Source organism: Caretta caretta, chromosome 1, assembly GCF_965140235.1.
Source record: "Caretta caretta isolate rCarCar2 chromosome 1, rCarCar1.hap1, whole genome shotgun sequence".
Lineage (NCBI taxonomy): Eukaryota > Metazoa > Chordata > Testudines > Cheloniidae > Caretta > Caretta caretta.
The window spans coordinates 124,278-687,331 of record NC_134206.1 but is presented as its reverse complement, the minus strand read 5'-3'; the positions used below and the strand labels follow the sequence as shown (position 1 = coordinate 687,331).

The window sequence follows — 563,054 nt, the reverse complement described above, 5'->3', positions numbered from 1 at the left end:
GCTGGTTCATTTGTGTTTGCAGACAAGGTGACCCAGAGACAAGGGCAGAGCATTCTCAGGAGTCTGGTTTGCAATTTTTTCCGTCCCCCGCTGGGCTCCTCCCCCGGTCCTTCGTTCCAAGCAGGGTCTCAAGCCCCCCAGGGGAGAACGGGGGCTCTGAATCCCAGCGACGGAGCGGCTGGATGGAGTGGCTGCACCCAGTGTCAGTTCGTATAAGTACATGGCACAGGGTCCTGGACCCGCAGGCCGGGAGGGGCCCTGGGGGCATCGGCTGGTCCCGTCCCTGCACTCAGGGCAGGGCCAGGCATGACTCGGCTTGTCGGGTTCTGAGCCTGCAGCCTGGGTGATGAATTTCCAGGGCTACAAAGTGGAGCTCAGACGTTGGGCTGCAGCACAGTGGCAGGGGGCAGGGCGGCGAGGGCTCTCCCGGCTCCCCCCAGCCTCGGCTCTCCCTGCCGGTGACCTCCAAGCACCCGGCATCGGCCGACCAGGAAGAGACGCATGACAGGTGCGGCCCTGAGAAATCCTGCCCAGAATGTCCCGCATCCCGTGGGCGGAGAGGAAACAGGGAGGGGATTGACCCGGCGGCCAAGGCCGGTGGTGGGTGCTGTGGGGGGCTCCCTGCCTGCAGGGTCCTGCTGGGAGCGTCTCGCCACCAAGGGACTGTCTGGCTGTGTCACGTCTCTGTATTTGACTCCCCAGGCTGGTCTCTGGGGTGCAAGGAGGGGGTGGGGACGTAAAACCAACCTTCAGGGGGACGAGCCAGAGGGGAACGGGCCAAGTGTCTGGCAGCTAGGAGCTTGGGGAGGGGGATTTGGGGAGACTCAGGGTCACCCTGCAGGGACTGACAGGGCTGGGGAGAGCCAGGGGATCAGGGCTCTGAGTTCAGGCTGTGCAGAGTGAAGCCCTCCAGGTTGCTGACCAGCAGTGACAGGACCCCTCACTGCACTGGGGGCCCCCAAAACATCAGACACCTTCACCAGGATCCAGCTGAGGTCTGAGAGCTCCCCCGTCCCTGTGTCACCAGGGCGGGGACTGGTGAGCGCAGTGTGGCGGGGCCAGTCACCATCGCTGAGACCAGGCCGGCTGCGGTATCAGATTGGCTCGCACGGCGTCTGGCGTTTGGACCCTGCTCCGCTGCACGTGTGGCCAATGCTCCAGGGGCACGTCTGCACCCCGGCTCCCCACGTTCACACGGGATTTCGTCATCACACATTTGTAACAAAAAAATAATCTCCCTTTTGGGCGGCTTCTCCGATTCCCAGGACAGGGCTGTGCCTGCAGCTTTGGGACAGGCCTGGGGAGGAACCCCCCGATGACCCAGACCCCCAAGGATTCCTGTTCTCCCTCCAGGGCCGGCCATGCGGCCTCACCACCTCCTCTTAGCTCCAGCCTCCTGCGACTCTGGTCAGAGACCTTTACACTCTGCAGGGAATCTTGTGCCTGTCTTGGTCGTCCTCCCTGGGGAGACCCCATGCTCCGCTGGCCAGAGCTTCCTGGCTGGGGGGGTTGAGTGGTTCAGTCCTTGGAGTCCTCATTGTCCTTCGGGTCCTGCACTGATATGGGCTGGTCCTAGCCAGTCCAGACGCCCCGTCCTATCGTCCCAGACGGCTACAGGACGCAAATGCCTCAGCTCTCCTGCTCTGCCCCATGAGCAGCCCCTGAGCCCTTCTGCACCCCTGGGGCAGCAATCCCTGGCCGGTCAGCCACTGTTGTGCCATAAAGCTATTGCAGATGAGTCCCACATCTTCACTGGGTGTTTGCTGGCCCTGTGGCAATGTCCAGGAGCGGTTCACAGTCAATTGCACGCAACATCAGACACGCAGAAATAAAGACATGAAACTTTTTACACCCTTGGATTATGTCCAAAGTCTCCTTCTCTACCTGATAAGCTATTACCAGCAGGACAGTGGGGTGGGAGGAGGTATTGTTTCATATTCTCTGTGTATATATAAAGTCTGCTGCAGTTTCCACGGTATGCATCTGATGAAGTGAGCTGTAGCTCACGAAAGCTCATGCTCAAATAAATTGGTTAGTCTCTAAGGTGCCACAAGTACCCCTTTTCTTTTTGCGAATACAGACTAACACGGCTGTTCCTCTGAAACTTCTCTACCTGAGCACCGTGAGAGGGAAGCCAGGGGTCTGACTCCTCTGATAACACCCTGCTGGGGGCACCTGTGACAGCTCCGGCCTGCTCCACACCACACAGGTGTGGACACGTCTCCCCAGGGAGAAGCGCCCCATTCCAGCCAGGCAGGAACACCCCCTTCCGAGGGCGTTGTGCCATGGTCCATGTATTCAGAGTAGCAGCCGTGTTAGTCTGTATCCGTAAAAAGAAAAGGAGGACTTGTGGCACCTTAGAGACTAACCAATTTATTTGAGCATGAGCTTTCGTGAGCTACAGCTCACTTCATTGGATGCATGCAGTGGAAAATACAGTGGGGAGATTTATATACACAGAGAACATGAAACAATGGGTGTTACCATACACACTGTAACCAGAGTGATCAGGAAAGGTGAGCTATTACCAGCAGGAAGGGGGGGGAAGAACCTTTTGTAGTGTTAATCAAGGTGGGCCATTTCCAGCAGTTGACAAGAACGTCTGGGGTGGTCAGGGGGAGATAAACATAGGGAGATAGTTTTACTCTGTGTAATGACACATCCACTCCCAGTCTTTATTCAAGCCTAAGTTAATTGTATCCAGTTTGCAAATTAATTCCAATTCAGCAGTCTCTCCTTGGAGTCTGTTTTTGAAGTTTTTCTGTTGTAATATCGCAACTTTCATGTCTGTAATCGCGTGACCAGAGAGATTGAAGTGTTCTCCGACTGGTTTATGAATGTTATAATTCTTGACATCTGATTTGTGTCCATTTATTCTTTTATGTAGAGACTGTCCAGTTTGACCAATGTACATGGCAGAGGGGCATTGCTGGCACATGATGGCATAGATCACATTGGTGGATGTGCAGGTGAACGAGCCTCTGATCGTGTGGCTAATGTTATTAGGCCCTGTGATGGTGTCCCCTGAATAGATATGTGGGCACCGTTGGCAACGGGCTTTGTCGCAAGGATAGGTTCCTGGGTTAGTGGTTCTGTTGTGTGGTGTGTGGTTGCTGGTGAGTATTTGCTTCAGGTTGGGGGGCATGTATTGAGATCGGCACGGCGTGAGTGTCAATGCCGCATTACTCATGTCAACCATAGCAGTCCTCCAGCAGCTGCCCCACAATGCCCCCACTCTGACCGCTCTGGCCACCATTGTGAACTCCACTGCCCAGGGGTCACAGAGACCAGACCCCCCTGGCGTGGATTTCGGAAATTCCCTTTCCTGAGAGCAGCTCTCCACTGGTGTGTGCAGTGTCCTGCTGGCTACGCGCTCCAGACGCACTCCTGCCTGGTGCTCACGGGAGATGCTGGATCTCCAGGGCCGGTGGGGAGAAGCACCGTTCCGATCCAGCTGTACGTCGACAGCTGCGATCCGGTTGCTCGGGCGGAGCAGGAGAAGGGGCGCATCAGGGCCCAGAAGCAGAGCACAGGAAAGCCAAGAAGCTGGGGCAGGTGTCCCGGAACGCCAGGGAGGCCGACCATCGACGCGGTCGGCTTTGACGTATTGCTGCGTGCCGTACTTGGTGAAGACAGTGAGCTCAATAACTCCCGGAGCTCTGGGGCACTGCTTGGCTCAGTCGGTGCCCGCTGGGTCCCATTGTTTCCTTTGTTACTCATAGATGTAGCCTGCAAAGGCAGAGAATGGGCCACTTGACACAAGACCAGCGTGACAGGAGCGTTGCCTATTCACCCAAAGCAGATCGCTGGGGAAGGCAGTCCACGGCTTTTTAGGATACAATTTTTTCAATTTTACTCACTAAAATCATAGGGGAAACCATCGACCACTTTTTAACCCTGAGTTCCCTTTTATCCCATAACGTGTTTTGGTTTGTGTTTGAATTCTGCAAGAGAACTGAGTCTGGAACTAAGATACCAAAAGAACCCAAACCCAAGGGTGCAATAGTCTCCATACTCCGATGCCCTCTGCAGAAGTTCCTCCTCACTTAGGGAGGGAGACCAATGGACTTTTGAAACATTACCCCTAAACTATTGCTAAGACTATCGTGCATATACGGGGTGGGGTGGGGCTGCTGTTTGAAAACTGGGAACAGCACAATCAAGGATTCCAAAGCACATTACTTGAAGTGACTGGACTAAGGGAAGTTGCTATAAAGGTTAGCCATAATGTTAATGTCACCAAATCACTGGCCATGCTCTGGAACTGCTCCATACAAAGCCAGGCAGGACTCTGTGGAAGCCTCCTCTCCCTGAGCAGACTGTCCCCAGGGCAAGAAGCTTCCACAACTTGGACCCTCCTGGATCTGACTGGTATGATTTAGTTGGGGATCGGTCCTGCTTTGAGCAGGGAGTTGGACTAGATGACCTCCTGAGGTCCCTTCCAACCCTGATATTCTATGACCTTGGAGCATTCAGCCTCCTCTGCCCCTCCGTGCACTTCCCACAGCGAGTCCGCCCAGGCGGGGTCCTGGGGAAGCCAGAGGCTCCTGCACCCCAACTCCGCAGTCAGATGGGACTCTCTGCCAGCCAGTAAAACAGAGGGTTTATTAGATGACAGGAACATAGTCCAAACCAGAGCTGGTAGGTACAGGAAACAGAACCCCTCCGTCAGGTCCATCGTGGGGCCAGGGAGGCCAAACTATGGGTCTGAGCCTCCCTCTCTTTCCCCAGCCAGCTCCAAACTGAAACTCTCCAGCCGCTCCTCTGGCCTTTGTCTCTTTCCTGGGCCAGGAGGCCACCTGATCCCTTTGCTCTCCAATCTCTTCAATTGGCACCTTGAGCGGGGAAGGGCCCAGGCCATCAGTGGCCAGGAGCGTGGTCAGTTTAGATGAGCTATTACCAGCAGGAGAGTGAGTTTGTGTGTGTATGGGGGTGGGGGGGATGTGAGAAAACCTGGATTTGTGCAGGAAATAGCCCGACTTGATTATGTAAAGAGTTGTCACTTTGGATGGGCTAGCACCAGCAGGAGAGTGAATTTGTGTGGGGGGTGGAGGGTGAGAAAACCTGGATTTGTGCTGGAAATGGCCCACCTGTTGATCACTTTAGATAAGCTATTACCAGCAGGACAGTGGGGTGGGAGGAGGTATTGTTTCATATTCTCTGTGTATATATAAAGTCTGCTGCAGTTTCCACGGTATGCATCTGATGAAGTGAGCTGTAGCTCACGAAAGCTCATGCTCAAATAAATTGGTTAGTCTCTAAGGTGCCACCAGTACTCCTTTTCTTTTTTCAGGAGATAGTGTGTCAGCCATTCTCTGTGCAGACACCATCCCACTGGCCCTCTAGGGCTCTGTAACAACCACACCCCCTTATCCCACTGTTGCCGGCACCCAGTGCGGAGAGGCTGAACAACAGCTTGAGTTGGTTCGTTACCCGGTGTGCTACACCCAATAATCACAACGGGGTGGAGAAGCAGAAAAGTTTATTTGCAGCTGCAAAAAGGTACAGGGAGAATAAAATCTCAAATCCTGCACAACAGAGCAGGAAGTTACACAGGCTTTTATACATCCTTTTTCCCAGCATACTTATCCAATAGCAAGCTGCCCCAAGTATCCATATAGCCAGCCAATCCAGTTCCCAGCTAGTTCCCTGATTCTCTGTATCATTTGTTAAACTATACATAAAGCTGCTTTATTCAGCATTGTTCTTCCATATCTCCCCTGTTTGGCCTTGCTTAGTTTCAGGCAGTCTGACTCTGCAACATACTATTGCAGATTCTCAGCATAACTGCTGTGTGTGCCTCCAGGCGGGGGGGCCAAGGACACTTGGGCCTAGTACGCAGAGCTGCTGCGAGTGCCTCCAGGCGGGAGGGGGGGCCAAGGACACCTGGGCCTAGTGCGAGGGGGCTTCTTCGACACTCGTGGTCTTCCATCCCCTCGAGTTACCTAGTGGCCATGCCCCAGTGTCCCCAACACCACCACCTAGATACTTAAGAAATGCATAGGGAAAACTGAGGCACACACACAGTATTCAGAGAGAATAGTAAGAACAGTCCCACTTTGTCACAGCTAATGAGGGGCTTTTTACCATTTTTAAAGACCAAGTGTCACGGAGTCCCTGGGCGATGCTCTGGAACTGCTCCCCATGAAGCCAGTCAGGACTCTGGGGCAGTCGCCTTTCTGTGAGCAGCCTGTCTTCAGGACACACAGCTCACACAGCTTCCACCTTCCTGGGTCTGACCTCGGAGCATTCAGCATCCTCTGCCCCTCCGTGCGCTTCCCACAGCGAGTCCGCTCAGGCGGGGCTCCTGGGGAAGCCAGAGGGTCCTGCACCCCAACTTCGCAGTCAGACGTGACTCTCAGCCAGCCAGTAAAACAGAAGGTTTATTAGACGACAGGAACATGGTCTAACACAGAGCTTGCAGGTGCAGAGAACGGGACCCCTCAGCTGGGTCCATTTTGGGGGGTAGTGAGCCAGACAACCACGTCTGCACTTCACTCCATGTCCCAGCCAGCCCCAAACTGAAACTCCCTCCAGCCCCTCCTCCTCTGGGCTTTGTGCCTTTCCCGGGCCAGGTGGTCACCTGATTCCTTTGTTCTCCAACCCTTCAGCTCTCACCTTGCAGGGGGGGGAAGGGCCCAGGCCATCAGTTGCCAGGAAACAGGGTGTCGGCCATTCTCTGTGTCCAGACTCCTGCACACACATGCCCTCTAGGGCTCTGCAATGATCATACACCCTTACTCCACCCCCTAGATACTTAAGAACTGCCTGGGGGAAACTGAGGCACCCCCACACTATTCAGAGGAAACATTAAGAACAGTCCCACTTCGTCACATCTCTCCCCCCTTCGAGATCGAACTGAGCGGGGTCACTTTAGCCGGTGACCTGGGGAAGTTCGAAGCCACCAACATTCCCATGGATGCCCCAGCATCTCTCCCATTCCTTGGTAGGAGTTACACCAGGCCCTTCCAGTTTCACGCCCTCCCTTAGGTCAGGGGTGGTCGATAGCACTTGCAGGCCGCATGTGGGAAGGTTTATGCAGCCCATGCCCTTTGGCCACCCCAAGAATGTCTCCCCATTGACCATCACCTTCTGCTCCCACTGGAGGTCCGGGGGGCCTGGCCCCAGGAAACTCCACACAGACATATAGGTTGGGGTCAGGAGTGGGAGCCTGTCCACATCCCCAACCATCTGGCTGACGGAGTCTAAGGCCTTGGGACCCAGCAAGGGAGCTAGACACCAGGGCTTTTCCGCAGGGTCCCCTTGGTTCAAATCGCCAGCCTGCTCAAAGGCAGTGAGGTGGGCATCCAAACCCCCCCCCTTAACCAGGGGCAGCAATTTAGTCTCGAGGTTCCCTGCGGAACTGGCCCCCCGGGGTCTATCCCCACTCACCCCTGAGGGGTCCCCTAGGCCTCTCCGCTCCCCCACCGCCAGTTCATCCTGCTGCTGCTTCTGCAGCTCTTTCTCGGGCTCTCGCTGTCTCTCACAGTCCTCTTGCTCTCTCAGACTCAGCTCCAATCCCGTCCGTCTCGATCCCCCGATGGGGAACCCGATCGTGAAGACCCTCGTCTGGTCGGGGACAGGAGTCTTGGCGATGCCTGGCTCCCGCTTCAGCTGCTCCCAGATCCTGCTATAGCCCCAGTTGGGGTCAGGAATCTGTTCCTTAGAGCGGTCATCCTCCTCCAGCTGCACGATTAACTCTGCTTTGGTGCACTTTCCAACGCTCAACCCTCTCTTTTTGCACAGGGTTACAATGTCCTTCTTAAGGAGACGGTGACAGGCCATCACTCCGCTCCTCCCAAGTTGTTGTGGACTCACAGGCCCGTGTGTTCTCAGCTCCCCACGGTTTCCAGGGAGAACCCCTAGTGTGCCAGCCCTTCTCGAGGTCACCACCTCTTTGCCAGGGTCGAGCTGCAGACTCCTCCGCCCCTTGGACTGCTTGCTGCAATCCCCAGGGGAACCCTGCTACTGCACAGTCCTTCTCGCTGGTCACACACTCCCAGGGGTTAACCGCCCCCCGAAACCGCTCCTCTCTGAGCCTTCAGCAGGCCTAGTCCTCGGCAATCCCCCTTCGTGTTACTGCTCCCCAGTCACTTACTGCAGGAAGCGCCATCCACGGGGTGCAGTACATCCCACCGCTGCCACCAGTTGTCACGGAGTCCCTGGGCGATGCTCTGGAACTGCTCCCCATGAAGCCAGTCAGGACTCTGGGGCAGTCGCCTTTCTGTGAGCAGCCTGTCTTCAGGACACACAGCTCACACAGCTTCCACCTTCCTGGGTCTGACCTCGGAGCATTCAGCATCCTCTGCCCCTCCGTGCGCTTCCCACAGCGAGTCCGCTCAGGCGGGGCTCCTGGGGAAGCCAGAGGGTCCTGCACCCCAACTTCGCAGTCAGACGTGACTCTCAGCCAGCCAGTAAAACAGAAGGTTTATTAGACGACAGGAACATGGTCTAACACAGAGCTTGCAGGTGCAGAGAACGGGACCCCTCAGCTGGGTCCATTTTGGGGGGTAGTGAGCCAGACAACCACGTCTGCACTTCACTCCATGTCCCAGCCAGCCCCAAACTGAAACTCCCTCCAGCCCCTCCTCCTCTGGGCTTTGTGCCTTTCCCGGGCCAGGTGGTCACCTGATTCCTTTGTTCTCCAACCCTTCAGCTCTCACCTTGCAGGGGGGGAAGGGCCCAGGCCATCAGTTGCCAGGAAACAGGGTGTCGGCCATTCTCTGTGTCCAGACTCCTGCACACACATGCCCTCTAGGGCTCTGCAATGATCATACACCCTTACTCCACCCCCTAGATACTTAAGAACTGCCTGGGGGAAACTGAGGCACCCCCACACTATTCAGAGGAAACATTAAGAACAGTCCCACTTCGTCACACCAAGGCTAAAGGCTTTATGTAAAAAGAGGTAATTCAATTTCTGGTACAAAACTAAAAGTGAATAAGGATGGCTGTTAACTTTGCGTACAGTTTGTAACTAAGGAAATCTACCTGCATGTATGACGGAGCCCGTGGGAGCTAGCTGAGGTCACTCAATCAGGGTGATCTGCAAACAGATCAGGGCAGACAAACCCCAAACGCTGGTGGATATTCCACTACTGAGATTTACCCAGCCAGCCCAAAACAGCTTCTGTATCACCTCCCTGGTTACTCAGATGTCCAAATAATGCAGTTCCCTTAAAGTGCCCAGCCTCTGGCCTCCATCCAGACACGCCTGTCAAACATAGGATAATAAATTCTGAAAATCTTATTTCATCATGTAAAAGAAAAGGTTCTCCTGACCCCAAAGGATCAGCCACACACCCAGGTCCAATTAGAACTTAGATCTTACCCAAAATACAGCCTTATAGTCAATTCTTGTTATCTAAGCTAAAATTTATTTAAAAAGAAAAGATCAATTATACAGACAGACTTGAATTCAATTCTTGAGGTCTTAAGATACAGAGCGGAGATGAGTTTGTAGTGGCCAAAAGCCCTTTTAGAAATAGTCCAGAGGTCATAGTCCAATGTCCATGTTCAGGGTGACTCCAGTCAGTGACTGGGGATCTCAATCCTTATGGCTCAGGGTTCCCCCTCTTGAAACCCAAAGCAGATCTGGGATGAAGAAGGATCGTGTCCCAGGGTTTTTATACATTTCCTGTAGCCTTTTGACCTGAGAAGACAATAGGCTTAACTTTCCTTCTCCCAAACATCCTGGCAATTAGCCCAGGATAATTTATCCATTGAACAGTTCACATACAGGTTACCACAACCTTCAAAGAGACATGTAGACAATAATACTATTCCACTCAAGTGTCTTCCTAAATGTTAATATTCCATTTTTGATCTTTGAATCAAAGCTATAGCCATAGACAAGACTTGTTTGCTGACATTGCAAGACCATATCTCTAACAATGTGGGCTGCATGTCAAAGCTCTCTTTATTTACGTCTCTTGGCCCTGGGTCAGGTCAGTCTGGGAGTTAATTAACTCTTTCTGGCCCTGTCACCTTTCAATGAGATTTTATATGACACTCATAATGTCACAGCATGTTCCTGTTGCCTGGTGTTTTAACAGTTTGTTAAAACTTTACATTGTTGAGATTTTGAAAACACCTTAGGGACGTAGAAGAGTGTGGAGGAAAAGTCCCGTCTTCCCTCCGGGATGAAGTGTTTGCTTGTAACATAAGCCAGTATTTCTCTGAACTCTGCCTGGGTGTGTTTTGTCTAAAGCTTTCTTTGTGCTTTACGAGTGATACGCTTTTAAGAAGCAGACAGGCAACACTTTCAAAAACCAGCTAACGCTTTATTTCCTGGAAGGCTGCTGTATTTCTACCAAGACTTTGCATTACAGGCAGCATCTCTCTTTCCATTCCTTTGTGTGAGGAGCTGTATTTTTTAAATGGACCAAGGCTCGATGGCCACACCTCCATGGTCATGTGGCACATTCTGATTGGTTCAAGACAATGCATTCTATGATGTCGCCATAGAATAGCTTCTGAGGGGCTCAGCCAAGAGGCCTGGTTTGCCCCAGGCTGGCTGAGCCCGAAATTGTTGGCAGTTGCCGAGACGTGGTTTTCTCCTCTCCCTGCCACCTGCTCAGTGACAGGCCCTTTGTTTTGCCTCTTTCTGTAGCAGGCTAAGAGGCATTTGCTTTTCTTAGCTGCTCTTCAAGCCTCTCGCACTTCATGCCGTGTTTATTTCCTGTATTTTTATGTATAAAGTCTGAAAAATAGGCGCGCGGAGGGCGGGACATAAACCAAAAAGGGGTGTGGAAACCCGTCAGAGTACAGAGTCCTTAACGACTCATTTCCCATTAAAACAGAGGTTTTCAAACTGTGGGTCGGGATCCCAAAGTGGGTCGCGACCCCATCAGGGCCAACGTTAGACTTGCTGGGACCCAGGGCTGAAGCTGAAGCCTGAGCTCCACGCCCGCCTGGGGCAGCGGGACTCAGGCCCCCCCTCCCCTGGGGCCATGTAGTAACTTTGCTATCAGAGGGGGGTCGCGGGGCAACGAAGTTCGAGACCCCCTGCGTTAGAATGATGTGCTGACGGCCCCGCCCCGCAGAACACCTGAGCCGGGCAAGGAGGCCATGACGTATCCAGTGAGATCCTGCAGCCAGCGCTGCATGGGACCGGGAGCACAGGGCCCGGAGAGCAAACGCTGCAGGCAGCCTGGGGAAGGGAAACGCGGAGAAGAAAAAGGCCGAGGAGTCCCAGCAGGAAAAGCAGAGGGGAGGCTCCAGGACGTGACGGGGCTTCTCCAGCAGCAAGCACGGCGGCTGCAGACTCTGGTGGACCTCCTGGGCTGGCCTCCCTCCGCAGCCCGTGGAGAACTGCACTGCAGCACCTGCCTGGCCCCCTCACCATTCCACATGGCACCAGGGGCCACCTCCCTTCCCCTTCCCCTCCTCCTCCCCCCGGGGGGACGCCCACCACCCGGTGACAGCCGCAGTTGCTGTATGTCCAGGTGGCTGTTCTTTCTCTCGTTAATATGTTCATGGAGCAGAACCTGAACGCTTCATGTATTTGTTTTAAATTGCTCCGGGGGGTTGCACTGGTTTAATACTGAATACAATTCTGAGAGTTGGAAAACGATCACGGTTCTGAGCTCCCAGCATATGCTGCAGAGAGACCCCACGTGTTACCGCGCGGTGTGACGCAGCTCCCAGGCTAGTGACACACCCCGTGTGACAATCGCACGAGTGCAGAACACAGTCCCTAGCAGGCAGGGCCAGGGAGCGCACCGGGCACCACGGCACCCGGGATTCTTCAGAAAGGCATGAAGATCACAGGCTACAGATCGCATTATGGGATGCAGACGCTGCATGCTGGGAAGTTGAGCCCTGGCTCCCACTCACCCGGCGTCTCTGCTCCACCCTGCATTGCCAGAACGTCCCAGCAGCCCCTGCGCTGGACGGTGGTGGTGGCACGCGGGGGCAGCCAGCCCCGGTGCACGGCCCTGCCCATGGCACAGGCAGCCTGGTGAGCAGGTGCTGCGCCGACGTGGCGAGGACCCGGGGACGCACGAGCTCAGACGCCCCACGGCCGCGGGGGCCGAGTGCATCAGCAAACGCTTGTAGCGTAGCCGTGGCCGCAGGTTTGCTCCTCCTGGCCTAGTACCACAGCGGGGGAGGGCAGGCTGTTTCACTGAGAAACATCCTCAGTTTCTCAGACTCTTTATGACGCTTTGCATCTCCTCTCCACAGGACGCCTTTGCATGCCCTGCCCTGCCTGGGCAGCTCAGTCAGGCTCCGATTTCCCCCCGTAGGTTCCTGTTCGAAGGAAACTCTGCTCTCCTCTCTCGGCTGCTGGGGCAGGTGTGGGGACCTTTTCTTTCAGCGTCTCTAACTGGGGTCCTGGCAACCCCTTGGCAAATTAACAAATGTCCCATTAGCTTCCCGGCGGGCAGTCCGTGTGCCTGGTGCTGCAGCTGTGTCCGTTGCTCCGGGGAAGAATCCACTGGTGCTGTCGTCACCCTCTGAATCCGGGCGGTGCACTCGGTGTTTGCCAGCTCCTGCAGGAACTGAAATGGGTCCCACCACTTTGCATCTGTTCCCATAGACTGGGCATTGGCTGGCTTGTGCTGGTTGTCACAGTGTGTGCAGCTCCATGCGCGGCTCTGGCTAGAGGCTTTGAGAGCTGTGTGGCTTTCTGCCTCAGGCCTCTGTTGGAGCCTGTCATGTCCAGTGTCAGAGCACGGGCCACCCTGCACAAACGTCACTCTGGGCTGGGCAACTTCTGGGGTTTGGCAAATCCTAATGGCCTTGTAGTCACGCAATAATCTGAGCTTTTCATTCCGATTCCCACCATGCTTTGGTCTCTGATCAGGGACTCAGTTAACTCCCTAAACTTGGCTGTTCAGCCTCGGGTCAGCTGCGAACTCCCCATCATTTCTGCTGCCTGAGTGGACTGAAACCATTAAACCCGCCTGTGACACCTGGCATCCCCATAGTCCCCACTGTCATGGAGTGAGGCTAGGTTTTGTACAAAGTGTCATTCTAAACGTGCTGGCCAGTCGTATCTCGCTGGATTGTACCTGCTACCTCTGGTAAGATGAGGCCCTGAACCATAAACCCTTGGTATCGGAGGCCCGGGATGGGGCCTGAGGCCCAAAGTAAAGGAATGGTCAAGACTTTGCTACCATAAAGCAAAGTTCAGCTGGGAGCCAGAGGCAGGCCCGGCTCACAGAAGCTGCCAAGAAGAAGGCTGCTAGTTGCATATATACACATACCTAAAGGGGACCAAGCACGAATAGGATAAACATGGGCCAGGATGGCACCAGAACTGTCCGCTACACTTCCGGACACTTCCCACAGAGATAACGAGGAACAGGCTGACCCATCCTAAAGACAGGGTCAGAAGGACAATTCGATGGATAGACTTGTTTCTTGGAACCAACCTGTACCAGGAGAGAGGCAGCACCCCAACACAGAGGGGCTGGACCTCCATGCGTCAGGAGTGATGTGTAACCTGTTTGTACCTGTGTACAAGAACGCACCTCTGAGGGGTTGACTTTGTCTGGCCTAGGGAGCAGTGGAGAGTCCCGCCACTGACTGAGCTGTGTCCATTGTCGGGGGGCACATATTCGTAGTATGTCCAGTAGAGTCTGCCGGAAACTATTTCTGTGCTTCGTTTGGCAATAAACCTGGCCGGTTGCCTTCGTACCTTATTGGAGTCTGTGGTCATTGGGGGTCCTCTCGGGGTCTGCTGTGTCAGCGATCTGCAGAGCCGGGGCAGCACGCAGGGAGAACACACACGCAGCCGACTGTTATCATCACTGGACAGAGCAGAGCACCACCCCGGTGACGTCTGACCGTCCGCAGGTGACAGCAGCTGGGTGTGTCCTACCTGTGTGAATGCTGGTGAAAGTGCAACTGGGGGGCTTTGCAGCTTGTCACAGCAGCACGGTGTAAGCGGGAGTCCAGGCTGGTGGGCCGGGGGGCTCAGTGGTACCCCAGTTCCAGGTGGTACCCCGGGGGGACACATCACATTGCTGAGTGCAGCAGAACCAGCGAATATTGGAAACTGGCACCCCTCTGAGCAGCACCTTCTCATGGGCAGAATGAATTCCCTCCATCGTCTCCAAACTTCCAGAAAGCTTGAGCATTTAGCTGCTCCGTTCTCCCCCTCAGGTCTTGGCCTTGGTTTCTGTTTGCTCCGGGAGACACACGGTGGGTCAGTAACATCCCTCCAGGCCCAAGGGGCTTCAGACAGACCCTCCACTCAGGACCATTCCCTGCTCCTTCTGCACCACAGAGCAGGAGCCTCAGCAGCCCCTGCCCGACCTCCTGCCTGCAGGACTAGCCCCCAGAAGGGTCCCCTTCCCGCTGCCAGACCCCACTGCTGCCCCCCACCAGCTATGTCCCTCTGCTCCTTGGGGAGGACGGGCCCTGCCTCGAGGGGGGTCCCGCTGCTGCCGGAACACAACCAAAAAGCAACGAGCTGCACGAGACTCCCTCCCCTCCGGGTGCCAGGAACCGGCCCTTGCCCAGCGCCCACGCCCGCGGAGCTGTGCAGCTCACATCTCTGTGCACCAGCCGCGCCGTCAGCAGGGACAGAGGCCTGCTCCTCGCAGGCCCCGGGAGGGTGAAGTCACGGCGGGGGCTTGACAGACCCCCTGGAGGAGAGGCACCATCCCCCAGGGAGGGCAGCCGGGCACAGCCCGAGCGCCAGGAGTGTCTCCTGCAGTCCCCTCAGGCTCTGCCCAGCGAGTGATGGCACCTCTCCCAGCTCTGGGTCTGCGGGGAGAGTGGAGCAGAGTGTTGCCAAGAAGGCCAATGGCATTTTGGGATGTATAAGTAGGGGCATAGCGAGCAGATCGAGGGACGTGATCGTTCCCCTCTATTCAGCACTGGTGAGGCCTCATCTGGAGTACTGTGTCCAGTTTTGGGCCCCACACTACAAGAAGGATGTGGATAAATTGGAGAGAGTCCAGCGAAGGGCAACAAAAATGATTAGGGGACTGGAACACATGAGTTATGAGGAGAGGCTGAGGGAGCTGGGATTGTTTAGTCTGCAGAAGAGAAGAATGAGGGGGGATTTGATAGCTGCTTTCAACTACCTGAAGGGGGGTTCCAAAGAGGATGGCTCTAGACTGTTCTCAATGGTAGCAGATGACAGAACGAGGAGTAATGGTCTCAAGTTGCAGTGGGGGAGGTTTAGATTGGATATTAGGAAAAACTTTTTCACTAAGAGGGTGGTGAAACACTGGAATGTGTTACCTAGGGAGGTGGTAGAATCTCCTTCCTTAGAGGTTTTTAAGGTCAGGCTTGACAAAGCCCTGGCTGGGATGATTTAACTGGGAATTGGTCCTGCTTCGAGCAGGGGGTTGGACTAGATGACCTTCTGGAGTCCCTTCCAACCCTGATATTCTATGATTCTATGATTCTATGAACCTGGGCGCGGTGGGGAACCTCTCCGGGAGCAGGGCAGGAGGAAGCAGGGCTGGGAGAGGTGCCCCCCTCACCACCCAGCCCAGAGGAGCCAGGTCCAGCCCCCAGAGCGGCCCCCTACGTTCCCTCTCAGCTGCGCGGCCGCACAGGTGCTCAGGGCTGCGGCGGGGAGAAGTGTCTCTCCCCCGGCCCCAACCGGTCAGGCCTTCGTCTGCAGCCAGGTTAAGAGAGCAGCAGCCATGAGCTGAGACGCAGAAACTCACATCCCCACAATCCCTCTAAATGACATTGAAACAATGGACTATCCGGCGGCGAAGAAGGAGACCCCGTCCTAATGGCCCCCGCTAGCACCAGGTACAGAAACGGATCTTAAGCTGGTTAAAGAAAACTTGGTTTGATAGTGTCTGTCTGGAAAGAAATCACTTCTCAAGAGTTGGGGTTGTGAAATCCTCATTTCTTTATTGTTTTGTCATTCTGCTCCCCACTTCCCTATGGTTTGTCTGTCTGGTCTCTGCTTGGTGCTTGGATTGTTTCTGTCTGTTACATAATTGATGTTGCTGGGCGTAAATGAATTCAGGGGTGGGGTAGGAGAGGTTCGAGAACGTTGTTACCCTTGGTTGGAAGTGGTTTGTAAAATGTTAGGGTAACGATTGGTTAAGGTCTCGCTAAGCAGGGCTCAGACTGAAGGCTGCAGGGCAGGTGGTGTCAGGGAGCTGGCAGCCAGCTACCACAAGACACACTCCTTCCTGCGGGAGGCAGGGGATAACGGGGCAACCCCTGGGCACCCCGAGAACCGTCACAACAGGTGAGGAAGTGGCTAGGCGCTGGTGAGTTTTTCTTGGACCCTGTTGTATTTAGCAGCTACTCGGGCTGTTTGAACGTTGTGGGTGGAGCTGTCCCCTTAAGGACAAGGTGGGAAATGGTCGAAAGTTACCTGGGTAAGTTCCCCATGCGTCCCGCTGATCGCCCGCGGCCGGCAGCCTCCCCTCAGGACCCCCGGACGCTCACCGGCGAAGCACACCGGAGCTGGCTGGTGCAGGGCTCATCGGGAGTGGGGGGGGTCAGGACCCCCCTGGGCTCTTTGCTTTTCCTACTCCCATCCCCCAAGGCCCCTGTGAGTGGGGGCACGACCTGGGGTCAAATCAACGCTCTCCACAGGCTGGAGTAAGGTCTAGTCCTCCCATTTGCCCCAGGGAATCCAGGCACCATCCAGCGTCTTCACTCCCAGCCCCCCAGGTAATTTTCACGGTGTGACGGAGCAGGGAGTGGGGCGCATTGACCTGGGGATGTCCCGTGGGAGTTTGACTGGGACTGGCTGCATCGGTGCTGGATGGTGGGGGTGACGCCTCTTGGGGGACGATACCTGATCCTGTAACCTGAGCCTGGGAGGGAGGAGGGGGGGCTGGGCTGGGGCCAGGTGACACCTTTGACCAGGAAACTGGACAAAGGCTGAAGGAGCAGCTGGGGGGGGGCAGGGTGAGGCAGCATGAAGGGGTTTCAGTTTGGGGCTTGCTGGGCCAATAAAGGGAGGCCCAGTTGGGGCTCTAGGCTCCCCACCCATCAAGATGGACCTGACTGAGGGGTCCTGGTCTCTGCATCTACAAGCTCTGCTTTAGACCATGTTCCTGTTGGCTAATAAACCTTCTGTGGTGGGCGGAGAGTCCTGGGGAACTGCAGGAAGTGGGGTGCAGGCCCCGACTCCCCCACGCTCCGTGACACCCTGTACGGCTGCAGCTTGCTGGGGCATGGGGGCGACAGAGTCCACAAGTCAGCGCCACGCGAAGGCACCCAGGACGAGCACACCTGGCGGGCCCGGGACCCAACGCGAGTGGCGCGTTTGCTGGCAGCCGGATTCCTTAGCTCCGTCACGAAACGCTGCTGGAGGCGGGAACACGAGGCCTGGCGGGGGCTTTGGCGTTCCCCACTGGCTGAAGTGAGTGACGCGTGTGTCAGGCGGGCACAGCAGCAGAGCCCAGCCCTGAGCGAACCCAAACCTTGGTGGCCAGAGGGAGCCCCGGAGCCCACGGCCACAAGGCCAGCAGGGGGCAGTCGTGCTGCAGCCGCTGAGCTTGTGACTGACGGCCACGGAGCTGCGGGACCTGCCAGTGCCACTCAGGCGAGCATGGCCGGACAGTCAGACCGCGGTCAACAGTAGAACGAGGCCGTTACACAAACTGGGGGCTGTACGCACCAGCCTGCACAAAAGTGCAACGCCCGGACAATACAGCGACTGGTTCCAGGCAGCCATTCTCCAGCCTGCATGACACAGGGGCCCAGGCCAAGTGATCCTAATGCTGCTTTCCAACCTTGAGCTCTCTGAATCGCGGGCTAAGCGGCGCCGCTAACCAAGTGTGCGTCAGGAATGAGCTGGAGCCATGGCCAGGTGGGAGCCACATGCATTCATAGAATCACAGACTATCAGGGTTGGAAGGGACCGCAGGAGGTCATCTAGTCCCACCCCCTGCTCAAAGCAGGACCAATCCCCAACTACATCATCCCAGCCAGGGCTTTATCAAGCCTGACCTTAAAAACTTCTAAGGAAGGAGATTCCACCACCTCCCTAGGGAACCCATTCCAGTGTTTCACCACCCTCTTAGTGAAAAAGTCCAACCTAAACCTCCCCCATTGCAACTTGAGACCACTACTCCTCGTTCTGTCATCTGCTACCACTGAGAACAGTCTAGATCCATCCTCTTTGGAACCCCCTTTCAGGTAGTTGAAAGCAGCTATCAAATCCCCCCTCATTCTTCTCTTCTGCAGGCTAAACATCCTCAGTTCCCTCAGCCTCTCCTCATAACTCATGTGTTCCAGTCCCCTAATCATTTTTGTTGCCCTTCGCTGGACTCTCTCCAATTTATCCACATCCTTCTTGTAGTGTGGGGCCCAAAACTGGACACAGTACTCCAGATGAGGCCTCACCAGTGTCGAATAGAGGGGAACGATCACGTCCCTCGATCTGCTGGCAATGCCCCTACTTATACATCCCAAAATGCCATTGGCCTTCTTGGCAACAAGGGCACACTGCTGACTCATATCCAGCTTCTCATCCACTGTCACCCCTAGGTCCTTTTCTGCAGAACTGCTGCCGAGCCATTCGGTCCCTAGTCTGTAGCTGTGCATTGGGTTCTTCCGTCCTAAGTGCAGGACTCTGCACTTGTCCTTGTTGAACCTCATCAGATTTCTTTTGGTCCAATCCTCTAATTTGTCTAGGTCCCTCTGTATCCTATCCCTACCCTCCAGTGTATCTACCTCTCCTCCCAGTTTAGTGTCATCTGCAAACTTGCTGAGGGTGCAATCCACACCATCCTCCAGATCATTTATGAAGATATTGAACAAAACCGGCCCCAGGACCGACCCTTGGGGCACTCCACTTGATACCGCCTGCCAACTAGACATGGAGCCATTGATCACTACCCATTGAGCCCGACAATCTAGCCAACTTTCTATCCACCTTATAGTCCATTCATCCAGCCCATACTTCTTTAACTTGCTGGCAAGAATACTGTGGGAGACTGTGTCAAAAGCTTTGTTAAAGTCAAGGAACAACACGTCCACCGCTTTCCCCTCATCCACAGAGCCAGTTATTTTGTCATAGAAGGCAATTAGAGGAGAGGAAAGTGATCAGGAAGAGTCAGCATGGGTTCACCAAGGGCAAATCATGCCTGACTAATCTAAGTGCTTCAGAATTGATTCCTTGAGGACCTGCTCCATGATTTTTCCAGGGACTGAGGTGAGGCTGACTGTCCTATAGTTCCCAGGATCCTCCTCCTTCCCTTTTTTAAAGATTGGCACTACATTAGCCTTTTTCCAGTCACCCGGGACTTCCCCGGATTGCCATGAGTTTTCAAAGATAATGGCCAATGGCTCTGCAATCACAGCCGCCAACTCCTTTCGCACTCTTGGATGCAACGCATCCGGCCCCATGGACTTGTGCTCGTCCAGCTTTTCTAAATAGTCCCGAACCACTTCTTTCTCCACAGAGGGCTGGTCACCTCCTCCCCATGCTGTGCTGCCCAGTGCAGTAGTCTGGGAGCTGACCTTGTTCGTGAAGACAGAGGCAAAAAAAGCATTGAGTACATTAGCTTTTCCCACATCCTCTGTCACTAGGTTGCCTCCCTCATTCAGTGAGTGTCCCACACTTTCCCTGACCTTCTTCTTGTTGCTAACTTACCTGAAGAAACCCTTCTTGTTACTGTTAACATCCCTTGCTAGCTGCAACTGCAGGTGTGATTTGGCCTTCCTGATTTCACTCCTACATGCCCGAGCAATATTTTTATACTCCTCCCCGATCCTTTGTCCAGTCTTCCACTTCTTGTAAGCTGCTTTTTTGTGTTTAAGATCACCCTCCTAGTGAAATAGTGTTTCCTAATATCCAACCTAGACCTCCCCCACTGCAACTTGAGACCATTACTCCTTGTTCTGTCATCTGCTACCACTGAGAACAGCTGAGCTCCATCCTCTTTGGAACGCCCCCCCCCCCCCCCTTCAGGTAGTTGAAAGCAGCTAACAAATCCCCTCTCATTCTTCTCTTCTGCAGACTAAACAATCCCAGTTCCCTCAGCCTATTCTCATACGTCATGTGCCCCAGCCCCCTGATCATTTTCATTGCCCTCCACTGGACTCTCTCCAATTTGTCCACATCCTTTCCGTAATGTGGGGCCCAAAACTGGACACAATACTCCAGGGGTGGCTTCACCAGTCCCAAATAGAGGGAACAATCACGTCCCTCGATCTGCTGGCAACGCTCCTACTAATGCAGCCCAATAGGCCGTTAGCCTTCTTGGCAACAAGGGCGCAGTGGTGACTCATATCCAGCTTCTCATCCACTTTAAACCCCAGGTCCTGTTCTGCAGAACTGCCTCTTAGCCAGTCGGTCCCCAGCCTGTAGCAGTCCCTGGGATTCTTCCTTCCTAAGTGCACTTGTCGTTGTTGAGGGCAGAGATAGGGTCCAGAGTGACCTAGATAAATTGGCGGATTGGGCCAAAAGAACTCGCATCTCCCCACCCCCACCCCCACCCCCGAAAGTGTAGTGTCATCCACAAGCTTGCTGAGGGTGCAATTCATCCCATCATCCAGATCATTAAATGGGAGAAAGAATTAAACAGAAATCTGTGAAAAGTAACTGGGGACTGTAACAGCACTTCCTTAGCTGCTCCAAAAGCCACCATCCCACCCCGGAGAAAGAAGGCCGTAGTGGTTAAAACTAACCTGGCTTAGAGGAGAAGTCAGCTACAAACGCCGCATCTAACAAATGGAGGAAAGGGAGAGTTGATAGCAAAACTGTAACCCAGGAATCAGGAATTGTAGAAAATCAATAAGGGACAAAAGTAGAAACTTGTGGTCAGCAAATTTAAGGACATGAAGTTTTAAAAAGAATATTAAGCAAAGGAATCCTACCAGTGGTATTGGTGTATTATGAGACAGAACTGATACATTTGATCAATAATAATGCAGAAAAGGAAAAAGTGGTCAATAAATATTTGTATCCTGTATTTTGGGGAAAAAACATCCTGTCATCCTATCAAACAATGAGGCTGGCACTTGTTCCATTCTACCAGTATCACTGGAGGATGTTAAACAGCAGCTACTAAAATTAGACATTTATAAATCAGAAGATCCAGGTAACTTGTGTCCAAGAGTTTTAAAAGAGCTGGCTGAGGAGCTCACTGGACTGTTAATGTTGGTTTTCAATAAGTCTGGGGATGTTCCAGAAGAATGGAAGACAGCTAATGTTGTGCCAATATTTAAAAGGGCAAACGGGATGGCCTGAAGTAGTCTGTCACTCTGATATCAATCCTGGGCAGATGGGGGAGACCGTTTTGCAGAATACGCCACTCTGCCCCCATACGCCACAGCCATGCCAATGCCGCGCCGGCTACGCCACACCCGGAGGTCCAGGCATGGCCGGGGTTCCCTCCACATGGGAGAGGTGCCTTCCTCCCAGCTGGGTGCCTTCCAGCGACCACCTGCACCCTGCGGCGTTGCAGACGAACACGTAACAAGGGCTGCACGAAGGCCACCTAGGGAGGAAGCACCCATGGGCAGCGCCAGCGATGTTTCACAGCAGTATGGAGCCAGCTGCCAGGGCTGTGCACTGCCGAAGGTCCATTGCTGGCTGGACGAGCCCCGGACAGTTCCAGGCATCGCCTTTCCAGGCTCCCATGAGAGGCCAAACAATCCTCCATGTCCCCATGTCGTGGGTCAGCCCCAGTCCAGGTGCAGCAGGCCCTGGCCCTCCAGGTCCACCTCTGCCCCAGGTGCCAGCCCAGGCCTTGGGGATCAGCAGCAAGGGCCTGTTTGTTCTGTGCCGATTCCCTGGGCTGCTTCCTGCCTTTGCCCAGCTGCAGACATTGGTCGGAGAGCCGTGCTTGCCTGTCTCCTCCCGCCCGAGCTGCCAGCTCAGCATCTGCTCAGTTTGCTGCGGTGGGTGGGTGTTCTCAGGGGGCTCTGACCCGTGCTCAAGAGGTAACCGAGCCCTCCATTAACCCTTCCTGGCTGCCATCACAGCTGTACGGGCCAAGGCCAAGCCACGAGCCAGAGCCCACCTGGTGGCCCAGGATGGATTTCCCACCCCCTGGAGCCGAGTAGGCACAGACTTGGCTGCACTGGCTGGGAAAATGCTCCCATCCGTCTCGACTGCGTGTCCCTGAACCATCCTGGGCCGGGGCTGCTACAGACAAGGGGGGGGTCACGCTAACACATCTATCGGGCTGCACACAGACCACATGCCCAGAGTGCAGCCTGGCTGGGGTTTGCACGGCAGCCATGGCGCGGGGGGCATCCTGCTGACACCTGGGTTCAGAGCAGACTGAGCCCAGGCTGCCTGTCGTGCCCGGCGCGGATGTCAGAGATTTGCAGACACATGGCGACGGCTAACTGAAGCCAGCGGGCGGCTCCGGGGTCCCGGGTGGCCCCACATCCCACACACAAGGGCCGTGCACATTGCTGGGGGAACCTGGGGTGCAACCAGCAGGGGGGTCACATGAGGTCACACGTGGGGTCGTAGGAGGGTGTCACCCCAGAGGAACAGGCGACAGGGTGGCCAGAGCCCAGAAGGCGGGCGAGAGGGGCCCCCGAGTCGGTCTCAGGCAGGCACCAGCCCCCGGGCACCAGGGCACAGCAGGGCCACAGGAACTGGCCTGGTTCTCCTGGCATCCGAGGTGCTGCTTGGGTGAGAGACCCGCACGTCCAACGCCCGTGCAGGGCACCAAGCGCTCGGTCTCCACTGCTCGCTCTAGCTCCGCTCGGGCCCAAGCACTGCGCTCTCCTGCGCCTGGCTCCCCCTGCCGAGGCCAGGGCTCCCCCAGGCAGCACCTCCCAGCCCTGGGAGCAGCACCAGCCACGGGACCGTCCCACAGCGCTGGGGCGGGCACGGTGCCATCTCAGGGGGTGGGGAGACGCGGGCAGTCGTGCGCTAGAAATGCTGTGACCCCGTTCCCCGGCTGCGGGGGGAGGCGCCGCACTGCTTGGCCACAGCGTCACCAAGCACATAGGAGCGAGCCCTGCCCCGGCCTCCCTCGGGACCCTCTGGCTAAGTGCCGGGCTCAGCCGCGGCCTCCACGTCGCCCCAGGCAGCCAGCGGACGAGGGGAGGCCTGAGGCTTTGCTGGGGGAGCCGGGCCGAGCTCCCAGCACTGATGCCCCGGGAGGGGGGGGCACGGGCACTAAGGCGTTCCCTCCCCAGTGCTCACACCAAGGCCGCGCGGGGCGGGGGTCGGGGGGACGACTTGCTGATTTACACCCAGCCCCCAGGAGGGCAGGTGCTGCGTGGACACTGCGCCCTTTGTCGCCGGGCACCCCATCCGCTGGGCCCCTGCTGCGCCAGCCTGTGCCCGGCTCACCTCAGCCCCTTCGGGGCAGTGGAGGGCTGGGGCGGGGGCTTGCTGGGGGTGGGGGCTCCCCTGCCTGGGGCACAGCCCATGAGGGAGACAGGAACCTGGCATCATGCTGCTGTGGCCCTAACGCTGGCCCCCACCCAGGCCTCGGGGCTGGTGCCCGGCTCTGAGAGCCCACCCCTGCCCCGCCCCAGCAAGAGGCGCTCCTTCTCCCCGGCCACCTGTAGGCCCAGCAGCCGCATCACACAGCCCGTACCCTTGGCATGGGCGCCCGGGGGCGTGAAAGGGGCAGTTTGCCCCCCAAAGCTAAGCAGCACTGTGACCCGGTGAGCGAGGCCCCCAGAGCCTCACCGTTATCTGCCCTGCCAGGAGCTGGAGCCAGCCCCAGCCCCGGGACAGGGCCCGAGCAGCTGGTGGGTCCGAGCAAGGGCCAAGCATGGGAGCTCAGCCCCTGCGGTTTGCTTGTCTCCCAGGTGCCCTCTGCTGCCCACACGGCTTGTAGGTGGTGCCAGGCTACAGCCCCAGTTAGGGGGGCTGCACACGGGGGGACCCCAGGGATCCCCAAGGCAGGAAAGCCCCGTGAGGCTTGCACAAGCAGCAAGGGGCTGAGCCGCACCCCACCCTGAGGCCCTGCTAGTCACTTCTTGCCATGCCCACCGCTCTCTACCCCACATCTGTCTCGTGGCTCCACCGCAGAACAGGGGGGCGGGGGCATGGCTCTGCGTGTGGCCGGGGGGGAGGATTAGGCAGGGCCAGGGGTGGGGCAGGGCAGGGCTGGCGGAGGGCCAGGTGCAGGGATGGAGTACGACAGGCCAGGGCGGGAACCAAGAGTCCAGCCTGTAGCGGGGCAGCCAGCACCCGTCACTGGTTCCCTCCAGGCCAGGGGACGGGCACTAGCCAGGGAAAGCAGGGGAGGAGGCTGCCCCCGATACACCCCATATCCCCAGCAGCTGGGTCAGTCTGGGTTACAGCACCCACAGATCCACCAAGCGCTAGCAGATGCCCGGGGGGGCACCCCCTCCCACCCCACTCACTGACCCAGGGCCCCCTGACAGAGGCCCTTGGCTGCCCCTCGGCACCGCCCCCCGTGTGAGCCTGGCGATGCTGCAGCCCTGCGGGCCCCTGCACCCCAGGGCCCCACTCAGCCCTCTGTCCCCGCACCCTCCACAGCACTGCACCCCCTGCCAAGCCCCCACTCATGGCAGCCCAGCGATCCTGGTGCCACGGGGAGGTTGGGCCTGCCTCCCCCCACAGGGACAGGGCCCAGCATACTTTCAGAATACTTTATTTTGTACATATGGTTCATTAGCATACGGCAGTCCCACCCCCACTTGCACCCATGTGTGGAGGGTGCTGGCTGTAACCCTGGGACTGCGGGGCTGAAAGCTGGGGGGGGAAGCTTAGATTCGTGGCTCCTGGGCGTGAGGGTAGCATTACCCTGGGGGCAGGAGGGGCAGGATCTGGCTCCTGGGGGGTTCATAGCGGCGATGGCTGTGGGGCTCCCTAGGCACGGGGGTGCAGCCAGGATTGGGGGCTCCCCCGGAGACTAGCCCCCAGCACGGAGGGGGAACTGGGCTGGACACCCTCCCACCCGTGGGGTCTGCGGGGGGGGGAGGGACTTGCCGGGCCCTGGCAGTGCCATGATGGGCAGGCCTAGGGCATGCATCCCTGGAGTAACACAGAGTGAGACGCACCCACAGCCAGGGCCTGGCAGAGGCCAGGGCACGCCCCGCTGCCCAGACCCACGCCAGGCCGCTGCTCTGGGGCCTGCAGGTCCCACGACCCCTCCCTGCCCCCAGCGCTGGGCTCGGCAACCCCATCCCTGAACCCAGCCACAGAAATAAAGTGCAGATCAACCCTAGTGAGAAGGGAGACACAGGGAGGGAGAGAGGGGAACGTGGGGGAGGGGTTACTGGAGGGCAGATCGGGGTGGGCTGGGGGAGGCCACAGTGGGAAGGCAGCTGGGGGTTGCTGGTGGGGTGCACAGCTGGGAGACACCGGAGAGGTGAGAGGTGCCAGGGAGCACAACGGGCTTTGCTGGCGGCACATGGGGGCAGCAGGTTGGCATTGCAGGGGGCACAGCAGGGCAGGGGGTGGGCATTGCTGGCGGGCACCGGGGGGCTGGGCAGGTGTTGCTGGTGGGCACAGGGGGCAGGCACTGCTGGGTGGCACCAGAGGCAGCGGGCAGGCGGTGAGGGGTTGCACTGGGGGGTGGGCGTTGCTGCGGGCACTGCTGGGTTGCACTGGGGGGCGGTGGTGCTAGGTTTTACAAGGGAGCGGGCGGTGCTGTGGGCATTGGGGGGCGGGCGGTGGTGCTATATTTTACAGGGGGGTGGGCGGTGCTGGGTTGTACAGGGGCGTGGGGGGTGCGGGTGCTGGACTGCACTGGGGTGCAGGCAATGCTGGGGGGCTCAGAGGCGGGAGTTGCTGGTGGGTACGGGGGCGGTGATAGGCAGGAGATGCTGCACCCCAGAGAGAAGGAACAACAGCCCCAGCTCCCGTATTCCCATTGACCGTCTGGCCCAGATGGCTGGGGTGAGGGGCAGCCCCCCAACAAACACCAAAGGGCCCAGGTGTGGGGGAAGGGAAGACAGCCCCTAACCTTCACCGCAACCGGGGGGACCTGCTGGGCCGCCCCTCTCCGCGGGCCAGTCTCCCTGCTGTGGGGCACAGGCCGGCAGGCTCAAGGGTGGGTCCCCCCTCGCCGGGCTCTTGCACTGCAGCTTGGGGGGCCCAGGGCTCCTGCAAGCCCCCCCAGTGGGGCTGGGCACTCAGCACAAGCCTGCAGGTGGGGGAGCAGCCCCTCGGTCTCTAGTCCAGGCAGTGGGGCAGGTGCAGGCTGGGGCCCACCCGGTGCCCCTCAGCTACTGCAGGTAGCGATAGGCCTTGAAACAGTGGTTGCCCGAGTCGGCCACCACCACGTGTCCGTCCGAGGTGAGCGCCAGGCCCTGCGGCCCATACAGCGGGTCGGCCAGCGTGTTGATGTAGGACAGGAAGGAGCCTGAGCTGTCGAAGACCTGCCGAGAGAGGGGACTGTGACAAACCTGAGGGACGGTCTCAGACTGAGGCGGTTCTGGAACAAACTGATGAATTTAAACAGCAATAAGTCACCAGGAGCAGGTGGTCACCCAAGAGTTCTGAAGGAACTGTGAAATTGCAGAACTACTCTGTAACCTATCGCTTACATCAGCTTCTGTCCCAGATGGCTGGAGGAGAGCTAATGTGACACCAATTTTTAAAAAGGGCTCCGGAGGAGACCCTGGCAACTACAGGCCAATAAGCCTGACTTCAGTACCGGGCAAACTGGTTGAAACTAAAGAAAAGAACAAAATTGTCGGACACAGAGATGAACGTAATTTGTTGGGAAATAGTCAACATGGTTTTTGTAAAGGGAAATCATGCCTCACTAATTTACTAGAATTGTTTGAGGGGATCAACACGCACGCGGATAAGGGTGATCCAGTGGATACAGTGTGTTTAGATTTTCAGAAAGCCTTTGACAAGGTCCCTCACCAAAGGCTCTTAAGCAAAGTAAGCTGTCATGGGATAAGGGGGAAGGTCCTCTCATGAATTGGTAACTGGTTAAAAGACAGGAAACAAAGGGTAGGAATAAATGGTCGGTTTTCAGAATGGAGAGAGGTGAATAGTGGTGTCCTCCAGGGGTCTGTATGGGGCCCAGTCCTATTCAATATATTCATAAATGATCTGGAAAAAGGGGTAAACAGTAGGGCTGTCAATTAATCGCAGTTAACTCACGCGATTAACTAAAAAAATATTAATCACGATTAATCGCAGCTTTAATCACACTGTTAAACAATAGAATTCCAATTGCAATTAATTAAATATTTTTGGATGTTTTTCTACGTTTTCAAATATATTGATTTCAATTACAGCACAGAATACAAAGTGTACAGTGCTCACTTTATATATATATATATTTTTTGTTACAAATACCTGCACTCTAAAAACAAAAGGAATTTTTCAATTCACCTCACAGAAGTACTGTAGTGCATTCTCTTTAGAGATGGTGTCCCTAGCCTCTGTTTGCCAGAAGCTGGGAATGGGCGACAGGAGATGGCTCACTTGATGATTCCCTATTCTGTTCATTCCCTCTGGGGCACCTGGCACTGGCCACTGTCAGAGACCGTCGTGCTGACCCAGTCTGGTCGTTCTTATGCTCTTTATCATGAAAGTGCAACTTACAAATGTAGGTTTTTTTTGTTATATAACTGCACTCAAAAACAAAACAATGCAAAACTTTAGAGCCTACAAGTCTAATTAGGCTAACTTCTTGTTCAGCCAATCGCTAAGACAAACAAGTGCGTTCACTTTTGTGGGAGATAATGCTGCCCACTTCTTGTTTACAATGTCACCTGGAAGTGAGAACAGGCATTCACATGGGACTTTTGTAGATGGCATTGCAAGGTATTTACGTGCTAGATATTAAACATTTGTATGCCTCTTCATGCTTTGGCCACCATGTGATGTTATTGACATAATCTGTAACCATTTAGATCACGGTTGCAACCACTCTCATATATTTGCAGCAAATATTGTACAAAGGTTATCATATAAGGCGTCTACGACAAGGTTATGTGTTGCTGGTTAGGATGATGCTGCCTGTTTGCACATATCATTTTGTATTTAAAGATATAAGTATTGGCTCTAGACTGTCTCTATTTCAAACTTCTGCTGTGCTTCTGGGTGACACCCCAGACATCAGCTCTGCCTAGCCTGCTGGATGGCCCATTAAGGACCATCAGTGACACAAGTGACCCATTGAGAGAAGGCAGACATGCCTTGGGACTCAGCAAGGCGTGCAGGGACCTGCCTAGGGACAAAACTGAGGTTTTTTCATGCCATGTGCTGGAATGATTGTCTTAGAAAGAAAGAAAGAAAGAAAGAAAGAAAGAAAGAAAGAAAGAAGGGCCACATGACAAGAGACTATAAAACCCTGCTGCAGCTCCTCTGTCTTGTCTTCAGTCCTTCTTGCCTCTGGAGGGACTTCGCTACAAAAGGAAGCTCTACACAAAGGACTGAACGACCCATCCCAGCTGGGGATGTTCTCCAGAGACTTAATTTGAACCTGCCGTTTATTCCATCACTGCTACAAGCCTGAACCAAGAACTTTGACATTGCTGTGTGTCATTGATTCCATTTCACCAGTTCTAGCTCTCATCGCTCTCTTATTCCTTTTATGAATAAACCTTTAGATTTTAGATTCGAAAGGATTGGCAACAGCGTGATTTGTGGGTAAGATCTGATTTGTATATTGACCTGGGTCTGGGGCTTGGTCCTTTGGGATCGAGAGAACCTTTTTCCTTTTACTGGGGTATTGGTTTTCATAACCATTCGACCCCATAACGAGGGGCACTGGTGGGGATACTGGAGTGTCTGAGGGAATTGCTTGTGTGACTTACGTCTGACTTATGGGCAAAACCAAAGTCTTCTCTGTCTGGCTGGTTTGGTTTGCCTTGATGTGCATAGAAACCCTAGCCTTGGGCTGTAACTGCCCTGCTTGAAGCAATTTGTCCTGAATTGGCACTCTCAGCTGGGTCCCGCCAAAGCCAGCATTGTTACACACCATTCAAAAGACATGCTTCCATGCTGATGATGCTCGTTAAAAAAATAATCCATTAATTAAATTTGTGACTGAACTCCTTGGGGGAGAATTGTATGTCTCCTGCTCTGTTTTACCTGGATTCTGCCATATATTTCATGTTATAGCAGTCTCAGATAATGACCCAGCACGTAGAAACATAGAAGATTAGGGTTGCAAGGGACCTCAGGAGGTCATCTAGTCCCACCCCCTGCTCAAAGCAGGACCAACCCCTAAATCATCCCAGCCAGGGCTTTGTCAAGCCGGGTCTTAAAAGCCTCTAAGGATGGAGATTCCACCGCCTCCCTAGGTAACGCATTCCAGTGCTTTACCACCCACCTAGTGAAAAAGGTTTTCCTAATATCCAACCTAGACCGCCCCCACTGCAACTTGAGACCATTACTCCTCGTTCTGTCATCTGCTATCACTGAGAACAGTCTAGATCCATCCTCTTTGGACCCCCCTGGCAGGTAGTTGAAGGCTGCTATCAAATCCCCCCTCATTCTTCTCTTCTGCTGACTAAATAACCCCAGTTCCCTCAGCCTCTCCTCATACGTCATATCCCCCAGCCCCCTAATAATTTTCGTTGCCCTCCACTGGACTCTCTTCAATTTGTCCACATCCTTTCTGTAGCAGGGGGCCCAAAACTGGACGCAATACTCCAGGGGTGGCCTCACCAGTGCTGAATAGAGGGGAATAATCACTTCCCTTGATCTGCTGGCAGTGCTCCTACCAATATAGCCCAATTTGCCGTTAGCCTTCTTGGCAACAAGGGCACACTGTTGACTCATATCCAGCTTCTCGTCCACTGTAATCCCCAGGTCCTTTTCTGCAAAACTGCTGTTTAGCCAGTCGATCCCCAGCCTGTAGCAGTGCATGGGATTCTTCCGTCCTAAGTGCAGGACTCTGCACTTGTCCTTATTGAACCTCATCAGATTTCTTTTGGCCCAATCCTCCAATTTGTCTAGGTCACTCTGGACCCTATCCTTACCCTCCAGCGTATCTATCTCTCCCCCGAACTTAGTGTCATCCACAAACTTGCTGAGTGTGTAATCCATCCCATCCTCCAGATCATTAATAAAGATGTTGAACAAAACCGGCCCCAGGACCGACCCTTGGGGCACTCCACTTGATACCAGCTGCCAACTAGAGATTGAGCTGTTGATCACTACCCGTTGAGCCCAACGATCTAGCCAGCTTTCTATCCACCTTATAGTCCATTCATCCAATCCATACTTTATTAACTTGCTGGCAAGAATACTGTGGGAGACCGTATCAAAAGCTTTGCTAAAGTCAAGATATATCACATCCACCACTTTTCCCATATCCACAGAGCCAGTTATCTCATCACAGAAGGCAATCAGGTTGGTCAGGCATGACTTGCCCTTGGTGAATCCATGCTGACTCTTCCTGATCACCTTCCGCTCCTCCAAGTGCTTCAAAATGGATTCCTTGAGGACCTGCTCCGTGATTTTTCAGCGACTGAGGTGAGGCTGACCAGTCTGTTCGTTTTAAGAACACTTTCACTGCAGATTTGACAAAACGCAAAGAAGGTACCAATGTGCAATTTCTAAAGATAGCTACCGCACTCGACACAAGGTTTAAGAATCTGAAGCGCCTTCCAAAATCTGAGAGGGACGAGGTGTGGAGCAAACTTTCAAAAGCCTTAAAAAAGCAACACGCCGAGGAGAAAACTACAGAACCTGAACCACCAAAAAAGAAAATCAACCTTCTGCTGGTGGCATCTGACTCAGAGGATGAAAATGAACATGCGTCGGTCCGCTCTGCTTTGGATCGTTATTGAGCAGCACCTGTCATCAGCAAGGACGCGTGTCCCCTGGAATGGTGGTTGAAGCACGAAGGGACATAAGAATCTTTAGCGCATCTGGCACGTAAATATCTTGCTACACCAGTTACAAAAGTCCCATGCGAATGCCTGTTCTCACTTCCAGGTGACACTGTAAACAAGAAGTGGGCAGCATTATCTCCCACAAAAGTGAACACTTTTGAGCGATTGGCTGAACAAGAAGTAGGACTGAGTGGATAGGCTCTAACGTTTTACATTGTTTTGTTTTTTAATGCAGTTATTTTTGTACATAATTCTACATGTGTAAGTTCAACTTTCAGGATAAAGAGATTGCGCTACAGTCCTTGTAATGGGGGAACTGAAAAATGCTATCTTATTTTTTTTACAGTGGAAATATTTGTAATCAGAAATAAAGTGAGCACTGTGCACTTTATATTCTGTGCTGTAACTGAAATCAATATATTTGAAAATGAAAAAAATCCATAAATATTTCAATAAATTGAATTCTATTATGGTTTAACAGTGTGATTAATCACAATTAATGTTTTTAATCGCTCGACAGCCGTAGTAACCAGTGATGTGGCAAAATTTGCAGATGATACAAAACTGCTCAAGATAGTTAAGTCCTAGGCAGACTGCGAAGAGCTACAAAAGGATCTCACAAAACTGGGTGACTGGGCAACAAACTGACAGACGAAATTCAATGTTGATAACTGAAAAATAATGCACATTGGAAAACATAATCCCCGCTATCCATATAAAATGATGGGGTCTAAATTAGCTGTTACCACTCAAGAAAGATCTTGGAGTCATTGTGGATAGTTCTCTGAAAACATCCACTCAGTGTGCAGCGGCAGTCAAAAAAGCTAACAGAATGCTGGGAATCATTAAGAAAGGGAGAGATAAGACGACAGAAAATATCAGATTGCCCCATCTAAATCCATGGTACGCCCACACCTTGAATACCGCGTGCAGATGTGGTTGCCATATCTCAAAAGTCAACAAAATTGATTAGGGGTCTGGATCCGTATGAGGAAAGATTAATAACACTGGGACTTTTCAGTTTGGAAAAGAGACGACTAAGGGGGGATATGATAGAGGTCTATAAACTCATGACTGGTGTGAAGACAGTAAATAAGGAAGTGTTATTTACTCCTCATAACACAAGAACTAGGGGTCACCAAATGAAATTAACAGGCAGCAGGTTTAAAAGAAACAAAAGGAAGTATTTCTTCACACAACGCACAGTTAACCTGTGGAACTCCTTGCCAGAGGATGTTGTGAAGGCCAAGACCATAATCAGGGTTCAAAAAAGAACTAGCTAAGTTCATGGGGGATAGGTCCATCAATGGCTATTAGCCAGGATGGGCAGGGTTGGTGTCCCTCGCCTCTGTTTGCCAGAAGCTAGGAATGGGCGACAGGGGATGGATCACTTGATGATTACCTGTTCAGTTCATTCCCTCTGGGGCACCTGGCATAGGCCACTGTCGGAAGACAGGATACTGGGCTGGATGGACCTTTGGTATGACCCAGTCTGGCCGATCTTTTGTTCTTATGTACTGCAGAGCCGTAGCACCACCCCCCAACAGGGTCTCCTCACCCCCCGGAACAACCTAGGCCCCTGCCCTGCCCTGCACAGTGCCAGGCCTGTGGGGGGTCTGAGCCACATCCTGGATTGCTACCCACCAGTGCCAGTCACAAGCTGGGCAGCCCTGGGGACAGCCTCATGGACCAGGGGAATCCCCTCCTGCTCCACATGTCACAAGCCTACGGAACTCACTGCCACCAGATACAAAGGGGCCGGGCACTTAGAGTCAAGGAGGGATGGGGCATTTCTCTAATGTCGGAGAAGTGAATGCCAATGTGTGAGGGGAGGGGAGGAACTGCTGCATCGGGGCAGGACCACCAGCCTGGCAGGTTCCCAGTGCCCCCCATGCAAGTCCCGGCCCTCGCGCCCTACCTGGATCCGGCTGTTGCCCCAGTCGGCCACGATGATGTTGCCGTTGGAATCCACGGCCACGCCGGTGGGAGCGTTGAACTGCCCGTTCCCCTCCCCGTGTGAGCCAAACTTGAAGAGGAACTCACCATCGGCGCTGTACACCTGGGGGAAGGAGAGGGGCTTGTCACCCCGCCAGCCACCACAGGGAGCCCCCGACCCAGCGCTTGGCTGGCAGGGACCCAGCCGGCTGGGACTGTGCCAGCACAGAAGGGCTAAGAGCTGGAACCTGGAGGAGGCGTTGGCTCGATGGAGGGCCACCACGGGCCGGGGAGCACCGGAGCGCGGGAGCGGGGCAGGTGGAAGGCGTGAGCAGGCCAAGGGGCCGGCAGGGGCCAGGCTGGGGCCTGGGGACCGGCAGCGAGGGAAAGGTCAACTCCGCGTTCCATGGCAGACGGGCTGGGTGGCGACCTCTTAACCGCTGCTGCTCTTGGCTCCCCAAGGTCGCCCACGCTGGGGCCGGGACTGGTGAACCCTGCACTGCCCTCAGCTGGGCGGGGGGCCCTCCGCAGGGACACGGCTCCCCATGGCCCATTGTGGCAGGAGGCGCTGGGCAGAGCGCAGCCGGGACGCAGGTGGCTGGAGCCCAGGGGCTCAGTCTCTGGGGTGCTGAGGCAGTGTGTGCCGAGGAGAGCGGGATCCCGGGGGACTGGCCTGCAGAAGAGTTCCTCCCAGGGCCAGTCCTGTGGCTAGGTGCCGGGGTGCGGGCAGGGCCAGGTGTGATGAAGTGGGGCTGTTCTTAATGTTTCCTCTGAATACTGTAGGGGTGCCTCAGTTTCCCCTAGGCATTTCTTAAATCTCTAGGGGGTGGAAATAAGGGGGTGTAATTGTTGCAGAGCAAAGGGCCAGGGTACATAAATGGCCGACACTCTGTCTCCTGGCAACTGATGGCCTGGGCTCTTGCCCCCTGCAAGGTGAGAGCTAAAGGGTTGGAGAACAAAGGAATCAGGAGACCTCCTGGCCCGAGAAAGGGACAAAGCCCAGAGGAGGAGGGGCTGGAGAGAGCTTCAGTTGGGGGCAGGCTGGGGACGTGGAGTGAAGTGCAGATGGGGTTGTCTGGCTCACTGCCCCCCAAAATGGACTCGACTGAGGGGTCCTGTTCTCTGCACCTACAAGCTCTGGTTTAGACCATGTTCCTGTCATCTAATAAACCTTCTGTTTTACTGGCTGGCTGAGAGTCACGTCTGACTGCGGAGTTGGGGTGCAGGACCCTCCGGCTTCCCCAGGACCCCGCCTGGGTAGACTCGCTGTGGGAAGCGCACGGAGGGGCAGAGGAGGCTGAATGCTCCGAGGTCAGACCCAGGAAGGTGGAAGCCGTGTGAGCTGTGTGTCCTGCAGACAGGCTGCTGACAGAGAGGAGACTTTCTCAGAGTCCTGACTGGCTTCATAGGGAGCAGTTCCAGAGCATCGCCCGGGGACCCCGTGACACCAGGGCCCGACTCTCACCTTCACCGAGTGGTTGTGGAAGTCGGTCACTACGATCTCGTTCTTGTTGTTAACAGCGACGAAGTGGGGCCCTGGGAGGAGAGAAAGAAACCCCTGAACCTGCCTCAGCGCATGGGGCTGGGGCGGGCTCTGCTCGTCGGGGCAGGAGCCAGCTGGGGGCAGCTGGGGCAGGGGGAACCAGTGCCTGCCTCATGGCAGGGCAGGTCTGTCACCCCATCAAATGCCCGCTCTCCTGGGGATGGGGCAGGGAGGGCACAAGCCAGGGGCAGTGGAAGGGCCCAGGCCAGGCCCTGGAGGTTAGTGCACAGTGAATGCTGTAAGGGTTCAGGAGCAGCTGGTCAGCCTGGGCACTGGGGTGGGTGTGTGAGGAAGGGCAGTTAGTGACCACAGCAGCTGCCAGACCCATTAGAGAGGGAGAGACTTCAGCAGGAAACACCAGCCCTGCAGGGCATCATGGCCATTCACAGAGGACAAGTGCTGAGAAAGGAGAGAAAAGAACCCAGGAGTCCTGACTCCCGGCCTGCCCCCTGCCCCGCCCCAACCCACCAGACCTCACTCCCCTCCCAGGTGGGATAGAACCCAGGAGTCCTGGCTCCCAGTCCCCCCCGCTCTAACCACTAGCCCCCACTCCCCTCCGAAGTGGGAGAGAACCCAGGAGTCCTGGCTCCCAGCCCCCCCTGCACTAACCACTAGCCCCCTACTCCCCTCCCAGCCGGGATAGAACCCAGGAGTCCTGGCTCCCAGCCCCTCTTGCTCTAACCCACCAGACCCCAGTCCCCTCCCAGACAGGAGAGAACCCAGGAGTCCTGGCTCCCAGCCCCTCTTGCTCTAACCCACCAGACCCCACTCCCTTCCCAGACAGGAGAGAACCCAGGAGTCCTGGCCCCCAGTCTCGCACTCAGGCCACAAGTGTGCGCTGCCTGTCCAAGCGCCCGGTAGCCCAGCGGAGTGAAGGTCACCAAACTCACCAGGCTGGCCCAGCAGGAAGCCAAAGGCATGCAGTAATAAGGACCTGCCGGTCGCGGTATTACCATCGAGGGTACCTGCAAACTGCCGCTCCGCCGTGCCGCGGCTGCCGAACTTGGTCACCAGCTTCCCGTTGGACTGGAAGATGAAGACGCAGCAGGCCTTGTTGTCCACCACGATGATGTGGCCATTGCGGTCCACGGCCACACCCTTGGGGCCCATCAGCCGCCCAGCCCCGATCTTCGTCTGCAGCGGCAGGGAGCGGGACATTGGATCACATGGCCTGGGGACTGGAACCTGTACGAGCCCTGCCTCACTCCCTCCACCCACCCCCGCGTCTGGAATGGGAACAGCCTCCAGCCCTCAGGGCTGGCATGTCCCCAATAACCTGTCCCTGAGGAAGGGCCCCCAGGCTGGGGGGTTAGACCCTGCTATTCAGCCCCCTCTGGTGTTGTTCTGCAGGCTTGTTATGGGGCACAAGAACGGCCAGACTGGGTCAGACCAAAGGTCCCTCTAGTCCAGTATCCTGTCTTCCGACAATGGCCAATGCCAGGTGCCCCAGAGGGAATGAACAGAACAGGGAATCACCAAGTGATCCCCCGTCGCTCATCCCCAGCTTCTGGCAAACAGAGGCTAGGGACACCATCCCTGCCCATCCTGGCTGATAGCCATTGATGGACCTATCTTCCATGAGCTTATCTAGTTCTTTTTTGAACCCTGTTATAGTCTTGGCCTTCACAACATCCTCTGGCAAGGAATTCCACAGGTTGACAGTGTGTGGTGTGAAAAAACCATGTTGACTCTTCCCCAACAAATTATGTTCATCTATCTTTCTGACAATTCTGTTCTTTACGATAGTTTCAACCAGTTTGCCTGCTACTGAAGTGAGGCTTACCAGCCTGTAATTGCCGGGATCACCTCTGGAGACCTTTTTAAAAATTGGTGTCACATTAGCTATCCTCCAGCCATCTGGGACAGAAGCTGATTTAAATGATAGGTTATAGTCTACAGTTAGTAGTCCTGCAATTTCACATTTGAGTCCCTTCAGAACTCTTGGGTGAATCCCATCGGGTCCTGATGACTTATTACTGTTTAGTTTAACAATTTGTTCCCAAACCTCCTCTAATGAAACCTCAATCTGGGACAGTTCTGCAGATTTGTCATCCTGCTCAGTTCCTGGCTCAGGGGACCTAGTGGCAGAGAGTTCCACAGGCCAGTTGTGAAGTGGATTTAGAAGTGTTTCATTTGCCCCAGTATACATTTGCTAACTGTCAGGGTCTCCCCTTCATTCCAGGGGGAAGGAGACACCCAAACCCACCTTCTCTGCCCCAGGCAGGTCTTTCTCTCCCTTGATCCCATCCCCTCTGGGCACTCACCAGCCCATCTGGTCATTCTCTGCCCTTCCCCCAACCCCTTGCCCAGCTGCCCTGCCCTCTCACCTTGAACTTGCCCTCGGGGGAGAAGATGCTGACCCAGCGGTTGTCATAGTCAGCTATGATGATGTCCCCATTCATGTCAACCGTGACACCGGTGGGGCGCTGCAGCTGCCCTGGGGAACGGCCCCGGACGCCGAAGCGCAGCCGGAACTGGCCCTCGTTGGAGAAGACCTGGCGGGAGCAGAGCAAGGCGGTTGGTGGGGTGAAGCTGGAAGGGAGAGAGAGGGGAGGGGGCTTGGAGCTGATGAGTCCCTACCTGCACACACTGGTTATTGCTGTCGGCCACCACGATGCGACCGGAGCTGGAGGTGGAGATGCCCTGCAGGTTGGTGAATTCCCCCTTCTCCCGGCCTCGGCTTCCTACAGGCAGAGCACAGGGTGAGGGGGCATCAGCCAGGGGAGCCAGGCAGGAGGGGCGTGGGGAGCAGGCACAGAATCACACCAGTGTAGGACCGGCGGGACTTGAGAGGTCCCTTGCTGCAATGGGACCTCCCTTGCTGCAATGTAAGCCAATTGCTTCTTGTCCTGTCCTCAGAAGTTAAGAAAAACAATTTTTCTCCCTCCTCCTTGTAAGAGCCTTTTAGGCACTTGAAAACTGTGATCATGTCTCTCTCAGTCTTCTCTTCTCCAGACTAAACAAACCCCATTTTTTCAATCTTCCCTCACAGGTCATGTTTTCTAGACCTTCCATCATTTTTGTTGCTCTTCTCTGGACTTTCTCCAATTTGTCCACATCCTTCCTGAAATGTGTCACCCAGAATGGGACACAATACTCCAGTTGAGGCCTAATCAGCACGGAGTAAAGCGGAAGAATTACTTCTCGTGTCTTGCTTACAACACTCCTGCTAATACATCCTAGAATGATGTTTGCTTTTTTTGCAACAGCATTACACTGTTGACTCATATTTAACTTGTGGTCCACTCTGACCCCCAGATCCGTTTCTGCAGTTCTCCTTCCTAGGCAGTCATTGCCCATTTTGTATGTGTGCAACTGATTGTTCCTTCCTAAGTGGGGTACTTTGCATTTGTCCTCATTGAATTTCATCCTATTTACTTCAGACCATTTCTCCAGGTTGTCCACAAACGTTTAAGTGCTCTCCCTATGCCAGTATCCAAATCATTAATGAAGATATCGAACGGCACCAGACCCAGGGCGGACTCCTGTGAGACCCCACTCAATATGCGGTCACATTCCCCAGGGTACAATCTTGATCTGTCCTTCCAGCTTGGAGTTCGGTTTTCCAAGCAGTCGCACACTCACCTTACAGGAGGTTTGTCTAGGCACACCTCCCTAGTTTGCTTATGAGAAGGCCATGAGCCTTATTAAAGCTGAGATATGTCACATCTCCCGCTTCCCCCCATCCACAAGGCTTGTTACCCTGTCGGAGAAGGAAATGAGGTTGGTGTGACACGATTTGTTCTTGACAAATCCATGCTGACTGTCACTTCTCACCTGATTCTCTTCTAGATGCTCAAAGACGGGCTGATTATTTGCTTCATTGCCACCGAGTGTCAGCTGTGATGCAGTGCTGAGCCGATCCGGCCTCCCTCGGGACCCTCTGGCTAAGTGCCGGGCTCAGCCGCGGCCTCCACATCGCCCCAGGCAGCCAGCAGACGAGGGGAGGCCTGAGGCTTTGCTGGGGGAGCCAGGCCGAGCTCCCAGCACTGATGCCCGGGGAGGGGGGGGGCACGGGCACTAAGGCGTTCCCTCCCCAGTGCTCACACCAAGGCCGCGTGGGGCGGGGGTCGGGGGGACGACTTGCTGATTTACACCCAGCCCCCAGGAGGGCAGGTGCTGCGTGGACACTGCGCTCTTTGTCGCCGGGCACCCCATCCGCTGGGCCCCTGCCGCACCAGCCTGTGCCCGGCTCACAATGGGGCAGGAGCTCAGACTAGCTCTGAGGACAGGCAAAGAGCAAGTTAAGAATGTAGACAGGTTAGCGGTCTTCCAGTCGGCAGGGCCTGATGAAACCCAGCCTAGAACACTCCAGGAGCTGGCTGAAGAGATCTCTGAGCCATTGGCCGTTAGCTTGGAGAACTTCTGGACGACCAGAGAGATCCCAGAAACTGGAAATGGTCAAGTATAGTTGTCAGGGATCCACAGGCCGGTGTCCTGGCCCAGCTCCGGGACAGGCCCTGGCAGTCCCCCTGCAGGCGTCAGCCCCCTCCGGGTCACACTTGCTGAGGTCAGCCCCTCGGCTCCCCCCTTCCCGGGACTGAACCTCGGAGCCCCCAGCCCCCACCGGGAGCTCCCTCAGCGAGTCCCCCTGGGTGGGACCCCGGTGGGAAACTTGTACCCCAAGAGAGCCGGGCACCCCCTGCCTGACTCTGCAGTGACTCAGCCAGCGGGTAACAGCAGGGGGTGACTGGTCGTCTGGACCCAGCGCAGGGAGTCCTGGGTTAGACCAGGAATGGAAAGTTACAGCCTGGGCCAGCCGGGTCGGATCAGAGCCCAGAGCCCTCCAGCCCCTCTGTAATCCCCATCCACCAGCTTCTCCTTGTGCCACCCATGCTTATCACACCCCCCCAGACCCCTCCTCAACCCTCTGTCCTTCAGCTGGTCGCATCGGCTGGCTGCCTGTGGAGGGGGGCCCATCCCTGGGCATCAGTTGCTAGGTCCAGGCAGTTGTCTTCTGGGCCTCTCCATGGGACCAGGCCCCAGCCAGCCAGGCACAGTCAGATCTGGGTCTCTGCAAAGAGAAAATTCCCCTCCCCCACAGCTAACCATGCAGCACATGGGGAAAGTGAGGCACACCCTGTGTTCATCCAAAATATGAAAAATTCCCACTCCATCACTTCAGGATCTATCTATAAACAGGGACATAACCCAGGGAATTACAGACCAGTCAGCTTAATCTGAGCTCCTGCCCCATTCACACTGAGGCTGGCTGTGTTCGTCATCTGATAGCTGCTTACGTTTGACCATAAGAACGGTCACACTGGGTCAGACCAAAGGTCCATCTAGCCCAGTATCCTGTCTTCCGACAATGGCTAGTGCCGGGTGCCCCAGAGGGAATGAACAGAACAGAGAATCATCAAGTGATCCATCCCCTGTCATCCAGTCCGAGCTTCTGGCCATCAGAGGCTAGGGACACCATCCCTGTTCATTCTGGCTATTAGCCATTGATGGACCTGTCCTCCATTAACTTATCTAGGTCTTTTTCGAACCCTGTTATAATCTTGGCCTTCACAACATCCTCTGGCAAGGAGTTCCACAGGTTGACAGTGTGTCGTGTGAAAAAATACTTTCTTTTGTTTGTTTTAAACCTGCTGCCTGTTAATTTCATTTGGTGACCCCTAATTCTTGTGTTATGAGAAGGAGTAAACAACACTTCCTTATTTACTTTCTCCACCCAGTCATAATTTTATAGACCTCGACCATATCCCCCCTTAGTCACCTCTTTTCCAAGCTGAAAAGTCCCAGTCTTATTAATCTCTCCTCATATGGAAGCTGTTCCACGCCCCTCATCATTAATGTTGCCTTTTTCTGAACCTTTTCCAATTCCAACATATCTTTTTTGAGATGGGGAAACCACACCTGCGCACAGTATTCAAGATGTGGGCATACCATGGATCTATCTAGAGGCAATATGATATTTTCTCTCGTCTTATCTCTCCCTTTCCTAATGATTCCCAACATTCTGTTTGCTTTTCTGACTGCCACTGCCCATTGAGTGGATGAAGTGAAAACTGAAACAAAACAGTTATTTAGCACTTCAGCCCTTGCTGTGTTTTCTGTTATTCTCTTTCCCTCTTCATTGAGTAACAGGCCTACCCTGTGCTTGGTCTTCCTCTTGCTTCTCATGTGTCTGTAAAACGTTTTCTTGTTACCCTCTATGTCCCTGGCTCATTTAATCTCATTTTGTGCCTTGTGTGACAAAGTGGGAATGTTCTTTATGTCTTCTCTGAACACAGTGTGTGCCTCAGTTTCCCCATGTGTTACTCAAGTACTGAGGTGGTGGGACAGGGTGTGTTATCATTGCAGAGACCCCCAGAGGGCAGGTGTGGCTGCTGATGGGCTGCGGAGAACGGCGAACACTCGGCAGCCTGGCAACTGCTGGCCAGGCCCCCTCCTCTGCAAGGACAGGCCGGGGTGTCGCCTGGTGGACCGGGGAAAGGGACAAAGGACGGAGGACAGCAATGGGCGTGATGGGGGCTGGGCAACTGGAAGCATTCTCCTGGTTGGGGACTCAGGGGCGAGGGCCCAGGGCTCTACCCCCCAACAGATGCACTTTGCTGAGGGTCCCCGATCCCGGTGCTACCAAGCTCTGTTCTACGCTGGGTTCCCGACGATAATAACCCGTCTGTGCCACATGCGGGCTGGGAGTCACGGCTGGCTGCAGCATGGGGGGCAGGGCCTTTTGGGGGTGAGGCTCCCCAGGGGTCCCGCCCAGGGGGACTCGCTGCGGGGAGCTCATGGGGTGACCAGGGGGCTGAACGCTCCAAGGCCAGACTCAGGAGGCCCCAAAGCAGAGCAGGGTCCTTGCCCTGGGACAGGTGCCCTGAGGGCAGACGCTGCCCAGAGTCCTGCCTGGTGTCACTCAGAGCAGGGCCAGCGCCCCCAGCCTGGGCGCCCGGCACAGCCTGACCTGTCTCACTTTGTCCCCACTTGCTTGCATTGGTTTTTTACATTCATCTTGCGTGAGCTGACGCTGGGAAGACGCTGGCCATTTCTGGGAAGGCTGAGGAGGCCAATGAGGTCTGTGCCCCCTGCAGGACCCTCTCCCTGCTGTGGGTGCCACCCCTAGGCAAGCCCCCTACTCTCAATGGCCCCCAGTCCCCACAACCTCCCGGCCCTCGCGCTCACCCACGCGGAAGATGAGCTCGTCCTCAATGGGATTCTCCTTCTTCTTGCCGGTGCCGTACATGCTGGAGGGGCGCCGCACGGCCTTCTGCCGGATGTGCCCGCTGCTGGGGGACTTGACACGGCGCTTGACGTCGTCGGGCGAGGGGGGCACGTCGCAGGCCTTGAGGGCCTTGGTGCGGAAGGGGCTGCCCTTGATGGGCTGCCCATAGAGCAGGATGGAGAGCAGGAAGTCGCCCTCCTGCCGCGGCGTGTACACCAGCTCGTAGGTGCCGTTCTTGTTGTCCAGCACCTCGGCTTCGGCCCGGCTGCCGTCGGGCGCCGTCACCTGGGCCTGCAGGCTGGCGCTGCCGCTGCGTACCAGCGCCCCGGCCCTGTCCTTGGTGGTGATGGTGAGGGAGGAGGCCTGCCCCACCACTGCGTGCCGCAGCCCCTCGCCCGTGGCCACCGTCTTGTGGGCGATGGCGCTGGTGGTGATGAGCACGCCCAGGTTGAGGATGGACTTGCGGACGCCGTCCGTCTCCACCACGTAGTCCAGCTGGTCGTTCTCCTGTGGCTGCTCGGGGAACTCCTGGCTGGCCAGGGCGCTGAGCCGCTCACTCATCTGCTTCTTCACCAGCAGCACCTCGGTCTCCGTGCCATGGTGCAGCGCTTGCTCCGTGAAGGCGCAGCTGCTCAGGATGTTCTCCTGGCCCTGCCGCAGGGCGTCCAGCTGGGCCTGCAGCACCTGGGGGAGGGGCACATCAGCCAGCGGGGCATGGGAGGGGCAGCAGGGCGGGGCGGGGCTGGGGGGCAGGATCAGCCAGCAGGGCACAGATGGGGCTGGGGGACAGGGGCAGGGGCAGCGGGGGGCAGGGGCAGCTTGAGGGCAGAGGCGGGGCAGGGCTGGGCTGGGCTTGGGGGCAGCCAGTGGGGCATGGATGGGGCTGGGCTGGGGCAGGGTCAGCTGAGGGGCAGGCGGCGGGGTGGGGCTGGGGGCAGGGGCAGCCATCGGGGCACGGCCAAGGCAGGGCCAGGTGGATGCCCAGCGACAAAATGCTCAGAGGGACAATGCTGCTCCCCCGGGGCACTTCCTTTTACTTGTCTCCCAAGTCGCTCTGCACGGTAGGGTCTATGGGGTGTATCTGCAGGGGGTGCTGGGGTAGAGCTATGGGGGTTCTGGGTGGGGCAGGCAGGGCTATCGGGGGCTCTGACAGAGTGGGAATTTTTTGTAATATTTAGATAAATCCGGTTCCCCTGTGTGCGTGGCTCACTAGGTGGTTGGCAGAGACCCAGAGATCGGCTGTGACAGCGCCTGGCTGCCTGGGGCCCGAGCCCACGGGGAGCCCCACAAGACAACGGCCCTCCAACTGCCCGGACATTTGGCACCTAGCAACTAACGCCCGGGGATGGGCCCCGCTCGGCAGGGAGCCAGCCCCTGTGACCAGCCAGAGAGCAAAGGGCGGAGGAGGGGCCAGGGAGAGGGGTTGGGAAGTGGGGGGCTGCCGGAAGCAGGAGACGCTCCTGGACGGGGATTACAGAGGGGCCGGGGGGCTCTGATCCGACCCGGCTGGCCCGGGCTCTAACTCTCTGCGCTAGGTCCAGACCCCCAGGCACCCCCCTGCTGTTACCTGCTGGCTGAGTCACTGCAGAGTCAGGCAGGGGGATGCCCGGCTCTCTTGGGGTACAAGTCTCTTGCCGGGGTCCCACCCAGGGGGACTCACCAAGGGAGCTCCCGGCGTGAGCTCTGAGGGTCGGTCCCTGGGGAGGGAGCTGGGGGGCAGACCCTGGCCGGAGCAGGGCACCAGGCCGGTGAGCCGGACCAGAGGCACAGGGAGGGGCTGGGGTTACCTTCTGCTTGGCGCTGCAGGTGGCCTCCAGGTCACGCACGAGCAGCCCCTTGCGCTGCTGCAGGGCCTGCTCCAGCTCCGCGAAGGAGCCGCTGATCTCGCCCACGGCGGCGTTCTTCCGCTCGACGAGCTGCTTGCTGATCTCGGTCACCAGCCCGATGGCAGCCGTCAGCTGGGGCAGCCTGTGGGGGGGCGGGGCCGTCACCCACGGGGCAGCCCCCCTACACCCCGGCCCCCACGGGGCAGCCCCCCCTCACAGCCGTCAGCTGGGGCAGCCTGTGGGGGGGCGGGGCCGTCACCCACGGGGCAGCCCCCCCTACACCCCGGCCCCCACGGGGCAGCCCCCCCTCACAGGCGTCAGCTGGGGCAGCCTACAGGGGGGCGGGGCCGTCACCCACGGGGCAGCCCCCCCCTACACCCCGGCCCCCACGGGGCAGCCCCCCCTCACAGCCGTCAGCTGGGGCAGCCTGTGGGGGGGCGGGGCCGTCACCCACGGGGCAGCCCCCCCTACACCCCGGCCCCCACGGGGCAGCCCCCCCTCACAGCCGTCAGCTGGGGTAGCCTGTGGGGGGGCGGGGCCGTCACCCACGGGGCAGCCCCCCCTACACCCCGGCCCCCACGGGGCAGCCCCCCCTCACAGCCATCAGCTGGGGTAGCCTACAGGGGGGCGGGGCCGTCACCCGTGGGGCAGCCCCCCCTACACCCCGGCCCCCACGGGGCAGCCCCCCCTCACAGCCGTCAGCTGGGGTAGCCTGTGGGGGGGCGGGGCCGTCACCCACGGGGCAGCCCCCCCTACACCCCGGCCCCCACGGGGCAGCCCCCCCTCACAGCCATCAGCTGGGGTAGGCTGCCGGGGGGCGGGGCCGTCACCCACGGGGCAGCCCCCCTACACCCCGGCCCCCACGGGGCAGCCCCCCCTCACAGCCGTCAGCTGGGGTAGCCTGTGGGGGGGCGGGGCCGTCACCCACGGGGCAGCCCCCCCTACACCCCGGCCCCCACGGGGCAGCCCCCCCTCACAGCCATCAGCTGGGGTAGCCTACAGGGGGGCGGGGCCGTCACCCATGGGGCAGCCCCCCCTACACCCCGGCCCCCACGGGGCAGCCCCCCCTCACAGCCGTCAGCTGGGGCAGCCTGTGGGGGGGCGGGGCCGTCACCCACGGGGCAGCCCCCCCCTACACCCCGGCCCCCACGGGGCAGCCGCCCCTCACAGCCAGTTCCACACCTGGGAACCTCCCCTTGTGCAGGACACCAGCTCCCCCACCCCGCCCTCTCCCCAGCCCCCCATACCGGCTCTTGATGGCGTCGAGCTGCTCCTGCAGCGAGGCCTTGTGCTGCTCCACCACGTTGCGCAGGGGCACGGTGACGTGCTCCCGGTGCTCGCCCTCCGTGCACTCGCGGCACATGGCCGTCTCGCACGACTCGCAGTAGAACTCCATCACCTGGGGGCGGGCAGGGGCCGTCAGGGGCTGCCACTCCCCACGGCTGCAGGCCCCCCAGCCCTGGCTGTCCAGGTCCCGGGGGCGGGGCGGGGCGGGGAGGAGGCTGGCACCAGGCCAGAAAGCCCCCCTTGCTCTGTCACTCCACTCCCGGAGAAGTGGGGTCACCCTGCTCCCTCCCCTTCAGGGGCTCCTGCCCAGGCCACCTCCCCCAAGCCAGGCTGGCACCCAGCTCCCTGAAAAGTGGGGGCACCCTGGCCTGGCCCTTTCTCCTAGGGGCCCCCACCTCCCCAGGACGCGGGGTCACCCCGCCCCTCTCCCGGCCAGGGGCCCCCACCTCCCCAGGACGCGGGGTCACCCCGCCCCTCTCCCGGCCAGGGGCCCCCACCTTGCCCTCGTGGTTGGGGCAGGACAGCGGCTGGCCGGTGATGGCACTGACGGGGTCCAGCGTGGTGGCGTCCGGGCGGCTGCTGCCCTCGGGGGTGCGCTGCAGCACCTCCATGAGGTTGGTGATGAAGAAGTTGCTCTGGAGTGCGGCCACGCCCTGCTCCGGCAGGATGGAGGTCTGGCGGCACACGGGGCAAGACAGGGTGAGGCTCTGGGGCGGGATATAGTTCTGGAGACACCTGGGACAGAGCGGGCAAAACAAGAGGGTCAGGAGGTGCGGGCCAGGCTGAGGGCAGGCTGCAGGGAGCCCGGCTGGGCCAGCACCGGGACAAGTGGAGCCTACGAGGGTGGATCGGACAGACGGGGAAGGGATCCGGGCAGGGGGAGATGGACGGACGGGGGCAGAGAGGGAGGGAGAGACAAACAGTCGGACAGGGAGGGAGGAGATCCGGACAAACGAGTGCACGCCAGGCAGCGGGGTGATCCCAGAGACGAGCCAGCCATGAGCCCTGTGAATGGGGTGGGACAGACGGACGGACAGGTGAGTGGGTGCAGGACAGTGGGGAGCTAGGGGGAAGATGAGGCAGACGGAGATAAGTGAACATCACTCCAGGGGGGTGCAGAGGGTCACGCCCTGAGACACCCAAAATGAAGCTCCCCCCAGGCAGCTCTGATGGAAGGGGGGGCACCTGTCCCCTTCAAAATTCTTTCCCATCGCCCCTGGGCCAGCCCGGCCTGGTCGCTCTCCCCGGGCAAGAATCTCTCCGGCCACTGAGAGTTCCCAGAGCCCATCTCTGCCCCCACCTCTCTTCCACACCGGGGGGTGGATCCAGCGCAGTGCCCGGGAGGTCAGGGGGAATGGACCCAGTGCAGCGCCCGGGGGAGGGAGAGCAATACAGCGGTGCACAGACAATCCAGGAAGTTTTTGGAATGTGCAGGGGATAATTTCCTGGTGCAAGTGCTGGAGGAACCAACGAGGGGCAGAGCTCTTCTTGACCTGCTGCTCACAAACCGGGAAGAATTAGTAGGGGAAGCAAAAGTGGATGGGAACCTGAGAGGCAGTGACCATGAGATGGTCGAGTTCAGGATCCTGACACAGGGAAGAAAGGAGAGCAGCAGAATATGGACCCTGGACTTCAGGAAAGCAGACTTCGACTCCTTCAGGGAACAGATGGGTAGGATCCCCTGGGAGAACAACATGAGGGGGAAAGGAGTCCAGGAGAGCTGGCTGTATTTCAAAGAATCCCTATTGAGGTTACAGGGACAAACCATCCCGATGCGTCGAAAGAATAGTAAATATGGCAGGCGACCAGCTTGGCTTAACAGTGAAATCCTTGTTGATCTTAAACACAAAAAAGAAGCTCACAAGAAGTGGAAGATTGGACAAATGACCAGGGAAGAGTTTAAAATATTGCTCGGGCATGTAGGAATGAAATCAGGAGGGCCAAATCGCACCTGGAGCTGCAGCTAGCAAGAGATGTTAAGAGTAACAAGAAGGGTTTCTTCAGGTATGTTAGCAACAAGAAGAAAGTCAAGGAAAGTGTGGGCCCCTTACTGAATGAGGGAGGCAACCTAGTGACAGAGGATGTGGGAAAAAGCTAATGTACTCAATGCTTTTTTTGCCTCTGTCTTCACGAACAAGGTCAGCTCCCAGACTGCTGCGCTGGGCAGCACAGCATGGAGAGGAGGTGACCAGCCCTCTGTGGAGAAAGAGGTGGTTCGGGACTCTTTAGAAAAGCTGGACGAGCACAAGTCCAAGGGTCCAGATGCGCTGCATCCAAGAGTGCTAAAGGAGTTGGCAGATGTGATTGCAGAGCCATTGGCCATTATCTTTGAAAACTCATGGAGATAGGGGGAAGTCCCGGGCGATTGGAAAAAGGCTAATGTACTGCCCATCTTTAAAAAAGGGAAGAAGGAGGATCCTGGGAACTACAGGCCAGTCAGCCTCACCTCAGTCCCTGGAAAAATCATGGAGCAGGTCCTCAAGGAATCAATCCTGAAGCACTTAGAGGAGAGGAAAGTGATCAGGAAGAGTCAGCATGGATTCACCAAGGGAAGGTCATGCCTGACTAATCTAATTGCCTTCTATGACGAGATAACTGGTTCTGTGGATGAAGGGAAAGCAGTGGACGTGTTGTTCCTTGACTTTAGCAAAGTTTTTGACACAGTCTCCCACAGTATTCTTGCCAGCAAGTTAAAGAAGTATGGGCTGGATGAATGCACTATAAGGTGGGTAGAAAGTTGGCTAGATTGTCGGGCTCAACGGGTAGTGATCAATGGCTCCATGTCTAGTTGGCAGCCGGTATCAAGTGGAGTGCCCCAAGGGTCGGTCCTGGAGCCGGTTTTGTTCAATATTTTCATTAATGATCTGGAGGATGGTGTGGATTGCACCCGCAGCAAGTTTGCAGATGACACTAAACTGGGAGGAGTGGTAGATACGCTGGAGGGTAGGGATAGGATACAGAGGGACCTTGACAAATTAGAGGATTGGCCAAAAGAAATTTGATGAGGTTCAACAAGGACAAGTGCAGAGTCCTGCACTTAGGACGGAAGAATCCAATGCCCAGCTACAGACTAGGGACCGAATGGCTCGGCAGCAGGTCTGCAGAAAAGGACCTAGGGGTGACAGTGGACGAGAAGCTGGATATGAGTTAACAGTGTGCCCTTGTTGCCAAGAAGGCCAATGGCATTTTGGGATGTATAAGTAGGGGCATTGCCAGCAGATCGAGGGACGTGATCGTTCCCCTCTATTCGACATTGGTGAGGCCTCATCTGGAGTACTGTGTCCAGTTTTGGGCCCCACACTACAAGAAGAATGTGGAAAAATTGGAAAGTGTCCAGCGGAGGGCAACAAAAATGATTAGGGGACTGGAACACATGACTTATGAGGAGAGGCTGAAGGAACTGGGATTGTTTAGTCTTCAGAAGAGAAGAATGAGGGGGGATTTGATAGCTGCTTTCAACTACCTGAAAGGGGGTTCCAAAGAGGATGGCTCTAGACTGTTCTCAATGGTAGCAGATGACAGAACGAGGAGTAGTGGTCTCAAGTTGCAGTGGGGGAGGTTTAGGTTGGACTTTTTCACTAGGAAGGTGGTGAAACACTGGAATGCGTTACCTAGGGAGGTGGTGGAATCTCCTTACTTAGAGGTTTTTAAGGTCAGGCTTGATAAAACCCTGGCTGGGATGATTTAGTTGGGGATTGGTCCTGCTTTGAACAGGGGGTGGGACTAGATGACCTCCTGAGGTCCCTTCCAACCCTGATAGTCTCTGACCCAGCATGGCCCCGGGGGGGGGCAGGGTCAGGGGAAGCAGACCCAGTGCAGTGCCTGGAGCTCACCTACCAGCACTAGGGGGCGCTGCCCAGAGCCTCGGGAAGGAACGTACCACCCCGACACCAGCACTGGGGGGCTGGGTGATAAAGAAAAGGAAGTGGAATTTAGGAGCATCTGTTCGATCTAGTTGTGATTGCTGTAAGCTGGTGGGATGATTCGCACAATTGCAGTGTTAGAGTCACTGGTTATAACCCATTGAGGAAGGGGTGAGTGTGCAAAAGAGGAAGGGGAGGGACTTTGTCAAAAATGGCATCACCTGTGTCCAAGTCACTGCTAACTCAGAAGACACATGATCCTGTTGAATGCGTGTAGATCAGTGTCCTAGGCGAAAAAGGCCCAGGTGGGGTGTTGGTACGTGTCTGTTCCAGACTCCAAATGACCCTCTGGATGCGCCTGGCTGCAGCGTGTAGGGAAAAGCACTGCATGCCACTGAATCTGCGTGATGCGCGCTGGAGCGTCCCATGCCAGTACGAGCAGCCCTTTGGAATCCCTAAGCACTGTAGAGGAGAATTTCCTAACTCCAACAGCACAGCACCGGCACGGGTCATGGGGAGAGGTTCTGTATTAGACCCTGGCCTAAGAGACAATGAAGAACTGATCACAGAACTCAAAGTTAATGGTAGCTTAGGTACAAGTGGTCATGACTTGATCCCATCTATAATGTGTAACAGAATGAAGTCCATGGTGCTTTCATAGGGCCAGTTTCACAAGGCTGAGAACAAAGCGAGAGGTGGAGGCCAGGTGCCCGGTTTGCCCAGGAAAGAGACAAAGGATGGAGGGGGGCAGCTGGAGGTGACTGAGGCTGGGCTGCAGGAGGTAAGTCAGTCTGCAGCTGGGGGACTGAAGAGGGGGAGCCCGAGGCTCTGCTCCCCCGCCCCCCCCTCCCCGCCACACCGCTCCCAGGGCTTTGCCCTGGTGACAGGTGCCCTGAGGGGAGATGTCGCACCAGAGTCCTGCCTGGCTTCATCCAGAGCCGTTCCAGAGCCCCAAGCCTCTGCTCTTGTGACAGTTTAACAGGGTCTATTTTCCATAAACCCATGCTGATTTGCATTAATTACATTTCCCTCCTTGTGTAAAGAGTTGTCACTTTGGATGGGCTATCACCAGCAGGAGAGTGAATTTGTGTGGGGGGGTGGAGGGTGAGAAAACCTGGATTTGTGCTGGAAATGGCCCAACCTGATGATCACTTTAGATAAGCTATTACCAGCAGGACAGTGGGGTGGGAGGAGGTATTGTTTCATATTCTCTGTGTATATATAAAGTCTGCTGCAGTTTCCACGGTATGCATCCGATGAAGTGAGCTGTAGCTCACGAAAGCTCATGCTCAAATAAATTGGTTAGTCTCTAAGGTGCCACAAGTACTCCTTTTCTATTTCCCTCCTTTAGTTCTTTATGAATCAAGTGCTGTATCAGCCACTCCATTATCTTGCCCTGTATTGATGTCAGGCTGACAGGCCTGTAATTACCTGTGTCAGCCCCTTTACCCTTTAAAAATATTGCCACATTAGTTTCTTCCAGTCTCGAACTTGTCAAAAATCAACATAACAGTCCAGCAAGCTCCTCATCCAGCTCTTTTAAAACTCTTGGGTGCAAGTTACATAGATCTGATGATTTTAAAATAGTAGCTGCTGTTTAACATCCTCCAGAGGCACTAGTGGGTGGAAAGAGTGTTAGCATCACCAAATGACCATGACCAAGTCACCTTCACCTTCTCTTTGTTCCGCTACCCAGACTGAGCTCCTCCAGTCTCTCACTCCAGGGAGCTCTGCAGCCCTTGAGTTATTCCCATCACTTTTCCAAGCCTTCTTCCATTCATCACCAGCCTTCCCCAATGGGGACCCCAGAACTGACACAGACAGCCAAGCGTGGGTCAGCCCCATGTGATAGGGCGGGTCTGAGGCCAGGCCGCTGGAAGTGAGTCAGTCTCCTGGCTGGGGACTCAGGGGCGAGGGCCCAGGGCTCTAGATCCCCCCCCCCCACGATAATAACCCATCTGTGTCACACACGGGCTGGGAGTCACAGCTGGCTGCGAGTCACAGCTGGCTGCGGAGTTGGGGGCAGGGCCCTTTGGGGATGAGGCTCCCCCAGGGGGACTCGCTGCAGGGAGCTCACAGGGTGACCAGGGAGCTGAACGCTCCGAGGTCAGACCCAGGAGGGGCCAAAGTGGAGCAGGGTCCTTGCCCTGGGACAGGCGCCCTGAGGGGGGAGACTGCCCCAGAGTCCTGGGTGAGCTTCATCCAGAGCCCAGAGCCCGGGACACATGAGCCCAGAAGCGGCACTATCCCATCTGCAGCTGCTCTGTGAATCCCACCACGCCCCTCGAGTGGGTTTCACTACATCCCCCAGCATCGGCATGTTCCCCGCAGCTCTGCAAATACCCGAGGACCGCACACGGCTCGCAACACTCAGGACAACAGAGCAGACCTGTGCGGGCGCCATGCTTCTGGGAGAGATGGGGAACAGCGACTCGTCCAGCCCAGGATCGTGGGAAAGTGAAAAGAGGTGCAAAAGTTATGGGATAGAGACCATTGCATTATGGGAAGTTGACCTCTTGCTCCCAGTCACCTGTTCTGTCTCGTTTCTGTCCCCGCATGCATTGCCTATGCTACCCGCTACGCTGGACGGTGGCGGGTTGCTCGCTGGGCCCCGCCCATTGTGCACAGCCTCGTGCATGGACACAAGCACTCCTGGTGAGTACGCAAGGAGCTGAGTGTGCATGCGCACCAGTGACGTACGACCGCAGTGGCTCTATGCCAACGAAACTTGTGTCAGCAAAATGTCGTAGTGTGGACACCCTCAGAGACACGGGTATAAACGAGCTGTCGGAGCCGAGAGGGGCAGTAAAAAGAACTGGCCAAGGCCAACCCCACAGCAGCGGTCTGTGTTTTTCCCTTCCGTCCTCTGGGCTACCCTAAGGACTCCCTAGGTGGCTAATAAACGGGACTCTCCTCTGAAAAGGTGGCTTGGTGCATTCATCCCTGAAGAGGGGACCCATCTCAGAGCAGGGTCCGTTGGCTGGACTCACGGAGCAGAGCTCACCCTGGGAAGCAGCAGGCTGGAGTCCAGAGTCTGTTTCCCAGGTGGTGAGGCTGCGTGACCTGCCCTGTAGGGAGAGTGAGACCCCCTGCAGGTCTGGCACACTGAGGGACCACATCTGGGGCACAGCACAGAGCCTGCGGCCCCAGGACAGGGTGTATGTGGGACAAAGTGGGAATGTTCTTAATGTTTTCTCTGAATACTGTGGGGGTGCCTCAGTTTCCCCTATGCAGTTCTTAAGTCTCTAGGTGGGGGGATCAGAGGGTGTGACTGCTGCAGAGCCCTAACAGGGCCAGTGGGATGGTGTCTGCACACAGAATAGCCGACACCCTGTCTCCTGGCAACTGATGGCCTGGGCCCCTCCCCTGCAAAGGTGGCAACTGAAGGGGTTGGAGAACAAAGAGATCAGATGGCCTCCTGACCGGGGAAAGAGAAAAAGGCCAGAAGAGGGGCGGGAAAGTTTCAGTTTGGAGCTGCTGGGGAAGGAGGGAGGCTCAGATCCCCTGCCCCCCAAGATGGACCTGACTGAGGGGTCCTCTTCTTTGTACCTCCAAGCTCTGTGTTAGATCATGTCCCTGTCGTGTAATAAACCTTCTGTGTTCCCGGCTGGCTGAGAGTCACGTCTGACTGTGGAATTAGGGTGCAGGAGCCTCTGGCTTCCCCAGGAGCCCCGCCTGCACGGACTCGTTGCAGGAAGCGCACAGTGTGAGAAGAGGATGCTGAATGCTCTGAGGTCAGACTCAGGAAGGTCGAAGCCGTGTAAGTTTCTTGCCCTGGAGACAATCTGCTCTCAGAAAGGAGGCTCCCCCAGAGTCCTGACTGGCTTCGTATAGAGTAGGTCCAGAGCATCGCCCGGGGACTCCATGACAAGTGGTGGGATGTACTGCATCCCGTGAATCCCATTTCTTGCAGTAAGTGACTGGGGAGCAGTAAAACAAAGGGGGCTTAATGAGGACCAGGCGTGCTGAAGGCTCAGAGAGGGGTGGTTTCAGGGGGCAAAGGAGCTATGCTTAACCCCTGGGAATGTGTGACCAGCGAGAAGGACTGTTGCAGTCACAGGATCCCCCTGGGGACTACGGCAAGCAGTCCCATGGGTGGAGGAATCTGCGGCTCGACCCTGGGAGAGAGGTGGTGACCTCGAGAAGGGCTGGCACACTAGAGATTCCTCCTGGAAACCGTGGGGAGCTGAGAGCACACGGGCCTGTGAGTCCACAACAACTTGGGAACAACGGAGTGATGGTCTATCACCATAGAATCACAGAATATCAGAGTTGGAAGGGACCTCAGGAGGTCATCTAGTCCAACCCCCTGCTCAAAGCAGGACCAATCCCCAATTTTTGCCCCAGATCCCTAAATGGCCCCCTCAAGGATTGAACTCACAAAACTGGGTTTAGCAGGCCAATGCTCAAACCACTGAGCTATCCCTCCTCCCCACGATAATAACTCTGTGCAAAAAGAGAGGGTTGCGCATGGGAAAGATCACCAAAGCACAGTTCATCGTGCAGCTGGAGGACGATGACCGCCCTAAGGAACAGAGTCCTGACTCCAAATGGGGCTATAGCAGGATCTGGGAGCAGCTGGAGTAGTAGCCAGGCATCCCCAAGACTCCTGTCCCCAACCAGACGGGGGTCTTCACAATCGGGTTTGCCATCAGGGAATCGGAGACGGACGGGATTGGAGCTGAGTCCGAGGACTATGAGAGACAGCGAGAGCCAAAGAAAGAGCTGCAGGAAAAGCAGCAGCAGCATGAACTGGCGATGGTGGAGCGGAGAGGCATATGGGACCTCCCAGGGGTGAGTGTGGACAGACCCCCGGTTCCGCAAGGAACCTCGAGACTAAATTGCTGCCCTGGTTAAGGGGGGGGATGTGGATGCCCACCTCACTGCCTTTGAGCAGGCTGGCGATTTGAACCAGGGGACCCTGTGGAACAGCCCCGGTGTCTAGCTCCCTTGCTGGGTCCCAAGGCCATAGACACCGTCAGCCCGATGGGTGGGGAGGTGAACAGGCTCCCGGCCCCAGCCTATGTGTCTGTGTGGAGTTTCCTGGGGTCAGGCCCCTCAGACCTCCAGTGGGAGCGGAAGGTGATGGTCAATGGGGAGACATTTCTGGGGTGGCGAGATCCTGGGACAGAGGGAACTGGTGTCAGGCCCTGGGTGGTGCAGCCTCAGATGCTGAGGGGCTGTGTGAGCTGGGTGAGGGTCCCAAGGACAAAGCCCCTCGCCCTGCCTGTGGCCCAGATCCCTGTGCAGACCCAGGAGGGGTGGGGCTGGCTGGTCGTTGGGGCTCTCCAGGATATGGGCTGTGAGGTCCTGTTGGGGGGTGACTGTGTCTCTTTGGGACAGGATCCAGGCCCTGCTCCGGTAACGGCCAAGGATCTGAATTTGAATCCAGGGAACCAATCGGCGGAGAGGGAAATGGTCAGTGAAAATGCAGATGACCTGGCTGGCAGTGGGGAGGAGCTGCTAGGCTTAGGATACCTGCCTACCTGTAACCAGCCCCCTGGGACTGGGTGGGACGGAAAGAGGCTCCCTGCCCCCTGCACACCGGAGAGGGGGCTCACGCTGGATCCGATGCTGTAAGGAGAGCAGAGAGCTCGCTGCCTGCCCCCACTGGGACAGCAAGGGCAGCGCTGAGCAAGGGGGGAGCTGAGACCCCAGTTGAGGGGGGGGACCCACAGGCAGGGCAGTTCGGCTGCCAACCAGGTTTAGCTGGTCCAGAGACGCTGCTGGGAAGTGATCCCAGGGCAGGGAAGGAGCGACCAGGGACAGGGCTCAGTGGGGCTGTGACCCCAGGCCCAGCCCACGAGAGGGAGCAGGTCCCACTCCCTCCCCCAGCACCTGAATTCCAGACCGAGCTGCAGGAGGATCCCTCCTAGGAGGAGCTGAGGGGACTTGCTGGCCACAGGCTGCAAACCCCCGTGGGGAAGGCTGCAGGGACAGATTCCCGTGGGAGAAGGGATTCCTGTACCAGGAAGGGGCTCCCCCAGGGGAAGTAGAACCGTGGGGGATCAGGAGGCCGCTGGGGGTGCCCCAGAAGTGTCACCACCGGCTGTCGTACCTGGCCCACAATGACCCTCTCTCGGGACACCAGGGGATCCAGGCCCCAGGCAGCGGCTGCTGCAGAACCACGACTGACCTGGAGTCTGGGACGCGGCCCAGCGGCACGGCAGGTCCTGCAACCCTGGCCAGAGGGGGGGGAGGGAAGGCCAGGATAAGGGAGAAGCTCCCTTGAGACCCCTGCCCAACACAGAGGAACCTTTCCAGAAGGTGACTATGGACATAGTGGGGCCCCTCAGCAAGGCGACCCGGGCAGGGAAGAAATAAGGCCTGGGGGTGATGGATTTCGCCACCCACTACCCAGGGGCGGGAGCTCTGTCCTCCACCAAGGCAGACGCGCTGCTGACCATCTTCAGCAGAGGGGGGGGCCCCAGCAAGGTCCTTAGAGACCAGGGGTCCAATGTCCTGTCAGCCTTGCTCCGGGGCTGGTGGGAGAAATGGGGGGTCTGGCCCACCTGGGCCTCTGCAGGTCACCCTCCATCCCATGGGCTGGTGGAGAGAGTTTATGGGCCCCTGGGGTTGATCAGCATCTGCAGGATGGGGACAAGGACCTGCCCCACCTGTGATATGGGGAAGTGCCCCAGGAATCCACCAGGTTCTTCCCTTTTGAGCTGCTCTACGGGAGGAGAGTGAGCGGACCCTGGACCTGGTAAGGGCCGATTCGGAGGAGAAGGGGGAAGACCCCCGGGGTGGATCTCTTCCCTGAAGTGGGGGCCAATCCTCCCATCAGGTGTCCCTTGTTCAGAGTCCCTGGGAAAACAGCCCAGAGCCTGGAGAGAGAGGTCAAGGATAGGCTGGCTTTAGGGGTGATCCAGCCGTTCAATAGCCCATGGGCCCGTCTCAGCCCCAGCTGGTGGGGGGGTCTCCCCCATAGCGTTAGCTGGCTAGAACAAAAGGCCTCAGGGCACAGTGCAGCTTGGCCAGCACGCCGGAAGCTCTGGTGCTGAATCAGAGCACCCCACTCCCACCCGCACTGGGACACGGCGCTGGGTCACAGGCAGATCCACCCCTACAGACCCACCTCACACTGGGAGACGGTGCTGGGTCACATAGAATCATAGAATATCAGGGTTGGAAGGGACCCCAGAAGGTCATCTAGTCCAACCCTCCGCTCGAAGCAGGACCAATTCCCAGTTAAATCATCCCAGCCAGGGCTGGCCCTGCTGCCCACATCCCCCCCAGGGACACGGCACTGGGTCACAGGCAGGTGAGGCCCTGAAGGCCCCCCCATCTCACCGCTCACAGAAGGGGTGCAGGCAGAGGGGTAGCCATAGGAGGGATGGAGGGGGCGGGGGGGGCACTCACCGCTCAAAGAAGGGGTGCAGGCAGAGGGGTAGCCCTGGGGGTGATGGAGGGGGCCTGGGGGGGTGGAGGGGGCACTCACCGCTCGCAGAAGGGGTGCAGGCAGAGGGGTAGCCCGGGGGGGATGGAGGGGGTCTGGGGGGGTGGAGGGTGCTGGGGGGGGCGCTCACCGCTCGCAGAAGGGGTGGAGGCAGAGGGGGAGCCCTGGGGGGGTGGAGGGGGCTGGGGGGGGGCGCTCACCGCTCGCAGAAGGGGTGGAGGCAGAGGGGGAGCCCTGGGGGGGATGGAGGGGACCTGAGGGGGATGGAGGGGCCTGGGGGGGCACTCACCACTCACAGAAAGGGTGCAGGCAGAGGGGGAGCCCTGGGGGGGATGGAGGGGGTCTGGGGGTGGAGGGGGCTGGGGGGGCGCTCACCGCTCGCAGAAGGGGTGGAGGCAGAGGGGGAGCCCTCGGGGGGATGGAGGGGACCTGGGGGGGCGCTTACCGCTCGCAGAAGGGTTGCAGGCAGAGGGGGAGCCCTGGGGGGGCGGAGGGGCCTGGGGGGGGCGCTCACCGCTCACAGAAGGGGTGGAGACAGAGGGGTAGCCCTGGGGGGGTGGAGGGGCCTGGGGGGGCGCTCACCGCTCACAGAAGGGTTGCAGGCAGAGGGGGAGCCCTGGGGGGGTGGAGGGGCCCTGGGGGTGATGGCAGTGCCTGGGGGGGCGCTCACCGCTCACAGAAGGGGTGGAGGCAGAGGGGGAGCCCTGGGGGCGTGGAGGGGCCCTGGGGGGGCACTCACCGCTCACAGAAGGGTTGCAGGCAGAGGGGGAGCCCTGGGGGGGTGGAGGGGCCCTGGGGGGCGCTCACCGCTCACAGAAGGGTTGCAGGCAGAGGGGGAGCCCTGGGGGGGTGGAGGGGCCTGGGGGGGCGCTCACCGCTCACAGAAGGGTTGCAGGCAGAGGGGGAGCCCTGGGGGGGATGGAGGGGCCTGGGGGGGCACTCACCGCTCACAGAAGGTGTGGAGGAAGAGGGGGAGCCCTGGGGGGGGTGGAGGGGCCCTGGGGGGGCGCTCACGGCTCGCAGAAGGGGTGCAGGCAGAGGGGAAGCCCTGGGGGGGATGGAGAGGGCTGGGGGGCGCTCACTGCTCACAGAAGGGGTGGAGGCAGAGGGGTAGCCCTGGGGGGGTGGAAGGGCCTGGGGGGGCGCTCACCGCTCACAGAAGGGTTGCAGGCAGAGGGGGAGCCCTGGGGGGGATGGAGGGGCCTGGGGAGGCGCTCACCGCTCACAGAAGGGTTGCAGGCAGAGGGGGACCCCTGGGGGGGCGCTCACCGCTCACAGAAGGGTTGCAGGCAGAGGGGGACCCCTGGGGGGGCGCTCACCGCTCACAGAAGGGTTGCAGGCAGAGGGGGAGCCCTGGGGGGGGTGGAGGGGCCCTGGGGGGGATGGAGGGGTCTGGGGGGGCGCTCACCGCTCACAGAAGGTGTGCAGGCAGGGCAGCACCTTGGGGTTGCGGTACCGGTCCAGGCAGATGCTGCAGACCAGGAACTGCTTGTCGATCTGCCGCACCACGGGGCTGGCGTTGGCCTCCCGCTTCGCCATGGTGACCCTCGGTCAGCGAGGCTGCGGGCCCAACTGCCACTGACCTGCAGGGGCGAGAGTGGGGGTGAGCCAGGACCGGTGCCCTCACTCAGCGCTGTCCTGAACGGCCCCAGCCCCAGGCCCTGGGGTGCCCTCAGACGCCCCCCCAGGACCTGGCATCCCGCCCAGGCGGGCACCAGGCCAGAGGCAGCTCTCCGTCCTCTGGCCAGCTCCCTGCCCAGGGCCAGGAGCATCCAGCCACCCTGGTCCTGCTGAGGCTCTGCCCCCTGGGCACCCCGCCCCTTGTCCCAGCTCAGGGAAGGGGAGAACCCAGAAATGGCTCAGGGTGGCCAGAGCCTTATGGGGCCTGCCCATCCCTTGGAGGCCCCGCCAGCTCAGGCCACACCACCCAGTATCCAGTGTCCTCTGAGACCATGGGCACAGTTGGCAAAGAGCAGGGGCTGCAAGAGCCGGCTAGCCCCAGCTCCGGGGCTCCTCTACACCGAGAGCCGGCAGCTCCGTCCCAGAGCCGTGGAGCGAGCAGGTGCTGGGAGCAGGGGCACTTCAGAGCCTCGCATGGGGGCACTGCTCCCCCCTCCCCCCCCAGCTCTGCATCCCCCCCTCCCTCCAGCTCTGCATCCCCCCCTCCCCAGAGAGCGCTGCTCCCCCCTCCCTCCAGCTCTGCATCCCCCCCTCCCCAGAGGACGCTGCTCCCCCCTCCCTCGAGCTCTGCATCCCCCCTCCCCAGAGGGCGCTGCTCCCCCCTCCCTCCAGCTCTGCATCCCCCCCTCCCCAGAGAGCGCTGCTCCCCCCTCCCTCCAGCTCTGCATCCCCCCCTCCCCAGAGAGCGCTGCTCCCCCCTCCCTCCAGCTCTGCATCCCCCCCTCCCCAGAGGGCGCTGCTCCCCCCTCCCTCCAGCTCTGCATCCCCCCCCTCCCCAGAGGGCGCTGCTCCCCCCTCCCTCCAGCTCCGCATCCCCCCCTCCCCAGAGGGCGCTGCTCCCCCCCTCCGCATCCCCCCTCCCCAGAGGGCACTCTGCCCCACCCACCACCAGGCTCTGCACCCCCCAGAGAGCGCTGCCCCCCACGCCAAGGCTCTACATCTCCGCCCCCCCAGCACTGTCAGGCTCTGCATCCCCCCGACTCACGCTAGTGGCTCCCCGCGCCGCAGGGTCCCAGGCCCGGCCGCCGCCCCGCCCGGCCGGCCATTGTGCGGGCAGCAGCTGAGCGAGCCTACGTCACCACCGCCGCCCCGCCCCCGCCGCCGTCACAGCGCCCCGCCCCCGCCGCCGCGACAGAGGGCGGGGCCGCTTGGCTGGGGGATCCCGGCGGGGGGCGCAGTTGGGGGGGGCAGGGCGCCGGCTGGGGGATCCCGGCGGGGGACCGGGGGGGGGCAGGGCGCCGGCTGGGGGATCCCGGCGGGGGACCGGGGGGGGGCAGGGCGCCGGCTGGGGGATCCCGGCGGGGGGACGCGGCAGGGGGATCCCGGCGGGGGGCGCAGCTGGGGGGGGCGCAGCAGGGCGCTGGCCGGGGGGAGCAGCGCGCCGGCTGGAGGATCCCAGCACGGGTACTGGGGAGTGTGGGGGGAGGGTGCCGATTGGGAGGCTCACGGGTGTAACCGCCCCATGGCCAAGGGGGCACAGTGCCCTGGGGGGGCAGGCACACCGGGACAGGCGGGCTGAGGAGGGGGCTCAGGGGGCAGAGGCCGTCCCTGGGGCAGGACGTGCACAGGCTGCCCACGCCCCTCCCTCGCTTGGGGCCGTGGCCAAGGGCCCGAGCCACTGAGGGTCCCGCCAGGGCAGAGTGGCCGGACAGGCCAGGCCGGGGCCGGGGTTCCCCACAGGGGGTGGGTACCCGCACCCCAGGGTGTGGCAGAGAGTCCGGCCGGGTGACGGGTAGCACCGGGCCCAGGAAACCCTGCCAGGACACTGAGCCCAGCCGTGCCCCCCGGCCAGCGCCAGGCCCCTGTGCCCGGCCCCTCGCCCCCCGGCCAGCGCCAGGCCCCTGTGCCCGGCCCCTCGCCCCCCGGCCAGCGCCAGGCCCCTGTGCCCGGCCCCTCGCCCCCCGGCCAGCGCCAGGCCCCTGTGCCCGGCCCCTCGCCCCCCGGCCAGCGCCAGGCCCCGGTGCCCGGCCCCTCGCCCCCCGGCCAGCGCCAGGCCCCTGTGCCCGGCCGCTGCCCCCCCCAATCTCCTCCTCATAGCCAGCGCAGAGTCGTCAGACACCCCCAGCCTCAGCCCCCGCACCCCTTCCCCAACAGCCCCCCCGCATCCTCTCTCGCCCCCTCCCCCAGCAGCCGGGCCCCGGCGGCGCCGCTCTGCGCTCCCTCTGCCCCGCCCCCTGGCCGGGCCGGGCCGGGCCGGGCCGGGCGATGCTGCCCCACACGGCTCGAGCCCCACTCACCACGTGGCCGCGCCGAGCCGAGCCGAGCCGAGCCGGGGTAGCGGGCGGGCCGGGCGCTGGGTGGCGGCTCCCAGCAGCGCAGGCCCGGCCCGGCCCGGCCCGGCTCGGCCCCGCCCCCAGTGTTCGGACCGCAGCAAGGCGCGGACGCGACTGGTTACCATGGGAACCACATCCCGCCCCGAGCCTCGCCCCCAACCAGCCCCGCCCAGCCCCTGAGCCCCGCCCCCAGCCCCGCCCCGCCCCAGAGCCCCACCCCCCTCCCCCCCAGCCAGCCCCACCCCGCCCAGCGCCTGAGCCCTGCACCTCCAGCCCCGGAGCCCCATCTGGGTAGAAGGGGGATGTAACAATGGAAGGGGTGATGGAGGTGGGGGTGGATGACTGGAAGGGGTGAATGGGTGGGGGTGTATGAATGGAAGGGGTGTATGGAGGTGGGGGTGGATGACTGGAAGGGGTGAATGGGTGGATGACTGGAAGGGGCGTATGGGGATTGGAGTGAATGGGTGGGGGGTGTATCAATGGAAGGGATGTATGGAGATGCATGACTCTAAGCTCAGGAGCATTCGGCATCCCCATTTCACACCGTGCGCTTCCCACAGCCAGTCCGCCCAGGCGGGCTCCTGGGGAAGCCAGAGAGTCCTGCCCCACAACTCCGCAGTCAGACGTGCCTCTCAGCCAGCCAGTAAAACAGAAGGTTTGTTAGATGACAGGAACTGTGACGTGATTGACGTGAACTGGGACTGTATAGATCATTGTTGCAACCAAGGTCCTGTAGTGGCACCAAATCTTGTATAAAGGGGGTCAAAAAAGGTGTCTAGGACAAGGTTATGGTTTGCTGGTTAGGATTATGCTTTTTTATATTTAAAGTTATGAATATTGGCTTTATACTGTCTGTATTTCAAACTTGTGCTATGCTTCTGGGTGATACCCCAGATAAGTTGGTGTCAGCTCTGCCCAGCCTGCTAGATGGCCAATTAAGGACCATCATGAGTTATATAACTGACCCATTGAGAGAAGGCAGATACACCTGGTGACTCAGTAAGGTATGCAGGGACCTGTCCGTGTGACTCCAAACTCCATTTTGCTATAATTTTCCACAGTAAGAACAAAGATGGGTTCTTACACCTGGAAAAGACTATAAAAGGCTGATGCCTCATCTCCATCTTGTCTTCAATCCTGCTTCATACCTCTGCTATAAACTGAAGCACTGAACAAAGGACTGAAAGACCCATCCCAGCTAGGGATGTTCTCCAGAGACTTGATTTGAACCTGCCTTTTAATCCATCACTGCTACAAGCCTCAACCAAGAACTTTGCCATTACTGTATGTCATTGATTCCATTTCTCCAATTCTAGCTCTCATCTATATCTTTTTCCTTTTATTAATAAATCTTTAGATTCGAAAGGATTGGCAACAGCGTGATTTGGGGGTAAGATCCGATTTGTATATTGACCTGGGTCTGGGGCTTGGTCCTTTGGGATCGAGAGAACCTTTTTCCTTTTACTGGGGTACTGGTTTTCATAACCATCTGTCCCCATAACGAGGGGCCCTGGTGGGGATACTGGGAAACTGGAGCGTCTAAGGGAATGGCTTGTGTGACTTGTGGTTAGCCAGTGGGATAAAACCAAAGTCCTCTCTGGCTGGCTGGTTTGGTTTGCCTTGGTGTGCACAGAAACCCCAGCCTTGGGCTGTAACTGCCCTGCTTGAAGCAGTTTGTCCTGAATTGGCACTCTCAGCTGGGTCCCACCAGAACCAGCATTGTTACAGGAACACAGTCCAAAACAGAGCTTGTAGGTACAGGAAACAGGACCCCTGATTCGAGTCCCATCCATTTCCCCAGCCAGCTCCAAACTGAAACTCTCCAGCCCCTCCTCTGGCCTTTTTCTCTTTCCCTGGGCCAGGAGGACACCTGATCCCTTTGCTCTCCAACCCCTTCAGTTAGCACTCCTGTGGAGGAGGGACCCAGGCCATCAGTTGCCAGGAGACAGGGCATCGGCCATTCTCTGGGCAGACAACATCACAATGACCCTCTAGGGCTCTGCAACAATCACACCCCCTTATCTCACCAGCTAGAGACTTAAGAAATGCATAGGGGAAACTGAGGCACCCACACAGTATACAGAGGAAACATTAAGAACATTCCCACTTTATCACATCCCTCCCCCCTTCGAGACCAAACTGAGCGGGGTTACTTTAACCAGTGACCTGGGGAAGTTCGAACCCACCAATGTTCCCATGGATGCCCTAACATCTCTCCCACTCCTTGGTGTACGACCGGACCACAGGTGGGGCAGGTCCTTGTCTCCGTCCTGCAGATGCTGATTTGTAAAAGTCCTCAGCATCAACCCCAGGGGCCCATAAACTCTCTCCACCAGCCCATGGGACGGAGGGTGACCTGCAGAGGCCCAGGTGGGCCAGACCCCCCATTTCTCCCACCAGCCCCGGAGCAAGGCTGACAGGACATTGGACCCCTGGTCTCTAAGGACCTTGCTGGGGCCCCCCCCTCTGCTGAAGATGGTCAGCAGCGCGTGTGCCCTGGTGTCTGCCTCGGTGGAGGACAGAGCCCCCGCCCCTGGGTAGTGGGTGGCGAAATCCATCACCCCCAGGACGTATTTCTTCCCTGCCCGAGTCACCTTGCTGAGGGGCCCTACTATGTCCATAGTCACCTTCTGGAAAGGTTCTTCTGTGTTGGGCAGGGGTCTCAAGGGAGCTTCTCCCTTATCCCGGCCTTCCCTACCCTCTGGCCGGGGTCGCAGGACCTGCCATGCCGCTGGGCCGCGTCCCAGACTCCAGGTCAGTCGTGGTTCTGCAGCAGCCGCTGCCTGGGGCCTGGATCCCCTGGTGTCCCGAGAGAGGGTCATTGTGGGCCAGGTACGACAGCCAGCGGCGACACTTCTGGGGCACCCCCAGCGGCCTCCTGATCCCCCACGGTTCTACTTCCCCTGGGGGAGCCCCTTCCTGGTACAGGAATCCCTTCTCCCACGGGAATCTGTCCCTGCAGCCTTCCCCACGGGGGTTTGCAGCCTGTGGCCAGCAAGTCCCCTCAGCTCCTCCTAGGAGGGATCCTTCTGCAGCTCGGTCTGGAATTCAGGTGCTGGGGGAGGGAGTGGGACCTGCTCCCTCTCGCGGGCTGGGCTTGGGGTCACAGCCCCGCTGAGCCCTGTCCCTGGTCGCTCCCTCCCTGCCGTGGGATCACTTCCCAGCAGCGTCTCTGGACCAGCTAAACCTGGTTGGCAGCCGAACTGCCCTGCCTGTGTCTCCCCCCTCAGCTGGGGTCTTATATCCCCCCCTTGCTCAGCGCTGCCCTTGCTGTCCCAGTGAGGGCAGGCAGCAAGCTCTCTGCTCTTCTTACAGCATCGGATCCAGTGTGAGCCCCCTCTCCGGTGTGCAGGGGGGCAGGGAGCATCTCTCCGTTACAGGTAGGCAGGTATCCTAAGCCTAGCAGCTCCTCCCCGCTGCCAGCCAGGTCATCTGCATTTTCACTGACCATTTCCCTCTCCGCCGATTAGTTCCCTGGATTCAAATTCAAACCCTCGGCTGTTACAGGAGTAGGCCCTGGATCCTGTCCCAAAGATACATAGTCACCCCCCAACAGGGTCTCACAGCTGATATCCTGGAGAAGCCCAACGACCAGCCAGCCCCACCCCTCCTGGGTCTGCACAGGGATCTGGGCCACAGGCAGGGCGAGGGGTTTCATCCCTGGGATCCTCGCCCAGCTCACACAACCCCTCAGCATCTAAGGGCTTGCACCACCCAGGGCCTGACAACAGTTCTCTCTGTCCCAGGATCTCACCACCCCAGGAATGTCTCCCCATTGACCATCACCTTCCACTCCTACTGGAGGTCTGATGGGCCTGAGCCCAGGAGAGTCCACGCAGACATATGGTCACGGGCTGTAGGGGAGTCAGGGCCCTGCACCCCCCACTTCCTGCGATTCACCGGGACTCTCAGCCAGCCAGTAAAATGGAAGGTTTATTAGGGACAACAGGATCACAGTCCAGACCAGAGCTTGTAGGTACAAACAGGACCCCTCAGTCAGGTCCTTCTGGGGAGCAGGGAGATTAGTCCCCAGCTCTGGGAGCTCCCTCCTCTTCCCCAGCCAACTCCAAACTGGACAAACCCCTCCAGCCGTCTCACCCAGCTCCTCCTCCAGCCTTTGTCCACTTTCCGGGGCAGGAGGTGTCACCTGGGCCCAACCCCCCTCCCGGCTCAAGTTACAGGCTCAGGTATTCTCCCAGCCAGTGAAGTCACCCTCTGATATCTCATCACTGACGCAGACAGTCCCAGTAAACTCCCCTGCCACATCTCCAGGTCAATCCGCCCCCCTCCCTGCTGCGTCACACATATGGGCCGGTTTCAGAGTAGCAGCCCTGTTAGTCTGTATCCGCAAAAAGAAAAGGAGGACTTGTGGCACCTTAGAGACTACTCTAAGGTGCCACAAGTACTCCTTTTCTTTTTACATATAGGCCGGGGCCAGGAGTGTCCACCACCCTACCCGTCGGGCTGACGGTGTCTATGGCCTTGGGACCCGGCAAGAGAGCTAGACACTGAGGCTTTTCTGCAGGGTCCCCCTGGTTCAAATCGCCAGCCTGCTCAAAGGCAGTGAGGTGGGCATCCACATCCCCCCCTCCTTAACCAGGGGCAGCAATTTAGTCTCGAGGTTCCCTGCGAACTGGCACCCTGGGATCTATCCCCACTCACCCCTGGGAGGTCCCCTAGGCCTCTCCGCCCACCACCGCCAGTTCATGCTGCTGCTGCTTCTGCAGCTCTTTCTCGGGCTCTCGCTGTCTCTCATAGTCCTCGGAGTCAGCTCCAATCTCATCCGTCTCCAATTCATTGATGGGGAACCCGATCGTAAAGACCCCCGTCTGGTCGGGGACAGGAGTCTTGGGGATGCCTGGCTACCACTCCAGCTGCTCCCAGATCCTGCTATAGCCCCATTTGGGGTCAGGACTCTGTTCCTTAGAGCGGTCATCCTCCTCCAGCTGCTCGATTAACTCTGCTTTGGTGAACTTTCAACTGCTCAACCCTCTCTTTCTGCACAAATTACAATGTCCTTCTTAAGGAGATGGTGACAGGCCGTCACTCCGCTCTTCCCACGTTCTTGTGGATTCACAGGCCTGTGTGCTCTCAGCTCCCCACGGTTTCCAGGAGCAATCTCTAGTGTGCCAGCCCTTCTCCAGGTCACCACCTCTCTCCCAGGGTCAAGTCGCAGACTCCTCCGCCCTTGGGACTGCTCACCGCAGTCCCCATGGGGACCCTGTTACTGCAACAGTCCTTCTCGCTGGTCACACACTCCCAGGGGTTAAGTGGAGCTCCTTCGCCCCCTGAAGCTGCCCCTCTCTGAGCCTTCAGCACCCCGGTCCTCATTAATCCCCCTCCATTTTACTGCTCCCCAGTCACGTACTGCAGGATGCTCTGTCCACGGGATGCAGTACATCCCACTGCTGCCGCCAGTTATTATGGAGTCCCCGGGCGATGCTCTGGAACTGCTCCCTACGAAGCCAGTAAGACTCTGGGGGAGCCTCCTCTCTCTGAGCAGCCTGTCTCCAGGGCAAGAAGCTCACACGGCTTCCACCTTCCTGGGTCTTCCTGCTGCTCACAAACCGGGAAAAATTAGTAGGGGAAGCAAAAGTGGATGGGAACCTGGGAGGCAGTGACCAGGAGATGGTCGAGTTCAGGGGAAAAGGAGTCCAGGAGAGCTGGCTGTATTTTAAAGAATCCTTATTGAGGTTACAGGGACAAACCATCCCGATGTGTAGAAAGAATAGTAAATATGGCAGGAGACCAGCTTGGCTTAACAGTGAAATCCTTGCTGATCTTAAATACAAAAAAGAAGCTTACAAGAACTGGAAGATTGGACAAATGACCAGGGATGAGTATAAAAATATTGCTCAGGCTTGCAGGAGTAAAATCAGGAAGGCCAAATCACACCTAGAGTTGCAGCTAGCAAGAGATGTTAAGAGTAACAAGAAGGGTTTCTTCAGGTATGTTAACAACAAGAAGAAAGTCAAGGAAAGTGTGGGCCCCTTACTGAATGAGGGAGGCAACCTAGTGACAGAGGATGTGGAAAAAGCTAATGTACTCAATGCTTTTTTTGCCTCTGTCTTCACGAACAAGGTCAGCTCCCAGACTGCTGCACTGGGCATCACAGCATGGGGAGGAGGTGACCAGCCCTCTGTGGAGAAAGAAGTGGTTCGGGACTATTTAGAAAAGCTGGACGAGCACAAGTCCATGGGGCCGGATGCGTTGCATCCGAGAGTGCTGAAGGAGTTGGCGGATGTGATTGCAGAGCCATTGGCCATTATCTTTGAAAACTCATGGAGATAGGGGGAAGTCCCAGATGACTGGAAAAAGGCTAATGTAGTGCCCCTCTTTTAAAAAGGGAAGAAGGAGGATCCTGGGAACTACAGGCCAGTCAGCCTCACCTCAGTCCCTGGAAAAATCATGGAGCAGGTCCTCAAGGAATCAATTCTGAAGCACTTAGAGGAGAGGAAAGTGATCAGGAACAGTCAGCATGGATTCACCAAGGGCAAGTCATACCTGACTAATCTAATTGCCTTCTCTGACGAGATAACTGGCTCTGTGGATGAGGGGAAAGCAGTGGACGTGTTGTTCCTTGACTTTAGCAAAGCTTTTGACACGGTCTCCCACAGTATTCTTGCCAGCAAGTTAAAGAAGTATGGGCTGGATGAATGGACGATAAGGTGGATAGAAAGCTGGCTAGATTGTTGGGCTCAACGGGTAGTGATCAATGGCTCCATGTCTAGTTGGCAGCCGGTATCAAGCGGAGTGCCCCAGGGGTCGGTCCTAGGGCCAGTTTTGTTCAATATCTTCATTAATGATCTGGAGGATGGTGTGGATTGCACCCTGAGCAAGTTTGCAGAGGACACTAAACTGGGAGGAGAGGTAGATACGCTGGAGGGTAGGGATAGGATACAGAGGGACCTAGACAAATGGGAGGACTGGGCCAAAAGAAATCTGATGAGGTTCAACAAGGACAAGTGCAGAGTCCTGCACTCAGGACGGAAGAATCCCATGCACCGCTACAGACTAGGGACCGAATGGCTCGGCAGCAGTTCTGCAGAAACGGACCTAGGGGTGACAGTGGATGAGAAGCTGGATATGAGTCAGCAGTGGGCCCTTGTTGCCAAGAAGGCCAATGGCATTTTGGGATGTATACGTAGGGGCATTGCCAGCTCATCGAGTGATGTGATCGTTCCCCTCTATTCGACACTGGTGAGGCCTCATCTGGAGTACTGTGTCCAGTTTTGGGCACCACAGTACAAGAAGGATGTGGAAAAATTGGAAAGAGTCCAGCGGAGGGCAACAAAAATGATTAGGGGACTGGAACACATGAGTTATGAGGAGAGGCTGAGGGAACTGGGGATGTTTAGTCTTCAGAAGAGAAGAATGAGGGGGGATTTGATAGCTGCTTTCAACTACCTGAAAGGGGGTTCCAAAGAGGATGGCTCTAGACTGTTCTCAGTGGTAGCAGATGACAGAACAAGGAGTAATGGTCTCAAGTTGCAGTGGGGGAGGTTTAGGTTGGATATTAGGAAAACCTTTTTCACTAGGAGGGTGGTGAAACACTGGAATGCGTTACCTAGGGAGGTGGTGGAATCTCCTTCCTTAGATATTTTTAAGGTCAGGCTTGACAATGCCCTGGCTGGGATGACTTAGTCGGGGATTGGTCCTGCTTTGAGCAGGGTGTGGGACTAGATGACCTCCTGAGGTCCCTTCCAACCCTGATATTCTATGATTCTATGACCTTGGAGCATTCAGCCTCCTCTGCCCCTCCGTGCGCTTCCCACAGCCAGTCTGCCCAGGCAGGGCTCAGGGCTCCAGCTGAGGGCGCTGGCTCTGGGGTGGGTTTGGGGATGCAGGAGGGTGCGCCGGGATGGGACCAAGGGGTTTGGAGGGCAGGAAGGGGATCTGGGTTGGGGCAGTGGTGCAGGAGTGGGGCACGCTCCAGGCGATGCTTACCTCAAGCAGCTCCCAGAAGCAGCAGCATGTCCCTGCTCTGGCTTCTATGCGGAGGCATGGCCAGGCAGCTCTGCACACTGCCCTGTCCGCAGGCGCTGCCCCTGTAGCTCCCATTGGTTGTGATTCCCAGCCAATGGGAGCTATGGGGGAAATGCTTCGGGCGGGGGCAGCGTGTGGATCCCCCTGGCTGCTCCTGTGCGTAGGAGCTGGAGGGGGAACATGCCCGTTTCCAGGAGTTGCGCAGAGCGGGACAAGCCCCCAACCCCACTCCCTGGCTGGAGCTCCAGAGCGGGGTAAGCCCCGGACCCCGCTTCCCGGCGGGATCTCAAGGGTCAGATTAAAATGTCCGGATGCGGCCCCCGGGCCGTAATTTGCCCACCCCTGCTCTAAGCTCACAGGGGACCATGTGAACAGCTCCTGTGGCTGCTTGGCTAGCCCAGGTCTGACCCACTCTCCCAGCAGCTGGGCTCCAGCGGGGCTTTCGGAGCCCTGGCTGCTCTCTCCTTACCAGCTCGTGTGGGTGAGTCGCCATCGCCCCAGGCAGCGGCTCCAGCGGCAGACCGCTCTCCTGGCTCGGGCCCACGTCCCAGCTCCTGGCTGCATTGGCCCAACGCCGCTCAGCCCCTGGGTCTCTCGAGATTCCGGGTCCCCAGGCCAGAGGGGCGCAGGAGGACTGTGTGACCCCGTGTGGCGCCCAAACCAGAGACCGGCCCCCACGATCCCTAGAACGGAGCTGCTAGACAAACATTGAACGTGGCCAGGGATGGAGAATCCCCCGCAACCCTCGGCAAGTCCTCCCCGTGGTTAATTGCCGCCTGTTACAATGGTGCCACATCTCGCTGCAGCTTCCTGCCCCGCATGGGTTCCCCCTTCGGCTGCTGGACTGCAGAGCCCGTGACACTGCACAACTCCGGCCCCTCCGAGTCCCTGCTTTCCAGCCAGTCTCCCCACCCCTGGGCACAACCCGTCTTCTCGGCCCCCAGCCAGTCCCCTGCGTCTGGCCCTGGGATGGTGCATGGTGGGGCTGGGACGATTTAACCCGTGACTTGACCCCTCTGTTCCTGGCCAGCAGCCCAGCCCAGATTCGCCTGACGGAGGGATGGGGGGCACCTCCCTGCTCAGATCATCCATAGCCCTGGGAACCCAGCCACTGGCGGGCAGGGCCACCCTTGCCACCAGTCCCTGCTCCAGGGCAGATCTCCACCTGCCCTCCTGCCTCCCACTCAGCCCTGCTGCCCCCCGGCCGGAAGGAGGGGCAGGCGCAGGCATGACAATGTTCCTCGTGATTTATTAACAAACAACCCCAGCAACGGGCACTGACAGGGACAGTTAAAATGGCTGAGCGGCTGCTGGTGCCTGAGGGGCGGCCCAAGGCAGGGGCCAGGGCACCCTGAGGGGAGGGTGGGGACCAAAGTCCCCAGGCCGCAATATGGCTCCAGGCCGTCCCAGGCCCTGACAACGGCATTGGGGGGACAGGCCTGGGGGCATGAGTACAGGGCCCCCCAGCAGTCTCCCCATTAAAGCCCCAAGGCAGCCTTGCGCCCCTGGCCAGGAGGGGCGGGGGCTGCAAAGCTACCCCCACGCCCGGCACCATGGCCCCCTCAGCTCTGGGAGGACCCAAGCGGCTTCTCGGCCAGGCTGAGGCGCCAGAAGAAGCCAACGAGGGTGGAGACGCCCTTGGGGGAGGCCCTGGGGGAGATGGGGCCAGCCTGCTCCTCAGCCCCCTTGTGGGGCCCCTTCTTATGGGAGAGGCTGGGGAAACGGCGGGAGGGTGAGACGTCGGGGGAGCAGCCTTTTGGCGAGGCACCTGAGGATGGGAGATGCTCAGGGAGCCAGGACAGGAGGCCCCCTTTCCTGCCCACGGGGGCGGCAGGGGGCCCTGGCGGGGAGGTGTGGTTGGGGGGAGCAGGCGCTGGGCCCAGGGAGTCCTGTGGGGGGAGCCCTGGGGGTGGCAGACAGGGGCGGGGGGGGTACCTGCACAGTAGTCCAGACGCACACCCCGAAGGCATGCAGCACTCAGGGGACAGGAGGGTTTGGGGGGCACAGGGGGGTGGGAGGGTTCAGGGGGTACCTGCATGGCAGTCTGGAAGCACCCCCTGAAGGTGTGCAGCACTCAGGAGGTATGGGGGTTTGGGGGGCACAGAGAGGTATGGGGGTTCAGGGGTACCTGCACAGCAGTCTGGAAGCACCCCCCCGAAGGCGTGTGGGGTTTGGGGGACACAGGGGAGCACAGGGGGGGTTCAGGGTACCTGCACGGCAGTCTGGAAGCGCCCCCCGAAGGCGTGTGGCACTCGAGGAGTACGGGGGTTTGGAGGACACAGGGGGGTTCAGGGTACCTGCACGGCAGTCTGGAAGCGCCCCCCCAAAGGCGTGCGGCAGTCGAGGGGTACAGAGGTTTGGAGGACACAGGGGGGTTCAGGGTACCTGCACGGCAGTCTGGAAGCGCCCCCCGAAGGCGTGCGGCACTCGAGCGGTACGGGGGTTTGGAGGACACAGGGGGGTTCAGGGTACCTGCACGGCAGTCCGGAAGCGCCCCCCGAAGGCGTGCGGCACTCGAGGGGTACGGGGGTTCGGGGGGCCCAGGGGGGTTCGGGGTACCTGCACGGCAGTCCGGAAGCTCCCCCGGAAGGCGTGCGGCACTCGAGGGGTACGGGGGTTCGGGGGGCCCAGGGGGGTTCGGGGTACCTGCACGGCAGTCCGGAAGCGCCCCCGGAAGGCGTGCGGCACTCGAGGGGTACGGGGGTTCGGGGGGCCCAGGGGGGTTCGGGGTACCTGCACGGCAGTCCGGAAGCGCCCCCCGAAGGCGTGCGGCACTCGAGGGGTACGGGGGTTCGGGGGGCCCAGGGGGGTTCGGGGTACCTGCACGGCAGTCCGGAAGCGCCCCCCGAAGGCGTGCGGCACTCGAGGGGTACGGGGGTTCGGGGGGCCAGGGGGGTTCGGGGTACCTGCACGGCAGTCCGGAAGCGCCCCCCGAAGGCGTGCGGCACTCGAGGGGTACGGGGGTTCGGGGGGCCCAGGGGGGTTCGGGGTACCTGCACGCCAGTCCGGAAGCTCCCCCGGAAGGCGTGCGGCACTCGAGGGGTACGGGGGTTCGGGGGGCACAGGGGGGTTCGGGGTACCTGCACGGCAGTCCGGAAGCGCCCCCCGAAGGCGTGCGGCACTCGAGGGGTACGGGGGTTCGGGGGGCACAGGGGGGTTCGGGGTACCTGCACGGCAGTCCGGAAGCGCCCCCCGAAGGCGTGCGGCACTCGAGGGGTACGGGGGTTCGGGGGCCCAGGGGGGTTCGGGGTACCTGCACGGCAGTCCGGAAGCGCCCCCCGAAGGCGTGCGGCACTCGAGGGGTACGGGGGTTCGGGGGGCACAGGGGGGTTCGGGGGTACCTGCACGGCAGTCCGGAAGCTCCCCCGGAAGGCGTGCGGCACTCGAGGGGTACGGGGGTTCGGGGGGCACAGGGGGGTTCGGGGTACCTGCACGGCAGTCCGGAAGCGCCCCCCGAAGGCGTGCGGCACTCGAGGGGTACGGGGGTTCGGGGGGCCCAGGGGGGTTCGGGGTACCTGCACGGCAGTCCGGAAGCGCCCCCGGAAGGCGTGTGGCACTCGAGGGGTACGGGGGTTCGGGGGGCACAGGGGGGTTCGGGGTACCTGCACGGCAGTCCGGAAGCGCCCCCCGAAGGCGTGCGGCACTCGAGGGGTATGGGGGTTCGGGGGGCCCAGGGGGGTTCGGGGTACCTGCACGGCAGTCCGGAAGCGCCCCCGGAAGGCGTGCGGCACTCGAGGGGTACGGGGGTTCGGGGGGCCCAGGGGGGTTCGGGGTACCTGCACGGCAGTCCGGAAGCGCCCCCGGAAGGCGTGCGGCACTCGAGGGGTACGGGGGTTCGGGGGGCCCAGGGGGGTTCGGGGTACCTGCACGGCAGTCCGGAAGCGCCCCCGGAAGGCGTGCGGCACTCGAGGGGTACGGGGGTTCGGGGGGCACAGGGGGGTTCGGGGTACCTGCACGGCAGTCCGGAAGCGCCCCCCGAAGGCGTGCGGCACTCGAGGGGTACGGGGGTTCGGGGGGCCCAGGGGGGTTCGGGGTACCTGCACGGCAGTCCGGAAGCGCCCCCCGAAGCCGTGCGGCACTCGAGGGGTACGGGGGTTCGGGGGGCCCAGGGGGGTTCAGGGTACCTGCACGGCAGTCCGGAAGCGCCCCCGGAAGGGCTCCAGCTGCTCTGTGCCCAGCTCCAGCAGGCTGCCGCGGGCCCCCGCCAAGCGCTGACCCAGGCCCTGCAGCTCCGAAGCCACCTCCTGCTCCTGGATCCTGCGCACATGGACGGGGCGAGGGAACCCGGCAGCTCCATGCTTCCCCTCCACCCCCCATCCCTCCAGCCCCACACTGGGGAGAGCAGAGACCCTGGCCCGGGGCAGAGTCAGCCCCAGGCACCAAGGGCAGAGGGGCCCACAGGGTACAGCTCTGGGGGTTGGAGGGGGGAGCTCACCGTGATGCCGGCCCCACGTGCTCCAGTTTGCTCGGGAAATCCAGCAAGCTCTTGTCCTTCCGCTCAGCCTCCTGGGGCAAGAGCCAGAGTGACCCCTGCCCCCCACAGCACAGCCCCCTCAGCACCTCAAACGCTTCAGCCCCCCACAGCACATCCACCCCCAGTACCCCACCCACAGCCTCGCTCCCTCACATCTCTCAGCCCCCCACCCCACAGCCACTCTCAGTACGCCACCCGTCCCCCACAGCACCCCCCTTCACCCCCCCACAGCCTGCCACAGCCCCACCCCTTCACATATTTCAGCCCCCCCACCCATCCCCCACAGCACAGACCCCCACTGTATTCCCACAGCACCTAGCGACCCCCCCACCCTAAAGCACCACCCCACAATTCCTGGATCACAGCGCTTCTCCCACCACTCACTCCACCCCCCCCCCCACAGCCCCCAGTGCCCTTCCAGTACCCTGTCCCACAGCACACCACTACACGGCACTCTCCACAACACTCCCCTGCCCCCCCACAGCACCCTCCCACCACCCCACATAGCACAGGCCCCCCCCAACTAAGCCCCCATGCCATAACATACACCCCCATGCCATCCTCCAACACTCGGAATATTTTGTAACATTTCTATGAAGCCTATGTGTGCCTCAGTTTCTCCTATATGCTGCATTGTTACCCAGTGGGGGCAGGGAAGGACTGTCTGCCCTCAGGTCGGGCGACAAGACATAGGTGTGAGTGTTGTCTAGCTGTCTGGGCCTCAGTCTCCATATCATACACCTGGGAAATTCTGCACCACTGCACACACTCAGAATTCATGTGCGCTTCAGATTCCCCCCCACACACCGAGGTCACACGGCAATTACACCTTTCGCCCACCAGGGGCTGCTGTAGCACGAGAACAGGCAGGGCTGGCGGCCCTGGCCTCTGTTTGCCAGAGCTGGCAATGGGCGACAGGGGACGGAGTCACTGGGAGATTCCCTGTTCTGCTCACTCCCTCTGGGGCACCTGGCCCTGGCCACTGTCGGCAGACAGGACACTGGGCTAGATGGACCATCGGGCTGTCCCGGGGCGAAAGTTGTCACGAGGTCTCCGGGCGATGCTCTGGAACTGCTCCCTACGAAGCCAGTCAGGACTCTGGGAGAGTCTCCTCTCTGGGAGCAGCCTGTCCGCAGGGCAAGAAGCTCACACGGCTTCCACCTTCCTGGGTCTGACCTCAGAGCATTCAGCATCCCCTGCCCCTCCGTGCACTTCCCACAGCGAGTCCACCTAGGTGGGGTCCTGGGAGGGCCAGAGGGTCCTGCCCCCCAACTCCGCAGTCAGACATGACTCTCAGCCAGCCGGGAAAACAGAGGTTTATTAGGTGACAGGAACGTGGTCTAACACAGAGCTTGTAGGTGCAGAGAACAGGACCCCTCAGCTGGTCCATTTTGGGGGGCAGTGAGCCAGACAACCCCGTCTGCCCTTCACTCCTCATCCCCAGCCACCCCCAAACTGCCTCCCCCTCCAGCTTTGTCCCTTTCCAAGGCCAGGAGGTCACTGGATTCCTTTGTTCTCCAACCCTTTAGCTCTCACCTTGCAGGGGGGAAGGGCCCAGGCCATCAGTGGCCAGGAGACAGAGTGTCGGCCATTTATGTACCCTGGCCCTTTGCTCTGCAACAATTACACCCCCTTATCCCACCCCCTAGAGACTTAAGAAATGCCAAGGGGAAACTGAGGCACCCCCACAGTATTCAGAGACATTAAGAACAGTCCCACTTTGTCACAAAAGTAACTCCAGACACTTACTGGTGCGGGGCTGGCTCCAGCCCCCGGAAGGGGTGGGGCTTCGGGCAGACAGGGCAGGGCTGGGGGGGTCAGCATCCCCCAGCCAGCCCTTCCAGGCTGCCTGGGCGGCGCCCGGGGCTCCAGTGGTGATTTAAGGGGTCTGGGGGAGCTGCTCCCTTTGCCCCTCACCCGTCGGTGGCCAAGGGGGGGGGGGGGGAAAAGGGGCAGGGACATTAAAGTGCTGCAGGGTCCTTTGCCATGACAGCACTTGTGTACGGCTGGTGTGGGTATGACATTATGAGTGTAATATAATATCTCATTGAGAGGTGACCGGGCCAGAAAGAGTTAATGAACGCACAGACTGACCTGAGCCAGGGCCGGACTTTAAAGACTGGTTAGGGAGAGATGGAAATGGAGAGCTTTGAAATGGAGCCAGCACTGTTAGAGAGAGAAGGGGAGATGTTTGCTCAGGTCTTGCAATGTCAGCAAACAAGTCTTGTCTGTAGCTATAGCTTGGATTTAAAGACCAAAAAAGGAATATTAACATTTAGGAAGACACTGGAGTGGAATAGTGTTATTGTTTACATGTCTCTTTGAAGGTTGTGGTAACCTGTATGTGAACTGTTCAATGGATAAATTATCCCGCACTAATTGCCAGGATGTTTGGGAGAGGGAAAGTTAAGCCTATTGTTTTCTCAGGCCAAAAGGCTGCTGGAAATGTATAAAAACCCTGGGACATGATCCTTCTTCATCCCAGATCTGCTTTGGGCTTCAAGAGGGGGAAACCTTAAGCCATAAGGATGGAGATCCCCAGTCACTGACTGGAGTCACCCTGAACGTGGACATTGGACTATAACCTCTGGACTATTTCTAAAAGGGTTTTTGGCCACTACAAACTCATCTCTGCTCTGTATCTGGACCTCAAGAACTGAATTCAAGTCTGTCTGTATATTGATCTTTTAACCAACACTCTCTTTTCTTTTTTAATAAATTTTAGTTTAGTTAATAAGAATTGGCTATAAGCGTGTATTTGGGGTAAGAGCTGAGTTATCATTTGACTTGGGTCTGGAGCTTGGTCCTTTGGGGTCAGGAGAACCTTTTCTTTTCTATGATGAAATAACATTTTTGGAATTTATCATCCTATGTTTGACAGGTGTGTCTGGATGGAGGCCAGAGGCCGGGCACTTTAAGGGAACTGCATTATTTGGACATCTGAGTAACCAGGGAGGTGATACAGAAGCTGGTTTGGGCTGGCTGGGTAAATCTCAGTAGTGGAATATCCACCAGAGTTTGGGGTTTCTCTGCCCCGGTCTATTTGCAGATCACCCTGATTGAGTGACCTCAGCTGGCTCCCACGGGCAGCACCCTCACAGCGGGTTCTTACCGGTACACTGTACTGGCCCACTTTCACCCCCGGTCTGACCCCTTATGGCCAATCTTACGTTTTTACTTACCAGAGGGCAGTGGGCTCATGGGCTGGGGGAGGGGGCAGAGGCTGCGTTCCTCCCAGTGCCCTGCCTGTGGGGTGAGGAGACACGGGATATGGGGGAGTCACACAGACTGGGGTTCAGAAGGGCTAGTGGGGGAACAGATGGGTGGGGACACAGAGCCAGGGGCTGGGGGGAGGGGGTGCAGGGACCCACGTGGAAAGGGGCAGATGTGCCTGACTGACTGGGAGAAGCTAGGGGTCGGGCAGTGTCTGCACGGGGGTGGCTCCTTAACTGCCTAACAATTCCTCCCGCCCAAAAAGTCTGTTCCATACTTCTCCAAGAAGGCCAATGGCATTTTGGGATGTATAAGTAGGGGCATAGCGAGCAGATCGAGGGACGTGATCGTTCCCCTCTATTCGACATTGGTGAGGCCTCATCTGGAGTACTGTGTCCAGTTTTGGGCCCCACACTACAAGAAGGATGTGGATAAATTGGAAAGAGTCCAGCGAAGGGCAACAAAAATGATTAGGGGTCTGGAACATATGAGTTATGAGGAGAGGCTGAGGGAACTGGGATTGTTTAGTCTGCAGAAGAGAAGAATGAGAGGGAATTTGATAGCTGCTTTCAACTACCTGAGAGGTGGTTCCAGAGAGGATGGTTCTAGACTATTCTCAGTGGTAGAAGAGGACAGGACAAGGAGTAATGGTCTCAAGTTGCAGTGGGGGAGGTTTAGGTTGGATATTAGGAAAAACTTCTTCACTAGGAGGGTGGTGAAACACTGGAATGCGTTACCTAGGGAGGTGGTAGAATCTCCTTCCTTAGAGGTTTTTAAGGTCAGGCTTGACAAAGCCCTGGCTGGGATGATTTAACTGGGAATTGGTCCTGCTTCGAGCAGGGGGTTGGACTAGATGACCTTCTGGAGTCCCTTCCAACCCTGATATTCTATGATTCTATGATTCCCATTGACACCCATCAACCTTCCAGGTACACACCCAGGCTCCTTACCAGCAATTACTTCCCTCTCCCTCGGCTCCTCCACTACCCCAATTCCCCCGAGCCTTTGGGCTGCTTCCGAGGGGGATGAGAAATCCGGTTCTGTATCGTAGTTTAATTGAATTCTTACTCAGCATTGTGTATTAACATGCCTAGTACGGAATCTATTTGTCAAAAACATTTCCTGAATCGTTTCCATTGGCTGTATTGTCACAAACACACCTGCTGGCAGGTCTTTTGAAATAAATTACCAAAATCATTGAAAGTGGCGTGATGATACTGTGGTATTTTGACAAATGAAACCTGCAGGATTGTTTATTTTTGGTGCAGAATTTCCCCAGGAGTGGTACCATGACCTAGACAGCCCCACCTCTCTGCAGGGAGCAGGAGAAGAAAGGGCTGGGGTGAGTGCGGGAAGCAGTCTGGGCTCACCTGGCAGTCTGTGAAGGGGGTCAGACAGACACACAGAGCTCGAACAATGGTGTTCACTGCAGCCTGGCTGGGCACTGGCTCACCAACCATCAGTGCCGCGGTTACCTAAGGGCTCCAGGTGACTGGTAACCTGGCTGTGCCAGCACCATGGGAGCGTGACTGCCAATGCTGGGCGAGGGGCACTGATCCCTGCGGCGGGGGCATGGCTCCCCCAAGGTCTGTCTCTGGGACTCACTGGGCAGAGCTCACAGGGGGCGGCAGGCCCGGAGGTCCAGTCTCAGTAGGCAATGGGGGCACAAGGCTCAGCCTGGAGGAACCGTGAGCCCCCCAGGGGTCTGGCACACTGATGGGGTCCCCCCCAGAGACTGCTCCAAAACTCGGGCATAGCCCCGATCCTGTGGATCCGTGACAGCCCCAAGTCCCACCACCACCACCAGCTGCACCCTCCGCGTGCACATATCATCCCCCACAACACAGCCTCCCTCCTGAGTCCCTGTTCCCCTCCTCACAGCCCTGACTCTGGGGTGAGCCCCCTTCCCCACTCACCATGGCCACGAAGTGCAGCAGGTCCATGCCTGGCTTGTTGCCTTGGTGTCTGCCAGCCTGAGGAGAGATGCCATCCGGAAGCCTGCGGCATGGCCAGCGTAGCCACCCTGATGAGGAAAGTGCATGCCATGGAAACAGGTACCTCCAGCAGCCTCCCTCCCTCTAACCACTAGTCCCCACTCTCCTCCCAGAGCCGGGGAGAGAACCCAGGTATCCTGGCTCCCCCCACCCCCGATCTAATCGCTAGTCCCTACTTCCTTCCCTTCTCCCATCTTCACTTGTACTAGGGAGGCGCCAGAGATGCGTGGGGAGTGGGGCTGAAGTGGCTGTGGGGGGGGGGGTGTCAGGAGACACTGGCCAGGATGCACCCTGTGACCAAGTTTTGAACGAATATACTGTGTGCCTCACTTTCCCCACGTGCTGCATGGTTAGCTGGGTAGGGGGTGGGGCATTTGCTCTTTGCAGAGACCCAGGTCTGACAGCGCCTGTCCTGCCTGGGGCCCGGGCCCATGGGGAGCCCCACAAGACAATGGCCCCTCCAACTGCCTGGACATTTGGCACCTAGCAACTAACGCCCAGGGATGGGCCCCGCTCGGCAGGGAGCCAGCCCCTGGAACCAGCCAGAGAGAGGGGTTGGGAAGTGGGGGGCTGCCGGAAGCAGGAGACGCTCCTGGATGGGGATTACAGAGGGGCCGGGGGGCTCTGATCCGACCCGGCTGGCCCAGGCTCTAACTCTCTGTGCTGGGTCCAGACCCCCAGGCATCCCCCTGCTGTTACCCGCTGGCTGAGTCACTGCAGAGTCAGGCAGGGGGGTGCCTGGCTCCCTTGGGGTACAAGTCTCCCACCGGGGTCCCACCCAGGGGGACTTGCCGAGGGAGCTCCCGGTGTGAGGCGGGGGTTGGGGGCTCCGAGGGTTGGTCCCAGGAGGGGGGAGAGCCAAGGGGCTGACCACGGCGAGTGTGACCCGGAGGGGGCTGATGCCCTGCAGGGGGCCTGCCAGGGGCTGTCCCAGAGCTCGGTGAGGGCACCAGTGGATCCGTGATACCCCCCTTGGCCCCTCAGACCCAGCCAAGCCCCCTCGCCACGGCCCCAGAGCTGGCGCTCACCGTGTTCATATAGTTGCCGGCTCTCAGGACAAGGCGGAGGACGATGTGCAGCTCCTCGCACCCCAGCAGCTCTGCGGAGAAGGGACGGGGGAGGTGAGCGGGGGGGGGGCTCTGCTCCAGGGGCCCAGCCCCTCCCCCACCCTCCAAAAACAGTGCCTCGGCCAGCCCCACACGCACCTCGAGCTGCCTCGGTCAGGATCTGGATGGAGCACTTGAGCGAATTGAGCTGGGGGAAAAACTCCTCCTTCAGGACGAGCAGCTCCAGGCGCCGGTCGTAGCTGGGGGGAAGCAGAGAGAGGAGAGCGGAGAGGCCAGGCTGCGGAGATGCTCGGGCAGCGAGGCCCAGGCTGAGCTCTGGGATCCCAGCAACCGGGGTACCCCGAGACCCTTGTCCACGTGCAGCGACCCCCACTTCAAACCGGGGCCTGGTCCCAGCCACGCAGCATCTGCCCCAAAGTGCCCTGCTCCGGCAAAGCCTTGCCCACAAGGGGGACTGTGCCAGGCCAGACACACCCCTGGACCTGCCTGGCTAGGGGGCCAAGCCAGGCCCCAGGAACGCAGAGCCCACCCCGTCCCCGGCCGTGCGGCCGAGCCAGGCCCCAGGAACGCAGAGCCCGCCACGTGGCCGAGCCAGGCCCCAGGAACACAGAGCTGTCCCAGGTGCCCAGGCTGGCTGAGGGTCGTGCCCACCTGTGACGAAGTGGGACTGTTCTTAATGTTTCCTCTGAATAGTGTGGGGGTGCCTCAGTTTCCCCTAGGCAGTTCTTAAGTATCTAGGGGGTGGGGTAAGGGTGTGTGATCATTGCAGAGCCCTAGAGGGCAGGTGTGTGCAGGGGTCTGGACACAGAGAATGGCTGACACCCTGTTTCCTGGCAACTGATGGCCTGGGCCCTTCCCCCCCTGCAAGGTGAGAGCTGAAGGGCTGGAGAACAAAGGAATCAGGTGACCACCTGGCCCCGGGAAAGGAACAAAGTCCAGAGGAGGAGGGGCTGGAGGGGGTTTTCAGTTTGGGGCTGGCTGGGACATGGAGTGAAGTGCAGACGTGGTTGTCTGGCTCACTGCCCCCCAAAATGGACCCAGCTGAGGGGTCCTGTTCTCTGCACCTGCAAGCTCTGTTTTAGACCATGTTCCTGTCGTCTAATAAACCTTCTGTTTTACTGGCTGGCTGAGAGTCACGTCTGACTGCGAAGTTGGGGTGCAGGACCCTCTGGCTTCCCTAGGAGCCCCGCCTGAGCGGACTCGCTGGGGGGAAGCGCACGGAGGGGCAGAGGATGCTGAATGCTCCGAGGTCAGACCCAGGAAGGTGGAAGCTGTGTGAGCTGTGTGTCCTGCAGACAGTCTGCTCACAGAAAGGCGACTGCCCCAGAGTCCTGACTGGCTTCATGGAGAGCAGTTCCAGAGCATCGCCCAGGGACTCCGTGACAACTGGTGGCAGCAGTGGGATGTACTGCACCCCGTGGATGGCGCTTCCTGCAGTAAGTGACTGGGGAGCTGTCACGGAGTCCCTGGGCGATGCTCTGGAACTGCTCCCCATGAAGTCAGTCAGGACTCTGGGGTAGTCGCCTTTCTGTGAGCAGCCTGTCTTCAGGACACACAGCTCACACAGCTTCCACCTTCCTGGGTCTGACCTCAGAGCATTCAGCATCCTCTGCCCCTCCATGCGCTTTCCCCCAGCGAGTCCGCTCAGGCGGGGCTCCTGGGGAAGCCAGAGGGTCCTGCACCCCAACTTCACAGTCAGACGTGACTCTCAGCCAGCCAGTAAAACAGAAGGTTTATTAGACAACAGGAACATGGTCTAAACCAGAGCTTGCAGGTGCAGAGAACGGGACCCCTCAGCTGGGTCCATTTTGGGGGGCAGTGAGCCAGACAACCACGTCTGCACTTCACTCCATGTCCCAGCCAGCCCCAAACTGAAAACCCCCTCCAGCCCCTCCTCCTCTGGGCTTTGTTCCTTTCCCGGGCCAGGTGGTCACCTGATTCCTTTGTTCTCCAACCCTTCAGCTCTCACCTTGCAGGGGGGGAAGGGCCCAGGCCATCAGTTGCCAGGAAACAGGGTGTCGGCCATTCTCTGTGTCCAGACCCCTGCACACACATGCCCTCTAGGGCACTGCAATGATCATACACCCTTACTCCACCCCCTAGATACTTAAGAACTGCCTAGGGGAAACTGAGGCACCCCCACACTACTCAGAGGAAACATTAAGAACAGTCCCACTTCGTCACAGGAGCAGTAACACGAAGGGGGATTGCCGAGGACCAGGCCTGCTGAAGGCTCAGAAAGGAGCAGTTTCGGGGGGCGGTTAACCCCTGGGAGTGTGTGACCAGCGAGAAGGACTGTGCAGTAATGGGGTCCCCCTGGGGACTGCAGTGAGCAGTCTCAGGGGCGGAGGAGTCTGCAGCTCGACCCTGGCAAAGAGGGGGTGACCTCGAGAAGGGCTGGCACACGAGGGGTTCTCCCTGGAAACCATGGGGAGCTGAGAACACATGGGCCTGTGAGTCCACAACAACTTGGGAGGAGCGGAGTGATGGCCTGTCACCGTCTCCTTAAGAAGGACATTGTAACCCTGTGCAGAAAGAGAGGGTTGAGCGTTGGAAAGTTCACCAAAGCAGAGTTAATCGTGCAGCTGGAGGAGGATGACCGCTCTAAGGAACAGATTCCTGACCCCAACTGGGGCTATAGCAGGATCTGGGAGCAGCTGGAGCGGGAGCCAGGCATCGCCAAGACTCCTGTCCCCGACCAGACGGGGGTCTTCACGATCGGGTTCCCCATCGGGGGATCGAGACGGACGGGATTGGAGCTGAGTCCCGAGAAAGAGCTGCAGAAGCAGCAGCAGGATGAACTGGCGGTGGTGGGGCGGAGAGGCCTAGGGGACCTCCCCGGGGTGAGTGGGGATAGACCCCGGGGGCCAGTTCCGCAGGGAACCTCGAGACTAAATTGCTGCCCCGGTTAAGGATGGGGGGGATGTGGATGCCACCTCACTGCCTTTGAGCAGGCTGGCGATTTGAACCAAGGGGACCCTGCGGAAAAGCCCCGGTGTCTAGCTCCCTTGCTGGGTCCCAAGTGAAGTGAAGTGCAGACGTGGTTGTCTGGCTCACTGCCCCCCAAAATGGACCCAGCTGAGGGGTCCCGTTCTCTGCACCTGCTGTGGGGGGCAGGGTGGTAGCTCTGGGGGGATCCTAGGATGGGGTGCTGGGGGGCACTGTGGGGGTGGGGCGCTGGCTGTGGGGGTTTCCCAGTGGGAGGGGGCGCTGTGGGGGGCAGGAGTGCTGTGGGGGTGGGGCGCTGGCTGTGGAGGGGTGTCTCCCAGCATGGGCTGCTGTGGCGGGGAGGCTGAGCACTGACAGGGATTCTGTGGGGCAGTGGGGCTGCACCATAGACCCCCTCATGTGGGGGGCAAGGTTGGAGTGATGGCTCTACCTCCACATAGCTCACGTAGGCTGCAAGCTGATCCCTTGTCACGGGGTCCCCGGGCGATGCTCCGGAACGGCTCCCTGCGAAGCCAGGCAGGACTCTGGGGAAGTCTCCTTCCTGTGAGCAGCCTGTCTGCAGGACACACAGCTCACCCGGCTTCCCCATTCCTGGGTCTGACCTCGGAGCCTCCAGGCTCCTCTGCCCCTCCGTGCGCTTCCCACAGTGAGTCCGCCCAGGTGGGGCTCCTGGGAAAGCCAGAGGGTCCTGCCCCCCAACTCCGCAGTCAGACGGGACTCTCAGCCAGCCAGGAAAACAGAGGTTTATTAGACAACAGGGACATGGTCTGAACCAGAGCTTGCAGGTGCAGAGAACAGGACCCCTCAGCCGGGTCCATTTTGGGGGGCAGTGAGCCAGACAACCACGTCTGCCCTCCATGTCCCCAGCCAGCCCCAAACTGAAACTCCCTCCAGCCCCTCCTCCTCTGGGCTTTGTCCCTTTCCCTGGCCAGGAGGTCACCAGATTCCTTTGTTCTCCAACCCTTTAGCTCTCACCTTGCAGGGGGAAGGGCCCAGGCTATCAGCTGCCAGGAAACAGGGTGTCGGCCATTCTCTGTGTCCAGACCCCTGCACACCCCTGCCCTCTAGGGCTCTGCAACGATCATACACCCTTATCCCACCAACTAGATACTTAATAACTGCCTAGGGGAAACTGAGGCACCCCACACTATTCAGAGGAAACGTTACAAACATTCCCGCTTCATCACACCTCCCATTGCCAGCTGCTCCCCAACCCTGACCCTGCGCCCCTCCGCTGTCCTGAAACGGGTCACTGTGGTGCCAGGCAGCTCACCCCCACCCCCACCTGTTCTTACCTCTTAAACTGCTTCAAAAATATTCTTACCTCTTAAACTGCTTCAAAAATATCTCCAGATTCAGGATCTTCTTTGAGTCCAGGACAGAGACCTGGGAAGATGGGTGGGGGGAAGGGGCGGGGGAGGGGGAAGGGATGGGTTGAGCATGGAGAGAAGAGAAGGGCGGGGAAGGGAGGCAGAGACCTGCAGGCACACAGGGACATGCAGCCCCTGGGGCTGGGGGCAGTTCAGCCTGGCACAGCAGGCTGAGTGCCTTGGGGTCGGGGGCAGTCTCTGGTCCTACTGAGCCCATCCCAACCCCTCCAGTGGTCTGGGCCCGCGGGAGAAGTGGGGGTCAGCCCCAGGCAGAGTGCAGCATGCAACTCCCCCTCGCTCGTCCCCCACTTAGGGGGCCCACTGCCACCACCCGAGGGGGCCGCAGGACAAAAGCAGGGGCCAGCCCATCAAGGGCCTGTCCTGGGCTGAGGATGCAGGAGGGAGCCCCAGGGGAGATGTCCTGCTGGGAGGGACCCACGCGCCCCGCGGTGCCAGCCGCTGACCCAGACTCACCTGGCCCTGGGGCTGGCCCAGCAGTGTGGGTCCCCGGGGGCCCCAGCCCGGCTGCTCCCCAAAGAGCTTCTCCAGTGCTCCACGTCCAGGGGGGCGCGGTCATGCCGGCTGCTGGCCGTCCACACGCTGCGGTGCCCGCCCACCCGCTCCGCCGGGATCGCAGTCCAGTGGACGCTGCGCGTGCATCCCCTGGGGGCGGGGGCGGGGGCACTGGCGGGGCAGGGGCCCCGGGCGGGGGGGACAGGGCAGAGTCCTTTGAGGAGGGGCTCCTTAGGGTCACCGTGGCTCCCGAGGGGAGCTGCTGGGATTGGCGCATGGGGAGGTGCTGAGCCGGGTCACCCCTTGCTGCCAGCACTAGCCACTGCTGGGAGAAAAGGGGTTAATGCACCATTGGGGGATCCCCCCAGCCGCACCTGGGGCGCCCAGCGGCCCTGGACTCTGCGGGGGAAGGGAGCCCAGCTCAGAGCCTGGGGGAGCCCCAAGGAGACACCCCAGCTGGGCCAGGCACCTGCCTCCGGTGGAGAAAGGCCACAGAGACCCCAGGGCTCCCCCCTACCAGGGCCCAGGGGCACCCCGGGACACAGCGCAGCTCTGCGGGGAGGGTCCCAGAACTTTATCGCTTCTCCTCACCCAGGCTCAGCTGGGCAGGGGCCCCGGCCCCGCAGGTCCCCCCAACCCCAGCCCAGCCCCGGCTCCCCCCCCCCCCAGCCGCAGGTTCCCCAGCCCGGCTCTGGCTCCCCCAGCCCGGCAGGACCCCCGAGCCCAGCCCGGCCCCCCAGGACCGCCCAGCCCCGCTCTCACCCGGCTCCGCCGGCATGGGGGGCGCTGGCCGGGAGGGACTATCCGCGCCGGAGGCCGGGCGGGACTGCGGGCGGTGCAGGGGGAGCGGGGCTATTCCCCTGACCAGCCCCACCGGCCCAGGCATCTCCAGGGTGGGTCCCTGACGGAAAGGGGGAGCTTTGCTCACGGGAGGGGCTGGGAGCCAGGACTCCTCGGCTCTAACCTGCCCATCAGAGGGGAGCAGGAGCTGGTGTGGGAGCAGGGGTGCTGGCTACGTGCCCCCTTTGCCCCAGCTGGTGGGGGCATTCAGTGTCCCCCTACAGCTTGGGGGGCGGCAGGCAGAGCTGTCTGTTGGGCTGTCCAAGGGGGCAGGATACCTCCAGGTCTCCCCGCCCAGTACAGCCATTTCTACTGCTCGGGGGTGCCTCTCCGGGCCACTGGGCCAGTAGCCCTGCCTGGGGCTCATTCCGCCCATCCCAAACCTCGGCCCTGGCTCTCCCCGGGCCTTGGCCGATGTGGGCAGGCCCCACACGCTCTGACCCCACCCCGTTCCCCAGGGGCTGCCCTGCTCCCAGCCCCGGGGACTTTTCTTCGTGCCTGTTCCCTCTGGGGGACCCTGCACCTGGGGTCAGCGGCACCTTTCAAGTAACAGTGGAGACACGGTCAGGTTGTGCCTCACCAGGATGGGGGCAGGGGCCAGGCCACGCCGGGAGGGGGGCAGGGGCCAGGTCACACAGGGAAAGGGGCAGGGGCTGCACCAGGAGGGGGGCAGGGGCTAGATCATGCAGGAAAAGGGGCAGGGGCTTGTGACAAAGTGGGACTGTTCTTAATGTTTCCTCTGAATAGTGTGGGGGTGCCTCAGTTTCCCCTATGCTGTTCTTAAGTATCTAGGGGGTGGGGTAAGGGTGTATGATCGTTGCAGAGCTCTGGAGGGCAGGGGTGTGCAGGGGTCTGGACACAGAGAATGGCCGACACCCTGTTTCCTGGCAACTGGTGACCTGGGCCCTTCCCCCCTGCAAGGTGAGAGCTGAAGGGTTGGAGAACAAAGGAATCAGGTGACTTCCTGGCCCGGGAAAGGGACAAAGCCCAGAGGAGGAGGGGCTGGAGGGAGTTTCAGTTGGGGGCTGGCTGGGACATGGAGTGAAGGGCAGACAGGGTTGTCTGGCTCACTGCCCCCCAAAATGGACCCAGCTGAGGGGTCCTGTTCTTTGCACCTACAAGCTCTGTGTTAGACCATGTTCCTGTCGTCTAATAAACCTTCTGTTTTACTGGCTGGCTGAGAGTCACGTCTGACTGCAGAGTTGGGGGGCAGGACCCTCTGGCTTCCCCAGGAGCCTGCCTGGGCGGACTCGCCATGGGAAGTGCACAGAGGGGCAGAGGAGGCTGAATGCTCTGAGGTCAGACCCAGGAAGGTGGAAGCTGTGTGAGCTGTGGGTCCTGCAGACAGTCTGCTCACAGAAAGGAGACTTCCCCAGAGTCCTGCCTGGCTTCGTAGGGAGCAGTCCCAGAGCATCGCCCAGGGACTCCGTGACAGGGCTGCACCCGGAAGGGGGCAGGGGCCAGGCCACGCTGGGAGGGGAGCAGGGGCCAGGCCTCACCAGGATGGGGGAGGGACCAGGTCACGCAGGGAAAGGGGCAGGGGCTGCGCTGGGAAGGGGTCAGGGGCCAGGCCAGCTGGGAGGGGGACAGGGGCCAGGCCGGGAGGGGGGTAGGGACTGCACCAGGAGTCGGGCAAGGGCCAGGCTGCACCAGGAGGAGCTCTCGGGTCACATCACAGCAGGAGGGGTGCCATGGGCAAGCCATTGGCTGGGCTACGCTCTTGGGCCCTGTCACACAAACCCAAAGGGCGATGCTAACCCCAGGTGGTGCCTGTTCTGAGCCCTGGCTCACTGTGGGTCTGTCAGTACCAGCCCATGCTGCCCCAGGTGTTTCTGCTGAACCTCGGCCCCAGGCAGCGCCCACAAAGGGCCGGGGCTCCCTGGTGACCGGGACCCGCCCTGGGGCAGCTGGAGCTCCAGGTGTCAGCCCCACAGCTAGGCCTTCTCCCTGGGGGCAGGACACTAGGCTCCTGCCGCGGAGTCCTGCTGGGGGGTGTGGTGCCAAAGGGAAGGAACCTGCTAACGGCTCCTCCCTCACCCCATGGCTGGATGCTGAAGCCAGACACTTCCAGCCTGGAAACAAAGGGACACGTAGTGCACCAGGGAGGGGAATTAGCCACTGGGGCAGTTTCTCAGGGTCATGCTGGATTCTCCATCCCTGCCAGGTTTGTGTGACTCAGGCGTCAGACTAGAAGCCAGTCATGTTAGCCCCTTCTGGCCTTGGGCACATGGAAGGTGCGGGGGCGGAGGGGAGGGACTCCCTCTGGCCCTGATTCTGCTGTGGCAGCCTAGGTGCATCCTGGAATAGCTGCGAGCGCCCAGGGAGCAGAGAAACCCTTCCCTTTCTAGGATAGATTCCCCCAGGCAATTCAGATCACTGTGGGAGTGGCCTGGCCTCTTTGTTATTTACCAAGCCCCCAATTTTTGCATGAACTACAAACTTTATGGGTGATGCTTTTATGTTTTGTCAGGTAACTGATGAAATATTGAATAGCGCAGGGCCAAGAACCGCTCCCTGCCGGACCCCACTGGGAACAGCCCCCTTGATGATCCCCACACACATTCTGAGAGTTGGTGGTCAGCCAGTTTTAAACCCATTCTCCGGGTGTGTACAATGTTAACTTCACAGAGACAAGGCAGGGGAAATAAAAATCTTCTCTTGGACCAACTTCTGTTGGTGACAGACAAGCCTGTGAGCTACTCAGAGATGTGACCTCGCCCCTGCTGCCTAATACCCTGGCATGGCCACAGTTAATCTGATGGCACAGGAGTGTTTTACATCAAAAGGTCACCTTCCGGAAGTCTGAGTACGTCTGCCCCAGGGGTCCTGTCCAGGTGGACCCGCAACTGGGAAGTGCACGGTGAGAACAGGGGGCTGAATGCTCCGAGGTCAGACCAGAAAAGCTGTAGCCGAGGAGGCTCCTTGCCCTGGACAGCCCCTAGGGGAGTCAAGCCACCCCAGAGTCCTAGGAGATCAGGGTTGGAAGGGACCTCAGGAGGTCATCTAGTCCCACCCCCTGCTCAAAGCAGGACCAACACCAACTAAATCATCCCAGCCAGGGCTTTGTAAAGCCTGACCTTAAAAACTTCTAAGGAAGGAGATTCCACCACCTCCCTAGGTAACGCATTCCAGTGCTTCACCACTCTCCTAGTGAAATAGTGTTTTCTAATATCCAACCTAAACCTCCCCCACTGCAACTTGAGACCATTAGTCCTCGTTCTGTCTTCTGCCACCACTGAGAACAGCTGAGCTCCATCCTCTTTGGAACCCCCTGTGATGTTATTGACATAATCTGGGACCACGTAGATCATTGTTGCAACGAAGGTCCCGTAGTGGCACCAAATCTTGTATAAAGGGAGTCAAAGAAGGCGTCTAAGACAAGGTGATGGTTTGCTGGTTAGGATGATGCTGTCTATATGCATGTATAATTTCTGTACTTAAAGATATAGGTATTGGCTCTGTACTGTCTGTATTTCAAACTTGTGCTGTGCTTCTGGGTGACACCGCAGACAAGTTGGTGTCAGCTCTGCCCAGCCTGCTGGATGGGCCATTAAGGACCATCAGCGATACAATTGCAGGGACTTGCCCATGTGACTCCAAACTCCATTTTGCTGTAACTTCCCACAGTAAGAACAAAGAGGGGTTCGTACACCCGGAAAAAACTATAAAAGCTGATGCCTCATCTCCATCTGGTCTTCAATCCTGCTTCTTGCCTCTGGAAGGACTTTGCTACAAATGGAGGCTCTGAACCAAGGACTGAATGACCCCTCCCAGCTGGGGATGGACTCCACAGACTTGATGTCTGGGGCTTGGTCTTTTGGGATCGAGAGAACCTTTTTTCTTTTACTGGGGTATTGGTTTTCATAACCATCTGTCCCCATAACGAGTGGCCCTGATGGGGATACTGGGAAACTGGGGTGTCTAAGGGAATTGCTTGTGTGACTTTTGGTTAGCCAGCGGGGTAAAACCAAAGTTTTCTCTGTCTGGCTGGTTTGGTTTGCCTTCGAGGTGGAAAAACCCCAGCCGTGGGCTGTAACTGCCCTTCTTTGAGCAGTTTATCCTGAATTGACACTCTCAGTTGGGTCCCGCCAGAACCAGCATCGTTACACCCCCCTTGAGGTAGCTGAAGGCTGCTATCAAATCCCCTCTCACTCTTCTCTTCTGCAGACTAAATAGCCCCAGAGCATTGGACTCCATCACACCAGCCTGCAGTGACTCTCAGCCAGTCTCACGCCGGAGCATTATTGAACGTCTGAACCCAGCCCTGGCAGTTCTCAGGGGTCTCAGCCTGGCCAGTCTCACACCGTCCAGCTGGGTCTGTCCCCGTCTGCTCTGTCTCCCATCCAGCTGCCCCCTCCTTGCAGCTGAGCCCCCGATATCACCTCCCCAAGAGCCCTCCTGCATCTTCCGTCCCTGGCAAACTGGTTGCTGGGGCCCCCTCCCTTCTGTCCTGTGTGCCCACGGGCCGGAATGGCTGGCCAGCTCACTGGGGCCCTCTCAGCCCACTGTCCTCCCACTGGCCAGAACCGGCTGGCTGCCAAGCTGAGCTGGGCCTTCCGGTCACCAGAGTACCCAATCTCCAGGCCCTTGTCTGGGGTCCTGCCTGCTAGGTGAGGTTACCCCAGCCCTCTGCCACAACACACCCTCTCCCACGCCCCTTGTTCCACACACAGACACACACCATATTAATGCAAACCCCTAAGAACACCACCCACTTTGTCGCACTATGACCTTTATCAGCCAAACTTATAATCTCATCAAAGAAAGCTATCAGATTAGTTTGTGATGAAGTGGGAATGTCCTTAATGTCTTTCTGAAGTGTGTGCCTCAGTTTCCCCTATGTGTTACTCAAGTACCTAGGTGGTGGGACAAGGGTGTGTGATCTTCGCAGAGACCCCCAGAGGGCAGTCTGGGCACAGACAATGGCTGACACTCTGTAGCCTGGCAACTGATGGCCAGGGCCCATCCTCTGCGAGAGCCAGCTGGAGGTGTTGGAGAACAAAGCGAGAGGTGGAGGCCAGGTGCCCGGTTTGCCCAGGAAAGAGACAAAGGATGGAGGGGGGCAGCTGGAGGTGACTGAGGCTGGGCTGCAGGAGGCAAGTCAGTCTGCAGTTGGGGGACTGAAGAGAGGGAGCCCGGGGCTCTGTTCCCCCCGCGACACCGCTCCCAGGGCTTTGCCCTGGTGACAGGTGCCCTGAGGGGAGATGTCGCACCAGAGTCCTGCCTGGCTTCATCCAGAGCCGTTCCAGAGCCCCGAGCCTCTGCTCTTGTGACAGTTTAACAGGGTCTATTTTCCATAAACCCATGCTGATTTGCATTAATTACATTTCCCTCCTTTAGTTCTTTATGAATCAAGTGCTGTATCAGCCACTCCATTATCTTGCCCTGCATTGATGTCAGGCTGACAGGCCTGTAATTACCTGTGTCAGCCCCTTTACCCTTTAAAAATATTGCCACATTAGTTTCTTCCAGTCTCGAACTTGTCAAAATCAACATAACAGTCCAGCAAGCTCCTCATCGAGCTCTTTTAAAACTCTTGGGTGCAAGTTACATGGATCTGATGATTTTAAAATGGTAGCTGCTGTTTAACATCCTCCAGAGGCACTAGTGGGTGGAAGAGTGTTAGTATCACCATATGGCCATCACCAAGTCACCTTCACCTTCTCTTTGTTCCGCTACCCAGACTGAGCTCCTCCAGTCTCTCACTCCGGGGAGCAGTGCAGCCTTTAAGTCGTTCCCATCACTTTTCCAAGCCTTCTTCCATTCATCACCAGCCTTCCCCAATGGGGACCCCAGAACTGACACAGGCAGCCAAGCATGGGTCAGCCCCATGTGATATTTGATACAAATTACATGAGCTAATTTACATATTTAATAGATCCTGCGTAGACCAGGCCAGAGACCACCTAAGGCCAGAGACCACCACCCAAGTTCCTCTGTATTGAGCCAATAACTCGCGTCTGGCTAAACCAGCTTCCAGTGTGGATGTGAAGACACCAAGAGATGGAGAATCCCACACTTCCTTTGGGCCTTGTTCCAGTGGCTAATCACCTCCCTGGGACACACTTGGGCCTTGTTTCCAATCTGAATGTGTCTGGCTCCATCTTCCAGGCACAGGCTCTTGTACTGCCTTTCCCCACTAGTGTAACAAGCCCGCTCAGACTCAGTGATTTCCCCCAGGAAGGGACTTCCACCCTGCAATCAAGTCACTTCTTGATCATAGAATCATAGATAGAATATCAGGGTTGGAAGGGACCCCAGAAGGTCATCTAGTCCAACCCCCTGCTCAAAGCAGGACCAATTCCCAGTTAAATCATCCCAGCCAGGGCTTTGTCAAGCCTGACCTTAAAAACCTCTAAGGAAGGAGATTCTACCACCTCCCTAGGTAACGCATTCCAGTGTTTCACCACCCTCTTAGTGAAAAAGTTTTTCCTAATATCCAATCTAAACCTCCCCCACTGCAACTTGAGACCATTACTCCTCGTTCTGTCATCTGCTACAATTGAGAACAGTCTAGAGCCATCCTCTTTGGAACCCCCTTTCAGGTAGTTGAAAGCAGCTATCAAATCCCCCCTCATTCTTCTCTTCTGCAGGCTAAACAATCCCAGCTCCCTCAGCCTCTCCTCATAACTCATGTGTTCCAGTCCCCTAATCATTTTTGTTGCCCTTCGCTGGACTCTCTCCAATTTATCCACATCCTTCTTGAAGTGTGGAGCCCAAAACTGGACACAGTACTCCAGATGAGGCCTCACCAATGTCGAATAGAGGGGAACGATCACGTCCCTCGATCTGCTCGCTATGCCCCTACTTATACATCCCAAAATGCCATTGGCCTTCTTGGCAACAAGGGCACACTGCTGACTCATATCCAGCTTCTCGTCCACTGTCACCCCTAGGTCCTTTTCCGCAGAACTGCTGCCTAGCCATTCGGTCCCTAGTCTGTAGCTGTGCATTGGGTTCTTCCGTCCTAAGTGCAGGACCCTGCACTTATCCTTATTGAACCTCATCAGATTTCTTTTGGCCCAATCCTCCAATTTGTCCAGGTCTTTCTGTATCCTATCCCTCCCCTCCAGCGTATCTACCACTCCTCCCAGTTTAGTATCATCCGCAAATTTGCTGAGAGTGCAATCCACACCATCCTCCAGATCAGTTATGAAGATATTGAACAAAACCGGCCCCAGGACTGACCCTTGGGGTACTCCACTTGATACCGGCTGCCAACTAGATATGGAGCCATTGATCACTACCCGTTGAGCCCGACAATCTAGCCAGCTTTCTACCCACCTTGTAGTGCATTCATCCAGCCCATACTTCCTTAACTTGCTGACAAGAATACTGTGGGAGACCGTGTCAAAAGCTTTGCTAAAGTCAAGAAACAATACATCCACTGCTTTCCCTTCATCCACAGAACCAGTAATCTCATCATAAAAGGCGATTAGATTAGTCAGGCATGACCTTCCCTTGGTGAATCCATGCTGGCTGTTCCTGATCACTTTCCTCTCATGCCTCAGGATTGATTCTTTGAGGACCTGCTCCATGATTTTTCCAGGGACTGAAGTGAGGCTGACTGGCCTGTAGTTCCCAGAATCCTCCTTCTTCCCTTTTTTAAAGATTGGCACTACATTAGCCTTTTTCCAGTCATCCGGGACTTCCCCGGATGTTCGCCATGAGTCGTCTTTTTGGTAAGCTGAACACATCATGCTCCTTACAGCTCTCACTCAAGGCACATCAGGCCTTTTCTCCAGCCCTTCAATCAGTTCTGTGGCTCTTCTCTGCCCCTTTCCAGTACGTCACCATTGTGTTCGAAACACCGCCCAGTGCTATTGCAGTGCTGAGGTCACCGATGCCGCGCCCAGAGGTAAAATCACCTCCCTGCTCCCGTTTACACCTGCAAGGATAGCATCAGGGCTCTGGGCCACAGCAGGCCCTGGGAATGCGTGTCGAGTGGCTGCAGCCTCCACACCCTGCTTAGAGCGACGGCTTTCCGGGAGGCAGGGCCAGTCTTCCTTGGGCCGACATGAAGGACATTGCCCGTGTCGGGGTTAAAACACGGTTTGTTTGACGGCTTCCCAAGTGACCCAGATGGCTCAGGGGGACGGCCCTGGTCCCAGCAGCACTGACCGCGCCGCCCACCAGCGTTAGCAGCAATCACTTTGCTTTCTTCCAGCTCGTGGGGCCCACAGCAGATCCTGTGGAACCACCCACAACTGGCCGGGGAAAGAACTCAGCACGGCCCGGCTCTGCACGGCCCGTCGCTCCGTTCCAGAACGTCGGCGAGCCTTCGCGGCGCCCCTGAGGACAAGACGCTGGTGAGCCAGGGCAGCAGGGGGAGGCAGGGACCTCCGAGCAATGGAGCCTCAGACTGGCCTGGGGGCGAGGGGCCCGGCAGGGGGAAAGCTCTGCCTGCAGCAACAAGGAAACGTGCAACCATGTAATACACCTGCAGCCTCACCAAGCCGGGCGTAGGGCCTGCAGCGCTGGGCGGAGCCCCAGCCCAGTGTACCGTGCTGGGTGGGCAGAGCCTGGCACCAGTACCAGGGGATCCAGCAGGGCGAGCTGGGGCCATGATGGGACAGGGCAGCCAGCAGCCCTGGTGTCCAGCGATGGGCTCACGGATGCCATACAGAGGCTCTGCCCCCACTAAAAACACCCTGCCCACCCGGCCCAGGGCGGTACTAGGCTCAGCTGCAGCAGGCTGGGAGAGCTCAGCCATGACCCCAGTCCTTTCCCAGGGCACAGTGCCCAGCCTGGATGGGGCAGCTGAGTGTAACGAACCCCCCAGAGGGACAGCCCCACCCCAGCATATGAGCCCCCTTCTCCTTGCAAGGGGTAGAGCTGCCCCATCAAGGCACTGCTCCTGAGCTGCCCCCCAGGGGCTCCTGCCCAAGCCCAGGCTGGCAAGGCCCTGGTGTGACGTTATTGGCAGAATCTGTAACCGTGTAGATCACTGTTGCAACCACTGTTATATATGTGCAGCAAATATTGTGCAAAGGTTGTCGTGTGAGGTGTCTACAGGAAGGTTATGATCTGCTGGTTATAATTATGCTATGTGTACATGTGTATCAGTTTTGTAGTTGAAGTTATGAATATTGGCTCTACACTGTCTGTATTTCAAACTTATGCTATGCTTCTGGGTGACACCCCAGACAAGTTGGTGTCAACTCTGCCTAGACTGCTTAATGGCCTATTAAGGGCAATCAGCTACACAACTGACCCATTGAAAGAAGGCAGACACACCTTGTGACTCAGCAAGGTGTACAGGGCCCTGCCTATGGTCAGAACTCTGAGGTGTTTCCAGGCCATGTGCTGGATAGCGTGTCCTTGGGACAAAGAAAGCGAAGACCACATGGCAAGAGACTATAAAAGGGTGATGTCTCATCTCCATCTTGTCTTCAGTTCTGCTTCTTGCCCCTGGAGGGACTTTGCTACAAACCGAAGCTTTGACCCAAGGACTGAATGATCCCTCCCAGCTGGGGGTGTTCTCCAGAGACTTGATTGGAACCTGCAGCTTATTCCATCACTGCTACAAGCCTGAACCAAGAACTTCACTGTTACTGTATGTCATTGATTCTATTTCACCCATTCTAGCTCTCATCTCTATCTTTTTCCTTTTATGAATAAACCTTTAGATTTTAGATTCGAAAGGATTGGCAACAGCATGATTTGTGGGTAAGATCTGAGTTGTATATTGACCTGGGTCTGGGGCTTGGTCCTTTGGGATCGAGAGAACCTTTTTTCTTTCACTGCGGTATTGATTTTCATAACCATTCGTCCCCATAACAAGTGGCCCTGGTGGTGATACTAGGAAACTGGAGTGTCTAAGGGAATGGCTTGTGTGACTTACATCTGACTTATGGGCAAAACCAAAGTCTTCTCTATCTGGCTGGTTTGGTTTGCCTTGGTGTACAAAGGAACCCCAGCCGTGGGCTGTAGCTGCCCTGCTTTGAGCAGTTTGCCCTGAATTGGCACTCTCAGTTGGGTCCCACCAAAGCCAGCATTGTTACACCTGGGCAGAGCCTTTGGCAGCTCCTGGGTGAGGGAGGGAGCCCCAGACAGTCAGGGGGCACCTGCCACAGCCCCTGTGAGGGGACCAAAGCACTGGGAGGACATCCCCTCCCCTCTGCCCAGCATCCCCCAGCGTGTGCTGCTGTCCGATCCTCAGCCCGGCCCAATGCCCAGCAGGGTTCCAGCTCCCAGCCCCACCACACACAGGGCGACTTCGTACCCTTTTATTCGGGAATCTTCACAGACGTTGGGGGGTTGGGGTAGAACCAGGGATTAAATTAGCAAAAAAAACCAAACCACTTCTCCCCTGGCAGAGGAGAAAGGGCCACAGCGCCCCGCTGGCCTGGTGGCAGAGGGGCCCCGGCGTGGACAGCACACGACAGACCTGGCTACCTTCCCGCACACACGCATGCTGGAGGAGCAGGAGGAGCCCAGTGCTGCTGGAGTGGCCAGCATTGGCCACAGGAGGCTGGCTCTGTGCAAATGGAAAGGCTGCAGCCAGCAGGAGTGTGCCAAGCCCAACCTGTCCCCCTGCCCCACAGTGGGGGAGGGGGCTAGAGCCCAGGGGCAGGGCAGCCCCCAGACCCCTGCTGCCCCAGTGCAGGGGAAAAAGGGGCTGTAGTGTGTGTGTCCGAGGGGGGAGGAAGTAATGAAAGCAGCTGATTCCCCCCCCTCCGGAAATGCCAGAGACCAACTACACAAGGGGAGGGAAGGATTGGCCCCAGATCACAAGCCAGAGCTGGGATAGAACCCAGGAGTCCTGGCTCCCAGCCCCTCTGCACCCTTCCCCCTGAGAACACTGAGGCCTGGGGGCTGCACCCCCGGTGCTGTAAGGAGTGAGGCCCCCAGGGGCAGGACAGGAGACACTGGCCCCTCCTGCTCCCCAGAAGGCCTTGAAGTGGGAAGGGAAATGCTGCCCCTCCCAAGAGGGCTGGGGGGACAGCACAGACTCCCCCTGCCCCTGCAAGGAGTGAGGCCCATTGGGGGGCTGGGGGACGGAACACACTGGCCCCCCCAGGAGTGAGGCCTGTTGGGGGCTGGGGGACGGGACACGCTGGCCCCCCGCAAGGAATGAGGCCTGTTGTTGGGGACAGGACACACCGGCCTCCCCGGCGTGTGGCTGGGGGATGATGAGTGACCCCTGTTGCCCTGCAGCTGCACTGGGTGGGGGGCCACTGAAGCACTGCACCCCTATGAGCAGCCCAGGCTGGGCACACCGAACTCGCAGGGCAGAGGTGCAGATGGGGGAGCCCTGCCGCAGCTCAGGGCACCTCTCCTGCCCCCACCTGGGCACAGAGCCCAGGGCCGCCCGAGGCAGAGAGACCCCATTTACCCAGCCGGGGTCCAGGCCTTGGGGCTTCCGTGGGGGTCTTGTCTCACTGGCCCCAGCCGGGCCCCCCTCGCCCACACGAGCCTGGCCCCGGGCCAGAGCTCAGAGTTCAAGCCGCTCACTGCTCCTCCAGCCACGAGGGCTTCTCGGCGCCCGGCGTCTTGAGCTTGATGTTGAACTGCCGCAGGGTCTGCACCAGCTGCTGCTGGTTGCCGGCGAAGTAGGCGGAGACAGCGTTGTGGAAGAGCAGCAGCTGCTTGTGCATCACCTTGATCTGGGGGGAGGGGGGAGCAAGAGATCAATCCCAGGACAGCCCGCCCCCCACACCCACTGAGCCCGCCCCTGGCCCAACCATCCAACACCCCCGGAGCCCATCCCCTGGCCCAACACACCCCCAAGCCCATGCCCCAGCAACCCAGCCTGACCCTGCCCACCAACCCCAACACCCCCAAGCCCCGCTCCTGGCCCCGCCCCCCACAACACCCTCCCAGCCCTGCCCCTGGCCCCGCCCCAACACTCCCCAAGCCCACCCCCCAGAAGCCCAGCCTGGCCCTGCCCCCCAACAATTCAAAGGGGTTACCAACACCCCTCACCCAGCCTCCCAGCCTGGCGCTGCCCCGCCACAGGGAGAGATGTGATGAAGTGGGAATGTTCTTAATGTTCTCTCTGAATACTGTGTGGGTGCCTCAGTTTCCCCTCGGCATTTCTTAAGTCTCTAGCTGGTGGGATAAGGGGGTGTGATTGTTGCAGAGCCCTAGAGGGCCAGTGGGATGGTGTCTGCACAGAGAATGGCCGATGCCCTGTCTCCTGGCAACTGATGGCCTGGGTCCCTCCTCCACAGAAGTGCTAACTGAAGGGGTTGGAGAGCAAAGGGATCAGGTGGCCTCCTGGTCCAGGGAAAGAGAAAAAGGTCAGAGGAGGGGCTGGAGAGTTTCAGTTTGGAGCTGGCTGGGGAAATGGACGGAGGCCTGGATGGGGCTCTAGCCTCCCTCACCTCAAGATGGACTTGATTCAGGGGTCCTGTTTCCTGTACCTACAAGCTCTGTTTTGCACTGTGTTCCTGTAACGATGCTGGTTCTGGTGGGACCCAACTGAGAGTGCCAACACCCTGTCTCCTGGCCACTGATGGCCTGGGCCCCTCCCCTGCAAAGGTGCCAACTGAAGGTGTTGAAGAACAAAGGGATCAGGTGGCCTCCTGGCCTGGGAGAGAGACAAAGGCCACAGGAGGGGCTGGAGAGTTTCAGTTTGGAGCTGGCTGGGGAAATGGAGGGAGGCCCAGATGGGGCTCTGGCCTCCCTGCCCCCCAAGACAGATCTGACTGAGGGGTCTGTTTTACTGGCTGGCTGAGAGTCCCGTCTGACTGCGGAGTTGGGGGGCAGGACCCTCTGGCTTCCCCAGGACCCCGCCTGGGTGGACTCGCTGTGGGAAGCACATGGAGGGGCAGAGGAGGCTGAATGCTCCGAGGTCAGACACAGGAAGGTGGAAGCTGTGTGAGCTGTTTGCCCTGGGGACAGGCTGCTCTCAGAGAGGAGACTTCCCCAGAGTCCTGCCCGGCTCCGTAGGGAGCAGTTCCAGAGCATTGTCTGGGGACCCCGTGACAAGAGGGGGTCGGGGTCACCAACATCCCTGCACCGGTGACCCAGAGAGCTGTTAGCAGTGGGGCTCACGGTGGGGCAGGCAGCCCAGCACTGGGGAGGGTGGAGTGGCTCTGGAGGTACTGGCCCAGCTCCTGGCGCAGGGAGGCTGGCCCAGCCCGTGGCCCCGGGGGGCACGGGCAGCAGGCCCGGCCGGGCCCCGCCCCTCACCTTGTTCTCCTCCAGGAACTTGAGCTTGATGGCCACGTCGGCCCGCAGCTTCTCGTACTTCTCCTTGTGGCTCTGGAAGTGGCTCTGGGCGGCGTCGAGGCGGCACAGGGTGCTGGTGTCCCGCGGGCTCATGCTCAGCTCCTCCAGGTCTGTGCGGTAGGCGTCGTACTCCAGCCTGCACGGAGGTGGGGTCAGAGCCATGCTTCCCCCAGGGGCCCTCTACCGAGCACGGGGTAACCCATTGCTGCTGCCGCCGCTGTGCCGGGCCTCAGCGCCCCCCGGGACCCCCCACCCACCCTCTACTGAGCGCGGGAAACCGTAACCCATCACTGCCCCCACTGTGCCAGCCCCCAGCACCCCGCAGGACCCCCCCCCCGCCCCTCTACCGAGCACGGGAAACCGTAACCCATCGCTCCGGCCCACCTCACGCCTACTGCTGTGCTGGCCCCCAGCGCCCCCCGCAACTGAGCACAGGGAACCGTAACCCATCGCTCCCCCTGCTGTGCCGGCCCCCAGCACCCCCCGGACTGGGCCCCTCACCCGCTCACCTGGCCGTCTCGTACTGCTTAACGGTCATGAGCGTGTCCTCCATAGTCTTGTTCACCAGAGTGTTGATGCTGGAGACGAAGAAGTTGACGGCCCCGAGCAGGGTCTCTCCATTCTTACACAACAGCTTCTGCGTCTCTGCGTTACAGCCAAACTCCTCCTGGGGTGGGGACGGGGCGGGTCAGGGCCCCCAGGATCTTGGAAGCCTGCCTGCACCCCATGAAAGAGCCCATCCCTCCCGTGCCCCGGTCTGGGCTGGGAGCCTGGGGCACTTCCCTGGCCCATTGACTGCACCAACCCCTCCGCCCCCGTGCGGCAGGGCAGGGCTATCAGCCCCCCATTCGCACGGAAGGGGAAGCTCAGGGCCCAACCCAAGGTCACAGGCCGTGACGGTGGTGCCAGGTGCCAGCCGGCCCTTGCCCCGGGCTCCATCCCGCCCCGCCAGAGCCAGCCAGCCCTCACCCTGGGCCTTGCCCCAACAAGCTGGCCCTCGCCCCGGGTCCCGCCTTACCCCAGCCAGCCAGCCCCGCCTTGCCCCAGCCAGCCGGCCCTCACCCGGGCCCCATCCCGCCCGGCCAGAGCCAGCCGGCCCTCGCCCCGGGTCCTGCCTTGCCCCAGCTAGCCGGCCCTCGCCCCGGGCTCCATCCCGCCCTGCCAGAGCAAGCCGGCCCTCGTCCCGGGTCCCGCCCCGCCCCAGCCGGCCGTCCCTCGCCCCGGGCCCCGCCCCGCCCCAGCCGGCCGTCCCTCGCCCCGGGCCCCGGGCCCCGCCCCGCCCCAGCCGGCCGTCCCTCGCCCCGGGCCCCGCCCCGCCCCAGCCGGCCGTCCCTCGCCCCGGGCACCGCCCCGCCCCACCCCGCCGGCCCTCGCCCCGGGCCACGCCCCAGCCGGCCGGCCCTCGCCCCGGGCCCCGCCCCGCCCCAGCCGGCCGGCCCTCGCCCCGGGCACCGCCCCGCCCCGCCCCAGCCGGCCGGCCCTCGCCCCGGGCACCGCCCCGCCCCAGCCGGCCGGCCCTCGCCCCGGGCACCGCCCCGCCCCGCCCCAGCCGGCCGGCCCTCGCCCCGGCCGGCCGGCCCTCGCCCCGGGCCCCGCCCCGGCCGGCCGGCCCTCGCCCCGGGCCCCGCCCCGGCCGGCCGGCCCTCGCCCCGGGCCCCGCCCCGGCCGGCCGGCCCTCGCCCCGGGCCCCGCCCCGGCCGGCCGGCCCTCGCCCCGGGCCCCGCCCCGCCCTCGCCCCGGGCCCCGCCCCGCCCCGGCCGGCCGGCCCTCACCCCGGGCCCCGCCCCGCCGGCCCTCGCCCCGGGCCCTGCCCCGCCCCGGCCGGCCCTCGCCCCGGGCCCCGCCCCGGCCGGCCGGCCCTCGCCCCGGGCCGGGCCCCGCCCCGGCCGGCCGGCCCTCGCCCCGGGCCGGGCCCCGCCCTGGCCGGCCGGCCCTCACCCCGGGCCCCGCCCCGCCGGCCCCCGCCCCGGGCCCCGCCCTCGCCCCGGGCCCCGCCCCGCCCCGGCCGGCCCTCGCCCCGGGCACCGCCCTCGTCCCGGGCCCCGCCCCGACCCGGCCGGCCCTCGCCCCGGGCACCGCCCTCGTCCCGGGCCCCGCCCCGCCCCGGCCGGCCCTCGCCCCGGGCACCGCCCCGCCCCAGCCGGCCGGCCCGCCCTCGCCCCGGGCACCGCCCCGCCCCAGCCGGCCGGCCGGCCGGCCCGCCCTCGCCCCGGGCACCGCCCCGCCCCAGCCGGCCGGCCGGCCGGCCCGCCCTCGCCCCGGGCACCGCCCCGCCCCAGCCGGCCGGCCGGCCCGCCCTCGCCCCGGGCACCGCCCCGCCCCAGCCGGCCGGCCGGCCGGCCCTCGCCCCGGGCACCGCCCCGCCCCAGCCGGCCGGCCGGCCGGCCCTCGCCCCGGGCACCGCCCCGCCCCAGCCGGCCGGCCGGCCCTCGCCCCGGGCACCGCCCCGCCCCAGCCGACCGGCCGGCCCTCGCCCCGGGCACCGCCCCGCCCCAGCCGGCCGGCCGGCCCTCGCCCCGGGCACCGCCCCGCCCCAGCCGACCGGCCGGCCCTCGCCCCGGGCACCGCCCCGCCCCAGCCGGCCGGCCGGCCCTCGCCCCGGGCACCGCCCCGCCCCAGCCGGCCGGCCGGCCCTCGCCTGGGCCCCGCCCCGCCCCAGCCAGCCGGCCCTCGCCCCGCCCCGCCCCAGCCAGCCGGCCCTCGCCCCGCCCCGCCCCAGCCAGCCGGCCGGCCCTCGCCCGGGCCCCGCCCCACCCCAGCCAGCCGCCCCAGCCAGCCGGCCGGCCCTCGCCCGGGCCCCGCCCCAGCCAGCCGCCCCGCCCCAGCCAGCCCTCACCCCGCCCCGGCCAGCCGGCCCCGCCCCAGCCAGCCAGCCCCGCCCGGGCCCCGCCCAGCCGGCCCTCACCCCGCCCCACCCCAGCCAGCCGGCCCCGCCCGGGCTCGTACCTGCAGCTCGGGGGATTTCTGGCTCAGGTCGGAGAAGGCGTCGCCCAGGGCGCGCTGCGTCTGCACCAGGCTGTAAAAGTGGTGGGTCAGCGCCCGCCCCAGCTGCAGCACGCACTCGTACTTGCGCTTCGTGTCGCGCAGCAGCTCGATCTGCGTCTCCAGCTCCAGGTCCACCGTGCGCGAGCCCCGGCCGAAGCGCTCCGAGATCAGCTGCTTGGTGCACTGCGGGAGGGCACGGGTCAAGGGGGCCCGGCTCCGGGGCAAGAGCTCCCCCGGGCGTGGGTCCATAAGGGGCAGCTCCAACAAGCCCCCACTGAATGTTTAGGAGGGACGTTCGTACTCCAGCGCCCTCCCTGGCCCCATGGGACACCAGGTATAAAACCACAGACTATCAGGGTGGGAAGGGACCTCAGGAGGTGTCTAGTCCCACCCCCTGCTCAAAGCAGGACCCATCCCCAACTACATCATCCCAGCCAGGGCTTGGTCAAGCCTGACCTTAAAAACCTCCAAGGAAGGAGATTCCACCACCGCCCTAGGGAACCCATCCCAGTGCTTCACCACTATCCTAGTGAAATAGTGTTTCCTAATATCCAACCTAGACCTCCCCCACTGCAACTTGAGATCATGACTCCTCGTTCTGTCATCTGCTACCACTGAGAACAGTCCAGATCCATCCTGTTTGGAACCCCCTTTCAGGTAGTTGAAAGCAGCTATCAAATCCCCCCTCACTCCTCTCTTCTGCAGACTAAATAGCCCCAGTTCCCTCAGCTTCTCCCCCCAGCCAGTCCCAGCCTCATGGGCAGCCCAATCGCAGACACCCCTGCCCCTGCTTCAAGGGACAGTCAGCCTCTCTCCTGCCCCCAGCAGCCCATTCCCCCTCCCAGCTGCCCCATGGGACAGCGGGTCCCTCCCCCCCAGGCAGCGCAGCCCCTCCCCCAACAGGACTGCCCATTCCCTCCCCCACGGCCCAAGACAAGAGACTCACCTTGTATGTGTTGATGCCCCATTTCTTGACAATATCAAACTTCTCCACAGCGATGCCCCGGGCGGCCTCGTCTCCTGTCGCCAAGGAGCTGGGGTGGGGTGGGTGCAGCCCGGAGCCTGGAACACACGGAGCCCAGGACAGGGCAGTGAGACCCCCCTGCACCGAGGCCTTGCTTCAGCCCCATGGCTAGGATGTGGGGTAGCAACTCCTCCAAGGCCTAGTCACTGTCCCTGGGGGCAGCTGCCAGGCACTGCCCCGCTCTGGAGGCCCCCTCCCAGGCCCTGAGACCCACTTCCCACGGCTAGGCTGAGCTTCCCGGCACACTGGCCCCCTCAGCAGCACAGGGAAGGCGGTGCTGGTGCCCCACCAGCAGGAGGGCTGGGGACCCGGTGCCATCAACTCTCCTGGGTTTGTCTCCAGCCAAACAATGCTAGTTTTGCCGAAAGCCCCAGCTCCCGGAGGTAGGGGATTTGAGAACCATGCTGTTGGGCAAAACCACTTTGTGACAAAGTGGGAATGTTCTTAATGTTTTCTCTGAATACTGGGTGGGTGCCTCAGATTCCCCTAGACAGTTCTGAAGTATCTAGCTGGTGGGATAAGGGGGGTGATTGTTGCAGAGCCCTAGAGGGGCTGCTGTCTGCACAGAGAATGGCCGACACCCTGTCTCCTGGCCACTGATGGCCTAGGCCCCTCCTCTGAAAGGTGCCAACTGAAGGGGATGGAGAACAAAGGGATCAGGTGGCCTCCTGGCCTGGGAGAGAGACAAAGGCCAGAGGAGGGGCGGGAGCATTTCAGTTTGGAGCTGGCTGGAGAAATGGAGGGAGGCCCAGATAGGGCTCTGGCCTCCCTACCCCCCAAGATGGACCCGGCTGGGGGGTCCTGGTCTCTGCACCTACAAGCTCTGTTTTAGACCATGTTCCTGTTGCCTAATAAACCTTCTGTTTTCCCGGCGGCTGAGAGTCACGTCTGACTGCGGAGTTGGGGGGCAGGACCCTCTGGCCCCCCCAGTACCCGCCCTGGGCGGACTCGCTGTGGGAAGTGCACGGAGGGGCAGAGGAGGCTGAATGCTCCGAGGTCAGGCCCAGGAAGGTGGAAGCTGTGTGAGCTGTTTGCCCTGAAGACAGGCTGCTCCCAGAGAGGAGGGTCCCCCAGAGTCCTGCCTGGCTTCGTAGGGAGCAGTTCCAGAGCATCGCCCAGGGACTGCGTGACACACTTCACAGTCCACTGGCTGGGAGGGAAAGCTCCAAACAGTGACCCACTGGGTGCCCATAGGGCTCCCCCGGCAGCAGTGCACCCCTCCATGTCAGCCCCGGCCTCAGAGCACACCCATCCCCGCTGCACCTGATGGCCTCAGCGCGCGCACAGGTTATTCAAGTGGCCCCAGGGCGAGTCCCCAGTGCACGCACGCCCCCCTCCCCCCGCCACAGCCCCCTGGCCCAGGTGCACGTACGCCCCTCCCCCATCCTCCACCTACGCACGTACACACTTCCCCCCTCCCCCCGCCACAGCCCCCTGGCCCAGGTGCACATACGCCCCTCCCCCATCCTCCCCCGGCGCACGTACACACTTCCCCCCTCCCCCCTGGTGGCAGCCCCCTGGCCCAGGTGCACGTACGCCCCTCCCCCATCCTCCATCGACGCATGTACACACTTCCCCCCTCCCCCCGCCACAGCCCCACCAGCCCAGGTGCACGCACGCCCCTCCCCCATCCTCCCCCGGCGCACGTACACACTTCCCCCCTCCCCCCTGGTGGCAGCCCCACCAGCCCAGGTGCACGTACGCCCCTCCCCCATCCTCCCCCGGCGCACGTACACACTTCCCCCCTCCCCCCTGGTGGCAGCCCCCTGGCCCAGGTGCACGTATACCCCTCCCCGACGCACGTACACCCCCCCTGGGGATAGTCCCACTGGCCGCAGCGCACACACACACACACCCCCCGGGCGACCCCACTGGCCCCGACGCACTTGTTATGCTGTTGTCCCATGGTTTCCAAGCCAGCTGGCACTGCGAGCCCTCTCTGGGTGGGCGCTGCCAAGCTCGCCCTCTCCACCATGCAGGGGTGGCCCCAGCAGATGAGCAGCGGCAGGGCCCGGACAACAGCAGTGGGGGCTCGGCCGGGGCCAGCATCACTCAGGGGTGATAGTCACCAGGCCACGGTGCCCCTGCAGCCTCATGAGGCCCCTTGCCTGTGCCCCTCCAGGCTGCCTTGCAATGCCAGCAAGAGCGGGGGGCCTCAACCCTACACCACAGCAGGGCAGGGGCAGCTCCCCAGGGCAGTCACTGGGGCTAATCCTTTGGGAGAGGACGGATTCCCCTGCAGATACTGGAAGGCACCCTCTGGCCTGGGGCAGGGAGTCCATGAGGCGTCAAGGAGGGGACCTGCTGATGCATCTGCCTGGCTGGCAATCTGACTGGCAGCAGATTTACTGGGTGAGATGGATGGTCCGCGGGAGGAAAGAGACGTGACAAAGGAGCCTGGAAAGGTAGGGGACGGGCCAGGCAGGGCAGTGCCAAATGAGGAGCAGTATGACTGCTCAGAGCTCAAGTATGAAACTGCAGAAAAACCTGAGAGTCTCTGGATTAAGTTTAGAAGTGTGAGCAACTAGGGTGATGTCGTGGTGGGAGTCTACTATAGACCATCGGACCAGGGGGATGAGGTGGACGAGGCTTTCTTCCAGCAACTCACGGAAGTTACTAGATCGCAGGCCCTGGTTCTCATGGGAGACTTCAATCACCCTGATATCTGCTGGGAGAGCAATACAGCGATGCACAGACAATCCAGGAAGTTTTTGGAAAATGTAGGGAACAATTTCCTGGTGCAAGTGCTGGAGGAACCAACTAGGGGCAGAGCTGTTCTTGACCTGCTGCTCACAAACCGGGAAAGAATTAGTAGGGGAAGCTAAAGTGGATGGGAACCTGGGAGGCAGTGACCATGAGATTGTCAAGTTCAGGATCCTGACACAAGGAAGAAAGGAGAGCAGCAGAATACGGACCCTGGATTTCAGAAAAGCAGACTTTGACTCCCTCAGGGAGCTGATGGGCAAGATCCCCTGGGAGAATAACATGAGGGGGAAAGGAGCTTCGCGAACCAGCTGAGCGGCGGAGAACCAGCTGAGCAGCGGGGACAGCAGAGCAGCTCACAGCAGGAGTTTGCCTGGGAGTTCGCCTGGAGTGAGCCCAGTGAGGCATACGTCTTGCAAACTGCTCTGAGGAAGCTCATAGTAGGAAGGTGATATGGAAGGGGGGGGTTCAGCTGTTGTGACCTGCACTGGATGTGCCATGTTTGTCTTTCTTCCACAGGACAGAAGCGGCTTTGTCTGTACAAAGTGCAAGCTGGTCTCCATATTGGAAGAGAAGATTGAAGGTCTGGAGCAACAGATAACGACCCTGCGTTGCATACGGGAAACTGAGGATTTTCTGGACAAAACTCAGGATAGGCTTCTAGGGGCACAAAGCTCTACAGATATAGAGCAGGTTGCACAGAGGAGCCAAGAGGCCAGTGAAGAAGCTTGGCAACATGTGACCTCCAGAAGAGGTAAGCGGAATGTCCGGGTTCCAGTAACACAGACACAGGTAACTAACCGCTTTCATGTTCTCTCCACAGGTATCGTTGAGGAGAGCGGACCAGATGATATGTCTGGGGCGAGAAAGCAGAAGGAGACTCCGCTGTTTGGAAGGCATGAGATGCGCTGTCCTGAGGTTGGGAGTTCCACGACCACCACTCCCAAGAGGAGAAGGCGGGTGGTGGTGGTCGGGGACTCGCTCCTCCGGGGGACTGAGTCATCTATCTGCCGCCCTGACCAGGAAAACCGAGAAGTCTGCTGCTTGCCGGGGGCTAAGATTCGCGATGTGACGGAGAGACTGCCGAGACTCATCAAGCCCTCGGATCGCTACCCCTTCCTGCTTCTCCACGTGGGCACCAATGATACTGCCAAGAATGACCTTGAGCGGATCACTGCGGACTACGTGGCTCTAGGAAGAAGGATAAAGGAGTTGGAGGTGCAAGTGGTGTTCTCGTCCATCCTCCCCGTGGAAGGAAAAGGCCTAGGTAGGGAGCGTCGAATCGTGGAAGTCAACGAATGGCTACGCAGGTGGTGTCGGAGAGAAGGCTTTGGATTCTTCGACCATGGGATGGTGTTCCAAGAAGGAGTGCTAGGCAGAGACGGGCTCCACTTAACGAAGAGAGGGAAGAGCATCTTCGCGAGCAGGCTGGCTAACCTAGTGAGGAGGGCTTTAAACTAGGTTCACCGGGGGAAGGAGACCAAAGCCCTGAGGTAAGTGGGAAAGCGGGATACCGGGAGGAAGCGCAGGCAGGAATGTCTGTGAGGGGAGGGCTCCTGCCTCATACTGGGAATGAGGGGCGATCAACAGGTTATCTCAAGTGCTTATATACAAATGCACAAAGCCTTGGAAACAAGCAGGGAGAACTGGAGGTCCTGGTGATGTCAAGGAACTATGACGTGATTGGAATAACAGAGACTTGGTGGGATAACTCACATGACTGGAGTACTGTCATGGATGGTTACAAACTGTTCAGGAAGGACAGGCAGGGCAGAAAAGGTGGGGGAGTAGCACTGTATGTAAGGGAGCAGTATGACTGCTCAGAGCTCCGGTACGAAACTGCAGAAAAACCTGAGTGTCTCTGGATTAAGTTTAGAAGTGTGTGCAACAAGAGTGATGTAGTGGTGGGAGTCTGCTATAGACCACCGGACCAGGGGGATGAGGTAGATGAGGCTTTCTTCCGGCAGCTCACGGAAGCTACTGGATCGCATGCCCTGATTCTCATGGGTGACTTTAATTTTCCTGATATCTGCTGGGAGAGCAATACAGCGGTGCATAGACAATCCAGGAAGTTTTTGGAAAGCGTAGGGGACAATTTCCTGGCGCAAGTGCTCGAGGAGCCAACTAGGGGGGGCGCTTTTCTTGACCTGCTGCTCACAAACCGGGTAGAATTAGTGGGGGAAGCAAAAGTGGATGGGAATCTGGGAGGCAGTGACCATGAGTTGGTTGAGTTCAGGATCCTGACACAGGGAAGAAAGGTAAGCAGCACGATACGGACCCTGGACTTCAGGAAAGCAGACTTCGACTCCCTCAGGGAACGGATGGCCAGGATCCCCTGGGGGACTAACTTGAAGGGGAAAGGAGTCCAGGAGAGCTGGCTGTATTTCAAGGAATCCCTGTTGAGGTTACAGGGACAAACCATCCCGATGAGTCGAAAGAATAGTAAATATGGCAGGCGACCAGCTTGGCTTAATGGTGAAATCTTAGCGGATCTTAAACATAAAAAAGAAGCTTACAAGAAGTGGAAGGTTGGACATATGACCAGGGAAGAGTATAAAAATATTGCTAGGGCATGTAGGAATGTTATCAGGAGGGCCAAATCGCACCTGGAGCTGCAGCTAGCCAGAGATGTCAAGAGTAACAAGAAGGGTTTCTTCAGGTATGTTGGCAACAAGAAGAAAGCCAAGGAATGTGTGGGCCCCTTACTGAATGAGGGAGGCAAACTAGTGACAGAGGATGTGGAAAAAGCTAATGTACTCAATGCTTTTTTTGCCTCTGTCTTCACTAATAAGGTCAGCTCCCAGACTGCTACGCTGGGCATCACAAAATGGGGAAGAGATGGCCAGCCCTCTGTGGAGATAGAGGTGGTTAGGGACTTTTTAGAAAAGCTGGACGTGCACAAGTCCATGGGGCCGGACGAGTTGCATCCGAGAGTGCTGAAGGAACTGGCGGCTGTGATTGCAGAGCCATTGGCCATTATCTTTGAAAACTCGTGGCGAACGGGGGAAGTCCCGGATGACTGGAAAAAGGCTAATGTAGTGCCAATCTTTAAAAAAGGGAAGAAGGAGGATCCTGGGAACTACAGGCCAGTCAGCCTCACTTCAGTCCCTGGAAAAATCATGGAGCAGGTCCTCAAAGAATCAATCCTGAAGCACTTGCATGAGAGGAAAGTGATCAGGAACAGCCAGCATGGATTCACCAAGGGAAGGTCATGCCTGACTAATCTAATCGCCTTCTATGATGAGATTACTGGTTCTGTGGATGAAGGGAAAGCAGTGGATGTATTGTTTCTTGACTTTAGCAAAGCTTTTGACACGGTCTCCCACAGTATTCTTGTCAGCAAGTTAAGGAAGTATGGGCTGGATGAATGCACTACAAGGTGGGTAGAAAGCTGGCTAGATTGTCGGGCTCAACGGGTAGTGATCAATGGCTCCATGTCTAGTTGGCAGCCGGTATCAAGTGGAGTGCCCCAAGGGTCGGTCCTGGGGCCGGTTTTGTTCAATATCTTCATAAATGATCTGGAGGATGGTGTGGATTGCACTCTCAGCAAATTTGCGGATGATACTAAACTGGGAGGAGTGGTAGATACGCTGGAGGGGAGGGATAGGATACAGAAGGACCTAGACAAATTGGAGGATTGGGCCAAAAGAAATCTGATGAGGTTCAATAAGGATAAGTGCAGGGTCCTGCACTTAGGACGGAAGAACCCAATGCACAGCTACAGACTAGGGACCGAATGGCTAGGCAGCAGTTCTGCGGAAAAGGACCTAGGGGTGACAGTGGACGAGAAGCTGGATATGAGCCAGCAGTGTGCCCTTGTTGCCAAGAAGGCCAATGGCATTTTGGGATGTATAAGTAGGGGCATAGCGAGCAGATCGAGGGACGTGATCGTTCCCCTCTATTCGACATTGGTGAGGCCTCATCTGGAGTACTGTGTCCAGTTTTGGGCCCCACACTTCAAGAAGGATGTGGATAAATTGGAGAGAGTCCAGCGAAGGGCAACAAAAATGATTAGGGGTCTGGAACACATGAGTTATGAGGAGAGGCTGAGGGAGCTGGGATTGTTTAGCCTGCAGAAGAGAAGAATGAGGGGGGATTTGATAGCTGTTTTCAACTACCTGAAAGGGGGTTCCAAAGAGGATGGCTCTAGACTGTTCTCAATGGTATCAGATGACAGAACGAGGAGTAATGGTCTCAAGCTGCAGTGGGGGAGGTTTAGATTGGATATTAGGAAAAACTTTTTCACTATGAGGGTGGTGAAACACTGGAATGCGTTACCTAGGGAGGTGGTAGAATCTCCTTCCTTAGAGGTTTTTAAGGTCAGGCTTGACAAAGCCCTGGCTGGGATGATTTAACTGGGAATTGGTCCTGCTTTGAGCAGGGGGTTGGACTAGATGACCTTCTGGGGTCCCTTCCAACCCTTATATTCTATGATTCTATGAGTCCAGGAGAGCTGGCTGTATTTTAAAGAATCCTTATTGAGGTTGCAGGGACAAACCATCCTGATGTGTAGAAAGAATAGCAAATATGGCAGGCGACCAGCTTGGCTTAACAGTGAAATTCTTGCTGATCTTGAACACAAAAAAGAAGCTTACAAGAACTGGAAGATTGGACAAATGACCAGGGAAGAGTATAAAAATATTGCTCAGGCTTGCAGGAGTGAAATCAGGAAGGCCAAATCACACCTGGAGTTGCAGCTAGCAAGAGATGTTAAGAGTAACAAGAAGGGTTTCTTCAGGTATGTTGGCAACAAGAAGAAAGCCAAGGAAAGTGTGGGACCCTCACTGAATGAGGGAGGCAACCAAGTGACAGAGGATGTGGAAAAAGCTAATCTACTCAATGCTTTTTTTGCCTCTGTCTTCACGAACAAGGTCAGCTCCCAGACTGCTGCACTGGGCAGCACAGCATGGGGAGGAGGTGACCGGCCCTCTGTGGAGAAAGAAGTGGTTCGGGACTATTTAGAAAAGCTGGACGTACACAAGTCCATAGGGCCGGACGCGTTGCATCCGAGAGTGCTAAAGGAATTGGCGGATGAGATTGCAGAGCCATTGGCCACTATCTTGGAAAACTCCTGGCGATCGGGGGAAGTCCTGGACGACTGGAAAAAGGCTAATGTAGTGCCCATCTTTAAAAAAGGGAAGGAGGAGGATCCTGGGAACTACAGGCCAGTCAGCATCACCTCAGTCCCTGGAAAAATCATGGAACAGGTCCTCGAGGAATCCATTCTGAAGCACTTAGAGGAGAGGAAAGTGATCAGGAACAGTCAGCATGGATTCACCAAGGGCAAGTCATGCCTGACTAATCTAATTGCCTTCTATGACGACATAACTGGCTCTGTGGATGAAGGGAACGCAGTGGACGTGTTGTTCCTTGACTTTAGTAAAGCTTTTGACACGGTCTCCCACAGTATTCTTGCCAGCAAATTAAGGAAGTATGGGCTGGATGAATGCACTATAAGGTGGATAGAAAGCTGGCTAGATTGTCGGGCTCAACGGGTAGTGATCAATGGCTCCATGTCTAGTTGGCAGCCGGTATCAAGCGGAGTGCCCCAGGGGTCGGTCCTAGGGCCAGTTTTGTTCAATATCTTCATTAATGATCTGGAGGATGGTGTGGATTGCACTCTCAGCAAGTTTGCAGAGGACACTAAACTGGGAGGAGAGGTAGATACGCTGGAGGGTAGGGATAGGATACAGAGGGAATTAGACAAATTGGAGGACTGGGCCAAAAGAAATCTGATGAGGTTCAACAAGGACAAGTGCAGAGTCCTGCACTTAGGACGGAAGAATCCAATGCACCGCTACAGAGTAGGGACCGAATGGCTGGGCAGCAGTTCTGCAGAAAAGGACCTAGGGGTTACAGTGGACGAGAAGCTGGATATGAGACAACAGTGTGCCCTTGTTGCCAAGAAGGCCAATGGCATTTTGGGATGTGTAAGTAGGGGCATTGCCAACAGATCGAGGGTCGTGATCATTCCCCTCTATTCAACATTGGTGAGGCCTCATCTGGAGTACTGTGTCCAGTTTTGGGCCCCACACTACAAGAAAGATGTGGAAAAATTGGAAAGAGTCCAGCGGAGGGCAACAAAAATGATTAGGGGACTGGAACACATGACTTATGAGGAGAGACTGAGGGAACTGGGATTGTTTAGTCTACGGAAGAGAAGAATGAGGGTGGATTTGATAGCTGCTTTCAACTACCTGAAGGGGGGTTCCAGAGAGGATGGTTCTAGACTATTCTCAGTGGTAGCAGATGACAGAACAAGGAGTAATGGTCTCATGTTGCAGTGGGGGAGGTTTAGGTTGGATATTAGGAAAACCTTTTTCACTAGGAGGGTGGTGAAACACTGGAATGCATTACCTAGGGAGGTGGTGGAATCTCCTTCCTTAGAGGTTTTTAAGGTCAGGCTTGATAAAACCCTGGCTGGGATGATTTAGTTGGGGATCGGTCCTGCTTTGAGCAGGGGGTGGAACTAGATGACCTCCTGAGGTCCCTTCCAACCCTGATAGTCTATGATTCTAGGTGCACAGGGATGGGCACAGGGAGGGAAATGGAGAGATGGAGTGAGGTGACAATTAGAAGGCAGGGCTGAGCCAGCTGTCTCCGACCTTTCAACTGTCCCAAGACAGGGCACCCCCTAGGCTCAGGGTGCCCTGGGTAGCAGCACTGCACACAGAGACCAGACCCAGGCCCAGCTAGCCTCACATTCTGTAGGACCCGTGCCTGAGGCAGCAGTGAGGAACCTGTCCCCGGAAGGTGTCGTCCAGAACACAAATACTCAGAGACTGGCATAAACCCCGGGGCAGGTTTCGTATCCCTGCCAGAATTGTTCTTCCTTCTGATCGCTCTGGCTATTCACGTCCCCACAGAATGGCCAGGCCCTCCCTGAATCTTGCTAAGCCCTTGGCCTCAGTGACATCCTGTGGCAGAGAGTTCCACAGGCTAATTACACTGTGTGACAAAGTCTCCCTTTTCGCACCTTTCCATGCCATTGACCGCCCCCCGTCCCTGTGCTGTGGGGCCGAACAGAAGCCCCAATCTCCCTCCTCCTGCACAGCCCCAGGCAGAATTTATAGATTTCTCTCATTCTCACTCCAGGCCAAGAGAAGCCATGCAGTGACACACTTGGCCACTGACACACCTGGCTGTTAGCCACAGGCTACCTGCCGGGACTCTGCCAATGCAGCCTCTTCACCACCCTGTCTCTGACCCAAAGGGCTCCCAGGGTGAAGCCAGTGGCCCCATGACTGGGCTGCCTCCCTCCACAGGGCAGGAGCCTCATGGGACAGGGCAGCCCTGACGCCCGTGCCACAGAACAGAGGCCAGGCTGGGGGATACAGCCGGGTCTTGGCTACCAGCATCTGGACACTGGCCCTGGTCGAGATCCCAGGTGTGACAGATGCCAGAACATGACCCGGCAGGTTCTTTCCCCCACCCCACGGGACCATGGTGGAGATGTGCGGCTTGGGGACATGCTGGCCTCTCCCTGCATGGGACTATGGAGAGGATCTGTCCAGAGGGTGGGATGCCAACCCCTCTCCCCATGGGACCACGGTGGGGCTCTGCCCGCGGGACAGGACACTGGCATTATCTCACTTTCCAGGGTCCGGCTTTACCTTGCGTCACTAAGTTACTCTACCAGCCCGGAGACAGCACTCTCCCTCCTGTGCTGGCCGGTGGCCATAGCCATGCAGCCAGGCCTGCACTGGAACAAGGCAGGGTGTTCCCGATGAGCTAGTGCCCTGAGGGTGCCTTGCGCGCACGCACACCCGCCCGCCCACCCACCCCCGCTGACACCAGTACTCACATGCGCGAGGAGCACACAGCAGCGCTCCCCTCCCGCCCGACTCCTCCAACGAGCCACAGCAGCGATGCCCAGCCCCTGCTCCCAGCGCTAGACCCCACAGAGAAGGAGGTGGGAGTGGCCTGTGGCCTCCGCCTTCGATCCTGACCCAGTGGGGTTCAGTGTCCAGCAGAGGCCAGGAAGCATTAGTGAGGGGAGACTCCAGCCAGGCCTCTCCATCAGTCAGTACAGGTGTGAAGCAGGTGGAGGGAGCAGATGGATTAGCAGTTCGATGTGATGAAGTGGGACTGTTCTTAATCTCTCCTCTGAATACTGTAGGGGTGCCTCAGTTTCCCCTCGGCATTTCTTAAGTCTCTAGGTGGTGGGATAAGGGGCTGTAATTGTTGCAGAGCAAAGGGCCAGGGTACATAAATGGCTGACACTCTGCCTCCTGGCAACTGATGGCCTGGGCCCTTCCCCCCTGCAAGGTGAGAGCTAAAGGGTTGGAGAACAAAGGAATCCGGTGACAGGACAAAGCCCAGAGGAGGAGGGACTGGAGTGGGAGTCAGTTTGGGGCTGGCTGGGGATGAGGAGGAGGAGGAGTGAAGTGCAGATGTGGATGTCTGGCTCACTGCCCCCCAGAATGGACCCAGCTGAGGGGTCCTGTTCTCTGCACCTACAAGCTCTGGTTTAGACCATGTTCCTGTCATCTAATAAACCCTCTGTTTTCCCGGCTGGCTAAGAGTCACGTCTGACTGCGAAGTTGGGGGCAGGACCCTGCCTGGGCGGACTCGCTGTGGGAAGTGCATGGAGGGGCAGAGGATGCTGAATGCTCCGAGGTCAGACCCAGAAAGGTGGAAGCTGGGTGAGCTTCTTGCCCTGGAGACAGGCTGCTCACAAAGAGGAGACTTCACCAGAGTCCTGACTGGCTTCATAGGGAGCCATTCCAGAGCATCACCCAGGGACTCTGAAACCCGGCAGCCCCCCTGTCCCCGCAGGGCCCAGCCAGCCCACGGGCCCTCTGATAGCCCCAGGCCAGGCTACCAGGAAAGCAGTTCCTGCACCAGCCAGTTAGTGAAGCCCCGAGGAGGTAAACCGGAGCCACCTTGTGCATGAAGGAGCCGCAGTCCCGGGAAGGAGGTGTTATACTGCACCGCAGGGCCTAGACAGAACCACACAACAGGGTCGGAGAGGGGCAAACACCCCAGGTGCCCCTACCCAGCAGGGCCTGGCCTCCCAGGCTGGGGCCCAATGTGCCAATCCAGATCCTTTGCCCCGGGAGCTGCCTGCTGGGTTCCTAGCTAGCCTCCCACCCGCCGGGGAGGGGCAGCAGCTCTGCACCCGCTCTCCCAGCCAGCAGAGTCCTCAGGGCCAGGCAGGGCTTGGTGCTGGGTCTCAGCTGCTCTCTTCTCCTAGGTCACCCTGGGGGCAGGGCTGGGTTAGGGGCTCCCCAGTCTGGCTACCCTGGCCGGGAAGCAGGCAACAGAATAGCTAAAGCTAGTGCCCCTCCTCTGCAATGCACTAGGTGGCCAGTGGGGGTGCTGTGCCCCACAGCAGAGCTGTGTCTTTCCGTACACGGTTGCCCTCTAGAGCCCCTGGGGGCCCGCTACTGCCCCAGACTTTGGGGCAGCCCACCTCTCACTCTACAGAGCCCCTTTGCCTGACAGGACTGCAGCTGGCAGCGCCCCTGCAGAGGCACCAGGCCCAGGGACACCTCAGAGAGGGACCAGCAGGGGAAGACCCACCCCAGGGCCCCTTACCTTTGACAGTGCTGGTGGGGATAATCCCCTCGGCGGTGCCCCCGTAGCCCCCCGACACAATGCTGGTCTCGTTCAGGTTGGGCCCCGACACCATCACCTGCTGCAGGTCCTGAAACGGACAAGAGCAGAGTCCGCTCTGGGCTCAGACCGGCCCCTGGAATTGGGAGTCAGCCCCCAAGGGCAGCCTGGCCCTGCTGCACCCAGCCAACCTAGGAGGAAGGGGGGATCCCTGGTATGTCCGTTTCCCTCTGTACCTTCATGGCTAGCCAGGGTGCAACAGGGGTGGCACCTCGCTGTCTGGGGGGCATGACTGGCCATTGAAGAACTGGCTGACACTGACCCAGATCGACAGAAGATCCAGAGACAAAACAGGTTTCGGTGTAGCAGCCGTGTTAGTCTGTATCCGTAAAAACAAAACGAGGACTTGTGGCACCTTAGAGACTAACAAATTTATTTGAGCATAAGGTTTCGTGAGCTATGGTTCACTTCATCGGATGCCTCCTCTCCCCCAAACCACTTCCAGCAACCAGCACCTAACCCTCAGGGCAGTCACCCTGGGCAGGTGAACTCTCACTTGGGACTGACGGAGATAAGACGGGCGAGGTAAGACCGCTCATTGGGCCAACTTCTCACGGTTAGAGAGAAGCTTTCTCAGAGGATCCACAGAGCTCTTCTTGAGAGCCAGAATAGATAACAGCTTTCATTGCCCTGGCTTAACCTTTGTCCTCTGTGCTAGCCAAGGGCACTCAGATTCCGTAGCCAGTAATTAACAAATGGTAACTTTGTTTTGCAAAGGCCTCGCTGCAAAGACTCCCAGGGAGCATTGCACCCTGACGGGGCCAGTACCCACCAGGGCTGGGCTGGATTCGCTGTAGGGAGCCATGGAGAAAGACGGGTCGCTGGTGCCGAAGGCCCAGCCTTGGAGGGAGCTCTGTGGGTCCTTAGAGCCCAATACACACTGCCTCCCCTCCCCCCGACACAGTCCCCCTAGCCCAGCGCCTCCCCTCCCCCCGACACAGTCCCCCCCTAGCCCGGCGCCTCCCCTCCCCCCGACACGTCCCCCCTAGCCCGGCGCCTCTCCTCCCAACACAGCCCTCTATTCCAGCGCCTCCCCTCCCGGCCACACATCCCTTCTAGCCCAGTACCTTCCCATCTCCTAGGCCCGGTGCCCCTGTGACAAAGTGGGGTTTTCCTTTGCTATGTTGTACTCACTTATGTGAGTCTGTGACGAAGTGGGGTTTTATTCATCTTGTTAGGATGCACATGACTCTTACTGTCCTATACTTATACTGTGTGTGCCTCAGTTTCCCTGTTGTACTGCATCAATAATTCAGGAATTGTGGGTGTGATTTTGCTGAGGCCCTCAAGGCAGGTGAGGCTGCCCAGCTGTTTGCACCTGTGTGACCAGAGACCCAGAGGGGGGATGCGACCAGGTGACACCTTTTGCCCAGGAAGCGAGACAAAGAGACAGAGGAGAACAGGGGGATGTCAGACTGGGTGGCTGGAGGCCTGCGTGGGGGGACTGGACCGGGGAATCCAGGGTGTCTGGCCCAGGACTCCCAAGATGGACTGTGCTGAAAGTCACTGATTTCTGGACTAACAAGTTCTGCCCTATGCTGTGTTCCTGTCACCTAATAAACAGTCTGTGTTCCTGGCTGGCTGAGAGTCATGTCTGATCGCGGAGTTGGGGTGCAGGACCCTCTCACTTCCCAGGACCCCGCCTGGGCGGACTCGCTGTGGGAAGCGCACGGTGTGGAAGGGGATGCTGAATGCTCCGAGGTCAGACCCAGGAAGGTGGAAGCTTCTCCCCCTGGAGACAGTCTGCTCTGAGAGAGGAGGCTCCCTCAGTATCCTGCCTGGCTTCGTAGGGAGTAGTTCCAGAGCATCGCCCTGGTGACTCCGTGACAGAGTTTTACTGTTTTGAATTAATACTATATGCGTCTCAGTTTCCCTGTTTTCTGCACCAATGTCGAGGTGATGGGGATAAGGGTGTGAATTTTGCTGAGATCCCAGGGGCGGTGAGGCTTCTCCAGTTGCCTGCAGATAGCGATGGCAGGATGCCCTTAGTAACCTGAGAACCAGGAGGGGGATGCAACCAGGTGACACTTTGTCCGGGAAAGGAGACAAAGACCAGGAGGAGGAGCTACAAGGGTGTCAGAGGCCAGGTCGCTGGAAGCTGGGTGGTCTTCTGCTGTGGGGGACTCGGAGATGGGGAGTCCAGGACGTCTGGTCCAGGGTCTCCCGAAAATGGACTGTGCTGAAAGTCACTAATTTCTGTTCTAACAAGCTCTGTCTCCTAATAAATCTTCTGTTTTACTGGCTGGCTGAGAGTCACGTCTGACTGCGGAGTTGGGGTACAGGACCCTCTGGCTTCCCCGGGGTCCCGTCCAGGTGGACCCGCAAATGGGAAGTGCACGGTGTGAACAGGGGGCTGAATGCTCTGAGGTCAGACCAGGAAGGCCATAGCCGAAGAGGATTCTTGCCCCGGACAGCCCCGAGGGGAGTCACACTACCTAGAGTCTTGGCTGACTTCATACCGAGCAGTCCCAGAGCATTGGACCTGTAACTCCATCACACCTCCCATCCCACAACACGCCCCTCTAGCCCGGGGTCTCACCGCCCCTCCCCCCGACACGCCCTTCTAGCCCAGGGCCGCCCCTCCCCCGACACGCCCCTCTAGCTGGGGCCTCCCCTCCCCCCGACACGCCCCTCTAGCCCGGGGCCTCCCTTTCGCCCCAACACACCCATCTAGACCTGCGCCTCGCCGCCCCTCCCCATGACACACCCCTCTAGCCCGGACATGCCCATCTCACCCAGCCCACATACCTGCTCCAGGCCATCATCCTCCGGCAGGCTCCCTGTGTCCCCGGCTCCGTTGATGGGGATCTCCATGGTGGCAGCTTTGCTCATGAGCCCATCTGTCATGGTCAGGATCTGCAGGGACAGGGCGAGGCTGAGAGGCCAGCAGGCTTGGTCCCAGCCTTGCTCTCTGCAGTCTGCTCCCCAGGCCCCGGCCCACCCGCCACCCCCAGCTCTCCGAGGAGCTCCTCTGGGACTCAGCCCCAATGGTCACCTGCAGAGACCGGCACACAGATTTACCCTGCCCTCTGGGATCCCGGCCCCTGAGAACTGCCCGCAGCGCCCTGGGCATCCTGTCTGCCCACAGGAGGTCTGGCCCTGCAAGCACACACAGAGAACAGGCCAGGGCAGAGCGCGACGTTGCTTTAGGCGCAGGCAGGGGCAGCGACACAGCACCACGGGCCTCCAGGCGCTGCCCAGGTGTTCCAGCCCCCGCAGCTCCCCCACCCCGGGGCTGGCTGTTGCCCACCCCAGCTGAGGCTGCCTCGGGTGCTGAGGTGACAGAGCCAGCCCCCTGGGCACCCCCCAGGCCTCTGCCCCTGGTGAGAATGGCAGCAGTGCAGGCAGCTCGGCTGGCACTGCCAAGACAGCATGTCCTGGCTTCCAGAGATCACCAACTGCCCGCTGCCCACAGGCAACTTCATGGGTAAGCCAGGTCGGTCCCTCCCCTGGTGCTGGGGCTCACGGAGCGGAAGAGACGGCAGGCCTTGCTGGCTAGAGGCAGCATTGCACTGTCGAGGACTGGGTTCAGGGACACACCCTGGGCTCCTAGCAGACGCAGCAGTGTGGCTGTGATTCACCCCAGAGGTGGCTGCCTTACCACCAGAGACGGCACAGCTCCCCTTGTCCCCAGCCTGTTCCCCAGGGTTGTGTCCTGCCCAAGCACTCGGCTCTCCATTCTCAAGAAACGATGGCTCACCCAGATCCACCTTCCTGGGGGGAGCTCACCTGAGAGTTGGCCTGAACACCCCCATCCCCAAAGGTCTCCCCTGTGTACCCCTTCCCTGATGTAAAGCTGGGGCTCATCTTCCACAGAGATGCTGGGACCGTCCTGGCTCCTGCTCAGCTCCTGGGACATGGCACCTGCTGGCAGTGAGTTCCACAGGCCCACTGTGCTCTGCGTTTAGAAGCGTTTCCTTGGCTCCCTGTCAGTATCAGTGACTCTCCCTTGGTCTGGGAGCGGGGGTTGGGGTTGTGTGGAACAGGAGGCCCCCAATTCACTTACAGGGAGTAGCATCTGCTTCCCCACTTCACAGGCTGAGTGCCCCCTCCCCTTGGGGCAGCAACAGCTCACTCCCTGCCTCACACCATCTCCTGAGTTCTCCAACACCTGCAGCTCTACAAGGGGGGCAGGCCTGCAGGCCGCCCCAGGACACACCTGGCCCTCGCAGCTGAGCAGCTCCTGGCCCAGTGCCCAGGGAGCAAGTGCCAACAGCCACGTCCCCAAGGCTCTGCAGCAGGAGCTACCTTCAGCCTGTGCCAGAGGTACTGCTTCATGGGGGGCGCTGCTTCACTCCATGCAATGGGCAGGAGTCATTCTGCAGCTGGCTCCTGCTTTCAGGGCAGCCCCTTCAGGAGAAATTAAGACACAACTGGACCCCTTGAGCCTGCCCTGCAGCCCAGCCCCACATGCCACAGAAAAGCCAAGCTAGAGGGACCCACCCCAGCACTGTTGGGCCCCCAGAAGAGCACTTCACTCAGCTTGACAGAAACCTGGGCCCAGCTGGCCCCCACACCAGGCCGGGAGGGCGGGGTGTGGGGAGGGAGGAGGAACAGCACCAAGCCCTTCTGCACCGAAGACCAGGGAGCTACTAAATCTGGAGGTTACAGCCCTGCCTTACCCTCCCTCCCCAAGACCAGGCGACATGAACCCCAGCTCCCAGCCCGGAGGCGGGCCAGCGGGCAGCAAGGGGGAGACACCTGGGCCGGGGGCGACACCTGGGCCGGGGGCAGCAGGCTCCAGCACGAGCCAGAGCCCAGCCCGCCCAGACAGGTCCGTGCACATTCCACAGCAGGCAGTGCCACACCCCCACCCCACAGCTCCCGTTACCTTCACAGGGCCCCCAGGCCTGGGACACCCACCCAGATTGGGAGGAATTAGGGCCGCCAGGACTGGGTTGGGGGGGGTCTAGCAAGGGGAACCAGCCAACTCTCTCCCCCTCCCAAGAGCCCGGCAGCCAGCAGCACGGCAGGCATAGACGCGTGCCCAAGAAAGAGCCAGTGGGGCCTGCTCCCTGGGGGTATTTAACCAGGCCCCGGGGACCAAAGCCACTTGTTCTCTACCACAACCGCACCCGTGACAGGGCCATGGACGGCTCCAAGCCGGGCCTCCAGACAAACCCAATCCCCACCAGGGCCCTCCCCTGACCCCCATCCCAGAGCGCGGGGCAGGCAGCGGGGCTGAGCCATGCGCTGCCTATACAGGTCCCCCTGCTAATCCCAGAGGTGGGGTGAGGGACACTCAGCATAAGGGGACGCTAAACAAACGTGAGGCCCCCCCAGCACAGCCCCCGCAACCCCCCTTTGCCCAGCCCGGCCCCTGGGACCCCCCCGCCCCCTTCCTCGGCCCCCGCGACCCCCCTTCCCCGCCCCCCCCCAGCGCGGGCCCCGCGTGACCCCCTTCCCCGGCCCCCCCCCCGCAGCGCGGGCCCCGCGTGACCCCCTTCCCCGGCCCCCCCCCGCAGCGCGGGCCCCGCGTGACCCCCTTCCCCGGCCCCCCCCCGCAGCGCGGGCCCCGCGTGACCCCCTTCCCCGGCCCCCCCCCGCAGCGCGGCCCCCCGCGACCCCCCTTCCCCGGCCCCCCCCCGCAGCGCGGGCCCCGCGTGACCCCCTTCCCCGGCCCCCCCCCCGCAGCGCGGGCCCCGCGTGACCCCCTTCCCCGGCCCCCCCCCGCAGCGCGGCCCCCGCGTGACCCCCTTCCCCGGCCCCCCCCCGCAGCGCGGCCCCCGCGACCCCCCTTCCCCGGCCCCCCCCCGCAGCGCGGGCCCCGCGTGACCCCCCTTCCCCGGCCCCCCCCCCGCAGCGCGGGCCCCGCGTGACCCCCTTCCCCGGCCCCCCCCCCGCAGCGCGGCCCCCGCGACCCCCTTCCCCGGCCCCCCCCCGCAGCGCGGGCCCCGCGTGACCCCCTTCCCCGGCCCCCCCCCGCAGCGCGGGCCCCGCGTGACCCCCTTCCCCGGCCCCCCCCCCCGCAGCGCGGGCCCCGCGTGACCCCCTTCCCCGGCCCCCCCCCCCGCAGCGCGGGCCCCGCGACCCCCTCCCACCTGCTCCGGCCGCTGCCGGGTCCCCAGCGCGGGAGGCTCTGGGTCTGCTCGGGGGACAGACCGGAAGCCGCGTCAGGAGCCGGGCAGCGCCGCGGGGGGGAACGGAAGTGACGGCTTCACCATAAAGGAGCGGAAGCCGCTGCAGGCAAGGATGTGACACCTGACCCCGGAAACAGTTCTAACCGCTAGGACGGAAGTGACGTCTCAAACCAGGCCGGGTCTGGCGGAGAGGTGAGTCACGTGATCTCTGCAAAGCGTCGGGGTAGGTCACGTGCCCTAGGGATGGAGGCGACGGGGGAGCAGCAGCAGCTTCGCAGCGTGAGTGGGGGCGGGGGGGGACAGTGGGGGCGGGGCGCTGGGAGCGGGTGGGGGGTGGATGTGACGGCGGGGGAGGCTCGGGAGGAGGGGGGAGGCTGGCTGGGGGAGGCCGACGGCGGGGGAGGCCAGGGGGGAGGCTCGGAGACGGCGGGGGAGGCTGGGGGGTGGAAGGGGGAGGCTCGGGGCCGGCGGGGGAGGCCAGGGGGGAGGCTCGGAGACGGCGGGGAGAGGCTGGGGGGGCGGAGGGGGGAGGCTGACGGCGGGGGAGGCCAGGGGGGAGGCTCGGAGACGGCTGGGAGAGGCTAGGGGGGCGGAGGGGGGAGGCTCGGGGCCGGCGGGGGAGGCCAGGGGGGAGGCTCGGAGACGGCGGGGAGAGGCTAGGGGGGCGGAGGGGGGAGGCTCGGGGCCGGCGGGGGAGGCCAGGGGGGAGGCTCGGAGACGGCGGGGAGAGGCTGGGGGGGCGGAGGGGGGAGGCTGACGGCGGGGGAGGCCAGGGGGGAGGCTCGGAGACGGCGGGGAGAGGCTGGGGAGGCTGGCTGGGGGAGGCTGACGGCGGGGGAGGCCAGGGGGGAGGCTCGGAGACGGCGGGGGAGGCTGGGGGGGCGGAGGGGGGAGGCTCGGGGCCGGCGGGGGAGACCAGGGGGGAGGCTCGGAGACGGCGGGTGGAGGCTGACGGCGGGGGAGGAGGCTCGGGGGAGACGGTGGGGTGACAGTTGGAGGCTGTGTGGGCGGCGGGGGGAGGCTGGGGGACAGTTGGAGGCGGGGGGGAGGCTGACGGCTCGGGAGGCTGGGCGAGACAGCGGGGGAGGCTGGGGGACAGTTGGAGGCGGGGGGAGGCTTGGGGCCGGCAGGGGAGACGGCGGGTGGAGGCTGACGGCGGGGGAGGAGGCTCGGGGGAGACACAGCCTCGGGGGTTGGAGGCTGTGTGGGCGGCTGGGGGAGGCTGGGGGACAGTTGGAGGCGGGGGGGAGGCTGACGGCTCGGGAGGCTGGGCGAGACAGCGGGGGAGGCTCGGGGGAGGCTGGGGGACAGTTGGAGGCGGGGGGGAGGCTGACGGCTCGGGAGGCTGGGCGAGACAGCGGGGGAGGCTCGGGGGAGGCTGGGGGACAGTTGGAGGCGGGGGGAGGCTTGGGGCCGGCAGGGGATGCTGGGGGACAGTTGGAGGCGGGGGGGGGGGGGCTGGGCACTGAGCTGCTGGCCAAGGAGCTGGGGGCCCTCGCCCCGAGGGTGGTGGGCGCTTTGTGGGGCTTTTCTCACGCCCCGCTGCGCTGCTCCGACATGGCAGGCTGGAGGGGCCGTTTCCCAGCCAGCGACTCCGGCTCCTGCAGGCAGGGCCAGGCCCGGTGTCACCCCACCCCCCTCAGGTGTGTGCCTGAGCTGCTCCAACCCTGCGGTGCTGGGGCCTCTGCAGCCTGCCTGGGCAACTTGTTCAAGCCTCCCACCCCACAGCCAGGGTGTGTCCTCGTGCTCGACCCAAGCTGCCCTGGGCGTGATTTAACCCTGATTCGCCCCCCTGCGCCGGCCCAGGATCCTGCTGTGGCCACGCACACGGACCGAGTCACCTCACTGCTTAGCGGGACCATATTTCCCAAAGGGAAAAAGGGACACCACAGCGGTCTGGCCCAAGCCGTTTGCCCAAGCCCTCGTCCCCCCAGGAGCCCAGAGTCGCTGGAACGCTGCCTTCCCGCCCTGCACTGGGCTGGCATCGCCACTCGCCCCCCCCATATTCCACCACACCACACTCTTTTGACAAAAGGGCATTTGTCCAGTTTGCTCTTGCCAGCTGATCAAGTCAGCAGCAAACAGGACAAATACCCACTTCTGCCAAAAAACATCGGGATGGCCAGGACAGGGCTTAAAAAAGGGGCTGTCTGGGCCAAAACGGGAGGTATGGTCGCTGGGAGCTCATGTTCTGATCGTTATCCACCCGCCCAACCCCCAATCTCTTTCTGGGTTGCTGCTTCCTGGGGCCCAGTCCCCAGCCTGTCTGTGTGGCTGACATTTGCTATTCCCAGATGCACACAGCCACGTTTAGCTGTGTTACTGCATATTGCTTGCTGGCTAAGCTCCCAAGCGATGGAGCCCGCTTTGTATCAGGGACCTGTCTGCTGCATTGTTCACCACTCCCCCAGTCTTCGTTTTCCCCGCAAAGTTTATCTGTGACAATTTTGTTTTTTTCTAGGTGATTGGCACAGATGTTAAATAGTATAGGGTCAAGAACTGACCCCTGCAATTCCCTGCTGAGAACAGACCAGCTCAATGACGAGTCCCCATTTACAATCATATTTCGAGGCCTCTTGCTTATCCAGTTTTTAATGCAGTCAGTACAGCGGCTGCCTCAGACTCCCTTAGCAAAGGAAACGGGTGTAAGCCCAGTCGCCCTGAGCGCACCGTAGCCACCCCGCGGGAGTGGGATCTGCTTTGTGCCAGCAGAGCTGGCTCTCCAGCCAGGCGGTGGGCTACCAGTGATGAGAGTCAGAACAGCAGCTCTGCCAAGGGTGAGGGATCTGTGGGGAGCCGGTGGCTGGGGCAGTGCCTCAGAGTCAGGGTCTGACCCCCCCACTGCTGCTCTTGTTCCAGCTGCGGGATTTCCTTCTTGTCTACAACAGGATGACGGAGCTCTGCTTCCTGCGCTGCATCTCCAACCTGAACTACCGGGCGCTCACCAGGGAGGAGGTGAGCTCTGGACGCTGCCCAGGCATGAGGGCTGGGGGGGAGCTCTTCCCGGAGCACAGCTGGCCTGCTCATTCCCTCCAGGCCGAGGAGCTGTCCATTCCTAGCTCTGCATCCCAGAGCCGTGGGCTGTCCAGCTTCGTGGGCACGGGTATTGAGGATGGCAGGGTGCCTTTGTGGAGGGGGCCAGGCAGTGGGAGCTGTGGGCAGGAATGGGAATCTGCTCCCCATGGAGCTGGGACCCTCATGACATCCGTGGTTTGTCCTTGCAGGAGGCCTGTCTAGATGGCTGTGCTGGGAAGCTCGTCCACTCCAACCACCGCCTGATGGGGGCCTACGTGCAGCTCATGCCCTCCATTGTGCAGCGCCGCATCTCGGACTACGAGGCCCCTGCAGCCCAGGCGGTGCCAGGCTCCAGCCCGACGCAGGTCCCTGGTGCTGCCCCTGCGGCCCTGCCTGCAGCAGTTGGCACGGAAACCCACCCTAGCCAGCAGGTGGCTGCCAGTCTCCTCGCTGCCGCTGAGAGCGCTCCAGATGCCGTCAGCTAGTACCCTACTGCCTCCCGGCGTTGCGTGGTCCCCCATGGCTGCACCCTGGACTTGGGCCTGGGTGTGAAACAGTCTCTCGGGGGCACTGCAGCCGCACCCTGGGCTGGGCCTCCTCCCAGCGCTGGATCCAGCCCAGATGGGCACTCCCTCCCTCTCCAGTCGGGACTGGGCTGATTAGTGTCAGCATCAGAGCTTCCCAAGCTGCAGCCTGGGCCTCCTGACAGCAGAGCCATGCAAGCTCCAGCTGCGTTTGGGCCAGGCCAGCCTGTCTAACGCTGGGGCGCTGAGCAGCACGGGTGGGACCTTCCAGCTGCTCGGGCCCATTGCCCTCTGGAGCAGCCTGTGGAAGTGCCCTGCTGAGGGCTCATTAGTCACAGCAGCAGCTCTCAGCCAGGCTCTCTGGCCCCAGGGCAGGGTTTTCTCTCTGTCCCTGGAAGGCTATTTCCTATTCCCACTAGATCAGTGTCCTCTTGATTCCCTGGGTGTGTGGGATGCCTTGGGCATGGCCAAGCCTGCTCACCCCGCTGTTAGCCTCCTGCAGCAAGCACACAGCTGCTGGAAGGGCCTGGGAGCTCTCCCAGGCTGTCGTTTCTCCTCGGCCTGTCCCTGTCCATAGGGCCCTTGCATGGATCCAGGAGCCGGCAGAGACCAGCCCCAACCAGACCCTGATTGTACCCCATGGCTACTCGGTCTCTGCTCCATTTCGACACTGAGTCACTAGAGCAAGCCCTGCCCCCTTGCCCCACTCCCCAGGGCCTGGGAGACAAGGGGGTTACTCTAAGGAGAGGCGCTCCACCACAGGTTCCCGTACACCAGGCAAATGGAGCTTGTGTGACCCCACAAGAGTGAGGGGCGTGTCTTGCACCCTTCCTGGGAAGGCCCCTGTCCGCCAGCCCTGCGCCAGTCCCATGTATCCAATGCACGACGCTCTGAGGTTGAGCATGGGGCTGCGGCACTTGTCACGCATTGACAGGCTCTGCCCTGCTTTTAAACAGTTGTCCTGGGAGTCATTCTTAATGCACCAGGCCCTGCTCCGCCCCCAAGCAGGCCACGGAGCCGCAGCACCCGCTGGACTGGGCCTGAGGCAGGCTCCTGCTCAGAGATCCCTCACGGCCTCGGGGAGCACAGCAAATGACAAGCCGGTTGGGTTGGAACGAGGGGGTAGCGCCTGGGTGTGGTGTTAGGAAAGGTGGGAGCCGTGGCCTGAAGCACCCTGCTCTGCTGAGGTCCAGCTTGTCTCTCGCTGGATGGCTGCAGCACCTATCTCCGCTCTCTGTCCCTGGGAGGAAAGCCTCTGTCCCGCTCCGGGGCGGCCGTGCCAAGTGGAGTGCACAGAGCTGTACACAGGTAATAAAGAGATTAACACAAAGCTCGCTCGTTTGTTTCAGGCTTCCTACAGGGCCCTCAGCTCTTGCATCCCCCTGCCAGCTGGGCCTGAGCCTGCTGGGCACAGGACTGGTTCACGCAGGTCCCAGCCCTGTCCCTGGACATTGTGCTGGGTCGGCTCCCCCTGCACCCCCCTGGGTTCTGTGCTGGGTCTGCTCCCCCACTTCCTTCCCCCTCGCCCCCCCGGAATGAGGAGGAGTCCTTGACAGTAACAGGGAACAAATGTATGGAGGAGGGAAGGAAACACTTCTTAACTCAGTCACAATTGGCCTGTGGAACTCACTGCTACCAGGTCCCCCTGGGCCAGTAGCTGAGCAGGATCCAGGCATGTCTATAAAGCAGCTGGTTCTGGCTATGTCAGAGGTGGTAGCCGGGTGGGCTGGGACCCAGGCGCTGAACCTAGCTGGCAGTTGCAGTCAGATAACCAGTGTCCCAACACCCACAATGTGACCCCCATGTGGCACCGTTGCAGCTTTAGCACCCACTTCCCCTTCCCCAAAAAACCCCCACAGCACCGCACTGGGGAGCAGTAGGTCTGGAGGCTGGGAGAGGGCGCAGGAGCAGCCCCTGAAACAGGCAGGCAGCTCGGTGATGAGCTGGCACTTTTGGGGCAAGGAGCCATGGGGGGGTATTCTGTGGGGGTCAGATGGGGCAGTTCAGAGGAGAAGGAGCCATGGGTGGGGCTGTTCTGTGGGGGGTGAGATGAGGCAGTTGGGGGGGGAGAGGAACCATTGTGCTGGTGAGATGGGGCAGTTTGGAGGGGGAAGGGACCATGTGGTGGGTGAGATGGAACCGTTGGTGGGGGGGCGGGGCTGTTCGGGGGGGTGAGATGGGGCAGATGGGGGGAAGGAGCTGTGGGGGCAGGGCTGTTCTGGGGGGTGAGGTGGGGCAGTTTTGAAGGAGCTTTGGGGGGTGGGGCTGTTCTGGAGGGTGGGGTGGGGCAGTTGGGGGGAAGGAGCCGTGGGGGGCGGGGCTGTTCTGGGGGGGGTGGGGTGGGGCAGTTGGGGGAAGGAGCCGTGGGGGGCAGGGCAGTTCTGTGGGGGGAGGGTGGGGCAGTTGGGGGGAAGGAGCTGTGGGGGGCGGGGCTGTTCTGCGGGGGGAGGGTGGGGCAGTTGGGGGGAAGGAGCTGTGGGGGCGGGGTAGTTCTGTGGGGGTGGGGTGGGGCAGTTGGGGGGAAGGAGCTGTGGGGGGCGGGGCTGTTCTGGGGGGGGTGGGGCGGGGCAGTTGGGGGGAAGGAGCTGTGGGGGGCGGGGCTGTTCTGGGGGGTGGGGCGGGGCAGTTGGGGGGAAGGAGCCGTGGGGGCGGGGCTGTTCTGTGGGGGGTGGGGTGGGGCAGTTGGGGGGAAGGAGCCGTGGGGGCGGGGCTGTTCTGTGGGGGGTGGGGTGGGGCAGTTGGGGGGCGGGGCTGTTCTGGGGGGGAGGCTGGGGCAGTTGGGGGGAAGGAGCTGTGGGGGGCGGGGCTGTTCTGCGGGGGGAGGGTGGGGCAGTTGGGGGGAAGGAGCTGTGGGGGCGGGGTAGTTCTGTGGGGGTGGGGTGGGGCAGTTGGGGGGAAGGAGCCGTGGGGGGCGGGGCTGTTCTGGGGGGGGTGGGGCGGGGCAGTTGGGGGGAAGGAGCTGTGGGGGCGGGGCTGTTCTGTGGGGGGTGGGGTGGGGCAGTTGGGGGGAAGGAGCCGTGGGGGCGGGGCTGTTCTGTGGGGGGTGGGGTGGGGCAGTTGGGGGGAGGGGCTGTTCTGGGGGGGAGGCTGGGGCAGTTGGGGGGAAGGAGCTGTGGGGGCGGGGCAGTTCTGTGGGGGGAGGGTGGGGCAGTTGGGGGGAAGGAGCCGTAGGGGGCGGGGCTGTTCTGGGGGGGTGGGGTGGGGCTCTTCTATGGGGGGGTAGTTGGGGGGGAAGGAGCCGGGGGGCGGGGCTGTTCTGGGGGGGTGGGGTGGGGCTGTTCTATGGGGGGGTAGTTGGGGGGGAAGGAGCCGGGGGGCGGGGCTGTTCTGGGGGGGTGGGGTGGGGCTCTTCTATGGGGGGGGTAGTTGGGGGGGAAGGAGCCGGGGGGGCGGGGCTCTGCGGGGGCGGGGCCAGCCCATCGGGGCGGGGCGATTTTCGCGGCCGCCTCGCGCCCTGCGACCGTTGCTCGTTCCCGCCCCGCGGGGCCGCCGCGTCCCTGGCAACGGCCGGGCGGGGTCGTGGGGCGCCGAGCGCGCGGTGGGTGCGGCCGGGCCCCTCCTCGGTCCCCCCCCGGTCCCTCCTGCGCCCCGCCCCCCCCCGTGCCCCCCCGTGTCCTCTCCTTCCCTCCCCCCCTCGGTTCCCCCCCCGGGTCCCCTTCTGCCATCCGCCCCCCTCCGCCCCCCTCGTTCCCCCTGCCTCCTGCCCCGCCCCCCTCGGTCCCCACCCCGCCCTCTCCTTCCCTCCCCCACCCCGCCCCCCCTCGGTCCCTCTCCGGGTCCTCTCCTTCCCCCCTGCCCCCCGCCCCGCCCCCCGCGGTCCCCCCCGGTTCTCTCCTTCCCCCCGCTTTCCCCCCTCAGGTTCTCTCGTTCTCCCCCGCCCCCCCACCCTGCCCCCACGGTTCCCTCTCGGGTTCTTTTGTTCTCCCCCACCCTGCCCCCCGCATTCCCCCCGGTTCACTCCTTTCCCCCGCGCCCTCCTGGTTCTCTCCTCCCCCACCCTACCCCCTTGGTCCCCCCCCCAGTCCTCTCCTTCTCCCCGCGCCCCCCCGGTTCTCTCGTTCTCTCCTGTCCCCCTTGCCCCCCATGGTTCCCCCCCTGGTTCTCTCTGAGGTCCTCCCCCGGTTCTCTCGTTGTCCCCTGCCCCCTCAACCTGCCCCCCCCGCGGTCCCCCCGGTTCTCTCCTTCCCCACTCCCCTCCCCTGCCCTCCCACCCCCACGCTTCCCCCCACTCCTCTCCTTCCACCCCGCCCCTGCTCCGCCCCCGAGGTCCCCCCACTCCTCTCATTCCGCCCCTTGCCCCCCCCCACTCTGCGCCCCATGGTACCCTTGCCCCCCACTCCGCCCCCTGAGGTCCTCTCTTTCCCCCCCACTCCTCCGCCCCCCTCCTTCCCCCTCGCCCCCCACTCTGCCCCTCGAGGTCCCCTCGCCCCCCCGCTACTCTCCTTCTCCTCCGCCCCCCCCACTCTGCCCCCCTGAGGTCCTGTCATCCCCCTCCTTCCCCCTCACCCCCTTCACTCTGCCCTCTGAGGTCCCCTCACCCCCCCTTCCCCTCCGCTCCTCTTGTTCCCCCCTGCCCCCGCTCTCCCCCTGAGGTCCCCTCACCCTTCCGCCCTGCCCCCACTCCTCTCATTGCCCTGCCTTCCCCACTCTGCCCCCCGGGTCCCCTCCCCCGCCTGCTCCTCTCGTTCCCCCCACCCCTTCCCGAGGTCCCCCCGGTCCCCGCACTCTGCCCCCCCCAGGTCCGCTCCCACTCTGCCCCCCGGCTCCTCTCATTCCCTCTGCCTCCCCCATCAGGCCCCCTCCGGCTCCCAATGCTCTCCTCCCTCCCTCAGTGCCCCCATCACCTATCGCCCCCCAGCTTCCCTTCACCTTCCTCTGCCCTGTCCCTCCAGCCCCCAGTGCTCTGTCCCCCCTCTGCTGCCCCCCATCACCTATCCCTCCACTCACCTACGCTTTATCCCACTACCCAGCATCTCCAGTTCCCCCATCACCATCTCTGTGCCTCATCATTGACCTACCCACCGCACCCCTGATCACCACACCTCCACCATCCCCTACTGCCTGCTCCTCCCAGCACCTCCAACCGCTCCCTCCTGCTGCCCCATCACTTACCCTGTAAGGGACCAGTGCGAAGGCAGTTTGGCCTAGTGGTCACAGCCGAGCTGAGGTCCACACGTCAGGGATGGTATCAGTGAGCAGAGGTCAGAGGAATCGCTAGAGCTGGGTTCAGTAAGCAAGAGTTGAGGCCAGAGTCAGGCTGGGATCGGAGACCAGAAGCCAAGGTGAAGTCTGAAGTCAGGCTCTGCAGACCTGGGTTGTAGGCCACAAATCTTTACATTATCCCTCTTCTTCAGGGGCAGCCTTCCTATGGATGGGCACTGGGCTTGGCTTATCCAGGTGGTCCAGATGAAACCTTTTTACCGTCTCAGGGTATGGACATGGGCAATGAATTCCCAGGAGTGTTCTTTAGTTCTCCCAATTGGTTAGGGAATACAGTCTCCTTCACTGCAATATAGAGTCAAGGACAGAGTGGACCATATATTCCTCATGCCCTTGGAGCTGGACTGGCAGGGGTGGCTGTTGGGATAAATCAGGAAAAGGGTCCTATGTGTTAGGTTTCAGGAGGGATACGTGGAAATTATTAGGAACCATTAAAAAGGGGATAGAGAATAAGACAGAGAATCTATTATTGCCCTTATATAAATCCATGGTACGCCCACATCTTGAGTACAGTGTACAGATGCGGTCTCCTTGTCTCAAAAAAGATATACTGGCATTAGAAAAGGTTCAGAGAAGGGCTACTAAAATGATTTGGGGTTTGGAATGAGGAGAGATTAAAGAGGCTAGGACTTTTCAGCTTGGAAAAGAGGAGACTGGGGGATATGAGAGAGGTATGTAAATTCATGAGTGGTGTGGAGAAAGTGAATAAGGAAAAATTATTTACTTGTTCCCATAATATAAGAATTAAGGGCCACCAAATGAAATTAATGGGCAGCAGGTTTAAAATAAATAAAAGGAAGTTCTTCACACAGCGCAAAGTCAACCTGTGGAACTCCTTGCCTGGGGAAGTTGTGAAGGCTAGGACTATAACAGGGTTTAAAAGAGAACTAGATAAATTCATGGAGGTTAAATCCATTAATGGCTATTAGCCAGGATGGGTAAGGAATGGTGTCCCTAGCCTCTGTTTGTCAGAGGGTGGAGATGGATGGCAGGAGAGAGATCACTTGATCATTACCTGTTAGGGTCACTTCCTCTGGGGCACCTGGCATTGGCCTCTGTCAGCAGACAGGATACTGGGCTGGATGGATCTTTGGTCTGACCCAGTATGGCCGTTCTTATGGTCTTATGAAAACAGATCGAGGGAGCTGCAATTTGAAGGTGACAGGGTGGATTTGCTAACCTATCCAGAAAGGTCTGAGAAACTGGTGGTCTAGCTTGTGAGATGGCGTGTTTATATGGAGGCGCGTTGCTGCGAGTCAGACTTTTCGACCCACTGTGAAAACTGGGTCTTCCTGGTGTGAATGGTCTGAGTACCACTTATTTTCCTTTTTTGTGTCTTCAAGGTGGTCCTTAAGCTCCTCCTGGATATGATGAATTTATTTGATCCAGTTGGCAGTGGCGGGGTTTGGAGAGGCTGCTGGCAAGGCCAAGTGGAAACAAGGGTGAAACCTGTAATTTTCAAAGAAGGTGCTCTGCCCCGTGCAGGCCTGGTCAGTGTTGGATGAGAACTTGGCATGAGGAAGGAGGGAGAACCAGTTATCTTGATGGTAGTTGACAAAGCACCTTAGGTATTGCTCTAATACTTGGTTCACCTTCTCTGTCTGCCTATCTGTGTGTCGGGTGGTATGTGAAGAAGGTAAAAGCATGAATGTCCATTAGCTGGAGTGCTTCACTCCAAAAGCGAGAGACAAACTGCAGGCCTCTCTCTGAGGCCTCTCTATGATCCAAAAGCCCATTAAGGCAGACCACATAAACCACTAGTAGTCAAGCTGTGTTTTCAGCAGAGAGCAGGCTGTTACAGGGGATGAAGTGCACCGTTTTGGTCAGTTGGTCTACCACAATTAAGGCTACTGTGTGGCCATGAGAGTCAGGGAGTTCCACTATGGAGTCCATGCTGATTGAGGCCCATGGTATAGGTGGGGTCTCCAGGGGTACTAGGGTGCCGAGGGGCTTAACATGAGGCATCTTGGTGCGCGCACACAGGTCACAAGAGTCAACCTAGTCCTGGACTTTAGCTTGCTTATGGGGCCACCAGAAGAAACAGGAAGCCGTGTGGAAAGTCTTAAGGAGGCCAAAGTGGCCTCCCCATGGAGTGTTGTGGCAGATGGAGCACTTCTAGCCATGGGAATGTATGTGTGCCTATTGAGGTGGGTGATCCCGTCCTGTGTGGAGCACTGCATTTTGGTTCTGGCTCTTGTTTGCGCAGGCTGTTCTGTCACCTCCTGGACTAATGGATCACCCCACAAAGTGGATCAGATTAGATCAAGCAGGTCTTGGTGGATTTTGGCACGAAGGAAGTTCCGAGGTTTTGGGAGACGGAGTGGTTCTTGGTTAGCTCTTCGCCCTGTCATTGTCTTTCCTATTCCTGGGTGATAGATGATGATGAAATCAAACTGAGAAGAATAATGCCCACCTGAGATGTCTTTGGTTCAAAGTTCAAACCTTAGACAGATATTCAGAAAAGACTTGGACTGGGTTTCTGTGTCCCTTGAGGAGATGGTACCATTCTTCAAAGGCTGATTTAATTGTGAGTAGCTCCTGATTTAATATCTCATAATTCTGTTTGGCAGAATTGAGTGTTCAGGAGTAGTAGGCACAGGGGTGCAACACTTGATGTGGACCATGCCTCTGAGAGAGTATGGCCCAATGGCTACACTGGAGGCATCAGCTTCCACTGTGAATGCTTGGGCTTGGTGTGCTAGACAGGAGTGGTGGTGAAAGCAGCTTTGAGCTGTTCGAAAGCATGATGAGCTTCCGGTGTCCAAACAAATTTGACAGCCGTGTGCAGGAGGAGGCTGTTTGCCCTGAGAAGTCTGGAATGAACTGTCAGTAAAAATTTAGGAAGCTCAGGATGGGGGGACCTGGGCACTGCCCAATTGCAGATGGCCTCCACCTTCTGGGGGTCCATCTTGATGCTGTTTGAGGAAAGGATGTAACCCAAGAACTCTGTAGGGGACTGGTCAAAGGTACATTTTTCCAGTTGCATGAACAGGCCACACTTCTGTATCCTTTTCAGGATGAAACCAATGTCATAACAATGCTGCTTGGGATTATCTGAAAACGCAAGTATATCATCGAGGTAGATGACACATGCTGATCGAGGGTGTCTCTAAATACATCATTCACAAAGTGTTGAAAGATCGTGGGAATGCTGGTCAGCCTGAATGGCATTACTAGATATTGAAAGTGCCCATAATGAGTTCAAAAGGCAGTCTTCCATTTGTCTCCTGCCCTGATGAACATAAGAATGGCCAGGCTGGGTCAGACCAAAGGTCCATCCAGCCCAGTATCCTGTCTGCTGACAGTGGCCAATGCCAGATGCCCCAGAGGGAGTGAACCTAACAGGTAATGATCAAGTGATCTCTCTCCTGCCATCCATCTCCACCCTCTGACAAACAGAGGCTAGGGACACCATTCCTTAGGGACACCAGTCCTTACCCATCCTGGCTAATAGCCATTAATGGATTTAACCTCCATGAATTTATCTGTTATAGTCCTAGCCTTCACAACTTCCCCAGGCAAGGAGTTTCTCAGGTTGACTGTGTGCACTAGATTGTAGGCGCCCTGGAGATCCAGTTTGGTGACAACTCTGGCAGCCTGCACACAATCTGGAATTGGAAAAGGTTCAGAAAAGGGCAATAAAAATGATTAGGGGGATAGAATGCCTTCCATATTAGGAGAGATTAATAAGACTGGGACTTTTCAGCTTGGAAAAGAGGCAACTAAGGAGGGATATGATAGAGGTATATAAAGTCATGAGTGGTATAGAGAAAGTAAATAAGGAAGTGTTATTTACTCTTCATAATACAAGAACAAGAGGCCACCAAATGAAATTAATAGGTAGCAGATTTAAAACAAACACAAGAAAGTATTTTTTCACTGTCAACCTGTGGAACTTCTTGCCAGAGGCTGTTGTGAAGCTCGATACTATAACTGGGTTCAAAAGGGAGCTAGATAGATTCATGGAAGATAAGTGCATCAATGGCTATTAGCCAGGATGGGCAGGAATGGTCTGTTTGCCAGAGCTGGGATTGGGTGACAGGGCGTGGATCACGTGATGATAACCTATCTGTTCATTCCCTCTGGGGCACCTGGCATTGGCCACTGTCAGCAGACAGGATACTGGGCTGGATGGACCTTTGTTCTGACCCCTTATGGCCGTTCTTATGTTCCCATCCAAACATTTGGGTAGTGGTACTGTAGGGCCCTGTTCAAAAGGCAGTAGGGCCCAACCCAATCCTGGAGCATGGAATTTTCTTTCCGAGACCATGCTAGCTGCTCGCGACATGTCTGATTTTCTGCTAGGAGCTGCATCAATTGGGACTGCAGCAGATGGTTCTCGGTTTGGAGTCGTGCAACCTGCTCCTGGAGATCCGGTACTCCATGGAGTCCAGTGGGCAATAGTAGACCCGCCCCTTCCATAACCCTGCTCAGGGGCTGCTGCAGAGGGGATCGGAAGGGGTCTGGACAAACTGTAAGACTAGGACATAGATGGTCTGGCTTAGCAGTCACAGCTGGGCTGGGGTCTACACATCAGGGATGATAGTCAGTGAGCAGGAGTCAGAGGAATCGCTAGAGCTGGGTTCAGTAAGCAAGAGTCAGGGTCAGAGTCAGGCTGGGGTTGGAGACCAGAGAGCAGAGGTAGTATCAGGGTGAAGTCAGGAGGCAAGAGTCAGGGTCATTGTTGGACTGGGATCAGGAGACAAGGTGAAGTCTGGAGTTGCAGCAGGCCCAAAGTCTGTGTGGTTGCCCAGACAACTTCCTGGGGCACCCTCCAGGATTAAATAGGGTGCTTGGTCAATCAAAAGGCTGCAGGGGTCAAACTGCATCCCTTGGGTGGTACTTCATGTGGTGCCTGCTCTCCAAAGCGCTCTGCGTGGCCTCCTGGTGGCACTGTGGGAATGTCAGCTGTCCCAGGCTCTGCAGACTTAGTTCTAGTCCGTGAATGCTTATATGCACCATCAGGGCCCCCCATCACCTACTCCCCCGCACATCCCTCTCAGTGCGCCCCTTACATCCTCCGCCTCTCCCATTGTCCCCCATGGCACTGTCTGACTCCACCCCCTCCCCCACTTTCTCCTCACCCGATGGCATTACCTAACATCCTCTAACCCCACTTTGTCCACTCCCGCACCATGGCACAGCTTGCCCCCTCTGATCTCACCTTGTCCCCCGCCCGAGAACAGACTGCCTGTGATCCCATCCTCCTGGCACAACCTGCCCCCATTTTGCCCCTTCCCCATGCTTCAATGGCACCTAGACTGACCAGGCCTTTGTCTTTAGCAGCTTTGTGTGCACAGAGATACCATGCAGTCTTCCCCGACTCTCCCCAGTCTGTTCCCTGCTGCTGCTGGCCCAGGTAAGGAGCCTTCACCTCTCCTGCCACAACCGGGGGAGTACAGGGACTTAGAGGGTGGTGTCGGAGAGAAGGCTTTGGATTCTTTGACCATGGGATAGTGTTCCATGAAGGAGGAGTGCTGGGCAGAGACGGGCTCCACTTACGAAGAGAGGGAAGAGCATCTTTGCGAGCAGACTGGCTAACCTAGTGAGGAGGGCTTTAAACTAGGTTCACCGGGGGAAGGAGACCAAAGCCCTGAGGTAAGTGGGATACCGGGAGGAAGCACAGGCAGGAACGTCTGTGAGGGGAGGGCTCCTGCCTCATACTGAGAATGAGGGGCGATCAGCAGGTTATCTCAAGTGCTTATATATGAATGCACAAAGCCTTGGAAACAAGCAGGGAGAACTGGAGGTCCTGGTGATGTCAAGGAATTATGACGTGATTAGAATAACAGAGACTTGGTAGGATAACTCACATGACTGGAGTACTGTCATGGATGGTTATAAACTGTTCAGGAAGGACAGGCAGGGCAGAAGAGGTGGGGGAGTAGCACTGTATGTAAGGGAGCAGTATGACTGCTCAGAGCTCTGGTACGAAACTGCAGAAAAACCTGAGTGTCTCTGGATTAAGTTTAGAAGTGTGAGCAACAAGAGTGATGTAGTGGTGGGAGTCTGCTATAGACCACCGGACCAGGGGGATGAGGTGGATGAGGCTTTCTTCTGGCAGCTGGCAGAAGCTACTAGATCGCACGTCCTGGTTCTCATGGGTGACTTTAATTTTCCTGATATCTGCTGGGAGAGCAATACAGCAGTGCATAGACAATCCAGGAAGTTTTTGGAAAACATAGGGGACAATTTCCTGGTGCAAGTGCTAGAGGAGCCAACTAGGGGGGGAGCTTTTCTTGACCTGCTGCTCACAAACCAAGAAGAATTAGTGGAGGAAGCAAAAGTGGATGGGAATCTGGGCGGCAGTGACCATGAGTTGGTTGAGTTCAGGATCCTGACACAGGGAAGAAAGGTAAGCAGTAGGATACGGACCCTGGACTTCAGGAAAGCAGACTTCGACTCCCTCAGGGAACGGATGGCCAGGATCCCCTGGGGGACTAACATGAAGGGGAAAGGAGTCCAGGAGAGCTGGCTGTATTTCAAGGAATCCCTGTTGAGGTTACAGGGACAAACCATCCCGATGTGTCGAAAGAATAGTAAATATGGCAGGTGACCGGCTTGGCTTAACAGTGAAATTCTTGCTGATCTTAAATACAAAAAAGAAGCTTACAAGAAGTGGAAGATTGGACAAATGACCAGGGAAGAGTATAAAAATATTGCTCGGGCATGTAGGAATGAAATCAGGAGGGCCAAATCGCACCTGGAGCTGCAGCTAGCCAGAGATGTCAAGAGTAACAAGAAGGGTTTCTTCAGGTATGTTGGCAACAAGAAGAAAGCCAAGGGAAGCGTGGGCCCCTTACTGAATGAGGGAGGCAACCTAATGACAGAGGATGTGGGAAAAGCTAATTTACTCAATGTTTTTTTTGCCTCTGTCTTCACTAACAAGGTCAGCTCCTAGACTGCTGCACTGGGCATCACAGCATGGGGAGTAGATGGCCAGCCCTCTGTGGAGAAAGAGGTGGTTAGGGACTATTTAGAAAAGCTGGACGTGCACAAGTCCATGGGGCCGGACGAGTTGCATCCGAGAGTGCTAAAGGAATTGGCGGCTGTGATTGCAGAGCCGTTGGCCATTATCTTTGAAAACTCGTGGCGAACGGGGGAAGTCCCGGATGACTGGAAAAAGGCTAACGTAGTGCCAATCTTTAAAAAAGGGAAGAAGGAGGATCCTGGGAACTACAGGCCAGTCAGCCTCACTTCAGTCCCTGGAAAAATCATGGAGCAGGTCCTCAAAGAATCAATCCTGAAGCACTTGCATGAGAGGAAAGTGATCAGGAACAGCCAGCATGGATTCACCAAGGGAAGGTCATGCCTGACTAATCTAATCGCCTTCTATGATGAGATTACTGGTTCTGTGGATGAAGGGAAAGCAGTGGATGTATTGTTTCTTGACTTTAGCAAAGCTTTTGACACGGTCTCCCACAGTATTCTTGTCAGCAAGTTAAGGAAGTATGGGCTGGATGAATGCACTACAAGGTGGGTAGAAAGCTGGCTAGATTGTCGGGCTCAACGGGTAGTGATCAATGGCTCCATGTCTAGTTGGCAGCCGGTATCAAGTGGATTGCCCCAGGGGTTGGTCCTTGGGCCGGTTTTGTTCAATATCTTCATAAATGATCTGGAGGATGGTGTGGATTGCACTCTCAGCAAATTTGCGGATGATACTAAACTAGGAGGAGTGATAGATTTGCTGGAGGGAAGGGATAGGATACAGAGGGACCTAGACAAATTGGAGGATTGGGCCAAAAGAAATCTGATGAGGTTCAATAAGGATAAGTGCAGGGTCCTGCACTTAGGACGGAAGAACCCAATGCACCGCTACAGACTAGGGACCGAATGGCTCGGCAGCAGTTCTGCAGAAAAGGACCTAGGGGTGACAGTGGACGAGAAGCTGGATGTGAGTCAGCAGTGTGCCCTTGTTGCCAAGAAGGCCAATGGCATTTTGGGATGTATAAGTAGGGGCATTGCCAGCAGATCGAGGGACGTGATTGTTCCCCTCTATTCGACTTTGGTGAGGCCTCATCTGGAGTACTGTGTCCAGTTTTGGGCCCCACACTACAAGAAGGATGTGGATAAATTGGAGAGAGTCCAGCGAAGGGCAACAAAAATGATTAGGGGTCTGGAACACATGACTTATGAGGAGAGGCTGAGGGAACTGGGATTGTTTAATCTGCAGAAGAGAAGAATGAGGGGGGATTTGACAGCTGCTTTCAACTACCTGAGAGGTGGTTCCAGAGAGGATGGTTCTAGACTATTCTCAGTGGTGGAAGAGGACAGGACAAGGAGTAATGGTCTCAAGTTGCAGTGGGGGAGGTTTAGGTTGGATATTAGGAAAAAATTTTTCACTGGGAGGGTGGTGAAACACTGGAATGCGTTACCTAGGGAGGTGGTAGAATCTCCTTCCTTAGAGGTTTTTTAGGTCAGGCTTGACAAAGCCCTGGCTGGGATGATTTAATTGGGGAATGGTCCTGCTTTGAGCAGGGGGTGGGACTTGATGACTCCTGAGGTCCCTTCCAACCCTGATATTCTATGATTCTAGGGGGAGATCTTTCCTCATGGTCAGTGCTGGCCCCATTGCCCCAGGCTTGCCCTGGGGGTTGTTGTGCTACAGGTGAGGTCAGAAGTGAATTTGGCGGCATCTCTGTTCTAATGCCAACACCCCAATAGCTCATTGTGATGAGATCCCCAGGGTGCAGCCTTAACCCTGCTTTGCTAGTGACAAGCAGCAAACCCCTCCAGGCCCTGTGATCACCCAGCACAACAGCAGGTGGAGCCCCTCACGCAGCTAGATTGCATGAATGCTCCCAGAGCTGGTCATGAATCACTCGGAGAAAGGCACCAGCCGAATTCCCCCAGCTCCCAGCCTTGCACCTCAGGAATATACAGGAACTCCTCATTTAAAGTCGTCCCGGTTAACGCTGTTTTGTTGTTATGTTGCTGATCAATTAGAGAACATGCTCGTTTAAAGTAGTACAATGCTCCCTTCTAACATCATTTGGCAGCCGCCTGCTTTGTCCACTGCTTGCAGGAAGAGCAGCCCATTGCAGCTAGCTGGTGGATGGTTGGAACTAGGGTGGACTTGCAGCCCCCCTATCAGCTCCCCGCTCCCCTAAGTTCCCTGTGCAGCAGCTGCCCAGCAGGCTATCGATTGCCCGCAGTTCAGCTGTCCCTCCCCCCACTGCCGTGTGCTGCTCCTGCCCTCTGCCTTGGAGCTGCTCCCCAAGACTCCTGCTTGCTGGGGGGGGGAAGAGGAGGACTAATGTCAGGGTGTCTCCCTCCCCCCTGCTCCTGCACCCCGCTTACCCCATCTTCCATAAGAGCAGGGACACATGACAGGAGGGAGGGAGCTTGCCCTGGCAGCAGCTGTGGCTCAGCTTGCTGATCTAATTAACAAGGCAGTGTACTTAAAGGGGAAATGCACATCTCTCTCACACACACAAGGTGTGTGTCTCTGTCTCTGTCTGCCCTCCTTCCTTTCCTGCTGCCTTGTAGAATGTGAGAGTTAACCCTTTAGGGCTCAGCCAATTGCTAGTTCATCATTTAGCAGTAAGGCATTCCCCGGGAAATATCCCACCCTCTGACTCCTCCACCTCAACCAAGCTTCACAATCATCATCACTGTGTATCCGAGGATCCTGTTGAAGCTCACAGATAGGCCGTCAAAGATCACATCTGTGGGAGGGAATCTGACCTCGCAATACAGTCCAGTCGGGTGTGGGCAGTGTAGGGGGCTAGGGTGGGGGCGCCCTCAGCCTTGGGCTGAGCACTTGCTCACTTCTCCTGGCCCTATCTCATGACTCTGTCCCTTTGCAGGTGGCAGAGAGCCCAGGAGCTCCCAGCCAGTGGAGCGTGGCTGGGCCTGGGGTGTCCGCCAGCACCTTGCTGCCCAGCTCCAAGAGACAGGGAGGCCTGACCCCCAGCACTTGGACGCACTTGTGGCTGAGCTGATCGCTGTGTTTGTGAAGGTGCTGCAGAGGAGCAGCCGAAGTGCCTGGCTGCACCTACTGGATGTCCTGCAGCTCCTCAGCCCCTTCCGGGAACAGCTGCGTTGCCGGGAGGAGCTGCTGCCCTACCTGGAGAGCCTCTGTTACCAGTACTACCGAAGTCAGGCCCTCGTGTCTGACATGGATGTCCTAGGAGCCATGGGCCAGGCCTTCCCCAGGGACCACTCGGAGCTGTTTGCCCATCCACTTGCTGCACACTACAGGGATCCAGTGCCCCCAGCCAATCTGCTCCCTGTTGGCTCAGAGCCAGCCTTCGCAGGGCAGCCCTGCCTCTTTGTCCTAGACCAGGAGGTAGAAGAACCAGCAGCTGTGTGCCAGCCAGGCCCAGTGTCTTTGCAGCAGCTGCAGAGAAGTGTGGGTCTGGTGGGCATGGAGCTGGCTCAGGAGGAGACCCAGTGGACAAGAAGCCTGGGTCTCATGTCCCTTGCCCTTGGTACAGAGGTGCCTGTGAAGTATTGCTGTGCTGAGCCGAGGTAAGGGCTTCCTTCGCCAAATCCTGGCTCGAGGCTTCAATGTCCTCCCCCAGGGCATGGGCTGTTCTTGTGGGTCCCGCACAGAACAGGGATCACCCACACTCCCACCTCCCCAGGGCCACAGGGATGCTGGACTGTATGCCCCAGAGCTCACTGTGACTGGAGAGCCTGCCAGCTGGTGGTGGGGACTGTGAGCCAGGACTCCTGGGGTTCTGTTTTCAACTCTGACAGGGGAGTGGGAGCTTGGGAGTTCACTCAGGGGAACTGGGCAGCCAGGAGTCCTAGATATTTTTTCTAGTCCTCCCTGTGTGATGGTGTAATGGTACAGATCCCCCCTGGGGAGTGAGTGTCTCTCCAGCACTGTGAAGGTGCAAATCCTAGCCATGTTGAGTGTGGCATCCCAGCTGCTCTCCCCCTGCCCACGCACTGGAGGGGGACATGGGGTGACCTCTGCCCTGGAGCTCTCACAGTCATGCTGTCTTCACTGCAGGCTCCTTCCAGACCCAGGCGGAGAGGCTGCCACGCCCACCCCACAGGTGGTGGAAGGAGAGCAGAGCTTCTCCTGGCAGTCCCTGACGGGGCTCCGGGCTGCTGAGATTTTTGTGAGGAACAGGCACCTGGGGAAAATCAATTTTGTCTACCTCAACGTTGCCCCCAACAGGCACTTCAGGTAACTGCACTCCAAACTCAGCCCTCTGCACCCACACTGCCCCTACCAGGCACTTCTCCAGTGCTGTGTTAGCCTCTGGGATGTCAGGCCCAGTGCCCCAGTGGTGCTGCAGGGCTCTGTGCCCTGCTGGCCTCCCCACGGCAGGGGCAGGGGTATGTGGATGGGTGGAGCAGCCAGGCCCTGCTTCCTGTTTCCATATAGGCTTTCAGAGTAACAGCCGTGTTAGTCTGTATTCGCAAAAAGAAAAGGAGTACTTGTGGCACCTTAGAGGCTAACCAATTTATTTGAGCATGAGCTTTCGTGAGCTACAGCTCACCTCATCGGATGCATACCGTGGAAACTGCAGCAGACTTTATATACCTTGGTATCTTTCTTTCTCGATACAGGCCCTACGACCTGGTTGTGGTTCCTAAGCGGCAGGCCAACCCCCAGCACTATGTCTTCTCCCCCTTTGGGGTGCTGCACGTGCACCCAGACGAAGGCGCTGAGACCCTGACACTCGGAGAGTGGCACCGAGAGGCCCTGCTGTGGCAGCTACTCCAGTGCATCCCCTTCTTCAGGCACTACCTTGTCCGCAAAGCCTTTGCCTGGTGAGTGGCCCAGGGCACTGCAGAGGAACCTGAGAGATACCACCCTCCACACTGTGCTCGGAGGATGGTGCCTGGGGCCTGAGCCCTGGATGCAGGGGACCTATACTGCACGTGTTGGAGCAGGACCTGAGGTTGGTTGGGCCCCATTAGCAACCCCATTAGCAGCTTACAGGATCTGCACCTGATGGTTCTTGCTGCAGGCACATGGGCTGGAGCCCAGGGATGTGGACAGGGTGGGACCGATAGCAGCAGGTCGGGATGGAGCCCCTTGTTGATGTGCAGTGTCTCACCTCCCTGAGCTAGTCCCTCCTCTCAGCATGGCACAGCTCCTAGTCTTACTCTCCTTCCCCCATAGCTGGTGGCAAAATGTGAAGCACCTGCAGCTGCTAACACGCCAGGAAGCCCTGGGCAGCTACCTGCTCCTGGCTGTTCCCCACTTTGGAGCAGCACTGCTCCACATTTCCAGGTAAGAGGGAGAATGTGTGTGTGGGAGGGGTGTCCCTGCCCCAGCCAGGACCTTAACTGAGAGCTGTACCCCACTCAGAACAGCCCCTGTCCAGGTGCCGCTCCCCTTGGAATCCCAGCTGAGAACACCCCGTGCTGGAGGCCCAAGGCCCTGGATGTAACCTTATCTATAGTTCGTGGTTACTTTAACAAATTCCCACCCCAAGGGCCAGCCTCCGAGACAGCTTGCAGGAGAGAGGTTACCACAGAAGGGTCCCAATGGTGCACAGCAGAGACTCCCATAGTGTTCTTTCCATAATAATTCCCTTTATTAATCAACCAAACAATGCACACACTGTGTTACCAACCCAAAGCTCTTGGTAACTTTTACTCTGTGTGAGGTGGTGTCAGGAAATAAATCAGGGGAGACATGGCCGGCCGACCGATAGATGACTGGCACAAACAGGACAACACAAGAGTGCTTTTGCTTAAAGCTGAACTTTATTTAGTCTCAAGCACTTATACACACGTCCGCAACAGGTTAGTAAAACACCCCCAACCCTTGATAATTACCAAAGCTGAGTGTGGCTCTCGAGTGGCACAGCAGCAGCCCGTCTACCGGTGGGCAACATAAGATGCAGCCAGAGGGAGAGTCCAGTCCTGAAGAGTCCCACCACCTCAAACTTTTCCCCATTATTTATACATTAGTAATAGAATGACATGTCCCTTAAAGAAAACTTGTTAAGTAAGCAGTTTCAATGGTCAAGCAAGAGGTTCCTTCTGATTATTGATTAACCAGGTGTGGGTTTTTCCAGAGTTTGCAGGCTTGAGGCCCCAATAGACATTCCTGGGGCACATCCTGCTCTTCTAAGATGCATGTATCAGCAACTTCAACACAATTCTTATCAGGAAGGACCCGGGGTCAAGCTGCCCTCTCTGTGGCACCCAAAAAACATTAAACTGAGACTGCTGAATGTCCAATTTACAGCCTGCTGACTTGGCTGCTTTTAGCAATAAGTCATAGTGGTTTCAGGCACTTTACTGGTTTGCCAAAGTCTCCCCGTACAACTGCAGTCTGGTAAAGCAGAGAGAGAGACCTGTACAGAATGGTGTTAGTCTTCTTCGTCATCGTCCTTGTTAGGTGGCTTATTCCTTCACCCACTTACTTCCCTGGTCCTTCTCGCATGAACAGAGAGTAACAATACCCAAAGTCCAAAGGTGAAACAATTCGATGTTTATTGGGGTGAACTTCCAGCAAGCATGATTCCAGTTTCCTTCCTTAGTGTCCCCCTTCCCAGCTCTGACACCACAGAGCCTTACACCTGTGTTCCTGTTCCCATTCCTGTCCTTAGCCAAACATGATTCCAATTTCCCCACCCCCATTCCCTGTTCCCAGTACCCACACGCACACACCCACTCGCTTCCTGATTGACTGCAGACTATATAGTAAAACCTGAGTTCTGCTTAGCTATACCTTAACCAATCATTTTACTGAAATTTAACTAACCAAACCTAACATATTGTAACATAATTATTTAACCAATTATATCCCACCACCTTAATGAGTTTACAGCCAGCAAAATGAATTATACAGCAGACAGAAACAATCCCAGAACCAGACAGAGTTTATACAGACAAACAATGGGGAAATGAAAAGGAGTACTTGTGGCACCTTAGAGACTAACCAATTTATTTGAGCATAAGCTTTCGTGAGCTACAGCTCGCTTCATCGGGTGCATACATAATGGGGACTACAGTGATAGAACAAACACAGAAGTGAGGATTTCACATCCCAGCTATTGATAAGTGAGTTCTTGCCAGACAGGATGCTATCAAACTAGGTTTCCTTTTACATCTTGTAGGCACTTCCCTTTCTCTGGAGGCGATAGGCATTATCAAGACAGGATTGTATTCCTAACAGCCCAATAGCACCTTATTTCAATGTGACTAGTTTGGGATGTGAGGAGGTGACCGGTCGCTTCCCAGCTTATGGCTGCATCTGTGGCTTAGCCAAAGGCCTTAGCCTAAGAACAAGGCCTCAGACTGTCACAGTAAGAGAAGGACCTTACACCGGCAGACAGTGATTTTGATTCTTTCTTTTATACCTCTATAACTAGCCAAGTGATAAGAATACACCTAAATTCTTAGAGTATAGACCTTTACAGACAAGCCTGAATATCTGTATCCTAACAGTCCTTACCAGTGGGTGTCCTCCTGGCATCTCCCCCAGACAAGGCACGCAGGCTGGGATACACCCACTGTGGTTCAGACATATTTATGAAGGTTTGAACCCCTTTTCTGTATTTGAACTTCCACACCTCACTACTTTTGGGGTGCCCCATTTTTCATAAGCTAACTCATTAATATTTACATCACCTTAGCATGGTAGTAACAGGTGGTTTCCTGAAGCAAGTCTCGAACATTTCACCCTGACTAGCAATGTTTGTCTTGTGGCATCTGCTATCTTTCAGAGACATTAGTGTCGAAACTCTGCAGTTATTTTCAAAACAGCAGCATCAAGATCATACACATAGGCTCAGCCGGTTTATTGTTAACATGCTAATGCTACAACATTCAGTAATGCTTACCTTTCACCTCTTTGTCCTAAATATACCTGATACCCTTTATCCTGGGTTATGCAGAAGACAGAGCACACGCACCCCCTCCCCCCCGCCTCTTTAGGTTCTCCAGTGGTCCTCACTGAGTGCTTTCTCCCCAAGCAGGGGCCTGAGGAGCTTCTGTGGGGCTCTTCCCTTCAGGGGCCAGTTGTCTTCACACTCCTGACTCCCTTCAGGCTCACAGGGGACATTTGCTTCAGTGGTGCTGTGAGCAGAGCCTTGGGGATGAAGGGCTGAGGCCCCAGCCAGTGAGCTCAGGGTTACTGGACTGGACCCCAGGAGGGACTCTCCGGCTTCTACACTCCTGGTCCTATCCTCGACTGTCTGGGGCTGAGTGCCCAGGTGAGGCTGGCTGTTCCTATGGCCCTGCCTGATGGATCCTGCTTCCTTCTAGACTCCTGCAGGAGCTAAGATCTGTACACTGGCTGCCCCAGGATGACTCCAAATGCTACACCTTCCCGGAGCTACAGCAGGCCCTGGCCCAAGAGAATGGCCGTGCCCGAGGCCTGCTCAAGAGGTTCCTCACCCTCTGCTCAGCCATTCTCGAGCTGGTAAGGCAGGGTTGGAGCATCAGGGAGACCTGTACTCCCAGTGCCCCTTGGCTTCTCTCCTGGAGTGCCCCCTGCTGGGAGGGGTCAGAACTGCAGTACCAGTAGCTCCACAATCAGTGCTCCTGCCCTGCTCCCTACAGTGCCCTCTGACGGGAGCTCCACTCGCGGCCGGTGCCCCTGCCCGGCTCCCTACAGCTCCTGCGGGGAATGGCCAGGAGCTCCACAACCCCGCGGCCGGTGCCCCTGCCCGGCTCCCTACAGCTCCGGCGGGGAATGGCCAGGAGCTCCACAACCCCGCGGCCGGTGCCCCTGCCCGGCTCCCTACAGCTCCGGCGGGGAATGGCCAGGAGCTCCACAACCCCGCGGCCGGTGCCCCTGCCCGGCTCCCTACAGCTCCGGCGGGGAATGGCCAGGAGCTCCACAACCCCGCGGCCGGTGCCCCTGCCCAGGAGCTCCACAACCCCACAGCCAGTGCTCCTGCCCTGCTCCCTATAATGCTCTTCCAGTGCTGGGAGAGGAGTACCTGGGAGTTCCCCTCCACAGGTCCTCCTCTTCCATTGAAGCTCCACGCCTGCCCTATGGACCCTACAATTCAAGGCTTTTAGGGTCCTGGTTTGGCTAGGAAAGCTCTGGGAACTCTCAGGGTTGTGTTCCCCAGTCAAATCAGGGAACAGTGCTTCCGCCATGCCTGATGTTTCTATCAGAGACCTTTTAGGACCCTCTTTCTCCATCCCAGAGCAGCAAGAAAGAGTCTCCTGCAATAATGTGGAGCTCCATAGCTGGGAGAGATTTGGGCAGCTCCCTTCACTCCTTCCCCATCCCACCCTGAGCACTGACGGGGAAATGGGTCTGTGCAGGGAACCTGCCTTTCTCAGCCCCCATGTGTCCATGTCCTTGCAGGTGCGGGATGACACCTACAAGATGGTGCATGGGCTGCAGACCCAAGTGCAGAGCTACAAGCTCTACATCACCAAGGAGTCCCTGTATCAGCAGAGAGTCCACCACAGGGACCTGGAGAGGAGGCTGAAGGAGGCCGAGTTCTGGATGCAGAGGCTGGGCAGCCTGGCCCAGCTGGTGAACCTCCTGACCTGCCAAAACCTGGTCTCCATCGTGCAGGAGGAGGTCACAGCGTTCGTCAGCAACGTCATGAAGGTGAGGCAGGGAAAAGGAGGCTGAAGGCTTTGAGTCTTTCACACCCTTGGCCTGCCCTTTCTCAGTCTGACCCTGGCATAAACTTAGAGTTGAAGGCCAGACAGGGCCATTAGGCCCCCTAGGCTGACCTGCGATAGCACAGCCAGAGACTCCTGTCCAGCCCCCTGCACTGAACCCCGTCACTGGTGTTTTATCTAAAGCAGTGGTCTCCAAACATTGGGGGGCCATGCCCCCCGTGCCCTTGTCTGTGCCCCTCGGAGCTGTGGCCGTGAGAGAGAGACATGGGGTAAGAGAGCTGAGGCTGGGGCCAGGGGCTGGGGGTGGGAGCGGAACCGCAGACAGGCCGTGGTGGGGGCTGGCAGCTGGGCCCACGGCCAGGTGTGGCTACACTCCCAGCCCTGCCCCAAGGCCAGGGACAGAGCCGCAGCCAGCAGACATGGCTAAGGGCAGGGGCGGGTCTGGGAGCGGAGCAGCAGTTGGGCCGGAGGCTGGGGCCAGGGCCAGGGGCGGGGCTAGGAGTTGGGTGAGGATGCCACTGCAGATGGGACCAGATCAGAGCGGGGGGTGGGGAGGGGCTGCAACTCACAAGCATTCAATGAAGTCTAAACACATTCTTATCATTCTAATACCTAGTTAACAATACTAACACATGGGTAAGCCAAAAGCTGGTTTCAGCTATGTCAGTATTCAGCTGAGACATTGGGACTTTGGCCTGAGCTATCTTGTCTGTCAGCATCACAGAAGACTCCACCACTTCCCTTGGGTCACCATTGCTGTTAAACATTTGGGCCTTATTTCCAATCTGAATTTTTCTGGCTTCAGCATCCAGCCATTGGTTCTTGTTCTGCCCTTCTCCACTAGCTTTAAGAAGTCTCTAGCATCTGGTATTTTCTCCATAAGGTGATAATTATACACCATAGTCAAGTCACCTTGCAATCTTCTTTTGGATAAGCTAAACAATTTGAGCTTTTTAAGTCTCTCCCTATAAGGCATTTTTCCCCAGCTCTTGAATAATTTTTGTGGGTCTTTTTTGGCACTCTCTCCAATTTTTCAACATCCTGTTTAAAATATGGATACCAGAACTGGATGCATTATTCTCGGCTCAGTCTCACCAATGCCATATACAGATGTAAAAATCACCTCCCTGCTCATTCTCACTCCTCTCTTTTTTTATATAGCCAAAGTTCCCATTAGCCCTTTTTGCCACAGCATCACACTGGGAGTTCATGGTGAGCTGCTTGTCTGCTATGATCCCTTTCAGAGTCTATGCTTTCCATTATAAAGTTCCCCATTCAGTAGGTGTGGCCTGAATTCCCTGTTCTTCTTCGAGTGATTGCAAGTGTGCATTTCTCTCTTGGTTTGTGTGTGCCCTACGCACGATCACCAGACATTTCTTCGCTCAGTGGTAGCTGTCAGGGCGGCTCAAGCACCTTCTGCTGCCACACACTGCTGGCATCTGTGTAAAGCATGCAGCTGACTCTGAGCCCCCACCCCGCAAGTTCCTTCTTACTGCCTGGGTTGGTTGCTGGAACGGCTCTTCTTGCATTTGCAAGTTCTCTTAGTGGGCTGTTTTTTCTTGTATTGTAAATAGTGTTATTAAGGTTATTAGGATTTAATTAGTTAGAATTTTTTTTAACGATCTCAGGGTTTCGTTTGTCTCCTGGTGCCAAGGGATGCCCCTGTTAACAAGCTTCAAGCCCTGTGTTTCCTGCAGTAAGGCTATGCCTGTGAGCAACCTGCACTCAAGGTGCTTGAAGTGCCTTGGGGAAGCTCAGATTGGAGGGCATTGCCAAATTTGCAGGGACTTTTAAACCTTGTAGAAGAAAGTTTCTACTTATCGAGGTGGTCTTGAGACCTCCATCTGAGCCAGGCTGGTCAGACTTGGCACTGAGTGCCTCAGCATTGGTGAGGAGTGTGCCTCCTATGTACCTGAGTCCTGAGACTGCTGAAAGTGGGAGAGGCTTGACACAGAAATCTGCTGGGCAGGGGGCTAAGTGGAGAGTGCAGTCTAAGCCCAAACTGCTTCTGTACAACAGAAGATGGTACCGTTGACTCCAGCACGTGGGCAGGTTTCATCGAGTCTGGAGCCAGAAGGAGCTCCTTCCACATCTGTGGCACCACACTGCACTCTTGCTATCTTGGTACCAACCATGCCGGCGGCATTTACGGCTGCCAGGGACCTCCTGGCCCTGTTGGGGACAGTATCGCTGGCAGTACAAGAGGTGTTGCTGGACATGGGAGAACCAGCAGGATTGGTACAACACTCAGTACCGTGCCAGCCTCATTTACCCTTGATGGCTCAGTCTTTCGTACTGTCCTCTCTGTGGGCCTCTCCACTTTGGCACTGGTTGCTGGCACTATCTGAAACTGCACCTCTGTGGTTAGCGGCAGGAGAATCATCGTCTTCCGAATCGGAGGTTGGGTCCTATGTTTCCTGTCCTCAGAGACTCTCTTGCTATTCCTCCTCCAGACATTTCCACCCTTCCATGAGCCAGTCACAGAAGTACCATTGAGTGGTTAACCAGGAGAGTAGTCTAGGGGTACAGCAAACAGTGACTGCACCCCGACTCCTAAGGTCCCACCCACCTGTGCCCCTCCTCCTGTGGTATTACTTGCGGAGTTGAGACTGACGCATGACTCGAAGCAAGGGGTGGCATGTGACCCTGCTAGGAACCCTTCCCCCCATCGTCAATTAATCAGAGTGGGTTTCAGCCCTGTTGGAGCTCCCCGAGAGTAGATTTGACCAATCAAGGCAAGTTCAGCTGTGGGGAGACCTTTCTGGAAGAGGGTCATGTGACCCCTTGAAGAACTTCTCCCACCACCCTCTAATAGTCAGCATAGTCCCTCCTGGAAAGGAAATGTATACTAATCAGAACAGGTCTAGCACAAGGGCCTAGGCCGGAACTCTCGATCTCTGGAGTTCAATGGTTGGCCAGTCAGCAGCACCACTCCTGGAAGCCCATTGTCTGTGGAGGAGGCCATCTTGTTTCAAGAGCTTGTTTTTCAGATTTCTGGAAATGCTACGGGGAAACATGGCCTCCGCCATCACCCCCATGAGAACCATGGAATTCGTTTGAGCTTGGAGGGTCCATAGTCATCTGCAGAGACTGTGCTACATCAATGACCGTTCTGAGGAGGTGGTAGGAGCTGCCGAGGGGAGCCCTTTGGCCCAGCCATTGATGGATGCACTGGAACCCGACCCCAAGACCCAAGTGCTTGTGAGGCAGACTGACGAGCATCATGAACGCCCAGCATCTGCCCCTGTAGAGGAGGGCGACAGTGGTTCACTGCAGTTGGACAAGGTGAACGGAGATGACATTGCTTAGGTAAATAGACTGTAAAAACTGGCAGTTGAGGATTGGGTATAATGGGCTAGGAGCCGACCTGCATAACTCTAAACCCAGTGCACCTGTTTCTTTTCTGAAAATCTCGCTGCCGCCTTTCTAGAGGACCCAGAGGCCCTGGACAGCTTCGCATCAGAGAGCGAAGGGGAATCAGGCTCAAGTTGGTTTTGTTCAGCACCAAGACAACTTGTTCAAGAGGAGACCGAGTGTGAAGAGGATAATGGCTGTATGGATTTAAAGAAGGCCCTTGGCATAGAAGTAACTGAGCCAGTGCCATATTGTGAGTGTAAAAGAGCAATGTGGTTTATTGTATGTGTTTCTGTCTATGCTGTCCTTAGTCACTGTCTTAGGGAGACGCTTTTGAAGATTGTGAGGGCTATGTTGTAGACGAGCCAGGCCAGTGGCATCATGACTGTGTGACTTGGACGTCAGAGGATAGAAACTGCAAGCTCCAGGCCCTGTGTGCTGACCTGTTTTTGGAAAGCTTATTGAACACTCTTATTGCCATAGGTTATGCAATGCAGTGTCTGTGTGTAACCCAAGAAAATTTAGCGGAAGGGATGACCTTGGTAAATGCTGTGCAAAGCACTCGAGATGCTGACAGTGACTTAAACAATATTACCAAGCTGAAAGATACCCACTTAGTGCATTATCTTGATCACCTGCTCAACACAAAAAGTTACAGAACCCTGCTTAGGGGAAAGACTAATGGTAAGAAATCTAAAAGGATTAAATTAGAGAATGGTGAGGGACAAGCATGTGATATAATAAAACTTGGCAATGTAAAAGGTCTGCATGGCCTTTAAATAGCATGAAAGTTTTGGTGGGGCATCTCTGTTTGTTTTCAAGGGCTGTATGTCTTTTAAATAAAAATAGTTTGTGAGAACCCAGTTATTGTGTCATTAAGAAAAGAGACCTATTTACATCAGAAAGCTGAAGTGCAAGTAGTAGAATTCAGTGGAAAGAAAACAAAATCATGTTTAAAATAAAGCTAAAACACTCTGATATTCTGTATAAAACATGGACGTTCGCAATGTGAGTACAAATGAGCTGACTCAACGCCATTGAACTGCATCAGTTTAACCAGAACCTACTGAAAAAACGGGGTTGTGTGGAGCCTATCGCTGTCCAACACAATCACACGCCCAGGTTTTCTTCATGTTCTATCGGGGTTAAAGATATTCGGTCCTGTTGGAATTGGAAATGTGATCAGTAATGAGGTTTGATGAGCATTCATCCACAATAAGGGGGGTAGGAAGTACGGATTAATATTAATCAGGGGGTTGTACAATGCTGTGGGGCTGTCTTTCCAGTAACTCAATCATTAAAAGTTTAAAAATAATATATTAAACAAACAAACAATGGTCTAACCCAAAATGGAAGAGTTCACAAACCTCCACCACATTCATAACATAAGAATGTGCTGTAACATTTAAAAGCCAACATTGTAGGTTGTTTACTCTGGTTGTGCTACATCTGTTTTTATTTAAAAACAAAGCAGAACTTTAAGTACAAAAGAAACATGTTTAAAATGAAAAGAAACAAAAACAAAAAAACTAAGACATTCATTGATATCTGCAAGGCTCCCACTCAAGAGAGGCAACAGTAACATTAAGGATTGTTGTGTATGGTGATTTACTGTTTAATACTGTAAGAAGTCCTATAGTGCTCCATTTTTTGTTGAAACAAAAAAATTGATTTTAAGTAAAAATTAGCAAAAATGTCCCAGTTGTACAGACAATTTAATTTTCATCCACAGATCACAAAAGGGAATGTTTAGAAAGGGGTGCGCACATTCCTTATGTATCTATTAATTAAGAGCTGTAGTGATGAAATCAACCTGCTAACTACAGACATTGAAGTTTGTTTGAAACAAAGAGTTAGGTTGATTAAAAAAAAACCTGAGCTTTTCTAGAGACCGTCTTCTTATAATGGAAACCGTCTTGAACAGAATGGGCTGTAGCTGGACTGCAAAACGAGGTATGTTGCTTGTATTTTAACTCTGAAAATATGTACTATATAATGTTACTCTTCCTTACTAATAATGATAGATGTCTTCATTGCAGTGTGACCTGTTCAGTTGGAAACAGCGACTTCAAGCTGTATTTTACCAGGGCCAGGTAAAACCCCATTTTATATATGTGTGCTTAATACTATACTTAATACTATAATAATAATTTTTTAAAAAACCTTGTATTAAACAGGTTGTATAGGGGTTTGGGGTATTTGGGAATAATACTAACTAAAATTTTTGCTTGCTTTTTAACCCAAAGGCCCAAATACCCATGGGGGGAAACAGACTAACCATATGCCAGTATCCCTTTACCCTGTGATGGAAGGTAAATTTCTGCAATTGCCTTTTAAACATTGTTTTTAAAATTGGTATTTTAAAAAGTTAGTTTTGATGCTTAAATTGTTGTTTATGATTTAGGGGTATAGGCAGAAGACAGGTATGGGTTTTTTTTAAAAAAAGTATTTTGTTGCAAACTTTGTTTTGGGTGCATGGGGGAAATGTGCCTGTATTAAAAATGTCTATGTATTGGAGAAACACTAGAGATAGAAACAAACCAAAACCTGTGTATGTGTGTGGGTGTTTGTTTTACAGTCTGAAATGAATATTGTAAAGGTCAGACCTTTAAATAGAAGAAAAACACACTAATTAATATTTCATTTTTAAATTTTACAACACTGTTCCATATGTTCTTGTAATAATGTTGTCCCCACGCAATACAGTCAAACCAAGAGCGACCCTTAGACTGGAATATGAACAAGCTCAGAAGAAAAAGGAGACCACTGAAAAGGAAAATTCTCCAGCATCAACAACTGACACACATTTGCACCCAAGTAAATATATTTTGGTTGCTTAAACAGTTTTGCTTTTATGCAAATACAAAGGCATGGGTGGGTTTTGGTGAGATTATAGAGTTAAGGATTTTTTGTTTGTCTGTGTGTATGTGAATTCTGTAAAATGTTTTGTTTAATGCTAAATTGGAGTATTTCTGTTTTCCTAAACAGGCTTGTGGTACTCTCTTGATGATGCCCTAGTCAGAGCTACAGAGATACCATCTACAGAACCAACAAAGAACCAGGAATCTGCTCTGAGACCTTTAACAACAGCACTGAAACAGCAAACAGCAGCAGAGCACACATGGAGCATCAGGACTGTTCAAAGCTCAGATACGTCAAACCGAAGAACAACAGAAAAGATTACAGTAAAAGAGCAATAATGCTAACACAACTCCAGTTCCTGAGTAGTCGACACCACACCAAGCCCTGAGAAAACTGTGAGTGAAAAAACACAGTCACAAACCTGGAGCAAGTGCTTTAGGGGTTGTGAATAAAAAACAAGAACTGAAAACCTATGCAATGCAGGGGTATCTCCTTATGAAGTATCTGAAAATTGTTATGAACTATTCTCTTAATAAGCTAGGCACAGCCCTCCAGTATTCTAAAAGGATTTGGGAAAAACACGATGCTTTGTTCAGAAAGCTGATGGCCGGTTTATCCTCAGAGTTTCTAAAAGAAACTGACTGGAACTACATCAAAATACAAAAGCTCTTGTGGCTGACTTAGAAAAATACTTCAGTTTTTCAGAGGGTTTCTCTGGTTCTGAGCCGACAAGACTAGTCATGGAAAGGGGTACAGGTAAAAGGGACATCCTCAAGGGGAAACTGAGGGGTAAACAAAAGGGAGGTCAGTGTTTGGAGGATAAACAGATGGCCGTCAAAAAGATATCATCAAGGATGCTTGCAATTTTTTTTTAAAAGGTTAAACAGGTGATGAGAAAAAAACAAAAAGCGATGCCCCCTAGTGGAGGCTGTCAAACTGTCATGTCTGAAAATAGGGAGGCTGGAGCGGCCTTGGGCACTTATGGGGCCGTGGTGACTCTCACATAGAGCTGGTCTACACTGTGTCATTAGATCGACATTCCCCGCATTGGGTCGAATTTATAATTAGCTTGTCTACATTACAGAGCCCTTCCTGCCGACCTAAAGGGCTTTTAAAATTGCCTGTACTCCACCTCAACGAGAGGAGTAGCGCTAGTTTCGACCTTCCCAGGTTGAAGTAGGGGTAGTGTAGACACAGTACAGTGTATTTCAACTTGTTTGGCCTCCGGGAGGTGTCCCAGAGTGCTCCAATGTGTCCCCTCTGGACAGCACTTTCAACTCCACTGCACTTCAGCCAGGTAAACGGGAAAAGCCCCAGGAACTTTTGAATTCAATTTCCTGTTTGATCAGCGTGGAGAGCTCACCACCACAGCTGACCATGGCTGCCCAAGTACGCAAACGTGCTCCAGCATGGAGCATACAGGAGATACTGGATCTGAGTACTGTGTGGGAAGAAGAGTCCGTGCAGGCAGAACTCTGAACCAGCAGAAGAAATGCTGACATTGATGCCAAAATCGCACAGGGCCTGGGGGACAAAGACTGCACCAGGGGCACACAGCAGTGCCCTGTGAAAATAAAGGAGCTCAGGCAAGTACCAGAAGACAAGGGAGGCGAACAGTCGCTCTGGTGTGGAGCCACAGACGTGCCGCTTCTATGGGCAGCTGCATGTGATTCTAGGCGGGCACCCCACCAGGACTGCAACACGCTTCGTGGAAACCTCCCGGGGGACACAAGTGGCCGTGGGCAACAACAAGGAGGACATTGTTGATGAGGAAGAGGAGGAGGAGAATAATGCACAGCAGGCAAGTGGAGGATCTATTCTCACCGACAGCCAGGACCTTTTCCTAACTCTGTGGCCAGTCCCCTCCCAGGACCCACTGGTGTGGGACTGTGATGGCGAGGAAGGCACCTATGGTGAGTGCACACTTGTAATAACACTACAGGGGTTAAATGCAGTTGTGGTTACTGTTTAATTTGAGGTAAACAATTGGGATACAGTGGTGGCCAGTGCAGCCACAAAAGGGTGCTTCCCAGAAAAGCCTGTTTATGTGCCAAGAGTTTCCACACTACAAAATTTTCCCAGGTGTGCCCTCACACCGCCTACCCAAGAGGGCCAAAAAGCAATCAGGGAACAAGAGCGTAACACGCAAGAGGAGATGTAGCAGCTTATGGGGGAGCAAACTGACATGTTGAGGTGTCTGGTTGAGGTGTAGGAAAGGCAGCTAGACCTTAGAGTCCCACAGAGCACCATATCAGTATCACCTGCCATGTCGTCAACGCAGCAACTTATCGTGTTTTCTGAAAGGGGAAATTTTTCAATTTCCTTGCATATGCGCCTAATATTACTCTGACAGTTTCTTTGCATGCTGGTAAAATTAATGTCTCTGTGACTGTATGTGGTTTTTTGCCTCTGCTACAAGCTCAGTGACCATGTAGCTTGCTTCCAGTGCTTTGTCAGAAACAGTTGCACAGTCAGTCATCAGTCTGACGGATGGATAAGCTATTACCAGCAGGAGAGTGAGTTTGTGTGTGTGGTTTTTGGAGGGGGGTGAGGGGGTGAGAGAACCTGGATTCGTGCAGGAAATGGCCCACCTTGATTATCATACACATTGTGAAGAGAGTGGTCACTTTGGATGGGCTATTACCAGCGGGAGAGTGAGTTTGTGTGTGGGGGGGCGGAGGGTGAGAAAACCTGGATTTGTGCTGGAAATGGCCCAACTTGATGATCATGCACATTGTAGAGAGAGTGGTCACTTTGGATAAGCTATTACTAGCAGGAGAGTGAGTTTGTGTGTGTGGTTTTTGGAGGGGGGGTGAGGGAGTGAGAGAACCTGGATTTGTGCTGGAAATGGCCCAACTTGATCACTTTAGATAAGCTATTACCAGCAGGACAGTGGGGTGGGAGGAGGTATTGTTTCATGGTCTCTGTGTGTATATAATGTCTTCTGCAGTTTCCACGGTATGCGTCCGATGAAGTGAGCTGTAGCTCACGAAAGCTCATGCTCAACTGACCATCATGAGACTCCACTAACGTCAAGTTCACATGAACATAGCATAACATTGCTTCTATCATAGGTTACTCTTAATTTTGTCTCATGAATATTCATAGAATCATAAAAGATTAGGGTTGGAAGGGACCTCAGGACTCTCTCTAATGTGTCCATATTCTTTCTGTAGTGGGAGGGCCCAAAACTGGACGCAGTACTCCAGATGTAGCCTCACCAATGCTGAATAGAGGGGAATAATCACTTTCCTCTATCTGCTGGCAATGCTTCTACTAATGCAGCCCAATATACCATTAGCCTTCTTGGCAACAAGGGCACACTGTTGACTCATATCCAGCTTAGAATCATAGAATATAAGGGTTGGAAGGGACCCCAGAAGGTCATCTAGTCCAACCCCCTGCTCGAAGCAGGACCAATTCCCAGTTAAATCATCCCAGCCAGGGCTTTGTCAAGCCTGACCTTAAAAACCTCTAAGGAAGGAGATTCTACCACCTCCTAGGTAACGCATTCCAGTGTTTCACCACCCTCTTAGTGAAAAAGTTTTTCCTAATATCCAATCTAAACCTCCCCCACTGCAGCTTGAGACCATTACTCCTCATTCTGTCATCTGCTACCATTGAGAACAGTCTAGAGCCATCCTCTTTGGAACCCCCTTTCAGGTAGTTGAAAGCAGCTATCAAATCCCCCCTCATTCTTCTCTTCTGCAGGCTAAACAATCCCAGCTCCCTCAGCCTCTCCTCATAAGTCATGTGTTCCAGACCCCTAATCATTTTTGTTGCCCTTCGCTGGACTCTCTCCAATTTATCCACATCCTTCTTGAAGTGTGGGGCCCAAAACTGGACACAGTACTCCAGATGAGGCCTCACCAATGTCGAATAGAGGGGAACGATCACGTCCCTCGATCTGCTCGCTATGCCCCTACTTATACATCCCAAAATGCCATTGGCCTTCTTGGCAACAAGGGCACACTGCTGACTCATATCCAGCTTCTCGTCCACTGTCACCCCTAGGTCCTTTTCCGCAGAACTGCTGCCTAGCCATTCGGTCCCTAGTCTGTAGCTGTGCATTGGGTTCTTCCGTCCTAAGTGCAGGACCCTGCACTTATCCTTATTGAACCTCATCAGATTTCTTTTGGCCCAATCCTCCAATTTGTCTAGGTCCTTCTGTATCCTATCCCTCCCCCCCAGCGTATCTACCACTCCTCCCAGTTTAGTATCTGCAAATTTGCTGAGAGTGCAATCCACACCATCCTCCAGATCATTTATGAAGATATTGAACAAAACCGGCCCCAGGACCGACCCTTGGGGCACTCCACTTGATACCGGCTGCCAACTAGACATGGAGCCATTGATCACTACCCGTTGAGCCCGACAATCTAGCCAGCTTTCTACCCACCTTGTAGTGCATTCATCCAGCCCATACTTCCTTAACTTGCTGACAAGAATACTGTGGGAGACCGTGTCAAAAGCTTTGCTAAAGTCAAGAAACAATACATCCACTGCTTTCCCTTCATCCACAGAACCAGTAATCTCATCATAGAAGGCGATTAGATTAGTCAGGCATGACCTTCCCTTGGTGAATCCATGCTGGCTGTTCCTGATCACTTTCCTCTCATGCAAGTGCTTCAGGATTGATTCTTTGAGGACCTGCTCCATGATTTTTCCAGGGACTGAAGTGAGGCTGACTGGCCTGTAGTTCCCAGGATCCTCCTTCTTCCCTTTTTTAAAGATTGGCACTACATTAGCCTTTTTCCAGTCATCCGGGACTTCCCCGGTTCGCCACGAGTTTTCAAAGATAATGGCCAATGGCTCTGCAATCACAGCCGCCAGTTCCTTCAGCACTCTCGGATGCAACTCATCCGGCCCCATGGACTTGTGCACATCCAGCTTTTCTAAATAGTCCCTAACCACCTCTATCTCCACAGAGGGCTGTCCATCTCTTCCCCATTTTGTGATGCCCAGCGTAGCAGTCTGGGAGCTAACCTTGTTAGTGAAAACAGAGGCAAAAAAAGCATTGAGTACATTAGCTTTTTCCACATCCTCTTGTCACTAGTTTGCCTCCCTCATTCAGTAAGGGGCCCACACATTCCTTGGCTTTCTTCTTGTTGCCAACATACCTGAAGAAACCCTTCTTGTTACTCTTGACATCTCTGGCTAGCTGCAGCTCCAGGTGCGATTTGGCCCTCCTGATAACATTCCTACATGCCCGAGCAATATTTTTATACTCTTCCCTGGTCATATGTCCAACCTTCCACTTCTTGTAAGCTTCTTTTTTATGTTTAAGATCCGCTAAGATTTCACCATTAAGCCAAGCTGGTCGCCTGCCATATTTACTATTCTTTCGACTCATCGGGATGGTTTGTCCCTGTAACCTCAACAGGGATTCCTTGAAATACAGCCAGCTCTCCTGGACTCCTTTCCCCTTCAAGTTAGTCCCCCAGGGGATCCTGGCCATCCGTTCCCTGAGGGAGTCGAAGTCTGCTTTCCTGAAGTCCAGGGTCCGTATCGTGCTGCTTACCTTTCTTCCCTGTGTCAGGATCCTGAACTCAACCAACTCATGGTCACTGCCTCCCAGATCCCCATCCACTGTAATCTTGTCCACTGTAATCCCCAGGTCCTTTTCTGCAGAACTGCCTCTTAGCCAGTCGGTCTCCAGGCTATAGGAGTTCATGGGATTCGTCCTTCCTAAGTGCAGGACTCTGCACTTGTCCTTGTTGAACCTCATCAGATTTCTTTTGGCCCAATCCTCCAATTTGTGTAGGTCACTCCGGACCCTATCCCTACCCTTCAGCATATCTACCTCTCCCCACAGCTTAGTGTCATCTGTGAATTTGCTGAGGGTGCAATCCATCCCATCATCCAGATCATTAATGAAGATGTTGAACAAAACTGGCCCCAGGACCCACCCCTGGGGCCCTCCACTTGATACTGGCTGCCAACTAGACATCGAGCTGTTGATCACTACCCATTGAGTCCAATGATCTAGCCAGCTTTCTATCCACCTTATAGTCCATTCAACCAATCCGTACTTTTTTTAACCTGCTGGCAAGAATACTGTGGGAGACCGTATCGAAAGCTTTGCTGAAGTCAAGGTATACCTCGTCCACCACTTTCCCCATATCCACAGACCCAGTTATCTCATAGAAGACAATCAGGTTAGTCAGGCATGACTTGGCCTTGGTGAATCCATGTTCATGAGCCAATCCAGAATGAGGCTAGTAGGGTTAAAATCTAAACAAACATAGCAGCTAACATTAGATCGCGATCTGTCTATTGTGCCAGAATTAACATTTTCAACAGTGGAAACTAACATTAAAGCTAACTAACGTTTAACTAACTAACATAAACTAACATTAAATACAAGAACTCTGGGCAAAAGCATGCTTGGGGAGAAAGTGATGTGCACTTGAGATTAGGGATGACAAGCAATTAATAATTAATTGTTTCTTCTCATTCCCAAAGTGGTCTTCGCAAGTGTGTATAACTTTCTCCAGTGTTTTTAAATGCAATATAATTAAGTCCCACTCAGAGTATTGCTAACCTCAAAAGATGGGTTCTCCACCACCCCCACTCCCAGTTCAGCCTCCCATCTCATCTCTGCTTCTCCTGGGGTTCTTCCCCCCCTCCCAAACCTGGAGGGTGTGGGGGGAGTTCCAGGCATAGGTGCCAACTCCATAGGTGCTCTGGGGCTGGAGCACCCACAGGGAAAAATTGGTGGGTGCTCTGCACCCACCGGCAGCACCCTGCCCTGCCCCCTGCAGCTCACCTCCGCCCCTGAGTGCACTGCGTGCCCACTTTTCCTCCCTAGCTCCCAGCACTTGCGCCGCAAAACAGCTGTTTCACGTGTCAAGTGCTGGGAGGGAGGAGGGGGAACGCGGCGTGCTCAGGGAAGAGGCGGGGCCAGGGCAGGGATTTGGGGAAGGGGTCCAATGGGGCAGGAAGGGGGCGGAGTTCGGGCAGGGACTTTGGGGAAAGGGTTGGAATGAGGGTGGAGTCAGGGCAGCGGGGCGGGGGGGGAGCAAGGACCCACCAGCACCGGGGAAAGTTGGCACCTATGGTTCCAGGGGCTTTTCCCCCTGTCCCTGGACAGCGGCTGCAGATGGTAGGGGGAGGGGCAGAGAAGCAGACCCATTGCTCTCAGGAAGGGAGAGGGGAGGAGAGGGAGGTTGAGCTATGATTGGTTGCTCTGCCCCTGGAGGAGGTAGGGCAGTGAGGCAGATGGTCAATCAGAAGGCGGCTCCCTCACCCTTCCTTCCCTGCCCCCACTCTACAGGACTCAAACTGACTATCTTAACCAAGCTTTGAGAGATGGAATGTGACACATGCATAATATTTGAAAGGGGCCTCATCCCAGAGAGCAAAAGTACAGAAAACAATCCAGCTCCGACACTCATTAAAGGAAGGTTTTTTTGTTCTCACATGTAGTCTTTCAAAAAATTAAGCAATACATCTGTTCGGACCTTACGACACACCAGTGTGCCATGCACACCAGTTGGGAAACACTGATGTATAAGACGCACCTGATGGTTCTGTAGAGGACCCCCCAAACACCAGAAAATGCAGACCCCCAAACAGATGTGTATAGGAAGAAGCTGGCAACAGGAATTACCTAGATTTTCGGCATGAGGTATATTGTGAGGAATTTCATTTTGTCAATCTTGAGTGAATAGGTTCAACCTGGCAGGTTAGTTGTTTGTTGATGACGTTAACGGTAGGCTAGCCCCAGATTATTTTGTCCAGTTATGTTTAGAGGTATAATTAAAATAACCCTTTGTTTTCAGTAAGAACTAGGGATAATCCATCTGCTGAAGATTTCTTAAATCAGGCTGCTAAACTTCTATAGAGTAATAGATACATGTCAATGGGATGTTATGTCTCTTTGTGACAATTAAAAACATGAGCGGTGGTGGCCGTAGAGTTTTAAATTCTAACTTCAATAGTCAAATCATCAGTAAAAAGAGAAGTTAGTAGACCTGAATTACAATGATATTAATCTGTGTTTTGTGGGTATCCTCTTGGCCATCGTGTCCGACAGTAAACCTACAGAATTGTTAGATGGGGGAGAAAGCTGCAAGAGAAAATCGGGTGGTCAGATCAAAAAAAGATTATGCTCAGTGACATAGCATTGTTTGAACCGCATTTACCGGTCAGCCAATAAGTGGTGCTTTATGTGGAGAAAAGGGAGTGTTTTTTAAGAAAAACCAAAAAAACAAAAAACAGGACCTGGTGTATCCCAAAACTTTTTTTCAGCTTGCTGCACGATGAGCATTATTATGGGGCTCTGGATGCCAAAAAGTTCATAGATTCATAGGTATTAAGGTCAGAAGGGACCATCATGATCATCTAGTTTGACCTCCTGCATTATGCAGGCCACAGAATCTCACCCACCCACTCCTGCGATAAACCTCTTACCTATGTCTGAACTATTGAAGTCCTCAAATCATGGTTTAAAGACTTCAAGGTGCAGAGAATCCTCCAGCAAGTGACCCGTGCCCCATGCTACAGAGGAAGGCGAAAACCCCCCAGGGCCTCTTCCAATCTGCCCTGGAGGAAAATTCCTTCCCGACCCTAAATATGGTGATCAGCTGAACCCTGAGCATATGGGCAAGATTCACCAGCCAGATACCCAGGAAAGAATTCTCTGTAGTAACTCAGATCCCACCCCATCTAACATCCCATCACAGGCCGTTGGACCTATTTACCATGAATATTTAAAGATCAATTAATTGCCAAAATCATGTTATCCCATCATACCATCTCCTCCATAAACTTACCGTGTTTAATCTTGAAGCCAGATAGGTCTTTTGCCCCCACTGCTTCCCTTGGAAGGCTATTCCAGAACTTCACTCCTCCGATGGTTAGAAACCTTTGTCTAATTTCAAGTCTAAACTTCCCGATGGCCAGTTTATATCCATTTGTTCTTGTGTCCACATTGGTACTGAGCTTAAATAATTCCTCTCCCTTTTCGGTATTTATCCCTCTAATATATTTATAGAGAGCAATCGTATCTCCCCTCAACCTTCTTTTGGTTAGGCTAAACAAGCCAAGCTCCTTGAGTCTCCTTTCATAAAACAAGTTTTCCATTCCTCGGATCATCCTAGTAGCCCTTCTCTGTACCTGTTCCAGTTTGAATTCATCCTTCTTAAATATGGGAGACCAGAACTGCACACAGTATTCCAGGTGAGGTCTCACCAGTGCCTTGTATAATGGTACTAACACCTCCTTATCTCAACAGGAAATACCTCGCCTGATGCATCCCAAGACTGCATTAGCTTTTTTCACGGCCATATCACATTGGCGGCTCATAGTCATCCCGTGATCAACCAATACTCCAAGGTCCTTCTCCTCCTCCGTTACTTCTAATTGATGGGTTCCCAGCTTATAACTAAAATTCTTGTTATTAATCCCTATATACATGACTTTACACTTCTCACTATTAAATTTCATCCTATTACTATTACTCCAGTTTACAAGGTCATCCAGATCCTCCTGTATGATGGCAATACCTCCCAGCTTTGTCATCTGCAAACTTTATTAGCACATTCCCACTTTTTGTGCTGAGGTCAGTAATAAAAAGATTAAATAAGATTGGTCCCAAAACCGATCCCTGAGGAACTCCACTGGTAACCTCCCTCCAGCCTGACAGTTCACCTTTCAGTATGACCCGCTATAGTCTCCCTTTAACCAATTCCTTATCCACCTTTCAATTTTCATATTGATCCCCATCTTTTCCAATTTAACTAATAATTTCCTATGTGGCATCGTATCAAATGCCTTACTGAAATCTAGGCAAATTAGATCCACTGCGTTTCCTTTGTCTAAAAAATCTGTTAGTTTCTCAAAGAAGGAGATCAGGTTGGTTTGGCACGATCTACCTTTTGTAAAACCATGTTGTATTTTGTCCCATTTACCATTGACCTCAATGTCCTTAACTACTTTCTCCTTCAAAATTTTTTCCAAAACCTTGCATACTACAGATGTCAAACTAACAGGCCCGTAGTTACCTGGATCACTTTTTTTCCCCTTTCTTATAAATAGGAACTGTGTTAACAATTCTCCAGTCATACAGTACAACCCCTAAGTTTACAGATTCATTAAAAATTCTTGCTAATGGGCTTGCAATTTCGTGTGCCAATTCCTTTAATATTCTTGGATGAAGATTATCTGGGCCCCCCGATTTAGTCCCATTAAGCTGTTCAAGTTTCACTTCTACCTCAGATATGGTAATATCTACCTCCATATCCTCATTCCCATTTGTCATGCTACCATTATCCCTAAGATCCTCATTAGCCTTATTAAAGTATTTGTTTAGATATTGGGCCATGCCTAGATTATCCTTAACCTCCACTCCATCCCCAGTGTTTAGCGGTCCCACTTCTTCTTTCTTTGTTTTCTTCTTATTTATATGGCTATAGAACCTTTTACTGTTGGTTTTAATTCCCTTTGCAAGGTCCAACTCTACTTGACTTTTAGCCTTTCTCATCCCTACATGTTCTGACCTCAATAAGGTAGCTTTCCTTGCTGATCTCTCCCATCTTCCACTCCCTGTATGCGTTCTGCTTTTTCTTAATCACCTCTCTGAGATGCTTGGTCTACAACTCCAGCCTAAGAATTTTTTTCTCCTTTCTTGGGATGCAGGCTTCCGATAGCTTCTTCAGCTTTGACTTAAAGTAATCCCAGGCCTCCTCTGCCTTTAGATCCATAAATTCTTCAGTCCAATCCACTTCCCTAACTAATTTCCTTAATTTTTGAAAGTCAGCCCTTTTGAAATCAAAAACCCTAGTCGCAGATTTATTTTTGTTTAACCTTCCGTTCAGTTTGAACTGAATTAGCTCATGATCATTTGAGCTGTAGCTCACGAAAGCTCATGCTCAAATAAATTGGTTAGTCTCTAAGGTGCCACAAGTACTCCTTTTCTTTTTGCGAATACAGACTAACACAGCTGTTACTCTGAAACCTGAATCAAGCTTGTCCCTTACAACCATTTAGTCTATGAGGTCCTCCCTACTCACCAAAACCAAATATAAAATGGCATCTCCTCTAGTCGGTTCAGCAACTACTTGATGAAGGAATCCATCAGCTATCGCATCTAGGAAAATCTGAGCCCTATTATTATTACTAGCACTTGTCCTCCAGTCTAAATCTGGGAAGTTGAAGTCTCCCATGATCACGCAGTTTCCATTAGTATTTACTTCATTAAAAACATTAAAGAGGGCTCTGTCCATATCCAAATTAGATCCTGGCGGTCTATAGCACGCCCCAAGCACTATCACAGGGGAGGCTCTAATAGTTTTCTTCCCCAATGTGATTTTTGCCCAGACGGACTCTGTCTTATCCATTCCATCGCTTCTTATTTCTTTACATTCTACCTCATCATTGATAGACAATGCTACTCCACCACCTTTGCTTTATTTCGGTCTTTCCTAAACAGCACATACCCTTCAATAGCTGTAGTCCAGTCCTGACTACTATTCCACCATGTTTCTGTTCTCCCTAGAATATCTGGTTTCACTTCCTGCACCAGAAGCTCTAGATCCTCCATTTTGTTACCTAGGCTCCTCGCATTGGTGTACAAACATCTTAATTTTTGCTGTTTGGCCTCGCTCACATTCTTTACCCGATTAGGCACGGACATTCTGCAGCCAATGTGACCTATTAGACTGGTATCCACACTGCCCTTCCTCCTTATGTCCATTCTCCTACCCACGGCTGTATCCTTCCTTACTTTGTTTTCTTCCCTCTCAATGCTAAAATCTGGTGTGGAGAATAACTGGACATCTCCCAACCATCGCCCCCAAATTCCTAGTTTAAAGCTATCTTAATCAGTTGTGCCAACCTCCATCCTAGAAGTCTATTTCCTTCCCTACTCAGATGAAGTCCATCCCGAGAGAACAGTCCTCTATCTATGAATGCCTCCGAGTGGCCATACATCCCAAAGCCCTCCTTATAGCACCACTGCCTGAGCCATCTGTTGATAGTCATAATCTTATCAAGCCTTTGTTGCCTTTCTCTAGGAACAGACAGAATCCCACTGAAGATCACCTGAGCCTCGATTTCCCTAAGCATCTTCCCCAGCCTGGCATAGTCTCCCTTGATACATTCCAGCGAGAATCTATCGGTATCATTTGTTCCCACATGAAGGATAATTAGTGGATTTTTTCCGCTCCCTTTAGGATCCTTTTCAACCTCAGGTCTACATCCCGTATCTTAGCACCTGGAAGACAGCACACCCTTCTATTCTTTGCATCAGCTCTGATTACAGGACTGTCTATTCTTCTCAGTAAGGAGTTCCGTGCTCACGTAGACCTGCCTTTTCCTGGTGATGGTGCTATTCTCCAGTCTTTCCCCTGTTCCCTCTGGCTGCAAGTTCTTTCCATTCCTGTTCTCCCTTGTAATCCTCTTCAACCCATCCTGTATCCTCCTGGGCCTCATATTTGGTGTAGTCTCCATTGACTCTTCCCCTTTTCCTATAGGACTAGCTGCTCTTCTCTTCTTCCTTGCCCTTCCACCTTCAGTGACCACCTGCTGAGCCCCTTCTTCATTTTCCAACTCTGCAAACCTATTTTTGGTTGGTGTGAAAAATTATTGTGAGTTTTGCCACATGCTGTACAATCACAAACTCTCTTGCAGGTGTTGGTGCCACCTCTGCTTGAGCACAAGGTGTCCAGACAATATGGGCATGCAATTGAGATGCCCTTGCTGTAGACTGTATTGCAGGTCCAAAGAATGTTTAGGCAGACCTATAGATGTGGCATAAAAATAACAAGTAAAATGTCTGTCAAAAACTTAGTGATAAGTGTCAGTCTTATGTGGACAAGAGGTACAAATGCGAAGGGCAATGCTGTAAGCAATGTCAGGGTTTGATCTCTGGTGATGTAGATGGTCACCTGTGTACTATGGACAAAGTTAGAAAGTCTGAGTCCTCAGAAAAGTATATTTTTTACAATTTTGAATGCATGCAGGAGACATGTGGCCACATACATATTTGCTATGTCCCTAAAGCTGGAAAAAACCCAGGAATATAAGGGCGGGGAGTGTCTTTCTACCTTTAAGACCTTTATCGGCAAAAAGTTCCAGGACTACACATTCATAGTGTACAGTTCCAAAGGTTATGATGCCTACTTCATTGTCAGAAAGTTACCGAAGGAAAAGATGTGCATGGAATTGAGAACTCAGTGTAGTAAACTGATGTATGTGAAAGTTAAGGCCCTGGGGATTCTTATTATAGGCTCTTTAAACTTCTTGCCTATGAATATTTCCCACACTTTTCAACGCTCTAAAAAACTAAAATGATGTGGGGCCTATGCAGGGGTGGAGTTCTGTGGCGCTGACAGCGTGATGCCTGGGGAGAAAGCAGAATTTCTAGCAGGACAACCAATATGAGACATTGGACTGTATGATTGTCAGCAAGATGTCAACATTTTGAGACTGACCTGTATCCTGTGTAAAGACAAGATCATGAAAATGACAGAGATGGAAGATATTGTAGAGAGCGGTCCTGATAAATTCACAGAGGTAAAATTGTCTGTAGATCCTTTCCGGTACATAAGTCTGCATGGCTATATACAGGTTCATGTTTTCACAGCCCAACACTGTAGCACTGCTTCCAGACAACTATCACAGATAAAAAAAACACATATTCAACACTGGCTATTCAGTGGCTGTTGTGTACCGCTCACAAAGAAAATATATAGATATGGCATGTATTACAAGGTGGGGAATTACAGGTAGGATCCTACTTTCCAGAAGGTGATGCCATCATCAATGGGAAATGCACAGCCTTTGAATTTAACGGGTGTGTTTGCAACGGGTGTGTTTGCAACCACAAACGGGTGTGTTTTCCATGGCTATGTCACCTGTGGTTGTGAAAAAGCACAGAACCCTTTGACAGGGACGACAGGGGTTTCTTTATTACAAGACACAATTCAAACCTGATAGAAACAGATAGTGAGTTTGCAGATTTCTTAAACAAAGCTCAATTGCCTCAACCTCTTGTCTCCTTTTTGTGGGGAAAAGTATCACTATGTGCCTGTATTACAAACCTAACCCCGGTGAAGAAATCCATGATTACAATTTTATCAGATTTTATACCCTTTTGCAAAAAAAATGAAAGAATACCCCATCAAACACCCCAATATCATTCAGGACAAATTTGGACCTCATACAAATTACTTTGGAATTGCAAAAGTTAAAGTGTACCCTCCACAAAGCTTCTCTTTCCCACTGTTATCTGTCAGAGTGGGCACCAAGTTTTTGTTCTTGCTATGCCAAACCTGTGCAGAAACCAAGCTGTGGGAGACATGCACCCATACTGACGAGATGGCCATCCTGGGGACTTGATGCCCAGTGAAATTGAACATGACCATAGCAAAGGAGTACATGGCAGGGAAAATCTGTGAAATCTGGCATTTTGAAGAAAAATCCAACAAACTTTCTGAGTACATAAAATTTCTCCTCCGTCAATAACAAGAGTTTTTGGGGTATCCCAGTTGGTGCAGACATGAAGAAAAACAAAATAAGTTAGTTAATGATTTCTACAAGAAAGAAGGCATGCACTTATGCCAACATGAGATCACATTGAACCCCACAAAGTGCTGTGGTAAAGTCAGGCCGGACGGCTTCAAGAGGGTCGTGGAAGGCAGATGTGTTAGCCTTAGAATGTTAAAGGCCCTTTTTCCTACAAACTGAGAAGGGGTTACTTCAGGTTAATTAAAGACCTGAATCCAATTAAGGGCTGCCTGAGACCTTTTAAAACCCCTCCTACAGTGAGAGAAAGGGAGGAGAGAGAGAGAGAGACACTAGCTGTTACCAGGCTAGTAGCAGCAGGGAAGTAGCTTCTCCAGGTGGAGAGGTCGTGTTCCTTCCCATAGGGGAAGCAGACAAGCCCAAGTGCCGGCTAGGGTAAGGACTGACACCCCAGAACAAACAACAGGATGACACCCCCTCTCAGTGAGGAGGCAGGGAAAGGTATTACCCTTTGTTTGGATCTATAGGACTAGTTCCCTTTTTTGAGAGGGGGAGGAGCACCGCTTAGGCTTACCCTCAGGTCTCCTGAAGACGCAACCAAGGGAGCACTGAAGGGGGAGGGAAAACCCTGCCTGAGTGGGACTGATTACCCCAGGCCCACCATCGCCGGAAGGGAGAAATGCTAAGGCTGGCGAGAGAAAAGAGGTGCCTTGCCACAGTGCCAAATTACCAAACTGTTTTCGCAAAAAGAAAAGGAGTACTTTCGTGAGCTACAGCTCACTTCATCGGACTCCGGTGGGAGGAGGTATTGTTTCATGGTCTCTGTGTATATAATGTCTTCTGCAGTTTCCACAGTATGCATCCAATGAAGTGAGCTGTAGCTCACGAAAGCTCATGCTCAAATAAATTGGTTAGTCTCTAAGGTGCCACAAGTACTCCTTTTCTTTTTGCGAATACAGACTAACACGGCTGTTACTCTGCAAACTGTTTTAAAATTCTCTGTGGGGTAAATCTGGCCAAAGAACAAACCCAACTAGTACCAGCATTTTGAAACATCCCGATGAACTCTTTCAGTACCTGCTTTCCCGCAATTATGGGGTTTCATCCTATGAGTTTATCAACAATGAAACAGCTTGCTTGTCTTGGAAACATGCAAAAGATTGCTACACAGTCTCTGGCAATACAAACATTTCCATAGCTTGTTTCACCACCACTTACGCCTGCTTTGAACTATACAACCTGTAAGACAATTTGCAAGAGCAGGGCCTGTGTCATGACACAGACTCGGTGATATTGTGAAAAGGGAGTGAGACTGGAACCCCATTCCTGGGGGATTATTTAGGGTACCTCAGGAGTAAGATCCTGGCAGGCAAACCCATCACAGAGTTTGTGTCAGCAGATCCAGAAATATATTGGTACAAGCTGTTGGAAGGGAAGGCCTGCATGAAAGTCAAAGGGATTACCCTCAACATAGCAAATTGTGAAAAGATCAACATTGACAGTTTGAAAGATCTAGTCTTGGACTATAGCACAGATCTGGGTGAGAACACCCCAACAAAAAGATAGATGTGCAGCAGTCCTCTATTGCAAAGAGCAAAAATCAGTGGCTAATAGAAACAAAGACCCTTAAGAAAATGCAGAAAGTCATTTTCAACAAGAGGGTCACCATAGAAAGATTTAAAACCCTGCCCTATGGCTTTTGAAAATGGATATGAAAATGGATATGCAATGGAAACACCACTTTTCTGTAATTCTTGTAGGGCCTAGCAACTGTGGGAAAAGTTACCTAATTAAAAATGTGTTGGATAATATTGAGCAATGTTATTTGTTATGCCTGAGAATATTGTGTGGTGTTACAGTTGCTGGCAACCTCTGTATAAAGAACTATTTGTAAATATTGTGACAGGGTCAGGCCAGATGGCTACAGGAGAGTGATAGAAGGCAGATATATTAGCCCCAGATTAAGTAGGTCCCTTTCCCCTAGGTAAGTTAACAGGGAGGTTCCAGAACAATCAGGAACTTTCTGGAAACGATTAAGGCAGACAGGCTGATTAGAACACCTGCAGCCAATCAAGAAGCTGCTAGAATCAATTAAGGCAAGCTAATCAGGGCATCTGGGTTTAAAAAGGAGCTCACTTCAGTTTGTGGTGTGCTTGCGAGGAGCTGGGAGCAAGAGGCAGAAGAAGCTGAGAGTGAGAGGGCATACTACTGGAAGACTGAGAAGTACAAGCATTATCAGACATCAGGAGGAAGGTCTTGTGGTGAGAATAAAGAAGGTGTTGGGAGGAGGCCATGGGGAAGTAGCCCAGGGCATTGTAGCTGTCGCACAGCTGTTCCAGGAGGCACTCTAGACAGCTGCAATCCACAGGGCCCTGGGCTGGAACCCGGAGTAGAGGGCAGGCCCTGGATTCCTCCATCCCCCCAACTCCCTACTTGATACCGGAGGAGCTGAACTGGACTTTGCGTTCCACCGGAGGGGAAGGTCTCTGGCCTGTTCCCCAATCCAGGATCAGCAGAGACTGTGGGGATTGTTCTTCTTCCTTTCCCTAGTGATGAAGCTAACTGAATGAACGGCAGATTTGAGCCACGAAAGTGGCCAAACTGAGGGCTGCCGTGAACCTCTGCAGCGAGAAAATCCACCAATAAGCGCAGGACCCACCAAGGCAGAGGAACTTTGTCACAATACCCTTTCATCAATTTTGTGGGGGGGTTGCCTGGGTTTTTTTTGTTTTATGACTGTTTCCTACCAATAAAGTAAATATGGTTGTTATAGACGATTTGATGAACTCTGCAAGTGAAAGTGATGAAACTGAGAAAGCCTTTGCCAAGTGTGTGCATCACAGGAACTTGAGCATTATGTATGTAGTTCAGAATGTATTTTGTCAAGGAAAAGAGAGTAACAAATTAACCTAAACAAGACCAAGACCATAATCAGGGTTCAAAAAAGAACTAGATAAGTTCATGGAGGATAGGTCCATCAATGGCTACTAGCCAGGATGAGCAGGGATGGTGTCCCTAGCCTCTGTTTGCCAGAAGCTGGGAATGAACGACAGGGGATGGCTTACTTGATGAATACCTGTTATGTTCATTCCCTCTGGGCACCTGGCACTGGCCATTGTCGGAAGACAGGATACTGGGCTAGATGGACCTTTGGTCTGACCCAGTAGGGCCGTTTGTATGTTCTTATATATACACAAAGTACATAGTTCTGTTCAAAACCCCCAGGGATAAATCCCTATGCTTGCTTGGCAAATGTACCCTGGCAAGGCACAATTCTTTCTAGAAGCTTTTGAGGATGCTATCAAATAACCTTATGGCTACACTGAATCAAGTCATGATCCTAGACAACTCCTAACTTCCAATCCAGTGATTAATTCATCTTTATCAATCATAACAAGGTCCAGAAAAAATGACCTCATGTAGCATGCAATACCTTTTGTGTTACAAAATTATCAGCTGTAATGTTTAGAAACTCCAGTGATGTTTTACTGCTGGCTGCATGAGTCCTCCAGCATATGTATTCCAAACTGAGTTCCTCCGTAACAATGCAATTTTTTGTTTCCACACATTATTTTACTAGGTGCTCTTGTGCCTTGGTGACACATGAGGCCCCCACAGTCTTTCCACCTCCCTCTGTCTAATGCCACGTTTCTTGCTCTGTTTCCATGACAGCAACATCTTCATCTACACACTTTACAAACAGGTGCTTATCATGAATCTGGTTTTGGGAAGTCCAGCCCTTCTTGAGGAGTGATGTACTGAACTCCAGGAATACAGGTGGGCTGTGGGTTGGTGTGTGGGGCGGAGCCAGGCTTTTTGAGACTGCTTCCTGAATCTGCATAATCTTTTCAGCACAATAGGATGATAGTTCTTTGCAGCGCTGGGTGCTCAGCTCTGACGCAGGTTGTAGGCACCCAGGATTGCTGAAGTAGTTTACCACCATGGATAGCTCCTTGGGGCAGGGTTGCCAGCTTCAATGGAGGCTCATAGGAAGGCTCTTGACCTGTATTTAAGCCTCAGCATGAGCTTGGAAGAATTCCTCATGGTTCATTTTTTGTCTTTATCAGCCTTCGATTTTGCTGTTGGCTCTTGAGTTTCTGCCCTTCTTTCGTCTTCTGGTTGAGGGTGTCAGAAAACCAGGAGGCTGCCTGGGCGATGGGGAGGAAGGGGCCACTGGGGGCCAGCATGTTGATGGTCCAGGCTAGCATACGCAGATTATGATTCACCAGGTCCTAAGCTCTTTATACTGTGAGTGAAGTGTTGCTGCTCTCTAGCACGCTGTAGAATTTGTTAGTGTCCATGAGTCTTTATGGTCACAGATTCATAGAGGTCTAAAACCAGAAGGGACCACTGTGATTATCTAGCCTGACCTCCTGTAGAACAAAAGCCAGAGAACTTCCTCCAGATAATCCCTAGAGCAGAGCTATTAGACAAACATCCCATCTTGAAGTAAAAACTGCTACTGATGAAGAATCCATCACAATCCATAGTAAGTCGCTGTTCAAATATTTGCACCTTATTTCCAGTCTGAATTTGTCTAGCTTCTACTTCCAGCCATTGGATTGTGTCAGATCTGCTAGACTGCAAAGCTCATTGTTAAGCATTTTTTCCCCGTGTCCGTATTTAGACTGTGGTCAGTCATCCCTGAACCTTCTCTTTGGTAAACTACGCAGATTGAATTGCTGGAGTCTCTCACTATGAGGCAGGTTTTCCAACCCTTTAACATTCCTGCTGCTCTTCTCTGACCCCTCTTCACTTTATCAATGGCCTTCTTGAATTGTGTCCAGCCCTGGTGTCCCCAGCATCAGCAGCCTCTGTCACACCAGAGCCAGCTACACAGTAACTTGTGTTTGAAAAGGCATCTCCTTGAAAGACCTTTTAGGCCTCTTCTTTGTTCAGTTACCCTGGAAATGGATGTTACAGCCTCAAGCACGTGGCTAGCCCCCCCGCCCCGGGCCATCACCTCAGCCACCCAGAGCCCAGGGTACCCAGGGCATGCAGAGCCCGCAATGTGAGGTTAGGGCTGACCCTGTCCTGACTCTCTCCTCTGCAGGCCAATGGTACCACACGGAAGGCTGTCCTCCGAGTGCACCTGGTGTTTGATGCTGACAGCCAACTGGTCCCCTTTCCCTCCAGTCAGGTGCTGGAGACCAGCCTGCTGGGGGCCCTGGAGGCCGTGGTGGAGTCTGTAGTGCAGGTTGGTACCTCTGATTCCCAGCTTGGCAGTTGTCCCTCCCCAGCTGTGCTGACGCCAGTGAGAGTGGGGAGTCTGCCTGCATCCAAAGAGCACATTTGAGGGCCGAATGGCCATCCATCTCCTGTGGATTGGTCCCTGTGCCAGGCTCTTCTGCTGCACTGCCATTACTGAAGGTCAGGCACATGCCTGGGGCTTAGGTGCCTTCACCACAGTGCTGGTGGGCGATGGGAGGAGCCAGCTCCCAGCAAGATCTCTGTGTCAAGTCAGTGCTTCAGCTATGTGGATGGGCTGGCTTAGGGGCAGCGAGTGGGGAACTGGTGCTCTTGCTATGGAGGAGTGGAAAGGGCTGGCGGCTCTTGCTGGGAGGTCGGAATGGGTGCTCCTGCTGTAGAGTGAGGAACCAAGCGTTAGTGTTGAGGTGGGCCTGGCCTGGAGGTTGAAGGACCCTGTTGTGTGGAGTGGAGGGCTGCAGAAGGTGAACAGGACTGTGCCAAGCACCTTTCTACAGCCAGTGGGGATCTCCCAGTCCCTCTCCTGTCTCTGCAGGTGACCCGCACCAGGAAAGAGAAGCCAGTGACCCAACCTGAGCAGAGTCCTGGAGAGACAGAGAGTCTCAGAAGTCAGGACTTGGCAATGGTGCTGTGCAAACCCCAGCCAAGTGGTAGGTGACTTCCTCACGCAGGGTCTCTCTATCAGGGCCCATCCACATCTGCTGCTTCCTGGCCAGATGGAACACTGCCACTGCCCTGGTTCTGCCCACTACATCCGAGGGAGAGGGGAGTGGGCACCCCCCATCATCCCTGCTGAGATGGTTGGTTGAGCCCTCGCTGTCTCTCTCTTTCTCCTGTGCAGCCCTTCTAGAGGCAGATAAAGGAGGCCCTGGGGCCCCCCAGCCCCAGTCCCCCGATGAGCTGCTCCAGAGTCTGCCTGCTGAGGTGCTCTGTGGCCAGGAGCCACAGCTGGTGCATCATCTGGATCTGAAGGTCATCGGGGGTCTGGAGGTGAGTGGGCATCGGCTGAGGAGCCAGTACCCAGTGCCATCGAGGGAGCAACTGGAGCAGGACCTGCACTCGGACAGCAGTATCCAGGGGGCCCTGGCCAGCCAGCGGGCTTTGCTGGCGGTGAGTGAGGGGGGGCTCACTGCACTGCACTAGTCAGTCCAGGGCTGGCTAGCGTCTTTTCCCTTCGCAATGTCTCTAAGAGCTGGCCTTTCACCAGAACTCAGCCCAGCCCTATGCACCCTCGGCCCAGGGCTGCCTGCATGTTGCCACCCCATCCACAGCTTGGGCACGTCCGATCATGTTGCCATCATCCCTCTTCACTGCATCCCACAACGCCTCTCTGCTTCTCCACTGCTAACAGCTGATTGACCCCCGCAGCTTTGGAGCGTCCAGTTGCACCCGACTAAGCATCCCCCGGCTCACGCTGTGTGCACTGGGCACTAAAGAGACTGAGCTCCGGGGAGGGACCGCCTCTCCCTTGGAGTCTGTGAAGCACCCAATGTAATCGGGCCTGATCCTTACTGGGGCCTCTGGGCATTGCTGCAGTATCACTCATCCTGAACTCCCCTCTGCCTCTCCCCCATCCCTCCTATTTATCCCCTGCCCACCCAGGGCCTTCCCTTGTAGGAGCCCTTCTTTAGCACTCACTCCTCTCTGACCACTTCCTCCTGGAGCTCCCCAGACCAGGGCCCCAGCCTGGCTCTTCTCCAAAGCCATTGCCTTATCTGGGTGATAGCTCATCCCATTTCAGACAGGCAGCCTTGCCTGGGGAAGGAAGTGGGATCCTGGAGTGGGGCCTGGGCTCCCAGGGACCAGGCTGCCGAGTTGGGCACCAGCTGTCGCTTCGGAGTGGTCTTTGAGGGTAGCAGAGCTAATGGTGGGTTTTGGTCTGTATCTCCTGGGGCCTGGTGATGTGGTTTGCTGAGAGCCCTGTGCTATTCCTGCAGGAGGCACTGAGTGAGACCCAGGAGATCTGCAAGCAGCACACCTGGGTGGCAGAGATCCACAGCTTTGCTCACAGCTGGAGCCCCAAGCAGCTGCAGCTGATGAAGGGCTGGCCTGCGGGCAAATATGTGCAGCGAGTCGTACAGCTGCGTGCCTGGACAGAACGTGTCAGAGAGGTGCCCTCCACGGTCATCACCTGCAACCGGCTCCTCATGGTGGATTGCAGCACCATGCAGCAGGAGACTGGTGTGTGGGGCATGAGGGGACATGCAGGGAATTGTGCGCCCTGCGGGGGGATTGCTATGTGGGCATCGGGAGGGGCAGAGGCGCTCACATGGGCACCGGGCAATGAGACCCTCGTGGAGGAGGCAAAAGTCAGGTGAGGTTAGTCGTGGCGATGGAGTCCGGGGGTGGGGGGGAATGGCTGGTCGCAGAGGGGAGGAGTAATGGGACCTGACAATGGTCTCCAGGGTGGGGGGTGTAGCTGGTCGTATGGGGGAGGTAATGGGTCTTTAGTAAGTGGGGGAGCTGTGGATTCTGGAAGTGTGCGGCTGGTGACATAGTGGGGGTTATGGGCCATTAGTAAGGGGGGAGCAGTGGACTCTGGGAGCATGTGGCTGGTGACGTAGAGGAGGGTCGATATGGCCCCAGTTTTGGAGAGTGCTGGGTGGGGTTGGTGACGGGCAGTGATGAGCTGTTAAAATCTGAAGATCCAGTTCCTTCAGTCGCTCCGGGTCTTCAGCGGCACATCCTTCACTTGCTCCGGGTCTTCGGCTGCACTGAGGGCACCGAAGACCTGGAGCACCGCCACCTGAGTAAAAAGGGATTCTCAAGGGGAGCCTCCTGAGCCGGGAGCTCAGGCAGGCTGGACAGGATAGTCCTGCGGGCCAGATGTGACCCGCGAGCTGGAGTTTGCCCAACCCTTTAACAACCGGTTCTAAACCGGCTTCTAAATTTAACAACCGGTTCACATGAACTGGCGCGAACTGGCTCCAGCTCGCCGTTGGTGACGGGCCCAAGTCGGGGTGTCTCTGTGGTCACGCACGGAGGGTTGGGGGGTGCCTGTGGATGGGAAATTGGTGATGGCAGCAGTGCTGGCTGCCCTTGCCTCATGGCCTGATACCCGCTTGCTCCATGCCCCCCAGTGTCCCTGCTGGACTCTATCATCAAGGAGATCCTCTCCCTGCTGCTGAGCGAGACGTCCCAGCGCAGCGAGATCCTCATTTCTGAGCTTGGCGGGGTCTTGCAACTCTACCAGAGTGTCAGCACTGACATCTTCATCATCGCCAAGTGCTCTCAGAAGGTATGGCTCTAACAGACCTGGTGCCGTGGACTCTGGGTTCAGCCAGCTGGGGCCCAATGAGCATCCCCATCTCATGGTCCCACCCTGTTTGGGCCATCTGCTGGGGAGGCCCCCACTCCACTCCTCTTTGAGCAGGCTGCAGCCTCCCCTTCCCCATACCACTGCCCCATGCCCCATGGATCGGCGGACATCCCCAAGGAGGAAGGATTCAGCCCCACCACCCAAGCTAGGCACTCTGTATGGGGTCCCATGCTGGCGTAGCAAAGAGGCTGGCTGCTGTCAGCAGGAGTCTCCTAGAGCAGTGGGCTTCAGAGCTAATAACTAGACCTGGGCAAATAGTCAATTTGCCAGAGAAGGCTTGTCATGGCACTGCAGCATGTACGTGCCGACTGAATTTGGTGACGAGTTTCAGATGAAAAAACCTGAAAATCAAAGTGTCAGCAATGTGGAAGCAGCTTGTCCCACCACTGCATTTTGTTAACCTGAACAAAGGGGTATCCAGAGAAATGGACAAAATTCCGTTTGTTACATTTGTTTTTCCAGAGTTTTCACTCAGCTCTACAAATAAACCATTGGGGTGAGTGGGGCATTTCACCTACCGTGCCTTAGTCTCTCTGAAGACTCATGGCAGGTGTCTCTGTGCCAGACACACTCAGCACAGCCCTGCCTCGCAGAGCAATAGAGCCAGGGGACAGTGATTTCTCAGTGCGCAGAGATCTGGGGCACTCAGCATGAGGGGCTGTGAGATCTGCTGTGAAGGGAACAGGTGGGGTCCAGACCCAGTATGACAGAATGGTGCTCACTCTTCCTGCAGCTGGAGCAATACGAGGGCCAGATGACAGAGCTGCAAGAGCGTGTGGAGTATGTGCGAGCTCTGAACGAGGTGATCCGTCAGCACTTCCGCCCAATCAGCCTGGATGAGGAGAACCTGGAGAACCTGGTGAGGCTCCCAGCAATGGCATGCTATGGTTGTGAAGGGAGACCGTAAGAACTGACAGACTGGATAAGGCCATTATCTTGTCTACATCCTTAACCTCAGTGACTTGTGGATGGCCAGTTTATAGCCATTTGTTCTTGCCACTCCTAAGGCAGGTTTTCCATTCCTCGAATCATCATAGTAGCCCTTCTCTGCACCTAACCAGTTTGAATTCATCTTTCTTAAACATGGGAGACCAGAAGTACACACACTATTCCAGATGAGGTCTCACCAGAGCCTCAGATAATGGTACTAACATTTTCCTGTCTCTACTGGAAATATCTCACCTGATGCATCCTAGGATTGCATTAGCCTTTTTCACAGCTGCATCCATATTGGTGGCTCGGAATCCTCCTGTGATAAATCAGTACACCCAGGCCTTTCTCCTCTTCTGTCCCTTCCAACTGTCCCCAGCTTATAGCAAAAATTCGTGTTAGTCCCTAAATGTATGACCTGGCACTTTGCACTATTAAATATCCCATTTCATCAACTCCAGTTTACAAGGTCATCCAGATCTCCTTGTACGACATTCTGGTCCTCCTCTGTACTGGCAATACCTTCCACCTTTGTGTCGTCTGCAGATTTTATTAGCACACTCACACTTTTTTTTGCCAAGGTCAAAAATAAAAATGCAAGTCTACATTACTGCTTAAGACGATCTAATTTATGTTGCTCAGGGGTGTGAAAAAGCCTCCTGCCTGCACCCCCCCCCCCCAAGGGCATAAGAACAAACCAGAAAGATGTGCAGAAAGAATAGCAAATATGGCAGGCAACCAGCTTGGCTTAACAGAGAAATCTTCGGTGAGCTTAAACACAAAAAGGAAGCTTACAAGAAATGGAAGCTTGGACAGATGACTAGGGAGGAGCTATTACCAGCAGGAGAGAGAGGGGAAAAAAAACCCTTTTATAGTGATAATCAAGGTGGGCCATTTCCAGCAGTTGACAAGTATGTGTGAGGAACAGTGCGGGGGGGGGGAGGAGGAGAGGGGGGAATAAACATGACTCCGTCGAGAGACTGCTGAATTGGAATTAATTTGCAAACTGGACAAAATTACATTAGGCTTGCATAAAGACTGGGAGTGGATGTGTCATTACACAAAGTAAAACTATTTCCCTATGTATATTTTCCCCACCCCCGCCCCACATCCCTCACACGTTCTTGTCAACTGCTGGAAATGGCCCATCTTGATTATCACTACAAAAGGGTTTTTTTCATTTTTTTCCTTCTCTCTCTCTCTCTCTCCTGCTGTTAATAGCTCACCATACCTGATCACTCTTGTGACAGTGTGTATGGTAACACCCATTATTTCATGTCCACGCTGACTGAATTGGCCTTGTCATCACTGGTTCTCCACTTGTAAGGTTTCAGAGTAGCAGCCGTGTTAGTCTGTATTCGCAAAAAGAAAAGGAGTACTTGTGGCACCTTAGAGACTAACCAATTTATTTGAGCATAAGCTTTCGTGAGCTACAGCTCACTTCATCGGAAGCACCGATGCATCAGATGCGTCCGATGAAGTGAGCTGTAGCTCACGAAAGCTTATGCTTAAATAAATTGGTTAGTCTCTAAGGTACCACAAGTACTCCTTTTCTTCTTTCCACTTGTAAGGTAACTCCCTTCTCTTCATGTGCCAGTATATTTATGCCTGTATCTGTAGTTTTCACTCCATGCATCTGAAGAAGTGGGGTTTTTACCCATGAAATAAAAAATAATAATATCAAGTGGGCACTGTGCACTTTATATTCTGTGTTGTAATTGAAATCAACATTGAAAATGTAGAAAAACATCCAAAAGTATTTAATAAATTTCAATTGGTATTCTATTGTTATAAGTGTGATTAATCACTATTAATTTTTTTGAGTTAATCACGTGAGTTAACTGCGATTAATCGACAGGCCTAATAATTTCCCATGTGGAACTGTATCAAATGCCTTACTGAAATCCTGGTAGATTAGATCTACTGCATTTCCTTTGTCTAAAACAACAGTTATCTTCTCAAAGAAGGAGATCAGGTTGGTCAGGCCTGTAGTTTCCCGGATAATTTTTTCCCCTTTCTTAAAAATGGCAACTATATTAGCAATTCTCCAGTCATAGGGTATGACCCCTGAGTTTACAGAGTCATTAAAAATCCTTGCTATTGGGCTTGCAATTTCATGTGCCAGTTCCTTTAATATTCTTGAATGGAAATTATCTGCCCCTCCCGCTGATTTAGTCCCATTAAGCTGTTTGAGTTTGACTGCCACCTTGGAATTGTGGTAATTTCTACCTCCATATACTTGTTCCCATTAGCCATCCTGCCACTACCTCTAAGCTCTTCATTAGCCTTATTAAAAACAGAGGCAAAATATTTGTTTAGGTGTGGGGCTATACCTAGATTATCTTTAATCTCCACCCCATCCTCAGTGTTTAATGATCCCACTTCTTCTTTCCTTGTTTTCTTTTTATTTGGATGGCTATAGAACCTTTTACTCTTGGGTTTAATTCCCTTTGTGAGGTCCAGCTCTGCTTGGTTTTTGGCAGTTCTCACTTTTCCCCTACACTTTCTGACCTCCAAGAGGTAGCTTTCTTTGCTGATCCTTCCCATCTTCCATTCCTTGTAGGCTTTCTGCTTTTTCTTAATAACCTGGTTGAGATGCGTGCTCATCCAGTTTGGTCTGCAAATCTTCCCTAGGAATTTTTTCCCCTCTCTTGGGAGGCAGCTTCAGAGAGCTTCTGAAACTTTGACTTAAAACAATTTCAAGCCTGCTCGACATTCAGATCCTTGAGTTCTTCGGTCCAGTCCACTTCCCTAACTAATTCTCTTAATTTATTAAAGTTTGCCCATTTGAAATCAAGAACCCTAGCTGCAAATCTATTTTTGTTTATCCTTCCATTTAGTTTAAACTGAATTAGCTCATGATCACTCAAACTAAGGTTGTCCTCTACAACTAGTTCTTCTATGCGGTTCTCACTACTCACCAATATAAAATCTAAAATTTTGTTGGTTCAGTGACTATTTGGTGAAGAGATCTGTCAGCTATCACATCCAGGGATATCTGGGCCCTTTTATTCTTAATAGCACTTGTCCTCCAGTCTATATCAGGGAAGTTAAAGCCTCCCATAATCACACCCCAAGCATTAGCCCAGGGGAACCTCTAGTAGCTTTCTTTCCCAAAGTGATTTTGGCCCAAACAGACTGTTTTATCCATTTCATCACTTCTAATTTCTTTACAGTCTACCTCATCATTAATATACAGTGCTATTCCCCCACCTTTGCCTCTAGCACTGCACTGTCCTGTGTGAGATGGTGGGGACCAGTCTGGCACATGGTTTCCAAATGAGGCCTCACCATTGATTGATTCAAACGTATTAGAATATTCTCTGGATTATTCTCCCTCCCATCCCTTATGGATCTGAACATCTTTGCTTTTATGCTGACAGCTGCGGATTGATGCCCAGGTTGCTCTCCTGAGCTGATGCAGTTAGGTAAGGTGTACAGGGGGGTTAGATTTTCCCTCCAGGTTGCTTTTCTTTGTGTTGACCTTGAATTTCATCTGCTGTTGTGCTGCCCATTCCCCTGGCTGGGTTTGGTCTTTCTGAAGTTCCTTAGAGTCCTTTCTGGCCCTGGCTAACCTAAGTAACCTTGGCACCTGCAAAAGTAGCCCCCTTACTGCTCCTCTTCTTTCCACATCATTAATAAATACACTAAGAAAGACAGGAGCTAGTCTGGAACCTTACAGCCCCTACTGGTCATGCATGCTTCTCAGTTCCAGATGAGAAATTAGTTAAATTGGAGAAGATGGGGATTAATATGAGAATTGAAGGGTGGATAAGGAACTGGTTAATGGAGAGACTACAACGGGTCATACTGAAAGCTGAACTGTCAGGCTGGAGGGAGGTTACTAGTGGAATTCCTCAAGGATCGGGCTTGGGACCTGTCTTATTTAACATTTTATTACTGACCTTGTCACAAAAAGTGGGAGTGTGCTAATAAAATTTTGCAGATGACTCAAAGATGGGAGGTATTGCCAATACGGAGGAGGACCGGATTATCGTACAAGGAGATCTGGATGACCTTGTAAACTGGACTAATAGAAATGGGATGATATTTAATAGTGCAAAGTGCAAGGTCATACATTTAGGGACTAACAAGAATTTTTGCTATAAGCTGGAAGTGAGAAAGGAGGATGAAGACCTGGGTGTATTGCATGGGCGGAGGATATCACAGGCTGGGAGAGGCTAAACCTTCCCAAACAGCCCCAGCATGGCCTCCCCATGCTTTGCCCCCAGATCCCCTCCAATTTCCTGCTCTTCCTGCTGCTTGGGGATAGGGTGGCCTGCAGCTGGGACTTGGAGTGGCTGGGGCTGCTGCTTGCGCTGCCCAGTGGTCCAGGACTGGGGGCTCTGGGGCCATGCTGCCCATCCAGTGCTTTGACACTGGGGCCGTGCTGCCCATCTAGTGCTCTGACACTGGGAATGTGCCGCTCGCCCGGCGCTCCAGGGCTGGGGGCGCTTGGGCAGCCCGGGCCTAGGAGCACTCAGGTGGCCCGGGGCTGGGATGGGAGGTCCAGCGGCTGAGGTGGGGGGTCCCTGGGCTCTGGTGGGGAAGGGGAGCGGTGGGGCCTCGGGCAGAAGGGGCAGGGCTGGGGGATAGCCTCACCCAATGGGTGGTTCACGTGCCACCCATGGTGTATTGGTTGATCACAGGATGACTATGAGCCATCAATGTGATGTGACCGTGAAAAAGGCTAATGCAGTCCTGGGGTGCATCAGGTGACATATTTCCGGTAGAGACTGGAAAGTGTTAGTACCATTATACAAGGCAGTGGTGAGATCACGTCTGCAATACTGTGTGCAGTTCTGGTCTCCCATGTTTAAGAAGGATGAATTCAAACTGGAACGGGGCAGAGAAGGGCAACTAGGATGATCTGAGGAATGGAAAACCCATCGTACGAGAGGAGACTCAAAGAGCTTGTCTTGTTTAGCCCAGCCAAACGAAGGCTGAGGGGAGATACGATTGCTGTCTATATATACACATCAGAGGGATAAATACCAGGGAGGGAGAGGAGTTATTTAAGTTAAGCGTCAATGTGGACCCCAGAACAAATACATATAAATTGACTATCAACAGGTTTAGGCTTGAAATTAGGCGAAGGTTTCTGTCCATCAGAGGAGTGAAGTTCTGGAGCAGCCTCCCCAGGGTAGCAATGGGGACAGAAAACCTTAACTGGCTTTAAGACTGAGCTTGATAAGTTTACAGAGGGGATGTTATGACGGGACTGCCTACAATGGCATGTGGCCCATTGGTGACTGCTTGTAGCAAAAATCCCCAATGGCTGGAGACGGGACACTGGGAAGGGTGGTGTGGCTCTGACTTACTACAGAGAATTCTTTTCTAGGTGTTTCCTGGTGGGTCTTGTCCACATGCTTAGGATTTAGTTGATCACCATATCTGGGTTCAGGAAGAAATTTTCCCCCATGCCTGATTGGCAGAGGCACTAGGGTTTTTTCGCCCTCTTCTGCAGCATGGGGCTTGGGTCACTTGCCAGTTTAAACTAGTATAAATGGTGAATTCTCTGTAACTTGACATCTTTAAACCATGATTTGAGGGGAGGGTAGATGTGACGCAGCAGGGAGGGGGAGTGTTGACCTGGGAATGTGGCAGGGGAGTTTCACTGGGAGACCTGAGAGCCTGTAACCTGAGCCAGGAGGGGGAGGCAACACCTCTGCCCAGGAATGTGAACAGAGGCTGCAGAAGGAAGCCTGCTGGGGGGGGGGGGGGGTGTTTAGTTTCAGTTTGGTGCCTGGTGGTGGAACGCAGGGAACCCCAGGGCTGGGGTCTAAGCTCCCTGCTCCCCCAGAAGAACTTGACTGAGGGGTCTTGGTTGTACCCACAAGCTCTGTTTGAGACTGTGTTCCTGTGGTCCAATGAACCTTCTGTTTTACTGGCTGGCTGAGAGTCACAGTGAATCCCAGGAAGAGGGGTGCAGGGCCTGGGCTCCCCCACACTCCGTGACAGGTAACTCAGCCATAGGTTAGGGGTCTGTTACAGCAGAGGGTGGGGTGAGGTTCTGTGGCCTGCAATGTGCAGGAGGTCAGACTAGATGACCACAATGGATCCTTCTGACATCAGTAATAGTATCTGAGTAAGAATATACATTACAATTTTAAACCTAACAAGTGTCCCTTAAGGGACTTGCCACAAGATGTCAGAACATGTTCGTATTAGAGCTGAGTGGGTCTAATATTTATTTAAATTACTTTACTTTATTGATATCTCCTGCCAGAGATTCCTAAGTTATCTGTAAAAAAACACTTTAGTTTTCATAAAAAGAAAAGGAGGATTTGTGGCACCTTAGAGACTAACCAATTTATTAGAACATAAGCTTTCTTGAGCTATAGCTGAAGTGAGCTGTAGCTCACGAAAGCTCATGCTCTAATAAATTGGTTAGTCGCTAAGGTGCCACAAGTCCTCCTTTTCTTTTTACGGATACAGACTAACACGGCTGCTACACTGAAACTTGAGTTTTCAGTTGCCCAAGTTGCCCCTGGAATCATGGTTAAAGTTGCCTCCCCCCCCAAATGTGAAGTGGTGCCATTGTGGGCAGGCAAGGAATTTGCCACCCCAGCCTCCCTCACAAATTTAGAAGATAAACTACACCTATGCTGTGCTCTTTATTCCCAAAGAGATCTGGGTACCAGTGTCTGTGCACCCTAGGCATTCTTTGGCAAGTTTAATAAACTCAGCAACCACCTCCAGGGGGGTCAGACCTTCCAGAGTTTATCAGGCATCCTCAGGCACCTCTGTGTCGTGTGTTTACAGCAGTCACATTAACTTGGGCTGGGGCTGGATGGGATGTGGTCTTAGATTAAGAACATAAGAACAGCCATACTGAGTCAGACCAAAGGTCCATCTAGCCCAGTATCCTGTCTTCTAACAGTGGCCACTGCCAGGTGCCCCAGAGGGAATGAACAGAATAGGTAATCATCAAGTCATCCATCCCTTGTCACCCAGCTTCCGGCAAACAGAGGCTAGGGACACCATCCCTGTCCATCCTGGCTGATAGCCATTGATGGACCTATCTTTCATGAGCTTATCTAGTTCTTTTTTGAACCCTGTTATAGTCTTGGCCTTCACCACGTCCTCTGGCAAAGACTTCTACAGGTTGACTGTGTATTGTGTGAAGAAATACTTCCTTTTGTTTGTTTTAAACCTGCTGCCTGTTATTTTCATTTGGTGACCCCTAGTTCTTGTGTTATGAGAAGTAGTAAAATAACACTTCCTTATTTACTTTCTCCACACCAGTCATGATTTTATAGACCTCTATCATATCCCCCCTTAGTCGTCTCTTTTCCAAGCTAAAAGTCCTGATCTTACTAATCCTCTCCTCATACAGAAGCCGTTCCATACCCCTAATCATTTTTGTTTTCCTTTTCTGCACCTTTTTCAGTTTCAATATATCTTTTTTGAGATGGGCGATCACATCTGCACACAGTATTCAAGATGTGGGCGTACCATAGATTTATAAGGAGGCAAAAGTTTGTCTTATTATCTATCCCTTTCCTAATGATTCCCAGCTCCTCCCTTTCTCATTATTTCCATAGGGCTGGTGGGGACCACCTTAGTTGCCATTCCATTTCCAGGTACCACAATAGCTATTACACAGGTGCTGGCCTCCTAGTTGAGCATTTTGCATTCCCATGCACATCTCTCCCCCAGCCTCCCCGCCCAGGTCAGCCTTTTGAAGCCATCCCCCACCCACATCATGAGATTTTCTGTTCATTAAAACACAACTATGCTAGCAACAAGACAAACACCACAGACAAACACAAAACACAGATCCATGGTATTCTGGGTTATTTTCCCTGCTGACGCCAGCTTGCTTGTAGAGTGTCTGAAAAACAAAAGAAACAATTTCTACCCCCCTGGTGGGGACAGATTATTGCTTAATAATAATAATACCACTTTCTTTTACAAATTCCCTTGCTAATTGCAGGAAAAACAGAAGAATTACCTCCAGGCTGTCCTTATTTTGATCTATAGTCAGGCTAGTGAATTACCCCACTCACTGGTCATTTATGAAATTCATGAGGTGGTATACCTCAGTTTCCCCTCTTGTACAACAGACCAAGTTTGCAATAGTTTCTCTGCTGTACCAAGCTTTAAGTTTAGTCTAAAAAACAAAAGAAACAAAATAAAAAGAAAAAAAAGGGGTGGAAAGGCAGGGGGAGAGGTGGAAAGAAACCAATTAAGCCTGTCAGGTCAGTTTAAAGTATAGGCTACCAGCAGCAAATTAAGTAAACCAAGAAAAAGAAGAAGGAAAAGAAGAAAAGGACATAGTTAGCTCTGAGCCAAGAGTAGGTTCCCTGGGTTGAAACAGTTGGGAACCCTTATCCCCAGGTTCTCATTCTGGCTCTGGGAGAAGAGTGGGGGTTGTTACCTGCTCCTGCAAACCCCGCCATTTTGCACTTTGAAAATTTTTTTTTCTTCTTCTTTCTCTCCACTCCCCCAGGACCAAGCCCTAGCTCCAGTCTCTAAAGGTAGTCATAGAATATCAGGGTTGGAAGGGACCCCAGAAGGTCATCTAGTCCAACCCCCTGCTCGAAGCAGGACCAATTCCCAGTTAAATCATCCCAGCCAGAGCTTTGTCAAGCCTGACCTTAAAAACCTCTAAGGAAGGAGATTCTACCACCTCCCTAGGTAACGCATTCCAGTCAGTTAACTCTGCTTTTGACTTTAAACCCTGTTGTGCCAAATCATCTTTAACCACCCCTAACTAATTTACAACCCTTCAGCAGCCCTTGCTGAAGCAGCACCAAACTTGAAAGATTCCTGACAGCTTCCCATAATTCTGCCCTCACTTCAAACCTCTCACAAGGGGACTGAAGTACCTCCTTTCCCTGTTATTCCTATTTACATGCCTCCAACTTTCACCCAGACCACACCACACGATCCACTGTCTACAGCCAAGCTCTGCGATACAACCGCATTTGCTCCAACCCCTCAGACAGAGATAAACACTTACAAGATCTCTATCAAGCATTCTTACAACTACAGTACCCACCTGCGGAAGTGAAGAAACAGATTGATAGAGCCAGAAGAGTTCCCAGAAGTCACCTACTACAGGACAGGCCCAACAAAGAAAATAACAGAACGCCACTAGCCATCACCTTCAGCCCCCAACTAAAACCCCTCCAACGCATTATTAAGGATCTACAACCTATCCTGAAGGACGACCCACCACTCTCACAGATCCTGGGGGACAGGCCAGTTCTTGCCTACAGACAGCCCCCCAACCTGAAGCAAATACTCACCAGCAACCATATACTACACAACAGAACCACTAACCCAGGAACCTATCCTTCCAACAAAGCCCGTTGCCAACTGTGTCCACATATCTATTCAGGGGACACCATCACAGGGCCTAATAACATCAGCCACACTATCAGAGGCTCGTTCACCTGCACATCCACTAATGTGATCTATGCCATCATGTGCCAGCAGTGCCCCTCTGCCATGTACATTGGACAGTCTCTACGTAAAAGAATAAATGGACAAATCAGATGTCAAGAATTATAACATTCATAAACCAGTCGGAGAACACTTCAATCTCTCTGGTCACGCGATTACAGACATGAAAGTTGCGATATTACAACAGAAAAACTTCAAAACCAGACTCCAGCGAGAGACTGTTGAATTGGAATTCATTTGCAAATTGGATACAATTAACTTAGCCACTCCCAGTCTCTATTCAAGCCTAAGTCATTATGCAAGGTAACCTGTTTCACCTTGTTTTTTCCTAACCACCCCCCCCCCCCCACGTTCTTGTTAAACCCTGGATTTGTGCTGGAAGTGGCCCACCTTGATTATCATACACATTGTAAGGAGAGTAATCACTTTAGATAAGCTATTACCAACAGGAGAGTGGGTTTGTGTGTGTGGAAAAAATAAAGAAAAGAAAAGGGGGGTGGGAGAAAACCTGGATTTGTGCTGGAAGTGGCCCACCTTGATTATCATACACATTGTAAGGAGAGTGATCACTTTAGATAAGCTATTACCAACAGGAGAGTGGGTTGGGGGGGGGGGGGGAAGAAAACCTGGATTTGTGCTGGAAATGGCCCAACTTGATTATCATACACATTGTAAGGAGAGTGATCACTTTAGATAAGCTATTACCAGCAGGAGAGTGCGGAGGGGGGAGAGAAAACCTTTTGTAGTGGTAAACACCCATTTTTTCATGGTTTGTGTGTACACAGAAGATCTTTTACTTTCCACAGTATGCATCCGATGAAGTGAGCTGTAGCTCACGAAAGCTTATGCTCAAATAAATTGGTTAGTCTCTAAGGTGCCACAAGGATTCCTCTCCTTTCCGTGGAGGGCATTCAGTCCCCATGGGCAGGGACCTTCTTCCACTACCCATATACCAAAGGACAGTGGGCTCCTCAGCGCCCCACATCCCTCTGGGTCCCCTTACACTTCCTCCATTTCCTTTTTAATCTTATCCCAGGTTGACCCCTGCACCTGGTATGGGCCCTGGTTCTTCCTTATCCATTTATCCAAAAAATCCTTTATCCTGGCTTGCCAGAACCCGCAGCTACCATCAAGAGAGTTCGCAATACCCTCTCCAAGCAGCTGCGTGGACTGTTGGGCAGGGGGACTTACAGGCTGCCACTCACCTATCCAATGCGATGCATTCGAGTCACGGCACCAAGATGTTAGGGGGCTTATTCCTTCACCCACTTACTTCCCTGGTCCTTCTTGCATGAACAGAGAGCAACAATACCCGAAGTCCAAAGGTGCAAACAATTTGATGTTTATTGGGATGAATAAAGCAAGCATGATTCCAGTTTCCTTCCTTAGTGTCCCCCTTCCCAGCTCTGACACCACAGAGGTTTACCTGTGTCCCTGTTCCCATTTCCCCCTTTAGCTAAACATGATTCCAAATTCCCCAGCCCCATTCCCTGTTCCCATTTCCCCCCCCCACACCCACCTACTTCCTGATTGACTGCAGACTACATATATAGTTTGCTCCAGCATCTCTTCTAACATGACAGTCCCTGAGAGCACCTGATCTGCAGCCTGAAAAGAGCATGACCAGGGCCAGGATCACGCCCGCACACTCTACAGCAAAGAGCGAGGTAGCTCTTTGGGTTCAGAACTGTGGCTGTTAAAGCGGTACGATCCCCTAGCAGGAATGCAGTTTTACCGAGATAAAGATGCTTATAAAAGCTATTTTGATTGAGCTTCCTTTGTACCAGTATCACTGTGCACACTCATGGGTTGTGCTGCTTTAACTGTACAGAATTATAGCAGTAAAAACGAGAGCCCTGAGAAAAACCATAACCTTCTGACAGATGACAGACGACACTAAACTGGGGGGAGAGGTATATACGCTGGAGGGTAGGGATAGGATACAGAGGGACCTAGACAAATTGGAGGACTGGGCAAAAAGAAATCTGATGAGGTTAAAACTGATGAAGTTCAAGTGCAGAGTTCTGCACTTAGGACGGAAGAATCCAATGCACCGCTACAGAGTAGGGACCGAATGGCTAGGCAGCAGTTCTGCGGAAAAGGACCTAGGGGTGACAGTGGACGAGAAGCTGGATATGAGTCAGCAGTGTGCCCTTGTTGCCAAGAAGGCCAATGGCATTTTGGGATGTATAAGTAGGGGCATTGCCAGCAGATCGAGGGACATGATCGTTCCCCTCTATTCGACATTGGTGAGGCCTCATCTGGAGTAGTGTGTCCAGTTTTGGGCCCCACACTACAAGAAGGATGTGGAAAAATTGGAAAGAGTCCAGCAGAGGGCAACAAAAATGATTAGGGGACTGGAGCACATGATTTATGAGGAGAGGCTGAGGGAACTGGGATTATTTAATCTGCAGAAGAGAAAAATGCAGGGGGATTTGATAGCTACCTGAAAGGGGGTTCCAAAGAGGATGGATCTTTACTGTTCTCAGTGGTAGCAGATGACAGAATGAGGAGTAATGGTCTCAAGTTGCAGTGGGGAAGATTTAGGTTGGATATTAGGAAAAACTTTTTTCCTGGGAGGGTAGTGAAGCACTGGACTGGGTTCCCTAGCGAGGTGGTAGAATCTCCATCCTTAGAGGTTTTTAAGGCCTGGCTTGACAAAGCCCTGGCTGGGATGATTTAGTTGGGGATTGGTCCTGCTTTGAGCAGGGGGTTGGACTAGATGACCTCCTGAGGTCCCTTCCAACCCTGATATTCTATGATTTTTTTACTTGCTCCTTCACCCACGAACCAGACAGCCTGCTGATGCACTCGTGGCTTGCTGCTTCTGAGAGGTTGAAATAATTTGATGTTTGAAATCCTTCCATCCATTCCTCCTAATTTCCCTTTTACTCCTTTCCTGCTTTAATTTATGCTCATTGGCTGGGGTCAGAGTTCCAAATTTGACATGGTTTCTGTTTGGCTCAGACAGCCTCTTGCACTGTTAGTCAGCCTTTGCCTTCCTGATCTCTGTTTTGTTCAGATCATGGCTTTTGGGACTCCATCACTATTCCCTTAAGTAGCTTCCATGCGACTGTAAGGGTTTTATTTCCTTTACTTTTACCTGGAGACTCTTTTTGACTAGCCCCTCCTCATTTCTAAAGGTTAGTGTCTCTGCAGCTGGGTGTATGGTAGCAGTGCTTTTCCAGCACAGGAATCCTGGTACACTACAGAGCCGGCACCAGTGAAGGAAGCAGGTGCCTGGGGCAGCCAATAGAAAGGGGCTGCACTCTGCCCGTGATTGGGGCGGCACGTCTGCGTATTTGGCGGCAATTTGGCGGCGGGCCTTTCACTCCCTCTCTCCCTCTTCGGCAGCAGGTCCTGCTTCTTTATTTTTTTTCTTTGCTGCTTGGGGTGGCAAAAAAGCTGGAGCCGGCCCTGGTACATTGCCCCAGCAAGCGCTGCGAGGGGTTACTGTTAGTGCTGCAGAGCGTTGCTGATGCTGCCAGTGTGGCTGTCCTTGCAGACAGTGCAGCACGTTCATTCAGCACACTCCACGTTATTCATGAGACAGGCTACAGCCTCGCTCTGGTGGCGAAGATTGTCAGCCTGGTAGATTGTCGACGAAGAACGGTCATAGTGCTCCACAGGGAGCTACAGGTGCAATAGCCCACGTGTGCCCACGACAATGGTGCCTGCTCAGTCAGCACACCTGGATGCTGTCCCCTTGGCAATGCCCCTCCTAGGATTCTCCTTTGAAACATTGATACAAACATGTTTCATTTCACACACCAGACGTTGTTAGTTACCACCCGTCTCCTTGTACCTGCTAGTTCCAACAAAACATCCTTATCCATGATCCTGTCATCCACTCCTTTCCGTACAATGGGTTGGTGTGTTCCCGCGCCATCTCTTAGGAATGTGTTCGTGCAGTTACTTGAGAGATCTGTGTGTTTTTGCACCATCCTCTCTAGTCAGGCATGTGCTTACTAACCAACACCTGGTGTGTTGTTATTCTGCCAAGTCCAGGCTGACTCTGGCTACACTGCTTGTTCTGCCTAAGACTCCAGCATGGACTACAGGTACAGCTACACCCCCAAAGCTGCACTGCGTAGCACTCCAGCAAAACCAGCCCCGGCTTTGCTGGCTTGGTTGCAACTTGACTAGGGGCTTCTGCATCTGCACCGCTCTGCGAGTCAGAGATCACACCTTCCCGCACCTCTGACCCACAGAGCTATGCTGAGAGAAGTCTGGAGTATAGACATGTATTGTGTCACTTTGGGGTTCTGGGACTCAAGCCAGGCTGCAAGCCAGGACCTGTCCAAGACTCTGCCACAGTCTAGCTAGTGCCAGCAGGTGAGCATGGGAGCCTGGGAAGGGGAAAGGGAACTCAGGTACGTGTGTGCATGCATTTTTCCTTAGAATGCTTAACAATGGTGCCCAGTCCATTGCCAAACTGACAGAACCCTACAACTCGTGTGAGAGGAGGGAGCAGAGTTGGCATTAAGCTAGGTTGGGTTAGGCAGTGGGAGTGGGGCCATGTGCGTAAGGATGTCCCTTTTATCCTCCTGAGAGATCTTGATGAAGCATTCATGTAGATACAGTACAGACCTGTTTATGCGTGAATGTCGGGAGTCAAGCCGTCACGACTGCATGTTAACGGACCGCAGGTTAAGAGGGCCATGCTGAAAAAAGTGTCTATGATTCACTTAGGAAAAAAAAGCTGTTATTTTCTGCTCTTTCTGGCTCGCACTTTTTTTCTTTCTTATGAAGTCTGTCATTCGCCGCAGATGAATGATTTCGATATTTTCCACATTTTGCTCCTCCATAAATCTTACAACAGTTTCTACAGCTGTAAGGGCTTCTGTGGGCGAAATTTTGACCTTTTCAACGACATCCTCCTCGTCATGGTCATTTAGGCCTGCATTATTAGAATTCTCACCATCACTTTCGCGGTCTGACATAGCTTCACAGCCCGTTAATATTTCTTCCTCCGACAGAAATTCTGAAGTCGGGCAATCTTTATCCATCTCCAGCCACTCGATAATGATTTCCAGCGCCGTATCCAAACTAAAAAAATTTATCATTTGAAAGAGAAGGTTACCTTTATCCTCTTTTGTCTGCATGCGTGTTTGTAGGACGTCTTCTTCTGAAAATCCTTCAAAGTCTGGCTCTGAATCAGTGCCACTGCTGGAGTTTTCCGAGTCTGAGCCGTCTTTGACAGAAAAGGCATCACCGAGAGCCTTCATCCAGCAGTTTTCAATGGACTTTTGTTTTACTCCGTGCCAAGCTTTTTTAACTAAATAAATAATTTCCTTCATGTTTAACTGTTTCAGGAATTCGGAAATGCCTGAAGACGTGCATGACACGATCGCTGAAATCAGCTCCCATCGATAATTGTTTTTAAAATTCTGAATAATGCCCTGGTCTAAAGGTTGAATTTTTGATGTTGTGTTGAATGGTAGGTATAGCACTTGAATTTTTTCTGTCGCTCAATACCAGTGATTCGGCTGGAGGATGGGCTGGACAGTTGTCAAGTAGCAAAAGTGCTTTGGCTTCGAGTTTCTTCGACTGCAGATGCTTACGAACAGCTGGAACAAAGCTGTTGTGGAACCAGTTGTCGAAAAGGAGTCTCATCATCCAAGAATTTTTGCTGTTAGCGTATATTACTGGCAGTTTGGCTCTATTGAGGTGATTAAAGCAGCAAGGGTTATGAAAGCGGCCAACGAGAAGAGGGACAAGCTTATGGCTGCCCGTCTTATTACTACAAAAAAGAAGAGTCACATGATCTTTTATCTTTTTAAATCCAGCTGTTTTCTGTGTCTCGTAGTTAAAGGCTAAAGTCTTATCAGGTAGCAGTTTTGCAAATAAAGCTGTTTTATCACAATTATAAAGTTGTTCTTCGTGGTAGTCTTAATTTTGTAAAATAGATTTTATCTCAGCGGGAAACGCGTTCACGGCCGATTCATCAGCTGATCGGCTTTCTCCAGAAATCGATACCTGCGCTATGCCATGATGCTTTTTAAAACAACTTATAAACCCCTTGCTGGCTTGGAATGATTCATCCCCCGTTAAATTTCCAAATTTTGTCGCTTGGGCTTGAAGCATTGGCCCACTGAGTGGCATTCCTTTCAGCCTTTCCTGAGCAAACCCTGTGCGCACGGCTGTGTCTACTGTGGGTTTTGCTGAACAGCGCACATGTTTTTGCCTAAGCCCCGCGGCAGAATCGATATTTTGTACAAAGCCGTTCAGTTTAGATTCATTTTTTAGCCATCCTCAGAGAGTAGATTCGGCAATCCCAATAGCTTTTGGGACCTTGGCCTGGGTTTCTCTGCTATTTACTCGATCTATTGCAGCTAGCTTCTCTTCTACAGTGTAGGAACGCTGACGCTTGCCCTGGAGCGATCTGGATCTCTGTGTAAAGGGGGCTCATTTCCACCACAAGATTTAATACAGCCAGATACCAGGCCCTCCCTCAGCTAGGAACAAAGAATGTAGCTCACAGTTAATGGCCAGGAAAGCAAGAACTCTGAAAAAGCCTGTGGCCTCGTGGTGGAGCCCACTGGAGCACGAGCTGCCGGGCCATTCTATTAGGCCTATGGTTAACATTTTCTAATGTAGTATATCTATCCCTATATAACTACTACATATTATATGTCTCTCTGGCGTGACAATGACTAAGCATGCGTGATACGTCCTTACCAATATCTGTAAAGACGCACAACACGTTTCTGCTCCGCGCTTCCTGCCAGTTTCTGTGTCAGTGAGTTAGTGAGCAAATCTGTAGCAGTACGCAGCAAGTTCCTGTACTGCGTGTTAACGAGTCTCGCGTCTTAAACAGGGAGCACTGGGAGCCCTGGCCCTACCGCGCTTTAAGCAGATTCTCACGTAAATGGGTCTGTTCTGTACTCTGCTATCCTCTCCTAAAAACGTCTAGGGATGGCGGCCTTATTTCTTCCTTCACGCTAGGGCACTTTCCCAGCTGGCACCGTTGCAGCAAACCAGGCTAGAGGCTCCATGCTTCTGTCAGAGACGGCAGAAACTGAAACATGCCGTGCTGGTTTCGGATTTAAAAAAACCTGCAAAAATGCTGGGATATGGATGGCATTATGGGATGGAGAAAATTGACTGCTAGGAACTTGAACCCGAGCTCCCAGAGATCCCTGAGTGAGTAGATATGCCCAACGGCCCGTGATGGGACGTTAGATGGGGTGGGATCTGAGTTACTACAGAGAATTCTTTGCTGGGTGTCTGGCTGGTGAGTCTTGCCCACATGCTCAGGGTTCAGCTGATCGCCATATTTGGGGTCGGGAAGGAATTTTCCCCCAGGGCAGATTGGCAGAGGTCCTGGGGGTTTTTCGCCTTCCTCTGCAGCGTGGGGCATGGGTCACTTGCTGGAGGATTCTCTGCACCTTTAAGTCTATAAACTATGATTTGAGGACTTCAGTAGCTCAGACATAAGTTAGGGGTTTGTTACAGGAGTGGGTGGGTGAGATTCCATGGCCTGCGTTGTGTAGGAGGTCAGACTAGACGATCATAATGGTCCCTTCTGACCTTAAAGTCTATGATTCTATGATTTCCATCCCACAACACATTGTGAAAATTTCCCGAAAGGCATCGTGCCGGACTGCAGCCCATGGCACACTGAGATACCATGGGGCACACACTTTGCATCACCACAAGCACTCCTGGTGAGTACACACAGTGCTAACACAAGCAGCTAAGTATGCACATGCCCAAACAATATACTGACTTCGGCAGCTGTATCATGACTTTGTTGACCAGTGTGTAGCGTAGACATGGCCTTAGTGTGCCCACCTCGAAGTGTTGTGGAAATTCTTCCAGGGTGTCTCCATGCTGTGGCCTATAGGGGGAAGAAGGAAGGCTGGAGCCTCCCTTTCCTCGGAGCTGGAGGGAGGCTGGGGATCAGCCGCTCAGTGTGACAGTTCAGCTTCACCCTTGACACCTCTCTGAGCGGAGCCCCTCCAGTTGTCAGTCCTGAGCCTTCCCCTTTCTGGGCTGGAGTCCTGTGATTCTTTCACTCCTTAGACCCCCCGTTCACAGGGGGAGAGCCCCCTTTACCAACTGTGATTGCTTAGCAGGCCACGCTGGATTCTGCTCCCATTGGGAGCAGTGTCCAGCGGGAGCCAAAACAGCCTTTCCAAAACACAGGACCTTTTTAATCTTCATAGTCGAAATCAAAGCCTAGCCGGAGCACAGGGTAGTGTCTGCATGTGTCAGCTGTCCCCCTGATCGGGGTCTGCCTCTGTCCCCAGCTCCTGGACACCTGGGAGGCCTTCGTGTACCGGCAGCAGGAGGCCTCGGACTTCATTGTCTCACGGCGCCTCAGCATCATTGCTGAGCTGGTCGACTCACTGCAGAGAGCCAGACAGGAGCTGCAGGAGTTGCTGACCATGGCCACCACAGGGCAGTTCCTGGACCCCTCCCAGAGCCCACGTGCCATGGAGCAAGAGCTGCAAGAGCTGCACTGCCGCTTCCAGGCCATGGCCACCCGTGTGGCTGAGCTGTGCCGCTCCCAGAGGATCCTCACAGGCATGAGAGCAACGGGGCCCTGTCCTGCATCTGCTGGGGAGACAGAACCCCAGGGCTCCCTACTTGTCCCTGTTACTTCCCAGAGCACACACCCTCGCATCCCCAGGGAAATGCCTCTGTGATTCCCCTCACCTCCAGGCCCCTGCCCACCTCCCTGGGTCCCAGGGGCTCTGCACCCAGCCTGCATGAGAACAGCAGCGGGAGTGCTGCATCCCCTCTGTGCTGTTGCCTGGCTAGGGGTGTGGGCGAGAGTCCTCCCGAGTGAATGTCATGTCCTTGCTCTTCCCAGGGGAGCAGACAGACATCTCCTTCTTGGCCAGGAGCCGGGGGCTCATTGAGGCCCATAAGCATGTCTGGAAGCTGCTCCGCACCATCTCCGAGCAGATCACTGAATGGAGGTGCCTCGCCTTCAGCAAGGTAACAACCGGCACCTGCCTTACAGCTATCCCAGCCCCGGTTCCCTCACTCCCGACCCACAGCCCACTGTTAGCTCAGCCCTGGGCTCCCTCTAGCTTTGCCAGTGCCCCCCCAGTCTTGAGCTGCAACTCCCCAATATCTCAGCCCTGAGCTCCCCCCGAGCTCTGTTGGTGCCCTTCACTTTTGGCCCACAGCTATTCCAGCCCTTAGCTCTGCCCATCCCAGCTCTGCTGGTGCCCCCAATCCTGACTTACAATCTCCCTTGTTATCCCAAATTTGGCCTCCTCCCACACATTCACAGCTCTGCTGATTCCCACCTGCAGCCACCCCGCTATTCCATAGGGCTCTCCTGAGTGTGGATGGATTTGCCTGAGGGAGGCACCCTCCCTCCAGGCTATCTGAGCACCCGCTGGTCTTTCTATCCTACTAGTTCAACGCCCCACTGGCCACGGAGAAGATGGCTGAGTGGCAGAGGGAAGTATCCCACATGGAAGAGTCCCTGCCTGCCGATCACCCCATCCTGCAGGCCTGTGTGCACATGATCACTAGTTTCCAGCAGTTTCTGCCCCTGCTTCAGAAGCTGGCCAGCTCGCTCATGAAGAATAGCTGCTGGAGGGAGTTCTTCATGGGTGAGCCCTGCAGGGAGCGATGGGAGGGAAAATCCATAGCAGAGTGGGGACAATTCTGCAGACTCATTATCCCTGGAGCCCTGCATTCAGCTCCGGCACCTTCAGGCCCAGAAAGGCCTTGACAAAGTGGAGGGAGCTCCAGGCAGCCCCGGCAGGGGCTGAAGAGGCAGAGCTCTGGGAGAAGTGGAAGGAGCTGTATCTGCCCTGCTTAGCTGAGTGCTGGCTCTGAGAGGGGCAAGGGACGATCAGTCTGGGGAGAGCTCCTGGGGTTTATGGTACAGTAGCCTGGACACGTGGGAATTTGTTCAAGCATGGCCCAGCAAGTGAAAGGGTGTGTCCTGCTGGAGCAGCATCAGTGCCCAGAACATGGCTTTATGCACCAGAGCTTGGCAGGCAAAGGCAACCCAATGGCAGGTCTGGGTGGCACAGGGAGCTGGGCTTATGTAAAAGACTGTGGGCTCTTTGCCTCAGTTCCACACGACATTCTGATTAAACGTTGGCACTATACCAAATCAGCGTGGCCCATGAAATGGGTTAAAAGCTGGCTACCTCAGAGAGCCCAGAAGGTAATCAGGAATGGGGATGCATTGTCTCATGCTGATGAGAGGGATGGTCCAGTGGTCAGGGCACCAGCCTAGGACTTGGGAGACTTGGGATCAGTTCCCTGCTCTGCCATGGATTTTTGTGTGACCTTCGACAGGTCACTTAGCTTCTCTGAGCCTTGGTTCCATCTGTACACTGGGGATAGCCCTACCCTGCCGCCCAGGGTGCGGTGAGGTAAAGTGCTTTCAGAGGACTAATGAAAAGTGCTTTGTCAGAGCTAGGGGCATTGATATGTCGGTGGGGGGGATTCTAGTTGATCCTGCAGGGAGCAGTTCTCAGTCCAAGGCTAGTCCACAGCCTCACAATGAGCTGGTAGAAAACCTAAAATCATTGCTGGCAAAGTTTGCAGCTGACACAAAAAGTGGTGAGTAGTAAATAGTGCTAGTGACTGGCTAGTTCCCCGGAGTGACCTGGATCTCTGGGTAAAGGGGGCTCATTTCCACCGCAGGATTTAATACAGCCAGATACCAGGCCCTCCCTCAGCTAGGAACAAAGAATGTAGCTCACAGTTAATGACCAGGGACCACTGTGCCCTGGGAAGCAAGAAATCTGAAAAAGCCTGAGCTGCCAGGCCATCCATTAGCTGCGAGGGCACCTGCACCCAGGCGGGCTAAACGGGAATGTCGAGAAGCAGGGAGGTGGTGTTACCGGACATGGCTTTAGTGGGACCAGCACTGGGTGTTGTGTCCCATTCTGGTGTCCACACTGCAGAAAGGATGTTGGCAAATTGAAAAGGGGTCAGAGAAGAGTGACAGTGATTCAAGGTCTGGAAAACCTGCCTTCTAGTCAGAGACACCAGGAGCTCAGTCTGGCTAGGTGAAGGGGTCCTGGTCGACAAATACCTACATGAGGAGAGGCTTCTGTGAGCCACTTGCTCTGCGATCTCCCAGCCAAAGGCAGAGTTAAACAACTTCAGCCTGGAAATCAGGTGCAGATGTGTAAATTGTGTGTGGAATGAGTCCGGAGCAGCTCCCCCAGGGATGGGGTAGTTTCCCCATCATTGGGATTTAGAGAGGCTCTTTCTAAAAGCCTGGCTCTGGCTCAGCTGTTAGGTACCCGCTGGACACAAGCGTCACTCTCTGTACAGGAGCTAATGGTCCCTTCAGGCCTTGAAATCTATGAACATGTCTGGGGCTTGGGGCTTGCAGCTTTGCCTGTGCCTGCTGGAGCCCAGGACTCCCTGCAGCCTCTGCGAGAGGGTCTGGGCACTGGGGTGCTGACAGTAACCCCCTTGTGTTCTCTTGCAGCAATGGGAGTGAAGTGCCCTGGCAACCTGCAGTTCACGCTGGGCCAGCTGCTGTCCTACCCATTACTGGAGCACAGCGACACTATCCTCAAGGTGAGAGAGGCCCACTGCTGCCCTGTGGGATGGGGGCTCGGCTGTGGCCAAATGGCTATGGAGCGGGGAGGATGCTGGCACCCATCACTGCGGGACCTGGATCCATGGGCAGGCTCACCCTGCCATGTGACTCTCGGTGTTGCGTGGTCAGGATCAGTGATAGCATGGGTTCAACATGGGTAGTTTGGACTCCATATGGGTGGCCTTCCCCTCTGGTCCCACTGGGGGCACTGAGCTGGGCACCCCAGCCCAGATGCTGAGTGGCTGGAAGCGTGGAGTTGAGGGGATGGGTTTCCCCTGTATAGTCCTGATCTGGGGAAGGACCTCCTGTGACCATGGTGTCCCCAGATGGCTGAGAGGCTCTGAAACTTCAGGGAGTTCTGTTCTCAGGCAGTGGGGTGGGTCTGGAGGGGAAGTGAAGGCAGCTGTAAAAATTATATATATAAAAACAAATGGAAGAAAGGGGAAGTTGCTAGTAATGAATATAAATCTGAAGCTAGGAATTGTAGAAAATCAAAAGCCAAGGGGAATAAGGAGAAATCTATGGCCAGCAGATGAGTTTTAAAGTATATTAGGAACAAAAAAAATCCTAATAATGGTATTTGTCCATTACTAAATGGAAATGGTAGAATTATCAAAAATAATAGGCAGATGTGTTAAATAAATGTTCTGTATTTGAAAAAAACCCAGGTGATGTCATCATGCCCTATCATGATGGTAACACTCTTTTCATTTCACTAGTATCTCAGGAGGATTTTAAACGAACTACAGTGACTCCAGAGTGTGGGTACCAACCTCAGGGCGACTGTTAGGAACCAGGGCACAAAACAACTGGTTATCAAGTGTGAACTCCTCAGACACTATAACAGCCTGGACACGGAGTCACAGACAGTCCCCTTGGGTACGCCACTCTGTCTTGTCACCCCAATACCTTTATGACAGATGGTCCCTTACACCAAAGGTCACAGCACAGCATCCGATGAGGTGAGCTGTAGCTCACGAAACCTCATGCTCAAATAAATTGGTTAGTCTCTAAGGTGCCACAAGTCCTCCTGTTCTTTTAGCAATATTCAGGTTGCTCCTAGTCCCAAAGGACCAGTCGCTTACCCAAGGTCAGTTGCACTTTAGATCTCTCACCAAAGACAATGCTTGTAGCCAATCCTATAATAAACTAGCTAAAAGTAATACTAAATAGGAAAAGGAAACAAGAGAATTATTTACAAGATTAAAGCAGGTAAACATACATATGCAAATGAGTGACAATCTTAAGTTTCAAAAAATAATAGAAGCTTCTGTAACCAAGTTCTATATGTTCTTTGGAATCATAGAATCATGGAATATCAGGGTTGGAAGGGACCTCAGGAGGTCATCTAGTCCAACCCCCTGCTCAAAGCAGGACCAATCCCCAACTAAATCATCCCAGCCAGGGCTTTGTCAAGCCTGACCTTAAAAACTTCTAAGGAAGGAGATTCCACCACCTCCCTAGGTAACGCATTCCAGTGTTTCACCACCCTCATAGTGAAAAACTTTTTCCTAATGTCCAACCTAAATCTCCCCCACTGCAACTTGAGACCATTACTCCTCATTCTGTCATCTGCTACCACTGAGAACAGTCTAGATCCATCCTCTTTGGAACCCCCTTTCAGATAGTTGAAAGCAGCTATCAAATCCCCCGTCAATTCTTCTCTTCTGCAGACTAAACAATCCCAGTTCCCTCAGCTCTCCTCATAAGTCATGTGTTCCAGTCCCCTAATCATTTTTGTTGCCCTCCGCTGGACTCTTTCCAATTTTTCCACATCCTTCTTGCAGTGTGGGGTCCAAAACTGGACACAGTACTCCAGATGAGGCCTCACCAATGTCGAATGGAGGGGAACGATCACATGCCCCTACTTATACATCCCAAAATGCCATTGGCCTTCTTGGCAACAAGGGCACACTGTTGACTCATATCCAGCTTCTCGTCCACTGTAACCCCTAGGTCCTTCTCTGCAGAACTGCTGCCTAGCCATTCGGTCCCTAGTCTGTAGCAGTGCATTGGATTCTTCCGTCCTAAGTGCAGGACTCTGCACTTGTCCTTGTTGAACCTCATCAGATTTCTTTTGGCCCAATCCTCCAGTTTGTCTAGGTCCCCCTGTACCCTATCCCTACCTGCATAGTATCTAGGGGACTAGTATCTAGGGGGTGGGATAAGTGTGTATGATCGTTGCAGAGCCCTAGAGGGCAGGTGTGTGCAGGGGTCTGGACACAGAGAATGGCCAACACCCTGTTTCCTGGCAACTGATGGCTTGGCTCTTCCCCCCTGCAAGGTGAGAGCTAAAGGGTTGGAGAACAAAGGAATCCGATGCCCTCCTGGCCCGGGAAAGGGACAAAGCCCAGAGGAGGAGGGGCTGGAGAGAGTTTCAGTTTGGGGCTGGCTGTGGACATGGAGTGAAGGGCAGATGGGGTTGTCTGGCTCACTGCCCCCCAAAATGGACCCAGCTGAGGGGTCCTGTTCTCTGCACCTACAAGCTCTGTTTTAGACCATGTTCCTGTTGTCTAATAAACCCTCTGTTTTCCTGGCTGGCTGAGAGTCACGTCTGACTGCGGAGTTGGGGGGCAGGGCCCTCTGGCTTCCCCAGGACCCCACCTGGGCAGACTCGCTGTGGGAAGCCCTCGGAGGGGCAGAGGAGGCTGAATGCTCCGAGGTCAGACCCAGGAAGGTGGAAGTTGTGTGAGCTGTTTGCCCTGGGGTCAGGCTGCTCTCAGAGAGGAGACTTCCCCAGAGTCCTGCCTGGCTCCATAGGGAGCAGTTTCAGAGCATCAACCGGGGACTCCGTGACTGGCTGCTCTAGCCTTTGTTCCTGGTACAAACAATGCTGGTTCTAGCGGGACCCAGCTGAGAGTGCCAATTCAGGACAAATTGCTTCAAGCAGGGAAGTTACAGGCTGGGATTTCTATGCATACCAAGGCAAACCAAACCAGCCAAACAGAGAAGACTTTGGTTTTACCCCACTGGCTAACCGCAAGTCACACAAGCAATTCCCTTAGACACTCCAATTTCCCAGTATCACCACCAGTGTCACTCATTATGGGGACAGATGGTTATGAAAACCAGTACCCCAGTAAAAGAGAAAAGGTTCTCTCGATCCCAAAGGACCAAGCCCCAGACCCAGGTCAATATACAAATCAGATCTTACCCACAAATCATGCTGTTGCCAATCCTTTCGAACCTAAAATCTAAAGGTTTAGTCATAAAAGGAAAAACATAGAGATGAGAATTGGTTCAATGGAATCAATGACATACAGTAACGGCCAAGTTCTTGGTTCACGCTTGTAGCAGTGATGGAATAAACTGCAGGTTCAAATCAAGACTCTGGAGGACATCCACAACTGGGTCATCAGTCCTTTGTGTAGAGCTTTCATTTGTAGCAAAGTCCCTCCAGAGGTATGAAGCAGGATTGAAGACAAGATGGAGGAGCTGCAGCAGCTTTTTACAATCTCTTGCCATGTGGTCTCTGCTTTCTTTGTCCCAAAGACAAGCTGCCCATCCCATGGCCTGGAAACACCTCAGAGTCCTGTCCATAGGCAGGTCCCTGCATACCTTGCTGAGTCGCAAGGTGTGTCTGCCTTCTCTCAATGGGTCAGTTGTATAGTTGATGGTCCTTAATGGACCATCCAGAAGGCTAGGCAGAGTTGACACCAACTTGTCTGCGGTGTCACCCAGAAGCATAGCACAAGTTTGAAATACAGACAGTATAGAGCCAATACTTACATCTTTAAATACAAAAATGATACATGCATATAGACAGCATAATCCTAACCAGCAAACCATACCCTTGTCTTAGACGCCTTATTTGACCCCCTTTATACAAGATTTGGTGCCACTGCAGGGGCTTGGTTGCAACAATGATCTATACGGTCCCAGTTCATGTCAATCACGTCATAGAGGTCTCCGTTGTCTAGGCGCTCTCTCTGAGCAGTCTCCGTTGTCTAGATGCTCTCTCTGAGCGGTCTCCATTGTCTTCGAGCTCTCCCTGAGTGGTCTCCTTTGTCTTCAAGCTCTCCCTGAGTGGTCTCCATTGTCTAGGCGCTCTCTCTGAGAGGTCTTCATTGTCTAGGAACTCTCTCTGAACAGTCTCCATTCTCTATGAGCTCTCTTCGAGAGGTCTCCATAGTGACAGGTTTGGTCACAGAGACCCCCTTGGGACTGTCACCTGACGTGCTGAAACTACCTCTGAGCCCGTTTTTCCTATCAGCTTGGGACTCCAGAACCCTGTCTTGTTGAGCCAGACACGCAAGCCTGCTGCAAAACAGACCCGTGGTCTGAACCATGTCCCCAAAGCTGCAGGTTTAAACTGAAAACCACTCAGCAGGTACTCCTGTCTGAGCACCCAGACACCCAGCTCCCAATGGGATCCAAACCCCAAATAAATCCATTTTACTCTGTATAAAGATTATGTAGGGTAAACTCATAAATTGTTTGCCCTCTATATCACTGATAGAGAGATACGCACAGCTGTTTGCTCCACCAGGTATTAATCACTTACTCTGGGTTCAATAATAAACAAAAGTGATTTTATTAAGAATAAAAAGTAGGATTAAGTGGTTCCAAGTAATAACAGACAGAACAAAGTAAGTCACCAAGTAAAATAAAGCAAAAACACTCAAATCTAAGCCTAATACATTGAGAAACTAAATACAGGTAAATATCACCCTCAGAGATGTTCCAATAAACTTCTTTCACAGACTAGACTCCTTCTTAGTCTGGGCCCAATCTTTTCCCCTGGTACAGTTCTTGTTAGTTCCAGGTCAGGTGGTAACTAGGGGATTTTCCATGACTGCAGCCCCTTATGTTCTGTTCCACCCCCTTTTATATCTTTGGCACCAGGCAGGAATCCTTTGTCTCTCTCTAGGTTCCCACCCTTCCTTCTAAATGGAAAAGCACCAGGTTTAAGATGGATTCCAGTACCAGGTGACATGGTCACATGTCCTGTGAGACCTCAAGCCTCCATTCTTTCCGTCCTGACTCACGGGAACACAGGAAGTCTTACAAGTAAACAGAGCCATTTACAACCAATTGTCCTAGTTAATGGAGCCATCAAGATGCCAAGCCACCATTAATGGCCCACACTTTGCATAGTTACTTCAGAGTAATACTTTGTATTTCTAGCTTCAGAGACGAGAATGATACATTCATACAAATAGGATGAACACACTCATTAGATTATAAGCTTTATAAAGTAATGATACTTTACTGGAGACCTTTTGCATGAAGTATATTCCAGTTATATTATATTCACACTCATTAGCATATTTTCATAAAGCATATGGAGGGCAATGTCAAATTCATTGTCTACGAGCTCTATCTGAGAGGTCTCTATTGTCTAGGCACTCTCTCTGAGCGGTCTCCATTTGTCTACAAGCTTTCTCTGAGTGGTCTCCGTTGTCTAGGAGCTTTCTCTGAGCGGTCTCCTTTGTCTAGGAGCTTTCTCTGAGCAGTCTCCTTTGTCTAGGAGCTCTCTCTGAGTGGTCTGAGTTGTCTGGGTGCTCTCTTTGAGCGGTCTCCGCTGTCTAGGAGCTCTCTTTGAGCGGTCTCCGCTGTCTAGGAGCTCTCTTTGAGCGGTCTCCGTTGTCTAGGAGCTCTCTTTGAGCGGTCTCCGTTGTCTAGGAGCTCTCTCTGAGCGGTCTCCGTTGTCTAGGAGCTCTCTCTGAGCGGTCTCCGCTGTCCAGGCGCTCTCTCTGAGCAGTCTCTGTGTCCAGGCGCTCTCTCTGAGCAGTCTCTGTGTCCAGGCGCTCTCTGAGCAGTCTTTGTGTCTAGGCGCTCTCTCTGAGCGGTCTCCGCTGTCTAGGCGCTCTCTCTGAGCGGTCTCCGCTGTCTAGGCGCTCTCTCTGAGCTGTTACCTTTGTCTACAGTTCCTGAGATAGTGGATTCTTTCCTTGATGGGCTATCAGTATGTTTGGCTCCTCTGTTGTTGTACCTGAAAGGCTGGTTGTGGGTGTTCCCAAACTCACCACCGATTTCAGAAACACACACATAGCAAAAGTTCCTAACTTCCCATACAGTGACAGCACACACAATCCAACAGGACATTAATATTCAACAGATCAAGATGCCTCAGAAGGCATCCTTTGTACCAGGCATACTTTTATTATATGACAGGGGTGAATATAGGGGGATTTCAGGGAGCTGCTTTGAGGTACAGAGTCCCACGGGGGGCATGGAGGAATGTTCTGGTGGGTGGGGTGAGCAGCGACCCCTGGCAGCTCGGGCCAACTCTGCATGGCGGTGCTCAGGGAAGAACACCACCTCCACCCCCTGACTCACGGCAGCAGGCCACCCAGCGTGTGGGTCAGTGTCCACATCTGCTGCTGGTGTGCCAATTTCTGCTCCTGGCAGCCTCCGTGCCCAGCACTGGCTCTGCCCCCAGAGACTGCCGCTCGTGCCTTCCCACACCCTGAAAAGCTGAGGGGGGAGGGGTGGGTATTGTGTCTATTTTTGTCTGGGGTATGGGGGCGCAACCAAAAAGTGTAAATCAAGGGGGGGCTCAGCTCAAAAACTTTGAAAACTGCTGGATTAGCAGGAAAGGCTCCAACCTGTCGTGGCACTGCCTTAAGCAGCAGGACTGCCTGTCTCTTACGGAGCTGCTGCAAGCCTGAATGCGCACAGCCGGGGCTGCAGCTCACGCCTGTTCCTGCTGCTCCCACTCAGCATGTGTTTGGTGCCCCCAGATCTGGTCAAGTGAGCGAGGCCGTTGCCACTCCCTGGACATCCTGCGCCAGCTGCAGAAGGCCTGGGCTGAGAGGCAGTTCCGCTTGGTCAACTTCATCCTGAACGTGCCCTACCAGGCCCCACTGCCTGACCGTGCCCGCCGCCCACCCAGCAGGCGCTACCGTCCACCCAAGCAGGAGTACGTTTCCAAGGACAGCGGCACCTTCGTGCTGGCTGGTGAGTGCTGCATGAGCAGTGGGGCCCATAGTCATTGATATCAGGGCTTGATTGACCAGTGGGGTGTATCAGAGATTCACAGGTCTGGGCTATGCCCCAGCTTGAAACCAGTCCCTTGGGAGCGAACCCTATAGTGTGCTGGGCCCCAAAGAGCCACACAGGGCAGGCCTGCAGCCTCCAAGACTATGAGACTTGGCCTTTGGGCACCAGAAAACCTGCCTCTCCCCGTGGCTTCCTGTAGTGATTCCAGTCCAGCCAGGTGCCTGTGGGAGGCTGGTACTGGCCCCGTCAGGGCGCCAAGCTCTCAGGGAGCATTTGCAGTGATACCAGGCAGCCTTTGCAAACAAGGTAACATTTTATTAGTCACCTGGCTACAGAATCCAAAAGGTCTTGGCTAGCTCAGAGAGGCAAAGGTGAAGCCATATCCACCCTGGCCAAGCCAGTGCAAAACACCAGTCAAGTGCCTGTCTCTGTCCTGACCCATTCCCAGGGCAGAGCAGCCAACGTCTTCAGAAACCCCTGCTGGCCATCTCCAGTCCTTTGTCTCCAGGCAGGGCATGTGGAGTTCACAATCCCACCTGCCAGAGCTCCCCACTGCTGAGTGTTGGGCATTCCGTCGTTGGGACTTCCTAGTGTTTCTCTGACCCGGTGTTAATCTAGCTCGGTTTCAACTAGTTCCTTAACTACCCTGTTTATTCCATCCAGGCAGTACGGTGGCCCCCACAGGTAGCAATGCAAAGTATAGAGGAAACTGAGGCATGTGAAGGAATAATGAAAATATTACCAAAAATTCCCACTTTGTCACAGGCTGCACGGGGGGGTCGGGGGGAGGTGGGTCTGAGCAGAGCTGCAACCAGAGCCAGCACTCTCCCTCCCAGGGAGACATGGGGCGACTGTTGTTCTCTGACTACCCGCTCCTTTCACCTCTGAGACTGGCCAGACCACGGCTCCGAGTCCCCTTGGGACATGGACTCCGCTCTGTCCAATGAAGCCACCTGGAGTTCCCAGGAGTCTCTCCTAGGAGTGTAGGACTTGAGCTGCTGTGGTCCTGGCTGGTTCCCATCCTCACTGGAAGTTTCAGGCTCCAGACTTGGGGGAAACTCACCCATCCCACCCACTGTCCCAGAGTCCAGAGCTGGGGCAGCAGCGCCCCAGGAGTGTCCACAGCTCAGAGGGTCTCCATCACCAAGGTACAGGGCTTATGCTGGGCCAATGCCCCTGTGTGTACACCTGTGTGCAAGGCCTGGTGGCTCCAGCACCTCTTTGGGCCTCTTGGGGTTGCCAGAGTCTTCACCTCTTCTCTCCCTGAATCCAGACACAGCAGAACTCAAAGCCCTGATGGAGAAAAGCCTGCTAACCTTGAAGAACATCATCCTCTCACCCCACGCCATGGAGCTCCGGGAGGAGGCAGAGAGCTGGATCAGTACCTTGCGTGGCTTTGGTGAGGGCCTGGGGGTGTGAAGGGGAAATGTTTGGCCAGAAGCTGGGAGTGGGTGACAGGGGATGGATCACTTGATGATGACCTGTTCTGTTCATTCCCTTTGGGGCACCTGGCACTGGTTGGGCAGGAGGGGGTGACAGGTTGATTTCCGCCCAGGTGTTCCCTTTTCTTACAGCTGCTTTGCTTGGTGTTGGCTTCTCCTTTCACGGTCTGCCTGCACCACAATGTGAGCCCAGGCTCTGCGGGAACTGGTGTTTGCAGGCCTGGGCTTGAACATCCACACTGAATACTGATCCTAGGGTTCGGATTTCTGGACCAGGAACTCGTACCCATGCTCACGTGTCCACACTGCACGACGCAGAGCCCAGTCCAACCAGCTTCTCCCAGGCTTCCTCGTGCCCTCCCCAGCTGTAGCCTCTGTAGCCTTGTTTGAGGTGCACTGTGGGAAAACGTGACTGTCCATCCCATGGCACTTGACAGGAAGTTCTTGCAGCCCACCAACGCTTCCAGCCAAGCTGTCTTGTGGGTCTGCACCAGGAGTGCTGGAGCCTGTGTAGAAGTGGGGGTGTGGGGGGTTGGCGCCAGAGCTGTGGCTACCCTGCTCCTCCTCTTCCCCCCGAGGCCCCACCCCGAGGGCCCACCCCCGGCCAGGCTGGAAGCTGAAGTCAGGCCATAGTAAGAGTTGCCCAGGGAGCCCAGGCCACTGTGGGGATCCCTGGACCCTCCACCTGCCCTGGCCAGGGGCCTGAAAGCAAGCCCCCAGCCACGTCCCCACTCCCTTTGAGAGAATGGACTTTCCAAACTGCGCCAGACCATTGATGGGATCCACATGCCCACAGCTTGCCCTCCTCAAAGGGCGCTACTCCATTGTTATGCAGGCCCTTTTGGGCCACAGAAGCCAATTTGTGAACACCAGTGTGGCCTGCAATGAAAAAGTTCATGATGCCAGGGCTTTCCTCTGATCAGGGGTCTACATTCATGGACACTATTCCCTTCAAATGATACCAAAGGACATAATGGGAGTTACTATCCCTACTGTTATTCTAGGGGACCCTGCATACCCCCTTTTGTCTTGGCTTATGAAGCCATCTCCTGTTCTCCAAGGGCTTGGTGTGGGTGTAGAGGGGTGGTTGAATGTGCGATTGGCAGATTGAAATCTCACTGGCACTGTTTATAGAACTGTTTTGATCCCAGTGTTATTAATGCTGTCTGCATCACTGTGTCTTGCTGTGCCCGTCACAATCTTTGTGAATCCAAAGGTGGGCCGTTTGCCCTGGGTGGCTAAACTGGTACACTCAGCCAGCAAGTGCACATGGGCAACGGACACCAGGGATGCTTTGTGTGCTCACACGATGGACTTGCACGGACCAGCAGAGGAGGGAGAATAAGATATTTGTAGAGCAATTTTTATAGTAAATGAAGTTTTTCAAGCGATTGCCCTGTCCATCCCACTTCAGCTGTGTGCACACCCAATGCACCAGCGTCAGAGATTTCCCTAAGTGATACCTGTCGGGGCAGCATATGCTCATGCTGCTGCTTGTGGTCTAAAGGTCAGAGCCATAGCCACCCCCCCTCAGTTCCTTCTTACGATCTGTGATGGCTGTCAGAGCATGCTACCGCAAGTCTTTTCCTCTTTCTTAGTGTTTTTTAGTTTACGTAGTTGGTATTTGTTAGCAGTCTTAGTGTAGTGTTTTAGCAGTAGGGTTCCCTTTTCTTTTACTAGTGTACTTCCTTTATGCTTCATTTCCTGTCAGTTCTGGGCACCGATGCCCAGTGCTGGGGCATGCCTTGGTTCATGGGCTTCAAACCTTGCAATGGATGCCAATACCAGTCAGTGACCCGCACTCCAGGTGCTTGAAGTGCCTAGGAGAAGCTCACATCAGTGACGATTGCCAGATTTGCAGGGACTTTAAGCCCGGAACCTAAAAGGACCAGGAGGTCAGATTTGAGGACTTCAGTAACTCAGCTAGAGGTTATGGGTCTACTGCAGAAATGGACGGGCAAGGTTATCTGGCCTGTGATGTGCAGAAGGTCAGACTTGATATCACGATAGTCAGACTATCACGATAGTCCCTTCTGGCCTTAGTGGTCTGTGAGTCAGGTTAAAGCCCCTCCTTATGGACGCAGCCCTGCTCCCAGCCTTGCAACCTTCCCGCTCAGGGTAGTCACCAACCACCGCCACTTGCGTTAGGAACGCTCCTCCTGTTGAGGCAGAGTTTCAGCGCTGATCTCTGATACCCAAGAAGAAACACTGGAAGATGGCATTGAGGGACCCATGATCCAGAAGCTCGAGATCCCAGGTACCACTGTCCAGCAATCAACGTGGGAAGCAGGATACAGTGCGCTTTGAGCCAAGGCCCTGCCTGGTGCACGTGGAGCCTCTGGCAGGGTTTTCGACTGGTACCAGTACCATTGAATGCCAGCCTGTTCCTCTGTGCCGTCCTCTCTGGCTCAGCAGCAGCGAGAGACTCTCCCGGTGCTGTTGTGTAGTCATAAAATGTTATGTTTGTATTTTGTACCATTTAAAATAAAGGCCTAATGTGCCATTAATAAAAATGCATCAGCCAGAATTTCTTTGTGTCTGGCCTGATTTCAAGGTCACCACTTCATTACAGGCTTAGCATTTTAAAATAAGTTAAAAAATGCCATAATTGTTTTTCTTCTGCATTGCAATTTGATGTTCCTGTTCAAAATGTTTTGTGTAAATTAATTCTGTTTTGTATATAAATAAAAAATAAATATTAAAAAATAAGTATAAAAGCCATCACTAAACCAAATATTCTAAAAAAAACCCCCAAACAAATGCAAGGGCGCCAAAGAATTGCTACATGCCCCTATTAAAATATCAAAAAATAGCAAATTAACAACTCTAAAAATAAAACAGGCACCTATCAATAAAAACAAATAGTTGTAATCAAAAACCAGCATAAAATAAGTCCCTAAAAATTAATAAAAAAACAAAATAAAAAATAAAAAAACTATTTAAAAAAACAAACACTCATCGAACAACAATTGATTACAGCATGATGGTGCAAAACTCATTGGTCCCAATAAAAAAAATCACTCTATAAATAGGGTGACTTGCCTTAAAATTTTGGATTCGTCCTGCCAAGACTTCCCCAAAGCATCATGTCATGATCGACAGAACCCAGCTCCTCCCTACCCGTGATCAACCTAGCTGGCCACTAGATTGATCCAAACTCTAAACTAGTAACTATAACATTGACTGGCGGGGCAGAGTGTGTGTGTGTGTAATTAAATGAATATGCTAATTGTTGTATCTTCAATAAAAGCAGCGTATGGCCTTTTCCCCTCAAAAAAATCCCGTGTGCTTCTTATAAGCACAACAGTCACACCAAAGCATGCAGTCTGCCAAGTCTGTTGGTGCAGAACATGTCAGCTGCTAGAGTTCAGCATCCAGTCCGGTGGGCACCTCCAGACACTGGTATCCCCTTGTGAGGTGCTGTCGAGGGGCAAACCAGATGTGATTTCCCTGGTGCTGTCCACTCTGGACTCCTGTCACTGTTCCCTGGCACCCAGAGGCATGGCACCTCCTTGGTTAAAAGACTCAGGTTCATTGTCTGAGTCAGAAGTTGGATCTTATGTCTTGGCCACATCACATAAACCATCACTCTTCTCCAAGAAGTTCTCACTCTGGTATCCAGCAGTGGCTCTGCGTTGGTCAGTCAGTAGGGAGCCTTGGTTGGGAAGAAGTGAAGAACGTAAGAATCATAGAATCATAGAATATCAGGGTTGGAAGGGACCCCAGAAGGTCATCTAGTCCAAACCCCTGCTCGAAGCAGGACCAATTCCCGGTTAAATCATCCCAGCCAGGGCTTTGTCAAGCCTGACCTTAAAAACCTCTAAGGAAGGAGATTCTACCACCTCCCTAGGTAACGCATTCCAGTGTTTCACCACCCTCTTAGTGAAAAAGTTTTTCCTAATATCCAATCTAAACCTCCCCCACTGCAACTTGAGACCATTACTCCTCGTTCTGTCATCTGCTACCATTGAGAACAGTCTAGAGCCATCCTCTTTGGAACCCCCTTTCAGGTAGTTGAAAGCAGCTATCAAATCCCCCCTCATTCTTCTCTTCTGCAGGCTAAACAATCCCAGCTCCCTAAACAATCCCAGAACGGCCAGACTGGGTCAGACCAATGGTCCAGCTAGCTCTCTCTCCTTTCTTCCCACAGTGGCCAGTGCTAGAGCTTCAGGGGGAATGTACAGAACAGGGCAATTTGAGTGACTCACCTGTCTTCTCCTCCCGGCTTCTGGTAGTCAGAGGTTTAGGGTTGCCCCCAGCATGGGGTTGCATCCCTGACCATCTTGGCCATTAGCTTTGATAGACCTGTCCTCCATGAACTTATCTGGTTCTTCTTTGAGTGATGTCCTTATGGGTGCTCCACTTGTAGGTGCGGCAGTGCCCCTGCAGCTGGTATTGGAGATCTTCATCAGCAGTCCCCATTGGACTTCTCCCATCTCCTGCACTGTGCAGGACGTACATATAGCGCTGTGTGGTCCAGCCACCCCTAATTCCTTCTCTACCACCTTTGGTCTGGGACAGAATCCACAGCAGAGCCCGCTTCTCCTATTCCTTCAGTAGATAGTATCTTACCTGCTAGCGTAGCATGGTTAGTATTTTCTTCTTCTTCTCTTTTCTTCTCCTAAAAAAAAAGTTTTTTCTATTGGTTTTGTTTAACTTTACCTCTACAGTTATCTCACTGTGACGTTGCACCCCATAAGGCTTTATGGAAATATGCTTATGAATGTATATATGACATAACTGGAATATGTTTTATGCTACATATGCCATGTAACATATCTCTGTAAAGGTTATGATCTACTGAATCTAGTCCTCCTTTTTGTATGCATGTATCATCTTTGTATTTGAAGTTATGAATATTGGCTGTGTACTTGCTTGATTTTAAGTAGCCTTAGTAAAGCATTTGGTCAGCTTCTTGAGAAAGGAATGTGCAAGTTAAGTGCCCAGTCAAGAAACACTTAATGGACAATAGATCTTGGAAGGCTCCAATCCACATAAGAAGTCTATTTGAGAACGTTCAAGGTAGCATGTGAACCATGGCTGCTAGCTGTAAGTTCTGAGTCATGCATGGACATGTGACTTGCCCATGTGACTCCAAAACTCCATCTTGTAGCTGGGATTCTACACAGGGGGAGGGAGGGGTGTCCACCCACAAGAGGAAGTCTATTTAAATCCCTGGGAGACCCCTCCATTTCATCTTCAGCTGGCTCAAGAGATAGCTTCTCCACCCCCAAAGGATACCTGAAGGAAATTGGAACATAGGACAGTAACTACAGGTGGTGTGAATGATTGCTGGACCCAGACTAGAAGGAGACTAGTCTGTAAAAGGAAGTTTACTGGAACACCTCTGAGGGTGAGGTTTTGTCTGTATTCAGTCTTCTTACTATATGAGGCATAGGTTTGCGTGTTTTATTTTACTTGTAATTCACTTTGTTCTGTCTCTTACTACTTGGAACCACTTAAATCCTACTTTCTGTGGTTAATAAAATCACTTTTTACTTATTATTTAACCCAGAGTATGTATTAATACCGGGGGGGGCGACGACCGGCTGTGCGTATCTCTTTATCAGTGTTATAGAGGGCGAACAATTTATGAGTTTACCCTGTATAAACTTTATACAGGGTAAAATGGATTTATTTGGGGTTTGGACCCCATTGGGAGTTGGACATCTGAGTGTTAAAGATAGGAACACTTCTTAAGCTGCTTTTCAATTAAGCCTGCAGTTTGTGGGAACATGGTTCAAACCTCGGTCTGTGTTTGTAGCCAGCAAGCATGTCTGGCACAACCAGGCAGGGTTCTGGAGTCCAAAGTTGGCAGGGAAGGCAGGAGCAGAAGTAGTCTTGGTACATTGGTTGGCAGCCCCAAGGGAGTTTCTGTGATCCAATCTGTCACACTCATAGCTAGGTTTCTCTTTTTTCCTGCTTCCTGCCTGGGAAGCCTTTTTCTGTCACCCTTATACCTGAATCCTCTGGGTTTAAGAGGTGTGTTTCCTGCAGGGCTACTTTCCCAGTAACGGACGGCCAAACTAAGTGCATCCACTGTTTGGGAGAGGGGACACATCCTGCAAAAGTGTTCCCACTGCCTCGAACTTCTCCTCATAGAGAAATTGCTGCAGCTGGCATTGGATCTGGGCCCAGACTCCTCCCCAGAGAGGGTCCCACACAATTCTAGGTCATCTGCTAATCCTCACTCCCCACATCCTGTGAAGAGAAAGTCATCCCTTTCTTGCTTGGACAGAAAGAAATGGGCTCCCTCCTCACACTCTGAGGTGCACATCATCGGAACACCATCCCTGGCCAGGTCTGTGGCCTCAACATTATCTGGCAGGGGACACAGCTCCAGGGCCCGTCCAAGTCCCTCTGGTACTGACACAAAGAAAAGGTCTACAGACCCTAACTGGGCAAACCTACAGCTCTGAGGAATGAGACAGGCCAAATGCAGGAGCTACGGCGCTAGCACCCTTTCCTATATCAACGAAGTCGTCAGCACCGAGTAAGCCCTTGGCACCATCCAAATCATTGGCCCCTGGCCAAGTCTTCAGTGCCAACCAAGCCATCAGCACTGACCAAATCTTCAGTGCCAACCAAGTTTCTGGTGCCATCTACTGACACCTCAGGGGCATACACCCTTCGTTTGGCACCGTCTTTACACTACCACTGATGATGCTTTTTCCCCCTCCACAAGACTTTAGATACTATAAAGACCTGTTAGTATCAGACACTCCTTCGATATGACCTCCCCTGACTTTCACCCTCCTCTCCAGACTCACGACACTCCCCCCTCTCTCCGCCTTGGATCATAGAATATCAGGGTTTGAAGGGACCTCAGGAAGTCATCAAAGCAGGACCAATCCCCAATTTTTGCCCCAGATCCCAAATGGCCCCCTCAAGGATTGAACTCACAACCCTGGGTTTAGCAGGCCAATGCTCAAACCACTGAGCTATCCCTCCCCCCCAAGGGATGGTACCTCCCTTCCCCAGCGATGAGGATAAAGAGGAGGAGGAAGACATCACTTCCTCATCTACTAGACAAATCACACCTGCTCATCCTCACTACCCATGGTCTACCTCTGGTCTTCAGTCTTGGCAGGAACCACCATGGATGCAGCTACATGTGCCACTCCCTCCAAACTGACCATATTCGGACTCTTGGGTCATGTGCAGGGCACAATTCGAAAGCTCTCCCAGAGAGCAAAGCTGGAGACCTACACCTCTCCCTTCTCCATCAGTCTCTTGCCCTCCGGAAGCTGAACCCCCGCTGTTACCAACTGAAGAGGAAGAACAAGAGGAGCAACAGAAGGAGGAGGCTCCACCAACACTAGGTTTTTCCTTCTTCCCTGTTGAGGCTATCGTGCCTCCACCCCTACGTCTGCCAACAACTTCAGGCACTTTCAAGATCTATTCCACAGGATTGCAGACTTCCTACAGATCCTTTTGGAGGAAGTCAAGGACCAGTAGCATAAACTACTGGATATCTCTACACATTCTCTTCCTCCAAGATTGCTCTACCCATCAACAAGGCTCTTTTTGACCCCACAAAGGTGTTGTGGCAGACCCCGGCATCCATCCCTCCGACCTGCAAATGCACCAACAAGAAATACTCTGTTCTGGCAAAGGAAACAGAATTTCTGTTCTTGCACACACCCACCCAAATTCTTTGGTAGTCAATGTGGTGCAAGAGAAAGGCTGTCAATATCAATCTCATTCTAGTCATCCAGACAGAGATCGGAAATGCCTAGACTTGTTTGGATGCAAAGCGTAGTCATCAGCCACGCTCCAATTTAGAATCTCAAACTACAAAGCCCTTATGGCTAAGTATAACTACTTAAACTACTCCATAAGAACATAAGAATGGCCATACTAGGTCAGACCAAAGGTCCATTTAGCCCAGTATCCTATCTTCCAACAGTGGCCAATGCTAGGTGCTTCAGAGGGAATGAACAGAACAGGTAATCATCAAGTGATCCAACCTCTGCCACCCATTCCCAGCTTCTGGCAAATTGGAGGAACTCTGCCAGGACATACCAAAGGCCAAGAAAGAGCAATTCCAGTCCCTGATATCGGAAAGGCACCTCCCAGCTCAAACAGCCCTACTAGCCTCATTAGACTTTGCAGATACTGCTACCCGATCCATCGCAACTGCTGTGGTTAGGAGGAATGCATCCTGGCTCCACCTCTTGGGTTTTCCTAAGGAGGTACAAACCACGGTAGAGGACTTATCTTTTGAGGGCCAGAAACTATTCTCGGAGTACATGGACGATTCTCTATACTCCTTTAAGGACTCCCAAGCTACATTCTGATCTCTTGGCATCTACACGCCAGCGCCAAAGAGACCTCATGGAAGTACCAACTCCCGCCACAATCCTGAACACAGCAGTACACTCCTTAACAGCACTATGACACCCAGCGCCAAAAACAGAGGCCTCCTACCAAATGTAGACAACCCACTGTTCAAGAGGCTACCTCTCTCACACATCCACTGAAGCAGCAATTTTGAAGGTGTGGTCAAGGCCCTGAGACTCCTTCCCCTCTTCCAGTCATTCTCAGCATCTTCAAGGTCCTAGCAGTTTGGCAACTGTTTAGCTCCATTTTCCCCATCTTGGAGACTCATCACCTCAGACAAGTGGGTGCTAGAAATAAGCAAGGAAGGATACTCCATCCCCTTCCTATCTATCCCACTTGCCATCCCCCCTCCTGGTCCCTCTTCATGGACCCTCTCACAATTCCATTTATTTATTCTAAAAAATAAATCCTCTTTTGCAACTGGGAGCCATAATACTGGTCCCTTCCCAGCATGTGAGACAGGGTTTCTAATCCCACTATTTCCTGATCCAGAAGAAATTCAGTGGCTGGTGACCCATCCTGGATCTTCGCAATCTAAACAAGTTTGTCAAACTGCAACATTTTAAGGTGGTTACCCTTTCCACTATTATCCCAGCCCTAGAACAGGGAGACTGGTTCTTGGCCCTTGACGTCCAAGACGCATAATTTCATATTACAATACACCCTGCCTACAGACGATTTCTCTGATTCATCATGGGCAATGATCACTACCAGTACAAAATACTGCCCTTCGGGCTCTCCACAGTGCCTCGGGTATTCTTCAAGGTCCTGGCGGTAGTCAATGCCTACCTCAGAAAACAAGGAGTCATCATCTTTCCATACTTGGACGACTGGCTTCTCAAGGCCCCATCCAAAACTGACACTCTCCGAGCTGTCCACGTAACGATGGACCTGGTCATGAAACTAGGCCTCCTCATGAATCTACAAGATCAGATAACTGGTTCTGTGGATGAAGGGAAAGCAGTGGACGTGTTATTCCTCGACTTTAGCAAAGCTTTTGACACGGTCTCCCACAGTATTCTTGTCAGCAAGTTAAAGAAGTATGGGCTGGATGGATGCACTACAAGGTGGGTAGAAAGTTGGCTAGATTGTCGGGTTCAACGGGTAGTGATCAATGGTTCCATGTCCAGTTGGCAGCCGGTATCTAGAGAGAGTCCAGCGAAGGGCAACAAAAATGATTAGGGGACTGGAACACATGAGTTATGAGGAGAGGCTGAGGGAACTGGGATTGTTTAGTCTACGGAAGAGAAGAATGAGGGGGGATTTGATAGCTGCTTTTAACTACTTGAAAGATGGGTCCAAAGAGGATGGATCTAGACTATTCTCAGTGATAGCAGATGACAGGACAAGGAGTAATGGTCTCAAGTTGCAGTGGGGGAGGTTTAGGTTGGATATTAGGAAAAACTTTTTCACTAGGAGGGTGGTGAAACACTGGAATGTAGGGGACAATTTCCTGGCACAAGTGCTAGAGGAGCCAACTGGGGGGGCGCTTTTCTTGACCTGCTGCTCACAAACCGGGTAGAATTAGTGGGGGAAGCAAAAGTGGATGGGAATCTGGGAGGCAGTGACCATGAGTTGGTTGAGTTCAGGATCCTGACACAGGGAAGAAAGGTAAGCAGCACGATACGGACCCTGGACTTCAGGAAAGCAGACTTCGACTCCCTCAGGGAACGGATGGCCAGGATCCCCTGGGGGACTAACTTGAAGGGGAAAGGAGTCCAGGAGAGCTGGCTGTATTTCAAGGAATCCCTGTTGAGGTTACAGGGACAAACCATCCCGATGAGTCGAAAGAATAGTAAATATGGCAGGCGACCAGCTTGGCTTAATGGTGAAATCTTAGCGGATCTTAAACATAAAAAAGAAGCTTACAAGAAGTGGAAGGTTGGACATATGACCAGGGAAGAGTATAAAAATATTGCTCGGGCATGTAGGAATGTTATCAGGAGGGCCAAATCGCACCTGGAGCTGCAGCTAGCCAGAGATGTCAAGAGTAACAAGAAGGGTTTCTTCAGATATGTTGGCAACAAGAAGAAAGCCAAGGAATGTGTGGGCCCCTTAATGAATGAGGGAGGCAAACTAGTGACAGAGGATGTGGAAAAAGCTAATGTACTCAATGCTTTTTTTGCCTCTGTTTTCACTAACAAGGTCAGCTCCCAGACTGCTACGCTGGGCATCACAAAATGGGGAAGAGATGGCCAGCCCTCTGTGGAGATAGAGGTGGTTAGGGACTATTTAGAAAAGCTGGACGTGCACAAGTCCATGGGGCCGGATGAGTTGCATCCGAGAGTGCTGAAGGAATTGGCGGCTGTGATTGCAGAGCCATTGGCCATTATCTTTGAAAACTCGTGGCGCACCGGGGAAGTCCCGGATGACTGGAAAAAGGCTAATGTAGTGCCAATCTTTAAAAAAGGGAAGAAGGAGGATTCTGGGAACTACAGGCCAGTCAGCCTCACTTCAGTCCCTGGAAAAATCATGGAGCAGGTCCTCAAAGAATCAATCCTGAAGCACTTGCATGAGAGGAAAGTGATCAGGAACAGCCAGCATGGATTCACCAAGGGAAGGTCATGCCTGACTAATCTAATCGCCTTTTATGATGAGATTACTGGTTCTGTGGATGAAGGGAAAGCAGTGGATGTATTGTTTCTTGACTTTAGCAAAGCTTTTGACACAGTCTCCCACAGTATTCTTGTCAGCAAGTTAAGGAAGTATGGGCTGGATGAATGCACTACAAGGTGGGTAGAAAGCTGGCTAGATTGTCGGGCTCAACGGGTAGTGATCAATGGCTCCATATCTAGTTGGCAGCCGGTATCAAGTGGAGTACCCCAAGGGTCGGTCCTGGGGCCGGTTTTGTTCAATATCTTCATAAATGATCTGGAGGATGGTGTGGATTGCACTCTCAGCAAATTTGCGGATGATACTAAACTGGGAGGAGTGGTAGATACGCTGGAGGGGAGGGATAGGATACAGAAAGACCTGGACAAATTGGAGGATTGGGCCAAAAGAAATCTGATGAGGTTCAATAAGGATAAGTGCAGGGTCCTGCACTTAGGACGGAAGAACCCAATGCACAGCTACAGACTAGGGACCGAATGGCTAGGCAGCAGTTCTGCGGAAAAGGACCTAGGGGTGACAGTGGACGAGAAGCTGGATATGAGTCAGCAGTGTGCCCTTGTTGCCAAGAAGGCCAATGGCATTTTGGGATGTATAAGTAGGGGCATTGCCAGCAGATCGAGGGACGTGATCGTTCCCCTCTATTCGACATTGGTGAGGCCTCATCTGGAGTACTGTGTCCAGTTTTGGGCCCCACACTTCAAGAAGGATGTGGATAAATTGGAGAGAGTCCAGTGAAGGGCAACAAAAATTATTAGGGGACTGGAACACATGAGTTATGAGGAGAGGCTGAGGGAGCTGGGATTGTTTAGCCTGCAGAAGAGAAGAATGAGGGGGGATTTGATAGCTGCTTTCAACTACCTGAAAGGGGGTTCCAAAGAGGATGGCTCTAGACTGTTCTCAATGGTAGCAGATGACAGAACGAGGAGTAATGGTCTCAAGTTGCAGTGGGGGAGGTTTAGATTGGATATTAGGAAAAACTTTTTCACTAAGAGGGTGGTGAAACACTGGAATGTGTTACCTAGGGAGGTGGTAGAATCTCCTTCCTTAGAGGTTTTTAAGGTCAGGCTTGACAAAGCCCTGGCTGGGATGATTTAACTGGGAATTGGTCCTGCTTTGAGCAGGGGGTTGGACTAGATGACCTTCAGGGGTCCCTTCCAACCCTGATATTCTATGATTCTATGATTCTATGGAATGCGTTACCTAGGGAGGTGGTGGAATCCCCTTCCTTAGAAGTTTTTAAGGTCTGGCTTGACAAAGCCCTGGCTGGGATGATTTAGTTGGGATTGGTCCTACTCTGGGCAGGGGGTTGGACTAGATGGCCTCCAGAGGTCCCTTCCAACTCTGTTATTCTATGATTCTATGATAAGAGTCCACTTTAATGCCAGTTCAACAGCTGGAATTCATCGTCACACAACTGGATGGCATACCAGCAAGAGCCTTCCTACCACCTCACAGATTCTTCACACATCTGGTATCCAACGCCCGGGTCTGCCCTCAGATCTCTGCCAGAACCTGTCTCCAACTTCTAGGCCACATGGCCATGTTTGTGGTCAGGCACTCAAGACTACATATGGAATGTCTTCAGACATGGCTCCATTCAGTATATCTTCCCCACAAACAGCCTCCACAAACTCTTATCCATGCTGATGCGAGTCAAGGACTCACTACTGTGGTGGACACAGCCCTACAATGTCTGTGTAAAAGTTTCTTTCTTCCAACCAACATCGACTATGATCCTAACAACCAGTGCCTCCCTAATCGGTTGGGGAGCACATCTCCAAGATCACACAGTTCAGGGCAGATGGTTGTTCACAGACTCCACCCTACACATCAATCTCCTAGAACTATGAGCAGTCTGCAACTCCAATTGAAATTTCTTACCTCTACTTAGAGCAGGGGTTGGCAACCTTCAGCATGTGGCCCATCAGGGTAATCTGCTGGCGGGCCGTGAGACAATTTGTTTACATTGACTGTCCACGGGCACAGCTCCCCGCAGGTTCCAGTGACCACGGTTCACCATTCCCGGCCACTGGGAGCTGCGGGAAGTAGCACAGGCTGCGGGAACATGCTGGCTGCCGCTTCCTGCAGCTCCCAGTGGCCGGGAATGGCGAACCATGGCCACTGGGAGCTGCAGAGGACCATGCCTGAGGACGGTCAATGTAAACAAAAATCTCACCTGCATGTCTTACATCAACAGGAAGGGTGGAGTGAGATCCCGCTCTTTATGCTCAGAGGCATTCAAACTGTGGAACTGGTGTATTCAGAACAGCATCTCTATTTCAGCAGCGGATCTCCCTGGACACCAGAACACCAGTGCAGACACATTGAGCAGGAGTTTCTCCCATGATCATGAGTGGGAACTGGATATGTAAGCACTTCAGCCCATCTTCAACCACTGGGGCCGCCCCACCATAGATCTCTTTGCCACTCAGCACAACACCTGCTTCCCTCAATTCTGTTCCAGAGTGAGACTAGGACATGGATCGCTGGGAGATGTTTCTCAAAACATGAGATGCACCACTCCTTTGTGCCTTCCCTCCCTTTCCCCTCCTGTTCCGAGTACTTCACAAGATACAGGAAGACCAAACTCATGTCATACTAATAGCTCCAACATGGCCACAACAGGTCTAGTATATTTACCTCCTCCACATGATGGTATGCTGACCGATCTCTCTCCACGTAACCCCATGGCTTCTTTCACAGGACATCCTCCATCCCAACCCACAGATGCTTCATCTCAAAGCCTGGCTCCTCCGTGGTTCTGGAGTCCAGAAATAACCTGCTGAGACGCAGTGAAACAGATACTTTTGAATAGCAGATGTGACACGTGCACAACTGTGTTACATGCACAAATGCACTAGATTTCACTGCTGATGCACCTCCCGCCAAGTTCATGCAGCACACACTCCACTACTGCTTATCCTGGACTGCATGTGACACCCGAAACAGTCAGGATTATCCACTAGCTCCATTCGGGTACACTTGGCAGCAACCACTACTTTTCACTGCCCCATAGATGGTCATTCCGTCTTTGCACATCTGCTCATGAAACATTTTCTGAAGGGTCTCCAAAATCTTTATGTTCATATAAGAGACCTGACCCTTGCCTAGGACCTTGGCCTCATCCTACGTTCTCTGACTAGACCCCCATATGAACCGATGGTAACCTGTTCTTATGTGCATCTGTCAATGAAAATGGCCTTACTCATCGCCATCACTTCTGCCCAATGAGTTGGCAAAATCGCAGTTCTTATGGCATATCCACCAAACACATTGTTTTGTAAGGACAAAGTTACACTACACCCACATCCAAGATTTCTACCTAAGGTCCCAACATCTTTCCATCTCAACCAACCAATACACCTTCCTGGCTTTTTCCCAAAGCCTCACAGTGACCAATAGGAGGCAGTTCTACACATTCTAGACGTGAGACGAGCATTAGCTTTTACTTTGACAGGACTAAACACGCTTATTCCTCTCCACCACCGAAAGATCCAGAGGCACAGCCATATCTAAACAACATCTTTCAAAGTTGATCTTACAGTTTATACATTTATCTTATGAACGCCACGATAGACAACCTCCTGCCTCAATTGAACACATTCCACGCACTCATTATCCACCTAGATAGCCTTTCTCAATAATGTCCCCATTGCTGAGATTTGCAAAGCGGCATCAACAGACACTTTTGCCCGTCCCTACGCTATTATGCGTGATAATAGAATCATAGAATATCAGGGTTGGAAGGGACCTCAGGAGGTTATCTAGTCCAACACCCTGCTCAAAGCAGGACTGATCCCCAATTAAATCATCCCAGCCAGGGCTTTGTCAAGCCTGACCGTAAAAACTTCTAAGGAAGAAGATTCCACCACCTTCCTAGGTAACGCATTCCAGTGTTTCACCACACTCCTAGTGAAAAAGTTTTTCCTAATAACCAACCTAAATCTCCCACACTGCAACTTGAGACCATTACTCCTTGTTCTGTCATCTGCTACCACTGAGAACAGTCTAGATCCATCCTCTTTGGAACCCCCTTTCAGGTAGTTGAAAGCAGCTATCAAATCCCCCCTCCTTCTTCTCTTCCGTAGACTAAACATCCCCAGTTCCCTCAGCTTCTCCTAAGAAGTCATGTGTTCCAGTCCTCTAATCATTTTTGTTGCCCTCTGCTGGACTCTTTCCAATTTTTCCACATTCTTCTTGTAGTGTGGGGCCCAAAACTGGACACAGTACTCCAGATGAGGCCTCACCAATGTCGAATAGAGGGGAACGATCACGTCCCTCGATCTGCTGGCAATGCCCCTACTTATACATCCCAAAATACCATTGGCCTTCTTGGCAACAAGGGCACACTGTTGACTCATATCCAGCTTCTCGTCCACTGTAACCCCTAGGTCCTTTTCTGCAGAACTGCTGCCGAGCCATTCGGTCCCTAGTCTGTAGCGGTGCATTGGATTCTTCTGTCCTAAGTGCAGAACTCTGCACTTGTCCTTGTTGAACCTCATCAGATTTCCTTTGGCCCAATCCTCCAATTTATCTAGGTCCCTCTGTATCCTATCCCTACCCTCCAGCATATCTACCTCTCCTCCCAGTTTAGTGTCATCTGCAAACTTGCTGAGGGTGCAATCCAAACCATCCTCCAGATCATTTATGAAGATATTGAACAAAACCGGCCCCAGGACCAACCCTTGGGGCACTCCACTTGATACCAGCTGCCAACTAGACAAGGAACCATTGATCACTACCCGTTGAGCCCGACAATCTAGCCAACTTTCTACCCACCTTATAGTCCATTCATCCAGCCCATACTTCTTTAACTTGCTGGCAAGAATACTGTGGGAGACCGTGTCAAAAGCTTTGCTAAAGTCAAGGAACAACACGTCCACTGCTTTCCCCTCATCCACAGAGCCAGTTATCTCGTCATAGAAGGCAATTAGATTAGTCAGGCATGACTTGCCCTTGGTGAATCCATGCTGACTGTTCCTGATCACTTTCCTCTCCTCTAAGTGCTTCAGAATTGATTCCTTGAGGACCTGCTCCATGATTTTTCCAGGGACTGAGGTGAGGCTGACTGGCCTGTAGTTCCCAGGATCCTCCTTCTTCCCTTTTTTAAAGATGGGCACTACATTAGCCTTTTTCCAGTCATCTGGGACCTCCCCCGATCGTCATGAGTTTTCAAAGATAATGGCCAATGGCTTTGCATTCATATCCGCCAACTCCTTTAGCACTCTCGGATGCAACGCATCCGGCCCCATGGACTTGTGCTCGTCCAGCTTTTCTAAATAGTCCTGAACCACTTCTTTCTCCACAGAGGGCTGGTCACCTCCTCTCCATGCTGTGCTGCCCAGTGCAGCAGTCTGGGAGCTGACCTTGTTCGTGAAGACAGAGGCAAAAAAAGCATTGAGTACATTAGCTTTTTCCACATCCTCTGTCACTAGGTTGCCTCCCTCATTCAGTAAAGGGCCCACACTTTCCTTGACTTTCTTCTTGTTGCCAACATACCTGAAGAAACCCTTCTTGTTACTCTTAACATCTCTTGCTAGCTGCAACTCCAGGTGTGATTTGGCCTTCCTGATTTCACTCCTGCATGCCCGAGCAATATTTTTATACTCTTCCCTGGTCATTTGTCCAATCTTCCACTTCTTGTAAGCTTCTTTTTTGTATTTAAGATCAGCAAGAATTTCACTGTTAAGCCAAGCCGGTCACCTGCCATATTTACTATTCTTTCTACATATTGGGATGGTTTGTCCCTGTAACCTCAATAAGGATTCTTTAAAATACAGCCAGCTCTCCTGGACTCCTTTCCCTCTCATGTTGTTCTCCCAGGGGATCGTGCCCATCAGCTCCCTGAGGGAGTCAAAGTCTGCTTTTCTGAAGTCCAGGGTCTGTATTCTGCTGCTTTCCTTTCTTCCTTGTGTCAGGATCCTGAACTCGACCATCTCATGGCCACTGCCGCCCAGGTTCCCATCCACTTTTGCTTCCCCTACTAATTCTTCCTGGTTTGTGAGCAGCAGGTCAAGAAGAGCTCTGCCCCTAGTTGGTTCTTCCAGCACTTGCACCAGGAAATTGTCCCCTACATTTTCCAAAAACTTCCTGGATTGGCTGTGCACCGCTCTATTGCTCTCCCAGCAGATATCAGGGTGATTGAAGTCTCCCATGAGAACCTGCGATCTAGTAATTTCTGCGAGTTGCCGGAAGAAAGCCTCGTCCACCGCACCACCCTGGTCCGGTGGTCTATAGTAGGCTCCCACCATGACATCACCCTTGTTGCTCACGCTTCTAAACTTAATCCAGAGACTCTCAGGTTTTTCTGCAGTTTCATAGTTGAGCTCTGAGCAGTCATACTGCTCTCTTACATACAGTGCAACTCCCCCACCTTTTCTGCCCTGCCTGTCCTTCCTGAACAGCTTATATCCATCCATGACAGTACTCCAGTCATGTGAGTTATCCCACCAAGTCTCTGTTATTCCAATCACATCATAATTCCTTGACTGTGCCAGGACTTCCAGTTCTCCCTGCTTGTTTCCCAGGCTTCATGCATTTGTGTATAGGCACTTGAGATAACCCGCTGATCGCCCCTTGTTCTCAGTATGAGGCAGGAGCCCTCCCCTCTCATGCACTCCTGCTCGTGCTTCCTCCCGGTATCCCACTTCCCCACTTACCTCAGGGCTTTGGTCTCCTTCCCCCGGTGAATCTAGTTTAAAGCCCTCCTCACTAGGTTAGCCAGCCTGCTTGCGAAGATGCTCTTCCCTCTCTTCGTTAGGTGGAGCTCATCTCTGCCTAGCACTCCTCCTTCTTGGAACACCATCCCATGGTCAAAGAATCCAAAGCCTTCTCTCTGACACCACCTGCGTAGCCATTCATTGACTTCCACGATTTGACGGTCTCTACCCAGACCTTTTCCTTCCACGGGGAGGATGGACGAGAACACCACTTGTGCCTCAAACTCCTTTATCCTTCTTCCCAGAGCCACGTAGTCTGCAGTGATCCACTCAAGGTCATCCTTGGCAGTATCATTGGTGCCCACGTGGAGAAGCAGGAAGGGGTAGCGATCCGAGGGCTTGATGAGTCTCGGCAGTCTCTCCGTCACATCGCGAATCTTAGCTCCTGGCAAGCAGCAGACTTCTCAGTTTTCCTGGTCGGGGCGGCAGATAGATGACTCAGTCCCCCTGAGGAGAGAGTCCCCGATCACCACCACCCGCCTCCTTCTCTTGGGAGTGGTGGTCGTGGAACCCCCAACCCTAGGACAGTGCATCTCATGCCTTCCAATCGGTGGAGTCTCCTTCTGCTCCCTTCCCTCAGACGTATCATCTGGTCCACTCTCCGCATTAGTACCTGTGGAGAGAACATGAAAACAGTTACTTATCTGTACTGGCATTGCTGGTACATGGACGTTCCCCTTTTCTCTTCTGGAGGTCACATGATGCCAAATTTCTTCACCGTCCTCCTGTCCCCGACGTGCAGCCTGCTCTGAATCTTCAGAACCTTGTGCCCGTAGAAGCATATCCTGATGTCTGTCCAGGAAATCTTCAGTTTCTGATGCCACAGTGGACACTCTCCTAGGACGTGTAGTTCTATCATATACAGCAAATGTTGCTCCAAAGCCCCAGCCTTTCAATTAGGGTCACTGCCTTCTGGTCACCTACAAGTGGAGCATCCATAGGGACATCACTTGGAAAAGAAGAGAAGGTTACTCACCCTGTGTAGTAACTGAGGTTCTTCAAGATGTGTTCCTGTGGGTGCTCCACTACCCACCCTCCTCTCCTCTGCTTTGGAACCAAACAAACATACTCTGTGTGGCAGAGAAGGAATGGAACAGCGCTGTATATATGTCCTGTGCACAGTGCAAAGGGGGGAGGTGCGCATGTGTGGTCTGACGGGCACTGCTGATGAAGATCTCCAATCCCAGGCACAGGGGCACTGCCATCCCTACAGTGGAGCACCCACAGGAACACATCTTGAAGAACTTCAGTGACTGCACAGGATGAGTAACCTTCTCTTCTCTTTTGAATCCAGTTCTACTTGCTACCAAATCGTCCCAGTGCAATGAATTGCACAGGTTGTCACGGAGTCCCTGGGCGATGCTCTGGAACTGCTCCCTACGAAGCCAGGCAGGACTCTGGGGAAGTCTCCTTTCTGTGAGCAGCCTGTCTGCAGGGCAAACAGCTCACACAGCTTCCACCTTCCTGGGTCTGACCTCAGAGCATTCAGCATCTTCTGCCCCTCTGTGCGCTTCCCCCAGTAAGTCCACCCAGGTGGGGTCCCAGGGAAGCCGAGAGTCCTGCACCCCAACTCCACAGTCAGACGTGACTCTCAGCCAGCCAGTAAAACAGAAGGTTTATTAGACGACAGGAACATGGTCTAACACAGAGCTTGTAGGTGCAGAGAACAGGACCCCTCAGCCGGGTCCATTTTCGGGGGCAGTGAGCCAGACAACCCCGTCTGCACTTCACTCCACGTCCCCAGCCAGCCCCAACTGACTCACCCTCCAGCCCCTCCTCCTCTGGGCTCTGACCCTTTCCCGGGCCAGGAGGTCACCTGATTTCTTTGTTCTCGAACCCTTTAGCTCTCACCTTGCAGGGGGGAAGGGCCCAGGCCATCAGTTGCCAGGAGGCAGAGTGTCGGCCATTTATGTACCCTGGCCCTTTGCTCTGCAACAATTACACCCCCTGCCTTATCCCACCACCTAGAGACTTAGGACATGCGTAGGGGAAACTGAGGCACGCCTACACTATTCAGAGGAAACATTAAGAACAGTCCCAATTCGTCACATCTCTCACCCTTCGAGACTGACCTGAGCGAGGTCACTTTAGCCTGTGACTTGGGGAAGTTCGAACCCACCAACGTTCCCATGGATGCCCCATCATCTCTCCCTTCCCCTTGGTGGGAGTTACACCAGGCCCTTCCAGTTTTATGCCTTTCCTGTTTCACGCCCTCCCTTAGGTCGGGTGTGCTTGATGGCACTCGCAGTCTGCATTTGGGAAGGTTTATGCGGCCCGTGCCCTTTTTCCTCCCCAAAACCCCTGGGGTTCAAACTGGAATCGGGTCTTCTCCCAGCACTCCAGTCTGGAGGGCTGTGATTCGGGATCTCTTGGTTAAGAGCCCCCATCTTGACCTTGGCCACCCTCCGGCCATGTGTTTCTGTCACCCACCGCTCGGCATCAGCACCTTTCATTGGATGCAGCCACGTCGGGGCAGAGGGGTCAGGATACACCGCAAAGCAGCTTCTTGCTTGGGCACCCAATGGGGTATCTCCCCCTCTTAGCATCGACCTGCATTAGCACCGTGCCCAGCCCTGCGTCTGAGGTGTCGGTGACACTGAAAAGGGCTTGGCACTGTCCGGGTTTACCAGATTTACCAGGCCCTGGATTAGAGCCTCCTTCAGTGCACAGAGAGCCCTCTGGCGCTGCTCGGTCCCGACCACCTCGTCTGGCTGCTTCTTCTTACATAGCTCAGTGATGGGGGCAGCTGGGGAGCTAAAGTGGGGTACAAACCCCCAGTAGTACCCCGCCACCCCAACTTCACAGTCAGACGTGACTCTCAGCCAGCCAGTAAAACAGAGGTTTATTAGATGACAGGAACACGGTCTAAAACAGAGCTTGTAGGTACAGAGAACAGGACCCCTCAGCCGGGTCCATTTTGAGGGGCAGTGAGCCAGACAACCACGTCTGCCCTTCACTCCACGTCCTTCACTCCACGTCTGCAGCCAGCCCCCAACTGACTCCCCCTCCAGCCCCTCCTCCTCTGGGCCAGGAGGTCACCTGATTCCTTTGTTCTCCAACCCTTTAGCTCTCACCTTGCAGGGGGGAAGGGCCCAGGCCATCAGTTGCCAGGAGAGAGAGTGTCGGCCATTGATGTACCCTGGCCCTTTGCTCTGCAACAATTACACCCCCTTATTCCCCCACCTATCATAGAATCATAGAATCATAGAATATAAGGATTGGAAGGGACCCCAGAAGGTCATCTAGTCCAACCCCCTGCTCGAAGCACGACCAAATCCCAGTTAAATCATCCCAGCCAGGGCTTTGTCAAGCCTGACCTTAAAAACCTCTAAGGAAGGAGATTCTACCACCTCCCTAGGTAACGCATTCCAGTATTTCACCACCCTCTTAGTGAAAAAGTTTTTCCTAATATCCAATCTAAACCTCCCCCACCTAGAGACTTAAGCAATGTGTAGGGGAAACTGAGGCACCCCTACACGATTCAGAGGAAACATTAAGAACAGCCCCACTTTGTCACACAGGTTAATTGTGTATTGTGTGAAAAAGCACTTTCTCTTGTACTTCCTACTGCCTAATAATTTCCTCAGGTGACCCCAGGTTTTGGTATTGTGGGAAAGGGTAAATAACATGTTCTCTTCGAGTGCTGTCCCTGTGGGTGCTCCACTTTAGGGGTCGGTACGTCCCAGCGCCATTGATCAGAGATTTTCGGTAGCAGTGTCCATCCAGGCTGCACATGTGCAGTAGTCATCTTGCACTGCTGTTGGCGGCTTGACCAGCATACGCACAACCTGACCCTCTCAGTTCCTTCTCAGCTGTCCTCGGCCTGAGGCAGAGCTCTGTGGCACTGTCCCAGCGTCTTTCTCTCCACCGCAACAGATTGAATTAGATCATTTTAGTGGAATTTAGTAGTTAAATAGTCAAGTTAGTGTTGGAGTACCTAGTTAGCACTTAAGTTAAAAAAAAAAACACCTTTTATTTTTTATGTTAGCTTTTCCCAAAGCGGGAAACATCTGCCCGCTACAAAAGGCCTGGGTACCCAGGATTTAAGAAATGTAGCCATGCCTGTCTCAGACTGTCACTCTCTGTGTCCCTTGTCTCAGTGAGTTGCACATCCCTCAGAAGTGGATTCACTGTAGCAACCTAAAAGTGAGAGCCAGGCATGACAGAGATCTATGCCTAAAGCTGATCCTGATGGAAAAATCACTTCAACCAGCCTGTGACCCAGGACAGCAAAACTCTGCTTCAGGTGACTCCCACAGCACATCCACCTCAACCAAGGAGAGTGCCCAGTCCTCCAAAGGTGTAAGGAAAAGAGCGGCAACCTCCCTGCAGAGAGAGCCACAGAAAAGAAGCTGTCTCCTGCCAGGTCGCTGTCCCCAGTGCAGAGGTCCGCATGGGTGAGCACTTTTCAGGCACCAGGCACTTCTGGCACTGTCCGCACTGGGACCTCTGCCAAGCCCCGCCGCAAAGATAAAGGGTCAAGGCATAAATCCAGACATGCCTCCTCCTGTAAGGCACTGACCACTCTGGTGAGAGACATGGTACCGAGGCTCTCACCATTGGCTGTGCCCCCATCACCAGCAGCGAAAACTCTGTTGGCACCAATCGATAGAACCAAGATGGCACGGACTGCTCCAACCAAGATGACACATAAGTCATCAGCACAGACCCCATTACTGTTTAAATCAGTGATGGTACTGAAACTGATGGCATCGCAGCAGCTCTCACAACATAAAGGTTCTCCTGAGCGCCTTCACCCTCCCCCTATCGAGCACCAGCACGATGCTAGCGAACAGGAGCAGCTAACAGGGGAGATTGTGAGTGAGTTTAGAGGGGATGTGTGTGTGTGTGTGTGTGTGTGTGTGTGTGTGTGTCGGGGGGGCTGGATACACTTACCATTCTTTAAACTTAAGGCAATAAACACCCCCTGATAAAAACAAAACAACAAAGGAACGAGCTGCGGGAGTAAAGAGAGAATGCAGGCAGAAGTCCAGCAACAGAGTGGGGACTACCCAGTTTATTGCACCCAATGCAGCGTGTCTGATTACCTGCCTTGTAGGCGTATGTGTGCATTCGGTGAAAGGAGCTCCTGGCCCTCAGAGACTGCGTACGGGCTTTGGAGACCAGGCTGGCTGAGCTGGAGGAGCAAAGGGAGAGAGAGAGATACATAGATGAGACTTTTTGGGATGCAGTAGAACGGTCCCACCCCTGGTCTGACAGCCTCTGTGCTGTTGAGGAGCATGAAAGTCTCAGGGAAGGAGAACATCCAACTGGAGCAGAGGGAAATGATCCCATAGTTGGGACCCTCCTTCCAGATGATGTTATGGTATCCTCTTGTACTGGGGGATTCGATCATTAGAAACATAGATAGCTTGGTTTGCGATGACTGGGAGAGCCGCATGGTGACTTGCCTGCCTGGTGCGAAGGTTGCAGATCTCTCGAGACATCTAGATAGACTTATGAGTAGAGCTGGGGAGAAGCCAGTGGTCATGGTACATGGAGGTACCAATGACATAGGGAAGGGTAGGAGAGAGGTCCTGGAGGCCAGATTTAGGCTGCTAGGTAAGAGATTGAAGTCCAGGAACTCCATGGTAGCATTCAGGACCAGGTAGACAGGCAGAATTGCAGGGTCTCAATGCGTGGGTGAGACCATGGTGTAGGGAGGAGGGGTTTAGATTTATTAGGAACTGGGGAAACTTTTGGAGCGGAGGAGCCTGTACAGGAAGGATGGGCTCCACCTAAACCAAAACGGAACCAGATTACTGGCATGTCAAATTATCAAGATCGTAGAGCAGTTTTTAAACTAAGGGAAAGCCGACAGGTGTGGAGGAACATGTGGTTTGAACAGCGACATCCCTTAGGGGAGGCTCTATTAATGGAGATTTTCTATGTCCTAGTAAGGAGGAGAGGATGGAAAATGATAAAATATGCGTAGGATCTGATGAGAAACAGTCAAATGAAAAAGAGTCCCTTTCAATTACATTGTGTAATGGCAGACAGCTAAAAAGTGACAAGTTTTTAAAGTGCTTATATACAATGCTAGAAGTCTAAATAATAAGATGGGTGAACTAGAGTGCCTCATATTAAATGAGGATATTGATATAATAGGCATCACAGAAACTTGGTGGAATGAGGATAATCAATGGGACACAGTAATACCAAGGTACAAAACATATCGGAAGGACAGAACAGGTCGTGCTGGTTGGGAAGTGGCACTATATGTGAAAGAAAGTGTAGAATCAAATGATGTAAAAACCTTAAATGAACCAAACTGTGCCATAAAATTTCTATGGATAGTAATTCCATGCGTGAATAACAGAATAATAGAATCATAGAACATCAGGGTTGGAAGGAACCCCAGAAGGTCATCTAGTCCAACCCCCTGCTCGAAGCAGGACCAATTCCCAGTTAAATCATCCCAGCCAGGGCTTTGTCAAGCCTGACCTTAAAAACCTCTAAGGAAGGAGATTCTACCACCTCCCTAGGTAACACATTCCAGTGTTTCACCACCCTCTTAGTGAAAAAGTTTTTCCTAATATCCAATCTAAACCTCCCCCACTGCAACTTGAGACCATTACTCCTTGTCCTGTCATCTGCTACCATTGAGAACAGTCTAGAGCCATCCTCTTTGGAACCCCCTTTCAGGGGGTAGTTGAAAGCAGCTATCAAATCCCCCCTCATTCTTCTCTTCTGCAGGCTAAACAATCCCAGCTCCCTCAGCCTCTCCTCATAAGTCATGTGTTCTAGACCCCTAATCATTTTTGTTGCCCTTCGCTGGACTCTCTCCAATTTATCCACATCCTTCTTGTAGTGTGGGGCCCAAAACTGGACACAGTACTCCAGATGAGGCCTCACCAATGTCGAATAGAGGGGAACGATCACGTCCCTCGATCTGCTCGCTATGCCCCTACTTATACATCCCAAAATGCCATTGGTCTTCTTGGCAACAAGGGCACACTGCTGACTCATATCCAGCTTCTCGTCCACTGTCACCCCTAGGTCCTTTTCCGCAGAACTGCTGCCTAGCCATTCGGTCCCTAGTCTGTAGCGGTGCATTGGATTCTTCCATCCTAAGTGCAGGACCCTGCACTTATCCTTATTGAACCTCATCAGATTTCTTTTGGCCCAATCCTCCAATTTGTCTAGGTCCCTCTGTATCCTATCCCTACCCTCCAGCGTATCTACCACTCCTCCCAGTTTAGTATCATCCACAAATTTTCTGAGAGTGCAATCCACACCATCCTCCAGATCATTTATGAAGATATTGAACAAAACCGGCCCCAGGACCGACCCTTGGGGCACTCCACTTGATACCGGCTGCCAACTAGACATGGAGCCATTGATCACTACCCGTTGAGCCCGACAATCTAGCCAGCTTTCTACCCACCTTATAGTGCATTCATCCAGCCCATACTTCCTTAACTTGCTGACAAGAATACTGTGGGATTCTATAAGACTATAGCAGTAGGGATATGTTACCGACCACCTGACCAGGATGGTGATAGTGACTGTGTAATGCTCAGGGAGATTAGAGAGACTATTAAAATAAAAAAACTCAATAATAATGGGGGATTTCAACTATCCCCATATTGTCACCTCAGGACGGGATGGAGGGGAGAGGCAATTCTTGATTTAGTCCTGAGTGGAGCACAGGATATGGTCCAAGAAGAGAATATAGCTGGACCGCTTGGTAATAGTGACCATAGTATAATTAAACTTAACATCCCTGTGGCGGGGAAAACACCACAGCAGCCCAGCACTGTAGCATTTAATTTCAGAAAGGGGAATTGCAGAAAAATGAGGAAGTTATGAAACAGAAATTAAAAGGTATAACGTCAAAAGTGAAATCCCTGCAAACTGCGTGGAAACTTTTTAAAAATACCATAATAGAGGCTCAACTTAGGTGTATACCACAAATTAAAAAGACATAGTGCCACCATGGCTAAACAACAAAGTAAAAGAAGCAGAGAGAGGCAAAAAGGCATCCTTGAAGAAGTGGAAGTTAAATCCTAGTGAGGAAAATAGAAAGGAGCATAAAGTCTGGAAAGTGAAGTGTAAAAATATAATTAGGAAGGCCAAATAAGAATTTGAAGAACAGCTAGCAAAGACTCCAAAGTAACAGCAACAATTTTTCAAGTGCATCAGAACCAGGAAGCTTGCTAAACAACCAGTGGGGCCAATGGATGATTGAGGTGCAAAAGGAGCACTCAAGGACGATAAGGCCATTGCAGAGAAACTAAATGAATTCTTTGCATCGGTCTTCATGGCTGAGAATGTGAGGGAGATTCCCAAACCTGAGCCATTCTTTTTACATGACAAATCTGTGGAACTGTCCTAGATTGAATAGGGGAGGTTTTGGAACAAATTGATAAACTAAACAGCAGGACCGTCCCTAGCCATTTGGGTGCCCTACGCAGCCCCACTGTGGGGGAGCTGTGTGGGGCCCCAGGCCTCCCCCCCAACCATGGTCTGGGAGGCAGGAGCTGTGGGGGGGCACTTTTGGGGCCCCACAGCCCAGAGTGGCCTGAGGGATTAGTGGGGGGCTGGGAGCAGCCCAACCCGCTTCCCTCACCCCGGCCCCAGACGTGTCACTCAGGGGAGTGGGCTTGGGGGAAGGGATCCTGCCCCCGCACTCACTGGCAGCGGCGGGAAGCGGAGCAGCCCGGCCTCAGCCCGCTGTACTCTGCCAGCTCCCAGCCGCGGCGCTCCGCTTCCCGCTGCCGGTGTGTGCGGGGTGGGGAACCTTTCCCTAACCCAACCCCCCGCCCGAGCGACATGGCTGAGGCCGGGGCAAGGGAAACGGAGTGGGCTGGGGCCGTGTCGCTCCAGTTCCCACCACCGGTGAGTGCTGTGGGGGACCTTTCCCCAACCTCCCCGCACTCACCAGCGACGGGAAGCGGAGCGATGTGGCTGGGAGCTGGTGGAATAGAGCGGGATGGGGCCGAGTTGCTCCGCTTCCTGCCGCTGCTGGTGAGTGTGGGGTCGCTGGGGAAGAGGTGGAGTGCGGGCAGGCCGGGGGCGGAGCAGGGGGGAAGGGTAAGAGATGGGGTGGAGGGAGTTGTCCGGGTCCCCACACCCTCCTAGGGACGGTCCTGTCCCTTGCAGTGGGCGCAGCCCCTGGGGGAGCCAGCCGAGGGATAGGGCCGGTCGCCGGGGCTGGTGCTGCCATGTATGCAGCACGCAGCTGCATAGGGCACCATGAAATTTGGGGCAGTTTGATGCCCCAGATTTCATGGTGCCCTACACAGCTGCGTATGCTGCTTGTGCCTAAGGATGGCCCTGCTACACAGTAATAAGTCACCAGGACCCAATGGGATTCACCCAAGAGTTCTGAAGGAGCTCAAATGTGAAATTGCAGGACGACTAACTGTGGTAGGTAACCTATTGCTTAAATCAGCTTCTGTCCCAGATGGCTGGAGGATAGCTAATGTGACGCCAATTTTTAAAAAGGGCTCCAGAGGTGATCCCGGCAATTACAGGCTGGTAAGCCTCACTTCAGTACTGGGCAAACTGGTTGAAACTAAAGTAAAAGGTGACCAGAACTGGACAGAGTATTGAAGGTGTGAGCAGAGCATATAGTGGCATTATGATATTTTCTGTCTTTTTTCTATCCCTGTCCTGATAGTTCTTTATATTGTTCGCTTTTTTGATTGCTGCTGCGCACTTAGCTGAAGTTTTCAGTGAACTATCTGTGATGACTCTGAGATCTCTTTCTTGAGTGGTAACAGCTAATTTAGACCCCATCATTTTATATGTATAGTTGGGATTATTTTTTCCAATGTGCTTTACTTTGCATTTATCAACACTGAATTTCATCCGCCATTTGTTGCCCAGTCACCCACTGAGATCCCACTGTAACTCTTCAGAGTCAGCTTTGGACTTAACTATCTTGAATTATTTTGTGTCATCTGGAAACTTCACCACTTCACAGTTCACTTCCTTTTCCAGATCATTGATGAATACGTTGGACAGCACAGGCCCCAGTTCAGAGCCTTGGGGGACCCTGCTGCTTACCTCTCTCCACTGTGAAAACTGACCATTCATTCCTACCCTTCCTACTTTTAATCAGTTACTGATCCATGAAAAGACCTTCCCTCTTATTCCAGGTAGTAGTAGTAGTCGGCACCCTTCAGTCTCGAGAGCCCATGGGTACACACCCCTGAGAGGTAAAGAATTTACTGGGTTTGTTTTATGGCAGCCGTGGCTGTGGCTGAAGAGACCCACTTGAGAGAGACAATCTCTGCTGCATTTGTCACATTTAAAGGTGGTGTCTCAACCTTTTGGGCTTTGCCTTCTGCACGCTCTTTTCTCCTCTGCTAAGCTGGATGGCTTCCTCTTGGAACTCCAGAGACTTCTGTTGAGCTCTTGGTTCCAAAGGCTGCAGTCTTGAGTGTGATCTTCCCATTTGTCCACATGGATGTCCATTTCTTTGAGATCTCGCACACATCCTTGAAACGCAATTTTGGGCATCCTTTGGGTCTTTTTCCAAATGCCAGTTCGCCACAGAGGATGTCCTTTGGGATACACCCATCATTCATTCGGCACACATGCCCAAGCCAACGGAGGCATCTCTGTTTGAGGAGTGTTTGCAAGCTGGGTATGCTGGCCTGTTTGATCAACTCAGTGTTGGTAACTCTGTCTCTCCAGGAGATTCCAAAGATTCGACGAAGGCAACGCATATGAAAGCTGTTCAGCCTCTTTTCCTGATGAGAGTATCAGGTCCATGTCCCACTCCCATACAAAAGTATGCTGGTAACACATGCACGATATGCACAGATCTTTGTTTCAGAGTAGCAGCCATGTTAGTCTGTATTTGCAAAAAGAAAAGGAGGACTTGTGGCATCTTAGAGACTAACAAATTTATTAGAGCATAAGCTTTCGTGAGCTACAGCTCACTTCATCAGATGCATGCAGTGGAAAATACTGTGGGGAGATTTATATACACAGAGAACATGAAACAATGGGTGTTACCATACACACTGTAACGAGAGTGATCAGGTAAGGTGAGCTATTACCAGCAGGAAGGGAGGGGAAGAACCTTTTGTAGTGATAATCAAGGTGGGCCATTTCCAGCAGTTGACAAGAACGTCTGAGGAACTGTAGCGGGGGTGGGAGGAATAAACATGGGGAAATAGTTTTACTTTGTGTAATGACACATCCACTCCCAGTCTTTATTCAAGCCTAAATTAATTTTATCCACTTTGCAAATTAATTCCAATTCAGCAGTCTCTGGATGGAGTCTGTTTTTGAAGTTTTTTTGTTGAAGAATTGCTACTTTTAGGTCTGTAATCGAGTGACCAAAAAGATTGAAGTGTTCGCCGACTGGTTTTTGAATGTTATAATTCTTGACGTCTGATTTGTGCCCATTTACTCTTTTACATAGAGACTGTCCAGTTTGGCCAATGTACATGGCAGAGGGGCATTGCTGGCATATGATGGCATTTATCATAGAACATCAGGGTTGGAAGGGACCTCAGGAGGTCATCTAGTCCAACCACTGCTCAAAGCAGGACCAATCTCCAACTACATCATCCCAGCCAGGGTTTTGTCAAGCCTGACCTTAAAAATATCTAAGGAAGGAGATTCCACCACCTCCTTAGGTAATGCATTCCAGTGTTTCACCACCCTCCTAGTGAAAAAGCTTTTCCTAATAACCTCCCCCACTTAAACCTCCCCCGCTGCAACTTGAGACCATTACTCCTTGTTCTGTCATCAGTTACCACTGAGAACAGTCTAGATCCATCCTCTTTGGAACCCCTTTCAGGTAGTTGAAAGCAGCTATCAAATCCCCCCTCATTCTTCTCTTCTGCAGACTAAACAATCCCAGTTCCCTCAGCCTCTCCTCATAAGTCATGTGTTCCAGTCCCCTCATCATTTTTGTTGCCCTCCGCTGGACATTTTCCAATTTTTCCACATCCTTCTTGTAGTGTGGGGCCCAAAACTGGACACAGTACTCCAGATGAGGCCTCACCAATGTCGAATAGAGGGGAACGATCACGTCCCTCGATCTGCTGGCAATGCCCCTACATATACATCCCAAAATGCCATTGGCCTTCTTGGCAACAAGGGCACACTGTTGACTCATATCCAGCTTCTCGTCCACTGTAACCCCTAGGTCCTTCTCTGCAGAACTGCTGCCTAGCCATTCGGTCCCTAGTCTGTAGCGGTGCATGGGATTCTTCCGTCCTAAGTGCAGGACTCTGCACTTGTCCTTGTTGAACCTCATCAGATTTCTTTTGGCCCAATCCTCTAATTTGTCTAGGTCCCTCTGTATCCTATCCCTACCCTCCAGCGTATCTACCTCTCCTCCCAGTTTAGTGTCATCTGCAAACTTGCTGAGGGTGCAATCCACACCATCCTCCAGATCATTTATGAAGATATTGAACAAAACCGGCCCCAGGACCGACCCTTGGGGCACTCCACTTGATACCGGCTGCCAACTAGACATGGAGCCATTGATCACTACCCGTTGAGCCCGACAATCTAGCCAGCTTTCTATCCACCTTATAGTCCATTCATCCAGCCCATACTTCTTTAACTTGCTGGCAAGAATACTGTGGGAGACCGTGTCAAAAGCTTTATTAAAGTCAAGGAACAACATGTCCACTGCTTTCCCCTCATCCACAGAGCCAGTTATCTCGTCACAGAAGGCAATTAGATTAGTCAGGCATGACTTGCCCTTGGTGAATCCATGCTGACTGTTCCTGATCACTTTCCTTTCCTCTAAGTGCTTCAGAATTGATTCCTTGAGGACTTGCTCCATGATTTTTCCAGGGACTGAGGTGAGACTGACTGTCCTATAGTTCCCAGGATCCTCCTCCTTCCCTTTTTTAAAGATTGGCACTACATTAGCCTTTTTCCAGTCATCCGGGACTTCCCCGGATCACCATGAGTTTTCAAAGATAATGGCCAATGGCTCTGCAATCACATCCGCCAACTCCTTCAGCACTCTCGGATGCAACGCATCCGGCCCCATGGACTTGTGCTCGTCCAGCTTTTCTAAATAGTCCTGAACCACTTCTTTCTTCACAGAGGGCTGGTCACCTCCTCTCCATGCTGTGCTGCCCAGTGCAGCAGTCTGAGAGCTGACCTTGTTCGTGAAGACAGAGGCAAAAAAAGCATTGAGTACATTAGCTTTTTCCAGATCCTCTGTCACTAGGTTGCCTCCCTCATTCAGTAAAGGGCCCACACTTTCCTTGACTTTCTTCTTGTTGCTAACATACCTGAAGAAACCCTTCTTGTTACTCTTAACATCTCTTGCTAGCTGCAACTCCAGGTGTGATTTGGCCTTCCTGATTTCACTCCTGCATCCCCGAGCAATATTTTTATACTCTTCCCTTGTCATTTGTCCAATCTTCCACTTCTTGTAAGCTTCTTTTTTGTGTTCAAGATCAGCAAGGATTTCACTGTTAAGCCAAGCTGGTCGCCTGCCATATGTACTATTCTTTCGACACATCAGGGTGGTTTGTCCCTGTAACCTCAATAAGGATTCTTTAAAATACAGCCAGTTCTCCTGGACTCCTTTCCCCCTCATGTTATTCTCCTAGGGGATCCTGCCCATCAGATCCCTGAAGCTGTCAAAGTCTGCTTTTCTGAAGTCCAGGGTCCGTATTCTGCTGCTCTCCTTTCTTCCCTGTGTCAGGATCCTGAACTCGACCATCTCATGGTCACTGCCTCCCAAGTTCCCTTCCACTTTAGCTTCCCCTACTAATTCTTCCCAGTTTGTGAGCAGCAGGTCAAGAAGAGCTCTGCCCCTAGTTGGTTCCTCCAGCACTTGCACCAGGAAATTGTCCCCTACCCTTTCCAAAAACTTCCTGGATTGTCTGTGCACCGCTGTATTGCTCTCCCAGCAGATATCAGGGTGATTGAAGACTCCCATGAGAACCAGGGCCTGCGATCTAGTAACTTCCGTGAGTTGCTGGAAGAAAGCCTCGTCCACCGCATCCCCCTGGTCCGGTGGTCTATAGCAGACTCCCACCACGACATCACCCTTGTTGCTCACACTTCTAAACTTAATCCAGAGACTCTCAGGTTTTTCTGCAGTTTCATTCTTGAGCTCTGAGCAGTCATACTGCTCCCTTACATACAGTGCAACTCCCCCACCTTTTCTGCCCTGCCTGTCCTTCCTGAACAGTTTATATCCATCCATGACAGTACTCCAGTCATGTGAGTTATCCCACCAAGTCTCTGTTACTCCAATCACATCATAATTCCTTGACTGTGCCAGGACTTCCAGTTCTCCCTGCTTGTTTCCCAGGCTTCTTACATTTGTGTATAGGCACTTGAGATAATTCGCTGATCGCCCCTTGTTCTCAGTATGAGGCAGGATCCCTCCCCTCTCACGCACTGCTGCTCGTGCTTCCTCCCGGTATCCCACTTCCCCACTTACCTCAGGGCTTTGGTCTCCTTCCCCTGGTGAACCTAGTTTAAAGCCCTCCTCACTAGGTTAGCCAGCCTGCTTGCGAAGATGCTCTTCCCTCTCTTCATTAGGTGGAGCCCGTCTCTGCCTCGCAGTCCTCCTTCTTGGAACACCATCCCATGGTCAAAGAATCCAAAGCCTTCTCTCCGACACCACCTGCATAGCCATGATTTAACTGGGAATTGGTCCTGCTTCGAGCAGGGGGTTGGACTAGATGACCTTCTGGGGTCCCTTCCAACCCTTATATTCTATGATTCTATGATTCTATGATTTGTTGACTTCCACGATTCGACGATATCACATTGGTAGATGTGCAGGTGAACGAGCCTCTGATCGTGTGGCTGATGTGATTAGGCCCTATGATGGTGTCCCCTGAATAGATATGTGGACACAGTTGGCAACGGGCTTTGTCGCAAGGATAGGTTCCTGGGTTAGTGGTTCTGTTGTGTGGTGTGTGGTTGCTGGTGAGTATTTGCTTCAGGTTGGGGGCCTGTCTGTAAGCAAGGACTGGCCTGTCTCTCAAGATCTGTGAGAGTGATGGGTCGTCCTTCAGGATAGATTGTAGATCCTTGTTGATGCGTTGGAGAGGTTTTAGTTGAGGGCTGAAGGTGATGGCTAGTGGCGTTCTGTTATTTTCTTTGTTGGGCCTGTTTATTCGTGTTTATTCCCCCCCACCTCCCGCTACTGTTCCTCAGACGTTCTTGTCAACTGCTGGAAATGGTCCACCTTGATAATCACTACAAAAGGTTTCCCCCCCGCCCCCCACTCTCCTGCTGGTAATAGCTCACCTTTCCTGATCACTCTCGTTACAGTGTGTATGGTAACACCCATTGTTTCATGTTCTCTGTGTATATAAATCTCCCCACTGTATTTTCCACTGCATGTATCCGATGAAGTGAGCTGTAGCTCACGAAAGCTTATGCTCAAATAAATTTGTTAGTCTCTAAGGTGCCTGTCACGGGGTTCCTGAGCGATGCTCTGGAACTGCTCCCCAGGAAGCCAGGCAGGACTCTGAGGAAGTCTCCTTTCTGTGAGCAGCCTGTCTGCAGGACACACAGCTCATAGGGCTTCCACCTTCCTGGGTCTGACCTTGGAGCCTCCAGGCTCCTCTGCCCCTCCGTGCGCTTCCCACAGCGAGTTTGCTCAGGCGGGGCTCCTGGGGAAGCCAGAGGGTCTTGCACCCCAACTTTGCAGTCAGACGTGACTCTCAGCCAGCCAGTAAAACCGAGGTTTATTAGACGACAGGAACATGGTCTAAAACAGAGCTTGTAAGTGCAGAGAACCGGACCCCTCAGCTGGGTCCATTCTGGGGGGCAGTGAGCCAGACAACCACGTCTGCACTTCACTCCATGTCCCAGCCAGCCCCAAACTGAAACTCCCTCCAGTCCCTCCTCCTCTGGGCTTTGTCCCTTTCCCAGGCCAGGAGGTCACCTGATTCCTTTGTTCTCCAACCCTTTAGCTCTCACCTTGCAGGGGGGAAGGGCCCAGGCCATCAGTTGCCAGGAAACAGGGTGTCGGCCATTCTCTGTGTCCAGACCCCTGCACACACCTGCCCTCTAGGGCTCTGCAACGATCATACACCCTTACCCCACCCCCTAGATACTTAAGAACAGCATAGGGGAAACTGAGGCACCCCACACTATTCAGAGGAAACATTAAGAACAGTCCCACTTCGTCACAGTGCCACAAGTACTCCTTTTCTTTTTACAGATCTTTGTGTGTTCTGTCAGTTTGTTGTTTTGCCATATCCTCTTGTTCAGTCTAGACATTGCTGTGGCTTTTCCCATGCAGATGCTGAGTTCTGTTTCAAGTAAAAGGTTGACTGTGATAGTGGACCCCAGGTATGTGAACTTGTTCACACGTCACATTCATAGTTGCAGATCTTGATGGAGGGTGCTTCCTCAACTCCCTGGCACATTGTTTGTCTTTTTTAGGCTTATTGTAAACCCGAAGCCTTGGCAGGCTTTGGAAAAAACTGTCCATTAAGCTTTGGAGATGGGCTTCTGTGTGGGCTGTTACTGCTGTGTCGTCAGCAAAGAGAAGGTGTTGGATAAGGGCCTCCTGAGTCTTGGTTTTAGATCTGAGTCTTGCAAGATTGAACAGCTTTCCATCAGCTCTTGTGTGAAAGTAGATTCCTGCCATTGAGGAACCAAAGCTTGTTTCAGTATCAGGGAGGAGAAGATCCCAAACAGAGTTGGGGCAAGTACATGACCTGGCTTAACTCTGCTGTGAATCTGGAAAGCCTCAGATCATAGAATCATAGAATCATAGAATATCAGGGTTGGAAGGGACCTCAGGAGGTCATCTAGTCCAACCCCCTGCTCAAAAGCAGGACCCATACCCAATTAAATCATCCCAGCCAGGGCTTTGTCAAGCCTGACCTTAAAAACGTCTAAGGAAGGAGATTCCACCACCTCCCTAGGCAATGCATTCCAGTGTTTCACCACCCTCCTAGTGAAAAAGTTTTTCCTAATATCCAACCTGAACCTCCCCCACTGCAACTTGAGACCATTACTCCTTGTCCTGTCCTCTTCCACCACTGAGAATAGTCTAGAACCATCCTCTCTGGAACTACCTCTCAGGTAGTTGAAAGCAGCTATCAAATCCCCCCTCATTCTTCTCTTCTGCAGACTAAACAATCCCAGTTCCCTCAGCCTCTCCTCATAAGTCATGTGTTCCAGACCCCTAATCATTTTTGTTGCCCTTCGCTGGACTCTCTCCAATTTATCCACATCCTTCTTGTAGTGTGGGGCCCAAAACTGGACACAGTACTCCAGATGAGGCCTCACCAATGTCGAATAGAGGGGGACGATCACGTCCCTCGATCTGCTCGCTATGCCCCTACTTATACATCCCAAAATGCCATTGGCCTTCTTGGCAACAAGGGCACACTGCTGGCTCATATCCAGCTTCTCGTCCACTGTCACCCCTAGGTCCTTTTCCGCAGAACTGCTGCCTAGCCATTCGGTCCCTAGTCTGTAGTGGTGCATTGGGTTCTTCCTTCCTAAGTGCAGGACCCTGCACTTATCCTTATTGAACCTCATCAGATTTCTTTTGGCCCAATCCTCCAATTTGTCTAGGTCCCTCTGTATCCTATCCCTCCCCTCCAGCGTATCTACCACTCCTCCCAGTTTAGTATCATCCGCAAATTTGCTGAGAGTGCAATCCACACCATCCTCCAGATCATTTATGAAGATATTGAACAAAACCGGCCCCAGGACCGACCCCTGGGGCACTCCACTTGACACCGGCTGCCAACTGGACATGGAGCCATTGATCACTACCCGTTGAGCCCGACAATCTAGCCAACTTTCTACCCACCTTATAGTCCATTCATCCAGCCCGTACTTCCTTAACTTGCTGACAAGAATTCTGTGGGAGACCGTGTCAAAAGCTTTGCTAAAGTCAAGATACAATACATCCACTGCTTTCCCTTCATCCACAGAACCAGTAATCTCATCATAGAAGGCGATTAGATTAGTCAGGCATAACCTTCCCTTGGTGAATCCATGCTGACTGTTCCTGATCACTTTCCTCTCATGTAAGTGCTTCAGGATTGATTCTTTGAGGACCTGCTCCATGATTTTTCCGGGGACTGAAGTGAGGCTGACTGGCCTGTAGTTCCCAGGATCCTCCTCCTTCCCTTTTTTAAAGATTGGCACTACATTAGCCTTTTTCCAGTCATCCAGGACTTCCCCCGTTCGCCACGAGTTTTCAAAGATAATGGCCAATGGCTCTGCAATCACAGCCGCCAGTTCCTTTAGCACTCTCAGATGCAACTCGTCCGGCCCCATGGACTTGTGCACATCCAGCTTTTCTAAATAGTCCCTAACCACCTCTATCTCCACAGAGGGCTGGCCATCTATTCCCCATGTTGTGATGCCCAGCGCAGCAGTCTGGGAGCTGACCTTGTTCGTGAAGACAGAGGCAAAAAAAGCACTGAGTACATTAGCTTTTTCCACATCCTCTGTCACTAGGTTGCCTCCCTCATTCATTAAGGGGCCCACACTTTCTTTGGCTTTCTTCTTGTTGCCAACATACTTGAAGAAACCCTTCTTGTTACTCTTAACATCTCTCGCTAGCTGCAGCTCCAGGTGCGATTTGGCCCTCCTAATTTCATTCCTACATGCCCGAGCAATATTTTTATACTCTTCCCTGGTCATATGTCCAACCTTCCACTTCTTGTAAGCTTCTTTTTTATGCTTAAGATCCGCTAGGATTTCACCGTTAAGCCAAGCTGGTCGCCTGCCATATTTACTATTCTTTCGACACATCGGGATGGTTTGTCCCTGTAACCTCAACAGGGATTCCTTGAAATACAGCGAGCTCTCCTGGACTCCTTTCCCCTTCATGTTAGTCCCCCAGGGGATCCTACCCATCCGTTCCTACTACTGAGCCGTTGTATTGGACTGTGCTGTGCGTGTTTTTAGGGAAGGATCAAATCATGCTGAAGAGCTTGGGGAGGGGGGGGAACATCCAAACCTTTCTAGAAGTGCCAATAGTCCACTTCTACTGACAAGGTCAAAAGCCTTTGTGAGATTGGTGAAGGCTATGTAGAGGGGCTTCTTGGTTCTCCGCATTTCTCTTGCAGTTGTCTCAGCGAGAAGATCATGTCAATAGCAGACCTTTCAGCTCTGAAGCCACACTGTGATTCAGGGTAGATTCTGCCTGCAAGGATCTGCAGTCTGTTCAGGACAACTCAGGCAACTCCCATGACCACTTAAAGAAACTAAGCCTTTGGTGAGAGACCTTGTCAAAGACTTTCTGAAAATTCAAGTACACTGTATAACTTGATCACCCTTATCCATAAAATTCTAATAGATTGACGAGGCATGATTCCCCTTTACAAAAGCCATGTTGACTCTTCCCCAAGGTGTCTGATAATTCTGTTCTTTACTACAGTTTCTACCAGCTTGCCTGGTACTGAAAGTAGGCTTACAGACTTGTAATTGCCAGGATTGCCTCTGGAGCACTTTTTAACAATTGACGTTACATTAGCTAGCTTCCAGTCATCTGGAGCTTACACAGCGCTCTTCTTCAGGGCTGGGAAAAGTGCTAAGAGCATTACAGCTAAATATAAGGTAGAACGGATTGTTTAGCATAAGGAGTTAACACATATTTCAAGGGACCATTCAAGGTGAAGTGGCCCATTAACATTTCTCCAGTGGTGTGTGGTGGAGGAAGTTGGGTGGAGGTTAGTGGGTTATAGATCGTAGAAGTATATCCACTGTGATATGTCATAAATCCAGTGTCTCTGTTCAGTCCATTATTTTTAGTGTCTAGCAAAGCTATGGATTAAGCTACCAGGCTTGTCTTTGGAAGGTGTTCTGCAGGTTTCCTTTGAGGCTGAGGACTGAGAGGTCAGATAAAGAGTGACCACTTCATGAAAAGTGTTCACCCACAGGTGGTAGGATGTTTTTGTTTTTTATCATTTTCCTGTGTGAGTTCATTCAAGACGTATTGGTTGCCTGGTTTCACCCACATAGTTGTTATTAGGGCATTTATGTGTAGGGCCCATGGATCTCAAAAGATGTGTTGAGGGGGGTGTTGATCATCATAGTAGTGGAGATATGTCTACAGGTTTTGTATCTATTGTTCTGGCAGGGTCTGCTGCCGCATTGAGTTGTGTGTCCAAGTCTAGGAGGAACTTGTTTCTGATGATGAGCTTGGAGAGGTTGGGGGGTTGTTTGAAGGCCAGAATCATAGAATTGGAAGGGACCTCGAGAGATCAGCTAGTCCAGTCTCCTGCACTCACGGCAGGACCAAGCACAATCTAGACCATCCATGACAGGTGTTTGTCTAACCTGCTCTTAAAAATCCCCAATGATAGCAATTCCACAACCTCCCTAGGCAATTTATTCCAGTGCTTAACCACCCTGACAGTTAGGAATTTTTTCCTAATGTCCAACCTAAACACCCTTGCTGCAATTTAAGCCCATTGCTTCTTGTCCTATCCTCAGAGGTTAAGAAGAACTATTTTTCTCCCTCCTTCTTGTAACAACTTTCATCAAGTGTGGGGGTGTCAGGGCCCTGCACCCCTCTTCCTGGCATTCACCGTGACACTCAGCCAGCCAGTAAAATTGAAGGTTTATTGGATGACAGGAACACAGTCCCAAACAGAGCTTGTAGGTACAACCAGGACCCCTCAGTCAAGTTCTTCTGGGGGGCAGAGAGCTTAGACCCCAGCCTTGGGGTTCCCTGAGTTTCGCCTGCCAGCCCAAAACTGAAAACAAACCCCCCTCCAGCCGTCTCTCTCCCACTCCCCCCAGCTCCTTCTTCAGCCTTTGTCCAGTTTCCCGGGCAAAGGTGTCACCTGGCTTCAACCCGCCTCCTGGCTCAGGTTACAGGCTCAGGTATCGTCCCTCAAGTAAAGTCACTTCCTGCTATCCCATCCCCAATGCAGATAGTCCCAGTAAAACTAGATGACATTCCCGGGTCAATCCACCCCGCTCCCTACTGCGTCACAACAACCTTTTATGTACTTGAAAACTGTTATCCTGTCCCCACTCAGTTTTCTCTTCTCCAGACTAAACAAACCCCATTTTTTCATCTTCCCTCATAGGTCATGTTTTCTAGACCTTTAATCATTTTTGTTGCTCTTCTCTGGACTTGCTCCAATTTGTCCATGTCTTTCCCGAAGTGTGGTGCCCAGAACTGGACACAATACTCCAGTTGGGGCCTAATCGGAAGAGGAGGTTCAGGAAAGATTTCTTTCAGAATGTGGTCCCATGAAGTATGGGTTGTAATTATTTGAGGATACCCAATATGGGTTCCAGTGTGGAGTGGTAAGTTGACATCCAGGAGTGTGGAGTTGGCAGTGGTTTTATAGAATCATAGGGTTAGACGGGGCAGCAGCGCAAGGGTCATCTAGTCTAATCCCCATCAAGATGCAGGATTTGTTGGGTCTAAATCATCCAAGACAGATGGCTCTCCACCGTCCTTTGGAAAACCTCCAGTGAAGGAGCTTCCACAACCTCCCTAGTCGTCTGGTCCATTGTCTTACAGTGAGGAAGTTTATTCTGAGATTTTATCTGAGCCTTGTCTTACATTGCAACATACTCTCAGTGACTCAGCCCTCCAGCCAGGTCATGTTTTCAGTTCCACACTGTTTGGGGTGTATATATATAAAGAGTCCAATATTGGGGAGTCTTCAGGGCAAGGGAGGGATTCAGGGCTTCCCCTTTGGGTTGAGGTCTCATGGTCCAGCTCCTTGTACCTTCAAAGTCTTCCCCCATCTAGGTTCCCCAGTGAGGGATAGACTTCCATTGTAATCACTCTTTAGGGATTGGTGGGGAGCCCAGACCCACCCATCTCTGATCCAGTGCCCAACGGTAGGCAGCTAAGTCCTGCACCCTCAGGGGCTGTGCAGCTCCTTCCCTGCCAGTCCTGTCTCTTCCCACTGAATAAAGTAAATAACTAATCACCAAGATAAAGTCTGTGCCTTCAGAGAGTCACAGGTCCCTTCTTTGTGGGCTTGGGCAGGTCACTCCTGTGGCCTTCCTTCCCAAGAGCTCTGGGGCAGGTTCACCTCAACTGTCTGCCTGCCACCGTAAGCTTTGTAAGCTCCACCTCCAGCCTGTGTCGGCTTTGCAGGTGTGGTGGGTAGGGCCACCGGGGCTGAGAGCAGCTCCTTAGCCCCTTCCTTTCCAGTGTGGGGTTTGTATACCCTGGAAGGTACCCCAGGAATGCTCACACCCAGACTCCTCTCTCCACAGGAGCCCTGCTGGACGTCTGGGTCAGTTTCCAGCAGAAGTGGATTTTCCTGAATATAGTGCTGTATGAGATGGACATCAGCCTGCCCAGCAGCGAGCTGGTGAGTCGTCTCCCGCACCACATGCCCCTGCCCTGAGCCAGTGAGTCCTCCCTCCCACCCTTACTGCCTCCAGTTCCCTGCCCCTTGGGGCTTCCCTTGTACAGGGCTGATGCTTGCTTTCCTCATGCCAGGACTGCCTGTTCCAGAAGCTGGACAGCAGGTTCCGGGAGCTCATGGAGGTGACGTCCAAGCACCCTTTGGTGCTATCCAGCGTGATGCCTATGGCCACCTCCAACCGGGAGAGCCGCTTTATGGGTGTGCCCCTGCAGACCATGCTGAGTGAGGGTGTTGAGGACCTGCAGCTCCTCATCCACGCACTGGAGTACGTGCTGGAGGCTACGCGCATGGGCTTCCCCCGCCTCTTCTTCCTCAGCAACACAGAGGTGGTGGCTATGGTGGCCTCGCCAGCAGAGCCCATGGAGGTGACTATCTGGGCCCGCCGCTGCTTCCCAACTGTGCACCAGCTGGCCTTCCGCCAGCTCTCGACCACTGGAGACCCTGCCACCTATGCTGCCCTGCTGCCCGTGTCAGAGGCCACAGGCCTGGTGGGAGCCTGTGGGGAGACGGTGCCGCTGTGTTCCCCGTTGCCCCTCAACCAGAAGGTCACTAAATGGCTGTGCGCCCTGGAGCAGCGCATGAAGGAGGCCCTCTTCCACCTGCTGCAGGCATGCATGGCCCAGCGCCTGGCCCTGCGGCCCCAGCTTGACGTGGCCTTTGAGCAGCGCCCAGCTCCCACCAAGCTGCCACTGCACCTGCTGGTGGAGCACTGGGGGCAGCTGGCAACAGACTTCCCAGCCCAGTGCGTGCTGCTGGCTGAGGAGGCCTTGTGGTTTGCAGATGTGCAGGAGCGGCTCTTCGGCACCGTGTGCAGGCCCGGCCTGAAGCTCAAACACAGACTCAAGCTGGAGGCCCTGGCCCACTATGTCCGCAACTACCGCAGCAGCCATGCCGGGCAGCCGGGCAGCGCCCAGCTCAGCACACTGCTGGGGGCCCTGCTCACTGTCACCGTGCACCAGCGTGACATGCTGACCTGCCTGCTGGAGCGCAAGGTCGACTCACCCACCGCCTTTGCCTGGGCCCAGCTGCTCAAGTACCGGCTGGTCCTGCACCCCGAGAGCGCCAGGGCAGCCGGGTCCCCCATTGAGAGCTGGGCCGCCAGCACCCCTGGCTGCTGGGCCGAGATCCTCGACATCCGCCTGCACTATGACTATGAGTATGTGGGGAACTGTCCCCACCTGGTGGGGAGCCCCCAGCTGGACAGGAGCTTCCTGGGCTTCCTGCTTGCCCTGGAGGAGTTCCGCTGTGGCGCGGCTCTGGGCTGCCACGGAGTCGGGAAGACGGCCACCATGCAGCACCTGGCCAGGGTTCTGGGGCGCCAGCTCGTCATCCTGCACTGCTCCCAGCAGATGGGCCTGGGCTGCCTCCGCCAACACCTGAGTGGGGCTGTGCAGGCCGGGGCCTGGCTGCTGCTGGAGGCTGTGGACCAGCTGGGGCCCGGCGTCCTGTCAGGGTTCAGCCAGCTCCTGTCAGACCTGCAGATGCTCTGCATGGGCCTGCAGCCGGAGAAGGGCCAGGTGACCCCCAACCACAAATCCAAGAGCAAGGACGGGGAGGGGCAGGAGCAGCCTGCAAGGGCCCTGCCAGAGCTGGGCCTGGATGAAGCAGAGCCATACCAGCCCCGCGTGCTGGGGAACATCCTCTTTGGGGAGCGGCTGCTGCGGGTCAGGGAGACCTACGGCTGCCTGGCCACCCTGCAGCGTCTCCCTGAGCTCCTGCACCTGGCCTTGCGCCCCGTGGCCCTGCTGCCTCCTGACCTGCACAAGGTGGCCGAGGTGACCTTGCTGGCAGCTGGCTTCCGGGAAGCAGCACAGCTGGCCAAGAAGCTGAGCTATTTCTTCTGGCTGGAGGGGGAGCTGGGCCCGGGCCCTGCACCCAGCCGGCTGGCCTTGTTGAAGGAGGTCATTGAGGCAGCCATTGGCATTGTGTATCCGCCCGTGGCGAGGCCACAGCCAGAGCCCAGGCAGCAGCTCACAGCCCAGCAATCATCCGTTGAGGGTCTGGCTGAGGAGCCTGCCCTCATCCAAGCTCTCTGCCTCTCACCCTTCTTGGTTGCCTTGGAGGACCCCCGGCTGAGTAGAGTGTGGGAGCTGCTCCGAGGGGTCTTCCCTGCCTCCTGCTCCCTGTTCCCTGAGGCCTATGCCCCCCCCGGATTGCTGGGTGCCATGACAGCACAGCTGCATGAGGACAAGCTCCACGCAGACCCCGAGCTCACCAGCACCATAGTGCAGCTTTGCCAGGCCCTGCTGGGCTCGCCGGGGGTCCTGCTGGTGGGGCCCGCAGGCAGCGGCAAGACCACAGCCTGGAAAACCCTGGCCAAGGTGCTGAGCAGGCTGGCTGTGAGCAAGTCCTTGGAGCTGGCGCCAGGGGCGGGCAGGCCAGGCACTCAGAAGGACGTGGCATACCTGCCCATCAGCACTGTCTGCCTCTGCCCCAACAGTCTCAGCACCTCTGAGTTCCTGGGCAGGCTTGAGGGAGGCATCTGGAGGGAGGGTGTTTTCTCCAGGCTCCTGCAGAGAATGGCTTCCTCAGCCCCTGCTGCTGGGCTGAGCGGGCCAGGCACCCAGCAATGGATGGTGCTGGATGGATCTGCCAGCTCCGAGTGGCTGGATCCCATCTCATCACTGTTCAGTGCAGAGCCTGCTCTCAGCCTGCCAAGCGGGCAGCGGCTCCATTCCCCAGAGGGCGTGAAGTTCCTCTTTGAGCTGCCTGATGTCTCCAGCATCTCTCCATCCATCTCCACACGGTGTGCCCTCCTGCACTGCGGGGGCTCATGCGTCTGGCAAGCACTGCTGGCCTCATCCCTAGCCACCATCTACCACAGGTACAGTGTGAGCCAGGAGAGTGTGGTCATGCTGCGTGGCCTCGCTGAGGATGTCTTCCCCCCTACGCTCACCTTCCTGCAGCAACACTGCAGCTCCCTGCTGCAGCCTCACGCCGACCTGCGCAGCCCCATGGCCTGGGGCATCCCGGAGACCACAGCCTTCACCAGGCTCCTGAAGGCTCTGCTGGACCGACACCTGAGCCATGACAAGGCGAAGGCCCAACCTCTGAGAAGGGAGGACCAGGCAGGTGAGGGGAACCCCAGCAGGACCAATGACCTTGTGCCCCCCTGCTCTTATGGGGTCCAGATTAGAACCAGTCCCCAATGCTTCTGAACCCAACCAGCCGAGGTCCCCCATTCTGGGTGCCCCAGGGTCTGAGCAGGGGCAGAGCCCCAAGGAAGGGGCCAGATGGTGGAGGCTGCCCGGGGCTCTCTGTTGGGCTGGCAGGATCTCGCCATCCAGGGAGTCCTGGGTGACTGGCATGGATCCTCCTAGGGGGCTGCTCTGCCCGTCATTGCCCATGAATGCTTATGACAGGGCCAGTCTGGACCTCGGGCCCACACAGAGCTCTGCAGCACCTGCCAGGCCCAGGCTTTGCCAATGAGCTGCCAGGAGGTCTGCCATCGCTAGGCCAGGCCAGGCTGGGGTCTCCTGCCTCAAGGTGACTGACTCTTTCTCTCCCCAGTGGCTGAGAACAGCTGTGCAGGGGTGTCAGCTGTCCCTTCACCCTGGGGCTTGGATGAAGCTGTCCCCTCCCATCACCACCTGCTCGTCCGCAGCATCTTCGTGTTTGCCTACATCTGGGGCTTCAGTGGCCACCTGCACCCCAGGTACCAGCCAGGGGTTCCCTGGGCTAGCCATGCCATCAATGATGATGAGTGAGCAGCACCGGGAGGCCAAAGCAATGGAATGTGGACACTGGGGATGGGGTTGGAGGCTGGAAGCCAGAACTGCTGGGTAGGGAGGAAGGGAGTGGGGTCTATGGGTTAAAACAGCAGAACAGGGAGCCAGGACTCCTGGGTTCTAGCCTGGCTCTGGGAGCAAAGTGGGGTCTAGTAGTTACAGCAGGGCACTCTCCCCTTCGCTGTCCATCTCTCTGTCTCTATTTTTTGCAGACACTGGGCCCTCTTTGACAGCTTTGCCCGTAGAGTCCTGTACAGCAGCCGCTACACCATAGAGCTGCCTTCAGCTGATTCTGTCTTTGACCTCTGTCCCCAGCCTGAGGATGGGAAACTGGAGGTCTTTGATGGGAAGTATCTGTCTGGCAGAGTCAAGGCAGTTCCCGTGAGCTTCACCATCCTGCCCCAGGTACGGCCCCATCCTGCTGCAGGTACAGCCAGACCTGGGCAGGGGGGTCCCCAGGAGCTGCCCCATCCTGCTGCAGGTACAGTCAGGCCCTGTGAGCTGCCCCTGTGCTGCCCCAGATTCAGCCAGGCCCCAGCTGTCCCCATGACAGGCCCCGTCATGCCCCAGGTATGGCCAGGCTCTGGGGGGTCCTGTGAGCTGCCCCAGGTACTACTGGCCCCCAGGGGGTCGCCGGGAGCTGCCCCGTTCTGCCCTAGGTCCATCCAGGACCATCAAACACTGTATCATTCCTACTGGTGATAAGCGCCAGAGTTGCTGGATGACGTCTGGGATGCCAAAGAAGGAGAGGTCAGATGCTAGAGGCACAGAGGGGGCAAGGCTGGGAGCTCTTCCAAGAGCCCCAGGCAGCCAGGAGACGTGGCATGAGGTGGCACACGCTCCTTGCCCTCTGATGTGCCCGAGTCTCCATGGCGCTCCCCTCTGGTCAGCTGCTACACAGTCCCAGGGCTCCTCCCTGGCACGGTCTCTCTGCTCTGCAGTACGAGCGACTCCTCTACGTGCTGGACCTGCTCCTGGGCTCCAGGCAGCCAGTGCTTCTGGCCGGGGAGCCGGGCTGTGGCAAGTCATCCTTCGCGGAGCTGCTGATCCAGCCCAATCACTCCTACCACCGCGTCGCCATCTCACCTGCCCTTGGCACTGGCCACGTGCGCCACCTGCTGGAGAGCCACATCCTGGGCAGCACGCGGGACAAGGCCCTGTTCACCAGCCTCCTCGGATCCCGGTCCCCTGCCGCCAGGGGCGGGAGGAGCTGCTACCTGCTCCTGCTGGATGACCTGCACGCCGCCGAGCTGGGTGAGCCCCCGCCTCACGTCAGACAGTGCCCTGGGCTGAGCTGAAATGGCCACATATCCTTTGTGGGGCCTGGCTCCCCCTGGCACAGTACAGCCCAGCTCCCCCTCCTTGGCCCAGACACCCTCTGCCCCAGGGCTCTGCAGGGCCCAGCTCCCTCTGGCTCGGCCTGGCTCCCCTCACTGGGGCCAGACACCCCCCGCCCCAGGGCTCTGCTGGGCCCGGCTCCCCCTGGCTGGACCCAGCTCCCCATCTCAGGGCCTGGACACTAGCGTTGCCAGGTGTCCAGTTTTTTACCAGAACACTCGGTCGAAAAGGGACCCTGGCGGCTCCAGTCAGCACCGCTGACCAGGCCATTAAAAGTCCAGTTGGCAGTGCAGTGGGGCAGGCAGGCTCCCTGCCCAGCTCCTCACGGTTCCCGGTAGTGGCGACATGTCCCTTGGCTCCTAGGCACAGGGGCAGCCATGGGGGCTCCGAGCTGCCTCCCGCCCTGAGCGCCGGCTCCACAGCTCCCATTGGCCAGGAGCTGCGGACAATGGGAGCTGCAGGGGCGGCACCTACAGGTGAGGGCAGAGCACAGCCCCCGTGGCCGCGCCCTGAGCCTAGCAGCCAAGGGACATGTCGCCACTTCCGGGAGCCGCCTGAGGTCAGCACTGCCCAGAGCCCGCACCCCAAACCCCCTGCCCCAGCACTGAGGACTCTCCCACACCCGAACTCCCTCCTGGAGCCTGCACCCTCTCCCGCACTCCAACCCCGTGCCCCAGCCCAGAGCCCCCTCCTGCACTCTGACCCCCTATGCCCCAGCCCGGATCCTCCTCCTGCACCCCAAACCCCCTGCCCCAGCGCTGAGGACCCTCCCACACCCGAACTCCCTCCTGGAGCCTGCACCCTCTCCCGCACTCCAACCCCGTGCCCCAGCCCAGAGCCCCCTCCTGCACTCTGACCCCCTATGCCCCAGCCCGGATCCTCCTCCTGCACCCCAAACCCCCTGCCCCAGCGCTGAGGACTCTCCCACACCCGAACTCCCTCCTGGAGCCTGCACCCTCTCCCGCACTCCAACCCCGTGCCCCAGCCCAGAGCCCCCTCCAGCATTCTGACCCCCTATGCCCCAGCCCGGATCCTCCTCCTGCACCCCAAACCCCCTGCCCCAGCGCTGAGCTCGCTCCCGCACCCGAACTCCTTCCTGGAGCCTGCACCCTCTCCCGCACTCCAACCCCGTGCCCCAGCCCAGAGCCCCCTCCAGCATTCTGACCCCCTATGCCCCAGCCCGGATCCTCCTCCTGCGCCCCAAACCCCCTGCCCCAGCGCTGAGCTCGCTCCCGCACCCAAACTCCTTCCTGGAGCCTTCATGCCCCTGCCCTAGCCAGGAGCCCCTTCCCACACCCTGAACCCCTCATTTCTGGCCTCACCTTGGAGCCCTCACCCTCTCCCGCAACCCCCTGCCCCAGCCTGGTGAAAATGAGTGAGTGAGAGTGAGCGACGGGGTGTATGTGTGGAGTGAGTGGAGGGCAGGGGGCCTCAGGGAAGGGGCAAGGCAGGGGTGTTCAGTTTTGTGTGATTAGAAAGTTGGCAACCCTTCCGGACACCCCAACCCCCAGGGCTGTACAGGGCCCAGCTCCCCGTCATTAGGTCTGGAACCCCGAGCTGGACCTGGCTCCCCCTGGCCAGGCCCGTCACCCAGGGTTGGTTAAGTCCGCAGGGCTGTGTGTTTTAGTGCCCTCCTGCCACTGGCGCTTGGCTCCTAGAAGAGCCTGTGGGTGGCCGATGGTGGGATAGGCAGGCTGCTCCAAGGCGTGATGGTCCTTTCTGTCCCAGATGCCAGGCAGGGGAGTCACCCCGTGGTGGAGACCCTGCGCCAGGCCCTCTCTCACCAGGAGGTCTATGGCGCCGAGACCCTGGAGCTCCGACACATCCCTTCAGCAGAGTTCAATTGCTTTGGCTTGGTGGCTGCCCCAGCGATCGGTGTCCACCCGCTCTCCCCTCGCTTCACTCGGCTCTGCAGCATCCTCTCGCTCCCCAGTGTCTCCAGGGAGTCTCTGATCAGCATCCACAGACCCCTGGTCCTGGCTTGGCTGGAGAAGTTCCCCCTGCTGGCCAGGCACAGCGAGCTGGCTACTGCCCTGGTGGGGGCCACTGTGGACGTGTACGAGGCCATGACGGCCAGATTCCGCTCCTCCCCCGCCTGCTACCACTTCTCCTACCACCACATCGAGAAGGTTCTCAGGGGCCTCTTCCTCCTGCGGCCCTGCCCCGGGATTCACCTCACCAGCCCCTTGGAGGACCCCAGCACCCTCAGGGCTGCAAAGCGAGGCCAGCCGGGGATAAGCCTCAGCCTCACGCTGAGCACCCGGGTCATCGTCCGTCTCTGGCTGCACGAGTCGCTGCGCATCTTCTGCGACCCGCTGCTGTCGGAGCGCGAGCGGCAGGAGAGCGGGCAGCTGCTGCTGGACGTGGCTGCCAGCACCTTCTGCACCAAGAGGAGCATGCTGAGGGTGGTATCCACCAGTGACAAGGAGCCGCAGCAGCGCGAGGGAGCCAGGAGCATCATGGAGCCCGCCGGGCAAGACGCTGCCATGGAGCTGGGCGCTGAGCAGGGTGTGCTGGCTGACAGCCATGAGGAGCCTTCCTCGCAGAGCAGCAGCGACGGGGACTGCCCCGACGCCTTCGATCCCATAGACCAGGCCCCAGCCCTGGCCTTGGACCAGCCAGATGCAGTGCCATCCAGGGACTCTGCCCTGGACGCACTGGAGCCCGAGGGGGCAGAGGCGACTGAGATGAAGAGAATGGTTTCCATCCAGCCCTTTCCAGCCCTGCACCTTCGCTTCCAGGAGCAGCACCCGGCCATGGGGCGCCACACCAGCACCCGCCAAACCACCCCCCTGAAGAGCAAGCGCAGGCCCTCCACCAAGAAGGAGAGCAACAAGCCCCTGCTGCCCTCCCACCTCCTGCTGCTGCCAGGAGAGGACGTGCGCAACATCCTCTTCAGCAGGGAGCTGACGCCGGCCTCCTCCAGCCGGGAGAGCCTTTACCACGAGAGATGCTGGGACACCATCCAGCGGCAGCTCAGCACCTTCCTCCCCAGGGGCTTCGTGCTGTGCAGAGAAGTCACCCAGCACCTGGTGCGCCTGCTGCGGGTGCTGTGCTGCCCACAGGGGCATGGGGCCCTCCTCTCCCTGCACCTCTCCACCGGCAGGAGGTCCCTGGTGGCCCTGGCTGCCAACGCCACCAGCTCCCAGCTCTTTGAGCTGACGGGGCAGGCGGGGGAGTGGGAGGTGAGAGAGCTGATCAGGAAAGCTAGCTGGCAGGCTGGGATCCTGGATGCTAGAGTCGTGGTGCTGGTGCACCAGGGGGTGGCACTGGGCACCATGCAGAAGCTGGTGGATCTGATGAGAGAGGGCACCTACCCTGGCCTGTACACTGCTGAAGACACCGCACACATCGTGAAAGAACTGCTGCAGGAGAACCAGAACATCAAAAGGACCATGAGGCCCAACATAGTCCTGCAAAGGTCAGGGAGGGAGTGACAGAGACCATGGCCAGGGGAAGTTGGGAATGCTGTGAGCTGGGCAGGTCTAACAGGAGTGACCGCAGGGCGGGGATGGGATCCCTGAGCTGGGCAGGTCTAACAGGAGTGACCCCGGAGGGGGGCGGGGGGGAGATGGGATCCCTGAGCTGGGCAGCTCTAACAGGAGTGACCCCGGAGTGGGGCAGGGGGGAGATGGGATCCCTGAACTGGGCAGGTCTAACAGGAGTGACCATGGTGGGGGAGCAGGAGGGAGATGGGATCCCTGAGCCAGGCAGGTCTAACAGGAGTGACCCCGGAGGGGGGCGGGGGGGAGATGGGATCCCTGAGCTGGGCAGATCTAACAGGAGTGACTGCGGGGGGGAGGGGGGATCCCTGAGCCAGGCAGGTCTAACAGGAGTGACCGCGGCTTGGGGGGTGGGATCCCTGAGCCGGGCAGGTCTAATGGGGGTGACCCCAGGGGGGTGTAATATCCTCCCCCCACCTCTGTATTGAAGGGTGCACACAGGCTCCAGACCTTGCCTGCCCTGGGGGGAATCATAGAGGCCCCGCCCGCACACGGGGGGGCATCCTCTTGTCAGGGGTATTTGGTGAGAGAAGGAAATTCCAGCTGGGCCTGCCCTGAGACCCTGCTGGGCTGGGGCTATCCACTGGTGGCAGGGGGCACTCCCTGTGCTGGGTGGGGGTTAGTGTCAGTCCCCCTCAAACTGGACTGGGAGGGAGGGGTTTGGTGTCACCCCATATCTTGGGGGTCCCCCTCTCTTCCCTCAGCCCCGTGGCCTTCTCTTCCAGGTTCTACCAATCTGTGAGGAGCAATCTGCATTTGCTGCTGCTGCTGGATGGGCACAAGGGCTGGGCGAAGGGCAGGGGACCCTTGGGTTACCCCACAGCCATGGCCACAGCCCTGCTCACCCTCACCTGCAGCACTGATGTGTACCAGCCCTGGAGCCAGGAGTCCCTGGTGCAGGTGGCTAACCAGCGCCTGGAAGATGCCCTCAGCCAGCAGCCTCTGCAGAGCCCAGGTGAGGGCTCGGCCTGCTTCTGGGGTCTCAGCCCCTCCTGGATCCTAGCGGCTATGCAGCCAGCAAAGGGCCAGGCCCACCTGGGTTCGGCACAGAATACAGGCACCAAGTGCCTGGCCGCTCGTGCTGGCCAGCTCCAACCCGTGGGCCCTGCTGCCTCCTCTCCACAGTCTCTAATGGTGTCCACTTGCTTGTCTGTCAGTCCCAGCGTCGCTGCAGGCCCTGGAGAATTCGCTCGCCAGCATTGCCTCAGCCATGGCTCTGATTCACCGCTCTGCCAGCTGCTACGCCACACACCTGGCCCCCAGCATGCCCCTCATCACCCCAAAGACCTTCCTGGATTTCGTCGACATTTTCCTCATGTTCTCAGCACAGTTGCAGAGGCAGAGCTGGACTCAGGCTGATCGGTGAGGAATGAGGCCAAACCCTGCTCCCCATCACAACCTTAACTCTGGCCCCATGGTGCCCCCACATGGCTCTGCCCCATGGGCCAGGCCATCAGCGCTGAGCAGGGTAAACTTCCCATGTCAGTAATGGCTGGACTGTGGGGTCTCGACACTCAGCAAGAGGGCCTTCAAGCTGCCCCCATTCTAACAGCCGGCAGCAGTGTTCTGGGGGGCCATGCAACCACAGCTCCAGACTTGTGTGTGCCAAGCTTCTGTGACTGAGGAGACGTGGCTGAGGGAGAGAATGGGGATGGGGTGCCTCCTTTTCCCCCTCCACCCCAGGAGTATGGGTGAGGAGCAGGGTCTGACCCCCTGACCAGGACACAAGCTGCCTCTCCCTGCCAGGGTCAGGTTATCCCAGAGCTGCCCACTAGGGGCTCCTGGCTTTGGAACAGAAGGATCCAGCTGGAGGGGTCCCTGGGCTGCACCCCCACATTCAAGTGCCCCTAGTGCCCTGGATCTGAACATGCGCTGGGGGGGTGCGGGAGCCTCACTCTGTTTTCCTTGGGGCAGGATGAAGCTTGCTCTGACCAAGATGTGGGCAGTGAGTGAGAAGCTGCGGGAGCACAACCGGGACATCAAGTATCTGCAGGAGAAACTTCGCATGGCCAAGGAGGTGAGAGGGTGGCCTCCAGGAAAGCCTGGCGCCCTGTGCTGTCACCCACCAGATCAGCTCACCCAGCGTGGTGCTGGGGGCGCTGTGCTGCAGAGTGGGGACCCTTCCCAAGGCCGCAGTACAGCTGCAGGGAGAAGGCAGGGGGCGCTCTCCACAGGGTTTGGGGATTTGTACCTCCAGACAGAGTGGGGCGAGTATTCATCCGTAGAGTAACTGTCCTGCTCAGACACTCACAGCCTGGAGCAATGGCTTGGGTTGATGCTGGGGGTGAGGCAGGGGTTGGGCAGCAGCAGAGGGAAGGGCTGTGTGGGCTGCTGGTGCCATGTCTGCTCCTCTCCTGCCCTCAGCAAGTGGCCAGGTGCCGGCGGCGGGCGGAGCGTGAAGAAGTGGTGCAGAAGCAGCAGGAGCAGGACCGTCAGCACCGCGAGGCGCGCATCGAGATCCTTACACAGGAGCAGCAACTGCTGGAGCAGAGCAAGGAGTCTGCCATGAGAAAGGTGTGCACGGACCTGAGCCCCTGGAACGGCAGGGGTGGGCACCCGGCCCGGCTGCCTGGCTGAGCCCCTGGAACGGCAGGGGTGGGCGCCCGGCCCGGCTGCCTGGCTGAGCCCCTGGAACGGCAGGGGTGGGCGCCCGGCCCGGCTGCCTGGCTGAGCCCCTGGAACGGCAGGGGTGGGCACCCGGCCCGGCTGCCTGGCTGAGCCCCTGGAACGGCAGGGGTGGGCACCCGGCCCGGCTGAGCCCCTGGAGATGCAGGGGCTTAGGTGCAAGGCCCATCAGTAGGGGTGAGCCTCACATGGGCGGGAGTTGGTGTGGGTCAGGATACGTTATTGCTGCCCAGCTGGTTGGCCAGTAGGGGCAACGGGTGGGAGATGGGTGGGAATCGGCCCGTTATGTGGTGGTCAGGGGGATACGTGGGATTCCCTATTGATGCCTGTCCATCAGGGGAGGTGAAGTCACTGATCCATCGGATCTGTGCCACCCCCGATCTTTTAAACAGTCCCTTGGGGGAATCCCTTCAGTGGGCCAGACCTCAAAGGATCCTGCTGTCCCTTAAGGTCAGGCCATGCAGCCTCAACGCCTACTAGACTGAGCCACTGGGCTCCAGCCTCCTGGGTCCCGCCCTGAGCTCTGCCCAGTGAGTGCAGCTGCCATAAGCTCCTGGTCAGAGACTTCTACACTCTTCAGGGATCCAGGCACCTCAGCCAGGATCTGCAGCGACACCAGCCACCTGTGCAAAGCAGGCACCTGGAGCACAGCCCGGGGAAGCCCTTAAGTCAGCCCTGGGAAGCAGCGTTTTGGACATTGTCCATGCTGGCCAAGCCATTTCTGTCTCTTTGTCTCCCAGGCCCAAATGAGCCCCCAGGCCTCTTCAAAGGCTGCTTTTATCCCAGCCTCCTGTCACCTTTCATGCCATTGTCCTCCTGGAGTTCAGTCCCCTGCCAGAGTTCCCTGCTGTCAGGTGTCAGCCGTTCAGTCCTGGCCACTTCCCCTGTCTGAGCATCCTCCCTTGAGCTGGGTCAGATTGAGCCAGGCCTAACTCCCCTCATCCCACCCCAGAGAGTTCCTGACACATGCTCCAGGACCTGCCTTGCCCTGAGAGCAGCGGCTGACCCGTTGGCTCCCACTGGGTAGCAACACCTAGTCCAGTCACTGCCTTGCCTGTCATTCATAAACTTGTTAGAGAATTCCCGTGGCATCACAGGGGTACATGGGGTGCCCCAGTGAGGCCCGGCTGCCCTGGTACCTGCCCAGAGGAGAGGGGAGTACGTGGGGTGCCCCAGTGAGGCCCAGCCTGGCCCAGTCCCCACCCATCTGGGGAGGGGTGTATGTGGGATGCCCCAGTGCAGCTTGTCTGTCCCTTCCCTCAGATGAATACTGAGTACAAGGCAGCACTGGCTGGACTGCAGGTGCAGGACATTGAGGAGCTGCGGAGCTACCGGTTACCACCAGCATCCATCCTGAGGGTGACGGATACCCTGTGCATGATGTTCAGCAAGGAGCCTGGCTGGGAGAGTGCCAAGCAGCTGCTTGGGCAAGAGGACTTCTACCAGGTGCCGGGAGGGGCTGTTGTGTTGATTTAGACAGAGTCAGTGGGCCAGAGGTGTTCGCAGAACCCAGTCACTGTCCAGCACTGAGCAGTGTTAAAGAAGGTGTGAGGGCTGGCGGGTGGAGTCCTCAGCCTGCCTGGTACCACAGCCAGCAAACCAGCAAACATCCTTGTAGCCCTTTAGTAGCGATACGGACGAGATGGGAGAGAGCTGACCCTTGCCTGTAGAGCAGTGAATGGGGCTTTCATCTGAACAGCTTCCCTTCCCCTTTGCCTGTAGCTGAGCGAGTTTCAGCAGAAAGCCCCTGGGTTTGGCATGCCCTCAGACGTATCAGAGATGGTGATAATGCTGCTTTTGGGGGAAGGCAAGGACGTGAGCTGAGAGGGGTTGGAGCTGCAGCTGCTGTTACAGTCCAAGCCCATTTCAGCTCAGGTGGTGACCAGGATTCAGCTGAAGCTGGTGGGGGAGGAAGTGTCTGCGTCCTTTCTAGCCCAGGTTGGTAAGGATGTCCCTCAGGCATAGGAGAGAAGGCCCTGGGTCACAGGAGATGGTGGGCACAGCTGATGCTGGTGATGTTTGCTCCAATAGCCTCCATCTGTTCTCCCCCTCCGCCAAAGTCTCTTTCTCTAAGGACCCCAAAAGGCGGTGATGGCGGAATAGCCAGCCCCTCATTATTTTGTCCACCAATCAAGCCTAATATCCAGCACACCAATTTTAATTGATTAATATCCAGTTCCACCTCATCTGATTTTTACCAAGCATGATTTTAACCCAGTCCTGGATTTATATTCCCATGCTTTCTGCACCCCGGCAATGTACACCCAGCTGCTGCCATGGAAACAGTACACCCCAGCTCCCTGGTTCCACCTCAGTCCCCAGGCTCCTCAGCACAAGGCACTGGACAGGCTTATGGGAACACCAGACTGGAGTTTATTGAGAGAAAACGCTTCAGATAAAAGCAAGTGCAAGGGTTTGGAAACCTCTCAACATCAAGGGTAGCATTGCGTGCTTCAATTCCCAGATTAGTTTGATGGATCATTGAAAGTAGCTTCATCCACAAAGATGGTGTCAGAATGGATTCAAATTTGGACATGTGCCTCTGAACAGACTGAAGTTCAGTTCGAGCCTGTGCAGTGAGACTGAGAGCTTCAGGCTCATCTAAAGCCTTTCTCACTGAATTCAAATGCTGCACAACTGGTTGAACCCCATCAATCCGTGCAGACCATCTAGTTCTGGACATCCCCTGCAGTGAAACAGGAAGAGATTGCTTCAGAATTTCCCACCTTTGTGGGCTGCTACTGAAGAGATTGTACATTTGCTGAACAGTTCCAGAGGAAGTAATTGCCTCCTTGCATGATTCAGCACAGTCAACACCTACCAGGTTCAGTGTGTGGTTTCCACAGCTGGAGAAAATACAGTTTGAATTATGCTCAAGCAGAACTGCTTGTCCACCTTTGTACTTCCCGGCCATATTGGATCCATTGTCATGGCTCGACCAATGCAGACTTGAAAATCTCACTTAAAACCTTCTAGAATTACTAGTACTTGAGCAGCAATTTCTTTCCCAGTTTTTCTCATGAAATTATCAAACAAAATAAACCTTTCTTCAATTCAAAATTTTGAGCTGTCTACAATCTTAACGTATCAAATAACCATAGTAGTCTGTTCCCTGTGAGAACAATCTGGAGTGGCATCAACAATGATTGAAAAATACTTGGCATTTTGAATCTCATCAAGAATTGTTGTTTGTACGAATGACCCACATAGCTCAATAAACCCGTTTTGTATGCATGTGGCGAGATAATGGACTTGTATGTGCTTTTGATTCTCTTGCGATTCTCAAATACATTTAACATACTCTGATAAAAGTGGGTCATATTTGCTGAGGAGCTCCACTATGCCTAGAAAGTTTCCATTTGCACGATCACCAGTACATTGACTAGAACCAAAGAAAGCCAATCCCCAGTCAAAAAGAAAAAGGATGACATTCAGGATGCGCTCAAGAAGTTTTTTCCAGTTGTTAGTTTCTGTACAGAGTTCAGTCAAGAGTAAATTCTCAACTGAACTTTCAGCTAATGCTGCCCTACTGGCTGATTTCCATGCAACATAGTGTTCTTTGTGTGACGGTGAACTCTCACGGGATGGTATTCAGTCTTTCAACTTCCTCCAACCCCTGTTGATGTGCCATCCTGATTGGTCAGAGAGACCTGATGCATTTGCAGCACTTTTGTTCAAAATGAAGCAGGGTGCACGGTACAGAGATTGTTTTTCCGTACTCCAGCATAACCAGTCTCTTGTGCAGGTCTCACCACTTGGAAGAGTTTTTGTCAGCAGATGAGTAGGGAAAGCATGATTAACAGCATCTCATGGAATGTTACTTGGAATTTCAAAACAACTAATTTGAAGAAAAGATTGTATTTGGGCAGCATTGCTCTTGTCAATAATTCCAATGTCAGTCATAGTCAAACCTGTAGTACTCATGAATTGCTCTTACTGCGTAAGATCTACATCTTCCTGTTGCTGTTGAGTTTCTTAATCGTACACAGTATCTTCTCCTGCATCTGTTACTGTTGGCACATCTCCTTCTTGACTACTGTCCTCATGTTCAGGTATTGGCACTGAAATATCACCTGTTGCAGTTGCGGAGTTTTCATTATCTGTAGCATTGTTTGTTGGGTAAGGTGTGTTTTCCAGTGGTTTGAGAAATGAAGTTATTGGCTTTGAGCTCTTAGCTGCTGCTTCACTCAGTTGTTTTCGTCATCTCTTCCTTGCACCACTTTCAAATCTCCTCTTCATAGTGATCTATCTGGTCAATATGGAGCCTATCCACACTTGAAATATTCTGCTGTAAATAAATAGCTTATCTAAACTTGAAATCTTCTACTGTAAACGTACACAAATGCTGAATGATACACAAATGCTGAAAATGAAGGAATACTAATTAAGAACACAAAATGAAACAGTCAGGTTATTATTCTTATCACTGAATCAAAACTCAAGCACACAAGGTATAATATAATAGGCTGATCTGAAGACAAAGGGATGACGTATATATAGTAAACACAGACACGGATACAGACAGAGGGATAATGTCCAAACATTTCAAATGTGTGTCCTCACGAAACTTACTGTACAAGACTGTCCTCACAAATTTTCACCTTGAATCCGGGCCTACGGACTACGAAAGTCATGATGATGGCCAAGCTACCAAGCTAGGGCTCAACCAGCCCAACCAGTCACCTCTTTTAGCTACCATATGAAGATAATAATGAAGAATTCTCACACACAAATAATACCTTAGTCAACTAGACATAAAACTGTAAAGATACTAAAATGTAACAATTCTGTACCTTTCAGCACGCACTTGATCCAGCACCAGCCACTAGTAGTGGTTTATTTATGTAATCAGCTGATCTGAGAGAACACGTTCATCACGGTCTAATCTTGTGCCATCAGAACCAATATATTTTTATTAATATTTGTGAACATTTTGAACTCTTTAATATGACAAAATCTATATCACTTAACAAAAAAATTCTGTCTTTTACCAAATCACAGCTCTTATTTGCTTAAAATTGCAGTTCTAAGCTGAGAGAGTGTGTCACATTTTGGTCCAATAGGGATGGGCATAAAAACAAGTTGCAAAACTTATCAAATGCCAAAAAATTAACAAGTATCTAAATTTGAGGCCCCCTTTGAGTTTGAGGCCCAGGCCAAATGGCCCTCCTGGCCCCCCCCTCTGCTTGGCCGTGGTGAGGCCCAGTAAAATGGAGCCTAGATCCTGATTGGAAGAGAATGGGGCTGGAGGCAGGCTGCCCATGGGGCAGGTGAATGCCATCTTGGCTCTGTGGTTACAGATGTAGAGCTGGCTGGCTCAGTTAAGGGAGCAGCAAGCTCCAGGCTGAGGCTCTGCATGGGGCCGCAAGTGCAGTGTTAACAGGATTCACAAGGTCTGTGCTATGCCCCCGCCTTTCAACCATCTCCGGGGAGATCTCTGTTAGTGTGCCAGGCCCCCAAGAGGTCACCCTGTGCTACAAGGGCAGGCCACCTGGCCTCAACAGCTCCAGTACTGAGCCTTCGGGCACCAGCACCCTGTTCCAGCTGGGCTCAGATGCCAGGGAGAGGCTGTGCTACCAATGAGCCTCTGGAGAAACACAAGGCAAAACGAAGTCGTATTTATTAGCATGACACTGTCTGGTGTTAACGATGCTGTCTGGGTGAATTGCTACCACCAGCTTACAGCATGAGGGCTGTCACGGGGTCTCCGGGCGATGCTCTGGAACTATTCCATACGAAGCCAGGCAGGACTCTGGGGGAGCCTCCTCTTTCTGAGCAGACTGTCTCCAGGGCAAGAAGCTCACACAACTTCGACCTTCCTGGGGCTGACCTCGGAGCATTCAGCATCCCCTGCCCCATCATGCGCTTCCCACAGTGGGTCCACACAGGCAGGGCTCCTGGGGAAGCCAGAGGGCCCTGCCCCCCAACTCCGCAGTCAGACGTGACTCTCAGCCAGCCAGTAAAACAAAAGGTTTATTAGATGACAGGAACATGATCTAAAACCATGAACTTGTAGGTACAGAGAACAGGACCCCTCAGTCAGGTCCATCTTGTGGGGGTAGGGAGCCCAGAGCCCCATCTGGGCCTCCCTCCATTTCCCCAGCCAGCTCCAAACTGAAACTCTCCAGCCCCTCCTCTGGCCTTTGTCTCTTTCCCGGGCCAGGAGGCCACCTGATCTCTTTGTTCTCTAACACCTTCAGTTGGCACCTTTGCAGAGGAGGGGCCCAGGCCATCAGTGGCCAGGAGACAGGGCATCAGCCATCCTCTGTGCAGACACCATCATACTGGCCCTTTAGGGTGCTGCAACAATCACACCTCCTTATCCCACCAGCTAGATACTTAAGAAATGCCTAGGGGAAACTGAGGCACCCACACAGTATTCAGAGAGAACATTAAGAACATTCCCACTTTGTCACATCTCTCCCCGCTTCGAGACTGCAGATGCTGATTCATAAAAGTCCTCAGCATCAACCCCAGGGTCCCATAAACTCTCTCCACCAGCCTGTGGGACGGAGGGTGACCTGCAGAGGCCCAGGTGGGCCAGACCCCCCATTTCTCCCACCAGCCCCAGAGCAAGGCTGACAGGACATTGGACCCCTGGTCTGTAAGGACCTTGCTGGGGACACCCCCTCTGCTGAAGATGGTCAGCAGCGCGTCTGCCCTGGTGTCTGCCTTGGTGGAGGACAGAGCCCCCGCCCCTGTGTAGCGGGTGGCGAGATCCATCACCCCCAGGACGTATTTCTTCCCTGCCTAGGTCACCTTGCTGAGGGGCCCCACTATGTCCATAGTCACCTTCTGGAAAGGTTCCTCTGTGTTGGGCAGGGGTCTCAAGGGAGCTTCTCCCTTATCCCGGCCTTCCCCACCCTCTGGCCGGGGTTGCAGGACCTGCCGTGCCGCTGGGCCGCGTCCCAGACTCCAGGTCAGTCGTGGTTCTGCAGCAGCCGCTGCCTGGGGCCTGGATCCCCTGGTGTCCCGAGAGAGGGTCATTGTGGGCCAGGTACGACAGCCGGCGGCGACACTTCTGGGGCACCCCCAGCGGCCTCCTGATCCCCCACGGTTCTACTTCCCCTGGGGGAGCCCCTTCTCGGTACAGGAATCCCTTCTCCCACGGGAATCTGTCCCTGCAGCCTTCCCCACGGGGGTTTGCAGCCTGTGGCCAGCAAGTCCCCTCAGCTCCTCCTAGGAGGGATCCTTCCGTAGCTCGGTCTGGAATTCAGGTGCTGGGGGAGGGAGTGGGACCTGCTCTCTCTCGTGGGCTGGGCCTGGGGTCACAGCCCCACTGAGCCCTGTCCCTGGTCGCTCCTTCCCTGCCCTGGGATCACTTCCCAGCAGTATCTCTGGACCAGCTAAACCTGGTTGGCAGCCGAACTGCCCTGCCTGTGGGTCCCCCCCCCTCAACTGGGGTCTCAGCTCCCCCCTTGCTCAGCGCTGCCCTTGCTGTCCCCGTGGGGGCAGGCAGCGAGCTCTCTGCTCTCCTTACAGCATCGGAGCCAGTGTGAGCCCCCTCTCCCGTGTGCAGGGGGGCAGGGAGCATCTCTCTGTCTCACCCAGCCCCAGGGGGCTGGTTACAGGCAGGCAGGTATCTTGCCCTCCTCCCTGCAGCTCCTCCCCACTGCCAGCCAAGTCATCTGCATTTTCACTGACCATTTCCCTCTCCACTGACTGGTTCCTTGGATTCAAATTCAAACCCTTGGCCATTACAGAAGCAGGGCCTGGATCCTGTCCCAAAGAGACACAGTCACCCCACAACAGGACCTCACAGCCGATATCCTGGAGAACCGAACGACCAGCCAGCCCGACCCCTCCTGGGTCTGCACAGGGATCTGGGCCATAGGCAGGGCGAGGGGCCCCATCCATGGGACCTTCACCCAGGTCACACAGCCCTTCAGCATCTGTTGGGGCTTGTCACGGAGTCCCTGGGTGATGCTCTGGAACTGCTCCCCATGAAGCCAGTGAGGACTCTGGGGAAGTCTCCTTTCTGTGAGCAGCCTGTCTTCAGGACACAAAGCTCACCCGGCTTCCATCTTCCTGGGTCTGACCTCGGAGCATTCAGCCTCCTCTGCCCCTCCGTGCACTTCCCCCAGTGAGTCCGCCAAGGCGGGGTCTTGGGGAAGCCAGAGGGTCCTGCCCCCCAACTCCGCAGTCAGACGTGACTCTCAGCCAGCCAGCAAAACAGAAGGTTTATTAGATGACAGGAACATGGTCTAAAACAGAGTTTGCAGGTGCAGAGAACAGGACCCCTCAGCTGGGTCCATTTTGGGGGGCAGTGAGCCAGACAACCCCGTCTGCCCTTCACTCCATGTCCACAGCCAGCCCCAAACTGTAACTCTCTCCAGCCCCTCCTCCTCTGGGCTTTGTCCCTTTCCCGGGCCAGGAGGGCACCTGATTCCTTTGTTCTCCAACCCTTCAGCTTTCACCTTGCAGGGGGGAAAGGTCCAGGCCATCAGTTGCCAGGAAACAGGGTGTCGGCCATTCTCTGTGCAGACACCATCACACTGGCCCCCTAGGGCTCTGCAACAATCACACCCCCTGATCCCACCACCTAGAGACTTAAGAAATGCTGAGGGGAAACCGAGACACCCACACAGTATTCAGAGAGAACATTAAGAACAGTCCCACTTCATCACAAGGGCGTCTATCAGCTGCAGGCAACACAAGCTCCCCTTCTGGACTACCAGAAGCCCCGGTCGTTCCCCCTAGCAGTTTACACACTCCATCTAATTACAGGAGATGCCCAGTCCCTTGTCATCTGGCCACCTGCCGAGTATACTGATTCGCTGGCCCTGGGGAAACAGTTCTTCCCAGGCATCTCCTCTCGTCAGCACTGCCCAAAGCACACGGCACTTAGACACATCTAGACTGAACCCAAACTGAAACTTATTACCAGAGCTGGAGTTAAAGATTCAGATAAAAGCAAGTAAAAGGATTTGGAAAGTGTAGAACTCCACATCAGATCTGCAAGGGAGTTTTGTTCTCCCTAGAGCTTCTCACAAAGTCGGTAGTGACCGCTGCTTCATTGCTGGGTTGGGGAGCCCATCTTGACAACTTTACAATACAGCAGGGTTCGCACACTTGTTCCTGGCACTAGCCCATGTTAATGAATTCTTTCCTCCTGGAAACCAGGCAGCATGGAAGTTACCATTTTGAAGAGCAAAATGGCATCCTTCATGCTTTGTGACCTCACACACACCATACATGCAAGGTCACGCTGTGTGGAGCAAAATGGTGCCCTCCATACACTAGTGATCACCGTGACCCCATCTGCTGAGGATGCAACCCTATAGGGTCGCAACCCACAGTTTGGGAACCACTGCAGTACAGTGTCAGTGATTTCGAAGAGAGGCTTGGCTTCATATCAACGTCCTGGAATTCAAAGTGATACATAAGAACATAAGAATGGCCATACTGGGTCAGACCAAAGGTCCATCCAGTCCAGTATCCTGTCTACCAACAGTGGCCAATGCCAGGTGCCCCAGAGAGAGTGAACCTAACAGGTAATGATCTAGTGATCTCACTCTTGCCATCCATCTCCACCCTCTGACAAACAGAGGCTAGGGACACCATTCCTTACCCATCCTGGCTAATAGCCATTAATAGACTTAACCTGGCTAATAGCCATTAATAGACTTCTGTGAATTTATCCAGTTCTCTTTTAAACCCTGTGTGACAGGGTCGGGCCAGATGGCTATAGGAGAGTAATAGAAGGCAGATATATTAGCCCTAGGCTAAGTAGGTCCCTTTTCCCTGGGTAAGGGAACAGGGAAGGTTCCAGAACAATCAGGAACCTTCGGGAGACCATTAAGACAGGCTGATTAGAACACCTGCAGCCAATCAAGAAGCTGCTAGAATCAATTAAGGCAGGCTAATCAGGGCACCTGGGTTTTAAAAAGGAGCCCACTTCAGTTTGTGGTGTGCGTGTGAGGAGCTGGGAGCAAGAGGCACTAGGAGCTGAGAGTGAGAAAATCCTCCCAAACCCCCAATCCTCCCAAACCCTCCCAAATCCTCCCAACTCCTGGTCATACACAGGAGGAGTCAACCTGGACTGTGGGTTCAGAAAAACGGCCAAGCTGAGGGCTGCCGTGAAGCTCCAAGGCGAGCAAATCCGCCAATAAGCGCAAGACCACCAAGGTAGAGCAGGAACTTTGTGACACCTGTTATAGCCCTAGCCTTCACAACCTCCTCAGGCAAGGAGTTCCACAGGTTGACTGTGCACTGAGTGAAGAAGAACTTCCTTTTATTTGTTTTAAACCTGCTACCCATTAATTTCATTTGGTGGCCCCTAGTTCTTATATTATGGGAACAAGTAAATAACTTTCTCTCATTCACTTTCTCCACACCACTCATGATTTTATAGACCTCTCTCATATCCCCCCTTAGTCTCCTCTTTTCCAAGCTGAAAAGTCCTAGCCTCTTTAATCTCGCCTCATATGGGACCCGTTCCAAACCCCTAATCATTTTAGTTGCCCTTTTCTGAACCTTTTCTAATGCCAGTATATCTTTTTTGAGATGAGGGGACCACATCTGTATGCAGTATTCAAGATGTGGGCGTACCATGGATTTATATAAAGGCAATAAGATATTCTCTGTCTTATTCTCTATCCCTTTTTTAATGATTCCGAACGTACCGTTTGCTTTTTTGACTGCCACTGCACTCTGCGTAAATGTCTTCAGAAAACTATCCACGATGACTCCAAGATCTTTCTCCTGATTATTTGTAGCTAAATTAGCCCCCATCATATTGTATGTATAGTTGAGGTTATTTTTTCCAATGTGCATTACTTTACATTTATCCACATTAAATTTCATTTGCCATTTTGTTGCCCAATCACTTAGTTTTGTGAGATTTTTTTGAAGTTCTTCACAGTCTGCTTTGGACTTAACTATCTTGAGCAGTTTAGTATCATCTGCAAACTTTGCCACCTCACTGTTTACCCCTTTCTCCAGATCATTTATGAATAAGTTGAATAGGATCGGTCCTCGGACTGACCCTTGGAGAACACCACGAGTTACCCTTCTCCATTCTGAAAATTTACCATTTATTCCAACTCTTTGTTCCCTGTCTTTTATCCAGTTCTCAATCCATGAAATGATCTTCCCTCTTATCCCATGACAACTTAATTTACATAAGAGCCTTTGGTGAGGGTCCTTGTCAAAGGCTTTCTGGAAATCTAAGCACACTATGTCCACTGGATCCCCCTTGTCCATGTGTTTGTTGACCCCCCTCAAAGAACTCTAATAGATTAGTAAGACATGATCTCCCTTTACAGAAGCCATGTTGACTTTTGCGCAACAATTTATGTTCTTCTATGTGTCTGACAATTTTATTCTTTACTATGGTTTCAACTAATTTGCCCAGTACTGACGTTAGACTTACCGGTCTGTAATTGCCGGGATCACCTCTAGAGCCCTTCTTAAATATTGGCATTACATTAGCTATCTTCCAGTCACTGGGTACAGTAGCTGATTTAAAGGACAGGTTACAAACCACGATTAATAGTTCTGCAATTTCATATTTGAGTTCTATCACGGAGTGTGGGGGAGTCCAGGCCCTGCACCCCTCTTCCTGGGATTCACTGAGACTCTCAGCCAGCCAGTAAAACAGAAGGTTTATTGGACAACAGGAACACAGTCCACAACAGAGCTTGTGGGTGCACCCAGGACCCCTCAGTCAAGTCCTTCTGGGGGAGCAGGGAGCTCAGACCCCAGCCCTGGGGTTCCCTGCGTTCCTCCACCCAGCCCCAAACTGGAACTAAACCCCCCCAGCAGGCTCTCTCCTGCAGCCTGTCTTCACATTCCTGGGCAGAGGTGTCACCTCCCCCTCCTGGCTCAGGGGACAGGCTCTCAGGTCTCCCCTCCCCAGGGCACATTCCCAGGTCAACACTCCCCCCTCCCTGCTGAGTCACATCGTCACAAGTTCTTTCAGAACTCTTGGGTGAATGCCATCTGGTGACTTGTTACTGTTAAGTTTCTCAATTAATTCCAAAACCTCCTCTGGTGACACTTCAATCTGTGACAGTTCCTCAGATTTGTCACCTACAAAGGATGGCTGAGGTTTGGGAATCTCCCTAACATCCTCAGCCATGAAGACTGAAGCAAAGAATTCATTTAGTTTCTCCGCAGTGACTTTATTGTCTTTAAGTGCTCCTTTTGTGTGTCGCTTACTTGCATGGTATTTTACGCCCAGAGCAATTCTGCTCCAACAAATTAAAAATTCTGCATACAATATTTTAAAATTCTGCAAAATTCTATATATTTTATTTGGTTAAAATAACACCATATCATCGCGCCAGTTTCAATTATTTTGGTAATTTATTTCAAAATACCTGTCAGCAAGTTTGTCTGTAACAATACAGACAACAAAAAATAAATGTTTTTTGGGAAATAGGTTCCTTACTAGGTATATTAATACAGAACACTGAGTAATAATTCATTTAAACTACAATACAGAACCAGATTTCCCGCCCCACTCAGAAGCAATGCAAAGGCTTGGGGAATCGGGGTAACTGAGTTGCTGAGGGAGAGGGAAGTAAATTGCTGGGAAGGAGCCTGGATGTGAACCTGGAGGGTTGTTGGTTGTGGGTGGGAGAAGTATGGAAGACCCTGGCTGACCCCTAGCCTCTCCCAATCAGTCTGCCCCTATCCCAATGTCGACCTGTATCCCACACCCCCCATCCCATGTGTCTCTGCACCCCCACTCAGCTGTCCCCATGCACCCACCGCCCCTTGTCCCCATGTGGCCCTGCACTCCCTCAGTTAGCCAGCCCATCCCAAAGTGACCATGCATGCGCCTTCCCCATGTGGCACTTCACCTCCACTCCCATTCAGCTCCCTCCCCACTCTGTCCCCTCCACTAGCCCTTCTGAACCTCAGTCTGTGACCCCCCCAGTAGCCCCATGTGTCCTGCTCTGTCCCCCCCCCCCCGCCCCATATCCCATGTCTCCTCCCCTGGCCCCACAGGCAGGGCACATGGGGGGAGGGATAGCTCAGTGGTTTGAGCATTGGCCTGCTAAACCCAGGGTTGTGAGTTCAATCCTTGAGGGGGCCATTTGGGATCTGGGGCAAAAATTGGGGATGGGTCCTGCTTTGAGCAGGGGGTTGGACTAGATGACCTCCTGAGGTCCCTTCCAACCCTGATAGTCTGTGATTCTATGAACGCAGCCTCTTCTCTTCCTTCTCTGCAGCTGGCTGCTATGGCTGGTGATCCGGCTGCCCTCTCTTCTGGTGCCACAGCAGCCCCTGGTGGGTGAAAGGCATAACTGTATCACCACATACCACACAACAGAACCACTAACCCAGGAACTTATCCTTGCAACAAAGCCCGTTGCCAATTGTGCCCACATATCTATTCAGGGGACACCATCACAGGGCCTAATAACATCAGCCACACTATCAGAGGCTCGTTCACCTGCACATCCACCAATGTGATATATGCCATCATGTGCCAGCAATGCCCCTCTGCCATGTACATTGGTCAAACTGGACAGTCTCTACGTAAAAGAATAAATGGACACAAATCAGATGTCAAGAATTATAACATTCATAAACCAGTCGGAGAACACTTCAATCTCTCTGGTCACGCAATCACAGACATGAAGGTCGCTATCTTAAAACAAAAAAACTTCAAATCCAGACTCCAGCGAGAAACTGCTGAATTGGAATTCATTTGCAAATTGGATACTATTAATTTAGGCTTAAATAGAGACTGGGAGTGGCTAAGTCATTATGCAAGGTAGCCTGTTTCCTCTTGTTTTTTCCTACCCCCCCCCCAGATGTTCTGGTTTAACTTGGATTTAAACTTGGAGAGTGGTCAGTTTAGATGAGCTATTACCAGCAGGAGAGTGAGTTTGTGTGTGTATGGGGGTGGGGGGGATGTGAGAAAACCTGGATTTATGCAGGAAATAGCCCGACTTGATTATGTAAAGAGTTGTCACTTTGGATGGGCTAGCACCAGCAAGAGAGTGAATTTGTGTGGGGGGGTGGAGGGTGAGAAAACCTGGATTTGTGCTGGAAATGGCCCACCTGATGATCACTTTAGATAAGCTATTACCAGCAGGACAGTGGGGTGGGAGGAGGTATTGTTTCATGATCTCTGTGTGTATATAAAGTCTGCTGCAGTTTCCACGGTATACATCTGATGAAGTGAGCTGTAGCTCACGAAAGCTCATGCTCAAATAAATTGGTTAGTCTCTAAGGTGCTACAAGTACTCCTTTTCTTTTTGCGAATACAGACTAACACGGCTGTTACTCTGAAACCTGTCATTATGCAAGGCACTGCATTTAGCCGTATGGAGTGGAAATCTATCAACTGCATGAAAAAACTTGTACAGATACAGACAGACATCATCTTCCTTTCCAAATGCAAACAGATGGACATCGTACCAAAAGGACTGAAGGTAAAAAATCCATTACAATCTACATACCACACAGACTATGCTGACAGCTTGTGCCACACGCTCTCAAAGAAACTGCAGAATCACCTGATCAAGATCCTCTACAGCAAACAGGGAAAGATTAAGAATGAGCTCTCAAAAATGGATACTCTCATAAAAAAACCAACCTTCCACACAAACTTCCTCGTGGCTGGATTTTACTAAAACTAGACAAGCCATTTACAACGCACACTTTGCTTCTCTACAAAAGAAAAAGGACACTAAACTTTCTAAACTACTACATGCTACAAGGGGCCACAGCAATGGTTCCCTCAACCCACCTAGCAATATTGTTAACCTCTCCAACTATACTCTCAGCCCAGCAGAAGCAGCTGTTCTATCTCGGGGCCTCTCCTTCTGCCCCTCCACCCCCACGAACATGATACAGTTCTGTGGTGACCTAGAATCCTATTTTCGACGTCTCCGACTCAAGGAATATTTCCAAAATACCTCTGAACAACATACTAATCCACAGAGGTCTCCCTACCAACACTACAGAAAGAGGGATTCTAGATGGACTCCTCCTGAAGGTCGAAACAGCAGACTGGACTTCTACATAGAGTGCTTCCGCCGACGTGCACGGGCTGAAATTGTGGAAAAGCAGCATCACTTGCCCCATAACCTCAGCCATGCGGAACGCAATGCCATCCACAGCCTCAGAAACAACTCTGACATCATAATCAAAAAGGCTGACAAAGGAGGTGCTGTTGTCATCATGAATAGGTCGGAATATGAATAAGAGGCTGCTCGGCAGCTCTTCAACACGAGTTTCTACAAGCCATTACCCTATGATCCCACTGAGAGTTACCAAAAGCAACTACAGCATTTGCTCAAGAAACTTCCTGAAAAAGCACAAGATCAAATCCGCACAGACACACCCCTGGAACCCCGACCTGGGATATTCTATTTACTACCCAAGATCCATAAACCTGGAAATCCTGGGCACCCCATCATCTCAGGCATTGGCACCCTGACAGCAGGATTGTCTGGCTATGTAGACTCCCTCCTCAGGCCCTACGCTACCAGCACTCCCAGCTACCTTCGAGACACCACTGACTTCCTGAGGAAACTTCAATCCATCAGTGATCTTCCTGATAACACCATCCTGGCCACTATGGATGTAGAAGCCCTCTACACCAACATTCCACACAAAGATGGACTACAAGCCGTCAAGAACACTATCCCCGATAATGTCACGGCTAACCTGGTGGCTGAACTTTGTGACTTTGTCCTTACCCATAACTATTTCACATTTGGGGACAATGTATACCTTCTGATCAGCGGCACTGCTATGGGTACCCGCATGGCCCCACAGTATGCCAACATTTTTATGGCTGATTTAGAACAACGCTTCCTCAGCTCTCGTCCCCTAAAGCCCCTACTCTACTTGCGCTATATTGATGACATCTTCATCATCTGGACCCATGGAAAAGAAGCCCTTGAGGAATTCCACCATGATTTCAACCATTTCCATCCCACCACCAACCTCAGCCTGGTCCAGTCCACACAAGAGATCCACTTCCTGGACACTACAGTGCTAATAAACAATGGCCACATAAACACCACCCTATACCGGAAACCTACTGACCGCTATTCCTACCTGCATGCCTCCAGCTTTCACCCTGACCACACCACACGATCCATCGTCTACAGCCAAGCTCTGCGATACAACCGCATTTGCTCCAACCCCTCAGACAGAGACAAACACCTACAAGATCTCTGTCAAGCTTTCTTACAACTACAATACCCACCTGCAGAAGTAAAGAAACAGATTGATAGAGCCAGAAGAGTTCCCAGAAGTTACCTACTACAGGACAGGCCTAACAAAGAAAATAACAGAACGCCACTAGCGGTCACCTTCAGCCCCCAACTAAAACCCCTCCAACGCATTATTAAGGATCTACAACCTATCCTAAAGGATGACCCAACACTCTCACAAGTCTTGGGAGACAGGCCAGTCCTTGCCTACAGACAGCCCCGCAACCTGAAGCAAATACTCACCAACAACCACATACCACACAACAGAACCACTAACCCAGGAACTTATCCTTGCAACAAAGCCCGTTGCCAATTGTGCCCACATATCTATTCAGGGGACACCATCACAGGGCCTAATAACATCAGCCACACTATCAGAGGCTCGTTCACCTGCACATCCACCAATGTGATATATGCCATCATGTGCCAGCAATGCCCCTCTGCCATGTACATTGGTCAAACTGGACAGTCTCTACGTAAAAGAATAAATGGACACAAATCAGATGTCAAGAATTATAACATTCATAAACCAGTCGGAGAACACTTCAATCTCTCTGGTCACGCAATCACAGACATGAAGGTCGCTATCTTAAAACAAAAAAACTTCAAATCCAGACTCCAGCGAGAAACTGCTGAATTGGAATTCATTTGCAAATTGGATACTATTAATTTAGGCTTAAATAGAGACTGGGAGTGGCTAAGTCATTATGCAAGGTAGCCTGTTTCCTCTTGTTTTTTCCTACCCCCCCCCCCCAGATGTTCTGGTTTAACTTGGATTTAAACTTGGAGAGTGGTCAGTTTAGATGAGCTATTACCAGCAGGAGAGTGAGTTTGTGTGTGTATGGGGGTGGGGGGGATGTGAGAAAACCTGGATTTATGCAGGAAATAGCCCGACTTGATTATGTAAAGAGTTGTCACTTTGGATGGGCTAGCACCAGCAGGAGAGTGAATTTGTGTGGGGGGGTGGAGGGTGAGAAAACCTGGATTTGTGCTGGAAATGGCCCACCTGATGATCACTTTAGATAAGCTATTACCAGCAGGACAGTGGGGTGGGAGGAGGTATTGTTTCATGATCTCTGTGTGTATATAAAGTCTGCTGCAGTTTCCACGGTATACATCTGATGAAGTGAGCTGTAGCTCACGAAAGCTCATGCTCAAATAAATTGGTTAGTCTCTAAGGTGCTACAAGTACTCCTTTTCTTTTTGCGAATACAGACTAACACGGCTGTTACTCTGAAACCTGTATCACCTCTGTGGCAAAATGTATTTTCTGCAGAGAAAAAAATCGGGGGGGAACACATGAATTCTGCACATGCGCAGTGGTACAGAATGCCCCCAGGAGTAACCTTTCTCCCTCATATCAAAGATCTGAGTGTGCATGAAAGAACAAACAATGCCACCGCCATGTTTTATGTAAACAGGGAGGAACCAGATCAATGATCTGGTGCAGGGAAGCAATGAACACTGTAACACTAATGTAGTTCATCTTCCAGGCCTACACAACATGCTCGCAGACCATCTAAGCAGCATTTTCAGAATCAGAAATTGTTCATAGAGGATTCAGGCGTCAAGTCCATTATCAATCAGAGGGTGCGCCCCACATAGATCTTTTTGTAGCTGAACAGAACAGGAAAGCCAAGTATTTTGTTCCAAGAGAGGACAGAGACCAAGTTCTCAAAGAGATGCCTTCTGATCTCTTGGACTCAGGGCCTGTTGTATGCTATTCCTCCAATTCCATGTGTGAAGGAAGGTCAAACAGTTCAGGGCCTCAGCAGTGGTTCATGGAAATCAGAAATCTCTCAGTGATACCTCCAGTATTGATATGTTTCTGTCAGACTTGATCACTCAGAACAATGGGAAAACATTTCATCCTGATGTATTGTCATGCAATGGAGAAGAATTGTTCCGCTGATGTACAGAGCCTATTGATTAAGCACAGAAAGCAGTCTGCAAGGACAATTTGTACTGCAGAATGAAAACATTCTTCATCCAGAGCTTCCCAACATGACCTTTCTCCCTGAGAGACATCAGTTCCTTATATCCTTGAGTGTCTATTACCTTTAAACACCTCCTCTTTGTCACGAAGCACATTGTGTGTTCATTTGGCTGCTCTCTCTGGACGTCATTCACCAATTCAAGATCATGCTGTTGTTTCTCATCCTTCAGTCAAAAAGTTTGTGAAAGATCTTCTAAGAGTTTTCCCTCTGATAAGCTAACCCCCTCCCTCATGGAATCTTAATGTGGAACGTACAGGTCAGGGCGATCACAAGATAAATATGAATCAAGAGTGTAACGCTGCTGCAAAAAAAGTGAACATCATTCTGGGATGTATTAGCAGGAGTGTTGTAAGCAAGACACAAGAAGTAATTCTTCCGCTCTACTCCACTCTGATGAGGCCTCAGCTACAGTACTATGTCCAGTTCTGGGTGCCACATTTCAGGAAGGATGTGGACAAATTGGAGAAAGTCCAGAGAAGAGCAACAAAAATGATTAAAGGTCTAGAAAACATGACCTGTGAAGGAAGATTGAAAAAATGGGGTTTGTTTAGTCTGGAAAAGAGAAGACTGAGAGGGGACATGAGAACAGTTTTCAAGTACATAAAAGGTTGTTACACGGAGGGAGGTAAATTGTTCTTCTTAACCTCTGAGGATAGGACAAGAAGCAATTGGCTTACATTGCAGCAAAGGAGGTTTAGGTTGGACATTAGGGGAAACTTCCAAACTGTCAGGTTAAGCCCTGAAATAAATTGCCCAGGGAGGTGGTGGAATCTCCATCATTGGGGATTTTTAAGAGCAGGTTGGACAAACACCTGTCAGTGATGGTCTAGATAATACTTAGTCCTGCCACGAGTGCAGGGGACTGGAGTAGCTGACTTCTCAAGGGCCCTTTCAGTTCTATGATTCTATGTTTCTGTGGCGACAAGCCCAGCGTGGAACGGGAAGGAATGAGGTCAATTGACTCAAGCAGCAGCCTGATTGGAGACCCAAGTCAATAACAAATTGAATAAAGTCTACACATGTGAATGGAGGATCTGAAGACACAATAGAAATCCCAATGGCTGGGACAGTCACACCTAGCAACCCCAGCTAAGAGGACGGTGATTTCCCCCACCTCTTGGCAGGAAAGCAACGCAAAGGCCCCAAGCTGGAGAAACAAGGAGAGGGGTCAGGGCAAGCTCTCAGAGACACAGGGGGCTGGCTACAGACAGAGAAAGGGACCAAGACAGAGGAAGGATAGATGGTACCTACAGCAGCCTGGCTCCAGGGAGCCCTGGCGTGGGCCAGTCTGAACTCCCTTAGCCTTGCCTCTCTGCGATGACTTAAGGACTTTCAGGTGACTGATAAATTGTTACCTTGTTTGGAAAGGCTGCCTGGTGGTGCTGCACATACTCATTAAGAGTGTAAGAAAGGGAATGGTCCTGTTCTTGCGGGGAACTTTCGTGGCTTATACACTACCCCGGTGAAATGGGCTAGTGAAAGGATCTGAGTCCTCGCTCCCGCTCCCTTACCCAGAGGCCTGCCTGACTCGAGGGGTCTCCTTCCACTCTCCTGGGTGGCAGAGTCCTCGTAGCCCCGACCAGGGTGGGCCCAAGATTCCTGGGGCTTGACCCCCAATCTGGCTGTTGTACTTAGGACAGGGCTCGGGTGTCCCCACTCCGGGGTGCTCTGTCCACGCCAGGTGCTTCCCTGACCCACTCATCATCACAGACCGTTCAAAGAAAACACGATTTATTCCACAGCAAGTCATTAAAAATTAGGAGAAACTGGGAAAGGTGGAAGGAAAAGCCGTCACCCGCTCTGTGGCCCGGGGGAACCCCAGACAGCCGTGGCTGGATGTCAGGGCAGTTCACGGTCTGTCCCTCACATGGCCCAGGCCCTGCCCAGCTGGCTGTGCTGCAGGGATGCCGCAGGTCAGACACTTGCTCTGGCGGTGGCCACACGCCATCAGGCTCTAGGTGGCAGGGCCCTGCCCCCCAGCATTGCCTTCTCCCCCCCATGGGGGTTACGATCTGGTTGCTGGCACCCGAAGGCCCAATTTTGGAGTGCTGGAGGTCCTAGGCCTGCCCCCATGGAGCTGTGTGGGTCCTGAGTCACTCCCAAGGACATAGACAAGAGTGACAGAGGGATTGTTCATAAAACCAGTCCCAACCATTCCCACATTCATCACGTGCCCCACGTCTCTCAAGCATGCCATGCCATGGGCTCCCTCGCCTACCCCTGTGAGACCACCGCGCCCGCTGCTGTTAGGGTGGCCAGTCTTGGCTGGACGTATCCCTGGAGGGGCTATCCCATGACATAAGCTTCAATTAAAGAGTCATCTTTAACTCCTGGAGACTCCAGGACAGTCCTGGAGGGCTGGCAACCCTGCCTGCCATAATAGTAGGGTAGATAAAATAGTAGGGTAGATAAAATTGTAGTGGGCGGGATTGGGTGGGCAAAACAACCACGTGGCAGGAATTTGCAGGAAACCAGTAAAACTCTCCTCAGTTTAGCATGTACAACGTGTGTCTGCATTCCGTGTCTACGGCTCATATGTGGCCTGGTGTGTTTGGGTTTGTGTGTTCATAGCATGGGGCGGGGGAGGCGGCTAGTGCGTGCTCTCTTGCGGGAATTGGGGGGCCACGGGTTTGGCTGGTGGAAGTGGGATAAAAATGCAAGAACCAGTGTGGGGCAGGAGCGGGATTAAAAAATCCAGGGCTCTACTATGGGGGCGTCAGGGTCTGGCTTTGGGGTGTGCCACGAGTCCAGGGGGCCTGGCTGCCTGAGGCCCCCCCCCCGAGTCCAGCCTCACCCGTCTCCTCTCTGCTCGCCAGGAGCTGCTCTTCTACCCGAAGGACGAGCTCCCCAGCGACCTGTTCCAGGCTCTGGGCCAGGTGGTGTCGGATGCGAGCTTCTGCGCTGCCTCCCTGCAGAGTATCAGCAAATCCGCGGCTGCCCTGTGCCAGTGGATCTGCGCCATCTACTGGTACCACCGGGCTCTGCGCATTTGGGAGCCCACTTTGATGCAGCTGCAGCACTGCCAACTCCAGATTCGGGCGGAGAAGGGGCGGCTGGGCGACCGGCACCTGCAGGCTGAGAAGCTGAGAGAGTTGAGCTCGGACTGGGGCGTGGAGCTGCTGAAGGCCACTGAGCATCAGGAGGCGGTGGACCGCGAGCTCCGTCACGTCCTGCAGGAGAAGGAGAAGGCTGGCACTGTTGAGAGCTTGTTGGCAATGCACGTGGCCAACTGGACAGCGGCAGTGAAGGTAATGACTGGGATTGCCTCGTCACGTCCCCTCCCCGACGCCTGGGGCAGCCAGTGTCTCAGGAAGCCAAAGAGCCAGTGCTAAGGATTTGGGGACATATCTCTCCACCCGTTCCTGGGACTCCCCTTCTCTCCTTGCCCTGTACGCTGGGACTCCTGTAGGCCAAGTCCAGCGCTGCCCGGGGCTGCGGCAGTCAGAGCCAGCCCGCGGCACCTCTTGGTGCTGCCAGTGCCCACCTCCAGGATCTGCTCCCCCTGGCTGGAGGGAGGGGCCGTGTGTCGAGTTAGTCTGTCTTGGTGTGAGGGTTGGAGATATGAGTATAGACTCTGGATGCAGGGGTCTCTGGGAGTGGAGATTGGGGTGAAGAGGATCTGGGAGCAGGGCTCCCTCTGGGGGTGGGGTCTGGGTGTGGGGCTCTCCCCCGGGGTCAGGGATCGGGTTCTGGGGGCAGGCCTTCTCCTAGGGGTCTGCCTTGTCTCCTGACAGCTCCTGGAGCAGAACTGCAGCACGGCCCAGGGGGACGCACTCCTTTGTGCAGCCGCTGTCTCCTACTTGGGTGCCTTCCCCCCACCGCGGCGCCAGGAGCTGCTGGAGAAGTGGCAGGATATCTGTGCCAGGCGCCAAAGCTCCCTGGGGCCAGACGACGTGCGGAGGGTGCTGGAGAAGGAGCTGCCCTGCCCTGGCCCGGCCCCCCGTGGCCCAGCCCTGCTCCCTGTGCGACAGGACTTCTGCCTGCTGACCATGCTGAGCTCAGAGAGGGAGCAGCGTGCCTGGGACAGGGCCCGGAAGCCACAGGACTTGGCCGGGCGCCAGGCCGCCCTGCTGCTCTGCACAGACACTCGCGCCTGCTCCCGCGGCTGGCCCCTGCTGCTCGACCCTGACCAGCAGGCCCTCACCTGGCTCCTCATGGCACAGAAAGTGGATGAGGGTGAGTGAGGGGAATGAGAAGCCAGGCCTGGGACCAGCTAACCCCCCACCCCAGCACCTGACCCTCTGCCTCGGGTGGGTAGTGAATGAGCCCTCATAGAATCATAGAATCATCATAGAATATCAGGGTTGGAAGGGACCCCAGAAGGTCATCTAGTCCAACCCCCTGCTCAAAGCAGGACCAATTCCCAGTTAAATCATCCCAGCCAGGGCTTTGTCAAGCCTGACCTTAAAAACCTCTAAGGAAGGAGATTCTACCACCTCCCTAGGTAACGCATTCCAGTGTTTCACCACCCTCTTAGTGAAAAAGTTTTTCCTAATATCCAATCTAAACCTCCCCCACTGCAACTTGAGACCATTACTCCTCGTTCTGTCATCTGCTACAATTGAGAACAGTCTAGAGCCATCCTCTTTGGAACCCCCTTTCAGGTAGTTGAAAGCAGCTATCAAATCCCCCCTCATTCTTCTCTTCTGCAGGCTAAACAATCCCAGCTCCCTCAGCCTCTCCTCATAACTCATGTGTTCCAGTCCCCTAATCATTTTTGTTGCCCTTCGCTGGACTCTCTCCAATTTATCCACATCCTTCTTGAAGTGTGGGGCCCAAAACTGGACACAGTACTCCAGATGAGGCCTCACCAATGTCGAATAGAGGGGAACGATCACGTCCCTCGATCTGCTCGCTATGCCCCTACTTATACATCCCAAAATGCCATTGGCCTTCTTGGCAACAAGGGCACACTGCTGACTCATATCCAGCTTCTCGTCCACTGTCACCCCTAGGTCCTTTTCCGCAGAACTGCTGCCGAGCCATTCGGTCCCTAGTCTGTAGCTGTGCATTGGGTTCTTCCGTCCTAAGTGCAGGACCCTGCACTTATCCTTATTGAACCTCATCAGATTTCTTTTGGCCCAATCCTCCAATTTGTCTAGGTCCTTCTGTATCCTATCCCTCCCCCCCAGCGTATCTACCACTCCTCCCAGATTCAGATTCAGCCCTCTGGGAGGACCTCATCAGATTCAGCCCTCTGCTACTGGGGACCAGTGGCTCTAGAGAGAGAGGTAATTCCTTCTGCCAGCAGCTCCAGGACCCTCCAAGCAGCACAGCTCAGGTTCCTGGAGTCTCCTGAAGCCTTGGAAACAAGCAGGGAGAACTGGAGGTCCTGGTGATGTCAAGGAATTATGACGTGATTGGAATAACAGAGACTTGGTGGGATAACTCACATGACTGGAGTACTGTCATGGATGGTTATAAACTGTTCAGGAAGGACAGGCAGGGCAGAAAAGGTGGGGGAGTAGCCCTGTATGTAAGGGAGCAGTATGACTGCTCAGAGCTCCGGTACGAAACTGCAGAAAAACCTGAGTGTCTCTGGATTAAGTTTAGAAGTGTGTGCAACAAGAGTGATGTTGTGGTGGGAGTCTGCTATAGACCACCAGACCAGGGGGATGAGGTGGATGCGGCTTTCTTCCAGCAGCTCACGGAAGCTACTAGATCGCACGCCCTGGTTCTCATGGGTGACTTTAATTTTCCTGATATCTGCTGGGAGAGCAATACAGCGGTGCATAGACAATCCAGGAAGTTTTTGGAAAGCGTAGGGGACAATTTCCTGGTGCAAGTGCTAGAGGAGCCAACTAGGGGGGGAGCTTTTCTTGACCTGCTGCTCACAAACCGGGTAGAATTAGTGGGGGAAGCAAAAGTGGATGGGAATCTGGGAGGCAGTGACCATGAGTTGGTTGAGTTCAGGATCCTGACACAGGGAAGAAAGGTAAGCAGTAGGATACGGACCCTGGACTTCAGGAAAGCAGACTTCGACTCCCTCAGGGAATGGATTTGTAGGATCCCCTGGGGGACTAACATGAAGGGGAAAGGAGTCCAGGAGAGCTGGCTGTATTTCAAGGAATCCCTGTTGAGGTTACAGGGACAAACCATCCCGATGTGTGGAAAGAATAGTAAATATGGCAGGCGACCAGCTTGGCTTAACGGTGAAATCCTAGCGGATCTTAAGCATAAAAAAGAAGCTCACAAGAAGTGGAAGGTTGGACAAATGACCAGGGAAGAGTATAAAAATATTGCTCGGGCATGTAGGAATGAAATCAGGAGGGCCAAATCGCACCTGGAGCTGCAGCTAGCGAGAGATGTTAAGAGTAACAAGAAGGGTTTCTTCAGGTATGTTGGCAACAAGAAGAAAGCCAAAGAAAGTGTGGGCCCCTTAATGAATGAGGGAGGCAACCTAGTGACAGAGGCTGTGGAAAAAGCTAATGTACTCAATGCTTTTTTTGCCTCTGTCTTCACGAACAAGGTCAGCTCCCAGACTGCTGCACTGGGCATCACAACATGGGGAATAGATGGCCAGCCCTCTGTGGAGATAGAGGTGGTTAGGGACTATTTAGAAAAGCTGGACGTGCACAAGTCCATGGGGCCGGACGAGTTGCATCTGAGAGTGCTAAAGGAACTGGCGGCTGTGATTGCAGAGCCATTGGCCATTATCTTTGAAAACTCGTGGCGAACGGGGGAAGTCCCGGATGACTGGAAAAAGGGTAATGTAGTGCCAATCTTTAAAAAAGGGAAGAAGGAGGATCCTGGGAACTACAGGCCAGTCAGCCTCACTTCAGTCCCCGGAAAAATCATGGAGCAGGTCCTCAAAGAATCAATCCTGAAGCACTTACATGAGAGGAAAGTGATCAGGAACAGTCAGCATGGATTCACCCAGGGAAGGTCATGCCTGACTAATCTAATCGCCTTCTATGATGAGATTACTGGTTCTGTGGATGAAGGGAAAGCAGTGGATGTATTGTTTCTTGACTTTAGCAAAGCTTTTGACACGGTCTCCCACAGTATTCTTGTCAGCAAGTTAAAGAAGTATGGGCTGGATGATTGCACTATAAGGTGGGTAGAAAGTTGGCTAGATTGTCGGGCTCAACGGGTAGTTATCAATGGCTCCATGTCTAGTTGGCAGCCGGTGTCAAGTGGAGTGCCCCAGGGGTCGGTCCTGGGGCCGGTTTTGTTCAATATCTTCATAAATGATCTGGAGGATGTTGTGGATTGCACTCTTAGCAAATTTGCGGATGATACTAAACTGGGAGGAGTGGTAGATACGCTGGAGGGCAGGGATAGGATACAGAGGGACCTAGACAAATTGGAGGATTGGGCCAAAAGAAATCTGATGAGGTTCAATAAGGATAAGTGCAGGGTCCTGCACTTAGGACGGAAGAACCCAATGCACAGCTACAGACTAGGGACCGAATGGCTCGGCAGCAGTTCTGCGGAAAAGGACCTAGGGGTGACAGTGGACGAGAAGCTGGATATGAATCAGCAGTGTGCCCTTGTTGCCAAGAAGGCCAATGGCATTTTGGGATGTGTAAGTAGGGGCATAGCGAGCAGATCGAGGGACGTGATCGTCCCCCTCTATTCGACATTGGTGAGGCCTCATCTGGAGTACTGTGTCCAGTTTTGGGCCCCACACTATAAGAAGGATGTGGATAAATTGGAAAGAGTCCAGCGAAGGGCAACAAAAATGATTAGGGGTCTGGAACACATGACTTATGAGGAGAGGCTGAGGGAACTGGGATTGTTTAGTCTGCGGAAGAGAAGAATGAGGGGGGATTTGATAGCTGCTTTCAACTACCTGAGAGGTGGTTCCAGAGAGGATGGTTCTAGACTATTCTCAGTGGTGGAAGAGGACAGGACAAGGAGTAACGGTCTCAAGTTGCAGTGGGGGAGGTTTAGGTTGGATATTAGGAAAACCTTTTTCACTAGGAGGGTGGTGAAACACTGGAATGCGTTGCCTAGGGAGGTGGTGGAATCTCCTTCCTTGGAAGTTTTTAAGGTCAGGCTTGACAAAGCCCTGGCTGGGATGATTTAATTGGGGATGGGTCCTGCTTTTGAGCAGAGGGTTGGACTAGATGACTTCCTGAGGTCCCTTCCAACCCTGATATTCTATGATTCTATGAAAAGTTTCCCCAGCCCCATCCGGGGCCTCAGGGAAGGAAGGCCCCTTCTGCGAGCCCCTTTTCAGGCTCTGAGTAGGAACCGTCTCCTGTCTCCTGCAGACGAGTCCCTGCTCTTCGCCGGCTTGGACACGCTGTCCAGCACCGAGGAGCCAGGAAGCAACGAAGAGTCACCTGAGAAAAATCTCCAGGTGCTGTCGGCTGCAGACCCCAGGCTGGAGCAGAACCTCCTGGCTGCAGCCAGCACTGGTAAGGGCGGGCGTGTGAGCCGTGACCAGCTGCAGTGCAGGGCGTGGGGTCGACACGGCATGCCCCCAGCATGCCACTGGGCCTGACCTGGCTTCCAGAGACTCTGGGACCCCAGCGTACACCCCCTGCAGACAACTGGCCTCCACCGTGCTGGGGGCCCAGCGGGGCTCCCCAGAGACACTAGGGCCAGGCCTGCATTCTCTGAGTCAGATGGTTATTGCATGCTGGGAACCCGCACCCTCAGTAGGTAGGGAGCTGGGCAGGCTGAGGAGGGCTGGGCAAGCGATGGGGGTCAGGCTATGGGGGGCTGGGCAGGTGATGGAGAGCAGGCTATGGGGGCCTGGGCAGGCTGAGGGGGACTGGGCAGATGATGGGGGGGTCAGGCGGTGGGGGGCTGGGCAGGCGATGGAGGACAGGCTATGGGGAGCTGGGCAGGCTGAGGGGGACTGTGCAGATGAGGGGGGGTCAGGCGGTGGGGGGTTGGGCAGATGATGGCGGGTCAGGTGGTTGGGGGCTGGGCAGATGATGGGGGGCAGGCTATGGGGAACTGGGCAGATGATGCGGGGGTCAGGTGGTGGGGGCTGGGCAGGCGATGGGGGTCAGGCTGTGGGGGGCTGGGCAGGCAATGGAGGGCAGGCTATGGGGGGCTGGGCAGGCTGAGGGGGACTGGGCAGATGATGGGGGGGTCAGGCGGTGGGGGGCTGGGCAGGCAATGGGGGTCAGGCTGTGGGGGGCTGGGTAGGCGATGGGGGTCAAGCTCTGGGGGGCTGGGCAGGTGATGGTGGGCAGGCTGTGGGGGGCTGGGCAGGCGATGGGAGTCAGGCTGTGGGGGACTGGGGAGGAGATGGGGTAGGGAGCTGGGCAGGTGATGGGGGTCAGGCTCTGGGGGGCTGGGCAGGCAATGGGGGTCAGGCTTGGGGGGCTGGGCAGGTGATGGGCAGGCGGTGCGGGGCTGGGCAGACTGAGGGGAACTGGGCAGGCAATGGAGGGCAGGCGGTGGGGGGCTGGGCAGGCAATGGGGGTCCAGCTGGGCCGGTGGTGGGGCAGGAGCTGGGCCCTGGTGGCGCAGCAGGGGGATAACTGAGGCTGTTTCCCCAGGGTTGCCCGTCCTGCTCCTGGACTTTGAGAAGAGCCCCGGCTGCCCGGTTCTCCTGCAGCTCCTGCAGAAGGAGACGCTGCTGGGTGTGGGGGGCTGCACCCTGCGCTCAGAATCGCTCGGGGCTGTGGAGGTGCTGCCCTCCTTCCGGCTCTACCTGAGCACCACCCTGCCGCTCCGTGACTTGGGGAAAGGTAAGCAGGACAGGGCAAGCCAGGCGCTGGGGCTTCCCACCCTCCAGAGAACACTGCCTGTCATCTTTAAACCCCCTGCTTCCCCTTTGCTTCTCCCCCTGGGGCTCCCTACCAGGGACCAGCGACAGACCCCCCCCATAGCTCGTGCTGAGCGGTGTGAGGCAGGGTTAGCTCTTCCCCTCTCTTCCAGGACTTGGCCTGGCTGGGCCTTTTGGGGAAGGAGGGGCAGGGCTGAGCACAGGTTGCTGGAGGGTGACTTCCCAGAGCCCTGCCGAGAGGGGCTCCATCTCCCTGCTCCCGGTGCAGTCCCCATCTCATGGCGGGTTTTGGCTCTTTGTATGGGCTTTAGCATAGGGGCCATCCAGTGTTGCCCAGAGATATCCCTACTCCAAAGACACAGCGCATTATAAACAGCCTTAGTTCTACCAGGAGTGGTCCAGAGTTCCCAGTGGCTCTGGAGAGGAGCTGGGACCTAACTGGACATTGGCTTTTGGCCTCCTGGCTGGGGGAGAAGGACCCTGAGGTCAAAAGGGGGCGACAGTGGAGAGGCACGGTGCTGACTTTCATTCTCTCTCCAGCAGCTGTTCAGTGCTGTGCCTGGCACAGGGGATTAATAGCATTAAGGCCAGAAGGGACCATTAGATCAGTGACTGACGGACTTCTTGATGTCAGCTGGCAGCATGCACAGGAGTACACAGTGGTACAGGGGTCCATCCTCAGAGCTATATGGTCGGGAGCTTTACGCTCCTGGGAGGGTCTCCCAAGGCAAACGGGTCTGAGGGGAGGTCCCAGACAAAGCATGATCCAATCCCCCAAGTCCTCAACAGTAGATCAAGCAGAAGAAGATCTTCGGATCTCAACAGCTGTGAAAGCAGATGAAGGCTGCAGCAAGTTGGAGATCTCCAGTCGTCTCAGACTTTCTCTGCCACTGGGCCCCAGATCTTCAGCTTGTCATGATGGTGTGGTCGCTGTAGGTGCACCAGCTTCCCCACGTTAAAAGAAATCGCGCGCAGGCCTCTACCAGGGGAAATAACATCTTTGCAACCTTCCCAGCCCTGCAGTGATGGACTGGTTGTGACAGGGACGGGATTAGTGACTGGCAGTGCCTAGCCACGAATCTGTGCATAGGCGGGTGGTAGTTAGATGGTCATCTGGCACCTGAACTGAGACAGGTGCAATTTGGCAGCTGCTATCGCAACTGAGCGGTCCTCTTTAGCATCCCCTCTGCTCACCCCTCAGGGGGAGAGGGCTAGAAAAGGTGCCCCTAAACCTAGGCTCTCTCACCCACTCCTGGCTGGATTACCGCAGTCAGTGGGATCACTGTGCCTGTGGTTGAAGCTATAAGAACATAAGAACGGCCATACTGGGTCAGACCAAAGGTCCATCCAGCCCAGTGTCCTGTCTGCTGACAGTGGCCAATGCCAGATGCCCCAGAGGGAGTGAACCAAACAGGTAATGATCAAGTGATCTCTCTCCTGCCATCCATCTCCACCCTCTGACAAACAGAGGCTAGGGACACCCTTCCTTACCCATCCTGGCTAATAGCCATTAATGGACTTAACCTCCATGAATTTATCTAGTTCTCTTTTAAACCCTGTTATAGTCCTAGCCTGCACAACCTCCCCAGGCAAGGAGTTCCACAGGTTGACTGTGCGCTGTGTGAAGAACTTCCTTTTATTTGTTTAAAACCTGCTACCCATTCATTTCATTTGGTGGCTGCTAGTTCTTATATTATGGGAACAAGTAAATAACTTTCCCTTATTCACTTTCTCCACACCACTCATGATTTTATAGACCTCTATCATATCCCCCTCGTCTCCTCTTTTCCAAGCTGAAAAGTCCTAGCCTCTTTAATCTCTCCTCATATGGGACCCGTTCCAAACCCCTAATCATTTTAGTTGCCCTTTTCTGAACCTTTTCTAATGCCAGTATATCTTTTTTGAGTTGAGGGGACCACATCTGTACGCAGTATTCAAGATGTGGGCATACCATGGATTTATATAAGGGCAATAAGATAATCTCCGTCTTATTCTCTATCCCTTTTTTAATGATTCCAAACATCCCGTTTGCTTTTTTGACTGCCACTGCACTCTGCGTGGATGTCTTCAGAGAACTATCCACGATGACTCCAAGATCTTTCTCCTGATTATTTGTAGCTAAATTAGCCCCCATCATATTGTATGTATAGTTGAGGTTATTTTTTCCAATGTGCATTACTTTACATTTATCCACATTAAATTTCATTTGCCATTTTGTTGCCCAATCACTTAATTTTGTGAGAGCTTTTACCATAAACCATAAAAGACGGTGACTTTTGCTACATGGAATGTTCTCACCCGATGGATAACAAAGATAATGTATGGCCAGAAAGAAGAACTGCTGTCGACGCCAGGGAACTTGTGAGATATAATAACATCAGTGTCACTGCCCTGAGTGAGACAGGGTGCCCAGATGAAGGTCAACTGAGAGGAAAACTGAGGAAACTGAGGGTGCCCAGATGAAGGTCAACTGAGGAAAACTCAGGTTGACTGAGAGGTCAACCTGCTGCTCACAAACCGGGTAGAATTAGTGGGGGAAGCAAAAGTGGATGGGAATCTGGGAGGCAGTGACCATGAGTTGGTTGAGTTCAGGATCCTGACACAGGGAAGAAAGGTAAGCAGCACGATACGGACCCTGGACTTCAGGAAAGCAGACTTCGACTCCCTCAGGGAACGGATGGCCAGGATCCCCTGGGGGACTAACTTGAAGGGGAAAGGAGTCCAGGAGAGCTGGCTGTATTTCAAGGAATCCCTGTTGAGGTTACAGGGACAAACCATCCCGATGAGTCGAAAGAATAGTAAATATGGCAGGCGACCAGCTTGGCTTAATGGTGAAATCTTAGCGGATCTTAAACATAAAAAAGAAGCTTACAAGAAGTGGAAGGTTGGACATATGACCAGGGAAGAGTATAAAAATATTGCTCGGGCATGTAGGAATGTTATCAGGAGGGCCAAATCGCACCTGGAGCTGCAGCTAGCCAGAGATGTCAAGAGTAACAAGAAGGGTTTCTTCAGGTATGTTGGCAACAAGAAGAAAGCCAAGGAATGTGTGGGCTCCTTACTGAATGAGGGAGGCAAACTAGTGACAGAGGATGTGGAAAAAGCTAATGTACTCAATGCTTTTTTTGCCTCTGTTTTCACAAACAAGGTTAGCTCCCAGACTGCTACGCTGGGCATCACAAAATGGGGAAGAGATGGCCAGCCCTCTGTGGAGATAGAGGTGGTTAGGGACTATTTAGAAAAGCTGGACGTGCACAAGTCCATGGGGCCGGACGAGTTGCATCCGAGAGTGCTGAAGGAACTGGCGGCTGTGATTGCAGAGCCATTGGCCATTATCTTTGAAAACTCGTGGCGAACCGGGGAAGTCCCGGATGACTGGAAAAAGGCTAATGTAGTGCCAATCTTTAAAAAAGGGAAGAAGGAGGATCCTGGGAACTACAGGCCAGTCAGCCTCACTTCAGTCCCTGGAAAAATCATGGAGCAGGTCCTCAAAGAATCAATCCTGAAGCACTTGCATGAGAGGAAAGTGATCAGGAACAGCCAGCATGGATTCACCAAGGGAAGGTCATGCCTGACTAATCTAATCGCCTTCTATGATGAGATTACTGGTTCTGTGGATGAAGGGAAAGCAGTGGATGTATTGTTTCTTGACTTTAGGAAAGCTTTTGACACGGTCTCCCACAGTATTCTTGTCAGCAAGTTAAGGAAGTATGGGCTGGATGAATGCACTACAAGGTGGGTAGAAAGCTGGCTAGATTGTCGGGCTCAACGGGTAGTTATCAATGGCTCCATGTCTAGTTGGCAGCCGGTATCAAGTGGAGTGCCCCAAGGGTCGGTCCTGGGGCCGGTTTTGTTCAATATCTTCATAAATGATCTGGAGGATGGTGTGGATTGCACTCTCAGCAAATTTGCGGATGATACTAAACTGGGAGGAGTGGTAGAATCATAGAATCATAGAATATAAGGGTTGGAAGGGACCCCAGAAGGTCATCTAGTCCAACGCCCTGCTCAAAGCAGGACCAATTCCCAGTTAAATCATCCCAGCCAGGACTTTGTCAAGCCTGACCTTAAAAACCTCTAAGGAAGGAGATTCTACCACCTCCCTAGGTAACGCATTCCAGTGTTTCACCACCCTCATAGGAAAAAGTTTTTCCTAATATCCAATCTAAACCTCCCCCACTGCAGCTTGAGACCATTACTCCTTGTTCTGTCATCTGATACCATTGAGAACAGTCTAGAGCCATCCTCTTTGGAACCCCCTTTCAGGTAGTTGAAAACAGCTATCAAATCCCCCCTCATTCTTCTCTTCTGCAGGCTAAACAATCCCAGCTCCCTCAGCCTCTCCTCATAAGTCATGTGTTCCAGACCCCTAATCATTTTTGTTGCCCTTCGCTGGACTCTCTCCAATTTATCCACATCCTTCTTGAAGTGTGGGGCCCAAAACTGGACACAGTACTCCAGATGAGGCCTCACCAATGTTGAATAGAGGGGAACGATCACGTCCCTCGATCTGCTCGCTATGCCCCTACTTATACATCCCAAAATGCCATTGGCCTTCTTGGCAACAAGGGCACACTGCTGACTCATATCCAGCTTCTCGTCCACTGTCACCCCTAGGTCCTTTTCCGCAGAACTGCTGCCTAGCCATTCGGTCCCTAGTCTGTAGCTGTGCATTGGGTTCTTCCGTCCTAAGTGCAGGACCCTGCACTTATCCTTATTGAACCTCATCAGATTTCTTTTGGCCCAATCCTCTAATTTGTCTAGGTCCTTCTGTATCCTATCCCTTCCCTCCAGCGTATCTACCACTCCTCCCAGTTTAGTATCATCCGCAAATTTGCTGAGAGTGCAATGCACACCATCCTCCAGATCATTTATGAAGATATTGAACAAAACCGGCCCCAGGACCGACCCTTGGGGCACTCCACTTGATACCGGCTGCCAACTAGACATGGAGCCATTGATCACTACCCGTTGAGCCCGACAATCTAGCCAGCTTTCTACCCACCTTGTAGTGCATTCATCCAGCCCATACTTCCTTAACTTGCTGACAAGAATACTGTGGGAGACCGTGTCAAAAGCTTTGGTAGATACGCTGGAGGGGAGGGATAGGATACAGAAGGACCTAGACAAATTGGAGGATTGGGCCAAAAGAAATCTGATGAGGTTCAATAAGGATAAGTGCAGGGTCCTGCACTTAGGACGGAAGAACCCAATGCACAGCTACAGACTAGGGACCGAATGGCTAGGCAGCAGTTCTGCGGAAAAGGACCTAGGGGTGACAGTGGATGAGAAGCTGGATATGAGTCAGCAGTGTGCCCTTGTTGCCAAGAAGGCCAATGGCATTTTGGGATGTATAAGTAGGGGCATAGCGAGCAGATCGAGGGACGTGATCGTTCCCCTCTATTCGACATTGGTTTGTTTATCAGCATAAAGCTCAATTTCCTTGGCCTTTTTCGCCACCACTTATTTTTGATGATGTGGATTTTCCTTTGGGCTTCAGCCTTGAGTTGCTTGTACGACTCTTTCTTTTGCTGGTGTGATATGTTGTGTTGCCACATGCAATGAGCTTTTCTTTTCTTTTCTCATCGAGCAGACCCTGAATCTCAGCATCGTTCTCATCAAACCAATCTTGGTGATGCTGGGTGATATAGTCCATGGACTCAGCACATGCCGAGAATGGCAGCCTTTAATCCCTTCCAGAAATTTTCATCATAATCATCAGCTGTAGGCATAGCGGCGAACCTCTCTTGGAGACACTGCTGAAGTTTCTTCCAAGTCACTATATCTCGAAGGGACTTGACACTGAATTTCTATCATACTGATTTTGCCTATTTGCGATGCCTTCAGGCGATCTGGAAAGTCATGATTGATCTAACAAGTCGATGGTCTGTCCAGCAGTCATCGGTTCCATGCATGACCACCGTGATGTGGACATCCTTCCAATCTCGAGCTCTAACAATCTCGAGCTCTAAAAACATAGTCAAGAAGGTGGTCTTACATGTCTCACCTTGTCTAAAGAGGGTGTTCGTGATGATCAGGCCATGTTCTACACATTTGCTCAGAAGGAGGATGCCGTTGGAGTTAGCCTTTCCTACTCCTTCTTTTCCGATTGAGCCACTCCAGAGATCTGACTCATGGCTGACTGTAGAGTTAAAATCTCTGAGGAGAATGGTCTTGTCCTCCTTGGGAATGTTGGTCAAGACTCTGTCAAGATCTGTATAGAACTGCTCCTTGATATCCTCGATAGAATCAAGTGTTGGGGCATACGAGTGTTGCTGAGCTCAGGACGAAGAGTCATAAGACATTCATTGATTCCTACCGGCAATTCTGTAAGCTGAATGACAAATTTATTCCTAACAGCAAAACTGACACCATGAATGCGCCTGTCCTCTACAGATTTTCCTTTCCAGAAAAACGTGTAGCCTCCACCTTTTCATAGAATCATAGAAACATAGAATATAAGGGTTGGAAGGGACCCCAGAAGGTCATCTAGTCCAACCCCCTGCTCGAAGCAGGACCAATTCCCAGTTAAATCATCCCAGCCAGGGCTTTGTCAAGCCTGACCTTAAAAACCTCTAAGGAAGGAGATTCTACCACCTCCCTAGGTAACGCATTCCAGTGTTTCACCACCCTCTTAGTGAAAAAGTGTTTCCTAATATCCAATCTAAACCTCCCCCACTGCAGCTTGAGACCATTACTCCTCGTTCTGTCATCTGATACCATTGAGAACAGTCTAGAGCCATCCTCTTTGGAACCCCCTTTCAGGTAGTTGAAAGCAGCTATCAAATCCCCCCTCATTCTTCTCTTCTGCAGGCTAAACAATCCCAGCTCCCTCAGCCTCTCCTCATAAGTCATGTGTTCTAGACCCCTAATCATTTTTGTTGCCCTTCGCTGGACTCTCTCCTATTTATCCACATCCTTCTTGTAGTGTGGGGCCCAAAACTGGACACAGTACTCCAGATGAGGCCTCACCAATGTCGAATAGAGGGGAACGATCACGTCCCTCGATCTGCTCGCTATGCCCCTACTTATACATCCCAAAATGCCATTGGCCTTCTTGGCAACAAGGGCACACTGCTGACTCATATCCAGCTTCTCTGAGTCAACTGTCTCTGATGCCACTATCGAATCCATATCTCAACGACTATCACTAATCATGGGCCACCTTGAAGGAGAATTTTTGGACAAATGCACCATGAAACCAATGATATACCTGAGGTACGTCAATGACATTTTCATATTCTGGATGGACGGCTTAAACTCCATCACAGATTTCCACCACAACTCCAACAACCACCATCTGTCCATTAAATTCTCTCTGGAACACGCCCCCACCAGCATCAATTTCCTGGACACCACAATCAGCTTTGATGATGGAACCCTACAGACAACTATTTACAAGAAACCCACAGATCACCACACCTACCTTCAGAGTTCCAGTAACCACCTCAAACGCACCAAGAAATCTGTGATCTACAGCCAGGCACTCAGATATCACAGAACATGCTCTGTGGAGAAAGTCTGGGTTATACACCTTAACACACTCAAAAGCACCTTCACCAAACAAGGACACTCTACCAGAGAAGTAGAATCTTGGAACAGGCCACCCAAATACCCCAAGACAGCCTGCTTCAGTACAGAAATATCCCCCCCTGCAACTGCACACCCTTAGTGATCACCTACCACCCCACTCTGCAACCCACACAGGGTATCCTCAAACAGCTACAGCCATTGCCTTCCCCATCCCAGGAGCTGGTTCCCCATTGAGAAGTCTGACAGCCAGGCCACGAATGTTTCAAAGGGTGACCCCATCCTGAAAGAAAATTTTCTCCTGAACCTCCACTGCTGGCCTTCAAACAATCCCCCAACCTCTCCAAGCTCATCATCAGAAGCAAGCTCCCCATAGACCAGGACCCACCAAATCAATGCCGCACCAGACCCTGCGAGAACAACAGATGTAAACCCTGCAGACATCTTTCCACTACCGTAATGAGAAGACTGAAGCAAAGTAGGCATTAAGCAGCTCTGCCTTCCTATCATCTTCCGTGACCAGCTCACCTTCTCCATTGAGCAGCGGACCCACACCATCCCTGATCTTTCTTTTTTGTCTGACACATTTGAAGAACCCCTTCTTGTTGTCTCTAGTGTTCCTTGCCAGCTGTAACTCATTCTTGGCCTTGGCTTTCCTGATTTTGTCCCTACACGCTCGCACTCTGCCCGTGTACACTTCCTTGGTGACGTGCCATCCTTCCATGTCCTGTATGGGTCCCTCTTGGGTTTGAGAGAGCTAAAAAGCTCCTTGTGCAGCCACATTGGCCTCCTGTGGCTCTTCTTCTCTTTGCTCTGCGTCAGAATAGCTGGATGTTAAGCACCCAGCATTACATCGTTTAGGACCTGCCAGCCCCTTCGACTCCTTTTATTCCTAATTGGTCTTTCCTTATTGTCCACTATTTGAGTCAGTTGAAATCCGCCTTTCTGAAGTCCAGTGTCCGTGTTTTCCTATTCTCATGTCCTCCTTTCCATAGGATCTCGAATTCTATCAGACCATGATCACTTCCTCCCAAGTTCCCAACCACCCTTGCTTCGCAACTAATTCATTCCTGCTGGTCAAAACCAGATCCAAAATGGATGACCCCTTACTTGTTTCCTCAACTTTCTGAGTCAGCGACTTGTCCCTTAGAACTTGCAGGACATGAGCGCTGCCTGCCTGCCTGCTCCTTTCCGCACGCTGCTTTGGATGAGGTGGAGTCCACAGCTCAGGTGCTGACCGTGGCCGTTATTCTGCATCGGGCTGCATGGCTGCAAGCTTGGGGCATCCTGGCTGAAGTGCAATGAACACTAAAGGACCTGCCTTTGGAAGGTCCAGATTAGGCTCTGCAAACTTGTAGTGACTCCAGGGCCACCCTGAAGTCTTTGGCGTGTTAGAGCACCGCTGTAAAGAGGAAGTAATTTCACCCGCCGGCTCTGCAGAGATACCATGTTCTCTCCACAGAACTCATGGCAATTTGCACATATGTAACTCAGCATGCCAGACGTCCCGAGTCATGCAGATGTGACTGACGTTGGTCTAGCATCCCTCTATCATCCATGGACATGCTGGCACGTACATGTGGTCCTTCTGTCCTCCCTGAACAGGTGGATGAACCCTGCCAATGTGCACACAGAGCTCCCATTTGCTCTAATTCTGCCTTTTCTGGCCCAAGATGCAGATCGTGCGCACCTGGGGACCTTTTGGAACCACTGGCTCAGGATCTGCCCCTTCATGTCACCAGCAGGACACTTCAGGCTGGCTCACGAGTCAAGAGTGTCTCCCTCACCGCGCATGATGCTCCGTACAAGTGCTCACAGATGACACTGTGGTGATGTTTTATCTCACAAGCAGGGAGGGGCCAGGGCAGACCCCTCACACCAAGAGGTGTTGGCCCTCTGGAATCTCTGCATCAAGAAGAGAATCCCCCTTCGAGTGTCTCAGCACGCCCTGGCAACCTGCCTCAGCAGGTCATTCAGCAGAGATCAGAAACAATCTCTCAGCTACAAGGGAGTGAAGTTATTTTTTCAGGTTGTCGGGGTGTGACGAAGTGGGCCTGTTCTTAATGTTTCCTCTGAATAGTGTGGGGGTGCCTCAGTTTCCCCTATGCAGTTCTTAAGTATCTAGGTGGTGGGGTAAGGGTGTATGATCATTGCAGAGCCCTAGAGGGCAGGTGTGTGCAGGGATCTGGACACAGAGAATGGCCGACACCCTGTTTCCTGGCAACTGATGGCCTGGGCCCTTCCCCCCCTGCAAGGTGAGAGCTGAAGGGTTGGAGAACAAAGGAATCAGGTGACCACCTGGCCCGGGAAAGGAACAAAGCCCAGAGGAGGAGGGGCTGGAGGGGTTTTCAGTTTGGGGCTGGCTGGGACATGGAGTGAAGTGCAGACCTGGTTGTCTGGCTCACTGCCCCCCAGAATGGACCCAGCAGAGGGGTCCCGTTCTCTGCACCTGCAAGCTCTGTTTTAGACCATGTTCCTGTCGTCTAATAAACCTTCTGTTTTACTGGCTGGCTGAGAGTCACGTCTGACTGCAAAGTTGGGGTGCAGGACCCTCTGGCTTCCCCAGGAGCCCCGCCTGAGCGGACTCGCTGGGGGAAAGCGCACGGAGAGGCAGAGGATGCTGAATGCTCTGAGGTCAGACCCAGGAAGGTGGAAGCTGTGTGAGCTGTGTGTCCTGAAGACAGGCTGCTCACAGAAAGGCGACTACCCCAGAGTCCTGACTGACTTCATGGGGAGCAGTTCCAGAGCATCGCCCAGGGACTCCGTGACAACTGGTGGCAGCGGTGGGATGTACTGCACCCCGTGGATGGCGCTTCCTGCAGTAAGTGACTGGGGAGCAGTAACACGAAGGGGGATTGCCGAGGACCAGGCCTGCTGAAGGCTCAGAGAGGAGCGGTTTCGGGGGGCGGTTAACCCCTGGGAGTGTGTGACCAGCGAGAAGGATTGTGCAGTAACAGGGTTCCCCTGGGGACTGCAGCGAGCAGTCCAAGGGGCGGAGGAGTCTGCAGCTCGACCCTGGCAAAGAGGTGGTGACCTCGAGAAGGGCTGGCACACTAGGGGTTCTCCCTGGAAACCGTGGGGAGCTGAGAGCACACGGGCCTGTGAGTCCACAACAACTTGGGAGGAGCGGAGTGATGGCCTGTCACCGTCTCCTTAAGAAGGACATTGTAACCCTGTGCAGAAAGAGAGGGTTGAGCGTTGGAAAGTTCACCAAAGCAGAGTTAATCGTGCAGCTGGAGGAGGATGACCGCTCTAAGGAACAGATTCCTGACCCCAACTGGGGCTATAGCAGGATCTGGGAGCAGCTGGAGCGGGAGCCAGGCATCGCCGAGACTCCTGTCCCCGACCAGACGGGGGTCTTCACGATCGGGTTCCCCATCGGGGGATCGAGACGGACGGGATTGGAGCGGAGTCTGAGAGAGCAAGAGGACCGTGGGAGACAGCGAGAGCCCGAGAAAGAGCTGCAGAAGCAGCAGCAGGATGAACTGGCGGTGGTGGGGCGGAGAGGCCTAGGGGACCTCCCCGGGGTGAGTGGGGATAGATCCCGGGGGGCCAGTTCCGCAGGGAACCTCGAGACTAAATTGCTGCCCCTAGTTAAGGGGGGGGTGTGTGGATGCCCACCTCACTGCCTTTGAGCAGGCTGGAGATCTGAACCAGGGGGACCCTGCGGAAAACCCCCGGTGTCTAGCTCCCTTGCTGGGTCCCAAGGCCACAGACTCCATCAGCCAGATGGGTGGGGAGGTGGACAGGCTCCCACTCCTGACCCCAACCTATATGTCTGTGTGGAGTTCCCTGGGGTCAGGCCCCTCGGACCCCCAGTGGGAGCGGAAGGGGATGGTCAATGGGGAGACATTCCTGGGGTGGCGAGATCCTGGGACAGAGAGAACTGGTGTCAGACCCTGGGTGGTGCAGCCTCAGAGGCTGAGGGCCTGTGTGAGCTGGGTGAGGGTCCCAGGGACGAAGCCCCTCGCCCTGCCTATGGCCCAGATCCCTGTGCAGACCCAGGAGGGGTGGGGCTGGCTGGCCGTTGGGGTGCCCCAGGACACCAGCTGCGAGACCCTGTTGTGGGGTGACTGTGTCTCTTTGGGACAGGATCCAGGCCCTGCTCCTGTAACGGCCGAGGGTTTGAATTTGAATCCAGGGAACCAATCGGTGGAGAGGGAAATGGTCAGTGAAAATGCAGATGACCTGGCTGGCAGCAGGGAGGAGCCGCTAGGCTCAGGCTACCTGCCTGCCTGTAACCAGACCCCTGGGGCTGGGTGGGACAGAGAGATGCTCCCTGCCCCCTTGCACACCAGACTGGGGACTCTCGCTGGCTCTGATGCAGTGAGGAAAGCAGTGGCCTGCCCCCACTGGGACAGCAAGGGCAGTGCTGAGCACAGTGGGAGCTGAGACCCCAGCTGAGTGGGGGGAGACACAGGCAGGGCAGGGGATCTGTGGGGAGTGGCAAGGTGCTTGGTAAGGGAAGTTTGGATGAGCCTAGGCAGCCTTGTGAGCTGATGGCTGTGTCCAGTCAGCAGGGTGGGAAGGCGAGGAGAGTGGAAGATGAGAGTCCCTGGACCTTACCTGTTAGCTGGGTGGAGAATTGGGACAGTGAAGGAAATGGGTCTCTGTCTGTCAGGGGTATTGACTTGCCTATGGAGGGAGCTACCCTGATCTCCAAGCAGTTGTCTGTGACCAGCCTTGTGTGCTGGGACAAAGGGAATGGGATCCCAACCTGTGTGTCTGGTAAAGGAGAAAGTGTGTCCGGCTCTTCTTGGTCTGTGGAGCAGACAGAAGGGGCCTTTCAGCCTGTGATGGTTGAGGGTCATGCAGTTGTCTCAGAGCTGGTTCTGGATTCAGCTAAAGCCCAGGAAGGGAAGGGTCCTAAGTTTCTGTCTGCTCGGGAGAATGGCCCTGTAACTAGGTCGCATCCAGTTAGGGTCTATGTAAAATCCCCGAGACCAGACAATTCTGGTGCTTGTATTTTGCCTGTTGCTAGTGTGTTGTTGGAAAGGGTGTAGCAACTCTGTCTAATCAGGGTGAGATCCTAGCCAGGGCACAAGGAGAGCAGGAAGGTGATGTGATTGTGGAACCTACTGAGGGTGTGGAAACCTGTAGCAAGAAGGAAAAGATTCCTGAACTTGTGTGTGGCAAAGGGAAGGAGAATGCTTCTAACCTTGTATCTAGGAAGTCTGTAAGTTTGCATGAAAGGGGATTGTGTAGGAATCCGCCTGATGGGCCAGAGGTGATTCTGGATGTAAGGGAGACCCAGAAAGAGTCTGTAGTTGCTCAGGAAAGTGTTCCCCTAGAGCAAGCCCTAGGTAAAGAGGGTAAGAGCAGAATTTCTGGGAGGGGGTGAATTGTTGCATAGAAAAGCCCTCGGGAAAGGAATCCTCATGGAGTCTTTGCAAGCAGTTTACTGCCACTGAAGGGTGTGAAAGTGATTTAATCAAGAAAGTTTCAGTTCCTAACAGCCAGAAATTTTCTGTTGTGAATGGATCCACTGACTTTCCTGTTGAAAGATCCAGTGTGGAGAGCTTTGAGAAGGTCTCAGATGGAGTGAAAGCTATTAAGAAAGGTATACCGTCCTATAACCAAGTGGCTGTGTTTGGCCAGCTTGTTGGGGAGACAAGGTTGTTGGGAAAGGGATGTCTCCATGCTAGTTCTGTAAGTGAACAGTATGTGGCCCAGGTCAAGATGGGGGCCCTTAACCAAGAGAGCCCGAATTGCAGCCCTCCAGACTGGAGCTCTGGGAGAAAACCCAATCCCAGTTTGACCCCCTGGGGTTTTGGGGTGGCCAAAGGGCATGGGCTGCAGAAACCTTCCCACATGCAGCCTGCTAGTGCTATCGACCACCCCCGACCTAAGGGAGGGCGTGAAACTGGAAGGGCCTGGTGTAACTCCTACCAAGGAACGGGAGAGATGCTGGGGCATCCATGGGAACATTGGTGGCTTCAAACTTCCCCAGGTCACCGGGTAAAGTGACCCCGCTCAGTTCGATCTCGAAGGGGGGAGAGATGTGACGAAGTGGGCCTGTTCTTAATGTTTCCTCTGAATAGTGTGGGGGTGCCTCAGTTTCCCCTATGCAGTTCTTAAGTATCTAGGTGGTGGGGTAAGGGTGTATGATCATTGCAGAGCCCTAGAGGGCAGGTGTGTGCAGGGATCTGGACACAGAGAATGGCCGACACCCTGTTTCCTGGCAACTGATGGCCTGGGCCCTTCCCCCCCTGCAAGGTGAGAGCTGAAGGGTTGGAGAACAAAGGAATCAGGTGACCACCTGGCCCGGGAAAGGAACAAAGCCCAGAGGAGGAGGGGCTGGAGGGGTTTTCAGTTTGGGGCTGGCTGGGACATGGAGTGAAGTGCAGACCTGGTTGTCTGGCTCACTGCCCCCCAGAATGGACCCAGCAGAGGGGTCCCGTTCTCTGCACCTGCAAGCTCTGTTTTAGACCATGTTCCTGTCGTCTAATAAACCTTCTGTTTTACTGGCTGGCTGAGAGTCACGTCTGACTGCAAAGTTGGGGTGCAGGACCCTCTGGCTTCCCCAGGAGCCCCGCCTGAGCGGACTCGCTGGGGGAAAGCGCACGGAGAGGCAGAGGATGCTGAATGCTCTGAGGTCAGACCCAGGAAGGTGGAAGCTGTGTGAGCTGTGTGTCCTGAAGACAGGCTGCTCACAGAAAGGCGACTACCCCAGAGTCCTGACTGACTTCATGGGGAGCAGTTCCAGAGCATCGCCCAGGGACTCCGTGACACGGGGTGCCAGAGCTGGACCTCTTCGCCACCCAACAGAACAAATGCCTCCTATTGTCTCTGGAGGTCAAACTTCTTTATGCTCCCGCCCATCCCTATGGTGCCCAGAATGGTATCCAAACTCACACAAGATTGAGCTGTTTTTATTGATGGCTTGGCCTCAGCCTCACTGATTCGCCGACCTTTTGAGCCTCCCCAGTTGGGATCTAAGGCCTCTCCCTCAGGAACCAAAAATCATTCCTCAGGACTATGGCCAGACTCTGCAGCCCAGCCCTCTCCTGGCTGCGCAAGGATTAGATCATCACTAGCTGCCTGCTGTGCTGTGGGTCAACATGTTCCTTCGAACAGCAGAGACTCGTCTACCAGCTCTGCTTGCCGTCCTAGCAAAGCACTCTCTCTTCACAGGCTCCTAGCAGTTTATCTGTGTTATCTGGGTCACTTAAAAGAGCAAGGCCTTTCCTGCCATGAGTTCAGTAAGGGGTCACCTGGCTATCTCAGCATTTCAGCTCCCTACAGAGGGCAGGGCTGTGGTCTCCAACCCCAGGACATCCAGGTTTCTGAAAGGTCTGGACAGACTTTTCCCTCCTCGTGAAGCTCCATTGCCAGGACCTCCATTTGCCCCCTGGCCACCTGCTTGTTGGTTCATCTCTCAGTGTAGCTAGCGTTTAACAGCTGTCACTTCTGTGAGGCAGGCAGCAGTGTCCCAGGCCTGTCCGGCCGACCCTCCCGGTACGGTTTTCTACAAGGACAAACTGGCCCTTCAGCCACACCCCAAATGCCTCACCAAATGGTTTTGGCTTTTCATAAGAATCTGCTGCCACCCATCTGCCCAAACCTCCCCCTCACACAGCTGTGGGAAAGCTGCAGGCCCTCGATGGTCAGCACACTAGCGTTTTATGTGACAGGACTACGGCATTTCAGTTATCGCTACAGCTAGTTCCTTGGCTGAAAGAATGAAAGGAAAAGTTGTGACTTCCCTGGGATTTCTTCAGGCATTTGCCTGTTGCTAATACTCCTCTCTCTCCGAGAGTGGTCCCACATTCTACAGGGGCCCAAGCAGCAGCAGCTTTCCTGGGTCCCGGTCCATCAGTGACCTTCGCAAGGCTGCTAGGCGGGCTCCGGTTCCTACGGTCACCCTGGCTGTGTCTCTCCCTGGCCTCCAGGGCAGGGCTGGGTCTGGGCCAGCAGTACTACACCCCTGGTTTAGGTGGGCTCCCATACCCGCCTCTGGCTGGCAGTGTACAATGCACATTGCAGCCCCGCCCCACCTCCCTCCCCTCTGCATCAGGCTCACTGTAATATTGGCTTCTGGCAGGGTCAGAACGGCGCCAGCCCTTTATACCCTGGGCTGGCAGCACAAAGGCCTACGCACTGCCCGCCGGCTGTCGCTACGGGACAAACGTCCGGGCACGCATTGAACGGAAGAGTTACCACCGTTTCACGCCGCTGTGCTGGTGTCTCTCCGAGTCCCAGCTCCCTCAGGCCGTCTCCTCAGCAGAGACAATTAAGATTTATGGGGCCCTGGGTACAAAGAGCATTTAGGCCCCCCATGGCCTGGAGGCCCAGGGGTACCAGAACAGGGGGTTAGGGCCTCCCCCACTTTATCATGGGCATAGTAGCCTCGGGCAGGTGTGGAGTGGCAATGGCTGTGCTTCCTGCCGGGGGGAGCTGATGCTCCTGCTAGCAGTGCAGCCTCTTACCAGTGTGGGGGTCTGAGGTGGGCCTTAGACCCCCCACCTCGCTACAGGGCCCTGCCCCCTGCTCCTCCTCTTCCCCCCAAGGCCCAGCATTCCTCAGCTGCAACATCAGCCTGGTCCAGTGCCGCCGACGGCCAGTGTTGTGGGCAGCCCACCCAGGGCCATCAGTGAGAGGTGTGGGGCTGCTCCTTGGGCCTCTGGCCACTGCCCCCACCACAGCCCCAGGCCCCCTGTGCCCTCACTGCCTGCCCTGGGCTTGCTTCACTGCAGAAATGGACCACGCCTTCCTGAAGGGCCTGACTGTGATTGACTTGAGCCTTAGCCAGTCAGCGCTGGAGGATCTGCTGCTGGAGGAGGTGCTGCATGCCGAGAGGCTGGAGGCCCAGACCCACTGGCGCACGCTGCAGCTCAGCATCCTGCAGCTGGAGGACAAGCTGCAGGACACGGAGGTGAGAAGGCGTCACTGGCCCAGCACGGAGAATGGCTCCCTGCTAGGGCCAGCTCACGCCTCCCCCCGATGCCAGGCCTGCCTGGAGGGTGCTGCGGGCACCGCGGGAGCAGCCCCAGCCCCCAACTGCCCCTGCCCCGGCGGGAGGAGGAGCCTCAGCCTGTTCTTAGCCACACGGGCATTGCTCCCTGGCTGATGCTGGGCCTGCCCCCCCATGGCACCCGAGCCCCCCGTCGCACCCTGTGACACCTGAGCTCCCCGCCACGCCCCTGTGATACCTGAGCCCCCCCCACCGTGTCCCTGTGACACCTGAGCTCCCCACCACGCCCCCGTGATACCTGAGCCCCCCACAATGTGTCCCTGTGACACCTGAGCTCCCCGCCACGCCCCCGTGATACCTGAGCCCCTCGCCACGCCCCAGTGACACCGAGCCCCCCCCACCGTGTCCCTGACACCTGAGCTCCCCGCCACGCCCCCGTGATACCTGAGCCCCCCCACCGTGTCCCTGTGACACCTGAGCTCCCCGCCACGCCCCCGTGATACCTGAGCCCCTCGCCACGCCCCAGTGACACCGAGCCCCCCCCACCGTGTCCCTGACACCTGAGACCCCGCCACAGGACAGCTTAGCCCCCCCATGACTCCTGAGCTCCCCCAGTCGCTGTGACACCCCCCACCCCCAACGCTGGGACCCACCCCCTGCTCTCTGTGCAGGAGGAGTTGCTGGAGCTGATCTTGCAGCCCTCGGGCCCCCTGCTGGAGGAGGAGGAGTTCCTGCCCCTCGTGCGGCTGCTGCAAGGCCGGCTTGAGACCCAGCGCGCCGGCCACCAGCACCTGCTCTCCCTGCGCCAGCACCCCCTGGCCGTGCAGGCCAAGTACCGGCAGGTGGGGCGCCTGGGGGCAGCGCTGCACCAGGCCCTGCGGCAGGTGTGCCGCCTGCACCCCTCCTACCGCTGCTGCCCGGCCCGCTGCGTGGCCGTCGCCCGCAGGGCCCTGCTCGCCACCAAGCGCGCAGACGCCAGCAAGCTGGAGGCGCTGGAGGCGCGGCTGCTGGAGCTCAGCACGCGCCTGTCCCGCCAGCTGCTGGCCCACGCTCAGCCACGCCTGCAGGAGCCGCACAACCTGCTCCTCAGCTTCCTGGGGGCCCTGGCACCCCTCCGTCTGGCCGGCCAGCTCAGCCCGCTGGACTGGCTGGCCTTCTGCCAGGGCCTGCAGGCACCTGCAGCCGAGCAGCTGCTGCAGCCAGCCAGGGCCGCGAGGCCGGGCTGGGTGCGTGCCGCAGCCTGGCGCGAGGGCGGGCTGCTGGAGTGCCTGCCTGGCTTCCGGGGCCTGCGGGCCTCCCTGGCCGAGCAGGCTGCCCAGTGGCAGGAGTACTTTCGCCTGCCCGCCACGGTGGTGGGCCCCGCCCTGTGCCCCAGCCATGCCCACCTCAGTCTCTTCCAGCGGGCCATGCTGTGGCGCATCTTCTGCCCCGAGAAGCTGAGCGGCGTGCTCCGCGACCTCACCACCTGCCTGCTCGGCCGCCCTATCGCCGAGGATGCCACCTACAGCGCTGCCGGCATCTACACCTGCAGCCAAACCGACCTGCCCCTGCTCTTCCTCACCCCACGCTGGGGCCTGCCCGGAGCGGCCACACACCCGCTGCACTGGATCCGGCAGATGGCCAAGCAACGGCACTGCGTAATGCCAGCCCCTGCTGGGGCCGCACCTGGGGGGCAGCATGGAGGGAGACTGGTGGAAGAGGGGCAGCGAGGTGGGGTGGGGGAGGGGCCTGGGGGGCACCTTGGTGGGCGGGGCCAATGGAGGGAGGTTGGTGCAGGGGAGGGCATGGCTTGGGGGGACAGCAAGGTGGGATGGCCACTAGGGGTGCTGGTGTGGGCACTGGGGTGCGGCGGGGGCAGGGTGTCCCGTGCTGGTTGCTGGGCGACTGACCCAAGCAGGCCTGAGACCCCCCTCCCGCGGATCCCACACCCCTGCTTGGGCAAGGGCCAGGCCGGCTGCACTGCCCTGCGGGGAGCTGGGGGGCAGGGCACTGACGCCAGGCCGGTGTAACCTGCTTCTTCTGCAGCTGGGCATCGTCGTCATCTCCCTTGGCACCCCGGGCTGCATGCACCATGTGGCCGAAGCCCTCGGCACCTGCCCCAAGTTGGGCCACTGGCTGGTGCTGAACAACTGCCACCGCCAGGAGTGCTGGCCCCCGGCGGTGCTCACGCAGCTCAGCAAGCTCCAGAGAGCCCCTGAAGGTGAGGGAACCTCACCTCCCCCCCACCCCGGACCCCAAATGCTGTCCCACCACGGCCTTGCCCTGCGCCTGGCTGCTCCTGGGAGTCGCTTGCCTGCCTGCACCCCCGCGGCAGCTTCCCCTCCAGCCGCCTCCCGGACCTCCCCATCCCGTGAGCAGACTCCCACCCCTCCATGTCCTGCCCGCCCCGCAACCGCGGCATGAGGATTTCTGTGCCTTTGTCTCTTACTGCAGGGGGGGCGAAGGCCCCTGATCTGCAGCTGGCAGACATGAAAGGGGACGAGATCCACCCCAAATTCCGCCTCTGGCTCATCGCTGCAGCTGATGCCACAGGGGCCGTGCCAGGTGCGTTGGTACCCTGCTGCGTCTGCCAGACCTGAGCTCTGCCTACCCAGCACACGGTGCCCCTTCCTCACAGGCCGCAGCGCACCGTGTGGGGTGAGGCCAAGCCCAAGCCACCCATGGGCCGGGCCCTGTGGGCTGTGGGGGGAGGCGCCGGGTGCAACGTGCGCTCTGGGCGGCAGCAGGCCCTGCCGTTAGCGCCATGTGGGGGCCAGGCGCGGAGGGGTGACGGCCGTCTGTACCCCTGCAGGAGCTGTGCGCCGCAGAGCAGTGACGCTCTTCTGCGAGACCCCCCAGGAGCTGAAGAGCAGCCTGCAGCGCAGCTACGGCCAGCTGCTGGGCCAGCCGGCCTGGCGTGCCACGCAGGAGCACGGGCTGGCCCTGCTGGTGCTGCACGCAGTGCTGCTGCACAGACAGCACTACGGCAGCCTGGCCCAGGCCCGGCTCTACCCCTGGTGAGTGCGGCCGGCCCGACCCCCCGCTTCCCCAGCTGCCCGAGGTCTCACCGCCTGCTGTGTCCCCCAGGAGCGAGGCGGAGCTGTTCGCAGGCCTGAGGCTGCAGGAGCGGCTGGCGAAGGTGGTGTCCAACCCTGAGGAGGCCATGCAAGAGCTGGCAGGTAGGGAGGTGGCCAGAGCCCATCCTGCCTCCCAGGAACACTTGGGGCAGCAGCTGGGCCCATCCCTGCCCTCGCCCTCCGCGCGGTGCCCCGGAGCTCAGGCTGGCTGGGCCCAGGGCCGCGGGTCAGGGCCGTGACGGTTCCTTGCTGTTTCAGGGTCGATTCTCTACGGCGGTTACATCCTGGATGCTGGGGACACAGAGGCCGTGCAGAGCTTGAGCCAGCAGTGCCTGGGCCGTGCCTCGCGTCTGCTGCCCCCCCAGGGGGTGCAGACCCTCCTCACCGCCCTCATCAGGGGCTCCAACCTGGGTAAGGAAGTGCCCCTGCTGCCCAGTCTGCTCCCCCAGGGGTGCAGGGAGCCCTGGAGGGCGCTGCATGCCCCCAGCAGGCACAGAATGGGGCTGGAGCTGGAGGAGAAGGGACATGGGGACGAAGGGGGCTGCGACTGACTGTAGCTTTCTGCCCCCAGCTCTGCCGGAAGAGGACGTGATCGCAGACACCCGGGCCCGCATACAGCAGCTCCCGGACCCAGCAAACCCAGCCTCCTGTGGGCTGCACAAGGGCCTACAGCAGCAGCTGTTAGAGAGCCAGAGCTCAAGCCTGCTCGCAGACCTGCTGCGTTCTCAGGACCTCTGGCAGCCCACCCCCCCGCCGAGCACCCAGCAGGGAGCCTTGGGGCAGCTGGTGCAGCAGGGGCTGGAGCTGGTGCAGGAGCTGCAGGACACGCTGCAGCAGCGAGGCTGGGAGGTGGGGGCCAGAGGGCATCTCCCAAGTGGGCGCACACGGCCGAAGCCCCGGCCCCTGCTTCGCTTCCTGCTGGAGGAGTGTGGCAGCTTCCTGGCCCTGCTGCAGCAGGTGGAGCGGGACCTGCTCTGTGCTCAGGAGCAGCTGAAGGGGCGGCCCTGCCAGATCCCACGCTGCTCCACCATCCTGCGGGCACTGGAGCGGGGACGCCTCCCCCGCCCCTGGCTGCCCTATGCCCCCACTGGCCCCCAGGACCCAAGCAGGTGGCTGCAGACCCTGAAGTGTCGCTGCCGGCTGCTGTGCGGGTACCTGGGGATGGCGGCTGGGCAGCCTGCGCTGCTCTACCACCTCTCTGCCTTCCAGTACCCACGGCGCCTCCTGCTGGCACTGCTCCAGGAAGCAGCCCGGGTCGAGAAGAAGGACCTGGACCACTACCACCTGGACCAACAGGTAATGCCACCCCTCTGACGCGCAGGGCAGGCTCGCTGCTCCTGGGGAATCCTCCTTGGCCCCTCCCCAGGGCCGGCACCGGCCCTCCTGATCCTCCGCTGCTCTTCCAGGTGCTGCCCTGCTTGCTACCGCCCAGCTCCCCCCCTGAAAGCGGGCTCTACCTGACCGGCCTGGAGCTGCACCACGCCCTGTGGGACACGCGTTCAGCCCTGCTCCAGGAGACGCTCTCGGCCCAGCCCTGCCTGCTGCCCCCCATCTGGGTGCAGGCTGTGGGGGAGGCCTGGCACGCTCCAAGGCCCAACGCTTCCCTGCTGCAGTACAGCTGCCCTATCTACCTTGGCCTGCCTCAGCAGCCTGTGCGCTTGAGTAGCCAGCGGGCCGTGATGCACCTGGCGCTGCCCTGCAAGATGCCACCTGCCCTGTGTGCCCAGCACCGGGTGCACATTGTCAGCACGCTGCCCTGCCTGGAATAGAGGAGAGAGCTGCTGTGTGGGACGCAGCATGGCCCTCGGGGGAAGAGCAGCCACAGGCCACCCTGTTACCCTGCCCCCACGCTCCAGCGCAGCCCCACGAGGGCTCAGGACTCGGCTCGGGTGACCAGCAGGAATCACACAGCACAGCTCTGGGACTGCCCAAAGGAACAGGCTGCAGCTGCGATCCCCCCATCACCAGCGCAGCAGCTGCAGCCAGACCCCCATGGGCCCCTCTGGGGGCGTGGCCACATCAGTGGAAGATACTCAAGGGGGCAGTTTGGCAGCGCGGTTTGTGCAGCTCCCCAGACACAGCCCCAGGTACAGAAATAGATTGATATATTAGTGTGTACAAAACATGCTGCCTTTGCTCTCTGTCCAGGCCCCTGGCTGTGTGCAGGGCCCTCCCTGCCAGTCCCATGTCCAGGCGCGCACACATATAAATAAGGCTGAGGCAGGCTGGATACAGTATTTACAGCCCTGCAGAGGGGCTGAGGCCTGCTCCGGGGCCTGCCCTGCGGAGCCCAGGTGCTGTGCCCGGCCTGCGGGATCCTCCATCCCATCCCGGCTTGGCTGGGGCTCATTTCAGGTCGACGTCAAAGTCCAGCACCAGCAGCTTGGTCTCCTCGGTGCCATTGCGGCTGCCCACAGCACACACCAACTTCGTGTTGGAGGCGCGAATGCGCCACACCACCCCCCCGCTGCCCCCACTCTCCAGGGCCACCAGGTTGCGGACAAACTCGCCCGTCTTGAGGTCCCAGAGCTTGACGGTGCCGTCGTCCGAGCTGGTCACCACGAACTTGGAGCTGAACTGGAGGCAGGTGACGGCGCTCTGGTGCTTGCTGGGCCCTGGGGGAAAAGCACCATTAACATTAACCTGCTGCGCTGTCCCCGGCCTCGCAGGAGGCTGACGCAGCGAACCTCACTGCACCCCCGCGGCCTGGGTCCGCACCACACCCCCAGCAGTATCTACCCCGGCCCAGCCGGGCAGAGAGTCGCCCCATGCGCTGGCTGAGGACAGGGCTGCCCCCACCCCGCCCCACTTACCCTGCAGTGTCTGCAGGCACTGGCCTGTTTTGATGTCCCAGATCTTGACGGTAGAATCTGCGTTGCCCGAGACCAGGATGTTGTCCCGCAGCTCCATGCCACTGGTGAGCGACTGGTGCCCCATCAGCGTGTGCAGGCAGTTACCGCTCTCCATGTCCCACACCCGGATCGACGTGTCCAGAGAGCCACTCACGATGTGCGTCCCATCAAACTGCCCGGAAAGAGACCGGGTGAGCAGGGCTGCCCCTTCAGCAGGGAGCAGGCACGGCCCAGGCAACCCCGGGGGGGCCTGGCACATCCTGGGCATGCAGCAGGAGGGGCTTGGGCAGGAAGCAAACCCAGCTGGTGTGAGAGGGAGTGTTCTCGCCTGGGGGGGGTGGGGGGGTCTCACCTAGGGGCAGGGCCTGGGAAAGGGGCAGGGTCTCGCCTAGGGGCGGTGCCTAGGCAGGGGGCAGGTCTCACCTAGGGGCGGCGGCACCTGGAAAAGGGGCAGTTTCTGGGCAGGGTCTTGCCTGGGGATGGTGCCTAGGCAGGGGACAGGGGTTGGGGTCTGGGCAGGGTCGCACCCAGGGGCGGGATCTCACCTGCAGGGAGTAGACGCGGTTGGTGTGGCCCTGCAGTGTGTGGATGCAGCTCTCACTCTCTGGGTCCCACACCTTCACCGTGTAGTCGTAGGCGCCGCTCACCACTTTGTGCCCATCGTACTGGACACAGCGCACGGCAGCCACGTGCCCCATCAGCACGTGCAGACACTGCCCGGTCTCGATGTCCCAGAGGCGCAGCGTGGCATCCCGCGAGCCGCTCACCACCCTGCAGACGACAGGCACACTGAGCAGCAGCAGCCCCGCCATGCCCCGCTTCCCCCCTGGCCCAGCAGCCCCGCCTGGGATGGGCCCCTCTACCCGGCCCCCCTCCTGTGTGGGCTTCCCCTGCCCCACTGATTAGCTCCAAAGTTACCTGCCCCCGGGCAGGTGCCCTGCCCCCCTGCTCCCATCCCTGCGCCCCCACCCCAGGGTTACCTGCTCCCGTGCAGGTGCATGCAGCGCACAGTGGACGTGTGTCCGTACAGCGTGTGCACACACTCGCCCGTGTCCGCGTTCCACACCTTCAGCGTCCGGTCCGTGGAGCCGCTGATGACGATGTTGTCCCTCATCTGGGAGGACCAGACCCCCCCCGTGTGACCCACCAGGGTCTGCACACACTGCAGAGAGCACGAGAAAGTCAGGGGGGGGGGCAGCCACAGGCGGAAATCCCAGGTGTGAGAACAGCCAGGCCCAGGCTGAGGCCACCCCCAGCCCCCTGCAGAGGGAGCAGATACCCCATTAGGAACAGCAGCGTGGGAGCAGCCAGCCAGGCTGCTCAGCCACCCGCCCCTGTGGGGCCCAGGGACACTGCAGCCCCAGCTGCAGGCCGGGCTCACCTCACCAGTGACGGCTGACCAGACCTTCAGGGTGTTGTCGTCGGAGCCACTGACAATACGGTTGCCACAGAACTGCAGGCAGGTGATGACATGGTCGTCATGTCCCTTCAGGACCTGTGGAGGGAAGAGCCGGTAACAAGGGAGCCAGCCTGGACAGACCTCCCCCTCCCAAAGGAAACAACCAGCACTGGAAGAAGTGGGAATTTTTTGGAATATTTTCATGACCCCATGTGTGCCTCAGTTTTCCCTGGGTGACTCAGTCTCCTTAGGGTGGTGGTGGAAGGGACTGAGTTTGCTCTTGGGGCAGGTGAGGGGACATAGTTGGGTGTCACCTGCCTGTCACGGAAGATGTGCTTGGAACCCACCCAAATTGACAAGGGGCCAGAGAGCCCTTGAGTTTCTGGCCGTGCAGGGGAGTGGAGAAGGGAGGGTGGGAGGGAGGGGAGAAGTGCTGGCTGCTGGAGGGAGCTGGTCGGAGGGAGAGCAGCTTGGCTGGGCTCTGGGACACTGACCAGCACGGTCTATGCTTTTACCCTCATGTCTCTGGCTCACCGGACTCCCTGCGCTGTGTCCAGCAGCCCCACAAACCCGACTGGTCTGAACTCTGCCTGCTGTCACGGCAAACAGCCTGCCAGGGCAGAGCTCGCGGCGGCATGCAGGAGGGCACGCAGAGGCTGTCTCAGGCCGCGAGGCAGCGGCGTGGCACACCCTGAAGGAAGCGAGAGACCCCTTGGCATGTGCAAAGGGTTTCTCCAAGAGACGTTCCAATGCTGGGGGCGTAGCCCCGACCTGGGGATCTGTGACAGGGCTCCACTCCAGACTCAGAGTAACATCCACCTAGACTGCAAATGGCCTTCCCCAGGCCCCCCCAAGAGGCTGCTACAGAAGCGAAGTCACCAGGGGGGTACAAAGCAAAGTTCTGCCCTGGATCAGTGCTATGGCCCAGCTTTGGACCAGTCTCTGGGAGGACTCCGGGGGGGTCTCACTCTTCCTCCAGGGTCAGCCACGTGGCCTCACTGCTGCCTCAGCCTGGACTTCCGGGCACCTGCAGCACACATGAGTTTCATTCAGCAAGTGCGAGGCAGAGGCCTGAGGGAGCCGCACACCCCCCCGCCAGCGTCTGCAGGTGTGCAGCCAGCGTTCCCCAGCAAAAGAGTGTGTTTGTTGACTGAGGCCGCGGTGAAGCCCTTGGTAGGACAGAGAACAAAACGTTACACCACAGTCCATCTGGTCAGCCCAGAGCCCCAGGCCCCCCCTCTGTCCCAGTTCAGGTGTGTGCCGACTGCTTCCCACAGCCCAACTCTTAACTCCCGCCTCACCCCCCAGCCCCTTGGTCCCAAGCTGGGGGAGGCGGCTCAGCCCCCTGCGGAGAGGTGGGGAGTCCCGCTCTCTCTGAGTGTCCCTGTCTGGGCAGCTGGATTTGCCATGGTCCTCCCAAGAGCGCCGCTGCTGTGGAACCTCAGGCCCCAGACAGGGAGGTGCTATTCACACCCGTGTCTTACCCTGCCCAGAAAGCAGGGGACAATGCAGGATACGGGGGAAACTGAGGCACACAAAGCTTCATAAAAATATTACAAAAAATTCCTACTTCATCACAAGTACAAAGCGGCCAGGAGACAGAAAGCGAAGAGCCAGGTCACTGGTTCGTCCACCCGCGAGCGGGAGCTGAAGGTTCTGGACTAGCTCCCATCTTGGGTGATGTATTTATTAGTGATCAGGAAAGTGGGGGAGCAGGGAGGGGAAACACTGGGGTCAGTCGAGAGCAGAGAGACTGAATCCAGCTGGGGAATGGACAGGACGACAGCCATGAAATCCCATGTCAATAAGTGCAGAGTAACGTGCACGGGCGGGGGGTGTCCGTAAACCAGGACACCTCACAGGAGGCAAAATTAACCCCTTCAGCTCAGGGATGGGTGCTGGGTGCCACTATAGGCAGCCCAATGGAGCCCTGCAGGCAAAACTGCCAGAAGCTGTTGGCTGCACCAGGGATGGGATGCGAATGCCTTCAGGTCACTCAATGGTGCAGCCCCGTCTGGACGCCGCACAGTACTGGCCCCCATATCCCCCAGGGCAGTGCTAACGGGCTGGCAGGAATCACCAAGGGCTGGGAACAACTCTCCTATGGAGAGAGATGGAAAAGATTGGGATCGTTACTTGAGAAGGCAGAGAACAAGAGGGACATGGAAAATGTCTATAGATCCTGACGGGGAAAGAAACCAGGGGCTTCCGTTCTCCCAGTCCCATAGCACTGGGACAAGGGGACAGTCAATGACACGGAAAGGAGAGACACTGTGCAATTAGCCTGTGGAACTCACTGCCACAGATCTTCCAAGCTGGCCTCTGAATGGCTCGAAAGCTGCTCTGACCTCACCAACCTCGTCTTTCTAATGCCCTGAGATCAACCCGCTACAGCAACTCTGCAAGGAAGGGAAGGGAAGGGCTCCTCCTCCTGCACCAGGGCTTAAGCCCATCTGTGCCCATTAGAGCCCAGGTTCCCTAGAACTACCTCCTGCGGGTTCCTGCGTCTTCCGCCGAGGCACATGGTGCTGTCCTGCAAGGCACCAGGTACGATGCAGGCTGGACCTGAGTTTGACCCTGCCTGACAGGCCGTGTTCAGCTGCACTGTCAGACCATGGGGGAAAGCCTCAAGGCAGAACACTGGCCTAGGTGCTCAGAGACCTCAGTTCAATGCTGTCACTCAGCAGCTCGGTACCTCAGTTTCCCCTCTCTGCAGTGGGGATGACGGTCCTGTCCTGCCACCCAGACACTGGGGTGATGGGTTGCAGGCAGACAGACCAGACTCTACTTCCGGCCAGGGTCACTGGGGAAAGGCAGGCCAGGCTGACGGTTCCTCTGCAGGGCGCAGGAGCAGCGGGTTCAGAGGAGCTCAGATCATCCCAGGAGAGACCGTGAGGCCACAAAGGGCCATTAGATCCTGTGATCCAGAGAACCCCCCCCCCCCCCCCGGTTGCCCCCGCACTGAGCCCGACAGCTCGTGTCTAACCCCCTTCCCCGGTTCCCCCCGCACCGAGCCCGACCATTCGTGTCTAAACCCCCCTCCCCGGTTCCCCCCGCACCGAGCCCGACGGCTCGTGTCTAAACCCCCTTCCCCGGTTCCCCCCGCACCGAGCCCGACGGCTCGTGTCTAAACCCCCTTCCCTGGTTCCCCCCGCACCGAGCCCGACCGTTCGTGTCTAAACCCCCCTCCCCGGTTCCCCCCGCACCGAGCCCGACGGCTCGTGTCTAAACCCCCCTCCCCGGGTCCCCTCGCACCGAGCCCGACGGCTCATGTCTAATCCCCCCGGTTCCCCCCGCACTGAGCCCGACGGCTCGTGTCTAATTCCCCTGGTTCCCCCCGCACTGAGCCCGACGGCTCGTGTCTAATTCCCCTGGTTCCCCCCGCACTGAGCCCGACGGCTCGTGTCTAAACCCCCCTCCCCGGTTCCCCCCGCACTGAGCCCGACGGCTCGTGTCTAAACCCCCCTCCCCGGTTCCCCCCGCACTGAGCCCGACGGCTCGTGTCCAGAGCTTGCTGCAGAAAGAGGCCAGGGCCGGCACTGATCCACCGAGAGATGGGGAATCCACCACGGCCTTGGGAGTTAGTCTCAGTGTTAGACATTGGGGCCTTGTTTCCACTGAGCTTGTCTGGCTTCAGCTTCCAGCCGTGGTCATTGTCAGTGTCATCAGAGCCGTACAGAGGGGAAAATCCCCTCCCTGGCCCTACACACTGCTCCCCTGTGTGCATCCAAGGGCCGCATTTGCCAGTTGTGCCACAGTGTCGCACAAGGAGCTCCCATCGTGTGTCTGCTGATCCCCAGACCTCTGAACAGTGGCTGCTTTCCAGGACAGTCCCCAAGCCCCCTGGAGGGACAGCCAGCACTCCCCGCTGATAGGTAACTGCATCTTACCACTCGAAAACTCTCCTTTGAATGGGCCCCACTTCCCAAGAGAGCCAGGTCACCGACTGCCCCACTCGCCTCTGCAGCTCTGCCACCCACACGTCTTACAGGCACGTTTCCAGGTCACAATGAAAACGCTGACCAGGGCCAGGCAGCACCACGCTCTGCAGATGCTCATTGGGAACACCCCATGGGATGGCAATTCCCCATTGCCAGCAAGCCAGCCTGCCCTTCCTGCACTGAGCATGTGCTCTGCTGACAGACAGCACCGAGCGATTCCTCAAAGACGCCTCGTCGGCCTGCGGCATCACTCGCAGTGACCAGCTCCAGCCAGTCACGGGTCTAGACCGGAGCCAGATTTCTTTTCTTCCCAGATACTTACAATGCCCCCTGTTGTTCCTGGCCATGGATTGCTTCCACTCCCCCTATCGCATCTGTGCGCCTCACAGGGCCTAGTTCACCCTACCCATTGGCAGGGGCTCTGAGCAGGGGGCACTGCTGGGGGATGGCTCACGCTCACCCACCTTGGGAGCTTTGAGGTCTCCACTGCGCCAGTTCATGTCGATTTTGTGCTGACGCATGAAGGCGAATTTCCAGGGGCTGTACATGAAGCCGGGACTCAGCAGGCGCCGCTTTCGCAGGTTCAGGGGCTCCTCGATGCCTGTGGCAGGGGAAGGCAGCGAGACGTGGGCACAGGACTCCCAGCAGCAGAGCAGGGGCTGCGCTGCCCTCTCCGGTAGGGGAACAGGCCACCAGGGAGCCAGGGCAGGCGGGCGGAGGGGCCAGGCTGGGAGCCTCAGGGCGGGGGTGCTCCTGCAGGAGCGGGTGCCAGGAGCCTGTAGGGTCCTGCCCCACTTTGCCTCCTGCAGGGAGAGGGAGTGGCTCGGCAGGGGGCGTGGCCTGGAAGGGGGCGGGGCTCCTACCTTCCTCCCTGCACTTCTCCCTCCACAGCAGGTTGTCCTCAGCCAGGACCCTCCAGTAGCGGCAGGTCTGGGCGGCGCGGAGCAGGTCCCGGGGCTCCAGGAAAGACAGGACGTAAAGCGCCAGCTGCACAGAGGGGGCAGGTCAGGGGCCAGTCAGGGGCCAAGCCCCACGGGGCCAGTGGCTCCTGCTCTCCCCCAGGCTGGCCCCTCCCTCGCCCCACTCACCTCCTTGGGCAGCAGGGAGATGAAGTCTCTCTGGAACTGCGGCTCAATCACCTGCATCATGTACTTGATCTGGGAGGGCTCGCAGCGGTCGATGAGCTCGTCCAGGGCCACCAGCTTCTCCGGGCCACTCCACCTCTGGGCAGGAGAGAGCGCATGGGAAGGGCCGTGTGCCCCGGCAGCTGCGCACCACCCTCACTGCCCCCCCCACAAGCCCAGCCCCCCGCCCAGCCGCCCCTCCCCCCACGGTCCCAGCCCCCTGGCCAGCCGCCCCTGCCCCCTCTCCCCCACGGCTCCATCACCCCACCACACATGCTTTCCCTGTCTGTGACAGAGGAGGGCCCATTGGGCCGGCCCCACTGCGCTGATGGGGAGGAGCCAGTCCCCTACCTGAAAGGTGCGGAGCCAGTCCTGCAGCTCTGGGGGCGGGGCGACTGAGGGGATGCGGCGCCGGCGGCCCTGGCCCGGCTTGGCGTTGCGCAGGTCCCCAAAGGTGGTGGTGGGGCTGGGAATGCAGGGGCCCAGCGTCCTGGTCACCATGGAGAGACCCGTCAGGTGAGACACAACAGCACTGGGGGAGTTATCTAGACCCCTCCACCCCCCATTCTCAAGAGCCAACCCCCAGCCACCAGACCCCCCCACTTGCCAGGCTCCCCCACCCCAAGAACCAACTGCATTCACCCCCCACTACCCACCGCCCCCTTGCCCCATACATCCCAGCCCCGCTCCGCACGGTTCCCCTTCGCCCAGCCGAGCACCCTGGGGGCCGTGAGCTGGTGCAGGCTGACTGGCGGGCAGGGTGTGTGTGTGTGTATTGGTAAGTGGTGACCCCTTTTCCTGCTGCCCCAGGACAGCCCAAAGCTCACCTGCCGTACTCTGAGCCCTTGCAGAGCTTCTTGCCAGGGGACAGGGCCCTGCTGTCCAGGCCATGCTCCGACTTCCGCTTCATCTGCAAGCGGATGGGAGGGGGGGGGATTGTTAGGCCAGGGGGACCCACAGTATAGCCCCCCAGAGGGCTAGGGGAGTTCCTGGGGGAGGGGGAGGGCAGGGATCACTAGGGAGGCATCTAGGCTGAAGACAGCCTGAGGGCCAGCTCCCAGCAGAGGAGGAGCATGAGCCTGACTCAGGCAGCAGCAGGGGACTCGGGGGACCCCTGGCAGCACAGGAGCCTGGGGGCCTGAGCCCCAAGCCTGGCCCAGCAGGGAGGAGACGCCCCATGCTGCACCCCTCAGTGCTGGAGCTTCCCAGCTCACTAGCTCCCAAGGCAACATGTGTCAGGCCCAGAGCAGTCCCTACACCAGGCCGGAGAACAGCTCCACTCCAGGCCCAGGCTACTCTCCGGGGAGGCTGGGCCTGAGGCCAGGCAGGGCCACAGTGCAGTCTCAGACACTCACCCCTCCCGAGGCAGCTTTCTCGGGAGCGGGGATCCCAGCCCCAAAGGCCAGGACAAGAAGCAAAGGACGAACAGCAAATGCTGGCAGGAGCTGAAGAATGGCCACCCCACATGGCGCAGCCAGCTGGCTTCTGGAGAGACCCTCAGGGACCCCCTGCCCTCCTCCACCCAGACCCCAATACCACCCCCAACAGACAGAGAGACCCCATACCACCTCCTGACAGACAGAGACCCTGTACCACTCCCAGAGACCCCGCACCACCCCCACGCAGACAGACACCCCGTACCATCCCCAGAGACCCCGTACCACCCCCAGGCAGACAGAGACCCCGTACCATCCCCAGAGACCCCGTACCACCCCCAGGCAGACAGAGACCCCTTACCACCCACAGACAGACAATGTTCCCTCTAATTTTTTCCGTCCATGTGTGGAACAAATTTTGTTATGTGCACCGAGGTATGTGTGGATGTGCGTCACCAGTAGAAACAAAAAATCTAGATATAATATATATTTTTAAAAAGTTACCATAGGGATAATTACTTCAGACAGGACAGGTTAGGAATTTTAGAACTCATTACTCAAAAAATTAAATTTAAGTGTAAGAGAGAAAAAAAATTATGAAATGCACAGACCAGTCAAAACACCAAAATAAAATTTGAAAGAATAAAATTACAGAGAATATATGTGCATTGCTAGAACTACCAAGAAGTAACAACAAACAAAAATAACACAAATATGTGTTCGGAGATGAGTGTGAAAGACTCTGTGTGAAGTGAGCTGTAGCCCACGAAAGCTTATGCTCAAATACATGTGTTAGTCTCTAAGGTGCCACAAGTCCTCCTGTTCTTTTTGTGGATACAGACGAACACGGCTGCTACTCTGAAATCTCTGTGCATGTGTGTGTATAGAGACACACAAACTCTGTGTGTGTGTAGACGTGTGTGTGCGTGCGCGCATGTGCACGCAGAGACAGGCTCTGTGTGTGTGTGCAGAGAGAGACAGACTGTGTGTGTGTGTATAGACACACAAACTGTGTGTGGGTAGACTGTGTGTGTACGTGTGTGTGTATAGACACACAAACTGTGTGTGGGTAGACTGTGTGTGTACGTGTGTGTGTATAGACACACAAACTGTGTGTGTGTAGACTGTGTGTGTACGTGTGTACATGTGTGTGTGCGCGCACAGAGAGACTCTGTGTGTGTGTGTGTGTGTATGCAGAGACACAGACTCTGCACACGCGCATATCTGTGTGTGTGAGAGAGAGAGATTGTGTGCGCTGGGGAAGTCTCTGAGAGACCGTGCGCTGTTTCCTTAAGTTAAAGGCACTCGCTCACCAGCTTTCAGACCTCAGACCCTTGGGGCTGTTCCCCCCCTGTGCTGGGGTGCACGGGGAGGGGGACACCCTGACATCAACACTCCGCCCCTGCACAGCCAGCAGGGGCTCCGGGGCAGAGGGCTGCTGAGCAGTGGGGGCGGGACATCTGAACATGGGCTGCCAGCCTGATGGAGCCTCTCTGCTAACCAACCGCAGGGCACTTCGATCACTCCTGGGGCGCAGATTAGATGGGGCGCAGTTTAGAGGGAACACAGCTGACAGACCCCCGTGCCCCCCCCACAGAACCTGTGCCACCCCCCCCACAGACCCCGTGCCACCCCCCACAGACCCCAATCCACCCCCAACTCACAGACCCTGTGCCGACCCCCCCGATAGAGCGTCCCCTGTGCCCCCCCCACAGACCCGGTACTGCCCCCGACAGACCTTGTACCACCCCTGACAGACCCCCATCAGATACCCCATACCACCCCCATCCCCCAACAGAGCCCATACCACCCCCACCGCCGACAGACAGACCCTGTACCACCCCTTACAGACAGACCCCCATCAGACACCCCATACCACCCCCACCCCCAACAGACACACCCTGTACCACCCCTTACACACAGACCCCCATCAGACACCCTATACCATCCCCACCCCGAGAGAGCTGGTACCATCCCCACCGCTGACAGACAGACCCTGTACCACCCCTTACAGACAGACCCCCATCAGACACCCCATACCACCCCCACCCCGAGAGAGCTCGTACCATCCCCACCGCCAACAGACAAACCCTGTACCACCCCTACCTCTCGACAGACAGACTGACCCCGTACTGCCACAGCCCCTTGACAGACAGACCCCCGCCATATCCCTCCATCCCTCGACAGACCCTGTACCACACCCATCCCTGACAGAGACCCAGTACCACCCCCAACCCTCAACAGACAGACCAACCCGGTACTCCCAATCTAGAGCTGGCCCTGCCCCACAGGGCTCATTGTTCCACTCTCAGGCTGTGGGGAAATCCAGGTTTAATCTCTGCCCTAGTCAGGTGCTGTCCAGCTTCTCCTCCAGCCCTCCTCATGGGGTACAGAGACTCGGTACAGAGACTCGGGGCAGGGCTGGCCCTGGGCCTGCGGGCAGGTTCCCTTGTTCTTGGGAGAAGCCATCAGCCGGTGCCCCGTGGCAGCCCCCAGGCCTGTACGTGCTCATCCCTATCGTGCAGGGAAGCCCCGACGGGCTCGTGGCTGCCCTGACCCCGTTACCTTTGGCCGCACATGTCGGATGAGGCTGCCCTCCTCGGTCCTCTCCAGATAGTCAATCCAGCGCTCCCCAATGGTGTAATAGAAATAGACGTCACTGCCGTCCTCCCCTTCATCGCTGCAGCAGCTCCCCTCCTCCTCCTCCTCCTCCTGTGCCCCACAGACTCTGGAGCTGGCAGGCTCCAGCCCCCCATGGCCGGCCAGCTCCTCGGGCTCCTGCCCCACTCGCACTCTGGAGCCATTGGACTCTGGACCAGAACCCCCTTCAACACCTGAGCAATCCGATTCCTCCGACTCCCAGGCAGCCTGGACGCCGTTCTCCTCCTCAGCCAGCACCTGCAAGACACAGCGGCATGGAGTCAGGGGTCTGCGCACCCCCAGGCAGCTCACTGGTGGGGTCTGGGTGGGGAACAGCTTCTCCTGCTGACAGCCAGGTGCTGCATGGCAGAGCGCAGGGATGGCAGGCACCACAATGACGCGCGGAGCCCTGTTCTGAGGACGTGAGGGCCAACGGGTCCCTTCTTCCACAGCCAGACCCAGCCAGGGGGAAGGGCCACAGGCACCTGGCATGAGTGGACAGCACCAGTGCCCCATTCAAAGGCTGTCAGGGCCTGCAGCCACCTAGCAGGGCCCCAGAGCCCCCGTAACACAGGGCTGGAAGTCACACGCACACTGCTAGTGCGGTAACCCCAGTGCTCCCAACCCAGCAGCGTTTAGCTGCTTTAACAGCTCTCCGCAGCACTAACAGCGGAGCTGGGACCCGTCCCAGACTGGAGCAGCCCCCCCAGAGTCCTGCAGGTCCAGCTCCTCTTGCCTGGCCCTTGGCAGCAAGCTGGGCCCTGCACCAGGTGGTTGCCAAAGGGTAGATGCCGGGGGGACAGAGTGACCTCCCCTTCAGACCAGGGCAGGGCACGGACTTCGCTCTGGACTCTTCTTAGATCTTGAGAAACTGGATCTTCCAAAAACAATAGATAACTTTCTAACACCCAACACCAGAAGGGGGGGGGGGGGTGAGAAAACATCTGATGAAGTGAGCTGTGGCTCACGAAAGCTCATGCTCAAATAAATTGGTTAGTCTCTAAGGTGCCACAAGTACTCCTTTTCTTATTGTAAAGAGAGTGGTCACTTTGGATGGGCTATTACCAGCAGGAGAGTGAGTTTGTGTGTGGTGGGGGCGGAGGGTGAGAAAACCTGGATTTGTGCTGGAAATGGCCCAACTTGATTATCATACACATTGTAAGGAGAGTGATCACTTTAGATAAGCTATTACCAGCAGGAGAGTGGGGTGGGAGGAGGTATTGTTTCATGGTCTCTGTGTATATAATGTCTTCTGCAGTTTCCACAGTATGCATCCGATCAAGTGACCTGTAGCTCACGAAAGCTTATGCTCAAATAAATTGGTTAGTCTCCAAGGTGCCACAAGTACCCCTTTTCTTATCCCGGACTGCATACTGACACAGCCAAACCATCGCTAGCCTGGAAGTGGGCCGTGGCCTACGGACCAGGATCATCAGCCAGTTACATTTGATGAGGGCAAAGAGAGACATGCCCCAACCAGTAACAAACACTTGGCTCCTCAGAAGGGCTAGTTCCCAAAGCCTAGGGAAAATGTGGACAGAGAAACGTGAATAGAAACGGGGAGCTCTCGAAGAGGTTGTTAGATGGCCAAAAAGCCACAATGTCCCCAAAGAAGAGTTTACTTGGCTCGCAACCCGCCCTGTTCAGTGGGGAAGTGAAGGGAGCAATCAGACATCAAACAGCAGCACAGAACGCATGGGAACGGGGGAAATCTATAGCAATCAGTACAACACGATGTCCCAGGAGGCACCCAAGACGCCCTGCCCTTTGCCCATCATCCCGACACTGGCAGGTCTGAGCGGGAGCAGATCAGCAGTGAGGTTGGGGGCTTTGGGAGCAAGGGGGAACACGCTGTGGTCCTGTCCACCCTCCCAGGGGAAGGTGAGGGCCCCGACAGGAACAGGCGAGTCCTGAAGATGAATGCACGGCTGCACAGATGGTGTAGATGGAAGGCTCTGGCCTCCTTGACCGTGGGATACTGTGCTGGGAAGAGATGGGGCTCACCTGACCAAGAATTGGGAATTGGTCCTGCTTCGAGCAGGGGGTTGGACTAGATGACCTTCTGGGGTCCCTTCCAACCCTTATATTCTATGATTCTATGATTCTAAGAAGGGGAAGAGCAGCTTTGCACACCGACTTGCCAGCTCAGTGAAGAGGGCTTTGAACTAAGTTCCCAGGGGGCAGGGGACAAAACCCCCAGGGAGGTATAAAAAAGTCTCTCTCTGACCTTACCAAAGGGATAAGTGTTTGGCTGGGGCAGAAGGGGGATGGAAAATGACAAGACAGATGTAGCAGCAACAAGAGGGAATTGCTCCACATCTTAGATGTCTGCCCATAAATGCAAGGAGCATGGGGGATAAACAGGAAGTGTTGGTACACAAGCTAAATGATGACTCAAGTGGCCTCCCAGGGACTTGGTAAGATAACTCTCCTGATTGGAATACTGGCACGCAGGGGTACAGGACGGCCAGGAAGGGAAGAGGGCAGAAGGGTTGCCTTACACACCAAGAATATATTCACGTGTTCTGAGGTCCAGAAGGAGGGGACAGGCAGACCAGCTGAAAGGCTTAGGGTGAAGGTAAAGTGGGAAAAAAGAAGGGGGATGTCATTAGGGGTCTGCTACAGACTGTTAGGGGGCTTATTCCTTCACCCACTTACTTCCCTGGTCCTTCTCGCATGAACAGAGAGCAACAATACCCGAAGTCCAAAGGTGCAAACAATTCGATGTTTATTGGGGTGAACTTCCAGCAAGCATGATTCCAGTTTCCTTCCTTAGTATCCTCCTTCCCAGCTCTGACACCACAGAGCCTTACACCTGTGTCCCTGTTCCCATTCCTACCCTTAGCCAAACATGATTCCAACTTCCTTACTCCCATTCCCTGTTCCCATTTCCCCCTTTAGCAAAACATGATTCCAATTTTCTTACCCCCATTCCCTGCTCCCATTTCCCACACCCACATGCCCATGCCCACCCCCACCCACACCCAGTCACTTCTTCATTGACTACAGATTATATAGTAAAACTTGAGTTCTGCTTAGCTATACCTTAACCAATCATTTTCCTGAAATTTAACTAACCAATCCTAACATATTGTAACATGATTATGTAACCAATTATATCCCACCACCTTAATTAGTTTACACCCAGCAAAATTAATTATACAGCAGACAGGAACAATCACAGAACCAGACAGAGATTATACAGACAAATAACAGCAAAGTGGGAACTATAATGACAAGACAATACAGAAGTGAGGATTTCACATCCCAGCTATTGATAAGTGAGTTCTTGCCAGACAGGATGCTATCAAACTAAGTTTCCTTTTACATTTTCTAGGCACTTCCCTTTCTCTGGAGGTGATAGGAACTATCAGGACAGGATTGTATCCTAACAGCCGAATAGCACCTTATTTCAGTGTGACTAGTTTGGAATGTGAGGATGTGACTGTTCGCTTCCCAGCTTATGGCTGCCTCTGCTGCTTAGCCAAAGGCCTGAGCCTAAGCACAGGGCCACAAACTGTCACAGTAAGAGAAGGCCCTTACACTGGCAGACAGTGGTTTTGATTCTTTCTTTTATACCTCTGGAACTAGCCAAGTGATAAGAATACACCTAAATTCTTAAAGTACAGGCCTTTGCAGACAGGCCTGAATATCTATATCCTAACACAGACCAGCTCATCGGGACAAGGAGGTGGATGAGGCATTTTAGAATAACAGAAATCTCTGAAATACAAGACCAGGTAGTAATGGGAGACTTGAACTACTCAGGCATCTACTGGGAATGTCATACGGGAAAACACACAACCTCCAGTAAGTTCTGTGAACATACTGGAGACAACTCTTAGTTTCCGGTGAAGGAAGTAACCAGTGGAACGGCCATTTCAGACGTGATTCTGCCTATCGGGGAAGAACTTCCTGTGAATCTGAAGGTTGAGGCAATGTGGGTGAAAGTGATCCTGAAATGAGGGATTTAATGATTCTAAGGCAGTGGTTTTCAACTCGTGGTTTGAGGACCCCTGGGGGTCTACCAACCATGTCTAAGATTTCCAAAGGGTCCGCACCTCATTTGAAATGTTTTAGGGGTCCACAGACAAGACAAGGTTGAAAACCACCGTGGTAAGGAAAGAAAGGCATGAGAGCAGCAGAATAAAGACAATGGACGTCTAAAAGTCGACAGTAACAAACTCAGGGAACTGGTAGGTGAGGTCCCATGGGAAGAAAATCTAAGGGATAAAGGAGTTCAGGAGACCTGGCAGTTTCTGAGAGAGACAACATTAAAGGTGCAAAGATCGGAGAGATAGTAAGAGGCCAATATGGCTCCATCCGGAACTCCTGAATGGCCTGAAAAACAAAAGGGAATGCTACAAAAAGTGGAAACATGGACAAACTGCTAAGGAGGAGTACAAAAGAGTGGAACAAGCATGTAGGGACAAAATCTGAAAGGCTAAGGAACAAAATGTGTTACACCTAGAAAGGGATATAAAAGGCAGTAGGACAAGGATTTATAAATACATTAGGTGCAAGAGAAAAGACAAAGAAAACTGTAGGTCCTCAACTTAGCAGGGAAGGAGAGTTAATAACGGACAACCTCAAGAAAGCTGACACACTTAATACCTACTTTGCTTCAGCCTTCACTAAAAACACTCAACGCAATTAACAACAACAACAAGGGGGAGGAACGGAAGCCAGAATAGGGAAGGAACAGGTTAAAGAATATTTAGATAAGTGAGATGTATTCAAATGAGCAAGGCCTGATGAAATTCACCGTGGGGTAGTTAAGGAACTAGTTGAAGCAATCTTGGAACTGTTAGAGATGGTCTTTGAGAACTCCTGGAGGAGGGGTGAAGTCCCAGAGGACTGGAGAAGGGCAAAAGGGGAACAAAGGACCTAGAGAATTAACTATAGACCAGTCAACCTAACTTTGATACCTGGAAAGACATCGGAACAAGCTATTCGGCAACCAACCCTGTAAGCACTTGGAGGATAATAAGATTATAAGGACTAGCCAACATGGATTTGTCAAGAACAAATCATGGCAAACCAACCTCATTTCCTTCTCTGACAGAGTGACTGACCTAGTGGATGGAAGAATGCTCTAGACGTGATGTATCTTGATTTTAGCAAGGCTTTTGACACAGTTCCACATGCCATTCTCATAAGCAAACTAGGGAAATGTAGTCTAGATTAAATTACTATAAAGTGAGTGCACAACTGGTTGAAAGACCGGACTCAAGGAGTATTTATCAATGGGTCACTGTGAGGTTCGGCAGGGGTCAGTCCTGGGTTCATAAATGACTTACATAATGGAGTGGAGAATACAGTTTTGTAGATGTGAGGGAGATTCAGCAACTCGTCTTCACTGTTGAGGAAATGAGGGAGATTCCCAAACCTGAGCCATTCTTTTTGGGTGATAGATCTGAGGAACTGTCCCAAATTGACGTATCATTAGAGGAGGTTTTGGAACAAATTGATAAACTAAACAATAGTAAGTCTCCAGGACTGGATGGGATTCACCCAAGAGTTCTAAAGGAACTCAAATGTGAAATTGCAGGACTACTAACTGTCATCTGTAACCTATCATTTAAATCAGCTTCTGTACCAAATGACTGGAGGAGAGCTAATGTGACACCAATTTTTAAAAAGGGCTCCAGAGGAGACCCTGGCAACTACAGGCCAATAAGCCTCACTTCAGTACCGGGCAAACTGGTTGAAACTATTGTAAAGAACAAAATTGTCAGACACATAGATGAACACAATTTGTTGATAAATAGTCAACATGGTTTTTGTAAAGGGAAATCATGCCTCACCAATCTACTAGAATTCTTTGAGGGGGTCAACAAGCATGCTGACAAAGGAGATCCAGTGGATCTAGTGTATTTAGATTTTCAGAAAGCCTTTGACAAGGTCCCTCACCAAAGACTCTTAAGCAAAATAAGCAGTCATGGAATAAGAGGGAAGGTTCTCTCATGGATCGGTAACTGGTTAAAAGATAGGAAACAAAGGGTAGGAATAAATGGTCAGTTTTCAGAATGGAGAGAGGTAAATAGTGGTGTCCCTCAGGGGTTTGTACTGGGCCCAGTCCTATCTCAAGATAGTTAAGTCCCGGGCAGACTGCGAAGAGTTGCAAAAGGATCTCTCAAAACTAGGTGACTGGGTAACAAAATGGCAGATGAAATTTAATGTTGATAAATGCAAAGTAATGCACACTGGAAAACGTAATCCTAACTATACATATACAATGATGGGGTCTAAATTAGCTGTTACCACTCAAGAAAGATCTTGGAGTCATTGTGGATAGTTCTCTGAAAACATCCACTCAATATGCAGCAGCAGTGAAAAAAGTGAACAGAATGTTGTGAATCATTAAGAAAGGGATAGATAATAAGACAGAAAATATCATATTGTCTCTATATAAATCCATGGTACGCCCACACCTTGAATACTGCATGCGGATGTGGTCGCCCCATCTCAAAGAAGATATATTAGAATTGGAAAAGGTTCAGAAAAGGGCAACAAAAATGATTAAGGGTATAAAACGGCTTCTGTATGAGGACAGATTAATAAGACTGGGACTTTTCAGCTTGGAAAAGAGGCGACTAAGGGGGGATATGATAGAGGTCTATAAAGTCATGAGTGGTATAGAGAAAGTAAATAAGGAAGTGTTATTTACTCCTTCTCATAATGCAAGAACAAGGGGCCACCAAATGAAATTAATAGCTGGCAGATTTAAAACAAACACAAGAAAGTATTTTTTCACGCAACGCACTGTCAACCTCTGGAACTGCTTGCCAGAGGGTGTTGTGAAGGCCAATACTATAATAGGGTTCAAAAGGGAGCTAGATAGATTCATGGAAGATAAGTGCATCAATGGCTATTAGCCAGGATGGGCAGGAATGGTGTCCCTAGCCTCTGTTTGCCAGAAGCTGGGATTGGGTAACAGGGCATGGATCACTTGACGATAACCTGTCTGTTCATTCCCGTTGGGGCACCTGCCATTGTCCACTGTCAGAGGACAAGATACTGGGCTTGATAGACCTTTCGTCTGACCCAATATGGCTGTTCTCATGTTCTTATGATGACACCAAGCTCGGAGGGATTGTAAGCACTTTGGAGAAGAGGATTAGAATTCAAAATAACATTGAGAAACTGGAGAATTGGTCTGAAACCAGCAAGATGAAATTCAATAAAGACAAGTGAAAGTACTGCACTTAGAAAGAAAAAATCAAATGCAGAACTATGGCATGGGGAAGAAATGGCTAGGTAGTAGCACTGCTGAAAAGAATCTGGCTTTACGGTGGATCACAAATTGAGTATGAGTCAACGAAGTGATGCAGTTATGAAAAAGGCTAATGTTTCAGGGTGTATAACAGGAGTGTTGTACATAAGACAATGTCCCACTCTACTCAGCACTGGTGAGGCCTTGGCTGGATTACTGTGTCCAGTTCTGGGTGCCATACTTTAAGAAAGATATGACAATTGGAGACAGTTGAGAAAAGAGCAACACAAGTGATAAAAGGTTTAGAACATCTGACTTATGGAGATAGGTTAAAAAATGGGGGATGATTAGTCTTGAGACTAAGAAAAAGAATGGGGGGGGGGGAGACACAAGGGGACAGGACACACATGATAACAGTCTTCATATATGTTAAGGGCTGTTACAGAGATGATGGTGATCAGTTGTCCTCCATGTTCACTGAAGGCAGGGACATGAAGTAATGAGCTTAATCCAGGGGTGGGCAAACTATGGGCTGCATCTGGCCTGCCAGCCGTTTTAAACTGGCCCTCGAGCTCCCGCTGGGAAGCGGAGTCTGGGGCTTGCCCTGCTCCAGCGCTCCAGCCGGCGAGCGGGGTCGGGGGCCGCTCCATGCCACCCCCGGAAGCAGCAACATGGCCCCGCTCTGACTCCTACACATAGGGGCAGCCAGCGGGCTCTGCTCTGCACACTGCCCCTGCCCCAAGTGCCGCCCCCGCAGCTCCCATTGGCCAGGGACTGCGGCCAATGGGAGCTGCGGGTGGTGCCTCCAGACGGGGCAGCATGCAGAGCAGCCTGGCTGTGCCTCCACGTAGGAGCCGGAGTGGGGACATGGCCGCTGCTTCCGGGAGCCACATGAGGTAAGCACTGCCCAGAGCCTGCACCTCTGAGCCTCTCCCTGCACCCCAACCCCTGCCCCAGCCCTGATCCCACTCCTGCCCTCCAAACCCCTTGGTCCCAGCCCAAAGCAACCTTCTGCACCCCAAACTCCTTATCCCCAGCCCCACTCCAGAGCTCCCCCGCACCCTACTCCCCCATCCCAGCCCGGAGCCCACTCCCGTACCCTGAACCCATTTCTGGCCCCATCCTGGAGCCCGCACCCCCAACCAGACCTCTCACCCCCCTCCCACACCCCAACCCCAATTTTGTGAGCATTCCTGGCCCGCCGTACAATTTCTATTCCCAGATGTGGCCCTTGGGCAAAAAAGTTTGTCCATCCCCGGCTTAATCTGTAGCAAGGGAGATGTAGGTTAGATATTAGGAAAAACTTTCTAACTATAAGGATAGGCCCTGGAATATAAGACTGGAAATAAGGCATACATTTTTTTACAGTGAGGTAATTGGAACAGGTTTCAGAGCAGCAATTTACCAAGGCTCACGGTGGATTCTCCCACCATTGACCCTTTTTAAACCGAGACAGGATGTTTTTCTAACTGATCGGCTGTGGGAATTATTTTGGGGAAGTTCTGTGGCCTGTGCTATAAAGCAGGTCAGACGAGATTCCAATGGTCCCTTCTGGCTTTAGAATCTATGAATCATGAAAAGGCTTCCAGGGGAAGATGTGGAATCCCCATCATTGGAGGTTTTTAAGAACAGCTTAGACAGACACCTGTCAGGGATGGTCTAGATATACTTGATCCTGTCAGCGGAGGTAAAAATAAGAAATTAAGCAATTTTTACCATATAATTATAAGAAATTAAGCAATTTTTCAGTAACAGTGGCTATGACACTTTTGTATTATGCCCAATTTTGTAAGCAAGTAGTTTTTAAGTGAGGTGAAACTTGGGGTGCGCAAGACAAATCAGACTCCTGACAGGGGTACAGGAGTCTGGAGAGGTTGAGAGCCACAGGACTAGACGATCACAGAGATTCCAAAGCCAGAAGGGAACAACAGAACCACTTTCTTTTTGTTCTTTTTGTTCCCGGCTTCCAATTTTTAGTTCTGTATTCAGTTCCTCTTTATCTGGCAAGACGAGGTCTAATACAGAATCCCCACAACACTTCTTTGAGTTAGGAAATTATCACGTATAATGTTTAGATTTTCCAAAGATGTTTTAGTACTGGCAGCATGAGACCTCCAGCATATGTCACTCAAATTGAAGTTCACTGTGATCACGCAGTTTTTTTCTGATACATTATAGATTGGTGATTAAGGAGCAGGTCATCCTGTTCCATGGTGGGATGTGGTAATCTGCAGCAGAGTCCATCTCAGAGGTGGGCAAACTACGGCCCGCGGGCCACATCCAGCCCATGGGACCGTCCCGCCTGGCACTTGAGCGCCTGGCCGGGGAGGCTAAACCCCAGCCTCTCCCCTGCTGTCCCCCTGCCCTGCAACCTCAGCTCGCTGTGCAGCCAGTGCTGTGCCCAGCGGGGCTGTGAGCTCCTGCCAGGCAGTGTGGCTGGCTCCGGCTAGGCGGCACGGCTCCCAGTCCTGGTGCTCTGAGTGGCATGGTAAGGGGGTGGGGAGCGCGGGGGCTGGATAAGGGGCAGGAGGTTCCGGGGGGCAGTCAGGGGACAGGGAGAGCGGTGGGGGTTGGATAGGCATGGGAGTCCCGGGGGGGGGGGGGGGCGGTTAGGGAAAGGGGGTGCCAGGAGGGGGCAGTCAGGGGACAAGGAGCAGGGGGAGTTGGATGGGTTGGGGGTTCTAAAGAAGGCAGTCGGGGGCGGAAAGTTGGAGGGGGTGGATAGGGGGCAGAGGCCAGGCTGTCTGGGGAGGCACAGCCTTCCCTACCCGGCCCTCCATACAGTTTTGGAACACCAATATGGCCATCGGGCCAAAAAGTTTGCCCACCTCTGCACTATCTAATACCCCACCTTGTGTTTTAACTTTTGGTATATTGATACATAAGCATCCAAAAAAACCCCAAAAACCAGTTACTCACTTCTCGTAACTGTTGTTCTTCGAGATGTGTTGTTCATGTCCAGTCCAATTAGGTGTGTGCGCGCGCACATGTGCATGGTGGCCGGAAGATTTTTCCCCCAGAAGCATCTGTCGGGTTGGTCTGGCCACCCTCTGGAGTCGCACCTTCATGGCGCTCAACATGGAGCCCTCCTGACCCACCACCCCCTTACCGGCTACTCTGACAGAGGGGTAAGAGGGTGGGTATTCGAATGGAGATGAACAACACACCTCAAAGAACAACAGTTATGAGAAGGTGAGTAACCGTTTTTTTCTTCTCTGAGTGCTTGTTCACGTCCATTACAATCAGGTGACTCACAAGCCTAAGTTCAGGAGTTGGGGTTGGAGTCTTCCACTGGTTGGAGCATGGCTCGTCCGAAGGCTGCATCGTCTCTGGCCTGCTGGGTAATTGCATAGTGCATGATGACAGTGTGGATGGAGGACCATGTCGCTGCTCTACAGATTTCCTGAGTGGAAACCTGAGCCAGAAATGCTGTTGATGAAGCCTGCGCCCTGGTGGAGTGCACAGTGCTTGGGGATACGGGAACCGCCGCCAGGTTGTAGCACTTCTGGATGCAGGACGTGATCCATGGTGAAATGCACTGTGATGACACAGGCAGACCTTTCATTCTGTTCGCCACTGCCACAAATAACTGGACCAATTTTCTGAATGGCTTCGTTCTCTCGATGTAGAAGGCTAGCGCCCTGCGGACATCCACAGTGTGTAGTCTCTGCTCCCTGCTGCTGGAATGAGGCTTCGGGTAGAATACTGGGAGAAAGATGTCCTGGTTGATGTGGAACTGCGACACAACCTTTGGGAGGAAAGCAGTATGGGGCCTGAGCTGAACAGTGTCCTTACAGAACACAGTGTAGGGAGGCTCTGAGATTAGGGCCCTGAGCTCAGACATCATCCTGGCTGAGGTTATGGCCACCAGGAACGCCACCTTGTACGAGAGGTAGAGCAGTGGGCACGTGCCAAGGGCTCGAAGGACGGTCTCATGAGAGAGGCCAGGACCAGGTTGAGGTCACAGGCCAGGACAGGCTGACGGACATGAGGGTATAGCCTGTCGAGCCCTTTTAAAAACTGACTAAATCATGGGATTAGCAAACACAGAGCGAGTCCTCCTGGCTCACATAAGTAATGAAGGAACTGCTCAGCCGCTTGCTGATGCAAGAGCAAGGGGAAGTCCCAGCTACCGTCACTGACGGGAAGAAGGAACTGAGGAGGTAGTGGGTCGGCAGGGCTCTCTATTGAGTGCCATGAAGGCACGACTCCAGGGTGCGCCAAGGCCAACCCATGAACGCTGCTAAGGGAAAAATTCTCCGGCTACCATGAACGCAGCACGCACACACCTTATTGGAATGGACATGAATAAGCACTCGAAGAACCACCATTTTCTTCCAAGTCATCAGTGACTTGGAAACAGGTAATGACATCTCTGGGACTGCTGCGATCATCTAATCTGACTTCCTGTACGACACAGGGTATAGGCCATTGGACTTCCTTGAACTAAGTCCCTGTTTGAACTAGAGCAGATCTCAACCAATTTTGATTTAACAATTGCCAGTGCTGGAGAATCCACCATATCCCTGGGTAAACTGCTCCAATGGTTAAATTACCCTCAGTGTTAAAAATCTGCATCCCATTTCTATTCTGAATTTGTCTGGCTTCAACTTCTAGGCATTAGATCTTGTTATACCTTTGTCTCCTAGACTGAAGAGCCCTCTATTATAAAGTTTTGGTGTTTATTAACTATGATCAAGTCATCCCATCATGGAGCCGCAAGATCGCTGCTACACCCCCAGCTTCTAGGAAGAAGCCCTCCCATGTGCCAGACCCAAGGGGTCTCACTCTCTCTTCAGGGCAGGCCAGGTGGCATCACTGCCTCCTGAGACTGGACCTCTGGGACTTCCCGCTTCACGCCGTGAGCTCTGTTCAGCCAGTCCCACCGAGACAGACTCCTGCCAGAGAACGTGCATTCTGCAGGGTCAGTGCACAGCACTAGTATCGGCAGTGCCACACAAGCCGCGTTTTCAGAACAGTTGAGTTTATTAGCCATCTGGCACACAGCACAGGAAGCCCTTAGGTCAGCACAGAGAAGTACAAAACACAGACGATCCTGGTCAGCCCAGAGCCCAGCCAAGCCGTAGTAACTCCAGTTCCTGCTCAGTCTGACCTCCTTGATCAGTTCCCAGGTGAGAGAGCTCCCAGCCTTCTTCCAGAGCTCACACTTACTCCCCACCTCACACTGCCCAGTCTTTTGTTCTCAAGCTGGAGCCCTTGCTCAGCATCCCTGCTGAGAGGCAGGGAAATCCAGGAGTCACTGGCGCTTACATTGTCTCTCTGGCCTCTTTTTGCTCTGGTCTGGTTTTAACCAGGTCCTTAATGACACTGAGTTCCACCTAGAGAGAGAGGTGAAACACACACTCCTGTCTCTTAGTCTGTCCTGAGAGCAAACTCAATCCCTTCCCCCCAACCACTGGATAACCATGCAACATACAGAGGAAACTGAGGCACACACAGGACTCATAAAAACACTACAGAAAATTCCCATTTTCTCACAACCCCTTAACCTGCTGTTTATCAAGCCAAACAGACTGAGATCCTGAGCGCTCTCTCTAGAAGACAGAATTTCCAATCCAGCAGTAATTCTAATGGCTCTTCTTGAATTGTGGACAGCAGAACCGGAAACAATATTTGAGTGGCAGTCGCACCAGTGCCAGATGCAGGTTACAGAACATCTTCCTCCTACACGGGATTCTTCTGTTTCTACATCCAAGGAGCACATGTTAGGATACAGATATTCAGGTCTGTCTGTAAAGGCTTAGACTCTAAGAATTTAGGTGTATTCTTATCACTTGGCTAGTTATAGAGGTATAAAAGAAAGAATCAAAATCACTGTCTGACTGTATAAGGCCTTTTCTCACTGTGACAGTCTGAGGCCTGTTCTTAGGCTGAGATCTCTGGCTAAGCAACAGATGCAGCCATAAGCTGGGAAGTGTAGGGTCACATCCTCACATTCCAACCTAGTCACATTGAAATAAGGTGCTATTGGGCTGTTAGGAATACAATCCTGTCCTGATAATGCCTATCGCCTCCAGAGAAAGAGAAGTGCCTAGAAGATGTAAAAGGAAACTTAGTTTGATAGCATCCTGTCTGGCAAGAACTCACTTATCAATAGCTGGGATGTGAAATCCTCACTTCTGTATTGTTTTGTCATTATAGTTCCCACTTTGCTATTGTTTGTCTGTATAATCTCTGTCTGGTTTTGTGATTGTTCTTGTCTGCTGTATAATTAATTTTGCTGGGTGTAAACTAATTAAGGTGGTGGGATATAATTGGTTAAATAATCATGTTACAATATGTTAGGATTAAGAAAAGGAGTACTTGTGGCACCTTAGAGACATCTGATGAAGTGAGCTGTAGCTCACGAAAGCTCATGCTCAAATAAATTGGTTAGTCTCTAAGGTGCCACAAGTACTCCTTTTCTTTTTGCGAATACAGACTAACACGGCTGTTACTCTGAAATATGTTAGGATTGATTAGTTAAATTTCAGGAAAATGATTGGTTAACGTACAGCTAAGCAGAACTCAAGTTTTACTATATAGTCTAACGAATTTATTTGAGCATAAGCTTTCGTGAGCTACAGCTCACTTCATCAGATGCAGTATCCGATGAAGTGAGCTGTAGCTCACGAAAGCTTATGCTCAAATAAATTGGTTAGTCTCTAAGGTGCCACAAGTACTCCTTTTCTTTTTGCGAATACAGACTAACACGGCTGTTACTCTGAAACCTGTCACTATATAGTCTGCAGTCAATCAGGAAGTGGGGGGTGTGTGGGTGGGAAATGGGAACAGGGGTGGGGAAATTGGAATCATGTTTTGCTAAAGGGGGAAATGGGAACAGGGAATGGGAGTAAGGAAGTTGGAATCATGTTTGGCTAAGGGCAGGAATGGGAACAGGGACACAGGAGTAAGGCTCTGTGGTGTCAGAGTTGGGAAGGGGGACACTAAGGAAGGAAACTGGAATCATGCTTGCTGGAAGTTCACCCAATAAACATCAAATTGTTTCACCTTTGGACTTTGGGTATTGTTGCTCTCTGTTCATGCGAGAAGGACCAGGGAAGTAAGTGGGTGAAGGAATAAGCCCCCTAACAGCACATCAGCCCTTTTGGCCACAGCATTGCAACGGGAGCTCATGCTCAGCTGATTATCCACCACGTGGGATCAGTTCCAGGTCCGGTTCTGTCCAGTATCTCCACCAATAATTTAGCTAATGGCATAGAGAGTACACTTATAAAGTTTGCGGACGATACCAAGCTGAGAGGGGTTACCAAGGCTTTGGAGGACAGGGTTTAAATTCAAAATGATCTGGACAAACTGGAGAAATGGTCTGAAGTAAATAGGATGAAATTCAATAAGGAAAAATGCAAAATACTCCATTTAGGAAGGAACAATCAGTTGCACACATACAGAATGGGACATGACTGCCTAGGAAGGAGTACTGCAGAAAGGGATCTGGGGGTCATAGTGGATCACTAGCTAAACAGTGTAACGCTGTTGCAAATAAAAACAAACATAATTCTGGGATATTGTGACGAAGTGGGAATGTTCTTAACGTTTTCTCGGAATACTGTGTGTGTGCCTCAGTTTCCTCTAGGCAGTTCTTAAGTATCTAGGTGGGAGGATAAGGGGGTGTGATTGTTGCAGAACCCTAGAGGGCCAGTGGGATGGTGTCTGCAAAGAGCATGGCCGATGCCCTGTCTCCTGGCAACTGATGGCCTGGGGCCCTCCCCTGCAAAGGTGGCAACTGAAGGGGTTGGAGAACAAAGAGATCAGGTGGCCTCCTGGCTTGGGAAAGGGACAAAAGAAAGGAGGGGCTGGAGAGTTTCAGTTTGGAGCTGCTGGGAAAATGGAGGGAGGCCCAGATGGGTCTCTGGCCTCCCTCCCCCGAAGATGGACCTGACTGAGCAGTCCTGTTCTCTGTACCTACAAGCTCTGTTTTAGACCATGTTCCTGTTGTCTAATGAACCGTCTGTTTTACTGGCCGGCTGAGAGTCATGTCTGACTGCGGAGTTGGGGGGCAGGACTCTCTAGCTTCTCCAGGAGCCCCGCCTGAGCAGACTTACTGTGGGAAGCGCACGGAGGGGCAGAGGATGCTGAATGCTCCAAGGTCAGACCCAGGAAGGTGGAAGCCATGTGAGCTTCTTGCCCTGGAGACAGTCTGCTCAGAGAGAGGAGGCTCCCCCAGAGTCCTGCCTGGCTTCGTATGGAGTAGTTCCAGAGCACCGCCCGGAGACCCCGTGACAGATATATTAGCAGGAGTGTTGTAAGCAAGACACAAAAAGTAATTCTTCTGCTCTACTCTGCGTTGATTAGGCCTTAACTGGAGTATTGTGTCCAGTTCTGGGAGCCAAATTTCAGGAAAGATGTGGACAAATTGGAGAAAGTCCAGAGAAAAGCAACAAAAATGATCAAAGGTCTAGAAAACATGACCTATGAGGGAAGATGAAAAAATTGGGTTTGTTTGGTCTGCAGAAGAGAAGACTGAGAAGGGACGGGATAACAGTTTTCAAGTACATAAAAGGTTGTTACAAGGAGGAAGGAGAAAAATTGTTCTTCTTAACAGCTCAGGATAGGACAAGAAGCAATGGGCTTAAATTGCAGCAAAGGATGTTTAGTTTGGACATTAGGAAAAACTTCCTAACTGTCAGGGTGGTTAAGCACTGGAATAAATTACCTCTGGAGGTTGTGCAATCTCTACCATGGGAGATTTTTAAGAACAGGTTAGACAAACACCTGTCAAGGAGGATCTAGATCAGGGGCATGCAAACTTTTTGGCCTGAGGGCCACACTGGGTTTCCGAAGTTGTATGGAGAGCTGGTTAAAGGAGGCTGTCCACACCCCCGCCCCCTGAGCACCACCCCGAACTCCCCTGCCCTCTCTCCAACCCCCCTGCTCCCTGCCCCCTTACTGCGCTGCCTGGAGCACTGGTGGTCAGCCACACCACTGCGCAGCACAGAGCACCGGGTCAGGCCGCGGCTCTGCAAGAGCCCTGCCACCCAGAGCATTGTGCCGGCGGCGCAGTGAGCTGAGGCTGCAGGGGACGGGGAACAGCAGGGGAGGGGCCAGGGGCTAGCCTACTGGGCCAGGAGCTCAGGGACCAGGTAGGAGGGTCCCGCGGGCTGTAGTTTGCTCACCTCTGGTCTAGATAATACTTGGTCCTGCCATGATTGCAAGTGACTGGACCAGATGGCCTCTCACAGTCCCTTCCAATCCTACCATTCAATATTTCCATGTCCCCCCCAACTTTTTCTCAGAGTCATGGCTAGTATCCTATCTTGTGCTTTATCTATTAGGACATTGATCCATGAGCATTTAAGATCATTTTCTTTCTAGCTGTTAATGATTTGGGAACAGGCAATGCCATTTTTGACATTAAGTGCCACCCTGCCCTCTCTTTATTGGTCCCATTGATTTTGACATCCCACCAAGTTGCTGTAACACTAACTAGATCCAATTTACGCTCAGGAATGACCAATTCCAATTCTTTTTACTTGTTCCCAGGCTCCCAATATTGGCATATAGGCAATTCAATCCTTTCTTCTCTTTGTGTCCTTTGTTCTCCACATTATCATCTGCCGAGTGGTCAGATCTTCCCTCTTTTTACCCGCCCCCCCCGCTGGTATTGGTTTAAAACCCTCCGGACTCCCCAAAAGAAGCAGTCTGAAACTCTCTTTGTGGACACACTGGATTTTCTTGCAGGTTGGGCTGGGCAGCCATCCACAGGTGTGCCCTGTACACCTCACCATTCCTGTCACCAAGCTAGACTCTCACAGATCTCTTATGAGTATGCATCCGATGAAGTGAGCTGTAGCTCACGAAAGCTTATGCTCAAATAAATTGGTTAGTCTCTAAGGTGCCACAAGTACTCCTTTTCTTTTTGCGAATACAGACTAACACGGCTGTTACTCTGAAACAGATCTCTTAAACAGTAATCATGCTGAGGACTTGCTATCGGAATTCCTCCTTGTCCTCTTCTCTCCGGTGGTCACAGCCCGTCCACCTCATCTGCCTCCGCCTGTGCAGAACACCACCCTGACCTCTTGCCTCAGGTGAATAGATTATTTAATGGTCCCTTCTGGACTTGAATCTATGAATCTGCCCTTACTCCCCTCACTCTCAGTGAAGATACTATGGCAGCCCCCCCCAGTCTGCCTGGCATGCTCTGCTGTCTGGCTGCCATCTCCCGGCTCAGTGCAGGCTCCTCCATGTGAAGACCGGGCAGACTGTGGGATGGCAGAGAGGCCTTTCCTACTGCCCCACGCTCTGACAGAGACCGACCACGGAAGGGGCATAGGTGCTCCGAGCCCATCACCCTGCTCCTCACTTCGGCGGCTGGAGGGTGAAGGGGCTGCAGCTCAGGACCCCACTGTACAAGGAGGGCAGGCTGCGGGGCTCCTGCATGCAATGGGGCTCAAAGAGCTGTGCCTGCACAGGGAGAGGGAGGGGCGCAGGACATGAAGACCAGGCTTCCTCAGCCCCCTTCTCTCATATGCTGCCTCCAGAGAAAGGCCACACCTGCCAAGGTGGGTCGAGGAAGGGGAGCCATTGCTGAACCCCGAACACTGCCTGCTGGCTCTGGGGTGAAGGAGTGCTTAGCACAGCAACCAGGGACTGCCCTCTCTTCCCACTGGGCATCAGGAGCAGGCTGCAGGAGACATTGCCCCAGGGACCTCCCAGAGCGAAGTGGTAGGGGATGCCAGCTGGGGTGCAGACACTCTGTGAGCTGCTCCGAGCGGCAGCGGGATGGCTCCAGTCCGGACGGCCCAGCCTGCCCTCCCCGTGCAGGGCAAACAGAAAGGGCTGTTTCTGCTCTGGGGAAGCGTTTCCTCGGCCTCCGCCGGGGAGTGATGCCTGGATAAGGGAGCACTGGGGAGTGACTGCAGGGTTGAGACGCAGAGTCTGCTCCAGGCCTGAGCAGGCTGCTGCCCAGAGCTGGCATGCCTGCCCCTGTGCACTAGCCTGGGCGGGGTCTGGTCTGGGCAACAACCTCAGGAAGCCAGGGCATAGCTGCTCTCGGGCCAGTACAGCAGTGCCAGGTCTTGGGGCCAGAAGCGCTCTCTGTGGCCAGAGCACAGCCCTGGTCGGGGACTCTGGGGCGGAGCAGGCTGCCATGGATCACCCCCGCCAGAGGCAGAGCACTCACAGGAGCCAGCCCTTGAGCTCTGCTGCCAAGGGGGGTGGCTCAGCCCCCCCCCCCCCCGCAATGCCAGCGCCATGCTCTCTTTGGGGCGCCACACCAGAGGGGAAGGTAACGTCCCTGGCAGGCTACCAGGGATGTTACAGATGGATCAGTAGTCTCAGCAACTTTCAGTGCCTCCCCCACCCAGGAGGCTAAGACAGAGAATCACAGAATCATAGAATCTCAGGGTTGGAAGGGACCTCAGGAGGTCATCCAGTCCAACCCCCTGCTCAAAGCAGGACCAATCCCCAATTTTTGCCCCAGATCCCTAAATGGCCCCCTCAAGGACTGAACTCACAACCCTGGGTTTAGCAGGCCAAAGCTCAAACCACTGAGCTATCCCTCCCCGCATTAAAATGATGAAAAAGATTCTGTGCAAATGAAACTCCCATGGGTACCTGCCTCCCTTCACAATAATGGCTGGACTCCTCCGACTCGGAGAGCCAGACACCCTCCCCCAACTGGGCACCCACTGGGCACCCCCGCAGCAGAGGCAGAGCATGGCCCGCGGCTCCCTACCTGAGGCGCGGGGGCACTGTGCCCCTGTTGGCTGGGGCTCCCACCAGGAGCCTCCTCGCTGCTTGGCCTCCTCCTGCAAGTCATGCGCTGGCTGTTTAGCTCCAGGATCCGGGTGGTGATGCCCTTGACATGCAGCAGGTCATCCAGTGAGTTGAAGCCCTTCAGCTCCTGCCAGAGAACAAGCAGGACTCAGCTTGGCGTCGGGCCGAGCTTGGGCAGCCCCACACCAGAGCTTACCTGGAGCCCCCCCTTCTCCCCAGGGCTCTCTGTGCCCTCCCAGGAAGATACTTCCCAGCTGGAGCCCTGTCTCTGCAGGGTGCTCCCCCGAGATTCCCCTGCAGTCACCCCGATTACCCCCAGCCAGCACAGCTCAGCTCACACCTGGTCATCCGTGGGCCCTGCTGCCCAGCTGCCCTCCCGCAGATCCAGGACCCTATGCCCACGCCACACATGCTTCTCCCTTCACTCCCTCCCTGGCCCTCACAATGCCTAGGTGAGCCCAACTGCATGCACCTCTGGGGGAGGGGCCCTGAGCTGGGACTGTGGTGGGGATGGGGGCACAGGAGGGGCTGAACACCTGGGAAGAGGAATTTTGTCTCTCTACCTGACAAGCCCCGACCCAGCCCCAGATCTTCTGCCCCACGTTTCTTTGCCCCCTTACCCCTCCCACTCCTGGGAACAGGAACCAACCCCCAAAGGGGAGTGGAAAAAACCCCCGGGGCTGGGGCCCACACTGCGCCCTCCTGGGTACAAGCACACTTCTCCAGGTTTCCAAACAGGATCCAGCAGCAGAGAGGCCTAGACAGGGAGCTGAGGAGAAGGGATCCCCTAGGGGTCTGGGGGAGAAGGTGTCTACTTCACAGATAGACAGGGACTTGCCCTGGGGAGGGGACACCCTCCCAGGATACAGGGGGAAGCTCCCTGCCGGCTCGTCTCTAGGCAGCTGGTGGCTGGAAGATGCCGTCCAGGTGCCCAGACAGGGCAGTTTGGAATCCAAGCATCTGTGACACCTACCAGACCCACAATCTCTCACAAATCCCACAACCCACCCCACCCCAGTCCCTCAGGCTCAAGCGCCTTTGCTAGGAAACTGAGGGAGACAGGCCCAGGCTCTGACCCCAGGGCACACCCGGGCCTCGCACAAACCCTCACGTCTGGCTCTCTGTGGGCTGGATGGCATGCCAGGAACACAGGTCTCATGGAACCAGGACTGGGGCCACACTGCATGCTGGGGGCCCCGCTCTGACAGGAAGGAGCAGGGACTAGGCCAGAGGCTCCGTATGCTGACAGCCAGGCAAGCCCCCTCCATGGTAATCTATGCAGGCATCCTCCCATGCACATTGCCTGTCCCAGGGCCCCTCAGTCACAGCAAATGGAGCCAGAGCTGCATGCCATGTGAGGCCCTGCCAGCCAGGGTGCACAGCCTGGCCCAGCACTGCCGCCGCACTGACAGCCCTGCTCAGCCTCCCCCACCCAGAGAGGGAGTGCAAGGACCTACTGAGCAGCGCTGGCTCACCAGCTGCAGACAGTGTCCTCTGCACTGCTCACCCACTGTGCCCTGGCCTGCAGGGACTTCCCACCCCTGAGGCCACTGGCCAGCTGAGCTGTGCTAAGAGAGGTCCCCCACTGACCCCTCAGACAGCAGCCCAGACTCTGATGTTCAGTGCCAAATACCACCGGTCATTGGTGCTGCCACCCCCTGGTGCCCCATGCTCTAGGGCAGAGGTGGGCAAACTACGGCCCGCGGGACCCTCCTGCCTGGCCCCTGAGCTCCTGGCCCGGGAGGCTAGCCCCCGGCACCTCCCCTGCAGCCTCAGCTCACTGCGCCACCGGCGCAGTGCTCTGGGTGGCAGGGCTCTTGCAGAGCCGCAGCCTGACGCGGGGCTCTGTGCTGTGCGGTGGTGTGACTGGCTCCAGCCGGGCGGTGCGGCTGCCTGTCCTGGTGCTCTGTGCTGTGTGGTGGGTGACTGGCTCCAGCGGGGCAGCGCGGCTGCCTGTCCTGGTGCTCGGGGCGGCGCGGTGGTGTGGCTGGCTCCAGCCGGGCGGTGCGGCTGCCTGTCCTGGTGCTCGGGGCGGCGCGGTGGTGTGGCTGGCTCCAGCGGGGCGACGCGGCTGCCTGTCCTGGTGCTCTGTGCTGCGCGCTGGTGTGGCTGGCTCCAGCCGGGCGGCGTGGCTGCCTGTCCTGGTGCTCTGGGCGGTGCGGTGCTGTGGCTGGCTCCAGCCGGGCGGTGCGGCTGCCTGTCCTGGTGCTCGGGGCGGCGCGGTAGTGTGGCTGGCTCCAGCGGGGCGACGCGGCTGCCTGTCCTGGTGCTCTGTGCTGTGCGGTGGAGTGGCTGGCTCCAGCCGGGTGGCGTGGCTGCCTGTCCTGGTGCTCGGGGCGGCGCGGTGGTGTGGCAGGCTCCAGCCGGGCGGTGCGGCTGCCTGTCCTGGTGCTCTGTGCTGCGCGGTGGTGTGGCTGGCTCCAGCCGGGCGGTGCGGCTGCCTGTCCTGGTGCTCTGTGCTGCGCGGTGGTGTGGCTGGCTCCAGCGGGGCGACGCGGCTGCCTGTCCTGGTGCTCTGTGCTGTGCGGTGGTGTGGCTGGCTCCAGTGGGGCAGCGCGGCTGCCTGTCCTGGTGCTCTGTGCTGCGTGGTGGTGTGGCTGGCTCCAGCCGGGCGGCGCGGCTGCCTGTCCTGGTGCTCTGTGCTGCGTGGTGGGTGACTGGCTCCAGCGGGGCAGCGCGGCTGCCTGTCCTGGTGCTCTGTGCTGTGCGGTGGTGTGGCTGGCTCCAGCCAGGCGGCGCGGCTGCCTGTCCTGGTGCTCGGGGCGGCGCGGTGGTGTGGCTGGCTCCAGCGGGGCGACGCGGCTGCCTGTCCTGGTGCTCTGTGCTGTGCGGTGGAGTGGCTGGCTCCAGCCGGGTGGCGCGGCTGCCTGTCCTGGTGCTCTGTGCTGCGCGGTGGTGTGGCTGGCTCCAGCGGGGCGACACGGCTGCCTGTCCTGGTGCTCTGTGCTGTGGTGTGGCTGGCTCCAGTGGGGCAGCGCGGCTGCCTGTCCTGGTGCTCTGTGCTGCGCGGTGGTGTGGCTGGCTCCAGCCGGGCGGCGCGGCTGCCTGTCCTGGTGCTCTGTGCTGCGTGGTGGGTGACTGGCTCCAGTGGGGCAGCGCGGCTGCCTGTCCTGGTGCTCTGTGCTGTGCGGTGGTGTGGCTGGCTCCAGCCAGGCGGCGCGGCTGCCTGTCCTGGTGCTCGGGGCGGTGCGGTGGTGTGGCTGGCTCCAGCCAGGCGGCGCGGCTGCTTGTCCTGGTGCTCTGTGCTGCGCGGTGGTGTTGCTGGCTCCAGCGGGGCGGTGCGGCTGCCTGTCCTGGTGCTCTGTGCTGTGCGGTGGTGTGACTGGCTCCAGCGGGGCGATGCGGCTGCCTGTCCTGGTGCTCTGTGCTGCGTGGTGGTGTGGCTGGCTCCAGCCGGGCGGCGCGGCTGCCTGTCCTGGTGCTCTGTGCTGCGTGGTGGGTGACTGGCTCCAGCGGGGCAGCGCGGCTGCCTGTCCTGGTGCTCTGTGCTGTGCGGTGGTGTGGCTGGCTCCAGCCAGGCGGCGCGGCTGCCTGTCCTGGTGCTCGGGGCGGCGCGGTGGTGTGGCTGGCTCCAGCGGGGCGACGCGGCTGCCTGTCCTGGTGCTCTGTGCTGTGCGGTGGAGTGGCTGGCTCCAGCCGGGTGGCGCGGCTGCCTGTCCTGGTGCTCTGTGCTGCGCGGTGGTGTGGCTGGCTCCAGCGGGGCGACACGGCTGCCTGTCCTGGTGCTCTGTGCTGTGGTGTGGCTGGCTCCAGTGGGGCAGCGCGGCTGCCTGTCCTGGTGCTCTGTGCTGCGCGGTGGTGTGGCTGGCTCCAGCCAGGCGGCGCGGCTGCCTGTCCTGGTGCTCTGTGCTGTGTGGTGGGTGACTGGCTCCAGTGGGGCAGCGCGGCTGCCTGTCCTGGTGCTCTGTGCTGTGCGGTGGTGTGGCTGGCTCCAGCCAGGCGGCGCGGCTGCCTGTCCTGGTGCTCGGGGCGGTGCGGTGGTGTGGCTGGCTCCAGCCAGGCGGCGCGGCTGCTTGTCCTGGTGCTCTGTGCTGCGCTGTGGTGTTGCTGGCTCCAGTGGGGCGGTGCGGCTGCCTGTCCTGGTGCTCTGTGCTGTGCGGTGGTGTGACTGGCTCCAGCGGGGCGATGCGGCTGCCTGTCCTGGTGCTCTGTGCTGCGTGGTGGGTGACTGGCTCCAGTGGGGCGGTGCGGCTGCCTGTCCTGGTGCTCTGTGCTGTGCGGTGGTGTGACTGGCTCCAGCGGGGCGATGCGGCTGCCTGTCCTGGTGCTCTGTGCTGCGTGACTAGCTCCAGCCGGGCGGCGCGGCTGCCTGTCCTGGTGCTCGGGGCGGCGCGGTGGTGTGGCTGGCTCCAGCGGGGAGACACGGCTGCCTGTCCTGGTGCTCGGGGCGGCGCGGTGGTGTGGCTGGCTCCAGCCGGGCGGTGCGGCTGCCTGTCCTGGTGCTCTGTGCTGCGCGGTGGTGTGGCTGGCTCCAGCCGGGCGGTGCGGCTGCCTGTCCTGGTGCTCTGTGCTGCGCGGTGGTGTGGCTGGCTCCAGCGGGGCGACGTGGCTGCCTGTCCTGGTGCTCTGTGCTGCGTGGTGGGTGACTGGCTCCAGCCGGGCGGCGCGGCTGCCTGTCCTGGTGCTCTGTGCTGCGCGGTGGTGTGGCTGGCTCCAGCGGGGCGACGTGGCTGCCTGTCCTGGTGCTCTGTGCTGCGCGGTGGTGTGGCTGGCTCCAGCGGGGCGACGCGGCTGCCTGTCCTGGTGCTCTGTGCTGTGCGGTGGAGTGGCTGGCTCCAGCCGGGCAGTGCGGCTGCCTGTCCTGGTGCTCTGTGCTGCGCGCTGGTGTGGCTGGCTCCAGCCGGGCGGCGTGGCTGCCTGTCCTGGTGCTCTGGGCGGTGCGGTGCTGTGGCTGGCTCCAGCCGGGCGGCGCGGCTGCCTGTCCTGGTGCTCGGGGTGGCGCGGTGGTGTGGCTGGCTCCAGCCGGGCGGCGTGGCTGCCTGTCCTGGTGCTCTGTGCTGTGCGGTGGTGTTGCTGGCTCCAGTGGGGCGGTGCGGCTGCCTGTCCTGGTGCTCTGGGCGGTGCGGTGGTGTGACTGGCTCCAGCGGGGCGACGCGGCTGCCTGTCCTGGTGCTCAGGGCAGCGCGGCTGTAGCCCCGCCAGCCACCGATGCTCCACGAAGTGCGGTAAGGGGGCAGGGAGCAGGGGGGGTTGAATAGAGGGCAGGGAAGTTTGGGGTTGTGCTCAGGGGGCCGGAGTGCGGACAGCCTCCCCTACCTGGCCCTCCATACGATTTCAGAAACCCGATGTAGCCCTCAGGCCAAAAAGTTTGCCTGCCCCTGCTCTAGGGTTCCAAGAGCGGAGATCTGGGGTCGGGAGGGACTGAAACAGGAAGGGTCCCTGCTAGAGGGACCTGGCTCTTTGACACTTCTTACAGGTGAGAGACATCAGCTGGAGTCTCCTAGTAGCACGGTCTGTCCCCACAAGGGTGGCTGGCCAGGATTCACCCAGGGGCCCATCCAGCCCAGCCTCCTGCCTCCGTTGGGGCCAGACCCTACTGCTTCCGAGACAGGAGTGCAGCCATGGGAAGTTCTGAAATAGCATGCCCCTTGAGGAGCTCTCCGCCCACATAACAGAGGTTAAAGCTCCTATGCTTTCAGCGACAGTTTGTTACACTGTGAACAATCATTTCCTTAACTCAGTTCTCACGTGCCTACAGGGTCTTTGATCCCTGCACCATACAGCGGGCCTCCGACAGCACCCAGGAATGAACCCCTCTTGCCATTCTGGGGGACCACGCCACAGCGTTAGCCTTACCCTCAGGCTCATTCCTTCTAAGCTCAGTTTCTTTTTGAACACACACAGCAGGCTGCAAAGAGAGGCCCAGGCACTCCAGGGAGGGTCAGTGGTAACGCTACCCATGCAGCCAGAATTGCACCTGGTCACACATGGCCCCAGCTCCGCCCCCCGGCACACGTGCAGCCTAACGACAGGACTGCACACTGATTTCAACGGGACCCCACCTCTCTGTGGCCAGACTCTATTTGCAGCGATGGCAGCATAAGTCCATAGTAGCTCTGGGGAGGCCATGGAGCGGTCCCATGCGTGTGCAGGCTGGGCCCAGCCAAGGAGGCAGGGGCCCATGTGCAGCAGGGCCAATCCCAGTCAGGCACTGAAAGCCACCCTGGAAGGAGAGGTGAGAACTCTACTGAGCACCTGGCAATTTCTGGCAGAGCAGGCAGGGGCACCAGCAGCCTTCCCACTATCATCAGCTACTTATATATACGCTCTCCCCACAGCCAAACCACCACACTTGCCCCCAAGGGACGCCAGCCTCCCACCCCCTCCAGAAAGTCAAACCCCAAACAGAGCCTTCCCCACCCTGCTGGGGACATCAAACCCCACAGGGCAGCCCTGCTCACTCGCCTCCAATGACAACTTCCCCACCTGTCCCGTCCGTCCCGCTGCTCCCAACCTCAGCAGTCAGTATCATCCTTCAATCTCATTGGCTCCCCCACCCCACAAATACTCAGCCCCCCTCCCCAGCCTACCCACCCACCTCCCTTGCTGCTCTCTCCTGTGCATTCTCCACATCCTGCACATCAGACTCAAGTCCCAGCACAGCCCACCTCCAGCCTGCCCTCTGACTTTCAGAAGGGCCATGTAGCCACAGTGACTGTGGGAGGAAGAGAGGCAGAGCAGGCCTTCCACAGCTTCCAGGGAATGGCCGAACAAGGGGCTGGACAAGATGACCTCTTAAGGTCAATCCTGCCCTACATTTCTGGGAGTCTCTGAGATGGGGATGAGCATGCAGCAGGGAGGGGAGCCTGAGGCTGCACAAGAAAGTTTAACCAGTTGCACTGGTGTAGTTGATCTAGGTACACCAGTATAAACACCCATGGGGACACTCTTACTCCAGTACAAAGGTGGCTTTATTCGGTTTACCTTGAACCACTTCCCAAGCGACAAAATCAGTGTTGAAAACAGGTTTCAGAGTAACAGCCGTGTTAGTCTGTATTCGCAAAAAGAAAAGGAGTACTTGTAGCACCTTAGAGACTAACCAATTTATTTGAGCATGAGCTTTCGTGAGCTACAGCTCACTTCATCAGATGTATACCGTGGAAACTGCAGCAGACTTTATATACACACAGAGATCATGAAACAATACCTCCTCCCACCCCACTGTCCTGCTGGTAATAGCTTATCTAAAGTGATCATCAGGTGGGCCATTTCCAGCACAAATCCAGGTTTTCTCACCCTCCACCCCCCCACACAAATTCACTCTCCTGCTGGTGCTAGCCCATCCAAAGTGACAACTCTTTACATAATCAAGTCGGGCTATTTCCTGCATAAATCCAGGTTTTCTCACATCCCCCCCACCCCCATACACACACAAACTCACTCTCCTGCTGGTAATAGCTCATCTAAACTGACCACTCTCCAAGTTTAAATCCAAGTTAAACCAGAACATCTGGGGGGGGGGGGGGGGTAGGAAAAAACAAGAGGAAACAGGCTACCTTGCATAATGACTTAGCCACTCCCAGTCTCTATTTAAGCCTAAATTAATAGTATCCAATTTGCAAATGAATTCCAATTCAGCAGTTTCTCGCTGGAGTCTGGATTTGAAGTTTTTTTGTTTTAAGATAGCGACCTTCATGTCTGTGATTGCGTGACCAGAGAGATTGAAGTGTTCTCCGACTGGTTTATGAATGTTATAATTCTTGACATCTGATTTGTGTCCATTTATTCTTTTACGTAGAGACTGTCCAGTTTGACCAATGTACATGGCAGAGGGGCATTGCTGGCACATGATGGCATATATCACATTGGTGGATGTGCAGGTGAACGAGCCTCTGATAGTGTGGCTGATGTTATTAGGCCCTGTGATGGTGTCCCCTGAATAGATATGTGGGCACAATTGGCAACGGGCTTTGTTGCAAGGATAAGTTCCTGGGTTAGTGGTTCTGTTGTGTGGTATGTGGTTGTTGGTGAGTATTTGCTTCAGGTTGCGGGGCTGTCTGTAGGCAAGGACTGGCCTGTCTCCCAAGACTTGTGAGAGTGTTGGGTCATCCTTTAGGATAGGTTGTAGATCCTTAATAATGCGTTGGAGGGGTTTTAGTTGGGGGCTGAAGGTGACCGCTAGTGGCGTTCTGTTATTTTCTTTGTTAGGCCTGTCCTGTAGTAGGTAACTTCTGGGAACTCTTCTGGCTCTATCAATCTGTTTCTTTACTTCTGCAGGTGGGTATTGTAGTTGTAAGAAAGCTTGACAGAGATCTTGTAGGTGTTTGTCTCTGTCTGAGGGGTTGGAGCAAATGCGGTTGTATCGCAGAGCTTGGCTGTAGACGATGGATCGTGTGGTGTGGTCAGGGTGAAAGCTGGAGGCATGCAGGTAGGAATAGCGGTCAGTAGGTTTCCGGTATAGGGTGGTGTTTATGTGGCCATTGTTTATTAGCACTGTAGTGTCCAGGAAGTGGATCTCTTGTGTGGACTGGACCAGGCTGAGGTTGGTGGTGGGATGGAAATGGTTGAAATCATGGTGGAATTCCTCAAGGGCTTCTTTTCCATGGGTCCAGATGATGAAGATGTCATCAATATAGCGCAAGTAGAGTAGGGGCTTTAGGGGACGAGAGCTGAGGAAGCGTTGTTCTAAATCAGCCATAAAAATGTTGGCATACTGTGGGGCCATGCGGGTACCCATAGCAGTGCCGCTGATCAGAAGGTATACATTGTCCCCAAATGTGAAATAGTTATGGGTAAGGACAAAGTCACAAAGTTCAGCCACCAGGTTAGCCGTGACATTATCGGGGATAGTGTTCTTGACGGCTTGTAGTCCATCTTTGTGTGGAATGTTGGTGTAGAGGGCTTCTACATCCATAGTGGCCAGGATGGTGTTATCAGGAAGATCACTGATGGATTGAAGTTTCCTCAGGAAGTCAGTGGTGTCTCGAAGGTAGCTGGGAGTGCTGGTAGCGTAGGGCCTGAGGAGGGAGTCTACATAGCCAGACAATCCTGCTGTCAGGGTGCCAATGCCTGAGATGATGGGGTGCCCAGGATTTCCAGGTTTATGGATCTTGGGTAGTAAATAGAATATCCCAGGTCGGGGTTCCAGGGGTGTGTCTGTGCGGATTTGATCTTGTGCTTTTTCAGGAAGTTTCTTGAGCAAATGCTGTAGTTGCTTTTGGTAACTCTCAGTGGGATCATAGGGTAATGGCTTGTAGAAACTCGTGTTGAAGAGCTGCCGAGCAGCCTCTTATTCATATTCCGACCTATTCATGATGACAACAGCACCTCCTTTGTCAGCCTTTTTGATTATGATGTCAGAGTTGTTTCTGAGGCTGTGGATGGCATTGCGTTCCGCATGGCTGAGGTTATGGGGCAAGTGATGCTGCTTTTCCACAATTTCAGCCCGTGCACGTCGGCGGAAGCACTCTATGTAGAAGTCCAGTCTGCTGTTTCGACCTTCAGGAGGAGTCCATCTAGAATCCCTCTTTCTGTAGTGTTGGTAGGGAGACCTCTGTGGATTAGTATGTTGTTCAGAGGTATTTTGGAAATATTCCTTGAGTCGGAGACGTCGAAAATAGGATTCTAGGTCACCACAGAACTGTATCATGTTCGTGGGGGTGGAGGGGCAGAAGGAGAGGCCCCGAGATAGAACAGCTGCTTCTGCTGGGCTGAGAGTATAGTTGGAGAGGTTAACAATATTGCTAGGTGGGTTGAGGGAACCATTGCTGTGGCCCCTTGTAGCATGTAGTAGTTTAGAAAGTTTAGTGTCCTTTTTCTTTTGTAGAGAAGCAAAGTGTGCGTTGTAAATGGCTTGTCTAGTTTTAGTAAAATCCAGCCACGAGGAAGTTTGTGTGGAAGGTTGGTTTTTTTATGAGAGTATCCATTTTTGAGAGCTCATTCTTAATCTTTCCCTGTTTGCTGTAGAGGATCTTGATCAGGTGATTCCGCAGTTTCTTTGAGAGCGTGTGGCACAAGCTGTCAGCATAGTCTGTGTGGTATGTAGATTGTAATGGATTTTTTACCTTCAGTCCTTTTGGTACGATGTCCATCTGTTTGCATTTGGAAAGGAAGATGATGTCTGTCTGTATCTGTACAAGTTTTTTCATGCAGTTGATAGATAGTGTTGAAAACAGGCTCTCTTATACTGGAACAAGAGTGTCTACGCAGGGGGTTAGACCGGTAGAACTAGAGTAGTTTAAACCTGCACCTGAGCTCATATCCAAATTGTGCCATAGAATCCTTATGGATAGTGATTCCATGCTCGAATAATAAGATGACAGCAGCAGGGATCTATTACCAACCACCTGACCAGGATGGTGATAGTGACTGTGTACTGCTCAGGGAGATTAGAGAGGCGATAAAAACTCCACGTCTTCATGTTCTCTGTATGCATATATATCTCTTCTTACCATATGTTCCATTCTATGCATCCAATGAAGTGGACTGTAGCCCACGAAAGCTTATGCTCAAATAAATTTGTTAGTCTCTAAGGTGCCACAAGTACGCCTGTTCTTTTGCGGCTACAGACTAACACGGCTGCTACTCTGAAACATATTGACTGTGTACATGTCACCTCAGGACGGGATGCAGTGATAAAGTTTCTTGACACCTTAAATGACTGCTTCTTGGAGCAGCTAGTCCTGGAACCCACCAGAGGAGGGGCAATTCTTGATTTAGTCCTAAGTGGAGCACAGGATCTGGTCCAAGAGATAAATATAGCTGAACCGCTTGGTAATAGTGACCATCCCTGGGGACGGGAAAAGGACACCACAGAAGCCCACTGCAGTTCAGAAAGGGGAACTACACGACACTGAGGAAGTTAATGAAACGGAAATTAAAAGGTCCAGCGCCAAAAGTGAAATCCCTGCAAGCTGCATGGAAACTTTTTAAAGACACCATAACAGAGGCTCAACTTACATGTATATCCCAAATTAAAAACCATAGAAAGAGAACAACAGAAGTGTCACCACAAAGTAAAAGAAGCAGTGAGAGGCAAAAAAGCATCCTTTAAAAAGTGGAAGTTAAATCCTTGTGAGGAAAATAGAAAGGAGCATAAACTCTGGCAAGTGAAATATAAAAATATAATTAGGAAGGCCAAAAAAGAATTTGAAGAACAACTAGCTAAAGACTCAAAAAGTAACAGCAAACAATTTTTATGTCCATCAGAAGCAGGAAGCTGCTCAACAACCACTGAGGCCACCGGAGGATGGAGATGCTCAAGGGCCGTAACTAAGGCGACGGGTTTGTCGCAGGTACTTTTAGTACAAGTCATGGACAGGACACGGCAGAAAACAAAAATGTAGGACTGCGACCTGTCCATGACTTGTGCTATATACCCCGCACAGCCCCCCTCCGCCCCGGGGCCCCCCCGCACAACCCCCCCTCCCCATGGCCCCCCGCACAGTCCCCCTCCCCACGGCCCGGGACGCCGCACAGCCCCCCTTCGTCCCCCGGTATCCCCTGCACAGCCCCCTCTCTCCACTCCCCGGGCCCCCGCACAGCTCCCCTCTGCCCCGGTACCCCCCCCACAGCCCCCTCCCCACGGCCCGGGATGCCGCACAGCCCCCCTCTGTCCCCCGGTATCCCCCTGCACAGCCCCCTCTCTCCACTCCCCGGGCCCCCGCACAGCTCCCCTCTGCTCCCGGTACCCCCCCCCCACAGCCCCCCTCCCCACGGCCCCTCTCCGTCCCCCGGTATCCCCCTGCACAGCCCCCTCTCTCCACTCCCCGGGCCCCCGCACAGCTCCCCTCTGCCCCGGTACCCCCCCACAGCCCCCCTCCCCACGGCCCGGGATGCCGCACAGCCCCTCTCCGTCCCCCGGTATCCCCCTGCACAGCCCCCTCTCTCCACTCCCCGGGCCCCCGCACAGCTCCCCTCTGCCCGGTACCCCCCCCCACAGCCCCCCTCCCCACGGCCCGGGATGCCGCACAGCCCCCCTCCGTCCCCCGGTATCCCCCTGCACAGCCCCCTCTCTCCACTCCCCGGGCCCCCGCACAGCTCCCCTCTGCCCCGGTACCCCCCCACAGCCCCCCTCCCCACGGCCCCTCTCCGTCCCCCGGTATCCCCCTGCACAGCCCCCTCTCTCCACTCCCCGGGCCCCCGCACAGCTCCCCTCTGCTCCCGGTACCCCCCCACAGCCCCCCTCCCCACGGCCCGGGCCCCCGCACAGCCCCCCTCCGTCCCCCGGTATCCCCCTGCACAGCCCCCTCTCTCTACTCCCTGGGCCCCCGCACAGCTCCCCTCTGCCCCGGTACCCCCCCACAGCCCCCCTCCCCACGGCCCGGGCCCCCGCACAGCCCCCCTCCGTCCCCCGGTATCCCCCTGCACAGCCCCCTCTCTCCACTCCCCGGGCCCCCGCACAGCTCCCCTCTGCTCCCGGTACCCCCCCCCACACGGCCCCTCTCCGTCCCCCGGTATCCCCCTGCAGAGCCCCCCTCCGCCCCCGGGCCCCCCCACAGGCCCCCCTCCCCCCCCACAGGCCCCCCCCCCCGGGCCCCCGCACAGCCCCCCCCACCTCTCTCTTGCGCACGATGCCCCGGGCCCGGCGCCGGCCGATGCCGCTCAGCGCCCCCTCCAGCTCGGACACCCCGGCGCGGTTGATGTCCAGCTTCCCCCCGCCGGGGCCCGGGCCCCCCGGACCCGACATCGCGGGGCAGGAAACACCGCGGCCCCGCAGGCCCGTCCGCACTGCGCACGCGCCCGGGGCCCTCGCGGACAGCCGCACTGCGCACGCGCCCGGCCAGGCCCCGCCGTGGAAGGGAGCAGCCGCCGGCCAGTCTGAGCATGCGCGCAACCGGCGCAGCTTGTGCCCCGCCGAACTACAATCCCCACAAGGCACTGCGAGGCGATTGAACAAAAACTTTATTGGTATAAAGTGAACAGTGAAAACGACAGGCTCCCGGCGGCGGGCTCGGGGGGCCGCCCGTCCGCCCTTCTCCCCGACCGAGCTGTGACAGCCCCCCCGGCCCCCCAAAGCCGAGTCCAGGAGACTCAGCAGCGCCCCCCCTCCTCTCGGGGGAGACACACACACACACACACACACACACACAGCCCGCCCCACACCGCCCCCCCCCTCGGGACACACACACACACAGCCCGCCCCACACCGCCCCTCCGCACTGCCCCCCCCCGGGACACACACACACACAGCCTGCCCCACACCGCCCCCCCCCTCGGGACACACACACACACAGCCTGCCCCGCACTGCCCCCCCCCCCTCGGGACACACACACAGCCCGCCCCACACCGCCCCCCCCCTCGGGACACACACACACAGCCTGCCCCGCACTGCCCCCCCCCCCCTCGGGACACACACACACACACAGCCCGCCCCACACCGCCCCTCCGCACTGCCCCCCCCCGGGACACACACACACACAGCCTGCCCCACACCGCCCCCCCCCTCGGGACACACACACACAGCCTGCCCCGCACTGCCCCCCCCCCTCGGGACACACACACAGCCCGCCCCACACCGCCCCCCCCCTCGGGACACACACACACAGCCTGCCCCGCACTGCCCCCCCCGCTCGGGACACACACACAGCCCGCCCCACACCGCCCCCCCCCTCGGGACACACACACACAGCCTGCCCCGCACTGCCCCCCCCCCTCGGGACACACACACAGCCCGCCCCACACCGCCCCCCCCCTCGGGACACACACACACAGCCCGCCCCACACCGCCCCCCCCCTCGGGACACACACACAGCCCGCCCCACACCGCCCCTCCGCACTGCCCCCCCCCCCGGGACACACACACACACACAGCCCGCCCCACACCGCCCCCCCCCTCGGGACACACACACAGCCCGCCCCACACCGCCCCCCCCCCTCGGGACACACACACAGCCCGCCCCACACCGCCCCTCCGCACTGCCCCCCCCCGGGACACACACACACAGCCTGCCCCACACCGCCCCCCCCCTCGGGACACACACACAGCCCGCCCCACACCGCCCCTCCGCACTGCCCCCCCCCGGGACACACACACACACAGCCTGCCCCACACCGCCCCCCCCCTCGGGACACACACACAGCCCGCCCCACACCGCCCCTCCGCACTGCCCCCCCCCGGGACACACACACACAGCCTGCCCCACACCGCCCCCCCCCTCGGGACACACACACAGCCCGCCCCACACCGCCCCTCCGCACTGCCCCCCCCCCCGGGACCCCACACACACACAGCCTGCCCCGCACTGCCCCCCTGCACCGCCCCTCCCTCCTCTCGGCACACACACACACACACACAGCCCGCCCCACACCGCCCCCCCCTCGGGACACACACACACAGCCCGCCCCACACCGCCCCTCCGCACTGCCCCCCCCCCTCGGGACACACACACACAGCCCGACCCACACCGCCCCCCTGCACCGCCCCTCCCTCCTCTCGGCACACACACACACACACACAGCCCGCCCCACACCGCCCCCCCCTCGGGACACACACACACAGCCCGACCCACACCGCCCCTCCGCACTGCCCCCCCCCTCGGGACACACACACACACACACAGCCTGCCCCGCACTGCCCCCCTGCACCGCCCCTCCCTCCTCTCGGCACACACACACACACACACACAGCCCGCCCCACACCGCCCCCCCTCGGGACACACACACACAGCCCGACCCACACCGCCCCTCCGCACTGCCCCCCCCCTCGGGACACACACACACACACACACAGCCCGACCCACACCGCCCCCACGCACCGCCCCTCCCTCCTCTCGGGACACACACACACACACACACACACAGCCCCCCCGCACCGCCCCCCCCCTCGGGACACACACACAGCCCGACCCACACCGCCCCTCCGCACTGCCCCCCCCCTCGGGACACACACACACACACACAGCCTGCCCCGCACTGCCCCCCTGCACCGCCCCTCCCTCCTCTCGGCACACACACACACACAGCCCGCCCCACACCGCCCCCCCTCGGGACACACACACACAGCCCGACCCACACCGCCCCTCCGCACTGCCCCCCCCCTCGGGACACACACACACACACACAGCCCGACCCACACCGCCCCCACGCACCGCCCCTCCCTCCTCTCGGGACACACACACACACACACACACACACACACACAGCCCCCCCGCACCGCCCCCCCTCCTCTCGGGACACACACACACACACACAGCCCGCCCCACATCGCCCCCCCCCTCGGGACACACACACAGCCCGACCCACACCGCCCCTCCGCACTGCCCCCCCCCTCGGGACACACACACACACACACACACAGCCCGACCCACACCGCCCCCATGCACCGCCCCTCCCTCTTCTCGGGACACACACACACACACACAGCCCCCCTGCACCGCCCCCCCCTCCTCTCGGGACACACACACACACACACACACACACACACAGCCCGCCCCACACCGCCCCCCCCCTCGGGACACACACACAGCCCGACCCACACCGCCCCTCCGCACTGCCCCCCCGGGACACACACACACACACAGCCTGCCCCGCACTGCCCCCCTGCACCGCCCCTCCCTCCTCTCGGGACACACACACACACACAGCCCGCCCCACACCGCCCCTCCGCACTGCCCCCCCCCCTCGGGACACACACACACAGCCCGACCCACACCGCCCCCCCCTCGGGACACACACACACAGCCCGACCCACACCGCCCCTCCGCACTGCCCCCCCCCCTCGGGACACACACACACACACACACACACCGCCCGACCCACACCGCCCCCACGCACCGCCACTCCCTCCTCTCGGGGGACACACACACACACACACTGCCCTCCCGCACCGCCCCCCCTCCTCTCGGGGGGGACACACACACAGCCCACCCCACACTGCCCCCCCCCGCACCGCCCCTCCCTCCTCTCAGCACACACACACACTGCAGCCGATACACTCCGCCTCCCCCGCACCAGCCCCCCCCCCTCGCACTGCCCCCCCACAGCCGAGTCCAGGAGACTCAACAGCTCCCCCCCCCCACAAATGGAGTGGGACCCCCGAGGTTGGGCAGGGGCACCAGGGCAGGGCGAGGTGGGGGCCCCAGGGCAGGGCGAGGTGGGGGCTCCAGGGCAGGGCGCAGGGGTGGGATGTGGACGCAGGGGCCCCAGGGCAGGGCGGGGTGCCGGGCGAGGTGGGGGCCCCAGGGCAGGGCGCAGGGGTGGGATCCAGGCGCAGGGGCCCCAGGGCAGGGCGGGGTGCCGGGCGAGGTGGGGGCCCCAGGGCAGGGCGCAGGGGTGGGATGTAGGCACAGGGGCCCCAGGGCAGGGCGGGGTGCCGGGCGAGGTGGGGGCTCCAGGGCAGGGCGCAGGGGTGGGATGTAGGCACAGGGGCCCCAGGGCAGGGCGGGGTGCCGGGCGAGGTGGGGGCCCCAGGGCAGGGCGCAGGGGTGGGATCCAGGCACAGGGGCCCCAGGGCAGGGCGAGGTGGGGGCCCCAGGGCAGGGCGCAGGGGTGGGATCCAGGCGCAGGGGCCCCAGGGCAGGGCGGGGTGCCGGGCGAGGTGGGGGCCCCAGGGCAGGGCGCAGGGGTGGGATGTAGGCACAGGGGCCCCAGGGCAGGGCGGGGTGCCGGGCGAGGTGGGGGCTCCAGGGCAGGGCGCAGGGGTGGGATGTAGGCACAGGGGCCCCAGGGCAGGGCGGGGTGCCGGGCGAGGTGGGGGCCCCAGGGCAGGGCGCAGGGGTGGGATCCAGGCACAGGGGCCCCAGGGCAGGGCGAGGTGGGGGCCCCAGGGCAGGGCGCAGGGGTGGGATCCAGGCGCAGGGGCCCCAGGGCAGGGCGGGGTGCCGGGCGAGGTGCCAGGCGAGGTGGGGGCTCCAGGAATTCAGGCACAGGCACCCCGCCCTGCCCCGGGGCCCGGTGCAGGGGTGGGGGCTCCAGGGCAGGCCGGGCCCGGTGCAGGGGTGGGGGCTCCAGGGCAGGCCGGGCCCGGTGCAGGCCCCAGGCAGACACCAGCTGAGGGGCCCTTCAGCGCTTCTTGTAGAGGCAGGGTCTCAGCGCCAGGCCAGGCAGGCTCCCCCCAGCCCGGGGCTGCCCCGTCTTGGAGAAATCAAACATATAGAAAAACGGATTGCCCAGGTCCTGCAAGGGGAGAAACAGCTGATGGGCGCTAGGCCAGCCCCCGCACATCCCTCCAGGACACCTCCCTGCCCTCTGCCCACTGGCTCCTGCCACTGCCAAACACCTCCCTCTGCACCCCCACAACCCATCTTATCCCTCCCAACACCTGCTCCTCACCAGCCCCCAACCTCCCCCTGCATCTACCACCCACCTCCCTGCTGCACCCCCGCCACAACCTCCCCCTCCCCGGCACCTGCCACCAAAGCCCAGCCCTGCCAGTGGGCCTCCTAGCCAGACACAGGCCAAGAGCAACTCAGCAAGCTTCCCTGCCCTACCTTGTCCTAGGGGCAGGGGGCAGCAACAGCTCAGGGGCAGAGGCAGGCCCCACCCTGCCCATGGCAGCCCACACCCCCGGGCCCCACCCTGCCCTGCTGGACCCTGGGGCAAGTCCTGCTCACATCACGCAGAGAGGGGGTAGGACTCACCTTGGAGACAATCTGAAAGCCCAGCTGAGTCACGGCGCTCACAAAGGCCCGGATGTCTGCGAAGCGGCTGGCAACCTCTGCCACCTTCAGCGTGCCCCTGGGGAGATGCCAGGTGAGGGGAGAGGGCTGGTTCCTTGAGCCACTGCCCGTATCCCCCACAACTCCTGCTCTGTGCAGCAATCCTCCACCCCTCTGCCAGTGCCCATATCCCTGTGACGAAGTGGGACTGTTCTTAATATCTCCTCTGAATACTGTAGGGGTGCCTCAGTTTCCCCTAGGCATTTCTTAAGTCTCTAGGGGGTGGGATAAGGGGGTGTGATTGTTGCAGAGTAAAGGGCCAGGGTACATAAATGGCCGACACTCTGTCTTCCTGGCAACTGATGCCCTGGGCCTTTCCCCCCTGCAAGGTGAGAGCTAAAGGGTTGGAGAACAAAGGAATCAGGAGACCTCCTGGCCTGGGAAAGGGACAAAGCCCAGAGGAGGTGGGTCAGGAGGGAGTTTCAGTTTGGGGCTGGCTGGAGACATGGAGTGAAGGGCAGACGGGGTTGTCTGGCTCACTGCCCCCCAAAATGGACCTGGCTGAGGGGTCCTGTTCTCTGTACCTACAAGCTCTGTATTAGACCATGTTCCTGTCGTCTAATAAACCTCTATTTTCCTGGCTAACTGAGAATCACATCTGACTGTGGAGTTGGGGGGCAGGACCCTCTGGCTTCCCCAGGACCCCGCCTGGGTGGACTCAGTGTGGGAAGCGCCCGGAGGGGCAGAGGAGGCTGAATGCTCTGAGGTCAGACCCAGGAAGGTGGAAGCTGTGTGAGCTATGTGTCCTGCAGACAGGCTGCTCAGAGAGAGGAGACTCCCCCAGAGTCCTGCCTGGCTTTGTAGGGAGCCATTCCAGAGCATCGCCCGGGGACTCTGTGACAATCCCCCACAGCTCCTGCTCTGTGCAGCTCCCCGCCACCCACTGCCACTGCCCGTATCCCCCACAGCTACTGCTCTGTGCAGCTCCCCTCCACCCCTTTAACCCCCCAGTTAGCAGTCCCTCTACCCCCACACCCACACTCACCCATCTTTGCGATTTCCCCACCACGGCTTCTGCTTTATCCTGCTCCCCTTTGCTCTCTGAGTGGCCACAGCTACTAGGCTGCTGGCAGACCAGATGCCCGTTGATCCCCAGATTCCAGTGTCTGCCCTGGGCACGGGCAGAGACAGAGCTGGAATCGGGGTGGCTCAGCCGTGTGTTAATATGGGAGTTGCTGGCTGCATTGTACTGTCTGTGCTGTGTGTCGGACTGTAATACTCGAGCCCGTGTGACTGTCAAGTCTCCGTACAGGTGGGGACCAGCTGCTGCTCCATCCTAAACCCTTCCCCCCCAAAGAGCAGCCCTCCGATCCCAAATGGGCTCTGGGGGATCCTACAGCTGGAAACTCCCCACATCTGGGCTCAGAAAGCAGCAACAAGAGGACTCCTGCTGCTGTGAAGAGTGGACTCCTCTCAACAGCTGAGTTTGCCCCCCTCTGAGCACACCACAGGAGGAGGGTAAAATTCCCAAACTAACCAAACTACCTAGCTCACTGCTGCTTGGACGGGGGTGGGGGGGCAGAGGCGGAGGTGGGCGCACGGGGGTGACTCGGCATGAGCAGGGATCCCCAGCTGCTTAGCCCGGGTTAGTCCTAAGGACAAAGGGAGCTTGCTGGGTACGGAGCCTGCAGTAGCTTTAAAAAACAAAGACTGCAACGCTTTCCTGTGCCTGGCTGGCTGCTCTAACCTGGGGAATCTCTCTCCCATTGACATCTGAAGAGTCTATCTCAGGACTGGCTACATGAAACCCAAAGAGCAGCTGACCTGGGCTAGGTGATGGGCCCTTTGAGTGGAAGAGTAGCCCAAGTGTGGCTGCGTGCGGGGAGCTGTGGCTGTTGGTCCTGGGAGGTTAGAGACACAAGGCCTCAAGAACTTTTATTGGACCCACTTTGGTTGGTGTGGGATACCAGCTTTCAAGCCGCACAGAGCCCGCCCGGGGGGGGGGGGGGGGGGGGGGGGGGAGGAGTTCCCCCAGCATCCCAGCAACACTCTGTCCCCCTTGGCACCCTGCTGTGATTCGGGAGGCCAGGCCCATCAGTCAGAGATGTGCTCTCCTGGGTTTGTGCCCTGGTGCCTCACGGCCCACCCTCATGCTCCAGCTTTATGCCTCCACCCCTCAGCATTGTGCTGCCACGCAGCCCCTCCAGGGCCTCCCAGGTTATCCCAGGCCCCCGTTACCCTGGCCTCAGCACCCGGTTGGCCTCTTCCAGGATCTCCTGCAGATTGGTGCCCATCAACGCCAGGCAGAACACGGTGACATCCACAGACTCGTCTGCCAGCGGCACCTGCAAGGCCAACCAGCAGCGTGAGCCCCGGGGCGGAATGTGACAGAGGGAGACACCCCCCCCCCCCACGCATACCTGTACCTGCTCCCTGCAGGCCCACGCCCAACCTCAACCCCCCGCCTGGTACCCCCCCCACCTCCCCTACCTTGGCCATGTCACACACAGTGACACGTGGGCTCAGCGCCACCAGGTCGAACGAATGAACCTTGTTCCTGACACTGGTCGCAATCTTGCAGTCGCCGCAGCCAAAATCTGCCACCACCAGCGAGGCCGGCCTGAGGGGGAAGCAGAGAGTCAGTGCCAGGCCATGGACCCCCCCACCCTGGCCACAGGGTCCCCACCAGGGCTCAGCCATGCCCGACCCCTGCGCAGGGCCGAGGTCCCCCTGCAGCACCCACCCGGCCCCTGCACTCACCGACCCCGCAGGTACTGGATAATGCGGTGAACCGGATTCTCAGGCCAGCGCCCCACCTGCCGGGCAAAGCCGCGGTGATAGATGGCAAAGGCAGCAGGGTCGCGCTGGAAGAGCTGGGCTGCCTCCTGGCTGCTGGACATGTAGAGCTGCTGGTTGATGTAGCGGAAACGGGCTGACTGGAGCCGCTCCTCCATCCGGGCCCGCAGCACCCCCGAGAGCTCAGACGCGGGCAGTGCCGAGGTCCCCTGCCCCACATCCTGCCCCGCACCCGCTTTGAACTTGTTCTTCTGTCGCCTTTTATTCTTCTGTTTGTTCCTCCACTGCTTCCTGGTCAGCAATGGAACCGGCCTGCCAGCGGCTGCGCCCAGCTCCCGGCTCGGCTGCTCTTTGCTGGGTGCAGGCGTGCTGTCCCCGGGGGCCTCTGCTGCAGAATCTAGGGGAAGAGACAGGGCAGGCTGACGCTTAACTGCTGCATTGGCCCAGCGGCCCCCACACCACTTAGCTCTGGCGAGGACGCTCCGAGGCCGACAGGAGAGTTGGCGCACTCAGCCTGCCTGCTGGAGGTGGCTACACAGGTCCCACTCCCCGAGCGACGTAGCAACACCGGGATGGGCCTGGAAGCCTGGCTTCAGGGTGAGGCACCCGCTCAGTGCGCACAGCTCAAGGAATTCAGGGTACAGCCCATCCAGCCCCTCTGCTACAGGGCTTGCTTGCTCCACGCAGCCCTGCCCACAAGGCCCAGGTGCAGTGCCAGCTGCTCCCAGCCGGACCCCCCAGCTCGGTCCCCCCTCCTGAGACGTGGCCCCAGGCGGGTGCATCTCCCTGCAGGAAGATCCCAAGACTCGACTTGGCTCCCCCCACTCTGGAGTCCCCCTGGGAGGGGGAGCTCTACAGGTCCGCTCCATACCTTTCCTCCGTCTCCTGCCAGCGGGGCCTGCCTCCGGTCCTGGGTGGGGAGCGCCGGAGCAGCTTGGAGCCCCTGGGGCAACACCGGGGGAGGAGGCAGCTCTGGGTTTCAGGCCCTGTCTCTGTTTCCTGGGCTGTTTCCTCCCTGCCCGGCCCGCAGAGTCAGACTCAGATTCGCTGTCCCCAGACAGGGGCCCAGGGCTCTGAGGAGGGTCCGTGCAGCTCGAGGCCTCTAGGCGCTGCAGGGTCGCGAGGAGCTGCCTGCGTTGCTTCTGCAAGGAGCCTCTAGGAGCCTGGAGACAGCAGGGCATCAGTGCTGCCCCCAGAGCTAAGGGGGCCCAAGGGGTCTGCGCTGCTCCCACCCCACCTGAGGCAAAAGGCACCCCTCTCGCCCGCCCACGGAGCTTACCCCCTCCTCAGCTCCTGCCCCCATCCTGATCCGTGCCACCCGCCAGATGAGTCCACATCTCTGGAAAGATGGGGTGGGGGCTCACCAGGGTGCAGTGCTGGGCAGGGCGGTGCCGAGGGCGCAGGAGAGCCTGGCTGAGAGCCTCCCCGTCATCCTCCTTGTTCCACCCCCCTTCGTCAAACATGGTGCAGCTGCCAGGAACCCGGCTGTCTCCCCAGGCGGCTCCCACTGGCCTAGAACAGAAGAACAGTGGTGAGGCCTCCAAGCTGTGTTTCCCTGGAGAGTCAGGGCCAATGGCTCCCGTATTTCCCCTGGGCGCCCCAGCAGCTGCATTTCGTGGGCAAGACCCACATCTCCCCCTCCTGCGCAGGCTGCCCGGTCCCTGCGATTCCCAACAACAGGGTGCTGGGCACAGAGTGACTGTCGGCAGTGAGGGGGGACCCCAGCTCTTTCCTTCGTAGGGCACCACATGACACTCCAAGAATCTACGTGCTCTGGCAGGAGCCGCCTTTCACCCCCCGCCAAGGGTCTCCTCTGTGGTCACAAATTCAGGCTGGCTTCGGCTCAGAACAGCCACTCAGCCTATAGGCCTCAGGAGCCCAGGCCTTCAACTGTACCCAAAGGATCGGGGCCCTCTCTGGACCAAAACCAGCCCCTTGGGGTAGATCAGGAAAAAGGCTGGAGCCCGTTTAAAACAAGGCAATTTATCCACAAACTCTTTGTCAGTCAGTGGAGAACCCAGTTTAAACTACACACTGGGCACAAACTGGATTTGGAGTTGGCTTCAAAGGGCTGATAACGAGGTTGCTCAGCGCTGTGAAAAATCCACTCCCCAGAGCAAGCTGACAGCGCCCTGGGGACGGGATTCACCAGCCAGGGGAGAACTCCCTGCCTGCACTGGAGCTGCACCACCCGCACTGTAAGTGTTGACATATCCACATACACAGCCACATTTTAAAAATAATGGACCCCAAAGGGGGTAAAACTATTTATTAAGCTTTCTCCAGGATATTGCACCAACATCTGACACAATCCCCCAAAAGCCTCACACCCTGGAACCAGGGAGCATTACATTGGTTCCCTCACTCCCGACCCACAGCCCCTGCCCCCACAGCCCTGCCCCCCCCAGCTCTGCCAGTGCCTCTCACTCCCGACCCGCAGCCCCTGCCCCCCAGCCCCGCCGGTGCCCCTCACTTCCGACCCGCAGCCCCTGCCCCCCAGCCCTGCCGGTGCCCCTCACTCCCGACCCGCAGCCCCCTGCCCCCCCACAGCCCTGCCGGTGCCCCTCACTTCCGACCCGCAGCCCCCTGCCCCCCCACAGCCCTGCCGGTGCCTCTCACTCCCGACCCGCAGCCCCCTCCCCCCCACAGCCCTGCCGGTGCCCCTCACTCCCGACCCGCAGCCCCCTGCCCCCCCACAGCCCTGCCGGTGCCCCTCACTCCCGACCCGCAGCCCCCTCCCCCCCACAGCCCTGCCGGTGCCCCTCACTCCCGACCCGCAGCCCCCTGCCCCCCCACAGCCCTGCCGGTGCCCCTCACTTCCGACCCGCAGCCCCCTGCCCCCCCACAGCCCTGCCGGTGCCTCTCACTCCCGACCCGCAGCCCCCTCCCCCCCACAGCCCTGCCGGTGCCCCTCACTTCCGACCCGCAGCCCCTGCCCCCCCAGCGCCCCTCACTCCCGACCCGCAGCCGCCTGCTCCCCCCCCAGCCCCGCCGGCGCCCCTCACTCCCGACCCGCAGCCCCCTGCCCCCCCACAGCCCTGCCGGCGCCCCTCACTCCCGACCCGCAGCCCCCTGCCCCGCCACAGCCCTGCCGGTGCCTCTCACTCCCGACCCGCAGCCCCCTGCCCCCCCACAGCCCTGCCGGTGCCCCTCACTCCCGACCCGCAGCCCCCTGCCCCCCCACAGCCCTGCCGGTGCCCCTCACTCCCGACCCGCAGCCCCCTGCCCCCCCACAGCCCTGCCGGCGCCCCTCACTCCCGACCCGCAGCCCCCTGCCCCCCCACAGCCCTGCCGGTGCCCCTCACTCCCGACCCGCAGCCCCCTGCCCCCCCACAGCCCTGCCGGTGCCCCTCACTCCCGACCTGCAGCCCCCTGCCGGTGCCCCTCACTCCCGACCTGCAGCCCCCCCGGCTCCCGACCTGCTCCGAGTGACCCTCACGTGGCCGCTCTCGGCGGCACCCACAGCCCCATAGAGCCGTGGAAACACGCGGCTAGAGCGGCCCCCCGCAGCCTGAAGGCCGGAAGTCCTGAGCTGGGGGCGGGACGGAGCCGGCTCCTCCCCGCTGGGCAGGGAGGGGTTCTGTAGGGGGCGGGACCTGGGGCCGGCGGGGGGGCGGAAACTGGGGCAGGCGGGGAGCGGGATCGGGGCCGGGGAAGGGCCGGCTGGGGGAGGGGCGGGACCTGGGACCGGGAGGGGCCGGCGAGGGGGCGGGATCGGGGCTGGGCAGTGGCCGGCGGGGGGCGGGACCTGGGACCGGGAGGGGCCGCCGGGGGGCGGGATTGGGGCCGGGGAGGGGGCGGGAGCTGGGGCCAGGGAGGGGCCGGCGGGGGGGCGGGATCGGGACTGGGCAGTAGCCGGCGGGGGGTCGGAACCTGGGGCCGGCGGGGGGGCGGGACCTGAGGCCGGGGAGGGGCCTGCGGCGGGGTCGGAACCTGGGGCCGGCGGGAGCGAGATCGGGGCCGGCGGGGGGAGGAACCTGGGGCCGGCGGGGGGCGGGATCGGGGCCGGCCCCTTGCGGTCTCTCCCTGCAAATCCCAGAGCCGCCGCTAGGGGCCGCTACGCTCGGGCCGCTTCCGCGGGCGGGGCCGGGGCCGGGTCCCGTCGCTTCCCCGAGTCGGACTCGGAGCCGCCTGGAGCGCAGTGGCCGGGAGCGGGGCGGGCGTATGTTGGAGGGGGTCTGTGGGGCCGGGCGAGTAGCGGGGGGCGGGGGGGGTGTATCCGTGGGGCCGGGCGAGTAGCGGGGGGCGGGGGGGTGTATCCGTGGGGCCGGGCGAGTAGCGGGGGGCGGGGGGGGTGTATCCGTGGGGCCGGGCGAGTAGCGGGGGGGGGGTGTATCCGTGGGGCCGGGCGAGTAGCGGGGGGGGGGGGTGTATCCGTGGGGCCGGGCGAGTAGCGGGGGGGGGGTGTATCCGTGGGGCCGGGCGAGTAGCGGGGGGGGGTGTATCCGTGGGGCCGGGCGAGTAGCGGGGGGGGGAGGGTGTATCTGTGGGGCCGGGCGAGTAGCGCGGGGGGGGAGGGTGTATCCGTGGGGCCGGGCGAGTAGCGCGGGGGGGGAGGGTGTATCCGTGGGGCCGGGCGAGTAGCGGCGGGGGGGAGGGTGTATCCGTGGGGCCGGGCGAGTAGCGGCGGGGGGGAGGGTGTATCCGTGGGGCCGGGCGAGTAGCGGCGGGGGGGAGGGTGTATCCGTGGGGCCGGGCGAGTAGTGGCGGGGGGGGAGGGTGTATCCGTGGGCTGATGCTGCCCCCAGGCAGGCTGGGCCATTTTGAGCTTGCGGGGGCGGCCAACGAGTCCCTGCCCCATGGATGCAGTGCTGGGAGGAGAGTGGGGGGACGGGGGCATGGGGCGAGCTGGGGGGGTCAAGGGGTGAAAGGGGGGTATGGCAGGGAAGAGGGGCACCGAGGGCAGCTTGGGGCCCTACAGTGGCACTGGTACACGGAGAGATGGGTTGGGGGGGTTGAGATGGGGGAGTGAGGCCAGGGCAGAGGGGGGCGTGTGGCGGAGGGGGTCCAAGCGAGTGGGGGGGGGTCCGGTGGGGGGTAGGTGGCAGAGCGTGCCCGGGGAAGCTGGGGGCATGTGGCAGAAGGGAAGTGGGGGGCGCGTGGTGGAGCAGGCCTGGAAAGGGGGGGAGTGCGGCCAAGTGGGCCTGCAGGGGGGGGGTGGCAGAGAGGGTGGGGGGAGCTGGAGGCGCACGCAAGAAGGGGAGCCAGCGACATATGGCGGAGCGGAGAGCTTGGGGTGGGGGGCCCATGGCGGAGAGGGCCCAGCAGAGCAGGGGGCGTGCGGCGGAAGGCGAGTGGGGGTGCGCAGCGGAGCGGGCCTGGGAAAGTGGGGGGCGCAGCCGAGCGAGCCCAGGGGTAGCAAGTGGCAGGTGCATGGTTGAGTGGGCACAGACAGGAGAGTGGGGGGGCACAGGGTGAGCTGGGGGCGCATGACCAAACAGCCAGGGTCAGGGGATGAGGCACAGATGGGGCAGGCAGGCTGCAGATCAACAGTGATGGGGCAGAGTGACTGGGTGGGGCTCCAGGCTGTTTATCACGCCCAGGGGATCAGTGACCCAGCACCCCCTGCTCCCCTCTCTCTGGTTCCTGTCCCTGTGGGGTATGTGCTCTGTGGGGACAATAAGGCCCCTGGATTCCCCTCTGTCCCCGGCACTCCCTGTGTGTCTGCATTAGAAGCTGCCCCCAGGAGAGGAAAGCAGAGCATCTGTTAGCATTTATTGTGGGGTGCCCCCTTGCTGGGGGAGTGAGAGGCACTGGCAGAGCTGGGGGGGGCAGGGCTGTGGGGGCAGGGGCTGTGAGTCGGGAGTGAGGGAACCAATGTAATGCTCCACTCCCTGCACCCCACGGTTTTAGCTACAGAAGCGCTTTGCTCGCTGACCATGTCCCTGGCAGGGCGGGGTGCCCATCTGCCCTGAAGGCAAGGAGGAGCGTGGTCAAGCAATGAAAAGCCGGGCACCAGGACTCCTAGGTTCCCTCCCCAGCTCTGGGAGGGCACTGGGGACTGGATGGGGATCAGGACTCCTGGGTTCTACACTCACTGTGTCCCAGTGCCAGCCACTTGCCCTGTGGCCTTGCCAGGCCTCTTGTGGTTTTGCTGGGAAGGGGGATGGCCACCACAGCAGGAAGTGTCCCCCACGCTCTCCCGCCCCCAAGGCCTCACACATCCTCCCCGGTGGCTGCGAGTGGCTGGCTCTGTGCAGAGATAAGCCTGTGGAAGGGAAGCTGCTCACAGTGGGGCTGAGCACAGCCACTCGTGACACCCGTGTCAGCCAGGAACTTCCCCTCCTCCCTTGCCAGCCGTTGCACAGAACCTCCTTGGTCCAGCTCTGCTGCACTGAACCAGCATGAGGCAGAGGAGGGGGCTGCTGGGCCCCCAGCCCCTCACTGGCAGCAACACAAGGGAGGGAGTTGGCTCCTGGGAGAGCCCCAGTGTTCAGGGTTGCACAGAGCCAGAGGATGGGCTGGGGGGGGCTGGTCCTGCAGAGGTGGGAATGGGGTTGGAGCCTGCAGGATGGGCCGTGAGTCTGGCAGTGCCTGGGGCAGTGGGGGAGGAAGGGGGTCGGAGCTCAGGGGATGGGCTGCAGGGCCAGGCCTGGTGGGGGGCAGCAAATGGGATCAGAGTCCCTGGGATGGTCCGTGGGGCCCAGCTCCCATCTCTGCTGACGGGGCCCCTCTCCCTTGCAGGAGCCGGGATGGACGACATCTTCACGCAGTGCCGGGAGGGCAACGCCGTGGCCGTGCGCCTCTGGCTGGACAACACTGAGAACGACCTGAACCAGGGGTGACTGGGGCGGGCGTGGCACCCTGCACGGGGGGGGGCACCCTGCCAGGGAGGGGGCTCAGCTGGGCTACCTGGGGCTGTAAGTGACGCAGCGGCTCGGCCGCCTGCGCCCCACCAGCAGCCTGCGGGAAGGGAGGAATTCAGCGCTCCGCCGGAGCAGGAAGTTACGACATCGCTAAGGCACGGGCTCAGCAGCACATGCCTGCAGCTGGGGCCGCAGGAGGAGCAGCTGGCTTCTGGCCCCCAGGCATGGGCAGCGCCATTTTTCTGGCCCTGGGGGGCCCTTAGGGGGCTGGGGCCCGAGGGAATCGGCTGTTCTCTTTGTGCCCAAGCCAGAGCGATGGCTCCTGGGCCAGGCAGTAGGTGCAGTGGTCTCCCTGCCTGGTAGCATTGCTCGCCCCGGGAGCCCAGCCTGGGCCGTTTAGCGTGCAGCTAGTGAGCTGCTGGTGTTGCAAATCCTGCAGGGAAGCGTCTCGGGTCCGTCTGATCCATCCGTGCCCGAGCCAGCCCTACCCCATCATCAGAGCTCTGCCTGACCCTGCACACAGGGGCTGCCCCCAAGCCGCTGCCCCCACCGCATCCATCCCACTGCCCCCAGCCTCCCTACACCCAGGGCTCAGCCCCTCAGGAGCCACTGCTGAGCCAAGTGGGGCAGGTTTTGTTCTGTTGCTCTGTCCCGGGACTCGGTCCCCTTGGAGGGAAGAGCCCAGGGCTGGCTGCTGGGGAGGGGGCAAGCTGGCAGGACAGATGCCCCAGCAGGGAGGGGCCCAGGGCTGGCATCTGGGGGGGCGCTGGCAGGACAGGTGCCGCAGCAGGGAGGGGCCCAGGGCTGGAAGCTGGGGCGGGGGGTCTGGCAGGACAGGTGCCGCAGCAGGGAGGGGCCCAGGGCTGAGTGAAGGGGCCTGGGGACAAACACTAGTTCCCCATATGCTCCCTCGTGCAGCTCCGCTGCTGCCTCCCCGGCCCCCCTTTGGCTTGTGCTCCGCCCTGGGAGGGTTGGGAGAGTCCCCAGCCAGGCACTGGGTCGGTTGCTCCCTGGCAGATGCCAGCCCCAGGGGCTCCTGAGGGGCTGTGGCGGGTCGGGCAGGGAGCTGCATACCCTGGGTCTGTTCTGTCCCCCATGCTCCCACCCCTTGGGCTTAGCTGTCACTGTGTTTGGAGGGAACACGGGGGGTGGGGGGCAGGGCCCTGGGGTCGGTTCTAGTCTGGGCACACGGGCGGCAGGTGTATCGGGGCAGGGCCCTGAGCAGGGGCTGGCTTAGGGTGGGGAATGGGGAGCTGCAGGAGAGGTTGTGGAGTGTGGACGGGTCACCAGTGCTGTGTCCACGGGGGGCAGGCACTCTCTCAGATAGCCAGGTGGGGGAGCCCCCAGAGCTGTGGGCAGGGCAACGTGGGGCTCCCTGGGGCTGTGGGGCTGGATTGGGTGGAGGGGGGAGCTCCTTGGGGCTGTGGGGCTGGACTGGGTGGAGGATGGGGGGGGCTCCCTAAGGCTATGGAGCTGGACATGTTGCGGGAGGCTCCCCAGGGCTGTGGGGCTGGACTGGTTGGGGAGGGGCTCCCTGGAGCTGGGTGGGGTGGAGAGGGGGAGCTCTCTGGGGCTGGACTGGTGGGGGGCCTTCCTGGGGCTGTGGGACCAGGCTGGGTGGAGGGTGCACTCCACGGGGCTGAGCTGGGCGGGGGCTGAGCCAGGCAGGAGAGCTCCCCCCCCACCAGAATGGAATCTCCTTTTAAGGTCTGGCCTCTCTCAGCCTCCCTTACTGGCAGGGGGGTGGGGGGATTCCAGGCCGACTCAGCCGAGAGCAGCTGGGACTGGGACAGGGACAGGGCCGCCGGATCCCCCTGTGCTTGGGGGTCGAGAGAGGACTGGAGACAGCCCCCCCCAGACCCCTCACTTCCCACAGCCCATTGCCAGGGCTTGGGGTTCCCCAAACTCAGCCTGATTCCCCCCCATACTGCCTTGTTACCCCTCCCGTCCTCCTTGATCTGTGACCCCTCCCTCTCTGGTTGCTCCCTGCCACCCAGCCCCACAGGCATGGGGCTCAGGCCAGCTGGCTCCCTGCTCCCAGCACCCATGCATGCATGCGCCTTGGGGGTCCCTGAACCAGCCCGGGCAGGGGAGGGGCTGCTGGAGCATGGTGTTGGCCCTGTCTCCCCAGAACTCACCCCCTCCCTCTCCAGGGACGACCACGGGTTCAGCCCCCTGCACTGGGCCTGCCGTGAGGGCCGCTCCACCGTGGTGGACATGCTCATCATGCGGGGCGCCCGCATCAACGTCATGAACCGCGGCGACGACACCCCGCTGCATCTGGCAGCCAGCCACGGGCACCGGGACATTGTGCAGAAGGTAGGGGGTGGTGCTGCCCCCTGCTGAGTCCCACGCTGAGCCCCCCAGCCACCCCTCGCCCCTGTGTGGGGGCTTCCCCTGCCAAGCCCCTCAGCCAGCCCCCCGCCCCTATGCTGGGGCTCCCCACAGCTAGCACCCCCTATGGGGATAGTTCCCCGCCCCCACCCCGGTGCCCTGCCCCCTCCCTGCAGCACCCCCTACTGGGAGCATCCACTTTACACTCAGCACCTGTTTCTCCCCCCTCCTCCCTGTCCCCCTGCTGGCAGCCCCCTCCCCCCAGCCAGTCCCCTGCCCTTTCCCCCAGCGTGGAGAGGCTGGAGCTGGGGTGTCTAGAGGTGGGGGGGAGCGTGTCCCCGAAGTTCCCCCCAGCTGAGGCTGCTGTCTCTTCCCTCCCAGCTGATCCAGTTCAAGGCAGACATCAACGCAGTAAACGAGCATGGGAACACGCCGCTGCACTACGCCTGCTTCTGGGGGCATGACCAGGTGGCCGAGGTGAGCAGGGCCCCATGGGTGGTGGCAGGGTGGCATGGGGGGACTGGGCGGGGGGGCAGAAGATAGGGGTTGGTGGGAGTGGGGGCTGGGCACTAAGTTCTCACCCTGTCCCTGCCCCCAGGACCTGGTGAGCAGCGGGGCCCTCGTCAGCATCTCCAACAAATATGGCGAGATGCCTGTGGATAAGGCCAAGGTACCACTGCGCGAACTGCTGAAAGGTAGGAGCTCCCCGTCCTGGCAACCACCCATCCCGCCCTGCACCCCCACCCCCTGGTGACCTCCCCATCCTGCCCTGCATCCCCTGTCTTGGTGACCCTCCATCCTGCTCTGCACCCCCACCCCTTCGTGACCCCCCCATCCTGCCCTGCACCCCCTGCCTTGGCGACCCCGCATTCCACCCTGCATGCCCACCCCCCCCCGTGACCCTCCCATCCTGCCCTGCACCCCACCTGCCCTGCACCCCCTGCCCCTGGTGACCCCCCATCCTGCTCTGCACTCCTCACCCCTGCAACCCCCATCCTGCCCTGCACCCTCACCCCCTGGTGACCACCCACCTTGCCCTGCACCTCCAACCTCTGCTCCAATGATCCCCACCCCCCAATCCCTTTGCCCCAACCACACCACCAAGTCACCCCCCCCAACTATCCTGTCTCCAACCTCCCCCCTCGTTCCTGATCCTGCCACCCCCCCACCCCCATCTTGCCATGCTCCCCCAGCTCTGTTGCTACCCCAGGGCTCTGCTGTATTGCTCTCCAAGAGCATGGTCCGACCTGAGAACAGTACCCAGGCTCAGAGCTTTGTTCTTCCTAGCAGATGCCAGTGCATCCATTCCGAAGTTGGAAGTTTGTTGATCAAAACCCAGAGAGAACAAGAAACCAAAACAAGCCAAACTGACCTTGTGTTTGTTTTGCATAATCAAACCCTGAGTCATTTTGGAGGCAGACTATGTGAGTTTTATTTTACCAGCCACCTGTCTTTGCGAGAAAGGAAGAGGTTAATTTTACTCTGTCCTGCTCTGCGAAGGGATCCACTTCTCCTGTTTGTTAGAAACAGACCCAGCGTGGAGAAGAAAGGATAGAAAAGGTGGGGGCATACAGCTTTCGCTGCGGTTCGTGGAACACTGGGCGGCTGTTGGATGCTTTGGGATCGCAGGTTAGAAGGGCCCACTAGGATTTGTTGGGTCTAACCCATCCCAGACAGCTGGCTCCAGCCTCCTTTGGAAACCTCCAGCCAAGGAGCTTCCATGACCTCCCAAGGCATCTATAAGACCAGTAGGACAATGGAACAGTGAGGAAGTGGCTCCTGACTACGACCCATGTAGCTCTGGACCCTGGCTCGTGCAAGGAATGTCGCTCAGCTGGATCATTTCTCCTCAGGCAGGGCAGGGCTGTCTCATCTCCCTGGGCTGATGTGTGCTGTACAGTTGATTTCAGGATCCAGTGAAAAGCAAGAAAGGGATGGGGGGCAGAAAGTAACACAAGGGTGGGAGACAGAACGGCTCTTACATGCCTCTGACAATCAAAGAGGTCCAGTGAGGGCTGGCCGGGGAGCAGGAATGAGCAGCTGAGAATTTTTTCATACCCCAGTGGAGACGGCAAAGGGCCAGCATAGTCCAGCTTATTATTTCGTCCACCAGTTAAACCCACCTCTGTGCGGCCAGACTTGACATAGGGAGCTTCTTTCCCACGTTAAGGGCACCTCACGGCCCTTGAGCCATGTCAGCTTGGCCTCTGCCTGGCCCAGCGCAGACTAGGTGCTGCTCTGGCATCTGGTTTCACAGTCTGTAGGAAAACTGCTTGACCGATTTGCTGCAGTTAGTTCTCCAGCAGGCAAAAATTACCGGTCACAAGAGCCCTCAGGTTCAGTTCTGGCTGCTCCACCCCAGCCCCCTAGTGCTGAGTGTCTCCATCTCCCCAGAGCGTGCAGAGAAGCTGGGCCAGAACCTGACCAAGATCCCCTACAAGGACACCTTCTGGAAGGGCACCACCCGCACGCGGCCCCGTAAGGACCTGGGCCCTGGCTGGGATTGGGGAGGAACGTGTGGGTGTCTCCCAGGAGGCTGCTTGGGGCACCTCCAGTGGGTTTGTGTAGGGGGAGGAGGGCAAAGTCTCTCCATCAGGGAGGGAGCCTCAGGGTGGGGGAGACTGAATGTGGGCAGCTGATTCGTATTGTGGGGATCCCCCAGCTCCTCCCCCCCTCACTCTTCTTGGCACAGAGAATGGCAGGGGGAGGGCTGCATGCAGGGATCCCTGGGGTGTGACAGTGTCTCCCTTTCTCATGGCAGGAAACGGGACCCTGAACAAACTGGCAGGCATAGACTTCAAGCAGCTGAGCCTGGGTCACAAACTCAACGAGAACCAGTCAGGAGAGGTGGGCGGGAGCCTCTGCGGTGGGCCCCGGGGCGGGGCATAGGAGACTCTCCAGGCAGCCACAGCAGGGGGGCCTGGCCAGGGGGAGGGGGCCAGACCCACAGTGGGGATGCTTCCTGCGCAGGTCCCTGGTGCAGCATGGATGCTGTCGGGCCTGGGACCAGCCCTCAGCATCTCATTGCCCAACTCCCCTCGGGGCCATGGGGTAGGAGCCCTTCCCTTTCTCCCTCAGGGGTGGGAGAGGAGACTCCATTAACGAATGGGACATGGCCGCTGCCAGTGTGGGGGTGGGGCATGTAAGTACCTACCAGTCAGGCTGTGTCCCTGCCCCCTGGCTAACCCTGACCAGCCTTAGTCCCCAACTACCCCGGTCTGCTGTCCCCCGGCTCACCCCAGCCTCTGACCCCACCCTTAGTCCCCAGATAACCCCATCCCCTGTTCCGTCCCTGCTCTCCCCCAGCTCTGCCCTGCCCTCCGGCTCCCCGCATCCCTGACTGATACCCCGGCTGACCCTGTCTCATCCCTTCTCTGTCCCTATCTCCCCCCATCCACCCTGCCCCCGTCCTGGCTCTTCCCTGGGTCTCCCCACCCTGCCCCCAGCTGACCCTGTCTGGTCTCTGCTCTGTCCCCAGCTCCACCCCACCCCCAGCTGACTCTGTTCTGTCCCCCTGCAGCTGTGGAAGGGGCGCTGGCAGGGCAATGACATCGTTATCAAAGTGATGAAAATTCGGGACTGGACAACGCGGAAAAGCCGAGACTTCAATGAGGAGCATCCCAAGCTCCGGTAGGTGCTGGGGAGCCTGGGGCTGGCAGGGGCGGGGAGCCCACTGTTCTCACATTCCTCTCTCTTCCAGGATCTTCTCACACCCCAATGTTCTGCCGGTGCTGGGGGCCTGCCAGTCGCCCCCCGCCCCCCACCCCATCATCATCACGCACTGGATGCCCTACGGCTCCCTCTACAATGTCTTACACGAGGGGACGAGTGAGTGTCAGGGCAGGGAACGCGGGGAGAGGAAGTGCTAATGAAAATCGCTACTGGGGGACAACTTTGGTACTAGAACTGGCCCAGAATTCACCCCTGGGGCCTGTCCTACCTGGTCCTCAGTGCTGGGGGGTGGGGAAGAGTCGTAGCCCATGATACACTTGCCTTATCCAGGCCCAGCCTCCGGCGCCTCACCCTGTGTTTTACACACACAGCACAGACATGCCCCCAGGGCCGTCCTTAGCCATACGCAAAGTATGCAGCTGTGTAGGGCACCAGGAAATTTGGGGCACCACATTTCCTGGTGCCCTGCGCAGCAGCATGCTGCTCCAGCCCCCGCCCCTGCTCCGCCTCCCACTCATAACTCTGCAGTAGGACAGGGCCTGCACTCACTGGCAGCGGGAAGTACAGCAACCCGGCCCCAGCCGCACTGCTGGTGAGTGGTTCCCCCCATCCCCCAAACCATCCCAGTCCCATGCCCCCACGGAGTCCAGGGGCCAACACCCCGCTCTCCCCTCACAGAGGTCTGCCAGCCCCCCCACGGTGGGGGTGCTGAGTAGGACCCCAGAATAGCTAGGGATGGCCCTGCATGCCCCCCTCCCATTCGCCACCTTCCCCAGCACCAGCCTCAGTCCTGTATCTGCTCCCCTTGTCCATCTGTCTGTCCGTCCATCGCCAGCCCCACATCCCACCCCCCAGCGCTGATGCTCACTGTCTCCCTGCAGACTTTGTGGTGGATCAGATGCAAGCAGTGAAGTTTGCTCTGGACATTGCCCGGGGCATGGCCTTCCTGCACACGCTGGAGCCCCTCATCCCACGCCACAATCTCAACAGCCGCAGCATCATGGTGAGTGCAGGGGGACGGGGCTCTCAGCGCTTCGGGGGCCAGGCTGCTGGCTGACCACCTCTCTCCCCGCAGATTGACGAGGACATGACAGCGCGTATCAGCATGGCTGATGTGAAGTTCTCCTTCCAGTGCCCAGGCAGGATGTATGCCCCAGCCTGGGTGGCGCCTGAGGGTGAGTGCCAAGCACCTGTGGGGGTAGCAGGGGGCTGCTATCTCCTTGTGCTGCCCCTTCCTGAGGTGCGTGCTCCCGACCCCTCCCCCCCATGCTCATCGCTCCCCCGCTGGCTCCCCTGCAGCACTGCAGAAGAAGCCTGAGGACATCAACCGGCGCTCGGCTGACATGTGGAGCTTTGCGGTGCTGCTGTGGGAGCTGGTGACGCGTGAGGTGCCCTTCGCAGACCTGTCCAACATGGAGATTGGCATGAAGGTGAGTGGGAAGGCAGGGCCCAGCCCTCCAACGTTTACTGGAAAGGCTGGGGTGTCCGACAGGCCCAGCTCCTCATGTCGCCCACGGGGAGTGGGTGGGAAGGATCCAGCAGGGGGCTGTGGCCTTGGTGCATGCCTGTCCCCAGCTCTCATCCTGCTTGCCCCCAGGTGGCCCTGGAGGGGCTGCGCCCGACCATCCCGCCTGGCATCTCCCCCCACATCTGCAAGCTGATGAAGATCTGTATGAATGAGGACCCTGCGAAACGGCCCAAATTCGACATGATCGTCCCCATTCTGGAGAAGATGCAGGAGAAATAGGGGCCAGGCCCCCTGCTGCTTGCTGCTGCCCCCTCCAAGTGCCTTCAGGAGGTGCCCCGCCCTTCCCAGCAGGCGGTGCTGGTGCTTTCCCAGACCCCGCAACCTGAGCCGGCCACAGACCCATGGTACGGATGGTGCTATCTCCCCTGCAAGCTTCCTGCTCCAGACACCAACCCTGAGGCTTCCAGGACCCACTGCACAGCAGCCACCTCCATCCTCCCCCACAGCTGTGGGTACAGGCTGGCCCTAAGGCCTGGCCTGAGCCAGCACCTGCTAAGGGGTGAGGGTGGCTTTTACTAGCCGCAGGGCTAGGGTCAGGCCTTGGAGCCACCCAGCACCTTATGCCTCTCCTCGCTCTCACGGGCCCAGAACGATGCCCCACCCCTCTTTATATTATATATAAATTACCCCTGTCCCAGTGGTCTCCCCCTAGGACAGGGCCTCACTTGTCTGCCTGCACCTAGTGCTGCTCTGGCTTTGTGCTTCACCTTTAAGTCATTTCCAGCCAGGCCACACAGAAGAGCTGCCAGCATCTGAAATAAACATTTGTTATGAAAACTGGCCCTGTGTCACTCACCTGGCGACAACACTGTTCCCAAAGAGAAGCTCTAGGAGTTCTTGGGGGAAGGGCTCAGGCCTGTTAGAGAGGGGGTCAGGCTAGTGATCACAATGGGCCTGTCTGGCCTTGGCTAGGGGGACACAAATCTTCCAGCTGTCCTCTGGGGCAGAGGGCTCTCCCTGCTGTGGCCTCCAGAGCCAGAGGTGCCCCCATGACTAGGGAAGGATCACAGGCCAGGGAGCTCAGCAGGAGTTTTGAGGAGGAGCTGGGCTCTTGCCGCACCATGAACCTCGAGCACTGCTTACCCTTGTGGGCCATGGGAGCACCTAGCCATGCACACAGCTCGCACAACCCTTTCCGCACTATGGGGTGGGGCCAGCCCCTCATTCCACATACCCGGCACCAGGCAATGCAGGGCATGGGGAGCCCCCAAAGTTCAGCCACTTGGCCTGCAGGCCCACAACAGCAGCACCATCTGTAGGATCCAGAGGTCAAGTGCACCCACCTCCCAGTCCCAGCCCAAGGCCACCCCCAGTTGAACACGCCCAGTTGCTGCCCCCAAGTGTTAGACACAGAACCCGGGGGGGGGGGGGGGGGGGAGTTCTCCAGCCCACTACCCTCCCCCCACCAGTGTGTGGGGATGAGGTTAGCTCCCTGCATTGACATACAGCACCTGCACAAGCAGCCCCCCCACAGGCCCAGTGAATGGCATATCCATTCCCAGAGCAGAGCCTGAGGGCTGTTCCCCTGACACCAACCCCTGGGCCAGGGCAGGGCATTATCACTGCCAGAGGAAGCAAAAAGCCCCTCACACACAAACCACCAGCCAAAATCAACTGTTTAATAACAGACCAGAGAAGAGCTCCTGCTTTCACCCAACGAGGGGCCAGGCCCAAGGCATGGCCTGCAGGCTCAGTTCAGGCACTAGGTGAAATAGTGCGGCTTCTTCACGTTGATGCCATACTCTGCAAGCGCCGGCATCAGGTCCTCCATGGTCAGTGTGTACTTCTTATCCTGTAGGGACAGGAGGCAGGGTCAGCAAAAGTAGGGGAGCTGCTGCCAGGTACCCTCACCCTCCCCAACCTTGTCTCTCCTTGGAGAAGGTATCGCTTTTATTGGACCACCTTCTGTTGGAGAGAGACAAGCTATCCAGCTTACACAGAGCTCAACAGCTCTAACAGTGACCTTTACTTCCTGAGCAAAGGCAAGAAACAGCACATCGTCCCCAGAGATCTCAGTGGCTAGACCCCTCTGACCACTACCTACAGCTCTGCAGCTGGACTTCAGAAAGCCTAAGGAACCACACACTCCAACAAGAAATCACCACGTGCACCCACACACTGGAAGAAGGTCAGTCAGGAAAGTTACCTGGAAATCATGCAAGAAATCCAAACCAGCCTGATGACAGCCATTTAACATGAACTCCAAGTGTCACAGCTAAATACAAGCTTTGCTTGGTTTGGATTTCCCAGACCTGAAGAAGAGCTCTGTGGAAGCTCGACTCTCTCATCAACAGGAGCTGGTCCAATAAAAAACCTTACCTCTCTAATATCTTTGTCTCTCTAATATCCTGGGACCAACACTGCATACTAGAAAGAAGAGTTTTTCCAGGCCCTTGGCCATTCCTGGTGCCCTTTTCTGAGCCCCTCTCGTTCCGCCCTACCCTGTGGGAGACAGGGTACCAGTCCAGCAGCATCCAGAGGGGGCCACATCACAGCTTGTTTCAAAGGCATTAGAATATTCTCCATCCTATTCCTTATACAGCTAAACATGGTTTGCTTGTTTTGCCTGCAGCTGTACACGAAGCAGAGGTCTCCATTCCACTGCCTGCACTGACACCCAGCTCCCTTCCCTGAGCCAATACAATTTAAACCCTGTGAGGTGTACTGTTCTCCAGTGGCTTTACTCTGCATTTAACCCTGCTGAATTTAATTTGGCCACCACTGTGGGAGGGCCTTGCGCCCAAGCCAGAGGAACAGCCCCCCTGGGACAGGGTCATACCCAGCCCCGCTGACTGTCCCCTCACATCCCCTTCCCAGGGCAGACCCTCACCTTACTCTTGTTGCGGGAGCTGCCAGAAGCTGTGCCCTTCATCTTGCAGTGCTGCAGGGCATCGTTGGCAATGTCTGAAATAAACTTCTGGGCAGCCAGTGAGATGAGTCGAATGCTGCAGTCAGAGAAAGCAACGGAGCAGCCTGAGACAGAACACCGAGCATGAGCAGCCAGGGCTGAGGAGTGTCTGCTGGACCCCACAACACAAAGACCTGACACAGGGGGTCTCCTACTCAGGGTGGTTGGGGATTTTCCAAATAGAACCATGCATCACTTACATGCGTGGATCGGAGGCCTCAAATCCAGCTCTGTTGAGGTAGTAGCCTGTGACAGCATCTGGGATCTGGGAAGACAGGAAAGTATTAAAAGGGACCAGCTTTTAGCTACCTCCCACCCCTTGCCCTAAACCATTCACACAGTGGCACTAACAAGGCTCAAAGAAAAGGAGTATTTGGGGCACCTTAGAGACTAACACATTTATTGGAGCATAACTTTTCGTGAGCTATAGCTCAGTTCAGCTGTAGCTCACGAAAGCTCATGCTCCAATAAATGTGTTAGTCTCTAAGGTGCCACAAGTCCTCCTGTTCTTTTTGCGAATACAGACTAACACGGCTCAAACACCCAATCCCCAGACCCAGCACTGAGAATAGAACCCAGGAGTCCTGGATCCCACCCCCCTCCCGAGCCAGGGATGGCACCCAGGAGTCCTAGCTCCCAGAGCCCCTACCGTGGGGGTATAGTCCTCCAGCTGCATCAGGAAGTCTACCAGGGGAGTGGTGGAGACGACGGGTTTGACATCTCCGTTGGCCGCGCTGGGGGGCACGTAGACCCCGTTTGCCATGGGCCCGTCGGAGGCAGCTGCAGCCACCACTGTGGAGATGGGCCCTGAGAGAGACACACGCAGGTCAGGGCTAGCCAGGGACAAGCAGCAACACCCCGCGCCCCTCCCCACACCGGGCCCCGACCCCTCGGGAGCCCCCCCCGCCGGGCCCCTCCCGCCCGGGGATCGCCCCCTCTCACCGGGCCCCCCCTCGGCCCCCAGAGTCCCCTCTCACCGGGCCCCCGCGCCCCACCCCCCAGTCCCCCCCGCCAGGCCCCTCCCCCTCGGGAGCCCGGTCCCCGCCCCCTCTCACCGGGCCCCCCCTTGGTCCTCCGCCCCCCAGAGTTCCCCCCCTTGACCCCCGCGCCCCACCCCCCAGTCCCCCCCGCCAGGCCCCTCCCCCTCGGGAGCCCGGTCCCCGCCCCCTCTCACCGGGCCCCCCCTCGGCCCCCCGCCCGCCAGAGTCCCCTCTCACCGGGCCCCCGGCCGCCGGGCCCCCCCTCGGCCCCCCGCGCCCCGCCCCCCGCCGGCACAGGAGGCCCCGGGGCCGCGCTGCCCGCGGCGGCCGGGCTGGGTTTGCTCTCGCCGGCCGGGAGCGGGGCCGGGGCGGGGGGCGCCGGGGCCGCGGGGGCGGGGTCAGGCTCCGCGCTGCCGCTCATGGCGGGGCCGGGCGGGGTTCGCGCGCCTCCCTGCCTGCGCCGGGTGCGTAGCGCTACGTGCTTTGCGCAGCGTTGCCGCCTGGATTGGCCAAGAGAGCTGTCATACAAAGCAACTCCCGCTCTGCTGCTCTCTGATTGGAGAACGCGGGTTCCGCTCCCGCCCGCTCTCGAGCCGGGAGCAGAGCGGCGCCCGGCGGAACCATAGAGTCGCGGGGACCCGCCTTACATGGCGCCGCAGCCGGGCGGGCCCCACGTGACGCAGACCGGAAGTGCATCGGGGGCCCGGGGTGCCGTGTCCGGGGGAGGGGGCTCTGTTCCAGGTGGGGGAGGGGAGCAGGGTTCTCTGTTCGGGGGGGGCTGGTCCAGGTAGGGGTGGGGGCAGGGGCAGGATGCTCTGTTCCGGGGGGGGGGAAGGGGAGCAGCGTTCTCTGTTCTGGGGGGGCTGGTCCAGGTGGGGGAAGGGAGCAGGCTTCTCTGTTCGGGGGGGGCTGTTCCAGGTAGGGGTGGGGGCAGGGGCAGGATGCTCTGTTCCGGGGGGGGGGAAGGATGCTCTGTTCCGGGGGGGGAAGGGGAGCAGGGTTCTCTGTTCTGGGGGGGCTGGTCCAGGTGGGGGAGGGGAGCAGGGTTTCTCTGTTCGGGGGGGGCTGGTCCAGGTAGGGGTGGGGGCAGGATGCTCTGTTCCAGGTGGGGGAGGGGAGCAGGGTTCTCTGTTCTGGTCCAGGTGGGGGCGGGGGCGCTGTTCCAGGTGGGGGAGGGGAGCAGGGTTCTCTGTTCGGGGGGGGCTGTTCCAGGTAGGGGTGGGGGCAGGGGCAGGATGCTCTGTTCCGGGGGGGGGAAGGGGAGCAGCGTTCTCTGTTCTGGGGGGGCTGGTCCAGGTGGGGGAAGGGAGCAGGCTTCTCTGTTCGGGGGGGGCTGTTCCAGGTAGGGGTGGGGGCAGGGGCAGGATGCTCTGTTCCGGGGGGGGGAAGGATGCTCTGTTCCGGGGGGGGAAGGGGAGCAGGGTTCTCTGTTCTGGGGGGGCTGGTCCAGGTGGGGGAGGGGAGCAGGGTTTCTCTGTTCGGGGGGGGCTGGTCCAGGTAGGGGTGGGGGCAGGATGCTCTGTTCCAGGTGGGGGAGGGGAGCAGGGTTCTCTGTTCTGGTCCAGGTGGGGGCGGGGGCGCTGTTCCAGGTGGGGGAGGGGAGCAGGGTTCTCTGTTCTGGGGGGGCTGGTCCAGGTGGGGGCGGGGGAGCTGTTCCAGGTAGGGGTGGGGGCAGGGGCAGGATGCTCTGTTCCGGGGGCGGGGGAGCAGGGTTCTCTGTTCTGGTCCAGGTGGGGGCAGGGAGTAGGGTTCTCTGTTCTGGGGGGGCTGTTCCAGATGGGGGGGCAGTGTGCTGTTTTTTGGGGGGGCTGGTCCAGGTGGGGGGCAGTGTGCTGTTTTTTGGGGGAGCTGTTCCCAATGATAGAGGGTAATTGGGGCAGGGTGAAAGAGGGGACACCCTGTTCTGGGTGGGGAAAGGGGTCTACACCGTTCTGGGCGGGGAAGGTTGAAGGGGGCACCCCTGGTTCCTGATGGGAGGTTCTGGGTGGGGGAGAGGGAGTGTTGGGGATCCCCAGGATTGGCACTACACCTCAGCTTTGGACCAGTCCCTAGGAAGAGCCCCTGTGATGTGTCAGACCCCCTGGGGTCTCCCTCTCCTTTCAGGACAGGCCACCCACCCTCCCGGCCTGAGCCCTGGCCTCCAACACCTCTGCATGCCAGGCTGAGCTGTGCTCGGTAGGCCCAAGCAGGCAGTGTCATGGGCAAGCCTGGGATATGCAGGTCCGAGCAGCGATGCTCGCACAGCATTGCCGACACAATGGGGTTTGGGGGAGTCCTTAGGGTAGCCTAGAGAGCTGAAAAGAAAAGCACAGACCACGCTGGCCAGCCCAGAGCCCAGACAGGCTACTTTAAACCCTTTGTCCAGGCCCTGAGTCTCTCCCAGACTGACCTCCTTGGTCAGGTTGCAGGTGAGAGCCCCCAACTCCCATCCCCCACTCACACCTTCCCAGGCCTTGCTTCTCAAGCTGGGTTATTTTCAGCTTCTCTTCAGAGAGTGGGGAGTCATCCTTCTAGGGCTCTGGGTGCCAGGTGACACTGGTGACTAGATTAACAATGCAATGTCCAGAGGAAACTGAGGTACACCCAGAGGTCCTAGAAATATTACCCAAAATTCCCTTTTCATCAAAGGGAGGGTACCCTGCCCTAGGCAGGTGGGAGTGAAAGGGAGCACCCTGTCCGTGCACATACCCTGTTCCAGAGGAGTGAGGGAGAGGTTCCCTGTTCCAGGCAGGTGGGAGGGCAGACCCATTGGGCTCCCAGAGGGCCTCTGGGTACCTACGATCCCTATCTCGTTCAGGGGCTCCCTGCAGCAAATCTAGGCTGCTGGGGGAGGCTGATACTGCATAATGCTGCAGCCCCACCCAGGGTTTTTCACACATGGGAACAAATTACTGTTGTTCTCCACCTGGACTACAGCATCTGAGCCCTTAGGTTAGCACTCAGAAATTTAGGGCTTGGCTACGCTTGCAAGTTAGAGTGCATTAAAGCAGCCCTGGGCGCCCCAGCTCACTCCCTATCCACACTGGCAAGGCACCCACAGCTAGAGTGTTCCTGGTACTCCACCTCGGCGAGAAGACTGACGCTTGCTGCGTCTTAGCTGAAACGCCCGAGCATCAGTGTGAACGAGGTGTTGCATTACTGCGCTCTGATCGGCCTCTGGAAACGTCCCATAATCCCCTTAAGTCACATGGCCCCTCTTGTCATTGTTTTTGAACTGCTACAGGAACGCAGATATGCCCTTTGAAAGCTCTGTTTCTGACAGCTGGCTGCTTATCTGCTCTGAGATAAAGCAACCATTAGTGTGGAATGCTGGGGGGGGTCTGCTGTTGTCTGAACTTACAAGCCAGCATGCTGACATGCTCTCAGCCCCCCAAAAACCCACTGTCTCCCGCCACATACACACAACACGCTCCCTGTTACACTCCACCCCACCATTTGAAAAGCACGTTGCAGTCACTTGCATGCTGGGATAGCTGCCCATAATACACCGCTCCCAATGCCGCTGCAAGTGCCGCAAATGTGGCCATGCCAGTGTTCTTGCAGCTGTCCGTGTGGACAGACTGCAGGGCTTTCCCTGCTGCGCTCTGCGAAGGCTGGTTTAACTCAAAGTGCTCTACATCTGCAAGTGTAGCCATGCCCTTAGTGTTCAGCCAGGCCCATACATGGCCAGGTCTCCTGAGCCAGGCTGCTGTCAAAGCCAGTTTGGCAATCTGGCTCTGTCCCTTTGTTCTTAGGTCTGCTCTATGCTAGAATATTAACTCAGTTTAACTACATCCCTCAGGGATGTGAAAAACCCACCACATTGAGAGTCATTGTTAAGCCACCCTAAATTCCTGTCACCCCAGCTACACCATCTCTTGGGGAGGTGGATTACCTGCACCACTGGGAGAACCACTGTGTAACAAGCCCTTGGTCTCAGTCATGCATGTCTCTCCCAAGGCCAGCTCATAAGCCAGCCACTGACACCTTCCCACTTTGTTCTCCGGCTGGGGGCAGTACCAGGGATGGGGAAACCTGCTAGGCTGAATCTCCCGACCTCCTGACTCCATGAGCGACAGGGTTTGTTTCAGCCAGTCCTTTAATGACCCACTCATAGCACAAAACAATCACACACAGGCCTCAGCTCTCCAGCTCTGCTTTACCTTGTCCATAACTGGGCGCAGCACAGAGGGAAACGAAAGACACCTAGGAATCCCAAAATGCAGGCCAAAATTCCCCGAGTCCATGAAGCAGTAAATAGCGGCAGCCAGGTGTTTTATTTGCTCCAACCCCGAATCAGCCCATCCCACTGCACTACTGGGGACACTCCCAGCGCCAAGACCCTTATTTCCTTGCGCTGTCGCTGCTCCCCCTGAGGAAAGTTCATGTGAGAGCATCTCCCCTCCCTGCGCGGGACTCCCCCAAAGCACCTCCCACCATGTCACCCCCTCCTGGGGGCCTGGGGCCAGGCAGGGGAATGCACAGCTCAGCTGCCACACTGGGCTGCAGAGTAGCAGCGCCTGAGATAACTGGAGGGAGGCACCAGCAGGCCTGAGCGCGAGGTAGGGGGAAGCCTGAGCTGTTTCTTTCCAGGAGGCCCTGAATCCCCACCTGCTCACTAAGGTAAAGGGGCAGGAGGAGCAGTGACCTGCCCCTTGGCCCTACAGCTCAGAGGAAGGTGCCCCTGCTCAGGATAGATGTGATGGGAAGGAGGGAGGGAGGGGGCGAGAATGGGGGTGGTCCTGTGGTTTAGCCCACTGTGTACCCGTCTAGCCCCAGGTCTTTCCTTCTGCTGCCGGCATCACTGGTTGAGCAGAGCTCTCAGGAGCTGTGGGAAGTTGGGGGTACCCCAGCCTGTGACGGGGTCCCAGGAGGGGCCAGCACAGAACCCCTGCCCTTCCACTGCTGCATCCAGACACGACAGGTGGCAGCCCATGGTGACCTGGGGAGTCAGAGAGCTCAGTAAGTGCACGCTGCAGTCGCTAGCTGCCCCGACCGCATGCAGACAAGCACAGAGCCAGGAGCAAGGCAACGGGGAATCACTGCCCTGCAGAGGGGGAGTTCCAGCTACAGGACACTCCAAGGCTGGGGCTGGAGCAGCCCCAGCCAGGCCGTCCCCTCCCCTGGATCCAGGGCAAACCAGGGGGGATCCCTTCTTCCTCCACCCTCAGATAGGGCTCGTCTCTCCAGCTCCCAGGCCTGCGTCCTCCCCTTGCACAGAGCCCACAGCTGCTGACACTTCACCCCTCAGCCCCACTCACGTCGTAGAGGGCGGTACTAGGTCCCTTCTCCTGCAGTTTGTAGAGCGCAGGGTTCAGGAAACCCAGGGGCGGCAGACCTTTCTGCAAACGGCGGTCGTTGATCAGGGCCACAATGCCCCCCACCACAGGGGTGGAGGCCTGGCGGGGGGAGGAAAGGTGCGTCAGGGCCCTGGAGATGTCAGGGGACTCATCGCCCACGGCCCTGCCTAGGGCTGCTCCTTACCGATGTCCCAGACACCCAGGGCAGGGGGATGCGGTTGGTCACCACCCAGTAGTTGTCGGACAGGGCAGCCAAGTCGGGGTAGGCACGGCCGCTGCTGTTGTAGTAGGAGCGGGGTGGCAGCTTTGGGGCCGAGTGCAAGAAATTCCTGACAGCTGCAGCCTGGAAGAGACAGACAGATGGGGAGGGAAACCTCGCACCTGGGCCCGGGCCCTGCCCCTGCTCCCACCCCACCTGCCACCATCCTGCCCCTCACCACCCCCCCCAGCCACCATCCTGCCTCTTCCCCCAACCCATCCCACCAGTAACCCCCCAACCTAGCCCCCACCCAACCTGCCAGTTACTGCGCTGCACTTCCCGCACCCAGCCTCACACCCCGGCCCAGCCACACGTACCTGGTAGTCAGGCATAGGGAAGACATTGCTGAAGCCCCCGCCACTGATATAGTCTGTCACCTCCCAGGTCACTCGGAAGGGGTTCTTAAAGGCTGTGCCACCCACTGTAGTCACATAGGGGCTGTGGGGACAGGTGTGGGGAGCTGCACTGGCCAGGCCACCAGAGACAGCTTCTCATTGTGGGGCCAGCAGCTCCCACAACTCTCACGAATACCGCAGGAGCCCCCACTTCTCTGGCCTTCCAGGCCCCACTGCCCCCTAGTGCTGGCAGTTCTCAGGGCTCCCTCCCCGCATGGCCCTGGGATTGCTCAGGCCCCCAGTTCTCAGTCAGTTTGCATTGGTCTCTGAGCCCCTTTCCATTCCCTGGGGAACCTTGCTGCCTGCCCTGACCGGCCTTCCCCTTTAGCCTTCCTCTCCTATCTGCCCCTGCCGTCTGCCCCATCCCGACTGTCCCTCCAGCCTTCCCAGCCAGGCCTGCCCTCCCTGCCTTCCCCCACCCGGCCTGCCCCGGCCCGCCTTCCCCCTCCAGCCTGCCCTGACCCGCCTACCCTTCCAGCCTTCCCCTCCTGCCTGCCCCACCTGGCCCGCCCCTCCGGCCTTCCCTGCCTGGCCTGCCCCCCGTCCGGCCTTCTCTCACCACCTCCCCTGCTCTCACCCTCCAATCTCGTCTGTGTTGCTTCTCCCCATCTCTGCCACAGCAGCCCCAAACCTCCTGGCTGGGGCTCTGCCAGGAGCACTCAGCCCAGGGCAGAGCAGGGCCAGGAGTTGTAACAGGCTGCGCCCCCCCATGCCGCTTGGCCAGGGCACTGCATGCTGAGCTTGAGGCCAGGGTTGCAGCATTGTCTTCCCAAGACTTCCCAGCCCTCCCCACCCTTTTACCTGGAGGCTGGGAAGCTGGGCCGGAAAGTGTGCCTCCCTCCAGCAAGCTTTCTGCAGCCAGCTCCCTCATCACCTGCAAGGCAAGAGTTCTGGGTCAGCCTGGCCTGTGGGTGGCGGTGACAGACGGGGCCGAAGGGGATGGCCGGTGAGGCCTGGACCCTTGTTGGGGCCAGGAGCCAGGCACCCACCTCCCCACCCGAGTGCTGCAGGGAGTGACCAGGGGAACTCCTGGGTCTCAGCAGTGTCCATAGGGCACAGCCAGCAGGATCCACGCGCTCCCAGGGAGGAAGGCAGCTGAGGGCAAGAGGCGCAGGCAGGCTGTGTGTACCTGAGGCAAAGAGCAGAGTCAAGCCCCGTGCAGCAGCCTTCATGAACTCCCAATTGAGACGCTTCATGTAGGCCCGGGACAGGCTGTCCTCATCGTCGCCGTAGCTCACCGAGTGCACCGAGGGCAGAGAGGACGTGTTACTGAGCAGCAGCAGCCAGGCCAGGAAGGGCTCCTGGCTCTCATGCCTCCCTGAAAGGGGCAGCAGAGAAGGATCAGCCCCATCTGGAGCCTCCATCCCCATGGGGCAGAGCAGAGAAGGCCCAGGAGAAGGAACATAACATAGGTTAGAGTACTTCTAGCCCCCAGGTCTCATCCTGGGCACTAATAGAGACGATATAACATGCCTGCCAGAACTGTTACTCACTATACTCATTGCAGTCAGCGAATGGCCCGTCCCTCATTTAGTCTTGCCAAGTCCTTGGCCTCAGATGCATCCTATGGCAGTGAGTTCCACAGGCTAATTACATATACCATGAAAAAGTATTTCCTTTCCATGTCACTGATTGTCCCCCTGTCCTGTTGCTGAGAGACCGGGAAAACAGAAGCCCACAATCTCTCTTCTCTCGATCAATCAGTAGTGATAGACTTTTCTCATGTCACCTCTCATTCATATCACTTCTCCCAGTCGTTTCAGTCTCTCTTGCACCCAAGAGAGATAAAAAGAGCTGGCCAAGCAGCTTCCTGAAATCCAGCGTAAGTGGTACAATCAGTTCTAGAGCACTGGGGAAGATCCACAGGACTGGAAGGAAGCTCACATTGTGCCAATATTCAAAGAGACCGTAAACGGGGCAGCCTGGGAAATTATACGTTTGTTGGTGATCATAGAATCATAGACTATCAGGGTTGGAAGGGACCTCAGGAGGTATCTAGTCCAACCCCCTGCTCGAAGCAGGACCAATCCCCAATTTTTGCCCCAGATCCCTAAACAGCCCCCTCAAGGATTGAACTCACAACCCTGGGTTTAGCAGGCCAATGCTCAAACCACTGAGCTATCCCTCCCCCCCAAGTTAAGATAATGGAGTGGCGGATACAGGACTCGATTAGTAAAGAAGTAAAGGAGGATAACAATTAATGCCAATCAACGTGGGTTTATTGGGGGGCACAGGCCTGTGTCGGGATGGGGTCGGTACTTGCATGGTGGTGGGGGAGGGGAGGAGATCACAGGCTCGTGTCGGGGTGGGGTCAGTACCTGCGTGGAGGCCTGTATGTGTATGGGGAGGATGTGAGGGGGGGCACAAAGGCGGGGCCTGTGTCAGGGTGGGGTCAGTACCTGCATTACTGAAGACCCAGGTGGAGATGTTGGCACCTGTGCTCATGATGTACTCCACATCCAGGCTGGCCTCCAGCCCTGCCTTGCCCAGCCCTTGGTGCCCGACCACCTGGTCAACCTGGGAACGGTGCCCAAAGCTGCTTCCGAAGAGCCACATGAACTCCGCCAGGTCGGCCGGATGGAAATACTGCTCCAGGAACTGCGGGGACAGGCAGGGACGGTGTGACATTCCTCCCCCACCCAGAGCACTATCCATCCCCCAGGCTCCCAGACTGGGACAAGCGCGCACCCCCTGCTGGGATCCCCACTGGCTGTCCCTGAGCCGGCTTCGGTGCCTCCACACTGGCCTCGCTTCTGCTGTCAACAGGTGGGGTTCCCATAGATCCTGGGGCACAGGTAGGCCACTGTTATGGGGTGTGTGTGTAACCATGGTTACCTGGGCTCAAGCATGGCTATTGTCACGGAAGGGTGTCACCACGGTTACCTGGGCACAGGCCTGGCTGTTATTGGGCAATGCCCCGATGTCCCCATCCGTCAGGTTGTATCTCTTGCGGATGACAGCGGGCGTCACGCCCAGATGGAAAGCTACCCTTCTCTGCTGGTACCGTGCCATCACCTCCTCCTTCCTCGAAGCTCTGGTCACCATCTTCCTTTCCGCAGGGAACCGGTGCAGGCCGCCCACTGGATGCCAAGGAGAAAGCACAAGAGGCAGGGTTAGGGCCTGCGTCTCCAGTGGGGTGTGTGGGGGGGGTCTGTTCTAGTCCCTCCTCCTTTCTGGTCTGCATGGGAGCAGTGAAAGCTCATTCACTCTGCACTGGGAGCCTCCCAGACCTCCGCCCCAGCAGGGCGGGGCTGGCCCATGTGCGGATGAGAGATCACCCACAAAGAGCCAGGTGTTGCAAGATGGGCGCTCTCCCCTTGGGGTCAGTGCAGCCCCAGTGCCCAGCAGGCTCCCCAGAGTTAGCATACCCCTACAACCAAACCGTTTCCATGCCTCCCTGCAGGGAAGAGCTAAGACTCCTCTTCACCTCCTATCCCAAAATGCTCCCTAGTGTTCTTGTGTGGTTGCTGAGTAGCTGCTGCTTCCCACCCCAGAGGTGGCTGCATGGTAGTGGCAGGTAACGTCACCCCATATCTTTCACCTCGCACGGCGGGGGTGGGAGCATCAGGCTTGGCTAACACTAGTTAATAATGCGTGGCCTGTTTACCCATTTGCAGAGTAGAGACCCCAGGACAGGTCTAGGGACACTGGTACCATGTCTGGGAGTAGGAGGGGCCTGACCGGCCAAGAAGGAGAGTGGAATGGCTGAGGAATTGCAGGAGCCAGCCGGGAGCAGCAGGTGCTTGGGTTAGCACATCTCACACACCAGGTGAGTCTGCATGAGCTCTCCAGGTCTCCACAGCGCCGGGAACACGCAGCCCTTCCCCCCAGCCCAGGCCAGCTCATACCAAAGTCAATGTGCTCAGCCAGCTCCTCATGGAGGGTGTAGTGGACAGGGGAGCGCACAGCGCTGCGCTGGCCGTTCACATAGCGATGGAACCGGGCTCCTGGCAGGAGACGCTCTGCAGTGCTGCGAGAATCAAATGCCACCCATCAGCCTGGGGTAGAGGGGGACCGCCTCCCAGCTCCATCCCTGCAGCTGCTGGAACTCAGGCAGCCCTGCCCCTCCCCGCACTACCCTCCCCCAGGCATGGCCCGGCTCACACTCTGTACACTGTGACATTCCCCAGGGTACGTGCTAGACCCTCCAACAGCTGCGTCCCCATAATTCTCAAACCTGGGGCCTGTTATACTGCAGCGCTTGTCAGAGCCATCAGCACGTGCCTGCTCAAAGCCATCAGCATGTGCATTCACTCCCCGCTAGACACAGGAGCCCTCTGACCAGTCCCTCATGAACTACGTACAGGGAGACATCCGCAAAGTCCTAGCCACAGCCTCGTCTCCCAGAAATGTGCGTCTGGCACTGCTGAACAATGCAAGCACATGAAAGGTCTATCCTTTCACAGGAGAATGATATGCACCAGCCTTGCTATCCCAAACAGAGCTTCCCACACGCAATCCAGACAGACTGGTTAAGATAAAACAATAAGACACTTTTATTAACAACAGAGAGACAGATTTTAAGTGATTTCAAGGAATGATGCTCAAGATTGTTACAAAATGAAAATAAAGGCGCAAAGCGCAAGCTCACCCCTAACTTAACAAGCTAAGTGAACTGAAAAGCAAATGTTCTGTCTCACCACATGCTGGGTCTCCTCCCCTTAGCTCAGTGCTCTGAGAGCAGCTGATGTCATGAGCAGCGATGGAGGAGGAGAGAAGGGAATTGGAGGCTGCTGACTCTCAGGCCTGGTCTATGCTACAGAGTTAGGGCGGTAAGGCAGCTAATCTGCCCTAACTGTAAGTGTCTACACCACAATGGTGCTCCCGCCAAGGGAAGTTGCCTCCTAGACAGCCTTGACAACTCCACCTCCGCGAGAGGCGCAGCGCTTAGGGCGATGTAGTCAGGGCCTGTTGGCTGTCAGCCCAGCATGGGGCTCACAGCTGGAACCTGGCCCCCTGCCCCTGCCCCTGCCCCGGGGCTCATAGCTGGATCCCCCCCTGGCTCCGAGGCTCACAGCTGGAATCACACCCCACCCCGGGGCAGACAGCCCGAGCTGGCAGCTGGGAGCCCGGCGCAGGGCTCAGTTTCATAGCAGGGAGCCTACCAGCAGTGAAACAGACATTGTCCCTTGCTCCCCACAGCAGAGGCACTAGAATCAGCACCAGCTGACACCAGAGTGCTGGTAGCCCAGAAGGCTGACACCACAGAGACACGCACACCTCTGCCTGACTTCCCCATTACCGACAGTGCAGCAACGGGGGGCTGGGGCCAGTCGGAGCAGTGATGGACTAGGGCAAGGGCAAGGTCACCAGACACCCAGTTCCCAGTAGGATCCAAACCCCAAATAAATCCGTTTTACTCTGTATAAAGCTTATACAGGGTAAATTCATAAATTGTCCACCCTCTATAACACTGATAGAGAGATATGCACAGCTGTTTGCTCCCCCAGGTATTAATCACTTACTCTGGGTTCATTAACAAACAAAAGTATAAAGTATAAAAAGTAGGATCTAAGTAGTTTCAAGTAATAACAGACAGAACAAAAAGAAAAGGAGTACTTGTGGCACCTTAGAGACTAACAAATTTATCTCAGCATAAGCTTTCGTGGGCTAAAACCCACTTCATCGGATGCATGCAGTGGAAAATACAGTAGGAAGACAGATATATAGACAGAGAACATGAAACAATGGGTATTGCCATACCCACTATAACAAGAGTGATCAATTAAGGTGAGCTATTATCAGCAAGAGAAAAAAACCTTTTGTGGTGATAATAAGGATGGCCCATTTCCAACAGTTGACAAGAAGATGAGAGTAACAGTAGGGGGGGAAAATAAGCATGGGGAAATAATTTTACTTTGTGTAACGACCCATCCACTCCCAGTCTTTATTCAAGTCTAATTTAATGGTGTCCAGTTTGCAAATTAATTCCAACTCAGCAGTCTCTGGTTGGAGTCTGTTTCTGAAGTTTTTTTCTTGTAATATTGCGACTTTTAGGTCTGTAATCGAGTGACCAGGAAGATTAAAGTGTTCTCCGACTGCTTTTTGAATGTTATAATTCATGTTATGATCAAGAATTATAACAGTCAAAGTGATGATTTTATGGGTCATTGTCCTGGTTTGCTAGAGAACATTTGCTTGTATACTTGCAGTACAGACAATACCTCTGTCTGTTCAAGTGATGTTATGTTATGGCGTACCTCAATGCTTTCACGGGATGAGTCGTTTTGGAATTCAGTAACCAAATCAATGAGGTTGGAGACCTCAGATTCTCCTTCAATACAACAAATCACATTTACCATTGCTTCCCTGCAGTACTGGGTTTACAATGGTGCCAGCGGCAACATGGCGCAGGGCCCACACTCAGAAGGGGCCCCGGCCTGGCCCGCTCACGCTGCACGCCGAGGCCCCGGCAGCCCCCTGGCCACCCCACCAGCTCCTCTCCACCCCATCCCAGTGCAGCTTCAGCTCCAGGCTGTCTCTGCTGCTCACCACCTGTGGGGTCCCGCCTGCCTCCCCAGAGCTGAGCCACCTGGGACCCGTGCAGAAGCCTGGCCAGTCTCGGCCAATGCAACGCCAGGCAAGTGGGTCCTGAGGAAGCCTGGCTGGGAGCAGGCACTGGCCTGGCTGATTGTGCCACCTCCGAGGGGCTGGAGTGATTCCCTGCCCTGGGATCAGGACCGGCCCCAACTGCGCTGGCAGCTCAGCCTGGCAGACACAGTCACCTTCCAGCAGGTCTGATAAGTGCGGCCAGGGCGTGGGGGAGTGGGTCTCTGAGGGGTCTGTGGAGGGCACTGTGTAGTTGTGGTGGGCGGGCTGTGAGGAAGGGCACTGGGAGGTGGGGGAGATCTGTGTGTTGGGGTGCTAGGGAGTGGGGGTTCTGTGTGGGGTGCTGGGCAGTTGTGGTGATGTGCAGGGCACTGTGCATTTGGGTGGGAGGGCTGGGGGGGGGGCTCTGGGCATAGCAGGTCTGGGTGATAATGGGATGGGGGCAAGGGCTGTGGTGTGGCATGGCCAGCTCCCGAGGGGAAGGGGCACGCTAGCTGCGCAGGACCGGGCAGGCCTGCGTATGTCTAGCAGCTGCCAGTTTGTAAACAGCTCCCTTGCACTGGGCTGGGCGGACCAGCCCCCCCGCCATGCCCCGCCTGTTGCCTCTAGCCGGTCCCTTGCTCCAGGGACTCATTTCCCCCGGCCTTTGCCCCCATGGAGCCCACAAGCATGTTTGGCGCTGGGCCCACAAATGGTTAATTTGGCCCTGCTTCCCTACTGTGACTGGCTTTAAGTGTATTTGTACGTACTGTTCGTGGGGCAGTTTTACTGTGAGGGCTTTTAAAATGACAGGGTGAACAAATGCACCTTTCTACCACTTCAAAAGGTCCCTCATGAGAGTTCTGCATTTTGTATCTTTTCACAGGGATTAACCAGTACCACAGCCCTCACGTCAAAAGATCAGTCACAAGCATTTTTACCATACCACACCTCTTGTTTGATTTGGCCATCAGTGCGAAATTAACAGGCAGCAGGTTTAAAACAAACTTAAGGAGGCACATTTTCACACAACGAACAGTCAACCTGTGCAAATCATTGTCAAGGGATATTGGGAAGGCCAAAGTAGAACTGGGTTCAAATAAGAATTAGATGAATTCATGAAGGATAGGTCAGTTAATGGCTATTAGTCAACATGACAGGGACACAACCTTATGCTCTGGGTGTCCCTAAACTTCTGACTGCCAGAAGAGACTGGACAACAGGGGATGGATCACTTGAGAAGTTGCTCTGTTCTGTTCATTCCCTCTGAAGCACCTGGCACCAGCCACTATTGGAAGACAGGATACTGGGCTAGATGGACCATTGACCTGACCCAGTATGACTGTTTGGACATGTTCAAAATATCATTTCCTACCAGCATTTCTATTGGAATACAATCCAACTCCCCAAATTTTAAGCTACTCTACAGAACTTCCCACTCCAAATGCACGTTAGCCAAAGTCACAGAAATTCCATATTTTCCCTATGTCAGGTAATATATGTCAGTCTCTTTGACCATGCTTTCCCTGACCAGAGAAATCTGAGCACCAGTTTCCCTCCAACCTAGACATTCTTTTCAGTTCACCTTGGCAACTGTGGCTGTAGGTACTGATAATATCACATTGCCAAGTACATCAAATGGAAGCCAGATCTCAGTCGGCCAAAGACAACAAGGAGGAAGTACCACTGTTCTTCAACCACAAATGGCTATGTTTGTAGCAAAACCAACTCCAGAACTGAAACAAAAGACAGACATGAAAATTCCAGAATTTTTTTACCATTGTAATATTCCCTTTTCTGTTACTGAGTGTTACGGAGTCACCAGGGCGATGCTCTGAAACTACTCCATACGAAGCCAGTCAGGACTCTGGGGGAGCCTCCTCTCTCTGAGCATACGGTCTCCAGGGCAAGAAGCTTACACAGCTTTGACCTTCCTGGGTCTGAAGTTACGAAGGGGCGGTCATAGCATCAGTGCAGGCAGCTGGAGCAGCCTCTGCAAGAGTCACACCCCCTCATTCCCACCATCTACACATTGACACAATACACAGGGAAACTGAGGCACACATAGCATTCATGCAAAACAGTAAGACTCACATACAACATAACAAGGGAAAATCCCCACTTCATCACACTGAGCATCCAACTTTTCAAGCAACGATCAGCTGCCGAAGGTTAGGCTACAAACTACCCAATCGAAAGCAGACAGAAGGGGAACTATTAGATGTTGCTACTGACGGCTTGAGGGTGGAAGCATGCAACAAATTGCATGGAAAAGCAGTCACATTAATCCTGGATGGCTGGACTAGGGTGCACAGTGACCCAGGGATAGCTAGCTGTGTACAGATGGGGAAATTAGGGTTTACATATCAGGAGCTGATACTGGAAGCAATAAGACAACTGAGAAGTACCGTGTGACACTGGGAAGAGAAGCCAAGCCACTAACAAATGCCCTGTACAGCTGTGTTGTTAAGAGCTACCTGACAGAGTATGAGACGTGCTTTGGAACGACATACCACCAGTTACGTATGGATGTACATCAGACCAGTTAAATCTACTCAGACGAGACCTAGCACCAAGTGCTTTGATGAAACAATACTGTGGATTTACAAAAGTATTTTCATAATCACCATCAGCCTGGAGCCTGGCTAACAAAATGCCAAGGATATGTAAAATCCCAAATCCCTGGTGACATGCGATGGACCAAACAACATGCCTGGAAACATAGGTTCAGCCGCTTTATTTTAGGCTTGTGAGTGACCACAAGGCAGACCGCAAGGACAGAGCGGCGGTGGCCTATAATATGCAGAAGATCAGACTGGAAGATTTGGTGGTCTCTTCTGGTCTTAAACTCTGTGACACTTGAGACCTGCAGGCATTTCTTGGCCAACACCGGAAACATGAGGAAGCAATTCCCCTGAACAATCCAGCCCCAGATTGATGCAGAGATGGCCCAATGCCACGCAGCCCCCACCACTTGGGCAGGGGTCAACGAGCACACAGCATGGGACCCTATGCAGGGTTACATCCCTGACCCGACACAGACCACTTCCACACAGCTCAGCCCCAGCCCCACCCCCCGGCCAAGGGACTCACCTTGCTGGCATCACGCACTCTAGGAAGTCCAAGGTGCTAATGGTCTTGCAGCCCTTGATGCCGTAGGCCCCCAGCCACTTGTGCACGGTGCTGAGCGTGAGGAGAGATGGCTGGACAAGTGTGCGCAGCTCCTCCAGTGACAGATACTTTCCTGCAGCATAGGGCAGAGGCAACAGCTAGTTGGCCCCCACCCAGGAGGCGAGTGGGGGAAGGGGGGGGCAGTAAGGCAGTTCTCTCGTGGAGGAGTCCAGCACTCCCGATGTCCCAGTGAAACATCTCCATATTTGTGCCCTTGGACTCCCACCACAGCATGTTTTCCCCCATGTTGTCAGATTCTGCTCTTCACAGCACCTGCGCCCAGAAGCAACTGCACTGGCTGGGCAAAGATATGCTCCCCGGGCAAGGGGGTGGGGAAAGCAGGGGCCAGCCGCATGAACAGCCCCAAGGCCCTCTGAAAGATCGCCCTCGGTCCCTGCTGTCTCCGGGGCAGTTACCATACTGAGGTGAATCGGGGTCCGAGACTCTTCCCACCAGCTTCGCCAGATGCTCCATGTTCTGCTGCCTGAGGGCAAAGGTCAACACAAGCTCGTCCAAGGGAGCGACCCGGCCCACGTGGCTCCATCCAGCAGGGACTCTGAGGGGAAGAGCGATCCTGTGGTGACCCAGCAGGATGGACTGGGGCCCAAACAACAGGAGCAGAGCTGGTGCTAGGCATAAGTAGAGCGACTCACGGGGGCCCCCCAAAATATTCCTGTGTAGAGGCCGCAATGGGCTAGCATCCCCTCTGGGAGGGTGTGGGGAAAGCCACCCCTGAGCCAGGACTCTGCCCCACCCAGCAGGGCGCTGCCCCCAGATATTCCAGGTGCATGGGTGAGAAAAAGGGAGCGGCGGGAGGGGTGACCTTCAGGCAGAGCAGAACCCAGCACTGGGTGCTCAGTTCCCACCCACGGGGCAGCACTTACTGGAGACTCTGGTCCGGCTCTGGGCCCGCTTGGGAGAGGCACCAGCCCGCGAGACTCACAGCGACCACAAGCAGGAACCTGCCACCGAAAGCACAGTGGACAGCATCAGGGCTGGATCAGGGAGACCCCACCCCGCAGCTCCTTCCCCTTCCCCCTCCCCCTACCGGGGAGACCCCGTTCCCCCTCCCCCCACCGCTCCTCCCCCGCCGGGGAGACCCCGCCCCCCCGCAGCTCCTTCCCCTTCCCCCTCCCCCTACCGGGGAGACCCCGTTCCCCCTCCCCCCACCGCTCCTCCCCCGCCGGGGAGACCCCGCCCCCCCGCAGCTCCTCCCCCCTCCCCCGCCGGGGAGACCCCGCCCCCCGCAGCTCCTCCCCCCTCCCCCGCCGGGGAGACCCCGCCCCCCCGCAGCTCCTTCCCCTTCCCCTTCCCCTTCCCCCTCCCCCTCCCCCTACCGGGGAGACCCCGTTCCCCCTCCCCCCACCGCTCCTCCCCCGCCGGGGAGACCCCGACCCCCCCCGCAGCCCCTCCCCCCTCCCCCGCCGGGGAGACCCCGCCCCCCCGCAGCTCCTCCCCCCTCCCCCGCCGGGGAGACCCCGGCCCCCCGCAGCTCCTTCCCCCGCCCCCGCCAGGGAGACCCCGTTCCCCCTCCCCCCTTTACCGCGCCTCCATCCCGTCCCGTCTGTCCCCAGCCCGAATCGACGTCACGAGCAGAGTCGGTCACATAATCCGATGAACCCACGTGACGAACCCGCTGCTGGGGTCACATGACAAGAGGCCCAGCCGGGGCGGGGCCACGGGGCGCCCCGGGGGGGGCGGGGCCGTCGGTGGGTTTCAGAGTGAACGAGCCATGGCGCCCGGCGCTGCGGGGACCGGATCCCAGGCTCCGCTGGGAGCCCCGCGGCCAGGGGCCGTCTCCCGCCCCGGGTCCTGCGCCGTCGGGTGGCCGCTGGTCGGGGCCGGAGCCCGGGCGGGGCGGCCGGTGGGGGGAGGGGGCATGGTGCGGTGGGTTGGGGGGCGGGAACGGAACGGAGGGGAGGGGGCATGGTGCTGTGGGGAGGGGGCGGGAACGGTGGGCATGGTGCAGTGGGCTGGGGGGCGGGAACGGAGGGGAGGGGGCATGGTGCGGTGGGCTGTGGGGAGGGGGCGGGAACGGTGGGCATGGTGCGGTGGGCTGGGGGGCGGGAACGGAGGGGAGGGGGCATGGTGCGGTGGGCTGGGGAGGGGGCGGGAACGGTGGGTATGGTGCAGTGGGCTGGGGGGCGGGAACGGAGGGGAGGGGGCATGGTGCGGTGGGCTGGGGAGGGGGCATGGTGCGGTGGGCTGTGGGGAGGGGGCGGGAACGGTGGGCATGGTGCGGTGGGTTGGGGGGCGGGAACGGAGGGGAGGGGGCATGGTGCGGTGGGCTGGGGAGGGGGCATGGTGCGGTGGGCTGTGGGGAGGGGGCGGGAACGGTGGGCATGGTGCGGTGGGCTGGGGGGCGGGAACGGAGGGGAGGGGGCATGGTGCGGTGGGCTGTGGGGAGGGGGCGGGAACGGTGGGCATGGTGCAGTGGGCTGGGGGGCGGGAACGGAGGGGAGGGGGCATGGTGCAGGAGGCTGGGTTGGGTTGGGTTGGGCTGGGCAGGGAGGGGTCCTGGCGTGGCAGGTGGTGGGGTGGAGTGGGGCGGAGCAGCTCCCTTGGGAGGGGAGCGGAGGCTAATTCTGCTCGGGGGCAGGGTGGGGAGGGGGCGCTCAGGCTGCTGCGGGAGGAATGCTCCAGTTGCGGGCGCTGGGCCCAGGGTGGGGCAGAATCGTCAGCCGCTCTCCAGGGTCTGGGCCGGGGTTCCCAGGCGATCCAGGGTGAGGGCTGCAGGCCTCAGCCCCAGCCCCCTCCCTGCCCCTCTCACCTCTACCTCCCATCTTTTCCCCATCACCTCTGGCCCCACCCCATTCCTGTGCCCCCTCCCGCCTCTGCTCCTCCCCCACCTCTGCTCCCACCCCCATTCCTGTGCCCCCTCCAACAACTCTGCTCCCACCCCCATCTCTGCACACCCTCCCCTATTACTGTTCTCTCTCCTCCCTGCCCACATTCCCCTCAGCCCTTTTCCCCCCCGTCTCTCCCATCTCCTCCTGGCTGCTGGATCTGTTCTGTTGGAGGTAGGATGCAAAGTCCTGCTCAGTGGTGGGTGGTGGAGCAGGGGTCGGGAGAGGGGAGTAGGGTGTGGAGCAGGGTGCGGGAGCAGTGAGGGGGTGGGGGTGACAGGCAGGGGCAGGGAGAGAGTTTGAGGTAAGCCTGCCCTTGCACTCCCCCCTTTCCTGCATATCTCCAGGGAACTGTAGCTGCCCTCACTGAAGGTCAAGTGGTCGGAACATGTGGGAGGGCTGGGAGGCAGGACTCCTGGGTTCCATCCCTGGGTGGGGTGGGGGGAGGGATGTTCAGGGCTTAGAGCAGGAGGGCTGGGAGGCAGGACTCCTGGGTTCCATCCCTGGGCGGGGTGGGGGGAGGGATGTTCAGGGCTTAGAGCAGGAGGGCTGGGAGGCAGGACTCCTGGGTTCCATCCCTGGGCGGGGTGGGGGGAGGGATGTTCAGGGCTTAGAGCAGGAGGGCTGGGAGGCAGGACTCCTGGGTTCCATCCCTGGGCGGGGTGGGGGGAGGGATGTTCAGGGCTTAGAGCAGGAGGGCTGGGAGGCAGGACTCCTGGGTTCCATCCCTGGGCGGGGTGGGGGGAGGGATGTTCAGGGCTTAGAGCAGGAGGGCTGGGAGGCAGGACTCCTGGGTTCCATCCCTGGGCGGGGTGGGGGAAGGGATGTTCAGGGCTTAGAGCAGGAGGGCTGGGAGGCAGGACTCCTGGGTTCCATCCCTGGGCGGGGTGGGGGAAGGGATGTTCAGGGCTTAGAGCAGGGGGGCTGGAAGGCAGGACTCCTGGGTTCCATCTCGGGGTGGGGGTGTGTAGTGGTTAGAGCAGGCCCAGGAGGAGGGTGGGGGACGCTGGAGGGGAGGACTAGACTGTGTGGGAAAGTGCTGGGCCTGGCAGTGATGGATCAATGCATTGCATGGGCTCAGGGCTGCAGGGGCTTCATGTCAAGCCTGAGCTCTCCTTTTGCTCCAGCTGGGAGAGCCCTGAATCACAAAGGGGTCTGGCCAGGAGGGGCGGGGACAAGCTGCTAGCGTGCAGAGCCCCCGGCCCCACTGGAGCATGGTGCCCGGCTGGACCCCCCTGCAGATGCCTGCGGGATGAGGTGGGCGGGGGGAGCTGCCCTCCACTGGTTCCCGGGATAAATATTTACGAAGCTGTTCTAGCAGTAACCCAAACAGCCCTGGTCCCTGGCTGTGAGAGGCTGCAGCTGCTGCTGCACTCCTGTGGGTGGGGCGGCACCGGGTGGGGCTTTGGGGAAAGACAGTCTGGGGAGTGCAGAGCCTGGGGGGTTGCTGGGGGCGGGGGGCTGTGTCCATCAGGGCCTGGCAAGGAGACACTCGGCGGGGATTGCATCGAGAAGGGGCCTAGCTGGGAGATGTTCGGTGGGGTCTGCACCCTGCTGCATGGGGAGTGGTGTCCATGGGGCAGGCCTGCCTGTGAAGAGCCGTGTGCTCAGCAGCCCACGCACTGACCAGACCATGATGGTGCAGAGATAGGGATTGGGGCCTTGCCAGCACTGCATGGGGGTCCGTGGGCTGAGACCCAGACCCCGTTAAGCCCAGCTGTGGGATGTGGAGGGCAGGCAGGCTCTGAGCACGAGTGAAACGTTCCCATGGGCAGCACTCGGGGCCAGGACAGTGGCTGATGTGTCCAAGAGGAGCCAGGCTGATGGGCAAATAGCCAGTTGGGATTCCAGTGACAAAGGCTGCTTCTGCCAGGGCCGGTGTGTGTCTGTCTACTGCTGCCCCCACTCACACCCATGCGCGGCCAGGCACGCCCGCAGGGACAGCTGCAGAGGCCGCTGCATGGCCCAGGGAGCCCATTAAGGGACAGCGGCTTCCCAGGCTTTAGCCAGGCAGGGTCAGGACACAGGAGGGCACAGGGCTAGGACCCCTCTAACCTGCAGAGGCACCGTTTTCTGCAGGATGCAGTCCCTGCATGCAAAGAGCACAAGCCCTGCAGCTCCCCCCACAGCCCAGGGCGTTGCGGAGGATGAGACTGTTGATGGGCTGGGGTCAGAGTTAAGGGTGGCTGGGAGACTTGGACTGAATATTTAAAGCGTGTTCCCAGGCGAAGACACTGTGTCTGCTTCACCCTGACCCCAAACCTGCAAGCGCAGCCCAGAAGGGGGTGTTGAATGCCCTTGATAGTGCGGGCTAGCGGTGACAGCAGGAGCCTGCTGGACTCTGTTCCTGGCTCTGGGTGGGGAGTGGGGTCTAGTGAAAGCAGCAGGGAGTGGGGACCAGGACTCCTGGGTTCTCTCCCTAGCTCTGGCAGGAGAGTGGGGTTTAGTGGGGGGTGGGGGGGAGGCTGGGAACCAGGACTCCTGGGTTCTATCCCTGGCTCTAGGTGGGGAGCGGTGTCTAGTGAAACAGCAGGGAGTGGGGGCCAGGACTCCTGGGTTCTATCTCTGGCTCTGGGAGGGGAGCGTAAGAACTAGGTAGCATCTTGCCTTAGCAATGTTACAGCTCTGCTAGCGAGTGGATCAGAGGCTGCAAACTGGGGTGGGGAAGGAGTGAGGGGAATGGCTAGTGGTCCTGCTCTGCTCCTCCACAGCTCGTCCCCTCCCAAAGCGTGGCACTGAGCTGTGACCCTGGCTGCTCCGGTCACTTCCCTGTGTCAGCCAGAGCAGAATCCAACGTCTGGAACAGCCTAGTGTTGGGAAACCCCCCGATCACCACACCCAGCCAGCCCCCTCTGCACTCCTGGGCCAGAGCCATGGCACCAGCGACACCCTGGGCCAGAGCAGGAAGCAGCTGATGCTGTCCCATCCCGGTGATGGTGGTGCAGGCCACTGGGATCGCAGACAGGGCTTTGGCGGCTGGATTGAGGGGCATTGCCAAACCGGGGAGCTGAAAGCCCACCCCGCAGTCTGCACATCTGCCCAGCTCCCTGCAGCGCCCCCGGCTGAGTGTGAGGGGCATGGCACAGATGTGAGCAGCCTGTTCCAAAGCCTTGTGCAGGGAGGGGTATGACAGGCCCCTGCCAGGAAGCCACAGAGCAGGGCAGGTTCCTGTGGCCCAGCACTGGGGAGGGGGGTTGATCTGGCAAACAGCGCTGCTGTGGCTGAGGAGATGATTTCTGGGAAGCAGTGTGTGGCCTTGGAACCAGCCCTCACCAAGTGTAGGGGGAAACTCGTATCAGGGGCCACAGGGAATTAACTTGTTGGCTAATCAGGGAGCTCTTCCTGGCAGCGTTGGAGCCAGTTGTCACCAAGAACTCAGAGGTTCTCACCTGCACCGGAGGGGCCACCTACATCCCCTGCGGCTCCAGCCCCCTGTGGTGCCGGCCAGCATCCCATGCCCAGCACCTTGCCAGCTTGTGTCCCACACCCCCTGCTGTGCCAGCCTGGGTCCTGTCTCCCTTGTGATGCCAGCCTGGGACCCACACCCCCTGCTGTGCCGTCCTGGGTCCCTTGTGATGCCAGCTTGTGTCCCCCACCCCTTCCATGCCAGCCTGGGTCCTGTGCCCCTTGTGATACCAGCCTGGGTCCCACACCCCCTGCCGTGCCAGCCTGGGTCCTGTCTCCCTTGTTATGCCAGCCTGGGACCCACACCCCCTGCCGTGCCGTCCTGGGTCCTGGGTCCCTTGTGATGCCAGTTTGTGTCCCCCACCCCTTCCATGCCAGCCTGGGTCCTGGGTCCCTTGTGATGCCAGCCTGGGTCCCACACCCCCTGCCATGCCAGCCTGGGTCCTGTGCCCCTTATGATGCCAGCCTGGGCCCCACACCCCCTGCCGTGCCAGCCTGGGTCCTGTGCCCCTTGTGATGCCAGCCTAGGCTCCACACCCCCTGTCGTGCCAGCCTGGGTCCTGTGCCCCTTGTGATGCCAGCCTGGGCCCCACACCCCCTGCTGTGCCAGCCTGGGTCCTGTATCCCTTGTGATGCCAGCCTGGTCCCACACCCCCTGCCGTGCCAGCCTAGCTCCCCCACACCCTGAAATGCGCTCTGTAGCTGGAATCCAGATGTCAGTCTATAAATTGCCCAGGTTTATGTGGCTACCTTCAATCCAAAGCCCCCAGAGGTACCTGTGGGGGTCCCAGTTAATTTTGTCTAATTGGACCTATTGGAGGTGGGCAAAGGATTTCTTAAAGGTGTCAGGGTAAATGGCAAAATGTGCACAGGGAGAAGGGACTCAGGGGCCCAGATCCTGGTGGCCAGGAATGATATGATTAAGGAATCTGATCTGCTCCCAGGAGAGAAAGTAAAGCTCCTTTCCTTAGGGGAATTCAAGCCCACCTTGCCTTTAGCTTGCATGGAACTAGAGCCGGACAGTTTAAAAGGTATTTTGAAGAGAGGGTATTTCATGACGTAAGCAGGGTCTGCATGAGCTCTCCCCTGACATCTAGTGATGAGCTGGGGGAGACGACTTCAGGAAGTGACCTTGTTTCCATGGGCACGCCCACCTTGCCTAGGTGCGCAGTGTGGTGGGGCTGCTTTGCCCAAGTATCACTTGTGGTGGGTGTTGGATTGCAAGTCACTTTGTTATTGGGGGCAGGGGTAATAAAGGGTGTTATCCTGAGCAGAGCTGTGCTTGGCATGCCCCAATTGAGGGGTGTCCTGGAGTCCCCGGGCGATGCTCTGGTACTGCTCCCCATGAAGCCAGTCAGGACTCTGGGGAAGTCTCCTTTCGGGGAGCAGCCTGTCTGCAGGACACACAGCTCACACCTTCCTGGGTCTGACCTCGGAGCATTCAGCCTCCTCTGCCCCTCCATGCGCGTCCCACAGCGAGTCCACCCAGGTGGGGTCTTGGGGAAGCCAGAGGGTCCTGCCCCCCAACTCCGCAGTCAGACGTGACTCTCAGCCAGCCAGGAAAACAGAGGTTTATTAGACGACAGGAACATGGTCTAAACCAGAGCTTGCAGGTGCAGAGAACAGGACCCCTCAGCTGGGTCCATTTTGGGGGGCAGTGAGCCAGACAACCAGGTCTGCCCTTCACTCCATGTCCCAGCCAGCCCCAAAGTCACTTACCCTCCAGCCCCTCCTCCTCTGGGCTTTCCCCTTTCCCGGGCCAGGAGGTCACCTGATTCCTTTATTCTCCAGCCCTTTAGCTCTCACCTTGCGGGGGGAAGGGCCAGGCCATCAGTGGCCAGGAAACAGGGTGTCGGCCATTCTCTGTGTCCAGACCCCTGCACACACCTGCCCTCCAGGTGCAATGATCATACACCCTTACCCCACCACCTAGATACTTAAGAACTGCCTAGGGGAAACTGAGGCAGCCCCACACTATTCAGAGGAAACATTAAGAACAGTCCCACTTCATCACAAGGGGTTTACCCTCAACTGAACTGCACTTGAGCCAGGTCTGTGTTGTATTGTTAAGAGAAACCCCTAAATATTGAACCCAACCTTTGTCACTGCCGACTCCACCTGGCAGAAGGGTTACAATAAAATACCTGCAGCTGTATTGGTGGGGAATTCTTATTGTTTCACTGTCCAGGACTGTTAATTTTGTGACCCACAGCAAGAGGGAGAGTGTCCCGGAGCCCCAGACACACACCCTGCCGAGGGGGAGGCAGCTGAACGCAGAGGTGAAACCCCCATACACTTAGCAGCAGAATTGCAATATGGCCACAGGGCAGTGGGGTGAGGAGCTGGCCCCCTTACCTGAGGCAGCCCTTCAGTGCAAGCAAAAGCCAAGCAGAGTTTGCTGCGGACAAAGTGAAGACAGTTCTCTGGGTTGCATAAGGGAGGATATCGTTAGTAATGCCTCAGACAGACAAAACAGGGGGAGGCTCTTTATGGTGGAGGGCAGAATACACAGGGAAGCCCCAGCTGGAAAAAACAGGTGCCCCAGGGAACCCTACAGTTAGTAAATATTGCCCACTAAACACTGTGGGGAGCTACTGCTACTAGCCCATGACTGCCTGCTTGCTGGCCACCTGGGAAGGAGAGAACTTCTGGGAGTCTGCAGAAAAGCTTTCCAGCTGTCCAGAATGATGTAAAGGAGTACTGCAAAACTAGTGGCACCTTAGAGACTAACCAATTTATTTGAGCATGAGCTTTCGTGAGCTACAGCTCACTTCATCGGATGCATTCAGAGGTAGAAAGAGTTTCTTTAATAAAAGTAACCTAGCATCAGTCTGAGAAACCAGCACACATGGTATTCATAAACATAAAAGCATGAGCAAGAACACCCCCCCACCCCCGAGTACGTCCTTTGCTTCAGGTTCTTAAGTCCAACACCCAAGTCCCTGCAGTGTGCCCCCTCCAACACGCCACTCACAGTTGTTGTGCCTGGTCAGTGCAGACCCAGGGGTCATAAGTACAGCTGCGTGAGTTCTCCTCCCACCGCAAGTGTGTGTGTGTGTAGGGTAAACACCACCATGCTTGCTCCTGCCAACCGCTCCCACCAGCTGCCCCATCTCTTCGTGATTTTAGCTCTGTGCAGGAAACACAGTCATGCCACAAGTGATTTCAGCTCTCAGGGATTTCCAGCTCTGTGCAGGTAGGGCAGAAACGCAGTCCTACCACAAGTGGTTTTAGCTCTGATTAAGCAATTAAAATAACAAAAGAGACTCCTAATAAAGCCCATTTAGCTCTAGTCTTTGAACAGTGGGGAAATAGGTTAAACCAGCCTACAGAATAGGCCTTGAGCCAGAGCAGCCTCCTGACTGCTAACCCTGCCCCTATATCTCTTACTTTGACAGGGCACTGACATTCAAGCCCCTGCTTAATGAGGTTCTTTCAACTGAGAGTGGCCCCCCTCATTTGGGACAGGTTAAGCACAGTCCTGTTTTCCTGTATTCCTAAAATAATTACAACATTAGTAACCATATTTCACTACCCCTGCATTCAGTACTAAGGTCATTTGTGCCCAGCACCAGCCAAAGTTGATCCTTTGACATAGACATATCTGATGAATATGTAAACAGAGCAGGAGCAAACTGTATTTACATAAACATGCCCATAGTCTCTTCCGCTCCCAGCTAGCTGTCAGGGAAGCATTCATTCAGACCCTGCTTACACCTGGGCAGATCATAAGACTCACATGGGAAATGTGCTGAAGTGACTCAGAGATGCAAGTCTGACAGTCAAATTGTCAAATGTAAGATTTCTAGATTCCAAGGCCAGAAGGGATGGACCGTTGTGATCATCTAGTCTGACCTCCTGTACAACATCGGCCAGAGAACATCCCCAAATAATTATTAGAGCAGAGCTGTTAGGAAAACATCTAATTGTGATTTTAAAATAGTCAATGATGGAGAATCCACCATGACCCCTGCGTAAATTGTTCCCATGGTTAATTACCTCACCGTTAAAAAATTAGGCTTTCTTTCCAGTCTGAATTTGTCTAGCTTCAACTTCCAGACACTGGGTCATGTCAGACTTTTCTCTGCTAGATTGAAGAGCCAATTACTAAATATTTGTTCCCCCTGTAGTTACTGATAGACTGCGATCAAGTCATCCCTTAGCCTCTCTTTGTTAAGCTAACTAACTACATTGAGCTCCTTGAATCTGTCACTATCAGGCAGGTTTTCTAATCCTTAATTATTCTCATGGCTCTTCTCTGAACCCTCTCCAGTTTGTCACCATCCTTTTTGAACTGTGGGCACCAGAACCGAACACAGAATTCCAGCAGTGCTTACACCAGTACCATATATAGAAGTAAAATAACCTCTCTCCTCCCACTTGAGATGTCTCTGTTTATGTGTCCCAGAATTACATTAGCTTTTTTGGCCACAGCGTCGCACTGGGAGCTCATGTTCAGCTGATTATCCACCATGACGCCGAATCTTTTTCACAGTCACTGCTTCCCAAGATAGAGTCCCCCAGCCTGTAAGAAAGGCCTGCATTCCTTGTTTCCAGATGCATACATTTACATTTATCTGTATTAAAATGCATATCATTTGCTTGCGCCCTGTTTACCAAGTGATCCACATTGATCAGTATCAGTGCTCCAAGACATATTGAAAATCAACATTAATGGTCCAGTGAGTTCATCAGCCAGCTCTTTTCAAACTCTTGAATACAAGTTATCTGGACCTGCTGATTTAAAAATGTCTAACAGGATTAGTTTCAGTTTAACATCATCCAGAGATACTAGTGAAATGGAAAGAATTATATGAGACTATATCATTTATTTTTCTCCAAATACAAACATGAATATTTATTGAACACATCTGCCTTTTCTGTATTATTATTGATAATCCTACCATTCCCATCTAGTAGTGGACCAGTACCATTGTCAGGATTCATTTTGTCCTTAATATAGTTAAAAATCTCCTTCTTATTGTCCTTCCTGCAGGTTTGTGGAGGATTTCAGCACCATTTGGCCGCTGTAACAGACCTTTACAAACAGTCAGACCTGATAAAGTGGCAGGGACTGAGGCATCTCAGGAAGGCTTTGATGATGTCAAGAGAATTCTGTCAGGAAAGCTGGTTCTGAGTAGTCCAAACTGGTACAAAATGTTTGGAGTGGGTGATTGGGAGTGGTGCTGATGCAAGCAGGGGAAGGTAACGAGAAGCATCCCACTGACTTTCTGAGCTAAAAATGAACCCCCAGGGAATGGAATTATTCCATTTTAGAACATGAATGGACTGTCGGACAACTGAGGCCCTGCTGTGCAGCGGGATGGTCAGGGTTCTGGCTGACCACTCCCCAGAACAAAGGACACCAACTCTCAGTACACTGGTGTACAGTCTGACCTGTTTGTACGGGACGTTGACCTTTGTCCCATCACCTGAGCTCGGGTGACCTGATAAATAATCATTTATGTATTAGAAAGAGTTATGAGCGTTGCTAAATTAGTGCAAAGGCAAGAAAGAGCCAGTGCAAGTAGGAGTAAGCAAAGACACTTAACGATTGCTTCAGCATAGGCTTTCAGTGAGCCTGAGGCCTAGCAGTTACCTTGAAGCCTAGTAGTAGTAGTATAGCTAGCATAAAAGGCCACATTCCCTGGCTGGGCCGGGAAGAGGCTTCAGGAGCCAACCGTATTTCCGTGAACACACCTACTCTGCGTAGGTATCTAGCAGACAGAGCAGCGTTGCTTTAGCTGGTGTTGGGTCACAGATCACTTTAGTACCGAATGCAGGAGTATGAAATGCTGTTATCAATGTTGTTGATTTATTGTATGAATAAAGGGGGGCAGAACTGTGCTTAACCTGTCCCAAATGAGGGGGTCACCCTCAGCTGAAAGGACCTCGTTAAGCCAGGGACTCGAAAGCCAGAGCCCGGTGACAGTAAGAGGGATGGGGACAAGGGTTCCAGCTACGAGGTGCGCCCAGTCCATGGTCTGGTTTAACCTGTTTCTCCCCACGGTTCAAAGACACAGCTCAATAAGCTTTATTAGGAGCCTTTTTGTTATTGTAAAGGTTCAAAGGGAACTGAGGCCGGTTGTGGTGGGGCATGTTTCTGCCCAGTCTGCTCAGCGCTAAAATCATAGAATCATAGAATCATAGAATATCAGGGTTGGAAGGGACCTCAGGAGGTCATCTAGTCCAACCCCCTGCTCAAAAGCAGGACCCATCCCCAATTAAATCATCCCAGCCAGGGCTTTGTCAAGCCTGATCTTAAAAACTCCTAAGGAAGGAGATTCCACCACCTCCCTAGGCAACACATTCCAGTGTTTCACCACCCTCCTAGTGAAAAAGTTTTTCCTAATATCCAACCTAAACCTCCCCCACTGCAACTTGAGACCATTACTCCTTGTCCTGTCCTCTTCCACCACTGAGAATAGTCTAGAACCATCCTCTCTGGAACCACCTCTCAGGTAGTTGAAAGCAGCTATCAAATCCCCCCTCATTCTTCTCTTCCGCAGTCTAAACAATCCCAGTTTCCTCAGCCTCTCCTCATAAGTCATGTGTTCCAGACCCCTAATCATTTTTGACAGGTTTCAGAGGAACAGCCGTGTTAGTCTGTATTCGCAAAAAGAAAAGGAGTACTTGTGGCACCTTAGAGACTAACCAATTTATTTGAGCATGAGCTTTCGTGAGCTACTGTAGCTCACGAAAGCTCATGCTCAAATAAATTGGTTAGTCTCTAAGGTGCCACAAGTACTCCTTTTCTTTTTGCTAATCATTTTTGTTGCCCTTCGCTGGACTCTTTCCAATTTATCCACATCCTTCTTGTAGTGTGGGGCCCAAAACTGGACACAGTACTCCAGATGAGGCCTCACCAATGTCGAATAGAGGGGGACGATCACGTCACTCGATCTGATCGCTATGCCCCTACTTATACATCCCAAAATGCCATTGGCCTTCTTGGCAACAAGGGCACACTGTTGACTCATATCCAGCTTCTCGTCCACTGTCACCCCTAGGTCCTTTTCCGCAGAACTGCTGCCTAGCCATTCGGTCCCTAGTCTGTAGCTGTGCATTGGGTTCTTCTGTCCTAAGTGCAGGACCCTGCACTTATCCTTATTGAATCTCATCAGATTTCTTTTGGCACAATCCTCCAATTTTTCTAGGTCCCTCTGTATCCTATTCCTGCCCTCCAGAGTATCTACCACTCCTCCCAGTTTAGTATCATCCGCAAATTTGCTAAGAGTGCAATGCACACCATCCTCCAGATCATTTATGAAGATATTGAACAAAACCGGCCCCAGGACCAACCCCTGGGGCACTCCATTTGACACCGGCTGCCAACTAGACATGGAGCCATTGATCACTACCCGTTGAGCCCGACAATCTAGCCAACTTTCTACCCACCTTATAGTGCATTCATCCAGCCCGTACTTCTTTAACTTGCTGACAAGAATACTGTGGGAGACCGTGTCAAAAGCTTTGCTAAAGTCAAGATACAATACATCCACTGCTTTCCCTTCATCCACAGAACCAGTAATCTCATCATAGAAGGCGATTAGATTAGTCAGGCATGACCTTCCCTTGGTGAATCCATGCTGACTTTTCCTGATCACTTTCCTCTCATGTAAGTGCTTCAGGATTGATTCTTTGAGGACCTGCTCCATGATTTTTCCGGGGACTGAGGTGAGGCTGACTGGCCTGTAGTTCCCAGGATCCTCCTTCTTCCCTTTTTTAAAGATTGGCACTACATTAGCCTTTTTCCAATCATCCGGGACTTCCCCCGTTCGCCACGAGTTTTCAAAGATAATGGCCAATGGCTCTGCAATCACAGCTGCCAGTTCCTTTAGCACTCTCGGATGCAACTTGTCCGGCCCAATGGACTTGTGCACGTCCAGCTTTTCTAAATAGTCCCTAACCACCTCTTTCTCCACAGAGGGCTGACCATCTAGTCCCCATGTTGTGATGCCCAGCGCAGCAGTCTGGGAGCTGACCTTGTTCGTGAAGACAGAGGCAAAAAAAGCATTGAGTACATTAGCTTTTTCCACATCCTCTGTCACTGGGTTGCCTCCCTCATTCATTAAGGGGCCCACACTTTCCTTGGCTTTCTTCTTGTTGCCAACATACCTGAAGAAACCCTTCTTGTTACTCTTAACATCTCTTGCTAGCTGCAACTCCAGGTGCGATTTGGCCCTCCTAATTTCATTCCTACATGCCCGAGCAATATTTTTATACTCCTCCCTGGTCATATGTCCAACCTTCCACTTCTTGTAAGCTTCTTTTTTATGCTTAAGATCCGCTAGGATTTCACCGTTAAGCCAAGCTGGTCGCCTGCCATATTTACTATTCTTTCGACACATCGGGATGGTTTGTCCCTGTAACCTCAACAGGGATTCCTTGAAATACAGCCAGCTCTCCTGGACTCCTTTCCCCTTAATGTTAATCCCCCAGGGGATCCTACCCATCCGTTCCCTGAGGGAGTCGAAGTCTGCTTTAAGAGACTGACCGGCAGACCGGCAGAGGTCACAACAGAGAGGCGACTGGCAGGTAACCAGTGGAACAAGTGGCTGGTGAGGGAGCCAGCCAGAGCAAGTGCTCAAATGGCAGAGCAAGCCAGGTGCCATCTTCCCCGGGTGGGAGGGGAACTCACATGGATGCACCACTGAATCCTGGGTCCTCACTGACCCAGGACAACCACTGTGAGTGGGGTGCAGTGGAGGGAGAAGGGAGGGGCACAGTAAAGGAACGGTTGGTTGTAGAACTTGGGAACACGAGGCGGAAGGCTGTGCCCCATGCACTCTGGGTGTGGGTGTCCTGCTCACAGTGTTGTGTGTCTGAATCCTGCTTGTGGCATTTTCCCTAATTAACGCTGGGTGACTTCCCTCCTTTCATTAAAATTTTCTTTGCTACATTCAGACTCTGTGCTTGTGAGAGGGGAAGTATTTCCTCTCAGAGGCACCCAGGGGGTGGGAAGTAATTGTCCCAGGTTACTGGGTGGGTTCTGTGTTGAATTGTTCAAGAGGAACCCCTAGGTAGTGACCCTGTCCCTAGTTGCTGCCGGCTCCACCTGGCAGAAGGGTTACATTTTGGGGGCTCATCCAGGATCTCTGGGTCAGTACCTTTTGCAAGCACATCTTGAGTGATCCACTATGTTGGAAAAACAATTGTGTTTATATTTTGGCAAAATCATAGTTTGTATGCAAATATGTCAGGTTTGTTGGGTCCTGACTTAGAAGCCCCTAGCCTGGGGACTGCAGCCTTGGCCAATGAGTGGGCAAAAGCACTGGGACAAGCACTGGAAAAGGTTGTGTTGTCCCATGCTACGTCAAGCTCCTATCATAAGTTAAGGTTATTTGCTGGGGCTCCCATCCTAATACCTGGGGAGGAGGAGTTTGAACCCTGGTTGGAACATACCACTGAAATGCTGCAGGAGTGGGCCATACCAGATGCTGAGAAGTGAAGATGTCTAGTAGAGAGCCTCAGGGACCCCCAATGTGGCAATGGAGAATTCAGCATTTAGAGCCACAGTCCCACCCAGGCAAAGGGGGAAAGGACAATTCTTCTGCTACCAATGTGGTCAGGATGGGCACTGTGCTGCCAAGTGCCGTAATGAAGAAAATCCCTCCTTAGTGTAGGGAAAACTGAGGACCAGCTGGGAGAACTGCTGGAGGGTATGGGGATGGGGGCCACCCAGACCCACAGGACTTGCGGGCTCCCCGAGAAGAGACTGTCCAGCTGGGATCCCCCCCAGGACTGATAGGGCCTCGAGCAGAGGTCACGGTGAGGATTAAAGGGGCAGAGTGTAAAGCAGGGCTCGACACTGGATCTCAGGTGACTATTATATTTCAGTCATTCCACCAGCACACGCTTAGACACCTGCCTATACAGCCACTGACTGGCCTTGGTCTGTGTGGCCTCAGCATGGAGGAAGATCCCTACCAAGAGCATGTCAAAAATGCCCGTGTCCCCCATCCCCTGCCGTGACAGTCCATGTCCCCCACCCCTGCCATTCCAACCCGTGTTTCCCGCCCCCTGCCGTGCTAGCCCATGTCCCCTGCCCCCTGCCATTCCAGCCCGTGTCCCCCGCCCCCTGCTGTGCCAGCCCGTGTCCTCTGCTCCCTGCTGTGCCAGCCCGTGTCCTCTGCTCCCTGCCATTCCAACCCGTCTCCCATGCCCCCTGCCATGCCAGCCCATGTCCGCCGCTCGCTGCCATTCCAACCCATGTTTGTGACGAAGCGGGACTGTTCTTAATGTTTCCTCTGAATACTGTGTGAGTGCCTCAGTTTCCCCTCAGCAGTTCTTAAGTATCTAGGGGGTGGGGTAAGGGCGTATGATCGTTGCAGAGCCCTAGAGGGCAGGTGTGTGCAGGGGTCTGGACACAGAGAATGGCCGACACCCTGTTTCCTGGCAACTGATGGCCTGGGCCCTTCCCCCCTGCAAGGTGAGAGCTAAAGGGTTGGAGAACAAAGGAATCAGGTGACTTCCTGGCCCGGGAAAGGGACAAAGCCCAGAAGAGGAGGGGCTGGAGGGAGTCAGTTTGGGGCTGGCTGGGACATGGAGTGAAGGGCAGACATGGTTGTCTGGCTCACTGCCCCCCAAAATGGACCCAGCTGAGGGGTCCTGTTCTCTGCACCTACAAGCTCTGTGTTAGACCATGTTCCTGTCATCTAATAAATCTTCTGTTTTACTGGCTGGCTGAGAGTCACGTCTGACTGCGGAGTTGGGGGGCAGGACCCTCTGGCTTCCCCAGGACCCCCCCTGGGTGGACTCGCTGGGGGAAGCGCACGGAGGGGCAGAGGAGGCTAAATGCTCCGAGGTCAGACCAAGGAAGGTGGAAGCTGTGTGAGCTGGGTGTCCTGGAGACAGGCTGCTCACAGAAAGGAGACTTCCCAGAGTCCTGACTGGCTTCATGGGGAGCAGTTCCAGATTATCGCCCAGGGACTCTGTGACAGTGTTCCCCACACCCTGCAGTGCCAGCCCGTGTCCCCCACCCTCTGCCGTGCAGGCCCGTGTGTCAGCCCGTGTCCCCCGCCCCGTGCCATTCCAAACCATGTTCCCCGCCCCCTGTGGTACCAACCTGTTTCCCCCATCCCCTGCTGTGCCAGTCCGTGTCCTCTGCCCCCTGGGGTACCAGTCCATGTTCCCCGCCCCCTGCCATCCCAAGCCGTGTCCCCTGCTGTGCCAGCTCGTGTCTCCCACCCCCTGCTATGCCAGCCCATGTCCCCTGCCCTGTGCTGTGCCAGCCCGTGTCCCTTGCCCTTTGTCATGCCAGCCCGTGTCCCCCCCTGCCATTCCAACCCATGTTCCCCACCCCTGTGGTACCAGCCTGTGTCCCCCATTTCCTGCTATTCCAGCCCATATGCCCCACCCCCTGCAGTGCCAGCATCTGTCCCCTGCCCCCTGCCGTGCCAACCCGTGTCCCCCTCCCCCTGCCATTCCAGCCCATGTTGCCCACCCCCTGCGGTGCCAGCCCGTGTCATAGAATCATAGAATAACAGAGTTGGAAGGGACCTCTGGAGGCCATCTAGTCCACCCCCTGCCCAGAGCAGGACCAATCCCAACTAAATCATCCCAGCCAGGGCTTTGTCAAGTCTGACCTTAAAAACTTCTAAGGAAGGAGATTCCACCACCTCCCTAGGTAACGCATTCCAGTTTTTCACCACCCTCCTAGTGAAAAAGTTTTTCCTAATATCCAACCTAAACCTCCCCCACTGCAACTTGAGACCATTACTCCTTGTCCTGTCATCTGCTATCACTGAGAATAGTCTAGAGCCATCCTCTTTGGATCCACCTTTCAGGTAGTTGAAAGCAGCTATCAAATCCCCCCTCATTCTTCTCTTCCGTAGACTAAACAATCCCAGTTCCTTCAGCCTCTCCTCATAACTCATGTGTTCCAGTCCTCTAATCATTTTTGTTGCCCTTCGCTGGACTCTCTCCAATTTCTCCACATCCTTCTTGTAGTGTGGGGCCCAAAACTGGACACAGTACTCCAGATGAGGCCTCACCAATGTCGAATAGAGGGGAACGATCACGTCCCTCGATCTGCTGGCAATGCCCCTACTTATACATCCCAAAATGCCATTGGCCTTCTTGGCAACAAGGGCACACTGTTGACTCATATCCAGCTTCTCGTCCACTGTCACCCCTAGGTCCTTTTCCGCAGAACTGCTGCCTAGCCATTCGGTCCCTAGTCTGTAGCTGTGCATTGGGTTCTTCCGTCCTAAGTGCAGGACCCTGCACTTATCCTTATTGAACCTCATCAGATTTCTTTTGGCCCAATCCTCCAATTTGTCTAGGTCCCTCTGAATCCTATCCCTACCCCCCAGCATATCTACCACTCCTCCCAGTTTAGTGTCATCCGCAAACTTGCTGAGGGTGCAATCTACACCATCCTCCAGATCATTTATGAAGATATTGAACAAAACCGGCCCAGGACTGACCCTTGGGGCACTCCGCCAAATACCGGCTGCCAACTAGACATGGAGTCATTGATCACTACCCGTTGAGCCAGACAATCTAGCCAACTTTCTACCCACCTTGTAGTGCATCCATCCAGCCCATACTTCTTTAACTTGCTGACAAGAATACTGTGGGAGACCGTGTCAAAACCTTTGCTAAAGCCGAGGAATAACATGTCCACTGCTTTCCCTTCATCCACAGAACCAGTTATCTCATCACAGAAGGCAATTAGATTAGTCAGGCATGACTTTCTCTGGGTGAATCCATGCTGACTGTTCCTGATCACTTTCCTCTCGTCTAAGTGCTTCAGAATTGATTCCTTGAGGACATGCTCCATGATTTTTCCGGGGACTTGAGGTGAGGCTGACCGGCCTGTAGTTCCCAGGATCCTCCTTCTTCCCTTTTTTAAAGATGGGCACTACATTAGCCTTTTTCCAATCTTCCGGGACTTCCCCCGATTGCCATGAGTTTTCAAAGATAATGGCCAATGGCTCTGCAATCACATCCGCCAATTCCTTTAGCACTCTCGGATGCAACTCGTCTGGCCCCATGGACTTGTGCACGTCCAGTTTTTCTAAATAGTCCTGAACCACTTCTTCCTTCACAGAGGGCTGACCACCTCCTTCCCATGCTGTGCTGCCCAGTGCAGTAGTCTGGGAGCTGACCTTGTTCGTGAAGACAGAGGCAAAAAAAGCATTGAGTACATTAGCTTTTTCCACATCCTCTGTCACTGGGTTGCCTCCCTCATTTAGTAAGGGGACCACACTTTCCTTGGCTTTCTTCTTATTGCCAACATACCTGAAGAAACCCTTCTTGTTACTCTTAACATCCCTCGCTAGCTGCAACTCCAGGTGTGATTTAGCCTTCCTGATTCCATTCCTACATGCCCGAGCAATATTTATATACTCATCCCTGGTCATTTGTCCAATCTTCCACTTCTTGTAAGCCTCTTTTTTTGTGTTTAAGATCAGCAAGGATTTCACTGTTAAGCCAAGCTGGTCGCCTGCCATATTTACTATTCTTTCGACACATCGGGATGGTTTGTCCCTGTAACCTCAATAAGGATTCTTTAAAATACAGCCAGCTCTCCTGGACTCCTTTCCCCCTCATGTTATTCTCCCAGCGGATCTTGCCCATCAGTTCCCTGAGGAAGTCAAAGTCTGCTTTTCTGAAGTCCAGGGTCCATATTCTGCTGCTTTCCTTTCTTCCTTGTGTCAGGATCCTGAACTCGACCATCTCATGGTCACTGCCTCCCAGGTTCCCATCCACTTTTGCTGCCCGTGTCCCCCGCCCCCTGCGGTGCCAGCCCGTGTCCCCCGCCCCACGCGGTGCCAGCAAGCATCCCTGCTGTAGGAGCCACTGCAGGTTGGGGAGGGAAGAATTGGGCCCCTTGGGCTTCACACACACGCGCCCGCTCCCCAGCCCGGAGCCCGAGGAGCTGCTGCTTCCCCGTGATTTCCTGCAGGGGCCAGAGGTGTTTGGGGAAATGGTCTTTGAGTCCCCCAGCTGGTCACACAGCTCCCTGCTCCCTGGTGGCTGCCCCATGGCTTGGCTCACCACCGCCCCCCTCCCCAGCTCAGCCAAGCTCCCTCTGGTTTGGCCTGCTCTGGGGTTCCTGCTCTAGCCAATGGCCCGTGGGGAAGTTACGGCCAGGGAGACGCCTGCTCTGTTCCTGGCTCTGTGCAGACTTTGCCTGGCCTGGCGAATTCCTTCCCCTCTCTGAGTGCAGCCCCTTGCAATGCGGCAGCTGCTTGGGCTCCTGCCAGCCGGGGTGGGGCGGCTGCAGGGGGGGACAGGCGGGGATGGGACATGCGTCCCATTCAGCCCTTGGAGCCTCTGCAGGCTGTGCTCCCCGGGGAGCCGTGACAGAGCTGGGCAGGGGCGGGAGGGACCCTGGTGGCAGGAGGTGGGGAGGACGAAGGGGCTGGAGCGTGACGCAGGGCTGTGGGGCTGGACTGAGGCATAGGCACCGACTTCCACTGTTCCTGGTGGGTGCTCGACCCCACCCCCGCCCCTGCACTGCCCTCGCCCTGCCCCCATTCCACCCCTTCCCCAAAGCCCCCGCCCCTGCCCCGCCTCTTTCCCTGAGCACGACATAGAATCATAGAATCATAGAATATCAGGGTTGGAAGGGACCCCTGAAGGTCATCTAGTCCAACCCCCTGCTCGAAGCAGGACCAATTCCCAGTTAAATCATCCCAGCCAGGGCTTTGTCAAGCCTGACCTTAAAAACCTCTAAGGAAGGAGATTCTACCACCTCCCTAGGTAACGCATTCCAGTGTTTCACCACCCTCTTAGTGCAAAAGACATGTCCCTGGAAAGTCCTAAGCTCCACCAAATAGCTGTCTGGCGACAGGAGGTGCTGGGAGGTAGGAGGAGGAGTGGGGAGGCGGCGTGCTCGGGGAGTGGGGGGGGTGAGGGGAGCTTGGCTGCCAGTGGGTGCAGAGCACCCACTAATTTTTCCCCGTGGGTGCTCCAGCCCTGGAGTTGACACCTATGGCCTGAGGTGCATATTGTGGGGATAGTTAGGGGCCGTGACTCTGGGAGCCCAAGGCAGCAGCTGGTGTCCCTGGGCAGGGGTTGTGCAGCTGGCGTGGGTGGCTGTGACGTTCCCCTGGTGTTATCTGGACCGGTGATCTGCTAGGTCACTCCAATCCTCAACTCTGCGAGCCAGCCTTACCTTGCTCTGCTGTGAGAACCCCCACTCCCGGGTTGGTCATGCTCAGCCTCTGGCGTGTAAGCTGCTCCCAGCTACCTGAGTGAGCACTTTTAGCCAGCCACTGCTTGGATTGTGCAACTGAATGACACTAGCCAGTATCTCTGGTCCCAGACACAACCCTAGGAACCTCCCTCTTGCAGTGTCCAGTTATGCTCGCTGGGTGCTGGGGGCCCAGCCCATAACAGGTCACTTCCGAGGCACTGGTTCCAGAACTGGAGCATAAACTAACCCTGCCCATCTGTGATAGCTGGCTCAGGCAGGGTGAGCAGCTCCTGCGTGAGGGACGACCCAGAGCTCAGGGCCTGGGCGAGACGTGGGGAACAGACTGTCAAGAAGAAGCTGGCCATAGGCATACAGGGGCAAGGCCAGGGCCTGGGGAACAGGCCGGGGGGAGGGAGGCAGACCTGGGCAAGAGACATGATTGAACCAACTGGGCAAGTCAGCCCCAGGCCCATTCTACCAGTCACAGGGTCAGGAGCCCAGCCCGAACCATCTCTAGGCCCAGAGTTGGGGGGACAATGCTGAGCTGGCCCATCCCACCATTCACCTGGCCAGGGCATTGGGGTGCTGCAGAACTCACCCTCCTGTACACACTGCATGGAGCCAGGACAGCCACAGGGCCTGCCGCAGTTGTCATAACCATACAGCTAAGGGTAGCCTGGAATTCCTCCTTACCTGTAAGGGTTAAGAAGCTCAAATAACCTGGTTGGCACCTAACCAAAAGGACCAATGGGGAAAGAAGATACTTTCAAATCTTGGAGTGGGGGAAGGCTTTGTTTTGTGTGTTCTCTTGGGAAACAGAGAAGCATCAGGTCAGAAAACTCCTCCTATAAACCATCCTAAAAGTTTCTCATATTACAAAAATTGTAAGTAAAAGCCAGGCAAGGAGTGTTAGGTTATTTTTTCTTCTGCTTGTGAATTTTTCCTTTGCTGGAGGGAGGTTTAGTCCTGTTTTTTGTAACTTTGAAACTAAGCCTAGAGGAAGTTCTGTTGTGTTTTTGAATCTTTTGTTACCCTGTACAGTTATTTTCCATTCTGATTTTACAGAGGTGATTTTTACCTTTTTTTTTAAATAAAATCCTTCTTTTAAGAACCTGATTTCTCTATTTCTCTATCCCCAGGTGTTTGGGTCTGTGATCACTTTGTAACCAATTGGTTAGAATATTATTATCAAGCCTCCCCTTTGGGGGATATTTTGGGGGAATAGGAACGCCAAGTGGTCCTTTCCCTGATTCTTTGTTAAATCACTTGGTGGTGGCAGCGTACCCTCCAAGGGCAAAGAATTTGTGTGTTGGGGAAGTTTTAACCTAAGCTGGTAGAAATAAGCTTGGGGGGGGGTCTTTCATGTGGGTCCCCACATCTGTACCCTAGAGTTCAGAGTGGGGAGGGAACCCTGACAGCAGTCATGGACACACGAAGCCCCAGCTACTGCCTAAAGACCCTGCCCTTCCCTGCTCCCAGTGGGACCCACACAGCTCAGCCTAGCAGAGAGAGAAAGCAGCCGGTTTCCCCCTCCCACACTGGGCTGCAGGAGTGACACCTCCACGGACCTCTGCCCGTCCCGCCATGAGGCTTCCCAGGGACAGCAGGAGGCTGCCCCGCTGCCTATGGCAGTGACTTGCCCTCAGTGGGCGGCTCCATGCATTACAGTATGCCCAGCAGGGAGAGGGGCCAATGTGCCAGCCGCAGGGGACCCCCCCGGCCCTGTCTCCATCAAGCCACATCAGTGAACATGGGGCAGGGCTGGGATCTCCCCTACCTTCTTGGCCTTGTTTCCCTGCAGCTGCAGAGGGCTGAGGGCCTCATGGGCAGCAGCTTGGGGCACAGCAGATCAGTGCCCTGCACAGTCCAAGGGCCCCTGTTCTAGGGCCGTGGCAGGCCAGGCTCAATATGGCACCAGCTGCTCGGGACAGAAGAGGGGCCGGACCAGGAAGAAGGTGCTGACCCAAGAGGGGTGGCCAGCAGCAAGCCAGAGGCCACCTCTGCAGCCTAGGCCTGTGGAGTCGGCTTGCTGGGCTCAGTGGAGCCCACCCCTGTCGTACAAGCTTAGTAAAGGTGCTGAGACTCCTGCAGGCCAAAGACTTGCCAATCAACAGCATGGAGACAGCCACTTTTGATTTAAAGGTGGAGAAAACCTGCTACAAATTCCACTCCCAGCCCCTTCCCAGCAGGGGGGCGGTGCAAGGCGCTGGCTGTGGGATGAGCTCCTGGTTACTCCAGTCCCAGCCATGCTGGGGACTGCAAACAGGGGAGTCTGAGTGAGGGCGAAGGAGATCCCCCTGCTGAACAAACAAGGTGCGAATACTAACCTTGGGGTGAGTGAGTTTATTTGGCTCTTTCTGTTTTTCTTTTTCTTTCAGATTATTTTAGTCACAAGGTCAATTGGGATTGTGTGTTTGGGGCCATTTTGAGCAGCTGTTCCTTTGATCATCGTTGATCAGCCTCAATCAGCCTTGTGATCTGATGAAGTGAGCTGTAGCTCACGAAAGCTCATGCTCAAATAAATTGGTTAGTCTCTAAGGTGCCACAAGTACTCCTTTTCTTCCCCCTCTGTGATTAACGACAGGGGTAGGGCTGACCTAGGAGGGAAGGACTTAAAAGCCAGTGTCTAAGCGACCAAGGGGAGCTAGCAAAACAGGGGACTGCAAACAGGGGAGTTTGAAAGGGAGTTGTAATATAGTCGCTATGGTTAGGAAGGGCCCCATCACCAGTGCCAACGCTGCTCCTGTCTCCTCCACCTGCGCCTGTATCCAGACAGACAACCTAACCATGGACGCCTCTACCCAGATCCTGGTGTGGACTTGCAGAGACTGTGGCCTGCAATTCCCACTCTCGGAAAGCCAGGCTGGGGGGACCATCCAGTGCAAAAGGGGCCTGCGGGTGGAATCTCTCAGGAAGCAGGTGGGAGAGCTACAGGAGGAGGTGGCTAGGCTGAGGAGCATCTGTGCACAGGAGGAATTCCTCGAGAGTATTCACATGGAGACATCCAAGGCTGAGGAAGCTATTCAGTTACCGAGGATTGCTGTCACACCACTGGGGGAAGAGGATATGGCTCTGTCACAGGGAGGTCACTGGCTGCTGGTTACTTCAGGCAGCTGACAGTGCTCCACCCCTACTCCCAACCCACCCACCATGGTGATGGAGAACTGTTATGCTGCCCTGGCAACGAGTGATGAGGAATCGCCCCTGGAGGAGGAGGAGGAGAAGCCGTGTACCCTCAAGGCTGGGAGGATCACAGCCACCACTCCCAGGAGGAAACCTAGGGTAGTGGTGGTTGGTGACTCTCTTCTGAGGGGGACAGAAGCACCCATCTGTCACCTTGACATGGCATCCCGGGAGGTATGCTGCCCGCCAGGAGCCTGTATCCGAGACATTATGGAGGGATTGTCAAGGATCATCCAGCCCTCTGACTACTACCCCATGCTGCTCATCCATGTGGGCAGTAATGATACTGCGAGGTCTGACCCATAGCAGATCAGAAATGACTACAGGGCTCTGGGAGTAAGGCTGAGGGAGTTTGGAGCACAGGTGGTGGTCTCTTCAGTCCTTCCAGTCAAGATTAGGGGCCTTGGCAAGGTTAGAGCCATCTTGGAGGTGAATGCCTCTCTGCAAGGATGGTGTCGCCAGGAGGGCTTCAGCTTCCTTGACCACTGGATGCTGTTCCAGGAAGAAGGACTGTTAAGCAGAGATAGGGTTCACCTATCGAGGAAGGGGACGTCTCTAGGTAAGGATAAAAGGGGTAAAACCAAGGGTGATGTCATGGTAGGGTCCACTATAGACCAGCTAACCGGGAAGAAGAGGTGGATGAGGCTTTTTTTTAAACAACTAACAAAATCATCCGAAGCCCAGGACTTGGTAGCGATGGGGGATGTCAACTCCCCAGCCATCTGTTGGGAAAATAACACAGCAGGGCACCGATTATCCAACAAGTTCTTGCAATTGTATTGGAGACCATTTTTTATTTCAGAAGGGGGAGAAAGCTACTAGGGGGGAGGCTGTTCTAGATTTGATTTTGACAGATAGGGAGGAACTGGTTGAGAATTTGAAAGTGGAAGGCAACTTGGGGGAAAGCGATCATGAAATGGTAGAGTTCATGATTCTAAGGAATGGTAGGAGGGAGAACAGCACAATAAAGACAATGGATTTCAAGAAGACAGACTTTAGCAAACTCAGGGAGTTGGTAGGTAAAATCCCATGGGAAGCAAGTCTAAGGGTATGTCTACACTAAGAAATTAGGTTGAATTTATAGAAGTCAAATTTTTAGAAAGTGATTTTATACAGTCGATTGTGTGTGTCCCCACTTAAAACCATTAAGAACATTAAGTCGGCGGAGTGCAACCACAGTACCGAGGCTAGCGTCAACTTCCTGAGAGTTGCACTGTGGGTAGCTATCCCACAGTTCCTGCAGTCTCCACTGCCCATTGGAATTCTGGGTTGAGATCCCAATGCCTGATGGGGCAAAAATCATTGTTGCGGGTGGTTCTGGGTATGTCGTCAGGCCCTCATTCCCTCCCTCCCTCCATGAAAGCAATGGCAGACAATCGTTTCGTGCCTTTTTTCATGGGTTACCCATGCAGACACCATAAAACAACTGAAGACAGTTGGGGAAAAACAGGGGAAAAACAACTGAAGGCAGTAGGCAGTTTTTCAAAGAGACATTATTAAGGGCACAAGACAAAACTATCCCACTGCATAGGAAAGATAGGAAGTATGGCAGGAGACCACACTGGCTTAACCAGGAGATCTTCAATGATCTAAAACTCAAAAAAGAGTCCAACAAAAAGTAGAAACATGGTCAAATTACAAAGGATGAATATAAACAAATAACACAAGTATGTAAGGACAAAATTAGAAAAGCCAAGGCACAAAACAAGATCAAACTAGCTAGGGACATAAAAGGAAACAAGAAAACATTCTACAAATACATTAGAAGCAAGAGGAAGACCAAGGACAGAGGAGGTCCATTACTCAATGAGGGGGGAAAGACAATAACAGAAAAAGTGGAAATGGCAGAAGTGCTAAATGACTTCTTTGTTTTGGCTTTCACCAAGAAGGTTGGTGGTGATTGGACGTCTAACATAGTGAATGCCAATGAAAATGAGATAGGATCAGAGTCTAAAATAGGGAAAAAAGAAGTAAAAAATTACTTAGACAAGTTAGATGTCCTCAAATCACCAAGTCCTGATGAAATACATCCTAGAATACTCAAGGAGCTGATTGAGGAGATATCTGAGCCATTAACAATTATCTTTGAAAAGTCATGGAAGACGGGAGACATTCAAGAAGACTGGAAAAGGGCAAATCTAATGCCCATCTCTAAAAAGGGAAATAAGGACAACCCAGGGAATTACAGACCAGTCAGCTTAACTTCCGTACCTGGAAAGATAATGGAGCAAATAATTAAGCAATCAGTTTGCAAACTCTGAGAAGATAATAAGCTGATAAATAACAATCAGCATGGATTTGCCAAGAACAAATCATGTAAAACCAACGTGATAGCTTTCTTTGACAAAATAACAAGCCTTGTTGGTAGGGGGGAAGCGGTAGACATGGTATATCTCGACTTTAGTAAGGCTTTTGATACTGTCTCGCATGACCTTCTCATAAACAAACTAGGGAAATACTTAGGAAGGAACAATCAGTTGCACACACACAAAATGGGAAATGACTGCCTAGGAAGGAGTACTGCGGAAAGGGATCTGGGGTCATAGTGGATCACAAGCTAAATATTCCAGTTCTGGGTACCACATTTCAGGAATGATTCGCGAAAGTCATGAGAAGAGCAACAAAAATGATTAAAGGTCTAGAAAATATGACCTATGAGGGAAGACTGAAAAAATTGGGTTTGTTTAGTCTGGGGAAGAGAAGACTGAGAGGGGACATGATAACAGTTTTCAAGTACATAAAAGGTTGTTACTAGGAGGAGGGAGAAAAATTGTTCTACTTGACCTCTGAGAATAGGACAAGAAGCAATGGGCTTAAATTGCAGCAAAGGAGGTTTAGTTTGGACATTAGGAAAAACTTCCTAACTGTCAGGGTGGGTAAGCACTGGAATAAACTGCCCAGGGAGGTTGTGGAAGCTCCATCATTGGGGATTTTAAAGAGCAGGTTAGACAAACACCTGTCAGGGATGGTCTAGATAATACTTACTTCTGCCTTGAGTGCAGGGGACTGGAATAGATTACCTCTCGAGGTCCCTTCCAGTTCTATGATTCTATGCTCAGAAGGGGGTGCTGCAAGGAGTGGTGCAGGGTGATGGCTGTGGGATGAGCTCTTGGCTACTCCAGCCCCAGTTATGCCCAGCAGGGAGTTGTCTGGTGAAAGGAGTATTCCTGGGGGGATTCTGTGCCCATGCAGGGGTGCAGAATTCATGTGGTCCGCATTTTCCTGTGCCCCTCACACAGAAAAATGCAAAAGAAATCTGCTGGGGGACATGCACCACTTCCCCAGCAGCCTGGGCAGCGGGTCTGTTCCAGCGGGCATCAGGCAGCCTCAGAGACAAGGGATGGGGGCTGCTGGGCATGCGTTACTGTGTGATTATTGCCGGGGGAGGGGGGGGCACAGGGCGGTGCTGGGCCTATGTAGGCATGAGGCAGGGAAGAGGCACAAATGAAGCAGCCTGCTTGAGTTAATTGATCTCATTCTCTGAGGCACAAATGTAGCACCCTGACTGTGTAGTAAAGTTGTTAAAGTTGCTGTTGATAGTGAATTGATCTCATTCTCTGAGGCAGAAATGTAGCAGCCTGCCTACTACTGTTAGTTAAGGGTTTCCATTCTCAGTCAATTCCCCCAGGAGCATAAAACCTGTGAAAATTTTAAGGCCCCTACATTGCCAGAGTGATGTAAAAGAGCCTTATTATAAATGACAGTAAGGGAATCCGCAGCTGGGAAGATCTAGGTGCTTTCTCACTTATTTCCTGTGTCAAAGTGGCACAATGGGGTTAGATTACAGCTCAGGATTTATTAAATTTACCCATTAAAAAAAAAAGACTTTGAGGGCAAATAAAACATTGACTAAGCAGTCAATAAAATGTCAGGACAATCAGAACCAAGCACTTCCCAAAGTACCCCGCCGGGTCCAGGACAATTATTAGCAAACCTGTATGACTTTCATGCGTGAAAGTCTTAGCAATCTAAAATGCCATTTTACTTTTGTGTGTGTGTGTGCTGTTTGGTGTTCTGTAATGTAATTTAAATGAAAATCCAGGATTATAACTGGAAGGCAGGGTATTAGTTACCAAGCGTTTGTAATTTCACTTTCATGTGTTTAGGAAATGCTGAATACTTATTGTGACTTTTTTCTGTATTGTAGTTTAAATAAATTACCAAAACAATTGAAACTGGTGTGATTATATTGCATCATTTTGACAAATAAAATATGCAGAATTTTGCAGAATTTTGAATTTTTTGGCGCAGAATCCCCCCAGGAGTAAAGGCGGAAACGTGTAATTTCTGATTTACCCTGGTAATTTATCCTCCGGTATCTTAATCAGGAGATGCTCTGAGGCATAAATTCCAGCAGTACAGGGACCCCTAGCACCCTGATTGGGCACTGGGGGTCGGCATTGACTGGGAAGGGCGAATGCCCCCTACTGTCCCCTCAACACAGTGTTCCCTAGTGCCATGCTAGGGCATTGGGGTCAGCACTCATGGGGCAGGGCCTCCTACTGAGCCCCCCACCCCATGCCCTGAAACACTGGGGTCCCCTGGGACTTTGTTTCAGGTACTGCCAGGGGAGGAGCGGTTATAGCAGTTTCCAACCACCGGCACAGCCTCAGCTATGAAACCTCCTGGAGAGTCTCAGTCTGAGCCTTCCTACACCACGCGGGTGCGCCTAGTATTCAGCTGGCCTGCTGGTGCGGGGGAGGAAGATTGGAGCCAGAGATGAGCACAGTTTGACGCTGTTGCACACGCACGCAGACACATGGATAAGGGGCACGCGCACATGCAAACAGACACATAGAGGCATATGAGCTGCTGTGTGCGTGTACACACCTGCAGATGAGTGTACACTCATATACATGCACACACACACACACACTGATGTGCACATGCACACTCACAATATACACTCCCCCTATAAGCGTATGCACGTCTGCACACCCTGCACCTGCATGCAGAGATGTGTGCATACACAGATGAGGGCACACCACATACTCAAGCCTGTGCACACTCACACTGATTTGCCCCCCCCCAATAAGCAGATGAACACACAGAGGTGAGTGCGTGTGCACCACCTGCAATGTGTCAAGCCTGCTGCTCTCAGTCTGTGCTGCGGGAGAAGGTAACGCGGGGTCCAGGGGAGGGGGCCTGTCCTCTCCCAGTGTGACAGGACCCTGCCCAGCCCCATCCCTTGTGAGGGAGAAAGGCCAGAGTGAGGCTTCAGCTTCAGGGCCTAGTGGGCAGCCAGCTGGGTGCCTTGCTCAGATTGACCCTGGCAGCATCCAGGCCCCCCTTCACAATTGAAACCAGAGATGCCCCTTCCCCACCTGCCTGTGGATGGCCAAAGTGTGGGGGCCTGGGCCCCCTCCTCCCCCCAGTGGCCAGCCACATTTGCTGTCTTTCAGCCCAGGGTCTGTCTCAGCTGCCAGGCAGGCAATGCCTTCTAGACCTCCCCATGGGCATCGGGTGCCAGGGGTCTCGCTCCCGTAACTAGTAGTGGTCCCTGTTTCTCACTGGGCCTTTGGCTCGTTGCTGTGCCCTTGGCTTGGCCACTGAGACTGGCTTTCTTTTGTGCTGCGGCAGGAAGCCGGGCTCACCCCATCGGTTCTGCCTACAGCATTGAGGGTGGCACATCTCTGTACAAACACATGTGGTTTATTAAGGCATTTCTTTGAGAAATTGGCACTTGGGTCCGGGCCATGCTGGAGCAGCCCGGGGTCGTGGGCAGGCGAGCAGGGCCCAATACATGCAGTTCAGCGCGGACACGATACAAAAGGCTACAAACAAAGTAGAAAACAGAACCGCTTAGTACAAAGTGTAAAAATAAATAACTGGAGCCGCAGCTCCTGATGTGGTCAGCTGCACAGCCCCTATACTGTGTTCAGCGGTGCCCTTTCATGTCCACCCCCCCCATACTGCACTCAGCAGTGCCCGTTCGTGTCCATCTTCCCTGCCCCATACTGTCCTTAGCGGTGCCTGTTCGTGTCCATCCCCCCCATACTGTGCCCAGCAGTGCCTGTTTGTGTCCATCCCCCCCCATACTGCGCTCAGGGGTGCCCGTTTGTGTCCATCCCCCCCATACTGCGCTCAGCAGTGCCTGTTCGTGTCCATCCCCCCCATACTGCGCCCAGGGGTGCCCATTCGTGTCCATCCCCCCCATACTGCGCCCAGGGGTGCCCGTTCCTGTCCATCCCCCCCATACTGCGCCCAGCAGTGCCCGTTCGTGTCCATCCCCCCCATAATGCGCCCAGCGGTGCCCGTTCATGTCCATCCCCCCCATACTGCGCCCAGCGGTGCCCGTTCGTGTCCATCCCCCCCATACCGCGCCCAGCAGTGCCCGTTCGTGTCCATCCCCCCATACTGCACCCAGGGGTGCCCTTTCATGTCCACCCCCCCATATACTGCGCCCAGCGGTGCCCGTTCGTGTCCATCCCCTCCATACCGCGCCCAGCGGTGCCCGTTCATGTCCATCCCCCCCATACTGCGCCCAGTGGTGCCCGTTCCTGTCCATCCCCCCCATACCGCGCCCAGCAGTGCCCGTTCGTGTCCATCCCCCCCCCATACCGCGCCCAGCAGTGCCCGTTCGTGTCCATCCCCCCCATACCGTGCCCAGCAGTGCCCGTTCGTGTCCATCCCCCCCATACCGCGCCCAGCAGTGCCCGTTCGTGTCCATCCCCCCCATACCGCGCCCAGCGGTGCCCGTTCGTGTCCATCCCCCCCATACCGCGCCCAGCGGTGCCCGTTCGTGTCCATCCCCCCCCATACCGCGCCCAGCAGTGCCCGTTCCTGTCCATCCCCCCCATACCGCGCCCAGCGGTGCCCGTTCGTGTCCATCCCCCCCATACTGCACCCAGCGGTGCCCGTTCGTGTCCATCCCCCCCATACTGCGCTCAGCGGTGCCCGTTCGTGTCCATCCCCCCCATACTGCGCCCAGCGGTGCCCGTTCGTGTCCATCCCCCCATACTGCGCCCAGCGGTGCCCGTTCGTGTCCATCCCCCCCATACTGCGCTCAGCGGTGCCCGTTCGTGTCCATCCCCCCCACCATATGGCGCTCAGCAGCAGTGCAAGTACATGCCTATCCCCCCCTGCATACTACGCTCAGTGGTGCATGTATGTGTCCTCCCCTCCCCGACCCCCAGCAATGCTGCAATCAGCAGCAGTGCACATACCTGTCCATTCCTGCCCCATACTGCACTCAGCAGTGCATATATGCATCTGTTCCCCACCCCCATATTGCCATCAGCGATGCAGGCGTGTCGTCCCCCCCATATTGGGAGTCGTGCTACAACTATCCATGTCCTCGCCTTGACACACATTGGGGCTAGTGTGAGGGACCCAGCGGTCACTGGGGAGACGGATCTCTTGGGCAGTAGCCCCTTGGAGCCTGTTACCTGCTTTAGGGCTGCATTAGGGGCAGAGTGAGGACAAGACCTTCAGATCCCAGCAGGAGGGGCACAGGGATACCCTAGTCCTGGGCTGGGCAGAGAATTCTCTGGGCCACTGCCCCTGTCCACTCCTGCTGCCCCAGGAACACAGCCCAGCCCTGCCTGCGACAGGGGATCACGTGGCAGGGCCCCAGCTCCGGGGCTGTAGCCCCTTAGTTCTGCTGCGGCCAGGGGAGCATTGCACCTTAGCAAGTGCCCTGCACTGCAGCTTCTGTTCCGTCTTCCCAGGGGACCTCAACCCCTGCCACAGGCTCTCCCCATGTCACCGCACCCCCTCTGGGCCACCCCCCATGTCACCGCAGCCCCCCCAGGTCACTACCCTGCCCCTTGGTTCCTACCCCCCATGTCACCAGCCCTTCTGGGCTTTCCCCCCCATGTCACCACCAACCCCAGGCTCTCCCCACCCCCGGGTACTCCTGCATGTCCCTGTCCCAGGATAAGTGAGGGTGCTAGAGAACCACACTTGGGCTGAAATGCCCAACGAGCACTGGGAAAAGCAGCTCAAGGTGACTGAGCCGAGCTGATGGAGGGGGCTGGGCACAGACGGGCAGGGCCAAAGTGGGGGCAGCTGAGCGCAGAGAGGTGGGGGGCAGGACTGATGGAGGGAGGGGGCAGGGCTGAGCCACAAAATTCCAGCATGAAACTTTCACAATCAAACCACAAAGTTTTTCTCCCACAGCTGGGGGAAGGGGCACTCTATCCCCTGCTGTTATATACCCACCTGTCCCCAGCCACACCCAGTCCCCTGCTGCACCCTCCCCCAACCACACCCACCAAGTCACACCTTAGGTGGCTGCACCCTCCCCCCGCAACAGCCTGTTCACATCTGCTGCACCCTGCGCGGCTCTGTCCCCGCCTCACCCTGTCAGCCCAGCATCTGATTGCTTTGTGCGTCCAGGTGCTAGCCCTCCTGCCGGGTTATTGCTGCAGCCTGGTGGATGGAAGCGAACAGACAGATGTAGCCCCCCAAACGTAGCTGGGCAGGATGGAGAGCCTCTGTCATCCCCTCAGGGGTCCTGGACCCGGCCTTGGTACTGTGCATGGTGCTGGATGGCAGGGGAGCATGCTGCCTGTCTGTCGCAGCGTGTGTCCAATTCCAGTTGGTGCAGCCCCATAGCCCAGGCTTGTGCAAGACACAGGGTTGTGCAAGACATTCTGGTGCCAGGGCTGAGCATGTGAGAGTGACACTGGGGCACCAAGACGGGCTGCAGTGAGACATAGGTGGCAGCAGGAGGGTGGGGACTATGGGAGCATGTACCCGTGCCATGCTCACAGCACCATGTGGAGGGGAGATGAGCAGCCACAACCAATTGTCCACCCCTCCCACAGGGGAATATGGGGCTCCTACAGTGGAGGCCCTGGATGCAGGGACCCCAGCCCAAGGCAGACGGGCAGGGGGTGTCTTTCAACTGCACAGACCCCCCCCTCCGGTGTGGGAGGGGGCATCGTGGCTGCACAGACCCCCTCTGCCCCCACCCCTCCACCAGCAGGGCATTGCAGCAGCACAGGCCCTTCCCTGGATAAGGCATCATGGCTGCACAGACCCACCCTGGCTGGGGAAGGGGTCCTCATGGCTGCACAGACCTGCCCCTGCCTGGAGAAGGGGTCCTCATGGCTGCACAGACCTGCCCCTGCCTGGGGAAGGGGTCCTCATGGCTGCACAGACCCACCCTGGCTGGGGAAGGGGTCCTCATGGCTGCACAGACCCACCCTGGCTGGGGAAGGGGTCCTCATGGCTGCACAGACCCACCCTGGCTGGGGAAGGGGTCCTCATGGCTGCACAGACCTGCCCCTGCCTGGGAAAGGGGGCACTGTGGCTGCACAGACTGGGGGGCGGTGGGCTCTTTTGGATGCTGTCTTGCGGCCGAAAGAGAAAGTGCAGCAACACACCCAGGTGGGGCTTACAGCTGCTGAAAGCCCCAGGTGCGGTCCATGCTGTCTCCATCTGCCCTGTCCCTCCAGGGGCCACAGGACCGGCTCAGTCATGGGAGGGGCCCAAGCGTGTCTCTGGCCCTGGTACAGGTGATGCCCAAGGGGTGAAGTGGCTGGGAATCAGGGCATGCCCATGGAACAGGCGTGGTTCTGTGGCAGCCCTCAGGGTCTCTGGCCCTCCTAAAGCTGCTTCCTCCATGCAGCTTGTCTCAGCAGCAAAAAACAGAATCAATGAGCTGGAAAGCTCCTGGTGTGGATGATCTGTGGGGAACCAGATCTGCCCCCCGGAGCCAGACGAGCCTGCAGGGAATGGAATTCCTTCCCTGAGTCTGGATGGGGTGGCAGGGAACAGGATCCCCCCTGGGGTCTCGATGGGTCTACAGGGAACAGGATCCCCTGCCCTGGGGACTGGATGGGGCAGCAGGGAACAGGATTCCCTCCCTCCTTCCCCCTGGCAAGACTGCAGGGAACAGGATCTGTTCCCCACTGTGTCTGGAGGGGTTTGTGGGAATAGGACCCTCCACCCTGTGTTAGGCCAGACCTGCGGTGTAGGGTATCCCATCCCCCAGATCCCCCTGTGTCCTGTTTCCCTGCCCTGTATCCAGATTTCCCCCCATTCTGGGGCTGGACAGGCCTGCAGGGAATGGGATTTCTCCTGGGTCTTGGTAGGTCTGCAGGGAACAGGATCAGCCCTCACCGATGGGCCTACAAGTTGGAGGTGATGGGGAGTGGGAGACAGCCAGCTCAGTGTGGCGGAGTGAGCTCTGTCCATGTGCATGGCATGATGTCTGGTATGCTGGCCCATGCTCCCCCCACCCCTTTGGAATGTGTCCCCACCCCAGAAACCTTCACCCAGCGCTTTCCCGGCCTCTAGCTCACAGTCCGGCCCCCCAAACTAAATCCCAGGCAGGTACAGCTGCTGCCACTCCCGGCTGGGCAGCTTGGCCCACAGGACTGGAGGAATGAGGTCACGAGCGGCCATGGCCATCACAGGGGTGGCGAGGACACCACTTCGCCCCCCGCCCCCACCACTCAGGGCAAACAGTACCATGAGAGAGCAGGTCTGACACCAGCACCAGAACCGGCAGCCATTTGAGGCAGTGGGACCAGCACCACCGCAAGCAACCTATCGGGGCGCTGAAATTAGTAGTGGAACTGGCAGCCCATGTGGAGCGACTGGAACCAGAAGCAGCAACCTGCTGGGGTCTGAGAATGAAGCAGCCTGTGGGGGTGGCAGATCCAGCTCTTCCGCCCCCGCCGCACCTGGAGGCTGCAGAGAATAGCAGGAGGGGCTGAGAGTCCATGGGAGCCTGGCTAAATCCTGAGCTCAGCTTCCTCAGGGAGCTCCAGCGAGTGCTCGGCGCTGATGACAGAGGCTGAGGGCCCCTGGGAGACACCAAAAGGCGACACCACGGGGGAGCGGGCAGCCAGCGGGGACAGCGAGGGCGAGAAGCTGGGCGACATGGCCGAGGAGGAGATGGACCCCTCATGGCTGATGGGTGAGCGGCGCAGGGAAGACAGGTGCGGGAAGGTCCTGCCCACTGCTGGCTTGGGGGGCACTGACTTGGCCCCGGGATGGGCCACCGAGGTGATAAGGGGCGGCGGATCAATGCGGGGCTTGGGCTCTGCCTTGGGCTTGGCTTGGAAGGGCTTGCGCAGGGAGCTCTCATCCTTGAGCCGGGCGATCTCGGTGAAGACGCTGGCCAGGGGCTGGAACTGGGGGCACCAGTTCAGCAGGTAATCCCAGTTGTAGCTGCCACGGAGCTCCTCCTCGCTAGCCACAACGGCGGTGAGGGAGCCCTCCACACAGGGCTTGCCATCCTCGGGGAAGGTGTAGTCCTTGGGGTGGGAGGAGACGCTCAGGCCGCAGCCCACGCCCAGGAAGGTGCTACTGCCCCCTTCGTCGCGGTACAGCTGGGGCGGCTGCCCAGGCAGCAGCAGGCTGGAGCCCTTCTTGGTCTTGAACCACTGGGCACTCTCCAGAGTGGTGGGTTCACAGGAGATGTCAGAGAGCTGGTCGGCGTCCTGCTGGATGCCCGAGTCGGGACCGCGGGCTGAGATGTGCTCCTGCATGGAGGAGGTGACGCTGGCCACACGTGGGTATTCGTTAATCATCCGGATCTCATCGTCCTCGGCTGCCTCGGCTGAGCCACGCCCGCTGGAGTGGGAGGGGTCCAGGGAGCCACCCCGCGGGTAGGGTCCGGCTGACTCACTGCCATAGCCTGGCAGGGCCTGGTGGTAGATGCGGTCACTGCCGGGAAGCACTGGCTCCTCATGGCCTAGCTTCTGCAAGGAGCCACTCTGCATGCGGTTGAGCTGCGAGTCCTGCTCTGGCTTCTTGTGTCCCTGTTGGTGCCGGGAGCGGACCAGCACCAGGACGATGGCCACGGCGGCCAGCACCACCACCACGCCCAGGGAGGCAGCTACAGCTACTACCAGCAGCAAGTTGAGGTCCGGAGCCAGGCCGAAGGAGGTGTGGGTGATGTCGATGGAGACCTGAGCAGAGGCCGAGCGGGAGGAAGGCAGGGGGCTGCGGGCCTGCACCTCCAGGCTCATCTCTCGTGGCTCCCGCTTGGGGTGCCCTGCTGGCTCTGGCTGGCTGTCCACGCGCAGGTAGATGGTGCCGGTGGTCTGGTTGACCCCGAAGTATGGTGAGGGCTTAGCTAAAGAGTAGAGCACCACGCCGTCCACACCCTCGTCCTCGTCAGTGGCCAACACCCGGCCAATGCTCTGGCCCTTGTGGGCACCCTCAGGCACCTCGAAGCTGAAGTCAGGGCTCAGGAAGACAGGACTGTACTCATCCTCGCCGGTCACCAGCACCCGCACGGTGACGGTGGCTGAGGCGTTGCCAGCATCTGTGGCCTGCACCAGCAGCTGGAAGGCCTTGGCGCGCTCGTAGTCAAAGGCGAGACGGGAGCGTAGCTCCCCGGAAGAGCGGTTAATGAAGAAGCCATCCCTGCCCTCAGGGGCTCCCAGCTCCCCCACTGCCTGCTCCAGCACAGCGTAGTGCAGCTCTCCGAAAGCCCCAGTGTCGGCGTCGATAGCATGCAGAGTGGTGACCAGGGTGCCTGGCGGCAGATTCTCCTGCACGCTCGTGCTCAGCATCTCCACCGGGAAGTAGGGTGTGTTGTCATTGACGTCCTTCACTTCAATGGTGATGGGCACCAGCGTGAAATGCCCGCCGGGGCCGTCAGACGCCTGCACCACCAGGCTGTGCAGGGCCTGGGTCTCTCGGTCTAGGGGCTGTGCCAGGCGCAGGGCGCCTGTGGCCTCATGCAGCTGGAAGAGCCCGCACTGATCCCCGGAGCTGATGCTGTAGTGCACCTGGCCATAGGGGCCCGAGTCGGCGTCGTGGGCTGCCAGCCGCAGCAGCTCGGTGCCCGGGGGGGTGCTCTCGCTCACGGCCGTGCGGTACTCGGCCCGGGCAAAGACGGGCGGGTTGTCGTTGACATCCAGCACAGTGACTAGCACTGGCAAGGTGGTGCTGCGCTGCGGCACACCCCGGTCCGATGCTGCCACTGTCAAATTGTAAACGGGGGTGGCTTCGAAGTCTAGCGCCTCCACCAGCACCACGGCTCCCTGCGTGCGCAGGTGCCCCCGAGACCAGCCCACGTGGCTCTCCACCTGGAAGGCATTGCCACTGTTGCCACTGACGATGGTGTAGTCAAAGCCGGCGTTCTCCCGGGACAGGTCAGCGTCACCTGCCTCTAGCGTCAGCACGGTGGTGCCCGGGTGCAGGTCCTCAGGGACACAGGCATTGTAATGCGCCTGCTGAAAGGTGGGGCTGTGGTCATTCACGTCCAGCACCTGGATCTGCACTGTGGTCCAGGCCGAGAGGCTGGGAGATCCATGGTCACACACCTCCACCACCAGGTCCAGCGTGGGCTGGTTTGCATCCAGCTCCACCTGGCGGGAGGTGAACAGCGTTCCTGTGTGAGGACAGAGTAGTCAGTCAGTGCAGCCCTGGGCAGGGGCGCAGAGCCTGCCTGGCACCAATGGGTGAGCATAGGTGTGGGGAGAGTGTTGGGAGTGGGGGAAGGTGGGGCCAGAAGCAACCCCCACCCCCTGGGGTGAGGAGAGTCAGGGGACTTATTAACCTCAAGGCAAAATAGGGAGGCCAGACCCACTCCCACTGGTGATGGGGGTCACCGCTGGGGGGAAGTCAGACAGCTCCAGGCTGTGGGGCCCTGAAAGAGATATCGCTGTCCCCAGGAAGCCAGTTAACAGCTCCCTGTTGCTGGCATGGGATGGAGCTGCTTCTCCCAGGCACAGCAGCACCTTCCCACCTACCGTTGCTGGGGTTGATGGAGACATCGGAGCTGGGCACAGCCAGGCGATAGGTGAGCTCCCCATTGCTGCCAGAGTCCCTGTCCGTGGCACTGACGGTGAGGATGGTGCTGCCTGCCGGCGTGTGCTCCAGCAATGCCACCTAAGAGGAAAGCAAAGCCCAGAACCGTCAGACTCCTAGGAATCATAGGACTGGAAGGGACCTCGAGAGGTCATCTAGTCCAGTCCCTGCACTCATGGCTGGACTACGTATTGTCTAGAAGACCATCCCTGACAGGTGTTTGTCTAACCTGCTCTTAAAAATCTCCAATGCTGGAGATTCCACAACCTCCCTAGGCAATTTATTCCAGTCCTTAACCACCCTGACAGTTAGGAAGTTTTTCCTACTGTCCAAACTAAACCGCCCTTGCTGCAATTTAAGCCCTCTTGTCCTATCCTCAGAGGTTAAAAAGAACTATTTTTCTCCCTCCTCCTTGTAATAACCTTTTACATACTTGAAAACTGTTATTATGTCCCCTCTCAGGCTTCTCCTGGGGCTCACCCCGGAGCTCTGGCAATGGCTCCCAGTTTGGCAGGGGAGTCACAGGCAGGGTGTGCCTGCCCTAGAAGCATCAGGCTCTGGACAGAGGCAGGCACACCAGGCTGTGCAGCCCCACTTCTCTGATCCAGGAGTGGGGAACAGCAGGCTAGACGGGCACATTGGCTTGATCTGGCTAGAGTGCAGGGTGTTAGCATGTAAGACCAGAAGGGTCCAACAGATCATTGTGTCTGACCAGGCCATTTACTGCTGTCATGAGCCCAGTAACCTGTGAGTGACTGAACCCCCGAAGGCACATGCAGCGTGGAGCCACAGCCATTAATGAGGTTGATCAACGTAGCATTCCTGGGACCCAGCCCACAGTACGTTCGCTGCAACTGGGCTGGCCATGTGGTGAATTTACCAGACCAGCTGCCCATCCTGCTGCTGCTCACCATGACAAGGATCACAATGCCACTCCCTACATTTGGTCTCCCTGTACCGCCATCATGATGGGGGTGGCCAGGCCCAATTTGAGGGATTAGCATTGCAGCACTGCCATAGTCAGCAGGCCCTGAGTAGCAGCAGGATGAGCAACCAATCCTGGTGGATCCTCAGCATGGCCAGCCGAGCCATGGCAAGAGTATTGTACGGCTGGGTGTTGTTATTCATAAGAAGGTAAGGGCCCATAAGAGTATAGTGCCTATGGCCCACTGATGGGTTAATCCAGCCTCCGGCATCAAGGGATGGAGAATCTATCACTTCCCCTCGTACTTGGTTCCCATGGTTAATGCCTCTCACGGTTAACGATATGCACCTTATTAACACATACTCTGGTACAGAAAGGGGATGAAAAATACAAGAAATGCTGAACAAACTGGACTGTCTAAACAGAAGGCGTGGTATGATAATCATACTTGGAAGCACTTCCCTGACATGAAATTTGCTTCTGCAGTTATGTCTCTTAATACACAATCTATGGCAGGGGTCTCAAACTCAATTTACCTTAGGGCCAGTGCCAGTCCTCAAATCCTCCCAGTGAGCCAAAAATGTCACTGAAGATGGTGTTCACACCACGTCCCAGCCCGTTCCCACCCTTTTCCCTCGCTTCCTTGGCCTCATGCGGCGCCAGCTGACCCTGCCTCCATGGCTGACTCTGCCTGACAACTAATGATGCTGCCTCCACCGGCTGACTCCGCCCAGCAACTAGTGATGGTATCTCTGTCATAGAATCATAGAATAGAATCATAGAATATGAGGGTTGGAAGGGACCCCAGAAGGTCATCTAGTCCAACCCCCTGCTCGAAGCAGGACCAATTCCCAGTTAAATCATCCCAGCCAGGGCTTTGTCAAGCCTGACCTTAAAAACCTCTAAGGAAGGAGATTCTACCACCTCCCTAGGTAACTCATTCCAGTGTTTCACCACCCTCTTAGTGAAAAAGTTTTTTCTAATATCCAATCTAAACCTCCCCCACTGCAGCTTGAGACCATTACTCCTCGTTCTGTCATCTGCTACCATTGAGAACAGTCTAGAGCCATCCTCTTTGGAACCCCCTTTCAGGTAGTTGAAAGCAGCTATCAAATCCCCCCTCATTCTTCTCTTCTGCAGGCTAAACAATCCCAGCTCCCTCAGCCTCTCCTCATAAGTCATGTGTTCCAGACCCCTAATCATTTTTGTTGCCCTTCGCTGGACTCTCTCCAATTTATCCACATCCTTCTTGAAGTGTGGGGCCCAAAACTGGACACAGTACTCCAGATGAGGCCTCACCAATGTCGAATAGAGGGGAACGATCACGTCCCTCGATCTGCTCGCTATGCCCCTACTTATACATCCCAAAATGCCATTGGCCTTCTTGGCAACAAGGGCACACTGCTGACTCATATCCAGCTTCTCGTCCACTGTCACCCCCAGGTCCTTTTCCGCAGAACTGCTGCCTAGCCATTCGGTCCCTAGTCTGTAGCTGTGCATTGGGTTCTTCCGTCCTAAGTGCAGGACCCTGCACTTATCCTTATTGAACCTCATCAGCCAATGGAGCTGTGGGGGGCAGCGCTTGTAGCAGACAGCAGGCAGGGTGGCTGCATAGGTCTCTCCTCTGTGGCTTCCCCAGCAACAGCAGGGATTGGGAACTGCCCATTGCCAAGTGCAACCCCTGGGAGGGTCCCAGGAGCAGCAGGATGGAGCAACGTTAGGGGGAGGGACATGTGAATCTCTCCTGCCTGCTCCCCTCCCTCCCCCCCACAGCCGATAGCCATGAGGGCCAGATGAAAGAACTTTTTAAAAAGTTTCCGTGGGCCGCAGATGGCCCGCAGGCCGGGACTTTGAGACCCCTGATCTATGGGTTGAGACCAAGAATTTGGTACTCATAGTAAATCCTTTAAAAATGTGTAACATGCATGATTTTTGGAAGAAACTTTGGTCCAGGCTAGGAGTGGTAACACGGACGTCCTGTAAGAATACTGCTTCTCAGCTAGTACCTGTAAACAGGCTTAGAGCTTGGCACAGCAGAGAAAGCATAACCAATCTAGACTGCTGTGTGGAAGGGGAAACTGAGTCACACCTCCTCATGGTGTTGGTGGCTAAATGCCAAAACACCTACACTCTAGAAGATATTAATATCTACATTATGTTAACCATGCTGCACAATAAAAGGCTTTCAGGCAACTTGGAAAAAGGAACCTAGAACTTTGTGAAAACATCTGTGGGTAACAATACAATTTTTGGTAATACTAAGAAATTAAATAATTAAGCCCTAAAGAGGCAAAGAGTCCTGTGGCACCTTATAGACTAACAGATGTCTGTTAGTCTATAAGGTGCCACAGGACTCTTTGCCGCTTTTACAGATCCAGACTAACACGCGTACCCCTCTGATACTTAAGCCCTAAAGAGAATTTTAGGCACACTGCCTTCACATTAGTCAGTAACTAAACCTCTGGCAGTAATCTAAGGGGGGAGGTGTAACACTACACCCCATATTATTCACAGAAATATTGTTATGATATGAATATGGCATAACTAAGATACGTTTTATGCAATGTAGATCATGTGAGATATCATTGGAAAGATTTACTGAATATGATTATCCAATTTGTATGCATGTATCATGTCTGTATCTGAAGTTAGAAATATTGACTGTGTAATAATTACAGCTGTGTTTTCACCTGGGGAACATCCCACCAGACAGTATGCAAACAGCCTGGATGGACCATTAAGAAGGACAATAGGACTTTGAAGATACTAATCTCCCTCCTTCCTGAGAAGTTTCCTGGGATGCTGATTTGACACTGCAGGGTCAGGTGATCGTCTCACCTGGTACTAGACCCCATCTTGGACATCTAGTGTTTTTCCATTAAGAGGGAGTGGAAGTCAAACTGGGAAACAAAGGGTTCCCGTCATATGCAACTCCTATTTAAGGCTGGGAAGTGAGTTAATCTTGGCTCTTCTCCACTGCCTCCCTGCCCTAAAAGGAAAACTGCTGAAAACACCTGAAGAAACAAAGGAACTAAATGGGCAGGGGCTGAGCCCAGGCGAGAGTAAATGTCATGATCTTACACTGTATAGATCTCTATACAGTGCAAGACAATAAAATTTTGGGTTACACTCCAGAGGGTGTTTGCACCTGAGTGCTAGGCAATTCCCTGAGCTGAGTCTTCCTACACAGAGCTGATTGCAGATTCTGTGATTCTACAGCTAGGTGTGTCCCTACCTGTGTGTGTGTGTGAATGTAGGACAGGGTGAGGGAGCCCAGGCTGGTGGAACGGGCAGGCTCAGTGGGACCCCTATACATCAGGTCCAACCCATCATGGAAGGGTGTTAGGATGAACCGGGGAACAGAGGGCCTTGTGAGAGAGACTGGAAGAGCTTTGCTTGTTAGCCTGGCAACACCAAGGCTGAGCGGGGATTCTGACTGCTTTCTCTAAATACACTGTAGGGGTAAATCCCAGGGAGAGAAGAGCTGTGGGTGCTAAAGGACAATGCTGACACAAGAACCAATGGGGACAAACTGGCCAGGAGCAAACTCAGGCTGGGAATCAGAAGGTTTCTAACCACCAGAGTGGGGATGGCTTGGAGCAGCCTCCCAATAAGAGTAGGGGATGCAAACAACTCAACTCGCTTTAAAACGGACCTGGATAAGTTTGTGAACAGGAATATAGAAAGAGCCTGCCTGAGCCTGCCTGGGCTAGCCGAGGAATGGACAAGATGACTCAGGAGGTCCCGTCCAGTCCTCGGTTCTTATAAGGCAGGTTTTCCAGTCCTTTAGTCGTTCTTGTCGCTCTTTTGTGAATCCTCCCACATTGTTCAACATTCTTGTTGAATTGTGGGCACCAGAACTGGACTCGGGATTCCAACAGTGGCCACACCAGTGCCAATGGAGGTAAAATAACCTCTCTGCTCCAGAGTTTCCTGTGTACGCATCCAGGGATTGCATTAGCCCTTTGTCCCAGCATCACACTGGGAGATCACGCTGAGCTGCTTCTCCACTGTGACCCCGAGATGCCAGTTTTCAGGATACATGCCCCATACTGTCAATATGCCCTGCAGGTCCGGGCCTTTGGTGCAGCGCACCAGTCTGTCACAGATGGGCCCATTGGCTGGATCCAAGGAGGCAGAGAAATACCAGTGGGTTTACCGGGAGAGATGGGCCATAGACAGAGGTTAATGCCATTGACCCAGGCAAATCTCTCTACCCTGACCCAGAGGGCACCTGGGAGTGGCCCAGGCACATGCAGGTGAAGGTCCCAATGTTCCATGGGGGCCGGTGCTAGTGTAGTAGCACTGGGCAATACCGAGTAGAGGGATCTACGGTGTTTGTTTGTGTCTGTCTGTCTGTGGGGGGTGCTGGGGAGTGATGCTGGGCGGTACCTGGTGAGGCTCTGGGGTGTGTGTCCCTGTGGCAGGGGGACTAGGACAGTGCTCGGGGCGGTACCTGGTGCAGGCTCTGGGGTGTGTGTCCCTGTGGCAGGGGGACTAGGACAGTGCTCGAGGCGGTACCTGGTGCAGGCTCTGGGGTGTGTGTCCCTGTGGCAGGGGGTCTAGGACAGTGCTCGGGGCGGTACCTGGTGCAGGCTCTGGGGTGTGTGTCCCTGTGGCGGGGGGACTAGGACAGTGCTCGGGGTGGTACCTGGTGCAGGCTCTGGGGTGTGTGTCCCTGTGGCAGGGGGACTAGGACAGTGCCCTGGGCGGTACCTGGTGCAGGCTCTGGGGTGTGTGTCCCTGTGGCGGGGGGACTAGGACAGTGCTCGGGGCGGTACCTGGTGAGGCTCTGAGGTGTGTGTCCCTGTGGCAGGGGGACTAGGACAGTGCTCGGGGCGGTACCTGGTGCAGGCTCTGGGGTGTGTGTCCCTGTGGCAGGGGGACTAGGACAGTGCTCGGGGCGGTACCTGGTGAGGCTCTGGGGTGTGTGTCCCTGTGGCAGGGGGACTAGGACAGTGCTCGGGGTGGTACCTGGTGCAGGCTCTGGGGTGTGTGTCCCTGTGGCAGGGGGACTAGGACAGTGCTCGGGGCGGTACCTGGTGCAGGCTCTGGGGTGTGTGTCCCTGTGGCAGGGGGACTAGGACAGTGCTCGGGGCGGTACCTGGTGCAGGCTCTGGGTGTGTGTCCCTGTGGCAGGGGGACTAGGACAGTGCTCGGGGCGGTACCTGGTGGAGGCTCTGGGGTGTGTGTCCCTGTGGCAGGGGGACTAGGACAGTGCCCTGGGCGGTACCTGGTGCAGGCTCTGGGGTGTGTGTCCCTGTGGCAGGGGGACTAGGACAGTGCTCGGGGCGGTACCTGGTGCAGGCTCTGGGGTGTGTGTCCCTGTGGCAGGGGGTCTAGGACAGTGCTCGGGGCGGTACCTGGTGCAGGCTCTGGGGTGTGTGTCCCTGTGGCGGGGGGACTAGGACAGTGCTCGGGGTGGTACCTGGTGCAGGCTCTGGGGTGTGTGTCCCTGTGGCAGGGGGACTAGGACAGTGCCCTGGGCGGTACCTGGTGCAGGCTCTGGGGTGTGTGTCCCTGTGGCGGGGGGACTAGGACAGTGCTCGGGGCGGTACCTGGTGAGGCTCTGAGGTGTGTGTCCCTGTGGCAGGGGGACTAGGACAGTGCTCGGGGCGGTACCTGGTGCAGGCTCTGGGGTGTGTGTCCCTGTGGCAGGGGGACTAGGACAGTGCTCGGGGCGGTACCTGGTGAGGCTCTGGGGTGTGTGTCCCTGTGGCAGGGGGACTAGGACAGTGCTCGGGGTGGTACCTGGTGCAGGCTCTGGGGTGTGTGTCCCTGTGGCAGGGGGACTAGGACAGTGCTCGGGGCGGTACCTGGTGCAGGCTCTGGGGTGTGTGTCCCTGTGGCAGGGGGACTAGGACAGTGCTCGGGGCGGTACCTGGTGCAGGCTCTGGGGTGTGTGTCCCTGTGGCAGGGGTGCGAGGACAGTGCCCTGGGTGGTACCTGGTGCAGGCTCTGGGGTGTGTGTCCCTGTGGCAGGGGGACTAGGACAGTGCTCGGGGCGGTACCTGGTGCAGGCTCTGGGTGTGTGTCCCTGTGGCAGGGGGACTAGGACAGTGCTCGGGGCGGTACCTGGTGGAGGCTCTGGGGTGTGTGTCCCTGTGGCAGGGGGACTAGGACAGTGCCCTGGGCGGTACCTGGTGCAGGCTCTGGGGTGTGTGTCCCTGTGGCAGGGGGACTAGGACAGTGCTCGGGGCGGTACCTGGTGCAGGCTCTGGGGTGTGTGTCCCTGTGGCGGGGGGACTAGGACAGTGCTCGGGGCGGTACCTGGTGCAGGCTCTGGGGTGTGTGTCCCTGTGGCAGGGGGACTAGGACAGTGCCCTGGGTGGTACCTGGTGTAGGCTCTGGGGTGTGTCCCCCTGTGGCAGGGGGACTAGGACAGTGCTCGGGGCGGTACCTGGTGCAGGCTTTGGGGTGTGTGTCCCTGTGGCAGGGGTGCGAGGACAGTGCCCTGGGTGGTACCTGGTGCAGGCTCTGGGGTGTGTGTCACTGTGGCAGGGGTGCGAGGACAGTGCTCGGCACAGTACCTGGTAGAGGCCCTGGCTGAAGATGGGCGCGTTGTCGTTGATGTCTTCCACAATGACTGTGAGGTTGGCCTCGGTCTCGTGCCGGGAGTCAGAGGAGCGGATGGTCAGGACGTAGTGGCTGCACTGCTCGTAGTCCAGTGGTGCTGTCAGGGCGATGCGGCCTCCATAGCGCAGGATGCTGAAGGTTCCTGCTGTGCCTCCATCCGGCACCAGCGTGTAGGAGAGTGCTGGGCCTGAGTCCACGTCGTTCCCTGTCACCTGGGTGATCTCAGTGCCCAGCAGGGTGTCTGCAGGAGGGGTGCCATGTCAGCAGCCCACAGGCTCAGTGCTGGGAGTCCTGCCCCCACCCAAAAGTGCTGGGAGGGAACCACTGAGGCATGGCTTTTTGTGCGGGGGACAGGAACCCAGCTCAGCACTGAGCCAGAAGGGGATGCTATGTTACCTGTAGTCTATAGGGAAAGGGTCAGAGGGAGCTCCAGCAGGGAGAAGCCAGGGCTGACATGGGGTTAAGTGGCAGCGGATGGGGGCTGGAGTGGGAGGGCAGGGGGCTCCTGTGAGGGGAGCTGGGGCTGGTGAGGGGGCAGGCATTGATGGAAGGGTAGCCAGGGCTGGTGTGGGGAGCAGGGGGTTCCAGAAGGGGTGAGTTGGGCGGGCGGGAAAAGAGGTGTGGGGCTTTAACTGTGGGGCGCCAGGACTGGCAGGGGAAGCAGGGTGAGGGAAACCTGGGGCTGGCTGACAGGAGGGCACCACTTTGGGATGCGGCCTTCAGCCACCCATGACTAGCCCCTCTCCAGCGAGAGGGCTACAGCCACAGCCCAGGCCAGAGGCTCTGCAGGAAAGTGCCTCTGGTGCCCCCAGGGCTGTGTGAGGTGCTGCCCTGTCTTGTCCAACAGCACCCAGCCAGTACCCTGCAGAAGGGGCACTCTGGGCTGCGACTCTGTGGTTAAGCTCCACGTCTATGGTTAGAGTCCTCCAGCAGTCTCTCTAGAGACCTTGACTGGAACAGCACCCTGAGGCAATGGGACAAGGAGTTGAGGATTCATGTAAATTAGTCTTTACATATTAATTGATATGCAAATCTCAGGATTGCACAGGTAGCAGGGTTTGAGCCCCTACCGTGCTTGCCTCCATGTTACCCTACCCCCACCCTGTGCCCCACTTACTCTCGGGCACCCGCACCTCCCAGGGCAGGGGGATGGTGGGGCTGTTATCATTGATGTCCATCACCACCACGGTCAGCGTGGCTGAGCCAATGAGGGGCGGGTTCCCTCTGTCCATCGCTGTCACCACTAGCCTGCGGGGCAGAGACAAAGCCGCAGGATCAGCATCGTCCAGGACCCTGTGCACCTGCATGCACACTGGAAGAGGATGCATGGAACCCCAGGTGTTTGGGTCCTCAGAGTGTGGGGAGTGCTAGGGGATGGGGGGAGGGATAGTTCAGTGGTTTGAGCATTAGCCTGCTAAACCCAGGGTAGTGAGTTCAATCCTTGAGGGGGCCATTTAGAAATCTGGGGCAAAAACTGGGGATTGGTCCTGCTTTGAGCGGTTGGACTAGATGACCTCCTGAGGTCCCTTCCAACCCTAATATTTTATGATTCCATGATGCACAGAGCCCCAGGTGTGTGGGCTGGGTGCTCAGAGTGAGGGGAGTGTTAGTGGAGGCATGGTGCTGTGGGTGTGGGGGGGTGCCCAGTACACTTGGGCTGTGAGACAGGAGGATGAGTGTCCAGAGTGAATAGGCTAGAGGGGTGCATCATGCCCTGAGTGTGTGGGCTGTGGGAGTGTGATGTTATTGACATAATCTGGGAATGTATAGATCATTGTGGCAACCAAGGTCCTGTAGTGGCACCAAATCTTGCATAAAGGGGGTCAAATGAGGTGTCTAACACAAGGTGATGGTTTTCTGATTAGGATTATGCTGTCTATATGTGTGTATCATTTTTGTAGTTAAAAGTTATGAATATTGGCCTATTCTGTCTGTATTTCAAATTTAGGCTATGCTTCTGGGTGACACCCCAGACAAGTTGGTGTCAACTCTGCTCAGCCTGCTGGATGGCCCATTAAGGACCATCAGTGACACAACTGACCCATTGAGAGAAGGCAGACACACCTTGTGACTCAGCAAGGCATGCAGGGACCTGCCTATGGACAGAACTCTGAGGTGTTTCCAGGCCATGGGATGGGCAGCTTGTCCTTGGGACAAAGAAAGCAGAGACCACATGGCGAGAAAATATAAAAAGCTGCTGCAGCTCCTCCATCTGGTCTTCAGTCCTGCTTCTGACCTCTGGAGAAACTTTGCTACACTGAAGCTGTGAACCAAGGACTGAAAGATCCATCCCAGCTGTGAATATACTCCAGAGACTTGATTTGAACCTGCAGTTTATTCTATCATTGCTACAAGCCTGAACCAAGAACTTTGCCATAACTGTATGTAATTGATTCCATTTAACCAATTCTAGCTCTCATCTCTATCTTCTTCCTTTTATGAATAAACCTTTAAGATTTTAGATTAGAAAGGATTGGCAACAGCGTGATTTGTGGGTAAGATCTGATTTGTATATTGACCTGGGTCTGGGGCTTGGTCCTTTGGGATCAAGAGAACCTTTTTTCTTTTACTGGGGTATTGGTTTTCATAACCATTCATCCTCATAACGAGTGGCACTGGTGGGGATACTGGGAAACTGGAGTGTCTAAGGGAATGGCTTGTGTGACTTGTGGTTAGCCAGTGGGGTAAAACCAAAGTCCTATCTGTCTGGCTGGTTGGGTTTGCTTTGATGTGCACAGAAACCCCAGCCTTGGGCTGTAACTGCCCTGCTTTAAGCAGTTTGTCCTGAATTGGCACTCTCAGTTGGGTCCCACCAGAACCAGTATCGTTACAGGGGGAAATGGGGGCATGGTGCCCAGAGGGCATGGGCTGTGGGGAGGTGCGTGGTGCCCAGAGGGCATGGGCTGTGGGGAGGTGTATGGTGCCCAGTTTGTGTGGGCTGTAGGGGGGCGTTGCATAGGGCCCAGAGGACATGGGCTGTGGGGGATCGTTGCATTGTGCCCAGAGGTTGTGGGCTGTGGGGGGTCGTAGCATGGTGCCCAGAGGGCGAGGGCTGTGGGGAATTGCATGGTGCCCAGTTTGTGTGGTCTGTAGGAGGGCGTTGCATGGGGCCCAGAGGACATGGGTTGTGTGGGGTCGTTGCATTGTGTCTGGTTTGTGTGGGCTGTGGGGGGGTCTTTGCATTGTGCCCATAGGACGTGGGTTGTGGGGAGGCTCTGTGTGTGGTGCCCAGAGTATATGAGCTGTGAGGGGGCCACGATGCCCAGAGTTTGTGGGCTGTAGGGCAGGCATGATGACCAGTTCGTGGTCTCTGGAAGGGGAGGTTACATACTGCCCAGCGGGTGTGGGAGAGGTAGATATATATGGGGATTGGGCACGTGGTGCCCAGAGAGCTTGGGATGGGGCAGCATGGTGCCCAGTGGGAACGGTGCTCAGAGTGTGTAGCTTGGCAAGAGGGTTGGGGGATGCCCAGAGTGTTCAGGCTAGGCAGATGTGTGGTGCCTGGACATTCGTTCTTTCTGCCAGCCCCAAATACAAGTGAGAGTCACAGAGTTTATGGCCAGAAGGGTCTGTCAGAACTTGTCTGAACGGCTGCATAACACACGCTAGCGATGCCCACCCAGGTCTCTGTGTATGGAGCCCAGTGACTTGAGTCAGCTAAATTTTGCTAATGCAGCCAATGTGGATCTGAAGTCACTAAGAGATGGAGAATTTCCCACTTCTCTCTAATCGCATCCCTGGGATACACGGCGCCTTATTCCATTTGGCTGGCTTTCACGCACCGGGTCTGTGGCCAGATCTCCCTGTCCAGAATGGCTGCAGTGGTGATGGTCCCCATCTGGGCATCAATGTGGTACAGCCCGTTCATGGGCAGCGACTGGTTGATGGCGTAGGTCACCTGACCATTTGCACCCTGATCTGGGTCGTCAGCCAGAACCTGCAAAACAACAACACATGGGATTCAGTGTGCTGGCTCAGACCCACGAGCCACCCCAGCCCCGACCTTATGCTTCTGGCTCAGACCCACAGGCTGTTCCAGCCCTGGTCTCACGCATCTGGCTCAGACCCACGGGCTGCTCCAGCCCCAATCTCATGCTTCCAGCTCAAAGCCACAGGCCACTCCGGCCCCAATCTCATGCTTCCGGCTCAGACGCACGGGCCACCCTGACCCCGCTCTCATGCTTTGAGCTCTGACCCACAGGCTGTTTCAGCCCCGATCTCACACTTCCTGCTCAGATCCTCGGGCCATTCCGGCCCCGATCAGATGCTTCCGGCTCAGACCCTCGGGCCATTCCGGCCCCGATCTGATGCTTCCGGCTCAGACTCTCGGGCCACCCACAGGCCACCCACTCCGGCCCCGATATCATGCTTCCTGCTCAGACCCACAGGCCGTTTCTGCTCGGACCTCACGCTTCCGGCTCAGACCCACGGGCCATTCCAGCCCCGATCTCACGCTTGCGGCTCAGACCCATGGACTGTTCCAGCCCCAATTTACACCCCCCAGATCAGAGCAATGGGCCAGTTTGGCCCCAATTTACTCTCCCCACCTCAGATCAATGAGACCATCTAACCCCTGTTTACACCCCTCTGGTCAGACCAATAAGCCCATCCAACCCTGACCTATGCCCCCTTCATCAGACCAATGGGTCCATCCAGATTCAATACCCCCCAATCAGCACAATGGGCCCATCCAGCCCTGATTTTCCCCTCCTCGATCAGCCCAATGGGCCCATCCAGCTCTAATTCCCTCCCACCGATCTAACCAATGGGTCCATCCAGCCCAATTTATACCCCCCAGGCAGACCAATGGGCTCATACAGCCCCAATTCCCCCCCCCAATCAGACCAATGGGCCCATCCATCTCTGATACCCCTCCAAGCAGAGCAATGAACCCATCCAGCCCCAATTCCTGCCCCTGATCACACCAATGGGCTCATCCAGCCCCAATTCCCCCCCACCCCCAATCAGCCCACTGGGCCCACCTGGCTCTGTTCCACCCCCCTGGCCAGACCAATGGGCCCATCCAACCCTGACCCTCCCCTCAATCAGACCAGTGGGCCCATCCAATCCTGATTCCACACCACCACCCGGATCAGACCAATGGGCTCATCCAGCCCCGATTCCCCCCCACCATTAGACCAATGGGCCTATCCAGCCCAGTGCCCTCCCCTTCCCGTCCACAGGCCCCTTGGACTCATCATGTGTGAGGCTCCCATCGCCCCATCCTGGGGCTCCCCCGCCCCCGGTGGTACCTGTATGACGGGGGAGTCGTAGCTCTGTGACTCCCAGATAAAGGCCACATAGTTCTGCAGCTGGAAGCGTGGCAAGTTGTCGTTCACATCCTGCAGGTTGAGGTTCACTGCCATGAAGCCAAAGGAGGCGGCAGTCTCTGCTTGAACCACGAGGCGCAGCCGAGGGCTTGACTCGAAGTCCAGGCTGCTGGAGTCCTGCACTGAGATGGCACCTGGGAGAGGACGGGGTAAGCCAGTGCATGGAGTCCCAGGGTCACCAAGCTGACTAAGATGGTGCGCAGGCCCATGCATGAGCACATACACCCTTACATATACATCTCCACGCACCCACATATCTATCCAGCTATCTGTGGCACATCTGTGACCCTAGAACTGCAGTGCTGGTCACTTCACAATTGTTACTGCATTTCTCCTCACACTCCTGTGCAGCAGGGCAGAGCTGCTAACCCCCTATACAGTCGCACAGGGAGTTTGGGGGAAGCCTAGGAATTGCTGCCATCTTCAGCCTAGATGTCAAGATCAAAGACATCACAACCCAACCAACGTCCTGCACAGACTGTCACCTCATTAAGGTAGTGGTCACTGCTTTGCCAGGAAACAAAACAGACCTATGATCCTGATTCAGCTGCAAAGACTCAGGGACTCTACTAAATTTCAAAGACAACTAAAGGACAGCAGCACTCCACCCACAGGATGAGGACCTGGTGAATTGTTACCATTCCACACTAGCCTCAACCAGCAACATATTGACCCCAAAGAGCCTCTTCCTCCCCACACAGCTTTCCTTGGTTTGCTGACACCTTGAGCCAGATGAAGAGAGTGGGGCAGAAATTTAATTGCCAAAGCAGAAAACAAAGACTGATGCAGACAGGATGAAACATAACAAATGTCTCCAAGCCTATGGCAAGAGACCCTTCCTATGAGCTCCATTAAAGCTGACAAATCCCACCCCGAGGAGCTATTCAGGGTGGTAAACTGCTTCAGCAATTCTGGGTGGCTACAACCTGCATCTGAACCCAGCACCAAGTGCTGCAAAGGACTATATTCTACTGCGCTGAAAGATCATGCATAGTCAAGAAGGCTTCTCAGACAGCCTGGATCCACCCTGCCTGCACTCACCATCCAACAGCCTGCCTGAAATCATAGAATCATAGAATATAAGGGTTGGAAGGGACCCCAGAAGGTCATCTAGTCCAACCCCCTGCTCGAAGCAGGACCAATTCCCAGTTAAATCATCCCAGCCACGGCTTTGTCAAGCCTGACCTTAAAAACCTCTAAGGAAGGAGATTCTACCACCTCCCTAGGTAACGCATTCCAGTGTTTCACCACCCTCTTAGTGAAAAAGTTTTTCCTAATATCCAATCTAAACCTCCCCCACTGCAGCTTGAGACCATTACTCCTCGTTCTGTCATCTGATACCATTGAGAACAGTCTAGAGCCATCCTCTTTGGAACCCCCTTTCAGGTAGTTGAAAGCAGCTATCAAATCCCCCCTCATTCTTCTCTTCTGCAGGCTAAACAATCCCAGCTCCCTCAGCCTCTCCTCATAACTCATGTGTTCCAGACCCCTAATCATTTTTGTTGCCCTTCGCTGGACTCTCTCCAATTTATCCACATCCTTCTTGAAGTGTGGGGCCCAAAACTGGACACAGTACTCCAGATGAGGCCTCACCAATGTCGAATAGAGGGGAACGATCACGTCCCTCGATCTGCTCGCTATGCCCCTACTTATACATCCCAAAATGCCATTGGCCTTCTTGGCAACAAGGGCACACTGCTGACTCATATCCAGCTTCTCGTCCACTGTCACCCCCAGGTCCTTTTCCGCAGAACTGCTGCCTAGCCATTCGGTCCCTAGTCTGTAGCTGTGCATTGGGTTCTTCCGTCCTAAGTGCAGGACCCTGCACTTATCCTTATTGAACCTCATCAGATTTCTTTTGGCCCAATCCTCCAATTTGTCTAGGTCCTTCTGTATCCTATCCCTCCCCTCCAGCGTATCTACCACTCCTCCCAGTTTAGTATCATCCGCAAATTTGCTGAGAGTGCAATCCACACCATCCTCCAGATCATTTATGAAGATATTGAACAAAACCGGCCCCAGGACCGACCCTTGGGGCACTCCACTTGATACCGGCTGCCAACTAGACATGGAGCCATTGATAACTACCCGTTGAGCCCGACAATCTAGCCAGCTTTCTACCCACCTTATAGTGCATTCATCCAGCCCATACTTCCTTAACTTGCTGACAAGAATACTGTGGGAGACCATGTCAAAAGCTTTGCTAAAGTCAAGAAACAATACATCCACTGCTTTCCCTTCATCCACAGAACCAGTAATCTCATCATAAAAGGTGATTAGATTAGTCAGGCATGACCTTCCCTTGGTGAATCCATGCTGGCTGTTCCTGATCACTTTCCTCTCATGCAAGTGCTTCAGGATTGATTCTTTGAGGACCTGCTCCATGATTTTTCCAGGGACTGAGGTGAGTCCTGGAGTCCAGTATATTTACTCCTCAAGAAGTTCTGGACACTCCAAAGGAGTCTTGACTCAAGACTTGTGCACCAGACCCCTGCCATTTGTGGCTGGTGAAAGAGAGTAATGAGCAACTGATGCCACTGATGACTGTAATGGCCAATGACTCATTCAGAGAACTTTTTCCTTCCTCCTCTGAACACGCAACAGTGTGACCAACAATGACATTACCTGGATATGTTAGTTATAACCAACTATCACTTGGTGTCAAATCTCCCATTCCTTAGCAAGCTCATAGAGAGAAGTTAGCCAAAGGACAACTACAAGCTCATCTAACTCCTCCCCATAGAAGGAAAAGGCCTGGGTAGAAACTGTCGAATTGTGGAAGTCAACGAATGGCTACGCAGGTGGTGTCGGAGAGAAGGCTTTGGATTCTTTGACCATGGGATGGTGTTTCAAGAAGGAAGAGTGCTAGGCAGAGATGGGCTCCGCCTAACAAAGAGAGGGAAGAGCATCTTCGCAAGCAGGCTGGCTAACCTAGTGGGGAGGGCTTTAAACTAGGCTCACCCGGGGAAGGAGACCAAAGCCCTGAGGTAAGTGGGGAAGTGGGATACCGGGAGGAAGCACGAGCAGGAAAATGCGAAAGGGGAGGGTTTCTGCCTCATACTAAGAAAGCAGGACAAACAGCAAGTTATCTCAAGTGCCTATACACAAATGCAAGAAGCCTGGGAAACAAGCAGGGAGAACTGGAAGTCCTGGCACAGTCAAGGAATTATGATGTGATTGGAATAACAGAGACTTGGTGGGATAACTCACATGACTGGAGTACTGTCATGGATGGATATAAGCTGTTCAGGAAGGACAGGAAGGGCAGAAAAGGTGGGGGAGTTGCATTGTATGTAAGGGAGTAGTATGACTGCTCAGAGCTCAAGAATGAAACTGCAGAAAAACCGGAGAGTCTCTGTGTGACGAAGTGGGACTGTTCTTAATGTTTCCTCTGAATAGTGTGGGGGTGCCTCAGTTTCCCCTAGGCAGTTCTTGGGTGTCTAGGGGGTGGAGTAAGGGTGTATGATCATTGCAGAGCCCTAGAGGGCATGTGTGTGCAGGAGTCTGGACACAGAGAATGGCCGACACCCTGTTTCCTGGCAACTGATGGCCTGGGCCCTTCCCCCCCTGCAAGGTGAGAGCTGAAGGGTTGGAGAACAAAGGAATGAACAAAGCCCAGAGGAGGAGGGGCTGGAGGGGGTTTTCAGTTTGGGGCTGGCTGGGACAGGGAGTGAAGTGCAGACGTGGTTGTCTGGCTCACTGCCCCCCAAAATGGACCCAGCTGAGGGGTCCCGTTCTCTGCACCTGCAAGCTCTGTTTTAGACCATGTTCCTGTCGTCTAATAAACCTTCTGTTTTACTGGCTGGCTGAGAGTCACGTCTGACTGCGAAGTTGGGGTGCACGACCCTCTGGCTTCCCTAGGAGCCCCGCCTGAGCGGACTCGCTGGGGGGAAGTGCACGGAGGGGCAGAGGATGCTGAATGCTCCGAGGTCAGACCCAGGAAGGTGGAAGCTGTGTGAGCTGTGTGTCCTGAAGACAGGCTGCTCACAGAAAGGCGACTACCCCAGAGTCCTGACTGGCTTCATGGGGAGCAGTTCCAGAGCATCGCCCAGGGACTCCGTGACAACTGGTGGCAGCGGTGGGATGTACTGCACCCCGTGGATGGCGCTTCCTGCAGTAAGTGACTGGGGAGCAGTAACACGAAGGGGGATTGCCGAGGACCAGGCCTGCTGAAGGCTCAGAAAGGAGCGGTTTCGGGGGGCGGTTAACCCCTGGGAGTGTGTGACCAGCGAGAAGGACTGTGCAGTAATGGGGTCCCCCTGGGGACTGCAGTGAGCAGTCTCAGGGGCGGAGGAGTCTGCAGCTCGACCCTGGCAAAGAGGTGGTGACCTCGAGAAGGGCTGGCACACTAGGGGTTCTCCCTGGAAACCGTGGGGAGCTGAGAACACACGGGCCTGTGAGTCCAAAACAACTTGGGAGGAGCGGAGTGATGGCCTGTCACCGTCTCCTTAAGAAGGACATTGTAACCCTGTGCAAAAAGAGAGGGTTGAGTGTTGGAAAGTTCACCAAAGCAGAGTTAATTGTGCAGCTGGAGGAGGATGACCGCTCTAAGGAACAGATTCCTGACCCCAACTGGGGCTATAGCAGGATCTGGGAGCAGCTGGAGTGGGAGCCAGGCATCGCCAAGACTCCTGTCCCCGACCAGACGGGGGTCTTCACGATCGGGTTCCCCATCGGGGGATCGAGACAGACGGGATTGGAACTGAGTCCGAGAGAGCAAGAGGACTGTGGGAGACAGCGAGAGCCCGAGAAAGAGCTGCAGAAGCAGCAGCAGCATGAACTGGCGGTGGTGGGGTGGAGAGGCCTAGGGGACCTCCCAGGGGTGAGTGGGGATAGATCCCCGGGGGGCCAGTTCCGCAGGGAACCTCGAGACTAAATTGCTGCCCCTGGTTAAGGAGGGGGGGGGTGTGGATGCCCACCTCACTGCCTTTGAGCAGGCTGGCGATTTGAACGAAGGGGACCCTGCGGAAAAGCCCCGGTGTCTAGCTCCCTTGCTGGGTCCCAAGGCCATAGACTCCGTCAGCCAGATGGTTGGGGATGTGGACAGGCTCCCACTCCTGACCCCAACCTATATGTCTGTGTGGAGTTTCCTGGGGCCAGGCCCCTCGGACCTCCAGTGGGAGCAGAAGGTGATGGTCAATGGGGAGACATTCTTGGGGTGGCCAAAGGGCATGGGCTGCATAAACCTTCCCACATGCGGCCTGCGAGTGCTATCGACCACCCCTGACCTAAGGGAGGGCGTGAAACTGGAAGAGCCTGGTGTAACTCCTACCAAGGAATGGGAGAGATGCTGGGGCATCCATGGGAACGTTGGTGGCTTCGAACTTCCCCAGGTCACCGGCTAAAGTGACCCCGCTCAGTTTGATCTCGAAGGGGGGAGAGATGTGACGAAGTGGGACTGTTCTTAATGTTTCCTCTGAATAGTGTGGGGGTGCCTCAGTTTCCCCTAGGCAGTTCTTGGGTGTCTAGGGGGTGGAGTAAGGGTGTATGATCATTGCAGAGCCCTAGAGGGCATGTGTGTGCAGGAGTCTGGACACAGAGAATGGCCAACACCCTGTTTCCTGGCAACTGATGGCCTGGGCCCTTCCCCCCCTGCAAGGTGAGAGCTGAAGGGTTGGAGAACAAAGGAATCCGGTGACCACCTGGCCCGGGAAAGGAACAAAGCCCAGAGGAGGAGGGGCTGGAGGGGGTTTTCAGTTTGGGGCTGGCTGGGACAGGGAGTGAAGTGCAGACGTGGTTGTCTGGCTCACTGCCCCCCAAAATGGACCCAGCTGAGGGGTCCCGTTCTCTGCACCTGCAAGCTCTGTTTTAGACCATGTTCCTGTCGTCTAATAAACCTTCTGTTTTACTGGCTGGCTGAGAGTCACGTCTGACTGCGAAGTTGGGGTGCACGACCCTCTGGCTTCCCTAGGAGCCCCGCCTGAGCGGACTCGCTGGGGGGAAGCGCACGGAGGGGCAGAGGATGCTGAATGCTCCGAGGTCAGACCCAGGAAGGTGGAAGCTGTGTGAGCTGTGTGTCCTGAAGACAGGCTGCTCACAGAAAGGCGACTGCCCCAGAGTCCTGACTGGCTTCATGGGGAGCAGTTCCAGAGCATCGCCCAGGGACTCCGTGACACTCTGGATTAAGTTTAGAAGTGTGATCAACAAGGGTGATGTCGTGGTGGGAGTCTGCTATAGACCACTGGACCAGGAAGATGAGGTGGACGAGGCTTTCTTCCGGCAACTCACGGAAGTTACTAGATCGCAAGCCCTGGTTCTCATGGGGGACTTCAAACACCCTGATATCTGCTGGGAGAGCAATACAGCGATGCACAGAAAATCCAGGAAGTTTTTGGAAAGTGTAAATTTCCTGGTGCAAGTGCTGGAGGAACCAACTAGGGGCAGAGCTCTTCTTGACCTGCTGCTCACAAACCGGGAAAGAATTAGTAGGGGAAGCAAAAGTGGATGGGAACCTGGGAGGCAGTGACCATGAGATCATCAAGTTCAGGGTCCTGACACAGGGAAGAAAGGAGAGCAGCAGAATGCGGACCCTGGACTTCAGAAAAGCAGACTTTGACTCCCTCAGGGAGCTGATGGGCAGGATCCCCTGGGAGAATAACATGAGGGGGAAAGGAGTCCAGGAGAGCTGGCTGTATTTTAAAGAATCCTTATTGAGGTTACAGGGACAAACCATCCCGATGTGTAAAAAGAATAGTAAATATGGCAGGCGACCAGCTTGGCTTAACAGTGAAATCCTTGCTATTCTTAAACACAGAAAAGAAGCTTACAAGAAGTGGAAGATTGGACAAATGACCAGGGAAGAGTATAAAAATATTACTCGGGCATGCAGGAGTGAAATCAGGAAGGCCAAATCACACCTGGAGTTGCAGCTAGCAAGAGATGTTAAGACTAACAAGAAGAGTTTCTTCAGGTATGTTAGCAACAAGAAGAAAGTCAAGGAAAGTGTGGGCCCCTTACTGAATGAGGGAGGCAACCTAGTGACAGAGGATGTGGAAAAAGCTAATGTACTCAATGCTTTTTTTGCCTCTGTCTTCACAAACAAGGTCAGCTCACAGACTGCTGCACTGGGCAGCACAGCATGGGGAGGAGGTGACCAGCCCTCTGTGAAGAAGTGGTTTGGGACTATTTAGAAAAGCTGGATGAGCACAAGTCCATTGGGCTGGATGCGCTGCATCCGAGAGTGCTAAAGGAGTTGGCGGATGTGATTGCAGAGCCATTGGCCATTATCTTTGAAAACTCATGGCGATTGGGGGAGGTCCCGGACGACTGGAAAAAGGCTAATGTAGTGCCCATTTTTAAAAAATGGAAGAAGGAGGATCCTGGGAACTACAGGCCAGTCAGCCTCACCTCAGTCCCTGGAAAAATCATGGAGCAGGTCCTCAAGGAATCAATTCTGAAGCACTTAGAGGAGAGGAAAGTGATCAGGAACAGTCAGCATGGATTCACCAAGGGTAAGTCATGCCTGACTAATCTAATTGCCTTCTATGATGAGATTACTGGCTCTGTGGATGAGGGGAAAGCAGTGGATGTGTTGTTCCTTGACTTTAGCAAAGCTTTTGACATGGTGTCCCACAGTATTCTTGTCAGCAAGTTAAAGACGTATGGGCTGGATGAATGGACGATAAGGTGGATAGAAAGCTGGCTAGATTGTCAGGCTCAACGGGTAGTGATCAATGGCTCCATGTCTAGTTGGCAGCCGGTATCAAGTGGAGTGCCCCAAGGGTCGGTCCTGGGGCCGGTTTTGTTCAATATCTTCATAAATGATCTGGAGGATGGTGTGGATTGCACCCTGAGCAAGTTTGCAGAGGACACTAAACTGGGAGGAGAGGTAGATACGCTGGAGGGTAGGAATAGGATACAGAGGGACCTACACAAATTAGAGGATTGGGCCAAAAGAAATCTGATGAGGTTCAACAAGGACAAGTGCACAATCCTGCACTTAGGACGGAAGAATCCCATGCACCGCAACAGACTAGGGACCAAATGGCTAGGCAGCAGTTCTGCAGAAAAGGACCTAGGGGTTACAGTGGACGAGAAGCTGGATATGAGTTAACAGTGTGCCCTTGTTGCCAAGAAGGCCAATGGCATTTTGGGATGTATAAGTAGGGGCATTGCCAACAAATTGAGGGACGTGATCGTTCCCCTCTATTCGACATTGGTGAGGCCTCATAGAATCACAGAATCATAGAATCACAGAATATCAGGGTTGGAAGGGACCTCAGGAGATCATCTAGTCCAACCCCCTGCTCAAAGCAGGACTGATCCCCAACTAAGTCATCCCAGCCAGGGCTTTGTCAAGCCTGACCTTAAAAATATCTAAGGAAGGAGATTCCACCACCTCCCTAGGTAACGCATTCCAGTGCTTCACCACCCTCCTAGTGAAAAAGTTTTTCCTAATATCCAACCTAAACCTCCCCCACTGCAACTTGAGACCATTACTCCTTGTTCTGTCATCAGCTACCACTGAGAACAGTTTAGATCCATCCTCTTTGGAACCCCCTTTCAGGTAGTTGAAAGCAGCTATCAAATCCCCCCTCATTCTTCTCTTCCACAGACTAAACAATCCCAGTTTGGATTGGGGTGCAGTCCTGGAGGTAGTGCGGTTCTTCAGTGTCCAGTGATGGTCTCACTGATCTCGTATAGGGGTAATATCACCTCCTTGCTACTTCTGGATACTACCCTGCTTATCCAGACCCCCAGGGTGGTGTCTGCCCTCTCATCTAGAGCACCTGTCTGGGAGCTCATGTTCGGCTGGATTCCATCAGGACTTTTCACTGAGCGTGTCTAAATAAACACTAAATCAGGAACACTATCCACGATAATGTCACGGCTAACCTGGTGGCTGAACTTTGTGACTTTGTCCTCACCCATAACTATTTCACATTTGGGGACAATGTATACCTTCAAATCAGCGGCACTGTTATGCGTACCTGTATGGCCCCACAGTATGCCAACATTTTTATGGCTGACTTAGAACAACGCTTCCTCAGTTCCTGTCCCCTAACACCCCTACTCTACTTGTGCTACATTGATGACATCTTCATCATCTGGACCCATGGAAAAGAAGCCCTTGAGGAATTCCACCATGATTTCAACAATTTCCATCCCACCATCAACCTCAGCCTGGACCAGTCCACACAAGAGATCCACTTCCTGGACACTACAGTGCTAATAAGTGATCGTCACATAAACACCACCCTGTACCAGAAACCTACTGACCGCTATTCCTACCTACATGCCTCCAGCTTTCATCCAGACCACACCACACGATCCATTGTCTACAGCCAAGCTCTACGATACAACCGCATTTGCTCCAACCCATCAGACAAAGACAAACGCCTACTAGATCTCTATCAAGCATTCTTACAACTACAACACCCACCTGGTGAAGTGAAGAAACAGATTGACAGAGCCAGAAAAGTACCCAGAAGTCACCTACTACAGGACAGGCCCAACGAAGAAAGTAATAGAACGCCACTAACCGTCACCTTCAGCCCCCAACTAGAACCTCTCCAACGCATCATCAAGGATCTACAACCTATCCTGAAGGACGACCCATCACTCTCACAGATCTTGGGAGACAAGCCAGTTCTTGCTTACAGACAGGCCCCCAGCCTGAAGCAAATACTCACCAGCAACTACACAACAAAAACACAACAAAGCCCGTTGCCAACTGTGTCCATATATCTATTCAGGGGACACCATCATAGGGCCTAATCACATCAGCCACACTATCAAAGGCTCATTCATCTCCACATCTACCAATGTGATATATGCCATCATGTGCCAGCAATGCCCCTCTGCCCTATACATTGGCGAAACCGGACAGTCTCTACATAAAAGAATAAATGGACAGAAATCAGACATCAAGAATTATAACATTCAAAAACCAGTCGGAGAACACTTCAATCTCTCTGGTCACTCAGTTACAGACCTAAAAGTTGCAATATTACAACAAAAAAACTTCAAAAACAGACTCTAACAAGAGACTGCTGAATTGGAATTAATTTGCAAACTGACACTATTAAATTCGGCTTGAATAAAAACTGGGAGCGGATGGGTCATTACACAAAGTAAAACTATTTCCCCATGTTTATTTTCCCCCCCTGCTGTTCCTCACATGTTCTTGTCAACTGCTGGAAATGGCCCACCTTGATTATCATTACAAAAGGTTTTTTTTCTCTCTTGCTGGTAATAGCTCACCTTACCTGATCACTCTCATTACAGTGTGTATGCTAACACCCATTGTTTCATGTTCTCTGTGTACATAAAATCTCCCTACTGTATTTTCCACTGCATGCATCCGATGAAGTGAGCTGTAGCTCACAAAAGCTTATGCTCAAATAAATTTGTTAGTCTCTAAGGTGCCACAAGTACTCCTTTTCTGAATCTACCCCGCACTAGCCTGCTCCACACTACCCATTCCCTAATGCACTTTGTTCTACTCCCGTTTTACAGCAGGGTTAATCAAAGAGCACAAGAGAACGTTTAGTGCGCAGCAGCAGAGTCCACATGGACACTTAGTGCGCAGCAGGCTAGTGCAGGGTAGGTGTACACTCCAGCTTGCCACGATTCACATCAGATATGCTCACCATCACTGCTTTGCATCCTGTATGCCTAGAAGGATGACCGAGTATTGGCTGCATTAAATAACATGTTGTGCAAATAAGCTCACCTTACTAGTGATCCAAGTCGCTCTGTAGCACTGACCTGTCCCCACCATTATTTACCACTCCACCAATTTTTGTGTTGCCTGCCTATTCTCTCAGCAGTTACTTTGTATTTTCTTCCAGAAATGGAGGAATGATGAAGATATTGAATAGCACTGGGCTGTGAACAGATACTTGCAGAACCCCACTACAAACATCTCTCTGGATGAGGAGTCCCTGCTTACCATTACTTTTAAGATCTCTCCGCTAGCCTGTTTGAATCTATTTCATATGGGCTACGTTGGGATTGTGTCTGATAAAGAATTAGCACGAATGCTGTGTGGGATGAAGTCAGCTGCTGCACAGAAGGCCTTGTCTCCTGGCCTAGGGGTTTCCAGCTGGAGTGGGCCAGGCAGATGTGCAGGCAAGCAGGCAGGCCTACACAAAGACAGGGCCTTGGGGAGCCCTGCAGATCACTCCATTTACGCTTCTCCATAAGGGTGCAGTACCACTCCTGTGTTCCCTCCTTCTCCCCATACCTGAGCTGGGCTGGATGCGGAAAGCATTCTTTTCATTGCCACTCACGATGCTGTAGGTGATGTGTCCCGAGGAGCCCCCTGCGTGCATGGCCTGGATGCTCACCACCACGGTGCCTTGGAGGAGAGTGAATACAGCATAAGTGTCACAGTGACACCCCCAGAAAGAGGGGAAGGGATGAAGAGAGTCGGGAGAGAACGTAGGTGTGTGCGTGTATGAACAAAACCACATGGCTCCTGGGGGACGCTGGCAAATCCTTGAGACAACCCCGGGGACTGCCACTGTCATCTGGAGAGAGATTGAGTGGGTTAGAGTGTATGTGTGGGGGTGCCTGGGAGCCAGGACGACTGGGTTCTATCCCTGCCTCTGGGGGCAGGGGAGCAGAGGATAGTGGGTAAGGTGAGAGGCGGAAGCCTGGGTTACGTCCTTGGCTCACTGTGATCAGTCTGTATGTCTGAGCCACCCCTGGAGCCCCAATGACCCCCCCGCCATGCTCCCAACTGATGCCCTCGGCACTGCCTCCTTGGAACCCACTTTAACCCTACTAACCCTGTGACACTACGCCCCATATTCTTCATAGAGATACTGTTATGATATGAATATGGGATAACTAAGATGTGTTTCATGCAAGATGGGTCATGTGAGATATCATTAGAAAGGTTATGATTTACTGAATGTGATTATCCTATTTGTATGCATGTATCATGTCTGTATCTGAAGTTAGGAATATTGACTATGAATCAATTGCAAAAGTGTTTGCACCTTGGGAACACCCACCAGACAAAATGCAATCAGTCTGGCGGGTTAGTCTATAAACCATTAGGGAGAACAACAGGTCTTTGAAGATGCTAATCTCCCACCTTCCTGGGATGCTGCTTTGACACTGCAGGGTCATGTGATCATGTCACCTGGTACTGGACATCATCTTGGACTGCTGGTATTTTTCCACTAGTAGGGGGTGGGGATCAAACTGGGAAACAAAGGATTCCGGCCACACGTATATCCTATTTAAGGCTGGGGAGTGAGTTAATCAGGGTCTATTCTTCACTGAATCCCCACCCAAGATGATTGCTAAAACACCTGAAACTGAACTGGGGAAGAACGGACCCAGGCTAGAAGGTGTCTGGCCTGTGAAAGGAATATCTGGAATTCTAAGCTGCAAGCAAAAGAAGTTTGTTTGCAAGAACCTCTGCAACCTGCTTAAAACAACATTTAGAGTGAGAAATTACTACTTGTAGCCAGTTTCTTCAGTGTATTAAGCTTAGTTTGTGTGTTTGCTTTATTTGCTCAGTAATCTACTTTGATCTGTTTGCTATCCCTTACTCTGAAACTTGCTATCCCTTATAATCACTTAAAATCTATCCTTTCTAGTTAATAAACTTGTTTTGTTTTCTAAAACCCAGTCTGTACAATTCATAACTGGGGGAGGGAGGGGAGCTGTGCATATCTTCCTCCACATTGAGGGAGGGAGCGAATTTCCATGAGCAGCGCAAGACAATACAATTTTGGGTTTACACTCCAGAGGGGGTGTGCACTTGACTGCTGGGCAATCCCCGAGCTGAGTCTTCCCATGCAGAGCTGATCACAGTGTCTGTGTCTTTTTGCAGCTGGGTGTGGCCCTACCTGTGTGTGTGCTAGAGAAGGCTTGAGGGCCTGGCACCAGTGGCGCAGCTAGGGGGGGAGCGGGGCAGCGGCCGCTCTGCCACTGAGCACAAAGCGGCTCCTTGTCAATGTCGTGGGGCCTTTTAAATTTTCTCCCGTTGAGGGAACAGGGGGAGCGATCCAAAAAAAAGGCGCCACCCACTGCAGCACTTTTACTCACTTGGTGGCGCTCCGGGTCTTTGGCAGCACCTTGGTGGCGGGACCTTCAGTGCCGCCGAAGACACCCGGAGTGAGTGAGGGTCCGCCCCTGGAGCGGGTGACGCCTTTTTTTTGGATCGCTCCCCCTGTTCCCTCCACCCAGCTACGCGGCTGCCTGGCACTGCAGGACAGGGTGAGGGAATCCAGGCTGGTGGAACAGGCACGTTCAGTGGGACCCCAGTACATCAAGTGGCACCCCAAAGTGGGGGTAACCCGTCACAAACCCCCCTCTGACCCTACTGTTGCCCCAGTTATGTCCCTAGAGCTCCACTGAGCTGCCTGGGACATCTGTGCTCCAACAACCCAAATCTGCCCGTAGCATCCTATTACCCTCCCTGCACAGATAGGAATGGAGGCCTAGAGACTGTGCTGCAGAATGTCGCTGTGGCCTGGTTCATGGGACTTGCCTAAGATCACATGGGAATCCTATAACCAAGCAGGGAACTGAAACCAGGTCTCCCAAGTCCAAGGCTAGTGTGCTAACCTATGTCCCTGTCCCCAGTCCCCCACTGTTCCCAGTTATCCTGGTGTCCTGTGTCCCTTCCCCAAGTACCCCAGTGCCCCATGCCCTGTCCCCAGCATCTCACTCTTTCCAGCTACCCCAGAGCCCTGTGACCCTGCACCCAGTCCTCCTTGTTCCCAGTTACCCCATGTCCCCATCCCAGAAGCCTGTGCCCCACTTCTAGAACCCTGCTGTTTCCTCTTGCCCCATGTGCCCCTAGCACCCTGCAGTTCCTCAATACTGATGCCTGTTAGTGTGCCAGACCACCCTCCCCAGGGGTCTCACTCTTCCTTCAGGGTTAGCCATGCGGCCTCGCAACCTCCTTAGACTGGACCTCTGGGGCTGCAGCACTCCTACTTCACACCGTAAGCTCTGTTCAGCAAGTCTCACTGAGACAGACTCCTGGTAGAGACTTGTCCACTCTGCAGGGATTAATGCACCTCACCAAGCGCTTGCACTCACACCCAAACAGCATTGTCACAGCAACTGGATTTATTGGTCAGTGGCACACAGCACAGGAAGCCCTTAGATAAGCCCAGAGAAATGAAGGTTAAAGTACATACTATCCTGGTCAGCCCAGCGCCCAGCCAAGCTGTAGTGAACCCCTTTGTTCAAGTTGTGTGTGTCTCTCCATCTGACCTCCTTCGTCAGACTCCAGGTGAGAGACTCTTAAGACTCAAGGTGAGAGACGCTTAAGTTCAGTTGACACCTGAGGCTCACAGGAAAAGGTTTTGGGTGTAAAAGACTCAGGGTACGACATATATGGTTGCCACCGCCCTGCTGGGAGAATCTCTCCACTAATGGGATAAGGTCAGTGGTGAGCTGGAGCCGGTTTGCTCTGGTTCGGTAGAACCACTTGTTCGCACCGGTTCGTACTGGTTCGCTAGAACCACTTGTTAAATTTAGAAGACCTTTTAGAGCCGGCTGTCCCGTGAGGGACAACCGACTCTAAAAAGGGCTTCTAAATTTAACAACCAGCCAAAAGCGGCGCCTTAGGTGCCAACTCTGTGGGTGTTCCGGGGCTGGAGCACCCACGGGGAAAATTTGGTGGGTGCAGAGCACCCACTGGCAGCTCCCCGCCCTGCGCCCAGCCCCAGCTCACCTCTGCTCCGCCTCCACCTCCTCCCCTGAACTTCCTGCAAATCAGCAGTTCGCACGGGACGCCTGGGAGGGCTCAGAAGCAGGCGGCGGCTTTGCGCTCAGGCCGAGGGTGGCGGAGGTGAGCTGGGGTGGGGAGTGGTTCCCCTGTGCGCCCCCCCCCACCCCGGGGTTACCTGCTGAGGTGTGGGCGGCCCTCCCCGCGCCCCCCCACCCCAGCTCACCTCTGCTCCGCCTCTATTTCCCTATGCCTGAGCGCGAAGCCGCCGCTTGCTTCTCAACTCCCCCCCTCACCGGCTTCCAGTGCAAACAGCTGATTGGCAGGAAGCGGGGGTTGGGGCGGAGAAGCAGAGCGGGGCGGCACGTTCAGGGGAGGAGGTGGAGTGGAGGTGTGGTGAGCTGGGGCTGGGTGTGGGGCAGGGAGCTGCTGGTGGGTGCTCTGCACCCACCAAATTTTCCCCATGGGTGCTCCAGCCCTGGAGCACCCATGGAGTCGGCACTTAAAGCGCCACTTTTGATGTGATCAGTGGCGGGAGCGGCCGCTCCCTCTGCTCCCCCCCAGCTGTGCTCCCCCGCCCCTAGGAGCCAGAGGGACCTGCCAGATGCTTCCTTGGAGCTGCCCCAGGTAAGCACCGCCGGGACTCCCCACCTTGCAGGCTGGTTGGCAGATGAATTTGTCGACAGAAGGCCCGGGTATGAAAAGAAACCCAAAGGGATTGGCCCAGATCTGGGACCCGGTGGTTACACAGGGGTGCTCCAGAAGTGGGACATGAGCAAATCCAAACCAGGGTGACAGCTGATGTGGTAGCCCTCTCCATGTGAGCTCAGGCCCTGAAATGTAATGTTTGTTGGAAAACAGGGCATAGGTGGGCAAAACTGCCAAGGGTTAATGAAACAGTAGCCAAACGAAGGGTTAACTTGGGGCAAGCCCAGCTGGAAGGAAGGCCAGATCCTCAGGTTGCCAGGGCTGACAGTGTACCTGTGGCTCGGGGGGAGGAGGCCTCCAGGTCAGCCCATCTACAGGGTGTGATGTTCAGGCCTCTGCTGTCAACCCACACGACCCAGTGAATCCAACTCACAGGGTGTGCACCGGGCAGCCATCACCATATCATCCCCAGAGAGGTGGATGGGAGGAGGGCCCAGGGGTACCAGGACACAGGTGCTGAGGTGACTCTGGCATGGCCCGATGTGGTGGCCCTGGATCAGTTTGTGCCCATTGACTAGCTGGCGATGAGGAGGGGTGTTCAGATACAGTGAGGTGCTGTAGTGAAGATATCCCTGAAATAGGGGTGCCAAGGAAGGGCACAAAGAGGCTGGGGCTCAGGATCATCTACCAGTGAAGGTGCTGATGGCAAATGATCTGGATGATGGCCGGATGGTGCAGAGAGCATCCTGGTTCTTTCCAGAGCCAAAGAGCACTACCCTGACCCAGGGTCCTGGACTACCAAGCATGGGGCTAATCAGCCTCCTCTTTGGGGGAATATGCTACCTGGGATGGGGCTGAGCCTGAGACTTTGTCCTGAGGTGGGGAACTAAACTGGGGGGAGAGGTAGATACGCTTGAGGGTAGGGATAGGATACAGAGGGACCTACACAAATTAGAGGATTGGGCCAAAAGAAATCTGATGAGGTTCAACAAGGACAAGTGCAGAGTCCTGCACTTAGGACGGAAGAATCCCATACAGCCCTACAGACTAGGGACCAAATGGCTAAGCAGCAGTTCTGCCAAAAAGGATCTAGGGGTTACAGTGAACGAGAAGCTGGATATGAGTCAACAGTGTGCCACTGTTGCCAAGAAGGCCAATGGCATTTTGGGATGTATAAGTAGGGGCACTGCCAGCAGATCGAGGGACGTGATCGTTCCCCTCTCTTCGACATTGGTGAGGCCTCATCTGGAGTACTGTGTCCAGTTTTGGGCCCCACACTACAAGAGGGATGTGTAAAAATTGGAAAACGTCCAGCGGAGGGCAACAAAAATGATTAGGGGACTGGAATACATGACTTATGAGGAGAGGCTGAGGGAACTGGGATTGTTTAGTCTGCGGAAGAGAAGAATGAAGGGGGATTTGATAGCTGCTTTCAACTACCTGAAAGGGGATTCCAGAGAGGATGGATCTAGACTGTTCTCAGTGGTACCAGATGACAGAACAAGGAGTAATGGTCTCAAGTTGCAGTGGGGGAGATTTAGGTTGATTATTAGGAAAAACTTTTTCACTAGGATAGTGGTGAAGCACTGGAACGGGTTACCTAGGGAGGTGGTGGAATCTCCTTCCTTAGAGGTTTTTAAGGTCAGGCTTGACAAAGACCTGGCTGGGATGATTTAGTTGGGGATTGGTCCTGCTTTGAGAAAGGGGTTGGACTAGATGACCTCCTGAGGTCCCTTCCAACCCTGATAGTCTATGATTCTATTAACATAGAACCATGGGATTAGAAGGGACTACAAGGGTCATCTAGGGTCATCACTGTCTAGGAGGTTAGACTAGAAACCGAGGCACAGCCAAAGGTTGCTGTGACTCCAGCCCCTACCAGCAAAGAGGGACAGGTCACACTCACTACCCAGGAGTTGAATTTCAGACTGAACTGCAGAAGGATTCCCTCCTTGGAGAAGCTGAGGGCCACAGCTGACCACAGCACTGTAAAATCCCTTAAGGAGTACGGTAGGGACACATTCCAGTGGGAGAAAAGATTCCTGTACCAGGAATCAGTTCCCACTGGGAAAATTGAACCTTGCGGGGATCAGGAGGCAGCTGTTGATTCCCCAGAGGTACCACTGCAAACTATTGTACCTGGCCCACGATATCCTCTCAGGACATCAGGGGACATAGCACACCCAGCAAAGGCTACTGGCCTGGAGTCTTTGACACAGTCAAATAGTACTGCAGGTCCTGTGACCCCTGCCAGAGGATGGGGTGAAGTATAAAGCAGTGCTGAGATCATTGCCCATCATAAGGGAACCTTTTCAGAAGGTGGCGATAGTGGGGACCCTTAGCAAGGCAACCCGGGCAGGGAAGAAATACATTCTGATGGTGGTTGATTGCGCTACCCGCCACCCAGGGGCAGTGGCTCTGTCCTCCATTGAGGCAGACACGCTGCTGACTATCTTCAGCAGAGTGGGGTTCACCTGGGAGGTCTTTACAGACCAGGGGTCCAATGTCATGTCAGCCCTACTCTGGGGCTTGTGGGAGAAACTGGGGGTCCAGCACACCTGGGCCTCTTCTCATCACCCTCAGTCCAACAGGCTGGTGGCGATGTTTAATAGGATCCTGAAGATAGTGTTGAGGACTTTTATGGACCAGCATCAGCAGGACTCGGATAAGTGTTTGCTGTTTGCTTATAGGGAAGTGCCCCAGAAATCTACAGGGATCTCCCTTTTTGAATTGCTGTGTGGGAGGAGAGTGAGGGGACCGCTGGACATGATGAGGGATGAGTGGGAGGAGAAGGCCTCCCTCAAAGGGCAACTGGTGGAGGACTATGTGCTGTCCTTTTGGGAAAGGCTCACTGACCACTCCGCTCTGACGTGCTGCATGAAATGAAAGGGTTTAATGCCAAACTTCTAAGCTGGAGTTTGACCCTCCAAGATTATGATATTGAAGTGATTCATGTTAATCGGAGTGAAAATGGTATAGCTGATACCTTGCCATGAAACCGGGAACCTGAACTTCCCCAGTGCAGGCAGAAGGCAAAGCGCAGGGCAGGCTCGAATGGGGAAGGGATGTGCAGTGGCAATTTTTGGTAATATTTTTATGAATTCTATGTGTGCCTCAGTTTATCCTGTATGCTGCATTGTTACCCAGTGGGGTGGAAAAGGAATGCTTCCAGGGCAGGCTAACAGACATAGGTGTGGGCGTCAGCTGACGGTCTGGGCCTTGACCCCCATATCAGTGGAAGAGTTAAGACAATGGAAAACCCAGTCACCAAGACATGGACAACTAGAAAACAATGACCCAGAGGGAGATGGATTTCCCCACCTCCCAACAGGGAAGCTGAGTAACATTCCTGGACTCAAGAACAAAGGACAGGAAGGTGTGAGCTGGCGGGGAGAAGAACTGGCTTCTGGAAGGAGTTGCGGCTCTCACCTGGAGTCTAAACGTGAAGTCAGATGGAATGACACACAAAACTTGAACAATAGGACTCACTCCAGCATGGCTGGGCTCTGGGATGACCAGGATGGCCTGTGCTTTCCCCTTCAGTTCTATGGGCTAACGTCAGAGCTTCTGGTGCTGTGCGCCACTGACTAATGAACCTGACTGTTTTGACAACACTGTGTGTGTGTCATGGCAATGCTGGGTGAGGTGCACTGATCCCTGCAGAGTGCACATACTCTATCTGGAGTCTGTCTCACTTGGACTCACTGCACAGAGCTCACAGTGTGAAGAGGAGTGCTGAAGTCTCAGAGCTCCAGTGTGAAGCAGTGGTGAGGCCATGTGGCACATCCTGCAGGAAGAGTGAGACCCCTTGGCGGTCTGGCACATTCCTCCTAGAGATGGTTCCAAAGCTAGGGGTGTAGCACTGATCCTGGGAATCCATGGCACCCCATGCAATACCCCTAGCGCCCCACTTTCCTCTGTTTCCCCCAGTCTCCCTGTCCGAGCACCCTGCTGTTCCCAGTTACTTCCACTGCCCCACTCCAGATTTTGCTGCTCCCCAGTGTCCCTGGTGCCCCACTGTTCCCCAGTTCCCTTGGCACCCAGTTCCCATTCCCAGCTGTTCCCTGTTATCCCTGGCACCCAGTTCCCATCCCCAGCTCCCGGCCGTTCCCTGCTACCCTTGGCACCCAGCTCCCATCCCCGGCTCCCGGTTGTTCTCTGTTACCCCTGGCGCCCAGTTCCCATCCCCAGAGCCCGGCCCTTCCCTGTTACCCCTGGCACCCAGTTCCCTCCCCGGCTCCCGGCCGTTCCCTGCTACCCCTGGCACCCAGCTCCCATCCCTGGCTCCCGGTCGTTCTCTGTTACCCCTGCCACCCAGTTCCCATCCCCAGCTCCCAGCCATTCCCTGTTATCCCTGGCACCCAGTGCCTATCCCTAGATCCTGGCCGTTTCCTGCCCAGCCCCGCACTGTTCACCCTGTGCCCTGTCTGGCTGGTGGCACTACCTGTGGCGGCATTCTCAGGTATGGCTACGTCTCTGGTGCTGCGGGGGAAGCGCACGCCCTGGTAGCTCTCTTCCTGCAGGTAGATCACCACCACGCCGGTGGAGGAGAGGGCTGGTTGGCCCAAGTCGGTGGCCAGGATGAAAAGGGTGCGCTGGCGCTGGCTGAGAGAGCCTAGGGGCTGCAGCAACTGGATGGCGCCAGTGTAGGAATTGATGGCGAAGCTGGGGTTGTGTGTGGCAAACCGGTACAGAATGGAGGCGTTGGCACCTGCGTCTTTGTCCTCAGCCCGCATAGTGGCCACCACCTGCTTAGGTGGCGTGTGGCGGGAGAGATTGACGGAGAGTGGGCTGTACAGGAAGGCAGGTGCATGGTCGTTGACGTCCCGCACGACGACTGTGACACGCACGACCGCGCTCTTGGGCTCCCAGGGTGCCGAGTCCACGGCTTTGGCCAGGAAGCTGTAAATTGGGCGGCGCTCACGATCCAAGGCCTGGGCACTGGTGATGAGCCCGCTCTGTGGTTCCACCTGGAACATGCCCAGCGACTCATTGCCCAGGTAGTAGGAGACCTGCCCATTGGTGCCCTCATCCGGGTCCAGTGCCACCAGCTGCAGGACCAGTGCCCCGACAGCCAGGTCCTCAGGCACCTCCACAGTGTAGGCTGCCTGCGCAAAGTGCGGTGCATTGTCATTGAGGTCCAGCACCCGCACATTCAGAGACATGGTGGCACTGCGCTGGGGTGTGCCGTGGTCTCGTGCCACCACAGTCAGACGGTAAGAGGCCACCAGCTCTCGGTCCAGGCTGCGCGAGGTGGAGAACACACCAGAAGCAGGGTCCAGGCTGAAATCCTGGGCAGGGTCTCCATCTGGGAGAGAAGAGATGGGAATGAGAGAACCTCCCTGATATGGCCTGGGAGCCGGGGGGGGGGGGGGGGGCGGGTAATGGGAGCAAGGAACCCTCCCGATATGGCTCAGAGGGGGAGTGGGAGCAAGTGACATTTCCTGATACTGCCCAGTGGGAGGGGAATGGGAATGATGGACCTTCCCTGATATGGCCCCTGAGGTTCTGCAGACAGACCCCTGCAGGCAGGGAGCCATGGTGCAAACAGGATGGGGTCTCTCCCCTCTGAATTGCACAGAAAATGGCCCACAACTGGCACCACCTCAGTGGCAAACACTTCCCCAGTGCAGAGTAGAAGTGGCAAACCCAAACAGCATGCACAGTGTAGCCCCATCCCAGCATGCCCCACAACCACTCCTCCTGCCATCGAACAGCACTCAACTAGCCCCCAAGAGCCCCAAGAACGAGGCACCAGAACCAGCCACAGCTTGAGGGCTTTGACCTGGCCCAGATGACTGGTGCTGCAGAGACCTCACCACAGAGCTGTGTGCAAACCTCAGCCCGACCCCCCGATACAGATTCAGCAGGAACAGATAGGAGAGGACCGGGGAGGCCCCAGGAGGAGCAACTGCAGCCAGTGTTCACAACCCTGGAGGCACACTCTACTGAGGTCCTCGGAGGGGCAGCAGTCAAGAGCCATGCCTTGCCTGGCACAGAACCAAGCCAATGTGGATTGTACCCCATGCTGCAGGGGCTGCAGCACACATGGCAGATGGGGGATTGCTGCTCATGCCAATGGTCTCAGCGAAGGACCCCCATGTGGGAGCTGGGGTCAGAAGGGGGAGCACCAGCACAGAGTGAGCCATGTGCCCGGTGGCCCTCACCCATCACATGGTACTCCAGACGCCCATTCTCGCCCGCATCCAAGTCTGTGGCCCGCAGAGTGTAGAGCGCCACGCGGCTCTGGTTCTCGGGCACCTCCAAGGAGCAGGACTCGCTCTCGAAGCGCGGGGCATGGTCGTTTTCATCTCCCACCAAGATCCGCACTGTCACTTTGGCCAGGTTGGGGGGCAGGCCACCATCCTGGGCATAGACTGTGGGAAGAGAGGGAGGGGGTCCTGGAGACCCTAGGTGCCACCCATAGGACCACACCCACCACCTGCAAGGAGCAGCTCCACCATGGCCCATCTCCCCCAGCCCGCACCCTGTGCCCAATCTGGGTCCCTCCACTCTCCTGTCCCCCTCCCTTCCTGCCTCACCCACCCAACACTCTTACATCAAAACCTGAACATTCCCCACTCCCTTTCTTTGCCCCACACAATACACCTCCTTCCTCCAGCAAACATGCTGATGTCCATGCCAGCTGGGAGCACAGCTGGACCCCCTCCCATCTCCTCCCCTTAGTCCCTGCTACCCTCACTGCCACTCTCCACTTCCCATACAGCACCTTCCCCCCCCAAGCCCAACCCCCAGGTCTGGCCATACCTGTTAGCATGTGCTGCTCCCGCCTCTCCCGGTCCAGGGAGCGCATGGTGGTGACAAGCCCAGTCTGTGGGTGGATGGAGAAGGGGCTCCCAGAGAGGCCCCCATATGACACATGCCCATTGGCCCCTGCAAAAGAGAAACCTCTGGTCTGAAGGGGTAAGTGCAGACAGCTCCTGCAATGGTCCCAGGACCAGGCCCTCTTTCCACTTGCCTGCCCCAGGCCTCTGCACCCACTGTGCCTCCTCCCACCTGCCCCAGGCCATGCTCCCTTCCCTTTCCCCACAAGGGAGCAGTGTGGGGGCTGGGTGGGGAAAGACCCCTAGAGGCAGGAGGGAAGGGGCAGAAGTGGAGATGTCAGGAAGGCTGAGGAAAGGAGACAGCTGTGGCCAGGCTAAGGGGACCTGGGCAGGCTGGGGGTCAGTTGGAGGAGAGGGTGGGGAGGGACTGCTGCTTGGTGACAGTCCCTCAGGCCCAGGCCACGCTGTGGGGACGACGGCAATTGTGACATGGATCTGTGTTGGTCTAGTGTGACAGGGCTCCAATCTCCGATGCCCCTCAATGCTCAGGGACTGGCTCTCTCATCTCCCGCAGGTAAGGCGCCCAACCCTGGGGCTCCCTGGATACTGCCTTGGCAGATGAGGAGCAGGGGAAGGCCTGTGGTGATCACGTACTCTTCAGCCCCTGGGCCAATGCCTTTGGCGCAGCTTTGACCCAGCCAACCTCCCTCCCCGAGGGCCACCTGTTCCAGCCCCAAGGCTCTCACCCAGGTCGCAGTCTGTGGCCAGCAGCTGCAGCACGGGGCTGCCTGCTGGCAGATTCTCCATGACACTGGCTTCATACTCAGCCTTCTCGAAGGCAGGTGCCTCATCATTAACGTCCAGCACCAGCACTGTCAGCAGCTGCGTGGACGAGCGGCGCGGGAAGCCGTGGTCCATGGCCACCACTGTCAGGTTGTGCTGGGATATCTCCTCCCGGTTCAGAGTCCGCACAATGGAGAGGGCACCTGGGGAGACACCAGGACAGACTGAGCCTGGGACAGAGGAGTCACAGGGAGCTGGGCTGAGCCAGGGTCACTGAGGTCAGGCTCCATGCTTGGTGCCCAGCAGCACTACAAACCCCACACCTTGGGCTGCGGAGCTGCGCCCAGCTCTCCCTGCACACGCTGGCACCTGCCTGCTTCTGTCCCTCATGCTGTGGCCAGGCCCCTCCTCCCGCCTGGGCCCAGTGGGAATCTCTTACCCACTCCAGGCTGGGTCAGGAATCTACTGTCACCACTGCCCCCATCCTCCCACTGGGTCCCCATGCCTCCCCGATGCTCCTTATCCATTGTGTCTACCTGTCTTCCCATCCCCCACATCTATCACCTCTTCCCCTTCGCCCCCTGTGTCTCCTGTGTCCCCTCCCCCACATCCATCACCTCTTCCCCTTCGCCCCCTGTGTCTCCCGTGTCCCCTCCCCCACATCCATCACCTCTTCGCCTTCACCCCCTGTGTCTCCCGTGTCCCCTCCTGCACATCCATCACCCCTTTTCCTTCCCCCCTGTGTCTCCCGTGTCCCCTCCTGCACATCCATCACCCCTTTTCCTTCCCCCCTTGTATTTCCCATATCCCCTCCCACCCCCCACATCAGCCACCTCTTCCCCTTCACTTCTTGTGTCTCCCATGTCCCTTGCCCTCCTCTCCCCCACAGCCCCAGCATCTCCCTGCAGCCCCACAGGCCCCTTACCTGTGCTGGGGTTGAGGTGGAATCGGCCCTCGGCGTTGCCTGCCTGCAGGGTGTAGCTCACCCGTCCATTTTCGCCCAGGTCCCCATCCCGCGCCACCACATGCAGCACCATGAAGCCAGTGGGCTGGTCCTCCATGACGCTAACGGTGGCTGGTGAGAGGAAGACGGGCGTGTTGTCGTTCTCGTCTGTCACAAAGACGCGGGCAGTGACGGCAGCGGAGCGGCGCTGGCTGACGTTGAGGGCCTGGTCTGTGGCCTCCACCACCAGCAGAAAGGAGGGGGCAGCCTCGCGGTCCAGCCCCTGCTGGAGGCTCAGCAGCCCAGAGTGGGCATCCAGCTGGAAGTGGGAGCCGGGGGGCTCCTGGTGCAGCAGCCTGTAGCACACCTGGCTGTTGGGGCCAGCACCGTCTCCATCTGGGGCCTGGAAGGTGAAGATGGAGGCACCGATCTGGGTGTTCTCGGGCACCACAATAGTGATGGGGTCCTCGGGGAAGGCAGGCGCCTGGTCATTACAGTCCTGCACATGGATCTGCACCAGCACCAGCCGGTTGGCAGGGTAGCCGCGCTGTGTGTCCTCGGCGCTGATGTGCAGCGTGTGCTGTGCCCCCAACTCATAGTCCAGCTCCCGTGCCGCGTAGATCTCCCCCGTCACGCTGTCCACCACAAAGGTGCCGTCTCCACCTCCCCCCAGCAGGGTGTAAGTCAGATGCCCCTGTGCAGAGGCCTCAGGCGGCGCCACCGAGCCAATCACTGAGCCAGGTCTGACCCCTTCCACCGGGTGCAGTGTAAGCACAGTGGCATCTGGCTGTGGCAGCACCCGGGAGGATGGCAGTACCTGCAGGTGAAGAGAGAGGGGAAGGGGGAGTGAAAGTCTGAAGTGGGACCTGTGGGGTTGGAAGAGGTGAGGTGAGAGGGGGAAGTATGGGGCAGCAGTGGGGATGTGAGGCAGGAGCGGGAGCTGTGGGGCAGTAGTGGGGGTGTAAGGCGGGAGGAGAGAGCTGTAGTGTAGCAGTGGGGAAGTGGGGTGGCAGGGGGGACCTGTGGGGCAGTAGTGGGGATGTGTTGCCTCACTCCTTTACTGGGTCCCAAAGCCATTGACACCTATAGCCAACTGAACAGAACTGACACTGGGAGCTACAAACAGTTCAAAAGAGCCTTATTGCTTAGGTTTGAGCTAACAATGAAGGCAGAAATAATCAATTATTTTTGTCCAGGTGAAAGATTTTGTGGTCTGTTCAAAAGCGTCTGGCAGGCTGGATTTGGCCAGCAATCTGCCTATTGCCTACCGTGGCCTAAGACCTATAGGAAAAGGTTTTGGCATGTGCAGTAGAACAAAAGGCTGGCACCCTGACAGGTGAGTACTCCCACAGGTGGAGTAACGGAGCTGGTGTCACTACCCTGGAATCTTTGTAAGACCTGATCAGGTTAGAACTTTATATGAAATATGTCCCTCTGATCCTAAAATGTGATTAGTATATTGAGCACCTAAGAAAATCCACATAATGTGGGCTGAGTGGTGGATCAGTCTGTGGGCAGTACGTCCAGATATGGAAGTTAGTTAAACAGAAATTAAAAGGTGCAGTGCCAAAAGTGAAATCCCTGCAAGCTGCATGGAGACTTTTTAAAGACATCATAAGAGAGATTCAACTTAAATGTATGCACCAAATTAAAAAATACAGTAAGAGAACCAAAAAAGTGCCATGGTGGCTAAACAACAAGGTAAAAGAAGCAGATACAGGCAAAAAGGAATCCTTTAAAAAGTGGAAGTTAAATCCTAGCGAGGAAAATAGAAAGGAGCATAAACTCCGGCAAATGAAGTGTAAAAATATAATTAGTTAGTTAGTTAGTACCTGTGACAGGATACCTGGAGTGCAGTGTGGGACTGTGGGACCTCTGTGCCCCCTTAACTCTCTAGCCTGGGCTGTCTCTCACAATGCTTTGCTAGTGACAAGCAGCAAACCCCTCCAGGCGCTGTGATTACTCAGCAACAGCAGGTGGAGCCCCTCAGCCAGCTAGATTGCATGAATGCTCCCAGAGCCGGTCATGAATCACTCAGAGAAAGGCACCAGCCAAATTCCCCCAGCTCCCATCCTTATACCTCAGGAATATACTGTCTTGTACTGCTCAAGATGAGCAGTACAAATTTATTAATTGGTTCACCACTTCATTAATGGAAAGTGGATATACACTCGCCTTTGTAAAACCTGAGCAAATTTACCAAACACTTCAGGCAAACTCACTGGCAAAGATAAATAGTAAAACAAATGTATTGACTACAAATGATAGATTTTAAGTGGTTATAAGTGATAGGCAAAATGTCAGAGTTAGTTACCAAAAGAAAATAAATTAAAAGCATGCAGTCTAAACTCTCAACCCTATTAGACTGGGCAACATCTAGATTAAGCAGTTTTTCTCACCCTACTGGATATTGCAGTCCTTAATATACAGGTTTGTCCCTTAAATCTGGGCCAGTCTCCTCTGTTGGAATCTTCAGTCTTTTGAGTGTCTTTGTTGCTTGCAGCATAGGTGGGGGCAGGAGAAAGGTGAAGTATTGGCCCCCTGTGTTCTGGTTTACACCTTTAGTCCATATGCTTGGAGAACACAAGTCCAGGCATGTCTGGAGGGCATTGCTGAGTCCCCAGGCAAGGTTGAGCACTTCCCCTTGTATGGCCTTATGCAGGTGAGTCACTGAATTGTAGCTCCCTTGATGGACAATGGCTGTTGATGGTGGTTTGACACCTACCTGGGCGTTGGTTACTTTTTGTTGGCATTGTCTCTGGAGAGCTAGCATTTGGTCACTTCCCAAACCCACAGCATATTTTAGTTACAACCATACAACACAATTCTCATAACTTCATATGTATTAATTATATACATATTTACACAGAACAAAAACAACAAGGAGTCCTTGTGGCACCTTAGAGACTAACAAATTTATTTGGGCATAAGCTTTCGTGGGCTAGAACCCACTTCATCAGATGCATGGAGTGGAAAGTACAGGAGCAGGTATATATACATAGTACATGAAAAGATGGGAGTTGCCTTACCAAGTGGGGGGGGGGGCAGTCTAATGAGACAACTCAATTAACAGTTGAATACCAAGGGAGGAAAAATCACTTTTGTAGTGGTAATGAGGGTGGCCCATTTCAAACAGTTGATAAGAAGGTGTGAGTAACAGTAGGGGGAAATTACTAAGGGGAAATTAATTTTTGTAATGACCCATCCACTCCCAGTCTTTATTCAGGCCTAACTTGATGATGTCCAGTTTGCAAATTAATTCCAGGTCTGCAGTTTCACTTTGGAGTCTGTTTTTGAAGTTTTTTTGTTGAAGAATTGCGACTTTTAAGTCTGTTATTGAGTGACCAGGGAGATTGAAGTGTTCTCCTACTGGTTTTTGAATGTTATAATTCCTGATGTCAGATTTGTGTCCATTTATTCTTTTGCGTAGAGCCTGTCTGGTTTGGCCAATGTACATGGCATAGGGGCATTGCTGACACATGATGGCATATATCACATTGGTAGATATGCAGGTGAATGAGCTCCTGATGGCGTGGCTGATGTGATTAGGTCCTATGATGGTGTCCCTTGAATAGATATGCAAACAGAGTTGGCACTGGGGTTTGTTGCAGGGTTAGGTTCCTGGGTTAGTGTTTTTGTTGTGTGGTGTGTAGCTGCTGGTGAGTATTTGCTTCAGGTTGGGGGGCTGTCTGTAAGTGAGGACTGGCCTGTCTCCCAAGGTCTGTGAGAGTGATGGGTCGTCCTTCAGGATAGGTTGTAGATCCTTGATGATGCATTGGAGAGGTTTTAGTTGGGGGCTGAAGGTGATGGCTAGTGGCGTTCTGTTATTTTCTTTGTTGGGCCTGTCTTGTAGTAGGTGACTTCTGGGTACCTTTCTGGCTCTGTCAATCTGTTTCTTCACTTCACCAGGTGGATATTATAGTTTTAAGAATGCTTGATAGAGATTCTGTAGGTGTTTGTCTCTGTCTGAGGGAGTGTCTCTTTGAAAAACCACCAACTGTCTTCGGTTGTTTTTCCCCTTAGACTTGCTTCCCTAGGGGATTTAGTCGTTTAAAAAAAGCCTCATCTGCCCCTTCTTCCCGGTTAGGTGGTCTGTAGTGGACCACAACCATGACACCATCCTTGTTTTTTTACCCCTTTTATCCTTACCCAGAGCCTCTCAACAAGTCTGTCTCCTATTTCTGTCTCAACCTCAGTCCAAGTGCGTCCATTTTTAATGTATAAGGCAACACCTCCTCCCTTTTTTCCCTGCCTGTTCTTCCTGAGTAAGCTGTACCGTTGTCGATCTAATGCCTCTTGGCATGTCTTTTGTTGTACGCCGTATTACCCAGTAAGCATTGTTCTATTATATTTCGTAGAGTGAAGATCTGGTCTGTGCATCCACACTCTTTCGGAAAACTGGTTTGCTCTTTTCTGAGAATGCTCAGTTTGATTTTGAAAGGGAAAGAGATGTGATAAAATGGGATTTTTTTGTAATATTTTTATGATACCTATGTGTGCCTCAGTTTCTCTCTGGACTTTGTGTTACCACTTGGGGTGGGGTGCAGAAGTGTTAACACTGCTCCTGGGACACTGTAGGAGACACAAGTCTGGGTGACACCTTGTGGTCTGGTTGGAATAAATAGGGTCATTAATTAACTAGTTGAAACCGACCCAGAATAATAGCAGGTCCAGAGAGACAACAGGACGTCCCAGTGACTGAACCCTGGCAGGCGAAGGACGTGAACTAAATTGGAGAACAAAGAGGAAAAGGGACCTGGGATAAGAGCTACTCTTTGGAGGCACTAAGAAGCTCTCCCCTGGGTGGACAGAAAGGAGAGCATGGATGCATAGGCACTGACTCCACGTGGGTGCTCCGGGGCTGGAGGTGTGGTGGGGGTGGAGCCTCAGGGAGGGGGCAGAGTGGGGGTGAGAAGAGGTGGAGAGAGGGTGGGGCCTTGGGAGATGGGGTGGAGTGGGGGTGGGGCCTTGGGGTGGAGCACCCCCAGGGAAAGCTGAAAGTTGGCACCTGTGCTGGGATGGAATCCATTACAGCTTGGCTGACACATGGCTCTGGCTTGGCCAGGATGGACTATGACTTAACTTTTGCCTCTCTGTGCTAATCCAAGGATGTGCACATTCTGTAGGCCAGGTGACTTATAACTTGTTTCCTTGTTTGCAAAGGCTGTGTTTGCAGAGGCTGTGTCGCTGTAAATACTCACTGAAAGCATTGCATTCTGAAAGGGAGCAGTACCAGCCTCCCACAGGGGCCTCGCTTGGCTGGATTCGCTGCAGGCAGCCACATGTGACCGGATGTGTACTAGAATGTGGATGATGGCCACATGGCAGCAAGCCAGGAAGCTGTGGGGCAGGGGGAGGTGAACTGGAACATGGATGATGGCCACAGAGCAGGGGCACAGAGGGTTTGGGAGCTGCAAACTGAAATGCGGGGGGGGGGGGAGGGAGTGGCACTATATGTGAAAGAAAATGTAGAATGAAATGAAGTAAAAATCTTAAACGAATCCACGTGTTCCATAGAATTTCTATGGATAGTAATTCCAGGCTCTAATAAGAATATAACAGTAGGGATCTATTATTGATCACCTGACCACGACAGTGATAGTGACAATGAAATGCTAAGGGAGATTAGAGAGGCTATCAACATAAAGAACTCAATAATAGTGGGGGATTTCAATTATCCCCATATGGACTGGGTACATGTCACCTCAGGATGAAATACAGAGACAAAATTTCTCGATACTTTAGATGACTGCTTCTTGGAGCAGCTGGTACAGGAACCCACAAGGGGAGAGGCAACTCTTGATCTAGTCCTGAGTGGAGAGCAGGATCTGGTCCAAGAGGTAACTATAACAGGACCACTTGGAAATAGTGACCATAATATAATAACATTTAACATTCCTGTGGTGGGAAGAACACCTCAACAGCCCAGCATTGTGGCATTTAATTTCAGAAAGGGGAACTGTGCAAAAATGAGGAGGTTAGTTAAACAGAAATTAAAAGGTACAGTGACTAGAGTGAAACCCCTGCAAGCTGCATGGACACTTTTCAAAGACACCATAATAGAGTCTCAACTTAAATGTATACCCCAAATTAAAAAACACAGTAAAAACTAAAAAAGAGCCACCGTGGCTTAAGAACCTGTAAAAGAGGCAGTGAGAGATAAAAAGGCATCTTTTAAAAAGTGGAAGTCAATTCCTAGTGAGGTAAATAGAAAGGAGCATAAACACTGCCAAATTAAATGTAAAAATGTAGTAAGAAAAGCCAAAAAGGAGTTTGAAGAACAGCTAGCCAAAAACTCAAAAGATAATAACAAAACGTTTAAGTACATTAGAAGCACGAAGCCTGCTAAACAACCAGTGGAGCCCCTGGACAATCGAAAAGACGATAAAGTCATCACAGAGAAACTAAATGAATTCTTTGCTTCAGTCTTCATGGGCTGTGGATGTTATGGAGATTCCCAAACCTGAGCCGTCTTTTGTAGGCTACAAATCTGAGGAACTGTCACAGATTGAAGTGTCACTAGAGGAGGTTTTGGAATTAATTGAGAAACTTAACAGTAACAAGTCACCGGGACCAGATGGCATTCACCCAAGAGTTCTGAAAGCACTCAAATGTGAAATTGCGGAACTACTAACTATGGTTTGTAACCTGTCCTTTAAATTAGCTACTGTACCCAATGACTGGAAGATAGCTAATGTAACGCCAATATTTAAGAAGGGCTCTAGAGGTGATCCTGGCAATTACAGGCCGGTAAGTCTAACATCAGTACCGGGCAAACTAGTTGAAACCATAATAAAGAATAAAATTGTCAGACACATAGAAGAACATAAATTGTTGCGCAAAAGTCAACATGGCTTCTGTAAAGGGAGATCATGTCTTACTAATCTATTAGAGTTCTTTGAGGGGGGTCAACAAACACATGGACAAGGGGGATCCAGTGGACATAGTGTACTTAGATTTTCAGAAAGCCTTTGACAAGGTCCCTCACCAAAGGTTCTTATGTAAATTAAGTTGTCATGGGATAAGATGGAAGATCATTTCATGGATTGAGAACTGGATAAAAGACAGGGAACAAGAGTTGGAATAAATGGTAAATTTTCAGACTGGAGAGGGGTAACTAGTGGTGTTCCCCAAGGGTCAGTCCGAGGACCAATCCTATTCAACTTATTCATAAATGATCTGGAGAAAGGGGTAAACAGTGAGGTGGCAAAGTTTGCAGAAGATACTAAACTGCTCAAGATAGTTAAGACCAAAGCAGACTGTGAAGAACTTCAAAAAAATCTCACAAAACTAAGTGATTGGGCAACAAAATTGCAAATTAAATTTAATGTGGATAAATGTAAAGTAATGCACATTGGAAAAAATAACCCCAAGTATACATACAATATGATGGGGGCCAATTTAGCTACAGCTAATCAGGAGAAAGATCTTGGAGTCATCGTGGATAGTTCTCTGAAGACATCCATGCAGAGTGCAGTGGCAGTCAAAAAAGCAAACAGGATGTTAGGAATCATTAAAAAAGGGATAGAGAATAAGACAGAGAATATCTTATTACCCTTATATAAATCCATGGTATGCCCACATCTTGAATACTGCGTACAGATGTGGTCTCCTCAACTCAAAAAAGATATACTGGCATTAGAAAAGGTTCAGAAAAGGGCAACTAAAATGATTAGGGATTTGGAACAGGTCCCATATGAGGAGAGATTAAAGAGGCTAGGACTTTTCAGTTTGGAAAAGAGGAGACTAAGGGGGGATATGATAGAGGTATATAAAATCATGAGTGGTGTGGAGAAAGTGAATAAGGAAAAGTTATGTACTTGTTCCCATAATATAAGAACGAGGGGCCACCAAATGAAATTAATGGGCAGCAGGTTTAAAAAAAATAAAAGGAAGCTCTTCTTCACATAGTGCACAGTCAACCTGTGGAACTCCTTGCCTGAGGAAGTTGTGAAGGCTTGGACTATAACAGAGTTTAAAAGAGAACTGGATAAATTCATGGAGGTTAAATCCATTAATGGCTATTAGCCAGGATGGGTAAGGAATGGTGTCCCTAAGGAATGGTGTCCCTAGCCCCTGTTTGTCAGAGGGTGGAGATGGACGGCAGGAGAGAGATCACTTGATCATTACCTGTTAGGGTCACTTCCTCTGGGGCACCTGGCATTGGCCACTGTCAGCAGACAGGATACTGGGCTGGATGGACCTTTGGTCTGACCCAGTATGGCCATTCTTATGTTCTTATGTTAATGTGGATGATGGCCATGGGGCAGGGTGGGATAGGGTTGCAAAACAGAATGTGGATGATAGCTACATGGCAGGGGAGCAGAGGGTTGAGGGACTGTGAACTGGAATGCAGATGATGGCCACATGGCAGTGGAGCAGGGAGTTGGGGTGCTGCACACCAGAACACAGATGATAGCTATGGGGCAAGAGGGTGAGAAGTTGGGGGACTGCAAGATGGACCACAGATGATAACTATAGAGCAGGGAAACTAAAATCCAGAATGGGATGATGGCCTGTGGCAGGGGGGCTATGAACTGAATGCACCCCATAGTTCACACCATACACACCATAGTCATAATCTTTGTAAAAAATATGCCTAGTGAGGTATCATTTGAAAACTAATAACTTGCTGGTCAATAACAGCACAGTGAAATGGGTGTAGCAACATCATATGTAAAGGTATAAACATAAGCTTAAATTATAATTGAGATACGTTTACTAGACAAGTCTGGGGAGGGGGTAAGCCTGTTCCTCAAAGACAAAGGACAAGTCAATGTCTCTAGCTAGGTGTCATCGAAGTTGGCAAGTGGGTGTTCTTTGGCAGTGAAGCGGGGCATGAACAGATTATGATGAAGCAGGACTGTTCTTAATGTTTAATGGAGCAGTCCAAGGGACGGAGGAGTCTGCAGCTCGACCCTGGCAAAGAGGTGGTGACCTCGAGAAGGGCTGGCACACTAGGGGTTCTCCCTGGAAATGGTGGGGAGCTAAGAGCGCACAGGCCTGTGAGTCCACAACAACTTCGGAAGAGCGGAGTGATGGTCTGTCATTCTCTACTTAAGAAGGACATTGTAATCCTGTCCAGAAAGAGAGGGTTGAGCATTGGGAAGTTCACCAAAGCACAGTTAATCGTGCAGCTGGAGGACGATGACCGCTCTAAGGAACAGATTCCTGACCCAAACAGGATCTGGGAGCAGCTGGAGTGGTAGCCAGGCATCCCCAAGACTCCTATCCCCGACCAGAAGAGGGTCTTCACGATCGGGTTCGCCATCAGGGGATCGGAGACGGACGGGATTGGAGCTGAGTCCGAAAGAGCAAGAGGACTGTGAGAGACAGCAAGAGCCCAAGAAAGAACTGCAGAAGCAGCAGCAGCAGAAACTGGTGGTGGTAGAGCGGAGAAGCATAGGGGACCTCCCAGGGGTGAGTGGGGATAGACCCCAGGGTGCCAGTTCGCAGGGAACCTCGAGACTAAATTGCTGCCCCTGGTTAAGGAGGGGGGGATGTGGATGCCCACCTCACTGCCTTTGAGCAGGCTGGCGATTTGAACCAGGGGGACCCTGCGGAAAAGCCCCGGTGTCTAGCTCCCTTGCTGGGTCCCAAGGCCATAGACTCCGCCAGCCAGATGGGTGGGGAGGTGGACAGGCTCCCACTCCTGACCCCAACCTATATGTCTGGGTGGTGTATCCTGGGGTCAGGCCCCTCAGACCTCCAGTGGGAGCGAAAGGTGATGGTCAATGGGGAGACATTCCTGGGGTGGCGAGATCCTGGGACAGAGGGAACTGTTGTCAGTCCCCTGGTGGTGCAGCCTCAGAGGCTGAGGGGCTGTGTGAGGGTCCCAGGGATGAAGCCTATCACCCTGCCTATGGCCCAGATTCCTGTGCAGACCCAGGAGAGGTGGGGCTGGCTGGTCGTTGGGGTTCTCCAGGATATTGGCTGTGAGACCCTGTTGGGGAGTGACTGTGTCTCTTTGGGACAGGATCCAGGCCCTACTCCTGTAACGGCCAAGGGTTTGAATTTGAATCCAGGGGACCAATCGGCGGAGAGGGAAATGGTCAGTGAAAATGCAGATGACCTGGCTGGCAGCAGGGAGGAGCTGCTAGGCTTAGGCTGCCTGCCTGCCTGTAAGCAGACCCCTGGGGCTGGGTGGGACAGAGAGATGCTCCCCGCCCCCTTGCACACTGGAGAGGGGACTCACGCTGGCTCTGATGCAGTGAGGAAAGCAGTGAACTTGCTGCCAGCCCCACTGGGACAGCAAGGGCAGTGCTGAGCACAGTGGGAGCGGAGACCCCAGCTGAGTGCGGGGAGACACAGGCAGGACAGGGGATCTGTGGGGAGTGGTAAGGTGCTTGGTAAGGGAAGTTTGGATGAGCCTAGGCAGCCTTGTGAGCTGATGGCTGTGTCTAGTCAGCAGCGTGGGAAGGCGAGGAGAGTGGAAGATGAGTGTCCCTGTACCTTACCTGTTACCTGGGTGGAGAATTGTGACAGGGAAGGAAACGTGCCTGTGTCTGTCAGGGGTATTGACTTGCCTATGGAGGGAGCTACCCCGGTCTCCAAGCAGTTGTCTGTGAACAGCCCTGTGTGCTGGGACCAGGGGAATGAGATCCCAAGCTGGGTGTCTGGGAAAGGAGAAGGTGTGTCTGGCTCTTCTTTGTCTGTGGAGCAGACAGAAGGGGCCTTTCAGCCTGTGACGGTTGAGAATAGTGCAGTTGTCTCAGAGTTGGTTCTGGATTCAGCTAAAGTGCAGGAAGGGAAGGGCCTTAAGTTTGTGTCTGCTCGGGAGAATGGCCCTGTAACTAGGTCGCAGCCAGTTAGTGTCTATGCAAAATCCCAGAGCCCAGACAATTCTGGTGCTTGCCTGTTGCTAGTGTGTTGTTGGGAAAGGATGTAGCAACTCTGTCTAATCAGAGTGAGATCCTAGCCAGGGCACAAGGAGAGCAGAAAGGTGATTTGATTGTGTTACCTACTGAGGGTGTGGAAACCTGTAGCAAGAAGGAAAAGATTCCTGAACTTGTGTGTGGCAAAGGGAAGGAGAATGCTTCTAACCTTTTATCTAGGAAGTCTCTAAGTTTGCCTGAAAGGGGATTGTGTAGGAATCTGCCTGATGGGCCAGAGGTAATTCTGGATGTAAGTGAGACCCAGAAAGAGTCTGTTGTTGCTCAGGAAAGTGTTCCTCTAGAGCAAGCCCTAGGTAAAGAGGGTAAGAGCAGAATTTCTGTGAAGGGTGAATTGTTGCATAGAAAAGCCCCTAGGGAAAGGAATCCTCATGGTAGTCTTTGCAAGCAATTTACTGCAACTGAAGGGTGTGAAAGTGATTTAATCAAGAAAGTTTCAGTTCCTAACAGCCAGAAATTTTCCGTTGTGAATGAAGCCACTGACTTTCCTGTTGAAAGATCCAGTGTGGATAGCTTTGAGAAGGTCTCAGATGAAGTGAAAGCTGTTAAGAAAGTTAAACAGTCCTATAACCAAGTGGCTGTGTTTGGCCAGCTTGTTGGGGAGACAAGGTTGTTGAGAAAGGAATGTCTCCATATTAGTTCTGTAAGTGAACAGTATGTGGCCCAGGTCAAGATGGGGGCCCTTAACCAAGAGAGCCCGAATTGCAGCCCTCCAGACTGGAGCGCTGGGAGAAGACCTGATCCCAGTTTGACCCCAGGGGTTTTGGGGTGGCAAAAGCGCACCGGCCGCATAAACCTTCCCATATGCAGCATGCGAGTGCTATCAACCACCCCCGACCTAAGGGAGGGCGTGAAACTGCAAGGGACTGGTGTAACTCCCACCAAGGAATGGGAGAGATGCTGGGGCATCCATGGGAACGTTGGTGGGTTCGAACTTCCCCAGGTCACTGGCTAAAGTGACCCTGCTCAGTTCGGTCTCAAATGGGGGAGAGATGTGATGAAGCGGGACTGTTCTTAATGTTTCCTCTGAATAGTGTGGGGGTGCCTCAGTTTTCCCTAGGCAGTTCTTAAGTACCTAGGGGGTGGGATAAGGGTGTATGATTGTTGCAGAGCCCTAGAGGGCAGGGGTGTGCAGGGGTCTGGACACAGAGAATGGCCCTTCCCCCCTGCAAGGTGAGAGCTAAAGGGTTGGAGAACAAATGAATCAGGTGACCTCCTGGCCCAGAAAGGGACAAAGCCCAAAGGAGGAGGGGCTGGAGGGGGAGGCAGTTTGGGGGTGGCTGGGGACATGGAGTGAAGTGCAGACGTGGTTGTCTGGCTCACTGCACCCTAAAATGGACCCAGTTGAGGGGTCCTGTTCTCTGCACCTACAAGCTCTGTTTTAGACCATGTTCCTGTCATCTAATAAACCTCTGTTTTACTGGCTGGCTGAGAGTCACGTCTGACTGTGAAGTTGGGGTGCAAGACCCTCTGGCTTCCCCAGGACCCTCCTTGGGCGGACTCGCTGGGAGAAGTGCACGGAGGGGCAGAGCGGATGCTGAATGCTCCGAGGCCAGACCCAGGAAGGTGGAAGCTGTGTGAGCTGTGTGTCCTGAAGACAGTCTGCTCACAGAAAGGAGACTTCCCCAGAGTCCTGACTAGCTTCGTAGGGAGCAGTTCCAGAGCATCGCCCGGGGACTCCATGACACAGATCAATCTGCGTCTTAGCAAAAAACAACATGAAACGTTTTTCACCATGGAGTCATGTCTCCATCCTCACAGCTGGAAGAAACTTTATCCAGGTGTAACCCTCAGGAAAATGCATTTCAAAGGGTGACAGGACTATAAAAACGAGGGGCAAAACCACCCTGAGGTTTGTTCTTTCTTTCTCACCCTATCTCTCTCTCACCCATGAAGACAAAGGAACCAGCCTTTGGATTTTGTGAGGAGTTCTGACCTCAGAATTTGATCGTCCCTGTTGCTGGGAACATGTGGTAAGGATTTTACCTTGAACCAAGTCTAGTTTGTTACATTTTAGTTACTAGAAACCTTTTTATCTTTATTTCTCTTGTAACCATTTCTGACTTTAATGTCTTATACTAGTACTCACTTAAAATCTCTCTTTGTAGTTAAAAATGCTTATTTTATTCTTTAAATCAACCCATTTGGGAACTCCAGTTAAAAAACAAACTGTTGCATATTGACCTCTTATAAGGGCAGCAAACCAGGAGGAGGCTGGACAGTGCAGAACACATGCTTTTGGGAAAATCCATGATTGGGAGTGTGTTGGGGTCACACTGCAAATGGTAACCAAGGCTGGTGGAAACCAGAGTGTGACTGGAGTGTGCTGACAGGTTGCAGCTACACACAAATACTCAGGGTGTCATGCAGGCTGTTTGTGAGGGGTCCAGCTTGGGAGCTCCCACAGCAAAGCATTGTGAGGCACCCAAGGTAGCAGGGCTGGTAGTGACAAAACCCCTTACTGGTCTGGACTGCACCCTAGAATGTGATAGAAGGGCTGCAAAACAGACCGTGGATGATGGCCCCATTGGGTTGGGAGGCTCTGAACTGGAATGCAGATGATGGCCATGGAGGATGGTACAAAGGGCCCTGTGAACCAGAACATGGATGATAGCCATGTGGCAGGGAGGTGGGAAGCTGGGGGACTGTGAAGTGGAAGATGGATGATGGCTGTGTGGCAGGGAGGTGGGAGGTTAGGGGGCTGTAAACTGGAACATGGACAATGGTTACATAGCAGAGGGGGTAGGGGATTGGGGGACTGTGAACCGGAACACAGTTGATGGCTGCGGGATTAGGGGCTGTGTGTGGGGGTGTGTGTACCAGAACTTGGATGGTGGCTGTGGGTGGCAGGGTTTGGGGGGGCTGTGCAATATCCCACCTAGATTGTCTTTGTTCTGAGTGGGCTACAAACTCCACCGAGAATTGCACTTTTGTAGTCTTCTTACACTATATTTTATTGAAAAGTGTTCTGTGTTTTGAAAATGACATTGCAGTAATACACTGTGACAAAGTTCCTGCTCTACCTTGGTGGGTCTTGTGCTTATTGGTGGATTTGCTCGCCTTGGAGCTTCACAGCACCCCTCAGCTTGGCCTTTTTTCTGAACCCACAGTCCAGGTTGACTCCTCCTGTGTCTGACCAGGAGTTGGGAGGATTGGGGGGAACCCGGGCCCGCCCTCTATTCCGGGTTCCAGCCCATGGCCCTGTGGAATGCAGCTGTCTAGAATGCCTCCTGGAACAGCTGTGTGACAGCTACAACTCCCTGGGCTACTTCCCCATGGCCTCCTCCCAACACCTTCTTTATCCTCACCATAGGACCTTCCTTCTGGTGTCTGATAATGCTTGTACACCTCAGTCCTCCAACAGTCCGCGTTCTCTCTCTCAGCTCCTAGTGCCTCTTGCTCCCAGCTCCTCACACACACACCACAAACTGAAGTGAGCTCCTTTTTAAAACCCAGCTGCCCTGATTAGCCTGCCTTAATTGATTCCAGCAGCTTCTTGATTGGCTGCAGGTGTTTTAATCAGCCTGTCTTAATTGTCTCCAGAAGGTTCCTGATTGTTCTGGAACCTTCCCTGTTACTTTACTTAGGGAAAAGGGACCTACTTAGCCTAGGGCTAATATATCTGCCTTCTATTACTCTCCTATAGCCATCTGGCCCGACCCTGTCACATATCCCCGCCCTCTGCTCAACACTACGGGGTTGGGCCACTTGGGACGTCAGGCAGTGTACTCGTGACAAGCCATCTGTATTGCCATGGTGGCTTCCAGCCTGGTGTTGTATGGTGAATTGGAAAGGTTGTAGGGACAGGAACCATCTGGTCACCCTTGCGTTCTTCTCTTTATTTCACTGCATCCACTGAAGGGGTGCATGGTCGGTCACAAGGGTAAACTGTCATCCCAGAAGGTAATAACGTAGTGTGTCCATGGCCCATTTCACAGCAAGGCACTCTCTTTCAACCATGGCATACTTCTGTTCTCTTGGGAGGAGTTTCTTGCTGAGGTAGAGGATTGGGTGTTCTTCGTCTCCGACCATCTGCGATAGGACAGCTCCCAATCCTACTTCAGATGCATCTCTTTGTAAAATGAATTTTTTGTTGAAGTCTGGGGCTATAAGCACGGGGTTACTGCAGAGGGCTGTCTGTAGATCCATGAATGCTTTCTCTGCGGCATCTGTCCACTTCATCATGTCTGGACCCCGGGGTTTTATCAGGTCTGTCAGGGGACTCGCTCTGGTAGCAAAATGGGGAATAAATCGTCGGTAGTACCCAACCACACCCAGGAATGACCGGACTTGCTTTTTCCAATTCGGCCGGGGCCAATTTTGGATAGCCTCTAGTTTGTTTAGTTGGGGCTTGACCATGCCCCTTCTGACAATGTAGCCAAGGTATTTAGCCTCAGCTAGCCCTATAGCACACTTGGCTGGGTTGGCTGTGAGGCCAGCCTGTCTTAGCATGTCCAGAACTGCTTCCACCTTTCCTAAGTGGGTTTCCCAGTCGGGGGTGTGAATAATCACATCATCCAGGTATGCTGCTGCATAACTGCTATGGGGCCGTAGGAGCTTGTCCATAAGACGCTGGAAGGTGGCAGGTGCCCCACAGAATCATAGAATCGTAGAATATCAGGGTTGGAAGGGACCTCAGGAGGTCATCTAGTCCAACCCCCTGCTCAAAGCAGGACCAATCCCCAATTAAATCATCCCAGCCAGGGCTTTGTCAAGCCTGACCTTAAAAACTTCTAAGGAAGGAGATTCCACCACCTCCCTAGGTAATGCATTCCAGTGTTTCACCACCCTCCTACTGAAAAAGTTTTTCCTAATATCCAACCTAAACCTCCCCCACTGCAACTTGAGACCATTACTCCTTGTTCTGTCATCTGCTACCACTGAGAACAGTCTAGATCCATCCTCTTTGGAACCCCCTTTCAGGTAGTTGAAAGCAGCTATCAAATCCCCCCTCATTCTTCTCTTCCGTAGACTAAACATCCCCAGTTCCCTCAGCCTCTCCTCATAAGTCATATGTTCCAGTCCCCTAATCATTTTTGTTGCCCTCCGCTGGACGTTTTCCAATTTTTACACATCCTTCTTGTAGTGTGGGGCCCAAAACTGGACACAGTACTCCAGATGAGGCCTCACCAGTGTCGAATAGAGGGGAACGATCACATCCCTCGATCTGCTGGCAATGCCCCTACTTATACATTTCAAAATGCCATTGGCCTTCTTGGCAACAAGGGCACACTGCTGACTCATATCCAGCTTCTCGTCCACTGTAACCCCTAGGTCCTTTTCTGCAGAACTGCTGCCTAGCCATTCAGTCCCTAGTCTGTAGCGCTGTATGAGATTCTTCCGTCCTAAGTGCAGGACTCTGCACTTGTCCTTGTTGAACCTCATCAGATTTCTTTTGGCCATTCCTCCAATTTGTCTAGGTCCCTCTGTATCCTATCCCTACCCTCCAGCATATCTACCTCTCCTCCTAGTTTAGTGTCATCTGCAAACTTGTTGAGGGTGCAATCCACACCATCCTCCAGATCATTTATGAAGATATTGAACAAAACCAGCCCAAGGACCGACCCTTGGGGCACTCCACTTGATACCGGCTGCCAACTAGACATGGAGCCATTGATCACAACCCGTTGAGCCCGACAATCTAGCCAGCTTTCTATCCACCTTATAGTCCATTCATCCAGCCCATACTTCTTTAACTTGCTGGCAAGAATACTGTGGGACACCATGTCAAAAGCTTTGCTAAAGTCAAGGAACAACATGTCCACTGCTTTCCCTTCATCCACAGAGCCAGTTATCTCATCATAGAAGGCAATTAGATTAGTGACTTGCCCTTGGTGAATCCATGCTGACTGTTCCTGATCACTTTCCTCTCATGCAAGTGCTTCAGGATTGATTCTTTGAGGACCTGCTCCATGATTTTTCCAGGGACTGAGGTGAGGCTGACTGGCCTGTAGTTCCCAGGATCCTCCTTCTTCCATTTTTTAAAGATGGGCATTACATTAGCCTTTTTCTAGTCGTCCGGGACCTCCCCCGATTGCCATGAGTTTTCAAAGATAATGGCCAATGGCTCTGCAATCACATCCGCCAACTCCTTTAGCACTCTCGGATGCAACGCTTCCGGCCCCATGGACTTGTGCACATCCAGCTTTTCTAAATAGTCCTGAACCACTTCTTTCTCCACAGAGGGCTGGTCACCTCCTCCCCATGCTGTGCTGCCCAATGCAGTAGTCTGGGAGCTGACCTTGTTCGTGAAGACAGAGGCAAAAAAAGCATTGAGTACATTAGCTTTTTCCACATCCTCTGTCTCTAGGTTGCCTCTCTCATTCAGTAAGGGGCCCACACTTTCCTTGACTTTCTTCTTGTTGCTAACATACCTGAAGAAACTCTTCTTGTTACTTTTAACATCTCTTGCTAGCTGCACCTCCAGGTGTCATTTGGCCTTCCTGATTTCACTCCTGCATGCCCGAGCAATATTTTTATACTCATCCCCGGTCATTCGTCCAATCTTCCACTTCTTGTAAGCTTCTTTTTTGTATTTAAGATCAGCAAGGATTTCACTGTTAAGCCATGCTTGTCGTCTGCCATATTTACTATTCTTTCTACACAAAAGATGCAGTCCAAAAGGAAGAATAGTATATTGAAACAGACCCTCTGGGGTAGAGAATGCCGTCTTTTCTTTCGCATCTTTGGCAAGGGGAATCTGCCAGTATCCCTTTGTTAAATCAAGGGTGGTCAAAAATCGGGCATTGCCCAGGCGGTCAACTAACTCATCGATACTGGGTATGGGATATGCATCGAATTTGGATATCTCATTCAGCCGGCGAAAGTCATTACAAAACCTAGTGGTGCCATCAGGTTTGGGCACCAACACAATCGGGCTTGACCACTGACGGTGGGACTCTTCGATGACTCCCAGCTCCAACATCCTTTTTACCTCTGCCTTGATCTCCTCCCTTTTTGCTGCTGGGACCTGATAGGGCCTTAAAGTTACCTTTGCCCCAGGGTCTGTGAAAATGTGGTGATATGCTTCGGTGGTCCGGCCTGGTTTGGTTGATTCTCATGGGTGACTTTAATTTTCCTGATATCTGCTGGGAGAGCAATACAGCGGTGCATAGACAATCCAGGAAGTTTTTGGAAAGCGTAGGGGACAATTTCCTGGCGCAAGTGCTCGAGGAGCCAACTAGGGGGGGCGCTTTTCTTGACCTGCTGCTCACAAACCGGGTAGAATTAGTGGGGGAAGCAAAAGTGGATGGGAATCTGGGGGGCAGTGACCATGAGTTGGTTGAGTTCAGGATCCTGACACAGGGAAGAAAGGTAAGCAGCACGATACGGACCCTGGACTTCAGGAAAGCAGACTTCGACTCCCTCAGGGAACGGATGGCCAGGATCCCCTGGGGGACTAACTTGAAGGGGAAAGGAGTCCAGGAGAGCTGGCTGTATTTCAAGGAATCCCTGTTGAGGTTACAGGGACAAACCATCCCGATGAGTCGAAAGAATAGTAAATATGGCAGGCGACCAGCTTGGCTTAATGGTGAAATCTTAGCGGATCTTAAACATAAAAAAGAAGCTTACAAGAAGTGGAAGGTTGGACATATGACCAGGGAAGAGTATAAAAATATTGCTAGGGCATGTAGGAATGTTATCAGGAGGGCCAAATCGCACCTGGAGCTGCAGCTAGCCAGAGATGTCAAGAGTAACAAGAAGGGTTTCTTCAGGTATGTTGGCAACAAGAAGAAAGCCAAGGAATGTGTGGGCCCCTTACTGAATGAGGGAGGCAAACTAGTGACAGAGGATGTGGAAAAAGCTAATGTACTCAATGCTTTTTTTGCCTCTGTTTTCACTAACAAGGTCAGCTCCCAGACTGCTACGCTGGGCATCACAAAATGGGGAAGAGATGGCCAGCCCTCTGTGGAGATAGAGGTGGTTAGGGACTTTTTAGAAAAGCTGGACGTGCACAAGTCCATGGGGCCGGACGAGTTGCATCCGAGAGTGCTGAAGGAACTGGCGGCTGTGATTGCAGAGCCATTGGCCATTATCTTTGAAAACTCGTGGCGAACCGGGGAAGTCCCGGATGACTGGAAAAAGGCTAATGTAGTGCCAATCTTTAAAAAAGGGAAGAAGGAGGATCCTGGGAACTACAGGCCAGTGAGCCTCACTTCAGTCCCTGGAAAAATCATGGAGCAGGTCCTCAAAGAATCAATCCTGAAGCACTTGCATGAGAGGAAAGTGATCAGGAACAGCCAGCATGGATTCACCAAGGGAAGGTCATGCCTGACTAATCTAATCGCCTTCTATGATGAGATTACTGGTTCTGTGGATGAAGGGAAAGCAGTGGATGTATTGTTTCTTGACTTTAGCAAAGCTTTTGACACGGTCTCCCACAGTATTCTTGTCAGCAAGTTAAGGAAGTATGGGCTGGATGAATGCACTACAAGGTGGGTAGAAAGCTGGCTAGATTGTCGGGCTCAACGGGTAGTGATCAATGGCTCCATGTCTAGTTGGCAGCCGGTATCAAGTGGTGTGCCCCAAGGGTCGGTCCTGGGGCCGGTTTTGTTCAATATCTTCATAAATGATCTGGAGGATGGTGTGGATTGCACTCTCAGCAAATTTGCGGATGATACTAAACTGGGAGGAGTGGTAGATACGCTGGAGGGGAGGGATAGGATACAGAGGGACCTAGACAAATTGGAGGATTGGGCCAAAAGAAATCTGATGAGGTTCAATAAGGATAAGTGCAGGGTCCTGCACTTAGGACGGAAGAACCCAATGCACAGCTACAGACTAGGGACCGAATGGCTAGGCAGCAGTTCTGCGGAAAAGGACCTAGGGGTGACAGTGGACGAGAAGCTGGATATGAGTCAGCAGTGTGCCCTTGTTGCCAAGAAGTCCAATGGCATTTTGGGATGTATAAGTAGGGGCATAGCGAGCAGATCGAGGGACGTGATCGTTCCCCTCTATTCGACATTGGTGAGGCCTCATCTGGAGTACTGTGTCCAGTTTTGGGCCCCACACTTCAAGAAGGATGTGGATAAATTGGAGAGAGTCCAGCGAAGGGCAACAAAAATGATTAGGGGTCTGGAACATATGAGTTATGAGGAGAGACTGAGGGAGCTGGGATTGTTTAGCCTGCAGAAGAGAAGAATGAGGGGGGATTTGATAGCTGTTTTCAACTACCTGAAAGGGGGTTCCAAAGAGGATGGCTCTAGACTGTTCTCAATGGTATCAGATGACAGAACGAGGAGTAATGGTCTCAAGTTACAGTGGGGGAGGTTTAGATTGGATATTAGGAAAAACTTTTTCACTATGAGGGTGGTGAAACACTGGAATGCGTTACCTAGGGAGGTGGTAGAATCTCCTTCCTTAGAGGTTTTTAAGGTCAGGCTTGACAAAGCCCTGGCTGGGATGATTTAACTGGGAATTGGTCCTGCTTTGAGCAGGGGGTTGGACTAGATGACCTTCTGGGGTCCCTTCCAACCCTTATATTCTATGATTCTATGATTCTATGAAAACACGTCCTGGTATCAGTTGTTCATCTCAGTTACCTCCTTCTTCTGGTTTGGTGTCAGATCAGTGGATATCCTGATCTGCTCATGCATATTATTTCCCTGGATCGGGGTCTCTTGGGCCACTACACACACCTCTCGTTGGTGCCAAGGCTTTAAGAGGTTAATGTGATAAATTTGTTCTTGTTTCCAGTGTCCTGGCTGCCGCACCTTGTAGGTTACTTCCCCCATGGGTTCAACAAACTCATAGGGCCCCTGCCATTGGGCCAAAAGCTTGCTTTCTGCCTTGGGTACCAATACCATCACCCGATCCCTGGTTGGAACTGTTGGACTTTTGCCTGGTGATTGTAATGGGTTCGCTGTGCCTCCTGCGCCTTTTCCAAATGTTCCCGTACAATAGGGGTGACCCGGGCTATCCATTCTCGCATCTGCAACACATGGTCAATTATATTTCTCCCCTCATTGGGTTCCTCTTCCCAGATTTCTTTTGCAATATCTAGTATGCCATGGGGGTGGCGTCCGTATAATATTCAAAGGGGGAAAACCCAGCTGAGGCCTGACGTACCTCCCGGATTGCAAACATAAGATAAGGTAGTAGGGTGTCCCAATCCTTCCCGTCTCGACTTACCACTTTCCTTATCATTGCCTTGAGGGTTCGGTTAAACCTTTCTACCAGCCCATCGGTCTGCGGATGATAGACTGAAGTTGTCAGGATAGGTATATGTAGCATTGAATAGAGGTCCTTCATTAGCTTTGACATAAATGGGATACCTTGGTCTGTTAATATCTCCTTTGGTAGCCTCACTAGGGCAAAGATCCCCACCAACTCTTTAGCTATCGTTTTAGACGCTGTGTTCCGCAGGAGGACGGCTTCTGGATAGCGAGTAGCATAATCCAGAACAACAAGTATATATTGGTGACCCGGGGCTGTCTTCTCCCAGGGTCCCACTAGATCCATGGCTATTCGCTCGAAGGGGACCTCTATGATGAGAAGGGGTACTAAAGGTGCCCTCAAGTGGGAACGGGGACTGTGCAGCTGACACTCCGGGCAAGATGCACAGTACCTCCGCACTTCTTCATGTACTCCGGGCCAGAAGAATCGTTGCAGGACCCATGCCAGGGTCTTCTCTACCCCCAAATGCCCCCCAAAAAGATGACTGTAGGCCAGACTTAATACAGTATTCTGGTGTTTTTGAGGTACTAGGATCTGCTGTACCTTCTGCCCCTGTACTGGTGCAACCCGGTATAAGAGATTCTTCTTCATTATGAAGTAAGGTCCTGGTCCCTGGGTTTTCCCTTCCATGGGGACCCCATCTATTTCGGTCACCTCCTTCCTAATGTTGCTGTACCTTAGGTCTTCAGCCTGGTCCTGTCCAAAATTTCCTCTCCCAGGGCTAATCTGCCCGAGATCTAGGGGGCCAGTCTCTGTTGCCTCTACTGGTTCAGAGGCGTTAGGGTGTGGGTCAGACTCGGGTGCTTCTCCCTCCTGGGTGGCCTCCTTTTCAGCTGCTCGGGTCTGCCTACCTACGAAAGCGACCCTCTGGCTTTGGGACAGTATTCGGGTTCCCAAGGCCTTAGCTGCCCTTCTTTCCGTTTTCATCTTTCTACACTGTCTGGGAGTGGAAAACAAATCCGGGGATATTTCAGAGAAGGTTGGGGGTTGACAGTCTACTGTGGATGTCTCACTACTTTCAGGGCTTCCCCCTTTCTCCAATTCCCCTACCAGGAGTCAGTCTCCAAACGCTGGGAAGTCCCTCCCGATGAGCACTGGGTATGAGAGTTTAGGGACTACACCTGCTGCTACCTCAGTAGTGTTCCCCTGAATCTCGATTTTTACTGGGATGGTGGGGTAATAACCAACTGTCCCATGGACACATGTTATCCCCGTACTCTTAGCCCACGGCTGCTGACTACGCTTCATGAGCTTCGAGCTTCTCCAAGACAAGCGTGATAGCACTCCCCGAATCAACCAGTGCTGTGGTCTCTACCCCATTTAGCTTCACTGGTCTAGTGTACATATGTGGGGTTAGTGAGACCCCCACAAGGTGGATTAGGGAGCATGGGTCTACCCAGTTCCCCAGGTTACACTGAATAGGCTCCTCGGCATTGGGACACTGTGCAGCTATGTGTCCCCACTCCCCGCAGGTGTAACATCTGTATGGAGCCCTAGGCATTCCCCAGTTTCTTGGTATGGGTAATCTAACATCACGATCCTCTTCACCCTCAGTGCTCCGACTCTTTGTGGCTTCTGGTGGGCCTTCAGCCCCTCTCTTTTTCCACCTGGGCTCTCCTGGTGACCCAGTCACCCAAGCTCTAGGGCTTGGTGCTGCTAGTTTAACCCGGGGTGCTTCTTCCTTAACTGGTCGGGTCAGCTCCCTCGCCGTCCTTTGCCTTTCTTCCAGCGCGACAACCTCGTCGTAGGTGCAGGGTTTGTTCTGGCTTATCCAGGAATGAAGGTCTGGCAGTAGTCCTCTCAAGTACCGGTCGATGACCAGAACCTCTAGTATCTCCTCCGGACTCTGGGACTCAGTTCGTAACCACTTTTGTGCGAGATGGATGAGGTCATACAATTGGGACCACGGGGTTTTGTTTTCCTGGTACCTCCACTCATGATATCACTGGGCCCGCACTGCGGTCTTTACCCCAGATCTGGCCAGGATCTCTGCTTTCAGCTGGGGGTAGTCTGCCGCAGCCTCTTCAGGCAAATCATAGTAGGCCTTCTGGGCCTCCACACACAGGAATGGAGCAAGGATGCCAGACCACTGTTCTCGGGATCAAGCCTCCCACAGGGCTGTCCTCTCAAAGGCCAGGAGGTATGCCTCTACATCATCCTCCTGCGTCATTTTCTGCAGCCAATTGCTGGCCTGCATGATCTGCGTACCATCATGGCCGCGGTTCAGCTCTGTAAGGGCCTTTATGTGGTTTACCAATTCCCGCAACATAGCTCAGTCTTGAGCAGCCTGGTCCATCAGCAGGCGATTAGTCTCCTGCTGCAGCCGCAGTGCCTCCTGCTGTGCGGCTGCCTGGACACGAGTAGTCTCCTGCTGGGCAGCTGTGGCTTGTATCAGTGCCCGCACTACCTCCTCCGTTGTGGTGAAAAAAATAAAAATAGACCCTCTTCCCCTTTTTTTTTTTTCTTCCTTCCAAACACCCTCCTTCTGCCGCTGCGCTGTGGACACCAGATCCCACTTCCGACACAAGTTGTGACAAAGTTCCTGCTCTACTTTGGTGGGTCTTGTGCTTATTGGTGGATTTGCTCGCCTTGGAGCTTCACAGCAGCCCTCAGCTTGGCCGTTTTTCTGAACCCACAGTCCAGGTTGACTCCTCCTGTGTCTGACCAGGATTTGGGAGGATTTGGGAGGGTTTGGGAGGATTGGGGGTTTGGGAGGATTTTCTCACTCTCAGCTCCTAGTGCCTCTTGCTCCCAGCTCCTCACACGCACACCACAAACTGAAGTGGGCTCCTTTTTAAAACCCAGGTGCCCTGATTAGCCTGCCTTAATTGATTCTAGCAGCTTCTTGATTGGCTGCAGGTGTTCTAATCAGCCTGTCTTAATTGTCTCCTGAAGGTTCCTGATTGTTCTGGAACCTTCCCTGTTCCCTTACCCAGGGAAAAGGGACCTACTTAGCCCGTGGCTAATATATCTGCCTTCTATTACTCTCCTATAGCCATCTGGCCCGACCCTGTCACAACACACACACCCACACACACACACAGGGACACACCAGCCCACATAGCTGTGGGTTGGGAACCTATTAACTGTGCCACTGCAGCATTTCAAGTGTAGACAAGCCCTTGGACTATGCTTTAACCTTCATTTCTCCGTGCAAAGAGCAGGTTTCTTACCTGTAACTGGAGGTTCTTCGAGATGTGTGGTTCCTAGCTGTAGTCCACTGTGGGTTACGCATGCACACAATGAGCCCAGAGTTGGACAATTTGAAAGTAATGTCCGTTCGTCTGCCCATGTGTCCTGGCTTGCCCTTGCCTCTGACTGAGGGGATAAAGGGAGGGGCGAATCAACTGCCTTTTCAGTTCCTTCTCCACCATGCATCAAGAAGATCTGAAGCAGAGGGGAAGGAGGGCAGGACTCGAATACAGCTAGGGACCACACATCTCAAAGAACCTCTCGTTACAGGTAAGTAGCCTCCTTTTCTTCTTTGAGTGATGGTCCCTAGTGTACTCCACTGTGTGTGACTCACAAGCAGTACCTAAGTAGAGGGAGGGTGCGAGGATGAAGATGATAGGGTTGAGCAGAGAACCACAGTACCAAAGGAGGCATCAGCAGCAGAGTCCTGCACCAGGGCATAATGCCTTGGAAACGTGTCAGTGGAACTCCATGTGGCTGCTTTACAGATGACCAGGAGGGATATGTCCTGAGGAGATCCTATGGTCACTGCTTGAGCTCTGGTGGAATGAGCTCTTACTCTGTGTGGGGTGGGAGGTTTGAGAGCTGATAGCAGAAGAGAATGCAGCCCCGATATCCATTTGGAAATTCTCTGGGTGGAGATGGCAAGTCCTCTGCCTGTTTCTGCTATAGTAACAAACAATCTTCAGGACTTCCTGATTGCCTTTGTTCTCTGCAGGTAAAAGGCCAAGGCTCATCAAACACCGGAGGAGTGGAGCCTATGTTCTCTGCAGACATGTGCAGTTTCAAAAAGAACACAGGTAAGTGAATGGATTGATTAAAGTGAAATCCAAAACTACTTTAGGGATAACTTTGGGGTGTAGGTGCAACAAAACTTTATCTTTATGGAATACAGTGTATGGAGGGTCTGCTCCTAGTTTGACAGCCCTTCTCACTGACATGATAGCTTCAAGAAAGGCAACCTTCACTGGACAGAGGGACATGGAGCAAGTAGCTAAATGGCTCAAAGGGGGACCCTCATTCATACTGAAAGAATGAGATTCAGGTCCCATTGGGGCACAATCCTCTGAGGGGGTGGGAAAGTTCTTATCAAGTCTTTTCAGAATCTATGGTTCGAAGGTGTGTGAAAATGGAGTAGCCTTCAGCAGGTAGATGGTATGTACCAGTTGCCTCTTAGTGGACTTGTAGGGAGCTGAGGGATAGACGTGATGTCTTCAAAGGTAGGATATAGTCCAAGATGAGGGGAAGAGCTGCAGCTTGCGGCAGAACGTTTCTTTGCTGGGTCCAGGATGAGAAGCATTTCCATTTAGCTAGGTAACATTTTCTAAGAGAGTCCTTTGATTTAATTGGAGATTGGTCCTGCTTTTGAGCAGGGGGTTGGACTAGATGACCTCCTGAGGTCTCTTCCAACCCTGATATTCTGTGATTCTATGATTCTTTCTGCTATTGGAGAGATGTCTCAAAGTGCTGAGGAGCAGGCACATTCTAGGGATTATGCCCATCCAACTACCACACCCTGAGGTGGAGCAGTCATTGACTGGGGGATTTGATCTTGCTGTTGCACTGTGCCAGGAGATCAGGGAATGTCGGGAGGGAAATCGGTGGGCGAGATAACATGCATAGGAGGTTGGGGGACCAGAAAGGGGCAATCAGGATGACCTTCACCCTGACCTGTCAGATCTTATGTAGCACTCGTGGCAGGAGCAGCAGTGGAGCGAAGACATAGCGGAACTGGTCTGACCAAGTAAGCTGGAGTGCATCGCTCTGGGAGCAGTAGTCTTGGGCGCCTCTGGAGCAATATGTGGTGGGAGGTAAATAGATCTCTGGCTGGGGTTCCCCATAGAGTGAAAATGTCAAGCAGCACCATGACATGAAGTTCCCACTCGTGATCATCGTGATCATTGTGATCATTGGGGGGAGGGATAGCTCAGTGGTTTGAGCATTGGCCTGCTAAACCCAGGGTTGTGAGTTCAATCCTTGAGGGGGCCATTTAGGGATCAGGGGCTAAAATCGGGGATTGGTCCTGCTTTGAGCAGGGGGTTGGACTAGATGACCTCCTGAGGTCCCGTCCAACCCTGATATTCTATGATTCTATGTAGTGTCTGCTGAGGCTGTGGATAGGGTGATCTGACTGCTGATAGCCCAGTTCCAGAGACTGACTGTTTCTGCACACAGGCAGGTGGATCTCACTCCCCCTACTTGTTGATGTAGAAAACAGTCCTAGTGTTGTCTGACAGTATCAGGACATGGTGAGAGCAAATGAGTGGAAGAAATAATTTGCACACCTGCCTTACTGCCTGTACTTCCAGGTTACTGATGTACATTCTGGACTAGGCAGCAGTTCTGCGGAAAAGGACCTAGGGGTGACAGTGGACGAGAAGCTGGATATGAGTCAGCAGTGTGCCCTTGTTGCCAAGAAGGCCAATGGCATTTTGGGATGTATAAGTAGGGGCATTGCCAGCAGATCGAGGGACGTGATCGTTCCCCTCTATTCGACATTGGTGAGGCCTCATCTGGAGTACTGTGTCCAGTTTTGGGCCCCACACTTCAAGAAGGATGTGGATAAATTGGAGAGAGTCCAGCGAAGGGCAACAAAAATGATTAGGGGTCTGGAACACATGAGTTATGAGGAGAGGCTGAGGGAGCTGGGATTGTTTAGCCTGCAGAAGAGAAGAATGAGGGGGGATTTGATAGCTGCTTTCAACTACCTGAAAGGGGGTTCCAAAGAGGATGGCTCTAGACTGTTCTCAATGGTATCAGATGACAGAACGAGGAGTAATGGTCTCAAGCTGCAGTGGGGGAGGTTTAGGTTGGATATTAGGAAAAACTTTTTCACTAAGAGGGTGGTGAAACACTGGAATGCGTTACCTAGGGAGGTGGTAGAATCTCCTTCCTTAAGGTCAGGCTTGACAAAGCCCTGGCTGGGATGATTTAACTGGGAATTGGTCCTGCTTCGAGCAGGGGGTTGGACTAGATGACCTTCTGGGGTCCCTTCCAACCCTTATATTCTATGATTCTATGATTCTATGACTCTAGACAAGTGCATACTCCTGTGTGGTTGTCCATGTGGGAGCCCCATAGGGATGCTTCCATAATTATGGTTTTGTCTGGAGAAGAGGGGACAAAGGGGACCCCATGGATACATGATGAGGATGGGTCCACCAAAGGAGGGAGGGCAGTACCTTGGTTGGAATTGTTAGTGTAAAGTTCATGGAGTGATGGCTTGAGGTGTATACCGACTGTAGCCATGCTTGAAGGCAACGAAGGTAGAATCTTGCAAATGCAGTGATGTAAGTGCACAAGGCCATGTGGCTGACCGGGACAGACATGTTTTGACTGTTATCCAAAGTGAGTTTTGATTTCGTTCATGAGTGTACCTGCCCATAGACAGGTTCCACAGCTAGTGGTGATAGAATTCAAGGTTGCTCCAACAAAGTCCAAAGATATCATGGGAGTAAGAAAGGATTTTTAAACGTTGATTCTGACTCCCAGTTGAGAAAGGAGGTGAAGCACCATAGAGGTTGACACGGCGGGATTTGGTAGCAAGAAGACAGTCATTGAGGTACGGAAAGACAAGGAAGCCATGATGTCTGACGTGAGCTGTCACCACTGAAAATACCTTGGTAAAGACTCTGGGAACAGTTGCTATCCTGAAGGGGAGTACTCTGTATTGAAAACAGTTGGACCCCACAGTAAATCTGAGAAATCATCTGTGGGCAGGGTGAATATCAATGTGAAAGTAAGTATCCTTCATATCGAGAGATATGAATCACATGCCCTTTTCTAAAGATGGAATTATTGCTGCCAACGTGACATTGTAAAATTTGAGTTTGCGAATGAAGAAGTTGAGGTGGTGGAGGTCAAGGATTGGAGGGCTGGGACAAGCTCAGTACACAGATCCAGGAATGTGGCCTTGAGCATCCGGAAGTTCTGCAGCCACTGCTTATCATCCCAAACCTGCATTACGATGTGATCCCATCCGTCATGCTTGTTTCTCAGGCCCAGAAATGGTATTCCACCATCTGCAGCTGCGCCGTGAGCACCAACAACGATCTGGAATTTGTTCTTGCTATGTCCCACAGCAATCTGTCCTCCAAGGCATCGTCATGTTCCCTCCCCACTCATTCAGTTCTTCTTGCAGCTCTGCAAATACTCTAGAATCATGCGCACTGTCTTGCAATGCTCATGACAATAGTGCAGAGCTGTGCAGGCTCCATGCTTCTGTCAGAGATGACAGACAGTGAGCGAGGAGGGCTATACAGGTTTGTGGGATTTTGAAAAAAGGTGCAAAAATTGTGGTATACAGATAACGTTACTGGATGAAGTCAGTTGCTGTGACGGAGTAGGGAGTGGGGAGGATTGACCTGGGAATGTTGGGTGGGAGTTTTACTGGGACTGTCTGCATTGGGGATGGGATATCAGGGTGTGACTTCACTTGAAGGATGATACCTGAGCATGTAACCTGAGCCCAGGATGGGGGCTGGGGCCAGGTGACACCTTTGCCCGGGAAACTGGACAAAGGCTGGAGGAAGAGCCGGGGGGAGGCTGGGCGAGACAGCTGGAGGGGGTTTCAGTTTGGAGCTGACTGGGGAAATGGAGGGAGGCCCAGATGGGGCTCTGGGCTCCCTGCCCCCCAAGACGGACCTGACTGAAGGGTCCTATTCTCTGTGCCTACAAGCTCTGTTTTAGACTATGTTCCTGTCATCTAATTCAGTGGCTCTCAAAGCCAGTCCGCCGCTTGTTCAGGGAAAGCCCCTGCCGAGCAGGACTGGTTTGTTTACCTGCTGCGCGGGCCAAGGGACGTGCTGTCCGCCCTTCCCGCAGCCCCCATTGGCCTAGAACGGCGAACTGCGGCCAGTGGGAGCCGCGATCGGCCGAATCTGCGAATGCAGCAGGTAAACAAACCAGTCCGACCCACCAAGGGTTTTCCCTGAACAAGCAGCGGACCGGCTTTGAGAACCACTGGTCTAATAAACCTTCTGTGTTACTGGCTGAGAGTCACAGTGAATCACAGGAAGTGGGGGGTGCAGGGCCCTGACTCCCCCACACTCTGTGACAGTTGCAAAATGGGAAGTTGAACCCATGCTCCCGCTCACCCCGCACAACTCATTTTGACCCATCATGCATTGCCAAACTTCCCAAAAGACAATGTGTTGGACGGTGGCAAGTTGCACAGTGGGATACCTACCAATGGTGCATCACACTCTGCAATAATACGCGCTCTGCCAACACAAGAAGCCAAGCACGCACGCGGAAAGCGATGTACTAATCGCAGCGGCTATATGCCAATGTAACTTGAGTCAGCATAACTTTGTAGTATAGACATGGCCTAACCATGGTAGAATCAAAACAAGGAAAGCCATGTTCACTGACAGGGGAAAGGAAGCCCACCAGAAGGGAGGAACAGCATGAGGTCAGCTTGCTCGTGGACGCAGCAAGCTGAACACACAGAAGGACTTCCTGCCTCCTGAAGAAAGGTCATTAAACTTTGGGAGATATAAACAAGGACAGAAAGCCATTTTAGGCACCCATCACGAGACAGACACAAGGAAGAAGAGTTCTCACGAGCTGAGAAAGATCGGTCCTTCATCCAAGGTGGGCCTGAAATCTCTGGGAACTGAATACAGAGGACAAATCTGCTTCGGCAAAGATTGTACCTTTCTAGATTAAATTTGAGATTTTTAGAAGCGTATTTTGTTTTGGTTTTACTTGTAATTCTTTCTATCTTCATTCCTTATACTTGAACTCATTTAGTCCTATGTGTATTTTGTTAATACATTTATTTCATTTTTACCATAACCCAACTCAGTGCTGAGTTTAAAGGGCAGCGTGTATTTACACTCAGTCAAGTTAATAAGTTGCAATGTGTTCTGTGTTTGTAGAGGAACAAACCAACCATATATGTCTCTCAACTGTCCAGGAGCGGGCTGGACATTGCAGAGCACGCATCTTTGGGGAAACTCAGGGCTGGGAGTGTGTTGGGGTCACCTTGTTGGTTGTAACCCAGGCTGGTGGAAGTTAGCATGAGGCTGCAGGACTGTAGACAGGCTCCTGGGCTCAGAGCTGCTGAACCAGGGCTGTCTAGCGCACAGACACGCATCAGGGTGTGACCTGCATGCTGCTAGGCTACTTATGTGGGAGCTACAACACCAAAGCTTTGTGAGGTACCCAGGGTTACAGGGCAGGTGGTGACATAGTTCCCATTGGTCTGGATTTGTACCCCAGGGTGTGACAGGTCCCTGTACCAGGATTCAGATGATGGCTGTGGGGTCGGGGGGTGGGACTTGGAGGGCTCAGGAACCTGGATGCAGATGGTGGGCATGGGGAAGGAGGCAGGGGTTAGGGCCCTCCCCCCCATGTACCTGGATGTGGATGACGGCCCTGGGGGGCAGGGTTGGGGGTCCCATGTACCTGGATGTGGATGACGGTCGTGGGGGTGGTGGGTCTGTGGGCCTCAAGTACCAGGATGTGGATGACAGCCCAGGAGGGGCGGGTTTGGGGGGGCCCATGTACGTGGAGGTGGATGACAGCCCTGGGGGGGCAGGTTTGGGGGGCCCAGGTACCTGGATGCGGACAGTGGCTGCTGTGCTGCAGGGCACTGTGCCTCGGTCACTGGCCGTCACAGTGAAGATGTACTCGGCCCGGTCGGTTCGGCGCAGCACGGTGGCTGTACGCAGCTCCCCCGTGGCCGTATGCAGCGTGAAGCGCTCGGCCCAAGCCCCTGTGGAGAGAAGGGGAGATGCTGTTGCATGGGTCAGAGCAGGTTAGACATGGTGTAGAGCAGGCTTGGGGAATGCTGGGAGTGTGCGTGTGTGTTTGTGGGGAGGTCAGGACCATAGTCCTAGGCAAATGACTGGAGGTGATGGTGCCATACCGCTTTCCCTCTTTCCCCCATTACCTGTTAGTGAGTAGAAGATGGTCCCATTCTCAGCCTCGTCTGGGTCCTTGGCCTGAAGGGAGGTGACCAGCAGCCCTGAGGGCTTCTCCTCCAGCACCTGTCACACAGAGAGGGGAGCTGGAGATAGTATAACAGCCAGCACCCAGGCCCCGCATCACAGAACCCATAATCCTCCCAGCACAGCCACCTCCACAGCAGACCCCATGCCCCCCATTCCACCACACAGCCCCACTAATGCTGGAACTAGGGATGTGGCAGCACCCCCTGGCTTTAAGGGGCTTCCATCATATGCAGGGTTTACAGTTTGGTTCAATGGCTCTCAGCACCTGCACTATACAAATTGTTTCAGCATCACTGCTCAAGACCCTCCAAGCACAGATATCCCCCTCACCAGCATAGATCCTATATTCCTCATTCCACCACACACCCCCACAGATCCTCCAGCACACAGATCCCATAATCCTCCCGGCACAGACCCCCACATCTCTCCAGCACAGACCTCACAACACTCCACACTCCTCCCAGCACAGGCCCCCGTAATCCCCACCCTACAGCACAAACCTCAGAACCAACTGTCTTCCTAAGCAAGGCCCGGTAGTGATAACCAGGCCTACAAATGTACCTTAATTGTGAGTTCAACTTAGTAAAGACTGAGTGAAACTTTATAAAGTGCCACAATAACCTATAACCACAAATGTTGATGGGAAAAGAGACAGAAAGCCTGAATATGTCCGTACAGAAAGGGTGTCACTGATACCACTCAAGGTTTGTGTCAAGATTATGAATGATATATAGGAGGAGCAGAGGACTGGAAATCAATGAATCAAAAATTGTTGTGTCAGAAATTAGGGCTATTGGTGGACAAAATGATGAGAGGATGGACTATTACACCCAATACTGCTTTCTGGGGTTCTTAAAAATAAAAGACTTCAGGGAAAAGACAGCAGAAGAAGCCACAGTCTGCCAACAACTGCTGCAGTGAACTTCATCATCATGATAGATTTCATGATTCTAAAGAAAGGAAGGAGTGAGAGCAGCAGATTTTAACAAACTCAGAGAACTGGTAGGAGCTCTTTAATTATCTGAAAATCAAAAAGAAATCCTACAAAAAGTAGAAACATGGACTAATTGCTAAGGAGGAGTACAAAAGAGTAGCACAAGCAGGTAGGGACAAAATCAGAAAATCTAAGGCACAAAATGAGTAACACCTAACAAAGGATATCAAAAGGCAGCAAGAAGAGTGTCTTTAAACGCATCAGGAGCAAGAAAAAGACAAAGGTAAGTATAGGTCTTCTGTTCAGTGGGGAAGGAGAGCTAATAACTGATGACATCAAGAAAGCTGAGGTGTTTAGTGAAGACTGAAGTGAAATAGGCATTAAAGACATTAATTGTGACCAGATACTCAACACAATCAATATTAACAAGGGGGAAGGAACACAAGTCAAAATATGGAAAGAACAGGTGACAGTATATGTAGATAAGTTAGAATTATTCAAGTAATCAAGGCCTGATCAAATTTATCTTAGGCCTTGTCTACACTGCCACTTTACAATGCTGCAACTGTCTCGCTCAGGGGTGTGAAAAAACACCCCCCTGAGCGCTGCAAGATACAGCGCTGTAAAGTGGCAGTGTAGACAGTAGCAGGTAGCTACTCCCCTTCTGGGGGTGGTTTTTTTATAGCTCCCGGTCCAGGCTGCTCCCAGTCCAGTGCTGTGACTAAACAGCCTCATTAAAGCGCCTTTGCTGGTGAAGACATGCCTTTAGAGTACTTAAGGAATTAGCTCCCTCCTCCTCCTCCCCACACTGTCTCCTCCCCCCACCCCAACCTGCACAGGGGCTCTCTCCTCCTCCCCACACCCAACCTGCACAGGGGCTCTCTACTCCCCCACCAAGAGCTCTTGGCCCCCACAACCTGCACTGGGAGCTCTGCCCCCCAATCTGTACTGAGGGCTCTGGACCCCACAACTTGCACATGAAGCTCCCACCCTCACAACTTGCAGTGGAAGTGCCTGCCTGCCCCCCTCACCTGCACCAGGAGCTCCCGCCCGCCCAGCACATGAAGGAAAGCTGGCACATTGTCATTCTCATCCAACACGGTGACATAGACGGTGCCCGTGACGCTGCGTGGTGGCGTCCCCCCATCCTGCACGATCACCAGCAGCTGATAGCTTGACTGCTGCTCCCGGTCCAGGCTGCGCTTGGCAGTGAGCTCTCCTACCAGGGAGAAGCAAGGACACAGCTCAGCTCCCAGAGAGCCAGCTCCCAAGGGAGACTCCCAGCAGGGAGACAACTCCAGATGGGGAACTGTCTACCATAGTCTCTAAGGTGCCACAAGTACTCCTTTTCTTCATGGGAAGAGAGGAGCCCCAGTGTGCGAGGCAGGACAGAGCCCAGGGGAATGGACTGTGGGCAGAGAGATAGCCCTGGACTAGGGGGATGGAGTCACAGTCCTTGGGAATGGGCTGGGAGGAGGGAGGGGGGGAAGAGAGCCTGCCCGAAGGAGCAGGCCATGGAGAGGGAGGTGGCCGTGGGATGGTGGGGACAGGACAAGGGCCCATGGGGAAAGGGCAGTGGGAAGGGAGCCAGCTGGGGTTGGTGGAACACGGTTAGAGCTGCTCTCTGAAATTGCATAAGGGTCCCCTATTGCACCCCACTTAGCCATGGCCCCTTGTGCCAGCCATCAAGGACCATGATGCGAGGCAGATGCCAGGTCAGGGCAGGAGAGCTAACGCTGATGACAAGAGAGCCATGCCAGCTGCATCAGGCCCTCCTCTGGGGTGTGACCTCTAACCTCCCATGAGACGGGGTGACACCGACCCACCTCCTGTGAGACGGTGACACCGACCCACCTATGGGGTGTGACCCCTAATGCCCTGACCCTCGTCTGGGGTGTGAGCTCTAACTTCCTGTGAGACAGGGTGACACCGACACACCTCCTGAGGTGTGACCCCCCCCGACAACGCATCCTTGTGCATACGCCCTTTCACGACCCCTGGGCCCATTATATATCCCTCTTGACAAGCTTCCTTAAATCTCAGCACCTGTGTTCCGGCTGGGCCCTGCTGACCTGAGCACCGGGCTCTGGGCTGGGCGGGTGGAAAGCGGGACCACCCCACCAGTCATATCTGCAGCTGCAGTAGCTCAGTGATGGGCCTGGCTTTGCCTGAAGGGCTGCTGGCACCACCCGTGCCATGAGAGCTCTGTGGGAGGGATGGCAATCCCAGACAAAGCACTCTGCTGTGGGATGGCTCTGGTATCTCTCAGACCCAGGAGTTAGACTCGGTAGCATGATGCTACCCTCACCTCCCTCCTTGAAGCACAGCACCCCCTAGTGCCATGTTGGGGCCAGCACTGCTCTACCCTCACAGTCACCCCCTGCTGAGCTTCACAGGCCCCTCCATGCCCACTCGGATCTCGGTGGGCTCTCTCTCGCCCATGCGGTCTCTCACCAGACTGCATGTGAATGAGGAAGTTGGGGTCATGCTGGAGGAGGCGGTAGGTGAGGCGGCTGTTCTGCCCTGTGTCCCGGTCACTGGCTGTCACCCTGCCCACCCTGCTGCCTGGTGGCTGGTTCTCGGGAATGGTGAAGAAGTAGCGCTCCTCGCTGAGCCGGGGGCTGTTGTCATTCTCGTCAGTGATGCTGACCCGCACTGTGCTGGTGCCCGTCTTCCTGGCCTCGCTGCTGGTGCTGCCTGCCCCTGCAGATGCTAGCACTGTCAGCATGTACAGGTCCCGCGTCTCCCGGTCCAATGCACTCTTGACGTAGAGCCAGCCGCTCTCGGGCACGATGGCAAAGCTAGCGGCGTCGCCATCGGCACGCAGGTGGTAAGTGAGGGGCGTGGCACCAGCATCCCGGCCCAGGGCCCGCACCTGCAGGAAGCGAGTGGAGACAGGCGTGCCCTCCCGCACCTCCACACGGTAGGTGAGTGTGTCAAAGATGGGCCCGTGGTCGTGCTCTGCCTGTACGTGCACCAGCAGGGTGAAAGTGGCACTGAGCTGGGGCACACCACTGTCCCGGGCCACTATGGCTAGGCCATAGGCGGCACTGGCTTCGTACTGCAATGCCCCCACCAGACGCACTGTCCCAGAGGAGCGCTCCACGCTGAAGATGCCGTCCCCACCTGACACCAGCTCAAAATGCACCTGCCCGTTGGAACCACTGTCACGATCCTCTGCCTGCAACGTGTAGACAGTGGCCCCCACCTCTGTGGCCTCTGGCAGCAGGATGGAGTCAGAAGGGGCCAGGAAGGCTGGTGCATTGTCATTCACGTCTGACACAGAAATCTTCACCTGTGTGTTGCTGTAGGCAGGCGGCGAGCCGCTCCGGGCCTGCACGTCCAGAACCAGAACCGCCTGGACCTCATGGTCGATAGGGAGGTTGGTGCGGAGCTGTCCCAAGCTGGAGTCAATGAAGAAATAACCATGGGGATCTCCCGAGGAGATGGAATAAAAGATGTCATCAGAGTGACCTGGGGACAAGGGAATACAGAGCAAGGACAGTGAGAGAAGCACTCCGCTCACTCCCCCAGCCTGCCCCAGCAAGGGGAGCCATGGGGGAGGGCAGGCCACTAGTTGTGGGGGGTGATTCCACCAGGAGGCGCCATGGGGGAGGGCAGGGCACTGGCTGTGGGAGTGAGCTCCCAGCAGGGGGTTCCATGGGGAAGGGCAGGTCACAGCTATGAGGGGAGCTCCCAGCAGGAGGCACCATGGGGGAGGGCAGGCCGCTAGCTATGGGGGAGATACCAGCAGGAGGCACCGTGGGAAGTGGGGCAGGAGCGTGGGACCCCTGAAATGGAAACATGGGCCCAACATGGTTTTGGGGCTGCAATGGGCCCATACCTGGGGGGTTATGGGCCCGGACGGCCCCAACACTCGCCCCCTGCTGCGTATTCTCAGGCACTGTGAAGAAGTAATGTGCCTGCTCAAAGACAGGGGGCGAGACTGTGCCAGCCACGATGCTGATGTTCACTTGGGCGTTGGGTTGGGCTGACAGGCCCCCCCCATCCCGTGCCGAGATCACCAGCTGCACCAGCGTGTTGGCTTTGCCACTCAGGGACCATGAGAGGGACACAACACCTGGAAGAGAAAGAAACTGATAGGGGAAGCGCTACAGGATTGAACACTGTGTCCCCCTCCCCCAGCAGGAAATTCACCTCCCCTCCCTGCTCTAGGGATGTAGAAACAAGCCACGTGCCTGGGAATAACCAAGGGAGAGAGATGCCAACCCCAGAGATTGGCTCCAGAGGTCAGAGGGGGAAGGAAGGGAGATGGGGGCTACATCTGGGAGCAAGGAGAGGCAGCCCCTCTCTACAGGGGTCTGAGGAGACCCTACTCCCTTCCCCTTCTCTCCCCTCCCCCTGTATTCAGCCCTCGACCCATCTGTCCTAGAAAGGCCAAAAGAGGCTGGAGGGGGAGAGTGAACCTGGCCCCGTTTACATCAGCACTAGCTGTGGGGAGATCAGTCCGCTGATCCTGGGGGGATGGAGGGGTGTGACACTATTAACATAATCTGAAACTGTATAGATCACTGTTGCAACCACTGTTATATATTTGCAGCAAATATTGTACAAATGTTGTCATGTGAGGTGTCTATGGGAAGGTTATGATCTGCTGGTTATAATTATGCTATGTGTATATGTGTATCAGTTTTGTAGTTGAAGTTATGAATATTGGCTCTATACTGTCTGTATTTCAAACTTATGCTATGCTTCTGGGTGATACCTCAGACAAGTTGGTGTCAACTCTGCCTAGCCTGTTTGATGGCCCATTAAGGACCATCAGTTATACAATTGACCCGTTGAGAGAAGGCAGACACACCTTGTGACTCAGCAAGGTATGCAGGGACCTGCCTATTGGACAGAACTCTAAGGTTTTTCTATGCCATGTGCTGGATAGAAACAAAGAAAGCGAAGACCACATGGCAAGAGACTATAAAAGGGTGATGTCTCATCTTCATCTTGTCTTCAGTCCTGCTTCTTGCCTCTGGAGGAACCTTGCTACAAACTGAAGCTCTGAACAAAGGACTGAATGACCCATCCCAGCTTTGGATGTACTCCAGAGACTTGATTTGAACCTGCAATTTAATCCATCACTGCTACAAGCCTGAACCAAGAACTTTGACATTACTGTATGTAATTGATTCCATTAACCAATTCTTACGCTCATCTATATCTTTTTCCTTTTATGAATAAAACTTGTGGTAATACAGGGAAACTGGAGCGTCTAAGGGAATTGCTTGTGTGACCTTTTCGGTTTTGCCCACTGGCTAACGATGTCTTCTCTGTTTGGCTGGTTTGATTTGCCTTGGTGTGCAAAGGAACCCCAGCTTTGGGCTGTAACTGCCCTGCTTTAAGCAATTTGTCCTGAATTGGTCCTCTCAGAAGTGTACCACCAAGGGCAGATGCTGGCTTTGGTGGGACACAACTCAGTGCCAATTCAGGACAAATTGCTTAAAGCAGGGCAGTTACAGCCCAAAGCTGGGGTTCCTTTGCACACCAAGGCAAACCAAATCAGCCAAACAGAGAAGACATCGTTAGCCAGTGGGCAAAACCGAAAAGTCACAAAAGCAATTCCCTTAGACACTCCAGTTTCCCAGTATCACCACCAGTGCCACTAGTTATGGGGATGAATGGTTATGAAAACCAAGACTCCAGTAAAAGAAAAAGGTTCCCCTGATACCAAAGGACCAAGCACAAGACCCAGGTCAATATACAAATCAGATCTTACCCACAAATCACGCTGTTGCCAATCCTTTAGAATCTAAAATCTAAAGGTTTATTCATAAAAGGAAAAAGATATAGATGAGCGCTAGAATTGGTTAAATGGAATCAATTACATACAGTATGTGACGAAGCGGGACTGTTCTTAATGTTTCCTCTGAATATTGTGGGGGTGCCTCAGTTTTCCCTATGCAGTTCTTAAGTATCTAGGTGGGGGATAAGGGGGCATGATCATTGCAGAGCCCTAGAGGGCAGGGGTGTGCAGGGGTCTGGACACAGAGAATGGCCAACACCCTGTTTCATGGAGCAGGTCCTCAAGGAATCAATCCTGAAGCACTTACATGAGAGGAAAGTGATCAGGAACAGTCAGCATGGATTCACCAAGGGAAGGTCATGCCTGACTAATCTAATCGCCTTCTATGATGAGATTACTGGTTCTGTGGATGAAGGGAAAGCAGTGGATGTATTGTATCTTGACTTTAGCAAAGCTTTTGACACGGTCTCCCACAGTATTCTTGTCAGCAAGTTAAAGAAGTATGGGCTGGATGAATGCACTACAAGGTGGGTAGAAAGTTGGCTAGATTGTCAGGCTCAACGGGTAGTGATCAATGGCTCCATGTCTAGTTGGCAGCCGGTGTCAAGTAGAGTGCCCCAAGGGTCGGTCCTGGGGCCGGTTTTGTTCAATATCTTCATAAATGATCTGGAGGATGGTGTGGATTGCACTCTCAGCAAATTTGCGGATGATACTAAACTGGGAGGAGTGGTTGATACACTGGAGGGCAGGGATAGGATACAGGACCTAGACAAATTGGAGGATTGGGCCAAAAGAAAGCTGATGAGGTTCAATAAGGATAAGTGCAGGGTCCTGCACTTAGGACGGAAGAACCCAATGCACAGCTACAGACTATTCTATTCGACATTGGTGAAGCCTCATCTGGAGTACTGTGTCCAGTTTTGGGCCCCACACTTCAAGAAGGATGTGGATAAATTGGAGAGAGCCCAGCGAAGGGCAACAAAAATGATTAGGGGTCTGGAACACATGAGTTATGAGGAGAGGCTGAGGGAGCTGGGATTGTTTAGCCTGCAGAAGAGAAGAATGAGGGGGGATTTGATAGCTGCTTTCAACTACCTGAAAGGGGGTTCCAAAGAGGATGGCTCTAGACTGTTCTCAATGGTATCAGATGACAGAACGAGGAGTAATGGTCTCAAGCTGCAGTGGGGGAGGTTTAGATTGGATATTAGGAAAAACTTTTTCACTAAGAGGGTGGTGAAACACTGGAATGCGTTACCTAGGGAGGTGGTAGAATCTCCTTCCTTAGAGGTTTTTAAGGTCAGGCTTGACAAAGCCCTGGCTGGGATGATTTAACTGGGAATTGGTCCTGCTTCGAGCAGGGGGTTGGACTAGATGACCTTCTGGGGTCCCTTCCAACCCTTATATTCTATGATTCTATGACTAGGGACCGAATGGCTAGGCAGCAGTTCTGCGGAAAAGGACCTAGGGGTGACAGTGGACGAGAAGCTGGATATGAGTCAGCAGTGTGCCTTTGTTGCCAAGAAGGCCAATGGCATTTTGGGATGTATAAGTAAGAGCATAGCGAGCAGATCGAGGGACGTGATCGTCCCCCTCTATTCGACATTGGTGAGGCCTCATCTGGAGTACTGTGTCCAGTTTTGGGCCCCACACTACAAGAAGGATGTGGATAAATTGGAAAGAGTCCAGCGAAGGGCAACAAAAATGATTAGGGGTCTGGAACACATGACTTATGAGGAGAGGCTGAGGGACCTGGGATTGTTTAGTCTGCGGAAGAGAAGAATGAGGGGGGATTTGATAGCTGCTTTCAACTACCTGAGAGGTGGTTTCAGAGAGGATGGTTCTAGACTATTCTCAGTGGTGGAAGAGGACAGGACAAGGAGTAATGGTCTCAAGTTGCAGTGGGAGAGGTTTAGGTTGGATATTAGGAAAAACTTTTTCACTAGGAGGGTGGTGAAACACTGGAATGCGTTGCCTAGGGAGGTGGTGGAATCTCCTTCCTTAGAGTAACAGCCGTGTTAGTCTGTATTCGCAAAAAGAAAAGGAGTACTTGTGGCACTTTAGAGACTAACCAATTTATTTGAGCATGAGCTTTCGTGAGCTACAGCTCACTTCATCGGATGCATCTCAAAGCTCATGCTCAAATAAATTGGTTAGTCTCTAAGGTGCCACAAGTACTCCTTTTCTTTTTCCTTCCTTAGAAGTTTTTAAGGTCAGGCTTGACAAAGCCCTGGCTGGGATGATTTAATTGGGGATGGGTCCTGCTTTTGAGCAGGGGGTTGGACTAGATGACCTCCTGAGGTCCCTTCCAACCCTGATATTCTATGATTCTATGATTCCTGGCAACTGATGGCCTGGCCCTTCCCCCCTGCAAGGTGAGAGCTAAAGGTTTGGAGAACAAAGGAATCAGGTGACCTCCTGGCCCGGGAAAGGGACAAAGCCCAGAGGAGGAGGGGCTGGAGAGAGTCAGTTTGGGGCTGGCTGGGCACATGAAGTAAAGTGCAGACGTGGTTGTCTGGCTCACTGCCCCACAAAATGGACTCAGCTGAGGGTTCCTTCTAATAAACCTTCTGTTTTACTGGCTGGCTGAAAGTCACGTCTGACTGTGAAGTTGGGGTGCAGGGACCTCTGGCTTCCCCAGGAGCCCGCCTGGGTGGACTCGCTGGGGGTGTCATGGAGTGTGGGGGAGTCCAGGCCCTGCACCCCTCTTCCTGGGATTCACTGAGACTCTCAGCCAGCCAGTAAAACAGAAGGTTTATTGAACAACAGGAACACAGTCCAAAACAGAGCTTGTGGGGTACAACCAGGACCCCTCAGTCAAGTCCTTCTGGGGGAGCAGGGAGCTTAGACCCCAGCCCTGGGGTTCCTTGTGTTCCTCCACCCAGCCCCAAACTGAAACTAAACCCACCCAGCAGGTTCCTTTCTGCGGCCTCTCTTCGCATTCCTGGGCAGAGGTGTCACCTCCCTCTCCCCCTCCTGGCTCAGGGGACAGGCTCTCAGGTCTCCCATCCCCAGGGCACATTCCCAGGTCAACACTCCCCACTCCCTGCTGTGTCACATCGTCACAGGGGGAAGCGCACGGAGGGGCAGAGGATGCTGAATGCTTCGAGGTCAGACCCAGGAAGGTGGAAGTTGTGTGAGCTGTGTGTCCTGAAGACAGTCTGCTCACAGAAAGGAGACTTCCCCAGAGTCCTGCCTGGCTTCGCAGGGAGCAGTTCCAGAGCATCGCCCGGGGACTCCGTGACACAGTAATGTCAAAGTTCTTGGTTCAGGCTTGTAGCAGTGATGGATTAAATTGCAGGTTCAAATCAAGTCTCTGGAGTACATCCACAGCTGGGAGGGATCATTCAGTCCTTTGTTCAGAGCTTCAGTTTGTAGCAAAGTTTCTCCAGAGGCAAGAAGCAGAATTGAAGACAAGATGGAGATGAGACATCACCCTTTTATAGTCTCTTGCCATGTGGTCTTCGCTTTCTTTGTCCCAAGGACACGCTATCCAGCACATGGCATAGAAAAACCTTAGAGTTCTGTCCAATAGGCAGGTCCCCGCATACCTTGCTGAGTCACAAGGTGTGTCTGCCTTCTCTCAACGGGTCAATTGTATAACTGATGGTCCTTAATGGGCCATCAAACAGGCTAGGCAAAGTTGACACCAACTTGTCTGGGGTATCACCCAGAAGCATAGCATAAGTTTGAAATACAGACAGTATAGAGCCAATATTCATAACTTCAACTACAAAACTGATACACATATACACATAGCATAATTATAACCAGCAAATCATAACCTTCCCATAGACACCTCACAAGACAACCTTTGTACAATATTTGCTGCAAATATATAACAGTGGTTGCAACAGTGATCTACATGGTTACAGATTATGTTAATAATGTCACAAGGGGAGAGGGGTGGAGTTCAGGCTAGAAAGGGCCCGGGACCTGGCCATGGGTGGAGGGGGGGGTGCTGAGGGCCCTGGGGAATGGGCCATGGGTATCGAGCCTTTCTGGGCCCAATCAATGTGGTCAGGAATGCAGGGAATAGGGTTGCCAGGCATCCGGTTTTCAACTGGAATGCCTGGTTGAAAATGGACTCTGGCAGCTCAGGTCGGCACCGCTGACTGGGCCATTAAAAGTCCTGTTGGTTGTGCAGCAGGGGCCTAGGGCTAAGGCAGGCTCACTGCCTGCCCTAGCTCCATGCGGCTCCTGGAAGCAGCTGCCAGGTCCTTGCAGCCCCATGGCGAATGGGCAGCCAAGGAGGCTCTGTGTGCTACCCCTGCCCCAGTGCTGGCTCTGCAGCTCTCATTGGTCAGGAACTGTGACCAATAGGAGCTGCGGGAGCAGTGCCTGTAGGCACAAGGGGAGCCTAGGGGCCACAGGGGCCTGGCGGCCACTTCCTGAGAGCTGCAGTAATCACTGCTGCGACCCTGCATCCCAAACTCCCTCCTGCACCCAAACTGTCTCCCAGAGTCTGCACCCTCCCAACATCCCAACACCCTGCTCCAGCCCTGAGCCCCCTCCTGTACCCCAAACCCCTCATCCCTGGCCCCACCCCAGAGCCCACACCCCCAGCCCTCACCCCCGCCCTGCACCCTTGGCCAAGCAGGGAGGGGAGGGATAGTGGAAACAGGGGAGGGGGAAGACTGAGGAGAGAGGTGGGTGGTGGGGCTGCCCTTCTGTGGAGCTGATGAGCATGCTGTACAGTAACACTGACAGGTGTCACATCCCCCCATACCCTCTGTCTGCGGCTGACTGAGCATCACCCTGGGGAAGCTCCCTTCCCCCCACCCATCCCCAAACCTGGCCAGGACGCCAAGGGCTCTTACCTGTGTCCTTGTGCAGAGAGAAGAGAGGGGGCGAGTTCCCTGAGACAATGTGGTACGTCACCTTCCCGTGGGGGCCCTCGTCCTTGTCGTGGGCCATGACACGCAGCACGGCAGTGCCCGGCATGCTCTGTGTACTGATGCTGGCTGCGTACTCCAGTGGGTAGAATGCCGGACGGTTATCGTTCACATCCTCCAGGAAAACCTTCACGTACACCATGGAGTTCAGACCGCCCTGGAGGAGGACAGGACCAGGCATAACTCTGCCCAGGGCTGGGCTGCTGGGAGGCCCTCATTGCCCTGGGAGGATGGGATGACAGGGATAACCTTCTGAATAGTACTAGGCTGGGGGCATAACTCCCTCCTCCACCCAATTGCTCACTCCCCGTTTGCCCATCCCCCGTTTTCCCCATCACTCAGCACCCCCCAGGGCCCAGCAGCCCCTGCCCCATTGCTCACAACCCCCAGGGCCTAGCTGCCCCTGCACCACTGCTTAGTTCCATCCCACCTTTCCCCATCGTCCCATGACCTCCTTCCTTCATTACTCAGCCTCCTTCCCCATTGGCCCATCCCCCATCACTCAGCCCTTTCCCCCAGGGCCCATCCTGCTTTCATCAGTGCTCACCCCATCGACAGCAGTGACAGTGAAGTCATAGGCAGTGGCCCCCTCGTCGCGGTCCAGGCCCTGCACCGTGCACAGCTGCCCAGTGTGCTCATCAATGCTGAACTGTGTGGGGACAACGCTGCCGATGCCAGAGCCGATGGAGTAGGAGAGGGAGCCGAAGGGACCACTGTCTGCATCCGTGGCTGTGATCTGGTGGAAAGGCTCTATGTCAGTGGGAGCAGCAGTGGGGCTGGAGCCCAGCAGCCAGGCCCAGCTCCTCCGGCCATCCCCAGGGCAGCTCAAGACCTTCTGCCCTAGGAGGCAGGATGGCAGCAGTTAGTGGGCTAAGCTAGGACTCAGGAAGCCCGGGTCCAATTCCATGCACCACCAAAATCTGTCTGTGTGACCACAGGCGAATGACAGCTTCTCTGGGCTGCTGTTCCTGTCTATACAGTGGGGATGCTGCACAGGGGGTTGGGAGGGTAAACACTTTACAGATACTGAGGCACTCAGATATTCCACCAAGGATAGGTAAATTGATACCCCCCCCCCCCCCCAGTAGGTGATCAGAGCAGCTACTCTGCTCAGTGCAGTGTTCTTCAAGGGATGGTGGGAGCACTTCCCGCCTTGCAAACTGGAGGCAGGGGGCTCAGACAGAGGTGCTCTCCCCTTGCAGTCAGTGCTCGCACTTGGGATGCTGCAGGAAGTGGGGTGGGGACTCAGTAACGGGAATTTCTGCCCTCAGTCGGAGCTGGCCCCACTGCAGCAATAAGGGTTGCTGTGCTGCTGGAGGTGCCATGGGTCAGGCCGTTACTACTCATGTTCTCAGTTTAGACGCTGTTTCTGTGCCCATCATTGTGCTGTCCAGGGCCCAGATGGTCTTGGGACTTGCCCCAGGAAAGGCCACTGGGCAGAGAGGCTGAGCTCCACAGATTTACCCCAGTGCCCTTTCCCAAGCCCAGCCTGAGGGATGCGAGCCTGTCCCACAGTGCTGAACAGGCTGGCACTCACCTGCTGCTCTCCCCACCATTCTCAGCCTTTTCATGGAGCCTGTGTTTCCCAGGACCCTCCTTCCCCCTCAGCCAGCCTCATCAGCATGCACCCTCTCCTGGGAATGGGAAAGGAAACCAGAGATGCTGCAGGGCTAGCAGCTAGCCCGGCCTTGCTCCTCACCTTCCACTGAGCAGCCAGCACCTCCCACTGCCCTCTCCTGCTGGACATTCCCCTGCAGCACTGCTGGGGGGCCTGGTGCTGCAGCCGGGGCCCAGAGGTCCTCTTCTTGGTCTCTTTGCAAGTGACCCAACTTCAAGAGGGACAGAAGAGTCAGCCTTATTCTGAGCACCCCATTGTGCTCTCTGGGACATAGGGGCTGGAAACATCCCTCCAGCACCTCAGGATCCCATCCTGCTGTCAGGGCCCCAAGTGCCAGCACTCCCAGACCTCTGGCCAGGGCTGCAGTGAGGAGCCGGCTGTTACAGGCTTAAGGGACAGGCTGAGCTGCAGGCCAGCACACCCTGCCCACCTGCTCCCAGCTGGGCTACAGCACAACTTCCAGAAAGACTCCTTGGCGCTGAGCTTCTCTGTGGCAGGGACAGGAGAGGAGGCCTGGCCCTGCCAACTGCTGGGCCCGGAAAGAAGGCGAAGGGGCAGGGGGAGCCAGCATTGCCAGAGCATCAGGGGCACCTGGGGGTTCCGACCCTGCTCCTTGAACCCAAGGCTCCTGCCCATTATCCTGGGCTCTCCTTTGTGTGGGAAGGCTTCTCCAAGATCCCTCCAGTTCCCTGCAGTTCCAGGTCAGCCACTAATAGCTCCTTTCCCCAGAACATCCCCTCCGGGGGATGCTGCCCAGGGCTCATCCCCTGCTGAGAGCTCGGAGGGGAGAATACACCCCGGAAAAGGAGGCAGCTGGGACAGGCCCGGGTGAAGTGAAGTTCACGCTCCATTGCTGCAGCTCCTGCTCACACTGGGGCTGCGGCCTCAGCTCCCGTAAGCAAGCAGCACAGGAACATAGACGAGCGCCAGGGAAAGGGCCCAGCTGGGAGCTGCGAACAGCTCTTAGGAGCCTCCTAACCTGGGTCACACGTCAGCCCCTCAGGCAGCTCAGGCCCCAGCAGCAATTTCACCACTTGCCTATCCTGCTGGGAGGTTAAGACTAGAGTAAGAGGGAGCCCCCGCCCAGCACTCTTGCCCCACTCCCTACAGAGCTGCATGCTGACCCCTCCCACCAGCCACAGCTCCCACCCCACTCCCTACAGTGCCCCCTGCTTCACCCTCCCTCCAGAACCTGAGTTCCTGCCCTACTCCCACCACCTCTCCTGCCATTCACCCTAGAACACGTCTTGGTGGGAGAGGAGGGGATTGGAGTATCCAGGAGCTCCCACAACGGCCAGCACTCCTGTCTGACTCCCTACAGGCCTCCCTACTGAGAGAGGCTTGCACTGGAGTAGTCAAGCACTTCCCCACATTGTGAGCCTGGTTCCTTGGCGCCCTGTGTGCATTTCATAGGGAACTCATTCCCTCCCATCTTACTCCCCTTGCCCCTCCAGCTGCTGGAAGTAGTCCCATGTAACAGGATCCCCTTCTCCTGCCACCAGCTACAGAATCCATGCAGCTGCGGGCAACATGAGCTCTGGAGCAGCCACCCATCTTCTTCCCACTTTCCACTCCTTTTTTTCCTGTTTCTCCACTCCCTTGCTCTTTTGTTTTGTCCATCCTGGAGACTGGAGGGACTGGACATAAAGCAAGGAGCTCCTGGAGCAAAGCGGCTCCCAGCAGCAGGCATGCACAGAGTATGGCAGGTTGGGTGAGGGACATGGGGGACAAGTGGACAGAGCACAGCAGGCTGTGAGAAGGGGTGACATGGCCAGTTGGATTTGGGGAGATTACACAGCACGCTGATGTGTTGGACAGAGGGTGTGAGGTCCAGCTGCTTCAGTGGGGGCAAAAGTGAGGCACAGTATGAGCCAGTCTGAGCACTTGTGTCACCTGGAGAATCCCACCCTGTGACTCCTGCATCCAGCCCAGAATGCCTGGCTGAGCCAGAACAAGTCTTTTAGCAAAACTATCCACTAGCCATTTACTGATTTTAAGTGAGGGAGAATCCATCATGCCCCAGGACGAACTGTCTAAGGTTAATTACCCTCACTGATGAAAACCTTCAGCTGATTTCCAGTCTGAATTTGTCTGGCTTCAGCTCTCAGCCACTGCACCTTGTTCAGCCTTTGTATGGGAGCTTAAAGAGCTGCCTGCTCTCAGAAATCTCTTCCCCATGCATGTATTTGTAGACTGTGATCAAGTCACCTCTAAATAGACTGAGCTCCTTTAGGGCTTGGCTACACTTACATTTTATAGCGCTCTAACTTGCTGACGCAGGGATGTGAAAAATCACCCCCCTGAGCGCAGCAAATAAGAGCACTTTAAAGCACTAGTGTAAACAAGCTCCAAGGCTGGGAGCTAATCCCCTCTTGGAGGTGGATTACCGTTGGGAGAGCTCTCTCCCAGCACACTCGCACTTCAAAGCGCTGCCTCGGGACGGCTCCTGCGACAGCGCTTTGAAGTTTCCAGTGTAGCCATGCCCTTTAAGGGTCTTTCACTATAAGGCAGGTTTTCCAGACTTCAGCTGCTCATTCTTGTATTTCTTTTCTGAAGCCCAAAACAGGACACAGTATTCAGTAACTGTCTCACTCATGACACCTGTAGAGGTCATACCATCTACCTACCCCTACTCAATATTCACCCGCTTGTTAAAGTGAGGGAGTAGCACCATAATAGCACATGTTGAGAGTTGCTTACTGTTAACAGCCAAGTTTTCTAAGTGCTATAAAATCCACATGCTGACTCAGACTGCTTGTAAAGTGCTCTGCCTCAGTGGGGTTCCGGGGTGTGTCAGTGAGCCGAATTTGGGGCTGTTTACCAAGGGGTTCCCGACATAGAACAGCCCTTAGAAAATCATGTGATATCAACATGTTAGGGTTTTAATTGTTAATATTCAAAATGCTTTAAAACCCACATGCACAGGGAGGTTGTCTTGACAACTGGTACTTTGCAGCATGAAAGCAGATTTTGTGGTGCAAACTGGTCATTTCATCAACAGTTTCAGATATACAGCCCCTCCCCCAAAATGAGCTGCTTATAATTTTCAAAATGCATATGTAAATTGCCTTAAACTGTGGTGCCATATCAGGAGCTGGAGTAGAGCTTGTGGTGCAAATGTGGAGTCATTTGAGCAAGGGTTCCCAAGAAACAGCCACTAACAAAATGAGCTTCTTTTAAGTTTCAAAGTGCTCTAAAAGCCACATGCATAGGGAGAAAAGGAGGACTTGTGGCACCTTAGAGACTAACCAATTTATTTGAGCATAAGCTTTCGTGAGCTACAACTCACTTCTGTGGAAAAACATCCGATGAAGTGAGCTGTAGCTCACGAAAGCTCATGCTCAAATAAATTGGTTAGTCTCTAAGGTGCCACAAGTCCTCCTTTTCTTTTTGCAAATACAGACGAACATGGCTGTTACTCTGAAACCATGCATAGGGAGCTGTTGGTATTCCACAACAGAAACTGGGGTAGACTGTGAGGGGGTTAGGAAGAAAATGGGTCAGTTCACACCTCTCAGAGCTCAGGTGTCATTTCCATGGGATGGTCTCAGGTTTGTGCAGAATCCCTTCCCCGTTAGCCCCCAAAGGGGAGTAGAGCATCTGCAGTGTGCCTCCCCTCCCTCTTGGGCCTCCAGCTGATAAATGTACCCCTCACAGCCCCTTGGTTACCACTTTCCCTCTGCACAGCCACTCCAGCCCTACTGGGGCCAGGGATGACCAGGTGGAGGGCAGAGCTGCTAGCCAAGAGGTGGTGCAGTATGCCCACAAAGTCCCCTCATTCCTACACTTCACAGATGCCCCTTAACACAGAGTAAGGGTAACTGGTGGGGTCTCGTGCCCTTCCAGCATAATACAGCTTGGCACACATCCAGTGGATTAAATGTTATCTAAATGAGCAATCATAGCACACAGGACTGGATCGCTGTGTCCAGAGTCCTGCTATTACAGGTAACTCCATCATATAATCCTGTTCATAAATTTATCAAGCTGTATTTTAAAATTAGTTAGGTTGTTTGCCCCTGCTACTCCTACTGGGAGGTTGTTCCAGAACCGTGGTCCTCTGGTGGTTAGAAACCTTCTTCTAATTTCCAGCCTAAATGTATTCATGCCAGTTTATACTCATCCTCATAGAGTGTGTGGGTTTCTAGTGGGGTCCTGAAGGGATTGGTTCTTGGCCCTATGGTATTTAACATTTTTCTCAGAAAAATGGAAGAAAGTGTCATCATTATTGTTACATTTGCAGCAGATGACACAAAGATTGGGGGAGTGGTAAATAATGAAGAGGACTGGTCACTAATAAAGAGCAATCTGGATTACTTGGTAACCTGAGTGCAGGCAAACAATATGTTTTTTAATACAGACAAATGTAAGGTCATACATCTAGCAATAAGGAATGCAGGCCATACTTACAGGATGGGGGAAGTTATGCTGGGTAGCACTGACTCTGAAAAACATTTGGGGGTCCTGATGGATAATCAGTGACCACAACAAGTTCCCAGTGCAATGCTATGGCTGAAAGGGCTAAGATGAGCTTTGGCTGTATAAACAGCAGGATCCGGCTGTATAAACAGGGGATTATCACATTACCTACATAGGGAACAAAAGATTCTAGCACATGGGAAAGTGTTCTCTAGTATATTATTGAACCAAATCAAACTGGTTATAGGTGAAAAAGCGTAATAAGCAAGCAGGATTTGGACTGAAAAGATTGTGTGTAGATCACATCTTTACCTGGAGATGATTGACTAAGAAATGGCTCACCTACCAGAGAAGATTAGTCTTGAACTTCATAGATTTCAAGCTTTCAACTGCATTCATAGAATCACTATGGAAGTTCTTGCAATAATATGGGCTTCCTAGAAAGATAGTGCCACTGGTCAAGATGTTACAGAAAGTTTCAGAATACTGTGTAAGGACAGTAAGTGGAGAATGGATTAGTTTGATATCATCACTGGAGTAGAGCCGGGTTGCATTTTATCGCTTCTTCTTTTTTGCACTGTGGGAGATTACATGATGTGAAGAGTAACATCAGAGGAAGATACAAGAGTTTGTGGAGTAGAGGAAATATCTCACTTTGCAGATGACATTATTCTGTTGGATACAGATGACAATGCCATGAAAAAGACTACTATCAATGTCATATGTGAGGATGCTACAGTAGGATTCAAAATCAGTCAAAAGAAAATGAAAGTCACAGTCATTGAAAGAGGAGTTAGCAATGATGGTACATATGTAACTGATGGGGAAGACTACAAACGCATTAATCAGGCCATATTGTAGGAGGGGGAGATTTTTTGGAGCTCAGAGCCCAGTAACATGCCTGGACCACTGCCCACAGTTGTTATGCTGGGACAGAGTGGGAATGTTCTTAATGTTTTGTCTGAATACTGCATGTGTTTCCCCTATGTGTTATTCAAGTATCTAGGTGGTGGGACAAGGCTGTGTGATCGTTGCAGAGACCCCTGTGACTGCCATCTGGCTGCCTGGGCACAGACAATTGCTGACAGTCTGTAGCCTGGCAACTGATGGTTGGGGCCCATTCTCTGCAAGAATCAGCTGGAGGTGTTGGAGAACAAAGTAAGAGATGGAGGTTGGGTGTTCTGTTTGCTTGGGAAAGAGACAAAGGAAGGAGGAGAGCAGGTGTGCATGACTGAAGCTTGGCTGCTGAAGCTGGTCAGTCTCCTGGCTGGAACTTGGGGGGAGAGCCCGGGGGGAGCCTTGTGGGAAGAGCTCTCCCCCACCCCCAAGATGGACTTTGCTGTAACTTCCTAATTTCTGTGCTAACAAGATCTGTTCTATGCTGTGTTCTAGACAACTAATCAACCATTCTGTTTTACCTCGCTGGCTCAGCGTCACTGCTAACTATGAAGTTTGGGGTACGTGACCCCATTGGAGGTGCGTAAGGCTTCACCAGATGTCCTATCCAGGTTGACTCACTGTGGGGAGCTCCTGGTATGGAACAGAGGTGCTGAACGGTCCAAGGTCAGACCCAAGGAGGCACTGAAGCCAAGGAGTCTTGCCCTAGTGAGAGTGTGCCCTGGGGGGGAGTCACACTACAGAGGGTCCTGTCTGACTTCATTCAGAGCGGTTCCAGAGCACCCAGCCTGTGCACTCCGTGACATATGCTCGTCACTGAAAGGAGCTAGAATGAACATTTCTGAAGCCTTAGCACAACTAATAGACCAGGAGGGGAGGGGAAGTGAGTGACCACGAGGAGTAAACATGACCCTCTGCCCTCCTGACTTGAGCTTTTGCTGGAGCATGCGGTTTTGCAAGATGGAAAGTCTGGCAATAGTTAAATATTGCTATGTGAAATACAGCTGGTTAACTGATAGAAAATTCCTTGCTTGATAGGCTGGAAAACTACAGGTTGGAAAACTCCGCACTTAACTTAGCTTCTGCTCAGCAGTTATTGTTTTTTGATGAACAAGCTGTGTAATACTAACAAATTGGATATAAAAAGAGGAAGAAATCTGAGACTGGTGGACACTTGAAGGCTTTGACACCTCTCAGGTTCCTCTGCAGATGGAAGGCTAGCCACTACACGTCTACAGTTATTCACTCAAGACCTCCTCAAGACCCTGAGTAAATATTAATCTGAGGGTAATTTGGGGTGTTTAATTAACCTGTTGCAGATGTAAATGCTTGAGACTAAATAAAGTGTTAAGTGAAAGCACTCTTGTATTACACTGCTTGTGTCAACCATCTATTGGTCAGACAGCTGTGTCCCCATTGATTTATTTCCTGCCACCGCCTCGCCAAGAGTAAAAGTTACTAAGGGCTTTGGGTTCAGAAACTCCGGATAACAATATAGCTTGGAAGCACTGTCAGTGCTGATGGACAATTCCATAAGGAGATGAAAGCAAGAATTGGGAAGGCAAGTGGAGCTTTTTCAAGACTGGAAAATATTCGGAAAAATAAGGAGGTTCACACACGAACCACGAAAGTTATACCTGTACAATGTTATTGTGATACCCACATTGTAGTATGTTTCTGAAACTTGGCAAACACTAGAAGCCTGCAACAGGAAATTTAACACATTTCATCAGAGATGCTAGCAGAGAATATTTCATGTCCACTGGTGGGAAAAATGTGGGTATCACAATAACAAGAGCCAGGGTGAGACCGTGTGTCTGTGGGCAGGCTGCAGGTGTCAAGGAATTGAAACATAGTGGCACAGCACGAAGGCCCTAAGTTACAGGCCAGACAATGACAGAACCCCTTATTGGTCTGAGAGGACCCCAAAATGTCACAAAAACCATTGGGAAAGATGTCATTGTCTTGGAAACCAACTATAATGGAGAAAGAAATGTGGCATTAACCAGACAGAGGTGGAAACAATGGGTTGCTTCATGTGTCAAAAGGCACAAAAGCATCTAATCTAATCTAGCAGTCAAAGGCTTAACACATCCAACGGCTGGAATTTGAAGTTAGACAAATACAGATTGGAAATAAGGCACAAACTTTTAACAGTGAGGATAATTAACCAGGGGTGTGGCGGGGTGCATAGTAAAATCGCTGCACAGGGGCTGCTGGATCTTGGAGGGCAGGAACTGTGGGCTGCTGGGGTCTCCACCAGCTAGTGACCCCATCTCTGCCCCTTCAGGCAGGACAACGAGAGCCTCCTGCAGATGCCGCCCCCCCAACATGCTGGGGCCTCTAACTAAGGGCACGGGGGGAGGCCACCCTGGTGCAGCAGAGCCTAAATGGAGGGATGGGAGGATGAGGGCAGGGGGGCAGCTCCAGCAGGGTCAAGAGTGAGGGAAGGAGACAGACTGGAGCAGGGGGAGGAGAGAGGCATGGGGGCCAGGGCAGGACTGTGGGGACAAACACATCCAGCCTCCTCCACTCTCCTGCCCAAGGTCCCTTGAACAGGGCTCACGCTAGCTGTGTGCTCACAAGTGGCTCAGGGCTTGACAGTAGCTGCTAAGGGCTGGGAGGTAGTGCAGCAGCATCTCTAGGGAAAAGGCTTCTCTGAACTTTCCAAGCCCCTGCCCACTTCTTCCTTGGGCACTTCCCCCAAACCTCTCAGCTCTCCCTGCAAAGTCGGCACAAAGCAGGATCCTTCCTGGTGGCCATGGGGCCAAGCTGGGGGAATGCGAGGCATTTGGGAGGGGCTGCAGCAGCAGAGCCCCCTAATCCCCATTAATCCTGCACAGGGAGAGGGACCCGGGATTAGCTGGACGAGCCTCAGATTCCCACATTCCAGCAGGCAGGGCCCTGGATCAGGGTGACAGCTCACATGGCACTCACCCTTCCCCACTCCCACCCCACCATGCAGCAGGTGCCCTGACATAGCTGAGTCCCCACAGGCCAAGGTCCCAAGCCCCTTGGGGTTCCCTCTGGTGCAATATGTACAGAGTGCTCCCCTGCCTCCAGTGCACCCATTACAAAATCAAATATATTGGAGAATAAGTCGGAGACTGTCCTCATGCTCCAGAATCAACGGAGCACCCCAAGCACCCCTCTGGGTCTGCTCCCGTTACCCTCCTCTGCACCGCTCTGGGTCTGTTCCCGTTACCCTCCCCTGCACCGCTCTGGGTCTGCTCCCTCTACCCTCCCCTGCACCGTTCTGGGTCTGCTTCCGTTACCCTTCCCTGCACCCCTGTGGGTCTGCTCCCCTCTCTGCCACTGGTACCATGCTGAGTCTGCTCCCCCCACACACCCCGACATCCCACTGGATCTGCTCCTCTCTCCACCCTACCACCTAGCTGGCTCTGCCCCACCTTCCCCACCTCCAGCACAGCACTGGGTCTGCTTACCCCTCCTCCTAACACTGCCCTGGGTCTGCTCTCCCCTTCCCTCCTCTGGCACTGTGCTGGTATTGTGCCCTCTCCCCCAGCCCCCAATCTAGGACAGGCGACAGCACAGATGGGAATGATCAGAGTTTGGAGAGATTCCTGCCCAGGAAGCGAGTGACCGGGCCATGCGAGTTAGTGCCAGAGGGGATGGGATGGAGGGAGAGAAAATACTGACTAGAATAGTGTCTAACTGGGGCACGTCCTATGTCACCCTAACCGCCACGCAGGAATGGGGGTGGGGAGGTCACTGACACTGGCAGGGACCAAATTTATGCTCGGGCAAAGGAAATGTTTCTAACCCCGGTGCATAACTGGCCTGTGGAACTCACTGCCACCAGGTCCCCCTGGGCCAGGAGCTGAGCAGGAGCCAGGAATGTCCTGGCATCTCAGTGGCAATCACATCCTGGCATTACATTATGGAACCACAGTATCAGTTACAGTTGATGGCAGTGCCTGCCTGTCAGGTGCTGGGCACTTGTTAACCAATGACCCCGTTCCCTACCACTAGATCTCAGAGTTTGTCCCTAAGTCCTCCTGCCACAGGAGAGAGCCCACCCCAGCTGAGGATTTGGGGCAAGTTATCTTCCTGGGGTAACCCCTGAAAGCACTGACCCCCCATTTCATTTCTATAGGGTGAATTTGGCCCTGACTGCCCATAGGGGGAGTGTCTTGCAATTTCAGAGTGCTGCCAACTCCTATTTTATCACAAACCCTGTGAGGTTTGGATTATTTTGAGCTTCTTTTTATCTCAGAATCATTGGGACGTAGGGGCAGGGCAGGGCCACTAATCTCTTTATGTCCTCCTACAGGAGTGGACGGAGGCACAGGCCACATACATGGCTTTGACAGACTCTGCTAGTCAAAAACACTTCAGCCCCATGCACATGTGCACCCACGTTCGGAACCACACTGACTACAACACCTCAAAGAACCACAGCTACTGCAGGGTAAAGAACTGTTCCTTCCAACCAGGAGACTGAGAGAACAGCTCTTAAAATGAAAGTTCAGATTCTGTAACATCTGGATTCGTCACAAAGGCCACAAATGTGCACCATTTGGGTCAGGCAGACCCCACCCGGTAGCCCTGGCCCCTGTCCTGAATGACAGCTACCACTACATCACAGGATCTCTAAAACCAACAACTGTGAACAGCTTTTATGTGCCTGCTGGAATTGCTCCACTGGATATTAGGAGAGTGGACACAAACAAAATAGAATGATTACAACAGGTTGGCGATACCAGACATCCACTCTATGGCCACACAGCAGCAGTTAGGTGCCTGAAATCACAGAGAAGCATCCTAACTGGAACAGAACTGCTTACAGAATCATCAGTGGCTACATAACTGGAAATGTGGTGCACGCAGTCTGAAAACAAGGATGTCAAATGGCACACTGACATTGCCAAATGCCTTCCACAGGTACAGAGAACGACTGGTCAACCTGGAGATGTTTAAAATCACCTCTGAACAAGAGCTGGAAGGCCAAAAGTCCATATGCGGAAGTGGGGCTATTCCAAAGACCTAGGCACATGTGACTGTGGTAAAACACATACCATGGAACATCTGTTGGTCTGCCAGCTCCTGGAGGAACCGTGCAACACAGACGATCTCACCAGAATTCCAGACCAGACATAGGATGTGCCCAATACTGGAAAAAAACCTGACTGAGGTGGAAGGACATAAGAAGAAGCCACACTAGTCTGTCTGCAGTCTCTGATGGAGCCACACCCAAATGCTCCAGAGGAAGGTGGTGTTGCCAATCTGAAGCATTCAAATAGTATGAGATTGGCCTGTTCTTTTTAAAAAATGTAATTTAAAAACAATCTGCTTTCTGGCTTTTTTAGCCTTTGTGGAAGCCACAGCCACCCACCCATCCACATGGCAAGTGAAATTAAATGTTGGGAATTGCAAAGCAATTAACATTGGAAGAACAATATCAACCCCCTCATACACATATAGGGGCCTAAATTAACTATGAGTTCAAGGAAGGGAGCTGGGTACAACTGTAGGCAGTGCAACAGAGACCTCTGCTCAATGCCCAGCTGCAGGCAAAACAGAAAACAAGGTATATGAATGCATAAAGGATGGGATGAGAATAATACAGAGATTATTCTAATGCCCCTCTGTATCAATCAATGGTGCAGCCCCATCTGGACACTGTGCAGGATTAAAAGAAAAGGGGTACTTGTGGCACCTTAGAGACTAACCAATTTATTTGAGCATGAGCTTTCGTGAGCTACAGCTCACTTCATCGGATGCATCCGATGAAGTGAGCTGTAGCTCACGAAAGCTCATGCTCAAATAAATTGGTGCATCCGATGAAGTGAGCTGTAGCTCACGAAAGCTCATGCTCAAATAAATTGGTTAGTCTCTAAGGTGCCACAAGTCCTCCTTTTCTTTTTGCGAATACAGACTAACACGGCTGTTACTCTGAAAGCTGTGCAGGATTAGTTCCCCATCTCACACAGGACAGTGCAGAGCCAGAGGGTGTCCATGTGTAAAGCTGTGTAAGGTAATCTGAGCAATAAGGCTTTGGAGCTTACTGCCTCTCTTTGCTGATGTAATAAGTTGGTGTACCGAGTGCTCAGACAGTGGTTCTGTATGTTTTAGAACAAGGGTGGCCAACCTGAGCCTGAGAAGGAGCCAGAATTTACCAATGTACATTGCCAAAGAGCCACTGTAATACGTCAGCACCCCCCCACATCAGCTCTGCCTACCCGCTCCCAGCACCTCCCATCCACTGGCAGCCCCGCTGATCAGCGCCTCCCCCTCCCTCCCCACACCTCCCAATCAGCTGTTTCGTGGCGTGAAGGAGGCTCTGGGGGAGAGGGGGAGAAGCGAGGGCACTGCAGGCTCAGGGGAGGGCGTGGGAAGGGGTGGAGTGGGGGCAGGGCCTGTGGCAGAGCCAGGGGCTGAGCAGTAGCACCCCCTGGCACATTGGAAAGTTGGTGCCTGTAGCTCCAGCCCCAGAGTCGGTGCCTATACAAGGAGCTGCACATTAACTTCTGAAGAGTCACATGTGGCTTTGGAGCCCCAGCTTGGCCACCCCTGTTTTAGAAGGACAACATTGTGGTCCCAAGTGGGAGTTGAGTCTCTGACTGGAGGGCATGATGAAAGCCCTTGAGGAATTTTGATGTCATAGGGTATGAGCAGACTGTGTATGACTGTATCAGGGTGTGACACACAGATATCTCAGCAAGGTGGACCTTAAGGGTATTAAATGACAAGTGTACATGTTTCAGGACCATCATATAGTCCAACATCTTCCATATCAGGGACTCTGCTGGGTCATTGTCATTCCGAGCTACCCATATGCCCAATCAAGGAAGAAGGCCACACTGGGACGTGAAGGCAGTATGGGGACGTGAAGGAAGCTATAAAATATTACACACACACACACATAACAAATGGAGAAAGGGGAAGCTGACAACAATGAATATAGATTAGAAGTTAGAAATTGCAGAAAATTGATAAGGGTAGCAAAAGGACACAAGGAGAAAGCTATGGCCAGCAGAGTTAAGGACAATAAGAAGGAGGTTTTAAAAAAAATATATTAGGAACAAAAAAATCCTAACAATGGTATTGGTTCATTATTAGATGAAAATGGTAGAATTATCAATAATAATGCAGAAAAGGCAGAAGTGTTCAATACATATTTCTCTTCTCTATTTGGGGAAAAAACAGCTGATATAGTCATATCAAATGATAAAACTTGTCAGCAAGCGGCTATATTTCCAGTGAAGTCCCACAAGGACTGGTTCTTGGCCCTACACTAGTTAACATTTTTATCAATGACCTGGAAGAAATCATAAAATCATCAATGATAAAGTTTGCAGGTGACACCAAAATTGGGGGAGGTGTAAATAATGAAGAGATCACTGATAGAAAGCGATGTATTGCTTGGTAATCTGGATGCAAGAAAACAATATGCATTTTAATAAGGCTAAATGTAAATGTAAATATTTAGGAACAAAGACTGTAGATCATACTTACAGGATGCGGGATTCTATTCTGGGAAGCAGTGTCGATGCTAAAGCCAAAAGAGCTAATGCAATCCTGTGATGCATAAACAGGGGAATCTTGAATAGGAGGAGAAAGGTTATTATACCTCTATATTTGGCACTGGTGCGATCCCTGCTGGAATACTGTGTTCAGTTCTGGTGCTCACAATTCAAGAATGATGTTGGAGAGGGTTCAGAGAAGAGCCACAATAATGATTTAAGGATTAGGATGAACAGGGGAATCTTGAATAGGAGGAGAGAGGTTATTATACCTCTATATTTGGAGTAATGGTCTCAAGTTGCAGCGGGGGAGGTTTAGGTTGGATATTAGGAAAAACTTTTTCACTAGGAGGGTGGTGAAGCACTGGAATGGGTTACCTAGGGAGGTGGTGGAATCTCCTTTCTTTGAGGTTTTTAAGGTCAGGCTTGACAAAGCCCTGGCTGGGATGTTTTAGTTGGAGATTGGTCCTGCTTTGAGCAGGGGGTTGGACTAGATGACCTCCTGAGGTCCCTTCCAACCGATATTCTATGATTCTATGACTAGATCACAGTCTATTAGTACCTACATGAGAAACTTTTCAGAGGAACAGCCGTGTTAGTCTGTATTCGCAAAAAGAAAAGGAGTACTTGTGGCACCTTAGAGACTAACCAATTTATTTGAGCATGAGCTTTCGTGAGCTACAGCTCACGAAAGCTCATGCTCAAATAAATTGGTTAGTCTCTAAGGTGCCACAAGTACTCCTTTTCTTTTTACATGAGAAACAAATATTTAATAATGGGCTCTTCAGTCTAGCAGAGAAAGCTCTAACAAGATCCAATGGCTAGTTGAAACTAGACAAATTCAGACTGGAAATAAGGCATAAATTTTTAATGGTGAAAGTAATTAACCATTGGAACAATTTGCCAAGGGTTGTGGTGGATTCTCCATCTCTCACAATTTTTAAATCAAGATTGGATGTTTTTCTACAAGATCTGCTTTAGGAATTATTTTGGGGAAGTCCTACAGCCTGTGTTATACAGACTAGATGATCACAATGGTCTCTTCTGGCCCTGAAATCTATGAATCTGAGTCACTGATAAAAATGTTAAATAGCGAAGGGCCAAGAACCGATCCCTGTGGGACCCTACGAGAAACACACTGCCCAATGCTGACTCTCCATTTACAATGACATGTTGTGACCTACCAGTTAACCAGCTTTTAATCCATTCCAGGTGTACAGGCAGTGGGGTGGGGGCTAAGCAGGGGAGCACTCTCTTCTGGCAGAAAGCACTGGTGTGCAGTGCTAGGGGTAAAGTTGCCAACTCTCCAGGATTATCCTGGAGTCTCCAGGAATTAAAGATTAATTTTTAATTAAACATTATGTAATAAAATGAAAACTCCAGGAATGCATCCAATCGAAATTGGCAACCTTATCTAGGGGGCGCTGCACTGCAGAGCGTGGGGGTGATGGGCTCAGTATGGGTCATTCTCCCCTCTCAGTAAGTGTAGGTCCTTATGCCCCAGTGACATGAGACATAAAACTGACCCTTCAGCTCCCAAGACAAGATGTGAATCCAGGTGTCCTGGTCAAATCTAAACAGAGAGAGTTCAAGTTCCCCTGGTAGTTTCCATTGTGTAAATGATTCCTGCCTTCCAGTCCCAAGCTGCAGAGCAGTGCGGCTGTACAGTTAACCATGTGTCTCCCAGAAAGGGTGGCTCTGTGCAGGTATGCAGAGCTGGTGAGGCCTTGGAGCTGAAAGTGTCCTGGTCGGAGCAAACTGCCCCCACTCTGGGACAGGGGAGTGACTCCTTGGTTTATTTCCACCTCTGAAGTGACTGAGCTACCTGTCCTGGTGGGGGCAGAGTTGAAGTTGCCAGCACTGAGTCTGTCACGGTGACACCCTTTCACCCACACAGGCCTCCGCAATGGAGAGCTGAGCACATGAATAATGGAGCAGCCAAGACAGGCACTGAATAGACCCTTCTGCAGAGCCGAGCATCCCACACCTGGGACTCAGATTTCACAGCAAAGTGCTCACACTGATCTGGCAGCATAGGTCTATCTGTGCCTGAGGCGCACATCAGGGGCCCACGACGTTTCAGCCCTCGAACCCCATGCTCTGAGGCACTGGGGTCAGCAGTGACCGTGAAGGGAGAGTGCTCCCAACTGAGCCCCCACACTGCAGCACAAACCCCCTAATGCTGTGCTGGGGCACTGGGTCCGGCACTGACTGCCAGGGAAGAGCACCCCCTAGAGAGCCCCCACCATGCAGCTTCTGGGTCATTTCTGGAAGTTTCCCATTCAAGCTGTTATCCAGCCTGACCCTGCTGAAGCTGGAGTTTGAGAGTCTTTCATCATGAACTGCTGTGGCTAACACCGGGCACAGAGCTGACTAGCAAACCAGAGGCTGGTGAGGGAGCTGCCTGCTGGGGAGAGGAAGAGGATGAGATTCTTGGAGACCCCTAGCTCTGTGTCAGGATAGGGGGAGCAGTCCTGTTCATCTCTGCCCTGGCTGTGCAGCAGGAAGTGGAGCCGGGGGCCAGGCAGGGGGAGATGTGGCTCAGGTTTTACATCCTGTCAGGATTAGAAACAAAGAAAACCTGTACTAAATCCAGGGAAAGCACCCAGCGCTGAGCAGATACAGGGAGGGAGAGGGTGCAGGGCACCATGGGGTCCCTATCCCCCAAAAGTGCTGAGCATGGACAGGGAGGGGGATTCATGGGGATAGGAGGGTGCCCATTTCCCCCCCAGGACTGGGAAGGTACGATGGGGGAGCAGGGCACTGTATGCGGGGGTCCCTTTGTCAATGTGTCAGATGCAGTGAGGGAGCCTACTTGTTTCCAGAAACCCATTTGGAGAGCACGAGAGCCCCAAAACATCAGCACCACCCCAAGCTCCCCAAACCTCAGTGTTGGTGCCACTCCCACCCCCAGAAAACAAGTGCAACCCCTGGTGCAGGGGATGAATTGGGGCAGAGACTGGACATGTCAGGGAGGGGGCGTGTCACCCTGTGCCCCTCTCAGGCTGACTCCACCTTTCGAGGCTGTCCTCCCTGTCACCAGCAGGCCCAGCCTGCAGGCAGGGAGCCCAGCTGGAACTCTGCCCCAGCTGAGTCTCTGCTGTGCACATGTTATGCTGTGGCTTGGCAAACATCTGGCTCTGGGCTCCCGCCCCTCCGAGTGATGGCTCTTGGTGGGAGAGGCGGGGAGGCTGGCGCCAGTGTGGTCAGCGATCCCACGCACAGCTCCTTCTGCCTGATTGCATGCCAGGCACTCTGCCCTCCCCAGCCCTGGCACAGCTGCTGACCAGCTAAATGCAGCCTGGGAGTGGCCACTGCTTCTATTTCAGGAGTGGATTGTTTCTAGCTCCTGGCTACTACAGAGGGCTGTAGTGTGCTTGAGCCTTGGGGGAGGGAGAAGGGTCAGGGATCAGCCCCTGGAGCATCCTGCACATGCGGCTGGGGTGAGGGGTCAGGTCCCAAGGCAGCATAGAGCATGGCCATCTGCACAGCCACTACACAGACTCACAGCTCTCATTCCCCACAGCCCCAGGCAGCAGCAGTGCACACACACAGGGACTTCTCACTGGCAAGTTGACAGGTTCTAGGCCCCCAGGCACAGCTAATCCAGAGCCAGCAGGCAGAAGGGTCCATGAAGCATTACCCATTCTCATAGGGAGGGGCAAGGAATGGTGAGCAGCTTGGGACATCTAGGGGCTGGATCCAGGCAGAAACAGCTCAGGCGACGGACAGAGACAGGAGTACAGTATCCTGGCAGCTGAGCTGAGCCAGTGCCAAGTGAGTTGCAAAGTGCCTGAAGGGCCAAGAAACTGATCGCAGGTGCAGTGCTAAGGGGCAGAGTGTCTGGCACTGCAAGCTCCATGGGGCACTAGAATGCTCAGCACAAAGTGAAGAAGGGATGGACCCTGCCCCAGGAGCCCCAGACAGACAATGGGGAGGGGTGGAAGCAAGTTCTTTATGGACACCACAAAAAGGATAGGGATTCAGGAGGGAAGCAAATGTGGAATGAATGTGGAGGTGAGCAGCACCACTCAGGATGGGCACTGAGAGCCTGTGGTCTCTCATGGGCAGGCAGGGGTTGAGGCCTGGTGGGTGTCTGCGAAGTGGGCCTGGCAGGTATGGAAATCCATGAATAGGGGCAATGTGGGGGAGCCGTGGAGACCACCGAGTGCGAAGCTGACATGAGTGGCTCAGGCTGGCACCACTGGCAGAGCAGCAGGTTGAAGAGGGAGTTGGGAGGGGACAGCAGTGGGGATGCTGTATGGGGCAGGGGCATTGCGGTGTCATGGGGCTGGAGAGGAGGAGCACAGTGATTGAGCTGGAAGTGGTGAGGAATGCATGGGGCCAGGCGATGAGGACTCAAAGAGGATGTCTAGGTTATGAGCCTGAATGATGGAGAGGGTGGGAACAGGTAGGTGTTGCTGAAAATGACTGAGAATTGTTCAGGGGATTGGGGCTGGGCTTTTGCTATGCAGAGGTGAGGATGAAATGCCCAGGAGACATTAGCAGCAGGCCACAAAGCAGAATCTGAAACATCAGAACAGAGATGGGAGTCATTGTGGGGGGATGAGTATTGAGGCCCGTGGGACCCCCGGCAGAGAACAGAGAGAGGATCCACCAACAAGGGGGACAGAGAGATAACAGGGGAGCCAAGAAGGGGTGGTGCAGGAAGCCTGAGAGGAGGGAGAAGAGACTTAGAGAGGAAAAGGCCATGAGAGGTCTTGGTGAGAGCGCTCTGGTGAAATGAAGGGGGAGGGTCCAGCAAGGGGGAAGCAGCCACACACTCCATGGGGTGAGGGGAGTGCACAAGGGGATGGGGAGGGCAGCAGGGGTTGGGGTGGGAAAGGGGAATATATGAGGAGGCATGGAACGTAGAAGGGGGCATAGTGGAGGTAGAGGAGGAAAGTATGGGAGCATGTGAGGGGGCTGAGGACTTGGGTGAGAGAGTGCAGGGAGTGTGTGAGGGAGCTGGAAGTTAGGATGTGTGAGGGGAGTGTTGGGGGGAGCACGGGAGAGCAGCTGTGGGAATACATGGGGGCAGAGGGCTGTGCTATGTTGCGGGAAGGAAATGTGTGAGGAGGAGGTAGGGCAGGAAGGCAGTGGGGGTTGGGGAGGGGAGTGTTTGAGGGGAAGGGGAGTGTGTCAGGGGGTTGGGGTGGGAGAATTTGGAGGGGGAAGTGTGTGATAGGGCTGGGGGTTGGATGTGGGAATGTATGTGGGGGGCTGTATGAGGGAGACAGGAGGAGAACATGTAAGGGGGTGGAGGAGGGTAATTTATGAGGGGAGAAGAGTGTGAGGGACATGGGGAGGGGAGTGTCTGAGGGGATGGGGAGCTTGTCAAAGGGGTTGGGATGGGGGAGGGAAGGGAATATATGAGGGGTGGGGAGTGTGTGAGGAGGAGGGGAATGTATGAACAGGACAGGAAGGGAGGTGTGAGAGAGCTGGGGATGGGGTGGAGGTGGCGTGGGGAGGGAAGAGGAGCGTGTGAGGGGACTAGGGATGGGGCGGGGAGCATGTGAGGGGGTTGGGAATTGAGTGGGGGGAGGGAGCATAGTAGGGGGAGGGGAGAGGAGCGTGTGAGGGGGCTGGGGCCTCTCCGCTGCAGTGGAAAAGCTGCTGCAGCTCCAGGGGAAATGCTACTTGAATTAATCATGGCGCTGGCTGCCGTGCCAAGCCCAGGAGGAGGTTGCTGGCAAGGGGAGGAAATAACTTTCACAGGAATTTGGAACAAACGTGGCTCTTCTGGCTGTAACAGCAACATTCACCTCCCTCACAACTCTCCTCCCCCATGTACCATCACAGCCCCTTCCCCTCCTCCCATGGACCTTCCTGGCCCCCATACATCCCTCCACCTACTTTCCTTTTTTCCCAGCACATCCCCCTCCCACCACCTGCCTCTCCTCTAATCACCACACTCTTCTCTCGCTCTTCCACATCTCCCCATCCATTCCCAGGAATTGCCTCACTAGGTCCCTCAGAAGGAGTCTGCAGCACAGAGCTCTGAAAATGGGATCACTTCCAAACCCCTTCTCCCATGGAAAACTTTGTGCACCATAATTTTCTCCCACCTGCCCCCATTGCTATCTCCAACAGAACAGTTTGCGCACCATTATTATCCCCCTCCCCCCTCCCACTGTCCAGGGAATAGTCTGTGCACTATTATTATTATTAGATGCAAAACCCAAAAAACTCATCTCCTCATGTGCCTCCCTAGGACTTTCACACATCATCTCTAGTCCACCCTACACATCTGGTCATAGCCTGTACCTGATCTTGGACATATATCAAGACAGAGGACATTAGAACCTGGCTGCTGTCTTGGACAATCAACCCATTAAGGCAGTGGCCAGAGACCTTCCAGCAATAAAAAAGACCAATAATCCATATTCAACCACAAAGAGTCATGGATTTCAACCATTTCCAAAGCTTGCTAAAGGACAACAGCATGCACTCACAACACAAGGAGTCAAGCACGTGGTGAACCTATTCTACACTGGCCTTGACTGCTGACAAGCTGGTCCCCAAACAGCCCCTTGCTCCCCATTGCTCACACAGATCTCCTTGGTTTTCTGACATCCTGCACTGGATGAAGACAGAGGTGCAGCAACAGGCAGAAAACAAAGGCCATTGGCCAACAAAGGATCAAACATAAATTCCTCAAAGTCTATGCTGAGGCTTTATTACTGGCCAAGAGAACCTGTCTATCAGCCTCCATTGAAACTGCCAAATTCATCCCCAAGGAGCAATCTAGGGTGGTAAACTGCTTCATCAATCTTTGGTGCCTAGAGTCTGCATCAGAGCTGAGCAACAAGCGCTGCAAAAAACTACCACACACATTCAGGAAGCCTTCTCAAAATGCCCGGATCTGCCCTGCCTGCAACCATCAGCTAACAGCCCCCCTGCAGAATTCAGCACTATCAAGACATCCAAGGGAATACACTAAAATGGTTTGAGCCCTCCCTGGAGGGATACACCCAAAGAGTTGTGATGGGAGACTGCACCTCCACCACTAGACCTCTCACCTGCGGGGATCCACAAGAATCAACTGATATTTTCTCTGATCATCCTTTCCTTTTCATCCTCTACATGCAACCACTAAGTGGTCAGACACCATGGACTCAAGCATCAGCAATATGCAGGTGACACACAGCTCTACCTACCCTTCACCACATGCTACCACCAACGTGACACAGAGGTTGGATGAAATAAACTCATGAATGAAAGATAACTGGCTGAAACTGAACCCAAGGTGATAATAAAGGTGATACTGGTGGGAAAAGGAAAGTATTCTGATGCATTTGCAGCTATGGTGCAGTCTCCTTTGATTGAAAGTTCATATCCACAATTGGCTAATTCAGTCTGTAGTCTAGGAGAACGCTTGGATTCCTCGCTGAGCTCTCGCATCGCAATGGTAGTGAATAATGCTTTCTACCATCTCTGGTTGGCTAGGAGACTCCATCCCATCCTGACAGCCAAAGACCTGGACTCAGTTATTCATGCCTTCATCACCTCTCAGCTGGACTACAACGATGTTATATACCTCAGCATGAAACCTTCAGCACTTAGGAAACTCCAGCTAATACAGAATGCTGCAGAATGGCTCTTCAACAACACAAGCTATGGTAAGAAACATCACACCTGTCCCTGCTCTCTACAATGGCTTCTCCTAGCATTTTGAATAAATTTCAAGGTCTCAGTTCTTATCTTCAAAGTGCTCTATGACCTGGGCCCAGGATACCTAAAAGACCATCTAAAGTTCTAGGATGAGGACAGTGGTTGGCTGTTTGCTCCTCTGGAACAATGGAACTCTCAACAATAAGAGTGAAGCTTACCTGTGCAAGAGACAGAAACTTCTCCAGGCGCAGCATGAGACTGTGGAACGAACTCACCCAGGAACTAAGAACCATCACAAATCTCACCACTTTCCCCTCCAATTGCAGAGCATGTCTTTGATCCTACCTTCTCTAATACAAACACATAGTAACATCTATATTTATTTAAAAACATAATTTAAAAAACATACCTAAACAAGACACTTCACTGCACACACTTTTCCAGCTGTTGAGAGGATGAGAGAACAAACAACACATGACAGATGTGTGGTCATGTTGCTTAATGCACTACTGGAAGGCACTCAAATACTACGTCATGGGTGCAGTACGAAAACCTACACAGAATAGAATAGAATGGAATAGAATCCACTCCATCACTATCTTCAGTGGAACAGTCCATGCACCATTATTTACCACCCCCCATCACTCTCTTCAATGGAACAGTCTCTGTACTATAGTACGTAAGGAGCTCTGGGTCTGACTGTGAGCTGCTAAGGCAGGCATGGCTGTTGGGGCACCACCATCCCATTGTGCAGCAATGGCGGTGGGTAATGCCTTCACTCGCCTCTGCTCACATGTCTTCAGCCAAGAGTGAACTGCAGTGGTTGAGAGCGGCTGAGTGGCTGTGCAAACTATCTGCGTTGTGCCCCTCCAGGGCCTGGACAACTCCCTGAGCTTCTCAGACTCAGTTCCTCTTCAGTGGGTCTCAGATACACTCCCCCAGGCTCTGCTGGGCTCAGATGCCCTTGCTGCAGTTCAACTATTTGCCATAATCCCTTGGTCTGGTTTTGTCTCTCCAGGGCTCAGATATTTAATATAATTTTTTGATGAAATCACGAGTTTGGTTGATAAAGGTAACTCTATTGACACAACAGACTTAGACTTCTGCAAGGCACTTCAGTACCATGTGATCTTCTGATCCAAATATTAGTTCAGTTCACTGACAAATGGATTAAAAACTGGCAAACAGATCACAAAAAGTAACGGTATGGATCTGTTCTCAGACCAATGCTATTCAATATCTTTTATCAATGATTTGGTAGAAAATATGAAATCACTGCTGGATATCACTTGGCAAATTCAGCTCATTTGAACAAAACGTGTTTTAATATAGCCAAATGCAAGGTGGAACATAGGTCACAGTTAAAGGGAGGGAGACTGTATTTTTGGAAAGCAGCGACATTAAAAATGACTCGGTGATCATGGTGAAAACCAGCTGCACATGAGTTCCCAGCAGGATATTGTATCTAACAAGGCTAATGGGATCCTTGGGTGTATGACCAGGGGACTACACAATAGGAGTAGGGAGGTGGTGTTACCTCTGTATACAGCATTGGTGAGACCATTATTCGAATGGTTTGAGGCCTGAACCCCCTGACATATAGCAAGAGACTTAGGAAACTCAATCTATATAGATTATCCAACAGAAGGTGAAGGCCAAGCTGGTGTGCTGAAATTGTTTCCTTCTTCTCCCGTCAGTTTGTATCCACCAGTCGCCTTTTGTCTTATACTTAGATTGTGAGCTCTTTGGGGCAGGGGCTATCTTTTGGCTCTGTGTTTTCACTGGGGCTCCCTGGCAATACAGCAATACAAATAATAAATAATAATAAGATAACTCAATCACGGTCTAGAAGTATCTACATGGCGAGGAGATTTCTGAGAGAACATGGCTCTTTATCTCACACACAAAGGCACAATGAGATCCAACGGCTGGGAGCTGTAGCTAGATAAATTCAGACTGGAAATAAGATGCAGATTTTTAACAGTGCAGGGAATGAACCACTGCAACAACTTACCCAGGGATGTGGCGGATTCTCCGTCATTCAGAATCTGTAAATGGAGACAGGGTGCCTTTCTGAAAGACCCATTCTAGCTCAGCCAGACGTTCTGGGCTGGACACAGGAGTTATTTAGTGGGATTCTTTGGCCTGGACTCTGCAGGAGGTCTGACTGGATCATGAGGCACTAAAAGCTATGGATTTGTGCCCCCTGGGCTCTGCTCGGTTCTTCAGGCCTGGCTTCCCCTTGCTGGGGCCCAGTGCCGAGCCTAGTTGCCTGCCAGGCTCCTTTCCCATCCTCTCACGTTTCCCGGCTCAGAGGAAGCAGCAGCAGATGTGTGAGCTGTTTGCTTTGTGCTGTGACCACGTGGGAGTTACCTGCACTCGGCCCAGACCTGCTGTTTCCAAACGAAACATGAGGACTGAGCCAAAGGCCCGAAATCCAGCCAAACCCTCAGCCACTTTGGCCTGCTTGGACAGCTCCCGCCACTTGCATGATTCACAGGAGAAGAGCCTCCAGCTGCAATCCCATTACACAGGGAGTGGAGGCTGCTGCCCAGGGCCTGCTCCAGCCCCTAAGAGTCACGGCTGCCCTCCCTCCAGGGCAGGTGTGGAGTCTGCGGAAGTTCAGCCAGAGACAAGAGGGGCCTTCAGAGGCAATGTTCCTGATTCCCAGGCCCCGCACCAACAAACCAGGCTCCCCCTCCTCCCTCACTCTGAGGCAGGGACTCTCCTGCTCCCTTCCCCCTTTTCCCCTTGCTGCTCCCAACAGGCACAGAACTCCAGTCCCTTCTCCCGCAATTGCATTTCCAGAACCCGGCTCCGCCTTTCCCCCACAACTCGTGAACCAAACAGAAAAGTGCTGAGAGAGGCATCCCTTCAGGGGTACGGGCCGGGGAGGGGTGACTGCTGTGTGACACCAGCCCCCATGGCTCACCCTACTACAGCATTGCAGACTCAGCCCCAGTGCTCACCTTCCCACACCGCTCGGCCCCTCCACTCACCTTCCCCCCACTGCCTCTGAGCCACCCCTCCCCTGCACCACTCACCCTTCCCCGCACTGCCTCAGAGCCACCCCTCCCCCACACCGCTCACCTTCCCCCCACTGCCTCAGAGCCACCCCTCCCCCACACTGCTCACCTTCCCCCCACTGCCTCAGAGCCACCCCTCCCCCGCACCACTCACCTTCCCCCCACTGCCTCAGAGCCACCCCTCCCCCGCACCACTCACCTTCCCCGCACTGCCTCAGAGCCACCCCTCCCCCACACCGCTAACCTTCACCCCACTGCCTCAGAGCCACCCCTCCCCCACACCGCTAACCTTCACCCCACTGCCTCAGAGCCACACTTAACCCACCACCGCTCACCTTCCCCCAACCGCCTCAGAGCCACCCCTCCCCCGCACCACTCACCTTCCCCGCACTGCCTCAGAGCCACCCCTCCCCCGCACCACTCACCTTCCCCGCACTGCTTCAGAGCCACCCCTCCCCCGCACCACTCACCTTCCCCGCACTGCCTCAGAGCCACCCCTCCCCCACACCGCTAACCTTCACCCCACTGCCTCAGAGCCACCCCTCCCCCACACCGCTAACCTTCACCCCACTGCCTCAGAGCCACCCCTCCCCCGCACCACTCACCTTCCCCGCACTGCTTCAGAGCCACCCTCCCCCACACCGCTCACCTTCCCCCCACTGCCTCAGAGCCACCCCTCCCCCGCACCACTCACCTTCCCCCCACTGCCTCAGAGCCACCCCTCCCCCGCACCACTCACCTTCCCCCCACTGCCTCAGAGCCACCCCTCCCCCGCACCGCTAACCTTCACCCCACTGCCTCAGAGCCACACTTAACCCACCACCGCTCACCTTCCCCGCACTGCCTCAGAGCCACCCCTCCCCCACACCGCTAACCTTCACCCCACTGCCTCAGAGCCACCCCTCCCCCACACCGCTGACCTTCACCCAACTGCCTCAGAGCCACCCCTCCCCCGCACCACTCACCTTCCCCGCACTGCTTCAGAGCCACCCTCCCCCACACCGCTCACCTTCCCCCCACTGCCTCAGAGCCACCCCTCCCCCGCACCACTCACCTTCCCCCCACTGCCTCAGAGCCACCCCTCCCCCGCACTACTCACCTTCCCCCCACTGCCTCAGAGCCACCCCTCCCCCGCACCGCTAACCTTCACCCCACTGCCTCAGAGCCACACTTAACCCACCACCGCTCACCTTCCCCCAACCGCCTCAGAGCCACCCCTCCCCCGCACCACTCACCTTCCCGCCACTGCCTCAGAGCCACCCCTCCCCCACACCGCTCACCTTCCCCCCACTGCCTCAGAGCCACCCCTCCCCCGCACCACTCACCTTCCCCGCACTGCCTCAAAGCCACCCCTCCCCCACACCGCTAACCTTCCCCGCACTGCCTCAGAGCCACCCCTCCCCCACACCGCTAACCTTCCCCGCACTGCCTCAGAGCCACCCGTCCCCCGCACCACTCACCTTCCCCGCACTGCTTCAGAGCCACCCCTCCCCCACACCGCTAACCTTCCCCGCACTGCCTCAGAGCCACCCCTCCCCCACACCGCTAACCTTCCCCGCACTGCCTCAGAGCCACCCCTCCCCCACACCGCTAACCTTCCCCGCACTGCCTCAGAGCCACCCCTCCCCCGCACCACTCACCTTCCCCGCACTGCCTCAGAGCCACCCCTCCCCCGCACCACTCACCTTCCCCGCACTGCTTCAGAGCCACCCCTCCCCCACACCGCTAACCTTCCCCGCACTGCCTCAGAGCCACCCCTCCCCCACACCGCTAACCTTCCCCGCACTGCCTCAGAGTCACCCCTCCCCCACACCGCTAACCTTCCCCGCACTGCCTCAGAGCCACCCCTCCCCCGCACCACTCACCTTCCCCCCACTGCCTCAGAGCCACCCCTCCCCCACACCGCTAACCTTCCCCGCACTGCCTCAGAGCCACCCCTCCCCCGCACCACTCACCTTCCCCCAACCGCCTCAGAGCCACACTTAACCCCACACCACTCACCTTCCCGCCACTGCCTCAGAGCCACGCCTCCCCCACACCGCTCACCTTCCCCACACCGCCAAAGAGCCACCCCTCAGCCCCCTCCACTCACCTTCCCCCCACTGCCTCAGAACCACCCCTCCCCCACACCAGTCACCTTTCCCCCACTGCCTCAAAGCCACCCCTAACCCTCCTCCGCTCACCTTCCCCCCCACTGCCTCAGAGCGCCCCCTCAGCCCCCTCCGCTCACCTTCCCCCCACTGCCTCAGAGCCACCCCTCTACCCCCCTCCACTCACCTTCCCGCCACTGCCTCAGAGCCACCCCTCACCCCCCACCACTCACCGTCCCCCCACTGCCTCAGAGCCACCCCTCTACCCCCCTCCACTCACCTTCCCCCCCACTGCCTCAAAGCCACCCCTCACCCCCCACCACTCACCTTCCCCCCCACTGTCTCAGAGCGCCCCCTCAGCCCCCTCCACTCACCTTCCCCCCACTGCCTCAGAACCACCCCTCCCCCACACCAGTCACCTTTCCCCCACTGCCTCAAAGCCACCCCTAACCCTCCTCCGCTCACCTTCCCCCCCACTGCCTCAGAGCGCCCCCTCAGCCCCCTCCGCTCACCTTCCCCCCACTGCCTCAGAACCACCCCTCCCCCACACCAGTCACCTTTCCCCCACTGCCTCAAAGCCACCCCTAACCCTCCTCCGCTCACCTTCCCCCCACTGCCTCAGAACCACCCCTCCCCCACACCAGTCACCTTTCCCCCACTGCCTCAAAGCCACCCCTAACCCTCCTCCGCTCACCTTCCCCCCCACTGCCTCAGAGCGCCCCCTCAGCCCCCTCCGCTCACCTTCCCCCCACTGCCTCAGAGCCACCCCTCTACCCCCCTCCACTCACCTTCCCGCCACTGCCTCAGAGCCACCCCTCTACCCCCCACCACTCACCTTCCCCCCACTGCCTCAGAGCCACCCCTCTACCCCCCTCCACTCACCTTCCCCCCACTGCCTCAGAGCGCCCCCTCAGCCCCCTCCGCTCACCTTCCCCCCACTGCCTCAGAGCCACCCCTCTACCCCCCTCCACTCACCTTCCCCCCCACTGTCTCAGAGCGCCCCCTCAGCCCCCTCCGCTCACCTTCCCCCCACTGCCTCAGAGCCACCCCTCTACCCCCTCCGCTCACCTTCCCCCCACTGCCTCAGAGCCACCCCTCTACCCCCCTCCACTCACCTTTCCCCCACTGCCTCAAAGCCACCCCTAACCCTCCTCCGCTCACCTTCCCCCCCACTGCCTCAGAGCGCCCCCTCAGCCCCCTCCGCTCACCTTCCCCCCACTGCCTCAGAGCCACCCCTCTACCCCCCTCCACTCACCTTCCCGCCACTGCCTCAGAGCCACCCCTCACCCCCCACCACTCACCTTCCCCCCACTGCCTCAGAGCCACCCCTCTACCCCCCTCCACTCACCTTCCCCCCACTGCCTCAGAGCCACCCCTCCCCCACACCACTCACCTTCCCCCCACTGCCTCAGAGCCACCCCTCACCCCCCACCACTCACCTTCCCCCCCCACTGGCTCAGAGCCACCCCTCCCCCACACTACTCACCTTCCCCCCACTGCCTCAGAGCCATCCCTCCCCCACACCTGTCACTTTCCCCCACTGCCTCAGAGCCACCTCCTGCCCCCAATAACTCAATTTCCCCACCGTGCCCCCACTCATCCCTTGCTCATGTCAGACAGACACCCCGCACACTAGCTCCCCAGGCATTTCCCCCTGCATGGACTTGCCATCTTATGGAGCAAACCCCTTCCCTCTGCCCATCTCTGCTCCTGACCCCGAAGCTGCCCCCCTGCATCTCTCATCCTTCTGACTGCACCTGCAGATCTCATCCTCCCTTCACCCCGGGCCTCTTCTTTCTCTCCCAGCTGGCTACGGGCACCCAAAGCAGCAGCATCCCATCTCCAGCATGCTCTGTCTCTGGCACAATCCCAGGGGTTTGTGAGGGATTTGGATGGTACTGAGCAGTGACGCTGGCTCCTAGGTTATTGTTAGGGAGGAACCACTGTTCAGTGATGAGGGCAGGGGACTGAGAGTCTGGATTCCCGAGTTCTTTTCCCAGCTCTGAACAGACCAACTTTGACAGACTGAAGAAGTTCCACGTATCTCAAAGCCACTAAATCACACACTTTCACAGAAATCAGATCTCAGTCGGGGTCTGTGTGGCACCCAGCACAAGGGGGCCCCTGATCTCAGTCACAGGCTCTAAATGCCACTGTAATACTGTTACTGATAATATTACCCATCCCAGACCCTGCTGCCTATCCCACACAAGGCGGGGGACTCCACTCTGACCCATACACCCACTAGTCCCTGACCTCTTCCCCTTCCAGGTCAGTCCCCCACACCCCCAACTCATCCATCCCAGGCCCTGATTCCTCTCCCATTGCCCCCCATCTCCTCTGCCCTCCACGCCCCTCCTTCTGCCCACATACAATATCCCCCACCCTTGGCCTTGATCACTCTTCAGCCTGACCATCCAACTGCTCTGAACCCCAGGCCTCTCCCGCTGCCTGGCCACCTCCTACCCTCCACGCCACGCCTCTCCCCATGCCTGGCTACCCTCAGCCCCTCCGCCTGCCTGGCTACCCTCCACTCTAAGCCTCTCCCCCTGCCTGGCCACCCCCAGCCCAGCCATCCCCACCCTGCACCCCAGGGTGTCCCCCATTTGTCCGGCTGTCCCCCCACCTGTAGGAAGCAGGTCCCAGCGGGTGTGTTCTCCTTCAGGGATATATTGTAGAAGTTGCTCCTGAACACAGGCTCATTATCGTTGATGTCCTGCAGGGCCACGTGCACCACGGCCGTGGAGGAGAGGACAGGTGTCCCTCTGTCCGTGGCCAGCACCGTCAGCTGGGGCTGAGGGTCCTTCTCATAATCCAGGGAGGCAGCAGTGGTGATGATGCCTGTGGCTGGGTCAACGGTGAACCAGTTGGAGTGGGTGTCCTGACTGTGTAGGATGCTGTACCGTACCTCCCCATTGGGACCCTGGTCCTTGTCACGGGCTGTCACCTGCAGGACAAAGCTGCCTGGGTACACCACCTCAGGGATGCTCTGTTTGTATTCCTGCTGGTCAAAGAGTGGTGGGTTGTCATTGACATCCATCACCTGCAGCACAAAGGCCGACTCTGCCCGCAGCGGAGGGGTCCCTGAGTCAGTGGCCGTCACCCGCAGGTCATAGGAGTCTCTCTCCTCCCGATCCAGCAGCTGGTCCACACAGATCAAGTAGATGATATTGTCCTTGGTGGTGAGGGCAAATTTGCCATCTCCCCCCTCCAGGGAGACATTGACATTGGAATACTCACCATAGTCGGGGTCCGAGACAGAGATGCGTGCCACGTACTGGCCGGGCTGGGCACCCTCGGAGATCTGTGGTGAGCCGTCCTCGCTCAGGAAGATGATGGTCATAGTGGGCTGGTTGTCATTGTAGTCGCGCACGTGGATGGTGACAAAGGCTGTGGTGACTTCTGGGTGCATAGCCTTGTCCCGTGCCTGCACCACCAGCTCATGCACCTTCCTCATCTCATAGTCCAGCCCCTTGTTAAGCTTGATGACACCCGTCCTGGAGTCGATGGTGAAGTACTGATCAGGGTCACTCTGCCGACGGTTGATCTCATACACCACAGCCCCATTGTCACCCTCATCTGCATCGGAGGCAAAGACCTGCAGGATGCTGCTGCCTGGCTTCAAGTTCTCAGAGATGAGGGTGTGGTAGCGGCTCTGGTTGAAGGCAGGTGCATTGTCGTTGATGTCCTGTATGGCCACATCCAAACTCATCTGAGTGCTCCGGGGAGGGGAGCCGCCATCATAGGCCTCCAGCAGCAGAGAATACGACGAGCAGTTCTCCCGGTCCAGGACGTTGCTTACCACCAGGTCCAAGTACAGGACGCCACTGGGGCCCCTGCGGGTCTCCAGGCGGAAGGCTTGGCCCACATTCTCCCCTTTGAGCACATAACCCTGGGTGTTCAGCAGGCCACTGTCAGCATCGAAGGCTGGGTCCAGGGGGAACCTGCTGCCAATGTGGGTGTGCTCTGGGATGTGAAAGGTGCGGTGGTGCTTGGGGAATTCTGGTGCATGGTCATTGATGTCATTCACCTGGACATTCACCTCCACTGTGATGCCCTCAGGGGTGACAGCAATGAAACTGTAACGGTCCCGGCTCTCTCGGTCCAGCACACGGGCTGTTTTGATGATGCCTGTGTTCTCATCTATCTCCAGGTCCGTGGTGACACCGCTGCCCTCCTGTGCAGAGATGAAGTACATGTAGGCAGTGGTGCCGGGGGGCAGTCCAGCACTGATGTCCCCGATGATGGTGCCAGCTGGCTGCTCCTCATCTATCTGTAAATCCAGGGTGCCCAGCACAGTAGAGCCCTGCCCTGGCCTTAGGCCCCCAAGTAGCAGCAGCTGCAGCAGCAACTGGGCTGATCTTTTCAGGCACCCCATCACTAACAAATCCCTGAGGCCCTGGGGACGGAGGTGAAGGTTGGCTCAGTCTCCTTTTCAGTGTGCGCTCCTTAATCCTGCAAGGAATGCAGATCAGAGGAGGCTGGTCAAGAGGGGAGCAGCAAGCAAAGGACAGGAAAAGCATAAGGGGGAGGGGAGCCCTGCCAGGTACCCCCAGCCTCCTCCCTGTGATTCCTTTCCCTCTAGCAGGAAACCTATGAGACAAAGAGGTCGTTACACAAAATTAGACCCAGAGGAGAAAGAGTAAAACCAGGGCAATACAGAGGAGCAGAAGCATTTGCTGGTGCCTGAGGAGAAGGCCTGGGGCTCCCTCTGGGGCTGCATGTCCAGCTCCAGGCAGGCTACAGAGCTAACAAAGAAGTTCAGGCTTGTACTATACACTATAACGGACCATTCCCATTGCAGCTTGTGCTCTTCCCAAGAGCCATCCCGGCTCTGCAGCAGGGTCACAAAGAAGCTGAGTGCTGGTCAGGACTCCTGGGTTCTATTCCCAGCGCTGACCCTGACCTTCAGCAGGCTTTTCCCTTGTCTGTGTCCCAATATCCCCCTCTGTAAATGAATATAGATGGGTCAGCTCTGTCAGGCTGGGTCTGCCCTACGCTCTGGAAGGGTTCCAGAGGGGCTGGTGCTCAGGACTGCAGGTTGCCAGGGCACTGAGCAATGTCATCATTACCAGGTTTGGTCCCTCAGCTCTCACATGCCAATGACCTGGGGAGCACATGGTATGAGCCTGCGAGAGATGTTGACAGGCCCTCTCAGGGCACTCCCCTGGGGGAAAAGAGGTTAGGTGTGAAAAATGGGGGATCCAAACCTGATATCAACTGGAAGGTGCCAGTGTGCAGCCGAGCTGGATGGGGGCTCATGCCCCAGTGGCCAATAAATCAGCAGGGCTCTACCACCCAGCAGGCATCTACCATTTAGAGATTGCCCAGCTTAAAACCTGGTCCCTCTGGAGCAGAAGTGACCCATCATTTTAGCCTGGCACAGATTTGGGATGCCCCTGAGTGGACACTGTGCCAGGATGGTAACAGCAGAGTGGGAATGTGGCAGCTGGCTGTAAGCCCCACAGCTGCCCTGGCTTTCCATGCATTTTCTCCCTGTCCCACATACCCTCTGATGCTTGCACTCCTCCTTTGTCTCCTTCTCCCTGCTTCTTGGCTCTCTGGCTCCTTTGCTCCATCCCCTTCACTCCCCCTACTGCAGCTTCAGCTCACTGCAGCGGTGGGCGAGGGATGGGCAAAGGAGGAGTGGCTGTGATGCTGCTACACCGAGAGCCTGAGGGCTGCCTGGCCCCCTGGGCATGGCTCACACGCCCCAGGAGCAGGCAGGGCAACTTAACAGTCAGGAAGCTCATCAAGGCGCACAAGCCCCAGTGCCGCTCTTAGCCCCCGGTGAAGCAGGGCTTAGTGGTCTGCAGGGATGGCGTCAGCATGAGCTCATACTTGGACTCTCTTGAAAGCATTTGCTGTGGGTCCCATAACCACACTCAGGAGTTGCTCATGTCAGACATGGGGCGGCAGGAACTTCACTGCGTTCAGGGATGGAGATGGGTGGGGCTGCTGGCTTCCAGCTGGCGATAAACTAGTGTGTGACTGGGGAGATGGATGTGACTGGACCGGCTGAAGCACCCCATAGCAGTATTAAGCCTTTCCAGGGGCACAGAGAGTCAGGACTCCTGGGTTCTATTCCCAGCTCCAGAAGTGGATCTGCCTTAATACAAATAGCTTCCCTGTAAGCTGCAACAATTGCTAACATGGAAAGCGATCTTAGGTAAACATTTTCTATACGTGTAGTTTCTTTAAACACAGACCAACATTTGGACCCATAGAGGAGCAGCCGGTGCCCCGGGACTCCATGCTTCTCTATGGACCATGGTTTAGTAACCACTGCTCTAGGGTCCCGGCTCCTGGGGCTCGATCATCTCCCAGCAGGATACAAGAAGTCAGTGGGACTTACTCATATCCTGGCACTGGCTTCAAGTTGGACTTATGCCACTGCGTCACTGAATGGCCTTGAAAAATCACTTCACTTCCCCCTGCTAAAGCAGTGATAATGATACTTACCCAGATTGGGGGTGGTTCAGTGGGTTCTGTGTGTGGATGGGGCAACAATTTCTGGCAGTTGAGACAGGCTAGACCCTTGGCCTGTAATGAGTCTCAAGTGACCCAACCTTGGCTTGCTGGGGCCCATGCTGAGTCAGGCTAAGAACAATGGGAGGTGGGGAATCTCGGGTTTAGGCCTTTGGCTGAGGCTAGGCAGGTGGGGAGCAGAGGGTCTGTCCCATGGAAGTCAAAAGAGAGAGAGGGAGCTGGAGCGTGACAGTGGGACCAAGGCTCAATGCTGTTGTGATATAAACAGAAGTGGGTAAACTAACCTAAACTCCATATTTCCCAAAGGAGACATGGATAAACTAATTATCCATGTGTGCTCTGAACTACCATGCTGAAAGGGCTGGGTTTGCACAGGAGAGCAAATCCCATTAGTGCCAGGAGGGCAGCAAACCTAGGAAGGTGCTGGGTGAATTTGGAGGGTGACTGGGGAAGGAATGAAGCTGAGGGGTATCGAGGGCAGCTGGGTGTGTGTGGAGTGTGTGCAGACTCGTATCTCCCGTCTCATGTGTGCCCTGGTAGGGTTGGGGACTGGGAGGTTCAGGCCTGTTCCCCCTCCCCACACCGGGAGGCCCGGCTGTTGGATCTCCCTGCTTGCCCTGGGCAGAGGTTGGGAGCAGGCTGTTCAAGGCGCGGGCAGACCCGCATCCTGATGAGCCTCACAGGCTCAGGCCAGTGGGGAAGGCTGCGGTGACCTCAGTGGATGCAGAGTCACCAAATCCCAACAGCTGCTTCCAATTAGCAGATAGCTCAGTGCAAGGGGCTGGCGCGGCTGGTCCAAGCCCTGCCTGTGTAATGTGAGCCAGGCTGCCTCGCTCGCTTGCTCACTCCCCTCCCTTCCAGAGGCACTGAGCTCCCTATAAAACCAATGGCAGACTCAGCCACCCTGCAGAAAGCCATTAGCCAGCAGCACCCCCCACCATGCCACACCAGGATTCCAGACCACAGAGCTGGGGGTGGGGAGCGGGGGCGTGGAGAGGGAAAGAGGCAGGGGAGATGATGGGGCTTTAGCAAGGTTTGTGTTCTGGATTAAAATGCACTGGGTTCCCTCCAGCAACTGCACCTCCAGCTTCACTCATGTCCTTGGGCCTCCAATACCCGGCACAGGGCTGGCATATCAGAGGTACTGGGAGATCCAGGCCCAGGGGAAGGAGAGGCAGGTTATTGATGAGCAGGGGAAGGAAACAGCAGGAAAACAGAGAGCACATGCAACTGTCCATCCAGCTACAGAATTTCCTGTCTCCTGGCATGTCTAGGGGTACGTCTACACTGGACCTGAAGTGTAATTTCCAGCCCGGGTAGCCATACCCGCACTAGCTCTGATTGAGCTAGCATGCTAAAAACTGTAGCTGCAGGAGGACAGGCTAACCCCATGAAGATGTACACAGGATTTCAGACAGGATCCTGCTTCAGATAACTAGCCCGTCCTGTGCCATCAGTGCACCACTTCTATTCTTAGCATGCTAGAATTTTGATTAGCACTAGAGTGAGTGTGTCCACCCATGCTGGAAATTATTTGCCCAGCTTCAGTGTAGATTTACCCAAAGTGCCATCTACTAGGCATGGTGAATTAGGCGCCAATGACCCCTACTGGAAGGACAGTGAAGGGAGTGGCACAGAGGGTATGACCAAGCAGCATAGGCACAGTCAAAGACAATGCAAATAGTGCTAATGCTGCATGCTGGCTCCATAGAAATACACTCACAGTATACACGGCACTGGTGAGACCTCCCCTGGAATACGGTGTGCAGTTCTGGTCTCCCATGTTTAAGAAAGATGAATTCAAATTGGAACAGGTGCAAAGGGCTACTAGGATGATCCGAGGAATGGAAAACCCACCGTACGAGAGGAGACTCAAAGAGCTTGGCCTGTTTAGCCTAACCAATAGAAGGCTGAGGGGAGATACGATTGCTGTCTATATATACGCATCAGAGGGATAAATACAAGGGAGGGAGAGGAGTTATTTAAGTTAAGTGCCAATGTGGACACAAGAACAAATGGATACAAATTGGCCATCAACAAGTTTACGCTCAAAATTAGGCAAAGGTTTCTAACCATCAGAGGAGTGAAGTTCTGGAGCTGCCTCCCAAGGGGAGCAAAAACACCTAACTGGCTTCAAGACTGAGCTTGATAAATTTGTAGAGGGGATGGTATGATGGGACTGCGCACAATGGCATGTGTCCGATCGGTGACTGCTAGTAGCAAAACTCCCCAACTGCTGGAGACGGGACACTAGATGGGGGGGCGGGGGGAGGACTCTGAGTGACTACAGAGAATTCTTTTCCAGGTATCTCCTGGTGGGTCTTGCCCACTGACTAGATGATCATGATGGTCAGTCCTGGCCTTAAAGTCTATGAGGTCCCTATATGTGTAAAAATATTATTGAGCCCTAGTCTTCACGCAGACTACCCTGTACCCACAACTTCAAACCGCTAGCCTTCAAAGCCAGACAAAGCCCATCAATGACCGGCAGTGGTTCTGCCTCCCAACCCCTACCCAGCTGGTGCACAGCTGCCCCCCCCGCCCCATATTCTCCACTTCCCCTTCCAACCCCAGTCCATCTCCTCCTGCTCTGCAGCATGACCCCATATCCACTGCTCCCCTTTCCAACCCTACCCAGCTCCCCCATGGCCTGTACCCTGACACCCTCTCTTACACTCCTCCTTCCAGGCCCTACTTGGCTCCCCCATGGCCTGCAGCCTGACCTTTCTCCACCGCTCCCCCTTCCAGCCCCTCCTCGGCTCCTCCTGGCCTGCAGCATGACCCCATCTCCCTACCATTACTATGTACATTGGTGCCCTCCTCCCCCATTCCCTTACCAGCAGTCTGGGTCTGCAAATGCCTTGAGCAAAGGCTGGCTCTGGAGCAGCCAGATCAACATCCACCCGTACTCCAGACCCTCTCAGATAGTGTACCACAGCCTTGTCATGCACACAACACACTCCCAGCTGGCGCGCACACACAGCCCTCTCTCTCTCAAACACACACACACAACGTCACTCTCACACGCACAATACACTCCCACCTGGCTCACACACACACACACTGTGTGTCTTTCTCTCTGTCTCACACACACACGTCTCTCTCTCACACACAAACTACACTCAGTGGGTGCGCACACACAGAGACATACACACACATACAATACACTCAGTGGGCACACACACACAATGTCTGTAACACACACAATACACTCAGTGGGCGTGTGCACGCACACACACAATGCACTCACAGCTGGCACACACAGTGTCCAGCACACACGTCCAGCTTTTATACCCTCACAGCTGTTTAGTGCAGAAACACACTCACAGTCTCTCCCACACCCTCTCTGCCCACGCAGCCCGCGCAGCCAAAGCACCCGAGTGGCCTGACACGTTCCCGGAGCGTGGCCAAAGCCAGACCCTGGGACCCTCTGGACCCGCTGCCCCTCCAGACACAGCATGGGCAACCCCCCCCCCCTTGCGGGCACCCCCCTTCCAGGCTCCGCACCCCATTGTCTCGCACTGCCGAGCAGAACAAAGCGCTCGGTTTCCCCAGCAAGAATTTACCGGAGGGGCCGTGACCGTGTAAACGGGGCGGGCCGGGAACCCCGTTCTTACCCCCCATCCCGGAAAGGAGCGGCGCCCAACGGTCTCTGGGCTCCGGAGCGGGTACCTGGGCCATGGGAGGGATGCGGAGCAGAGGCCGAGAATGGGGAAGGGACTGCGGGGACGCGGCTGGGGCCCGCGGGAGCCTGCTCCAGTCCCCGTGCCAGGAGAGCACAAAGCGGCCATCCCCGCTGTGTCTGGGCGCCGCCCCATGCGCGGCGCCAAGCCGGGGGGAGGAAGAAGGGGGGCGCGGGACTGGGAGCCGGAGGGGTGGGTGTGGGGCGGGGAGCCGGGGGCGGGGAGCCTGGGGATGGCGCAGGGTCGGGGGAACCGGGGGGGGGCGGGGACGGGGAGCCGAGGGGGGAGGCGCAGGGGCTGAGGGGGGCGCGGGACGGTGAGTCGGAGCGGGGGGTGCGGGGACGGGGAGCCGCAGGGTCCGGGGAGCCGGGGGGGGGGCAGGGACTGGGAGCCGCAGGGTCGGGCGAGCCGGAGGGGTGGGTGTGGGGCGGGGAGCCTGGGGATGGCGCAGGGTCGGGGGAACCGGGGGGGGGGGGCGGGGACGGGGAGCCGAGGGGGGAGGCGCAGGGGCTGAGGGGGGCGCGGGACGGTGAGTCGGAGCGGGGGGGCGGGGACGGGGAGCCGCAGGGTCGGGCGAGCCGGGAGGGCGGGGAGCCGAGGGGGGAGGCGCAGGGTCGGGGGAAAGGGGGTCCGGCCCCAGCGCTCAGCACTTACACCCGTCGGGCTCCGCGGCGCAGTCACGGCCCCGCAGCCGGCCCCGCACAGCGCCCCTGCGGAGCCGGGCACCGACTCCCCATCGCGGCTGCCGAGCGCCGGTGCCCGCTGCAGGGATCTTCGCTGCCTCCGTCCTCGAGCTCCGCTGGCTGCTCGGGAGCCGGGGACGCAGGGTCCGCACTGGGCTGGGAGCGCAGGCTCCAGCTGCAACCCGATCCGGCGGCCCCCTCCCCGCCCCTCACCGCCCCGCTCCCTCCTTCCTCTCCATCCCCCCTCCCCAGGCTGCACGATTCCTCGCGCCTCCGGGAGCAGGGCCAGGGGAAAGAGGGAGCCGCGCACAGCTGGGCTGGGGGCTGCCTGCCGGAGCGGGAGGGAGGGGCCGGGGAGCAGAGAAGGGACAGCGAGAGGGGAGCGACGGGAGGAAGAGACAAGAAAGGACAGCGAGAGGAGGGGGCTGGGCGGGGAGGGGGGAGCAGAGACGGGACAGTGAGGGGAGGGGGCAGGGAGGGGGAGCAGAGACGGGATAGTGAGAGGAGGGGTGAGGGGGGAGCAGAGACGGGATAGTGAGGGGCGGGGGCAGGGAGGAGGAGCAGAGAAGGGATAGTGAGGGGAGGGGGCAGGACAGGGAGGGGGAGCGGAGAAGGGTCAGTGAGAGGAGGGGTGAGGCGGGGGGAGCAGAGACGGGATAGTGAGGGGAGGGGAAGGGGGCAGAGAGGGGGGAGCAGAGACGGGATAGTGACGGGAGGGGAAGGGGGCAGAGAGGGGGGAGCAGAGATGGGATAGTGAGGGGTGATGGCAGGGAGGGGGGAGCAGAGACGGGATAGTGAGGGGAGGAGGCAGGACAGGGAGGGGGAGCGGAGAAGGGTCAGTGAGAGGAGGGGTGAGGCGGGGGGAGCAGAGACGGGATAGTGAGGGGAGGGGGATGGGGCAGGTTGGGGGAGCAGACATGGGATAGTGACGGGAGGGGGCAGGGGCGCAGAGACAGGATAGTGATGGGAGAGGGCAGGGTAGGGACGGGGAGCAGAGATGGGATAGTGAGGGGAGGGGCACGGAGCGGGGACCACAGACGGGATAGTGACAGGAGGGGTGGGGGGAGCAGAGATGGGATAGTGAGGGGAGGGGATGAGGCAGGGAGGGGGAGCAGAGACGGGATAGTGAGGGGTGCGGGCAGGGAGGAGCAGAGAAGGGATAGTGAGGGGAGGGGACGGGGCAGGGATTGGGGAGCAGAGACGGGATAGTGCGGGGAGGGAGAGGGGGCGGGGGGGGCAGAGACGAGAAAGTGAGAGGAGGGGTGAGGCGGGGGGAGCAGATATGGGATAGTGAGGGGAGGGGGCAGAGGGCAGGGAGGAGGAGCAGAGATGGGACAGTGAGGGGATGGGGCAGGGAGGGGGAGCAGAGATGGGATGGTGAGGGGAGGGGGCAGGGAGGGGGACAGAGACGGGATAGTGATGGGAGGGGGCAGGGTAGGGAGGGGAGCAGAGACGGGATAGTTAAGGGAGGGGGCAGGGAGGGGGGCAGAAAGGGGATAGTGAGGGGAGGGGGCAGGGGAGGGAGGGGAGCAGAGACGGGATAGTGAGGGGAGGGAGAGGGGGCAGGGGGGAGCAAAGACGGGATAGTGAGGGGATGGGGGAGCAGAGACGGGATAGTGAGGGGAGGGGGATGGGGGCAGGGAGGGGGAGCAGAGACGGGATAGTGAGGGAAGGGGACAGGGAGGGGGGCAGAGACGGGATAGTGAGGGGAGGGGACCGGGAGGGGGGCAGAGACGGGATAGTGAGGGGAGGGGGCAGGGAGGAGGAGCAGAGATGGGATACTGAGGGGATGGGGCAGGGAGGGGGGAGCAGAGACGGGACAGTGAGGGGAGGAGGCAGGGAGGGGGGAGCAGAGACGAGACAGTGAGGGGAGGAAGAGGGGGCAGGGAGGGGGGTGCAGAGACGGGATAGTGAGGGGATGGGGAAGGGGGGGGAGCAGAGACGGGACAGTGAGGGGAGGGGGCAGGGAGGGGGGACAGAGATGGGATAGTGAGGGGGATGTGCAGGGAGGGGGGAACAGAGACGGGATAGTGAGAGGAGGGGCAGGGAGGGGGGCAGAGACAGGATAGTGATGGGAGGTGGCAGGGTAGGGAGGGGGAGGAGAGACGGGATAGTTACAGGAGGGGGCAGGGAGGGGGGCAGAAATGGGATAGTGAGGGGTGGAGCATGGAGGGGGGAATAGAGACGGGATAGTGAGGGGAGGGAGAGGGGGCAGGGGGGAGCAAAGACGGGATAGTGAGGGGAGGGGGGAGCAGAGACGGGATATGGAGGGGATGGGGCAGGGAGTGGGAGCAGAGACGGGATAGTGAGGGGAGGGGGATGGGGCAGGGAGGAGAAGCAGAGATGGGACAGTGAGGGGATGGGGCAGGAAGGGGGAGCAGAGATGGGATAGTGAGGGGAGGGGGCAGGGAAGGGGACAGAGACGGGATAGTGATGGGAGGGGGCAGGGTAGAGAGGGGAGCAGAGACGGGATAGTTAAGGGAGGGGGCAGGGAGGAGGAGCAGAGATGGGATACTGAGGGGATGGGGCAGGGAGGGGGGAGCAGAGATGGGATAGTGAGGGGATGGGGAAGGCGGGGAGCAGAGACGGGATAGTGAGGGAAGGGGACAGGGAGGGGGGAGCAGAGACGAGACAGTGAGGGGAGGGGGCAGGGAGGGGGGGCAGAGACGGGACAGTGAGGGGAGGGGGCAGGGAGGGGGGCAGGGACAGGATAGTGATGGGAGGTGGCAGGGTAGAGAGGGGGAGCAGAGACGGGATAGTTAGGGGAGGGGGTAGGGAGGGGGGCAGAAATGGGATAGTGAGGGGTGGGGCATGGAGGGCGGAGCAGAGACGGGATAGTGAGGGGATGGGGAAGGGAGGAGGGAGCAGAGATGGGATAGGGAGGGGATGGGGCAGGGAGGAGGGGCAGAGATGGGATACTGAGTGGATGGGGCAGGGAGCGGGGAGCAGAGACAGGATAGGGAGGGGATGGGGAAGAAAGGAGGGAGCAGAGATGGGATAGGGAGGGGATGGGGCAGGGAGTGGGGAGCAGAGACGGGATGGGGAGGGGAGGGACAGGGGAGAATGTGCATTGTGAGCAGGCTGTGCTGAGTGGGGTTGTGCCCTCTCTCTCCCCAGTAAAATGCCCTTTTTCTGAGCAGAGCCCTGGGGGTCTGAGTCTCCTGCAGCCTAGAATTGCCGGGGCCAATCTCAGAGTATCAGGCCCCTGCTCTTGTGAACTGTTACCGTCCCTACAGCTGTGAAGGCCACTGGGGTGGGGGGTGGGGGTGGGGAGGGATGGGGAGTTACTTGCTCCCTTGGGCCCAGCGTGGGAGTAACTTGGGTCCGTGATCCCTGGCCACAGGGTGCTGCTGCTGGCCCGATGGCCCCAAGCTGAGGCGGGCAATGCGGATAGCGGCTGCCTGGAGTGGGCCTGGCTGGGCAGATGCCCTTCTCGTAGGTTGTGTCTACAGTCCTGAGAGAAAGCAAGCCACAGCCGGGGACCCTGCCCAACTTTCCCAGCTCGAAGCCAGGACTGAGCTGGTTCCCCCTCAGCATCATTCGTCAGTAATCTTTGAGCCTCTTAACACCACAGTGGATAAAGGGGACCTGCCTTTTGTATCTGGACTTTCAGAAAGGATGTGGGGGAGGGGCTGCACTGCCCCTCACATCCTGCCCCCTGGCAGGGCACGGGGGGGGGTGTGCACTGCCTCTCATGTCCTGCCCCCTGGCAAGGCACTGAGCTGTGGGGGCTGCCCTGCCCCTCACGTTCTGCCCCCAATGGGGCACTGTGGCCAGGTGCCACGCTGCCCTTCATGACCTAGGGGGAAGGGCCTGACCTGTTACTATTTCCTGGTAGATGGAATTTGGCACTTGAATTGGGGTTTGGTGTAACCAGTCAGGAGACCCAGCTGAGGCCCTTGGGTGTCAGGCTCCTGCCCACCTTCACCTCTTATGCTGGCATCTCTGGTGGTGAAGTCACAAACAGGAAATCCTGCCAGGATGTGCTTGGGCCCCGATTCCGGATGTTCCCAGCCATCAGCAACTTCCTGCATCCAGATGGAGGTTAAAAATAAGTGAAGAAATCAGGCACCTGCTAGGCCTATGAGAGTCCCAGAGCTCCAGGGAGAGGGGGCAGGATTCCCCGCAATGGGAATGAACTGTCTGGGTAGCAGCACTCCACTCCTGGTGAGACTGCCTCAGCACTAAGGTCACACCATTTACCCATGTCCCTGCAATGTTGCCTGGGTGATGGGAACTGGTACCTTGGCTTTGTAGAATCGAAGCTATGTTTGCACATTGCTGCGAGGACAGGTTTGGACAAGGCTCTCCAAAGGTTAGTGCAGGCATGGAGCCGCCCATCTGGCTGCTTCTCCTCTGTTGGCCCTCATGAATGACCACACAGTGTTCCTGCTGATGGGCGCCTCCTGCATGTTCCCATCCTTCGGGTTTTGATCAGGCCCAAACTGAAGCCCTGAGTGCAAGGCCCATCGTAGGGCTGTGTGAGATTGTCTGCTGCAGGGGCGGGGGAGAGATGGAGGAGGATATGGTTTCTGTTAATTTGTTTACAAGAATGTTTACAATCATGGAAACTCTGTATGGCTCTGACAGCCCCTTTGGAGACAGCTGGATTGAGCAACAGCATCTGCATCACACTGATGCTGCAGATCCCCTGCAGAGAGGGTTCTTTGACCTGCCCCCTCCCTTCCATTCTCAGCGAGTCCTTCTCCTGGGGCCCACGACAGGATCGATCCCTATGGTCTATTTCCTAGGACTCTGCCCTGTCCAGTCCTAACCATTCTGAGCAGGGGAGCTTCCACCCCATGCTCTGGAAGACAATTCCCTGCCTAATATCTCACTCAACAAATAATGTGACCAGCCTCTGCATCTCCACAGCCTGAGGTGTCTGTGATGGCCCTGTTCATTCTGATTCACCTATCCCAGCCCTCGGTTCCCACCTGCCAACTCTGCCAAGGCCCCTCAGTTCCAACTAGCAGCGCGCTTGCTATCCCTGTCCTGGGCGCCGAACACAGCTCACTTGGTGTTACAGGACCACCTAGAGGCCAAGGCGCCAGTGTGCCAGGCGCTGTACAAACACAACAATAAGACAGTATCTGCCCCAGAGTTTATGAGCTAAGGTCAAGACAAGAGGCAGCAGGTGGATAAAAGAAACAGATGGGAAGCACCAGGCAACTGTGAGCCGGTTGTGATGTTCAGTAGTGGTTTGTGTTCACAACACAGCAGCTGCCTGACCATTGCCAAGTGTTTACAAAACACCACAGCATAAGTGGGTTTTAAGGGGAGATTTAAAAGGAGAATAATGTAGTGGCCTTGTAGATTATTACACGGAGCTACTTCCACGTATAACAGGTAGTGTGGGAAAATACACAAGGCTGCTAGTTGGAAAAATTGACAAATTACCTCAATCCACTTGATATAATTTTCTGAGGAGATCACAGTTTGTTTGGTAAAGGTAATTGTGTTGACATAACAGACTTGAGATGGCATGAGTAAGGCATGAGATGTAGTCCCATACAACATTCTGATTAAAAATTAGTTTTATACAATATATTTGTAGCCCATATTTAATGGCTTTAAAATTGGTTAATTGTTCTACAGTAGCTTTCACTGATCAGAAAGCAAATATGAAATCATTACACAGGGAATCCTGAGCAGAAGTGGGGAGGTGATATTACCTCTGTATACTGCTCTTGGTGAAACCGGCACTGGACAGTGTCCAGGTTTGGTGACCACGCTTTACAAAGAATGTTGAAAAATTGGAAAGGGTCAAACTTGCCTCACAGTGAGAAGCTAAAGGAGATCAATCTATTTATTTTAACAAGGAAAAGGTTAAGCAGTGAATTGATCATGGTCTGCAAATACCTACATGGGGAGAAGATTTCTGATCATAGAGAGTTCTTTACTTTCACAGACTTAGGCAGAAAAATTCCAACAGGAAATAAGAGGCAACTGTATAGCAGGGAAGGGAATGAACTATTAAAAAAACTCACGCAGGGGTGTGGTGTAATTGCTGTCACTGGGCGGCTGCAAATAGAGACTGGGCATCTGGTTGTAAAAGATTTGCACTAGCTCAGGCAGAAGTTGTTGTGCTGGATGCAGTAGTCACAGGGTGACCTGCTCTGGCCTGTGTTATTCAGATGGTCAGACTAGCTCATAATAGGCCCTTCTGGCCTTAACATCAACTAATCTCTTTATCTGGGAATCCCAGTGTGAAGGACCTGCTGTTATTTGGGGATTCTCCCAATTAGACTGAAGAACTGTGTCAAACTGTGAGGTGAATAAGGGGGAAACCAACAAACACCTTCTAATCTGGGAACGAAGACAGGATTGAAACCTACATTTCTAGCAGTGATTAAAGTGTGTGTGTGCTGGGCAGGGGGGAAGGGGGGACAAGGGAGCAGATGCACGGAAAAAAATTCAGTCAAGCCAAGTTGCTGAGGGGTGCTCTTTAAGCGCTATTTTACCAAAGCTGCTGCTCCCAAATTATAATAGCCCTTCTACCACAATTTTCAGACCATAAGAACATAACCTAAGAACACAAGAATGGCCATAAGGGGTCAGACCAATGGTCCATCTAGCCCAGTGTCCTGTCTCCCGACAGTGGCCAGTGCTAGGTGCTTTAGAGGGAATGAAAAGAACAGGCCAATCAGTGAGTGATCCATGCCATCATCCAGCCCCAGCATCTGGCAGTCAGAGGCCTAGGGACACCCAGGGTATGGGGCTGTGTCCCTGACCATCTTGGTTAATAGTCAATAGATGGGTCCCAAATGGGTCTCTGTAGACGCGCGCGCACACACACGCACACGCACACACACGCACACACACACACACACACACGCGCGCGCGCGCTGGGTCACAGACATATTTTTTTTTAAAATGGGGAAGATTACTTAGGAGGTGCACATTTTTAGTACCCCGGGGGAAAACATCCTGATTGGCTGCTTTCCCCATGTTACCCTCTTCCTGGGGAAGAGCAGCCAGTCACCGATCAGGGCTGCTGCTGGGGGCAGCAGGCAGAGCTCTTCCTGCATCCCTCAGGAGCCCTCACCATTCTCCGAGGATGAGTTCAACATTCTCAAAGTGCTCACAGCTGCTCCCCTCTCTCCCCACTCCCCTGCTGCTCCTCTGCTCTGTGCCCCTCCAGCCCCGGGTTCCTCCTTGCACACTAAGCCTGGGAAGGGGAGAGGGGGATGGAGGTCTCCTTAGCTGCAGGAGGAACAGAGGGGAGGCTGGAGGCAGGGGCAAGAACTGATGTGAGGGCAGAGTGACGGAGGCGGGGGCAGAATTGATTTGGGGGTTGTGGGGTGAACCAGTTGCTGGGCAGGGGAGATGGGCTAATGTGTGAGTGATGATAGACACCCCCCGTGCCACAGACACACCCTTTTTTTCCAGCCCACTTTAAGAACGGCCCTTAACCCCCATCTCTTCTTAGTTCTTGTCCTGGCCGCCTCTTCTAACCTCCTCCTCCGGAGTCTCTTCCTCCATGCTTCTGCAGCACAGCGACCTCACTTGGCAGGGATTACCCGGCAGTACATGCCTCGTTCTGATAGGTGCCTCTTAGAAAGCTGCTCACTTAGGCCTGGACTTCCTCCCTTGTAGCGAACAGTCTCCTTCTGTTCCCCTGGAAATCAGCTGGGAGGAAGCAAGATGGGGAGGTGGTTTCCGAAATGCTGTGGATTGTGATTACAGACTTCATCTCAAACTCCATTGGGGGTGGGGAGAGCAGGAATGGCTGCCTGGGGGACTTGAGTTATTTTGGTGCAAGTTGAACATGTGCCTTTGATCAACACTGCTCACGGACAGATGCAAACCTGGTGGTGAGGGGCTTGCTGGCGTTTTGTAAAGGGAAGCAAACAATTTGGGGAATGTCTCTTCTCAAGGAACAAGCTGGTTGCTTTGGAGGATCCGGAGCTTTCTAAATATAGAGAGGGGATTATTTCAGAATGGAAAATGTTTGTTCAGGAAGGAAAGGCTCTGAGATCAGCCGACTTGAAACTCACCCACATGCTGTTGACTCCAACAGACCTCTCCAGCTTGGGAGCAGGGACCGGGGTGTGGAGACTGCAGGGAGGAGGAAAATCTCCAGGCATTACCCATTAGTGCCTGAATTTGTTCTCATGCAGTAGCCTTCTCTCAGCTCTGGGCTAGCATTTAGGGACAGGTTTCAGAGTGGTAGATGTGTTAGTGTGTATCAGCAAAAAGAACGAGGAGTACTTGTGGCACCTTAGAGACTAACAAATTTATTTGAGCATAAGCTTTCGTGGGCTAAAACCCACTTCATCGGATGCAGGCAGTGGAAAATACAGTAGAAAGAAATATATATATATATATACACAGAGAACATGAAAAAATGGGTGTTGCCATACACACTATAACGAGAGTGATCAATTAAGGTGAGTTATTATCAGCAGGAGAAAAAAACCTTTTGTAGTGATAATCAGGATGGCCCATTTCCAACAGTTGATAAGAAAGTGTGAGTAACAGTGGCAGGGTAGGAAATAAGCATGGGGAAGTAAGTTTACTTTGTGTAATGACCCATCCACTCCCAGTCTTTATTCAAGCCTAATTTAATGGTGTCCAGTTTGCAAATTAATTCCAATTCAGCAGTCTCTCATTGAAGTTTGTTTCTGAAGTTTTTCTGTTGTAATATTGCGACTTTTAGGTCTGTAATTGAGTGACATGGGAGATTGAATTGTTCTCCAACTGGTTTTTGAATGTTATAATTCTTGACATCTGATTTGTGTCCATTTATTCTTTTACACAGAGACTGTCTGATTTGGCCAATGTACATGGCATAGGGGCATTGCTGGCACATGATGGCATATATCACATTGGTAGATGTGCAGGTGAACGAGCCTCTGATAGTGTGGCTGATGTGATTAGGTCCTATGATGGTGTCCCCTGAGAAGATGTGTGGACAGAGTTGGCAACAGGCTTTGTTGGAAGGATAGGTTCCTGGATTAGTGTTTTTGTGTGGTGTGTGGTTGCTGGTGAGTATTTGCTTCAGGTTGGGGGCCTGTCTGTAAGCAAGGACTGGCCTGTGTCCCAAGTGAGAGTGATGAGTCATCCTTCAGGATAGGTTGTAGATCCTGGATGATGTGTTGGAGAGGTTTTAGTTGGGGGCTGAAGGTGACGGCTAGTGGTGTTCCGTTACTTTCTTTGTTGGGCCTGTCCTGTAGTAGGTGACTTCTGGGTACTTTTCTGGCTCTGTCAATCTGTTTCTTCACTTCAGCAGGTGGGTATTGTAGTTGTAAGAACGCTTGATAGAGATCTTGTAGGTGTTTGTCTCTGTCTGAGGGGTTGGAGCAAATGCAGTTGTATCGTAGAGCTTGGCTGTAGAGAATGGATCATGTGGTGTGGTCTGGATTAAAACTGGAGGCATGTAGGTAGGAATAGCGGTCAGTAGGTTTCCGGTATAGGGTGGTGTTTATGTGACCATTGCTTATTAGCACTGTAGTATCCAGGAAATGGATCTTTTGTGTGGACTGGTCCAGCTGAGGTTGATGGTGTGATGGAATTTGTTGAAATCATGGTGGAATTCCTCAAGGGCTTCTTTTCCATGGGTCCAGATGATGAAGATGTCATCAATGTAGCACAAGTAGAGTAGGGGCATTAGGGGACGAGAGCTGAGGAAGTGTTGTTCTAAGTCAGACATAAAAATGTTGGCATACTGTGGGGCCATGCGGGAACCCATTGCAGTGCCGCTATGAGGACATTTTTTCATGTTTTCTGTGTATATACACCTCTACGCCGATATAACGCAGGTTCGCATACAACGTGGTAAAGCTCTGACATGCTGCTCTGAGCAGAGTGTTAAGGGTGCCGGGCTGGGGCCGAGGAGTTGGATAAGGGGCAGAGGGTCTCGGGGGCAGTCAGGGGCTCCCTCCCCTCCAGAGTCTGGGAGGCAGGAGCTGTGGGGGGGCACTTTTGGGGGCCCCGCAGTTCCAGAGTGGCCCGGGGCATTAGCAGGGGGCTGGGAACAGCCCGCTCCACTTCCCTCGCCCCGGCCCTGGACGTGTCGCTCGGTGGAGGGGGTTTGGGGGAAGGGATCCCCCGGCACTCACTGGCAGCGGCAGAAGCTGAGCAGCCCGGCCCCAACCCGCTGTACTCCACCAGCGCCCAGCCTCGGCGCTCCGCTTCCCGCTGCCGGTGTGTGCGGGATCTTTCCCCAACCCGCCAGCGACATGGCTGGGGCCGCGGCAAGGAAAGCGGAGAGGGCTGGGGCCGCGTCGCACCACTTACCACCACCGGTGAGTGCGGGGGGCGTCCTTTCCCCAACCCCTGCACTCACCGGCGGCGGGAAGCGGAGCGCCGCCGCTGGGACGTAGCGGGATGAAGCGGGCTGGGGCCACGTTGCTCCGCTTCCTGCCGCTGCTGGTGAGTGCCTGTCAGGGGGCGGGGGGTGTGGATAGGGGTCGGAGCAGTCAGGGGACAGGGAGCAGGTCAGGAAATGGTCAGGGGGCAGTCAGGGAACAAGGAACGGGGGGGGGGGGCAAAGCAAGTTTGATATAATGCAGTCTCACCTATAATGTGGTGAGATTTTTTTGTCTCCCGAGGACCGCATTATATCGGGGTAGAGGTGTATATATATCTTCCAACTGTATTTTCCACTGCATGCATCCGATGAAGTGAGTTTTAGCCTACAAAAGCTTATGCTCAAATAAATTTGTTAGTCTCTAAGGTGCCACTTAGGGACAGGTTTCTGAAGCAGAGACACATGTGGGGCCTGGTGAGTCCTCCTGGGAGAGAAGGAAGAAGAAAAAAAACAACCCAAACCCTGAATCATAAGGTTCCTCTTGGTTTTAAATCACAGACAACTGGGTTCTATCTACCACGCTTCACACATGCTGAGTACTAGATCATGCCGAATATCCCCAGCAAGCACCCCCACCCCTACACACACAGGTGAACAAATGGCATCAGTCAACATAGTAACAGTGCACATACACACTGCCACAAACACAGTACTCTCTAGCAATACTGCAGCAAAAGAGAGAGAGAGAGACACATACACACACACACACACACAAACGGATAACCTGGTATGAAATCGCTCCATCTAGTGGCAATTTTTATTTAAACAGTTTACAAAAAGAAAAGGAGTACTTGTGGCACCTTAGAGACTAACAAATTTATTTGAGCATAAGCTTTCAAGAGCTACAGCTCACTTACTGTAGCTCACAAAAGCTTATGCTCAAATAAATTTGTTAGTCTCTAAGGTGCCACAAGTACTCCTTTTCTTTTTACCAATACAGACTAACACGGCTGCTACTCTGAAACAGTTTACAAAGTAATTACTAGTATGATTATTTATTATCTGTATTGTGCATTATCTGTATCACCAGGAGCCCTAGTCACAGACCAGGACCCCACTGGGCTAAACTTATTGTTACATTTTCATTAATTACAAGAGGCAAAACCACTTGTTAATATGTAGTCAAAGTTGCTGTGTTGCCTGTAACGTGCAGTTTAGCGACCTCAGCACTGTGCTGCTGAACTATGGGTAAATATCCAAACTCGCAGCCCCCCAAAGCCCACAAAGATGCACACGTAAGCCACTCCATTGCATTTCTCAGAACCTCGCATGCTGAATCACAGCCCCCTTCCCACCTGCAAGGTCAGATATAGCCCCCTGATACCTGCTCCTCACTTCGCCCCTCCCTGCCTTCCAGACACGGCCCTCAGGTACCTGTCCCAACTGCCATGCCTGGAAGCTGCCTTGCCAGATACATCCCATTCCAGACAGTTTCAAGGCAGTTTCTATGGGCTATTACTGACATTGGAGAAGGGCAGTTTATCTGCAGAAGAGTCACATCAGTGATTTCTAGAGGTCTGAGCCGTGAACCTGATAAGAACAGTCATACTGAGCCAGACCAATGGTCCACCTAGCTCAGTATCCTGCCTTCTGACAGTGGCCAGTGCCACATGCTTTGGAGGGTGTCATAAATATAAAAGGAAGGGTATACACCTTTAAATCCCTCCTGGCCAGAGGAAAAACCCTTTCATCTGTTAAGAAGCTAGGATAATCTCACTGGCACCTGACCAAAATGACCAATGAGGAGACAAGATACTTTAAAAGCTGGAGGGGGGGAGAAACAAAGGTTCTCTCTGTCTGTGTGTTGTCTTTTGCCGGGACCAGAGCAGGAATGCAGGTCAGAACTCCTGTAAAGGGTTAATAAGCAATCTAGTTAGATATGTGTTAGATTCTGCTTTGTTTAAATGGCTGATAAAATAAGTTGTGCTGGATGGAATGTATATTCTGGTTTTTGTGTCTTTTTGTAACTTAAGGTTTTGCCTAGAGGGATTCTCTATGTTTTGAATCTGTAAGGTATTTACCATCCTGATTTTACAGAGGTGATTCTTTTACTTTTTCTTCAATTAAAATTCTTCTTTTAAGAACCTGATTGCTTTTTCATTGTTCTTAAGATCAAAGCAGTGGATGTATTGTTTCTTGACTTTAGCAAAGCTTTTGACACGGTCTCCCACAGTATTCTTGTCAGCAAGTTAAGGAAGTATGGGCTGGAAGAATGCACTATAAGGTGGGTAGAAAGCTGGCTAGATTGTCGGGCTCAACGGGTAGTTATCAATGGCTCCATGTCTAGTTGGCAGCCGGTATCAAGTGGAGTGCCCCAAGGGTCGGTCCTGGGGCCGGTTTTGTTTAATATCTTCATAAATGATCTGGAGGATGGTGTGGATTGCACTCTCAGCAAATTTGCGGATGATACTAAACTGGGAGGAGTGGTAGATACGCTGGAGGGCAGGGATAGGATACAGAGGGACCTAGACAAATTGGAGGATTGGGCCAAAAGAAATCTGATGAGGTTCAACAAGGATAAGTGCAGGGTCCTGCACTTAGGATGGAAGAACCCAATGCACAGCTACAGACTAGGGACCGAATGGCTAGGCAGCAGTTCTGCGGAAAAGGACCTAGGGGTGACAGTGGACGAGAAGCTGGATATGAGTCAGCAGTGTGCCCTTGTTGCCAAGAAGGCCAATGGCATTTTGGGATGTATAAGTAAGAGCATAGCGAGCAGATCGAGGGACGTGATCGTCCCCCTCTATTCGACATTGGTGAGGCCTCATCTGGAGTACTGTGTCCAGTTTTGGGCCCCACACTTCAAGAAGGATGTGGATAAATTGGAGAGAGTCCAGCGAAGGGCAACAAAAATGATTAGGGGTCTGTAACACATGACTTATGAGGAGAGGCTGAGGGAGCTGGGATTGTTTAGCCTGCAGAAGAGAAGAATGAGGGGGGATTTGATAGTTGCTTTCAACTACCTGAAAGGGGGTTCCAAAGAGGATGGCTCTAGACTGTTTTCAATGGTAGCAGATGACAGAACGAGGAGTAATGGTCTCAAGTTGCAGTGGGGGAGGTTTAGATTGGATATTAGGAAAAACTTTTTCACTTGGAGGGTGGTGAAACACTGGAATGCGTTACCTAGGGAGGTGGTAGAATCTCCTTCCTTAGAGGTTTTTAAGGTCAGGCTTGACAAAGCCCTGGCTGGGATGATTTAACTGGGAATTGGTCCTGCTTCGAGCAGGGGGTTGGACTAGATGACCTTCTGGGGTCCCTTCCAACCCTTATATTCTATGATTCTATGAAAGGGTTTGGGTCTGTGTTCACCTATGCAAACTGGTGAGGATTTTTATCAAGCCTTCCCCAGGAAAGGGGGTGTAGGGTTTGGGAGGATTCTGGGGGGAAAGACGTTTCCAAGCATGCTCTTTCCCTGTTATATATTTGTTAGACGCTTGGTGGTGGCAGCAATAAAGTCCAGGGGCAAAAGGTAAAATAGTTTGTACCTTGGGGAAGTTTTACCCTAAGCTGGTAAAAATAAGCTTAGGGAGGTTTTCATTCAGGGCCCCACATCTGTACCCTAGAGTTCAGAGTGGGGAAGGAACCTTGACATGGTGGCAGAGTGGTGGGATTAACCTGAAATCATTTTGAGATCAGTTTGAGATTTTTTTTGAACCAGAAGCACAGATTTTAAAAAAGGACATTTTTTCCCCCCTTTGGGCTGCTAGAAAGCAGGTTTTAAGCTGAAAGCAGTTAGAGTTTTTTTGTCTCTGCTTGGGGGCCACAGCAGAGACAAAAGGGAATTGTCTTTTGTGAGCTGGAGTTTTCTCTACCTAAAGGCAGGGTAGTTAACCTGCTGCAGGGAAATTCACAAGTCTTCACAGACCTGAAGTTCTTTTTTAGCTAAGAGCAACTACAGGGGTTTTCTCTCTATTTGCCTGGAGACAAAGGTGTTAGTTTTTGGGGTTTTTTTAAGGATTTTTCTGTAGGCTGACAATCACTATCAGAGAACATCAGGATCCGGTTACAGCATAACCTATATATATATACATATATTTTTTTGACAAGCCAAGTTTTTTTTGTTTGTTTTGTTTGTTTTATTTCTAACTCTCAGGTGTAAAGTTAGTTAAAAACAGAGAGGCAACATGACAGAAATCCAGGCACAACACAAACTGGAGTTAACCAGACTGGAGGCAGCAAAAGAGGCAGAAAAAGCCCTAGAGGCTGCCCACAGGAGAGCTATGGAGGCAAGGGGGAAAGAACTGGAGGAGAAGGAAAAAGAGAGGAAGCATACACTGGAGATGGAGAAGGTAAGGGCTGAGCAGAATCTACTGGATAACCCTAACAATCCTTCCCCAACAATCCACAAATGGGACCGACTATGTCCACAGTATAATGAATCCAGTGATATTGCTGAATATTTTCTCACCTTTGAGATACTGTGCACTCTCCATAAAATTCCTGAAGCTCACAAGATGACCACATTGCTCGCAAAATTGTCTGGAAGAACTCTGGACATATTCAATAAGATGCCTATTGATGAGGCTTCTGACTATAATAAGTTCAAGGATTTGGTTTTAAAGCAATTTCAAATTACATCTGAAACATACAGAGTAAAATTTCAAACCCTCAAGAGGGGGCCTGGACTAAGTAATGTGGCTTATCTAAACCAGATGAAGGATCTGTTAAATGGGTCCAAGGAAGGGGTGTCACTAGCTTTAACGGAATGTGTAATTTGATAGCTCAGGAGCAATTCCTGAATATGTCCAAGGAGGAAATAAAACAGTGTTTATGGGATAATGAAATGGACTCAGCAGAAAGTCTTGCTTCTTATCCTGATCGATACGAGCAATCCCACACTGCCAGAGAGGCAGGGCAAGCTGGAACAAAATGGGTGGAGAGAGGAACAACCCTGGTCGCAGTTGGAGTGGATACCAGAAGAGACACCCTCAGACCACACCCTACTACCAGGGGCAGCCCAAGGCCCCAACTACACACCAAGGAATACTCCAGACACTTTATTGTCCTTCCACACTGTTCTCCAGAAACCCACCTTGCCCCAGTGACCCGTCAGCTGGACAATGTTTTAAATGTAACAAGCTGGGGCATGTGAAGGCCAACTGCCCCAAGAACCCCAACAGATTACAGTACATTGCACCAGAATCACACCAGAGGTCCTCAGACCCAGACACCTCCCAGATACCCTTGGAGAGGAGGGAAACTGTGAGTGTGGGTGGGAAGAAGGTCACCGCGTGGAGGGACACCGGAGCACAAGTGTCGGCTATCCATGCTTCCTTAGTGGACCCCAATTTAATCAACCCAGAGATCCAAGTGACAATTCAACCCTTCAAGTCTAACTCTTTCAATTTGCCTACAGCCAAGTTGCCTGTCCAGTACAAGGGCTGGTCAGGAACGTGGACTTTTGCAGTCTATGATGATTATCCTATCCCCATGCTGTTGCGGGAGGACTTGGCCAATCATGTGAAGCTCCCAAGACGGTAGGAATGGTCACCTGCAGCCAGGCTAAGCAAGCCGTCACGCCTACAACTGTTCCGGAAACTTCTACCAGGACCCGGTCAGAGGTAATGGAACCATACCCCACGCCAGCGTCTGTAACAGCAGCAGTGGATCCAGTCCCAGAGACCCAGACAAAGCCAGTCCTAGAACCGGAACCGGCAGAACAACTAGCACCAGACCCATTGTCAACACTGAATCCAGTATTTGCAACCCCAACACCAGAGGGCCCCACCGAACCTGAACCGGCAGCAGCCGATAACCCTACACAAGAGGCTCAGCCGGAGCCTGAACCCCAATATAGTGCACCAGCGGAGAGCGGTTCACAGTCAACGGAAACAGCCCCATCCCCTACATCGCTTCCAGAGGGACCAAGCCTAGGTCCACAATCCAATGAGGAACTGATGTCTCCAGCATCAAGGAAACAGTTCCAGACCGAACAGGAAGCAGATGAAAGCCTCCAGAGAGCTTGGATGGTGGCACGGAGCAGCCCACTGCCTCTCAGCTCTTCTAATCGATCCAGGTTTGTTGCAGAAAGGGGACTTTTATACAAGGAAACTCTTTCTGGTGGACACCAGGAAGACTGGCATCCTCAAAGACTGGTGTTGGTAGTTCCAACTAAGTACCGGGTCAAGCTCTTGAGCTTGGCCCATGATCATCCTAGTGGCCATGCTGGGGTGAATAGGATCAAAGACCATTTGGGGAAGTCATTCCACTGGGAGGGAATGGGCAAGGATGTTTCTACCTATGTCTGGTCTTGTGAGGTATTCCAAAGAGTGGGAAAACCCCCAGACCAGGTCAAAGCCCCGCTCTAGCCACTCCCCATCATTGAAGTTCCATTTCAGCGAGTAGCTGTGGATATTCTGGGTCCTTTCCCGAAAAAGACACCCAGAAGAAAGCAGTACATACTGACTTTCATGGACTTTGCCACCCGATGGCCGGAAGAGGTAGCTCTAAGCAACACCAGGGCTAAAAGTGTGTGCCAGGCACTAACAGACATTTTTGCTAGGGTAGGTTGGCCCTCCGACATCCTCACAGATGCAGGAACTAATTTCCTGGCAGGAACTATGGCAAGCCTTTGGGAAGTTCATGGGGTGAATCACTTGGTTGCCACCCCTTACCATCATCAAACAAATGGCATGGTGGAGAAGTTTAATGGAACTTTGGGGGCCATGATACATAAATTTGTAAATGAGCACTCCAATGATTGGGACCTAGTGTTGCAGCAGTTGCTCTTTGCCTACAGAGCTGTACCACATCCCAGTTTAGGGTTTTCACCATTTGAACTTGTATATGGCCGTGAGGTTAAGGGGCCATTACAGTTGGTGAAGCAGCAATGGGAGGGGTTTACACCTTCTCCAGGAACGAACATTCTGGACTTTGTAACCAACCTACAAAACACCCTCTGAACCTCTTTAGTCCTTGCTAAAGAAAACCTACAGGATGCTCAAAAAGAGCAAAAAGCCTGGTATGATAAACATGCCAGAGAGCGTTCCTTCAAAATAGGGGACCAAGTCATGGTCTTAAAGGCACTCCAGGCTCATAAAATGGAAGCGTCATGGGAATGGCCATTCACAGTCCAGAAGTGCCTGGGAGCTGTTAATTATCTCATAGCCTTCCCCACCTCCAACCGAAAGCCTAAGGTGTACCATATTAATTCTCTAAAGCCCTTTTATTCCAGAGAATTAAAGGTTTGTCAGTTTACAGGCCAGGGAGGAGATGATGCTGAGTGGCCTGAAGGTGTCTACTACAAAGGGAAAAGTGCTGGTGGCATGGAAGAAGTGAACCTCTCCATGACCCTTGGGCGTATGCAGGGACAGCAGATCAAGGAGCTGTGCACTAGCTACGCGACTGACTGAACGGGCATACCACTCCATTGACACAGGTAATGCTCACCCAATTAAAGTCCAACCTTACCGGGTGTCTCCTCAAGCTAAAACTGCTATAGAACAGGAGATCCTGGATATGTTACAGATGGTGTAATCTGCCCCCTGGCAGTGTATGGGCATCTCCAGTGGTTCTATTTCCCAAACCAGATGGGGAGATACGTTTCTGCGTGGACTACTGTAAGCTAAATGCTGTAACTCGCCC

At 55.0% G+C, this 563,054-nt stretch overlaps 10 protein-coding genes across 27 annotated transcripts; 3 read left to right on the top strand and 7 right to left on the bottom strand.

Moving 5' to 3' along the window:
- Positions 1–24,475: 24,475 nt before the first annotated feature.
- Positions 24,476–59,699, bottom strand: TRIM3 (tripartite motif containing 3). Of its 4 annotated transcripts, none has more exons than XM_075125482.1 (12): positions 59,596–59,699; positions 57,087–57,261; positions 44,914–45,151; positions 44,377–44,528; positions 43,091–43,271; positions 41,264–41,987; positions 36,713–36,816; positions 36,460–36,627; positions 35,086–35,266; positions 34,055–34,125; positions 32,573–32,713; positions 24,476–26,223 (listed from the first exon to the last, which is right to left on the bottom strand). In XM_075125482.1, the coding sequence occupies exons 2-12, from the start codon at positions 57,215–57,217 to the stop codon at positions 26,071–26,073; spliced, it is 2,244 nt and encodes a 747-aa protein (XP_074981583.1). In that variant the 5' UTR covers positions 57,218–57,261; positions 59,596–59,699; the 3' UTR covers positions 24,476–26,070. The 4 variants fall into 4 exon arrangements, with proteins under 4 accessions (XP_074981583.1, XP_074981580.1, XP_074981586.1 ...); XM_075125479.1 differs by lacking the exon at positions 59,596–59,699 and adding an exon at positions 58,344–58,479; XM_075125485.1 differs by lacking the exon at positions 59,596–59,699 and adding an exon at positions 58,344–58,479 and having other exon boundaries at positions 35,098–35,266.
- A 34,553-nt stretch (positions 59,700–94,252) lies between these two features.
- On the bottom strand, positions 94,253–119,725 carry ARFIP2 (ARF interacting protein 2). Of its 3 annotated transcripts, none has more exons than XM_048857736.2 (9): positions 119,588–119,725; positions 116,295–116,402; positions 113,469–113,577; positions 112,814–112,870; positions 101,148–101,263; positions 100,163–100,384; positions 97,726–97,883; positions 97,178–97,352; positions 94,253–95,646 (listed from the first exon to the last, which is right to left on the bottom strand). In XM_048857736.2, exons 2-9 carry the CDS (start codon positions 116,391–116,393, stop codon positions 95,491–95,493), a joined length of 1,092 nt encoding a protein of 363 aa, XP_048713693.1. In that variant the 5' UTR covers positions 116,394–116,402; positions 119,588–119,725; the 3' UTR covers positions 94,253–95,490. The 3 variants fall into 3 exon arrangements, with proteins under 3 accessions (XP_048713693.1, XP_048713958.1, XP_048713861.1); XM_048858001.2 differs by lacking the exon at positions 119,588–119,725 and adding an exon at positions 103,527–103,622; XM_048857904.2 differs by lacking the exon at positions 112,814–112,870 and having other exon boundaries at positions 119,588–119,723.
- A 39-nt stretch (positions 119,726–119,764) lies between these two features.
- Positions 119,765–124,495, top strand: TIMM10B (translocase of inner mitochondrial membrane 10B). Of its 5 annotated transcripts, XM_075125467.1 has the most exons (4): positions 121,120–121,269; positions 122,088–122,403; positions 122,486–122,581; positions 122,851–124,495. In XM_075125467.1, exons 2-4 carry the CDS (start codon positions 122,374–122,376, stop codon positions 123,124–123,126), a joined length of 402 nt encoding a protein of 133 aa, XP_074981568.1. In that variant the 5' UTR covers positions 121,120–121,269; positions 122,088–122,373; the 3' UTR covers positions 123,127–124,495. The 5 variants fall into 5 exon arrangements, with proteins under 5 accessions (XP_048723664.1, XP_048723833.1, XP_074981568.1 ...); XM_048867707.2 differs by lacking the exons at positions 121,120–121,269; positions 122,088–122,403 and adding an exon at positions 119,765–119,905; XM_048867876.2 differs by lacking the exons at positions 121,120–121,269; positions 122,088–122,403 and adding an exon at positions 119,815–119,905 and having other exon boundaries at positions 122,515–122,581.
- Positions 124,496–133,674: 9,179 nt separating this feature from the next.
- Positions 133,675–304,955, top strand: DNHD1 (dynein heavy chain domain 1). Its single transcript, XM_075125455.1, has 43 exons — positions 133,675–133,744; positions 138,195–138,858; positions 139,349–139,528; positions 139,915–140,118; positions 140,474–140,584; positions 143,575–143,731; positions 144,632–144,883; positions 170,639–170,782; positions 171,329–171,443; positions 171,635–171,903; positions 172,731–172,974; positions 173,874–174,031; positions 174,846–174,971; positions 192,712–192,988; positions 193,278–193,405; positions 193,836–194,034; positions 195,885–195,976; positions 202,685–202,901; positions 204,217–204,342; positions 244,195–244,292; positions 244,424–247,421; positions 247,860–248,004; positions 248,290–248,482; positions 249,019–249,331; positions 251,144–252,836; positions 253,644–253,873; positions 254,076–254,280; positions 254,833–254,935; positions 255,283–255,432; positions 256,807–256,989; positions 276,544–276,975; positions 277,462–277,903; positions 281,947–282,093; positions 283,192–283,383; positions 299,648–299,826; positions 301,266–301,502; positions 301,891–302,065; positions 302,299–302,409; positions 302,657–302,861; positions 302,932–303,023; positions 303,180–303,332; positions 303,493–304,217; positions 304,328–304,955. Exons 1-43 carry the CDS (start codon positions 133,693–133,695, stop codon positions 304,688–304,690), a joined length of 13,479 nt encoding a protein of 4,492 aa, XP_074981556.1. The 5' UTR covers positions 133,675–133,692; the 3' UTR covers positions 304,691–304,955.
- Positions 304,956–305,009: 54 nt separating this feature from the next.
- On the bottom strand, positions 305,010–347,905 carry LOC125637768 (F-box/WD repeat-containing protein 7). 2 transcript variants are annotated; one of them, XM_048852800.2, is made up of 14 exons: positions 347,708–347,790; positions 341,214–341,374; positions 335,171–335,338; positions 316,179–316,511; positions 313,065–313,147; positions 312,589–312,727; positions 312,202–312,336; positions 311,977–312,100; positions 311,578–311,714; positions 307,155–307,268; positions 306,754–306,935; positions 306,319–306,544; positions 305,735–305,945; positions 305,010–305,536 (listed from the first exon to the last, which is right to left on the bottom strand). In XM_048852800.2, the coding sequence occupies exons 2-14, from the start codon at positions 341,250–341,252 to the stop codon at positions 305,268–305,270; spliced, it is 2,160 nt and encodes a 719-aa protein (XP_048708757.2). In that variant the 5' UTR covers positions 341,253–341,374; positions 347,708–347,790; the 3' UTR covers positions 305,010–305,267. The 2 variants fall into 2 exon arrangements, with proteins under 2 accessions (XP_048708757.2, XP_048708834.1); XM_048852877.2 differs by lacking the exon at positions 341,214–341,374 and having other exon boundaries at positions 347,708–347,905.
- Positions 347,906–351,186: 3,281 nt separating this feature from the next.
- On the bottom strand, positions 351,187–359,109 carry RRP8 (ribosomal RNA processing 8). 3 transcript variants are annotated; one of them, XM_048857002.2, is made up of 8 exons: positions 358,942–359,094; positions 356,910–357,057; positions 356,417–356,708; positions 355,510–355,942; positions 355,240–355,369; positions 354,988–355,094; positions 352,732–352,828; positions 351,187–352,267 (listed from the first exon to the last, which is right to left on the bottom strand). In XM_048857002.2, the coding sequence occupies exons 2-8, from the start codon at positions 357,006–357,008 to the stop codon at positions 352,154–352,156; spliced, it is 1,272 nt and encodes a 423-aa protein (XP_048712959.1). In that variant the 5' UTR covers positions 357,009–357,057; positions 358,942–359,094; the 3' UTR covers positions 351,187–352,153. The 3 variants fall into 3 exon arrangements, with proteins under 3 accessions (XP_048712959.1, XP_048713049.1, XP_048712864.1); XM_048856907.2 differs by having other exon boundaries at positions 351,188–352,267; positions 358,965–359,109; XM_048857092.2 differs by lacking the exon at positions 358,942–359,094 and having other exon boundaries at positions 356,825–357,025.
- A 471-nt stretch (positions 359,110–359,580) lies between these two features.
- On the top strand, positions 359,581–370,662 carry ILK (integrin linked kinase). Of its 4 annotated transcripts, none has more exons than XM_048855020.2 (13): positions 359,581–359,707; positions 362,230–362,326; positions 364,505–364,670; positions 365,067–365,162; positions 365,284–365,380; positions 367,080–367,163; positions 367,447–367,532; positions 368,206–368,315; positions 368,386–368,513; positions 369,239–369,360; positions 369,433–369,532; positions 369,657–369,787; positions 369,955–370,662. In XM_048855020.2, exons 2-13 carry the CDS (start codon positions 362,238–362,240, stop codon positions 370,102–370,104), a joined length of 1,359 nt encoding a protein of 452 aa, XP_048710977.1. In that variant the 5' UTR covers positions 359,581–359,707; positions 362,230–362,237; the 3' UTR covers positions 370,105–370,662. The 4 variants fall into 4 exon arrangements, with proteins under 4 accessions (XP_048710977.1, XP_074981531.1, XP_048711057.1 ...); XM_075125430.1 differs by having other exon boundaries at positions 359,703–359,721; XM_048855100.2 differs by lacking the exon at positions 359,581–359,707 and adding an exon at positions 360,976–361,144.
- An 821-nt stretch (positions 370,663–371,483) lies between these two features.
- Positions 371,484–374,209, bottom strand: TAF10 (TATA-box binding protein associated factor 10). The gene is made up of 5 exons (XM_048866078.1): positions 374,011–374,209; positions 373,443–373,600; positions 372,994–373,058; positions 372,716–372,830; positions 371,484–371,677 (listed from the first exon to the last, which is right to left on the bottom strand). The coding sequence occupies exons 1-5, from the start codon at positions 374,192–374,194 to the stop codon at positions 371,588–371,590; spliced, it is 612 nt and encodes a 203-aa protein (XP_048722035.1). The 5' UTR covers positions 374,195–374,209; the 3' UTR covers positions 371,484–371,587.
- A 3,624-nt stretch (positions 374,210–377,833) lies between these two features.
- On the bottom strand, positions 377,834–391,071 carry TPP1 (tripeptidyl peptidase 1). The gene is made up of 13 exons (XM_048854888.2): positions 390,949–391,071; positions 390,290–390,367; positions 389,822–389,961; positions 389,328–389,478; positions 383,555–383,676; positions 382,590–382,786; positions 382,106–382,304; positions 380,836–381,024; positions 380,508–380,580; positions 379,629–379,749; positions 379,237–379,395; positions 379,014–379,151; positions 377,834–378,694 (listed from the first exon to the last, which is right to left on the bottom strand). The coding sequence occupies exons 1-13, from the start codon at positions 390,957–390,959 to the stop codon at positions 378,554–378,556; spliced, it is 1,719 nt and encodes a 572-aa protein (XP_048710845.1). The 5' UTR covers positions 390,960–391,071; the 3' UTR covers positions 377,834–378,553.
- A 30,720-nt stretch (positions 391,072–421,791) lies between these two features.
- Positions 421,792–545,543, bottom strand: DCHS1 (dachsous cadherin-related 1). Of its 3 annotated transcripts, none has more exons than XM_075125415.1 (21): positions 545,127–545,543; positions 536,927–538,755; positions 507,697–507,885; positions 507,075–507,306; positions 500,344–500,580; positions 498,954–499,973; positions 497,531–497,718; positions 495,505–495,601; positions 495,170–495,327; positions 464,329–465,163; positions 463,367–463,606; positions 462,604–462,729; positions 462,003–462,212; positions 460,280–461,143; positions 451,732–451,845; positions 440,466–440,677; positions 438,996–439,150; positions 436,331–436,461; positions 435,168–435,454; positions 427,655–427,793; positions 421,792–427,293 (listed from the first exon to the last, which is right to left on the bottom strand). In XM_075125415.1, exons 2-21 carry the CDS (start codon positions 538,676–538,678, stop codon positions 424,679–424,681), a joined length of 9,801 nt encoding a protein of 3,266 aa, XP_074981516.1. In that variant the 5' UTR covers positions 538,679–538,755; positions 545,127–545,543; the 3' UTR covers positions 421,792–424,678. The 3 variants fall into 3 exon arrangements, with proteins under 3 accessions (XP_074981516.1, XP_074981519.1, XP_074981523.1); XM_075125418.1 differs by lacking the exon at positions 545,127–545,543 and adding an exon at positions 544,407–544,573; XM_075125422.1 differs by lacking the exons at positions 536,927–538,755; positions 545,127–545,543 and adding an exon at positions 531,199–532,153.
- Between the last annotated feature and the right edge of the window lie 17,511 nt (positions 545,544–563,054).

Bases quoted from the DNA above. Each gene is read 5' to 3' on its own strand.
- TRIM3 (XM_075125482.1), bottom strand. From the start codon at position 57,217: ATGGCGAAGCGGGAGGCCAACGCCAGCCCCGTGGTGCGGCAGATCGAC. The intron at 36,817-41,263 runs GTGAGCGCGAGG...CTCTGCCTGTAG, and splicing joins CGAGCTCATCTTCCGCGTGG to GAAGCCGAGGCCGGGAGAAG. The intron at 36,628-36,712 runs GTAGGGACTCAT...TGCTCCCGCCAG, and splicing joins GCAATAACCAGTGTGTGCAG to GTCTTCTCCAACGAGGGCCA.
- ARFIP2 (XM_048858001.2), bottom strand. From the start codon at position 116,393: ATGACAGATGGGCTCATGAGCAAAGCTGCCACCATGGAGATCCCCATC. The intron at 100,385-101,147 runs GTGAGTCTCTTG...GCCCTCCCGCAG, and splicing joins GGGGCATCAACACATACAAG to TGCACCAAGCAGCTGATCTC. The intron at 95,647-97,177 runs GTGAGGGGCGGG...CCCTCCCCCCAG, and splicing joins AGTTCCTGGAGGAGAACAAG to ATCAAGGTGATGCACAAGCA.
- TIMM10B (XM_048867707.2), top strand. From the start codon at position 119,870: ATGGAGGCGACGGGGGAGCAGCAGCAGCTTCGCAGC. The intron at 119,906-122,485 runs GTGAGTGGGGGC...CTCTTGTTCCAG, and splicing joins AGCAGCAGCAGCTTCGCAGC to CTGCGGGATTTCCTTCTTGT. The intron at 122,582-122,850 runs GTGAGCTCTGGA...TTGTCCTTGCAG, and splicing joins GGGCGCTCACCAGGGAGGAG to GAGGCCTGTCTAGATGGCTG.
- DNHD1 (XM_075125455.1), top strand. From the start codon at position 133,693: ATGCAGTCTTCCCCGACTCTCCCCAGTCTGTTCCCTGCTGCTGCTGGC. The intron at 244,293-244,423 runs GTGAGTCGTCTC...TCCTCATGCCAG, and splicing joins GCCTGCCCAGCAGCGAGCTG to GACTGCCTGTTCCAGAAGCT. The intron at 277,904-281,946 runs GTGAGTGAGGGG...TGTCTCCTGCAG, and splicing joins GGCACAGAAAGTGGATGAGG to ACGAGTCCCTGCTCTTCGCC.
- LOC125637768 (XM_048852877.2), bottom strand. From the start codon at position 347,839: ATGTCGGGTCCGGGGGGCCCGGGCCCCGGCGGGGGGAAGCTGGACATC. The intron at 313,148-316,178 runs GTAACGGGGTCA...ATCCGCTTGCAG, and splicing joins TCCGACATGTGCGGCCAAAG to ATGAAGCGGAAGTCGGAGCA. The intron at 312,728-313,064 runs GTGAGCTTTGGG...CATGGTGACCAG, and splicing joins AAGGGCTCAGAGTACGGCAG to GACGCTGGGCCCCTGCATTC.
- RRP8 (XM_048856907.2), bottom strand. From the start codon at position 357,008: ATGTTTGACGAAGGGGGGTGGAACAAGGAGGATGACGGGGAGGCTCTC. The intron at 355,370-355,509 runs GTGAGTGCAGGG...CTTCCCCCTCAG, and splicing joins ATCCAGTACCTGCGGGGTCG to GCCGGCCTCGCTGGTGGTGG. The intron at 352,829-354,987 runs GTAACGGGGGCC...GCATCTCCCCAG, and splicing joins AACCGGGTGCTGAGGCCAGG to GGGCACGCTGAAGGTGGCAG.
- ILK (XM_048855020.2), top strand. From the start codon at position 362,238: ATGGACGACATCTTCACGCAGTGCCGGGAGGGCAACGCCGTGGCCGTG. The intron at 365,163-365,283 runs GTGAGCAGGGCC...CCCTGCCCCCAG, and splicing joins GGCATGACCAGGTGGCCGAG to GACCTGGTGAGCAGCGGGGC. The intron at 365,381-367,079 runs GTAGGAGCTCCC...CCATCTCCCCAG, and splicing joins ACTGCGCGAACTGCTGAAAG to AGCGTGCAGAGAAGCTGGGC.
- TAF10 (XM_048866078.1), bottom strand. From the start codon at position 374,194: ATGAGCGGCAGCGCGGAGCCTGACCCCGCCCCCGCGGCCCCGGCGCCC. The intron at 373,059-373,442 runs GTAGGGGCTCTG...CTGTCTTCCCAG, and splicing joins TGGAGGACTATACCCCCACG to ATCCCAGATGCTGTCACAGG. The intron at 372,831-372,993 runs GTAAGTGATGCA...CTCTGACTGCAG, and splicing joins GAGGCCTCCGATCCACGCAT to CATTCGACTCATCTCACTGG.
- TPP1 (XM_048854888.2), bottom strand. The intron at 381,025-382,105 runs GTACTGACCCCA...TGCCCCTTTCAG, and splicing joins CTGGGTCTTCAGTAATGCAG to GGAGGCATGAGAGCCAGGAG. The intron at 379,152-379,236 runs GTAAGGAGCAGC...TCCCCCCGCCAG, and splicing joins CCTGGGTGTCTGGGACATCG to GCCTCCACCCCTGTGGTGGG.
- DCHS1 (XM_075125415.1), bottom strand. From the start codon at position 538,678: ATGGGGTGCCTGAAAAGATCAGCCCAGTTGCTGCTGCAGCTGCTGCTA. The intron at 462,730-463,366 runs GTGAGAGCCTTG...TCTCTTTTGCAG, and splicing joins GGCCACAGACTGCGACCTGG to GGGCCAATGGGCATGTGTCA. The intron at 451,846-460,279 runs GTAGTGCCACCA...CTCTCCTCCAAG, and splicing joins ACCTGAGAATGCCGCCACAG to GCACCGTGGTGGTGAGCATC.